The following is a 484,764-nucleotide window of genomic DNA, read 5'->3' on the forward strand; positions in this document are numbered from 1 at the left end:
AACATAACAAAACCTCTTGTGCTGTTTCATTTATACTCTGCTAACATATTATAGTTTATTTTCCCAACATCCAATATTCAATAACAAATGTTTTGTCAAACGCACATATGTAAATAATAAGTGGGTTTATGCCACAAAGTGTTTGATACCCTGCTTAAAAAGAGTTTGTGATCGCTGAGCTTTTTCAGCAATCACAAAATGTTTAGTCATAATTAACATTAAGTTACATAGAAAACTATTAATCAGATTTAAATCTTTAACAAACCAAACCTGTTTTCTTCTATCAACATAGAACAGAGTACAGCAGAACCCCAGTGTACTCAGCAAATACTTGAGACCTTCTCTAAAAATGGTGATAACTGCCTATTTTAATAGTTCAGATGCTAACTATAGATTTATATGTAACAATGCAGACAGTGGAAAACTGTCGCTAAAGTCCACAGTCTTCCTGGTCTCCACTCTTCTGTCACAGCCAATCAGCGCCATGGAAAATCAACGGCCTCCTGAGTTGCAAATGGCAACCAGTAGCATTAACCTACTCAAGCAGATATCTATACGTAATATGGATAAAATATAACCACATATTTTATTAAAAAGTGGGGAGAGACTGTTAGACATTTTGTTCCTATTGAACTCATCATATTATATCATCTTTTATTCAAAAATATGTTCTAAATCTATATTCCACTTTTATTTGCATTTTGTCTCCTGCATATATAGTGGTAAAGCAACATATTATAATTTGGGCAATGAAATTTGGTGTAGGAATTTGTAAACATCCTATTTAAGGAGATTTGAATAAATTCTGTCTTTTCTTTGTGTAAATTATGTAAGTTAACAGCTAACAGGTGCTTCAATAAAAAGTTAGACCTTCTAATCTAAGAATGATCTAATTTAAGACAAGTTCTAAGCCAATTTTGAGCTCATTAATCAAATAAATGTAGTAGAACCATGATTAAGCACCTTCATTTCTTTTCTTTTATGATGTTATATAGTTTTGCCTGAGTGTGAAAAATAAATATTTTCTCTGTAGTAGAGGAGCCAGTTGAGGTGGCTGGGCCGTCTGGTTGGGATCCTGGACGTTGTCCTGGTGAGGCGATCCGGACACAAACCAGAGGAACACCCAAAGCAGATCTCCCAAAGGGCTGGGGAGAGGAAACCAGAGATAACGGATGAATAGCTATGCAAGTTACTGTAACAATAATAGGTTTCTATATGAACATATCAGCGTCATTCATTCAATATTGTCTCCAGTAAATTTCTAATCTAAAAATATAAGTATAATTTCAAAACAAGATGAAGAAAAACACTTTGAAATAAACTTGTACCTAAACCTTTTGAGTTGACCATTAAAAAACGAAAGTTGACAGCACTCTTTCCTACTTTGTAGACATAAGGTGTTCGTATACTATGCAGCAACTATGCTAGTTTGTTCATTTTTTTGTTTCTGATGCAAAAACCTATTGCCAGTCTTGCACAGTCTGTTTGTTTCAGTAATAGGATTTTCTCTGGAGAAACAAGCAATTAAAGAAATAAACTAAAAAGATGTTTTTCTTATTTAAAACATTTAACTTAGAAACAAGCTATTTTGTTTCTGACAAAAGCGTAGCAAACAATTAAATTGGTTTTCATCTTCTTTCCAGAATTAAAATAAAAAAACAGAGAAAACCTGGCCTGTTCTTACAGCATCTGGTCTCTAGGGGCTCTGTTTGTGAGAGCTCTTTGTCCTGTGTTGTTGCTGGTGTGTCTGACCTGAGCAGGCCACAGCTGAAAGATGTTGCAGCTCATCAGTCTCTGCATTAAAATGCCCCCACCAAGCACCACACCCTTTTCCCAGCGGGTCTGGATCACCACTGATGTTGTTATTGATTCTGTGAGTTTACTTTCTTTAGTTCGCCTGTAGCATCAGATCAGAAAGGGTTTTCGTCTGAGATAGGAGTGTTTAATCATGCAATAGTGTCAGAAACCAAAAAATTCCTCCAAAACATTTTTGTATCTGATTATTAACTCCAATACTAACCATTTCAATCAATATTTGTGCAATGATGTTTTATTATTTCTCAGAAATTAAGGATCAATGACGACAACCTGCTCATTTACTCATTTGGACATAAAAAATGGAATTTAGATTTTTAATGTCCACTGAAAAAAACCTAGACACAAAAAAACAATAATTTCCTTGAAGTTGACCTTTGGTAAATTATTTTATATTATACTTTTTTTTTTACCAAAGGGTGATCTTTATAATTGAACTTGAGACACACATACTGTTCTGGGTCAAATTGACCCGCTGATTAAAATCAAGATAAATGAGTCATGCAGAAAGTATTTATGTTTTCATCCACTTCTGCTGAGTGTCACTCAGAGTGGGTGGAGTTTGTCCACAGGAACAGAAAAGATTCCCGTCAAAGGTTGTGTGAACACCTGCTTTCTCGCAAGATCAAAATGTAAGCTTTATGGTTCTTCCTTTACTCCTGTTTTATGTGTAGCCAGGGAGCTTGCTCATGATCTTTTTTTTTTGTCTTTTATTTCCATTTAGATAGTGGGAGTTTTCCTTTATTGTTTTGTACTCTGAAATTATGTTTGTCCTCATTTTCCCTTAGTTCAGTGGCTCCCAAAGATTTTCTTCTGGCCTCCCCTATGGATTACAGTAAAATCAACTGGGCACACACATCGTTCAACCAGGACATAAACCTATACCCATATTTTGTTTTCAAACTCCACTGAAGTTTATTTCACACTTCAGGTTGCAACAAAACAAACTACAAACCATCTTTACAGTGAAACACTTTTGTGTAACATGTTTTTTTTTCCCCATCCATTCCTGAGCCGCCCCTGTAATGGCACTGCTACAATCCAAAAATAAAATTTCAAGAGAGAATCTGAAACAAAGTATTGCTCTTATCATGCAAGTATTGATCCAATACTAATAACCTACTTGGTATTGATATTTGAAATTGATCCAGTCACTCCTACCAATTATCATTCACTGACTAGGATTAATTTGAACAGCTACCAACATTCATTTTTGCAGTGTAGAAAAGAGAGATTGGTACAAATATTGGATCAATACTAGTGTGGTTAGATTGATACTTTTTTTTTGACATGTTCACATTCCCTCTTGAAATGTAATTTCATTTTTGTACAGTTTCTCAGCTCTTCCTCAAAGACAGTTTGTTTAATCTTTTCATGCATTTTTAGGAAACATTTACATGCAAGCCATGATATTATTAAAGTATTTTGTAGATGCCTACAAGCTTTTAATTCTGTCAATGTTTGAACAAAATAATTCAAAGGGAAAAAAAAAACTCCTGATGGTCAGAAGTTTGATGCATCAATCTTAAAAAGTATTGGAATTGGCGATACTAACCCTGTTTTATGGGACGATACACAAACTGCAGTATTGCACACCTCTAGTCAAATTTAAATTAATTAAAATGTAATTTCTCATAAAATAAGGAACAAATTGTGACAATACAACTGTGAAAGTGAGTATTTTTGGATTCCAGTCACCCCGCAGTGGTTCTCTTTAAGCATTAATAATCGCTTAAGTTTTTCATACAACCTTGTTTAATATCAAAGTTGGTGAACTTTTGCAATTTTTAATTTTCTGGAAGCATTCACGCCGTTCTGAAAACCACCCACACCAGAAATGTGAATGGGAGCAATGCTGAGGCAATGCCACTCCTTACAACTAACTGAGGGGCCACCTTTCTTTTCTCTCTCTCTCTCTCTCTCTCTCTCTCATCTCTCTCTCTCCTCGGCAGCACCAGCGAGCTGGGATGCTGCGCTGCAGAGAGAGCCTCAGCTGGCTGCAGCGGTGGAGGCAGTCTGTGCGGACACCAAAACGAACCTCCGTCCGACTCCGCGCTCCGTCAAGCCAAACTGCTCCCTGAAGCGGAGGAAGGAAAGGCGGGCTCAGAAATAGAAGTAAACGGCCCGGTTACTTCGGTTACTCGAAGAGATGCGCCGCCTGCGGTGGCGAGCCCGATAGAGGAGCACCCGGACTTCAGTGGATATCGGTACTACAGCTGCCATTCCGCCTCTTAGGGTCGGGAGAGATCATCTGTCATCTTTTAACAGAAAGGAAAACGCCCACCAAAGGAGGACTTTTTTTTTTGCATATTTGTAAGTACATGTCCTGCTTTACTTTGCTTCTATTTTTATTTGTTGTTTTTTCCCCCCTCCCCGTCTCTCCAACAAACACTGTGTGAACTCACGTTGCTTAAATAAAGCAGACAAGTTCTGCTGACGATGATCTCGAAAACAGTCTAATATGAGGAGTTTTTCCACAGCTCTTCTTTCTGCCTAAAATCAAGCTGGGAGACATTGTGGCAACAATGAATTAAGTGTGAGTATTCGCCGCATGCTGTTTCAGTAACTTCCCTCTTTTCAGTGAGAGTGAAGGAAGAAACAAGCATGTGGGCGAGGGGGCTGCTGAGTGTGACAAGATGCACCCACTGCAAAGTGTCCAAATGAAACATCTCTGCTGTTCATCAAGCTTCCAGCGAGTTCATAACATCTTTTTTTTCATTTTTATTTTTTTATTTTTATCCAGTTTTAAGTCAAAGGTGTCCTACTCTATAAAAGCCCTCAACATCCCAGGGATAAAAGAGGAGGGGGCTTTTGAAATCTACTTTGAACAGAAGTGTGTTTGAGGTCCAGCTGCTTTTGAAAACAGCTCAAAGGGATTTATGAAAATATTTTTTGGGAAAGCGAAGAAAGCTGGGCTCTGCTGTACGAGGGCAGATCCAGGTCCTTCTGGCGTCTTTTTGTCAGGCTGAGCAGGCGGCTTTTAACACACCACTTACCACACAAGTGGACCCACAGGAATCATCTAATCAGAGATATGCAAATTGAAGAAATCCAGATTTCTTATTTATTTTTTGTTGGCTTTGTTGTGGTTGGATATGATATCATCTGATGGTGCCGGTGTCTGCTGGGTTCTGCATTGTGGCTCAGAGGCTTGGTCTCCCTTTTGATCTTATTGATTTGGCTTCTTTTCTCTACGTTGCACAGAGACTGGGGTCTTATTTTGCCATTAGTTGATGACAATATTATTCTCTTTATTTTCCTGAGGTGTGTGGGGTTTTTTTCCCCTTTCTTTTTCTCTTCGCAGCTATAGCAATTATTAAAGGGATGGCAGCCAGAATTAAGTTTGCAGGAGGAAAAGACAGCCTTTAAAAGATCTGTCTGCTGTCAGCAAATCCCTCTGCTGCCGTGGGGACTCTTCATTTTTAATGTAGGTCCACTCAGAGGCATTAGGACAGAGTATTGGACTATTTTAAGCCATCCCTCTAAATTAAAGTAACTAAGGGTGTTACGCGGCTTGATATCCAGATGATCAACCTTTGGGCCAGTTTTCTTTGCTTGCGCTCTGCATTTTCCAGAAACCTCATAAATTAAAATTTATGTCGATTTTTCTGATTATGTGTTACTTTGAAGCCCCGCTGATATACACATTACCCATTCAAATATTGTCGGGGAAAAGGGAAGGATAAAAATAAATGTGCTGTTACATTCCAATACCCAGGAGAAAAATTGAAGTTTTACAATGTAATACAGGATATTTCAAGAATAGGGACATACAAGTACAATTTTCTGGCTAAAGGAAATGGTTTTTGTTAGTCTAATAATTGCTTTGATCAAAACTGTTTCAACAGTTGGCAGGTTGTATTAGTCTATAGTGGCTGAATGATTTGTATGTGAATGTTTGATTTGCAAAGAGAAAAGAAGTCTTCAGTGCTTTTTTTGTCTTTCATTTTCAGAGTATATAGTAATTTGATGTACTTATCCGACTCTCTGTTGCATTTCTGTGGAACAGATTGAAGTCGATACAGAGTTCTAATTACCTTTTCAGGAAATATTTGCCAGCTAAGTGAAACCTTTAGATTTTTTTCTCTTCTTTCCAACATTGCTCTCTTTACTTTCATATTTTTACACCTAAATAATCTGTAACCTTGATAAAATTAGTGACATAATCAAAATGCAGCATGAAGTGTGCAGCAATAACTTTGTAATTGCTTGCTTTTGCAGCAAAACAACAAAGCAATAGTTATTCCTGCTGCTGCTAAAAACTAAGATACTAGAATTCAGATTGTTTAGTTACTGCTACCTTGATGCTGACAAAGTTTATGGAATAGTTCAGAGTTTTTGAAGTGAATGTTTAAAATATCTTCTGGTTTGAATTTGCAGTTATTTACTCAGAAAAAGAAAAGTTAGTTATTCAGGAAAGTTAGGATAGGAGGCGGTGCGTCATTAGTGATCAGATTACACTATGAATGTAACAAGTACTTCCAGTCAAAGTAACAAGATGACATATATCAAAAGCAAATATATTATAGGGGTTTATTCAAATGCTTTGTGTGTTTCTTTGTCCGTATGGAGAAACAGGAAGATCTTTGGTTTTGCACCTCCTCCTATCTCCATTTCCCCCTTTGAATAGTCACCAGCTTTTCAGTAAATATCAATTCAGTGCAAAATGACACCTGTTTGGGGCTTCAGTTGATGACACTTTAACAAACTATTGTAATGTTCTTTGAGAGTCCAGTTAATTTAAGATGATAGAAGTTTGTTTTAACTCCCTCTCTCTTGGACTAGCTGTTAGTTTCAGCCTTCATAAATAATTATCCAGGAATTTATACTCAATTTTTATTGAGACGTATTTATATAGGTAGGTAGAGAACAAAAAGCATCACTGGGCTGAAGCATCACTTATTTTAGCTACCCAAGAACAAACGAATATAAAACAAACTTTAATACACTTAATATAGACTTCAGTCTCTGTTGTTTTACATTTTCATCATCAAAGGGATTCCACAAACTAACTTCTATAATTGTAAGAAATTTTCATAAAATTATCTTTACAACCTAAACATTTTTTGGTTTTATATACATACAACATTCTTCTAATTTCATACTTTTGGGTAATCTAAAACAATCTTTAGACGGAATATGGAAATAAACAGTTTTCAGCCTTAAACATTATTTGAAAATCTACCAATCCAGCAAACCTAAATGTACTTATTAATAAATAACGTGGTAATGGAAGCATGATTGTCATCTTTTCTTTTACTATATCTTTTCATCCATTAAGCAGGTAATGAAAGCGTACCCTTTTTGTTAGAACATCATTTAAAAATTTGGACTTTTCCTTTAACCACTTAGTAAACCCACTTAACTTAGAGTAGTTTTCAGCCATTTGAGCATGGAGTCATCCTTGCTCCTTAAAGTAGCAAGGATTTAAACTGTAGATTTAAAAAAAATGCTATAGCTGGCAACAGCTGCAAAAAAAGAAACAAAATAAAAAAATTGATCATTCCTTGTTTTTGCAAGCTGATACACAACCAACCAGACAAATTTATCAGCCGTATTTAACAGCCAACTCATTCGTGGCGTGTAGCAAGTGGGTGAGGGTCATCCTTCTACTACTTTTTGCTACACATTAAAAAAAATAAATAAAAAATAAAACTCTGGCCACCATGTCAGATTTTAACTCATAAAAAGGTGTAACTTTTAAAAATCTTGGTACCACTAACCGCTTCATGCCTAGTTTGATCCCCAGCAGTGAAAAATTTACCCACATTTTCTGTCGTTAGGTTGTAATACTTTCATTGTTCAGTGTTAATGTTACACAACGTCAATCAACGCCTAACAATGGAAGTAAAGCTTTATTGCGAGCTTGTAATTTAAACAGCCAAATGATTTTCATGCCATTAATATATACAGCCGAGTTTCATTTCCTAAGGTAATCTGAGCGTAGCTTCTTTCACCCAGAGATATAAGGTTTAAGTCACCAGACGGAGCAATCCTAAGAAGATTCACCTGCGCATCAGGGGAGTCGCTGGAGGAAATGCACAGCTGCGCCAATTCCACTCGGCATGTGTTTGCGTTTACCCCTGTCCTTTATTGGATGTTAATCAGTCATTTGCTTGCAGAAGACGCTCTAAAAATGTTCGAAAGTCCATGAGAGGACAGGTGTGAGGTGATCTGCTCACCTTCATTTAAATGAAATAAATCGTATATTTACAGCTGCCTCATCCTCATAAATGAATTTTTTTATTGACATGAGCCCACAGACAGTCATTTAGAGTATGGCTAATTGAAAACGACATCTTTGATAGAGGAAACCCTTTGGGACACTTGGAGGAAAAAACTAAAAAAAAAACAAGAAGAAAGTGAGACCAGCTCCAGATAGAAACAGATTCACAAAGATAATGGTTCCTGAGGGAATTCTATTTTACTGACAAATACCCAAGAGTTATAATAAAGTGAGAACAGACAAAAACGCCTCGCTGACATGTTTGTACTCAACTGGTCCCCAAAGATTGTTGAAAGGCAGGAAAATGATATCGCACCACGCAGCTGTACAGCACCCTGTTGGTATTTCTTTTATGGTGACTCGACTGACGGAAATAAATAAAAGGAAATTGCTGGGCACTGTGGAATATGTAAATAACATGTTTTGTGTGACCAGAGGATGCTGGGGTGTAATTCTGCTCTCGAAAACACAACAGTGACTAAGAGCGTTTCCCTTGGGAATCGTTCCCCACTAAGATGCGAGATGACATGCATTTGCTCAGATTAAAGAAATTTCCTATAAGCAGCGTTGGTGAGCTTGACAGAAGCGAAAACCTTTTTCTCTGCTTTCTCATCAAGCACTTAGTTTGCGAGGGAGGGAGGCCCACTGGTCTATCCGAGCCTGGAAGACAAACGTCCCTCACGACCCATCTGACAGCTTAATTTATATAATTGCCTTGAAACATCTGCCTAAGAAAGACCGACTTTCCGCACCCCCCGTCCCTCTGCTTGTCACTGTTATGAATGACTTCGGTTTGATGTCCAATGAGTCAAACGTGCGCGCTGACGTCCCGCCGCCGTGCCACTCTGAAAGCGTGTGTAAACAGAATAAAAAACGGTTAATTGGCCACCGGGTTTTGCATCCTTCTCCCACGGAACGTGTTCAGCGAGGCGTCTTCATTTAGCATCGTTTGTCAGGGTTCTGATCTCGTCCTTGTCGGATTGTTGGCCAGTTAATCCCCGCACCATGCCAAATGTGTGCATCTGTAAGGCAGAAATGCAATTAGCACAAGTGGTGTGGCGGAATCATCGTCTGGGCTTCCGCTCCTCCGTTTGCAGATTTTTACAGAATCGGCTCTAAATTGCTGAAATAATTTGGTGTGGTGAGCTAACACGTGCCTCCGCCTCGGGTTGGCTAATTATGCAGCCCCTCTAACTGTTTGCCTTTGTGCTGTCCTCATTGTGTTAACTTTGAACAAGTCATCTGTAGCTAGCCGCGGGGCTCCCCTGGGTTGCTGTTTAAATGGCTGGTTTCAAAGTGTGAACGTGTTAGCTGAATGCATGAAATTGAGTAGAGAGATTTGAGAAGCGTTTTAGCAACAAAACCAATTCAATAAAACCATAATTTGCAATTCCTTACTTCATTGAAAAGTAGGCCATTGAAGGAGTATTCACTATATTTTTACATGGAAACCACAAACTTTGTTGTATTTTATTCCAATATTATGCAACAGATCAACACATAATATCACACTTTTTTTTTTTTTTTACAAATAAAAATCTGAAGAGTGTGGCTTGCTTATGTATTCAGTCTTTTGAATCCAGTTTAATCACCTACCTCCAGAAGTAATCTAATTAGTAATGGAAGTCCAGTATTTCCATGAAGGTCTCATAAAGAGAAGACCAGTACATAATACAATAATGTTGTTTTTTTAACACATTTGTTACTGTCGATATGAGATATATATAGTCTGTGACAAAAAGAATCAAGCTTCTCTGAGTATTAATTTTTATTTTATTTTTAAGCAGTTATTTGGCATGGTGACAAAACCTGAAACTGACTCTGTTCGAGTTACTCAACAGGTTGTTGAGTGAATGAATTAGTGGATGTCACCAACCTTTCTTAGCTAGCCGTGAGAGGTTGATCCTTTCCCCTGCCTACATCCCCCAGAATCCTATGCAGTTCTGGATCAGAGTTCAGTTAAATGATTGAATATTCTATCTGATGTATTTTCTATTGATATTGGTGGTGTGTCTATTGCAATATTATATTGCTATTGATCCATTGCCCAGCGGTAATGATAGTAAACATTCACACAGAGCATCATGAAGACCAAGAAACACAACTGATTGGTCCATATTAAAGCTGTGGAGAAGTTTTAAAAGCAAGGCTAGGTTGTAAAACATCCCAAGCGATAAACATCTCATGGACTCTTTCCCAATACATCATCCGAAAATGGAAAATGGCTCCTGCAAAACTTTGGGCAAGGACAGCATAAATCTGAGAACCTCACATCCACAGCTCGTATGGGAGAACCTGATGACAGGACTGCCTATAAGTGAGCAGCCAGAGAAATTGGCCTGACAATGAGAAAGTTTTGTTTAAAGACAGGTGGAAGATTTCTTGTCTACAGTTTGCCACAAGTCACAAGTTAAGGGAGACGGCAAACATGTGGAGGAAGTTTCTGTGGTTGGATTAGACCACTACTGGATTTTCTGACCTACATGCACAATGCTTTGTGTGGTGGAAAGGTAAAAAATACCCACATTGAGAAAGCAGCATCATGCTGTGGGGATGCTTTCTTTGAGGGACAAGGCTGCTCAGATTTGATGTGAAAAAGGAGCTAAATAAAGGAATCCATGAAGGCATGCAGCAGAAAAATGTGATCCATATCCAACTTATTCACAGCATTTTGATCTTTTCACCGCCAAAAATTCGGACTTGTGCTTCTTCCATAAATGGTTTTAAATCTGATTTGTCTCTAATGGTTTTCAAAGCCTCTGCCGTCTCAATCTTGAAAGTAATTTTATCCGATTTTCATATCACTGACTTAAGCCATCCGTCAAAATTCTGCACCTAAAGAAGCCAGATGCGGTATGTCCAGATGTAAGCAATGGCCGAAAATCATAATTCTTACATTTATGACAGAAGTCTGAGAGTGAAACGCATCACATCACAATCCCACCACTCCTGGTTCCGACTACGCAGTCAAACAGACAGTACTGCTCAAAATGCTATCACTGTTAGTTTTGCTTTCTTTTGATCAGTTTCCTTCATTTTGTTATGATCTTGTGACAATGCTGTCGGCTCCATTGCTGAATTATATTATCCAAAAGGAGGTGCTGTGGTGTCGCAGGGGCGAAGCACAACCCACGTATTGAGGCCTTAATCCTCGTGGCGGTGGTCGCAGGTTCGATTCCCGGCCTGGTGACATTTGCTCCATGTCTTCCCCCTCTTTCATTACCCTGTTTCCTGTCAAACTACTTTCAAATAAAGGCCACTAGAGCCAAGCAAAACCTTAAAAAAAAAAAATAGATCCAAAGATGGCGGCATCTGTTATCATTTCCATAAACAGTGTGATTCTGTGTGATGCCTACGTTCTTATTCTGCACATGCGGGTCGCTTTGGGATCATAAAATGTTCAAACAGAAGTCTGATTGCGATCGCATCAATCAGTAGTATGAACGACCATTCAAATAAATGAGCATTTTAGCTGTGTAAAGTAGTCTTTGCTAAAGACGTGAGATAGGCCTGGAGATTCATAATACAATACGACAATAAAAAACCAGCATCCTCATAGATTCTGACTTCTCTTGAGCTATTTTGTAAATAAATGGAGGCATAAATCTCTGCACCTAGAAACCTGAAAGAATAATATCTCAAAATACTTGCAGCTGACAGCAAAAGGTAGTTCCACAAAGTGTTGATTTGGGAATCTGAGGATGACAGACTTTAAGCTTTTTAAAGTCTGATATGGTAAAAGTTTTAAATACAATTTCAGAATTGTTTGGGAGTTTATTATATTTGTATGTGAAAAAGGTTTCAGTTCTTGCAGAGATGTTGTGGAGGGAGTTGAGTTGATGGTGGGAGATTGCCTTAGGATGGAGTGTTTTTTTTTTCCCCCCCAGAAAGAAGCTCCTGATTTTATGTGACAGTAAAGAGGCCTTATCTACCATGGGCATGATGAAGTAGAAGACTCTTTGATTTGTTATCTCTCAAAAGTAACAATCTCATGCCCAAGAAAGATTAGTGAGATGAAGGTGTAAAATCAGGCTACGCCATTTTAAGAGTCTCATATAAGATCCAAAGGCTATATCTGCATCACGCTGATAGTACATATTTAAAGAGGAGCAGAATTTAGTGACATATATTTGACCTTCAGATTTAAAACATTCAGAAAGTAGGATTCATCTTAATACTAGCTGACAACTCTTGAGATAGAAAAACAAAGTTGCAACTGGGCTTAGAAGAGGATGACTTGTAAGGTTTTTGTACAATTTCTAGCTGGATGGAGATGAGAATATCTTCTTATCTCTTTATTCAAATCCCTGTAACTGCATTTTGATCCCAGGTGTTGGTAAATAATTTTTATTTCACACCCTCTCAGATAATCCAAACCTTTGTTCACATTTTCATCCATTTACTTCTGTTTTTGTTGTGTTTGAATTTTCAAACTCCTAAAAGGCAAAGCGAGAAACCGGCAGCAAAAACAAATTCCTCAAAAAATGTGAAGCTTTTTTTTTTTATGTCAAATCAGATTTTTATACTTCTCATCTTTGATCTTACTGAAAAGGCCACAGAGGCCTGGTGTGTTTAGTCAGTCAACATCTACCTTGCTTGTTGATGCGATGTGGCATTGTGGCCTGAAGTCACTAGAGTGACCCTAAAAAAGCAATATGTGAAAAACTATTAGATGGAAACAGGTGAACTCTAAATGCTGCTTGTGTCTAACTCATATTGCAGTCATGTATTGAAGGTGAACTATGCATGAATCAGTACAAGATTCTCACATTATAATAAATATTGAGTAAAAGTACATTTTTTAATTTACTTGCATAGCTTAAAACAAGGCAATTTTATCAGAAGCACTTGCCCCGAGTGAAACTAAAATAACAGATTTCCACATTTTATTACTTAATACACCTTTTTAACACACTGATTTTTATACAGTACAACAAATTAATGTTAGCTTGTTAATTGGTCAGGTAATCGGCACCAACAGTCAGCCAGCACTCCATTGCTTAATACATGCTACTCATAGCTCTTCAACAGATTTTAAAATGTTATTTAGATAAGAGTGAAGGTTGGCACTCCTGTCTGGAAATGGTCACAATCCATGAATATTTTGATCCTAAATATCATGTTTTCATTATTTATAAGTCAAAGATCATAATGAACACAGGCAAAGCCTTAAAAACATTTATTTGTGTGTAGTTAATCAATCAAATGAATTTCACTTGAGTTACTGAAATGAATAAACTTTCAAACATATTCCTTTTTGAATATGACAGTTTTTCATGAGAGAATAGTATCCTTACTTCCAGCCAGCCAACTAACAGGATGCAGCAACAGATGAAGGGGAATGTTTTATGTTTCAATCAGATAGTTTCTTGTCTCTCTAGGAACTTTAGATCTATGACAGAAAATGTAATCTTTACGAAATTGCAGTATAACTTGTACTGGTAACCAGTCCATGTCTTGTGATAATGCTATTATTCCTCATGTATTTTAGGGTTAATTCACACCAGCCTTGTTTAGTCCGGTTTAATTGACTTCTGGTTTGTTTGTGTGAATGTGGAATCGAACTCTGATGCAGACCAACAAAGAAAACTCTGGTCTGTCTAAAAACGTAGTTCTCTGTTTGGTTGAAGTGAATCTGGTGAGGTTTGAATGTCTATGTAAACGCCTAGTGGACCAGAGACTGCCCTAAAAGCAGAAACCTGAATGATAGGGCAGGGCATTCTGGGTAAATACAACCAAAACAAACGCCCAAGTCTGGCGCTAGATTGAGAAATATCTCATAGTCTTTTGACAAACACAAAAGAGAAATCCTACAACTACTAAAATCTGACGGCACTCCATTTTTTATGTGTTCAACACGTAAACCTTCTTCAGAGTTTGTCATTTCCTTCAGCAGTTCTTGGTGCAGCGCCACCACAGGTGAGGAAGGGAACAAGTTTTTTAAAGAGTTTGGTTTGTTTGACACAAGTCCAGTTTGAAGGTGAACCAAACCAGCTGAAAATGTAAAAAATGTTGCAATTCTGGTCCCCAATCAAACTGAGAGCCACTGGACCTTCAGATGTGGAAACACCCTTAATTTCAGTCTATCATTCAAAAATGCTTCAGTAGTTCATCTTAAGTTTTAAGAGTTTCTGATTAGAAATGCACTGATTAATTTTACTTACATAAAGTTAACAGGAAAGAACAAACTAATATTTTTTTAGTAATTATTAAATGTGTCTTTATTATTTGTTGTTCCTCAGACTGAAACAATATCCTGTTTATTGGGCGCTTATTGAACATTTTATTTCTCCACTGCTGCTGGCTAACCTACCTGCTTGGCTACCCACCGGTATGAAGTGCTTCCACTCTTTCTCCGCCATGGTTGTCAGGCAATCCTTCAGTCTGCTCTGGTTCTTGCCTTCTGCACTCAACCATTGCATTTAAACTTTGCAACGACTCCTCTGCCGCAGCACTATGGACCACTGATTGCGCACTATGCTTTTATGGACTCCACATGCTGTAAAGTTGCTAATGTATGGTCTCCCACTTCCTCTTTTTGCTGCTGCCTAGCAACCGGCATTGCTTTTCCTTGTCATTTAATTGCATATTTGCTGCATTATCCAGTGATGCTATAAAATCTTTTGTGCCTGTTCCTTCCACTGTGAAAGTGTTGGATCATTTTTAGTTGACATTTACTAATCACCCAAAAGGGAGATAACTTTAATTAATGTTAAAAATTGGACTAACTACTGTTAATTTCGTGGCGTTTTCAGTGTTTTAGACTGAACCCCTTCTCTGCTAAGTCCTATTTTTAAGTGGAAGTGTCAAATAAAGTTGGAAAGTCAAATATTTTTCATTTCTGACACTGTCACGGATATTAGCCAGTTAATCTTCTGTGGGGTTTTTCTGGCTCCCAACTACTGTTGCTGTTCAAGCCGTCTTCCATCATGTCAACCCACTTCATGCATTTAAAAAATGACTCATTCCAAAATGCAAACATTTTTTTGTTGCCCTGAAAGTAACCCTTCAGGCCAGTTCAGTTCAGTTTTTCTCAGATGATTATTTTCTGTCAAGGACCTTCTGTTGTCGGGATCCATAAGTTATTTGGAACCCTTGCATACAATATTTACCAGCACCGAGTCTGGCAAAAAGAAAAGGCACACAGTGTTTTAGGATCACCTTTTGCTAAGCATATCAAGTCATGCATCCTGCCGGCTCCTGATGATTTTCTACCTTCTACTCTCACACCTGCTTTCCCCCCGAGAAATGAAAAGTGTATGAAGAAATCTATAAACCGAGAGGGTTGCTGTGCTTAGCTCTGTTTGCATAGTCCCTCTTTATTTGCTCTTGCGTGACAAACCTTAGATTCATTCAGCACAGGGGAGGCAGTTGAATATGCTTGTAAGTTTTTTTTATACCGTGAAGTGATGGAAAAATAACCACATTAGTTGAAAAATAATCGAAGAGTCTCAGTTCAAACGCTAATTGATACATATCTGATAGAGTTAAATGACCTGATCTGAAATCAGTGCTACAACAAATATTTGACCCAGTATCAACAACTTGTCCCCCAGTTATTTGGACAGAAGTGAGGCTTCATTAGGCTCTGGGATAAGACTGTAGCGATGATGCATCGCTCTGGAAGTAAAAGCCAGAAAGCTGTTCTTTGAAGCTTTCACTCAGTGCTGCTGTTGCGTGGTGAATGCTGAAGTGTGGAGGTTTACACCGTTTCATGATGTCAGCTGTCAGCTTGCTGTGGGTTGCATTGTGGCTACAGCGATGGTCCAGAAATAACCAAACAAAAGACGAATTGTACTCCAAATAACGCAGTAAAGACACTTTCTCTGTTATGGTTGTTGTTTTTGGTCAAAATTTACTTTTCATTTTAACTGACGTTTGAGCCCCTCATAAAGGTGTGGAATAAACCCCACCTGACTGAGAAAAAGCTGCTGAATTGTCTCATTTCCCAGCAGTCCAGTTGATCAATCGATGTGATATTTATGGGACATTAATAAGAAGTGGTGACAACAAGGGTTGACAGAGCATAATAATTTGCAAATACATAAATTAAACTGTAGTGGAGGCTACTGGAATCGGAGAAACCAACAGGAGCCGCGGTTTGTTTTGAAAAAGTTCCAAATAATCACTTAACAATACAGCTGTAAAACCACTGAGCTGAATTCTCATCTGACCAGTTGATAAGCACTTTCAAATTGCCCAGCAACTGGAGGTTTGTAATTAATCAGCTACGTAAAACATCTGCTGCACAGGAGAGCCGGGCGTTCAGCAGTCTGAGCACATATACATTCATCTAGGTAATTTAATTAGTCCAGCTTCAAAGGGAGAGCATTTATGGAAAAGCTTGAAACGATTTAGAAGATGTATTTTTTTCTTTGCGCTTTCCGCTAACTACAAACTGTCCATCATTTATCAGCCATCTCAAATAAAATCCATACGTATATGCTAAATATTTACATATAAGCTCTTCTTTTATTAATAAGGGAAACAAAATGTATGACTAAGTAGTAGATACTATCCTAACTTAAGAGTTGTAGGAGGTGTTCATGCACAATACTATATCTAATGCAAAATGTCCAAAAGTTTGAACTGAATTATTTCTTGAACTGCAGCAAACAGATGACATTCTAATTCTGTAACAGAAAATAGCTTAATGTCTAGTATACAACTGTCTGGCTCAATTTGAGCAACATCACAGCTGAAGCGGTTCGTTCTTTAAATTTATTTTGGAATCTGAAAAAGAGAGATAAGGAGAAATGGAAAACGGCTGAATATCTGAGCCAATAAAATTAGAATAGTAATGCAAGTGGTTTGTTTTTAATCAATCCCAGTTCCACGCTTGCAGACCTAAATGTTGTTTTGCAAATAAAGTATACAGTGTGTTTACTCTTGGTGCAAGGATTATCTATATCCTGTCTGAATAATGGTAGAAAATGTGATATTCCTGCAGAGCTATGGTTTTATTTGCACTTATACGTTGTTATTGATGTTGACAGCAAGTTTATAAATGAACATAAAATGGTTATATAGCAGGTCAATTATGGTAAGTATGTTTATAGCTGTAAAGCACAAAAAGCTTTAGAACTTATATCAGTTTTAGCATTTAATATTTCCCAATTAAAATGGTTTTTGAGAGAGAAAAGTTCAAGATGATCAATTTTACCTTTTTAATTAAGCATCTCTACAATCTTTGTGCATCATATATAAATAGTACCATGCAGAATACTATTTTGTCTACGTATTTTTTTATTTTGAAATTCAACTCGGTATTCAAAAATATTTTATTGATCTAAAAGTTTGACACAAATTTCAAAGAATGCTACTTAGATTTTGTGGCACAACTGAAATGAAAGGTGCTTTATTGTTCAACTTCAAACACTAAAGCACTAATATTTAGTTTATCCCCATTTTTCAGATCCCTGTAAATTAAATCATGTTTATTAAATGGATTTCCATCAATATAAAGTTTAAAAGACTATCGTTTTATAAAATATTATCCCAAACTTTGAACCTCTTGCAGGAAAACGTCTTTAGGTATCTGAAAACAGAGTAGGGCACAACGCAAACCGACCAATATGTCCATTCACCTAAATCTGGGGTCTGCAACGTTTTGGTTTTTTCAAATTAGTTTAAAAAGTTTTCTTTATGCAGGAACACACCAGATTATGTCGTGCCGTTGAGAGAAACAAAAGAACTGAGAGAAAACATGAAGTTTACAGTTGGAATAACAGCAAACTGGAAAGGAATAAAAGAAGAAGGTGAGGAAATGTGGTCAGCTTGTCACTTAGAATCCCCCTAAAAACCTATTAACTCTTGTGAAAAAGTACAAGTGTTGTGAATATTTTAGGGAAGCGGTGTATGCCTATCCATCTTTTTATGCACTTGTCAAGTACAAATGGCTTTGGGGGTTGCAGATGTTTTCAACCACATCAAGTCAAATGATGAACTAAAATTTGAATCCGTATTGATCATTTACTTTAATAATGTTGTGCTGTTGTCATAATTACATTTGGATTTGCTGTCATTTGCAATGAATCCAGATTAATTTCTTTGGATTAATGGTTATAGATTCAACAAATGACAGCAAATTATAATCCCTGTTTTAATTGGCAATAAATAAGTAGCAAGCAGCATCTACATTACAGAAACTGAAGCATTTTATCACCTCAGACGGCAGACTCGGGGGGTGTTTCTCCGAAATGAACTGGTGATTAATCAGATGGATGCATCATTGCGACAAACATGTCAGCGGGACGGTACAAACTTCCACTGGGGAGGTTTTCCTTTCAGCACAGTGGATCTCATGCTCCACTTTCCAGCTGTGAAATCTTCTGCTAAGTATTTACTGATAACCGTCATTGCTGCTTGCTGCAAACACATCGCAGGTTTCCTCAAATGCACCTTTTTTTTTTAATGGCATTTTCCATTCTACACACCACAGTATGGTTACCATAGCAACATATGCCACATGATTTCAGCAGGGGAATCAGGTCACAATTTTGCTATGTTGGATATGACCTTTAGTTCACTTTCCAGATCTAATAGTTGGTTTCCTCTTTCCGCCATAATGTGTGTGTTTTCGTGGCCTTGCCTCGGCCCGGTGTGTCTGCGTACGCCTGCAGCTCCGTTCAAGCAGTGTGAACGGGGCAGATGTTCGCCGAGCCTCAGCCTGGTTCTGCTGGAGGTTTCCACCTGTTTAAAAAGGGAGCTTTTTCTTTTCCTTTGTTAGCCACTGCCCACATATCTTCTCAGAATGGGGAACTCTATTGGAGTAGATATTCTATGAAATCTGATAATTTTCCAATACCAGCCACTTTTCCCCCTTTGTATGTCTTAGGTGTTCCGTTAGATTGTTCCTGCTTCTTTTCTGCACTGATTTTCTAGTGTTTAAGGCATTCAGTTAGTAGTTTATAGCTTGAGGCTGTCTTCCTGATGTACTTCTGGATTTTGTTTTTTTCCTGGATAGTGGCTCTGAAGTATACCAGCTCACGTCCGTCATTCCTTCTATTCTGTATTCTTTGTAATTAAATATAAGATTTTTCAAATGCAGTGCTTAGTAGGGCTATGGGACATGGACTTAAAGTTTTATCACGATATGTTGTGGTACCATTGTGATTACAATAAAAGTGATAAGTGACTATATGGCTGTCCACAGAGGACGCTGTATCCACTGCACTTCATGCTGCCCTGACCCACTTAGAGAAGCAGGGGAGCTACGTCAGAATGCTCTTCGTGGACTTCAACTCAGCATTTAATGCCATACTTCCCCAACGTCTGGTGTCCAAGCTAGCAAACCTTGCGCTCCCATCAGCCACCTGCAGTTGGATCCTGGACTTCCTAACAGGTCGCTCCCAGAGGGTCAGACTGGGCCCCCACACCTCCACTGCTCTGAGCCTGAACACCGGATCGCCACAGGGTTGCGTGCTCAGCCCACTTCTCTACACCCTCTACACTCATGACTGTGTCTCCAACCACCTCAGCAACAAGATCATAAAGTTTGCCCATGACACGACTGTTGTTGGTCTCATCTCAGGCGGGAAGGGGGAGCTGGAGTACAGGGATGAGGTGAAGCGGCTGTCAGAGTGGTGCAAAGTCAATAACCTGCTCCTCAACACCTCCAAAACAAAGGAGCTGGTGATCGACTTCAGGAAGAACAAAACGGACATCCAGCCTCTCACCATCAGTGGGACCTGTGTGGAGAGGGTCCCAGTGTTCAGGTTTCTGGGCATGGAGTTGGAGGACAAGCTAACCTGGAGCACCAACACCAAGGAGCTGTTGAAGACGGCACAGCAGAGACTGTACTTTCTGAGAATACTCAAGAAGAACCGTCTCCCCTCAGACCTGCTGCAGGCCTTCTATCACTGCTCCATAGAGAGTATGCTGACGTACGGTCTGTGTGTCTGGTACGGCAGTAGCACATCCGCGGGCAAGAAGGCGCTCCAGAGGGTTGTTAGGGCAGCAGAGAGAACCATAGGCTGCCCCCTCCCCACTATGGAACAGATTTACACTTCCAGGCTCCACAAGAAGGTTTTGGACATTTTAAATGACTCTTCACACCCTGGCCATGGTCTCTTCCAGCTGCTGCCATCAGGCAAGAGATACAGAGCAATAAAAACCAGGACAAATCGCCTAAAAAACAGTTTTTACCCGATGGCAATCATGGCACTAAATTCAAAGGCATAAGAACTTCTGCTCTTGACACCACTTTGTTAAAAATGTAAATTCTGTTGCGACACCTCCAGGCGCTGCAACCATCTTCTGATGTCTATTTATTTCTTATTTTGTACTATTTATTTCTTTATCTTTGTATACTACTGTATATACACATAACCTGCATCTTAACTCTAGTCGAGCAAATCTCAATCTCGTTGTAATCTGTTGATGACAATGACAAATAAATCTTATCCTTTCTTATCTTATCTTATCTTATCTTAATTGTGTGTCACAGCAATTGAAAAACATTTCTTCTCATCTTTAATGCACGTCTTTAGGACACCAGTCACATGAAGAAGTGTGGTTTGTGTCACTGAGCTGCACACGGTTACCGTATTTTCAAATGTATTGCAATTTATTGAAGCTTTTGGTAAAACTATCAAACCCAATAATTAAGACAGTTTTAAGCATATTTAATTGGAATTTATTGTGATAACAATAAATCTAAATTCTTATCATTACAAGAGAGTTGTTACCATAAATGATGCAATAATTAAGCTGCTTAGTTCTGGAAAATGTTGCTTTATTCTTCTATTGTCAACAAGATGCAATTTATGTCTTTAGCTCGTATTTTCCTAAACTTGTTGCTGAGACCTGATTGTGCATAATTTTTGTTATTTCCACTCCTTTAAAAAATTACCATCGGTTCCCTGGACTGAACCTAGTTGCCAGTATTTCTGCTTTCTTCTGAATTTGTGGCTAAAATTGTTCAAATTCTGTTTGACATTATATTAGTGGTTGTTGTACAGGCATTGACTGTTAAAATGAGCAACTAACAAATCGCAGCCTATCTTGGTATTCTGTTTAAATGTTCATCAATGTAGCGGTGGTAGCCACTATTGATGTTGCTGAAGAAGTTAATTTCTGGGTCAATGTCCTGCTCCATGTCTTTGTGTTCAGGGTATTGAGTGGATTAAAGCTGTAGATTCTCGTGCTCAGCAGTTTTTTGTTGTACCAGTGTGCTGCCTGTGCCTGAAGTTGTTTTCTCTAACTTTTCTTGTTGTGTAGTTTGGCTTCTTTTTGCTTCTCCAGCTCCTTTATTTCTCTTCTTTTCTTATTTCTTCTTCTGAAGTTTGATGAAATTTTTGCGGTGTGCAGTTTTCCCTTTGGCTTTTCTTGAATTGTTTTTCTTCGTTATTTTAGCTAAGTCTGCATTCTGTTTTGTGATGCGTGTTCAGATAAGTGTCTGAACCTTTTATTTTTATTTTTCTGTATAAGTTTTCAGTTTTTTTCTTAGTTGAAAATGCTCTCAGAATAGTTTGTAAATCCCCTTTTCCATAGCAGAGTTCAGCTTCAATGCTTTTTCTGTTCACTTTAAATCTCCCACATATTGGAAAAAAAAACAATGACAGGTTACTCCATGTAGTTTTTGTTTAACTTGCTGGGTTTCACCCTTTTTATTTGGCACAGCTGGAGCATATGACCAAAGCATCATTCTCAAATGAGTAACAATATCATTTGCTCTAGTTTGCTGCTCCACCAGGTTTTCCTGGAACGCAATCCTCTTATGTTTTTGGCATTTTGTAGCCGCACAGCTTTAACTTCCCTCACTAGGTATCAGGATCGATTCCTATTTTACTTTTGCCTCAGACATGTACCAGAAAGTTGCACAACTTTTTCATTTAGCTTGTATCATTAGTATTTGGATTTTGCTTCTATCCTATCAAGTGTTTTGCTCAATTTATGCTGCGACTCAGAACAGATTCAGTCTAGTTGTTTTGTGATGAGCTGAATCTCTTAAGCAGCATCAAAGTTTTCAAAGTTTAGTTAAGGCATCTGTTGTTATTGGAGATTAAATCACCTTGTTTGCCACACTTTTCAACCCACTGTGGGGCAATAAAGCCTATTTGTGTTCTACTTTTTGATATTCTACTTGTCTTTTTAACATCTTAGTATCTAATATTTAAGTATATATTGTTATGGTTGACACAGATTCTTTATTTTCCTACCTTTGATATACCACTGCTTGTGGCCCAGTTGTTTGAGAAACTAATTCCTTTTGTAAAAGCCACTTTATCATTTATGAAGCAGATGGATGTTATTTGTGTTGACCAGAGCAGTAGAGATCCAACAGTGAGCTGAGAGAAAGTCCCCAGATCACACACTCATTAAATTTCAATTTGCTAGCACAGCTCATTTGAAGCATAAATGTGGGACACATTGAAAATGGTGATCTGCCCGGAAAGCGTAAGGTATTTAAATTTACTATGTGGACGAGAACTTCCACAAATACCTTTGTGAAGACCAGATTAAGGTTCAGAGCAACGATGTCCAAACCTTTGGTCACATGGACCAAAATCGTCAAGTCAAAATTACTTCAGGGCCAAAAACATTGCAACGCTTGAATTAAACATATAAATATTTATATTTGTTGTTAAAATGGGATGTGTAAATTATTATAGATATAAAACTTAAAAAGGGTTTTGTAGAAATCAGAATAAGAAATTTAGGCAAATTTTCTAGGTATCAACTTGGGAAAAACAAACAAAAGGATTTAGTCAATACGGAGCAATAAAATCAGGATTTGGGTCACTCTTTCTTAGAAAATGCTTTAGCCATGTTTGATAGGTTAATTAAAAGCAGATTTGGATGCAGCAAAGTTGGCCAACATTTTCTATTGTAAGAAGATTTTACTTAATGATTTTGCACTAATTAAAAATAGAAAATCTTCTTTTTTAGACTTAGAAGTTGTTGTACACATATGTGTAATTATGATTCTTCACTGATATATTAAAGTTCACTAAATCTAGTGTTTCTCTTAATAACTAGCTAGATGTCAGAGTAATGTGGGTTATGACTTATTCAGTGTAAGTCAGCAGATGCCTTTTATGGAGTATTGTGTTGTCATTGTTGTTTATACCAAATGAAGCGTTTTAAATGCTATTTATGTATATTATCTAGAAAAAATGAGCATGATAAATTTATGTAGTTAGAAGGTTTTAAGAATTGTGCTCTTTGTCAAACTGAGGCATTGGACTTCATGTTTAATTTATGATGAGAGAAAATTTTTTAATTATGGTACAACAATTAAGCAAAAAATTAAATGTGATTTATTAAAAGCTTATCCAGCATATTCTACAAAACCTGCTTAGAATTTTGTTGAGCATTAGCAGATGTAGCCCTGAAATCCACTTTAGGTATGTTGCCTTCTCATAGTTGGAGCAAAGCTATTTAATTCAGTAAAAATCAAACAAAATATGACATGTTTCTCAGATATATCAAGAAGGTCTGGGGAAAGTTTTTAAATATGTAGTGCAATCTTGTTTAAGAGTTTAACACAAATGTTGGCTGTAACCTCTTGAAACATGTTGTTCAAAACAGTTCGTTGTGTTTTGTTTGGCCCTCAATTTTGTTAGTGTATAAAGTTTTTTGGGGACAAAGTTGTGTATGTTGTCTTATCCAAGGATTCTTTAATATATGTTGATGGCGGAACGGCTGAGCTTCTGCTTTGAAAATGGCCTCCGTTTTTCCATTTTTTGACTACAGTAAAATATTTTTGTGTCTCTTTAAGGATTGTAGGGTTTGGGCATATTGCAAAATCACCATTTTATTTGAAACCATAATTCATTAATTTAATAAGTACCTATTTTAGACTTAAAATCTAATATCTGGGTACATAATAGTATGAGCATTTTTAATTATAATCATTGTGAGCAATTTAATCACATTTCCCAGTTTGACTTGAACATAAGTGCTATTATTAAAACTATTATTGTTATTATGACTATTATCTTTAGTCGTGGTAGTAAGGTGCACCTAGCTATGTAGCTAGTATTAGATATAGCTTTAGCTGATATTATTTGAAGTTCAGGTCACAGACTGCTGAAGACTTTTATTGTGAGTGAATTTCCTGTGTTGATGCTATGGAGTCTGTCTTCTTCAAAAATAAGAAAAAAGAGGTCTCGTGTTATTGTAGTCTTTGGCTGCCCAGGCAAGCAATAAACAGCCTCGGCCAGTGTGTTGGTAGTTTCATGTTGTTGGGGAGTTTAGCAGACACACCAGACCCACACTGAAGATAGCAATCATCTGGATTAAGGTTAACTAACTGGAGACACACTATACCATTTCTTTTTGCCAGGTTTTATCTCTGATTTCCAGTACCGAGTCTGCATCAGTCTGCTGCAGCTCAGGTCAGCTGGCAGGACGAGTCGGCACACAAATCTTGGTAGAGGGTGAAAGGACTGGAAACTGTGAGGGGAGAGGAGCGGTCAAATGTTTGAATTTCTTTAGCCACAAGATCAGCTGCAGTGGATTATTTTTTTCTTCAAGACCTTCCTTGTAACAATAAGTCAGTTATAATGGCAGTTATAACCTGTTTTTAATTTTCAGAAGCTTTTCTATTACCGCCACCTACTGGTGTTTTGCCGGTCAAATTTTTGCTGTTTTTAGTGTTTCTATGAAAGTTTGATGTGTTCAGTTGATTTGAGCTGGTTTGAGAAAGCCTGCAGTGTGTCATCCCTTTGCAAATTCAATTGTTGAATCTGTAGTCTTAAAAATCCATAAAGACAATGAAAGCCATGTAGACTGTCTTCAGCTTTTCTGAGCATTACTTGCTCTGCCGGAGGACTAAAAGAAAATGGGAAATCCTTTCTTGTAGAGTCATAAAGCTGAAAATATAAATATTACATTTGTTTACTTTAATTAAGAAAATGAAATGGCATGTCTAATGGCACACTACATGTTTCCTACTAAATGAAGAAAATCCTCTTTTTTTGTTTACTGTCTTTGTTGCACTCCACAATATGATGCAACGGTTCCAGGTTGTGTTGAAATTCTGGGAAAACTTGAATCCCTTTCAGAGTTTAATGTCCTCTCAAAACTTAGTTAAATATTAAGTTTGCACTGAGACATTTTCAATATAATATACTTTTATTGGTAAACCAAAAACAACCTCTTATAATCCATGGTTAATAACGTCTCTTCATGAATAATTCATCTATACTTGTAAATATGGTGGCCAATAATTCTCCATTTAACATTTCGAGAAGAGGGAAAATATATCCATAAAAGAGCAAACATTGGTGACTGCAGTCTTACTCCTGGAGAGCATAATTAGTTCTACATGACTAATCGGTGAATGCAGACAGGGCATTATGGATCTTTTAGAAAACTGAAAACAAATGCAGATCAATATCAATATGACCTGTTTTTATGTTTTTCAATTAAACTATGGTTGGTTTACAATACTGATTTGAAATGCTTATTCACACCAAGCTCTGTCTTAGGCTCAAACTGATTCGTAATGCTGGATGTTGTCTTAGCATGATAATACTAATGCAATATAGAAAAACAAAATTTTGTTTACATCTAAGCATTTAAAATCAATAAGTTTCAAAGCTGACTGGCAGTAACCTTCAGAGGGCAATCAAGTGAAAAAAACAAAATTTTTAAAAAGGCATTTATTATAAACTACATGAGCAGTTTTGAAGATAAAGAATGTCTGATTATCATATAATAAACTGTATTTAATTCAAGGACATTTCACGGAATAGTTTATAGTCTAGTCAAAAAAATCATTTAGGAACCTTAAGTGGTCATATTTGCTGTTGATAGTTTAGAAAAAACAGAAGAATGTTATTTACACAAAAAGCCTATAAATAAGCCCCACAGTGTTGCCTTGTAGTGAATCTGAATCCCGAGCTGAGGTCTGTCTTCACAGTTTCCATGTTCTCCCTCTGAATGTGTGGTTCTCACCAGGTACTACAGCTTCCTCCCACAATCCATAAACATGACTGTTAGCTTAACTGAGCTCTCTAAATTGTCCTTGGGTGTGAGTGTGTGCGTGCAGAGGTGTTTGTCTTGTGTGTCTCTGCGTCCTTCGATGGACTGGTGACCCATCTAGGACGTACTTCATCCCAGATCTGGTGAATGTAAAGGCCGCTGCAGTACAGTGCATGGTGATGTTAGGGAAACTAGCTGGAGAGCATTTGAGCTTTGTGACATGGTGCATTAAAAGTAGGCATTGACAGATGGGGGTCAAACGGGATGGACTTGGTCATCAAAGATGCTCAGGTCACCACTGTCACCACCTGCCTAAATCATTGACACAAGCCAGGATGGATCCATGCTTTAATGTTTAGGTCGGATTCAAACTTACCATCTAAATGCTGCAGCTGAAATCTACTCATCTGGCCAGGAAACATTTTTTTTGATCTGTTATTGTCCAAGTTTGGGGATTCCATTTGTAGTTTTGCACCAGTTAACTGTTAGCTGACAGGAGGAGTACAGTAGCACGTCTGCTAAAAATTTCATTGTTTTGGGCATTCATAGATGGTATCCATGGCTGAAGCATGGCATTAGCCATATCTACAATTTGAATAATTTGTTGTTTCAACAGACAATTGCGTGATTTTAATTGCATTTTTGACATTAGCAAATTATTGAAAAAGTTCCGTGCAAAAATGTTTTTTTTTTTTAATCAAAGGCGAGTAGTTAATTCAGAGGACTGTTCCTTCACTTGTAGTCTTTCCACTGAAGATAACACCTGCATGGGGTTCAATCAATTCAAGCCGCCCATCATAAAAGTGAAATAAAGCTGATGCGTCCCAAATGTGAAAATGTTAAAGGCTTAAGGTATGCTATTTAAAAGAGGCGTCAGATCAACATAATATGGGACTTCCTTTGAATTGTAATTTCATGTTTGGATAATTAGATGTCAACATAGCCATCTGCGACACTGCAAATGTAGCCTGTAGCACGGTGTGGCAAAATAAAACACCGAGAGGTGTGAATGCCGTGCGTTGACCCTCAAGCAGCAGCCTTAAAACTCACACCTGAGCTTAGTCAAGCAGACAACTTTAGTCTGCTTCGCTGGATCAAACGAGCATCTGGTGATTTGTTGGGATTGCTTTTTCTTTTATGTGTTCAAATCTCATTCCAGTGATTCTATTGTTTCCCATGACTCCCTTTTGCACCTCTATTAGCTGTCAAACATTCCTCTGCCCTTCCTTCCTCTTCACAGAGGGCCCTCTCTGAACTGTGCATCCTTCATCTCATATACTGGATTATTTCTGCAGCGGATGGTGCAAGTTCATTGGTTTCCATGATGGTCATGAGGGGATAGTGAGCAGAGCTGTGTTAATGCAAGCATCCCTTCAGATGGAACTTGCTCTGTTTACTAGGGCCTCAGTTTTCATCCTCAGCTCAGTGGATGCAGCTGTCATGGCTGGTGGCAGGGTATCATGTTCTCTAACGCTGCTCAGCATCGGGGCCAACTCAGCATGTCCATGGTGTTCAGCGGCGCTCGCATTCTGTGACAGGATTTGGATTTGTACTGACTTTTTGGATAGGTTTCAGCAGGAAATGGAAGAAACGTTCATAAATATAAATGAAACAAAAAATACAAATATTCAATTAAATATTCTATTTCTTGCTATTGTATTGCCAAGCAGTGTGAAATGCATTAGCTAGGAGGATCTCATTTACATGTTTAGAAGCTTTTGATAAACAACGGTTTCAATTAAGGTCAACATTGAAATACAAGCTTCTATTTTGGTTTTTATATATTAGTAAATCCGACTTTAGAGAAGTCAAAGCCTCACAAGCCATAAACCTCACTGCATGTCGCTGGTATACAGTTGCATGTGATTTAAAGTGGATGTAAAAAATAAATTTTATCTGGAGTTTATGTGTGTGTGGGGAGGGATATAACAATTACATAAAAAGTCAACCAAAAAAGACATTATCAGCAACATTTAGGCAATGGCTAAAATTGATCAGATCACATCACAACATAAAGGTGATTGCTATGTTTCAGGATCATCTCTCTTGAATGTAGAAATATGTTCAGAAATGCTCAGGAGACAAAACAAAGCAACGAGCAGGTATCATTTCTGATGTGGCATCTGAGGGAATATTATGTCAAAGCGCGTCATTTCTGCTGAAACTGCAAAAGCAGCACCGACCTGTTAGGTCACAACACCTCTGATGATGTCCTGTGATATGTGCAACCTGCAACAAGGACAAGGGGAAAACAAGGTGGAACATCTGTTCTTGTGGTGCAACAATGATTAGCAGAAATCAAAAACAAGTTCTGCTCGGTGGATTTGTCATTGATGCCATAAGAAAGACGGTGTACAATTATGTGTAAATAATACAATAATGCAGTCTAAAGAGAGACAAACTACCTGCATCCTTCAGTGTGTGTGACACAGCTCATCTGCCTTACCTCGCCCTGCATTTAAAGAGGAAATGTGAAAATTCAGCAATTTTCAACATTGTGACTATGACCTTGACCTATGACCATTTTTACAATGAAATCTAAATAACAGTGATATTAGGCTACCAACTGTCTTGATTTTTGACCGTTTCCAGGAATTGACAGGCTCATAGGCTGTTTTGATGTCCATCATGGCAGCGTGAGATGCTTTCTGGAAAACGTGACATCGCATGCAAAAGGTCAATAGACAAGATGGATGGATGGATATGTGTGTTACCGGGATCTATAGTTTAAAATATTAAGCTTTAAAAAGATTTAATAAAAGCAAATTATTTTTCTGTTAGACTGTTTCCAATTTTTCCCATATTTGATATAATATAGTTCTGCACTAACAATATGGATTTCTTTATTATTTCAGTAACAAAAGGCTTAATAAATGTTTATTTACATTTTTGTTTTGCAATAAATAAAATAAAATAGTGTTTGTTTAATAAAATCATTTTTAAATGAGAAAAGTTGCCAGTGACAGACCTAGTTTGCACACTCTATTTGCTTTCTTGATTTTTACTGTATTTTGGTTGGGTTGCTCATGTCCTCATAAATATACAAAATTACTCCCCGCCCTCCCCTTGATCCTCAGAAACTGCCGACATGATTTTCATTTTCATGGTTCAATAAATGACTGTCATTTCTCCACCCTCAATGATATACTGACTCTCAGGAGAGCTTCATAAGTTGAAGGTTTGATGACCCACAGCAAGGACAAAAGGAAGTTGGTTCAAATCTAAACTTTATCATGACAGAAAGACAATAACTCTAAATACATTTTAACATAGCGATAATGGGGAAACATCCAGAGAATCTGGCAGAGAAGGAAAAAAAGCATTTGATAATCAGCACTGGGAAGCTGGAATGAATGGCAGATGTTCAGAGTGCTAATGAACTACTGGTGTGGTAAGCTGGAAACTGGGACAAATGAATGAATCCCATAGATGGGAATTACTAGACAAAAAAAGCAATAAATTCAAATAAACAAAGAAGAACTACAAAAAAAAAAAAAAAAAGAAAATCACCAAATGACAGTGATTTCTTTTACATTGTAAGACAGTCCATTAAGCAGAGTTTGACATTACTATAATTATTACACGGCAACATATTTGGAAGTTCAGTCCATATGTTCATATCTGGCTATGAGTTTCTCCACATAGCTTCATAAATGAGCGACACCTTTAAAGTATCGTCTTCTTAAATTTAGCGGAGACACTGAAGGATTTCAGGGACACTCTTAAAGCTCACTTTGTCATCATGAGAGCCTGGCAGCACATGTAATTTTACCACTGTGGAAGGCGGTAGCGCTATTCAGGTGTGCTCAGTCTCATAGTGGAGACAATAACTGCCTGTGCTGTTCTTTCCTTTGGTAATTGTCTTTTGATTGAGGTCATCGGGACAATTAAAACCATTGAGGGATGAAAAGTGGTAGTGGGAGACTTTAGACAGCTATGCCAGGTGGTGCTGGAGATGAACAAAGCACACGCAGGAGATAATTGGGTGTGGGAAAAGCCGATGAAGTAAAGAGAGGACAATGTACAGAAAGTTGTGTACTGTTGTATGGCAGTTTATTAAATGTGTGATTTTTTTTTTCCTTTTTAAGGGTGCATTCACACCAGCCCTGTTTGGTCCGCTTTGAGTGAGCTATGCTTCATTTGTCTTGAAAGATTGGTTTATTTGGGGAGGTTTGAATGCAGAGTTGAAATCTGATGCAGACCAGAAAAAGCAAACTTTGATCCACCTAAAAACCTAGGACTCAGTTCGGTTGAAGTGAACTGTGGCACAGTTTGAATGCATATGTGAATAGCAAGTGGACCATAGACCACTCCCAGAATAGAAACCAAACTTTAGCGCAGGGGATTCTGGGTAAATAAACCAGAACAAACATGTGAGTTTAGTTCTAGCTGGAAAAATATCTTGTGGCCTTTTGCCAATGACAAAAAAAATCCTACAACTACTAAAATCTGATGCTACTCCATATTTGTTCACATTTTGTGACGAAGGACGTTGTTGTTTGTCTCTTCATTAGAAATTTTTGCGTCATTTACTTCAGCAGTTCTTGGTGCAGGTGAGGGAAGGGGTAAAGACGTTCTTCAAAGGGTTTGGTTGGTTTGTCACAGTGGAGCTGAAAATTCAATAAATGTTGCAATTTTGGCTCCAGAGTATCTGGCATGAAAAACACCCTTAAAGTGCTTAAGTTAACCAGAGAGTGTAATTGGTGATTTTGAGGTTCTCTGTGTTTTGGAAGATTTAGATTAAAATCATAATCCTTTCTTCTAGGTTTCATATCTAGCTGCTGTGTTGTGGTTTTATATCCATGTAACAAATGCTAAGTAGTAAAACATCTTCAAATTAAAAAATGTCTCACAATGATAAAGGTAAGGTTCAACTTTAAATAGGAGGGACAAAACATGAGGCCTAACGGGCAGTATGTGGTTTCCTTTAGTTTTTTAGGTTCAGATGAAAACAGATCCTGTCCCTATCAGGAGATTCCGGCCCATAGCACAGCAGACAGCCATTGATTACAAATAGTGTATCTGAATCCATAATATACTTGGAAACGCTAGCTATTATAGTCCAAGTGTCAGAAGTTGAATTGCATTATTCATAATGTCAGAAAAATGTTAAAAAAACATGACCTGTCAACAGTTCAGAGCCGAGGTTTTGCTTGTTGCATGATGACTCACTGTAAATCTGAAATAGTTGTTGATGAAAACAAAATGCATCACTCAGCCAAGCCGTGTCAAAAGCAGGTCAGTGGTTTTCCAGGCTGTCGTTTGTGACAAAAAAAAACTTGATCAACTATTCAAAGTGGGGAAAGGAAATGGTTTCTGGGCATGTAAACGTTGTTTGCCTCAGCTGTGATAGTCGTCTGAATGATGGTTATTAGGCCAGAGTTATAAAATAAATACTCATCTCTCGATATTCTCTGTTATTTATCTACTCTGGCTATTTTATTTTATATTCTTTTTTATGTTCAGGATGTGTTGAAAGTTCTAAACTGTCCTGTCTGTCTTTGCAGATGATGTGGAATTGAAGTCTGTTTCAATCTTTGTCTTTTGTGCATGTCTGAGGGAGATTTAAACCAGAAAAGGGGCTGTGATTACATTTAGATTTGTGTCAAAGATTTGTTGTGTACATCAATTGCTTGCAGCTGCTAGCAGCTCACTAAGGCTTTATGGGGTTGACACATATCCTGATTTATTAATGGACCAGCAGCTCCCCAAAAAACTTCAAATTTTAAAGTTGAAGGTAAGGAATAAACAGTCCTTTTGTTTTTTTTGACATTCTGTTTTGAGCCAGACCTGCTAAATGGTACAAGGAGCACTCATGGCTCTGGCAAACTGGACACACAGTGTGCCTGTAAAAAAACAAACAAACAAACAAAAAAAAACACATTGGAGAGTCAGTGTCCATGTTTTAAATTGTGTTATGTTGCCTCACTTGCTTTTTCAAAGTTCCAGTGATGTGCAGTGGAAAGTGGAGAGCCATGCATTTACTGAGGGGAGCAAGTGTTGTGTTGGTAGTCAATAGTTGCCTTCTGTTGAAACACTTAGCATTACATGACCTGGATTATTGATCTGCACCAGCATATGGTCTGTAAGTTCTCGGTGGAATTATTTTGTTTTCAGAAACACATTTGTAAAGAGTTCAGGATTGCGCCATATTATTTTCTTTTATTTTACACTTCGACCAGGCACAGCAAGAATTAACGAAGCCCCACCGTCACAAGATGGAAAACAGTTCTTCTTTTTTCTTCTGTTGGGACTGATCTTACTGGTCTGCTTATGCCGTGTTTAATGTCAGTGGAGACATGGGCCGATTTTAAATACTCATTATGATATCCTTGAGAAAATATCTTTTTTGGGGGGATTGTAGTCTGCCTATGGTTGTAGTTTGGCATTGGCAGCGGAGGAAGTGAATAAAGCCATTCAGTCTCTGTTGGCCACGCTTCCAAATATTGAGCAATTAAAGGGGATAAAGATGTAGAAGTAAATGTTTTAGACATGTTATTGCTGGCGAAGATGTCAGTTCAGCTCGGCACTTCTCTCTCTGCAGTGGGCGATGGTTGTTCATCAGGCTACAGCAGTAGTCGTTTCAACTTTTAATTCAGTTTGTTTACATTGTGCCAATTCCCAACATGGCTTAGATATGATTTTAACTATGACATTTACTTATTAGTTAAGTTTTAAAACTTACAGTAATTTTATAGGAGTCCATTTTTTTGGCGTTCTCTTTATAAAATAAAAACATTGACAGCATTGTTGGCAGCTCTTAGCTTCTTAATTAGTCTCCAGCTTCTCACTTTAAGATGTTTCAGTAAGTTTATTTTATCTGAATGACACCAATTTACAGCAAATATAATCTCAAAGCACTTTACAAAAACAACAGAATTAAAGATTGTGATTTAATTTTGGCACAAGGATCTCATTTGAAATGTTCCTACTTGAAAACTATGGCAGCCCACTTAGACAAATCAAACTGAAATGTTTTACTCTTATTACAAATTCTTTCAATCACAGATTTTTGAAACCTTTGTGTTTTGAAATCAGACAACAAAAAACAACATAAAAGCGAGTTCTTAGTTTTCTTAAAATCTTGTCACTCTTAACTTCTTGCACCCTGTATCCTCTCTCATCCTGTGAGATCAATGTGTCATTACTCCCGTACTAACCCTGATTTTTAAATAAATAATTTAATTATTGGGTGAACTAATTATCTTCGAGTTGCACAAAATATGGATTGCATTGCATTGATGAAAAAGAATTGAATTTTATAATTGATCTGTTTATTTTTCATGGTCTTCTCTTCCAAAGCATCAAAAACAAACCTGTAAGATTAGCAAAACCCATTTTGGTTTAGTTAAATTTAAGGATGCCGATTTTCCATTAGTTTTAAGCAACAAATAGTCAACAAGAGTGCACTGGTGAATAAAAATAAGCAGACATTTCTTACCATTCAGAAAAACAAATAAAGTGAATGATGAGAATTACCCTCTTAGCAAAGGCAGTGTTACATCAGATTATTTTGAACAACAAATTGGATATCAGCACACTAACACTTTGCCTCCCAACGGTGTGAAGCTGAGCATCAGGACTTAAATCACGATGTTATCTGGTGACCTTTTTGGAGCTGATCCAGCGAGACTGAAATAATGAGTTATGCTCTGGGCTCAGATGATTTCACTTTCAGACATTCAATAAATGTCCCCCTGTCTTTGTCACATCACCATGGGTGCTGCTGCTCTCAGGAGTTGTCTTTCCAGTGCCTGGTATCAGACTGACTTTCTACTCCTCAGTAAGGAAGAGAATCGGAAAATATGCGTTTACTCGATAACATGTAAATATGATCCAATTAAACTGTTAGACAAATGACCAGTTAGTTTGTTTTCTTTTGCAATACCCCTATTTATGGTCTGACGTCTCATCAGATAATTACAGTGTTGCTGTTTTCAGTTATTTTTACTTAATTCACAATACAAGTGGGAATCTTTATGTGACTCTTTATGGGGTCAGAAGTCAGTTTATACTGTAGCACATGTCTCATAAGTGTCAGCTTGTTTATGGTTTTGCTTTTGTCTCTTGCATTATGTGCAGTTTTTTTATTAGACAATATTAAATTTTACTGTCTGTATGCACAGCTGTGCAGGAGTCCTCCTTAGAGTCATGGCAGGCGGGTTGGAATAAAAATGATTAAAAATGCAGAGGGCTACACCTCTTTCATGTAATTAACAGTGGAAAATTACTGACAGGGAATACAGTTTCTGTTTTTTGTCGCTGCTGTTATTTTTAATTTTTTTGTCGTGGTGACTGTCAGCATTAGGCCCTCGGAACAAAATCCATATTCACAATCTCAGGATGTCTGGCATGTTTTTGTGGGATGTGAAGATTAACACATTTGTTTTGATTCACAGACATTTGCACATAGGATGTAAGTACAACAGGACAATAACTGACTGCAAAATCATACCGGTGATTACACTGCTGCTAAATCTAATCAGTTTTTGTTCAAATAAACAACTAAAAATTAAATACCTAAAAATAAATACATTATAGAAATAATGTATCACATTTTGTTAAATTTTCAACAAACCTGGTGTCAAACCGCCTGGGGGAAAATCCCTGGGTCTTTCTGAAGGGCTTAACTTCTGACAGCTCCATTCAGCGTTACTGTCTGTCACGGCTCAGAATGATTGACAGGCGTCTAGTCACGCCCCCTCAGGTTTGCGGGTCATTGAGGCTAATTTTGGTCAAAAGTAATAATAAATAAAATGCAAAAGTAATGAGCGTAGTTGACATTGAGATTGTGTTATAATTATTTGATAGGTGGGACACCATGCAGTGGCCCTCAGCAGAGTCTTGACAGAAAACTGAAAAACAGTGATATAAAATAATAACAGTCTTTATTTATGTACCGCTTACCTTCATGAAGTGCTTTACAAAGGCAGCAAAGAAAACATTTGGTCTTCTGATTTTGAGAGGTGGACAGCTTAAAACAGTGGGTAACTGAATATCAGGCTGAACTGAAACTTGAGTAGGAGATTGTTGATAAAAGTGTATCTATATAAGGCATTTAAATGAGGTCACTGATCTAGTTGACCTCCTTTCTGGAGGCATGGTATTCTAGCGCCTCAGGGCTCTGATTTCAAATGATCTGTCCTCTTTGAAAAAGACCAAAGGACCCTAACTGAGAACGTCAAAGCACTGTAAGGTCAGAAATTTGTATAGCAGCTGGGAGAAAGTCCTTGTGAGTAAAAGCTGTCATTTTTTGATACACAGAATCCGTCTACAATAATTTAATGAACAATTCTAAAAGGCACACAATGGCTTATTGTGTGTAAATGTGCCACAGTTTGGCACTACTATAAATCAGAAGTGACATTGCTTAGATGTTGATAGCAATGCATGCATCCACCAGTTGGTTCACTTACTTCAGTGGCTTTGTAGGTTTCCCTCGGCTCCAGCCTGAGGCTAACGCCATTTCTGAGCGAAAGTATCCTGGTGGAAGTGGGAACTTAACAGTGGAGGTGAGAAGTTTACTAGCTGAGGTGTTGGAAAGTTTTCTGCTACCTTTCTTAAAGCAAAACAAGTAGTTTTCAAATTCAAATTCAACTCATTATTTTGTAAAAACAAATACCTGCTCTGTTTTTTTTATTTCAGCCAAATTCTAATCCCCTAGTTTAAGGCTTACCTGCTGGTTGGTATATGTAGTTTCACTGGAAATTTGGAGCAAGGAGAAGGCAAGCTTAGAGTTAAAAGCTAAACAGAAGAAGAGGTCTCAGCTGCATGGTAGCTTGATCATGCAAGTGACAAAATGAGCTCATGTCTTTAACATTCACCATTAAATCCTTTTTATCATGTTTTTTGTGACTTGATGGTATAACAGGCTTAAAGTTGACTTAATGGTGGGCTAATCTGGAAAAAAAAACAATGTGACTTTACCAAACATCTCTCCTTTTTTAAATGAGTGAATTTGTATGTGGATTAATCATGCTATTAACAAGTTTTAAGTTCAGCCTTAGTAGTCTAATTGAATCCTCTAGTGTATGAAAACACTTATTTAGAGCTTATTGGCAGCAGGCTTGTCTGGGATATAAACACATCTCAAGGCAGTGCTTTTGTCTTCTTTTAAATCCACTTTTAAAACTTGACAGCAGATTCATGCAGTTTTTTAAGGAATATTTGCAGCCAATATTTACATAACATAATACATAATCTCATAATCTGTTTTTCTTGGTTTGGAAACCGTATCTGTTGATATATAACTGGTATTTTATTTCTGAAATATATTTTCTCCCAAATATTAAAACACAGAAGAAAATGTATCCAACCTCTTTTTGCAAGAGATTGGATATATTTTTCTGTTTAAAACAATCTAACAGAATTTTGTCTTCTTCTTTTTTTTTTTTTTACAAAAGGACATTTAACATTAGTGGCTGTAAAAATGTCTCGTTTGATCATAGGTTTTGGAGACCCTTCTCTTTCTCCATTCCTATATCCTATTTTTTCTGTGCTTGAGTTTTTGTTTTTAAATTTTTCTGTGATGCCTCTCATCAGTGACTGTCCGCTCATTGACCCTTGTCTCTTCAACACAGACTGTTGTCACATGCCGTCTGATGTCTTTATTTGGCAAATTAATCAACATAAATTAGAGACAAATCAAGAATTACTGCCTTTAATGCTTCAAAATAAGAGTCTTAAACGAAGAAAGTGGCTTTAACAAGCATCCGTCCTTTTTAAAATGTATTTATTTAAAAGGGCTCACAAACATAGCTAAAATTACTTCAGAGTCATCAAATAAATGCCACTGTTCAAAAGACTTCATTTTGATAAGAAACATTGTACTTTTCAAACAGTGAATCTGTCCTTAATTTCTGTTTTCAACAACTGTACAAAAATATAAATATAAAAACTTAAACTTACTGGAGGTAAAACTTATTCCATCTACACATAAAAAGGACTATGTCGTAAATATGTGGAAGCAGCACTAACAACTTTGACATAACTCAAACTGAATATATGTGAGTTTGTGCTTTTTATTACAAATGTTTTGACTTCTTTGGTCACAGGCTGCATATTTACAGTTTGTGATTATGTGTCGTGTTTGTTGCAGGACAAGAATAATTGCTAATTTATCTTATTGTTTGCCTGATGAAGCAATTGTTGTGATATGGACAATATATGCCCATGGTTTCCAATGTCACAATGTGCACAAATCACTGAACAAGCATGACGGGGGAATTAGCATCACATCACACCGTAGTGTCCTTCTGTTGCTGTGGCTTACACATATATTTAGCATAATTATTATGAAATGCTTACTAATGAGCAGAGGTGTAAGTGCTGCTGCAGTATTGACTGATTTTAATGTTTTTATCACTGAAAATACAACCAGCAGAGCCATTACTGGAATTCAGACGTTCATTATCATTCCTGTTTATCACCAGCTCTTCCTATACAGAGTTTAAATTTTAATTACCCAGACAACAGTTTTTACGTTGTCCTCATGTCAATATTTTATTTAAATCTTGTGCTTTATGACTCTTTCTGATTATTGTGATGCTTCAACAAGAAGGCACCGAAGCTGCTGAATAAAAAATAACACCTCATAAATTTTCCAGAGTGATGCACAGAATGTCAGAGCTGACAAACCTGTACAATACTGAACATGAAAATACAAGAAGTGTCTCTCTGCCATGTAGATCCAAATATCATTCATACAGCTTGTGGAACACCAACAGAACCACATTATGACAGCCTGTAGTGATATCGCCCTAAAATACACAATATCTCACAGCAAGTGGCTAATGAGAACATAGCTGCTGTGGGCGATGTGTTCAGGAGATATTTATGGCCTGGTGATTTATGTCTACTTTGCTTCATGTGGAACACTTCACGTGAGAATACAGCAAAGAGACACGTTGGAAGCATCACATTATGAACTGTGTGGACCTTGTCGTTCTCTTTGCTCTGCCTCACTAATAATGGTGTGGCTGAGCTGGGATGAGAGAAGTTGTGTAACTCGGCCCTACAGCCTCCTAAGGTACATACTTGGAGATATAACGGAGAGCTGCACAGTTATAAACTTGGTTCTCTTGTTTTTGCTAATATCAAGTTAAAATTACACATAGTTTGTAAATCATAATCTTCAGAATTCCCTTTGCTGTTTCCAATTGATGTTTGTGTCCAAAAATCCTGAGTTCCAGTTTTCTCCACTAGTATAGAGCATGGAGTAGTACTGCATTGCAACAAAATTGAGACAAATATTGACTATAAATATTGGTCGAGTTTTATTTATCGGACCGGTACCAAGTCATTAAAACATGACTAATCGGCCGATACCGATAATAGTTCTGCATTCCTACCTGCGAATATTAATAACCTACCGTTCACAAGTATACTGGCTACAGGAGCAGACATCTTGATTAATTACCCAGCTTATATCAGCTGGTTGTTCTTCTAGTGCTACTCTGTTAAGGAGCAGACTGTCAAACAAATTATGTGCAAGAAGCACTTAAAATGCTTCAAAGTGTTTGTTGGTGAGTTTATTCTGTCTTTGCTTGAGTCTTATAGTGTTATTCACAAGATTTTACTGTAATTATCAGCATGTTAGCAGCAGTAACTGTAAGTGCTGGTTTTCTAGATTGTGTTACACAATTTTGTTTAAAAACAAACATTTGTTATACTGTGAGAATATCACACTTCCATATGTCTATTGCCAAATATTGTTTGTCAATTTGTCATTTGTACATTTTCAGAATTGTAAAGATTATAAAAACAAATCAATATCACTTTCTGGAAACAAGATTGCAAACTGTAATCATTTCAGAACGTGTTTAAAATAAAAGAGTGTAAGCTTCTCCTGGCTGTGCTAGGAGAGCCAGGAGAAGGCTCTTCTAGCAGAAGCCTCTGCTACTTTGCATATTGTTTCTTTGTTTTCAAGAAAAAAATGTTTTCTTTAAAACAAAGAGCACAGCAGCTGGAGATCAAACAAAATTGCAGACCAAGAACAAAGAAATCTGAAGTGTTGTGTTAAATTTTAAGTTCATCCCTGGAATATTTCTTCTTTTTCCTCTTCATTTCCCCACCTCTTGTCAGCTGGTGTCTAAGGATTATTGCTACCTAACTCATCAGCATGACTGAAGCTGCCTTAGTAAAGGTGCATGAGATTTTGAAAAATATATCAGCTCAAGATTTCATTGAAGTTATGCCGAACTTGCAACAAGCACATTCATCTTGTGGAGTTGTAAAATAATGCATTAATGTCTACGTCTTGATGCGCTGTCAGTGTGTGACCCCAACTTGCTAAGTAAGTCTGAGCGACAGACGGGAAACAAATGATTTCTAAGGATTGTAAGAATACCTTAACTGGCTGCTAACAAAGCTAATGTTAGCATTTACTGCAAAGTTTGCACATCTATTATCCTTACATACACTATTTTCCTCTTACATCAGCTGTCATACTTTTATCAAATTCTTAACTTTGCAGCAATTCCTGATACCCAGCATGCATGTTACAGTGGAAAGGTGGACATCTTCATCTTAACGGGAGTGGAACGTAGTTGTGTGCAGATGGCCACATATTGCAGAGTGGCCATCTGCAAGAGCAGAAACTATCTGGGAGAGAAACACAGCAAAAAAGATGAACTGATATTAGTATAGTCCATGAAATAAAAAAAATATCATTGAATTTATCAACAACAATCGCTTATTCATTTTTTGTGTTGGATAGAGAAACAGAAAGACGGAGTCAAGTTATCATCCACAGAACGAACATGAGGTTATGAGAAGGAACAGCTCAGCTTTCTGAAAGGACAACGAAACATCTGACAATGAAATAGTCAGATGTTGTTTCTACAAGAGAAAACCTACAAACAGAACATAAAATAGGAAGAGCTGCAGATGATTTCCTATTGGTCCTAAACTAATAGGCTTTTTTTCTACATTTTAAATAAAGGTCTGGTTTGATAATGTCTTGTTCAAAATCCAAAACATTTAAACTGGATGATAATTGATCTGGATGGTTCTACACAAAACAGAGATCCTTTAAAACACGATTTGAGATATATGAAATTTTATTCTGCTCATGAAAACACAAAAGGAATATTTTTGATACATCTTGGCAATAAGACCATCTACAAATTAGGCAACCATCTCCCTAAAAACATGATATTTTAAAACAGACGGCAATTTGTCAAACCTTTGCTCTAAGAAAGCAAATGAAAGAGGTTGATCTAAAATTGTTGTGAAAATCTTCTCTATTTTGAACTCAGTGTTGTGTATCATCTTCTCCCGGGACTGGATGTATTCCTATACCTCTATTATTAGTACTTCTAGTAAAACAACAGAAAACTTTAAAGAAAAAACAACTTTCTTTGTTGTGCTGAGAACATCAACTGGGAGCTGATGTTGCTGATACTTGAAACCTCCGCGTTTCCTGAAGTCTGTGTGCAATCCAGAGACGTAACCACCAATTCAGTTAAATTAGTCATACTTTGGGTTAGCTGCAAATTTCTTCATTGATTTTTTGTTTCTTTTTGGCTCTGTGTTGTGATGCTCAAGACACATTGTTCACACCTCTTTTGTCCCTGGAGAAAACATTTCAAAACCAATGCACCCTAGAAAAAAAAGCAGTGGCTGCAATTTTCCAGGAAGGAACCATGGCCACACAGAGAATAAGGGAGGCATCTATCTATTCCACTCAGTTTTATAAAGAATAAATATTAGAATTTTTCCATCAAATCTATCTTTTGCTTTTCTAAGTATTCTGTAATTTAGTAGCATGCCCAGATGTTTTACTCGTTACAAGATAAATTATTTGTTTGACTAAAAAGGCTTCAATTATCACACAAAAATGAATAATTCTTGTCTTCCATTCAATTTAACATCATTAGAGTTTTGCTCAACAACTCTTAAGCACACATGGGTTTGTTTCATAATTTTGTGAACTCATAGAGAAAATGAGCCGATTAAAGACCACTAGTGGCTTCCTACACAAATCTGAAAAATATTTCAGAGCTGTTTACAACATTGTTGTTGGCTGTTGAATAAAATGCATTGACTTTTACTGTTGTTAAAGGAGCAGTATTATGTAAAATCCATACTTTTTAAGCTTTCTATCATGTTATGATTTTTTTCTCATAAAAAATATACCTGGAGTTTTGCGTTGATTCGTTCATGCATGTTTCAGAAATCCTTGAAGAAATGTTTGGTCTTACAAAGCTCTGCCCATTTCTACAAAGCTCCTCCTTTTATCTGCAGTATCCAACTCAACTTCTGCATTTATTGAACTACAGAAAACATATAGTTACTTAATTTTGCTATAAAATGGGAGTATGTGCCTGGAAAATACATAATACCCCCTCTTTAAAGGTTTCTGTTTCAAAATGAGGTCCAAGGATAAAGCCAGACTGTATTTTTAAAAATGTATAGTAATCAATCAGATTTATTTGTATAGCAGATTTTAGCAACATGCCAGTTCAAAGTACTTTACATCATTAAAACATAGAAAAAAAAACCTTTATAAACACACATAGTCAACAACTGTTGACTAGTCTTAGTAAGCTAGACTAAGTTGTCATACAACTGACAGGAAACTGGTCATTTCAGTCATTAAGGACTTAGAGTAAAATGACCTGTGAAGTTCTCTGTTTCTTTTCTAAAAAAAAAATTATGGTTTTTTGTAAGATGAGAAATGATGTCTGATAAAAAAAAACCGCATGAAATAACAGAGTGAATACATATAACGCAGAATAACTACTACAGCCCAGCTGACCCTTATTCTCTCAAAGAGAAGTTATAAAGAATGCCTGTCATGCTCCTGCCCCTGCTCTGCCTCTGAATATGCATTTCTTTTTTTTCACACGCCTGTTTGCTAGCGAGATGATAAAGAAGTCACGGTGGAGCGAAAGTGTGAGCACCTTTTCCAAAAAGGAGACCGCTGTCAGACAGCGGTCTAGACAGATGACCTTCAGCTGTTTAATTGTTTACATCAGTGAGCAAAGAGAATGAAAACCGAGATCGTGTAAAAAATACAACACTGTCCATAATTTTTTCTCTTTAATTGAAAATGATTACATTTACAGAGAAGTTAATTAACTGTGGCAAACAGAAATGGAACAAGTGAGTAATCATCTATTTGCTTTATGTCTTGCTGTATATGTGTTATTTCTATATACGTTATGTGTTGATTTCATCAAGATTTAATACTACTGTGTTTTGTAATGCCTAGACAAATATGATTGTTTAGTCACTTTTTGGACATGGACATTCTTCTGTCCAACATTACAGCTTTTGGTGCCACTTTATGTATGACCTAAATAGTGCTTTGAAAAAATTACAGCTGCTATTTCTATTATTAAAAAGAAAAGGGAGCAAATTGAAGGTTCTAATGAAAGTTTTTTTGTTTTTTCAGATGAATGGGAAAACAGTTTTTTCTATGGAAACAAAATTAGAGCGTCTGCAGAATACGCAATAATGTTGAAATAATGTCTTTTAACACTTCACATTTGAATTGCTTTGCAGCACTCATTTTTGGGGTTTTTTTGGCAATCAGTTCAACCAGAGCACTGGGAAGTTATTCCAAAACATTTTAAATTGGCTGCGACAAGTCATTTAAAAGTAAGAAATGTCAAATGCCACAGATTATCGTGCAAAGGGCAGACTGTTAATACTCTTAGCAGATGATTAGATGGAGCATCTGTCAATCCCGCTCTGTCGTGAGCCAAATTCAGCCGTCAGATCAACGAGACACTTCCCGCGGATCTTGTCAGTGAATAGGAGTTAGCCCTAATTCCCTCCCCTTTCCTAGATGCAAGCACAAGACACAGAAACAAAAACCTTTTTTGTGTTTGAAACTTGTGTTTTTCTAAATCTGAGCAAAGTCCGGATACCTCTGAAGGAAAACGAATAAATGAAACCGACAAGCAGAAGAACGTCTTGGTTTGGAAAATGATAAACAACTGTGGAGAGACTTGTCGTTTGAAAATCAGTGTTGTCAGTGGAAAAAACTCACAACAGTTTTAAATTCACTGAAAAATAGGAACGTTTTAAATTCACTGAAAAATAGAAAGCCTTAGAAAAAGGTGTTCTTAGCAGATGAACTATTTAACATTTTGTCTCTTTCTAACCTATATGATTTTATGTATTTTATAACAATTTTATATGGGTTGTATTAAACAGTTGACAAAATCCCCATTTACTTTGATACCGTAAATAGAATCCAGTACAACCAGTTCCCATCAGATAGGATTTTATTAGTAAGACGTCCTTTGTGTAATGTTCTTAAGAACGTTATTGAAGAAATTGCTTAATGAAGATGAAGATGAAGTTTTTGGAAAGTAACAAATAAGTAAAGTGGGCTTATTAACAATAACCCAAGCTTTAGATCTAATGGATCACTTTTAAATCCAGAATTGGAAAGAGAACATGGGCACGATGTACGTAGTATTTTGTGTTGGTCTATCACACACGATTTAAAGGAAATACATCGAGGTTTTTGGTTGCAACAAAACAATAGATGTTTCCACATCTGACAGTCTGGTAGACTTGGTCTGATTTGGGACCAAAACTGCAACATTTGCTACATTTTCAGCTGCTGTGGTTCTTTTCCACACCGCACTGTGTAAAACGAACCAAACCCTCAGAAAAAACTGTCAACACTGTCGCCTGTGGTGGCGCTGCACCAAGAAGCACTGAAGAAAATGACACAAAAATCTCTAAATAGGTCACTGAGCATAACGTCCTCCATCACAAAATGTTAGCAAAATTGGAGTAGCGTGAGATTTTAGCGGTTGGAGGATTTCTCTTTTGTCATTTTCAAGAGACCACAAGCCATTTCTCCCATGATTCTACCAAGTCATAGTCACCATCACCATCATTATCATATGTAAAAGAGCATGTACTTATTCAGTGAGTCCATCATAATATTCCTCATTCTGCCATACAAAATATTTTCCTGTCACAAGCTATTCATGCTGTGTACTTGGCACATACATGCTTCTATCCCGTAGTCGTGTTAATATGACTATAGAATGAGTGCCAATCGCAGTCTCAAAACTCAAAACATTTGATTTTCCTCAGCACAGAACTTGCTAAAAGAGGCAAAGTGATGAGACTGAATATAAAAAGGAAACACTTCAGGGATGTAAAACCTTGTTGTTTAAGATAAAACTGGAAAGTGGGAGCTGTCTTCCACTGCATAAGTGATTTATGTCCTCTCACCTACAGTTTTTTTCCTTCTCACTCTGTTTACAGGCGTGGCTTTCATGAAGAAGCTGACCTGCTAACATTCTAGCAGAAGGGATCCCTCTTCCACAAGTATGGGGTCTCCATGGAAACCATTTCTCATCCTGTCTGTCATCAGTGGCCTTTCAGGTAAGGAATTCAAAAGATAGCGTCAGAGATAATAGGAAATAAATGTAGTGAATAATCTCCTTAAGCACTGGCATTACAGCTGTGTAGTATTCATTGAACTGTTCAGATGATGACAGGGGAGTTGCACTCTGTAAAGGTGACTCAGTTGAGAGAATTGTCCTTGTGGATGAATGGATGAAGGAGGAAACTTTTAATTCTTGGACAGAAGGAATCTACATCATTTCAATCATGAGCTTAGCTTATCTGGGAGGAAATTGAGATAGTTTAACATTCCAACTGCAGTTTGTTCTTTTGGTCTCTGACAATTTGACAACTCCTGACTAAAAATACCTTCCTTCTCTGTTCAAAAAAATGGAAAATGTCATTCAGTTTCATTGACAAACTACCTTCCCGGCCTTTGGGTGCCGGTAGCAATTAAAACTGCAACATGACAGTGCTAATGTTCCATCTTTAATGCTTTGCCTTCTCATTTTCTCAGCGTGATTCAGAGTGAGTGCAGAATTTAAAGCTCAATTGCCTTTTCTCGGTCAGTTCAGAGGCATGTGTTTGCCACTCTAATGGATTTTGCCCTTTAAATGGTTCTTTTAGCCCACCAGAGGAGGGTTATGCACTTCCGTGGCTCTCTCCGAGCTTCGTTTATGGGACTCATACAAACAGCTCTGACCTCTCTTTTCCCCTTGTTAAACCATACTATTAAATGGCAACAACAGTTTCTTAACTTTTGAGCCTTGTCCTTCGAGACTGTTGCATTCTGCGTAAATAGTTTTTGTTTTTAGAAGAGAGAGAACAGATTGTTTCTTGTTTGTGTTTTTCAAATGCCAATTGCCAGTTATGATGTTGGTCCTACTAACCGGTGGCGAATTGGAACACTTCCTGGTAATTTCTAGTTAACCAATTTGTGCAGCTCAGATTATTACATGTAATGAGCCACCTGCACAAACGGCAAAAACTACTGTCCCTTTTTGTTTTCTGCTTTTTTTTTTTTCAGTCAAGATGGTAACAAGCTCGTTGTCTTTTGCTGCTGTTTTATAATTAGTTGCTGATTACTCTGAGAATTGTTCAGCTGGATGAGGTCATTGTTTGATTGAGTGATATTACAATCAATTTGACAAGATAAAATTAATAAGCCTGTCTTCATGTAGCGCATAGTCGTGCTCTGAGCAATCCAAAAATAGAAAAGAAAACTTCTCACCCTCTAATATTGCTTTATAGTTGAATGAGCATAAATGTCTTTCTTTGAGCAAATATTAAGTGTAATAGGATCAGACTGAAGAGATTTTGTAAAATTCAACTGCTGTGCTCTAAAGACTACTGATTTAAAATCAACTCTGTTTTTTTTTTTTTTTTGCCAACTCAGTCCTGGTACAGAAATGGACAGATTTAGGCTCTGGTAGATTTGACACAGAAGTGTTTGGAAGTGGTTTTGTTTTGCTTTTCAGCCCAATATCAGAATCAGCAGTCAGCTTTGTTTTATTCAAGATTGTGTGCATAAATGAGGAATGAGGAGTATAGAGTATGAATAGAAAAACTTCAGAGGAAATAAAATAAGTACAAAGAAACTAGTTATGCATGTATTTACTGCCATGTTTTTAATAAGAAAGGAAACCCAAAGTTTGATGTGTGCAAAAATGTTTATTTGGTTTCATAGTGGAGTAGCTGACTACTGTGGCTGTAAGGTGTTCATTGTGTAATAAGAGAGAAAGAAACTGTCTCTGTGGCACAAAACTGCCTACTTTGGAAGCTCAAACACACTAAATATACACCAATATGTACAGCGGAAACTGTCTGGGCAATACCACTGCTAACTACAGTTTCCCATATCTCCGGTCTTGGGGCTACAGCCAAAGAAAATGAATGTTGCTCCTGACTTGGTTGCTTTGCAAACACCAGTCATAAGCGTATCGAGTAACATTGTGTCTAAGTACTTTCAGCTGCATCGTCTTTTGAATATTTTAGATATGCTCTTTGGAAACAACAAATAGGCAAATTTTATGTGAATAATTGAGTTATGTTCCACAGAAAAATATGCAAAGAGGATGAATCTGTGAATAGGCTGTAGCTCAAAATGGAAATATGTGAAGAATGATTAAGCTCTTTCTAGTTTCCTTACAAACCCAACAAATTGTGACACCTTTGATTAATATTGGGTTAAAATTAAAACTACCCAGCTTCTGTCTGAACAACTCAACCCAGTTTTATGTGTATGAAAAACACTGAATGAAACGTTGCCTGTCTAGGTTGACTTTATGACCACATATTTGGTCAAAGCTTGAATTCTGAACATAACATGGGATAGCTAGCTTCCGCCAGCAAATGCAAGATTAAGATTGGCTTAAATGAAGAAGCTCATGTGCTGTGAACTAGGGGCATAAAGTAACCCCCTGGTATTATTGTCACACAGCATAATTTACTATCTTGCTATTTATTTTTGAATCTTGTTGAAGAGGTTTAGTAAAGTCTGAACAAATTGTGTTATTCAAAATGGCGGTCACGTTTTGGCCCAATGCTTCATTAAAAATACCCAACTTTTATCCCAGAAGCAGAAGTACAGTATTTGTCTTTGATGAATCACCAAGGAGGTTTTCTGGGTGTAAGATCATGTCTGTTATTTTTAATTCAAGATTAATCAATAACTCAGCCTTAGGACATTAAATTGTAAGCAACAACAGACAAACTTGTTACACCTAGAGATGTAAGAGGTATAAATTTGCATAGTCAGTGTTGGGTACATACCAAATCAGCTTGACACCATTAGGGTACCTTTTAAGTCTGTATTTATTTATTTTTCCCTCAATTCTCATGAAAAAGAGAAGAATAATTCACAATAACAAATAGATGGATTTAACTACCTGTAAATCCATCTACCTATAGATGGATTTTTATCTGGGTCAAACTTTTGTGTACAGCTAGCACTCAGATTTACATAGATAGGAGAGAAAGCAAAATGACTTAAATAGAGTTAGAGGCATAATATAATTGTCAGACGGGGATTCAGCTGTCCTTTTCAGATTGTTAGCAGCAGAATCTGCTTCAGGATGTGCACACATTTACAGGTAGTGCCGTTGTTTTACCTCCTTCTGAAAAGACTGGAATGTCATTGTGCAAGAGCAGCAAAATTTCCACGGTTTCAAATCTTTTTCTTCCCACAGAAAGTCAACGTCTGGTGTTATCAAGCACTTGTGATGTTAGTTTAGAAGCCAACAGCAGAGGCACATGGAGGGCTTGTGTAATTTAATCATGAGCCATTTCAACAACTGTCTGCAAAGTGTCATTAGAGACTCCCCAGAGATTTTGTAAGTGATTCATCTAATGCGTGGGAATGTGTCATAAAAGCAGTAAATCTATATAAACTCAGTGGGTGCCACTGCTGCTGTAAAGCAGTTTATACTCAGACAATTTCTTGATTAAAACTCTACTGCTATCGCATTTAAATTAAGTCCTGGGAACTTATTACAGACTGACTTTTGATATTGTAACTACAATATGAAGTAATGCAGAGAACAACTTTTAACTATAAAGCAAAATTAGGAAACAATAAAAAAGGTCAAATGTTTACATCAATTTTTCATTTAAAATTTTTACTTAAAAAAAAAGATGACTGAGAGTGCTGGTAGAAACTTTGAGATGTTGCAGTAGTTTTCTGTTTTCTCTCACACCTTATGGTTCTTCTGCTTAAATGTGTAAACAATGAACTACTGAAGTAGACCAGAAAATATAATCCTAACCCATAATATGCATTTTCCCCAGCTTTTTATTTTCTTTCATTACGTTCTATATATTAGTGACTTAATATTCTTTGCAAGTTGAACTTTTTTGCCGTGCCGTCATTCATTGTATTTTGCTAAAGTTGTTTCATTCATTGCATTTTCCCAAAGTTGTATCAGTCAATAAGTTTTTACCTTAATACTGATCATTTTAGCTGAAGTATTTATCATTTCCTAAGTCTTAATTCTGTTTCTATATATTTTTTCTACAAATCAGACTTGCACACTACACAAAATTATTAACCTGAATGACATCCTAGAGACTAGGAATCATTGTTTATTGGTTGATGAATAAATTCTAAACACAAACTCATACATAATAGATACTGTAAATAAATACAATTGATAAATATGCTAGATGGAAATGTTGTGGCTTCATTAAAGTGTTTATCCATTCATTCTTTAATAGTTTACCTGCTTATCCAAACAGGGTCGTGAAGGAAGCTGGTGTCTATGTCCAGCAGTCAGTGGGCTGCCAGTCCACCACAGGATGATAGAAAATAAAAGGTTTAATACAAACCTTTATTTGAAACATTTTTTGTCCTTTGTAACATAAAATTAGTCATAATTTTATTTAGAATTTAGTCTAATCACATTTGACATTCACAATTTATTACACATTTTAGTTTCTGTATTTGATTAATTCTTGTCTAAATATTGTTTTGGAACAAGTGGCTTTTTTTGTACAGCAAAATCGACAGGAAATACGGCGAAGAGAGAGGTGCACATGGTGCTACCTGCCAACTGAGCCTGTTTTAAAATGGTTCAAAACAATATACAAGTTAGCAACATCACTTCACATGTTCTATCGCAGCTCTTTATAGCAGCTGTAATTGCATCTGAAATAAACCCATAAAGGGAAGATTAGGGCATCCCTAGTTTTTGTTTTTACTTATTATTCCCAGTGTATCTAACTGATCTCTGTTTCTTCACAGTGACAACAAAATACCTTTTTATTCTTATAAAGGTCACAGACTAAAAATCCAGCTTCAAATTGCTTCGATTTACACAGCATTTGTTTCGACAGAGATGCAGCAGAAATCAAAGCTATTTGGCAGATATTGGCGCTCTACTGAAGCTAAATTCACTTTCCAAAAACTTGCACTTATGAGTCCTTTGGTGTTGTTGAAGCAGATCACTGCATGAGTGGGTAATATTACAATCGATTTGTCAAGGGAAAATAAGATACTGTTGTTTTTGCACTTCCTAAAACTAGAAGAAAATATTTTGGATTTTGGAGATAAGAGAAAAAAGTCAAACCATGGACAAATATCACGTCTAAAATTGTCAGACTGGAGAGGGATAAGCAGTGATGGATGAGAATGAGAGTATTTAACTTGTTAGACAGAAAAAAAGAAAACTTGATCCTGTCAGTCTAGCCAGAGCACTGTAAAAACTCAGTTTGATGTAACAGGAGAGGCAATGACTACTGTGCTGCTCTCTGTTGTGAAAATAGAATAATTCTGCTGTATTAGATTGAAATACCATCTGTGTGTCAAGTCAATGCATTGTTCCACTGCATTTTAAAGTTACTATTTGCTAAAGTTAGATTCATACTTGACATGAGCAATACTGAAGCAAAAAACAAAATGGTGTTTTGAGGTATTTAAGTGATACTAGTTTAATTCTGAGGTCTGCGTATAAAACAGAATATAATAGATTGGTTTGCCTTACTTAATTTTAAACAGTATTTAAAATGAGATAAATACTGATGGCACAGGAAGAAAACATTCTTTCTAATGCCTTGTAAAAGTATTGATACCCACATTTGTTACATGTCATCATTTTTTCATTTTTTCTATACAAAGTCAAAAGTGCATACAAGGTGTCCAGTTTTGTGTTTTCTCCCTCAAATCGTTACTTTTTGCAGATGGTGTATACTGCTTGTACAAAGTTGCAGTGGGGGTTTCTATAATTTACCTTGAAGCTTCAATGGTGGAAACATCTGTAAGTCTGACACCTCTAGGAAAATGGTGGTGTGCCCACTTAGGATGGGGAGCAGTCAATACCTCTAAAGAAAAAGTAATGTTTGGTTTTGGATGGCATGGTAGATGGAGAGGGGACATTTTCTTCTTCAGAGCAATGTCTTGGCATCTCTGTTATTATTGTGTTGGTTTCTTCTCATAAATAATAAAGAGAGTCTCTGCATCGACTGCAGGTTCCCAGGTCAAAGTTAGAAGTAGAAAATGGAGAAATTAATTGAAGAATTGACAGATGGATGTTTCTGTTCATCTTTCCTACTTCAAACACTGTGTAGAGAATGCTAAATATTGAACTACTGAGATTGCTACTTTAGCAGTTTATGAATCAAAAACCTACTAATGAATTATTTATGAAATATGTTTGCTTTTAATCATTCTCAGATCTATCAATAAGTAAAGCCCACAGAGTCCCACAGTGCTTTAAGGCCACCACCATTAGCCCCGCTCCAAAAAAGGGACACAGCTTCAGAGCTCATTGACTGCTTACCCCAATTATATGAAGTGCTTTTAGTGGCTGGTTCTGAACCAGCTCCCTCTTACAGTGGACCCACTGCAGTTCGCATACCACACAAATTGGTCAACAGTTGAAGGGATCTCACTCCCTGTCACATCTGGAGCACCTCAACTCCCATGTGAGAATGCTGTTTTATAGACTTCAGCTCAGCATTCGATACCATAATTCCCTCGCAGCTCAAGTTACATCTGCCTGGACTGAACACCTCCTCCTGAAACTTTTTCCTGGACTTCCTTTCTGGACGATTTCAAAGTCCAGATTGGCTGCACCAGCTCTAACACTGTCACATTGAGCACAGGAGCCCCCTATAGTTCCAAACTACCAGGATAAGATCACTCAACATTAAGAAATAATTTAACGTATTTTCATACATTTGTTTCAAGATCATCAACATTGTATGTCTCAGGAAATCACATCTTTATCTTAACATAATGTCGAGATAAGGACCCATTTATTCTCAGTCAAAAGTGTGATGTGTGTGCATATATTTGCTTTTGTGTATGGATTTGTACACAAAAAGTTTGATGTCTGAGGGTTGATATCACTGCAGCTATTAAATGTCGTATTTCAGTAAGGGAGCCACACTCCAAACTGGTTTCAAATATTATCAGCAGCAGAAGCTATGAGTAGCTATCCCCACTGATGGTGTCTTTGTCCATTAAAATACTTTGACATGATGGTTTGTGTAATGGATTATTGACCTACTGTTCACTCTGAATACTCTGAAAACGCTTGCTTTGAAGACAGTAGATTCTGTGTTCAATTTTTTTCCACTTGTACTGTCTCCCCTGTCAAGTTCTTTTCATTCCACAGATATTTAAATCATGCGGAGGCAGAGAGGGCAGCACAATTAGATTTCTCTTATGTATAAAAGTGGGTTGGGCTGGCATGATGTCTGAGGCCATTTTTTTTTTCTCCCCCACAGTCAGCCACTGATTGAAATAAAATGTTGCTCCGAGTGTTAAGTGTGGAATGGTAATTCACCTTTTCCTCTGCTAACTCCAAGCTATCTAAATATTAAAAGTGGGTTGCAGGAAATATAGAAGTATAGTGCCATATAAGTAATGCATGAAGTCATTTTCGCGAAGGGCAAAAGAGTCACACACCAGGGTTATGATTGTGTGGGGAAACAAATGAATATTTACATTTGCTACACAGAGACTCTGTTATTAATATATTGCAGTGATTGGAAACCACATAAAATGTGTGTTAAAAAATGGTGGTAAGTAGTGTAGATAATTCCAATCACCAGTTATTTTAGTAACTTTGAGAACAAGGTTGGTACTAGCAATGGGACAGTACTGTATAACAACAACTCTTATGACTTGTACTTAGTTCAGACAAACTGAGATATGCAAAATCTATTTCCAGTCCTACCATCTGAGACTAGTGGATCTTCTCCAGCTGGCAGGAGAGTCTGACTTGTGACTGCTTTCTTATATGAGCAACTGGAGTCTGGGAAAGAGAGGAAAAAAATATATTTTTGATTGAACATTACAATTAGAGCTCTGGCATTCAATCAGCAGGCAAAGGATTTAAATTCGGCATTTCAGAGTGCATAAATTTGTGTTCTTATACCAATGATTTTTAAACTGCTGTGTTGGGTTGAACAATGATAGCTTCCTCTTTTATTTCTGGTGGAGTTCAATAGTTTTTGTACTTGGTTATGAAAAATGGAAATGCACTATGTATAAAAGTTTCTGAAATCTGAATTTATTCAACATATAAACTAAGGTTAAAACTAAAGTTTCTAATATAGAGTGTGAAAAGCAGTGAAATCAGAGGTGTCTGGTGTGATTGAGTGGGGAATGTGTGTGGAAGTGCTGTAATGTGCAATCAAAATAATCTACAAATCAAAAGGAGGAAGCATGTCTGCCTGTGGAGGAGAGACATTAGCTGCTAGTCAGGCTTTAAATCATACGGCCTCTCCACTTCCTCAGATATTCCAAATCAGTAATCAGTGTTGAGAAGAAAAGGCAAATGCTCAACCTAACCACAAGGTCTGTAACATCACCATTTACATTTTTTTCCATTACCAACTTCAGTGCATTTTTGTAGATTTTATAAGATTCCAGCAGACTTTAACTTCAGCCCTCGAGGTCCGGTGTCCTGCAACTTTAAGATTCACACCTGAGTTAAATAATCAGGTCATTAGCAAGACTCTGGAGACTTTGACTTGCATACAGAGGATTACAACCATTTGAATTAGAATGGCTTTAATTCAGCCATTTGACATTTTATATTAGTTGATGTTAATTGTTACTGAAACATCCAAAATTCTCTCAGACTGATAGAATGACCTTTCATCCTTTTTCCAACTTTCCTTTTGAACTGTTGTACAATTTTTTTCCCCCCTTTCAGTCCAGCCTATATTTTTAAGTGTATATTGGGCGCATATTGTGTCTATTCTTTCAATTATGTGTACCCTGTGTACGGTGTCCATGGACGATTGAGATTCATAGTCCAGTGCACTGATTGACTACATTTCCCTTTATAACACTCTCAACATTATGAATGGTGTCACATAGAAAACAATTTGATGTGACCACTGTTTCCTGACCAGCAGTTTTCTGTGCGAGTCAGTTCATCGCAAAGTTTACATAACTGCTCGTAAAAGTTGTCCTTTGTGCGTACGGATCCGGTGGATGTACGCTTTGAATCTGTATGGAGTCTGCCATGAGCACGAACCTCCAAGGAATGAAATGTGTCCTAGAAAGCAATATGAAACTGCTGCTGCAGAAGTTGTTAGCTTAGGAAAGTGAGTTAGTTGATGCCATCAACCTTGCTCAGCTGCCCTTAAGAAGATTCAACAGCTAAAACTTTTTCTAAGGCTAAATCCCAGAGAATGCCATGTGGGTCTGGGTTGAATTTTGGTGAAATTAATACTCTCTTCTAAAGATATTGATCATGTGTCTATTGTGATACAAATCAGTATTATTTTATTGCCCAGTCCTAGTGATTCTGGAAGAAAACCTCCTGTAAAAGAAAATCTCCAAGAGCTATAATTTAGAGATGCACCAATATGAAAATTTGGGCTCATATTGATATCCGATATTAATGTTGCTGTTATGGCCGATAACCAATATTTAATATTAAATACATTTCTCTAATGTTTTGACACCTTTTGGGAAAAAATACCAGAAACAGACAACAACAAGATGGGAATAAATATTGGTTGTTAATATCAGCCCAGTTTTGATGATTGGGCCAAAACCAATATGTTAAAAAATGACTTTCGGCCAATACCAATGTTGGTGCCGATATACCATTCATTCCTTGCATGAATACTTTAAGTAAAATAAGATGCTGCAAAACTTGTCTATAGCCTCAAAGTTTTCATGTGTTATAGAAACCCACAACAAAAACGTGCATCAATAAAGCAGAGTATGGAGAAGATGTTCATATTTTCCATTAAAGCCTGCATTATACAGCGTCAGTGCCGGTTCATACCCCAGCAAGGTTGATTCAGCTCATTTGATCCCCTTAGTACACCAAGAGTAATGAAAAAAGAATAGGGCTTAGTGAGTAGTATATTGTGATAGGAGGTAAGGCGAGGTTGCATATGATGTATGGATTGTTCCATCTGTAATGATATTCAGCTGAATAAATGGTCTCAAGCATAATCAGCTTGAGTCAATATAATCTCCCTCTGAAGGTCTTCGTTAATCTTACAGGCGATAGCCAATCATGTCCGTCTACTTGAGTCCCCACGAATGCCTCGCCTTCTTACTGTACATTATTCGACAGATTTTTGCAGGAGACAGACAAATTCTCACAAGGCTCACATATTCTCCCATGTGTCAATGCTTTGACATCATATAAGTTTACAGGTTTTCTATTCTACTAGCTTTGTGTTTCCTCTGTTTTCCAGACCATTGTTACCTTTAAGTTCACTCGCTCCCTCTGTTCATGATTTGCTTGCATATTAATCCTTTTGTCTTAGAGGTGAATAACTGTCCCAAGTAGGTGTCACTTCCCCAGTAATGTAACCTTCATTAAAACAAAGGCTCTAATAGCTGAACACTCATATGATAATAAGGACAAGTAACAGCAGTGTTTGGCTTTTTGTTCCCTGTTCAGGTATCAGATGGCATTTGCCACCTTTGGAGATGTTATCATAATGCTGGTGTTACGACCTCAAACAATAACTGATGGCATTGGGCTGGAGCTCTCGGAAATGGAGCACACAGTCTTTTCAACAAGGAGTGTTTCTGGTTTTGTGCCCTCTGAAAGATAGGGATCAGTGGGATCTGCAAGGGTCATTGCTTTTATCAGATGAAGGTGAAAGCTGACAGGAGAAAGTGCTGGGTGGCTTCAGTAGTCAAACAAACAAAAGGGATGTTTTTTCTTTGTACCGAGTGTTTAGGATTTTGCTTCAGTATGAAATTTTGACAAAATATTCCAGCAATGTTGCTGTAATACATAGTAGATGTGATGTTGTATGTTTATGTAGGAAACACATCAGCAACACTCTGCTGTAATACTCTTTTATTTTTTTAACAACTCAAATAGAATTCAATGTACTTTTAAGTATTATTTGTTGAACATTTGCAGAGATTTGTCAGTCTTTTCAGTTTTTCAGCAATAAATGTTATGCATCTTTCCACTCTGCTGAGTCTTTGGTCACTTTATTTATGTATTGTAAGTTGCCTTGAAACAGCATGTGTTGTGAATTGGTGCTACATAAATATTGTATAATTGCGTATTGTATAATGACTTGCAAAAGCATTCATTACCCTCATACCTTCCATACCTTTTCCAAATGATCATAGTGCATTCTCAACCATTAATGTATTTTATTGAGATTTTGTAACAGAAAAACGCAAAATAGTTGTAGTTTGTAACTTAAGTTGTAGCTGTAATAGTTGTAGTTTGTAACTTAAGTTGTAGCTGTAATAGTTGTAGTTTGGTTGCATGTAAAAGATCTGGGGACTAAAGGATTTGGCTTGTGTGCTCAGGATCATGCCTTGAGTGCGGGGCAGCTATAATAAGGAAGGAGACCAAAATGTACATTTTTGGTCTACATGCAAGACTTTCTCCAGAAATAACTGACACATGATTCTTCATAATAAAGCATGGTGGTGGCAGTATCATGCTTTGTTCAAAGATGAATGGAGCAATTTATGAGGCAATTGTAGAAGAAAACCAATTGGAGAAAAGATTTTTGTTTCCAGCAAAAGAGTCCAACCTACAATGGAAAGGTTTAGGTCAAACCATTTTCATGTGTTAGAATGACCAAGTCAAAGTCCAGACAATTAATTTGCCCGAAAATCTGTAGTAAGATTTAAAGAATGTTGTCCACAGGCAGTTTGTTCAATCTGTAACTTGTGCTATTTTCCAGAAGAAAAAACAACAGTTTGTGGATGTGTGAAACTTGTAGAAACAGACCAAAAAAGAATTATGGCTGTCACTGCAGTAGCATTTTATTATATTTATTATAGTATTGGTTCAGAGGGACTCGGTACAAATTCTTGTCTTTCGTTTTGAGTTTTTATTTTGAAGAAAAAGTATTTTTCTTTCCACATCACAATTATACACTGTTTTTGTTGGTCCAAAAAAGAGGCTCTTGCTAAAATAAATATATAGACGTTTGTGGTTATTGTGTGCCAGAAATCCCCAAAGAGCTGCTGCTTGAGAAACCACAGGTTCAGATCAAACCCAATTGATATGCGTTACCCAGCAAAAGTGTCCAAACATGGTTATTTGTGAATCTAGCAGGTAGAGGCTCTGAGAATTCACAGCAAGTGACCGTGCATGAGAATAGTGTTTGCTTCTGCATGTTTTTGCCAAACGGGTCTTGTCAAGAAAATCCGAGCTCATCCCACTTCCCCATGCTGGAGATTTTAGTTTAGCAGTAATAAAAAATAAAGTTATCTTTAAAATGAATCACTCAAGTGACATCAAGTGACAACAGTAGACTTAAGTGTCAATAAAATAAATCTGGTTGTGTGTGTTGTTTTTGTCTCATGCAAACTTTGCTTTAATTCTACTTTTCTCTATTTAATCATAAGAAATCATAGTCAGTCAGAGAGAGTCATTAAACAGGAAAAGCAGGTTTCCTGGAAAAAGAGGAAGTTTCCAGCCTGCAGATTTATAAAAATAGCTGAGACTATTCCTTATTTCAAAGCATGAAAGTTTTAAAGAATGAAATCTAAACATTATTAGTAATTGGATAAGATTCAAAGTAAAATACTTATATTAATATTGGTTTACTTGTAATAATACTTACACTTATATTTGTGGGAACACTTACAAGAAAAACAAGTAACTGTAACTTTGGTATTAAATAATTAGAATCATGGATTATTCTTGGTTTCTTTTCAGAAAAACATCTGTAATAACTCACATTAAGATTATAATAAGGATAATTAATAAGTTATGGTTATAAAATCATAAATGAATGATAAATCAGAAAAGCTGAAGAAAATAAATGTGATATAAGTTATGGTTATAAAATTATAAATGAATGCTAAATCAGAAGCTAAAGAAAATAAATGTGATATAAATGTGATTTTGACATTGAACTTGAAATGGTGTAAAAAAGGTGTAACTGCAATTAAACATCACTGATATGTTGGAGGTAGAGAGTAGGTGAAAGATTGTGCAGGCAACAGACACAGGAGGTTGAGCAACCCTGAGACATTAGCACAGACATCAGGACATAATGTCTGTAAGACAGTGATGGATATGAGATCATCTGTCTGAGCAGACAGCCAATTAAACAAGCACAGCAACAGTGCTAGCCAATGCAAACGCACCAAATGGGTGGATAAACCCTATAAAAGGTGAGTGCAAAAGAGGAACCTTTCGTTGGATCCTCCGGGCAGCTTCGAGCCAAGAGATGGACAAAGAACTCTGCAGCTGAAGAAGAGCCGGGGCCACAGAGCTGAAGACTGTCCTTCTCATGGAGACCAACCCGTCAGGCCCGCAACATGTGGCTTCGAATCGCACTTCTCTCATCGGCTGGGTTCAGACCCCAAAGACAAAGATGAAGACAAAGGCAAAGACAAAGAAGAAGAACTGGTGCCTTTTTTCCTGCCAGCACCAAGTCCTGTGTGACCTCACCATCCATGCGGAGAGGAAGCTCATCAGACCTGCGGAGATCCTGGCCTTCATCGATCGGCGTCTTCCTCCTGCTGCATCACCTTCTTCATCATCAAGCCAGGTCTGGGGTTCGAAACGCCAAACTCCGTCCGTCTCTCTCAAAGGTTCCCTTTTTTAGTTCTCAGTATCAGCAGTAGGGAAAGATAGACTAGATGATTGATTTTACTTATTTGATTATTTCTGCTACTGAATTAAGTTGTACTGACCCTTGCAAAAATGCCTTACTAATAAAATATTTAGCATAAAGAAAATCTAAAAGATGTTGTGGACATTCAGTTAATGAGTCACCTTAAAGTTCTTTGATGGTTGTAAAATAGCTGTGATGTTTGATTCTGGAGAGGAAAAAGTTTAAAATGTTTTTAGGTTGCTGGTAGCCCAAATTTAAAACGTCATCCTTGGGACTCGCCCGAGTCACTAAAACCTACCTGGTTCAATAACAAATGCAAGTTGTAAAATAGAGAACGAGCGACCGTTAACAGGTGTGCTCTGTGAAACTAGTTGGCTGTAGGCTGCTCAGTCTGGCTAATTCACAGGGGGAAGAAGGGTGGGACACCTGGATGTAGGCCGTTAGAAAACCAGGCGAATCGTTTCTCGAAACCAGCTTAAACAGAGTTTACTTCAGTTCTGGCCCGGGTAAATCCCAGCAGATTTAGGAAACTCAATTAACCCGTTAGAAGGAGAGCTGGTAGCACATCTCCCCTCTCAGAAGAGGAAGCAGAGAGTGAGACAGTAGAGAAAGGAGGGGGGGGGGTGTTGCGCAACAACAGTCTGTATATCATTCTTTGAGCAAATATCTGATGGGATATGATGGCCTCTGTGGTCGACAAATCCCTTCCTCAAAGACTCTGCTCTACAATCCACAGGACCCAACGGATCCATGGGTAACATCCTGGTTTATTATGCAACCAAAAATCTTCTTCAATGTCTTTTATTTGAGATTTTTAAAATTGTTGATTTCACATAAATATCAGCTTAATAGAGAGAAATACATATTCAGTCTTACCGAATATAACACTCACATTCGCACAGCTCTTATTTTCCTGTCAAGAAAATATTGCATCATGTTTCAGCATTTCAAAAGTTTGACTGCTCGACTGGAGGAATATGTTATAAAATATAACGAATGATATGCATTCGTCTTGTGTAATTTATACTTTAAAATTATTAGTCTGTGACTTTTTGACTCTGTTGCACCAATATCCCCAACTGTGTTTGATCAAGGGATGATACGGATATAAGCATATATTTGTTCTTCCTAATTGCGCGGAACATCACCGCTGTCCTGTAGCTGAATGAACACATCATCAGTCGCTCACCGATAGCTCTGTGGCAGAAAGCAGATAGATTGCAAGTAAAGTAAATAAATGCAATCTATGTAAGTGTCAGCTTACAGGTCTGGGGGATATTTAATTTTAAATCCTTTATCAACTACAATGAATAATATACCTGACTCTGTGAATGCTAAATTTTCAACAGCTGAAAGGGAATGACACTCTGAGCTGAAGCTCCTTTGTGATATTCCTCATGGCTTTGGCAGAAGAATCAGGAGATGAACAGTTTTATTTCTTTTAATGCAATATTTAAATACAAAAAGCAAAACTACAACAGCATTTCTAAATTATTATGGCAACATTAAGAATAGTGCCTTGCAAAAGTATCAGTGTGTTGATATTTTGCTTGCTTAAGATTTAGTGACATAATTTTAAAATGATTGTAATGATTTTACAAGTTATTGACTGGAGGATTAAATACAAATAAATGCTGTAGTTTTTGGATTTTTAATTAATTGCACAAAAAAGTTGTATTTGTCTGCTTGCTTCACAATTATGTTTTATTTTGTGTTGGTGTGCTACGTCTCAAAGATCTGGCTGTTTGAGGTTGTGCATGACAAGATTATAAAAAAGTTCTAAGTTCAGTTAGAATACGTTTGCAAAGTACCGTACATGTCAGTGTAATAACACAACAAGCTTTCATGTATTTTTAATGCATATATTCCTTCTGTGTGAGTAAAAAAGTAGTTGAGAATCTTTAAACTTTGGTTGAATGAAGACAGTGTCATGCGGTGTGGTGGTGAGGCAGACGCTGTAGACCCAGATGAGATGAATAAGGGATGTTTAATGATAAATAAGTCCGGGAACAAGCAGCAGGCACAAGGAAACACAGAAAGACGAAGAAGCTAACATTGACGTAACAATGACGAGGACCCGACGAGGAACAAGGAACACAGGTGGAGTTAAATACACGGGAGGGTAATCACAGAGACGAGACACACCTGGGAACAATCAAGGGGAGGACAGGACAACGAAGAGACTTAAGGACACAAAAAACTCTAAATGAACACAGAAAACACAGATCCTGACAGTACCCCCCCCTCAAGGGCGGCTACCAGACGCCCAAAAAAAAAAAAACACAACAAGGGTGGGCGGAGGGGCGCTGGACGGGGGGCCAGAGTCCAGAAAAAACAAAAACACAACAAGGGTGGGCGGAGGGGCGCTGGACGGGGGGCCAGAGTCCAGAAAAACAAAAAACAACCCACCATCGTGGGCGGAAACACAAGAAGGGCCAAGAGTCCAAAAACAAACAAAAAACTACCCACAGGGTGGGCGGAGGCAAAGGAGGCAGGAACCACGGAGGTGGTCCGGCGGTCGTCCGCGGCGGCGGGAACCACGGAGGCGGTCCGGCGGCCGTCCGCGGCGCTGGAGGCGGGAACCACGGAGGCGGTCCGGCGGCCGTCCGCGGCGCTGGAGGTGGCGATGAGTCCCGGGGGCCGCCCACAGACGGCGACGACGAGCCCCCCGAGGCAGGGTCTCTGGTGGAGCACAGGGGGTCTCGGTCGGAACGCTGGGGGTCTCGGTCTCGGGTGGAACGCAGGGGGTCTCGGTCTCGGGTGGAACGCAGGGGGTCTCGGTCTCGGGTGGAACGCAGGGGGTCTCGGTCTCGGGTGGAACGCAGGAGGTCAGGGTCTCAGGAGGAACGCAGGAGGTCAGGGTCTCAGGAGGAACGCAGGAGGTCAGGGTCTCAGGAGGAACGCAGGAGGTCAGGGTCTCAGGAGGAACGCTGGAAGTCAGGGTCTCAGGAGGAACGCAGAAGGTCAGGGTCTCAGGAGGAATGCAGAAGGTCAGGGTCTCAGGAGGAACGCAGAAGGTCAGGGTCTCAGGAGGAACGCAGAGGGTCTCGGGAGTCGGGGTCTCGGAAGGAACGTAGAGGGTCTCGGGAGTCGGGGTCTCGGAAGGAACGTAGAGGGTCTGGGTCTCGGTAGGAACACAGGGAGTCTCTGGAGGAACACAGGGAGTCTGAGTCGGAGCGCTGGGGGTCTGGGTCTCGGAAGGAACACTGGGAGTCTCGGAAGGAACACTGGGAGTCTCGGAAGGAACGCCGGCTGGAACGCCGGCTGACTCGGCCTCGGGTGCGCCGGCTGGAACGCCGGCTGATTCGGCCTCGGGTGCGCCGGCTGGAACGCCGGCTGATTCGGCCTCGGGTGCGCCGGCTGGAACGCCGGCTGATTCGGCCTCGGGTGCGCCGGCTGGAACGCCGGCTGATTCGGCCTCGGGTGCGCCGGCTGGAGGTGAGCCGGAGCGGAGCCTCGGGGCCGGCTGCGGGGGCGAGCCGCAGCGAAGCCTGGGAACCGGCTGCGGGGGCGAGCTGCAGCGGAGCCTGGGAACCGGCAGCGGAGGTGACAGCTCCGGAAGGCGACGAGGGGCCGGGTCCACCGGCGGCTCACGTCGCTGTCTCCGGGCGGCCTGGGGTGCGCCGGCTGGAACACCGGCTGATTCGGCCTGCGGTGCGCCGGCTGGAACGCCGGCTGGAACGGCCTCCGGTGCGCCGGCTGGAACGCCGGCTGGAACGGCCTCCGGTGCGCCGGCTGGAACGCCGGCTGGAACGGCCTCCGGTGCGCCGGCTGGAGCGCCGGCTGGAACGGCCTCCGGTGGAGCTGGAGCAGGATCTGGGCTGGCGGAGAAACTGTGCGGTTTGGGAGGCAGAGGTTCGCCAGCCATGACGGCTAGAGCCGCTATACGCTCCCACTCTGCCTCCCTCTGCAACTCCACCAACCCCGGGTGCGGAAAGCGAGGAACCCAGTAGTCCAGCAGGTGTCCCAAGCGGATGGCGAAACCGAGGCGTCGGATGGCAGCGTACGGCTTGGCCATTGCCTCCTCGTACTCCCTGATGGTTTCCGTCAGCTCCTTAAACTCATCTGGGTCCATGATGAAAAATAAAACCAGCGTGCCTCACCGTACTGTCAGGTCGGGTCCTTCTGTCATGCGGTGTGGTGGTGAGGCAGACGCTGTAGACCCAGATGAGATGAATAAGGGATGTTTAATGATAAATAAGTCCGGGAACAAGCAGCAGGCACAAGGAAACACAGAACGACGAAGAAGCTAACATTGACGTAACAATGACGAGGACCCGACGAGGAACAAGGAACACAGGTGGAGTTAAATACACGGGAGGGTAATCACAGAGACGAGACACACCTGGGAACAATCAAGGGGAGGACAGGACAACGAAGAGACTTAAGGACACAAAAAACTCTAAATGAACACAGAAAACACAGATCCTGACAGACAGTGCAGCTGTCTTCTTTAAACTGTGTCAAGCTACTGTATAATAAGCTGTTTCTTTGTCATCACTCAGCTTCGATCAAACACACTGCAACTGTCACATCACAGCTGTCATTCATACATATATGGATGCAACAAATAGGAGCTATTTCTATACAGAAATGCAATTTGAGCAAAAACTGTCTGGGTTGAATTAATTTATTTAAATGAAAAAAAAGAGTACAACAGGATTCAGAGGCTGGAAACCTTTATGGTGTAAAGAATAGAGAGAAAAAGGTTTATTTTAAACCTGCACTACAAAAAGGTTTTGTTTTACAAAAAGGTCCCTGTAAAAGCACAAAAAGGACAGGGATACATTCATGTATGTTACTGTTAATGAAATAATGCAACTGTGATTCAAATACTGGAGCAATAACCCAATAATACTTATTATCGAATTACACCATGGCACTCACTCTGGCAATCTGGATCCTTTAAATTGAAAGTGAAATTGATAACACCACATCAGATATGCTTTGTATTTGTTTAAGTACTTACAATATATACAAAAAAAGTCATATCTGGATGGCCATTTGAAAAAATAAAAATAGGTGAATCAAACTAGATTCTGACATAACCAAAACTTTACATTACTGGTCAATAACAGTGCAACTCTGTAAATTCCACAACACTGATCCCAGTATACATGCACAATTTAAAATGAAATGAGAACATGTCATAGATGACAAAATAATCAGAGGCGTGACTGTCTTTCACAAAACCCACTTCATTTCAGCTGCCTATACGAACCTCTTCTCATCCTTATATGACAGCCACTTGGACCCCAAAGACAAGCACATTCATACAAAAGACAGAGTTCTACATACAACATAAATATATTTGCTCGTCCCAAAATAAGAGACTTGTCAACTCATGACTTCTAGGATGTCACTTTAGCATTCATAACATTGATGGCTCTGCCACTCTGCATCCCCAGATTCAAACATTTGTGTTTTAGTTATGCAACTCAGTGAAAAGGTTTTACAGCAATTAAACTTTTTAAAACTTATCACCTTGTAAGCACACATTTCAGTGGATTGTGTTGAGAGTTTTTGTGACAGACCAAGCCACAACCAGAATAGAGAATAGTCTACAGTTAGTCACACAAAAAATGTGAATTCACTTAAAATTCATTCTTCTACATGAAGGTTTTATTTTCTTTTCACTCATTTTTCTAAGCAATGCATGCTTTTCTTATCCATTAAAAATTCAACAAGAACACACATTTATACTTTTTAGAGTTTGGGTGCAAAATAACTAAGTGTGGTAGTTACAGTATATATTCTGTTAAAAAAAATCTATCTTTCTCATGGCTGTTAAAGCAAACTTTTCTGCAGTAATGATAGGTTCATTGTTTTATGTGCAGCAGGGAGCCTGTGTACACCTCAGCTGAACTGATTCATGACATGATAAACCGACTGCCAAGATGACATCCAACTACCAATTGCTTTGCTTTGCAATATTCAAACTCACAATGCTTTTAATTTCAGCGTTCCATATCTTGCTGTACCCAAGAATATGTTATACAGTAATTGCCTGCTCTCCATTTTTAGATAGTAGTGTTTTTGTGCTGACAAGTCCCTAAGGATACATAATTATTTCTCTGTTTTATTCAGTTCTTCCATAGCACTTTATCATGTAGCGCAAAACACCCCCACCCTCTTTTGTAGAACTCTGATTAGACTCTTGCTGTGCTTTAAGGTTCTTGTCTTTTGCATTTTAGTAGGAGCACTGCGTCTGCTATCTGGCTTGCTATGTTTTATTTGCTCTCTATACCTACAGCAGTTTTGTACAGTTACTCCCAAAGTTATATATTAACAAATCTGTGGGGAAAGCATTTAGTTTTGATATTTTTAGCTTAATAAAAGCACAGCACAATGTCTCATTAGCCTACATGGAAAAAAGCAGACTATTGAATTCTTCAAAAGTAAAGGAAATATTACAACTCTTTGAAAGCAACGAAGAATAACCATATCATAATCCCCCTTTTTTGGGGGGTTTCTTATTCACTTTGTAATGTTACGAATATGGAACAGAATATAATAAAATAATCCTTAATGAAAGACGATAGAGTGTATTAATTTTTCTTTTTAGAAAATTCATGTCTTTACCAGCAAGGCATGAAAAGTGAATTTGGAGGATGTATGAGATGGCACCTAGACAGAAATTGCATAGGTAACAATGTCAGGTTGTATTAGAACTAAATGAGAAGTTTTTCTTTTTTTCTTTTATCTGTAATAACATTTGTATGAAGACTGGAAACCCCCAGACATTTCTAATACTTGTGAGGGAAACACCATTCAGGGAACACCTTCGATGAAAGTGGCGACAGTGGTAGGGGCTCGTTTTGTAGAGTGAACGCTTTGTGGTCCTCGGGACTTGATAAAGCATTATACAGTACAGGCCATTTATCAAATACCTCCCATTGCGCTATTGTCTATCTGTCATGTTTGCAAATGAGCAAACTAGGCTAGAAAACCTTTTTTTGGCTAGAAAACCATTGTCCGAAACAACTGTTGCTTTGTTATCATGGCTCGTGTGACGTCCTTGATAAAATAGAATAAAACATGAAAACAGTTCATACTGCTCTTATTTGCATTTCAACAGCATATGAAAATATGTGGCTTTAAGTACAGTAACTAATGTCCCTGCAGTCCCTTTCCACAAGTTGATCTCCAGTCAGACTGCCAGATATTTTTGGATGAAGTTACAAAGCAGCATCACACAGTTTTACATCCATTCATAAAAAGACACATGCATTTTTTTTTTGCACTGTTTGATGTGAAATCAGAATGAACTCCTTCTGTTTTAGGTGAGTTAGGATTATCCGTGTTTTTTTTCCATTTGCTAAATGCCAGAATAATTGGAGAACTTTTTTAATTTACACTTTGCAAATCCTATTTTTGCACATTTGAGAGTGTTACAGTGGTTCAGATCTACTCTGCACCCCCAGAATGATAACCAAACACAGAATCATCATTCAGCTCTTATGCTCCACTAATCTGGAACAAACTTCCAGAAAATTGCAAAGATGCTGAAACACTGAGTCCTTTTAAACCGCATTCCTCAAGGGCAGGTGTCCTGCATCTTTTAGATGCCTCTCTGCTTCAGCACACCTGGCTCCAGTATTCGCTCTTTAGCAGAGCTATGTGGAGCTTGACTGCATGCAGGCGGTTTAACCATTTAATTCAAGTGTGTAGGACAAGGTACACATCTAAAAGTTGCAAGACTCTGACCCTTGAGGAAAGCAGTTTGTAATTGCTATTTTAAAGCAAGACAACTTGTTTAGAATTGTCTTTGATTAATAACAACAGGCTCATTGACTAAAACATTACATGAATATTTAATGATAATTATTCTCAATGAATTTAATGTTGTCGTTTGGTGAAATGTGCTTGTTTATACTTTTCAATGTAATTGGTTATTGTGTTTTTAACATGTAAAATACTTTAAGCTGCTTTGTTGCTGAAATGTCCTATACAAATAAACTTGACTTGATTTGACGGATTATAATTTTTGACCATTTCTTAGCACTCAAAGTTTATAAGGCATCAAACTTTCATCCCAAGAAGGGTCATTGAGTATGGACTAAGATAAAAAGCTGGGGAGGTTGAAGCAAGAAGCTACCTAAAGTAGCACGCTGTAACTTTTATGCCTGCCATCCCACTACATCTGCACTATAAAACAAATGACAGAGGCGCATCATAAACCACACCGTTTATAGGTGTGAGATGATTTGATGTTTCACAAAATGTGCCCAGTTTCAACACATTTACTCACTTAAAATACAGTTTTAGATACGACGCCAAACTGGGCAATATGAGAACAAAATGCAACATCAGCTCAAATTGCACTTGGTTGCTCTTTGAAATATTAAGTTGACTTTTACCATTATAGCCTCATGCTATAGTCGGAGTATTCTGTATTTTAAAATTATAACATTTTATCGGATTATTTTATTACTTTGATACATTATGCTTTCATTAACATATTAACATATTTCATTAATTTTTCCTACACTAAAGGAATGGATTATACACGTTAAATAATAAAAAACCCACACTGTACTGACTTGGAGTATCACAGTTGATACACCACATATTTTCAATAAAACACATATTATTAAGACTGTAGTAAAGACATTTTGTAAAAATAGTTGAATTTTAATTTTTTTCTTGTAACCAGTTCAAAATATGAAAACTGTAATCTTCCACAACAGGCCAGAAGACAAGTATAGGATTTGATTGAGCACCAGAAAGTACCAACTTTAATAAAGAGCTAGAGGTTTCAGAATCATACTTCTCAACAATATGCTTTCCATACCTGTCAGAAAAGTGTTTTTAAGTCTTCCTCTAGGCTTCAAATATAATCTTGTGTTTTATTTCAGGAACTTCCCTTGCAGTTCCTTCACTGTAGGACATTTTTCCATTTGTTTAATTTCCAGCTCTATCTGAAGTGGGTTACATTTTATTAAGCTTTCTGTTTTTTTTTTCAGTTCCTGCATTTTAAAATGTATTTTATTGCACAGTAGTTAGATGGTTTCATAGCAAAAAAAGGTTGTGAATCAAAATGGTTACATTGCACTACTCACCGGTGTGTAGTCTTGCATTGCTACTCATTCTTAAACTACCTAATATATCCATTTCTTTTCTTCTTAATCCCACTGAAACGTACCAAGAAATATAACTCTGGACTGTTCATGTTTTATCGCTTCTTTTTTTTTTCTTCCCCCAGAGTTTGCGAGAGCTGTTGCGGCGCGGCCGATGTCATACGCAGCAGTGTTACGAATGAGACAAGACAGCCCTTCGTCAGTGCTCAACTCGCGCAGCAGACCTCGACAGCAGCACAGTGGTGGGCTGGTGACTCCTGACTGGCCTGTTTTCTCCAGTCACCCTCTGTCAGCCCTCAGCCTGCCTGGCTCTCAGGAGGACCTCAGCAGTGAAGGTGAAATTAATGTTGCAGTGAAGCTCATGCTTTATTTGGCTTCATCTGCAACTAAATGTACAAGTTCTGTTTTCTATTTGTGTAAAATTCTTCTTTATCGCAAAAAAAGAAAAATTGTGCACTATAAGTGCACTAAAACAGTTTTTTTTTTTTTTTTTTTAAAGTTTCCTTATGCATTTTTTTCCGTAACTTTCACAAAAGATGAATCTGAAAACACACACTGTGATGTTTTCTTGTTGAGATAATTAAAGCTAGAAGAGAAGTCGGACAGAACACACAAATTTTGCCATATATTCAAAAAAAGCTCACTTGCCTATTTACAGTAGCTCTTAAAACTAACCCTTTCACCTCAAGAATGTTATTTACTACCTTTTGTCCAGTATTAGATTTTCAGGTCTTACTAAATGTCAGTCAAGATTCTGAATTTTTTTATTATTTCAATTGTCTTAGGTCCTGCAGCAAACAAAAACCAGAGATGTAGCCCAGGAGTTTGACTGAACTCCTAGAAACTTGATTTCCTGTGAATAGACTCTTTCTCAGCACTCTGCCAACTCTCTGCCCTCAGGTTTCACGCATGTCTTGTCTGTCTGGATTTGATCTTGAAATGTATCTTGCCCATCTATTATCACAGTGCATCGCCTGCGCTGACCAGGTCGTGACCTTTGTGAAATTGAAGTAGGCTCATGCCTGTATTCAACTCCTTTTGTGTTCTTGTCAAGATAGAAATGATATCTTTGCCCAAGAGAAAGTTGTGGTTTCCCTTCACACAGCAGGTAACCTCGACATAGGAGTGTTATATAATTTATATGAATTTCTTTGTGCTCTGATTTTCAGTGCCATGTAAAAGTTTCCCCCCCCTTTTTTTTTTTTTTGTATTTTCTTACAAACTTCAATGTTTCCTATTGAGATTTTATGAGCTACACCAAAACAAACAAGTGTTCAATTCAGAAGTTTTGGGATAATGACACACAGTTTTTCAAAATACAGAAAACACATCTGAAAAGTGCGGCAGGCATTTGAATTTAATCCCCCTCTGTCAATGTTTTGTACGATTATGAGCAGCAAATTTCAAGTATTGACCCTTTAACTCTGGGCTGTAACACATGAACATGCTTTAATCTAAATATGTCCTTTGTTGCTCTTGCTGCAAAGCTCTGTATTAACTCTGAAATTTGTTCTTAATTGGTTGACAGCACTGAATGAATGTTTTAAAGTAAGGTTTATTACAAAATACCTTTCGGAGCTCAACAACCACAACCAACTAACTAACCAATCACCTGAAAGTCAGAAAAATAGAGGATAAATATGAAATTCGTATGTGATTTTCTCAGTATTTACTCACCTAATTTTTGTATTTGCTGCAATGCACTTGGAACTAATTCAAGTTATCTTTGTCTCCTAATGTTAAGACTGCACAGCGCAGTCACCAGTTTCAAATGATTAGCAACATAACAAAGAAATGCTTTATACATTTGTTAAATTGTGGCCCTTTTTGTTGTATGTAGGACCAGTCTCTTAGTAGCTACATCTGTATTTGAATGTCTCATGTTTCCTTGGACTCGTTTATTGACCAAGCATCGATAGAGTTGTTGTCAGTATATTATTCTTTATTCTTTTTGTGGGGCAGCACTTAACAGTGGAGACACGCAGCATAACTCACGAGCAATTATTCTGTTTTAAGTGTATTATAACTGTTTAATCCATATGATTTTGTTTGTAATAACACTTATTGTCAAGCTGCACAAGCCACTCAGAGCTAAGTTGGATAGATGCAACAAATCAATACTGTTGAGTCTGTTTTACTTAGAAGACAGTTAAGCTCAGTGGAAATGGTGTGAAAGCAGAGAAGTCAGCTTTTTCATTTCTTTTTAACACCACCAGTGCGTCAGACTGTGGGTTGTAACACAGCATGCTTTGCAACTTAATACTGATGAATTTTCCTCCAATGATTGGGATATTACTTGAAAAGCTTTTCATTTCCCTGCAGAGCAATGAAATGGTGACAAATGCCTGGTGCAATTGTATACACAGTGAGAGGGAAGCCTTGACTCTAATCCTGACATCAGATCCTTTCTAAATGGTAGCAGAAGGCAAGATTGAGTGGCTTTGATGTTTACGTTGAGAGTCCTCCAGATCAACCTCAAAGGCAGCGAATGCTATGTTTCAACAGAAAGGGACGTGTATTACTCAGATAAATCTTCACACAGAGACAGTTTGTCTGCTGGACTTAATGTCTTTATAAATTCTTTACTTTGCAGGAAAAAGATTCTTCTGAAAAATGCAAGATTCATCGGCCTTTTGTACATTTTAAAATTCAGAAAAGCAAAACACAGAACAACATATGTGAAAAGCTGTCTAGTCTATGATTCAGTCGAAGCTGAAGGCTCAACAGAGCAGAATAAACTGGAGAAGTAGTAGTGATTTCTAACAGGATCTGTCAGACACTCCAACCTAGACCTACATAAATATGCTGGAGATTATATAATTTGAACAGTATATTCTTGCTTTAGATGCCTTTTGAGTATTCAATTATTTGATTAACATTTTTATCAACTGTAATACAGATTTTAATGGATGACAAAAACAGAAAACTGCCTAAATTAATAATTAAATTTTTGTATTTGATCTATATTAAAACTGATAAAAAATGTTATTAAACAAATGGAATAACTTCTTTTTTCCAATCTTTTCAAAGAAAATGTGTTCACTCATGAGAGCCACAAAACTAATACTGAAATATTTAACTAGAGCACATAGCATGATATTCACAACAGAAAAACAGTATTTCTTTTTATGGTTACTAAAACAATGCACTAAATATTTTATACTATTGTTATATATTACATTTTATGTTTAACTTGGGGAGGGAAAACAGGCCAGGACTTCAACTTGTTAATTTTGATTAATGAATTACATAGATTTTAACATTTTTAAATTTAATTAATAGCTTTTATTTTTGGACATACATTTCTTAGCCAGATCCCTTGACTTTTGTTTCTGTTACGCCCGTAAATCTGGGGGACTTCTCTATGCTTCATACAGCCAAACTGATGTCATAACATTTTGACTCTTTCTTCTAGCATTTGCAAACGAAGTGATTTCGCACTTTGAAAGGGTTACGATGAAAGATGTTCACAGCACTGAGACCGGGACCTTTTAAAATCCTGTAATACTTGGAAACTCATAACAACATGGAAGACGAGTTTCGGGAAGAAATGATACATGGCAGTCTCATTTCTACATGGCACTTCTTTACTTTTTAAATATTTTCTCCATCAATGTTGGAACATAAAATTAAAAAGTCCAGCCAAGGTGGGAATGAAGCCAGGGAGATGACTGATGTTCACTTTGTGTTCTGCTCTCCCGATCTATTTCTACGAAGCTCAATCCTCACTTATCTCACTTAGGCTTTTAGGCAAACTGCACTGGGTCTAAAGGTGTAAATGTAATTTGGCAGTAGCTTACATGAACCAGAAAAAAAAGGTGGTATTATAGTTCTCATTGTCAGTTAATCATACAGCATTAACAGGAAGGTTTCAGATGCTCACTTCACACATACAGTATATGTAATTTGTTATCTCTCATTTGGGCTTTTTTCAGGCTTGTTTCCTTGTGTCTTTCTAATAGTCTGAAAAACATATGCTGCCTGCATCCTGATGCCATTTAGCTGTTTCCAATTCAGTCGCAGCATGGTGTTGTACATCTTTCCTTTCTGTTCGTAATTGTGAGGTAATTGGACTGTAAAACTGATTGGCACTCCTGGTGTGAACCGCGCAATTATCGTCATCTCTTTCTGTTTTCTTCTTTTTTTATTCATCTTCACAGAAAGTGAAGAGTTTGGGCCTGTGTTCATCCAGGAGCCAGAAGATGTTAATTTTCCATTGGATTCTGATGAAAAGAAAGTGTTGATGCACTGTGAGGCGCGGGGGAATCCACTGCCCACATACAGGTGTGTGCTTCTTTTTTGTCTCTGCTTCTGATTTCACACCTCATTAGTATGCATTTCATTGCAAACATATTAACGTTCCCTGTTTGTTTTTCAGTTGGTACATTAATGGGACAGAAGTAGATTCAAAGACAGACTTCCGCTACAGCTTCATTGATGGAGATCTTATTATAACGAATGCAAGCGAGATCACTGACTATGGGAAGTATCAGTGTCTAGTTGAGAACAGCTATGGAATCATCCTCAGTCGAGAGGCTCTACTACAGTTTGCATTGTGAGTATTTTTTTAAAATCCCTCCAGCAGGTGTAACAATGTAAAATGTTGTCTATAAAAGTGGGGTATTATGTTTTTTTTTCAGAGTGCCATTTTACTGCACTATCAAGTAAAGATGTTTCCTTCAGTTCATATGAAAATGCTTTAGGTTAGGTGCTCAGCAGACATGCAGTTCCACCAAGGTGTTTACTAATTGCTGCTGCCGCTAGTCTGGAGGAACTGAGTGGGGGAAACACAGGAAAAGAGGGTTTTGAGAGGCGGGAACTCGGCTGGGGACTGAAGCTTTAAGGCGGAGCTTTGAGTAAATAGGTGGAGCTTTGTATAAGCAGGTGTCAAGGAACCCGCAAATGGCTGCTCCGTTCAACGTTTTTCAGAAATTTATTGCATTTACCTATATTATAACAGCTTTCTAGTTTAAAATGTGTTGAAAATCTTAAAATATTTTAATCCAAATCAAGCTTCAAGTCTGCAATGATTGATAATATCCTTTTGTTATCATCTGCATGGAATCTAATCTGCTGCAGGTCATGAATTTAAATCTGTATCCTTAAACCTCATTTTAGTTATCAGCATACAACATCTTCATCATTATCTTTTTCTGAAGACTTAATTCAACCTGTAAAAACTGCTAATAAAATACATAATAACATAATAATTCATGGTTATGCTTTTACATGAAAACATACAAAGTAGTACAAATGGCAAACATCTAAATGAATCAATACTGAAATGGCTTTTACTTTGAAGACTCAGTAGTGTCCTTTCATTGACATAATTAACACCTGTTTAAGCCCCATGCTCACATTGTCCTCTCCTTTATTACAAAGCACAATCTCTAGGATTTAAAAGGCTTTTCTTCTGCTTAACTCGAGTCAGGAGATTTGCAAGGTCATTAGGAAACCGCCTTCTATATCTGCTTTTCAAATCTTTGCAAAAATAAATAGAGAAACAATATGTAGTGAGTGCATGAATATGAAAAATATTCCAAATCAATTTAAACGGATTTTGTTTATTTGAAGAACCATAAATATCTTGATTCTAGCTTACAGTGAGCGAATAAGATGTTATGAATTATTAATACCCAACGGTCCTGTGGTTAATAAATCAAATGCACGTTAAATTGTTCCTTGATGGCAAAGTTGAGTAAAAAAAAAAAAAACTGTAGAACTTTAAAGCTGCCCTTCATTCAGTATGAAACATTATCATAAAAAAACACTCATTTATATGGTGGCTCAGGCAGGACAATAATAATTTTATACGGTAAAAGTATTTTTTAAAATCTTTTAATTATTAACAATTAATTTTTTCTTTTTTTAAGTTGGTGTTTGTTATTCATGTGAAATAACCATAAGACTACAAAAAGAGATATGAGCAAAAGATTTTGTTTTCATTATTGGAAATATTTAGAAGGAGTAAAACAGCTGTGGTCTTTAGATGTGTAGTTTTATTTGCCGTTTGTTTTAGTGGTGTATCAGCCAGACAATACTACTGTATAGCCATCTGGGTGCAATTTAGCTTTCTTTGCAGTAGCCGGTAGCTAGCTGGAGGCAGAGGACTACTCCTGTTTTTTTTTTTTCTTTCTCCAGCTTATAATGAAGACAAAAATATTCTGAAAAAATCTTGCTGGCTTAGTTATTAAGTCCAAAAGTCCAGATGCATTTGACATTTATTAATGTTGTGATACTCTGTGATTTTTGCTTCTGTATGCAGTGAAGCATCTGACATGCTGCATTTACGAGATCAGTCAAAATACACAGAGTCAAGAAACTGTTCTCATGTGCAGTTTTAATGGTATTTTTTTTTATTTTAAATCAATGATTAAAATCTAGAAGTTTTATGAAAGTAATATTTTGAAACTGTGTGCATTTGTTTTAGAATTTTATTATGTTCTTACTGCCTGAAATGTAAAATTCAATCAATAGTCTGATACACAGAAATAAAGTTCTACTTTTTCAGGCTTACATCGTCAAACTGACTTTATTTTGATGAAGCACTTAGTATGCTCCCAGTATTCTCCCCTATCGAAGTGAAATTGCACCATCTTGGCTCCAGAGGTGAATAAACACAAAAAGGTATGCAGTACGATTTAGATTGTGGATGCAGTTCCCACAGGCTCTGTCTGATGCTGTATAGTTACGCTGCTAACTGGGTGCATGCCCTTAAATGTGGTGTCTCAGTGGTAAATGAGAGCCAAAAGCACATTTTTTCCATCCAGTAAACCCCCTTGGCCCACCTCCAAAGCATCATCATGCGCTAAGGCAGCACATAACAAAAGAGCAGGGCTACTGAGCCCAGAGGAAAAGCCGTTGCTGGTGCACTCAGTGTTTTCCTTGGAGCAGTGACCGTAACAGCCTTATTGGTAACTTACTGGAAACGCACTACTTTCAGCCACTGACCTGTAAGTTAAAAGAAAAGTACATGGTTTTCTTTGTTTTTCTAGGCTCTAATATCTGCTATGCTTAGAAGGGATCTTATAAAATTTCCTTTTTCTATTTTCGAGCTTGCACCACTATATTTTAACCATGCTTATTGCTAATTGGTGAATAAGAGTGGAAATATAAAGAAAAGTAAAGTACTATTGTAAGAAGATGTCAAATAGTGAGGTGAAAATGACTGGATTAAGTGATGTTAGAAAAGAAAAGACCTTCAACAAGCCTTGGAAAATGTGTTAGACTGTTTCAAAAATTACATAATAAGGGTTAGGGTTGGAAGGACAACATGAATTGATAAAGCTTTCAAAACTTCACAGTTCTATGTACTGAGACAAAAGTGATTTTAGTGAAACACAAACAAGAAAATGACAAAATTACAGGTCTTACTATTGCAAAGTTTTTCCAAACCATGACATATTAATCTCTGTTCAGTACTGGTGGTATAAGATATTTTTCCTGAAGCGCATTGATTTAATTTGATGATCCAAAGTATGTCGTCTGGTGTCCAAATAAATTAGCTTTAGACTCATCAGTCCAAACATTAATCCAGAAGTCCTGGGTCTTTAGCTGCATTTTCATTTCAAATGTGCACAAAACCTTTTAAGTATTAAAATAGAAACAAGTAGGGAACCAAGAACACCACAAGAGTACTCTAGAACTAGAACAGCGGTCTTCAAATTCAGACCTAGTTGGTCGCTATCCTGCAACTTTTAGATGTGTCCACAGTGCAACACACCTAAATAAAGTGGCTAAATCACCTCCAGAGTACGCAGTCAAGTTCTCCAGAGTCCTGAGAATGATTTCATTATTTCTCTCAGGTGTGACATAACAGAGATGCATCTAAAAGTTGCAGGACACCAAACCTCGAAGACTGGATCTGAGGACCCCTGCTCTTAGAACTTCTGTAGTTGACTGACTGACTAACAAATGCTAATATTTATTCAGTAGCATAAACCTTAAAATCTCTGGATGTTTTTGTATTGTTAGAAGAACTGTAGTAACAAGTAAGCAATTCTTTTTAGTGCCAATGTATGTATTCCTTTTTTTCCTCACCATCTAAAAATATATCATTTTGGTTACCGTGTTAATTCTTGACTCCAAATGTACATACAGTATGTGAGTGTATAAAGTAGGTTTGTGAGGTGAATGTATGAATGAACTGATCTCAATTTAAATATAAGACAGACTGTATTGGCAGACGGAAATGCCCAGATGGTAAAGCGCAGACACAAGTTTGGTTTTTTTGTTTTTTTCTCCCTTTTTTTTTTAAAGAGTGCTGCTACGTTAGGAGCAACACATGCTGCATTTCAACCAATACCAGAGCCTTCATCTGTCTAGATCTTTTCCTCCTCCTCACTTTGGTCAAGGGTCATATTTGTGTGTTGAAGGCTGTGCTTGAGAAATGCAACTTGCCTGAAAATGAGCTGTGTAACATTTAGATGCTCATTTATTTGCCTCGTGTTGAGACAGGGACAGCTGTTTACACTTTTTCATAAATACTATTCGCCGGCTTGGATTATCCATCAAATTCATTATTAAGGTATTTTTTTTACCCTTTTTTGCTTACATTCTGGTTGTTGTTTTTTTTTTTGCATGGCAGTAGATCTTTCCAGCCACCCTTGAGTTTTTTAAAATTTTTTATTCAGAATTTCAAAGAAGGAGTTTAAGCTTTTACCATCCACATTTTCGTCTTTCAGACTAAAATGATTGTGGCTGTGATGATTAAAGCTCAAACCTAATTTGACTGCCACAGCATAGAAGGGTTTTATGATCTGTGTCAGTAATTGCTTGCTTTTATAACAGCCAGCAAGATGGGCTAGTTTATGAAACCCCAGTGCAATTGCTCCAAGTACTTTGAATATATTGAGGTAAATAAGCTGTTCTTCAAATTCAAGTCATGTACTTTTTATTTAATCCAGTGATTCCCAAAGATGTGATTGCTTATTAAGACCCCCATTGAAAAACTTTTCCTAATTGAACTGCCTCACTGCAGTTAGTAAATTCATGCATAATATCATAGGTCTCCTGTAATACAACATACCAGTGAAATTTTTGAAGCTCAGCCTCTAGTTTGTATTTTTCACCCCTGAACTTTAGGGGCTGTAAGTCTCCAGCAGACATTTACTATTAAATTCTCTGAGCAGATAAGGCAGATCGATTTATTTCTCCCCCGAGGCTTAACAAAAATAAAAGTTCATTCATTTTTTATTTTTCCAAAACCTCCTGCTCCCCCAGCCACACAGCAGTTTTTCTATGATGGCTTTTCCAACTGACCTCTGAGTGAAAGTGCTGAGTTGTCCACTAAAATCAATAACTTTAGCTTACAGTGCTCGCATTTGTGGCAGAACTGAACTGAATCGTAGTTGCCATGCAACTAGTAGCTTTCTTCAGGATGTCATTTATAATCTGACATACAAATGTTACATGGGAGCAGTCTGAGACAGCAGACAAGCAGCATCAAACTTTAAGTATGTCTTAACAGCAACATTTTGTTTTCTGTCCACTGGACTGTCACTCCTGGATGTTGTTCAATTCCCAATGTGAGCTGTGCATCTTCAAAGATGCACAAAAATGTTTGTGTTTTTCATTAAAATTATCATCATATATTTTTTTCTACTTCTGTCCAAATTCGGCATGTCTTTATAGAGCTGCATTATGAAGTGCTAGGTTAACTCAAGCGTTCTCACTCTGTTTTGGGTTAGCCTACAGATAGCTGAAACCCATTCTAAAACTGCCTATTTTAATAGTTCAAACTTGAAATATATCATAATTTGCACTGATATGCACAGCAGAAATTGTCTTGGCGCTACAATACAAGCTAACACTAACAGTCTTCCTCCTCTTCACTTTTGAGTTTCTAGTCAACTAGCACCAGGGAAAATGAATCATTTCGGTCCTTGATTGTCTCCTTTGCAAACGTCAGCCAATAATGTGCCAAGCAACATCACACCCAGGTGTTTCAGCTTCAGTTTCTTTCAAATTTCTGACATGCTTTGTGAGAAAGTTTGTGAATAGGTGATTTCTTCATATGAAAAATTTGGAATTACTTTCTCAGAAAAAATTGCAAATATTGAACTGTCATCTGGCAACCAAAATGCTCATTGATAATTTGGTTTCCAACATTTTTCCATGTTTCCAGGGAGCCTTGTACAGACAAGAGAAAAAAAGTTTTTTCTCCTGCTTCATGAACATTGACTAATGTTGATTATGTTTGAGATGCTCTCCGTACAAATTTCCCAGACAGCTGAGAACTGGCAGTGCAGGGTACATGACATAAGAAGGCTGCCACAGTCTATCTATGTGAATCTAATAAGGCCAAAAAAAACAAACACTTGTTTTTGATTGATAGGTTAAAATCCAGACCTTTTTTGAACAACAGAGTTTATGAGCACCTATAAAGCACTTGTGCTGGAAATGCTCATGATGAAAGGTTCTGACTGTTAAAAGCTGGTTGTACAAATCAGCCTACACAGTTCATTTAGGAGTGGGACAGATGTAATCACAGATGGTGGATTAACAATAGATATTGGGAGGGAAGTCTCCTGCTACTGATCATTTAAAAATAACCATTTCCATATCATCCTGGTACTTTGGATAGAACAAGATTGGGACAATACTAGAGTTAATGCCTTATTGTAACATTATTGCAACATTATATACGGTAAACTTAGTATATAAAGGCAAAATCCTGGATTTTTACAGAGTCTGCACCCTAGTTCACTGAATAGTTCCAGAGATCAACACATGCTTTGAGGGAACATCAATAATCATACCCGAGTTTCTACCTGTAGTTTAAAATATTCCATCCAATGTAGCAACTGCAACTCTAGCAGCAACTTTAGAGACAGTAGTGGATATTAGATTAGATCATGTTAGATGACTTAAAGTACCGCAAAATCAAGAAGAGCAGTCATTCCGACAGAATACACTGCAAGAACTGTACAGATATTTCTACAAATGTAATGATGCTCTGAGAAAGTCAACAGAGATGTTTTCCAAAGTAGTATTTTGATCAATGCACAAAGCATAACAGCTTCCCGTAAAAGGTATTTTATCGAAATATTCTCATCATTTCCACTGAAATTTGCACCCAGGATAAAATGTCAAGTTGACTTGAGAACAGATTATATATATACATATATATATATATATATATATATATATATTCATTCAAGTTCCTGCTGGATGTTGTCACTTTTTATCCTGGATGTTGCTCCTTGGTGGGAGTCTGAAATTAATTCTTCAAACATATTCTGAGATTATATGCTTTGGGTCACGCATGGTTGACTGGCAGGAGTGTCAGCTGATATGATGGCTGCTTGTCACACATCAGCTTCACCTAAACCACCTCTACAAAATGTTGGATTTTCTAGCAGACAGGTCATTTTCTGGCAGACAGATGAGTCAGTATCCTGTTGTTAGAGGCTTGACAGGGAGTAATCTGAAGAGATGGAGTAATGACAGACTGTGCCAGGTTTAAAAGTGCTGCTGCAAAAGATTTGCCTACATTTGCCTTAAAGTTCCACGGCAAAATTCATGTGTTTTTCTACAATGTCACTGTTTACTTATGCTGTACGGTGAGCTCTTCAACCTTGAAGAATTGCTCACTGAATAAACATGTGACTCAGTTGCACAGTTGAGTCAGCAACAAATCCCACAGCTCACCTGTTACAAACTGTGGTTTTGGTGCCAACTGCCAAACCAACAAGGTTTTATGTTTTGATTCTGAGTGCGTTAGTACCAAAACAATTAACAGTACTTTTAAATTAACATATTACATTTACATTCCAATGTCTTCTGCTGGGATAGTATGTGATCGGCCAACACAAACTGGTGCATCCTTGGGAAGTGGAAAGGAAACGATGAATGGTTTTCAAAGGCTCTGAAAAATAAAAACAAGAAATGTCATTGTGTATTTTTATGTGCATATTTCTATGATACACTGCATTACAGTAACTGTTTAGGTGTTTTTGATGCCACAATTTGCGTCACACTTAGAGACCTTAGTAAATAGCTAAAGCTATTTTACAATAGATTGATTGTAAAATAATAGATTCAATATTATTGTAGTACAATAATATTATACAATAATTGTATTATTGTAATACAATAGATTCAATAGATACAATAGATTGGATGGAAAGTGTTGAACTTCCTTTTAAGTCTTACTACTGATACTAAATTGTCTGGACTTTGAGCCTTTCTAACATGGTTGATTTTCCAGCCAGAGAAACCAGCTTTCCAACGATTCAAATGGATAGTTTGAAGGAATAATTGTAAGAGACTGTGAGGAAGTACGAACTGTTGGACCTAAACACTGACCTGTCCCTGCTCAGTTCTGCTCTGATGCAGCAGACAAAAGTCCCACTAACCTTCCTTCTGTTATTTTTTTTATTTTGGCATGGAAAATAAAATAAAAATAAAATTATTTTCTGCTCTTCCAAAGTTTTGAACTTGTAATAGTCGTTTCTCTCTGCCATGATCACTGTGTTTTCTAAGCTGTTATAAGCCGCCACACATGACATGCAGTGCAGATTGACTTCTGTCTGACCATGTTAGACTTTTAACATCTTAACAGTCCTGTCAACTGATACATGCTTCAGAAATGTGGATCTGTGCTGGCCTTTATCTTGCTGAATGTCTTGAATTGTCAGGTATCAGAATAGAGGGGGAAAAAAATTGCACAACATATGTTTTAGATTTGGATCTTAGAAAAAAAAACTAAATGCACATCATAAATTGTTTTCTGTTCTGCTACCAGGATAAGCAAGTATGGATAAAGAATGGACAGATTTTCACTTGACTTTACTAATAGTCAAACAACACAAACTCTGTGTTTGTATTGTGTGTGTGTGTGCTGTGTGTGTCTTTCATTGATGAATATATGCAGAAAACTGTAGAGAACACGGCACTCTTGATTTTTGTTAAATAAATATTAGTCTCCAAAATCCTTGAACTGCACAGTCTAAACAATTTTTGCATAAAAGTAACTAAAACAGCTCTGTTCCTGCTGTTCATCCTTGTTACTCTCCTATTACTGCTGAAATAGAAAGAAACCTAACTCTGCAGGTACGGTTCATGCATGGAATACATAAAGTTCATTCAGCTCAGCCATGTCATTGCTGTTTCTTGTAGCTTATTCATATTTATGTATAAAACCTTGTGGTTGTGAATACTAAGGGGGGAAATGGGTTGAGTGCACAAGGAGCATATTCTTTCTGCAGGTTTATATTCTGCATTTTCAGAGGTTGTTTGATAAATTGCAGCTGCTGTCTTTTTTCTGTTGGCTGTTTTTATTTTGTTTTATTTTTTTTTACTCGGTGATGAACGAGCAATCTCTGCTTCAGCACAAGTGATACACCCTTGAGATACAGCCTTGAGTCCATTTTGCTTCCTCTTTTGAGTGTCCTGCTCTCTGGTATTGAGGAACTTCACCCTTGTGAGTCGACAACGACTGAGAGTGCAAAGGAGGCCGAGAGATAAAAGAATCAAAGCTCTACACAGATTTTAGATGCAGAAATTCAAACTGTTTTCTTCTTTATTACAAGATATAATTACAGACTATAATCCAATTATTGGAAAAGCAGCATTATTCAATGTTCTTGCTTATCTGCCAGTAATACATCATGTCATGATAAGCAGAGTAAAAATGATTGAATACAATTATATTTTCCGTAAACGGATAAAATCTTAATGTGTTGAGATAATTATGAGTACGGAAATATGTTATTGGGTGCTTTGTATAAAATCACAGGAAATTAGTCTGACTGAAAAACACGTAACAGACATTTAGGTTTTTCTTATAAAAAAAATATGTGTGATTAGAAGTGCTAAACTGAATTGTTTTACTGAAATACTCATTTAGTTAATCATTCTTTAATCTCATCAAAAATCCAATTGTCTAATGGATGAGCTTTTAAATGAACTTTAAGCGAATTCCATCACATATTTGAAGGATTAAAGAGATTTTGGTGCTTTATTTATGTTTGTTTGGAGAGTTTGGTTGAGGAAAGAAAGGGAGACAGTCAAAGATCTGGATCACCTGGCCATGTTTGTTACCATCTTATGAATTATATCAAGGAAGACATCAATGCATGCTGCTTACAGATATTTTATGTCAACCATTTTCTTGATGAAGTTTTCCTTTAAAGAAAAGGTGCATGTCCAATAAAGCAGGTCACCAAGGTCTGTAAGCCTCTTCAGTGCTAACATAAATGAGTAGTTGCTTTCTGTCTTTCCAGCGCCGGCCTCTGAGACAAGAAAGTAGCCACCACTGGGTACGCAGTAGTCTTAATTTTGGCCCTAACACCACACCATAGTCAAAATTATTTTTAGGGAATTTTGTAGAAAATATCAGATCTGGTGTTGAAACATGTTTAAATCTATGATCAGAGTTAATTCCTCTTTTAGTTTAATAATGACCTGTACCCAAAGTTTTTTATTTATGTTTCATCGGCTTCCAAATATAGACTATATTTCTTTGAAATAGGATTTGTCTGAATGTTCTGCAGGAAGTAATAAAGGTGCCCTGCTGCCCATATTTGAATGCAAAACCTTCCCTCGCTCTTTCCACATATCAAACAGTGTGTATTTATCTCTCTGCGTGAAGCCTTACTTCTTCCCTTTTTTATGGTCACTCTGCTCATTTTCATGCAGCGGTTCAGTTGATTGCTTTACCTGCTTCAGGATTTTTTTTTTTCTCCTGATAATGTAAAGCAGTAATGGTCTAGATTGCTTAGACATGGAATAACTTATTCATCATTTGACTTGTGCTGTGGAGTTTACTGGCATATTAAAATGTTGAACTTCAGGTTTTTATGATGAAAAGAACCATAGAAACACCAACCGAATGGGATGAAATAATTTCACTCTGGTTGGTTTGAGAGAATTTGTTGATTCAGAAATCAGCTGAAAATAATTGTGCAACCCTCTGCTACAGGATCTCATCCAGAGGGTTTGCAGTTTCGATGAAGATTGTAAAGAGAAAAGTCTGGTCAAGGCTCTTTATATTACATCCTCTGGTCATGCACTCCATTGCCTACATGGTCTAGTAGGATTCTTATTTATTGCTATTTTTGTTTTGAAATTCTGAGCCACCGAACTTGCTCTTGAGCTGCTTTTTAGCCACGACTTTGAAGGCAGCCGGCAGGTTGGAGGGCCTCTGATCTTTTTCCCCAAAGACGACTTCTCTCTCCTTCTGCAGACGCGAGGCTCAGGTATCGAGCCTCTCAAAGCAGAGCTGTGGTAATGACATTAAAGTGTTGCTCCGAGTCGAGCATTGAAAGATCGACACAAACACGGGACTCAGACCTATTCTGCAATACCATTTGTTCATGTCCATGGATTGATTTCCCGCTGACCTTCAAACGTGTGATTTACATTGAGCACGTTTTTAGAATGCTTGCTGCAAATTTCATCAGTAGTAGAAACATTCACACAGGTACATGCTTTCAAAGAAGCCCTAATGATTATGCTTCTTTACATTATTATAAATGCATTCATAATGTATCAGTTGCTTTCCTTTAATTTGCAAAAGGAAATAATTTGGCAAGCCAGGAATTGTATTTAAACTTTTAATCTCCTCTTATCGATATAACAGCATCATCTTTGATTAATCTTTGTTCTTTCTGAATTCTAACCTGCATCACAAATTCATTTCTCTTAAACATTTGACATGCTAAGCGACCACAGTGTCTACTGTGGTCGCTTAGCTGATATCCCACTGATAACCAAACTATTTCCTGCTTCAGTTGTTAAATGTCTTATTTTCCAGTTGCCTGGAAACATTTCCCAAAGAAAACAACAATTACTGAGAGTTATAATGAGAGGCTTAAACTGGATATGCTCAAGTCTGAATTTCTGTGCCGTTACAACAGGTGTATCTGACTAAAAATACAATAAGAATATCTTTTGTTTTCATCAATTGAGGTAATTTGTCTTGGATTTTTTTTTTTTGATGTGCAGAATATATAAACAAGGAGTATATCTAAAGTATTAGATATGCGCAAGTACAAGTATAAATCATTTTGTGTTTGCCTTGATTAAAATGTACCAAATGATAACTTTAAAACCAAGGATGTACCAAATCTTGATTTTAGTACCATTACAGCCCTTCCATATTTTGCTTCTTGTAGCTGCAGCGCTGCTAAGTCAGAACTAAAAATGTTGAGAGGGAGGGATTGGCAGCCAAAAGGACTTCAGACGCCACATTAGTTTTAAAAAATACATCGCTGATGACTCAAAAGTGTTTGGTAGAAAGGTGTGAGAAGCTGCTATGTTTGCAACAAAATTACTCACTGAAGGTGTGTAATTTACTGAGCATTTCTGCCTTGAATGGTTGTTAATTATTAATCAAAATGATGATGATGCCCTTGTGTGTATGTGACAAATTGAGAGAACACACACAAACCTCTCAGTGTAGTAGAAGTTTGACAGTAACTAAGCCAAAATATATAATAGTGTTGTTTAAATTGCCTCTAGCTTTAATCATTAGCTTAATTGGGGTCTTTCTTTCTATCCTTTAGGTTATAAATTACTACCTTGTATCAAAGTTTTTCAATAAGCTAATTACATCATTAGATAATTAATGCTCCATGGCTCAGAAGAGTAAAATAAGTACTCTGGACTTAGGGAGTCCAAATAGCCTGGACTCCCTGCATTCCAGTCTGTCTTCCTGCTGCTACTGAAGGACCTTTGAATTGACAGTCAAGCCCAGGAGTTACCTTCTGTATTATTACTTAACATTTCTTCCACCTCTCTAAATATGTGGAGAAAACACATACTGGACATCTTTCCTGCATTATTCTCCTTTTCTCTCCAGTGATGCTGAGCATCATAAAGCTCACTTTGCCAACAGAAAGTCCGCTGGCAGTGGACTTTTGCAACAAGCTCTACTCATATGGTTAAACTTTAGGTAACATGGTAATAAAAAAAAATCCCTGAAAACTGTAAATGTGTGTTTTTTCGACAGTAAGGTTTAACTCAAAGTAAAATCAGCCAAAATATGACATTCATTGGCAGCGGACCATGACATATGAACCAGGAGATGAATCAGGGGTCTCTCTCCAATCACTTATCCAAGGACGACAGAATATCATGTTTGGTTTCTATTTTGGTTTAGAATGGAAAATAGCATGTCACAAATTACTTCCACCCTTCTTAAAAACTAATGGAAGAATCTTTATTGGTTTTTGATCAAAACCATTTTATAGATGCTGACTAACTTGTTTTGCTTGTTTCTACTGGCCTTTTTATAATATGTCTTGAGGTTCATGTTTTTGAGGTTGGAAAACTTCCTGTAGTTCCCTCCATAGATTTATTTATTTTTTTTATGTTAAATTTATTTTAGCAGTATGTTGATTGAGAACAAATTCTTGTGTTCAACAACAACCTGTTCAAAGTTCAAAATTCATTCAGATTCAAGTCTGGGCTTTGAATCAAGAACATGTTGGTGAAACTCCAGGTTACTTTAAACCTAAATTTGCCATTGGTATGAATTATTTTGGGCGTAACTGTAATACAATATGTTTGTCTTATTGCCATCTCTCATTGCTTTTTTTTTTGCAAACATTCATTTCAGAACAGTGCTTCTGTAAAATGAGGATGAGTTGCACTCCCCTGGCAGACAGGCCATGACAGTCTTTGCATTTTGCTACAAGCAAAATCTCCAAATAGCTAGCTACCTCCCTCTCTTTCCAAGGGGAAAAGTTCATGAGGTTTCCCCTTCTTTCACCATCAGACTCAAAAGGGTGAATGAGAGCATTACTCAGCACTCCACATCACTGGAGAAAACTGCATGGTCTGTAGTATTTCATTAAAAAGAATTTAAACAGCAGGGACTGAAAAAAATGGTTTTGACGCAGGGATTTTGAAATCGCTATACCTTAAAACTGGAAACTAATTTTGTGCTATCTGCTGATTTAACAGCTTCATTTTTGTACATCTGAAATGGCCTTAAAACATTTCACAAGTTTTAAACAATTAATCCATTAATGGCAATGACTGATGTGTTAGAATTTAAAAGTTTAGAAATAAAGCAGTAGAAAGTTGCACTGAGTTGTTTGCTGTCAAATCAATATTGAACAAAGTAAACAATCATTTGCTTTTCATCCATGCATTAGCAGTACGTTTGTCAACAAGAAAGATTCGTTGAATTCCAAATGATCTGTGATGACGGGTCTTTCTGTTGGGTGGCAATCTGAAAAACTGCAGAACAAAACCCCTTAAGGCAGCCAACACACAAACATGGACCCGCAACGTGGCTCTACTTCAAACGCCTGTGCTTGAATTGGCTGTCATCTAAGGGGATTCCAGGCTCAGTTATTATTGGACTTAACAGCTGACTTTGATAATGTGGATCATAAGATCCTACTCTCTCGGCTGGAATAGTAGACTGCTATCACGACCTCAGCTGGTTTAGGTCCTTCCTTTCAGATAGAAGTTGTTGTGTCAACACCAATTATGCCATCTCGGCAACAGCTGATTGGCTTCTTTTCTCTTTGCCGGTACCTGCTGCCAATTTTGTGCTATTTTTAATAATTATTTATAGCTATACTTTATTTTATACAGATGACTGACCAATTTATTTTCTCCTAACTTATATTATGCTCTGTCTCGCTTTCTGTCGACTATCGTAACTGAGTGTTCTTAACTGTAATTGCAACAAATCTCAAATTATGTTGCTTCGACCCAAATGCACCAGTATGATCCATGGTGTTTCTTTCCTTCCTGCCCCATTAAGATAACACTTTATTGCAATCTACAAAACAGTGGAAGTGTTTCGATTGTATTATTGCTTTTATAGTGTTGTGATGTATCCAGGTCTGTCTTGCAAATGAGAGAGTCTCAAGAGATTTTTCCTGTATAAATAAAGTATTATATAGTACAATTATCAAATTTTTAAGTGTAATTTGAAGTGTTTAAAATGGATCATAGGCATAAACATGTTTTGCTTCATTTTTATATGTTTGCACCTGTAGTCTTTCTCTCTTTCCTTCTCTTTCTCTCTCTTTCTCATGACGGTATACAAGCTACTCTAACTTTTTGCCATGCAGATTCAGCGGGGAGAGCTTCTAATAATGCATAATATTTACTCTTTGGCCTCCTTGTTTTATTTGTTTTTATGCTCCCTTCTTATTAGGTTTAAAGCATGTGTGTATACATTTATTCTTGAATGAATGCGCTGAATCCATCCACCAGCTGCTAGATGCTCTGTGTGGGTTGTTTTTAGCACACAAAGTCGAGGGCATGGCAGAGTGTCTTCTGGTAATTTTAATATTTAAAGTTATAAAATATAATATGATATAGGAGTAATAGTAACACCAATTTTTTGATATGGTAATGTCCAATCAGAAGTACGACCATGGAATGTAAAATGTGAGATCTGAATAGTTGCTCTGAGCTGCTTGTGTGTGAAATATTGCCATCAGTACTGTTTTAAAGGAGCCCCCAGGTCTAAAGTTATCAGACTGTTTTTCTTGACTTTAGACCAAATGAAACATAATGGAGCAACACCAGCAGCTGTGAATGCTCCACAAACCATCTATGGCTGTGATATCATATAAGACATGTAAACTGTGAAATAAATCAACTTTCTCTGCCTTTTTCTTGTGGTTCTACAGCCACCTGCAGAAATAAACCTACTCCATGTCAGAAACAACCAATCAGAACCAGAAGGAAGAGCTTAGCAGTGTCAATCACACTGGTATACATGCTGCTCACACCCTCCCTGTTGCTCTCTGCTGCACTGCAGCTCCTTACCCACAGCAGATCCTGTGCAGGCTTGTTAGCATGGCCACCGATGGTGACGGATAACCAGTTTTCTTGTCATGTTAGGTCATGAGTGTGACTGACAGTGCTAAGACCTTCCTTATGGCTCTGATTGGTTGTTTCTTACCAGATGGAGTATTTCTCCTAGTGGCAATAGGACTACAGGAAAAAGGCAGAGTAGCTAATTTTTTCAGATTTTCTGTGTTATATTGTACTGTCTGGCCATTGTAATGATTTTAACAAATATGTAAAAAACATAATGTTGTACAAGTTACTTACTGCAGCTATAAGGCTACTGCCATCAAATGTTGGTAGTGCAGCTCATTTTGACTGCCATTATACTTTATACTGATATGCATACAACACCCTGAACAGCTAACTTCTTTAACAATGGCCTTTTGTGGTTTATAATTGTGTAAGCTAATATGTGGCCATGCATATTGCATAAACTTTTCTGCTTTCTAAAGAAGTTTTATTGGTCTTATTTAAACATTCCCCAGAAATTACGGTTTCATTGAAAGTAAAATATAGAAAAGTGTGTAATAAATCAGTGTGAGTTTAAATTTTTGCTTTAGATTCTTGAAATAATGTATTTTTCAATGATATCATTTATTGACATGCACCTGCCTAAACCCTTTTATTTTATTGTTTCTCATGGCTAATCTTGCTTTCATGACACTACTATACATTTTTGCAGTCAACAATTAACGCTGTTTTTCTGTTTGCATCTTCTTGCTTTATTCTTTGCATCCACTCTGTGGGATGACATTCATTGTGAGCACAGGTTGAGCTGAAACATTAAAAAAAAGCTACTTGTGAGACGAGAACATCAAATTAAACTCTGTGCATTACTGTGTGGCACACTTTAAAATGAAGTCAATGAACCATTATTACTAAATCTGCAGGAAATGCAGCTTTCACAAGTCATTGAGGAATAATTGCCCAACAGCTCAGCAGTAATGTGCAAAGTTATGGAACAGAAGTGGTTTGGACATAAAGACCAAACATGGATCATGAGCTTGTTCATTTATTTCTATCACTCTGCGATCATCTTAAATTGTTCTGACATCAATTGTTTGTCTACCTGCAGTATGATGCTGAAATCAGGTGCATGTGGTGGGGAGGTATGCTGTAGAACGTCCATGAAGCTGCTAAAGTTGGACGCTGAAGGGGAATTAACAAACTGACTGTAGCTGCTGAAAGAATTTAACATGATCAGAGTTTTTACCACCTTTTACCTCAGTGCCTGCATTTGCTGAAGCCCTGTTTAAGCAGTTCTTGTTGAGATTCATCATTGAGTTGAATCCAACCAGAAAAAAAACAGGGATTTGAAACAAGCTTTACTAATCCTTTGTATTAACTCATTTGGCTTCCAGAGGAGATAAGAAATATTTTGCTTTTGCTTGCATTCACATGAAAACATATCAAAGTTTGGTTTTGCTAATGATGCTTTTCGTTTTGTATCATTTTAGACCTTGGTGCTTTCAGTACGAGGACCCGGGGCGGCGTGTCGGTGCGTGAAGGCCAAGGCGTGGTGCTCATGTGTACTCCTCCTCCTCATTCGCCAGGTAACCGGAGCTTTTCTTTCACTAAGCTCCAACATAAATCAATGTCTCCATTTTATAAGAAGTCTCATCATCACGTCTTTCAGATGATGAGCAGTCAGCACAAAACTGGGACACAGATTCTCAGAGTTTATGTTTTTTTGGATCATGAGAAATTGAGTGAGATGTCAGTAGCCAATTATTTACGATAGACAAATCGCACAAGATCTCTGCCCACAGCTGTCATCTGTTTTAAATTATGCAAACCCAGACACTTACAGGTTTCCTGTTCATCAGCATGTCAAGCTTTCCTAGTGATGGGAAGGTTTGCTGAGGGTTTCTGCCATTTGCAAAAGAAAAAAACTCTAAAATTTGCAGCTCATTCTAATTGGAATCTGGGTAAGGAATTTTGTCTCTCACATCTTGCATTTTGTGCTTTTAATTTGAAAAAATAATTATCATATACATGTGCGTATTTTTCTGTCCACAGTTATAACTGTGATTGACATTTAATAAAAATCAAACATGGTGCACAGTGTTATGAGGGGATAGGAGGATGATGGAAATATAGATTTTCTGCCGTCTTTAGTTTGTTGCAGCCTTGCTCCTGTAAACTGTAATTGATCCAGGTATCAGTCACAGTGACATAGTTTGAAACATTCATGCTGTGCTGCATTAAGTTGACCCATGGAGCAAAACACTCATCCAGGAACTTGCACCTTGAAGCAGTATTTTCAGAGATGCAAACAAACTCAGCAGGGCACGGTGGCAGATCTGTCATGTCCTTTCTTTCAGCTCAAAAAGCTAAAAACTCTTCTTAATATCAGAGAATTACCCATCCTGCCCTCCAGCTGACACTACTTTGCAAAAGGTTTTGCACGCAAAAGCTGTTATTTTATATCTCCCAATAGCATGTGGCATAATTGTCATGCATACACAAATTAAAATTGATCAGTGTGGGATTAGGAATGTTTTCACATATTGCCACAACAAACTTTAAGATCTTAATTCATTTGTTTACTGGAAGACCAAGTCTGTAAGAAGATAGAAAAATACTTAAAACTTTAGAAAAAGATAAAGGGGTTACTTGACAGCAGGTCAGTGATCTCAAACATACAACTAGAGCTTTGGTGAAATTGTTTAGTTTAGAGCATACCCATGTTAGAATGACCTTCAGCTAAATATAATCTGTGGCAGAACTTCAAAATTTCACAGGCAACCAATTTGACTGAGATTAAACTATTTTGTAAGGAAAGAATTGTAGATGTGAAACATCATTTTTTATGGACTTGGAGAAGGCACTCGACCATGTCTGGTAGGGGGAACTCGGGTAGGATGGGGTAGCAGGCTTTGACATGGGTTGTTGGGTCGCTGTACAGCTGGTGTTGGAGCTGGCTCTGCATTGCTGGCAGTAAGTCGGACTTGTTTCCGGTGAGATCATTGTACTCCACCAATGTTCCCCTTTGTCATTGATTCTATTCAGAACATTTGTGTACAGAATTTTTTGGCGCAGCCAAGGTGTTGAGGGTATTTGTTCTGGTGGGGTTAGGATTGCCTCTCTGCTTTTTGCAGATGATGTGGTTCTGTTGGCTTCATCACATGTATAGCTTTTACTGAAGCAGTTCACAACTGAGCCGAAAAAGAGTAGAGTCCCTTCTCCGGATTGGGGAAGAGATCCTGCCCCAAGTGGAAAAGTCAAAGTATCTCTGTCTTGTTCATGAATGAGGGAACAATGGAGCAGGAGATTGAGATTACAGATGCAACCGGCGAAAATGAGTTTGCTCCACATTGAGAGGAGCCGGTTGGGGTGGCTCAGGCATCTGGTTAGGATGACCTCAGGGAGCCTTTCTAGTGAGATGCTCTGGACACGTCCCACTGGGAGGAGGCCCTGACGAAGACCCAGGACACCCTAGAGGGGCTGTGTTTCTTGCCTGGACTGGGAACGCTTTGGGATACCCCCAGAGCAGCTGGTTCAAGTGGCTGGGGAGAGAGAAGTCTGGGCTTCCCTAGTTAGGCTGCTGACCCCACGACTCAATCCAGGATGAGCGGAAGACAGTAGATGGATGAGATGTGCAAAGCTGGTAGACACATATCCCAGAAGACTGGATACAAATGCACAGGATTAATATTTAAACTAATTACTCTTGTTTGAGGAAAATAGATTTTATTACTTGGATACTCATCCATGATTAGGTTTTATGTAAATAATTCACACAAAATGTTTCTCTTCTAGAAATCTTTGTTTTAATTTGTTGAAAAAAAGAAGAATCTGCCACTCTGAGCAGTTGATATTTTATATTAATATCATCTGTTTATAGATTTCATTTCTAGTGAGAATTACATTAACAAAATAAAGAATATTCAAACAAAAAATCTATATTTTGATTGGACAGAAGCATTGAATGTGCCACTTTGATGAATGTTCTTGTGAGTCGGAGTGTGCCACAAGTGAAATTCGTAATAGACTTTAAACCGTGTTTGGGTTAAATTGGTTGTGGGAGGATTTAAAGACATTCAAATCCACTCAAATTTAAATAGGTCTCCATTGGCAATCATTGAGCTGTGAAAAGTTTATTTCCCTTTTCTTGGCTCAGAACAGTTTCGATGTTTCTCTTTGGCAAATATTGCTCCATGTTGATAGAGAGGAAACATGACACTTTAAAGGCAAATTACCAGAGCTGTGATCTTTGTTTTTCTGGCAAAGATTATGTTGTAATAAAAAGTAGTCTTAGTGAAGGTGGTAAATGATTAGAACTCTCCTAATTACTGCATTTTCTGACTTCTTCATCTTTGATTGTTGAGCTGAGTCTGAGAATGTGCAGAAGGATCAGCATATATTTGATACGAGATTAACATAAAGTCATTTATCCCCTGTAAAATTCACATTAGCACATTAATAACAGCTAAACTTTAACAGAATAGATTAAAATTATATTAATAGAAACTGTGGATTACACAGAAAACATAGAAAGTATATAAACTACTGGACTTGAATACTAGGAAATCCTGATCAAACCCTTTAGAGGCAGCAGAGGATTTGAGTAGAGCTTCTCCTTCCATCTGGGCCCTAAACCTACAGACAGAGATGAAATGGTTTAGATCAATTCATATGTTGGAATGGCCCAGTCAAAATCCAGACCTAAATCCAATATAAAATCTGTGGGAATACCTGAAAATTACTGTTTAGATGCTCTTCATTCAGTCTGAGTTTGAACGAATCTGCAAAAATGGGGAAATAAATTGAGTTTTTGGTGGTGCAAGGCTTGTAGGCATATCCCAAAGAACTTGCATCCGTTATTGCAGCGAAATGCGATTCCACAAATTGACTCAGGACCTTTGAGAACCCTGTATGCTTTCCTTTTCCTTTCACTTCACAAATGTACTCAACTGTGTGTGGTTCTGTCACATGAAATCTACATATATAAAAAAAAACATTGCAATTTTTAGTTTTATTGCAACAATATGTGAAGTTCAAATGGGTCTACAAGACTCTGCATGTACTCAGGAATGATTAGGTCTTATAATCCTTTGCTTGATCTCTTCCTGTTTATTTTGCTGTAACTGCACCTGTTTGTGAGCCTAAACAGTGATGACACACATGCTTTTTGGAATCAGTCCATCACACTGAATCCCAGTTCCAGATATCGTCCGAGGATTCAAATGAGCTCCATATGAACAATAAACCCCCCAAAATCCTTTGGCTGTATTCTATAAAGAGAATCCTGGATATTTTTTAAAAGATACAGTATATTACGCCAGTAGATTTTCAGTTTCACACCATTATACTTCTATGTAGCAAAGGGTTGAACTTTCTCATGCATACTGAGTAGGTCAGCCTTGGAAACGAATGTAAGACATAAATGGACTCTCTTTTTTTCTTCCACAGAGATAATCTACAGCTGGGTGTTTAATGAGTTCCCCTCATTTGTCGCTGAGGACAGTCGCCGCTTCATCTCCCAGGTCACAGGGAACCTGTACATCTCTAAAGTTCAGCCCTCAGATGTCGGAAGCTACATCTGTCTGGTGAAGAACGCGGTGACGAGCACCAGGGTTCTGAGCCCGCCGACTCCCCTGACACTGAAAACGGACGGTGAGGATTTTTAGCTCTTAAATGATATGCAGACTGTTGTTGAGTCTTCTCTTTGCTCGGCTGATCAGATTGCAGCGCTGGCTTTTCTGAAATCTATCTATTGCCTTCTGCCGCTGGATTGCTTTTGCTCAGATAAAAATCTGGGATGGATTTTACATCAAGATATTGCACTATATCATACCGTAATGTGTTTGGAGGAAGTTTTACACCGGAAGCCTCAAGGTGTTTTGAACAGGATGCACAATTTATGGAGATAGTGAGCAGTGCTCGAACGTTAGTGTTGGGGGGGAGCCCGCTTTGCTCACAATGTGCTTTCGTGAAAATGGCCATCGGGGAAATCATTTCCCTGCATAAAATTATCTAAATCAATGGCCCTTGCCATGGATGGGGCTTTTGTCTTTTATTTTTGCTGCTCAGGAGCCAGGCTCCCGAACTGTTTGTTGGATTCTGGTGAGAATACCACCTGGAGGCATGTCACCTCTGACTTGACGCAAAGCAAAATGTCCATTACATCAATCAGGTGCCTTTTGTTGTCAAAGTTTATACAAACCAGTGTGATTACACACCCAGTGAAGCTGTGAAATACCATTTGTATTCTGAATTCTTTCCCTAATGTTGCAGGAGGATTACATTCCTCCCAGCAAGTTTGTTGCTCTTTAATTGCATAAGTGTTTGAAGTTGCCCTGTGAGACATGCATAATGCTTTGCACACAACCATGCTAAATTAGTTTGTGTCTCTTGCTAAACGAAAAGCAAAATGCAGTCAGAGGGGCACGCGGTCAGTCTTCTATCAGCTCTTTATTGTAGAGGAAAAAAAGATCTGTCTTTTTTTTCATCAATGAGTGATGGGAAGGGAAATTAATTTGGCAGCATCAGTCACATACATTTGTGCAAAATGCCTATCACTTCATTTGTAATGGATCATTCATATGTAATGGATCATTTTTCTTTTTGTTATACGTTTGAAAAGACATTTGATCCCTTTGCAAACAGTATCCTGCACTACAGCTAGACACTCAAAGAAGTTGCATATAAAATTGACATTTTGCAAGCACTTGTATTTTTAATTAGATAATAGATTAATCTGTCTTAGTGAAAATAATTAACTTTTATTCAATAAAAGCATTAAGCTTGCTTGCAGTTATGTTACGTAAAGTCTTCTTTAGGAATGAAACAGATTAAATCTGCCATTTTCTAACAATTAGTTTATTACATGATTTTGTTGCTTTTGTGTATGTAGTGGTTGCAAATCCATGTAAAAAATATCTTTCTATAATGCTTCATGTTTATGTATGTTTTATAAAAAAATCACAATGTACTTTTTTTTTATTCAGGAACTGCTACTCCTGTAAATTCATTCTTAGACTAGATGTTTAAGCCCAGATGTCATGGTTTCCCAGTAGATCTAAAATAATCTATTCAGCTCATCAAATTCAGATAATAAAGTTCCGACCTGCTGATACTGAATTTAACCAGTGGTCATTTATCTTAAAGAAGTATAAATTACTATAATATTGTCTATATTTATTCAGCATAGAAGGGCACTGTATTTCAATGCAGAAAATTATTTCTGCTAGACGTTTTCAAAATAAGCTGTTGTTTTATTTAAATCAGAAGCAAGGGGAAGATGACACTGTGTGTGAGAAAGTACAGTCAGTGTTACACAGCTCTGTTAAATGTGATTTCACAACTAAATTTTAAAAGAGGAAAATCTGACCCCAAAGTTTTGATTTTAAACTTTACTGAAACTTTATATTAGCATGGTTAGAGGATCACCACCAGCAGCATTTACTGCATACACCTGCCTATTTCTAATTAGCAAATACTTGAGACCCTGCCTAACAAATCTTAGAGCATATTTTAAAAGTTCAAACACCAAATATATCATGATATTCATTAAAATATACTGTGGAGACCTGTCTATGTGCTGCTAAGCTCTAACATCTATGGTCTTTCTTATCTCCACTTTCGGGGGTACAGCACATGAGCTCAAAAAAGAAAGGGGAAAATAAGAACAGCACACCTGAATTGGTCTGCTTGAAAATGGCAGTCAATGACATGTCAAATAGCATTGCATGGCAACACTTTCTTACATTGTTTACAAAGTGATCTTGTCTTTCCCTCATTATCTTTTTCTCTTTTTTCTGCCAGAAAAGCACAAGTCATTTGAAGGTAGTGGAGACGTCTTCTGTGCTTCTGAAACCATCAATTCTTAAAAAACACAAACATTTATGACCAAAACAATGTCAACAAAGAAGTACAAAGGTTCCAATTATAAGGTTTGAGGATTGTCTCAGTGGGTTACTCCCATGGATTCAGCCTTGAACTCTGTGCAGTTTCTACAAGTCCTTAATGGCGATATTATTCCACCTATATGCCAATTACTTTTTTACCCAAAGCCTGAGCTTTTAATGTAATAATGATCTCAAGAACTCTAGCAGACCTGGCAACAAAAGGCTAAAGATGCAGAATGGCTGTCATAGGGTGAAGTTGCAAGCTTTCGTTTGAATTACATAGAAACTTGTGTGTGCATATGAAACAAACAGCAAAGGGGAGAGCTCCATCTTGAAACTAAAGGAATAATGCATGGAAGAGTGCTGAGAAACATCACCATGATCTTGTCAGAGGCCACTAGAAAACTATTCAAAGAAACCAAAGGAAGAATTTATGCTTATGGAACCTTCTGAAGCAGTTTGCTGTAGTAGCTCTGATGGGCACACATTATTGAATAGATTATGAATTTATGGCTGTGCTGTTTACTGTAGCAGCTCTGACACTGTAATATCTAAGCTCAACTCAAACATGTACAGCCTGAGCTATTTTTGTGCTCGCTTTGAGAACTGGTTTCAAAACGATCACTCATTGAGGTTCTTATAAAATACAACAAAACACAGTTGAAAAGCACAACTGGATCTATGCTTTTCATAGTTTTGAAAGTTAAACTAACACCAATTCTGAAAAAGACCAAATAGACTAGGCACAGTGTTAATTTACTGTATCTCTGCCAGATTTGGGTACAAAACTACAGTAACAGTTGTCTTGCTGGCAGGTTCTGTAAGTTTATGCAGAGAACCATTTTATACTCAGACTGAAACGTTGCTTCATATCTGAAAATTTTAAAGCTTTCCAGAACTTTATCCCTGACCTGTCTGGTGTGTTTCTTAGTCTTCATGAATCTGTTACGGTGTTCTCAAAGAAATCTCAGGAGCCTTTACAGACCAGCTGTATTTGTACTGAGATGAAATTAAGCCCAGTTAGACACGATTCTCAAAATAAATGACTTTTGGAAGCAGCTGGTTGCACTGGATTTTAATTACGAAGGTCAGGCTAAAGGGACGTGAATAAAAACAGCTTGACTTTTCAGATTTTTATTTGCATTTTAAAAAATCTTTTTCTTCCACTTCACAATACTACTTTATATGGCTTAATTACATAAAGTCTCCCTGAAAACCTTTTGAAGTTCAAGGTCGTCTTAAAATGTGAAAAACTTCCATGTTTTTTCAAGGCACTGTAAAACAAGTAATCTGAAAGAAAGAAACAATCACAATACATCATGTTATGGGGTTCACTGCGGATTAAAGGATGAATGTAAGAATAAAATATAGTCTTAATGTGAGTCAGGCTCTGAATGAATCTCCCACCAATATGACCTAAGAGCATTTAAACAGCTCACATTCTTTTGTTGTGTTGAAAGCACTCCTGTAGATTAAAAAATATATACTATACTTCTAAATATACAGTTGCAATCGCCTCAAAGTAAAACATGCGTTTTTATTTTTTTCTTTGGAAAAATAAAAGCACCTAAATAGTCTCTAGTCTTTTCACTGTTTAAAGTTAGAGCAGGTAACTTTTATTAAAAAAAATCAATAATAAAATGATATATATATATTATTATTTTTTATTTTTTTATTTTGGTTAAAACTGTCCTGACAGTATGTAATATGAGACAGATAATCTGTGCAAAAATTAAGCTCCTCAGAATTTCTACCACCATCTTCAGAAATACACAGCTCAGTCAGAAAGACCAATAAGAGCCAGGAGGAGGTTCTTAGTGCTGTCAATCAAGTTTGGGTACTCTCTGCTCACAATCTACCCTGTACTCTCTGGTAGGCTACAGCTAGTTCCACCCAATGGTGCCTACAGAGAATGCGCTGGCTAGTTAGCATAGATCACTGTGATTAAACAAATTTTCTGTAATGGTATGTTGCTTCTCTGCCAGTTGCACATTTGCAGCGTATACATGAGTTGATTGACAGTGCTAAGACCTTCCTTCTGATTGACCAAGAGTGGTGTGTTTCTGCAAATGGCAGTAAGATCGTAGGGAAGAATCAGAGGAGCTCAATTGTTTTTACTGATTATCTGTATCATGTTGTACGACAATCAATGTATAAAAGTTACCTAATGAAAATGTAATATTCCTAAATAGACTTGTTTGATATCTAGCATCTTCTTGTTGCTTTTGCCTGTTAGAAAATGTTGCATTTAAGTTCCTTTTTTTCCCCCAAGACTTTGCATTCTCAAATTAACGCAATCAAATCTCTGCACTTTTACCTCTGCTGTGCTGCAGGAATGTCTGACACTTTTGCTGTTTATGTCTTGTGATTCTTGGCAGTCTTCTGAATTGTGAATTTGGATGTAAAATCCAGCACACTGCACTGGCACATCATCCCAAATGTTATCAGGTTGTTTGCTACCCCCCTTCAGTCATTGGCACTCTGACCAATTAGACTGCGCAATCTGTGCCTCAGTAAAAGTTGGTGATCAACACACGGCAGACACTTTTACGCTGGATCTGTGTGTGATTCGTGTATTGTCAGCTCCAGCCCTGAGTGTCTTAATCAAAGCAAGCATCTGGGCACCGTTATCCACTACTAGAGGCCATTAATAGTGCTGCTGCAACCCGCCTCCGCCCATGGAAAAAGGGCTAAAGATGAACTTTTATTATACTTCACTGCTGAAATATCTTGTATAAATATCATATTTCAATGTAGTTTAAAAAAAAAAAAAACTACAAAAATATTCTTACATCTTTTGTCCTTAGAACATCTATCTTCCACCATTCTGATGACAGGCTTTTGTTGAAATCAATACAGATTTAGAGCTGTACTTATGTGATTCACCATGCAAAAGTGTTGGCATATGCTTTGTTTATTCTAAGATATTGCTTGCTTTTGTGTTATCTGTCATTGAAATGGGGCATTGCATCTGTTCTTGCAGATATGTTCATCTGCTCTAAAGAGGCATTTTCTTTAAAAATGTTCTTCTTTTTTTTGCGTGTTGAATTTTTACTTGAAACAATGGACAGCAGCAACCAGAGATTATGGAAATTGATCCTGAATATTTACCGCACACGTACTAGAATGGACCCTGAATTAATGTTATGTTTTGCTTCCAGATAAATCGTACAGTTATTGGTTTGGCACTACGGTTGTTGCTACAAGACATTTTTTCTCTCTGTGCTGGCTGTAATATCAGAGAAACGTAATGTTTTCAGGATGGTGTCATCTCCATACAGGCACAGTTTCTGTGTTCTGTGCAATCATTCATTATTGAAGTCTCCGAGGCATTGAAAATGATGTTGAAGAGTTTTTACGTTTTATGTCATAAATATGCAGCTATTCATAGCTAGCGCATCAATGGCAAAAGAATCTTACTTTGTGTGTATCCTTAATGGTGTTTTAAAGTTTCTTTCCTGGAAATCTATTTAGAAAGATTGATGAGATGCACTTAGAGATGCATATTCATTTGATTCCAATGGGACCATCTTGTGAATTTTACATTTGGACAAAGAGTTAGCCAGTTACAACAGACTAGGCTTTGCAAGAGATGGCAAACTCTCTCCAGCTTTTATTTTTCAAAAGACAATTCTAAATATGTCAAGGGATATTGCATTCCACCTGCCTGGAGCTTTGAAGAGACGGTGTAAAGTTTTCTTTTTGCCTCCACACTTGTGGTACACAACATAAAATTTGTAAAAGCTAATCTATAAAATATGTGAATTTTAGTTTTTTTTTTTTTTTTCCTGTAAATAGACCTTCAAAGAAGTACACAGAAACTACCTGAAAATACTACATGATAAGATGGATTGTGTGAAGGGACCTTCCCCAGCCTAATTATGATTTAATATTTGCAGAGTAGTCTGTTTGGAGATGTTTTTATGAATTTATGACTCCAAAAGAGTCTGAAAGAAAATGCAGCCTGGGAAGCTGAAATATCTGGGTGCAATGCTATTGGCTGGCATTTGTAAACCAGATAATTCATTTATTTTTCTTGGCTTTGATTGGCTTGTACCCCCATGAGCAAAGATAAGGAACAGTGGAAATGTTAGCTTCTGCGGAAGTGCTAAGACAGTTTCTACTCTGTGCATTAATGCACACTGAGATATATTTGGCTTTTGAACTATTTAATCAAGCATTTATTAGTTTTTATGGAACAACTCAAGTATTTACAGATTTGAGCTATTTAGGGCTGGATGTGGTCCTGATGTATACAGTTGACGCCAGTTAACTGTGTATATAATTTATGGAATCACCCACAATATTCCTCAAAATACATAAATACATTCTAAGTTTTTTACAAAACAAATTATGTTTCTGGATTTATGCCATGAATAAAGACAATCCACAGAAAATCTAATATCTAATACATACATTGTGCCAGTCAGAAGTTGGTTAGCAGTCATCATGAGGCTTTTAATGACCCATTCGAACAAATCTTTTTACTGGGTCAAAATACAACACCAAACTTTAATATTTTGGAACAGTAACCACTTAATTAAATTGTACATGAGATTTGATCATTATTTATAACTATACTTCTGATTCACAGATTTACTTAAATGCAAAAACAGCACCCACATACAGTTTAAGTACATTGACACCAAAGCATGAAGTGTAATTTATCCTTCTCCTGTTTAGAGAACATTCTGAGATGTGCACAGCTTATGTCTGTCAGCCATCAAAATGAGTCACAAGACAAGTCGACATTTTCTCTGGTTGTACTTTAAGCTCAGTTTCACCATTTATTTATTTGAAACTTTGCTTTGGTTTTTATCGGTTTCAATATATTAAAAAAGCTATTAGAAAAGCACTAATTTGCAACTAATCTAGCTTAATTTACTTTTGCGTTACTGTTTATTAAATAGCAACATGACAGCTAAATTTTATTTGTTTGATGTTTGTCAAAAAATATTCCTTTTCGTGAGATAGTTCCATTTTCTGTATCCAAAATGGAACTATAATATTAAAGAAAATAGTTAAAGTAATTCAGTTAAAGCAAATTTGCCAAGCTCTTCTTGTTTTTTACCACAGCTATGAAACTGATGCAGGTCCAGTTTTGAACCTTCTATGATTGTTTTGAATTAAATACTATACAGGGCAGTGTGGCTGTAAAAGATGTTGACATTAAATCAAATTAATTACTTAAATTAGTGTATTGTAAATGCATAATGTCTTTATCTTTAGTGTTTTTTATTCTTATCTATATCTCAAACTTCTACTTTAGGGTCATCTAACCACAGAAGAAACTTTTTTCATTGTTATTATCTTGAGGGCTCAGTCTTATTACTTTTAAATTGGTTTGAAGGAAACTATAGCGTAACAGAAAAAATATAATTTTCCTATGATTAATAAATGAAACAGAAACCAAATTTATGGCCATGCTGCAAGAGGCGGGCCGAGAATGTTTTAGGGCATCCACTTTAAACTTTGTTTTTTACAGTTCTATCAAGGCCAACCACAGAGACTGAATATGATATTGAATATACTATAACCAGAGCTGGTGAAATATTGCAAATTCATTATATGTGAAGGGCTGCTTTGGAGCCATAAATGTTGGGAATGAGATTGAAATTGAAAAGTTCTTTGAGACAAATATCATAAAACTCTTTTTTTCCATACATATCGAGCCACAATTCAATAACGCTGTTCCTCTGCTGAATTCATTTTATTACATAAAAAATGTCACATGCACGTAAAAATTGTAATTATGGTTTCTGAAATGTCATGTCAGTCATTTGTCTTACTGATCATATACTCCTTAATGCATGTGAAGCAGCACTCCCTGCAGTGTCATGATATGTTTTGAAACGTATTCCTGCAGGAAGTGGAGTCGCCAGTGGTTCACATGTGGACTGTTTTTGTTGAGATTCACACTTTTTGGGCAAAGAAAAGAGAAATGCTCATGTAATATTCATATTATAAACTCCCATTTAGCAAAAATGATAATAGTAATTAGATCCCAGATGACAGTGTTTGCCTTTGTTACTCTGCATTTGCTCAATGCCATCTGACACATCATCCCGGTAAATGGAAATAGATGGTCGGCTTAACATACAGATGAACAAACAAGTGTGTCCTCTAGCTATGACTTAGAGTGAAGGTGTTAGGCATCGCGGCACTTAGCAGGACTGATAACACACTATCACTTTTGTCCTTCACAATGTGTTTGCGAATTGTGGAGTGGATTACTAATTCTGGAGGACAATGGATCACTGTTCTGTTCCCTGTTGTCACTGGAGAATATTTGCTGGTACATCATCCTTCTTTGTCTTTTTTTGGGGCTTTTTGTTGTTTTTTTTTTTTTGTTTTTTTTTTTTGTCCTGACAGATTTCGGGTTTCTCTGCCATTCCATTTTCAGCACATTCTGCAATATGCTGCCTGGCACCTGCTCTCTTTCTCAATGATTCCAACATTTTTAAATAATTAAAATTGTCACCACCTGCTGGTTTAGCAAGAAGGATTTCAGCAACGTCAGCAGCTCAATATTATCACATCCTATATTATATAGATTATTTCAGAGATATTATCCACAATGACATTTTAAACATTTAGATTTTGATGATTGTGGCTCACAGCTAATTGAAACCCAAATTTAAACTTCTTAGAAAATTGAAGTATTGCAGTAGATTAATTAAAGTATTTATTTTAATAATAAATACTTTTCAGTATGGTGCCCATAACCTTAACTGTGGCAGCTTTTTTGAAAAGCCACAGAAGGAGAGTTGCTAAATAAGTGTGCCATTCACAGAGAGTCTGTGTGGAAAATTATGTGGATGGAAAAATTGTGGTAGAAAAAAAACTTCTTAAACAATATGGATGATTGCAACCTTCAGAGCAGAAGTGTCAAATTTATTTTCACATCAATATCATGATCAATATTGTCCTCAAAGAATCAGTTCTAGTAGAATGTATTGATAAAACTATCCATTAGCAAACTGTTAAATTATTAACAAATAGTTGTCTCTGTACTGCTTGAAATTAAATTGTATTTAAACATTTTTCACATTGATGTAATTTAGTAGCATAAGAACAAAAACTGCTTAAATAAATGTAATTAATCTATGAGTTTCAATTATTGCATTGAGTGAGTAAAATAACTTCACTTTTAATTTATATTTTAACCTGACACAGCTGTAAAACTAAGATTGAAATTGACTAAATGACATTAAATTGGCACTACTTTATGTTGCTGGTTTGAAGTTTGGTTATTTTACATAAATTGTACCTGTTTGTTTTGCCAACAGGTACATTAAGATGACATAATTTACTATAAACGTGTAATTATGCTTACTCTTGAACATTTTGTAACTAAAAGTTGTATTCTTACATTCATTCATAAGATATTTTCAGATAGATTTGAGTTCCAGCTGCCTTTAAGTATGTTTGTTTCACAACTACTTCTTAAATAAGTTATGATTGGAATCCCCTGTCACTGCTAAACAATGCTTGTCCGTTTCTTTATAGCAAACAGTGAAGAATGGAAGAGAATAACTGAAAGTGGAAGAAAAGATGATGCCTGTAGCTGTATCTGCTGGGTTCTAATGTCTCCAATTCTTCTTTCTTAACCTTTTTCTAGGTGTCATGGGTGAATACGAGCCCAAAATTGAAGTGCACTTCCCCACATCTGTACTGGCTGCCAAAGGAGTGACTGTCAGGCTGGAGTGCTTTGCTCTGGGGAAGTAAGTAAGCGCAGACAAAGTGCACAAAAATAGATAATTGTTTATTAATCACCAAGATGAGTGAACTGCAGCCTCTCATCACTAGAGCTGGGAGATCCTTTAGATAGCGCTGCCCTGTGCTCTTCTCTCCTCTTTTTTTAAATTTCATTATTCCATTATCTGGAAGGGAACGGAGGCATATCTTGACTGCAGGCGTTATGTTAAGTGAGTGTTGAGAAGTGCAGCATCATGGCTCTGCTGTTAGATGGCATGTTAGTGCAGTAGCAGGGTGGCGGGGGGCCTGAATGGAGAATTCAGCCCCAGGGATCCGTGTGCTCTTATAATTGAGAGCCCTAATGTATCCATGTTTCCTGGTTGCTTTCGGGGTCTTTTGTAAAGGAAGCCAAGGTTATGTGGGTTTTGGGGAAAAAAAAGAAGAAATTGATAAAAGACTTCTGTCAGAGAAGAGAAGACTCTTTTTATCCTTAGAGAATAAATCCACTCACACTAGGGGGGAGTTGCTGAGTGATTTACTATTTATTGCCTTTTTATATCAAAACATTATGAATTTGTCACTATTGTCTTAAAAAAACTGACGTGATGTATAGAATACACACATGATGTGGTAACATTTTCAAATCAATTCCCATTACAACCACAAACATTTGATCTATAACAACGTTTTATTGGGATAAAAATAACACAACATGGTTACATTTTTTTCTCAGTCAATATGGAAAGGACTTTTTATAAAGCCTAATGTAACACTTGCTGGTGCATTCACACCAGCCCTGACTGCTTTAATCGAACTCTAATTTTTCTATCTAGAAAGTCCGGTACGTTTAGGAAATTGTGAATATGCAATCAAACTCTGATGTATATCAGAGTTTGAAGCGAACTCTGGTCCTCTTAAAAGCCTCTCAGTTCAGTTGTAGTGAATTCTGGTGCGGTTCAAATGCATATATAAAAGCACTACAGCGCTGGGCATTCTGGGTAAATACAACCAAAACAAATGTGCAAGTTTAGCTGCTAGCAGGAGAAATGGTTCATGGTCTTTTACCAAAGACAAAAGAGAAATCCTACAAATGCTAAACTCTGACCCCACTCCATTTTTGTTTACATTTTGTGAAGAGGGAAGTTGTGCTCAGTATCTTCTTTATAAGTTTTTGTGTCGTTTCATGGTGTAGCGCCACCAGAGGCGAGGGAGCGATCAGGTTTTTCACAGGGTTTGGTTCATTTGAGACAAACTTGCACCAACAGACAAATGTGGCCATTTTGGTTCCCATTTAAACCAACTCCACTATCAGGTGTGAAAACTCCTTCAGTATTTGGTTAAAAACAGACTTACAGACAGACTATTAGAGACGTACTAATAAAAAAGGATCATACTTTTGTCTAGTTGTCTTTGCAAAATAGCTCAAACTTTACCAGATTATATATAGAACTCAATAAGCTTCAAATAATGATAATTAACTGTTAGGGTAGAAAAAATGTCATAAAATGTCGTGAATTCTATCTGGGTTCTGTTTTAAGAGGTCATGGTAAGCATCCTGCTTATCAGAGACACACACGCACACACATCTTATATGGGTCAAACACACTCACTTAAAGTATAGGGAGCCCTAATCTCGGTGCATTTCTCAGAAAGTGTCCGCCTCACATGTCAGTAATTATCTGAAGTGATAACATAATTGTGTCAGTGGTTATCTGACAGGGGTAGAGACAGGGTTCCATATGTTCCAACCAGTTGTCGTAATTTTTTTCACACATCACTGTATTGTATAAAATCCGTGGGCTTGTGTAACCAAGAAAACTATTCCAGGATCAGAAAAAATGCTTAAATAAATTAGGAACAGGGAGAAACCGTTTTGTTGTCCTCTTTCTTACAAAGGTTTTACATCTTTGCATAACTGTGGATGTTGACTCAAGCAGTCTAATACATGAATACATGTTGATGTAAACTACTCCAATGCAGCGCTGAGTGTATGTTTGTTGTTCTGCCGAGATAGAAACCCATCCCAGTCTAAAGTGTTTTGCATGGTGTAATCAGGGTTTTCAGCCACATGGTACGTTTTGCATTTGGCCAAAAAAATTATATTTGGTTTCACGTGACCAGAGCTCCTTCTTCCACATCTTTGCTGGGTAACTTTGGCAAACCTCAAACTTATTAAGGGTTACATAAAGGTCAGAACAAGGATTAATAGTTGTTATGTTGACTGTTCTGAATCCTGGTATGTCCTCCAGACTTACCATGGACCTCTTCAATGCTGCTCTGCTTAATTATCTTCTGGATTGTCTGTTCGGAAGGATAGTCATGTTTTGGATGGATTTGCATTCGCATCTCATTGTTCTCCATTTTTGAACAAATTAAATAAAATATACTTTTCCACAACATACTCCTTATATCCCTTAGTGTTCATGAAGCTGTTTGTTCTCTAATGCTCGTTAATGAACCCCTGTAGCTTTCACAGAACAGCTGTGTTGAAAATAAGATTAAATTACACACATATAAACTCTTATTTTGTTTAAACGTCTGAGTAAAGAGAACAGCAGTATAAATGTATGCTACACTTTGATGACCATGTAAATGGACTCAAATTGACCATATATGAATAAGCAAGTGAATACATTTTTGTACATTGAAAGCAAGAAATAAATGTATTCAGAGATTTGTGTTTATTTGGACAGATCAGATGCACAAACCTTTTATCAAAGCAACTGAATTAGGTTTTCTTTGATACAGTTTGTATATCTTAAGTATAAAAAGCCTATAAATCACAGATGACCAAAAATCACATACTACGTAAATTTATTTAAATAAAAACCCTGAGTAAATATAAATTAATTATCAGTTTATTTTGTAAATAAACAGACTGAATTATAATCTCCCATCGCTTAGTGTTACTTATTAAGCTAAGCAGTGGTTTCTGACTTCCTGCTGAACAGCCAAACAGCTTCTGCTCCTGCCTTGTGCTTCCCTCATTGAAGTAATTTGTGTGCAATGGCTTTCAGTCTGACAGTGATCTAACGGAGTCCCCCTTGTACGCAGAGATGAATGATTCATCAATTCACCAAATTAAGACATGCCAGTCTTTATATAGTGCTGAAAATGAAGTTAAAATGGGTTTTGTACCACTGTTGATCAATATGTATGATGGCACTACTACCCTGCTAGGGCATGAAAGGCTCTTTGTTTATTACTGCCAAAGCTCCTTAATGATATTGCCTATTTGATATTTACCAGTGGCTGCGCCTTGGGAGGCCTCTTTCAAGGGCAAAGAGAATGGGAGGAGGATTGAAGTAAAACAGCAGAGCAAAAACGATTCTCTTTTAATTTGAGAGTTTAGTGAACTCATGGCTCCAAAAGCTGCTTTTCTTTCAAAGTTGCTGGTATCATGAAGGAACTCTGTAGAACTGGGATAATTTGGGATTTTTTTCCTGATGGGAATGTGGCTACAGTATTAAATTCAAAATGGAAAAGCCTGAAAATTTAATCTTGAAATAGTTGGATAAAAACTGAGCAAAACTGAGTGTGGGAGCAGAATTTATCATGGCAAAAAGTCGAACATATAAATATTCAACTTTGCATTGATAAGGATTTTTTAAAAGTTTTTAATTCACAACTATGTCTGCTTTTATTCTACCTGTGAGGCTGCTACCATATCAAAATAATGTATTTTAAACCCTTTAACCGATCTTTAACGAGGATGTCAAGACTTGGTAAAGGGAGCCTGTAGAATTGTGCATATAAAATTGCAGGTTACTCTTGTATTTTTTGTCCAGACAATTCTCTACTACCAGGAACATCAAGTTATTTGTTCCTCTACCATCTCCACCTCTTCTCTTGTAATGGAAATAAAGTTTGACCTAACCGTGGACTCTCTTGAAATCTATAATCATATCTTTGGTTTTGTCTAAATTCAAGGTAAGATGTTTATTTTCAAACCTTAACACAAAGCAAGAGACTTTGTACAATTTTTATGTTTGGCGTCATGTAAAGTATCGGTTAGCTGCTCATCTCTGCATAAGAAACACAATTTCATTTCAAGAGAAATTTGTAACTTTTGTGTTACATGAACTGCTGATTTTCTTATGTCTAAATGTAATTAAACTATTGACACATCCATAATACACCTTAAGTTTACAGTGTACATTATTTGTCCTCCACGATAAATAATGCAGGTAAACAGGTTTGACAAAAAAACTGGAAGTAAATTCAGGCTGAACATCAGGAACAATGCTACTTCCCTTGACAATCAGACTATGCTCAGTTTCTGGTTTATACAGAAGCAACATGGTGACTTTATAGGATACACATTCAAAAAAGGACTGACCTTATTGGCTTTACTAATAAATATTAGGCTTCTGTGGCTTTATCACCATAAAGCCACAAAAGAGAAGGCTGAAATAAAAATGTTGTTGAACTACATGATCGTGACTGACATGGCCTTGATAGCTTTCCATAGGAGGACTATGTAACTTTAGAGTGGTTAATCAGCTTGATAAATCGTAGTTAGTAAATGTAAATGTCATTTTTATATCCATAAATTAGATTTTGAAACAGACTAACCACTCTTATTCACAGAAAGATTATGTCTCCATGGTCTTCTAAAAGGAGTTTAAAAGTGAAATATTGTTGGCCGCCTTCGTTTTTAACACATACTGAAGTGTGAAGTTCATTGTGGTTCAAAAAGCCTTGTATATGTGAGGAGTTACACATTCAACCCACTCATATCCTCTTAAAGGATGATACATGGGATGTACCGGGTGCTTTTATCCAAATAGCCGTGGAGTAGTTGTTATACTTTTAGTTTCAGTGACCCCAGTGGGAATCAAGCTCTTAAATTCCTCCAGTTGCTGTCCTCTGTTGGGCGATACAGCACCACATTATCAGCAGCATTAGAGAGTGGCTCTTAACGCAACCCATTTTATACACTTTGTGCTGTGGTTAATGTGCTTAAAAAGTAGTTGTTTGGGCTGATATCACACAGGTAAAATGTGTATTTGTTTCATCCACTTTACTCATTTCAGGATGGCTTAAACTTCCCCAAAGGGACCTGGATATTTGGAGCTTAGAAAATGAGCTAAATTGTAGGGTATTATCTAGATTTTAATGGTGCGAAAGAATCTTAATTCTCAATTATATTTTCATCTTAGACTCCATTTTTAACCTTTTATTATGAAAGAAGTCCAGATGAGGGCAAAGCAATTGTGTGAAACGCTAATTAAGATGTAATCTACACAGCCCGCCTATAGGCACAGACCTAAATTGAAAACTCCAACACCTTACATACTCTCTGGTGTGTAACCCTTTCCCAGTGTCATGTATGCGAAGCTTGAACAGTTTGAAAGAGCAGAAGGACCAGAGTTTTGGATTTTCTGCCAACAGCTTTAGTGGGTACTGACACGAAGGGTTTCTTGCTTTTAAAATGAGTGGGCCCATTTTCTCTCTGCGCCGCTCCCAGGGGCCGTGAGCTTGTACAGTCCCGGCACTCATTACTCAGCCTCCAAAGAGAAATCCTGCCACGGACTCTCAAAGATTCACCGTTATGTTCCAACCCCTCAAGGTCTCTATAGATTTCCTCTGTTCTCGTGCTTGTTGAGAGTTTAGTCAGAGCAAAAGTCTCCAGGGTTGTCCATTAGGAAGTATAATTTGCGTCACTACTCAATCCCCAATTCCTGTATAGTGCTTAAATCTTCATTACACCAGACAGCTTTTGTTTAGTCAGACATACAGAACTCTAGTTTTACAACAGTCCAGTCCAAAATGAAAGTGAACTGTTGCTGTTACATAAAACTTTGTCTGAATTCTAATTCAAGGCCATACCAGACAAGGGCAATTCACCGTCCTTGCAAAAAGGGTAAAAAACGTTCCCATCAAGACTAAATGATTGATGGATTCGGTGAAGGTTTTCCGTGTGGTGTCATGTTTCCATCTTTCAGGGACCTGTCAAATCCACTTGTCATACCTAAAATGACTGATACTGCACACATTATAGGGCTTTCTTCCTCCAAATGTGGAAGTAATCTGTCATGTGAATCTACATGGACATTCTTGACCAAAAAAGAAAAGATGTATGTGGATTGTTTCAACACTAAATTTGTCACATTTGTATGGTATGTGCCCTTCAATTAAGGACTTTAAAAGATGTTAGGCTTGGGGTCAAACAATCAATGGTTGACATTGACAGTGCTTGAAAATGTATTTACCTTCTATTTTGTTCACTTATATTTCCAGATCCTTGCACAATTGTTTATTTTAAAAAAATTCTAAAGGAAAAAGTTTTTCAAATTAAACTTCCTGCGTTTCCCATGTTAACCACATTTTATTGGTTCAGTTTCAACAGGTCTTGTTACCACTAGACCTGTAGAATGAAGAAATCGCCTCAATAAATCTTGTCTGACAACATGAAGTAGGCGAACAGATTTTACAAAGCAACATAGCCTGCCCCAATCTGAAGAACTTTAAGAATAAAAGACATAGTCACAAACATCCATCAGTTTGGAAAAGGTTACAAGGCATTGGAACTCCAGCAAACCTCTGTAAGAGCTATCAAGTAGAGAAAAGTGAATTCTCCCAGGACTGGCCAGCCTACCAAATTTACTCGCACTTCAACAACTCCCAGACGGGGAAAGAACAAAGCAATATCTAAAACACTCAATGCCTTACTTGCCTCAGTAATGGTAGGTTTTTAAGATTTAATAATACTGGACACAAATACCCCCACAGGTGAAAGCAACTTCTCAGCAAAGAGGTCATCTTACATTGGCAAAAAACAAAAATTAAATTTTGATGTTCCTCAAGACTTGAAATATTCTATGCACTGACAAACCACTACAACTTTTTGCAAGGTGTGTTTCCTGTTAGATTCGATGTAAAAGTAACAGCATTTCATAAAAAGAACATCAATTGTGGCAGTGGTAGTTTTTTAGTTTAGTCTGAGGCTGTCGAACTACCACCATTTTCCCCTCTGACTAAAAATCCTGAAGGATAATGTTTTGGCAAACGTTTGTAAGCTTAACCTCACCTGTGAAGCAAAACCAATAATCCAGACTCCACCAAAATCAAAGTGCTGAAGCAGATCTTAAAAAGCACCCAATGGTGCTTGATTGCATTTCTGCACTGGAGAGAGGATGAAACTATTCTGTCACTGCACTGCATAGCATTTATATTGTAACTCTGCTATAAAAAATGGCAGACTTCGGATTGATATTGCCCTAGCAGGAAATTTTACTGCGTTGAATTTAAGTCACAACAAAGCTGGGTTTGACAATATACAGTGAACCCTCATTTTTCGCTGGGGTTACGTTCCAAAAAGAACCCATGATGGGCGAAATCCGTAAAGTAGTAACCTTAATTTTTTTTTTACAATTATTATACAATGAAATACTCCATAATACATTGAAACCAAAAAACAAAACCTTTTTACAGGCCCAAGCATTTGTTTAACAAATAAAAGTACTGTATAAACTTTTTTTTTTTTTTACAAATAACTACTGTACTGTAAAATAATAATTTTAATCATCAATACGAACTGGAGGCTTCAAATTGCGGAGATCAGCACCGCCCCACCGCGACCCGAGTCATTGGATTAGAACGGGAGAAAATGAAAAATGATTATGAAAAAAAATACAAAGTACAGTAGGACAAATAGTGACTCGTGTATTTCACTGCTCTTCTGACTGAGCCGCTGCATCCTGACTCCTCTCTGTAGCGTTTTTTTCTTCTAAAGCCCGTGGTGCAGGTGTGTTTTTTCAAGAGAAGAACATAGTTATCGGTAGTTGTTGTCGCTCTTTTTAGCGCCTTCCTCTGCCTTTTGGGCCCGACTGCGAGTGCCTTTGTCGGTGCAGAACATTTTGTCGACATTATGGGTTTAGAGAAACTTGAAATTGCAAGAGAATTTGCAAACTTAAATTTGGCAAGCTGTTTTACGTACGTGTACATATTAAACCGCAACGTTATTGACACACAGGTAGAGAAGAAGCGGAGAGACTGTTTAGCCAATCAGAATGAAGAACACAATGTACGATGCAAATCCGTGAAGCAGCGAGACCGTGAAAGGTGAACCGCGTTATAACGAGGGTTCACTGTAACGTTGTAGTTTAGAAGTCAGAATTTCAACATGGCAACGCCCATAAACATGTTTACAAACATAATTTTAAGCTTTACTTTCTATAAGCAAACACCACTTTTAATTTGCTCAGTTTCGATCTGAGAAGCTACATGTAACATTGATTCTTAGATACACACTTACATGTGTGTCTTGTAAAATAAACAGGTTTCCAGCACATCAAACTCCTGCTGAGGAGAGGAGCGGCCATATTGAAAGGCGACGTCAGCCTTACAAGTCATAACGGGGTAGTTGGAGCTGCTTCCAGTTTCCCAGTGGGAAATCCGTCTTCGAAGGGTGGTCCAGTTGATTTTTCTGTTTCGAGTACAACATCATTCTTCTGTGACTCAAGTCAAAGACAAAAATGCTGATTAGGAAATTCCTAGTTTATCCTTCATAAAAATGTTCACAGATATGCAAAGAATTTTCTTTGTCGAAGTCATTTTAAAAAGTGAGAAAAATAATTTAGAATTCACTGCTCTTTGGATTTGTTCGCCTGGCCTGCTGCACCCCCTCAGTATTGAGTAACCACACTGACTCTTGAATACAGTCTAATGTGTGTGCTTTCAATTTCTGGTGTTTATTGTGTATAAGAGCAGGAAGTGATAAAGAGCACAGCCCAGGGATAAATGCTTCTCCTCACCGTGCGTGCTGGATTTTATTGTCCTGCACAATTTCCCAGATGGAAGCATTTCAGTTGGTGGGTTTGCCGGGTGCGTGAAAAGCTATTTGCATCTGCCACTCTGTCTGAAGTCTCTGTCTGCCCATATAATCTCAGAGTGCTGGAGTATGGAAGATACTTCTGCAGTCCCTCCCTGATGAAACACATTATGTTGCAATCCTGATATTCCTGCTGAGTCCATGTCAGCACTCCTTTCTCATCCATTTTGTTTGCTGGGCTTGTCACATTCACCCATCAAGGAAAGAAATTTTTTAAACTCCCTTCTTAAAGGATTCTGCTTTGCTAGGATCTCTACATCTTCTACAGAAGTGTGTGGATTAAGCTAGTTTTTATTTCAGACACTAACTTCGCTTTGCAGCAGCAGCTCAGTTAGCGACTCAATCAGCTGCTTCTTCATATAACTAACATATTGTGACTTATTATAACCAAAAAATGGTTTAAGTACCAACAGATATCATTCAGGCATCTAAATTAGCATGGGAAAACTCTCTAAAATCAGCTGATAAAAAAAAAATCAGGTTTTAATTAGTGATAGCTCAAAACCAAACTGCATTCAACTAGAAAACCTAATATACAGTCTGCTTACACCCCCCACCATTAAGTCTATTTACTAAATTTCACAATTACAGAGAGAATAGGAGAGAGATTTATTCATTAATGTCTTTCAAATCATAAGTTTACATATAGAATGGTTACTGTCTCTTTAAAACAATGAGGGAAAGCCAAGAGGATGATGTTATGTCTTTGGAAAACTCTTATAGGTTAACTGACACAAACTAACCTGACCCAGTTAAACCAGTTCTGTGAGGAGGAATGGGTCAGAACTCCAATAAAATTGCAGAGAAACTTATGGAAGGAAAGCCAAAACATTTGACCTAAGTCATACAATTTAAAAGACAATTAGCCCTGATACTAAGCAGATTATCCTTGATACCGACCAAATGTGAATTTGAAAATCGTTTCAAATAAATCTCTACAGAATGTTCTCGTTAAGCTTTCTAGCCTTTAGCAAATAGAAATATTTTTGGTCAGTCTAACAGACCTTAAACAAGAGAAGTTTGGTCTGATTTGACTTGAGACAGAGAGAGAAAAAATGTGTCTCTTTATTTGCTGTATGAAAATATTTTGATTCGATTCTGTGCGCAGTCACTTAGTATGAAATTCCAAAACACCCACATTATTAAAGTGTGTTTGATAGATGGTGAAATTCAATGTAATATTTCTGTCTAACGAAACCTGACGGTTTGTAATAGAAAGTTGCATCATTCCTATTCGAACCTTTTATTGACCATAGCTAAAGCTAATGCTGCTTTTACAATGTATTGTATTACATACTGTAAAAGTTATTGTCTTTCCACAGTCCGGTGCCAACAATCACATGGAGGAAGATAAATGGCATCTTCCCCAAAAAGGCAAGACTCCGAAAGTCCCAGGCTGTACTAGAGATTCCCAGTATTCAGCTGGAAGACTCTGGAACTTATGAATGCAAGGCTGAGAATACAAGAGGAGGAACCGCTTTCAAAGGGCATCTGCTGGTCTATAGTAAGTCTGAGTGCACCACTTTTACGTGTTCTTTTTGCACTTTATTGCTGGTAAAAATTCAAACTTTTTAATGTGAGAATGTGGTATGCATGCAGTCTTACTGCTTGGTTATTCAGGCATCCATGCTGCTATCCCCTGTTGGTCTGTTTAGATCATTTTTGCTTCTGCTCAGCCATCATGCATTATCCAAGAGCAAGCATACATTATCACAATTGTTGATATATTTATTCCCGGAATAGCATGACTACACTATTGCTCTACTTTCAGCTTCCAAGCAATTTTTAAATTGTTGCTTGTCTTTTTCAAATTCAAGGCAAGAAACTGTAGAGAAAGGGTTTTGTTCTGCATATATCCTAGAAAATCTGAGACTTTTCTGACATGCTTGGTTTGATGTTTTGTTCAGGCCGGGAAAGAAGTGGGATGTTCCAACAAGAATTTAAGAAACAATTGTTTTTTTTTCTCCTTCTCAACATAATCTGATGCTTTTCTGTGTGGCTTGAAACGACTTCAAAAATATTGTTTTTGATGTTTTTAAAGAGCATATGTTATGATTTTTACTGATTTCATTTTTCAGATTTAACTTGCAGCTCATTAAAATGTTTGAAATATTTGTGCAGATGTCACAAAATGCTTTTTTTTTATTATCTAAAAGACAATGGAAAGACTTATTTATGCTTCATACATTTAATGTGTGCAGTTTTATGGCTCCAAAATATATTTGCTTATTAAAGGAACACAAAATTCTTCAAATAACAAATTATTTATAGCCAGAGATTTTGTTGTCAATATTTGCATGCTCTGGTATTGAATTATGAAGCTTCAAATGTGAATCCATTTTTTTTGGAATGCAGTAAAGTGCTGCTTTTAGCTTCCCGACAATAAGAGGCACAAATAATGGAGCAGAATTGCTGGCTGTACTTGTGATCATAAACTTATCTAAGCTGGTACATGTCTCCCATTTCTCTTTGTCTGTGCCTTGTGCACAGGACCAAGATAATGGACTACCTCAACCTTGGTAGAACACATTTCCAAGGCCCCACAGTTCTTGGCAACTTCCATTCTGTTGACATCACAAGGAGAATAGGGAGCTAATTTGTAGCAGCCTTGCACTAAATGTAATTTACACAGGTCACCTGGCAGCTTGAACTTTCATTGTGCGGGAGACCTTGCTGACCATAATCATTCAATCAAAGCACACCAAACGTATTCTGCTGAAGGTGGCATATGCATGGAAAAGAAAAGAGTCTGCTGGCCGTGGAAGAAACAACTCAATACTCAGGGTGTCTACACACTGAGGAGGTGAAGAGGAAATATGCAAAGAATGTTGCTTGATTCTGTGCTCTGTTTGAATTTGCACTTTTCAATTTTCCTGTGCAACAGAAATTGAAATAAATCAAGCGAAACATGTGTATGTACATTTCAAAGCTCATTAATAAGGGTTGTAAAATGTATGCCTTTTAAGTGCTCCACCAATTAAAAGGGTTTGGAGGGAGGAATTATTATTTAAAATCTTTTTTATATATATATATATCTTATTTCATGCTATGCTGTTATTCCCTCATTAAAACATACCTGCAGTGTAGAAGTGGACATTTATCATTTGTCATTTATTGCAATAAATGTCTTATATATTCCAGTTAACTTTTAAAACCCTCCAAAACTCTGTGTTGTTGAGATAGTAGTTTTACTTTTTTCTCCACTTTGTTCAACAAGAATTGTACTTTTTTACCCTTATGTTTCTTAATTGTCGAAGCACAATTTTTGTGAGAAAACTAAAGAACTAATTATTATAATGTCATTGCAAAAAAAGATGATGTTCTTTTACAATTATATGTTGCATAATTTTGCTACTATACAACATATAAGGGTGAGCAAAAGAAAGAGTCTTCTACATTAAGAAAAAAAACAGATCTTTCATGGTTTTTAGAACACAAGCTAAGGGACTTTAATGCAGGATGTTGTGTGGAATATGAAGCCTTAAAAGCACAGAAAAGGTTGGAAAAAAGAAGTCCCAAGGAAAGGCAGTTGACTTGTTTGCAGAGCTTATAGAGCTGTTTTGGAGTAGAAAGAAAAAAAAAATCATTCTCATAAAGAAGAGACAAAAACTATTTGTGTGGATTTGGTTGAGAATTTTGTGTTAATTTTCTCCAGTTCTAATTGCCTCCTGGCATTTTCAGCATGCAAATTACACAGTGGTACGCACATTCATTAAAGAGTTGTGCAGTTAGACGTTAAAAGAGGCTTCCCTCTTTTTAATGCAGCTCGTGGTCCCAGAAACGCCTCGCTCTTGTTTTTTGCCCGAGTTGCTTCTTTATTAACAACTAGTTCAGATGTATGGGCTCAGTTTATTCTGCAAGGCACACACGGTTGCCTAGCATTGGAATGTTTACTGGTTTAACATGCATCAGTCTAAATGTTTATTTAATGTACTCTATACACTAATTAGATGACTTCTGGAACCAATTTGTTACTATAGAGTTTCTATTGAGAACATCAGGGTAAAGATTTGTATTTGTAATAATTGTGATGACCTACTCTTTGTTGATCTAGCTGACATTATCACAATGAAATTCATGAAGATTTGTGACCTCAGTGAGGCCTAGATTTACCTGATTTAAACTGATGTTGATGAACTTTCTCTATTCAATCGGACCAAAAATCGTACCAGTGTTGGCTGGCGTTGCAGCTGCCATTAAAGGTGGAGTAAAGTAGCATTGCGGCTGCATATATCAGGTTCCCAAGCTGCATTTTAAAAATATATATATTTTAGATTTTCCACAAAAAACATGTGCAAACAGGCGCATAAATTCCACAGTTAAAGAATCCACAAATCTGTGAATACTGAAGCGTAAATAGACTGTGGTCCACTGTATTTTAGTTTGCTGATGTTTCAAGCTGAGAGTCATACCCCGAAAAGACCTGCAGCGGTAATTGCTGTGATAGATGGTTTCTCAAAGTATTGATCTTAAGGGACCTAATATGCTTTTCCATTTTTAAAAATATCTGAAAATCTTTTATCATTTTCAGGGCCTATTTTGCAAGGCTGTAAATGCGTCATATACTGATCTGGAGAGTTGTTAGGTTTTATGCCTTAATAATGCCAAGACCTTTTTGGAACACAAAATGTGTGGTTTGGACTTTTGCCTAATATTCTAAAAGTTTGCAACACATTTCTTTGGATGTCTTTTTCCTTGATGCCTGTTTATAATTACAGAAAAACATACTTGTGGCTTCTGTATATTTTAAGGATTTATTACTCATTTTTATGTCTCTTTTTTTCCTCTATTTTTCAGCTCTCCCTCAATGGATCAGAATGATTAATGACACTCAGATGGATAGTGGAGAGAAGCTCCAGTGGGAGTGCAAGGCCATCGGGAGGCCCCGGCCCACCTATCGCTGGATTCGTAACGGTTTGCCCTTGACATCCCAGGTACTTTAAATACACACAGAACCCCTCCTCTTCGTTAATTGCACACTTCATCCAGAGGTAAAAAATGTCCACATTCAAGGCCTCATTTTCCTCTGTGCTTTTGCCTCGTTTCAGGGTCGAGTTGAAATATCGAATGGGGAACTGACCATTAACAAAGTGCAACAGACGGACTCAGGAATGTACCAGTGTGTGGCTGAGAATAAATACGGAGCCATCTTCTCCAATGCAGAGCTGAAGATTTTAGGTATTTTATCACCTGGTTTATTAATGTAGACCAAGCTGCTACTTTCTAGACAAATGTCACTTTCCTTTAGAATACATTTCTTAATCTAATACCAGCTGAACCATTGGTGTCTGATTAAGGTACTGGCTGATGGGCGAAGAGACTGAAATGCAAGAGGAGAACGCTGAACTGTGAGATATGGTGATTGCTAATCAATGGCCCCTGATTTAACCCAGACTCTGGACAGATGAACAAACTAATGACTCTCCTGGTTGTATTCACTGAGGAGTGTGTGCACATCAAGTTGATGAGGGTCCAGAACATTTTGGCACTACTCTGAGGAGGATGTAAACCAGTAGCTTGTAGGTATGGATTTCAGCTAATGGAACCAAATGCTGGCAGTGGTGTGTTTGGTGGATTTTAATGACTTCATTAGGCTCTCATCAGAGCTCTGTTTGCTATCACAAGAAAATCCCCACTTCCAAGAAAAACAAACTTTCACTTCTTAACTTTCATCACTTCTTTTTCAGTGGAATCTGTGTTTTTCAAGCCAGACCTCATTAAATACTCCTGAAACAAGATGTTTAAATACACTGAAAGTAAACGCACTTAACCTTTGTTTGCTCTCACTAATTTCTCCGTGTTTAGCTCAGTTTAGATTACTAAAATTGTTTGTTTGCTAAATACCAGAAAATTGAGAAATTTGTTAAAATAATTATTTTATTCAAAATTAGAACTTTAAGAAACATAGATGATTCCATGGGTGTGTGGGTTTCTAATATGTCAGTTCTCAATATCTGAGTTATTTGGAGGCACATCTAGGATTATCTGAAACACAACTTTCTTCTAAAAATTGAGCCATGACATGAAACTGACAGATTACAGTTTGCTAAAGAATTCAGATGCAAAGATCTTACTTTGTGGGACTATATCACGTGTGGTTCATGAAATAGATGACATTGCACCAGGCTTTATATTAAGATGGGATTTATTTTTTTCTCTTAACAGATAGTAGCAAAATTATGTAAGTGGATCTCAATGTATCAGAATATTATTAAAAAGTTTCTTCATTTCAGCAATTCAGTTCCCTATGTGAAACACATATCAGTTATATACAGACTGTTTTCAAGCCTTTATTTCTGTTATTTATGATAATAATCCACATAAAACTAATACAAATATGGCATATATTTTTTTAGATTAGAATACTTTAATATATTCTGTGTTACAATGTATTCATATTTATCGAAATGTAAAAAATACAGAAATTTTAGCTTAGTGAAACATTTCATTTCAGGTTGCTAATTTTTTTAAATAAATTAAAATGCGACAAATGAGTCTCATCAGAGCACATAGTCTATTTTACTGAGATGTATTTGTACAAGTAACAGCAGTGTTATCTTATAAGAGTGATAGATGAAGTTCTGTTATTTCCATAGCATGACTTTGCAAACAGCCAACGTTGTCTTTTTTTCTTTAAACTAACTTGATTCTGCCAGACAGTCAGTGCCTTGTCAGGGATTGCCATAATTGTCTAATCACCTGCAATTGTTGACAATTGCCTACTTACGAATAACTTTGTATCATTATTGTTTTCTCTTTCTGCCAAACCAGCATTGTGTGCACTTGGAAATTTTTTTAGACATTAAAAGGCAAAGAAAAAGTGCTTCTATGCCTTAAGGCTGCAGGCTAAAACATAAGAGTCGTGCTGAAATAGCTGTCCACTGTTCTGTGCTGATGCACTATTTTCTCCTTGTCATCTTCGATACTGGGACACATCTGGTGATACCCATTCCCCTTTCATTTTTCCCTCAGGGATGACTTGATTTACTGTCTTTTATGGCTTGCCCTTTTCTGAAGGGGAATCTGTGGCATTTTGAAAATCTTACTGCAAATGGATAAAGTTTTTTGTGTACGTTCTGGGATGTCTGTGTAGAACAACACTGCTTGGTGAGCTTTATATTCAAGATTCAAGGTGTTTGTCTGCAAGATTTAAAAGTTGTAGGGCTTTTAAAAGGCTTTATCCAAGCCGACGACCAGATACTCGTGGCTTCCTCGGAGTCACAGTCACGTTGGATGAGATTTGGAAGCCGTTGATGAATGTTTTCATAACTTTACCCTACGGGCACGTCTTCCCAGTGACCTGCGCTCTGTCTCGATGTCCAGAAGCGAACACTATCAGGACAGATTACATGACTAATAACAGCCTGCAGATGAGCGATCACCAGAGGCTGCACGGGGTCAACAGCTGCCCTCACGTCTGCGATCTTGTCCCAGATCCAGCTCTTCTGGGAGTGTGGTAGCATGGAGGGATGTGAGCAGTGGTGCCACCAGCTTTGATTAAAGCAAATACACACAGCAACTGCTCCGGTTTCTGCTCCTTTTTTTGTCTACAGGGACCTCTGCCACTCAGACAACTACTCAGGCTCAAAGACACAAGTGTTACAGGGAGAAGGGCTGGCCTGTAGCTATAGATGAGATTGAATTGTCATTGTGTATAACGTCACCTATGAGGCATCATTCAAGATTTGAATAACCACTGTTGACAAAGCCCTAGAGCCTGTGCATGGCCAGTGCATGTTTCTCTCAATAGATACATAATTGTTTACTATTTGTATCTTATGTACTTGTTACTCTCTCAGGCAGTCTGGTTAAATTAATGCCAATAACAAAATAAATGATAATGAAAAAAAAAACAAAGCATCCAACTATGTCATCTTCAAGTTGGCACTTTGTCTCACCAAACAATATCTAGTTATATAACACACTCAAATAATTCAGTTAAATGGCACTTTGGAACATTTTACAATGTTTTGTATTGTCTTTTGGCAAATATCAGCTTTATTATGCTGCTAATGAGAGACGTTTGTATTCGGGTCCTGGAAGTTCACATAAATAATCTACACTGTCACTAACAGGCTTGAGGCTACAATTCCCCATATCTACACTTGTATTTATAGTTACAAGATTGATGCTTGATTATGATCATCAGAGTCAAGTCAAGTTTATTTTTATAGCATATTTCAGGAACAAGGCATTTCAAAGTGCTTTACATGATGAAAACATAACACAATAACTAATTATGTTGAGAACAGCAAACAAGGAACAAACGTCACATTTTCTCAAATGCTATCATCAGAGTCATCAAGAATAATTATCATCAAACACTGGGATGAAAACTAGAACTAATCAATGTTCCAGTTATTATTAATCAAAAGCAACTCTAAACAAGTGAAATGGGAATTTAGCCTTGAAGGAAGTCAGTGTTTTTGCTGTTTTGCAGTTTTTTTTAGCGGCTTGTTCCAGATTAGTGGAGCATAATAACTGAATGCTGATTTTCCATGTTTGGATGTGGAGACTCAAAGTATATTTGAATCAAGAAACCTGAATGGTCTGTGAGGTTGATATAACAACAACATGTCTTTAATGGTGCTAAGCCATTAAGGAATTAACTGACGAAAGTATTTTTAACATAATGTGTAATGGTCAGTGGTTCAGTGATAGACCAAATACACCGTACAGAGTTTACCGTCCCAGGTTTGATTCCCGATTCTGGGTCATTCATTGCATGTCTTCCCCTTCTTTTTCTGCTCTTCTTCCTGTGAATCTACTAGTGAATGAAGGGCACTAATGCCAATAAAAACCTCCAAAAAAAGATTTGGTGGCCCAAAGATGCAAATATTTAAGCAGATGTTTATGGGGAAATTTTTCTGCCATAATCCAAGAGCACACATTTTCAGTCTGACAGCAGGATTTCATGACTTTTTTTCTCAAAAGTTTTAATACTTTTCTTTACATTTTTATTTTGAAAGCAAGAGCAAAAGTATTAAAGGTTTTGAGAACAAAAGACGTGAAATCCTGCTTTCAGACTCTTGGATTATTACAGAAAAATTCCAACAAGCGAGCAGAGAGTTTTGCAAGTGAAGATTTGCTCCGAGCAGAGACGAAGTGTGAGCGTGAGGAGAGGTTTTGAGTACAATCATTGCAAATTTTGAGAAGAAAGATATGAAGTCCTGCTTTCAAAATAAAAATGTAAGCAAAATTATTAAAAACTTTGAGAACAAAAGACATGAAATCCTGCTTTCAGACTGAAAATGTGTGCTCTTGGATTATGGCAGAAAAATTGCCCCATAGATGTTCACTTCTCATCCTGCTGATTGTGCAGGGTGGCATGATAAATATGGAACCTTGTGTAGCTCACTGACCAGTGGCTGATTTAAATGAACCTCTGTGTCATGTCATATTTATTACTCCAGGAAAACATGAAGTCATACATTAGTAATTAGAAATTCCCTGGAAGTATGCAGCCCAGTAACTGTGGCACTGATTTAGTAAAAAAAAAAAAAAAAAAAGATTTTGTTTTTTAATACTATCTAAAATATTTAATTGAATAAATTAAATATTTTAATTTAAAATTAAATCAATTCTAATTGATTTAATTTTAATAAATTAAAATTAAACATTTTAATTTATTCAATGATCATGTTGATTTATGAAGTGAGCCATGCCATTATAAACATATCTTTAAATCCACAGTTAAAAAAAACGTTAATTGTTTGTCCCACACAGCGTCTCCACCCGTCTTCGTCCCCAATCCGATACGGGTCATAGCCACACTCGGAAAAGACGTGTCCCTGGAATGCAAGCCGAAAGCATCGCCCAAACCCCGCATAACATGGAAAAGAGGAGACAGGAGGATACAGCCAAACAAAAGGTAAAACACTCTATTGATTTATTTAAATAACACAAACACTCTCATGCTGAAGCAGAACAAGACCTGAAATAGGTGAGATGTTTGCTTTCACAAAAGCCTGGCTCTAGTTTGAGCATGCTAATAACTGTGAGCTGCCTGATGCATGTTGTGGTTTCAAGTATCTATGTTATAAAAAGAATGTTAAAGACAAAAATTGGACAGGTTACTCAAAAAACCTGTCTGCTAAATCTTTATTACATCTCTCTCTATATATATATATATATATATATATATATATATATATATATATATATATATATGTCATATATAGTTCAATTCACAGAAAATTTTAATAAACTAGTTAATATTCTGCTATAATCCCCTTATTGCACACTAAAAGTAATAGGCTAGATGGTTTAAAGCCGAATTTATTTCAATTTCATAAAAAAAAAAAATAGTATAAAATTTTTATTGTCCTTTATCCTGGAACATTTAAAGATTTTATAGCCCTTTACAATTAGATTGGCTTATAAAAGTTTTTTTTTTGCTCCCGTATATTTATTTCTTATAGTATTGTAACAAAAATCCAACTGTTATCATTCTGGCCCAGGCCTCTGAGGGTTGGTAGGCATGTCTTGTTCCAACACGTCCCATTTTTATTACAGTTTCTGAAATTAAGTGTCACTGTTGGAATAAAACACTATAGGTACCGGCAGAGCTTTGGGGGCTCATACTTAACCCCCTCCGCTCCTCTAGAATGCTGACAATTTAGTCCCTATATTTTCATTTTTAATTCACATGCAGTTTGCTGCTTCATCTTTTATGAGAAGCATCTCCTGCGTGCACCCGGTGGGGGCCACATAAGCGTAAAAACCCATCAATCAAAGTGAGCGCCGCAGCTGAAATTATCACTTACCACTGAGAATCCAAAGTTCTGACTGAGGGAAGGGAACGTTTGTTTATCAGCCAAGATTTAGTAGTCTGTTCAACAGCCTCATGGCAAGGGCAGAGGCTTGATAATCAGATCCTCAGTGTGTGTGGCTCCTTCAAACAGACAGCTACAAATCTTTACAACTCCAACAGGTGAACTGAAGAGGATTTTGGTATGAGTTTGATGCTGTTATGTGACTGGAGGGTGAAATTCTGCCTTTGTTTTGAACTACACTGGTACATTTTTGGATTACCTTGTTTTTGTTTATTACCTTGTTTAAAATTCTGTTCTGAAAAGGATTGCCTTTGTGAATTAGGAATATCATTAAATAAATTTTTCAATTACAACAGGAATGTCTGTTTTATTGAAATGTTGGGTGATTGATCACAAAGTAACAGAATTGTGAAAAGGAAGGAAGGTTTAAAAAAGATATTTTGTTGTATGAATTTTTATTCATTTTCCCTGGTTTGTAGAACTATCTTTGGCTGCTGGTCCAGCTGCAGATCTTTTGGGGTGTGTTTCCATTAGTTTTGCACATTTGGACTCTGAATTGTTGCCAGTTTTTCTTTGCAAATTAGCTCAAAGTCTTACAGCAAAGTTCCAATTAGAATTAGGTGTGACTGGGCTACTAATGAATAGGAATAAGCTTTATTTACTCTTAGTCTCATTATCCTGCTGGGCCTCTGCCCCAGCCGTAAGTCTTTTGAAGCATCTAATTTGTTTCTATGACCTTTATTTAATTACATCCATCTCCCCATCAATACTGACCACCTACCATGTTGCTGTTGAAAAATGTATCAGGTTTTCAGGCTCGGTGCTTGGTTCAAACATACAGTGGTTTGCCAAAAAGTTCACTTTTAGTCTTATCCAACCTTCTTGTTTGTTGTGCTTGTAGCGAACTACAAGTGTAACTTAATATGGCTTTCTTTAAGTAATTACTTTCTTCCTGGCTCTCTTCCATACAAGCCATATCGGTGGGTTAGATCGTAGTTGATAACGGATTGCATGGAGCTCTGAGTTGTTCAAAGCTAGAAATAGTGCTTCATTGTCCGACCTTTTGTTAAGTTTCTCCACAATTTGCTCTTGGGCTTGATGGCCATAGCTGTTTGTTCACTAATGTACTCAACAGAAGTGGTAGTTAGTGTCACTCTTTTGTAGTACTCTACAGAACAGAAGGGAATTACAGAACTCTTGAAGTTATAAAGCAGCTAAAGTTGTATTAAGATTAAATTGGTGGAATCCACTTACTTATTAGGTGACTTAGGTGAGGGGTATGAATACATTTTCAAGGCTGTGTTATCTTTTATCTTAGTGAGGTGCAAACTTTCTCTTGGGTGCTAACAGCAGAGCAAATTGTTCACTTGGCGCTTTTGCTAACTTTGACAATGTTTAGGACACTTAGCTCCTCCAATTTTGTTTTTTCCTGACAAACTATAAAGCGCTAATTTACTGGGGTGTTTTGTAAATTTTCAGTTGAATAAACTTCTTCATTGAAGTTTTGGTTATCTTCTGTTAATTTTTCAGTTAGTTAGGCATTTTAAATATGCTCTTATTCTGAAGGGTGTGAACATGCAGCAATTCCAATTCTTGTCACATTATCAATCTTTTTTTTTTTTTTTTACCTCAATAACTGTATTTAGAACAAGAAACATGCAGGAACAAAATAAAAAAATGGACACTACAGAAAAATATATGAACATAGGCAATATCTGTCAAAATAAAATTGATATTGGGGTTTGTAGTCTTTCAATTTGAATTGAAGTTAGCACTTCAGCATTAGCTTCTGCTACATACCATGTTGGTGAAGCGCTTTAGGATTGGCAGAACGAATGTTTATGATTAGAGCTGCAGAGTTTACGCAACTAACATTTTATTTAACAGTGCCCACCACTGGCTTTCACTATTGAAATTTGATATTACAGATGAGTATGGTTCATCTTCCTATAATCTCTCTTTCAGTAAAGCTAGGATGCAACAGAAAGTGGCTTTATTTTCTGAGACCGGAACCTCGTTTCAGTTTGACTCCCTTAATAGCCTGTCTTTTGCAACTTAAATGTCCCAAAGTGAGTTAATGAAGTGGATGACACCGTGTTTAGGAGAGTCACTGTTTAAATCACGATCAACCTTGTGAAGGGCTGATTGCAATCTCAAACGGCTAAAACAAAGTGGGAGAAGCCGTGCATTGTAAGGTCCGGGTCAGGGTGACTCCTGCAAGGATTTTCTGACACCGTCTATAGTAAAGAGTGTATGGATGGAGAGACGCTGCGTTCTTGAAGGAAGAGGGGAAGAATCGAAGCCGCCTCACGTTTATCTGGCATTGACAGCTGTGTTGACTTAATGAAGGTTTGTAATTAACATGGATTTCCGGTAATGTTCAGGGCTTTTGTGTCTTAAACAGAAGGTATTAATCCCATTAGCTTGAAAACACGTGGCAGATTCATTTGAAATACACGGACTTACTGTCAGACTGTAAGTGAGTAATTTGGGAATTTCTATTCTCGTTGCCAAACTTTTTAAAGAATCTGCTTGAATTTAATGATTTAGCATTTAAGCAATGATCTGTTTGTATTCTACCACCCTTTAAATCAACAGATTTGCTACAAAATGTTAAAGGTTTTCTGTGATATTTTGCTGTTTCCTCTAGGTTCTTTTTAAGGTTGGCTTCATTTGCATATTCTGTATACCCAGTAGTCTATATCTTGTCCTTTCTGCCTCAGTGTCCTTGTCGGATGTGAATATCCTCCCTAATTTGAAAAATGTCTCCTGGCTGTGGTTGGTTGCCTAACTGTCTATGTGTAGGTAGATTTTGTTTCACCCCCATGAGTCTTTCGTTGCCATTTCCAATCACCTTGCTGGTGTTAAAAGTGCTCTGTGTTGCAAGGATAAATGCCAAACAGTAGAGAAATTATCCAGAAAACTTTCAATGCCTTTTGCTTGATGTTGAATAAAACAATTTTTTTTAACTCGCCAAACTCCATTCTAGTGCATCGGGTATCTTAATACTGAAGTCTGTTTATTTTACAATCACAATCAGATTGTGTACATGCTTGGATACATGTATTAGCATCCTTTTTAAACCTGTAAAGAATATTAAAATTAAAGAGCCAAATTCCCACATGCATTTTTTGACCACAAAGACCAGAATTCAGTGATTGTGAAATTGGACAGGCTAGCTTTAGATTTATTGACCTTGGCCTGTCTTGTCGCCAGGCAGCCATGACCACATACGCTGGTAAAAATAACTTTTTAATTTTTTTTTCTTTTTTTAATCAAAATATATTTTAAAATATATTGCCTGTGTAAATAACAAAAGCCACAAAATACAACTACTTTTACGTTTTAATTTTTTATATCTCCAGATTTTAATGTATATAAAACTGAACTCCTCTCCTACTTCATCCGGCATTGATACAAAAAAAATATCTTCTGTTTAGCCCACAACATTGGGATAGGGTGGACTACACTTAACGACAGATTTTAATGTATATTAAAATTGTGGCATCGTGTGCCAAATTGTGGCACACGATGCCACAATTTGCTGCTTTAGAGATTTTTTTACTACCTTACCATCCAAATCCCTAGATAAAAAGACAAAAATTACATTTTCATTCGGGGTCGTGGCCAGAGGTGACCATTGTAATCTCCTATTTATATTCCAAGGAAATAAAAAAATGATTATATTTCGAAGTTCCTAGACACTAATCATCCTATAAAGTGTAAAATAATGATAATAGGAAAACTGGTATATTTATTTTAATGAGTTCTTGGGGGTATTTGTGCTACAGGATGTTGTTCAGAATAATTATTTCTCAGCGTGGAATTTTTTTCTGTTGATTTAATAAGTTTAAAGTTTAAGGTTGGCTTTATTAAAATATTTCAATGTGAGCAATATGTTCCCTCTAAAAAAACAAAAACACCAAAGATATACCAGCGACTTCATTAATTTTCTTTCTTAAAATCAAATCCGAAATAAATGTTATGTAATTCAAACAAATATTTTTATTTGATTCTTTGGGGATAAAAACCAACAACATGATAACAAAACAAGATCCTGACATGATTTCTGCCCTTCAGCCAAATCCACACGTAGCTACAAGCAGCCTCGTTGGATATAAGTCCTATACGATCTTATGTCAAGCATTTAATTCCCCAGCTGTTACAAGTCAAATCAAAATGTTTGCACCTGACTTGTTTGTGTCCTTCAGCTGAATGAGGGCCTACTTATGAATGCAGGAGTGATGTTTGCAGGTTTGTTTTCCTCCATGTTACACTTGGGCTTTCTTTGAGAACCGCCTGGTGATATACACATCAGTGTTTGACAGTTTTTTTGTTTTTTTCTCAATTCACTGAATGCAGTAACATTTAGGTTGCGTCACATGGAGTCCCAATACTACACAAGATGAAAGCACTACTTATTTAGATTTATGGAAATAGTGATGCAGGGGAACAAAGAACCCTAGATGTACTTTATTTCCCATTGTGTAACATTCTCTGCAAACATTGTACTAGAAATTTTCCTTTGATGAGTTTTAAATTATACTGTAATTATTCAAATGGCAGCCTATTGTGATCCTTGAAAGCCACAAGATCTGATATAAAGCTGCTTTGTACTTTGTACACACAAAAAACATAGAAATTAATGTTTGTGTGGCATCAAAACATTGGTGAGACATTTCTTTACCCACTGAATCTGTCCTCATTACATTAGTGTTTCCTTTCATGCATACCATGTTTATCCCTGCTAGATATGGAGCTTTGTATTGGTATTGGTCACAAGTGTATAAATTGTGACCAAAGCAAAGTTGTGCAAAGCAAAGTTACTTTTGCTTTGATGCCATTGCCTATTGTTTTTGTATTTTTCTGCACTTGGTTGAAAGTTTAATCTTTATACACAGGCTATGGCTGCCTCAATTAGTCCAAAAATATTTAGTTAAATTGGTCCAAAAAAGGGACGACTACACTGCAGTTGGATACATTTCAAGCTTCCAGCATGTTGAGGTGAGTGAGTTTTCATCAGGGCACAGAACGTCTCCTTAGCATAGCATGGCATGAAGAAATGTGCTGACATTTCTAGCATTTCTAACCTGCTATGCTAATGTCAGAAAATTTCTCATTGAGCATTTTTTATTTGAAAATATCTATAAACAATGTCTAAATTGTCCATAAAATTAATGGACGACAATGGCTCAGGTGATAGAGTAGACCTAGAAGTTCCTATTTTAAGTCCTGCTCCCTCACTTTCCAGGGATAATCACAGTTGTAAAATATCTGCCAAGTACGTGAGCATGCAGCTGCGGGACACAGGAGGGTGCTGTGCTGTGGCAAACTTGGTGGGTGGTCTCCAAAAGGGAAACATTTTTGACAAAAAAATAAACATTTTTAACCACTGAATTTGTTGGAATTTTTTTAAACAACAAATTGGCACTTTTTTATTACTTTGTACACAAAAAAACAGAGACATTAAGCTGCTTTGCCTGCCGGTGGTGATAAAAAAAAGGGGCCAATTTCATTTCATAAACAAAAAATGATGTATTAATTGGGCACAATCTCAGATCCTCTTTTTTTCACCAATGCAACAACTGATTTGCAAATAATTAATGCTGGAAGTCCTAAGGCAGAAGCTTTATATTTCATGTTTCTGGTTTGCATGTAAATCTGACGTCCAGAAGCTACAATGACTGTTTCTTTTGGCTCACTGGGTATTAATTTTTTCTTCAAAAATATGATTTGATGGGATGCTGAAAAAGACTAGTGTTTTGTGTAAGTCATGCAAAAAGGAGTTGGCCCATTACTGAAGCAGTTCAAGCCTAAAATGCCATCTCAATGGTGTAGCAAGCACAGACGCCCCCAGCGATTATGTCAGCATAATGTCAGTTCACATTTCTAAATAAAAAGTTTCTTTCAAAGAAGTTAGATAAATGATCACAGGTTCCTGAAAAACTTAAAAGCTGAATGCCATAATTGCACCTTTGCACCAATCTGATGGTTGAATATCGTAAATAATAGATTTGTTGTTGAGCTCACATGTCTTTTGTTTTGGAGTTAAATTTAATTTAAATTGCTAGTAATTACTATTAATTAATTGCAGAATTTGCAATTCACTCAAATAAAAATTAAAATTGAGTGCAATCACTACAAATCTTGTATAACTGCAGGACATTTTATTTATGCTAGCCATGGTTTTATTGTTTCTGCTAGAAATTAACTGTGATAAACTTATAGATTTTATTTTTACAAGTACAAATAAAACCCTATTCCTCAGCAGCAACACAGTGAAGAGGCTGGTGCTGATGTATCGGGTAACGTTTCTAGTTGGAAATTACAGTTTGTGCCAAACAGTTCTGTTTTTTTTTTCTTTATGGGAAAAAAACCCAACAAAACTGAACATCAGCTCTGGTAATATGAGCCGCTTCAGCTCGAATGTTTACCAACACCATAGATTGTTTCCATCATCCAATTCAATCCAAGTTTGTAAATGTGACATCATATTTACTTATCTTTATCACATTTTCTACAGGTGAAGACATACAAGAAGGGCCATGCACAGAAAGCTATACGCACTTGTGTATAAATGCATTTCTCCTGCTGAAAATAGAAAATTTTCTCTTTGTTTCATGTGAAGTCATGTGCAGTGAACAGAAACAAAAATTGCACAGCATGACATCTTTGAAATGAAAGAGAAGAAAAATGCTACAATGACAACAAACCTGTTTTAGTTCAGGGGGAAAGAAATATCTCTGCACAGCATGTAACAGCTCTTATCTGCTTGTTGGACTTCCTGTTGCTCTTGTTCCCTTGACCAGAGATTATCATCAACATCAGAATGATGCTTGACTTTAGAACACCTCATGGAAAACCAAATACCCATTTTTAGCTGCTGCAAAAAGCCTAGAATAATTTCCTGTAATCTTCTGAAAAGCAGCGTCCTGGATGCATGTCACAGATGTTTGTTTTTGAAGCTGATGGCCATATGTTTTCACCTCCAAACAGAATACACCACGTTGGTGAAGGGCACTCTGCTGATATCATTTTGTGCACAAAATCATTTTTTAACAGTATTGGCTTGTTGGAATCTGACACCATCCCCCAAAACAATGGTTTGGCAAATTGGGTGTCTGTAAAGTGTATTTAGGAGAGCTGGGAGATGTTGGGAGTTATAGAATCCAATTTGTGCAATATTTGTGCCCATACAGTAATCAAAAATGACACCTCAGACTGTAATATCGTCACCCTCTTCTGTCTTGTGTACCAGCTGTGGCTCTTTTTAGCGTGTCATCTCCCTCATTTGTTCCAGTTAAACCCAATTCAAAAGTCACCTGAGAGGGATTTGCCAAATCAGTAGGCGTCATTAACTCTCCAGTTTGAAGATATTTATGGACCCGACATAAATGTCGGAAACAGTTTGATATGAAGCGGATCCTTTTTCATGTGAACGGGAATGAGCTGAAAGGATATGTAAAGAGGAAGACGCTTTCACTGGGAATCAGCAAATCAATTTTGATCAGGAAGGCATATGGAAGTGATTATTATGCAAATTATGAGTATTTGCAGTTAGCAATCTCCAAACATGTTCCCAACATTCCTTTATTTAGCTCCAGTGAATGGGAAAATCTCATCTGTTCTGAGCAACATCACCAGACATAAACCTACTGAATAATTCTCAGATGATAAAGCAATAAATATTATACCTGACTTTAATTGAAAAGGTTTTACAGCAGTGATCTTGAATGACATCACTTAATTCAATTCAAGTGGTATATTTCAGATGTTTATTTCTGTCCATTCTGAAGAAAAGTAGGGCAAGTTTACTTTTAAAAAGACCAATAAAGTTGTTGTTTAAATGTCAGCCTTCTGAAAACATATTTATGCACATATTTATTACCGTGTCCAGGGTTCGCGTTCTGGTCTTCAGCCTTTTGTTGCACACCTTCTCCTTTTCTCTCAACCCTATTTCATGTCTAAGTACAATTAAGTAAAGGCCATGAGTACCTAAATATAACTTCATATGTTTTTCTTTTTGAATTGAACTGCTGAAACAAATTAACCTTTCAATGACACTGAAGTTTACTGGGATTCTCTTGTATTTTGCTCTTCTCCTTTTTAAATTATTCATTTTAAAGTTGTCTTTCAAATGCTTATTTTAATTCTAAATACTCCAGCTGGATTTTTCTACCAAAATACCCCAGCAGGGTGAACATTTCTATACTTTTAACTCTGTACAGCTAACATATGACTTCATATGTTATATGTTCAGCTGGTGATTTCAGCCTCCTTTTTGATAGGATTATGGTGTTGCGGAACAACACTTTGAAAATTGTTAACTCCAGCCGAGCGGATGAAGGGAACTATGTGTGCCGGGCAGAGAATCAGCTGGGCTCTGCAGAGATGACTGCCATACTGTGGGTAAAAGGTAAGTGATGCCCCAGAGGCCTTTATTTTCTGCCAAATTAGCACAAGTCAGCCTTCAGTAAACAGTCCCCAATGTCATTTTGCTCCCCACCATTGCAGGGGTGCCAGGAAATTTATTGTGCTTGATCAGCCATGAAGAAGGGCTTTAACATTCAAGAATCATATTACAGTAGCAGGTTTTAACAGCGTAACCGTTTCTCTTATAGATGCACTAGTCTAGATGAGTCAAGTAGGATATTTTATCCCTCCAGAAGTTACTTTTAGGGGTTCGGAACTTTTTTTTTGGCACTGATGTGAAAAAGAAAAATGCAACGGTTTGACTTTGGGTTAGCCTGCGGTGACAGTGCAGCAGTTTTCTGCTTCCAGAGGCCATGCGTGTGGTGCTGAGCCCGAGCAGAGTGGAGGTGACCGTAGGGGAGAGCGTCGTACTGAGCTGCAAAGCAACACACGACATGTCATTGGATGTGGCTTTTCAGTGGTTCTTCAACCAGAACCCGATCGACTTTCAGCAAGATGGCAGCCACTTTGAGTACATCCAGACAGTAAGAGCAAAAGTAAGAAGAGAAGTTAAGTCTAAGCATAATTTTATTGTATTGAATATCCTTCTGTTTTCCTGTTATCTTATTTTCTCACTTATCCTTTCTAGATTGTTGATATTCTATAATTTTAGGTTTACTACTTTTAGGTTTTTTTTGCACTATTTTATAAAATTATTAATTTTGTTGTTCAAATTGTTTTTCAACCTCTTAATGTAATTTTGTGGCAAATTGTCAGTGATATAATTCAAAGGCAATCTTAAAATTTATAATTATTTCAACAAGTTAATATAGAAAGTGATACCTATGTATCATGTTTTGTTACTAGTTTATTTATGTTATTTTTTAAGATTATGACCGTGAGCTAATAAAAACCAACATTTGCTGTTTATCCCAAAAATGTAATACTACATACATTCTTAAAAATGTTATTTTTAATACAGAAATTATATTCAATAGCCTACACAATTATGGAGAAGACTGTTCACTGTTGCAGAGTAAATCACAGAAAGAAGTTAACAAAGATGCATCTTCACACAGGGCTATTTAGTAGCATAATAGAAAATTGAGTGGAAAGGAAAAGTGTGGCAGAAAATTGCCCAATTTTTTTTGTCTTCAATAATATAACAAATCTAAAAAAAAATAGTTATTTAAAAAAACATTTTGCTGCTTTTATCCTTAAATTTGACACGTTTTTTTTTTCAGTGAATGAATACACCCTCTTGTGATTAATGATTTAATTTAACAGAGTCAAAGCAACGCAAGTTTATTCGTATAGCTTATTTAGGAAACCTAGGATGAAGGAAAAAATAAAGTTCTTTTAAAGTAAGTATAGTTCAGTATACCTTATCTGTTATCTAAAAAGTATTTCAAAAACAGGTTATGCTTTTACGTTGCACGTCCATAAACAGCTTTATTTATTTATTTTTTTTGCTCTGTGTGGGAAAATAACAAATATCAGAACAAATGAAAATCAGAGGAAACATAAGAGGAACAGCTGTAATCAAAACGCAAATATCAAGCCATAATACTGCTAATCAGTACTGCTTTAGCAATCTAGGTATCAAAACACATCAGTGAATGCTTCACTTTGGCATGTGGGTTATTAGAAATCAAGGTTTCTGCAAAGTTCTGACACTGCTAAATGCCAACATGTATAAAACACAATGTAAAGAAAATGACTCTAGTTTTAGGCCAGTTAACAAACAAAATGTTAATGCAAATTAATCAAAATGAATATTGAGAATAAGAGTATCCTTTCCAGACACTGATGCAGGTTGAAGGAGTGTGACAAAGTGGTGAAAGAATTGCTGAGGTGATGTCATTCACAACAACATGGCAGCTGCTGGAATAATCAGAATACTCATTAAAAATATTCACAGTTGCTGGTACGGTGGTTAGAGGGCTGTTTTAATGATACTCGACATACGGCGAGAATAAGGCTGGAGTCTTAAAAAAGCATCTAAAGAAAGCTGCTACTTGTAAAAATGAAATGTCATCTTCACTTAGTTGTGTGATATTTTATCTTTCCAAATCTGAATCTGTTATTCTTCAGATAAAAAAGGATAGTGTTTACCTCAACTTAAAATATAAACATATTGGGTGTTAAACATTCTTAAATCTCGGTAGTGAAGCACAAATTGACATATAGTTCTGTATATGTTCCAGTAGTTCATATGGTAATATACAGACCTTGATTAATATTGTCTTTAGATTGCGTATTTCATGGCTACAGTGTAATGCAAAAGTATTCCTACCTGTTGAGTTTTTACACATTTTGTCCCTGTTACAGCCTCAAACTTAAAATATCTTACTAGGATTTTATCCGATAGCCCAACATCCATTCTCCTTAATGATGAAGTGGAAGGAAAAGGATACACAGCTTTAAAAAAAATTATAAATAAAATCTGAAAAGCATGGCCTTAGGTTATATTCTGCCTTGCAATTTTTAGACATCTCAGAAAGTAATTTGAACTCATTGTTCTTTGCAGGAATACCCCAAAGTGTGTCAGATCAGATAAAACAAGCATCTGTAACTTTTTGTGTCAAACTAGCAATATTTAAGTAGATTAAAGGTTGGAATTTGACTTGGTCATTCTAACACATGAATATGGCTTGATTTAATCCATTACAATGTACGTATGTTAGAAAGGGTAGCGCTGAAGTATTGCTGTTTTATTAAGCTTCATACCTGACCTCACAATGTGAAGCTGTCACTGCTTTTATTCATGGAGGCAATGGTGTGTTCAGGGTAAAAGGCAGAGTTGGTGGTTCATCACACAAAAGGTTTTGTAATTAGGCCAAACGTTCAAATTTAGTCTTAGACCACAACATCTCCCTCCACATGTTTGCCGTGTGACCTGGCCTGTGGCAAACTGCTTAAAAGAACTTCCTGAGATTTTCCTTCCACAATAGCTTCCTTCTAACCTCTCTGCCATAAACGCAACTTATGAAGAGTTTCACTTAGGAGTCACAAAAATGGAGGATAAATCAAATAAAATACTAGCATCTTTTAAAGAACCACGCATAGTTCTCCATTTCCTTTGCGTTTACATGCTGATGATTGTTAGTTTTATGACTGTGACAAAACGGTTTCAAGGTTTTGTAACTTCTGCAAAATAATTTTTACAAGCTGAAGTTTCTTTAGAAAGGTCGATCTGAGTATGAGAAATGCAAAGATAATCAAATCAAAATACTGACTCAAAAACATGTTTCATGTATAAATATGTGTAAACCTTTGCTTCCTTTATATAATGTTTGACCTTTTCATTCTCCAATGAGTCTCAGCATTTCAATAGTTAGAATACAGGTTAGTGTTGACTAATATTTTAAAAGTCATTCCACTTTTGTTTTGAGGAAAAAATACAGATACTAGACTTTTCTTCCAAACATAGTGAAATGTAATTACCAAGAAATTAACTAATAAAACAAAGCACAAAAGCAAATTGCCATGGTTACGTCACTGTTTCTTTATCAACAGTGAGCATTAAAAAAATTACCTATATCCTGTGGTGCTCTCGGCCACAACTGTGCTCAAGAGAGAAAGTATTTGCAGTGACAGTCCTTCACAAGGCACAACAGAGGCTGTGCTGGAGCATGGTTTGTAATTTTAATCAGGTTTCGTGCTAAACAGCTGCCTGTAGACCTTGGATTATTCCCAGTCTTGCCTCAGGCTTTTCTCATTTCAGTAGCAAGAAAATACTAGTAGCTGAAGAATGTAGCGCCAAGCAAGCAGCTGAATTAAACAGGAATCTCTCAAGCCACATGAGCCTCTACAAGATGTAATGAAATCACACGTCTTGTGTCACACACATTTAGGGTTGCCTCATGCCTGAATTTTTTTTTTATGCTTTCCTTTTCCCAATTGCAGCAGACTTCAACGGTGGATCTGATGATTAGGAGCATTTTGCTGAAGCATGCTGGGAAGTATGGATGTAGAGCCCAGACCAGTGCCGACACAGTATTTGCAGAGGCAGAACTTCTGGTGCGAGGTAAGCTTGTTTTATTTTGATGGAGCAGTGAACTATGATGCTATTCTCTGGAAAGCTAATGATATAATAGAAATCCCTTCATTGTCCCAACAGGGACATTATGTAATGTATTGTCCCCATGATGCAATGTGTTTTTATGACGTAAAGCACTTCGAACTACCTTGTTGCTGAAATGTGTTGCACAAATAAACTTGATTGATTGATTTCTGAAAAGATACAGAAATACACATTTTCACTATGAAACTCCATCGCTATAAATATGAATATAGAATATAAAATATATGAAAGTAGACATTTTACAAAAGGTGTTGAAAGCGGCCCAGATGTGGAGTGTCTGTCACTTGGCAACCGTGACAGCAGAATTGTTCCAGAGTGGATCAGGAGGTCCTTTGCAAGTTCTGCCACAACAATTTTGCCAGTCTTAGCATTACTTGTAATTTATTGTGTTCATTATTTTTACATTTAGAAATAATGTGTGGATGACAGATGTGTGTAATGGACATATATAAAAATACAGAACAAATTGTGTCCCTTTTTGAACTGATACAGGACACAACCAAATACATTTTACAGGACGAGTGGCAACTCTACCCACCATAAATTCATTAGAGGCACTAATAGACTTCATTCATTCTGGGTTTTTATTGTTTAAAGATTTATAAAACTATTAATCATTTCAATCCACTTCACAGTGATACATTTGTATGTGTTAAAACATGGTCATTGTAATGTAAGAAAAGTGTGAAAAAGTTGTATGTATATACTTAATCAAGGCATTGTACGTGTGTCTTAGAAATCTTGTAAACTGTGCTAACATAGTACTTCTATCCAGTGAAGCTCATTAATGCAGGTGCAGAACATGTAGAGGGTTGGTTAATTTTATTGGACATTTGAGATTTCACTCCTTATGGGGACGATTGCACATTAACACATTTAGGGCACCTATTTTGCCTGTCTAGGTTAATTTAATATTATTAATTTGAGAGTGCCTAACAGATTGCCTGACTGCTTGAACAAGTTTAATATGCTGTGGTAAATGTTTAGCTTTTATTGTCTGGTAATAAAACTTGTTTTTGGAAAATGTTGTGGAAAAGCATTCAATTATTTTACATGCAGGGATTTTTTACCATCTTGTTGTGAGACAATTATGAGTTTTCAGGTTAATTATCTCTAAGTGAGCAATAGAGGACCTATGCCTCATAACTTTAAGATTGCCTCGCATGAAATATCAAAAACTGTTCACCCAGAATTCTTGGTTGTCATTTAAAGTTCTACTCAGAAGTTTACATAAGTTCAAGATCAGAATAGGATGCAAGATGATTTTTCAGATTATAATCGTTTTCTGACCTGTCAAATAAATGTTAAAAAAAGCAACATTTAGTATGTTTCTCTCAGGTTTTGGTTTCTTTGATCTAAAAGTAGGGATATGTTCAAATATGTACATACAGTCCTTACTAATATTTGAATTTGTAGAGCATATTTATATTATGTTATTTTTTTTTTTTTTCCTGGCACAGTTTGTACTTTTGAGCCCAGTCCATAAATCAAAAATCTTAATTCTGGCTTATTTATTATCCTTTTCAAACGAACAAACAAAAACAGTTTTGAGGTGATTGAGATCACTGTCAATTAACTCAATTATTTCCAGAACACTCAGCCATCAAACTGTTTTTGGATAGGAAGCTAAAGAATTTGAAAGTAGTCTTCTTCCTTCATTGTTTCACAGCAAACCAGTATCTTCAACATCATGCTGCCTCTGCCATGTTTGTCAGTTGCAACAGTATTAGTTAGGTTTGAAAGCCTCACATTAACTTTGAGAATGTGTTTTTGAAACACATTCTTCTTAAGGAGTTGTCAATTATTCAGCCTGCAGACGGTTAATATTTCATAGTTGAGCGAACAGATTGCATACATTCTCGTGATAAATTACTTCATTTCCTACAATCTGAATAGATACTAGCAAGTTTGATGGCCGCCTAGCCCCATTTCTTCTCTACCAGAGAAGCCACCGCTCACCTGTTAGTGTGGTACAAAGTGGCAGTCTAGCAGCTGCACATCCATGCAACTGTTTATGCTAACTCCCAACCTAATGTGCGTTGCATACAACAGTTTGAGTTTGCATGGATGTCGGAAGAGTGAAGTATGCCAGCGTATGTGGGGCCATTAAAACTTTCCCCAGAAGTTTATCCGTGTTGACATCAACAAATTTCAGTTGAGCTTGAGGATAACAAACATAGGGCAGATGCTTCTTTCTTGGTCAAGACCTTTTCAGTCTGTGGAAATGTAAAATGAATGCCTGGTGTTCCTCTATGATAGAGTATGGTAGACATTGGCCTTGGTGGCTTCTTGGTCATCCTTAAACATGCTAATTTCCTTTGCTCAGAGGGTGACAGATTGGGTCAACTGGTGGAAACTCAGACGTAACTGGAGCTTCAAACAGGACAAATGTCCTAAATACAAACCAGAGATAGTTGAAATGATAGAACAGACTTTTATTAACCTTCTGTTTAAAGATTTCTGCACTATTCTTAAAAAAAAAGAACAGCTCTGGGCCTGGAACCCACCCAATTAAATTCGAGCTCAACCATACACTGCAAAGATAAGTTGTCAATTATTCAACCAGAAACATGCTCAAGGCTATCTACAAAAGGGCATTTGGTCATGGTACAAATTGCTAAGGGACTCATTGTCAGACATTAGTGTCGATGTGTGTACAGTGTACCTTCAAGGTTGTATGTATAGTTTTTATACTGTCACACATGAAGTTCCACTTTCTTGTTCCAAAAAACCATTTACCGTAAGTTGTTTGTTGCATATAGATAAGGCCACAAAAAAGGAACATAAGGTAAAAGTCAAAACATTGCGACATTCATATCCACTGGGAGTGTATGTAAACTTCAGATTGTAGCTGTGTTTATGATCCAGAGTGGCACCAGTGTATTTATATCCTTTGGCCTTTAAAAACAGAGAAAACATAACAAGACAGGATATGAAAGAAGAGAGACTGTCATTCATTCAGAGTTCTGGCAGCCAGGATCCGAACAAAAAACCCTGATGATTACAACAATCGTACAGTGCATGCACTGAAACTACCCAGCTGTCAGGTCACATATTGATGTTTTGTGTATCCATTCAGAGGCCTTGATCCACTTTAGAGGGAAGAGTCAGTATGAAGACTTGTTTTAGACAGCAGTTGAAATCAGGGAGAAAGTCAGAGAGGAGCCGTTTGAGTGGAAACAAACTCAGACCAGCAGAACATATCTGATTTGTAAAAATCAATACTAAGGCTTGACTGGTCTAAATCCATATCTTGGTATTATAATGGTAAGCAAGGTCCTTCAGTTTTACCACATCAGGTCTGTTAATCTCCAATGGATTTTTTTCCTACAAGTTTCTCATAGTTTTCATAATTTTTTATTTTATGTTTTGCTGTGTCTGAATTTAATAAAAAGCTAAAAACTAAACAATAAATGAGATATCTGGAAAATGATACATAGCATGTCCTTCACATGAAGTAAACTTTAGACATAAGTATTTTTTCAGATGTTAAAACCAACAAGCTGTTTTACCAATGTCGGCTCAAAACAAGTTATACAATCCCAAAGCATTTACAGTATATTGTAACCTGCTTTCTTAAATGTTTGTTTCTGCAGCCAAGAGACAGTCATACTACTCCTACATCAGCTGTTGTGTTTAACTCTTACGACCAAATTGCAAGTACATCTTTTATTGCAGCCCTCTTACAGGAACTGGTAAAATGCACATTACACTGATTTTTACTGAGGATGTCACCTGCCAGCTTGTCTTTTACATCTGTTCACCCTGAAGTCCTTAGATGTTCAGAGCACTTACAGATTGCGTTTACCTCAGAGGGCTCAAAGGAACATATGTTCAGCTGAATTGAAATGCAGAGTTTCCTATCGCTGTCTTATTCAGCGCAATGCCGTCAGGTCCCCTTAAACACTTTTCGAACAGCGGCTGATTGATTTTTTTGTTCTTTGTCCTTATGTCCTGACATTTTGGAGATGTTTGTTTAGAGGCTGAGATGTTTACAGCTATAATTTAATCTGGCTCCTAATTATTCCCCTACCAGGTCCTCCTGGACCCCCTGGAGTGGTGATAGTGGAGGAGATCACAGACACGACAGCCACCTTGTCCTGGACTCGTGGCCTCGACAACCACAGCCCTATCAGCACCTATAATTTACAAGCCCGGAGCCCCTTTTCGTTGGGGTGGCAAACTGTCAGAAACAGGTAATCGATAAGGAACAAATAGCTGCCTCTAGATTTTAAAACTGAATGTGGGGCAATAAACTTAGATCTTTAATCCTGACCCAAGTCATAAACAGAGATGGGGAAAAGGCTTAACTGAAGCAAATTTTGTTTTAATACCCTCAGTATTATAGCATTGTGTATTTTAATTTAGTTTTAGATGAATCCATTCTTTAATTAAGTAATAACTTTGAAAGAAAATGTATTTACTACATTATTTTTGCACAGCATTGTTTGTGTTACAGCATTCCTACAACAAAATAAACTGATAATCACATATAGGAGCATCTCAATGAATTTGAACATAATCAAAAAGGTTGATGTATTTCAGTAATTCAATATAAAAAGTTATATTCACATTGAATTCATCAAACATAGAGTGGTTACATAGAAATATAAAAAATTGTCATTGTCATCTTTGGATCCCCCAAAATAGCCTCGGTCCCCTGACAAATAAAGTCTAGCTCCGCCATTGTGTTGATGACATTCAGACGTGTCACCCTGCTGAAAAGCATACCCATGTACTATACAGCACAAGCACTTAATACTTCAGAGCTCTTTTTCCAAGAATTACAGCCTCAACTGGGGATGACATGTTTCCTATGTCTGTTTCTACCAGGCTTTTTCTTTCCACTCAATCTTTCATTAATACGCTCATGAGCCTGAATGCAAGCACAGAACTCTGGACAATTAGCTTTTTCAGTAGTGACTTTTTGTTGCTTAAGTGGGACCTTATATGCAATTAATTTATGCTTTTACTTCCCTTTGGATCTCTGTTGCTCCTAAAAACGCTAACCACTTAATGAGAACACCGAACTGTCTTCTGGCAATAAGATAAAGTTTTTTGGTGTCTGGAAAACAAGCCAGTTTCACAAACCTCCCCATTATTAAGTCACAATCGGCGGGCACTACTCCTTTACCTAGCATCCTTAGCTGAGCCCAGTTACTCATCTAACAACTCAAACTGAGCTTCAGCCAGCCTCCAGCCATTTTACAGTGGCTTTTACTGCTGTACAATGGCTGCTGGAAAAGACAGGCGTTTTATTGTTGACTTACTATTAGAAACTGCTGCTTCGTCCTTGATCATTTCCCAGGAGACTCAATGTTTTTCTGGTTCTGGGTCTGACTCAGGTCAAAGATGTATTTGTATTTTGGTCAAAGATGTATTCTACTAATTTTTCACAGCTATTTTCACATTTATAAGGAGTAATCGTTAACTTGGGTGTTGTGGCCAGCATCAACTTATTTGGGTTTAAAGTGACAAGAGGCCCTTAAACAGCTCATTCTGAAAGAGGCTCAAAATAGGCAGAACTGAGCAGGTGAAATCTCATTGAGAATGATTTTGGGCCAAAAATGTAATGAACATGTTTTATGTAGCCCGTAGTCCAAACATTTTCAAGGAAAACATAATTGGTTCACTTTAACTTCCTGTTCAGATTAAATCATTTCAGAAAGGCATATGAGATCTGGATCATTTCACCAAGACTTTTATTCTGTATCTTTCAGGAGAATTGTGTAAAACGTAAAGAGTCTGGTTGAAATGTCAGTGGTGGGTGGAAATTGTATTGTGTGTCAGATCAGCACTTATGGGAAAATTAACCTTTTGGACTTGAATTACCAGACTTCTCTATTCATCTAGTGTAGCACTTTCAGATCTTTGAAGCAAATTAAATTCCCTTTTCTGTAACTTTCCAGGATAACCATGAGTTATTATTGTTTGACATAATAGATGAAAGCTCGCTAAGCGTTGTGTGTAATCTGTCATAATATACCGTGTGATAATAGTGGAGACCAAGGTGTGATAATGATACGTCCCTGAAGATATATTAGTCATACTTTGTATACACTCCTCTCACATTATAGCTATTCAACTATATTTAATTCAATGAAGCACAATTAGGAGGCAGTGATATATTTTCAGTGTTTAACTTGTTCAGATTAGCGTAACAGGGATTGCATTTTAGCCCTCACTCCTTGCACATAAAGCTATCAGCTTATGTTTGAGGAGCAGCGTGCTTGACAGAGGGGTCTCATTGTCGGCTGCTTTGGGCGATAAGAACATAAGCTGCACTGCTTCAGAGACCTTTAGTTCATTTGTGACATGGATAAGCTTTTTAGTAATGTTTGTTACTGCAAGATCAGTGTTGACATAGCTTTATCATAGAATTTTGGAGGGGAAAAAAACTTGATTGGTGGTTAATTTTCTTTTCAGTTTATTCATTCTTTTCAGTAACAGATTGTGATTTATTATGTAGTTTAGTTTTGCAGGAAGTCTGAGAATTGGTTGAATGCATAATGCCTTCTACTTCTTTATGTGCTCTGATGCTGCAATTAAGCAGTTGTTCATGCATCAAAATGTCAAATTCCAAGTGCTAAGTAAATTCTGTATCACCACCACCTGGTGTGAAAATATGGCAAGTCACAGTGAATCTGCAGAGGCAATGAAAAACTGTGCAGCGAGTTAGAACAAAGACAATAAATGTGATTTTAGCTCTGCACTCCTATCCAGACTTCAAATGACATAATGCCTATGAGGTTAAGGAATTATGCTGTCGTTAAAAACATATGATATATTAGACCCAGAAATTGTAAACCTGTTTTTACATCCAATTTCAGGACTTTTAGAGAAGAAATAGGGCATCATTATTATTGTCATAAAAAAAAACTTAATAAGATTTTTGGCTTATTTTATGTCAGCATTTTCTGGAATGCATTTGAGCATAAAAGTTCAATTCAATTTAGTTTATTTATATAGTACCATACCATCTCAAGCCACTTCACAAAATAAAGTTTATTCCATGCCATCCGACATCCAATCCAGTTGATTCTAGTTAGTTAGCACACTTCTACTGATCTCCTGGTTTGTTAAAACTGGAGGAAATTTTTTGTTAGATCTTCTGCCTGACTTTGAAAATATTTGGCGCACTTAGATCCCCCTAAATTAATTTTTTCCGATACATTTTAAATCCCTAAATTACTTGGCTGTTTTGTAAACTTTGAGTTGTTGTCAAGGAATCTTGAAATAGATGGATGTTTATGTTCAGGCTCTTATTTTGAAATGTGTGAAGACTGCTTAAGCAGCAGTTCTGTTTCCTCTCATGATGTTGTCCACCTGTGATGTGGTGAAGCAAATGAAGTTTATTCTGTACCCAGACTGCAGTTCTATAGTAAGCTGGTATTCTATGTCTGAAGCTACCGTGGTCTATTAGGCAAAATTAGAAACATAGTCAACAACTAACTACAAATTGAACCATAAATGAAATGTCTGTTCCTAAGCGCACACATATAATACTTGTTGCTTCATTGACACATGGTGACCATGGTTGAAGTTAGCTCTTTTGCACTTAGGAGTATCTTCTACTGATTAATATAATTTTATAGAACATTAGTGTTTATCGAAGTAATATTTATTTTTGTTTTTTAGGGCACTGTCAGGTTGTTTCATTTTATCCTTCCAACTGGGTTTAAACAACATTCTTTTGTTTTAAAATGGCAGGACGCAACCATTGTTTTTTCTCTTGAGGGCATGGATGTCAGCTAAATAAAATGATTTTCTATTTTGGATACAAAATTTAATCAGTGCTTTTACGCAATGAGTCATAAGTTAATGAAAAATATTTTTAGAGCAAAAACGTACAACTTTTTCTTCAAGTCTCAAATGACTACTTAATCATTTTAGGGCAATAAAGGGAACAGATAGAAATTATAGCTTATTTGGGGATAGAAACTTTTTAACTGTAACACTAGATACGTTTTGTCCACATTTGACCTCATGTTAGAGATCCTCTTGTATAATCTATAAACTTCTATTTTTCTTAACTGAACAAACTCGTTTCCTACTTTATTTGCAGACCCAGACCCAGTGACAGGGGGACATGGAGTCATCCATGGCTGTGGAGCTCAGCCCCTGGGTGGAATATGAGTTCAGAGTGGTGGCCAGCAATGCCATTGGGACAGGTGATCCCAGCACACCCTCTAGAAAAGTTAGGACTAAAGAAGCAGGTAAGGACTCTGCCCTCCCACTACCCATATTTTGACAGACATAAGCACGAAGGGTCAAGTAAATATCAAGTTGACTTTTTCTGCTAAAGCAAAGAGTCATGTCCATTCCTTCAGGCAACAATAACCATACAGCATTTATAGTGTGCATAAATTCATTGTGCCGCTTCACTGGCTGGTCATTTCTTCTCTATAAAATGTAATAATTACAAAGGTCAGTGGTTATTTCAGAGAAGGTTTTTACAATCAGTCCCATCTTTTCAGAGTAATTAACAAACTAATAACAGTATTTCCACACAATTAATCCATCTATAATGCTGCAGCATGTGAGCCAAATGTCAACAATAAGGTTTAATATTACTACATTCAGCTTTTTTCAGTGGTTGTTTAGCAATAATGCAATAGTCCAAGTTCTAGTAAATATAAATGATCATATGTTACCATATTACATGTGAAGTGATAAAATTTATTACCTTCACAGTTTTTCGAAGAAAGTTTAACTTTTTACAGTTTCTTTGGTGCATGTTAAGTGATGCAGTGTTAACCTTTCCACACAGTTCCAGCCGTGGCACCATCGAACGTCAGCGGAGGGAACGGCCGTAGGCACGAACTGGTCATCTCGTGGGAGGTAGGTCCTCTGCCAAACTCCCTCTGTTGAACAAGTGTGACAGCATTTGCAAAAAAAAAAAAAAAACGAGAGAGGAGAAAAAACAAATGTCACATTGGTGTGTCTGTTTCATTTGGGAAAACTCACATTTTGGAGAAAAATAACTCTTTAACAGACCTCATTTAAATAGACTTCTTCTATAATATGTCTATATATATATAAGTAGAATCTGCTGCCCTCAGTTAAAATAATCACCTTTTCAAATAAGTTTTAAGTTATCAGCATTGATTTTACAGAGCTTTATAGAACTTCCAGCATTCCCGATTGCCTCTTTCAGAATTTAATGATCACTAAATAATAAATTTTGAATGTAAATGTGACTTAATAGCGATGTAGGGCTTGCTGCTACATGTGCTTTTCATCAAAAACTTTCATTTTTGTTGTCTGGGAATACTTGTCATGCATTATTAAGTGGAATAGAGCACGGTTGATGAATGACGCCGATCCTCGTGGTTCTGGTTGAAAGAAGCGGATTGATGATTTTCCATTGCACAGATGATTGCATTAGTTTTACAGTGAGTTTTATTCACTCTAGGTAAAATACAGTAAGATGAATAGCTGCACTTCATCTTCATGTGTTCTGGGGACCTGTCGTCCTATTCCCTGAGCCATCAAAGTTGGATCCAATTAAAATGTAGCAAGAAGTCTCAAAGCAGATTTTGAAGAGTCCAGACGTGCTTTTAAATTGGAATACAGTATAGGAGTGAATGTGTTGAGGGATTTGTGAGAGTATTTAAAATGTAGACTTGAGCATAGGTGGCTGGGAAAATTTGAGATTATACAATCTCCTCTTTGACAATAAAATATTTTATAAATCCCAATGACACTGACAGGATTTCTCTAAGGGAAAGTCATTCAGTGGACAGATTTCCCTTATCACCACTGTTCTCACATTTATTTAAGAAACTATGATACAGAAAGTTATTTTGTATGCAGTCTGGCAAGCAAAGACATCAACTAACTCCTGAATACAGTTTAGCAACAAAGGCTAGCAATAATAAATTTTGAATCATCAAACTTACAAAGTAGTTCCCTTTAACTCCTGATCAAGTTAGATAAATGTGGATCTAGGATGTTTCAAAGCTGTTTCCCTTGTAGTTGAAATTAGTTTCTTTTTTGGCTCCCCTCTAAGTCCTGAGGATCTGTTTTACTCCAAGCAAAGGGTGTAAAATCTATTTGGATAATAGTAAACTGCTCTTTTTACTCCAGCAAATTTTAGTTATCAGGTGTGTAAGACCTTTGGTATCATGCCAAGCATCCTAGCTAGAGAAGAGTTGCAGTCACGTTGCAATGGAAATGCTAGGCATCAGTATTAAAATTTTTCATATTTTGTTGTATTAAACCTTTTGGCAAACACACTTCAAGTTTTTTGGGGTTAAATATGATAGTCCAACATATTGTAGTTCATAGTTGTAAAAAGGAAATAGAAATCATACATGTATTTTTATTCTGCCAAATAAAAATATGAAAAGTTTGTGTATCGTTGCTTTGATACCTATAAAAAAAATCCAACACAACAAAGTAGGAACTCAACTAATTATTAAAAGGGGTCAGAATATGTATAGTTTAACCTCTTTATAAATCCAGATGTGTTGTGAAGACCTCAGAGGTTTGTTAGAGAATATTGACAAACATCATGAAGATCAGAAATGCAGATCAGAATGCGGGTCAGAAATTAAGTTGGGGAAAATTTTAAGGCAAGGTTAGCTTGTTTTATAATTCACATTATCAAACAAAGTGTAAACTTTTGAACATTTCACGATGCAGCCCTCAAGCTGTCATCCGAAAACAGACATGACTGGCCACCTAATCTGCCTGTTAAGTCATGGAGAGTATTTATCAGAGAAGCAGCCAGGAGGCTGCTCAAGTTTTCTTATTAAGCTGAACATTTTAGCCACATGGAAAATGCCTCATGTTTTGGAAAACTAACACTGCTTTTCACTCTGAAAAAAAAAAAGACCATCCCCATGGTTATTAACGTTTTCTCCTGCATTATGCTATTATGCTCAGTGAGTCTTTTTTTAGCAAACCCAGGGAAGCTGCTGGGAGTGGATGGATGGAGCTAAATACATGACATGATGGCAAACCTGGGGAGGAGATTCGCTTTCCAGCAGGATAACAACCCTTAACACACAGCCGAAGCTCCCAGAGCTGTGTTGTTTTCCTTCCATTTGCAGTCATGTTTGATTTTGAGTTGCACATTCACATAAAACCGCAATAAAATTCAACGAAGGCCTTTAATGTGACAAAAACTCTGTGTTAACTTTCACAGAACTGTGTAGCCTGATAAATGGATGAGTGATTCATCATATGTTTTGTGTTTAAATCTCTGTCCTTCCAAACTCTAATGAAATATTTATATGCGATGACACACAGACCACGATGTGACGTGACAGAGAATCTGCTTACATAAATAAACAAATCTCATCAGATGACATTGTCAGTTTGTCACAGTCTGTTCAGCTGGGAGTTAAATTTTTCAGCTCAGAAACACAAAGGCACTGTTGTGGTATTTTTAAAGTATTCTATTCTCAAAGGTTTTACAAACTTTGATTTTATTTAAAAAAAAATATTTAATTCTTCATTGCTGCAGCTTTATAATGACTAGTCTCCATTGTATTGTACAGGAAATCCCGCAGAAGTACAGATTACTCAGTAATGCAAAACTCCCAGGAATCCTTAACCTTTTTTAAAGAAAAAATAAAAGTGAGGTGAACATTATAACCAGAAAGATTTCACAAAAGGTTGGGGTTCTCTTGTGAGGCTCTAGTAAGCATTATCATAGGGAAAAGTGACCTTTTCATATTTCAGACCCATCTCCTGTATTGTGAATCATATTTCCGACTTACCTTTATTGAATTTGTTCTCCAACTGCTATTCCACAAAATAATAAACATTGCAGCCTTGGAATAAAAAGCTTTTCCACAAGAGAAGAGGTGAATGAAGTTATTGTGCAAGAGAAACCATAGGATATAAACAGATATGATGTAATATGGAATAAAATTGTGTTGTCTTCTAAAGACAACCTTATGAAAACAGTGAGTATTTTTAAATAAAACATGTTACTCTGACTAACTTTTTGTTCACAGTATTTGTGTGCAGCCTGAAAAAGTTTGTTCTCATTAGTTACAGGTCTGGATAAATTAGGGAATAGAAAGTATGGAAAATATTTGTATTTCCAATTTTCAACATTTTCATTCTTTCCTTCCTTACCATGTGTTTTTTCTGTATTTCCTTTCTTCCTTTTCCCCATCCTGTCTTCTTTCATATTTACCCTCCTTTTGTCTCTGTACTTCCCCTTGACGTTCCTTCCTTCTGTCCTTCCATCCTACCTCTGTCGTATCCTATATTTATTCCTTCTTTTCTTCTGTTCTATGCTGGTGTTCTACCTTTCTTTTTTCTTTCCTGCCTTTCTTCCTTCCATTTTTCCTTCTCATAATCCTACGTCTCTTTCTTCCTTCGCTACTGTGTTCTGCCCTTCCTTCCTTCCTTGGCTGTCTTCTTTCATCCCTTTGTTGCTTGTTTCTCTTCTTCCTTTGTGTTCATTCTTCATAAAAACAGATATAATAGGTTTCACATTTAAACCCAGAATGACAGGAATCATAAAGGTTAGTATTTCACATTTTAAAATAACATAAATAACCAAGAAATCCACAAGATTTAACCTGGAAGGTGTTGCATTCTTGCCTAAAAAATATGTAGGAACCTTGTTGCTGTACAAAACAACCATGTTTGCATTATTTTCAAAAATATTAGATTTATTGTTTGTTTATGTATAATTTCCTGTTGTTAAAATGGCTGTTATTGGCACCGTGCTGAGAGATTAAAGGAGCATTTTTTCGGTAATGCAAACGGCGGAGCTGTTTCCAGCAGAGTAAAACTCCTGCTTTATTAATAACAACTGTGCATCAGTAGCTCAGGATCATAGCTCATTGCATTTTAAACACGGCTCCTAATTTATTCTGTTGAAATGTGTTTAACTTTCCAAGATTTTAAAGACTAAGGGTGAGGGTAGGAGGGGGGCAACTTGGTCGCAATTGCAAAAACCTGCTGATGAAGCTAGAAGAGGGCCAGCTGGGCTGAGGGCTACACAGAGCTGCATCAGCGGCACAAGTGATTAAGATGTAGAGAATTTCAAATTTGGTCCCACCAGAGAGGCCCAGCGATGATTAACCTTGACTCTTCCAGTCGTTCCCACTAAATCCAGGGATGTTTATGAATATTCGCTTGTAATCTCTCGCTATAGTGTTTGTGGAAAATGTAATAAATCTCACACCAAGTTATGAGGATATTAATGTGGACCAGATCAGGGTGGACAGCTTGGCTCGGAGCCAGAGTCAGGGCGGTGCATGTGCAGAATTGTTATGAGAATTGACGATCATTTGCAATTGAGATTGGTGGAAAGATATATTAGCAGGGGAGCAGTGAACAGATGTGGAGACAACTGACAGTTATTGTTGTAGTTTTTGAGCATAGAACCCGATAGGCATTACGAAGGTAACCTTCACATCACGAGACGTGTCCCTCAGTGCAACATTATTGGAGATGATGCCCATTCTAGATGGAACAGTGGTTGCTGGTTTATCATGCCCTGTTTATATCTCATAAGCATGATTACCTTGCTGGAATAACTCATTTACAGCCTCCATATAAAATCTTGGGCCACCTGATGAAAGAAAATGATGATGGTATACCAAAAATAGCCCTATCTAAACAAGGATTGGTCCCTTGTCCTTCCAGTCTTTGGACTGATTTGAGTTAATTAGTAAAGTAATTAATAGTAAGACAATTTCTGCATATACTTTCTGTGGTTCAACACAATAAAGGTTGTTTTTAAAGGGGTATTATTATGTATTTTTCAGGCACAGAGTACAATTTTATAGCAAAATCAAGTTACTATGTTATCTCCAGTTGTTATAAAATGCTGCGTATATCAAACATAACTTAAAAGAAAATTGACTTCATAGTTTGACACCTTGAAATTGGCCTCTGTGTCTTTAAGAAACTCCTACTCTTTCTGACACTTTTCCTTCAGTACATTATCATAACAGTGTTTCTCAATTATGCCGTTGTTCTTAGAACTGTTGGACTGAGAAGTATGACCAACTAAGCAAACTCACAGTTCCACCAGATGTTTGCAAATTGCTGTTAGTCGTTGCTGCTAGTCTGGAGGAGCCAAACTCCTCCAGACTAGCAGGACCCCTCCCCAGCACCTGCTCATCTCCTCCGCTGGTTGTTTGTGTTAATTATTGCACTTACAGTTTCATGAGATTACTGTGATTTCTTTCTGTTTTGGTGTTTGCTGTTGTGCGAGAACTTTCCTCCCTCTTCAGTATTGTGTGCTACTTCTGTCAGATAAAATCTCTTTAAAATAAATCAATGTTTGTGGCTGTAATGGAACAAAATGTTTGAAATAGCATACAGTAAAGTTGCTTTTTGTAATATAACTTTTCACCCCTCCTTGGTGTTTTTTTCTCTTTCGGGGTCCAAGAACTTGTTTAAAGGGAACTCCGCCACTAAGGTGCAGTCACCTCATGTTGGCTAGTAGCATTTTAATTGCTTCTGCCTTGCGTTGTTATTCTTGTTTTTGCTGAACACTTTCTGAAATAAATCAGGACTCTGTCAGTGATCAATGAAGATGGATATGAAAGCAGGCGGTGCAGGAGAATTTGCCCTTTTTGGCAGTCGAGGCATGTGAGCACGCTTCAGTCCTGCCTTTGCAGTCATCTGCGGAGAGTTATCAGCGCCTCGACAGCCATGGTGGGCAAGGTTATTAAGCAGGATGAATGACTAAACAGTCTCCCCAGCTTCATTGAGCCATCTCATTAGAGTAGACTGTTTGACTGCTTTTTCTCAAGGAGCCATAGGGAGGACTATTAGTGATGCCCCCGTAGTTACCATCGACGAGCCCAGCAGGTCCAATGATTTCATCCAAAGGACTTACCTTGCAGCGCTCCCACACTGTTTCTGCACATATCTCTGAATATCTTTCCTCCCCAAACCCAAAAGTGTTTCTAAGCTCAGCTTGCTCATTTTTTCATGCTGCTTTCAAACCAACCTTACTCCTCCCTATCTCCTCAAAAGCAATGCCAGATCTGAGAATATATTTGAAAGCTAATTTATTTCCACTCATCATCCTTGTAATTAGCCAGTCATGGTGACTGGTCTTTCTTGAATGAAATGTGAACAAGATCTCCATCCACCCGCTATTCCCTCTGTAGACTCGATGTCTAATGTGGTTGATGCCTTCGGGGGACAGTGTAACTCTGTAGCTTATGCAAATCAACACATTACAGAGTTAGCTGCGAAGCCTTTGCCAGAAACAGGTGTACAGGTGTTTGTCATTTATTACATGTAGCCAAAGATTTAATCCCTGCAGCTCGTATTTTAATTAGATTTTAGCTCACTTAATAAATTGACATTTGATTTGATTAAGTTCGGAGCAGCTGTGGAAGAAAGCTCCCAGTTTCACCACTTCAGGAAAAAACACGGATAATCACCGAAGCCGGCACACAAAACCTGGTGTCGCAAGAATCCTCCTGTCAGACACGGAAAGATAAACAGCTACATAATGCATACAGCTGAGCCAAATATGATTTGTTTCCATTACTCAAGGCTGACTGCATCTTTATTAACAGTGGCAGGCAGTTACAGTAAATGGTTAGAAAAGTGAAAGCTGGCTATATGGTGTCATCACTGAAAAAAGAAAAGCCTTTTCTTTGTTTCAGTTTATGTTTAGTAAGTTGCTTGCTTTCTCTGCAGTGACTGTCCAGGCATAAAATGTGGAAATGATTTACGTTTCAATTTCCAACCTTAAGTCCCGGGAAACACGTGCGCTATCAAACTAATAAAACAACTAAATGTTTATTTGTTCTTCCTTCAGCCTGTGTCTGAGGAGTTCCAAAATGGCGAGGGCTTTGGATATATTGTTGCATTTCGTGCCAACGGCACTAGAGGCTGGAAGGAGAAGATGGTGACCTCTGCGGATGCTACAATGTACAAATACAGGGATGAGACGTTTCCTCCTCTCACTCCATTTGAAGTGAAAGTCGGTGTTTACAACAATAAGGGAGACGGGCCTTTCAGCAAAGTTGTCATCATCCATTCTGCAGAGGGAGGTATGCTAATATCAATTTCCATAAATCCATCACTGGCATGACCTTCATAATAATATTAGGCTTTTAATGTTTTGATTAAACTGTTAAATAAATGCAATTTTAATTATTTTTTTAAAACCAAAAGTGGATAAAACTCTTATAAATACAAGGTCAAATGTATACATACACCCCTGCTAATGTTTGTAGATATTTTCCATTGCAATTTGCAGATAAACTACACACTGTAAAACCTTCAATATGGTACCGACACCACTACTATCAGATATTTGATTACTTTCTTTCCACTTTCTGCACAGTGGAGCAGTTGGTAGAACTGTTGCCTTGCAGCAAGAAGGTCCTGGGTTCGATTCCCGGCCCGGGGTCTTTCTGCATTGAGTTTGCATGTTCTCCCTGTGCATACGTGGGTTCTCTCCTGATACTCCAGCTTCCTCCCACAGTCCAAAAACCTGACTGTTAGGTTAATTGGGCTCTCTAAATTCTCCCTAATACACACACACTCACATTAGGTGTGAGTTTGTCCTGTCTGTCTCTGTGTTGCCCCGCGACAGACTGGTGGCCTGTCCAGGGTGCACCCTGCCTCTCACCCGGAATGTTACCTAGAGATAGGCACCCTCACCTCCCGACCCCACTAGGGACAAGGGTGTACAGAAAATGGGTGGATTTCTTTTCAGAAACAGTAGAGCTCATTTAAATTCTTGGTAAGTGTCAGACCTGTATTTTATTAAGCACAGACAGCAAAAATTTACTCGTCTTAAAAACAATCTGGAGAATAACTTATTTGGAGAAACCATTGGGAAAAAGTATATGCGAAAAACAGGAAATGTACTCCTTTTCTCAAGAAAACTATTGGGAAATGAATTTATCTCCAGAAAATTATCTGGAAGAAAAGTATGGCGAAAATGTCCTCCATAGGGCCTGGGCTTAGGGAAGGTTTTTTCCGGATGCTTAACATTGGCGGATTTAATGCTTTCCAAACCAATTTTGATATTCTCCAAAATCATTCTTGTTATTCTGTAAACTTTTTTCAAAAACATTTGATTTGTCTATGTGGTGTTACACCATCTTTTACTTTACAAAGTGAAAGATGGTGTAACACCGGTGGCACTGTTCACAATGAAGCAAGTTTTGCAGAAAAAAAGGAAGAAAAAAGCACTTCAAGCCCAATTGCCACAAAGACAAACCAAATGTTTTTGAAAAAAGTTTACAGAATAACAAGATTTTGGAGAATATCAAAATTGATTTGCACCTTAATGGTTCATTGGCTATTCTTAAACATCCTAACCTAATTTTCTTTTTATTTAAAAGAGAAATATTTGGATCAAATATTTGGCACTTGACACACCTGACAATGGTTTTGGGATGGATTGAGTAGTGACACTAAGCTTTTAATTTAATTACTTTAGTTTATTTATATAGTGCCAATTCACAACAAATATCGTCTCAAAGAACTTTAAAAAAAAAGACATTTCAATTCAATTACACATGCTTTTCAACTATTTCTAGTTATATAGCAGTGCATTGAGCTCAGTTATACAGATATAATGAATGTTGCGAAAGTGGAGAGGAAAAACTCTACTTTAACAGGAAGAAACCTCCAGCAGAACCAGGACCTGGCTCAGTTTGAGCTGCCATCTGCCACAACCGGCAGGGGGTTTGAGAAGACAGAGCAAAAAAACGAGGAACTGATCCAGGAGTACTTTCTATGTTAATGAAAAGTAAAAAGTTATAAGTAGCAGAGGGACACATTTAATTGCTGGCAGCATTATTTTTGCCGATATCCTCCTCCAGGAAGACATGAGAGCCAAACAGAACGCCACATCAGATGCAGCTTCTATGGAGAGAAAAAGTTGCTTTATTCCATCTCCAATAAGGTTTTACTCTGATATAATCATAGTTATCTGTACATAATCTCCACTGTGTAGAGTTAAAGCGATCTTTTCTCTCATATTTCAAAGACTTTTTGGATTAGTAAATGAATGGTGTTACATTTCTAACCAAATAGTTACATTTCTAACCAAATAATAGAGACGGAGTAAACAGGGACCTCAAAAATATTTGAATTTAATTTTTTAGTTATTTTATTTCAGTGATATTTAGCAAATGTGTTTCTAAAAGTTGTGTTACTAATACAGTACCATTGTATTAGTATCGCAATGCAATGCGTTACTAAACTTGGAAATTTGTGACTTTACATAATACTTTAATTGTTAATTACTCTTAAAATCAGTTACTACTGTATCAACAACAAGAGGAACAGTTTAATATTCAACCAGACTTATACGAACTTACTACGAATACAATTATTACCTGGGGTGTATGTTTATATTTGAGCACTTATGTATTTTTTTTGTGTGTGTATTAGAAAAAATACTGAAATTCAAATTTTTATATGTGTATATGTGAAAAACAGTTTAAAAGACCCAATTTAGTAGCTGAGAAGCATGTAAAATTCTGACCAGAACTGTACCCACAGTATGTTCACCACGTTCTTTGCTACACAGAGCCAAGGGAAGCACCATCTGATGTAAAAGCATACAGTATTTCTTCCTCGGAAATTAAGGTGACCTGGAAACCACCCAATCCTGGCCCAGGAAAACCAAGAGGATATGAGGTTATTTTATAGATTTTCTGTGCCACTTTCTGTGTACAGTCACACATATAGATTATACCTCTCTGGCATTTTGCTGGAGCTTTAGTTCCTTTGTGCATTAGCTGGAGCTTATGACTGTAATTTTTCAGTCTTTACTTGCTGTTCACAGGTCAGCTACTGGAAAGAAGCAGAGCAGGAGGAGTCCGGAGAGAAACGACGCACAGTTAAAAATGAAACATCTATGGTGCTGACAGGCCTGGAAGGGAACAGTGTCTACCTTATCACAGTGAAAGGCTTCAACAGCATTGGCCAGGGTCCTGCCAGTGCTGCTGTCACAGCCAAGACCAGGAAGTCCCGTGAGTTCAATACTGATGCTAATCATGAAACACTGCTTACAGAACACATACTGCCTGCAAGGTTTGCTTGAAATTGACCTAGTTGGATGAAACTATCCATTAGCACTTTGGAACATGAGCTATTGTGTTCCCTACACAGCTCCTGCTCAGCCACCGTCCAACCTCATGTGGATTCAAGAAGGCAATAACATCTCATTAAGCTGGGATCCAGTTAAGGCAAAAGACAATGAGTCTGACGTCATTGGATACATGGTAAGGACTTTATATAATGAAATTGAAAGCAATTTGCTAATATATGTTTGGCAGTACCCATACTTGATTTCCCTCAACATACAGCAGCTCAATTAGTTTGGTTTAATTGGTTTATTTATCTGGGAATAATGCTCAGTGATTTCATCTGACAAGAAAAAAAATAAAATGTCCACAGCAGGGTAAACTTAAAACTCGGGGGAATTGTGCCGGGTAAAAATATTCAGACCCTTTGAACTTTTCTACTGTATTTGTCTCTTTAACACAAACTTCAAAATATTTTGCAGTCCAATTCTAACACATAAAGATGCTGAGATCTAAACGAATCTGAGGTAGCACTGGTTGTTTCAGTTAGGTTTTCACTGTTATGTTTAATCTATCTATTTTTCCTTCTTAGTCCATGCTATGTACAGAAATATTCATACAGCAAGATACTAGCAGCCCAATATTCAAAATGTTATATTCAAGATGATGTTTAGGGTTTAGGCTCTCCCATACATGCAGAGTTACAACTGGCCTCTTCAGTTTTGGTGGCCAGACAGTCTTAAGAGATTCACAGTTGTGCCAAACTCTTTGCCTTTTCAGGTGATGAATTTGAATCATTTTCATGTTCATGGGATTCTCAATGCTGGGATATTTTTATACCCTAAACTGGATTTAATCTCTTCCACGACTTTGTCCTTATTCTGTCTGGTTTATCTTTTTGTCTTTCTAATGATGCTTCCTAATATTCCCTGCTGAACCCGAAAGGATTTATGTTAAAGCTAGTTTTATGTGATTACAGTATAATTTTTTCAATAGGGGTGAATACAGACACTCTTTTTCAGATTTTAAATTATAAAGAAAGAATTCTGTCCACATCACAGGTTTGTACCACATTGATAGTACATTGAATTTGTTGTAATTTGAGGAAAAGTGAAAAAGTTCAAAGGACATGAATGCTTTTGCCAGGTGCCATATTGCACAGCAGGTCTCTTTTTGCAACTGACAGCTCTGCTTTTCGTCACAGTCTATCATAATGTTGTGAAACGTACATACGGTGTAGACCTGAAGTGACTATATGCACATCCCCTGCAGGTGTTACTCAAACAGGAGGGCCGAGGCCACATCCAGGTGACAAGAACCATTAACCCTTCTACCATGCTCTCACTGCCAGAGGGGGGCACTTACAGCATTGAGGTGCATGCACTCAGTGAAGGCGGAGAGGGAGCCTTCAGCTCCCAAGTTCGAGTTGTGACCTCCTCTGGTAAGCTCAAAGCTGGTTAGCGCTCTTGCCACTCACTCACACACAAACGTGAATGACCTCCGAAATTACATCTCCGCACAAGCTGTTTCTGTTTTGTGCCTACCTTATGTCTTGGCTTTAATCCTGTCAACAAGTTTATTTTAGTGAGCTGAGTTGCCTTTGTTTAATTCTGTTTTAATTAAATTGCCCACATGAACCTTCCTACTCATGCGCAGCCAATTAAATCCCAAGCAGCAGGATCCTGTTCTGTAAATGATAAAGAATCTTTTTAGGACATGTGGTTTCTGTTTTCCATTCTTTTATGTCTTTAAGAAAAATGAATATGTCATACCAACGCCAGACACCATTGGATCAATGGTCTTACTTAGCATCCAAAATGAATGCTTCTTTATGCTGCTGTGTATTGACGTACCTTGCCTTCTTTCGTCTTTCTTAGGCGTTCGAGCAAAAAGCAGCCAGTGCTCGGTGCATCGCCCAACAAGGTGCCTAACATGGACAGTGCTGATTCTGGTTCTCCTGGTGCCTTCGGCTTCTTGGTGAGGAAACCCTGACGTCCTCACGTTTCTGAAGGGGGCTACCAGTCATCTGCTCCCTAACTCCTCTGACTGCCTGATTGCTTTGGCCTTAGCCATCTTAAAGGGCCCGAGGCATGCCGACGGGGGTTGAGTGAGCCAGTTTCCACGCAACGCCACCCAGCTCATACTTTTTCAGTTTCATCTGAGGCCCTGGCTGTTTGATTTGCACAATTCTTTCCGAACATCACAGTAACGTGGTGCTGTAATGTAACTTTGTGTAGAAAGATTTGTTACATGGTTTATTTTAGCATTCTGCGTCCTTCTCAGTGGCCGGCGCCTAACCACTTCCAGCTGGCTCCCACAGCTCCAGGGCTCCACGGAGCATGAACTATTTCTTGAAAGCTGCTGTGGTAGTAATACAGGGATCAGCCAACGTGTATCTTTTCATTACTTATCTGCATCAATTTACCCCTTGGCTGCCTAACAGCAATGCAGCAGAAGCTCTGTAGAGATAAGTGCATTGTTTTCTTATTCACACACCAAGAAGGGATAAAAAAAAAACTTTTATATGGAACCAAGAATCTTACTATTTCCAGATTTGCTTTTTGTACATTGTGTTACCTTTAGGAAAAATAACAGTGGTGTGTGTCAGCTCTGTCCAACTGTTTTTTAGTAGCGACTCAGCAATGCTTGTTGATACAGTTTGTTCACTGTTGGATGTCTGGAAGTAGGAAACAGGTACCTTTAGTGCCCAAACTCATGATTAGACAAAGACAACTCTGTACGGACTTCTGGTGTCGGTACAAATAAATGTGATGTATATTTTTTAAACTCTTGTTGTCTGCAATTTATAATGTTGAACACACACGTCTGCAGTAGCCTCTTGCTCCAGGGCAAGTACATTGATTTTGGGCCTTCATGTGCTTCATTGCAGAGGGGTTTGTTCAGCTTTCAATGGAGATAAGGACAACGTTCAATTATTTACAGAAAATAATGGATGGTTTGTTATGAAGGAGGATTAGACAGAAGTAGGCATGCTAGAAGATGGACGGCCAGCAACAGATTCAAGTAGGGCACAGCTAGAGCTGACCTGCTATGAACAACTACCTCCAACATCTCTCAGTAATGAGAAATTGACAGGAGGGATTATTTACACTCGCAAGTACATCAATAAGAAACAGCTGTTAAAATCAAAGTGGTAATGAAAGCGCTGAAGATGACTACCTACCACCGACCAGCAGAAGAGTTGGTTACAATGGTAACTGAATGCATGCTGGAGAAGAGACAATGCTGATCAAGATATTATGCTAATATTTTAAGACATTTCATCTGCTGGTTGAGTGTAAAAAAAATCTTGTTTCACTCTGAAGTGCAAATTTGGCTCCTTCATTGTAAGGAAGACAGTTCATAGACATCCTCCAGACAAGAGAAATGATCATGTCCAGCTTTCCAGTCTCACCTGCTACCCACCTTTGTGTGAAAACTGACACCAGTGTTCCTGCCCCCCACCAGGAGGGTGCCCCAGTTTCTCAATAAAAGGTTTACCTATGACTAAGGTCTGCCATTCATCAACATTGTTGAGGGATGGCTTCCTATGCCTCCTGCACATACACCTCCATTTGGAGGTTTTAAGTCTGCTCCACCAGGAAACCCTGAGGTTGACCCAGGGCCTGCTAAAGATACTTTACACTCTCAGGGCTGGAGAGAGGAATATCTGTATTTTTCTATGGTAACAACTTTACAATCTAATCTGGATACCTGGAAAAAAGTAAACGAATGATGAGTTTGCCATTATGCATGAATATGTGAAGTCCATTGAATTACTTGCTATTAGATAGCTGTTTAAAATGGGGGGCTGCATAAGATTCTCATCTCACCTGTAGTTTTATTTGGAAATATATCAACTTCTCCCTCTGTTAGACTTTTTTCCAGCAAAGATGTTCTACACATGTCTGCAGGTCAGTTATTCCAACTGAAACTTTTATCACCTCACGCCACAAGCTGGATTTGTTAGATGTCATTGGAATTCACATTACCTTGGCCAGTTTCCAGCAGCCTGCACAAGTGATTCACTTTGTGTTTTATTTTTGTAGCAGGTGGTGTGGTGAGCTGTTGTGGGTAACCAGGAAAACCCATAGTGGAGTTTTTGCATTGAGCGTTTTCTCCTACCTATGAAGTGGAATGGATTCTTTCTTGAAGCAATAGAAACAACTTGAGGAAGTAAAGTTTTATTGCAAATACTTTTTTTTCATATGAGGGGGAAGTGCCCCTTTCACAGGTAATTATTTTGATGGTCATGCCTTTAGATATGAGTGAGTGTCCATGATTCCTTTAGGATAAATGGGATTAGACAATGGATGCATGTATTAAAAATGTTTATGGTGATCTAAATTGATTATAAAATAATAAATTCTACTGCAGTGCAGAAGAAACCAGAAAACTTTTAAACCTTAAGAATGTCATTAAGATTAGCTGTACATTTCAAATACTTTTAAAACATGCCTAAAAGTGTCCTTGAAATATTTTCCCTTTAGCTATAGTAAGTAATATAGTAAATACATATTTGTGAGTTTGTATAAAAATGAAGAAATAATGTGGTTATGGGCTAACAGCTAGTCAGACGGACAATTTAAAGCCTCTTGACCTGGTAATGTTTAAGTCTGTGGGGTACAACCCTCCACAAGCTAATAACTATTGTATATTGTTGCATATGATCATCTGATTAGCTCAGTAATTACCAAACTAATACAAAATTGCATCATACAAATAGTGAACATTTACATGTTTTAAGACTCTTAGTTGCTCTTAGTCTTCCACCTCTATGAGGATTTTATTTGCTTTTCTACGAGCCACACTCTCAACTGTTTCTTACAGGTAAGAACTATTATTAGTAGCAGTTCCCCTACTACTACTACTAATAACTCTAAAGAATCTCTCCCCACTGAAGATCTGGACCATCCCTTTAAAAAAAAACTCTCCCAAGAAGTTCCCAAAAGAAGCAAGTGAGGTCACACAACTTTTTTATGATAAAATAACTTCTACAGAGTCAAGAAAGGGCAGAATCAAGAGCATCTCTCCTTCCGTCCGAGCTCCTCTCGTCCTATCAGCAGCACAAGCTTATCTCTCACTGGGTGGAATTTGAAATGAATTTGCCTGAAGTGTAATTAATGTTAGTATGGAAATCTGCAGACCGAAAGCCTTCTTACTTCTGCAGACCTTTCGCTCGCTCTGCCTGCAGCTTTAAAGGCTCCATTACAGAGTCAGAGTAACCCATCTACCTTGCGATAGGTTCAAAGAAGGGGACCAGCTAACCCTGGAGAGATAAGAGCAGACAGCAGAAGATGGGGACAAACAGTGCTCGAAGCAATGTCTATCCCACCGTTTCTTCCTGTCAGACCTTTCTGTTTTGGTAACACTTTGAGGAAGTGCGCAGACAGGTCAGGGGGAATCTCCTTTTCCCCAACTTGGAGATTGTTTCTGTGTTCGGAGAAGAACATCGAGCTGTTTAATGCGGAGGGAGAGATTCTGCGGTGCTTTTAGTCTGTTCAGTGACGTTGGCTCAAACACACGCGTTCACACAAGTGCTAATGTACCGACCTTTAATTATTCATGCAGCACCTGTCTGTGTTGGCGCATCTGATTTATGATAATGGATTATGTATCCAGCAAGGAAACCTATTTGGTTCAGAGAACCCAGAGCTATGGTGTCAGCAATTAAAGCATGAACTATCCCCCAGGTTAATGTCAGTGTGTGTCTCTGCATGTTCATCTTTGTCACAGTGTACTTTACTTTTCTCTTTATACACTGTTCTTGATCATTTATGTACTATAACTGGTTTTGTTGGCACTTAAAATTAGCTTAGCTTAATTATTCTCTGCATAATTCTAATAAATGTTAAATACTATGTTTGTTTTACCAAGTTTGGAATTCAATCTGGTCCTTGGTAACTGAACTGCATTTTTTTCTGGCATTTCAGCAGCTTACTCTAATTATGTAAATTATATTTCTTGAAAAGTTCATGTTAAAGTGTTTTACCTTAAAACCGTTTATGTGTCTCCATGTTTGTAATCATTTTCACTTAAAAACTGTGTGTCAATCTTGATGCATCTTTACCCATCCTGCTAGCATTAATATTTTATTCCTGTCATTCTGGTATAAGAAAAGTTGAGAACATTGTACCACAACAACTCTAAAATATTCTTTAGATATTTGTTTTGGTCATACTTTTTCTTTGTTCTTATAGTTATAGTATATAGCTCTCTCATCATAAATCTCCTAAATGGTTTTTCTGTTTCAAGTCCTTTCAGTTTCTCTTTTAAAGTCTGTGTTACTTTATAGAAGAGTTGCAGAACCACGTGTTTACCCCCTGGTGAGTGTTCTTCAGATGTGGTGCAGTGGTTTATCTTTCTGCTGAATAGGATGCTGAAAATAATCTGCTGGTCTTTTATTTGGACATTGCAGCCTGTTCGTGTTTCCAAAGCTCAATACTTTTTCTTTTTTCTTTTTTTTTTTGCAGTCTGTTTGCCATTGTAGATTAAAATTCTTTGTCTACTAATTTGATGAAGGTATTTGCATAATTATTAGAGAAAAATCTGTCAATGTTTCCTGAATGGTAGTCATACATGGGAAATTTGTCTCATTATGCTGTGTAGGACATTATTTTGTAATGCAAAAACATTTATAAATATTTAAAGTTTTCATAATTTTTAAAAAAAAAGTGACTTTACATATGAAAACTGGGCCACAAAATTATAGTTGGCTGGTACTACAGATGCTTCCATAACCTGTAATGTCACTGACAGGTTATTTATCTTAGCTATTTCCAAAAGTGATATATTACACCATTTTTATTTGGTCAGATTTGATTAATAAAGATTTCAGTAAATGAAAACCTAAAATTTAGCTTTTGAGGCAATTTTAAAATATAAAGCCTGCAAAAAGAGTTTGGGGCTTTTTTGTTCCAAATGTTATGTTATGGTCTACACAATCATTAGGGAAACTGCTGAGTTGTCCTCCAGTTTACGACTGAGACCCTCCACAAGATGGTATTCCTACATAATCATTTTATTTTCAGAGCATTTCTAAACATGCTAATCAAAAGTTGAATGCAACAAAAACATGTGGTTGCAAAAGGTTCTCAAGCAACAGTGATCCCTGCAGCCTTTAGGGGATTAAGGAGTAAAGCCAATTCAGAAGCTTAGAGATTTGATAAGGCATTAACATGTGGCTGGAGTCAGAGACAGTATTCCGCACATGTTCTGTTACATTGTTGTACGTGGATCGTCACTTGGTGTTCCAGAGAAAAAATGTTTTGTTTTTCTGTATGTAAATTTTGCATTTCATTTACAACAGATCAACACAGTGTCTGTACTGTGAAGCATGGTGGTGGCAGCATCATGTTGATTGGATGCTTCTCATCAGCAGACCTGGATGGCTTGCAAAGGTAAAAGGTAAAATGAATGCATCAAAATTAAGAGAAATCCTGGAGGACAACTTGTTTCCATCTGGACGAACTAGAGCTTCAATAGTTAATTATTTATTCATTTATTTTCCATCAAGTCAACAATTTTATTACATTAAATAAATGTAATTTATTTACATTCAATAAACTACATTCAATAATTTGTTGAATTGTTGAAATAAATAACTTTCTTCATAAGATTGTGAATTACTTAGACACACCTGGGTATTGTGCAGTATCTTTTTATGCTTTTTTAAGTTTTTGATTCGATAATTGCTTTGAGCCCCAAACAAGCAAGGTCATAATTGGACGTAATCAGATGTGATTTATGAATTCCAAAATTTGTCATTTTAAACTTTCGGAAAAAAAAAAAATAAGAAGCTCTGATTTCAAACCTACAGTAATATGCTGTATCTTTTAAAGCCTACATACAGACACTGAGGGCGGTTTTCTCTCACTGCAATATTCCAGCAAATAGCAGTTGATGCTGCTTCTGTCTTCATCCATTCTCAGGAATCCTTTAGCCTTCTAAAACGTACAAAGTCAAGTATTAAATTGTCTCTGCAGGGATTCACGCTGTGATTTAGAGCTGAGCTGTGAGTTAGCTTCTCATGCGGGTCACAGTTTAACACTCACCCTGGAGTTGCAAGGAAAGTACGGCCCTCCAACAGATGCTACCTTTACACTAAGAGCCAAACTGCGATATCAAACAGTCAGACATTTTTTTATGCTTCATGCAATTTTCAGTCCTACATTTAGTTTAGTTTTCCCCCTCAGAAACTAAGCTAAATTTCATAAAAAGTGCTTATTTAAGGGTGCATGATTTTTGATCATTTAGGGAGTGCCCTTTTCAGCTCCGCAGATATAAGCCTTGTAATTAAAAAGAATCTGGGGAGGTTTTAATTAAATGTCGGACTGTGTTCCATTTTGTTCCTACCAGTGTGGTTTGACTGATTCTATATCAGCGCACATTTAAGGGCTTGTGGAAATTACACATTCTTGTGATAAAAATTATTCCAAAGCGGCTGAGTCTCTGCTGCTGTGTGTGGCATTCACTGTGTTCTGGTATCTAAATGAAAAAGTAATAACGTTGGGAATTCTGATACAGCGAGCTAATTTGTGCCTGCTGTTTGGACCATTCGTTTCCAACATATCAGTAGCTATGAGATCACACAGTAAGGATTAGGGAGGAGTGCCACATTTTGTCAAACAATGAGAACCACGATTGAAAGGAGCAGCTTTGTAAAGCATCCGTACGTAGCACTACAGACTTCAGTTTAGCAATTAGTGAAGATAAGAAGCTATTTTTTTACATTCTAAAAGGGTTAGAAAGCAAAGAAGTAGATCCATAGCGTTATCATTTTCATAAAACTGATCATTTCAGCAATATGTCTTACTCAAATATTTTAACACAAACCAAAAGTACCACCTTTATCTTAGATTAGACATGCTAACCTCATGCTACACAACTGTAGAAATGGTCAATTACCTGTGGACTCAAGACATGGGAGCACACAAGCACAGGTTTTGGGAAAACTTGCAGCACTGTTTTACATTACCAATAAATGGCACAAGGGTTTATTCTCTAAAAATAGTGGTCAGTTCAAAGTTGAAACCCTTTGAAAATTTGTTCACCCCGTCTCTTGTGGTGGCGCTGCATCAAGAACCACTGAAGGAAGCAACACCGAAACCTCTGAAGAAGATATTGGGCACAAAATCCTTCTTCACCAAATGCAAATAAAAAAGGAGCATCATCAGAGTTTAGGGGTTTTAGGATTTCTCTTTTCTTTGGCAAAAGACCATGAGCCATTTCTCCCCTTGGTGCTAGACTCACACATTTGTTTTAGTTTTATTTACCCAGAATGCCCTGGGTATTTTCCTGTTTCCTGCTTTTGGAGCAGTCTCTGGTCCACTTGCCATTCATATACACATTCAAACCTCACAAAAGTTCACTTCAACCGAACCGGGACATAGGTTTGTAGGCGGACCAGCGTTTGCTTCTTTGGTCTGCATCAGAGTTTGATTGCTTGTCTTGTTCACACTTCCCCAAACAAATCAGACTTTCTAGAAAAACTAGAAAGTGGACTAAACAGGGCTGGTATGAATGCCCTTAAGTTTTGGAAATAGAAACAATGCCAAGCATCAGGAGCAGAGAAAACAATATCCATCCATCGTCTATATCTGCTTATCAAAGCTGGGTTGTGGGGCAGTTAGTGCCTAACTCCGACAGTCACTGGACAAGAGGCAGGTATATCCTGAATGTTGCCAGTCCATCACAGGGCAACACAGGAAAAACAACCACATTCAGATCTAAGGGCAATTTGAAGAACAGTCATGTCTGTGGGAGGAAGCTGAAAAACTCAGAAAGAACATGTAAGGTCTTCTGCACAGGAAGACCTTAAGCTTGGACTTGAACCCAGGACCTATTTATTGCTAAGCAACAGTGCTACCAACTACCCCACTGTGTAGCACTGAGAAAACATGTTTGTTTTTATCTTTAATTTTCCTGCAATAAACATGTTTGTTAATGAGTTTGGCTTTCCCGTCTCATATGAGTGAAAAGTTTGTTTTGAAAGTTTTACCTCATTTATAGAATCATTTTCTACACTGAGATCTCTTTGAAGTGCTGAAGCAAAGTTTATTAAATGGCAAAACTCCCCTTTCATCAATGCAAGACCATGAGGAAAAAATACAGATAAATGGGATAATTTTGAGCAGGATGGAAAATTCTTGTTCTCCTCATTCTTCCTCTGCTGCTGTTTCTGCTCCATGGGGCGAGGGGCGACTCAAGCAGCAACTAACACACCTGATACTCATTAAGCTCATCAGCCCGACTGCTCAACACAACCTGCAGGCAAAACCTCAGCAACTATTATGTACTCATGATAGCGCAGACTTACCTGACCTTCCCAATTTCAAACATGATGCCACACCTTACTGCCTTGTCTGCAGTGCTTAAAACAGCTTTTCGATTGTTTTCAGTGAAAAACATGCAAATATAATCAAAGTAATCATAAAGTTTTTATCTACAGTTTCTTGTTTTGAAATATAAGGACTCGAAAGTTGTACCTCCCTGCCAATCTTCAACCTAAATATGTTTGAGATTCAGGCCTGAAAATGGCAAAAAAGAACTGTAGAGCTGTCCAACATATGTCCTTCATCAAACAGACAGAAGACTCAAGTTGGAGAGAGAGGGGAAGATTGTGGAATGACGTACAAATATTGCATGAACATGACTGTTCTTTCATCACACTCTGTCAGTGAATGTACTGGAAACTCCATGCGGAAAGGCCAAGGACACTCCAAGGCTTCCTGTTAGATTGGCACACTCTTCTAACACTAACAGGTAAAATATCCTATTGTGACTGAATTATTGTTTTGCAAGTAAAAGGTGTTATTATGTTTTCATGTTTTGGTCTTTTATTGTAGTGCTCTGGGCTGTTTTGTTTTTCAGGGACTTTTTATGCAACTTGACATGAAATGTCCAAACTTGTTTTTTTTTGTTGTTGTCATAGAAAAGGGAAACAAATTGGTGATAATCATGGCTGAAGGATATTGAAACATTCTCACAATTAAGCTTTTTTATTTTATCTGGTTGAACTTGATATGTAAACCAACACATTTTTAATTTGCTGGGAGTTCTGCTATCTGTTTTTTGTTCCACATATGTTTGCCTGTGGTGGATTGTGTGTTATGAGAAGGAAAATTCTTTTAAAAAACAGTTTAATTTGATACACTGTGAATCCTCATTTGTGATAAATTACAGCAAAACTATCCTACTGTGAATCCTCATCATGTGTTTTTAAAAAAGTTGCGAGGAAGAAACTAAATACAGCCTGTGAAACCTTCTACCCATTACAATTATTTGACAAGTATAGCAATACAATAAAATTTTGATTTGAATGTGTAGTTTACACAAAATGTTATATGTGGAATATAATCAAACACAGTGCCTTGTAAAAGTAATAAAAGCCATCAAACTTTATTAGATTTTTTTTCAGATTTTCTCTGTGTTAGATAACATAGAGAAGTGCATGATTGAAAAGGAAGAACTAAACTGTTCCACTGGCTACAAAAGCTCAACTTTTCTCTGATCTAAGCAGAGCAGTCGTGTCTTTGTAGGTTTTCAGTTGTGCCATGTGAGATTTTAAAAGCTGAAAATATTTTGAAAGCCATTCCTGCCTTAAACTTCTCAACTCTATTGCTGACCTGCCTGCTGTGTTCCTTTGTCTTTATGTTGGCGTTTTTTCACTAATGTTCTCTAACAGACTACTGAGACCTTCAACGAACAGCTGGATTTCTACTGTGATTAAGTTACACCCATATGGACTCTATTAATTAGATGACTTCTGATGGTAACTGGTTGGAACGGTTTTTATTTAGGGTTAAAAATGCTCTTTGGGCCTGAACATACATGCATCATAAAGTACATTTAATTTTGTGGTTCTAAAGTGATAAAATTAGTCAGTCATTTTGTGAGTCCCAATAGTCAAATAATTCCAAACACTTGACTGAACGACAAGCTTCTCCATGTATTTTCCTGTGCATCGGTTTATAACCTTGTAAATGTTTTGCCCTTGCCGGAAATCACGTCCACCTAGGAATAACTTTGAAATGATGCTATATGTCATGGAGCACAGATGAACATTTAATTCCTGTCAAAAAGGAAAAGTCACAAACATCGGTTTGTTTATACAGATCTTGGAATGCTGCCAAATCCCCGCTGATCGGAAGGAAGTGGTGATTCAATTCAAAGACCCAAGCTTCTTTTCTCAAGACGCTTTGTGTGGGGAAATATAATGAGATGGATGTAGAAATCTGAGGGATAAAGAGGAACAGGAGGGGGCTGCTGCAGAGGGAGATTTAAAGTTCACGCAAGGAAACAGTCAGCTCAACGCAGACCTCTTCCAGGACCTTATAATCTCCCTGGTTAGGTGATATTGTCACAGACTGTCATATTGCTCTTTTCAGATAACTGAATTTTTGATCGTGGTCAAAATTTTACTCGGTGGTGCAACGCAGGCTTGAGGCACCTTTTGATGCTGTCAGAAAATATATAGAATAAATATTTTTTAAGTGTAAGTTATGTAGTCGGACACAGTATTTCTTGAAGTAATCACAAAGCAGCTTGCAGTATAAATAACCTTATTGCATCTCTTTAGAGGAATTATAAATCTCAGGCCTGGGGATTAGAATGCAAATATGTCAGTACTTCACTATGCAAGTCAATCACTGTTCAATTTCAGTTGCTGTCTTGTTAGGTTTTACATTAATCACACATTTAGCTTTAGGTATACGTAAATAGATGTGCAACTATGAGAACCAATTTTGGCTTCCTCTACAATATGTCCTGTCACAGAGTCCATCATATTTTTAACAGGCACAAAAGACTCCACTGAAATACTGCACCACTTTCATGTTTGTTAGTGTTCACAAAAACTGCACACATTTTGTCCTTCTGCACAAAATACATGGTTTTAGGATGCTACTAACACTACCAGAAGGAAATATGTTTTGACTGAAAAGAATGTCATCAGTAGTGTAAGTGTAAATTTTTACGATGAGGCTCTTATGGGCTCTTTTAGTAACTCTGTTCTGCGTTACGGCCCTGCGTTTGCTGTCACAGCGCTCCTCCAGCGGCTCCACAACTCAGATAGCTAGCTGCACAGATTTGTGACACTTATCTCAATATTAATAATTATAATGGCGTTTAGTTGCACAACATGTTCACTCGTGGCTGTTTTCACGTTTATTGAGCTGTTCATGTTAGTCTCGATGTTTGCAGTTTTCTGGAGCGAAACGCAAAGCTTGACGTCATTCACAGCAAATACATTAACTTGACATGAAAACACAACAGGACGGATCATCCGGGAAATGATGGACCTGGAAGGCCTGACTAAAAAAACTGCATTATTATGTCAATCATCAATCATCAATTTGCATTTACCCGGGTTATCGTTGTTTGAAACGGGAATTTGTTTTTTACATACAAGTGAGAAAAAGAGGCCAAATAACTCAAAATCTGAGAGAGGTCAAATTCTGTTTCACAACATTATATTTAGTATACAGCTATTTTATGAAGATGTATTTTAAAGTAATATACAATGTTTTATTCACTACTTTTTAACATTAAGGTTAATCAAAGTCACCTGTCTCTTTATGCATTGCTTTCTTTAGAGACTGAATTGTCGTGACCTGTCACTAAGACGTCTTTGCTGTGACCATTTTACATTTTTTGGTGGTCGAAGGACAGAAAGATAAATGCTGAATTTATCCTTGGGTTTTAAGCTTAGCTGCTCAAGAGAGCAGCCAGTTCATTTATTGCCCTTTTACAGCATCATTGCCTACTTTATAGTAAAGCCAGGTGAAGCAAACCTCTGGCAGAGCTGACATATTGCCTGATTTAAAGATTACCTTGGCAGCAAGGCTCAGTGAAACTTGGATCAATTGGAACAATCTGAGTGTTCCCTTAAAATGAAATTATGTAATAAAAAAGTACAGAGGAGACATTTATGTTATTACCCGTGTTCCTTCTTGTGTCTGTTTAAGTTTTAAACTGACTGTATCATTGGAGATCTATATATTTGCTAATCTAAGCTCAACAAAAGAGTTGAGAATTTGGGGGATTTAAAGTTGAAATCTTCTCAGAGGACATAAGCTGTGCTTTCTATTCAGAATGCCACTTTTTTTTTCCAACTTCTGAGGTACTTTACAATGTACAAAGTAAAAAGAGGCTTGGATTAATACTTCATGAAGCAGGTCCAGACTACCCATCTTCCTCTGTGCCTCACCTTTCAACCTGTGCCTGGTCCATTTTTGTCTTTTGTATTTTTTAATAGAACCTTTTATATATACAGTTACATATACATAGAAATTAACTTTATTGTTTTTAAGTCTGGCCTTTTTTAAACATTGTAAGATTTACATTTTAAAACAGACAATAGTTCAATGGGTACAAATCTTTTTATTAATCATTTGCCATTTGTTGACCACCACATTATTTTTGAACATGTTGGAAAAATTTCATTGCGCTTCTCAATTTCCTGTTCCTTCATCATCTGCATGGTAGATACTACAAACTGAAGTGAAACTGACAGCATGACTCACTTTCTTCATTATTCTGTTAATACTTGGGATCAATATTTTTTTTACTTGTTTCTGCTAATTTTTACATTTTGAGTTCAGGGTAATCAATTAATTAAAGTCGGTGGAGTAAAGTACCCAGAACAGATTCAGAACACTAAATACTAAATAATAAATTTTCACACCACTGATCCCAGTCCACATGCACTATTTACAATGTGAGCACAAAACAATTTCACATATTTAGACTTAGAAAATGCATGCTTTTTAGCACTCCAGCATACATGTCAAGATAGAAAAGATAGAAAACAATTTTAGCAGCTTCAGAAAGGAAGCAGAGTTTAGAATTTGGTTGTAAGTAGCTGTTTTTAGAGTAGAATTGTCATCACCACAATGTGCTTTTTGTTGCATGTAAGCGTCATAGTTCAAAGCACAGAGGTGAAACGGCAAGACGGTAACAGAACTAAATTCATGCATATATGTGTTAACAATGCTGCTGTGACCTATAGCTTGTTTGGTGTAAGCATGCATTTTATTTGCTAATGTACGAGTTAACTTATGGTTAATCCAGAAGACAGAAAATCAAAGATACCCAGTTGATTTCAATGTCTCTCAGAGCTGTGACCAGGGTTGTCTGTTAACCAAACTAATGAAAAGGTCTACTTTGCAGAATGCAACTCAAATCCCCTGCAGACTATGACTATCTGAAGTACAGATACAGTGATACGTGTCAAATCAATGGCTTTATCAATACCGTATAGACAAACAAAATGCTTACGGCTTAAATCATTCACTTCTTGTGATGTTTTACACAGTTGATTGTCTCACTTGTTTGGTTTCTCACCATCAGGTCCAGAAAGCAACCTGGAGACCAAATTGTCCTTCCAGACTCTTGAGTGATAGGAGACCTAAGCATCAGCCAACGAATCGATGCCTTTGGAGACTCCAGCTGTAAGTAAGACCGTGATGAATGAGACAGAGAAGGAGGTGATTGAGCATGTCTGCCCTGATGGTGGTGCATTTAAATTGGTCTGTGCATGTAAATGTTTTCCTTTAATTGGAAGCCAGAACAGGTTTATTACCCAAGGTGAATGCAGATCTGCGACACAGGCAACCATAAGGAACATTCAATTCGGTTTTAATGAGCTGTAGAGTTGAAATGTAAGCTTACACACATAGGTCGAGCAGCTAGCCAATTCTTTTTCCTGCTCAAAAGTAGAGATTTTTTCTCTTTTTCACTCCGGTGATTAATGTCCTACGCTTGACCCTATTGACCCCAAGCTCAAATAAGGAAACTGCTCTCAAGAGAGACGCACTTTACCCTTCATTCTGACCAGGAACACTTGAGAATTGTGTTTCTGAGGAGCGTAGATTGGGCAGAATGATTTTTAAAAAGCAGAAAATATATCAGAAGGATGCAAACAGTTTGACTATCCCTGTCTGTTCAGGTAGACTGGACATCAAGGTCTTTAGTGTTGAAAAGGGTGCTTCATTAACATGTTTTCACACACCATTCAGCACATTAGACAGATCCTTGATGATTTTGACAAAGCCTGGGCAGGAATACTCGACAGCAAAGAGCCGCAGGGAGGAGGAAATAAAAGAGTAGAAAACAAAGCAGATGCCCACAGTGTGGGAATTACACAAATCATCAAACAATGGCGAAAGCTGTCTGAGCCGTCGTCTTCACACATCACAGCATGCAAACTCCTCATAACACACAAATACAATTCTGCTCATTTCAGTGTTGGCTTGCTTGACAATACAAATACAAAAATAAACAGATTTTTCAGAGGCCATTTGTCCATTTTGACAGATGAAGATTCTTTACACAGAAACAAACTTGAATTTCTACAAGGAAAATGATTAATGGATGGTAATGTCAAAATAATCTGATTTTGTGGTGAAACTAAAATTATTGTTAAGGCACTGCATGGAAGAGCTAAAGACAACCTCATCCACTGATGAATGGCTGTAATAAAGTGCAGCTATAATGTATTTTTCAAAATATATTACAGATTCTGAAGATTGTTATCAAGGCTAGTTTTTATATCAACATATTAGAAAGTTGGAAAGCCATTTATCCTGACAAAGCATAACCTCTGAAATCGATGGCACCATTAGGTTCACACTTCTTTACACTGGCACATAATCAATGTCACATGGGCTTCATAATATCCTGCTGGATGTTTTTACTTGTGGAATTGGTGGATAAACTTCAAATATTTCCTTTGGATTTCATTGTGAGCAGCTGGACATTTTGTGTTCACCAGTTCAGTTATTAGGTTTTTTTTCTGTGCCATCAGAGCAAGTGAGAGATTTCTGCGCTCTCCTCTTAGGCTTCATGCAGCCTGCTTGCCAGCTGGAGTTAATCTCAGTTTAGCATTTTCAACACTAAAGCTGTCTTTGTGGTTACTTGAACAAAGTCGGACCACTAGAAGCCTGGAGTAAGGCCGTTTCTTCACAAACATTGACATGTCGTCCTCAGTTGGAATCTTTGTGAAACTGGAGATTGCTCATGTAAGCTGCAGCTCAAGTGCTTTCCCTCTGGTCTTGATTTAGCCTAGACAACTAATGACTACTTTATAAACATTTCTGCCGAAATGTGATATGTATTGGAAAGAGACACACAAGCCGGAAGCCTCATTAAAGAAATATTGTGATTAATTTGTTGTAATGCTTTGATGAATATTGAGTCTTTTGGCCCTGGAATGTGGTGATCTGTGGATTTTGGAATATAGAAAATATAGGCACAGTCTAACTGATTTTGTTCTCTGCTTTGAACAAGGTATGCAAAGAAAGTGAGGTTTTATATATATATATAAAACTTACTTTTTACTGGAACCTGAATATGAATTCCTTTGAAAAAACTTTTCAAAAGCTGAGCATAGAAGACAGAAGAGAACCATAGTGATGAAAGCAAACACAAAACAAAGGTTAGATGGGATTGTTGAGAAGTCTTTATACTTTTGTTGACTCCTGGCTTAGATGTGTAAGCATAAAAGCTATCAATGTCAAGAGTGAAGGCTAGTTAGACCTAGGTTCAAAAAGCTAGTGGTCCTCTGAGTTTATCAGCCAGAGGAGAAGTACAACCAACACCACATATAGAGATTAAACATGTGGAAAAACATAAAAGAAATAATTTCCAAATAATTGCTCTGAAACATGTTTTTAATTCCACAAATTTTATATGGGGTTGAGATTGGGGGTTTGTGATGGCCACTCCAAAGTATCAACTTTCTTCTCCCTATCTGTAACTAATTTGACCCAGAATTCAGTCTGGTCTTGTTTCAACTGGAGAATAAAATTGGAAAAATTGTTACATTTTCAGTTGGTTCTGTTCGCTTTCACACTACACTGTACTGACAAACCAAACCCCCTCATCTGGAGGGTGAGGGGGTTGTTGTGGTTGTTGCTGCACCAACAACCACTGGAAAAAAAACACAAAAACTTTTGAACAAGACACTGAAGCTCATGTTGTTCATAAAATATAAACAAAAATGGAAGTGGTGGTAGATTTTAGCGGTTGTAGGATTTCTCTTTTATTGTTGGTTAAAGACTACGAGCCATTTCTCCCGCTTTTGCAAGACTCACAAGTTTGTATTAAAGGACTTACCTTTAATACGCTATGGGCTGCGTCATAGTTTTAGAACGGTCTCTACTCCATTTGGCCACTTCATCTAAACCAAAACCAAGGTTTTTAGGCAGACCAGGGTTCACTTTTTTTGGTCTGCATCAGAGTTCGACTGTGCATTCACACCCCTACAAGAAGTAACCACCACCTTGTTCTCAAACATGTTTGTAGTTCTGTCCACAAATTTTAAATGGATTTGAAATTAGGGCTTTGTGCTGGCCACGCCAAAGTATCAACTTTGCTGTCTCTAATCTGTAACTAAATTGACCCAGAACACTCTGGAAGAACTGAACAGCTCTACAATATGACCTTGAATAAGCAAAAGGAAAGAAAGACTCAAGTTCTTTATACCCATACTTGGTTTCACATGTTTACTTCCCAGAGGGAGTAAACAATCATTTTAAATCAAATTTGATTGCTCTGTGTCATTCTGCTCCGTCACCCACATTTCTATTCTGAGCAGCCTGTTTACAATCTGTAGCTGTATGCTGACAATTTCACTGAGGAATTTGTCACACCTGAGCATCCAAATATCGGCTGTTCTTTGTCCTCTGTTTTCAACAATGCCTTGCATTTGAAAGCAGGAGATGCTTGGAAAAGAGACACGTCAAGTGTCTTGACACATGAAAGCTGAGGGAATAATCTTCTTTTCAGAAAATGATAAATCCAGGATCCCGACGAGGTAAAAGTGAGGTAATAATAGTGCAGTTACCCTGATGCCTGGACTGTGAACAGTTTATGTAAACAGATGTCCAATAGTTGAAGAAAAAAAAAAAAGCCAACCTGAAAGTAATAAAAGGTAAATCTAGTTTTTTGGGGTTTTTTTTGTGGAGTTGTGCACATCCTTTGTCCCAACAAGCTCACAGAGCATGGCACCAAATAAACAAGTGAGCTCATGCATTAGCATAAATCTTTAAATTATAATGTCACTCATTCAGTAAGACTGGCATTTGTGGCGATATGAAGCAAATAAAAAAAAGTAGCTAGCTAAGCCTTTTTGTCTGTGTCTGTTAAGTGGCTTGACCTTGAAATATTGAGCTTCTGTCAGTTGTAGTCATCACTCTGTTGCTTTTTTACTAGCACTGTGCTTGGAGAAGGATAATCTTGCGAGGGTATAGATGGCGGTTTCAAGGCTGCCTTAACAGACACTTATGATAGTCATTAGTACCAACCTCACCTGACTCTCCAACATGTAATCTGGGAAGCTTATGTTGCAATGGGAGACATTATGTTTGTGAGAGTGGAAATAATGATGTAAGTTTTTCTAAGGAGTGCCTGTTAGAAATGAGTTGTGAGAAATGTGGTATTGGGTTGGTATCATAAGACATTGTCATTTCGTATAACTTATGGTCAATGTTTTTGTAAATTTGAGAGGCCCGATACAGAGGAGGCTCAAATTATATCAAAATGTCTAAAAACCGAGAAAATTTGCTCATAAGACCAAAAATACTAACTATCTTTCAAAAGAGGTCAAGTCAGGGGATAATTTCTGGAATTCCTTTGAATTAAAAATGTGTAAATTATATAGTGGTTTAAATTTCTTGCTTCTTATTTTTCTCTTGCTTCTTTTTTATTATTTATTTTATTTATTATTTCTTTTTTATTATGAAATTTTAAGAGATTTATTAGCAACCTGTTCTGGGTTTTACAAACTTTGACATTCATTAATTCATTCTTGCATCCTATTTTACATAAATCTCATTTTGTAGCTTTTAAGTCCATCACCCTCTCCTGGCCCCACCCATCACCACCAAAATATATGGCAGCATTAACAAACTCTGATCTGATCAAAATTCTGCTCAAACGTTTGATTTAGCTATCTTCATCTTGCCACATTGTTAAAAGTGTGAGATGTAAGTTCTAGGTATTGGCATTAGTTCTTTTATTGTTTGTCAATGTTTGAATTATGTTAGTAAATGGAGTATACACAAACTGACACTTTTATTTGCCCTTGTCCTGCCAACAGGACCTGCCAACAGGTAGGTGAAATAAGGATTGCTTCAATCTAGACATTTTCGGTCACTTTGGATTTGTGTGTCATCATTTGGTTGTTAATTTTCTTTATCTGTAAAATAATGATGCAGGTCTAAATCAAAGGACAGGGTTATATTTTAATCTGAATCCCATTTGATTACCTTACAATCTTATGCTGCTTATTTAGTAACCACATGTCCTCTCCATGCTCTGCTGCAGTAATAACGATGGACGGTTTCCTGATTGTTGTAAGCTACCCAGCCATCATGTGTACAGTGGGATCCTTATGGGTTTTACTCAGGATGAATGGTTGCAATGGGCTCGTTTTATGGAACCCGATTGGAAACTGGCCGTGATTACGATGGGCATAGAGATAGAGTTCAAACTGAACAGCAAATCTACAAATGGTATGGGTCCCACTCTTTACTAGGAGTTGTTCTGTGTTAACCCTGTGAAGGTAATTAACATAACATCATTCATGGTCAGATTCATTTTATCACCTCATGCTGTTACTAATATGAACCCAAGATATGAATGTTGGCATGGTGTTGCTTATTAAAGTTCAAGCTTTTTCTACTTTAAATTACTACTTAAAGTAATTTTTTGTGTGGAAAGCCTAACTATTTTCCATTAGACTCCTTGTTTTCTTTCTTTACAAGACATTGAGACATTAATGGAAAGGCACTGCTGTGATGCAGCTTGGCACATTTAACGTGCTCTGAGAGGCATTCGTCTTTTGAGCTCCTCTTAAATTATGCAACAGCTGATGAGGCCGGTACTGTTGTGGACATGTTGTCTCTAATCTGAGCCAGCGTTTACGATTTAGTGTTTGTTTTTTACCTTTGTGGTCTGCAGTTAAACCGTCAGGAGATATTCTATTCCCTGTGCCGATGAACTGTAAAACATCTTGAATTAATTGCGCTGCATTGTTTTTTTCAGTATGGGTGGAGGAGGACTTATTAATATCTCAGTTTAGGCAGGAAAATAGCAGTGACTAGTGATGCTTTCAGCCTGCTTTTAGTTGTGTGTTCCTTTTTTAGGTATACTCACAAAAGAAAGAATACTTCCTCGTCTCCTTTTCAATTACCTGGCACAAAGCTGTAAAGATCTCAGAGAGAGCAAACAAAGCTTCTATCAGTCAATCACCAGCAGTGGAGGCATGTACTTGTGGGCTTTTAAAATTGAAGGCTTCATAGTTATTAAGCCTTTCCTTCAAAGCACATCTCTCTCCACGAAAAATGATCTCTTCAAAGGGACCTTTTCTTAACTCTGATATTTTTTCAAACCTGAAATAGCCCTAAAAGCAGTTTTCTGCTTCACCTTTGATCTTTTTGTTGTTGCTCTTCTCTTATCACAAAAGGCATACCACAAACAAATATTGGTCATCTTGAACATTTTAAAGCGCTTTCTTTGATGGGAATGTTACTCATTTTAATCAAAAAAAAAAAAAAACTGCCACCAGTCAAAATGATCAACCGTGTGTGCTCACTCCTTTTGAGAATAATAAAACCTGCCTGTGGTTTTGTGCTAACGGTTTTGTTTGATTTCTCCTTCTAAATACACTGTGGATGTTAAATTCGCCCTCTTTCTGCCTATCAAAAGGATAACTGTAGTGGATGGAGAAACTTCAGATGACATAAAATAATGGGTTTTAAATTTAACCATGAGGGGAAAAAAGGATGATTGGAAAAGTTTTTGAAGGATCTGAAATTACAAATCCAGCCTCCCCGAGGAGTAGTCTGAAGCGTCGAAGGACCTGTGTAATTCTCTCTCTGATGAAAACCCTTAATACTGATTTATCTGATCAAGAGTGTCTCAACAGCTTTCTCTGGTGTGCTCAAAGAATACTAATAAACCATTCAATGAAGGCTCATTTGGCAAAGAAATGAGTGTGACTGTTGCTGTAAAACAACATAATTTCAGCATTGAACATCTGATCATCTACAGTATTCAACTGTGACCTCAAACCATTTCTGAGGCCTTATAAAACTATTTATTTTATGCTACTTAAAGCCAATAGTTTCACAAGAGCTTTTGCTTATATTGCTCTCTGGAACAGGCTTTAAAAAAGAGTAACTTGGGTTATTGTGAAAATCCAGACCTGGATCAAATACCAACACAACAGAACTGGGTTTGGGTTTGACCTAGGATACTGGGCCAGGTGTTCTAACCTATAATTGACAATAGGTTAAATTGGTCCATGTCTGTCTATTATTAGGGTCATCAAAGAAAGAGCAGGATAAAACAAATAACACACAACCTGCAGTTTCATTACATTAGCATTTTACTTGGTAAGTAAAAAGCTAATGTAAGGTTTTAGCTTGCATTATTAGCATGTTAGCCAATGTTAACAAAATGTTGGTAATGTATGGTCAACGAGTAAAAGAATTGGCACAATCATACAATATTAAACTTTTATGCAATGTTATATAATTACAATTAAACACTGGACTTTAATAGCAGCTTGTTTAAGCTATAGAAATTCAAGTGGAGAGGGAAAACTCAAGTATTCACACATTTTGTGGTGAATTACAATATACAAGATGAAATTTGGTGTTTAAAATTCAATTAAGCTGCTTATATTGGGGGTTTAGTGAAGATGGGTCATTTTGACCCAGAGGACACAGGGTGTATACAGAAAATGAGGACAACAGGAGGGTTAATTGTCCATGAACATGTGGTGGTAAAACATCCCTGCCTGATAATTGAGTGTAGAGGGAATCTGATTAAATTTCTATACCGCCTCTCGCATGTCGACTTTTGTTTTTTAGCAAAAATCAGAAAATCAGAAGTACGTGACCGAAGTGAGTGCACAGAACCGGAAGTACAAATGAGCAATAATATCATTTAACAAATCTTATATAAAACTTGGTTTGGTCAGCTAAACAACCTTTCCTCACTTTTAATAATACATATTTTTAGAAATTCTTTTTTAATTTAAACATATGGATTTGAGAGATATGCCTTAGTATCTTAGAATTTTTTGTTTCTAATGGTCTTTGAGGCAGAACTTTACTAAAAGGGAAAAAAAAGTCATGACAAAATATGACCCATTAGATGCTTCTTGTCATCCCACTAATCGTGATGGCCTTCACAATTAGTTATGTTAAACAGTTTTTACAGTGAAAATCTTATCTGAAATCATGACTCAACCCAATGGCTGCTGGATGGCTCTTATTTCACCCAGGGCTGGATTAGCAAAACAACCCAAACTAGAAAAACAAAAAGCAATGTCATAAATTCCAAACATGCCAGCTTCTTGGCAAAATGTCTGCTTCAAATCAGAACCAGGTGAAAAAAAATCCACAGTGATCTAGTTTTACAATCTGTTGATTTCTGATGGACAAGTGTATGAAAATGCTCCTTGTTACTTCTGAGCTTTATTTATCCACCAGAGTTCAACCTTATCAAGATAAGGTTTGCTTATCAAGATATGCAAATGTTTTCTCTGTCATCTTTAAAGTAGTATGTCTAGATTTAATGGACTGAACTGCAACAGAAGCTTATGATTGAGTATATACCATGACGCCATTTAAAGGAAAAAAGACGTGGGAGTATTCAGAAAAACTTTGAAGGTAGAAAGGGATTTTCATTCAATTATGCTTGAAAGAATATTCTTTTAAAACAAATTATAGAATGTCTGACCAGAGAGCAATGTGGTGAGAATTTTCAAAGAAATGAGTCTTTGACAACTTAATGAGATAAATGTAAAATATATTTCTTTGTGTTAGGATGGAAGGAAAGAATTTTCTGTTTGAGAAGAAATCAAAAACAGCTGCCAGCTCTCAAAGCAGTAACCTGCATCTTACATCTGGTTCTGAGTGAGAACAAAAGATTTTCATCTTAAAAGCATTTTTTCATGCCCGGCCCAGTGATTAGAGACGTACGAAAGCCTCCTCAAAACATGGGTCGAACAACTGAGGGTGTCGGTGCTTGTGTTTAGTTCGAGAGCAACGTGCTCTGGAGGGGGGTCATCTTTTTAAAAATCCTGCTGCTCCAAATTAAAGACTGTCCCTGCAATGCACAGAAGAGTTTGCTTACAAAGCTGGTGGAGCAGCTCTTGTAATTTATCACCCAGACTTAAATTTGTGCCGCCAGTACAGGTATCACCCTATGAAGGTCAATGAGGCAAAAAATAAAAGCCCCCTCCTCCTGAGGACAACCTTTTTTCAGAGAGCCAAGAGAAACCCAGACTCTAAAGCCAAAGATGCTGAGGCATGAACCTTTCATTTCTGTTGGATTGCATTTACAATGAAGTTGTACTATTTTGTACAGGATGTGTCCTTTACCTGACTCTAACTTGAACATATGTAGCTGCTCGAGCTAAAAAAGCTTACAGTGCCAATTTTTCACAGTGTGCCGTGAAGCAATACATGAAGTCCCTGCGGACAATGGAGATGCCTCATTTTGCAAAGAGGAGGTAATCACGTATAACTCCTCAAACATCAGCTGGACACCGGAGTCATAAATGAGAGCTCACCACTTGGCACTTCTGCAGATTGCACTGTCACGACGTAAACAAGGCAAAGAATGAGGAAGGGCTCATCTGATAGGAAATGTCAGAGCATGATTGGATTAAAAAAAAAAAAACGAACTAAATTGGGGTCATTAATCATCAGCTAGAAAAACAGTGACAGATCTGGTTCGCAAAGGCTCTCCTCTGGAACTAAGCTGAGTGCCACCCGGAAATTGTGCAATTACTTTAACACCTGATTTAAATGAAGGGTATGCATGGCAGTGTCAATTGTTAATTAGGGAAAAACAGCTCATATCATTTAGATATAATTTCCGTCACAAGGAGTCAGGTTATCCTGCCTTTGCGAGAGCAACAACATGCAGTGCCTTGCAAAACTACTTTAACCATTTCCAAACTTAATGAGATCCACTCATCTATCCAACCATGGTCTATTTCTGCTTATCCTTGCAGGGTCACAGAAGACTGATGACCCTGCAAGGATCACCAGGGGTCATTGGGCTATAGGCAGATACAGGTCACTGACCCACTATCACAGAATAAACAACCACACTTCCATCTAAGTGAATTTGGAGAACAGTCATAATTCTGGACTGTGGGAGGAAACCAGAGTACATGGAGAAAACCCCCACACATGCACAGGGAGAACATTCGATCTCATTTGACAGCAGGGCCTTCTTGCTGCAACATAACCATGCTACTAACTGTTCCACTGCAGCCTCTTTTTTTTTTTTTTTAGGTTACAACTGCATTTTTTTATTTTCATAGAACTTAGTGTGATAGACCAAGACAAAGTAGTGGATCATTTTGAAATGATTCACTACTTTTCTTCTAAGATTGCTCTAAGCAATCATTTATAGATATTTATAGTCAAACTAGAAGTTATTGCTGCACAACACTGTTTTGTACAGTTGAAACCAAGATATTTACATATTTGACCCAAGTATTTTAGTTTAATAGACAATTCTCCCTTTTATTTTGATTTGGAAGTTTGCTTTTAACTTAAATTCAGACAGTGAGAGAAAAATGTGTGTGTGTTTTCATTCCATAAATGTAAATATATGGTTTCAGCAGAGTGTAGGTCGAAAAACTTTTTGGTCTCATCTGAGCAGAGCACATGTTTGCTATGTGGAGATATGAACATTCATAAATCTGAGCTTTTGAGGTCAAATCACACTCTGACCAACACTAATGCAAAATTCCTTGATAATAATATTAGACTGAATTGAAATAATGTTTTATCTAGCAGATGATTTTGCCAAAGCTATGGAAACCAAACAGTGTGTGTGACCCTGAACCGATTATGATTTAAAAAACAAAACCAATACTCTTTATTTAGACGCATGCCAATACAATCATAATTAATTTGCAAGTAGTTATTTCTTTCTTTAAAAGTGGTGATATAGTTCAAATGCATGCCTTGGACATTAAGCATTACAAAAAGCCACTTTAACCAGCTTTGTGTTTTCTATTGCTTTGAAACCATCTTTTTCAGGAGCCCTAACCATTCATTTGAAAAAGCCATGGAATTAAATAGTATTAACAGCTTACTGATGCGACATAATGCTGATGGTGGGGTGAAAAGTCCCTGATGAGATCACAAGGGGCAACTTCTGTGAACGATCCAACGCTGACATGGGAAGGAGTGGGACTAACGGGACAAAGAAACAATTAGCAATTTCAAAGAAGTTCTGCCTGAGCCGAAATCTTTCTGGGCCTAAACAGCCCGCAGAGATGGTTCTGTGTGATCTTTGAAGTCATTCAAGCTTGATTTTGCTTTGCCTTCATCCACCTGCAGTAGAGACAAAATTCAGATCAGTGAGGAAGATTTGTTTTTATGCTCCTCACAATTAGACACATTTCCAGCTGAAACCCAAGTTGGTTCAGAGAAGCTAATCAGTTGTCTGAACCAAAGGTCCCTCGCCTGTCCTGTTCTAGAAAATTCATGTTACACTCTCATCAATTCTTTAAGGCTTTCTCGCAATCATTCAGCAACTTCTTCCTAGTTGTCTTGTAGACAAATACTCCAGCCTGAACTGTGGATCTCTGCAGTTTCTCTGATTAAAGCTCTTGTCCGTTTAGGTGGACATTCCTATCTTAATAGGTTGGCACTTGCGCCATAAATTTTCAGATGACAGATTAAACAGAGCTTGTAGATACTTAAAGCTCTGGATTAGGGCTGTCATTGTTAATGCGTCAACTCATGCGATTAATCTAAAATGTTTCACACATTAATATGACATAATGCAGATTAATCGTAGGCCTATTACCTATTTGACTTAAAAGCCTCTCTCCCACTACTTAGTTCAAAGCAGTGCGTTAAACAGTCTTGTACTGCGTTCAAAACAGAGTCGCAAACACAACTGAAAAAATAAGTGATTAGTGGCAGACCGATGTGCTCAATGCTTTAAAAATCACCGCAGTTAGAATGGGACCTTCGTACACATTGGCTGTAGACCTCAATGCGGCCGTCCCAAGTTCAAATCCTGTTCTCAGATCTTTTCCTGCATGTCTCTCTCCTTCTCTCTGCCCCTTTCCTGTCAGATAACTGTCAAATAAAGGGCACTAGTTCCAAAAAAAATTCTTGCACAAAAAACCCCAAAAAACACAGCAATGGTGTTTGGCTAAAACCAAGCTAGTATAGCCTAATTATTGCAGGGACGAATTGTCCTTCCATGGAAGAACAACTAGTTTGTATTTAACATTTCTAAACTATGTTTGAAACAAAACACTGACTTTTAAACCTTCTTGAAAACTCATAAAAGTGAGAAAAGCCTCTCAACAATGTCGAGTAGAAAATTTAAGACAAAACATTTTCTTAAATATTTTTTTAGAAAATGTGCATTTTTACATTTCAAGTTTACCAAATTAAGCTCAGTGATTAATTGTTATTGATTAAGGCACTGAGCGTGATTAATCAGACTAATCTTTTTAATCGATTGACAGCACTACTTTGGACATTAAATTATAACCTAACTGCTTCAAACCTCACTCCTTCTTTCTCTCTATATATGAGGCTCCTGTAGATTCTCAGCTAGCGATTTTAAATAAGACAACTAGTAGTTGTCTTATTTAGACAACTTTCAGAGAGCTTTGCATTTAGAGGAAACTGCTTTATTATAATCTATCTAAGCCATTATCCTTCACCCAATAACCCAGTTTAGTGCTGCACAGCGCTTGTTGCAATTAACTCGAAGCAACAGGGTTTCCACTAATGTATCGCATTTCTCTACTCACTGTGTCAGTGAAACAAACTGCATCCCTGAGGGCTGCTTCTGCAAAATGATAGCGTGCTAGCTGGAGTTGAAGGGGGCATGTTAGGGACCGACGCCCCCACCACCCTTCAGTTCTGCCACCACAAGCAGAGCAGACATCTCAGCAAAAGGCTGATTGCCCCACTGTGACTAAATCTAATCAGAGGCTGCATGACTTGTGCATAACTCATTGCAGGGCCAGTCAATGCTTATTTTGCATTTTTTTTGCATGGATTATTGAGATCTTCTATAAAATCCAAGTTCTTTTCCCCTTTGAGTAGCTGACTCTCCACGAAGCAAGGCCAAAGTGGCTCTGTTTAATGCAGCGAGAACAGGAGTGGGAAGATGTACATCTCACATCTAATTTCTTTCCCCACTTGTAAAGTATGCTAAAGAAGTCTCAGTCTGTGTGTGTGTGTTGAAGAGATTGTGTGAGTAACACAAGTGTGTGTTTTATCAGTGTGTTTGTGTATGCTCCAAGACAGTTGGTTTCTTTATCATTCTGGTTTGGTCTCCAATGACTCAGTCTCATAGATAGATTTGTGCTCTGCCTCTCTGATCACTGATGTTTGCATAACTAATATAAATGGGGGGATGTCTTGCTTTTTCATCTTAAAATTTTAGACTCCATGCACAGTTTATTTTTTTTAGATTTAAATTAGCTGCACCTGTATGAGGTCAATTTAAAAAGTGAAAGTCATACGCAATACAGACTCATTTCAGACAGATGAATAAAATCCAAATATTTACGCCTGATGATTGCAGCTAATGAAAACCTCAAATTCATTTTCTTAGAAAATGTGAATATTGTAAAATAGCAATAACATTGGATTTTTAACAGAAATATCATGTTATGGCCATGTCAGACTTTCTTTTGCTTAGATGGGGAAAACTACTGCCCCAGTAGTCCTGTAGACACTCAGAAGCACCCTTCACAAATGAGCATCAAACCTGCATAAAGAAGCTAGCTGTATCCAAGCTAGCTAGTGGAAAGTTTAGAGGAAGGAAATAGCAAGGGATATTGAAAAGGTATTGATTGCAGCTGGATTCTTTGTTTTATGAGTCGTCATATGCAAACCTATCAAATGGATACTATCATTATGTGAGAAAATAAGTATAGTTTTTTTTATTTACTGTGAACCATTAACATCTAAATGAGTTTGGGTTGCTGAATTGAGCTCTGGAAACATTTTTCTTTCTAAATAAACCTAAAGTTAACTCATATCATCTTATTTTGACAGTAGAGCTACTCTCCAAAAGCCAAACAGAGATGGACATGTGCTACTGTTTAGCTTCATGTTTAGAAAGAATCACCTAATCACTCAACAATTTATTTCCCCACGATTGTATCCTGTCACGTGCATAATGTATGCAGTGGCAATATTACAAGTGCAATAATCACACATTCCCCAGGCAAACTGGGCACCCTGTTCTGTCCTATCGCATGCAAATTTAATACGGTTTTATTGGCGGACAAGATGAGTGTTATTCCTCCAAATGAATCAGACATGCAGGGTTTATGTTTAGTTTCATTACTAGACTTTCCTTCCTGTAAGCGTGTAAGCACAGAGTTGTTTATTCCTCAGTTGGTGTTAAGGGCTGGTGATGTTTGCTGTGTCACGTAGGCCATGACTGCAGGTTGACCAGGTTTGAGAAGCAGAAAGAAAAGCATTGAAATTGACAAATCAGTTAAAAAGTTCAGCCACTGTGAGCAGAAATGTCACATTTATTTTAAGCTTTCAAAGAGGCCTTTGATGACTTTAAATCAAATTTCAACCTACCTAATGACAGTGGGGTCAAAAGTGCACATACTAATCATTCCAACACTACTGACATTACTTTAAATTTATCCAGTTAAGTTGTTTTTTAAAAATACAATTTCTGTCACCATCAACAGGTCAAACATCTGAGTGGATATCTGGCCCCTCTTCAGAGTTCATTTAAATTGGTTAGTTTGCTACCAATGATCTACCTTTTAAAGGGGAAGTATTAAGTATTGTCCATGCATATAGTGCCAATTTATACCACAATCAAGTAACGGTTACCTTCAGTTACTATAAAAATGCAGTGTATAATAAATATGACTTAAAAGAAATTTTAATTTGAGCCTCTGTGTGTTTGAGAAACTCCTGCTCCTGCTACAGTCTCTGAAAAGGAAGACTGCCAATACTCAACAAGAATTATGCTAGAAGATTGCTGATAAGTTTTTCAAAGTGGGCAGTTTACATAGTTAGAGATTCATCTCAAAAAGTAAATTTCAGCCTCCTACCATAACTGCATGCTATGTGTAAAGTAGCTGTTATTTCAAAATAAGTGAGCAGAACTACCATCCAAATGCAACAGAGGAAATGCTGTTTCTTGTGAGCCATCAAGTTGTTAATGTATTTTCATTTGCGTGTGCTAGTTCTAGTCAAAGCCACAATATCCATCTCTCTATTGAGATGGTTTTTTCTCTCTCTCATGATGACAAAGCCCCGTACCCTCATTGCTGTAAAGCACCATAAGTCGAGAAAGTCATCCAAAAGACTTAGTGCCATTGGTGACAAAGCCTCTTGTTCATTCTTACACAAATTCTCATTGTAGTGTGACATTATTTCTGGAGCCTGTTCCTGCTGCAACAGGAAGATGTGAAAAATCCAGACTGCAATTATATTCTAGCTTAATTACTTCCATTTACCGAGGTATTAATTCAGATCTCTCTCCTCAAGCCACTGCTAATTCTAACCTGACAGATTGTTGCGCACAGTTTCTGTACATAAGCCTACCTGGATTATTAACTGTTCAGGTCTTAAACTGTGACAATAAGATGGAATGGAATCAATGAATTAAATATAGACAAATAATTTTGTATGCTGAGTTTAAATTTGAGACTGACGGGAATACAAATTTTGTGCATGTGCTACAAAAATTAACTGCTTGTTTATTCATTTATGCTAGATTCTTATCCAGCACAGATAGCTCAAATCCTTCAGCAACAAAATTAAAAACTGTCATGTATTTGTCTATAATGCAGAGTTTCTCTAGTTGGACATAAGTTGGGTTTATTACCACACTGGGGACAACAAAAGCTGAATGTGCTACAACCTATCATAAGTATTGGTTTTCAGAGATTTGTGGAAAACTGAGATAAGGAATGTGTCTTCTGCCGGAATTTATTTTGTTATGATGTAATGTGCTTATTTTTCATTTTATCAAAGTACCTGAACCTACACAAAATGTGACATTTTGTTCACGATGATTACATAATATTCTCAAATTAAATCAGATTAAAGTGTTCCATTCAAGTACGTTGTATTGAAATAGACATTTTACTAGATAGTGTTTTTACTCTTACTTGAGGAATTGTTTTAATGACAACTTTTTACTTCTTAAGTAAAAGTATATTGAGGTATTGCTAAGCTTACTTGAGTACAATGTTTGGCTCCTTTACCCACCTCTCCTTGATGGCCTAAATGCTAAACACAGAATCATAACTTGCTGAACTGGGAGTGAGATTCATTCAGCTCAGGACTTGTTCATATTTTATTAAGGACTGTGTTAGTAGATTAGAACAAACACATCAAATTGGATATTTATACAATGTGCGCATTATGATTTTTATAGCTTTTGTAATGTGTTATATTCATACAAACCGATCAATTGTATTTTCATTCAAGAAATATTTTAATTAAACATTAAAAGTCCTTTCCCTTTCCAGGCCACAGTTACAAATAATTCATTTGTTCTTAAACTGTTTTTGCTTGGTTAAATAAAGGTCACATATAATTAGTTCTAATCTATTATGCATTTATTTATCCTGTAGGAACATTGAAGTTTATAAGATTAGAAGAGATACAATTATTACCGCATCTTCATCTTAGAAGAAGCAACAATAACGCTAGGCAAGCCCCTTCAAACTTTATTGCAGAAGGTGGGCGATCCAGCTGTTGCTAAATATCTAGAACTAACCAGCAGGAGTCATGCGACCACTATTTCTAAGAAAAGGTAGCAGTAAAAAAATGCTGAGAAAATCCAAAGCGGAAGTAAAGGAAGAAGTGGGGAAGGAAAACCGCTTTTTAGAGAACTCTGAGAAGTTTGCATCCACATCTGAGCTGCGTGATGTGAACGGCGGGGGAAACTTTTATTCCTCGAGTTAGAAAGTTTGGAAAAGCCGGCGCCGTTACTGTGGGAAACGATGGGACTCCCGGCGCTGGAGTTCAGTGACTCTTTTCTGGACAGCCCGGACTTCAGGGAGCGCCTCAAATACCATGAAATAGAGCTGGAGCGGACCAATAAATTCATCAAGGAGCTCATCAAGGATGGAAATATGCTGATCACTGCTCTCAAGAGTAAGTTGTTCTACACGAAATGATTTATTTTCCTTTTGTTTTCTTGAATCCAGAAATAAAGGTGTAACTACCTGAGCTACAGGCGCCTTGCAATCAGTGATGCATTCATTACAGCGAAGCATGAATGGTCGCTCTGTGAAAAAGCTGCGGTCTCCCATTGAAAACAGTAATATTACCACTAAAGAGCTAAAATCAACACAAAACCCGCAAATAATTAATTATGCCAAAGTTGTTTGATTCTGACTCTGTCTCCTTTGCATGTGTAAGCTGGATGTTTTTAGATCCTAAAATAAACACCAGATTCAGAACGGAGGTACTGGTGGGATGAATTCTTTTACTTTGCACGTATTTCCAGACAGAAGGCCATGGTCAGATATGGTTAGTACCGAGACAGACTTTTTTGTTACATCAGTTTAATAACGACCTACTTCTCTATTCAGTGGTCACCCATCAGAGGTGGGTAAATTGTAATTTTTAATCTGTGCATAAGTCGAAACTGTGAGGATGCTGTCACTTTCTATCAGGGGTCATTGTCCTCTCTCTCTCTCTCTCTCTCTCTCTCTCTCTCTCCCTCTCTCCAAGCACAGTCCAGAATTCCATCCTACTAATGAGACTGGACTTCCTGTTCTGATGTACACACGTGGGAATCGCTGTCTAGTCTCCTAAAGTCAGACATGGGTCTGTAAAGGAGAAGGATTTGAAATGTAGACAGCCTTTAAATATGGAAAACATCCACGTTGAGACTGAATATGTGGGGCACAGATTTGCATTCCCAAACCCAAAACTTCTTTTGTTTTCTTTGCAAAGTGTACTATCATTTTACTATCATATTTTACCTCAGAACAAAATGATATATATACTTTTACACTGTTTTATGAAGTGTATGAAGTCCTCATGTAGCAAAATAGCCCCAGGGAGTGGCAGCTGATGCTGCCACTCCCATTCTTCGCAGTTGGATGTGACCAGCATCCCTGTTTTTCTTCCAGATGCAACATTTGTAATAATAGCCAAACAGTTCCACTTTAGTTTCACCAGTATCTCCAAAACAAAGGTCTTTGCTGCTGCAATCTAGCTTTTTATCTTTCTTTTGAAGTAAAGTCTTCTTTCTTGCTGAGTGGCCTTTCATGTCCATGTTGGTACAGGTTGCATTTCACTGTGGGTAATAATGACTCTGTTTTATCTTCACAAATCCTTTGGTTTTTGTTCTGGCTTCAATCGGTTCATTTCATAACAAAATATGTTGGTCTCTGGGACATGAAACCCATATCCTTCCTGTATGAGGATTGGATATTCCCATCATTTCTATACTTCCGTAAATTATTTGATCAGCTGATTGCAACACCTTCTAGCATCTTGAAATTGTTCCCAAGGATGAACCAGACTTTTACAGCTCCTTAATTCTCCTGATATCTTGATTGATTTCCTTTGACTTTTTCATTCGTGTCAAACAACTGAAATATGTCTACGCTTTCCCCAGATACAGGAAGTCATTCTGTAAGTAAATATCTGATTTTAAAGACAGTAAATAAATCTGACATCCATCTTTCTCTCATTTAGCAATTTTGTCTATATGTATAATTTGGTAAATTCTGACAAAACGAGAGAAATTTGGTCTGCTTTGATGTCACAGTCAGAAATAAAGATGTACTTGACTTTTATTCGGTATGTATACATATCTGATTTTAACTTTAGTAACTTCTGAAGGGAGTTGGAAAAGTTAGATTTGAGCAAAAACAACTTTGCTGTGAGCCTTACATTCTTTTGAATACTTCAGTATGTTTTTATCATATGTAAATAGTTCAATGATTACACCTTTTGAAGTATATGTTATAACTGCTTTTACTCTGCTGCTAGAGTTTTATGTAAATCTTCAAACACAATGTTGGTCAGACGGATCTTTTGATGGAATTCAAAACATTCAACATTTTCCAAAAGTATAATTTCAGTCTGTATAATCTGGTTGTGAGTTTGTTGTTCTCAAAGCATAATTTTGGTCCTTGGTGTTTTCAGTAAATATAGATTATTAGAACAGTCGAAGGGAGAAGATTACACCAATTTTTTTGGTGTCTTGATAATCAAGCCCAGACATTGCTTATATTTGCACGTAAACATGTGAAAAACAAAAATAAATCTGTTTCAACAGCTGTAAATACTCCAGAGTGGAACCTGCATGGGGAAAAAGTATGCTATGGAAATTGTAGTACTTAGTTTGCAGTATGTTGAGGATGACAGATGAGGCTGTCAGCTTATTAATCACATTGTCTTTGCCTCATTGCATCTTGTCTTTAAGGTATTACCAATATAAAAAGAAAGGGAAACATCTGTCATGAGTTTTTTTTAATTGTGTTTTGGTTGAGTTTTGTTACATTTTTTGATTAGAACATTGTTTAGCTTATGGCTTAGTTTTAGGGCTGATATATCATTAATTTGACCTATTAGTCATTCGTTTGTCAATTCACCTCTTCTCCATTCCTTAGCCACTCTTCATATACTGTATGTATTGTTAGTTTTCTTCCATTCCTTGTTCAAGCCCATTTTTATTGATGTGCTACTTCCATTCATTCAGCTACCTGTCATCTTTGCTTTTATCGTCTATGTTTGCTTACTGGGTTGCTTCAGGGTTTCGGAGTATGAAATCGTTCTCGTCCATTGTCCATTATCCACTTACCCTTGAATACTCACAGTGGAGCTGTTTCCTATTTTCAGAGATCATTTGGAAAGATGTGCACCCTGGTCACCTACTCATAAATTCTTTTCAGTTAATTATTAAACATTTAAGTTAGCATACATTCTGTCTACCTACTGTTTTTGTGAAATACAAATTGGATAAATGTTCCGACTTTATCTTTCCAATGTCATGCCAGGGAACTGTTCAGTCAATTGTTGACAAAATCTTATAAAGAAGATTTTAGCACGTGTCAAAACAGCATCTCAGAAAAAATGTTGCCCAAAGCTGTCTCATAATGCAGCACCACATGAACAGAGCTTACACAGCACTATCATTTTGGATCCATCAGCAAAGTTATTACCACCTTTATTTTTTTAATGTTGGTCATTTGTCATTTGGGGTGGCTCATTTTTTCATCATCATTTGCATCTAGTGAACAGGAAATTAACACTTGTGCATTTAAGCAGCAGAAAAGGTGAATTCACCTGCAGCCTCTTGAAAACTTGCGTGAAAATTCGGCTGAATGTTGCTTAAGTAGAAACTCTTTGAAAATGGCTAACCAGTGAGAGTGGGTGATAAGATGGTATTAGATTGGGGAGGATTAGAACATGTTGAAGAACTGCCAAAGCAAAGAGATTGTGATATTGTCTATATAGAAGATTCAGTCTGTTGCCTTTTAATTCTCTTATGCTGATGCATCAGCTTTATTTTCCTCCCTATCCTTTAGCAGTCATAAGCTAAATCATACAGAGCAAGAGAGCACTTTGTATGCTGGTGGTGTATAACTTTTAAATTAAAGTTCAGTTTTTGAGTTTAGCTCTAGAAAATTTGCACAGATAGGTGAAAATCTATGTTCCTAGGTATAAATACATCTTTAATAGGAACATTGTGATCAGTTGTGATTTACTTTTTTAAAAACATGAGATATTTCTGCCATAACTCTCACAATATCACATTTTAAGTTTTCACAAAAAAAGGTATTCTGATTGCTACAGGGTGATTTACTTAAAGGACAGTTGGTAGTAAACTTCAGACATAGCTTACAATGAAAATTTGCAATTAATACAAAATATTTGGGACTACAATACAAAGTCTACAAAGACATATATCAGTGTGTAAATAAAGCAAAAAAACAGCTGTCCTTTGTTCATGACAGCCATGTCTATGATTGTATTAAACAAAAATGCTGATATATGTACCAGTAGGTGATGACATCAGCATTAACAGCATGCTAAAATTCAAATAAAGAGCAATGTGGTCATGGCTGTTTAAATAATTAATGTCTACTCAATCTCTGTAAACACTAGCAGATAACTTTTCAGTAATGTAAAAAAAAAAAAAACTGAAACTGCACCTATGCAGTCCCCATTTCCAGCTAATTAAAGATGCATGTTTATCCATTTTCTGTGCGTTTCTGCCTGAACCAAATGAAAAGATGTTGATTGTAATGAGGAAAATCAGGCTGTTTTTTTTTTTCCCCCAACATCTCTTTGAAACCTGAAACATTTGTTTTCATCTCTATAGATTTTAGCAAGTTGATCATATTGCTCAGCAATCTTATTGGTTGTATTTATGGCAACAAATCCATTTGTTTTACTGTCTTAACCTTTCCATTTTTTTTCTATCCTCTGTTCCATTTAGCTGTGTGCTTATGATTTGCATTTTCTGCGTGTCCTCTTCATGATTATTCCCAGATGTATATTGATATTTTCCTCACTGTCATATTGTATGACTGCAGTATTATAAGCTTGTCCCTAGTGTAAACATAGCAAATGTGTAGTTGCTTGGCAACTGCGCTGGTCTGCAATGACTGAAGTTATAACATTGTTGAAAATAAAAAGGAAAACCAACTGAAAGGATGGCAGGAGTTTGAAAAAGCCAGCAGCGATTATCTAAACAGGTGTGATTTAAAATGAAGATGGGAAAAGTTGAAGAAAGACTATTTTTTAAAAATAGTCTTCAGAGAAGCATGTTTTGCTAAATAGAGAGGATAATACTAATACATCAGCCAAGCTCAATAGTGGAATGTTACTCCGCCTCCTAAGGGCCTACATCCTGAAAGGCTCTGATCTTTTCTTATCAGTGAAGGAAGTAAAAGATATTATGATGTGAGAGAATGAGAAACTAAATGCTGATTTGAACAGGAAGTCGGTGTACTTAGTGTAGTTAGATAACAGGAGTTATTGAATTATTCTTGTCTGAGACTAAAAGTTTCAGACAACTTTTAACAAATGTTCTCAGTAGCAATTCTGAGAACATTTGCAGCAACTTTAAAGCTTCTTTGCCACTGTTTATCTAGAGAAAGATTGGTTCAGTAATAAGATGCTGCAGGGAGATAACTTTGGGAGGAAGTTTCAACATGACTTAAGAGTGACTAAAAGTGTTCCCTAATCAGTCATTTTAAAAACATTGAGTTTTATTAGTATGGTAAAGAGTACTGCCACAGTGTTTGTGTATGTTGTCATGCTAAAAACGTTTTAAAATCTTGAGCTCAAGCAGCCGGAGGTCCACAAGTTTCAGTTAAAAGTTCACATCTTCATATTTCATAAATGTGCAAAACGTGTAAGTAAATGAGTAAAGATACAATTTTCTATTGTGTAATTATCTAATATTGTGAATATTAGATAATTCACAATATTAGAATTAGAATTATTACTAAGTTTATTTTGATTGCCACACTACACAACATACAAAACAAAAGAAAAATAAAAAGAAGCTGCAGTCTAGTTTACCTTCTGGAGCTTTTAACCATTTGGGTCATCATGTCTTACTTCTGTGTGAATGATTTTGTATTTCCCATGGAAGTATAGGGCCAATGCTATTTTATATCTGTCTAGCAGAGAAGCTGTTCAGGCAGTGAGCATTGCAGCTCTGCTGGACACCAATATCCTCCGAAATGTTTTATTAATGGGTGTGAGGATGGGTAGTATCAGGACATCAATATCCTGTGCAAAAGGTTTAATACCAAAGAGCACCTTAGCATTCAACTTTGCACTAAACTTTTTAACGTTTTCTTTTAACTTGTGTATTTTTATGCTTGCCAAACTTTGCTTATTTGGAACGTCAATACTGATGTATTCATCATCAGTATTGACAAATTATTCTTAAAAAAATATGGTAAATTAATTTGCTATTGTTGTAATAATGAAGGTCTTAATAGAGAAATTGTGACTGTGCATGTTTCCCTGCATCAACAAAGAAAGGCCCCTTACTTTATTAAATTCTGAGTCATCCTTACAAAAGTTCCTGCAAGAGAACTGACTGGGGTGAAAATTCCTGCACCATGACAACAACGCCCAACATACAGGAACAGTGAGGATGAAATATCTTTAGCCAGGAGCTGAACAAGAGGCAGTGCAACAGATGGCCCGGCTCCCACAGAGTCCTGACCTTAACACCTGTGCAGTCACTTTGAGATTAGATGAAGAGACAGTGGACACCTAGGCAAGAAAAACTGAGAATCTTGGAGCATGCTCTCTGTGAGTTCCTTTAAAAGCTACACTAAGAAGCTGGATCAGTTTTAAAGCCACACATTGACTGTATGAATGTATAGCTATGCACATGTTGTAATTAATGTCTCTTAAATAGTATTGAATAAAATTTCAAATCTATATTATTAATATAATTATTACACATTCCAAATACAGTGCATTGAAATTGTTTGTTGCAGTTTGATCAGGTGCAAGTAAGATCTTGCAGCAGCTGCTGTCATTAGTGGAGCCATGTCTGTGGTTGGCAGCTACTGTTCACACCTGGTGTAGATAACAACTGCTGACTTTTATTAATCCCTCTTGCTTGACTGCTATAATTCAGTACAATAAAGACACTAATTATCCCTTTGTGAGCTGAATGTGAACAGCCACATAGACAAGGGAAATAATTAGTAGGTAGGCAAGTTTTCAGCTGAGCTCTATGGGCACAAAGCCACAAACCTAATTGTAACCATATGAAAAAAACATAAAATAAATGTGGAGACATTTATAGTCCCTGTATATGATGGGGAAACAAAGGAAATGTCCCTAGGATGCAGTTCTTGGTATATATAGATTGTTTGACATTGTTAGTTCGTTGGGACTTTGCTGATATACTGATGTACTGTATGTTGAACCTATAGATATTAGGTTTCAATAACAATTGGAGATGTACACTCTTCTGGAGAACTGCTTGGATCCAGTATTTGTTCAACTAAAATAAGTCAAGTAATTTAGTGGTGGAACCTGCTAACTAAAAGTTAGTTGTGCTAACTCTAAAGCAGCAATCATAAACATTAGGTCTGTGCTAAAAAGCTACATCAACCTAGATGTTGCTTAGTGGAGTGCTAAAGTGCTAAATTCAATCAACTCTGTGGCTGATTTTGCCTATTTGACCTCAGTGGGGCTTTCTATCAGAAAGCACCAGGACATAAGTAGATTGTAAACTGTTTTCTGTGGAACGTCGAGGTGTAGTTCTACAGTGATGCATTCTGAGAACAGAGTAAATGTTTTGGCTGCACCACATCAGAATGTGGAGAACGTGGCGAGAGAAAGCAAACTGCTGCATAAACATTGTTCACCCACTTCAAAATGAGAGAATGAATATAAATATCTACATGAAGAATTCTTCAGTCAATAACCAAAACTTCAACGCAGACCTCGAACGTCATTCGACTGAATGTTTGCAAAATGGGTAATTAAATTAGTCCTCTATAACTTATCTGGACAATTTTAGAGGAGCTTAAGTGGGCTAAATGTGTTCAAGTTTAACAAATACTCTAAAGTGCTAAACAAAAAATTGTTTTGTTATTAGCACATTAGTGGAAGTGTGCCCACATAATAGTCATAATAGTCATCAAGTTCATACAACCCAGGGAAAGTGATGGGAACATTGTAAAAACTGTGAGTTATAAGAACATTTTGGGTTTATTGTAACATCGCAATTGTAAGATTTGACAAGAATGTCACATTGTTAGATTTTCAGAAATGATCTAAGTCGGTGGTCTCTCTCAAACTGCATTGTTGGAGTGCCGATGTCCTGCAGCTTTTGGAAGTCTCTCTTATGGATATAAAACAAAATTGGGATTCGCTTAGATTTTAAGGTCACAGTTTGGTACATTTTCAGATTTATCCCCCCATATGGGGGCAGGGGGATTTACACATGATTTACACATGATTTGAAATCATGTGTAAATCATGTGTAAATACATGCAGATAATACAATATTTATATAGGAGAAACTTGAAAATATGTTCCATTGGTTTTACACAGATATTAGTATAAAAAAATGAAAATCTTTTAACAACATTCTGGAAGGGCAGCAAATATTCAAAAGATTTTTGTAGACATTTTCCACCCGGCCCTCAGGTAAAATGTCTAGAGTTATAGTATGAGAAAAAGCAAACAAATTTTCTTTTTTGTTTTCTTTGTTCTTCAGATACGTTTTTTGCAGGTTCTTGTCCAAAAAATAAGCTGGATAAAAGCTGGTGCTACATTCATTATTCTGCTAACTCATTTTTCTTTTCCCATTCTTGCTATTTTTAGTGTGTTCAGATTCGGGGTTGATAGGTGGCTTAACAAATAAAACCATCAGACATCAGTTTCGTTTTATCCACACGTTTCCAGGCAAAGACAAGAATTCCCCTCAGACACTGTATTTAAATCCCTTTAAACTATCAAACAGAGGAAATGTTTTTCCCATGAGGTAAGGTTGGCTAAATTAATCTCTGTTGTGTAAGATCAGCTTTAAATTAGCCCATTTTTCATACATTTATATAATCCAGAAAAAAAACTTCAAAAAGTCATGTCGGCCTTTTTCATCAAATCTTTAGAAGAAAGAGAATAAACACGGCTCCTATGATAATATCCCATTTAATAGATTGACCTGTTGGGTGCAGTTGTGTTGCAGCACATTTCCTCATGTTATCAAACAGAGACCACAGTGGTAATCCTGTAGTAATCTTCTATGTAATTATTGTTGTAGGCCAATAATTCTTGGCCTTTAAAACACTGTTTGGCTTGACTGCCTTCAGTCTAAATATTTTATTGCTGTTAAATGTGTAACTTTTTAAACAAAGCCTATTATTTTTGGCTTGTTGTCATTCGGTCACCAAGGATATCAGGAATGTGTTCAGATTTCATATTTACTGTATCTGCATAAAGTTGAAAATATCTACCATGATTATGAGTACATATAGGGGGTGGGGGGTTAAAATCATAATTGAACTGATAATTATAACAACTTTTGTAATATTTTTTGACACCCATATTTATTTAAACTTTACCTGAGTTCTTCTTTCCCTGGGATGTAAATATGTCAAGTAGAGGCCAATTTCTCCTGCCCACTCCAAAATGGGGAAGAAACGAGAAAGCTTTCTATTCATGTAAAGCAGATCTGAATGGATCATCTTAAATTTTCAAAGAAAGGGACGATGAAATTAAAGTGGAATTTATGATTATTGTAGCATTTGGAGGAAAAAGAAACATCCAGAGTAAAGTTGGAGTCTAAGTCAGTGTGCATTTTGTTGAAAAAGTTTGACATATTTGCCAACATTTAACCATCAGTTCTGACAATAAGCGCATCAATAATGTTTTTATTTTTTACTTTTGCCATTATAACTGTCAGGACAATGATCGCTGATTTTGGATTTTTCTTATAGGTCCTTTTACAAAATCGAAATCTCTTGATATTTCTGTGATGTTGATTTGGCAGATACCTAACGAGAAATTGTTATGTTATCTGACACTGTGTCTCTGCCACCATCCCGGTGCCCACGCCTGTTCACCCGCCACACATTGATGTTTCCTTCCTGGGACAGATGCAATAATGAATGGCTGACACGCATGGGGTCGTTATTGGAAAAACAACAGCATTTAGCCAATCTGTAAACAGCGTTTTTCCTATTTGAAACGTGTTCTGATGTGGTCATATAGTTTTATTCAGCCGTAATTAGCTGCCTTTTAATTAAATAACCAGTTAAAGTGTAGATTTTCTATTTTTGTTTTTACAACCTTACAAAGTGTTGGGCTTTGGGGACTCTTGTATTTGTTTGTCTGTGGACAGATGATGCTCCCAAGGCACAGCCACAGGAAATGTCCTGTAAACATGCTTGTATAACCATCCCCCATCCTCCCTCAGATAGCATTTGGCCTGACATCATTCTCCTTCCCTGTGTGGGTGTGTGTATGTGTTTTTCTCAGTGTCTGCGCCTGTTGGTACTGTGACTAAGACTGAGTTTGTGTTGCAGGATTATAGCATTTATAATGTATTGCTGCAGCTTTGACTACTTATATGAATTTTAACTCATGTAGTGGAAATGAAATACGGGGTCACATTATGTGACTCGTTTAGCAATAAAGCTGAGTGAAGCAGTAAGCTCGGTGAGGAGCTCGGATATTTTTTGCGGCTAGATTTTGATAAAGGGATTAAAAGCTGCTTCTCCCTCAGACTGGGCAGGAAAATGTGTTCGGATTCAGTCTGAGGTCTGTTTCGGAGAACTCTTTGTTTACTCTGTCAGTCAGAGTGATTGTCACACTGAGTGGCACACTAGGGAGGATGTACAAAGGCACAACAGTTTGCATTTTGGAGGCGTAGAGGAAAAATGAAACATGTTACTTTCAGGCGAGAGATGGAAGTTTGTTTCATGCCGGAATGAAATTGTTGCACTTTAGTTTTACATTTGTAGCATTCTGTCGCCGTTTACTAAAGGGAAGCGCTGTGTGTAAACAAAAACAGCTGTAGTCATCACAATTGTTTGGTTTGAAATCTAACGTTGGATATCACTGATCACATTTTATGTAACAAACAATTTTCATCATCAACAACTCATTTGTGTGAGACAGCAAATTTTAGATTTAATTTCAACCTCGGAAAAAAAATAAAATAAACTTTTCATTTTAATTGGAGTGGAATAATGTCAGTCAACATTTTTGCTAAACGTTTTAATGGTAGTTTGCTGGTGACACTTCGTACAATACCTTTCTGCAGATAGGACGACACAATTCTCGTAAAATTTCTGAAACTTTGAGTATACAGAGAATCCCTTGATCATTCCTCTTTGCACAGTTTCTCTATGTTGTCCTTAGTCATTTTCAGTACTCTCTCAGTTCATCCTACAGATATTCTACAGGATTAAAGCCTGAAGACTGAGGTGGTAGTCTGTGTTTATGAGCAAAACCCTAACCAGAAAGTAAGGACAAAAGCAAAGGTTACATTTATTTCAGTAGAAAAAAAACCCATTAAATTGGACAGAAGACAACCTTTTGGATGCCTTGTGTAAATGTGGCAAAAGAAAATATGTGAATAAAGTTAAGGACAATGTCCTTTGCTGGCTATTACTGCTAATGTACTGCTCCACTTAGTGTTTAAGTGTTTCTTTCCCCTAGCCATGAACGTCCCTGTCAGAAGTTTTGTTAAATGTGTTGTCTGTGCCTTTTAAACAGGAAATCTCCTAACTCAGTCCAAAGGCGGCACCCCCGGTGATTTATGGTGGAGGCTGGCACATCTGGCTTTTTTCATTCCGGCAGACTTGCAGGGGTAATAACTCTGATCTTTTCTTTAGAGCTCTAAAATAGGCTGTGGCACTGTATCAGCCTCTTATCAAAGACCCCGTGTCAAGAACTTCCAAGTAAACAAGCTGAAAATAATGCACATGTTAAACTATTAACCACTGCATGCCCTTTTTTGGTAAATGGTAACTAGCTTTGGGCTGGCATGAGATTTACAGGATACAGTGTTACAATGTTATCACTGTATTTATACAAAAAATGAAAGCAAAAATGCACAACACAATTTAACTGCTTTAATTTGAAAAAAAGAACAAGGAATTTTATTTCTTCTTGCCATACTTCTCATTAAAGAGTAACAGAAGGTGCATAAACAGCTGATATTCCCTGGATTGTTAGTCAGACTGTGCAGTTGGCTGCATAATAGATGTCAGTCATAGCATGCCAACTATAGTTTATGAAATTTGGAAATGGAACTTTCCTTCTAAGGATGAGAAAGCGTACATCTTCTAGCTAGCAAGCTGACGGGGCACAGCAACAGGTGCAGGAGGGGACGTGCTCTATTAGTCTTATCACTCCATACAAGACATGGTAAATGTGGCATTTTTTTCTGGCATTTAATTTAAAAGAATATACATGTCCTGACAATTTGATGGTGAATGTCATCATGCCAGGCCACTATATGCCTGGCATGATGATTTCAGCATATTCTCAAAATGTGCATGCTTTTGTGACCATTAGCTCCTTTGTTCCATCCGACAATGTAGTTCGTCACGTTATCTTAAAGGTTGGGTACAGCCACAATACAGAATAAGCTTATTGGGGGCAGGTTGGTTTTGGGATGATGTTCTTTTGGTCATGATCGCTGTCTTTATGACCACAGATTAAGATCTGAACATTGACCAGAAAAACAGCAGCTTCACTTTTTGGCTCAGCTATTTCTGTAACAAGAGAGTCCACCAAGACAGCTCAGCTGCTTTGCTTGAGGCAGAGACTGACCTCGAGTCAGAGGAAGCAGTTAACCTTTTTCTGGTTGAGAACCATGGCCTTGTATATGATATTTGCAAAGTAAATTAAATATGTCTTTAATTAGAATTTAAAAACATAAGTAGTCTAAGGATTTTTTTTCTCCAGTAGCTGAAGCGTTTTTTCTTGCCTTAAGTGTTTGATAAACTATATAAAATGTGCTGAAAAATATTGTCCATGTAGGCTTTATCTTTGCCACCCCATATTTAAGCATTCCTTTAATTTTTGATCAATGCTTAATCTGGTGAAAAGGCTAACACAGCAAACAGTTTATAGACAAAACAGCAAATATAGAGTTAGAAGGCTTTGATTTTAGCATTTGGAAACTTTCTGTATGCTTCGTGAGTGCAAGGTTCAGTCTGCAGGCTCCCCTCACACAGCAACACTTCCACCCCTGCTGGGCAGATGACAGGCAATTGTGATCGTACGCAGGTGAAAGAAGGCTTACCTGAAGGGCCGCTCCCCGGTTACAATCCTTCCAAATGGAATCAAAGTGGCACAATGCACCCTACTGTTGCATCAAAGAGATCCCCCCCATCTCTCATTAAGCTGGGGGCATAGAAGCATTCCCCTTTGAAGACCTTCTCATCTGAAATCACCAGAGTCTCCCTGACAAGATAAAGTAGCTTTAGTGTTCCTTAACACAGTGTTGATGTACAGGCACACGGTGAGCGGTCTTATCCAAAGAGCTGCACTTTATTTTTTAATTCCTCACTAAATAACAAAGGCAAATTCAAAGTACAGGGATACGGTAATGGTGACGGATTCTTTGTGAGTCATCTGAGCAGAGGCCTAAATGTGGTTCACTTTCAAGCTGAAGATGAATCGTCAGAATGTAACTTTTTAATGGAACACATTTATGCAGGTACACAAAGATGTTAAAATCTTTTATGCACCAATCTGAGAAGAGAGTTCATTAAAACCACTGAAAAATATGCAGAGGAGTAAAAGCACAACAAATGTGTTGCTTGGTAATTAGTCTGCTGCTGAATTTTGTTAAAAGCAGACAATGCAGTGTTTTAAGGGCAGCAGATTGATTATTAAGGGTTCCTTGTTAGATAGCGTTGTATGTCTTTTGTGCTTAATACTGGTAGGGTGTTACATTTTAGCAAAAAACATCAAACATCATTTATTTATTTGATAAAATTATATGTATGTGTAGAAAAAGTAAAATTTAATTGAGTGGTGTCAGTAAATGGAACAAATGTAGGTAGATTTGTAAAAATGTTTTATTATAGGTCAGAAAATTTCTTAAGGCCACAGACAGTGTCTTGTTGGAAAAAGGGGTTGCATCAGATCCCTACATTTTTTTCTTTATTAAAGTCAAATCTCTAAGGAATGTAATAAATGTTCCCCTGTAAGATGCATGCCATCTAGTGTGCCTACCGCATTGCATTACTATGAATTTTGATTTCAAATGAGATGTTTTGTACTTGCTTTGTTTAATGCAAACATTAAGCTGTTCTCTTTCTTTCACACCATTTCATTCAGTATGTCAGTTGTGAGCTGCTTTTCAGCAGAGGAAGTTTAAGGCACATGACATTAAATGTAACAATATCTCTCTGTCACATGAAATGTCAAAGTGTGTTTTTATATTTATAGTGTGTTTTAGATTGAAACTAGAAATCTGGTATTTACATACACTGTGTAGAGAATTCATAAAACACAAATCTCAGTGTCTGACATTAAATCCGACTGCATTTTTCTTGTTTTGGACTTGTTAGGGTTTCAAAAGTTATTTTTGTTTTTGAAATTTCAGAATACTTAGAAGGAGAGAATAATTTCAACCATGTTTTAATTCTTTCTTGAAAGCTTGAGCAGGTAACTTTTATTTTTTAAAAAAGTGACATTTGACTCTGAAGCTTAAACTAAAGTGGCAAAGTGTTATAATAGACAGAAAAGAATTCTTTCAATTGAGTAAAGTTAATTTGTCAGCCGAAAGTCATGAGACCTTGATTTAATATATAAATGGTTTGGGAGGGCCTTGAATCAGGCAGTTCTAGTTTTGGACACTAAAAAGCCGCCCAGAGATAAAGCTGTAGAGGGAGAGTGGACAAAAGCCGAAACATTTTGTTTTATTCTTTCAAGAATAAGGAGTATTCTTATGTTTTCTGTCTTTTCGTTCTCATTTTTAGTTAGTGTTTATTTAGAAATATATAAAAATATATATCTCTGTAAATCAATTATTTCTTTAGTTTGCATTATGTTGTACTTTGTAAACTTTCCTTCTGTGACATGAACTTTAAAATAAGTTCCTTTCATATGAACTCATGTTAAGAGGATTTAATAGAGCTAAGACTTATGTGCCTGCAATTTGGGTCCAAACATTTTACTTGCCTTGCAGGCATCTCTCCTGTTACACTGAAACTTGAAGCAATTAAATGTTACTAAGTATAATTCAACTTTGCATAAGCCACCTCTCCATTTGTAGTGCACTTCTAGGATAATGAAACAATAATATTTGATGTACCCGTGGGAACACTTTTTTTCTAGCTTTGAATTGGATTTAAAAAAGAACAAGGTTACTTTAGGTCAATGAAAAATACCACATAAACAAAGTAACACGGAGCACAATGATTATGTTTTTGTCCATTTCATATTTTTGTGAACAGTGCCAGGTGAAAGCTTGGGTAATTTCTGTTGCTAAGAAATGTTGAACCAAGAAAATGGCAATCTATTTTTAGCTCCTAATTACCATGAAAAAAGAAGAGAGAAGATATGGAAACAAGAATACAGCTCTCATTCATTGGCATTTGTGTAGCTGATATATTTCAAATTCTTGTTTTATTAAATATATTTTTCATGGATTTGTACTGACTTTTCTTTTAAAGGAATTTCTAAAAATCAGTTTTTAAAGTAATTCTTTATTTTGTTAGGTACTCCTTGTACTTTCTAAATTCTTTCTGACATGGATTTAAAACGGTATTGGAAACATTCTGCTCCATATTGATATAATGGCATCTCACAGCTTTATCAGCTGCACATCAATTGTTCAAATCTCCCGTTCCTCCACACACCTAAGGTTTCCTTTCAGTTTGAGATCTGGTGAATGTCATTGCCATGGGAGTACATCGAACTCATCGTCATGTTCAATCAATCAATCAAATTTTATTTGTATAGCACATTTCAGCAGCAAGGCATTTCAAAGTGCTTTTACATCATATCAAACACAGAAACACAATGCAACATAGAATCAATAATCAAAACACAGCATTAAGTCAAGTTCCATCAATAAATTTGTAATTGATTACATTTCAAATACAATTCTAAACAGGTGGGTTTTTAGTTGAGATTTAAAAGAAGTCAGTGTTTCAGCTGGACAAGTGTTTCAAGACAGCAGCTTGAGATGATTTGAACTTTGGAACATAGTGCATCATCCGAATGGTACTGGCCATCAGAAGGCAGGTACATTGTGGTCAACAACAATACTTAAGCATGCTGTGGTGTTAAAACATTTCCTTTAACTTGAATTGTACTACGAGACAGAAAGTGTGCCAAGAAAATATCCCACACTCAACTACGCCAGCTTCACCAACTTGCATGGATGTGATATTTATTATATACTTTCTGGTGCCACATTCTCGTGCTTCACAGTTCCTCAAAATAAGGCTGCATATTTATAAACATATATTTATTTCTTTAATCTTTATTTAGCCAGAATTCTAAATTCTCATTTAGACTTATGATCTGGCATTATCATTTTAGCTAATTTTAGCTTTACCAAAGTTTTTCTTAATTGAGTCAGTTGTTGATGTCCATGTCCTGATGCATCAAAAAATTGATTATATCTTCAACCCTACCAAAGTCAGACCATACCATCTTAATGTCACAGCTATTTCTGAGACTCAACGAACCAGGCACAGTTGTTTTGATCTTTCATCGTCCACTTGTACTAAGCCTGTCTGAATTGTACCTACAGTTTCCTAATCCTTACTGAAAAAGAGGAGCCTCTGGTGTATTCATCTAATGCTTTAGCCTATCTGCTTCAAGGTTCATCGAGTTGTTCATTCAGAGATGGTATTCTGCACTCGTCTCTGGGTTGTGATGAGTGGTTATTTAACTGCTGCTGCCTTTCTTCCTTTTTTCATCTGGAATCAGTTTCCCCCTTTTCATTCAACCCCCACTGTCAACAAGTCATCTATTAATGTCCAAACAGAAGGTGTATTTGCTTAAGAAGTCAATGTGACTGCTTGGCAAAGGTCGTCTCTCATCCTGCATTGTGTCTCTGTGGTAACCAACTCTTATCCGAGAAAATGTTCGGAGGTATCCTCTCTACTTTAACCACTGCTTTGGGTTCCAACTCAGATGTGGATAACTTCATCATGATATATTTCTCTGCAGATCCACAACTTTGTCATATTGATCAAAGAGTCTATAGAGAACCTTGATTTGTGGTTCAGTATTTGTGGATTCACCTATTTATATATTTTTCTATGGAATGTAACTCTAGATTATTTGTGGAAAATGTGCCTGTTTTATACGAATGACAGCATATCTAAAATATTTGATAGAAGATGCAGTTTGGGAAGCTGAAGAATTAATAAAAAGACAGTTGAAAAGGAAGCTGAAAGATACTAGTTGGCATGTTATTGGCTGGTGTTTGCAAATCTAGGAGCGACATTTATTCTCATTGGTGCTGATTAGCTCTATCCCCAACAATGTTGACATTAGCATCTGCTTTAGTACTAAGACTGTGTGTATCAATTCATCTTAATGTACATTTTGTGTTTGAACTACTAAAATAGGTAATTACAAGGTGTTACGCCCCCAAGGTCTAGGGGTTCAGGGGCGGTAACATAAAGATGTGTCCAGAGACAAGAAGAATTTTAAATGATTTATTACAAAAGGGATGGTTTCATTAAAACCAAAACACAATACAATTTAACAAAAAAAGGTCTAACAAACAGAAGAATGTTAAGTGCGAATTAGATTACTAAAATGTTTAAACAAGTTAGTCTTAAGTAAACTCAAAACAACGCAAAGAAAGGACACAAAGGGAGCACCAAACCTCCCAAACAGCTTAACAAAACCTCTTCCTACTAGCTGCACCACTGGAGGAATGAGTTCAGGAGCCTTTAATAGGGAGCAGGTGAGGCTCATCAACGTCTGATTGGCTTGACAATCCTCTGCTGGTCCAAGTGGGGTCGCTGCTCCTCTGCAGCCTCCAAGCAGCCAATCAGGAAGGTGTTCTGTCACAGCTGAACCCTCATTACTATTAGAGTCTAATATTTTTGTCCTGTTGTCAAAGAGATGAATATTAGTAAGAAAGCACAGTGGTGTAGGTATTTCATGCTGAGCAGGTCAAAGACATTTCACACATTTCCATGCACACTGTTTTTCAAGCATTCTAGCTTGGCCAGCTTGCTGCCTTCTCAGCATTTGGCCATAGACCTACTCTGCCATAAGTAGCCACCTGTTATTTTTCATACATCGTCGAAGGTTATAAAAGTCTCAGTTAAAAGCAAAAAATCCCATATCATAGCATATGGAGCATCAGTAGGAGCTGCTAAATGTGGTCGATGCTGATGTTGAATATCAGCATCGAATATTCGGTTCACAGTGTTAAGGCTGGTTATGAGGTAGAAACCATGAGTTCTTGAGTTGACATCCCATAAATGCATAAATAGTTTAACTTGTTTTGTTTAGAAACATAATTATACTATTTGCGTTTTAGACTGTGGATATCTTAATGCTTGAATAAATACTTGTTTTTTGCTTGCTTTTGGCTGTGACACTACCCCAAAGCATCATCAATCCACCCCCATGCAGGTAAACAGCTGCAGAGGCGTTCCTGTCAAAAAAGTTTCATACCCTGTTTGTCTCATTGCTGCCAAAAAAGTTGAACCGATCAACCCACAATATTTCTTTGAAAAACATATCAGGGTTACGCGGATCTTAATTTGCAAACATTAGATTTTATAGTGAAAATCCTATGAAAGATCTTTTTTTTTGTCGCTCATTTTTCAGTGCAATATTGTCACAAACAGAAGTAGAGAAATTCCCCATTGAAGTAGTGAAAAAATTGTCACCTTGAGAGCTGGTGCCCTCAGGACATGAGTGAATTAAGTTTCTGTTTGCATGCTCAGTTTGAAGCTTAAGCCTTCCCCCGCTGACAATTTCCTACACAGGGCACAGCAGAGAGGTCACTGATCCATCCAGGGCTAAAACAACATGACTGACAACTCTGTGTGCTCACACATGCTGCCAATTTAAAATCTGTAATTCACACGCTGGACTCTGGAAGTCAAACTGAAGGGAATACATGCACATTCTACACAGGAAGCCCCGCAGAAACCACGGATCTGCTCTAATGGTGCATTTTACCACGACTTCACTGTACTGCCTCAGGCAAAATTATGGATATTTTGCTAACTTTGCCTTTACAAACTGTGGAAATGTACTAATTTGATTGTGTTATGGTGAATAATGCATGCATCACGTGATATTATTCCAGTAAAACATTGCTATATGAGAGTGTTAACTACCACCCATGTTACTAAAACTTGAAAGTTGCTGCTGACAGTGAAAGAAAACAAAAAGCATTTTTAATGACCTGAAATTCACCTGGCAGAATGACAGCCAGCTGCTCTGTTTCCCCTCATGTCTCTCTCTATCCTGGAAAGAACACGTTAGTCCTTTTATTTACTTTTTAATTTATTAGCCCATATCATTTTGAATGAATCCACACATATGCAATTATATATTCCACCCTGCCTCTTGTCCATGCCCTGATATATACTGGAATATGGATTCAACTTATCATCTTGCAAGAAACCTGCAGATTCATCTTCTGCCTTGTCTTGTGTTGTGTCTGGGGCTGTCAGCAGATGGGATTTGGTAGTATGTGGTTGCCTTGGAGATAAGATAAAGGTTGTACCCAGGGGAGTTTGCTGTGTGGTGACTGACAGGTATAGTCCTTTCTCATATCTCTCTCGCTGGGCACTAAGTGGGGTGGGCCCTCCAACCAGTCATGTGTTTCCTGGATGTTCAGAGCTCAACGCTGTAATGAAAACCTGCACAAAGGAATGGTGGAGCACACTATAGGTGGCTTAGATACCTGTAATAACAGCCATTACTATGGGGCAAACGCAGTAAAATAAGCATGCATGGTGAGGTGGAGAGTTTTGCTATTTCAGTAATTAATCGTTTTGATTAATTGCCAAAAGAATATACAATTATTATATATAATTCTAAAAGTAAAAATAATGGTTTTACCTTTGTTACTTATGCAGGACTTTGATCACTTTGCTCTCAGCTAAGCAACATCTGAAGAGTTAAAGCATCTCGAGCCTGAAGAGCGGCCGCTCTTTTTCACACAGTTTCACATATTGAAAGTGATAGGTGCCAAATTCCTTCCCCTGCTAGATCTGAAAAGGCAGGCAACCATGGAGACTCTCATCCCTACTAAAGGCTCTTCTGTCTCTCTATAGTTTTTACCTTATGTTTCTCATTTGTCTTGACTTGAAGCAAATTTTTCAATTGCTCCAGCCTGTCTTTTTATGAATTGTTGTCAGTCACTTGGTCTAATGAATATAAAATGTAACAAAATGTAAAGAAAGTAGAAAGCACAATAATTACTTTTTAAAGTCATTTATAGGTCTGTTCTATTTACTACTTGTTTTAATTTGCAATATTGCAGAATTGTTCCCTCATCTTTTCAATCCAAAGTGAAACATTTTTACGTCTAAAACCAGTGCATTGGCTCTGCCCACACGCATGATGCACTGTATGTTGGGCACCATAGAAATGTTAATAAGATTTTTAAAATAAAAATATACAAAACATCTTCATCAATTTAATACAACTTCTTGTGTTGAAGAAAAAGATGAATTTCTTGTGCAGCCCTATCTCTAGTCTCGTGGTGGTGGTTTCCCCCACCTCTTAGTGATCTTCAATCTCACATTTGGTCAGAACCTATAGCTTCTTGCTCTGAGCGCTGAGAGCAGGAGCGTTGTTTCTGCAGCTCTCAGACGGCGCACAGAGCCAAGTAGGCATCTCTAAGTTTGACAGGAGTCTGCCAGAGCAAGAGCGCGTGCCAGAACGCTATTGAGCAAGCGTGTATGAGATTTATTGTTCGTTCTGTTATGCGCTATATGCGCTCTGATCAGTCTCACTGCATTGCACAAATTGGTCACTGCGCACTCTAGTTGGTGGCAGAAATAGTGTCCACGCAGAGGAATACAAAGAGGAAGAAGCCTTGGAATTATCTTACGGTCAGTAGTAAAAAAATAAAGTGAAGCAATATTTTATATTTACTGAAGCAACACAAAACTGCTTTGAACAAAAGAAAATCATGAAAAAATGTAATTACTAAAATGGTAAAGATACGACTTTGAACAGCAGTGTTAAAGTCTATTCTTCTAAAACAATGTGACTTAATGTAAATCAGTTCTGATGACTTTGACCTCTAAGTATTTGTGCACTGGGCAGTCAAATGGCCAGCAACGTCAATGCTTTTAACAGCCACCTAAAATTAAACAATAGAACGAAGAAGTCGAAGAATTGGCAAAAATAAATCATTTTCTAAGAGGGATGTCACAGAAAGAGCTACAGCTACAATTGCAGCAAATTAAGTCCTTACATAGACTCAAAAGGGCTGAATTCAAATTTATGTAACATTTAGATATTTTATTTAAAAAGACCTTTTACAATCATTTTCCTTCCCTTTCCTAATTACCCACTGTTATGTTGTTCTATCACAAGAAATATGAAAGAAAAACATTTACATTTCTGACAATATAAGAAAAAGCACAACATCTATTCATGTTTTTACGAGGCACTGCAGATTTTGTGACTGAGTTCTCAAAGTAAGTTTTTTTTTTTTTTGGCCAACCATAAATTATATTAAATTAACTTTAGATGAACAAGTCCTGTAACAGTATTTTTATTTTATAGATATTTAAATATTTATACTGAAATGTAATTAGGTATATGCCAAAGTGGCAAGGTTATGTTATAACTCAAGGTTGTAAGTTCAGTCAGAAACCATCTAAAAACTGCAATGACGTATGATTTATAAGTTCATTTGAATTTATTCTTGACTAACTGCATCAATCGTTTTTTATTAAACAGAGGGAGGATAACAGGGCCAAATCGGAGACATTTATTTAGCAAACTGAGAGCAGAAACTAATCTGTGGGAAATTATTCCACAGAATAGTTTAGGCAAAGCACATAACTGTCTAAAAAATATAATTATGTGGTTTAACCTTCAAATGTTAAAGCACATTTGAAGATGGTTTATTTAACTATGAACTTGAAGGTTCACCTGCTGCCTTGAAAATGTAAGTAAAGTCCGTTAGAAAATTGTTTTTGTTTTAACTCAGAAATTGAAGTTGATCAAATTCCCAGTCGTAGGGAACTTGAATATACATGTTTTTTTTTTACATATGTAATTGTTGCAACTTTCACTTTGTCTTGACAGTGTAATATGAGACATATAATCTGTGGAAAAATCAGGCTTCTCTGCCTTCTCACTGTGGTCATACTGCCATCTGCAGAAATACAGTATGCTCAGTAAAAAATTGCCAATTGCAGCTAAGTCTCAGCACCGTCAATCACATTCATGTATGAGCTGCTCAAGATTGCTGGTTTGCAGCAGCTGTGTTAATTGCAGGGAAATAACTAGAAAAACAGCTTGCAGAGCCTGTCCACCTAGACAGGCTTGCAGAGTCTGTCTAGGTGAAATTTCCATGTCTTCCCATTCTTGGGTTGGACTTCTCATGGGTCTGTACCCTCTCGCCTTGAGGCCATTTGTGTTCACATTACAACATTTTAAAATTGCCGGTGGATTTTCAGAACCTGAGACCTCGCACAGGATGGTAAAAAAAAAAAAAATAATCATAGAAATAACAAGTTTGGTCCCACAGTGTGTGATTTACAACCACACAGCAAACAAGACACTCCACACATGAACAGATTCCACTCCTGAAAATTCAGATGTCAGACGGGAAATCTGACAAACCTCTTTGAGATCAAACGTGAGTTCAGATAAAACGAACATGGCTGATGTGGAAGAAGCTTGTGGACTATTTTTAACAGAGAAAAAAAACAATACATATAAATGTCTCTGAAGTCCATTGAACTTTTTGATACTCCATGTCTCTTGTTTTGTCTCTAGGTTCCTCCTCCATATTTACCTCACCTCACTTTCTGGATGACTACATGTAGCATTTAACAGACTGTGTTCTTGTTTCTCAGCCCCGTATGCTGTGATATCAAACCAATACAATCCAACGTGTTGAATTGGTACTTTGGTTTGATGTCGAAGGCAGTCCCGACATCCTTCCAAGAAGACTAAATCACTCTTGTCACACAAGATGTTAGGAATATCTCATAAAGTGATCTTTAGAGCCATCATGATAATCAGAATGTCCTTACAATTGTTGGATAGGAGAAAATTGGGTCAAAAATCAGAATAATCAATTTGCCTTGTGAACCATGCATTTGTTAGGTATATAGATTGACCTAATTGTGTGGTTGGTTGCTTGTGATAGATGACCTGAAGACTTATCAGTGTGTACTTCACCTTTTGTCCAGTGACTCCATCTAAAGGCTCCAGCACCTTCATGACCCTTGATAGGACAATACAAGGAGAGATATTGGACGCAATTGGCAAAAATGGGAAGATGACCCCGTTTTTTAAGCTGTAACACCCAGTTCTTTCTTTTTTTTTCAAAATAAAAACAATGCCTTTATTTGACAGGGGCATGAGTTTCTATTGTGAGTGTGCAGCTTGTCAGTACGCCAGAGCTAAAAGATCATCCATTATTGATGGTCCTTGGAGAACAGCCAGACAACTGCATCTCTTTATTGATCTAAAATCTGCAGCTTATGATGGAAGAACATCACTGGCACAATACATCTTCTGGAACAGTTCCTCTCAGTGGCACTCAAAGCAGGCTCACTGTGCTACATTTTCTAGTAGCCAGACATAATCAAGAGAGTATGTTTGACAAGTACAGTGTAAGTCCCTGGATTTATATTCTAAGTATAAAGTACAGTAAAATACCTTTCTAAAACACATTCCTGGATCTAAATCTGTTCATTTTAGTCAAGGCCTTTACATACTAAGCAAAGATAAATTTGTTAATTTTGGTATTGAGAAAAAAAACCAATGTTTGTTCTGACCAGGACAGTTAAAACCCTACAAAAAATCAAGAGCAGGACGTCTGGGATGTCTTGATAGTTTCCTCCTAATGCAGCAGTCTAATAATTCTCACTTTAAATTTTTTGATCAAAAATATTGCTGTCAGATATCACACAAAAAAGGATTGCTTCCTGATGATATCAAGAACAACCTGTCTTTAACCCCAAATAATACCATAGCTAGAATCATCGAATACTTGAGACCCCCTCTAAATATACCTATATACCTTATTATGCATTAAGATCCCAAAGTGGAATCTATTGTGGCACTGTCCACTGTCTTCCTTATCTCCACTCTTGGCAGTACAGTCAATCAGCACCAAGGAACATAAGTGACACTCCTGTACTGACTGTTTTGCAAGAACCACCCAACAGCATGTCAAGTGGGTATTTCTGCTTTCTGAGCTGAATTTTGTTTCAAATATTTTAGATATACTCTATGAGAAAATCTGCCAATAGGCAACATTTTTTCTGCAGAAATAATGTTTCAGAGAAAAATCTGTGAATAGGTGAATTTGTGAAATCTGAACTGTGGATAGATGAGACTCCAATGGCCTTTATTGTATCTCAATCCTCCTCGTAATTAGCAGTGTTTTGTCATGTCTTCACTCAGATCCTTGTTGCTGTGCCCTTTCACATTTAAGTTGATGAGTCTCACCTGTTCCCACTCCATTAATCACTCCTCCCAGTACATATGCTCTTTCTACTGTATTAACTTATGCAAGTGATGTCTGTTGGTTATGTTTCAGGCAGATGAGTGACTCTCAGTACACCAGGCTAACTCTAAAACTGCTTCTGTTATTTCTATGCATGAAACAGAAAGAAAAGACTGTAACACTTAAAGCCCTTACTTTAACATCAACGGCTAATAATTTTAGTTATTTCACCAGAAAAAGTCATTCTGACATTGAGCATTACTTCATAAGAATTTGCTGAGATGAGAAATCTTGTTTTAATATTGCAGTGTTTTTGTGCCATGTACTCATTATAGCCCTATTTTTTATTGTCAAAAGTAATTGCTTAAATCTTTCACTCCAGTTTGTTTGCCAACAGACATACCCATTTTAACATTAATATTATGCCATTCCATTGTGCTTCATTCTTTTTTATTATTCTGGTAAAGACAGATAGTGTGAGGCCTTGAAAGAGAGCTCAAGCACAAATTCTTAAGCAGAAACAAGTATGATGAAAAGCATATAATTACACACATCCACACAGCGCCAACATCTGTGAAACAACTTTTGCAGGTTTGATTCAGACTTGCAAATCACGAGTTAAAACAACCCCCGCCCCCGTTTTTCATAGATGGTAACTAATTAGTCTTCTGTCACATGAACAGTGACTACAGTTTACTCTGTATCACTGCATGCTTCTCCTACTGTGCAAGAAAGGGGTCTTTTAAGTTCTGCGATGTTTGAAGTGAAGATATGGCCGCTGATGAGAGGAGAAAGCAGACGAGAAGCAATTAGTGAGTCACTGTGCAAGTGACAAAATGTACGTTTAAACTGAGGTGGATGACAACTAAAATGTCAGAGTGTTTTTAGAGTCCTCTATCTTGTTTTGCATTTAATTATAATTCTAAATGAATTATGAAATGTTAAAAGCACTTTGTGTGTTGTTCAGGGACATGAGCTTCTTCTACTCCAACAATCTAAACTGTACACTCACTTTATGTAACAGTGGCTTATAGCAATTCAAAATGAGATGTCTGGTGAAAAAAATTACAATTAAATGATTAAACTCTCTGCTAGCATGGTTAATTCTGGGACCTGCATTAAAAGAACTACTTTATTATTTTTCTCCTCAAATATTAGATTTACAACCCATTATGTCTCTATGTGGAGGTGCTTCATCTGTTTGTTTTTTTTTGCAATGTGGAATACATTGGAATGTTGCAAATAATTTAAAATAGCACAAAACATTACACAATTCTTGAGGGACTGAAGTACATTGTTGGCTTAGTTATAAAAAGAATAATGGTAGCTTTAAAAATCATGTAAAATTTAGTAGCTGAACCTGATGCTTGTTTCAGTGCAAATATGTCATGTGTTTAGACAACATTTCTGTAGAGTTTTTGTTAAATTTGCGGAAAAAAACAGATTTTTTTCCTCGAGGGAAAAGTTTTGCTACTGGTTCATCCGGTATCCTGAAAATTACCCAGTTTTGTTCACAACCTGAGAAACTTGTGTTGCTAGTTTCAATTACCCTTTGATTTTTGTTGCATTTCTGACTCCGACCACATCTGTGTGAATATTTTTCCAAATGCAGATTTTCTACAATATTTTCACCTCATGACAACATTTGACCTGAAATTTTTATGTGAAAGCTGTAAATATGTTTAAACAGATTTTTAGTGGGGGTTTAAAAATGACTGCGTGTGGTATGTACATGTCAACTAGACATCCTAAGGGTACCAGAAACGATGACAAAAGGCCAAGATAGGTGACACACATACTGTACATAGACATAACAGGCTTAATGTTCCACAAAATACACTTCATTTCCTCATGTTTTGATGCCTGTAGAATAAATGCTAACATACGTGTCAATATAAACAGCCATGTGACATCTTTAGTATTAAATGTATATTTAATATGATGCAACATTAAATATCTCTATACTTTTATGACTTTTATGCAAATATGTACTGAGTTTTTAAAAGGCACAGTGAGGTGTTTTTCCGTGTCTGAATGAATGTTATTTTTAATGTCTTGTTTCTTTTCCCACCAGGGACTAAAATAAAAACAAAGTGGGAGGTTGTATTTTAGGCAGGCTGTGTGCAGGAAATGATAACCTAGTCTCGTCTCTCCCCACAGAATATTAGACCGTTAAAGCTCCTCTAATTCTTAAGTGGTCATGTTGCACTCCTCCCTCTGCAAACAATGAAAAGTTGCTCTTGGCCACTGGTGAGTCAGTGCTGATAAGCTAAAGGTGTAAGACTGTGCTTAAAAAATAGGTTTATAAGATAATTAGATGGTTTTTCCTGAGGACTTTTGTGCTTAGCAGAAACATAACTCATATTGTGTGGTTTTAACAGCAGGCAGAGGGCAAAGGATGGTCTTACTTTTGGAAGTTCTTAAATGAATTCAAATAACATATTAAACAAGTTTATGTTTTGGTACTATCATTTGTTTGATTAAAATGTTTAAACTTTTTAATATTCTTTTAAAGAAATGCATGTTGTTCAGTCTGTAATTGGCCAGAGGCAAAATACCCAAAATACTGCTTTTCACCGTATGTTTTCCTCTGTAATGAGCAGTACTTTATTGATCTCTAATGATCAGCTACTTATTTCACTTCTTGAAGAAGAGAAGCTGCCAACACCTGCGGAAAAGTGATTGAAATGGTTTGTTTTAATGGGCAGCATCTGAATTAAAGCACAGAGAAATTGGCAGGTGTATGGAATTGGTCCATTTGTATGACCAGCTTGTTACAGGCACTGAGGAAAATAAAATTCTCCCCTTCTTTTTTATCAGTGAACACACCACATAGTTCCGCCTCTTCAATACTTTTTGGTGCATAAGCTGTTGTTGAGGGAAGTAGACTCAAAACAAGATGTTTTAGGGAGTGCAATGTGCTTTAATATGAAGTCTCGGGAAAGCATGCAAAAATTGCTAACATCTATTTAAAAGGTAACAATATTATTTACAACATATCAAAACATGCTTAGTATTTCATTCAGGCTGGGGGAGAGAGTGAGACTTTGCTTAGATAACAGGAAGGCTGAGTGGAGTACTGCAATGTTGATATATTATCCCTTTGAACTTTCAATCTCAGTTTATCATGTCATTTGGGATTCTTCTGTAACATTCACTTTTAGGTTTAAGACTTTTATTTTAGTTTTATGAGTTTTCCATTGTTGGTAGATCCTAATATATTTTGGTTCAACTCCTCCTGTCTGTGTCTTCTCAGCCTTTTACCATCTCCTCTCCCCGCTCAGCTGCCATTAATTTTGTTTGTGTGTACGTGCCTGGTTTCCAAGTCACCATCACAATCCCATTGTATGTAAGCTCCCTGGTTTCTTTGCTCATTACTGGATTCTTGTGTTGCTCTCATCATTGTTCCGTGTTCTTATTTTTCTCATTTCAAGACTGTAAGTTTTTCATTTTATTTATTATACAATCTTCATCTTTCTGCTGATGTCCTGTCTGCATGTGGGTGCTCCTAATCCAAAACACTTAATAAGCCACCTTTTAGAAATAATGAACTCTGGTGAATGCACACTAATACACGCTGCATTTTTAGTACAATAATGAGTGGCATGCTTGGGTTCTCTCTGAGTACTCTCGCAATCCAAAGCTGCATATTAAGTCAATGTATCTCTCTAAAATTCTCATTTGTTGTTAAATTCTCACCCAATGAACGCTGAAGATACACACCAGCACTCTCACTACTTTGCACGGTTAAGCGTGTGTGGACGATGAATAGATGTTCCCAAATTTCTCATCATGTAATGCTTATCATCATGTCAAAGGTTTACAAAAACCAGAGATGCACTGTGATTTGGACATCTGCTTTTTATTTCAAAACCTATCTTATTGTGGCTTTTTTATTTAAAAAGTGATCTAGCAACCAAAATATGTTGGAAGTTCTTTACACATGATTTATGTGCTATTTGGTCTTTTTGAAGGCTGTTGTTTATCCTTTAGTAATTTTCTTGTGTAAATACACAGCTAGCATGTACACAAACCGGCAGTAAACTCTAAGGAAATTACTAATTTCAAGAACCCCATAAATTACAGTAATTATCAATGAAATGTAGTTTCCCTCTTGAGTCAAGTAGCAAACATTATATGCCTAAATGGCAGATAATATTATTGATTCCACTGGAAAAGCAATCCAAAATCTGTACACACATGAATATATACTTCATACCTGCTCTGTTAATAGAGCAGTAATGTGTTATATAATTGAGTTTTAAAGAATATTGGAATGTTTTGTCTAAGCTCAATTTCCCATTGACATCCCTTGCTTAGATTAAAGACATTCATCTAATGAGTAATGTTTTCTGTATTTTCTCAAGATGTTTTGAAATATATTATATAAATAGAATAGGACATTAAATCACAGTTAAACTCCTGGAATGAAATAAACATCCAAAGTTCTTTGCAAGGCCAGCTGTCCAAGATTGATTTAAACGCTAGTGTTTATCAATTTTAGCACGAAGGTAGGAATTTTCCTTTAGGCCCAAATCTTACGGACAAAAGCAAGAATTCTAATCGATAAACTATCGTTAGTTATTATTCCAGTCACTTTCACAGTTGCTGATGTGTGAATGTCAGTGAGCATGGAGTTTGACAGTCGGTCTTAAAAGGATATTATTTTACTCTGTTCCCAGACACTGTCAAGCACAACTTTTGCTTGAAACTTGTGAGTTTGTCCCCTGCCTGCATTAAAGACAAGGTCTGGAAGGAAGGTTTTCTTGGCACCAGTCACTGCATGGTCCCCCCCCCAAAAAAAAATAAAATACAGTTCCTGGCACTTGAGGGAAGAACAGTGAGTGCTCAAAGAGCTGTCATCCCTCACTGTGAATCATCCAGTGCTGCATTAACATATCCTGGGTCCTGAGACTTCTAACTTTTCACGTATTTGACATTAGTGAACCAATCAAAGGTTTACTGAAGCTGAATGGTTTCATTGTGTAGGTATGTGGTAGGATTTAACTAAGTATAGAAGTTATACATTCTCATGGAGTTAACACACAACTGAAGGGGCAGTACTATGTGTTTTCCAGGCAGATAGTGGCATTTTATACCACAATGAACTGACTGTTACCTCCAGCTTTTATAAATATACTGCATGTATAAAACACTACTTGAGATATTTAATGTTGACTCCTTAAAATTGGCCCTCTGTCTCATCCATGCATCCCCTACCCTCTGTTCGTCATTTCATATTGATTTCCAAAACACTGCATGATTAATATAATATAATATAATAAATTTCAAGGTGCTGGTAGATTTATTCATCTGCATCATTTTAATTGCATATTAAGTGTTAGTTGTTGAGCTGCTATTGTCCGACAACTAAAAGGGGACAAAAGCCCTACATAGCCCCTCTAAAAGTGAAAAAAATAATTATTTAACTAATGACACCACTTAAAGTTACCATTAAGTCTTTTACAAACTGCTGGAAGCTGCAGTCATTAAAGGTGTTTTGTGATTATAGGGAGGTCTTTGTGTCTGCTTGTCTTTGGCACACACATTTTGCACACTTTGTCAGGATTACAGAGCCTTGGTAGTTGTTGACTCAGCCTCCTTGCGAAGCAACTCTGTTTACCATATGACTTTTAGTTCATAGAGAAGGGGCTTTGAGGCTTCCCATATTTGGCCTGAGTCAGACACTGAGAGCAGGTGTTGGCGGTCCGCTGGAGGATTTTTGTTTGATTTAGTCTGTGAATATAATTTGGCATCATTTTTATTTCCAAGCTTTGAGCCAGTGGCGTTCTCATGTCCCTGTGGCTTGTGCTCCGGTTCCAGAAAACGACACCAGTCGTTTCATAAATAAACAGAAAACAATTAGACCACAGTATTTTTTTTTAACACAGTAGCAAAATAGAGAACATTTTGTCTTAATTACTCAATTACTTTTCTGGAGCACAAGTTACTATAACCGGTTTAATATAGAAACAAATATATTGGTTGTTTTTATTTAGTGACAGATTCAGGCTCAACTTTATCTTCTGCTCTGTTTTTTTTCAGGTCTTTCTGCTGCTGTCCAGAAGTTCTCCCAGTCGTTGCAGGAGTTCCAGTTTGAGTGCATAGGTGATGCTGAGACAGATGACGAGGTCAACATTGGTAAGAGTCATTTATCATGGCACAACTCTGTCATTTGTTTCAAATTCATTATAGAAGCTTCTGTAAAGTCACCGGAGGAAAAACTGTTGCTTTATTGCAATTTGCAATACAAAATACACCAGTTTTGTAAATTATTTTAAAAAAAACAAAAGCTAAGAGATTCATTCATGAGATTCAAATGCATGAGAGGAGGACCAAGGAACAAACTCTCATGACCTGATGGCATCCTTGAACTTCAAGATCATCCCATATAGACTATAATTCCACTTTTCATTATGATATTATGCATTTCCTGTAATAATCATGTTTTAATTGGCATTTCTTCACTCTTAAAGTTCTCAAATCAGGCTAACTCTTAGACCAACATCCTAAAAGCTTTAAACAATAGTTAACAGTTTATTTCCTCCTGCGATTTATGCATCAGGCTCAATTCTCTTTCAGTGCCTTGCACTGTAGTCTTGTGACTTCATATCATTTTTAATGGTGTGAAACTACTACAGTATTCCATTTGATGCACTTTAAAATATCTTCAGCACTTTAAAATATCTTCAGTGAAACAATTATCTTGTCATTCTGAAGAAATTGATAAAAACCAGCCCCCTTTCCACTCATGGAAACCTCAATTTATTGCAGTTATGTGCTGCAGTGTTTTCTGGTCTGGTTTTATGTTAGGGCTTTTTCATAAATGTTCTAAGTGTTTGCAGCTATTTAGTATTTATGGCTATTATGTGCAAATAACCTTTTGCCTATAATTGCAAGCTTCTTTTGACCCTTCTGTTTTGGAAAGCTCTTTACCTTGTTTTTCCTCTTTGACCCATTTACTCAAACATTCACACACCAGTCCAGCAGAGCTGCCATGCAGAGGTGCCTGTCTGCCACCACAAGCCAACTGTAGATCAGCATATTGCCTGAGGGTACAATAGCTTAAGGTGGGGGCAGGGATACAAATGCCAGCTGTGCTTTTTCAGTGCAATTATGCTTGTCTGCAAAAGGGAGAACACACAACCTTGGCCTTTCTCCAAAAAATGCAACATGCATGCTAATTGGCTGTTGCATTTTACTAAACAGATTAGCACATTTTGCCACATTGTCATGCATGTACACACAGTCCAAAAAAAACGGAGTAGATGGATGGAGCCATTGGCCAGGTACAGATTTTATTCGTCTACTCAGTATCTCATAAATGTATTTTTCACATTTGCATTGTGTTATAACTACAAAATCCTGCATTTTTTGTGGTTTTATTTTAAGCAAAACTGTGAAAAAACTGTGGTTTAATTTTTTTTACAATAGTAACTTAAAATGTCTGAGAACCAGTTTTCTAATTGAAAAATACTATTCGGAATGCTAAATCATAACTCTGGCTGGGCCAAGGCTCTGAAACGTGGGCCCCCTAAAGAGACTCCTGATAACCTTGAGCAGTAATATTATAAAACTAAGCAGTGTTCTGATATTTAAAGGGAATAGGAAAGACATGTAAAATCTGCAATAATATGAACAGAATGACAATGATTTTTGTGCATGTCAGTCTAAAAATCAATGAGCTTCTTAACTATTTCATTATTATTTTTCTTTAAGTATGGGATCATTCTATTATTTTAAATCTTTTGTTGTGTGTTTTTTTTAAATCAGAAAATGTAATAAATTATTTCAAATGCCAACATTTTTAGATTTTATGTAGTAAAAAGCCCAATTCATCCTTACTGCATGATTGCAGCATGAAATATCAATATGACAAAAAAACTGCTTTTGTATTAAATAAAATAATTATTAAAAAAACAATTGAATCCACCCAGTGAGATATTTATTGATAAATTTAAGACACTAGTCTTTCATTACAAGTATAGAAATGGTAGATAGATACAACTTGTCCAAAACAACAACAAAAACAGATTAATGAGATGAACATTATCTACTAAATTTATTTTCCAATAACTGGATAGTCTGTCTGGGTTTTATGCTTGCATGAGTCCACAGCAGAAAAATGCAGTATTAACACTGCTTAGTTAAGTATTTGTTCACATATTATCATGATTTTCACCTGAATTAACTGCCTCTGGCAAGTTTTCAAAATATGCAGCAGCCCCAATTAGCTAGTACTTTAAAAATATGATAAGCTAATGTTTGTTTAGTTTTTTCTTTTTGTGAGAGGTTGTGTAAATTTTGCGGTTCCAGGCAAAATTGTTTTTAAAAATCTGAGAGAAAAATGGCTTTATGGATTGTAAAGTTTGCAGACGCCCAGGGCCAGGGATTTAGGTTTATGTATAGCCTATATTGCCTCTTTTATTTTCACACGGATTCTTGTGCAGCCTCTTGTCAAGCCTCCAGGACATCTGAAGGACTAATTGTGATCAGTGTCAGAGATTAATGGAGGTGGAAATCATCCAGCCTCCAACAGGTATCTGAAAGCAGATGTGCAGGGGGATGCACCGACTCTAATGGGCAGGACTGTCAGTCTGGCCTCTTCCTTCGCCTCTTGTTTTGTATCCCACTCATTATCCCCAGCTTACGTCCCCCACTCCGTGCCGTGGTCTGCTGAATTACTGACCATCTGTGAGGGCTGAACAGGATATCGACCTTCTCATCTTGAGACTTTAATGTTCATCAGAATGCTAAATGACCAGTACCGTACAAAGCTGCAGTAACTGTATGGGGCGCACTCGCTAATTATGTTAAATGGAAAAATCCACACCCAAAGTGAAGTCTCATTAGAATAAAGCACACTTTAATTTGAGGCAATGCTCACATTCCCAGCCCTGCAATAAAGGATCTGTTGATCACAGATGGAACAATAGCAATCTTAATCTCTCACCTATAACTGATTTTGGTCTTTATTAAACAATCAGCACACAAAAGTGAACTGACAATATGTCAGGAACAAATTTAAAATGTACAAATATAATAAAAACTTGCCTCTGTTTTAATTTCGAATTCAGTGCCTGGCCAGTTTCCCATTTACATCATAGCCACACTGCTGTATTCACTCAGTGTCTCAGAGAGAAAAGGCCATGATAACTATTTGAGGGGAAAAATGAAACAGCCTGTTGAAATCAATCTTGTCATCAATGAAACCAAGTTTCTGACTGACATAGCCAGACCCTTGAGTGATTGCCACCAAGGATCTTGATGCAGTATTGGTGCAGTCCACTTTGATGCTCCGAGCCTCCTCACGAAACATTGGGATGTTGTGTGTGCTGTCAGACGGGTTCACCTGACCTTTTATTGATTTCCCTCGATGACTTCCTGCGGTGACATTCACATGCCAGTCAGTTATCTAGGAATCAATGGAGCCAAGGGATTGATGTGGCCATAGAAATGTAATTTTTTTTTAAAAGTTGAAGGACCTTTCCTCAGAAGGTCAGTCATTGAGGCCTTAAGAGCTGTTAAAATCCTTTTTGGGGTGAAGAGAAATCTGATATGAACAAGCCAAAATGAACAATTAAATCTAGTATGAAAGGTCCACCTAATCCACAAAAAAAAAACAGTTGGTTTCCTGGCAGAAGTTATTAAAAGGGGGTTAAGATGTATTTTCCAGGCACATAGTGTTATTTTTATAGCACAGTCAAGTAAATGTTGCCTTCAGTTGTTTTGAAAATGCTGGATATTTCAAAAATAACTTCAAATAAATTTGACTTTGCATCATAGCCATATCTGATGCCTTTAAATTGGCTTTTGTCTCTTTAAGAGGCTCCTACCCCTTCCAACACTAGAGGCTACGGTGATGGGTGGTCCTGTAACCAGTGAGTTATAGGTTCAAATCCCTTCTCTGTCTCTGTTTTTGTGTTCTTGGCACTTCACCCACCTTACCTGCTGGTGAACCAACAAAAACCCCTCAGAATGATCCTGCCGTCACCGTGCTTGATGGTTGTTTTCTTAACTTAAAAAAATTTTACCTTGGTTTTTTTTAACATACAACTTGTCTTTTTCTTGACTAACAATGTTATTGTCCTGATTTAACCCTCCTGTTATGTTCCGGGTCAAATTGACCCGTTTTAAAATTTACAAATTAAAAAAAAATAAATAGAAGCATTTTTTTTGCATGGAACGTTTTCTATTTGTCTTAATAGGTGCACTCTAGACATAAGTTGAAAATTTATTCATTTTACACATTTGTACCAAACCCTAGGTCTACTTTTTACATCGATACTGTTCGGGTCAATTTGACCCGGCAGTCAGGTTAAAGTGCAAAAAAAGATTTTATAATGTCCAATTCTATATGTTTCCTTGCAGTTATGAACCATATTTCACCACACACACACTCACACACCAACACACGCAACCACACACACACAAGCCCACTTTCTCACTATTCTCTTTACTTCACTAGGAAACTGCGAGAAAGCAGGTGTTCACACAACCTTTGACGGGAATCTTTTCTGTTCCTGTGGACAAACTCCACCCACACTGAGTGGACACTCAGCAGAAGTGGAGAAAAACATAAATACTCTCTGCATGACTCATTTATCTTCATTTTAATCAGCGGGTCAATTTGACCCAGAACAGTATGTGTGTCTCAAGTTCAATTATAAAGATCACCCTTTGGTAAAAAAAAAAAAGTATAATATAAAATAATTTACCAAAGGTCAACTTCAAGGAAATTATTGTTTTTTTGTGTCTAGGTTTTTTTCATTGGACATTAAAAATCTAAATTCCATTTTTTATGTCCAAATGAGTAAATGAGCAGGTTGTCGTCATTGATCCTTAATTTCTGAGAAATAATAAAACATCATTGCACAAATATTGATTGAAATGGTTAGTATTGGAGTTAATAATCAGATACAAAAATGTTTTGGAGGAATTTTTTGGTTTCTGACACTATTGCATGATTAAACACTCCCTGGGTCAAATTGACCCACGAACATTTTTGCTGTACCCTAGAAACGAACATAACAGGAGGGTTAAAATAAAAATTTTATGGTAGACTTGAGGCTTCTTGGACACCGGACTGCTCTTTAACATCGTCAGCTATGTAGTCCCTTTTAAATGGGGTTGATAGTTTGGGTTAAAAACAAACTATCAGACTTATTAAGATAAGTGGGGGGCTACACCCAACAGCCATGTCTTTGTCAAGAAACCAACCAATTTAAATTAATTCTGAAGTTTCTGATAAACAGCCTTTGCCAAAAACGTTTTCATGAAAACAACAAAATACGTTATTTTTATGCTGAGGGATGTTTTGTGTAAATTTGAACCTATACATATTTCTGTGCAGATGTGCGTTTCAGAAACTAAATAAATTCAGATTTGTGCACCCAGTTATGTTTTTTGGCTTATTTTTGTAATATGTTTCCAGCTTTAAATAAGAAACTGGAAAACACAGATTAGTGCCGACTGCAAGTGCATGTCAACTATTCACCATTGGTGTACAGCATTAATAATATTATTGAATAACTCACACAATAAATTTTTTAGAAACAGATCTCTTTTATCCTCTAAGTGATTATTCACATTTACTGCCTTTCCTCCATTTACAAGTGAATTATATGCAAGCTGTAACCCCACTTTGATTCCCATTTCCTTCCTAATCTTGTCCCATCAGTGGCTCCCGCTGTGGCCTTTACCCCCTCGTAGCCTTGCTCTGTTGATAAAGGAGCTGGTAGCATTCAAAGAAGGCCAGCTGCCTGCAAGATTGTTGGCACAAAATCATTGCTCCCTGGTTTTTGAAAGCTTTAGTGTGCAAATAGACCCGAGTGTCCACAATGATGCATGGGTCCCCTTGCCAGGCTGTCGGGGCCGATAATGATATTACTGTGTTGGCAAGCAGCGCAGCTCGACCACTGCTAAATGCCTGGACATGCAGTGACAGAGGGGCTCTCCAGCAGAGGCCAAATTGTATCAGGCCTTCTACTTAATGAAGCCGTGAAGCTATCAAGGCACAATCCTCCAGCAGATAAGGTGGAATACATTGTATTCTGAAATCATCTGGCCATGCAGGATGTAATCTAGGCTGCTGAAGTATATCCCAGATGGTGTGAACACATCTTCACCTCATCACTCTCTTTTACATTGGGGCAGTATATTGTGAAGCCTTGCAGGGGATGAAAGCAAAGACAAGCGATCAGTGGAATCCATTGAATTGAGGTATTGTTTCTTACTGCTGGGTAAGGCTTGGGTTTAAATTGGACAGCTGTATGCTTTTATTACATTCTGAAATGCACTGCTCTGAAGGGTTTGAAGCTGGAAAGCAAATAAACATTTTGCACAATTCTGTCCTGTGGGAGGTGCCTGAAACATCACATCTTTAACAACTGCAGCACCATGTTTTTTCTTTGTGCTTTTGCCTCATCTTTCTGGTGCAAAGCTGCTGTCTGTTCAAGATATCCTTCATATCAAGGCTTAAAACTATTAGTTTTTCCCTATTTGTTGTTTCTCAAGTTGTTTTTCTTTTTGTTTGTTTGTTTTTTGTAGCCCAGTCTTTCAAAGAGTTCTCCCAGCTGCTGAACACTGTTGAAGAGGAAAGAAGGCGTTTGGTAAGAACACATTAGAAACATGACAGCACTACAACAAAACACTGCTACCCCTTTTATTGTGTCAGTTGATTGACTGTGCTATTTATAACTTGATTTACAGAAAAAATAAAAAAAACACAAAACCCCTCTTACAAAAACTACATTACCAGTAAAAAGCTATCTTTTAACTGTGTTTTATTTTCTGCGCTATGAACAGGAATACTACTATGTTTGATAGGTGCTAAGGTTTAACCATTTTAGTTATTGAATGGAGGTGGAAATAAAGATTTTGTTGACTACTATGCAACTTTTGAGTAAGAAAATATTCCCTAAACTATTAAACAAAACCCAATTTTATTTAATAAAAATTGAGGACTAAAATTGATACCTACTATACAATTTTAGGACATATTAGGGAGAAAAAATTATTTTTGACACGGCAGAGCACTTGATGTGTGATTTGTTTTAACTCATAAATGTATTTATCTCAATGAGAAATTAAATGTGCATGAAAACCTCCATTTCCTTATGCTAAGACACATTAATTTTTGCTTAAGTGGTACTGATTATTTGCAATTCACGCAGGAAAAACAAATTGCTTTCTTCAGAGGATTAAGAACTGATACCACAAAGAACATCTATTATGTACTTTGATAAAAAATTGAGGCGTAGCTAGTCAAAATATAATAAACAACTCTCAATTAGAAGAAACATCGTACTGGATCCTTAAAAACCCAGATAAAATAGCAATTATGTCTGAGTCTGTGTTATTTAAGAAAATTCTTGTTTTGGGCTTTTTTTGGGGGGGAAATGGGTGGTTCTGGGGGCGGGGGGAATGGCTGGTTCTGGTTCTGGATGGCTGGTCTAAAGGTCAGAAAACAAGCCTCCAACATGGCTGGATGTCTAAAGACAAACCAGGCATGACGTAAAGGCCAAGGGCAAAGGAGGTGGAGGAGATTTCTCAGTGGGTGTCTTAGTTATGCACAACTACCCCCCGTCCCCACATCAGTCTCCACACAACCCCAGACAATAACAAAATATGCAGACTAAACATGAATTTAGAACACTTATTGTCCTGGGCTTCATAAATGGGTAGCTTAATGAAAATGTTTAACTTTTGCAATAACTTTAAATATATAGTTTTTGCAAAATTTCCTATATGCTCTAACAATGAGGTTTGCAAGGTTATTCACACACATGGTCTGATTAACAGGACCAGAGTGTTGAGCAGCCCATTTTGAGGTGGTCTCGTTCACTCCAACAGATTCTTCTGGTGAATACAGACTGTCTTATGAACCACTGCAGGAAAGGACTCTTTTTGACTCATGAGCTATTGCAGGCATCATGTGAAAAATGAGCCTTCGTGGTACTGTACTGTTTCGAAATGAATGTGATCCGTCCTAGCAATCCTGTCAGCTTGTTGGGTCAGTGCAAGATATCTCAGTCCTTTGTAGCAAAAGTATGAATATAAAGGACACTGTCTTTGTGTTAATTGTGACTATTTAATGTGCTAATTGAATCATAACTTTTCAGAAGACAGTTGGTTGTAAAAGCAGTTTGCTCAACCTATGCCTTTTTAAGTGTAGATGCAAGAAAGTGTGAATCTGATGACCCATTTATTGTAAATGAATAGTTTTAGTGATACATAATTAGCAGTACTAAAACTTCTAAATTTGATGGACTGTATAGACTGGTTCTGACTGGACTGGAGTTGTTGACATCTCAGGTGACTTTTCTGCAAATTCAATATTTTAATAGAAAGACCTACTTGAAGTGAGGGCACCTTAATACATGTAGCTCTTTGCTGTGTTGTACAAATGTTGCAAGCAAAAATACTCAAATTTGTGTAATCCATTAATCAATATTGTTAGTTTTTGTTTCACTAAAAGCTTTGAGGCCATTTTTACAAGCCACGCTTCACTGCCAGAAACTGAGTACTTCTGTCAATAGAGCATGGCCTTTGACGCTGTCTGAATCCACTGTATTGTAACCATAATTCAGAGCATGATTATATTTAAATGGAAGATTACCAAACCACCATGTTACTTAGTTAATAACTGCATTTTTGTATTTATCTAACCCTTACATTGAATCAGAACAATTATACAACATTTTACAGTGACTTTACATGCATTATAACTACCATTTGCTCTTAGTTAGATTTAATATTGCTTGTCAAACTGTTGAAAGATCACACTTCCTGTGCCTTTATGTTGGCTACATGGTGGTGCAGATGGTAGTGTTGTTGCCTTGCAGCAAGAAGGTCCTGGGTTTGAATCCTGGCCTAGGATCTTTTTGCATGGAGTTTCCCATTCAAAAAGATCCTCCATTAGGGGATAAATTGTCTCTAATTTCCTTTAAATTTTGGCGACCAATCAATAATGACCGGTCGGCACATACAGATGTAACTTTCTGCCCTCAGACCTATACTAACCCATAATAGGTCCCTGGTATTTGCCATCCTCACCCTGAAATTTGTGAATACTTGAGATTGCCTCTGAAAATAGTGACAACTGCTTATTTTAATAGTACAAACAAACACATCCTAAACTGAGCCTGCATTAATATGCATGATGGGAACTGTCTTGACATTACAGCAGAAGCTAATATCATCGGTCCCTCCTTATTGTCACTCTTGGGGCAACAGTCAATTAGCACAAAGGAAAATGAATGGCATTTATGATTTGCTGATTTGGTAATGCCAGTAAATCATGTCAAAAAGCACTTTACCTAAATATTTTAACTTCACAAGCTGCATATTCTTTTGAATATCTTAAATGGGCTCAACGAAAAATTCACAAATGTTTTGCTAGTAATTTGAAGTTACGTTCTACAGAAAGATCTTTGAATAGTTGAATCTGCCAATATTAAACTGTGATTAGGTGTCACTGTATTTCTAAGACTGTTCCATTTTTTCCAAGACATTTGAGCTTTTTGCATGTTTCCTTTTGAAGATGCTTAGAATAACTTGGAATTTTATGTAATATTTCTAATATTTGGATGACAAAATGTTTGCCTGCTAATTGGCAGGATTGTATTTAAAGCCAGAGTCAAAATGTGCCTCTTAGAATTCATTATCAGTGCTTCGACTTAGTGGGATATTGAATCAGGTATATAGAGTCAGAGAAAAAGCTTTTTGTTAAAGCTCTTAAGAGCTTTTAGTAGATAAAAAATGTTCTGGATGCACTCCATTATTGCAAACAAAGTTGTTTTTGTTGCACTGCCTGCTCAGTTTGCAGAGACTTTGTTTTGCGGTGCCTATAAAAAGCTTTCATTTTGCTTTTTGTATGTCTAATATACGATCTGTTAAAGAAACAAAGAAGTTGCAAACCATTTGTTTAAATGTTTGCTGTTGTCTGTGCCTCATTTGATGCCTGTCACAAATAATCAGAGGAGAATTTTTTTTTTGGCACGCCTAGTTTTACTTGTTGTTGTTTTCATTGCAAGCGCATGTCACTAAGGAGAATTACAAAGCTAAGGCAGAAGTGCGGATGGCAGCAAGAGGCGACAGAGGTTTACAGGTTCATGCGTCTGCAGCTTATGTGTGCACAAGTCGTGGAAACAAAGCAAGAAGAGAGATGCACATTAATGCATTTTTGTGGGTTTTGTTTTTGTTTTAAATCCTCTCATTTCAAAGAGCGCCAGAAAACAAAAAGAAGTCGGTCTGATGTGGGGAGAGAGGCTAAACTGAAGAGGATAAATTAAATGAAGCCACACTCGAGAGGGAAGGGAGACTGTGTGACAACAAGAAGACTGCATGATTGCAAAGTAATTGGAAAAAAAAACTTAATACATCAAAGCATCTACAGCTACTCTCAGAAGCTTATATGATGCAGTACTTTATCTGTAATAGATTTAAAAGTGTAAAATTCTATTCATAGCTCTCACTCTCCCCCTCATCTCTTCTGTTTCTTTCTTTAAAAGAATCCTCTTTGCATCATCCCTCTCTCTCTTCACCTTGCAGTCTGCATCTCATCAGATGTCTGGAATATATGCAAGACGCGCGCGCCTCTGATCTCTGCTCTGTGATCGTAATGTTGGTGACGCTGGGAGAGTTTTTCTTTTCTCCGCTCGCACGCATTTTAAAACTCTGGGGATGTAAGTGCCAGCAATTTGTCATATGTAAACTTAGTATCTTTTAAATCTCTGTGATATGAAAACATTCATATAGTTCTCAGAGATGGTTATAATAGGAGGCTGCTTTACTTTGAACTGAAAGCAGCCCTATTCTCATCACTGCCCCTATGCACACTGTGAGAGAATCACATGTCTTCAGGGTGTTAAACTGTCAGTGATGTTGCTTGATAAGCTGCAGCAGGTCCTGCCCTCATTTTGAAGCTCATTTATAGAGATACAAGCCAATGCTACCATCTCATTTATTGTTTGGAACGTTACCGGGACCATGAGTAGCAACAAACATCTTTACTGGCTTCTCTTGTCACAGCAAATCCTTTTCTTCACAGTTTTTACAGCAGTGTCACTTTATCTTTATCTTAAGATCTATTATAAATTATTCAAAATACTTACTTATGTATCCACAGCAAACATGTTATGGATTGAGGGCTGCAGTTGGGGGTTGCCATAGCCATGAATTGAGGCATTTTTTCTTCTACACTTAAAACTAAACGGGATTATTTATGTATCTTTCTTCCATCTCCTTGAATGCAGTAAGGTGAGCAAATCATCAAAATATAGAATTAGTAGCATTTGCAGCGTCGTCATAGCTGCACGTGAAAATGCCATTTCACGTTGTAGAAAAATGTGTGCATTTGTTCAGGAGTGAATACTTAAAGTTAAGGCGGGTTATTATTTTTGAGAAAATGATTAAGACTAGAAATAATTTAATTGGTTTTAACATGATGTTCAGCAGTGATTTATCTGTATCAGGTTTATTTGACTTTAATATAAAAAGCATTCATTTACATATTTTAATACATTCCTGTTCATAGTCATTCTTTTCCTGCTTACTAGAAATATTCAAGATAATCACATGGTGCCAGGAGTCAGCATCAGTGACCTAAACACAATTTCCACACTTTATTATTTTCGTGTCAATCAAATCTTGTTTGGAAAGGCAGAGTCAGTGTTGCAGAAATCTGCACAAGGTTTTGTAATCTGTCCATGATTCCCAACCTTAAAATAGATCCAGTGTTCCTTCAAAATTTAATATCATGGTTGTCTTCTAAAGACTAAAGATTAAAGTAGTAAAAAATTAAAGGTGTTTACAAACCGAAAACCCCTGTGACATTCTTAAGAAACGTATTTCAGCACAGTAAAATGAGCTAAATGTTTTCTCTCAAGAAAGAGACATTTGGACCGTTGCTAAACCGACCAGAAATTCAACCTCTTTTCTGAAGCTCACAGGCATGGATAATGGCCCATTTGAGGCTGCAAATGATATTTTTTCAGCTGATAAATAATTCATTGTTTTTTATATATAAAAAGACACATTGGTAGTAACAGTTTAATCATTTTAGTGCATGAGAAATAAAAAAATAGCATTAATTGGATTACTTTTCACTAACAGTTGAATGGTTCTCCAAAACATTGTTATAATATCTGTGTATTTCAAAATTTTATGAAAAAAACACTCTTATAAGGTTTAACCAGCAATGTATAGACAGAAAGAAGGACAGGAATTTGAGTTTTAGGCCGTTTGAAAGCAAAGAGTGAAGTTCAAACAGGCTTTGAATGCTGGTTTCTGACAGTTGTATCACTGCAGTACATTAATGACACTTCCAACTATCACGCATGGATTGTGTTGAGCTAAATATGCAAAATCATGGAGGGCAGCTTAAAAACTACAATCCACGGATGAGCACAGCACATATTTCACTTTCTCAAGATGTTGCACATGCATAATGATCCCTCTCAAATTAATCTGATTAATACAGATTAATGCAAAAATGTCACTACACCTGTTCTCAGTAGACTTTCTCTGCAATGTGGCAACTCTAAATTGACAAAAATGGTTTCCAAATCCAAATTATTACAATGTGTACTGTTTAACCAGGAAAATGAATTAATTTTGTAGCATTTCCTCTTGGTCTGGTTTGTAATTTGACAGCAGGGTTGCAGAACTCAATTAGCACAGCTCCAATCAACATGTTTACCTAATCTAGGAAATCTCTCCTAACAGGGGAAGTTTACATGTCCAGAACATGAAATATTAGTGAGGAAAAACTAGTTGAGACTTGACTTTCTGATATATTTAAGTCATGTTTTGCTGCCAGATGGTGTTCTCTTATTCAGAAAGATTTTAATCCTAATTTATTACAGTAGATAAATGTGCTAGCTGCGACCACTCTCTGATAAAAGAAAATGTTCACAGTGGGTGTAGACGTTCAGAAGCAGTTACTCAAATAAAAATGCAGATTCTTGCAGTTTACCGTTTCTGGTCTGAATCTATTAAGACATTTTGAGGGAAACGCAAAACAGCTGAAAATTACAACACTCCTATGCCTTACAGGAATGTTAATTATCATTTCCGCAGTACAATATGAGAACATAGTGTGCTGTGCTTATACGAAGGCGTTCATACTCCCCAAACGTTTTCATATTTTGTCAAATTGCAAGCACAAAATGGAATGTATTCTGATTGGACTTTATACAACAAAAACTCATTACTGGGAAACGTCTGATTATACATATTTAATTTTAGAAATATAAAAATCTGAAAGGTATGATAGGAGAATCGTACCTTTTAGGTACACCTCAACAACATGCAGTGCCACCATTTTGCCGGTAGGCCCTGGAAGGTATATGACAAACGTGAAATATAGTTTGAGGTCAGATGTGACCAAAGTACAACTTTTTGACCTACATTCTAGGTAGGGAGGAAAACTAACAATGTACATCAACCTGGATACAGCATTCCCCACCTTAAGCACCATGTTGACAGCATCATGATGGGATTTTTTCTCAGCTGGAACAGAGAAGCTAGTTGAAGTTGAGGGGAAGATGGATGGAGATAAATACATGGCAATCCTGGAGGAAACCTTTTTAGAGAATGCAAAAGACTTGGAAAAAAGATGAAGATGCTCCTTCCAGCAGAAGAATGCCTATGAACACAGAGTCAGAACTGAAATGTAGATCAAAGCATATTTATGTGTTGCAGTGGCCCAGTCAAAGTCTTGACCGAAACTGAATTGAGAAAGACTCATATACTGCTGCTCACAGATGCTTCATCCAATCAAATCAGGCCAGATTCCAGAAGTGCAGATAATTTATGTCAAAGGTTGTGGTTATAACAAGATAAATCTGCAAAATTCAATACTTCTCCAAGGTACCGGAGGAGAACATTTTACCTTCAGCCAAATTCCTGCAGGCTTCTTATGCATGAAGTGTTTTGTTGTCTGCCAGCTTGGTGAGTAGCCAGACCTTAAATCTATCCGCAATCTCTTTTTGCTCTCCGGGATTGGCTTGCCAACTACCCAGGTGTGGTATTTCATCTGAAAATTTACAGAAGTTCTATCTTTTTAGAAAATGCTCACAATTCCCACGTTGATCACCCCTTCAGCATCATAAAGAGAGTGAAACAGGTTCAAGTTCTGCATGGTTTGAGAAGGTTCAGCACCACTGAGTGTGGATGGCATTTAGGAATAGAAGGGCAGTGCCCTGATTCTGTGGCTTTTGGAGTGATGATTGTATCCCCCAGAGAGAAAAAAAAAGAGAGGGCCTTTATATGGCTGCGCTGAAAGCCAATTTGTGTTTTTCCTGTTTTTGTTTCAAAAAGTAAACAAAAAGCCTGATGGCTCTTTGTATATTCTCTCTTTCAAATAGAAAGCATATAGGTTGGAAATTATTGCAATAAATAACATTGCTTGTTACTGATTATATTTCAAGGGCGACTGATGTACTCAACAACCAAAGGAGGTGGCACATGGCTATAGAAATAAAAATGAAGATATAAGCAAATTGACTTTTACAGATGCATCATTCAGTACAAATCATCCATTATTTAAGCTGTTTGTTTCACTTTGCTTCTCCCTCAGTTATAAATGTGAACTAAAAGGATCCTACTTATATTTTTATTCCTTAATGTTTTGTTGTGCTCTAAGTGTGATTTAGCGTAATTTTGGGTATTTGGTTCAGCAGATTAACAAAACTGCACATACAAGCAAATCCCTGGAAATTGATCCATGATAAATCCAACAAAGCAGGTCCAGTTAAATGTCCCCCCGCCCCTTTTCTTTGGGTTGTATTCCATGTTAAACACATTGTGTTTTCCACATAGCTGACACCTGAAAGAGTCTGTGGTGCTTCTGTTTTCTCAGGATTTAATGGTACAGTAACTCCTGCTCTGTCTGTACCTTGTGTGCTGCCCTGTGAACTGTGGAATGTCTCGTTGACCCTGAAACAGTTCAGTGAAATAAAGGCCCTCGTTGTTCTCTGCCACATTCCCTGGTGGCTCATTTAATGAAAGTCTGAGGAGTGTTTGGACGAACATGATCGGACTTTACCCAAAGCTAAATTAAACCTCAGTTTTCACAAGCCAAAATGTACCAGGAGTCTATCATTACTTGTCAATCATTGATACAAGTATGTGGTGTTTAAAGATATATAATTAGTCCTCAAACTACTCTTGTTAGCTGATGAGCCAACTTCAATATTTTTTTCATAAATCCAATGAGTCCTGCATTGTTTAAACCAAAAGTAGTTCTAGACCTAAATAATTTAAGAGGTCTATTACAGCTGTGCTTTGTTTTTTCTTTTGTCACAGTTGCGTGCTTCAGATCATTAATTAAATTTTAATGTCAAACAAGGATAACTAGAGAAAAACATCTGTACAATTAGTTTTTGTTAAAAATTAATCACTTATTTTGTTCAATCGCTAACTGTGCTTAACCATTTCACTGGCTACACCTCAGCCCAAAAACTGCATGATTTGTAGAACTAAAAATGCCCTCAGCAAACGTCAGGAACCACATGAGATAGCTATAAGGAGCTCAAAATTCCACACCATGCCATCCATTTCGAGAAATGTAAATATAATTCAAATGTACCAGCCTTTATCCATAAATGAAAACAAAAAATAAACAAAACAAAACAAAAAAACATAGCACAATTGGAAACCTTTCATATGAGCGATTGGCCACTCAAAATTAAATCAAGATCTCCTAGCAACTCTTCCAAGAAGTTAGAAAAGAATCACTAACATTTAAACTGCTAACATCATTTGCCTCAGTATAATTCAATTCTAAAAAAAAAAATGCCAACCAAAAATGGCATCTGTGAGCCTGTTCCAAGGCTTAAACTACTGCTGAACAGAAAAAACACAAAGAGCTGTGTCACATTTACAAAAAAATTATCCTAATATTCCCATGGACTTTTTGGAACATATATGCAGTGGACTGACGAGAATAAAGTGAAATGTTTTGGAAGGTGTGCAAGCTCTTACATCTGACAAAAACCTAGCACAGCATTTCAGAAAAAGAACATTATATTACCAAGCATGGTGGTGTTAGAATGATGGTTTTAGGCTGCTTTGCTTCTTCAGAACCCAAATAACCATAACCTGAACACTGAAAAGTAAATGAAGGTTTTGGAGTTGACAAGTCAAAGTCTTTAATCCTGCTGCTGTGAAATGACTTTAAACAGACTTATTTATGCTGAAAGGCCCTCTAATGTGACTGAATTAAAACACTTCTGCAAATATAATGGGCCAAATTTCTTTCACAGTGATGGGAAAGACTTATTGACAGCTAGCAATAAGTCTTTCCCTGCCAAATGTAGAAGCAACTACTTCTACATTTTGGCAGTAGTTGCTTCTGCCAAATGACGGCAAATCCAGTTGTTTTTGGCTACGTTGGTTTGGAAAGCTGTTTGGTTTGTTTTTGATGATGTGAAACAAAAACAAATGTGACAAAAAGAACAATACTGTATGTACAAAAGAAACCTTTTCATACTAAGAAAAGAAATTGTCATATTTAATTACAATCTTGATTTTTGTTTTTAAGAGCCAATAGGAGACCATTTTAGTTTTTTGATTCTAACTGAACATTGATGGAGTTAGTCATACTTTTACTTTTTAATTAGCCCTCCCAGGGTCATCTTAGAAACAAAAAAGATCTACAAAATTTCCTCCAAGTTCAGGCAGTTTTCACTTCCTCTTAATTATGTTCACTTTGCCACCAGTTCTTACTGTAATACACAGCTTTGCAAAGTGCTTCCTTCTTCTGAGGAAAAAGGAACTGAGCATTTGTACAAACACTGCATTGATTGACTAAGTCCAGTTTGGAAATATCTGCTGTGAAACACAACGCAGGCATTGATTTTCCTTCCAAGAGCAAAGTTTATACATTGGATTTACGGATCTAACAGGTTTTTTTGCAAACTTCATAAGAAAGTGATGAAGAGTTTGGGCAAAACTCAAAAACATTTTGTGATTCACAGATTTACTGCCAGAAATGTTCCAGGTGCCTGGTCAGATTACATAGAGGCAAACCTAAAAACATAACTTTTATGGAGCTCATATAAAAATCCAAAGTAATTCCTTTCCTTGGAGCTGATCTTGATGTCTTAAGACTTTTGTCTTGTAATGTGTGCCTTTGGGCATAAAACAGGCCTCTTCACTTGTTTTTAAGTCCCTTCTTAAGACCCATCTTTTTTCTTTGGCTTTTGGCACAATCTGAGAGGCTTCACTTTGTTTTATTGTGTCTGTATATTAATATATATTTTATATTTCTATTTTATAATTGCATTGTATTTTATGATTGTGTATAGCACTTTAGTCCTGTCAGTGTATAAAGTGCTTCATAAATAAAGTTGGTATGGTATGGTAATGTGTCACTTCAGTTAGTAGAGGTCTCATGTTTAATGGAAAGCTCTCACATAGTCTGAATACAGGTTTGAAACCTGTCTGTTGACGACGAAGGTAGGATAAAAATGTAGTTATATTTATAGTTTGAATTTAATCCCAATAAACATGCTCCACAGCATGCCATTTATTCTCACTTAAAAAAAAAAACATTAGCTCGTTCAGAATTAACTAAATATCACTACCTACAGCCATAGCTTTGTTTTCAATGTAAAAACTACGTAATGGATGTGGGAAAAGTGTGTAAACTCTTTTCCCACAGATTCAATCTTCCGGGATTAAATTGTCACAAAGAGACACAAAGTTGTCAGTTTCTTGTAGTTATTTTTTTCACAGCACTCTCATTACTTGCACAAGTGGCAAAAATGTGCACAAAACCCATCAAATAGAAACTTTATGTGATTATCTAATTTCTTGTAGTCATTTGCTGTTAGATCAACACAAATGACCTGAATGAAAGGCTCCCTTGTCTTTCCCTGTTTTAATGAATGGCTAGAAGAAACAGTCCTCTTGTCACACCTTATTTGTATCCCAGAGAAAAAGGAAGTCATTCAATCTCTTCCAAAGATGTCTCATTTAAATGCTGTTTGCTGTTGTCTATCTCATATTGAAGACAGTTTTGTTGCATGAATGGCATGTTTTCTTGTCTTTCTCATTTTGAAGAGCAGCTTAGAGAAATGGTCCTCTGTCTCATACTCAAGAAAACATGAATTCATACAAGACAAATTGGACAACCCGTGACACTCTGGTAAACTTAAAGTTGGGTAAAAATTGAAAGAAAAATTTTAGTTACATTTTTTTTAAATAAAATTGAGATATTCTTAATTCCTTTTAATATGAGATTATTGTACTAACATAGCCTTGCTACATATCTTCATAAGAGGTGCTCCTACTTGGGAAGGGTGCTTTCAGTCTGTTTTTAAATTATGCACTTTGCTACTAATTTTGCTTCAGAATAATAGCAGGCACCACTTCCACACTAAAATGTTAAAACAGATGGCTTTATTGCATTGGCTTGCAAAGCATTATAAAGGATTGCAGTCAATATGTTAGCAAGTTGTTTTTACGGGGGCTGGGTATTATGTCGCCCTTCCGTTAAAGACTCAAATATAAATAAGGCTTATTGTTTCACCAAGTGTACACTTATTTTTGGTAACTCTAACTCTTAGCGTGAAAACGCCAAGACTTTTTGCACCTCATTACACTTTGATCACAGGCGATGTAACTGTACTTGTAACAAACAGAGAAAATCTCCCCTGGGATCCATAAACTAACTACCATCTCTGGATCACCAGCTTCTTCACAACTTTACTCAACACCTTACAGTTTGATAAAACATGAAGGGCAATTATGTCACATCTGCCACCACGTTGTTGTACAATTTCCCCTGCAGAAGGTTAGTTTACATTTCATAGAATGACAACTTCTCAGCTTGTTGCAGGTGACAGTTGTGCAGCAGAAACGACTTAGTCTGGGGAATGGGTCATTACTTTCTGCTATACACGCACACACACACGTATATATTGTGGGAGAAATAATTATTGAACACATCAGCATCTTTTTTCATTAAATAATAGCTTATTAATTTGATTATTAACAGCTGTATTCACATAAGATGTCAGTAACAACCTAAGTAATGTACACATGTAAAAACTTGCAGGAAAGTACTTAAAATAAAAAGATCATAACTTAGGGTATGTGTAATAAATATGAATAAAATTAGGAATTAACGTTAAACACATGATAGAGATGATGGACGAAACAAAAAAAAAGCTTATTATTGGGATTTGTTAATTTAATGGAAATCACTCCTGATTTTTATCAGTGTAAATGAATGTTAACTGGCTAGGATTTAACTAGTCAACTAGATTTACGAAAGTGTTTATAACGAAAGGGTTTGTCACTACTATAGTAAGAGCAAAATGTTCCCTCAAGATCTTTGGAACCCTATTCCTGCAACAAAAAAAAGGCATTGGTTACAGACATATTTCAAAGCATTTGAATGTTCCAGTGAGCACCATTAGGGCCACATAAATTCCCCATAAATCAGACGTGACTCTCCTCGCAGCATTCCTGATGGAGTAATAATAAAGAACAATCAGAATAGTTGCTTGAAAACCCACTAAGGGTGTGCTTTTGAAAACCCTGGAAAAGAAGAAAATAAGTAGGAGAAGGAAAGACTGCCAACAGTGAAGTTTGTATCACGGTTTTTCAGCATTCACTACTGGTGGACTTTATTTAACTGAAGGAATACTGGATGGTGAAATTTACTTAGACACTCTTGATAAGATATCTCAGCTGGACAATAATCCCAAAAGCACAGTTAGGGAATCTCTTGGTTTTAGAGAGAGAGAGAGAGAAAAGCTCCTTAGATGGTGCAACTGAAAATCAATGGAATAAACTTATTGGATCACATAGAGGAGGCAACCAGGACTTTTGAGGTTCAAAGACTATTTGAGTTGAAAAATGCTTCAGAATCACACATTGGATCACACTTTAGTAGTGCACTGAAATAGTTTCCCCAGACTGGAGACATTTTGATTATATCATTGCCAGTAAAGGCAAAGTTTTAATACAATTTAATAAGTGTATTTAATATTTACTACCAGGTCAATTTGACTTTGTTTTACAAAAATTACAGTAAATTATATTAATTTGTGTTGCATTCTTAGCGTGTGCTGAATACCAACACAGGCATGTTTAATACTTATTGTCCTTGCTTTACACACACCATAAATTACAAGCCCAGGTGGCAGAATTTTTTCATTCTATCATGAAGCTCAAGAAGAGATTTTGTTTTTTTGCTTAACTGCCTTAGGTCTTGTGGTCTTGCTACCTTCTTTAATAAGTTGGGCTAATTCATTTAGTTTGTTCTGGCTGTTAACTATGGTTATAACTTTGGCTGTTGCTGGTATTTTCATGTGTTGCTCCTGGCTTTTACCAGCTGTTTTACAGCACTAACATAGAAGCTCTGACACCTTGCTCCCACAGCCTTTTTCATGTGAAGAAATGATTTCAATATGTTCTCATTTTCACCCAGAAGGCGTTCCAGCAGCACCTATTAACATTTTTTTTAGCAACACTTGAAGAAAAACAGCTTGTGAATTTCACACTTAATAAATTGAAAGAACTGCAAATTTAATTCAGTTTCATTTCAGCCGCGGAGGTTCTGCCTGATCATTCAGACATGACAGTTAAACCAGGAAGAGGATTTAATGTAGCAAAAAATAATCACTTCTAACAATGGGCGAAACATTAAATTGATATTTATCAACCGAGGGACCTCATTAAGCTACGAAACTGAAGCTACATCTTTCATAAGACTATTCAAAACAACTAGAAAAAAGTACTAGAGGCTGATTTTCACTGCCCAGTTTGCTAAACATGTGATGCATACTGTTTAGAAGTTTTAGAAGCATCTATTGTACACAGTGTTGGAGTTTTGTCACCTCGAAGCTCTTCATCCCTTTATTCTCATCTGCCCTCCTTCTGCTAGACCACCAGACTGAGCAGCAAATCAATACTTGGCCAAAAGCCTATGTATCTTACACATGTTTTCACTGAGCTGACTGCATCTTGCAAACGAGGCAATATATTTGAAACTGAGTCTCTCCTATAAATCACTTTTAAAGTGCTTTTACATTTTTCTTAAGGCGTTACAGTTCTGTCAGTTTCGTTGTCAGATACAATTACTAAATCTTCCTGCTTTGCAGATTTGAACTTGCAAGAGCAGAACAAATAAACTTTTGTTGTTGTTGTTGTTTTTAAATGGTAGGGCGGCCAAGCTAGGCTCATAGTGCTGTCTTTCTATAAAGCAAAGCTTTGGTAAAACTGTTTACAGAGACAGAAAAACTTATTGGAAACCTTGGCAAAGATGTGAAAAGATCTTTTAAAATTAATCCAACATTTTTTGCAGCATCTTAACACTACATAATTTTAGAAATATCAATTCTTTAATATCAATGTATTGATTTAGTAGATAAATATGTCAAGTAATGGTTGCTTTTAAGAAAGCAACCAAGGAGCTACTGGCACATTTGTGGGTTCCATCCTATAAAATAATAATAAAAAAAAAAGTTATATACTATTTAATGTCATGTCTGGGATTTTTTGATTAGTAATTAACATTTTCTGTTACTCAGGGTGCTGTACATCTGGCACATTTGCACAGAAAAATGCACATTACCCAAAGGTGATTGACATTAATCACAGAATTGAAGCCAGTGAGAAAAACAGTATTGCTGATTTTATTTTATTTTTTTCTGTACTTATGGCTCAAATCCAACTGCATTTGACATAATCACCTCAAGGCCACCACTGTCCTTTTATGACTGCTCCAAATCAGACCAGTAGCTTTCCTAAAATAGTTTTCTAAATTCTAGCTCTCGTTAAGCGTTTCAATGTGGTGTGGCCTTGGTGGCATTCTAATCTTCCTCTGCTAAATTAACCTCAGAGTTACACTTTTGATATTTAGGCTTTGGACAAACAGAAGCAGCGAAAACTGTGGCACATTGACATCTCTCTCCACCTCCCTCTATCTAGTAATGAAATTGCTTAGTGCTACTGCATCCTTTCAAGCATCACACGGAGCTGGCTCATATGGATTTAATCCTGTTGTGAGGGGTTGTTGCTGAGGGCAGTGGGCTCCGTTCCAGCCTGAAAGTAATCCATTGAGTCTTGAATAAGTCGGCTGCTTTCATGTATAAATATGTATGTCAAAGTATAGCGATTATTACTATCTCAAATTCAAATCTTTCCATACCAATTACTGTTGAACCCACATTATATTATGCGCTGGTTTCTAATAATTATTTTGAAATGAGATATTCATGTGAAAGAAATTCCAAGTCAAAATATATTTAGAACCAATCCCATCAGAAGATATTTTTATAAACTTTATTGAATGTTCGATTAGAGTGCTTTGTGTATAACACTTTCAGTGTTTTAATATTAGAAATCTACATGTGAAGCAGGATAATGCACTGTTCAATTAAACTAAAAGCATCAGAGATAAGACAGAGGAAATAATATAATGGAAGGGTAATATTAAGCATTGCTGTTGACACACCAAATAACAAAATTTCTACATGATTGGAGGATTAATATATCTAGATTAAATGACCATCTGATCTCCTCTACATTTGCACTGTTGCAGAGAGTCACTTTGCTTTGATTTTACCTTACATAAGTACCGCCTCATTTACTAATGGCTCACACGGGATGGGAGTGGCTGCACGGAAACATCTACTCAAATTTCTAAAAAGCAGCTGATTATAAATATAGGAGAAAAATGAATTAATAAATTTAAAGAGAAAATCTTATCATGGGTATTTTACTTGTACATTATAAACCCTCACTAGTTAAACCAAATGTGTGATCTTGTAGTGATTAAATTGTGGGTCTTATCTAAAAATGTAATCTTGAATAGTGGGAGCTGAGAGTGGAGTGTCAATCCAAGTGTGAAATCTCATGGTTTATAGACTTGTTTAGCAGTTATCTCTCTTTCTGTAGGCGTTGGAAAATGTTGTGAATCCTTTCTGAGTAATTCTCCCCATTAGAAACATTTTATTTGGATTATTATTTGATATATGATAAAATGCTAAAATCTTTTCATGTGATGTTTACAATGCATGTTCTTCTGGCATGAATTCTCTTTTGTTTATGTGAAACATATATCAATATTTATTACGTCTTGCGCTGATTTCTGTCCTCTGCTCATGGTTAATGATTTACCTCTCATATAAAACCATTTGATTGTATAATGTAGACATAAGAAGCCCTTGATTTTACTCTTTGAAACTGTTGGGGTTAAAACAACCAGTTCCTGGGTCAGATATGGGCCATTCCAGTCCTGAGATAACTTAAAGGGGAGGAGTATTATGCAAAGTCAAATTTATTGAGCTTTATATCATGTGGGAGTGTTGCTTTGATTCTTTCATGCATATCTCCCATGTGAGCCATTCGGGGATGCTTTAGCGTTTGCTCATAAATTGTGGCGCCTATTTACATCGCATTGAAGCTTCAGTCCCCAACTGAGTTTTGCCCCACAGAGCAACCCTTTGCACATGCCTCCTTCACTCAGCTCCACCTGTCTAGCGGCAGCAGCAATTAGCAAACACATAGGTGGAACTGTGTGTCTGGTTGTAAAGTGTATCAATGAACTCCATGGAGAATCATTGTGATTATGTGCTGGAGGGAGGGGGTGTCAGAAAGGGTGAGACGAGCCCATTTCAAGGCAACAAATACGGCTATGATGCAAAGTCAAATTTCTTTTAAAATATTTTTCATACATACAGTACTTTCATAACAACTGAAGGAAACAGTTTCTTGATGGTGACATAAAATGGTACTATATGCCTGGGTAATATGTAATACCCTTTCTTTAACACAACAGAATTGCATTAGAGGTTTGAACAAGCAAACAGGGTTAGGTTTACGACCTAGAAATTGGGCTAAATGACAAGATGTCAGATGTAATGTTCATTTTTGGGTTAAGATCAATTATTTATATCCAGCCATCCATTTTTTACACATGGTTCGTCTTTGTAACAACCATGCAACCGTAAATGATTAAAGTAAATCAATACTTTAATTTTGCAGTATTGATTATTCAAACAAAACAGGAAAACAATCTGATGTCTAATAACACAGTATAAAAAGGCCAATCTATATAGAGTTTGTGATGAATTTCTTGTCAAAGTCTGAATGCTGAACATAGCTAGTTCTGGTTTATATTGTCTTGAGTGAAGAAATATTTTTTCTAGTCTCAATAAAGTAGTTAATTCTAAAAACGGACATAAACGTTATTTATACAGGATAATTTCACTGTCCTACCATCACTATCCCATCTTGTTGAAGAGTTTCAGTGAAGTCTGGCAAACTGGGTCTTATTTTTTTATTCTATGTTTGATTATAACACAACATATTTTTCATGTTTATGATGTTATGAAGAATTTGAGAGAAACACTAAGTCCACTTAGTCGCAAACTGCTGAAACTTGAATTGTTTTAGGCAACATTACACCAGCAAATCTTAATCCACAGTTACTTTCTATAATAGTGTAAATTACTTTCTACCTTTCCAGTAGAAAATGTCCAATCTCAAGATACTTGACAGGGTTCAACTTTAAAATAGTTCCTCTGGATCACCATGATCCCAGACAGAGCTGCACATATCCATCTTCATCAACAAAATTATCAAGTTCCAGCTTGCTAAACAACATCAGAAGAGCTGTGGTGAGCCCTCCACACGCAGACTTGTTACAGCACATCCCCCATCCGCCTGCTGGCAGTTCATAGTTTGTCCTTGACATTTCTGAGATGCTCCCAGTGGTCTGGCAGTTACAGTTTGACCAGCCTGCCCACCTTTACAACATCCACACAAATCAAATGTTCACCGCTTGTCTGACGTGTCAGAACAGAATCGGTAAGAAGGTGATCCGCGTTTGACTTGTGAAACAGAGCAACTTGCATAATCTGAGAAAAAAATCATGAATAAAGTGCAAAATATGGAACACTCAATTTGCGGTGTTACAGCAAAGCTAGACATTTACAAGCATAGTGGGATCTTACAGCAGTCCATAAAATTGTATATGCTGTTGCAAACGTATTCTCGCCTTATGAAAGTTTTGCTGTTACAACTATAACTTCAATGTGTTGATTAACATTTTTGCAATAGACAAACACAATGAAGCTAAAATTCAACTTAAGCAAAACTAAGTCAAGATACATTTGCAACAAATTAGTCTAATTGTCAAAGAGAGTCCACCTGTTAGTAGATCATATAATGCGAAGAAACTGAGAAACATGAGTAAGTTTATTCAACTAGCCAAACATACTCCAATTAGGCAGCCATGACCTATCAAGGGGTCAGAAAAGAACTCACACCTGAAGCATTGAAGACTTCACTTGTCTCAGTTAAGTTTAAGCACGCTTGGACTTTTTAGTGGCGTAGTAAAAGTCTAGATCTAAATTCAATTAAGATGCTGCAGCATGACATTAATAAGGTAGTAATAGAAGTGGGTCTTGAATAATAATTTTTGTCAAATTAACCACATCTTCAATCTAAAAAACCTTTTTGGTGCTAAATTTTTGAATAAATACACGTCAGCTCAACAACAATGACATTTATGGTTTTTAATCTGCTATGTATTCAACCATCAGACTCGTGCAAAGTTCTATGAAACCCATTCAGCTTTAAAGTGTTTCTGGAACCCCTGGTTATTCATGGAACTTCTTTGAACCTTCTTAGAAACGTGGCCCGTTGATGCTGAAATTAACTTTGGGGACGTCTGTGCATGCTGCGACATGTTTTGCACTGACATTCCATTTTAGGCTTGAATAGCTTCAGTTATAGGCTAACTCCTGTTTGCATAACTTGCACACAACAATAATATTTTCCAGCGTCCTATCTGAATGATTTTCGAAGCAAAATTAATCACCACTGGGCCAAGAATAGCAGTTTTCACATTCATCTCTGCTGCAAATGTCGCTTATGCGTCATATTGTAGATGCAGTACAAACATGTAGATACAAAGGTTCCAGCTAGAAGACTTGTATGTAAAAACAAAATGTGTAATTGTGTTCAAATTGTTAGCACAATAAAATCGTTAGGTAAACTTTAAATATGTAGCACTTTCACAGGTCAGAAACAATGAAGTGCTTTGCGATAGAAACTAGCGTAATAAACACCAGGAGATAAAAACATTAGATATAAAACATAAAACTTGTCTAAAAAAATGAGTATTCAGCTGCCTCTTAAAGTAAATGAACATAATCAAGACACTGCAAAGATGAAGGCAGTGCCTTCTACAACCTGAGCGGCACCGCTCTAAAGGATTGTTTCTGGAACCATTAACAACCTTTCAGTGACAAACTGTAGGCGGGGCTCTAAAAGGACAGAGGAAGATTTTAAAATGAATTCTAAAATATACCAGTAGCCAATGTATAGAGATTAAACCACTAGTAACATGCGGTTTCTTTTGTGCATTGTATGAAGACCTGAACTTACTGGATGTGATCAGCTTTTATCTGATTCAAGCAAGTAAAAATGCTGTTAAAATATCAAGACGAGATGAAATAAGAGCATGTACAATCATGTTTATTTCAGCTTTTCACACCAGAGTTCATAAGCTTAGAAATATTTAAAACATGTTTTGGGTTAAGCCATGAGAATGGCACATTAATAATGTGAGAATCAAAATTAATACCAAGGTTTCTGAGGTTTGGTTCAGCAGAAGAGACCAATACTTGGTAAACAGTCTAATTCAACCACCTTTAAATGTGGCTAAATTAAAACAATTCAAAACTCCTCCACAGATTTGTAAAAGACTCATTGCCAGTTATCACAAATGCTTGGTTCAGTTGTTACCACAAGTGTTGCACAACTAGTTGCTACATTTATTTAAACTGTTAATATATGATATTTTTGTCTGATACTAGATATGGTTCATTACCCGAAACATTGAAGTATGACAAAAAAGCTACAACAGAAGACACATGTAAGGGAAGAATTTTACTTTACATTGTTATTTGTGGTTGCAACTTGACAAATGTGACCAAATTCAGAGTTTTGTTCAAAGGACTGTAAAAGGAGCAGCAAATTAATTTTGTTTGAGAGATTTTGATCCCATTCTTGAAGCAGTCGACTGTACGTGTGAAAGGTCTGTGCATTTAGATTAATGGCTCAAAACAAAAACTCTATCTACACAACGGTTGTGTCTGGTAGTTTACGGCTCAGGAGCTGAAAGCCCATCTGAACTGACAGCACTAAATTAGTGCTGGTATCATGGATGTATTAGACCTGAGACCATAGTTTATCACACATACTCACCACACAGAACCACACCTTAAATCACCTTAAGAACCACGTTATTTGTGACAGACTCTGCCGTTGAGCGGCTCCACAAGTCTGATGTCATCCAATCCTGGCAGATGAAAACCCATCCGTAGGAAATTCAGAAGCACCTTAATGGCACCTTTTTGAACCGCTCACCCGCGAGGATTGAGCGTGAACTGTAATTGGCACAATATATCTCGCCGTATCGCTTTCTGTCTGGGATAAAAAGGGAGAGGGCCACAGGAGAGACCTTTCTCTCTAGTCGTGACACTCCAGAGGTCACCAACATGTGGAGGCGAGCACTGCCTCAAAAATTAAAATGCATCACAGGCTGCGCTTGTAAAGCTGCCTCATCTGCACAACTGTGTCATATTTCAGTGAGGTTTGACAATCCTGGTGCTTCAGAGCTCATATAAAGATGGTACTTTTTTCATACTTACTAAGGCCATTGTTGAGTGCTTTTTTTCCCTCTTATCTCTACTGTACTCATTTTGGTCCCTCACAGTAATACATTGTGTATTGTCGCTGGCTAAAGAGATACTAATGGATCTGATTGCTTGCCCTTCGTATGTATTTGAACCTAATGCATTATCTCAGCGCTTTTGATTTGAGATGGAGGATTCTCATTCGTAATTTCCTCTGTGACAAAACTGAATGACTTCTAAATTGGGTTTTGTGGTATATTTTTCCTAATGTTGTCTTTTGAATCAGTCACAAGGTTGCAATGACTCAGATCCCATCTTTCAGTCAGGATGACACTCTCTCAGTGTTTTCTTTGATTTTTCTGTTTCAGGTTCAGAATGCAGATGATGTCTTGATTACTCCCTTGGAAAAATTTCGGAAGGAGCAAATTGGAGCAGCGAAGGTAAGAGACCCCCTACGTGCGCAATTAGCGACGAAGCAGCGCCAGAGATTTCATGCGGCCTGGCACCCTCGCCCTTTCCCTTCTCCCCCCTTCGTCTCTCCCGCCGTTTGTAAATCATTAATTAAAACCAAAGCGTGACACTGCCAAGAAAAGTGGCCTTTTCCTAATTAATCTGACTAGTACGGGTTACAGACAAAGACGTCAGTTTGTTATTTTGACATTAGAAGTCATTAACACCTGCTAGTTTTTGAAAGCTAGCTTTTTAATGTTTATTAAATTAATAGTGGCATATTGACCCAAGCAATTCGGGGTTTTTTTGGCTGATAAAGTCTCTGAGCTGCAGTTTTCTTTGCCAGAAGTTTATTTTTTTTGTATATATATATATATATATACAGTATATATACAACTTGTCTATATATATATATATATATATATATATATATATATATATATATGCGTGTGTGTGTATATAGTAATCTGTTTTATATTTTCATTCTTTTAGCTGTCTTTCTTGCCATCTACTTCAGCTTTAACATTTTCGGACAGGTCACTAGGTAAAGATGATTCAACATTTTAGCATGAAAGAGTGATAAGTGGAATTCTGTGCCCATTTGTTAAGGGAGAATAACCCAAACACGTGCAGTAATGTCGCACTTATTTTTAATAGAGATGTACATTTTATGGTGTATTTACTGAGAGGAGATCTTGGCACAGCGCCACAAATACTTCTGGAGGGACTTAATGTACCTTCTGGCCTTGGAACACCTTGGGATCCTCTAGGAGGAGCTATGAAATGTCCTAAAGGAATTTTCAGTTTCACTGCAGTCCGTTCTGTAGTTGGATGGATAATACCTGTAGTCGAAGGATGGATAACCTTCTTACTAATTGGGGTTAGCAGTTGAAACTTTATGGCAGAGGTTAGAATTTACATGTACTGTAACAGGATTCTACACAACTTTAGCTAGTTTTACAAATTTAACATCTTACACAACTTTTGTGTGTGTCCTCACAAATTCAACACTCAAAATATTGATGGATGGTCTGAAAGCTTACTTGGCATCTGTTCTTTTATTTCTGGAGTTTGTAAACGCAGAATTAGTCAGAAAAATATACAGAACTCCAGGTTATCAGGGTTATTCTATACAGCATTTTGCAGCATCATGTATGTCTTGTAAGATTCTACATGAATAAAGTTTTATATTTTATTTGGCTAATTTAGTCCATTCATGTCATGTAGGTGCCATGCAATTCAAAGCAACACAACTGATGTTTCACAGATTGTGGCATCAGTAATTTTTTTTATTGATAAAATAAATAAATACACTTCAATGTCTCATTTTCTTAAAATAAAACTGGGCCATGTGAAGACCTTCAAATGTCATCTCTGGAGTATTTTCTCCCTCCTTCAATACACCTGCAGGAAGGACGCATTTAATGCATTTATCCTCTTTTTAATCGGATTGCTGTAATTGTGTTACATGTAGTGCAGTCTTCTCTAACGTATTGGATCTGGATGATTGATATCAGTTGGACTTGTGCACAGTGTTGCTTGAAGGCATCCTGAACTCACAGTGGACTTGTTGCTAAGGATGGCGTTGACTCTAAAGAACAGTGTGGGTTTCTTGCTACAAGCCACGCTTTCATTTCTGGCCAACTCAAAGGCATGATATGAAAGCACAGTGGCTTGTCTGTGGTCAGTCCCTCAGTGAGTTCACACATGAGCACGATGGAAGTACTCGAGCTTTCATGCTGCTCTCCAACTACTCCACCACTAACTCAATACTGTACTATGAATCATTTGCACATCTTAACATAGCTTTTATCTTTTTGAGGGACTTCTCAGGCTCAAAGTCAGGCCGTCTCCCTCTCCCTTTCTCAGTGTCTCTCATTTTGATTTATTTTACATGCCTCGACAGCCACTGGTCTGCAGATATAGTCATCCTGCTGTACTTCATTGGTCTCTTCACAGGCCAACCTGCAGCATAATGACACCATTCCTCTTCCCTGTACCGAGGTGTGAGCATCATCGCTCTCTCTGCCCGGTCAGACTGAATAACGAATGCCGCTTCATGCCTCTACCAAAATGAAACTGCACATTTTGCTGCCATTTGTGTCTCTTACTCTCTTACATCAACATGCTCAGTGTTATTGCTCTCACTGTCTGTGTTTATAAAATGGTTTCTTAAAAGCCACAACCCCCATCATTACTCCCACTACCTCTTATTTCCTCCGACCACTTCCTCCTAATGGCTCTGTCCTCCTGCAGTCTTTCCTCCGCTAAACATTAGCCCAACTAGAGTGAGATGAAACGCACACATCACGGGCTGCTGAGTAACTTTCCACGGTTCCGAGAATCTGGAGAGATCCTCGGGCCATCTGACCCTTCCAGTTATTGCGCTTGATGAAGTCTGAGAACATCAGTTGGACAGTCTGGGAGCATTTGCCATATTTGGGCATCCTGTGTGTAATCCTTTTGAGGTTGTATACCAGCGTATTAACTTCCTAGGCACAAGCACAACACTTCCACAGCTGTGATGTACCAGCAGATTGACTGCAGCTCTGTGAGACATATTAGGGACAGCCTGCTGCACACAAGGCAGTACCAAATGTTTTGGACTTAAGCCCCTCAAACTTAGCAGTCTGCGGCCAACAAACACGGAGAGAAGATATCTGAGAAGGCAAAAATGTGTTGGCATATGTGCTGGTAGCCAAAGTGAGATGTAGGTCTGAAATAAATGTAACACTTCTTTTTTTCAGTTTCAGATATGTTTTTCTGTGATCTGAAATGTGTTCTCGAGCTTACTACAAAAGTGTCAGAGTTACAACACGGAATGAAAGGTTGTTCCTGTTTTTAGTTTACAAATCCTCCATGCTAAAGCGAGAAAATATAAAAGCCTCACCTCACTCTGACAAATGTAAAAAATAATATACAACTTTTAATTTGAGTAAATTTGTTTGTACAAGGGAAATTATACAATAAATATGAATATGAAACATAATTATTGCAAAAATATGTACATCTAAATGAATTAAGCTGTTTAGTTTCTATTTCACATGATGCAAAGTCCATTTGTCTTGGCTACTTTTCAAAATGGAAAAGACAAGAAAACATGCTAAAATAACACAGACGTGTGTTGAGATTCTTTGGTAGGAAATGGCCAGGAGCAAAACAATAGCTACTTATTTAATCTCCATATTATCACCATACAGTCAAAGCAGTAATTGAAGAGTTTGAAACTTGAACTGTGACTTAAAAGGCCAAATGCATTTTGCATTTTAGATGCACAGATACAATTTTTCTAGATTTTTTAGTCCTGACCTGCGGATACTAATGCTGAACGATTACAATTTCTCTCTTAAAGTATTGCATTGAGAGATAAGAACTACATTCTAAATATTTTTTTCAACTTTCTTTTCTAAGTAGGCTTTTTTTTTTTACACACATTCATATCAGGAGGAGAAACTATTTCATGAGTGAAAGAAAACCTCATATAACAGGTTTCATTGTAATTTTTTATAAAGAGGTCACATCTTTACAAAGACATTTTCAACTCTTTTATTGCATTCTCCATGTGTATTCATGGAACATGAATAACTTAGCTTAACTCTAGGATTTCCAACATGTCATAATATTTGCAAATCCATGAAAGACACCGTTTTAAAGCTCAAGAGAATAAAACGGAACGATTTTGCTATATTCTGATTAACCTTCCTCGTCTCTGTTCAAATTTTCTGTCTCTCTTGTCCTTACTTCTATTGCAACTGGAGATGGATCTTGAAACCCCAAAGAAATTACAGTTTTGCTTCTTTTTTTGACATAATGTCAAACATCCATTTGGTGCAAAAAATGTAGAACTTAGAACGTCTGTCCTAGTGGTGGGCACAGTTTTGTTAACAGCCTAATAGTAGAGCTATTTTTCTGTTTAGAGCGCTGGTATTTTTGTTAACTTTGAAACTGTTTATGCACTTAGCTTTCCCTTTTCTGGAAAAGGCTAAAAAATAAAGGAAACAACTTCTTGAAACCCTGTAAACTATTCTAATAAATGTTTTGCCTTCCACACTTGGTGGATGTCAACATTTCAGCTCTTGGCACACAAGATTGCAAAGTCAAATTTATTTTATTATTAAAGTAAGGTTTAGAAATCAAAATTTTAATTTAACAACTTTAATAAGTCTTAATTACTAGGATAATCATAACTATTTATTATTTGACCTAAAATATGACACATAGTAAAACTAAATTATACATAAGTACAGCTAATTAGAGTATTCTCATATTGAATCATATTTCAAAGCTCCATACCAAGCAAAAGTTAAACACAATTAAAATTGTTTGTAACCACACTTTACAAGATGATTATTGTAGGATGTGTCTGGTTGTCAGTCAATGGACCTTACCACAGGGGCCGCTTTTCATTGGCTGATGCCCATTCTACGTGGTCACGTGCGTGGCCGTCTCACAAACACACTTAGCTTCCCGTTAGCTAACTAGCCTACAGCATAATGGCAGAACTGATACAACTTCTACACATTGAAGCCTGTCTGCTACACAGTCTGACGTTAGCTAAACAGATCAATATGCAATGTGTCTGTATCTGACATACACTAAAGATTTTATTTTAGCAGAAAAGATTTTGGACTAAACTGTTACTCGTGTTAGCCACTCTAGCTCCAAGTACAGCTAGTCAATCAACCATCGCTGTGTTCAGGGAAGTGCTGATTAATAATCGAGAAATAAATATCAAGCCTGGAAACTTGATACCGTAACGGACTGAATGTTATGTTTTTAACTTAATCTTTGCTCGTCTTGCGGGGCGCAGGCGGTTGCCACGGTAACAGGTGTGCTTAAACTACAAAGAGAGAGAGAGAGAGAGTAAAAAGGTAGGAGTGGTTTTGAATTGATCACCTGTTCGGGTTATTTTACCTTTGTTTACCTTTGCTGTGGCGCATTACAGCCGCTGTAGTTTCTAAACGTTGGACTAATTACCTTGTTCGTTTGTGAGTTTACGTCATTCACAACAAACATCAAATAGAACAAATATATTTCATAAAATTTTAACAAACAAATGGCTTCTACCGCGATAATTATGTGAAATTAAATGAATTATATCCCAACTTCAGAAGATTTGCCTTTACCTTTACAGAGCTCTTTGGTTCCTCCTGTCAGTCTGTAGCTTCTCATATTGACGTCATCAAACCAAATTTCAGATCTACCATAACTGACTGACACCTGCTGGCCTCAGGTTTGCAACCAGCTTGTGACTGAGAAACCAGTAACCTCCTCCCAGATGATGACATGAACTTGTTAGTTCCTCTGTCCATTGTAGTAGCTGATATATTGTGAAAATCCGGTAGAAATGATGCACTAATCGAGTCATGTTTACATAGAAACAACGCGCCGCGAGGCTTTGCTTGTGAGACTTGCGGTCACGTGGGTCGGCTGTGGGCGGAGCTTGGTAAGGTCCATGTGGTTCCAATTGGCATTACATAAAATAATAAGCAACCATAAATGAATTCAATATAAAACTGAATGTTTGTTCAGTCAAGATACATTATACATTATTTTCCAACATACACTATGGAAAAATATATTTTGAGTATGTTTGGAATAGAAAATGTGTATTTTATTGCCATAATTCAGATGTGTTGACATAAATAAACTTCTCTTTATTATGTTCTCTCATGACTTTCTAGAAATGTCCAACATAGGTTTAGTCTAGTTTATATACATACCAGGGAAGATACATGATAGCAATATTCTCAGTAGAGAAAACACGAATTGTCCCAGATTTAGCTTCTAACTAATTTCCGTCTTCATTCCCCCGATACAGGGGTATAATATATATATTTTTTTAAAGTTTTCTTGGATTTCTGTTTACCAAACTGAAAATATTATCTGCACAATGACTTCTCAGCATAACTTTGACTTGTAATATTTCCTTCCAGTGTTTTCATTCCACCTTTGACCTGGAAGTGACTCTTGATAAAGAACAGAGTGCTGTTGTTTCCTCTTAGTTCCTCTTGGTTATGAAGTTTTCCTCAAAGCCTCTGGATTTTAATAAAGCCAAATTGCTGTGAAAACAATCCTAATAACAGAAAAACAAACTCATGGCTCGACAGCAGGCAAAGTTCACCTTATTGTGTTGTCTTTAGCTTTCAGAGTTGGACTGAGCCACCACAATTCAACTTTAGGACACTGAAATGAAAAGAGATCATTTTTAATATCCTATAGAAAAATTGTATGACTATTGGATGAATTACCTTGTGTTAGATTTGAAGGCAAGCTCGTTGCTCAGTTCAGTTTTTCTGATTCTGGGTCTTTGTATTTTTTCCTACATGTTATCTCAAGGTTATGTAGCAAGAGGAATTTACAGCCTGATCCTGTCAGGGGAAAGTTAAAGATTCCCTACAGGAGAAAGTGTAGACCTACAGACTAGGAGAGCTTGTCAAACGGCTTTTTCAGATGCTGTAAGACTAAAAAAGGCTTATGAAGATTGATTTATGTAGTTGCAAACAGGCAAATACAATAAGGAACAAATTGTATGTTCTGTTTTGCATTTGAGTGTTATTAAAGTTCGACTTGTTAGCAAAAGCTTTTAGTGACAACTGATAAATGTTAAATTTTACCCAGAAGGTTTGCAGCTTGCCTCCTTCTAAATGTGGCCTATTTAGAAGCCTGGATGTTTGTTTTTGAACTCTTCCAAAGCAGATGTTGGTAATTATTTCTTGCTAATTGCCCAGCCTCTTCCTGCCTGTTACATCTCTTCAGGAATTAGTCTTTTTTTTTTTTTTTTTTTTAAGTAAAAAGGAATGTTTTTTTCTTAGCTTTGGCGCAAGGAGGCAGAATTCAACTGAAGGTTTGTGTTCCGTCTGTCTCCCTTGTTCATCTAAGACCAGCTCATGTGTGCAGCCATTGCGGTTTAATCGCCACTTCTGGACCCATGCTCCAATTAGCCGCCTCTAATGAGCTCATAGAGATAGGTTATGCTTCTCTCTTTCATGTCACTGCTCAGAGAATTCATTCAGAATGAAAATGTGGTGAAATTTGCTCCAAATGATGCCTGACTGCTCATTGGTGTTTGCATTAGATGTTGACAAACAAATTAGAAATTATTGTATGAAAATGTGAACTCCAGTGCCTTTCAAAGGTATTCGTACCTCTTGAACTTTTACATGTTTTATGTTACATCCTGAAACTTCAACGTAGTTTATAGATCAACAAAGTAGTGCAGAATTGTAAAGTAGCAAAAATAGTAGCATGCATATGGATGCAGTTCCCTTTACTCCAATATCCTTAAAAATCTTGTTCTGCTGTTCTCTAAAGTCCTGAGAGGTTCATTAGTTCACATCAGTGAACTAACAGTGCAATAACTAAAGTCAGATTTAAATGATGAGCATCAGTACACATACATTTTCTAAGCTTGGTGCAGATCCTCAATTTGAACTTAGTCTGGAATTTTACTGGGTTGTGCTAACACATGGTATGCTTGCATTAAAGCCACTCCACTTATTAAACAACTCTCTACAATTCCCTTCTTTTACCTGAGTAATATTGACAAAATTAGAAATATCCTTATGCTTAAAAACTGGTCCATGCATTTGTTACATCAAGAGTGGACTGTTTTAATTCAGGAAGTCCAGAAAGTACTGCTAAAAGACTTCACTGCCGCAGAAGTTCTGATGGAAATTAAAAAGTGAGATCATGTTTCTCCTATTTTATCTTCCCCTCATTGGCTGCCTGTTAAATCCACGATAGAATTTGAAATTCTCCTTCTTGCATATGAAGCCCTTAATAATCAAGTTCCATTATACATCAGAAATCTGATTGTTCCATTTGTTCCTAACGCAGCACTTCACTCTCAGACTGCAGCTTTACTGGTGGTTCCTAGAATCCTGCCTCTGTCTCAAGTCTTTTGCAGCCTCTAAAGGTTTTATTCCAAGATTACCTGTATTTATCTCATCTGTCTTCCCATCTAATGAGCTTCCTTATCCCTAAATAGAGTCCACCTATAGGGACAGTATCAATCCATCTCTTCTGTTAAGGCCTTAGAGGTTTGTTAGAGAACAGCAGAAAAAAAACTGTAGAAAGATTAGGGATAAAGTTGTGGAGAAGTTTAAAGTAGTCACTTTACAAAACAATATTACATTGTTTGAACATCTATCAGGCCACTGCTCAGTTTATCTGAAAATGGAAAGAGTGCAATTTTACCAAGACATGACAGTCAATCTAACCAGACAGTTAATTTTGAAAATGAGACATAAACTGTAATTTGTTTCACATGTTGCAGCAAACATTAGGAAGGAGGTACTCTGGTCAGATGAGATCAAAGTCGAACTTTTTGACAGTTTATGCAAACATTGTGTGTGAAAGTTAACACCATCAAGCTGAAAAAACCCCTCCTTACAATAAAGCATGGTTTTGACAGTACAATTATTAAAATATAGATTAATCGTAGGTAAGACCTGGAAGAAAACTTGATGGAAAATACAAAAGACTAGATACTAGAGCAAGATTCGACTTCCAGCAAGAGAACACGTCAAACTGACAGCCAGATCTGTCATAGAGTGGTTAAATTCATCATGCGTTAGAATGTCCTAGTCAAAGACCAAGCTGAGATCTATCAGAAAAGAATTTTATTCTGTTTCATCCAGTTTAATTCGATTTGAGGTATTTTGTAGAAGCAGGGGAAATGTTTGTTGTCTGGATGTTCAAAGCTCGAAGTTACCTCTAAAATCTAAGTACTGACTTAGCTGTGCTAAATGCTAATGCACATCACACTTCAAATTTGATATATTCTTCATCCATCCATCCATTTTCTGTACACCCTTGTCCCTAGTGGGGTTGGGAGGGGTACTGGTGCCTATCTCCAGCGAACGTTTCAGGCGAGAGGCGGGGTACACCCTGGACAGGTCGCCAGTCTGTCGCAAAGCAATCTTCATCTGTTTCTTTTTTTTTCTTGCAGCATAATCCTTCTACTTCGCATTGTGTTGCTCTGTCTTTTAAAATTCCAAGATAATTTGAAAGAGATTGTTTAAACGTGATAAACTCTGACAAGGTGAACGCGTTTAAAACCTTTTGTAAGGTATCTGGTATTATTTTCTCTGTGCACTTATACAGACACATTCAGTCTCCTTTGTAGCTAACATCTGTTGCCATGGTGAAAGGATAGCCCTGAAGCTTGTTAGGTCACTGTCAAAACCTGCAAAGAACAACCGGTGTCCAAATACCCTCCCTCGGGTCTTTCTATCATCTCCTAGTTTCTTGACTTGAAAGAAACTGACAAATAATGACAAGAAGAAATTTTCTCTGCATTTCATATTTTTCTCTCTAATGGTCCTGATTTTAGAAATTAGCAGACTTACTCATGCCGTTGCTGTCAGATCACCCCTGGCAGCAACACGAGGCCTCACCAGTTAGAAATCCCACTACAAAGCTATCTGCATCTGAACATTTTCCTGTTGCATGTGATTTATTCATGAGTGAGTACAAAGCAATCAGATGAGAAAATCTCCCGAGTGATAGGTTCATGTGCATTTTGTGCACCGGCAGAGTGTTGCCAAGTGCTTTGACGTTGTTTATTCCATTCAGCTAAATGAGCACTCTCAAACACTGGCATTAGTTTGTGTCAAAAACCACTTCCTAATGTTCGCTTCAAGGCCTGTATCTCTTCACAGAGAAGCCTGCTGTCCCTCCATATTTAGCGTCAGACTTTCCTTTGAGCTGCTCCTCCTTTCACAACGTTCTCTCAGTCTTGTTTGCAGTATATTCTGTGCTGTCTGCTCAAACATACAGCAAATGGAGATGGGAAGATACCATCAACACACGGACAAGCAACCAAACAGCCCCCGTGTTCTCCGAGGCTATCATTACAGGCACACGGGTTTCTACATGTCCTGCTAGGATCAAAACAAAACATTTTAACACTTCAGATGATTCAACCAGGCTGAATCTACCTCACGTTTGCTGCATCTCTGGCTCGCTGCCTGCTGTCTGCATGTGTGAAGGAGTTGCTCCAAACATAGTGTTTTCTGGGTATGCTCACACTACTCATCAGTTCTAGGACATTCCTCCTATGACTGTGGGACTCAGCTAAAGCTCTTAATTTATTGTGGTCCCTTGTGTGTGCGCCTGTGTGTGTTTATGTTGAGCTATCCAAATTACCTCTTCTCACTAAGAGTCACAATGCCAGAGAAGACCGTAAACGTCCCTGTTCCCAAACAAAAGAGTCCTGGTCAGAAGTTTCCATCCGCTCGCTAAGGACATAAATGTCACGTTTATTTTGGGCTTTTAATGATGCATTTGAACCATTCTGGATCCTAGTTGATATTTCTATGCAACATCCCACTGAAGAGATTTTCCAAGGCGAGCAATTGGTGCACCAGTTTGTATTCATTTTTGAGTTTCTTTGACTATGTTCATACAGCAGATAAATTCTTCACAAATATGCTTTTTTTCATATCTGACTTTTTATGGCAGTAAATCACATCACAATCCCATCACTCCTGGTTCTTACTACACATCCGAAGAGACTCCTCTACAGAGGTTGCAGTCAATGCTCCACACAAGGCCATTGCTATTAGCAATTTATTAACTTCCTTCGTCCTTTGATTTTTCTGACAATATTGTTGGCTCCCTTTGCTCAACAACTTTAAAATTGAGCCATAGACACCGGTGTCCATTATGACTTCCATGCATGCACTGCTGTGTGACATCCACATACTGTAATTCTTCTTCTATGCATGCGGGTTGTTTTGGGGTCATAAACCACTCACACATGGGAGCGACAGGACAGGTGATATTTCCAAACCATTGTTGGTAGGAGTGGTACAGCTTAATCAAAGTAATGGTTTTAACCCAAGCACCCAGCATTCAAACAAAGTCCGCAGATTTTTACTGTCATTGAGGTTAGGATTGTTGGATGGACATTCAGGAAACTTAATACAAGTCCTTCAAAAAATGTTTTGATGAGGGGACTGAAACCACTCTGTTAGTAAATTAGTCAACTGTATTTGATTTTTCTCAGATAAAAATCCAAACATGCTTCACAGGCACAGCAGTGTTTTCAGAGCACCCAACTGTGTCCATATTTCAGCCACCTGTCACCACTGGATGAAAGAAAGATTTTATAGAATCTTCAGGCAAACACCCAGAAATGACAAAGACTTTTGCATTATGCTGGAAGACATTGGAACATCGATGTCATTGATGAAGATTCATCTTTTTGATAAATGTTGCGAGGAAGACTCAGTGACCTTAGAACATTGTACCAACTGTCAAGTATGGTGGCGGTATTCTCGATCTGGACCTGTTTGGATGTCTGAGATATTGGTTCAGTGTAAAAAGTGTTTGGAATTTGAAGAACTAGATAAAATTTTATAAACCCCACCTTATCTTTAGCAGCCTGATGGTTGAAACTTTGAATTAGGTTCCTGTTGGACAAACATTCCAGACGTGCATCAAATATGGGTTTAAAAAGGATAAAGTTAATATTCTGAAATAGCTTAATCCATTTGAAAATTGTCGGGCTATATTTAAGGTTTTTGTCTGTTCCATAAAATGATTAAATAAAAAAATCCACATGGATGGCTAATGGCATTATCCAAGTGCATTTTTTTAATCATTACAGTTTATTACAGCATTAATGTCAATTCCTAGTGCATGTTTACTGTTGACCAAAACCGTTCACACACTTTTAAGCATCTATTTATTTTTGCTCTTTACCTAAATCATTTTCTTTGCTTCAGAAATAAAGGCACACTTTGAATTGATTTTCTCCACATTGTTGGAAAAATCATTTCTTGGTCCGACATGCAAGACAGATGGAAATAAGATGCTGCTACATGAAATTATTTATTGATTCCTCCCCCCTTTTTTTTGCTGCACTACAGATACTCGTATAGGGACATTGCTGTGTCCTGTGGGTGAATTCCTTCGCTTAACTGCTTCCAGAGTTGTTGAGACAAAACTCTCTTCTAGGTCAAATCAGTAGCTGGCAGATTAGACTTGCTAAATCTCAGGGCCATGGGAATAAAAACAAACAAGGAGGATCTGGTTGCAGTGGCCATTTCCTCACACTTTCTCCATCCTCCCTCTGGAGTGTATATCTGTCCCCTGCATCTGCATGTAGATGTAAGGGGCATTAAATAGGCATAGCCCTGTTTGGAGGTCGCAGTTGCAGATGAGACACTTGAATGCCTCTCTGCTTGGGCAGAATTTCATTAAGGCTTGCAAGTTTAGTCTGTTTTCCTTTTTTTAAGACTGAGAAGAGGAAAAGTTTCAACCTCCCTCACTATGAGTGCCGAAACATCAAGCATAATGAATAAATCATTGAATATTATTTACACATGAGATGATTGGCATAGAATTGAAAGTAGATATATCTAGTTTTTCCATATTTAAATGTGGCTGTAATTTGTTAAATACATGGTTATATAATTAAGTCTTCAAATTTTAAGATCATATGTAATTATATCAAGATTTATTCAGTTATTTCAAGCTTTCTTTTCCACAGCGCACAATGTAATAATAAATTAACAAATTTAAACTGTTACCATGGATCACCAAAAAAAAAAAGATTGATTCACCTCAGAAATGTTCTAAACATCTTGGCAGAAGCATTGCTAGCCTCATCCATTGACTGTTTAGAAAAACTCACAGATAAAATAACTGTCCTATGTCTTGCACTAAGTCACCACAAAAAAATTAATGAAAAGATCAATACATTTTGTGAATCCAGCCAAAAAGAATTATCAGAAATATATTTTTGATGATGCTATTGGTATTAAGTTCACAACAGATTTAAATCCACCACTTTAAAAAAAACCACAATTTATTCCATAAAGTAAGAGAATTTCAATAAAGTGAAATACTACAGGGAATGTTTATTTAAACACATTAAATATTTTGCACAAAAGCATATTTTGGTAATGGCGACTTTAAAATGTGCCTGTATGCAGAAACTAGTCTAATGCATTGTTCAGGTGTCATTTTGACAAATTATTCCATAAAACCTGTCTTAAAATCTTGAGGGACTCTTTTCTATGCACTCTGGTTATCTGTTCTGTCCATAGATTTTCAGTCGGATAAAGGCTGATTGATTTATGGGACATTCGACCAGCTTCATTTCCTTAGAAACAGATTTAGAATTTTCTTTGCTGGATTTTAGGGATCATTGTCTTGTTGAAACACCCTCCCACCCCCCTTGTTCATTCTTATATTCTTAAGAAAATAATTTAATCTTTCCTTTAATCAATCTGAAGGCTGTTGAAAGCCTCCCCAACACCTCAGTGTTCCTGCTACTACTCATCACTTGACATGTTTTGGGGGTTACATTCAATGCAGTACCTCCTCCAAACATGACATAAGCAGTGAACTGTGAAAAGTTGCATTTTGTTCTTATCCAGCCAAACAATATTCTTTGTGTTTTATTGGCTTGCCTAAATGTGCTGCAACATTTTTTTTTCATCAGACTAATGTTTTTTTCTTCGCCGGTGGAGTAATGTGTTGTGAACTTGGATAAATCCCTTTTTTACTTACTCAAAACTAACTGCTTTTCAATGAAATCCCTACCCCTCTTGAGCAGTCTTTGGCTCACAGACATCTCATCTATTTATTATTTTGACTCATCTGTCATAACTTTGGCAAGTACTAAATTAATGCTGGTTTATAATTAGATGTTCTTTTTGCTGCTGAAACTGAAACATTCAGAGGTTTGCAGGCAACAAGGTTCTAGAAAACCTTGAGAGAACTCTGTCCTATCATGAGAAACTTCTGTTTCTGTTCTTCTTCTTGACTCTTTTGTTTAGATTTTTTAAAATGTGCAGATTGTTTAATTTGTTGTGGACATCTAGAGTGAATTTCTTAGTTGATATACATCAGCTGCAACATAAGTGCTATAAAATAAATACATTCATGACACATTTTATTTAGTAGATATTTTATACATTATTCATTTATTTGTTTCATATTTAAGTGAAATTTTGATTATTTTTTTTTTATTTGGTTTGGCACGTTTGGATCTCTGTAGCAGAGATGAGCAACTAGCATAAAAAGCCTATTTCTTGAACATTTTCCTCAGCACTGTCTGCATCTGGAGACTTGTAGCTGTTGAGTTTGACATATCCCTGCAGGCTGGTGGATGGGAAGGAAAATGCAAACATCTTTCAGGCACTCCTGCCTCTGACTATGCCAGATGCATAATGCTATTTGTGATTTACAGTGCTATGTGTTTTGGTTTGAACCCCTGTCCCAAGCTGGGGGACTGTATTGATCAAACACAGACATGCTGACATTGTCGACTTGTCATTACATGCGTTTTATGCCACTTTTATGACCTACAATAATCCATTGACGGAATTTTAAATGGCAATTGACGAATAGCTTGTGAAACTGCACTGTAGTTAGACCTCCACCTAGTGGTGATTTTGACTCACAGCTCAGATAAAAGATAATGAAAGTATTGTTTATTTATTTATTTATTTATTTTTCTATTCCAAGTTGTATGTAAGCCTTTCATGTGTCTTAGGAGGTAAAGAAGAAATTTGATAAGGAGACGGAAAAATACTACTCCACACTTGAGAGACATCTCAACCTGTCATCTAAAAAGAAAGAGGCCTATCTACAGGAGGTAAAACCAAAGCAAATGTCCTCTTCCTGTAGATGTATTTGAAATAATTCCCTTTTTTTTGACGGTCAGCTCGGTGTCCTTTGAAAATCAAAGTTTCAGGTTTGTGTGGATATATGCATGACTGTTTTGTTGTTTAATGCTCTCTGTGCAAACCGATTCTGTGGAGTAATGAAGCGTTCTCTATGTCCTGGCTGAATCGTTTCTGTCTCATGGCTCAAACCTGCTTTGTTTGTTCATTCTCAGGCTGACACGCAGATTGATAAGGAGAGACAGCTCTTTTATGACACATCCCTTGAGTATGTTTTCAAAATTCAGGAAGTGCAAGAAAAGAAAAAATTTGAGTTTGTTGAGCCGGTAAGTGAAGTATTTTACTTTTTATTTTTTTTGTAGTTTTGTTGCTGTCACTTTAGTTAAAGCAGAAAACAGCCTTTTTAAATTGTTCTTCTTTCTGTAATGAAGGCAGTTTTACTGCACAAATTTGACTTCCTTATTTCATTTTTTTCCTGTACACTCAAGGAGGCAGAAGCAGGTAAAATTAAATCAAATTTCAGCTGTTAAATAAGACAAGTGCTTATCAAACTCATTTCACTACAGATGCGGGGAGTGAACTTTGAAAAGATTAAATTCTCTGCATGTAAATCCCTGAAAAAGTGAGTCAGGAGCAAACTTTTTAAAAAAAGCTTCTTTTCCATTTATTTACATCCTCTGGCATCAGCCCATATCCCATGCCAGAAATGCAAATCTGCAGGTAGTTGGTGAGAGGGGGAAAAAATGACAGGGCTCCACCTCAGCTGTGATGAATCCAGGCACAGATAAGGCACTTCATCCTTGTTCATTTGATATACCAAACCTCAGCCTAGAAATCAAATCAGCGGTTGTGTCTGAGGATTTGACTGAGTGCAGCTCCATGTTTGTGGGATCCTCTGTGCTCAAGATGAGATCAGTTTTTTTTTCTCACTCCTGCTACACTACTCTAGTATTTTTTTTTCCTACAGTGGTCAAGGATGGTTGTGTGTTATACAGAAACCAAGATTAACATCTCTCTGCTATAAAAAGCAAAAACTATCAGAAACCTTTTTTCTCTGCTGTCATCTTACGTGGAGTGTTAGCAACACTAGAATATTCAAATTCATCGAGTCTACTGATGGAGTGAGTGGATAAGATATTTCTTCGCATATTCTTTTAATAACTGACACTGTTTTAAGGTCACAATCTTATTAAAAGAAAACAAACATTGAACAATACCTGTGGGAAACTTCTTTTAACTACTTTAAAATTAAGTGTCATAAATGCACAACTTTATGTAATATAATCATTTAGTAGCAGCAGTCCAGTTATTGTCCAGTACTTTAATGTTGTCAGCTTTATATTTAACTGTTCCCTGACACATAATGAAGCTCTATAATGTTTACTACTAAAAATAAACCTGTTTCCTTTTTCCAGCTCTTGGCCTTTCTTCAGGGTTTGTTTACATTTTACCATGAAGGATATGAGTTGGCTCATGAATTTGAGCCATACAAACAGCAGCTCCAGTTCAACCTACAGAACGTAAGTATCTGCACCTCAAAGGGTTAAACACAAAAGCAACTAGCCACATAATCAGATTCTGCAGCTTATCTTACCTAGATATAACAAGCAGAGCGCTTTTTCTTTTCCCACTGTGTGATGGCATGGAGGACAGATATTTTCAGGGCAGCGTTGCAGGCAGTTACAGCGGACCATTTAATGGTGCTATGTCAAAAAACACTTAGGAGTTGAAAATAAAACTGCAGACCCTGCCACCGTTCCTTCTTCCATCACTGCGACCTCGATGCTTTCAGCCCGAGGGTCCAAATTTTATTTCTGACCCAAAATGTCAGAGGCATTGCTCTGACAATTTTCACTCTATAACCCTCTCTCCATGTCTTCAGATGCAGAGAGCACTAACAGGAACTGACAAAGGTGAGGCTGTCGCAGCATTCTGCTCTGAGATGTGAAACAGCCTCACCCTCACCTTTTTAACTCCAAAAAAAAGAAAAGAAAGCAGAATCTTTTTCCTAAGTTCAAATCAATTCAAGCATACTTTTGAATATATTAATAAAATATATTTCACCATGGTGTTAATTATTCTTCCCATTGGTGGGATTGGAGACATTTGTCACACTGCTTTAGTTTAGGCACAGTGAGGGAATTCTTCATGCCAATAAAGTGCCTTGCAACAATCTTCAAACCCCTTGATCTTTTTATTTTTACTTTTGTCACATTATGGCCACAGCCTTAAATGTATTTATTTTTTTCTTGTGAAGGACATGGACACTGTAGTAAATCAGTAGAAAGTGGATGGAAAATAGGACATGGTTTTTGGAACATTTTACAAATAAAAATCTGAAGATATTTCCTGTGCACTTGTTGTCGTACAGCAGAGAGATCAGGGATGAAGTTGTGGAGACGTTTAAATCAGGATTAGGTAATAAAGCAATTTCACAAGCTTTGAAAATCTCAAAGATTTGTCATCATAAAGTGGAATACAGGAAGGAACAGCAATAAACCTACTAAGGTTTTCCTCTTTAACTGAGAGGCCAGGGAACTGAAGAACTGCCGTAACTCTGGAGGAGCTGCTGAGATCCACAGCTCAGAATGGACAATCTGAGTGTCAAAAATCAGCTACACATTTCCTGAACACACCATCCCTACAATGAAACATGGTGATGACATCATTTTGTTGGAAAGAGAAAAACAGTCCCTCCAGGATGCCACAATGTCCTTTTGTGATTGTTGCAGCCTAAAGTTAGAGATGTTGTGGTACATTTTTTTAAAATGTTGTGGTCGAAGTTGCATGATTTATAAATTATTATCTTTGCCATAACATGGCTTTACAAAGAAGTTGAAATTGCTGAACATAACTTTCCCAACAAAAAAAGTATTTTAACATAATGATGTTTAAAAAGCCAATAATATTTTCAAGTAAATTCTTGAAATAGCACCCTTAATACAAATACAATCATGTGCTGAAGAGTTGTCAAAGTGCAAAAGAAGATTGAAATATTTCCATACTGGTCATCCAAGTTAACATGAACTGTATACACAGAATAAGCACATGGTTTTTGAAGAAAAAGGGTAAACATTAGTGTTTAGCATCACACATGCTTTCAAGAGATATTGTGAAACAGAAAGTTAACAAGAGGCCTAAGAGGATTGGTCAGAAAAGAGAGAAATACAGAAAACTTTAAGGTGATTGGTCAGATTTGCAGAAAAGTTGTGATGACTGGTGAAAATGGCAAGTCTATGCAAACTTTGTGAAAGAGTGAACTCAGCACAGTCAAAGTTCAAGACTTAAAGTTGGTGGACATTCACCAAACCACTTGCAGATGAATTTGCTGCTTAAGTTGGTTCTTCAGTTCAGTGTACTGGCAATTTTATGTTTTTATTTAAAAATATGAAATCAATGTATAAGTTTTATTACATTTTACAATTATGCAACTATGTGTGTTTGTTTATCCAACAAAATGCAAATAATGGAGTGTTTATGATTGCAAATGCTGTGTGTTGCAACCTTGCATAATCTTGTATTTTTCCACATAGACAAGAAACAACTTTGTGAGCACCAAGCAGGAAGTGGAGAAGCTGATGAACAGGATAAGGTCTGCAGATCAGGACTACAAACCCCCCGGCCAGTGGACGATGGAAGGCTTCCTGTACGTCCAGGAGAAGCGTGAGTCCTCCCATCAGTCCACTTGGACTCTCTCACTCCTGCTTCAGATAGAAGTGCATCGTTTTAAATCCATCACCATAAATATGTCTCCAGCTTTCCCAGGTCGCCGCAGAAGTGATCGTTTCACACGGAGCTCTATAATTCATCCTGTTTACGGATTCACTTTGATGCACTCTTGAAAGTGGATGTGTGTTGGGGGTGTTACCACAAACAATAGATTTTTATCAGCAGCAATAAACAAATTTGGATTCATCACAACTTAATTGAATTTCTTTTTTCAGAAGTCCTTTCAAGAAGCCTGTGTTTGAGAGCAAAACTGTTTGCTATTTTGTTTCTCATCTCTCCGTCTCAGGTCCTCTGGGAAGCGCGTGGACGCGTCACTACTGCATGTATGACAAAGGAAGCAAGACCTTCACCATGAGCAACACAGAAAACAAGTCAGCCGGGAAACAGGTAGTTCAGCTTAGTTCAGTTTGCTTTCCTTGGGTTGTAGATGAACCTGATAAAAGCAGAGAAAAAGGGGAAAAAAACAGAGCAAGTGTAATCTGTGTGGGTGAAACAAAGAGCCTGCTTGTTTCTCCCCCAAGGGAGGACAAGAGGAAGCTGTCAGAGTTACTCAATTAACTTAGAAAACAAAAGACTTGTTAACTGAAGGAGGGCCTGAAAAAATGTAGACAGATACCAAAACCTTTTAATAAAAAGAAAAGGAAACTCAAGAAGCAAAAATAATCTTTAAACAATAAAATTTTACTGTTTTTATTATTTTTTTTTATGTGTGTGTGTGTTCAGGATGTGCTAAAAATGTCTGATATAATAACTGACTGTTCTTCCATGTTTTGTTTAGACATTTTACTATTTCCATTATTTTAGTGATTTTGAAAGTAGCTTTTTTCACATATATTGTGACTTTTATCCTATACATTCAACTGAAAAACAAATCTGTTTAAAAAAACAAAAAATTTGAAAAAACTAGAGTAACCTGATTGCATCTGTCGAAACAAGTCCTTTGTTAAAGTTTCTGTGATTTATTTTCAGCATTAGTAGTAGTCTATCAGCTTTCCACATCATCCCTTGTCAATATTTTCCCACTTTGCCTTGCAGAAATTCTGCAAATGTATCAGAGTATGAGGAGTTCCCTCATCCACAGGTTGTCCCAAAGATTTTCTGTCAGATTTAATTTTAGACTTTTGTTACAATGTTTCGAGACAAGGAGTCGATCACTATGGGGTGAGGCAGAGCCACTCCCCCAGCAGCTAGTAGTAAACAGCTTACAGCCATGGCTAACTCCAGGAGCCAAGGCAGAAAAGCCTTTTCCCTATAGTCCAAAAGACTTTTTTTACTCCAAAACACAGCCACATTATGTTCAAAAGAAAAACTTAAGAGCAATCATTTGCATATTGAGAGTCTACAGAGGCTGATAATCTCCCCACTCAGCTCCTGAATCACTGTTGAAACTGACTTTTATGTCAAATCCACATTAATTAAATGACAGAAACTAATTTTCTAACTGCATCTTTGATTCATTTTGTTCAGCTGTAGACTGTAAGACTCTGTCCAATCAGAGTCAGGTATTGTGTTACTTGGTGCTTTTAATCAGTTTTCAGTTAATTAAATCCAAGTCTATGGAACACAAAATGTCACTAAAATCACTCTGTCCTTTCTAAAATCTTTCAGAAAATCGTAAAAGTTCATCGAATTCTATTGTTTGCAAAATATTGTGATACATATCGTATCATGATCAGAATATCGTACAGTGAGATTATTGTATCGCTACACCCTAATTTATAAAAAGGGTTTTATGTTTTGATCAACCGTGATAGAAACTTGAATTTTATCTGCAAAAAATAGAGCTGCCACTACCATGTTTCCCTGAAGGCATGGGGTGTTTTCATGATTCAGTGTTGCTTTTGTGCAAAACCTACCATTTGAAATTCTTGATCCAAATCTTGATCTTACTTTCTTCAGACAATAACACATACATAGGTTTTAGGAGATCTTAGCCAAGACTTATAATTTTCTTTGGAAGAAATAACTTCTCTTTTCCAGTCCTACTCTTTAATCCAGGCATGAGAAGAATGCAGGAGATTGTTGTCACACGTAGAGCATAAATAGTTGTCGGAAATTCCTTCTCTGAATCTGCTTGGAACTTCTATTTAAACTAAACTTTAAAAAAAAGGGCATCGTCTGACTGATCGCCCTGACGTCGCCTCTTTCTTCCCTTCTTTTAAAGGACTAAGTTATCCTAAGCTATCTCTGTAGTTAAGCTGCTACAGGTGTAGGCTGCTAGAGAACAAACTGACAACTTTTCCTCATTTTCTTCTTCTACTACTCTCCAATTTGCACCATAGTAGCTTCATGTCATGTCAGAAAACATTCACTCTTAAAAGGGCTTTACTATTTTAAAATAATGAGAAAACTGCATTTTAAACTGCCTTTATTATGCTATCTCTCTGCATTCCTTGGAGAATGTAGGCCCTATATTTAAAGAAAAGTTCAACATTCTTTGGGTGAGGTTCTGTGTAAAGGTTATAAGCAGTTAATATCTAACCTGCTGTAGATAAGCTTGGTTTATTTTAAGACAGTCGAAGTGTGCTTTTGGTCTTTGCCTCTGTCAGACTAGTTGTCAGCTGCAGCCTCTGGGACCTGCTAATCAGTATTTACACAGAATGGAGACAACATGAAGGTTGCCTTCCAAAGGTAAGATATTAACTTTTTATAACCTTTCAGCTGGACCCAGCTTTAAAAATCCTGAGTTGTCCGTTCCAATAAGATTTCCAAAGCATCTCCCACCATTTCCAAATCCATCATGCTCTGTAACGGACTGAAGTTGAAAGCACAGAAGGAAGAAAACAGAGAAACTAAGGCATTCAGACTTCCTGTCATCTGCTGGAGTTGGCACTCAACTTTTTCTGCTTTGAAACAAGTAAAACTGCAAATGTACATATTGATGGAAAATATAATGAACACTCCACACCAACGTCTAGTTCTCTGCTGTTGTAGTTTTAATGAATTACAGTGTAGCCCCAAATTAGCAGAGTTATTGTAAGAATAGCTGCATAAGAATAGCTCCTCTAAAAAGTATATATTTTAATAGTTCACACACCAAATATACCTTATTGTGCATTAATATGCACAGTGTTTTAACTTGATGGTTTGCAAAGGCCAGGCAATATCCTGTCAAGAAGCTTTGTGCCTACACGTTTCAGCTTCCCAAATTGCATTTTCTTTTGAATACTTTAGATATGTTCTGTGAAGAAAGCCACAAATAGTTCAAATTCCGCAAATAATTTGGACTTACACAGCCCAGAAAGTCTCTGAATAGGTGAACACATGAAAACTGAACTGGAAATAGGCAGATAGAACAATCTCTGTCCAGCTCTTACTTCACTTACTAAACATCTCACTGATGCTGAAAAGTGTTAACTTTAAGTTGTCTTCTCTGTTATAACTTCCACACAGAAGAGTGTAGTTCTTAACATGACATAGCATTTAGGTATAGTACAGTCACTAATAGAGGAAACAAATCCATTATTCAATTTCCGACCAGTCAGGGGAACATCTATCTCGCTTGTGGTCATCAGTCAATTTGCTGTTGCATCTCTATTGTTTCCTATTTGTGGTGATGAAAGATCAATGAGTTTTGTTGTGTTGTTTTCCTTTCTCTTTGTGTGGATCTGTTTGTATCGTCCCTGTTAGAATGGCTTCGTCTTGAATCAGCCAGAGACTTTCAAGCTCAAGTCCTGCATTCGGAGGAAAACAGACTCCATCGACAAGCGCTTCTGCTTTGATATCGAAGTGGTGGAGAGGTCCGTGAGACATGAATTTTTGTTGCTTGCATAGTCTTGGGGCATAAACAAACTGTGATATTTAATGCTGTTTGCATCACTAAGTCTGTATGGTATTTGTTTTTAATATGTTGAACGAAATGTTGCCCAACATACTGAAATACCAGAGGATTTATGTAAGACACACCGGCAAAGCACCCTTTTTTTTTCCCAGTTACACTTGAATTCCTAAGATCCTGAAGCTGCATGTGGAATGTCCTGTTCTCATTATGTGCTGTCTTGAATCTAATGTATGTTACATTTTGAATGTTCTGAGTCGATTAACATCTTCAGAGAGTTCATTTTAACCATCTCAGAGATCGTCAGCACTCTTATTGTCTTGCATGTTCTCCATGTCCTCCCCATCCCCACCCTCCCCAGCTCCTGTTTGCTTGTATGTCTGCGACATCAGTAGTTGTAGTGTTTTTGAACCCGTTCCATCTTTTGTCTGTGTTCGTGTCACTGTAGAAATGACATCTGTCGAGGAACTCTTTTCAGACCACTTCAGTTTTTCTGTAAAGTCCGGTATGTGAACTGAATGGAAAAGATGCGTGAGCTGCATGTGTGCATGTTCATTTAAAACTAATTACCGCTGTTGATCACTTGCCATTAAAAACATTAGAAATAATTATAAACTACATACTGCATAAAAATATAAATACCTTTTGTTCTTACTATCTGACATTAAGTCAGACTAAACTTTACTTGTCAAGTACATTTACTATAACTACTTTTGTTTGCTAAATGCCAGAATTGTGAGAGAGATGATTTAAGTGTCATTCAAATTCTTCCTTCATTTTCTTAAAATTTGTTTCCAAGTTATAACTTCCTTTTCACTGATATCTTGATATGTTGCTTCAGTATTTCTGCCCAATATACTTTCCTGATGACATCATCTTTTTTGTGAAGTACAACCTAATGAAGCAAAACACTCCCTCAACATGATGCGACATTCATACTTCACAGTTGGGATGTTCTCAGATTGCAGATTCCCCTCCCCCTTTTTAATCCAAAGGTTTAATCCAAAGCAATCCCAGCTGACCACAGGAAATGTCTTCAAAAATCAAGGTATTTGATTCACAAATACTACATTTGACAAGTCCCATCATCAAGATAATCCCAGTTTACTCCAAATGGTGTTCATATCAGAGAAATGGAACTCATCTCCTTCCTGAATAAAATGATAGGACATTCCCATGATGCTCATTTAAACAGGTGAATGTGAAAATTGCTACCAAGAATGAATCAGATAGTTGAGATCCACAGTTAAGGTTCCTGATATTTTAAAATACTTAAAAATACATCTACTGGTGTGTCTCCATTTAATTTGTATACTATGGTTTAAACTATCAGAATCTTGCAAAGCCATGACATCATCTTGGCTTCCCCAAAAGCATGTTTTGAATTTGAAGTGTATAATCAAAGATTCTCTATCAAATCTTTTCTCTCATTATTCTGGCGTTTAGCAATTATAAATTATTTTGTAATCCTAACTAATATGAAATAGAAGCATATTTTGTGGAGAAAAGCATAATACAGTAATAATACAGCTTATGTAAAGAATTATATTTCCAATTATCACTGTTGCTCTTTTGCCACTTAAAACATAATTGAAACAAATGGAAACGTTAATCGCTGATAAAAAAAAAGATATTTATGTTGCCCCTCTCGGAAGATTTGCCATTGATTCGTATTTATTAGGCTAATTGCTAATCCCATTTCTCATTAAAACCTACTGTAGAGGAGAATAACCCTTACTGAGAAGCTTCTCTGCTTAAGAACACACCCCTAAATGACTAAGATGTCTGTTATGAAGGCTTGAAATGAACTAATCATGGAGATCCACACTTGAGATAATAGAATTTGCCCATCTTTTCTCTGTGGGTAAATGTGCAGCAGCTGCTTGCCCAGCACTGCTCACCCTTGGTGAGTGTTGCTGAGCAGTTTATTTGCAGGACAACTCATTTATCTTACACTTCGATGCACCAAGGTGCCGGCCCCAGGCATAAGGACAATGCAGGCCAAGTTCCAGTCAGATTTTAGCTCATCCATTTATTCTCGTTATATCCCGAGCACTCTGTCACACCTATGGCCCGGCCATAATCAAGCCAGCCGTCTGATTCTGGAAGGGTTTATTTGTCCAAATTACTGGGGATTGATAGGGATTTTCACAGCAGGAAAATACTTTCCCAGATGTTCAGGAAGGAACAAAAATATATTATCTTCATGAAATCGTGTGCAATTAATAGCTAAAAGGATTACAAATACATTTATTTTCTAACACAAACATTTTCAGAAGCTCAGCCAGTTCTAACATACAAATCCCACAGCTTGTTTTTTTTATTGAAAAAATGTTTCAATAAAGTCACAAATATGAATATTTCCTTTCTTGCACCAATGCAAATCCAAATCTGTCTGCTTAGTAATGACCTCCTCACTGTAGTAAAAGTAGATTTGTCTCCATGCTAGTACTAACTGTCACTACTGGGTGGGTTTTTTCCAGCGTCATTTGATTATGCCACTGCTACAGTTCAAATTAAGAGCAAATAATGCTTGCATGAGTTTTAGACTGGCAGCAGCACATATTGTGGTTGTAGATTTTAATAGTATAGATAGAGACAAATTTATTGGCACCCCTGTTAAGATGTGTAAAACAGCCTTAAAATGAACTCGCCTTTTGTTGCCACATCATTTCTCACTTTTATTTGAGTGTATTTAATCTTTGGAAGAAAAAAAAACATTCAGATCATCTAATATACTTTACAGCAGGCAGGTTTTTGTTTTTCATTATTTGCTTCCTGTTGAATCTACCCAAAGTAGTTTCGACAGGCTACAAAGGAAGTTCTTGGTAAACATTAGCAGTCGAAATGTTTTCCTTCGTGACACTAGCAGAAAAAGAGATTCATTTTATTTTACAGTAGCATATACGATATGGCATGTGTGGCGACATGATGAGTCCAAGATGCCACTCTGTGCTGCAGTTCTATAACTTGTGGTCTTCATCCTCATTTTTTCACAGCTCCATGCAGTTGTTTGATACTTTTTATTTAAAGCCCTGTAGCGACGGGAAAGTTTAAAAAGGATTCGTAGTCATTGTAGTCATTTTCTCTTTTATAAAGACTCCAGCCTTACTTTGGCATTATGTACACCTGTCTTTCCCATGTGCAGTAGAAGACACGTACACATATTCCAGGGAAAGATAAACTATTGAGTTACATATAAACTCCTATAAAGTATAACTCAAATAAATATTTAGTAAATTGCCAGAAAAAATTTTAAAAATTATTTTTTACTGACTGGATGTACACAAGTATAGGTTGACTGGATATTTTCCCATTTTTTACGTATCTTTCCCAGGGGTGCCAACAGCTTTTTGCACACGCATGTTAGGTGCAAAATGTGCATCACTCTAACTTAAAGACAAGCGGCTTTTAGCTGGGATTGGATTGTGAAGCGCAGAGCCAAGTGAGGACACAGTTTGAAGTCAAGCATTCGCACACGAGCTATTTTAGTAACAGTAGTCCTTTTATAGATGAATCAGCCAGTGTAAACACGGTCCGTCCAAGGGCCCCACAGCAATGAGATCATACTGAGACCAGCTTTTCTCCGAAAACCTTCCAGGCATGGCGTAATGACACTGCAGGCGCTGTCAGAGTCCAACAGAAGGCTGTGGCTGGAGGCCATGGATGGCAAAGAGCCGGTGAGGTTCTCTGTCAGTTCTTCTGTAAAATATTTATTCTGTTCATGCTATTTGTTTGGCTTCAGTGTTTAATTGTTTTGTCTGATCAGTCAGTTGTCTTACCGACAGATTTGTCTGCAGCGCCCTCTTCCGGTAGCTTGAAATGCAAAAGAATTTCACAGAGAGCTTATAAGCTTTGGGGCACTGGAACATATCTGGGTCATTTTTTATATTTTTTTACATGTTAAAGCAGTGAAGTAATGACTTTCTTCCAAACTTTCTGCAGATTTACAACCTGCCAGCCATACTAAGCAAAAAAGAGGAAAGTAAGTGTGTTTTTTTTTCATCTTTCCAAACCCTTTTCATCATTAAACTACATATATTCATGCTTGATAATAACTTAATAGAGTCACCATGCATAAATAAACAAGTAGGTTTCTTTTTTACTTATAGCTATATCTGCTCATTAACACAGTTATTCGGTATTCGCCCACTCAGCTGACACAGCAGAGCCTTCCAGCACAGAAGCTGTATCTTATTAATCGTGTTAGTTTGAGCCAAGGCATAAGGGAAGGCTGATCATTCCTATGTGATATGTAGTTAACCCAGCCACTAATTGACATGTCAACCCCCCTTTTTGTGCTATGTTCCAGCGTATCTTAACGAGGCAGGTTTTAACTTCGTGAGGAAATGTGTTGACTTGGTCGAGACAAGAGGTGAGGCATTTAAATCCCCCCGGCTTTCATGTGACAAATTACTTGAACGCTACTTGGTCCTGATTAATTGACTTTGTTCATTAATATTCATTCTAATATAGTGAAATGGCATGCCATACACAATTACAATTAGCAATTTTTCAGATTTTGTAATGTTACAAACACAAACAGTGTTTTGTTGCACCTTTATGCCAGAAGCCAACACAAAGTAGTATATTTTCTCCATGTTATTCATTGATTTATAAATGTTCCCAACTAAATATTTAAGAATCAAGGTAGATATTTAATTTCCAAGCTAACTTTCTAGCTCCAAACTAAATATTTAATTAACAAGCTAAACATTTATTGCCAAGCTAAATGTTTAGTTAGCAAGCTAAATACTTATTTTGAACTAAATACTTAGACGTGAGCTAAATATTTCGCTAGGATGCTAAATGTTTAGTGAGAAGCTAAAGGTTTGTTTGCCAGTTAAATGTTTAGCATCAAAATAAATACTTATTTACCAAGCTAAACATTTAGTCTTATTTTAGTCTCCAATTTGGTTACGAACTAAATATTTAGTTTGAAGCCAAATATTTAGCTGGCAAAATAAATATGTAGCCTCATACTGATTATTCAGCTCTGAGCCATTTATTTAGTTTGCTAGGTAGATATTTATTTTTAGACTCTATATTTAGCTTGCTAATTATTAAATATCTATTTTGAAACTGTGACATTTATAAATGAATCAATAACTCAAATTTATACTGCTACTTTTTGACTTTACAAAAGACACCCCTTATTGGATTGAGCATCATACAGAACACTGTTTAATTTTTCATCCAAAAATAGAAATATTACAACCCAAATGCAGGCTTCAAAAGACATGGTTGTCCAGTCAAACTGAGAAGAGCATTAATGATAAAGACAGCCACAACGTCTATGGTAACTCTGGACAAGCTGCAGAGATCCACAGCTGGTGGTGAGGGAACTCTTCTAACAGTATAACTGCTAGTTGTGCAATCCACAATCTGTTTTTGTGGAAGACTGGCAAGAAGGAAACTATTGCTTAATGAAATCAATAAGATGTCTCATTTCCAGTTTGCCTCCAAAGGCTTGGAGGACACATCAAATACATGTGTTAGATTCCTTTGGGGAGACAGAGCAAAATGTAATGTTTTGGCCAAATCTGGAGAAGAACTCTGACTTTACATCACCCCTGAACACACCTTCCCTACAGTTCCACATAGTGGTGGAAACATCAAGCTGTGGGGATTATTTTCTTCCACAGAGAGAGGGCAGATGGTCATAGTTGATGGTGGGGAAAATACAAGGCAGCACTGTTAGAGGCTACAAAAGCCTTGAGTTAGAAGCAGAGGTTCACTGTCCAGCAGAACAACACTAAATATAAAGCCATACATACAACAAGAATGGTTTAGAGCCAAGAATATTCACGTGAGAGAATGAACCATGTCCAGAAAAATTGTGAATAAGTCATGAAGTTTGAAATGTGATTTTCATAAATGCTCTCATCTGCATCCGATCTGAGTGTGCCTCAGCTAGTCTGCAAATAAGAATGAAAAAAATTTACAAAGACACTCACTAGATGTGGTTTTACGGAAAATTGAATCAGTGGAGGTCAATGCAAATGCGCACCACACTTTTCAGATTTTTAGATTTTGGAATAGAATTTATTATTTTACATACACGTCACATAAACTTAATATTGGTTTATCCCAATTAAACAGATTTGACATTTAACCAAAGGAATACTTTTACAAAGCACAGTTTGTTTATTTCAATGAATTAATCATTTCTTTTTTCCATTTCCACCTAGGCATCCATACATTGGGGCTGTATAGAATTGGAGGGGTAAACTCCAAAGTACAGAGGCTGATGAGCACAGTTTTTTGTAAGTAGTTTCATTTTTTAGTTAAAATTGTAAATTAATCACTGTGAGTTTAGTGCCTTTGCAAACATGATGTAGTCTTTCAGAGTGAGGAAAGAGCTCCTCTCTGTGGTCAGACTGTGTAACCGCCATCTGGGCTCATTCTATTTCGCCCCTACCTCATTAAATTACCCGAGGTAATCCTGTTTACACACATTTTACATACTTGAACAGAAAATGTCACCAAAATCCCTCTATAGCTCGAGCTTTAGAGCAGGGCTGCACATGTGTGCTTTAGGTTTTCCTCTTGCATCTTTTTATCCAAGGAGACAGTCGCTATTTTTAATACCCTCTTAAACATCAGACTCAGATGTCAGATCCTGTTGGTTTCATGCTGGCAGATTGGAAAATAATCACTGTGTTGGAGCTAAAAAAACAAAATAAAAATAAAGCTCATTTTCATCAGCTTCCAAAGCACCTGTGGATATGGAGCTGGATCCTGAGATGTGGGACAACAAAACCATCACCAGTGGTCTGAAGAATTACCTCAGGTCAGCTCGCCTCACCAGCTGCATGTCCTTAACTGTCAAGAGTAATCACTGCCTCCATTATGACTCTGAAAGCACCCTGCTGTTAGCCATGCATTCAGAGCTATCGCTGACTCACACAGGAAGGTGCTGCATTCAGAGGTCCGGTCTCACAAAATAACAGTAAATTATAACTGGACTTTGTTTTCCTCCCCCATCAGGTGCCTCTCTGAGCCTCTCATGACTTTCAAGCTGCACAAAGATTTCATCATGGCAGTCAGTAAGTTCCGAAAAGGTTGGGTTATGTACACCGCTAAAGGTTTCTACACCCTTAAGATCTTAAGATCATAAGAAATGATACTGTGTGCGAGGATACAGTAGCATACTCGCACACAGACAGATTTTAGGAAACTCCAGCTTAGTGTTTCTTAGTATTCATGTTTAAAGATCTGATGTCTGCTGTAGAAAAATGAAAGGTTTTGAAAAATTAATGAGAAACAAATCCTTTTTTATCAAATTTGTTTGCAATTGACAAGCACCTTTGGCTATATTTTTTATTTAACAGTAAAGTAACATGAACTTTCTGAAATTTTGTCAACTCAATAATAATTTGACCCCTTACAATTAAAGGCCTTTCTTTACACTTTACTGTATTTCACAGCTTTTTTCATCCCATACTGTAGGCATTCTTCAATCACTTGCATGTTGTTTACAGAAATAAAAATGTTTAGGGAGGAATACAAGCTTGTAGCATTTATGACTATAAATATCCCATTTGAACTGATATTAATATTGCATATGTCATAAAAGACGGAGCAGAAAAAGTTCCCCTCCCAGGCATTACTTTAATATTCTGATTTTGGCAAGAACGAAGAAAAAACTTAAACATTTAAACCTCCCCCCTTTTATAGCTCAGAGGCAGTTCCATGCTGTGATTTTGATCGTTCTGCAGGTCTGAATTATCAAAAAAAGATATTTAAAGTATAGAAGAATGCTTAACTTGGTCAATGAGATTAAATACAGGAAAATTAAATAATAGCCAAAAAATAAATAAGGGAAATACTGGATAACTGACAGACTTTTGGAAAAGTTTCTGATGTTATTTGTGCTGATTCTACACATTTTTGTTCTTTCTCAGAGTCTGATGATCAAAACTACAGAGTGTGTGCTGTTCATGCTTTGGTTCATAAGCTACCTGAGAGGAACAGGGAAATGCTGGAGTTACTAATGAAACACCTTGTCATGTAGGTGTTTCTGTAATGAAGCAATTACACAAAAATGTGACCTTTTGAGAGAAGAAATGAAAATATAAAACTAGTTAAACTATCTTGACATCGTCATGCAGAGTTTCTGCACAAAACCAGTCCAACTTGATGACGGTGTCCAACCTGGGTGTTATCTTCGGGCCGACGCTGATGCGGTCGCAGGAGGAGACGGTGGCTGCTATGATGAACATAAAGTTTCAGAACATCGTGGTGGAAATACTGATCGAGAACTTCAACAAGGTGAGAGTTTTGTTTTTTTTTTAACTTCAAACAGAAATCCACCTAGTTAATAATTTAAAAGCAATAGTTAAGAAAAAAAATGTTTTCATATATGTGACTAAGACTTTTCTATTTACTATAAACCTTATACAGCACCCTTCCCAATCATTGAGACTCCCTGGTAAATAACAGTTGCTATGGTGACTCCAAGATGCCACTCTATGCTACAGTTTGGTGGCATCTTGGAATCATCATGTCTTACTCGGATTATCTCCTGATTTACAGTATGGAGATCAACTTACTTGACAGGGATGTACTTTTGTCTTTGCATTTTGAACTCTGCTAAAAGTATTGAACCGTACTGTTATATTTATACATCACGGAAACAGGAAGTTATTTCCTCACTAATGAAGATCAACACACATCTGAAAGCATGTTCTATTATCTTTCTTGTTTTGAACAGTGACTAAGAAAAATAGGCCATGTTATATTCATACCAAACTCATCTTTACTGTACTGAACGTTGGTGTTAATGATGTATTTCCATTTCTGAAGAGTGCAATGGACAAATGTAGCTAAACCCAAGGAAATCAGGAAATATGGATTACCAAATAACAGTAGCATACTCTCACACAAACCGAAGTACATTTTGAGATAATGTTTCAGTTGTGTTTAGTTTACAGAAGTGCTTCTATCAGGAATCACAGCAACTGACTTAGCTAACAGCTGTTGTTTTCTTAACCCTCCTGTTATGTTGCGGGTCAAATTGACCCATTTTAAAGTTTAAAATTTTTTTTTAAATAGTTGGAAGTAATTTTTTTTTTTGCATGAAACTTGTTCTATTTGTCTTAACAGGTGCACTCTACATATAAATTGAAAATTTATTCATTTTACACATTTGTAACCCCCCGTGTATCTACATATTACATAGATACTGTTCTGGTCAATTTGACCCATCAGTCAAGTTGAAGGGTGAAAAAGATTTTAAAACATGTCCAATTCTATCCGTTTCCTTGCAGTTATGAACCATATTTCACCCCCCACACACAAGCACACACCCCACCACACCCCTACATGCACACGCACACAAGCCCACTTTCTCACTATTCTCCTTATTTCTCTAGGAAACTGCGAGAAAGCAGGTGTTTCACGTCACTTTTGACTGGAACCTTTTCTGTTCCCATGGCAAACTCCACCCACACTGAGTGGACACTCAGCAGAAGTGGAGGAAAACATAAATACTCTCTACATGACTCATTCGTCTTGATTTTAATCAGCGGGTCAATTTGACCCTGAACAGTATGTGTGTCTCAAGTTCAATTATAAAGATCACCCATTGAAAAAAAAATCAAAATGTAATATAAAAAAATTACAAAAGATCAATTTCAAGGAAATTATTGTTTTTTAGTGTCTAGGTTTTTTTCAGTGGACATAAAAAATGTAAATTCCATTTTTTAAATGAGTAAATGATTAAACACTCCCCAGGTCAAATTGACCCACGAACATTATTGCTGTACTTCAGAAACAAACATAACAGGAGGGTTTCCTAACAAATAAAAAGTTTGATTTTACATTTTTAGTATGAAATTATGTTCCTCCAATAAAATATTAAACTTTTTTTTTTTTTTACCAGGGAGGCTAATAATGTCACATATTTGAAGTTAGCTTTTCACCTGTTAATCAATATAAATGTTGTGTAGATTTTTTTAAGAGTCAGTGCTCTGTTTTGGGTCTTCAGATCTTTCACCAGCCTCCGGATCCCAACGTGCCTCTGCCACAGCCGCAGAGCTGGACCGGCTCCCGCAGGAGCAGAGCCATCTGTCTGTCCAAGGGGCCCCGCAAGCCGCGCAGTCTTTACACCCCAACACTGTGCCTGGCAGACGCAGAAAGTGAGTACCAACGAGGTGATTACTTATCACCGCAGGTTCTCACACAGCACATAGGCCAAAACCTGTCAGTGGGCTTTAATTTCCCTCAAACATATGCACAGGTTTTGAATAATTACTTAAGGAATTAATTATGTGGAATTAAAGTATTCCTTATGGTAAAATTTATCTGGCCGATCTTAAATCAAAAGTGGAGTATTAAATTCTAGTATCGCAGCAGGTTTTTTTATGAGGGCCCTGTTCGCCTGCTTTCTGGTCCCTGCATAGGTGACACCTTGAGCAGCAGTCCAAGCAGCACTCCTATGGGCAGCATGGAGTCTCTGTCATCTCACTCCTCAGAGCAAAACACCTCCTCCAAAACCGCTTCCTCTGGAGCAGGAAGATGCCTCGGCAGGTCGGACCTCCTCCGCCAGACCCCGTCGCAGCTCTCGTACGGCCCCGGGAACGCGGCGTGCGTCAGCAGCCCCGAGTCCAGCTCCAGGGAGGAGGGAGGTCGAACAGATGGGGAGTCTGAGGACACTTTCAGCCTGTCCTCAGTCAGCACAACACCTCGACTGTCTCCCGCACCCAAAAAAGCCCCCCACTGCCGCTCTGACCTCAAGCCGGCGCTGCCGAGTCGCTCCGTTTCTCCCTCACTGAAATCACTGCCAGGATCTGACGGTAGGATAATTATCGGACGTCAGGGTTAGTGTGACAGAGCGGATCAAAAAGATGTTTACATCCACCTTACATAGCGTTCTTCTTATTGTTTGACATTCATTTTCTGAAAAAGCTAGAATAAATAGTTTATTCGTATGGGATATTTTAATGCTTCTGTTAAACTCAGAAATGTAAAAGTGTTGTTTTTTTAGACATAAACTTTGTTTTTCAACTGCACATTTAAAATGTATGTGCATGGTGGGAGTTATGAACATTTACAAATATTATTTTGTGGTATTGTTACAATAATGATAAAAGTGATGACTGCTATTTATTACTTTTTTTGGTAACTGGATGGTTGTGAATGCATGGCCCCACAAACACAGATCTTAAAAAATAAAAAACATCGCCATTTGTACTGTGCTTGTTCAGGACACCAATCACATAAGGAAATGTGATACTATATCACTAAGATGCACACACAAACTGCATTTAATCAAATTTATTGATATTTATTGATACTTTCATTGAACAAACAGTGGAGACCCTAGTAAAACCAACAATCCCAACAACAGACAGTTTTTTGGGAGTTTTAAACATCATTAACTGGAAATGAGCATGACAAGAACTAATCAAAATTATCATAAGAAATTCATGGTGATAAATGACAAACAATGCAATACATGTTCACTTCTGGTTGTATGAGCCCAATAATAAAATCAGTAAATGTTGTTGCACACAGTGAAACAAGTTCTGTATCAACGTAGTCTGAAAAGTCAGTCATGTTGGAAGAAGCCATTATTCGAAAGAAGCTTAGAAAAACATGGCTTACACTTTTTAAATGCATTCCTGAACAAATACCTTAATTTTTAGAGAGATATTCTGTTTTTTGATAATATTAGAATTTAGGTGTTTGGCTATCATTTCAAGTCTACCAAGATATTTGCACTAAGAACTAGACCAAAAATATGTTTGTGTTTTTGTAGTGTAAATTAGGTCTGTCTGGAGGAATGCCCAAAGTTATGCAGTATAAAGGTATATTCTGCAGTATAAAGGTATATACTGATTCTGCAGTATATTCTGATTTGAATAGAGCTAAAAATAATCTCTTTTTTTCACAAATATGTAAACATTTGGTTTAACTACACCACTTAACATAAACTTGGCAAATTAAATTGCAGAATTAAAAGCGTCTCATTTCCTGAGTTATTGCTCCCGGCTGCTTTATCGTCACATTTTGTGTCTTTGAGTCAATTATAATCTGTTATTGTGTGTCTCTGACTCTCAAGGCCAGCGGAGTTGTTCTGGTTCTGTCCAAAGTTTATCAACACTGGAGACCAAAGAGAGCTTAAAGCCTGGTGACCACCCCAACCTTCCACCGAAGCAAATGATCCGCCGCAGGATAGACGCGTCGGTGAACAACGGCTACCAGAGGCCAGGCTCAGTGTAATGAGATTTTTTTATATATATATATTTCATTAACAGGTTCTGTCAAAAATAGCTTTACCCATGAAATTTTATCTGTCTTTTATCTATTCCTGTGCGCTGAAATGATAAACTAGCTGGAACAGTTCAGTACTTTGATCTATTTAATTGTTTTGGTTGTATATCTAGTTTCTTGGTGTTCTTCTGAGTCGGCAAGTGATTTCAAACTTTTATCTGAGCTTCAAGAGATATTCAACGGACAAAATGGTTTATCAATTATCCAACAGAACACAAACAGTAATACCCTTATTTCTTAAATCAATATTATTATACTAGATGCTTATATTGTTTTGCAAAAGTCTTCATAATCCCTTGAACTTTTTGACATCTTATTACATTACAACTACAAACTTAATTTTTATGCAGAAGGGAGTAAATGATGAAGGACTTTCAAAAGTTTTAGCAAAAAAAATCACACCTGATCAGTAAGTGTTAAAATCTTAAAAGTGTCCCCTTTACTCTGTTACCCCTAAAAAATCTAATACAATCTTTTGTCCCCAGAAGTCACTTACTTAATGAACAGTTCCTCTTTTTGATTTACTCTCAGCTGTTCTGTGAAGGTCTCAGTGTTTGTTTTTTTTTAGAACATTAGTGAAGAAACAACAAAATGAAGAACAAGGAACACAGCAGATAAGTTGGAGATAAGTGGTGAAGAAGTTTAGATTAGGAATTTATTTACAAAACAATATTCCAAGCTTCGAACATTTCCCAGAGGTCTGCTCAATCTGTTATTATGGCACAACTGAAAACTAGGACTTGAAGATATGAGCTTAATGTTTTATCATGATAGTTTGTGGTTTTCATTATGACTTCTGTAGACAGTCAGAGCCCCCCACAAACACAAATACTGCTCTGAAAAATAACACTCATCTGTTATCTAATAGGCTACTTCCGCACAGTTACATTAAGTAGTGCAACTGTACAGCTAACAGCATGCAATAACTGCTGCTAATAATAGTTTTATAGATTTCCAAGAACCTGTGAAATCAACAGTGGAGATAATAACCAGAACATTAAAGGTAACAATCTTAAACACACTGTCAACTTTGAGGTTTGGGAAACATCATCAATAATTTATAATTATTATGATAAATCACACATTAATACTCAGGATTAATCAGAGAAGCAATGAAGAGGCTCATGGGAATTTGATAGGAAGTGCACAGATCCACTATTCAGATGGGAGAATCTTTTCAAAGGCTGTTGTCTTTTGGAAAGATGTTGTTGAGACGGGGTAACACAGCTGAGTTCAGTGGGCTAGATCATAGGGAAGTAGAAACTGAACTGAGACAAAATAGGAACTGAAGCCAAAAGGATAAACAGCCCTAAAAGTAAAAGAAGAGGGGCGTGCTGTGGTGGCGCAGGGGGTTAGCGCGCCCCACGTTTGGAGGCCCTGGTCCTCGACGGGGACGTTGCGGGTTCGACTCCCGGTCCCGACGACCTTTGCCGCATGTCTTCCCCCCTCTCCTCACCCTCCTTCCTGTCTGCCTACTGTAGAAAAAATACGAGCCACTAGCGCCGCAAAACTCTTCGGAGGAAAAAATGGAGAAAAAAAAAAGTAAAAGAAGAAAACTAACACAAATACACAAGGAGTGTAGCAAACATAAGGAAATATGTAACACCTACTAGACAGTAAACTGAACAGCAAATCTAAATAGCAGGAATGAAACTAATGAGAATGGAAAAATCAAAACACCAGAAGCAACATGAGAGGAGTAATGTAAGAAGGAAAAAAAATCAAAATGTTAGAAAAAACTATGAAACTAGACAAAAATCGACATGACTGAATCTGACTGGAAAGGAGTGAAAGGAACTGAACAGAATGTGCTAACACTTGCCTAAATAAAACAGAAAGGGAATAATCTGACCCACTTACAGGAATAATCAAGAGAAACTATTCAGAAAGGGGAACGCATGAGTAAACTATGAAAACAGACATGCCAGGAAGAGCTAATATCACTAAAACTATTTTAACCCATAACAAAAATCACAAATCAAGAACCCAAAGAAGGAAGCCAGAAAGGGGCTGTAAAGGACTTGAGACTGGGATGAACTTTATGGCAGGTCAACGATCATAAACATACAATTGCAGTGGAATGGCTTACATTAAAACAAACTGCAGACCTGAATCCAACTGATACCCTGTGGCAAGAAAATTGACATTCATTCAGATTTGAATTAAGGTTAGCAATTTTGCCCCCCAAAAATATTTGGCAACAGTTTCAGTCACTAGATGCATCCCACACTATTCATATTTTTATTTAAAAAAAATAAAAATCAAAATCGTATTTTTTAAATTTTCATAATTATGCACAATTTTGTGTAGCCCTGATTACAGTAAAAAAAAAAAAAGTGTATTGAAGTTTAAGTTTGCTTTGTGACATAATGTAAAAAAGTTCTAGAGCTGTCATTTCGGGGCTCTGAATATTTACAGGGCAACACGGCACCACAAATCCACAATAACCCGGTAAGACTGGAGCACAATAGCTTTGCAGCAATTCTTTCCGCCCTCTTTCCTTCCTCCCTCTGAGTTGTCTGTCTCCTCCCTCCTTGGTTTACGAGCATTGAGAGGTTTCTAAAATCAAATGAGTGCATGTTTGGAGATTTATGTCTTCTGTGCTCTGGTGGGAGGGCTGCCTTTAATTGCATTCTGCCTGCTCTAGGGTTGATGTGACCCAGCAGCAGTCTGTGCTCGTTCTCCTGGGACAAACAGATTGTTTGACTTGTCGTGTCTGAGGAACCAGTCACACGGTCTCGAAAGTAGTCTTTCCCTGTCCAGCACCCACCCAGCCTGCCCCTTAAGCTCTGCAGATGACCTTGACTCCTACGATTGGCGTGCTCTTGGTTCATGTGCGTCTGTGTTGCGTGTTTCACCTCGATTCTGCGCCATGACGAAGCTCAGTCTGCCTAGAGGAAGGAAGCCTCCCCTTATATGTAGTTTTTGCCTTTCGCGTCGCTCTAAACAATGCGAAATGCTGGTCAAACCAACTGAACATATGTGATTTGGTCAAAAACAAAAATTGTCAATCTTTCTTTTACGGTTGTATCTTATTTCTATTCCTTTTTAGGGTTGCTGCCAGAGCGCTGTTTTTTGAAAATCCCTCTTCTTCACAATCTGTCCCTATAGGAAGGTAAAACATAACACAATCTACAACATGTTACTCATTCAGATTCACTGCAACTTTATCTATTTTTTCTCAACTTTATAGAGACGCCAAGGCCATGTATTCCTGTGAGGCAGAGCACAGCAATGAGCTCAGCTTTCCTCAGGGGGCGCACTTCTCAAATGGTATGAAAACAGAAACTTTTCTTATGTCAAAAAGTGACACTCACACACAGATATATTTCAAGCATTTATTTCTGCTTATATTGATGGCTGTATGTCAGAAAATTCAAGCCAACTTTATTTAAAAGTACTTTTAAAACTACATAACTGACCAAAGTGCTGAACAGACATCACATCAAAAACATCAACATAATAAAGCAAGCAAACACATAAAAGATATTATAAAAATAAAAGTAGAATACTTCACCAAATCAAAGAAAAAAAAAATCGTAATTTTTAATACAGAAATGTTGTGCTATGACCACATTTTGGCTTTAACAATCTGGAGAAAATTGCTGACTATATTGATCACCAGTAACCTGCAAAAGGACATTCCTAAAGTTGCTGGGAATTCACAGATTACCATTTGCAAGCACAGCCAATTAAAGTTAAGCAGAAGAAAAACACGATTTTAAAAAGTACAGCAGATTTAGGAAGCATGGACTGTGGATCAAGTGGATGGTTGCATTCCTTTTGTTAAGCCAGTCCTACACCAAATATGACTATAGGAGTTGCTAAGGAGAAAGACGATTGGACTGCACTGTAAAACTGCAAAATGTTACAAAGTATTTATTTTGCCTAGTTTCTGATGCAAATATCTTAGTACAGTTGAAACAAGACAAAACTAACTAATAAGTAACTTTTCAGCAAGATATAGGAGATTATTTTAGCTCAATAATTCCATAATATAGATTTTTTTTAAAAGTCCTAGCTCCGCTGGCTGATTTTTTCACTTATAATAAGACATTTTCCCATATTATAAGTGAAAAGATCTGCTAGTGAAGCTAGGACTGTTTTTAGATAAAAATAGTTACTTGTAAGTCATTATTATAAGTGTACTACAATATTTGTGCTAGAAACTTGACAAAAATACTTTGTAAGATTGTATAATTTTGCAGTGTATTGTTTGATGGTATAAAGTCCACCATAAAAAGTTTTGCATCTCATCCAAAAATAAAGCTCCCTGTCCATGAGAAGAGTACACTGCAAAAACACAAAACAGCAATTTTTGTCTAGTTTTCAGTGCAAATATCTTTGTACATTTTAAATACGACACAACTAACTTGCAAGTAACTTTTCAGCATGACATGGGAGCTTATTTTAATTCAATACTTCTTGAATATTGGTTAAAAAGTTTTACTGGCATTTTTTCACTTATAACATGGGAAATTTCTTGTTATAATTGCAAAAATCTGCCACAATATTAAGGAATAACTTACTTAAAACAAGTTCTTATATATTGCTGCAAAGTTTCTTGTAAGATAGTTTCAAGTGTTTGAAGATATTTGCATTAGGAACTAGTCAAAAAAAATACTTGGTAAGATTTTATGGTTTATTTGCTGTGTGGTATGGTTCATAATATGACATACTTGAGATCCGGTGTGAGATTTCCACAGTCAATGATAATTTGGCGAGACATGCTGTAAGCCGTAATCATCTAAATAAATCAAAACTAAACGTTCACTTTTGGTGAACATTTAGTTCAAAAGTGAACTAAATATGCCTCAGTATACAGATATACTGTACACTGAGATATACAGCATCCCTGTATATCTCAGTGTACAGGCATACTGAGATATGTCTGTATATTAGGTAGAGGTTTGAAGAAAGGTTTCATATAACAACCCCACAACCCACTATCCATGCTGAAAATCTTAACAACCATGTTATTTTTATTACTGCTTCATGTTTTTTTTCCAATAAAGAGATGGCTTGACCCATAAGCAGAGTAGTCAGGTCACTGTAACCTAGTGATTGGCTCTGGTGCCTGTTCCCTGTTAACACAGCCAGCAGAGTCTGCAGCCAAAGGCAAAAAACGTCAACAAATGCTCTCCATCATTTACAAGCAAGCTTAATGCTTTTAATTACTCTCCACAGTAATTACCTTCCTGATGCTGATGATTTGATGCTTTGAGTTTAAATTGTAAAATACACCCCAACAGCTGACTGAAAATAGCAGGCTGACCCTGAATCTTCACAGTGCTTTTCACTACATTTTGTTGTAGAACTAGTACAACTAAAATACAACAATCTGTTCTTTCTCTGAGACTTACAAGTGTTTTTTTTTCTCTCTCTCTCTCTCTGATGTCCTTTAGTCTACCCCTCCGTCGAACCAGGCTGGCTCCAAGCAACATATGAGGGCAAAACAGGTTTAATCCCAGAGAATTATGTTGTTTACCTGTAAAAGAGGCTAACCCTGCCATATTTTTATGATAGCAATGGAAAAAGAACTCTGTGCTCACTGTTAAGTTCCCAATATCCAGTTCCCTAACAGAGAATTATATGCACTCATCATTTGACATAAATCTCTTATTAATTTTGGATTTGGAGTGACATATTTGAATCGTTTTTTGGGGGATTTTCCAGAGTGAAATGGTAATGCAATATAGGGAGAATTACGAGGTGTTTGGATAGGTTAAGAAAAAAGACATTTTACCTTTGCCTTTAAACTTAGAAAGCAAAGTTTAGAGTGCCAAAGCACTACTTTGGAAGTATTTCCAAAATTGCTACCTGTAAAATTCAAGGCAACAGTAAAATACCTTTTTACTTAGATTGTCCCAGTTCCTCAATATGTCCCAATAAACCTAAAGCCATTTACTACTTTGATTCATTTTGAAAACAAGTACTGAGTGCGCAAGTTTGGCTTTATTGTGGATTTTCTTTAATCCATACAGTCAAAGTTGTACATATTGAATATAGTTACGGCCAAAGTCCAGGAACTGAATGTTAGCACTCTTCATTCATTCCCATTTAAGCATTTAAAGAGTGAAATTTGCAGATTCTTACATTGAAAAGCCAAATGCCTTCAGGAGAAATGTCTCATGATCAGATGCAGCAAAGACTGAGCTCCTTACATGCAATGGCAGGAACAATTGGAGGAGTTAGAGCGAGACTGGATTTATGAAAGGTCTTTTAAAGCCAAGAAAAGTCTTACATGTAACCGTCTCAATTTAAGACCTTAAAAGTCCTTAAATGTGCCCAGAATTCTAATGTGAGGTTCTAAATTATATTTAGTTTAAATTGTAGCTCTTTTTTATTATACTTCTCTTTTTTGAGACATATAAGGGAGGCATTAGGCAAACATTAAGCTTTTTTAGGAGTCTTCCCAAGAAAACCAAATTAAATCAACACAAAAAGTTTGTATCTTTCTGGAAAAAGATTTTTTTAAATTCACCTCCAATATTTAATTTGAACTATTTTATTATTTCTAATGATAATGTTTCAGACATGTTTTTTGTTCATGACATTGAACTGCTGTTTTTTTAAAGTTTATTTCGATTAAAAACTCAAAATTATTAAGACATTCATGCAGATGTGGCTAATCTTTTGACTATTGTTTGCCAACATTATTTGCATTTATAGCAGATATTATTGTCAAGGCTTTTGCAAACTAATGACCAATCCTATACCTCCCTTTATGAAATTTTGATGAATTTGTTTGCTCCACAGAGCAATTCAGCTTGGCATTAAAGTCGGATGTAAATCTAATACGAAATGACGGCACTGATCTCTAGTATTAGCCTACAGAATCACAGAACAATCCATTTCTCTTTTAGTTATTTTATTCTCAGAAATGTATCCTATCTGAACCCATTTCACCACACTTCATCACAAATCTGTCACAAACATTTTGATTGATCAAGCTGTGATTTCAAATAAAATGATCTATTCTGTTAGAATATAGTAGAGACAGCAACAATGGTTTTGCACCTTAATATCTCTGGACTATTGTTTACCCACTGAAACTGTTCCTGGCTGTTGCCTCGTCAGTTAAATGCTACTGTACAACACCTGCTCATGTTTTGTTTTTTTCTTTAAAATTATATTAAATATTTACTTCTTGTAACTGTCTGTTACAGAATATTGGCACATCAAATATACGTTGTATGTAAAAGTTATTTCATCAAATGTATATTGTGTGGTCAGTGGTACACTGGTGTACAAGTAATGACAACTACACAAGTGTGACATTGTTATGTGTGAAAGAAGACATTTAATACATATTTACTCTTGTCAACATTCCCACACTAAAAATCAAAAATGGTCTACAAAGTTAAATTTAGTGATACAGTTTCAGAAAAAAAGATAGAAAAAACAAAGAAAAACAATCATTTTTGCTCTTTACGTATTACAAACTTTAAAAAAAATAAAATAAACAAACACAAAAAAAAGTTCAACTTTCTCTGCTTTCCCAAAATGTATTTGGGAGAATATTTGACATTTAGCTCCTGCCAGGATCAGGCTGTTCTTTTCCATTTACACTTCGAAGAATGCGAAGTGGCCTTGAACACTTAATGCTGGACTACTACTCCCTTACAGTAAATGAATTTGCCAGGGCATGTCACGGAAATGATACTCATTTCCTGAATATGTCAAAATTGGCACGCTTTTTCACACAGTTATTAGGATTTCTTGCAAACATTTAATTTATCCTAAAGAAATAGGTCAGCAAATACAGAGTGAATGACCAAACCATCTGTCCAGATACATGTGGTTTATATTTCACTGAGGGATAAACAAGTAGAGTATTGCAAGTATTTGCCCCTCACAAATTTCTTGTGTTTTTTGCATTTTTGTCACTCATAAAAGTTTGACGTCAGATAAAGATAACAGGTAAATAAAAAATAATCATTTTTTTAATTAAGAAAAAAAAAAAAAACAACCTTGGGTGAAAATCAGTCCCTTACCAACTGGTTATGCAAGTTGTAAAAAGACTGCCATCAAGTATCAGGACATTCTTTTGTTATTGCTTTGGAGCATTATGACCCCCTTCTTTGCAGAATTGTCTTAGTTTGAATACATTCAGTGTTAGAGCAGATTATTTGTGATTTCCTTAATCAAGTTAAGCCACCAAGTCCTGAGGCAGAGAAGTAGTGTGAAATTTTTAGCTCCTGATCATCACACTACCACCACAATGTTTGGCCGGTGGGGGCAATTGCCTGTTTTCACAGAGGAATATATAAGTCTTTCTCTATGTCCACTTAAAACCAATGAGATTGTTATAAAATACAGCTTTTTAATGTTTTTCCAGGTTGATCTGAAATTACATTATTAGTTTGATAATCTGAAGCTTTTACGTCTGACAAATAAAGCAAAACAGAGGAAATCTATGAGGAGAAAATACATTTTCTTTGCAGGAATAATGAAACTGAGATCGACATGTTGGATAGATAACCTAAACCTGTTCAACCACCAAAATCTAAATGCCATGTTAACATGGGATTATGTGTCAAAGTTTGATTGATTAGTTAAATTTTTAATGTGAAAAAATTTGGTGAAACATTTTTGACTAATGTTACTTTTTCATGAACTTCACTGGCTTGAATAAACTATAAACATTCATCATTCTTTAAATGATAAATATGATTAATTGTGCTCTGTTCTGAAAATAAAAATGGCTGTTATTTGTGCACATATGCAAGTTGTTTTAGTTTTATTTTTGAGTGCAAATATTTGACAATGGGTACGATATCTCTCCAGTTTTCTCTGCCTGCCCAATTTGAATTTGCACGTCAATAAGCTATGCAGTGGTTCTGCACAATGAAGGCAAGATTTTGTTCTATTTTTTGAAGCTACAGTACAAAAATATCAGTATTTCATGATGTTTCTTTTTTTTTAATCTAGAGTGCTGCTGCATTTGGATAAAACTGTAAAGTGGCAGAATGGAAAATGTTTGATACACAAGAATACACAAAATATTTAATGACGGATGCTTTACAGGACCTAACACAATTATTTTCACCTTGGTGGAGATGTGTAAAAATCTTTAAAACTTATCTATTGTAGCACTAAAATCTCACACAGATTTTTTTTTTTTTTGGAAATCTATTATTTAATTTGAGCACATTGATTAAATTAATTTAAAAAATCTTAATACATCATTTAAATGCATTAAAATGATGTGTTTTGCATCCTTTTTAAAATGATGTAGATTAAAATACATCATTTCCTTTTAAAATGATGTATTCATGTATACATTTTTAAAATATTTTTAAGATGATTATAGTGTCTGGGTTTTGTTTTATTAGCTTTGAGGCCCACCTGTGTTCCTGGGTTCTAAATATGAAATGAAAAATAGGCCTATTTTTTATGGTTGCTCTCCAAAATTTGAAAGACAAGAGAACAGATAAAGTAAGGCAAATGCTTGTTGATCAGGTATTGCTTAAAGAAAATAGCAATATGACTGAACTTCTCTAATAGTTTTAGTCAGAAGACTGGCTAAAAATAAAAAATTATTTTTACACATCTTTACCAAAAACAATAATACTTGTGGAAGACACTGTATTGTGTTTATGATACAGTGCCTTGCAAAACTGTTTACACCCTTTTCAGATTTCATCATGTAACAACCACAACCTTTAATACATTTTATTGTGATTTTATGTCATAGACCAACACAAAGTGGCATCTAACCGTGGATGAAAAATAGATGGTTTGTGTTTAAGTTAATTTCATTATCAATACAGATATTCTGTTATTCAGGAAACACAGAGACTATTGGACATTCAACTCATTTTAACTAATATTCAACTCGAACAAGCTGAACAATCCATATCATTCCATCATATATCAAGCTGACGAATGCATCCACTGTGACAAAAACCACCGACTGTGGGACCAATATGTAAAAACAATTAAATTAAATTATGACTCTTAAATTACCAACAATGTGCTCTAGCCTGAACTCACAGTCCTGCAAGGACCGGAATTGCTTGCTCACTTGTCCTTAGTCAAATGTTTCAAGGAGATTTCTGCTGACTATTGTCACATTTACCTCAAACAGATGATTTCTCATAGGAATTTTGATGTTGATCTGGAAGCTGAATCTGTTTTCTGCTGCTACACTAGAGACTGGAATTACAAGCCACGTCTGTCAGGTTTTTTTTTAATTAGGGAACATTTCTCCAAGTGAAGTGATCAGATGTTGACAAATCCTCTGAATGAGGAGAATGAGCATGATAATTTCTTGGAAACACTTAAAAAAAAAATATGTGGGCCTACATGACAGGACACCACAGAAAAATATGTAATAGGTATGACGGGCCAATCGGTGGCACTGTAATATGTAGAACGACACAAAAAACACCAAACCAGCCATGTTTACTTGTGTCATAAAGAGAAATGGAGCTTCAACGTCACCAAAGATCATAGTTTGTGATCTCACAAGACTCTGAATCCATGTGAACGCACATGCCTAAACAACAAAAATCTTTTGCAGATGCACTGAAAATCATGTGGACAAGGCCTTAATTAGCTGTTCTTTGCACGTATACACGTCTACTACTACTACACGAATTGGTCAGGAGTGTGAATTGTAATCTGACAAAATGACCGATGGCCCTCAGGTTTTTCTGTCACTGTTTCAAATAGTAATAAAGAAAGCAATCAAAGATGAAAAATATTTGGCTAAATGTGACCCCCTACTTTAGATATTGACCTGGCAGCAAAATAGTTATTTTATCTAAACTATAAACTTAAAAATTCTGCACTGTTTTATGTTGGTTTGTTAGCAGAAAACCTAAATAAAATATATTCAAGTTTGTTCTTGTAACATGATTAAAAACTGAAAATTAAACAATCAAGGACATTCATGCTTTCGTAGGCACTTTACATTCATGTCAATCCATTTTTTTTTTTAGCATTTTGCCTTATATTGAGGCATTTATCATAGTTTACACATTTGACTACAGCAGAATGCAGCGTCTGAAGAATTAAGCATTCTGCAGCAGTAATCCAGTCAAAGGCCACCACCATAGAGTCATGATGTTTGCATTACTGCTTTGTGTGGAACAACAGGGGTTTCACCATCCCAGCCAGAACCTTGGGAAGTTGAGAGGCGATGACTTCTGACATCATCTCTGGAAACTCCACTTTCATGCCGTCGGCCTGGATGAAGGTGCTCAGACAGAACAAGTTGACCTTCTTCACTATCTGTCAGAGAGGAGACATTTCTTTTCATTTCTGGTGCTCAATAAGTACGCACACTCTGGAGGTGTACTTTCTGAAAGAGCCTTACATCATGCATGGCGTCCATCAGTTTGGTAAGGTGATAGAACCGCTGGGAGCTGGCCACCATGCCCTTCTCCTTCATGTGAATGGCTCTGGACAGCTCTCGTATGTAGTTTTGTCTCATTTCCTCAAATGCGGCCTGACTTTTCAGACCTTCAAGAGGCACTAAGAGCATATAAGACAAGCAAGAAGTCAAATTTAAATGCAAATTGTAAATTGCAACCATCTATTGTTAAAAATGCTTCAGGAAAAGGAAATATATGTGCTTGAATAACATGTTTTTGTTTGATAAGGAAAAATAACTTGACAATAGTTGCTACATTAATCTATTCAAGGTCTAATCTTGTTAAACACTCCTGTTTTTGTTCAGCTCTACAGTAGTTGGTCTTCAAAGCTTCACATTTCTGAAATTGCAACATTGTGTAGTGGTTCTGTTCAATTTTAAGGGTCCCACCTGTGGTGAGTAATATTATAGCTTTCATGCAGAGGAATTCCTCACGGGTCACTTGTAGGTTGGCAAACTCCTGAGGAATGAACTGGATCGCCAGGCAGAGGTCATAAATTGGGGATCTCCTCATTTGCTCCCTAAAAATTAAAGAAAAAAAATGAATATAGTTTAAAGTGCCTTTTTCAAAATTACATTGATTCTTTTTTCTCTGTTTAAACATTTTGACTTAATACTATTCATGGAATCTGTAAAGCATTTCAACTTTTGGCAAGTTACAAACACCAACTTTTATGCATCTTTATGCTGTTTAAAATTCTTTGTAAATAGCTCTGACTCAGTGAAACTGGATATGGGTAGAACTGAAGACAAATTTTTAAATCTTCTCAGAGATTATTGTTTTGTTTTTGATCTGGACCTCGATGAAACCGTTCTTCATAGTCCCTCTGAACCAATTTCAAATATTTTTCTGCTTTTGCAAGGTTTTCTTCAGGAACTGTGTTGTATTTATATCTGTTGATCTTTCCAATTACTCTGGGCATATTTCTTATCCTTGCTGAAGAAAAGCATACGTCCACCATGATGATACCACCACTATGTTTCACCATGGCTATAGTGTGTTTCGGGTGATATGCTCTGTTGATATTCTGCCCCATATAATGTCTGTCTTAATGGCCAAAAGGTTGAATTTCTATCTTGCCATTTGGTTTGTTGTCTTCTACTCTGACAAACTTCAAACAAGATGTCTGGTGACTTTCTTTTAACTAGTGGCTTTCTTCTGGATTTTCTACCATGAAAGTCAGATATTTTGGATGCTTGACTAATATGTTTCCTATCCAGTTTCTCTCCACTGAGTAGAGGATCTCTAGCCTAGTAAAAACCATTCTTTGCTTCTTCTATGTTGCCATGATGTAATGGGCCAGTTCAGCGCTAAATTGGAAATGAGCTGTGTTGTAAACAACCATCCCCTACTGCGAAGAGAGAAGTTTAGAGCCAAGTAAGATGGCTGTTCATGTTAATTCAATATTTGGCAGTGTGGCCAACACGGACCAAATGACTCCATTCACTTCCTCCATTGCCATTGCCAAACAACAACCATAGACAGACTAGAATTCTAAAACAGAACAGAAAATTGGCTTCATTGTTCACAACTCCACTTTTTTCACTGTTTGGCCTGGTTAAAATTCCTCCAGAGAAATCCAGCTCAATGGGAGAAAACCCAGATGTAAAACTGAAGGTAGATGGGAATCAACCGGAATTGGGTAGGAAGACAATGGCCTGGCTAGTGGATCTCTGCAGATCTGCCATAGTTACTATCTGCCTCTTAACTGCAGCTCTGATACCCTAAATAGCCATCTGTTTTTTTGCTATGTTTCTTGGTCTTCCTGGGCTCTTTTTTAAATAATGTTCTTTGCCAAACCTCAGAGACTTTTACAGATAAGCTATATTTACACTGCAAATAAATCATAAATTGGTGGATTTGCTTACTAGCTGACTTCTGATAGCATATTGTTTCACTGCAGTTTGTTCATATAAAATCAAAAATGTCAGACTTTTTCAAGGCACTGAGATATTTACTTACTGGCTAAGAATCAGATCAGGCGCAAAGTATAAATATTCGCTGGTGACATTCTGAAAAGAGCGCCACCCAAGAGAGAACACCATCAGGTTCATCCATGAGTACTGAATTAGAGTCATCTGATCGTTGATGTGAAGATTTCGAAAACCTTAGAAAAAAAGTAGAACAAAGTCAAAAAACATTAAAATACCTAATTTTGACAACTTTTCTCCTACCTCTTAATTTGATGCAACGTGATTCATAAGTGAATCATCACTGCAGGGCATTGGTTTTCATGTTTTGTTGTTCTCTTTGAGATAAGAGTTGAACACGTCTTGTGACTAATGTGAATCACTAAAGGTTGAGACCTTTAGCAAGGCCTCCCAGAGCGATCCCTATGACAACAAAAGTGGCAACCCTTACATGCAGAGAGCTGTTACCTGGCAGGGACTTGGACCACTTGACAATCCACAGTAGCTGTTTCTCGCACAGCCTGTTGAGACTATTGAGCAGAAGATGGGGAACTTCAGGTTGTAAGTTGTCGTAACCAGAGTACACAATCTCAGGGCTCGATGTTTTCCAGGATGTTAATTATTTGTTGAGAAAGCTGAAGCTCATGGATGCCTGGTACACAAGACATGGAGGTCAAGGGCCTGGCCATCTCCGGACATGGCCAAATGGGACTGGAACATCAGGGACGGGGCCAAGCCTAAGGCTTCAAGGCTCCAAAGCGCTTCAGTTTCCTGCCTGTGATACAAATATAAAGCTTTATCAAATCTAATAAGGAAGTAAAAATCACACAAATTAATTTGAAAAATTCTTGAATATTAAAAAAAATAATCCAGTACAATATTAGAAAAATTATGCAGTGGTGATATTATTTGTAAACATTGTGATAATGATCTATCCTGATAATGATATTAATTGGCTGTAAATCTACATGTAATCTGTCAAGTACTGCTGCAGGGAGATTCCATCCAGCAGGCTGAACATTGGATTAGAATGCAAAGTTTAAACTTGTGACTCTTGGAATATGTTGTATTAGAAAAAAGTACAATATTTCAAGCATTTGAAATATTCTACTTTTGTGAGATTTGTGATAATCATAATACTGTGCAATACTAATATTGAGATGACTATACTTTTGACATAATGTACCATGCCTACAGTGACGAATGATGGTAGTAACATTATGATCTGGGGTTAATTTTTGTCATTAGATGAAACTAGATCTTCTAGAAGATGAAAAGTGATTCAGTTTTCAGCATCATCGTCATCAGAGATGCATCAAAATCACCAAAATAATGGCTTCATCTTAAGAAAATTAGTTTTGGAACTACATCTGAAGACGTATTGGTAGGAAACCCAAAGATGGCAAGACAGTTTGAGAACTTTGCCAGGGCAAGATGTGGAAGGCTGATGTAGTCCCAAAGACTAAACTTTGAAAATGAACCAAAAAATTGTCAACAAAGTTTTAAAATAATTGATCTTACTCTCAATTTTTTAAGACTCAAAATCTTGCAATTTTAACAGGGTTGTGTACACTTCTGAGTTCTAATTTAGGTATTGACATAAACCTAAAGCTTACAATAGAATTGGTCTTTTGTGAAGAATCAAGCTTGAACAAAAGATTGAGACATGGTGCTTGCTACACAAAGAAATGACTAATATGGAGGTGTGGTAGCGGTTTGATAACAAATACAATGAAATCCTACCTCCAAGCATCATTCCTGCTTGATAACACTTTCTGAGGCGACATGCAGGGCAATTTTTTCTCCGAATTTTGTCCACAATGCAATCATTTCGCCCAGCGCAGAGATAGCTGTGATGGCCTGTTGAGGGGAATGGGCACAGACAGACAGTACAACCAATTTTGACAGTGCTTGGTTTCTAAATATATAGGGAACCATGGGTGGTAAATGATGGATGAAAGGGGGGGGGGGGGACAGTATTGAACGGGCTCTTGACTAACCACTCCAAACTCAGGCAGCATTCTAAAAGACCTAAGGAGGCAAATTAAATAGAGGCAAGGCTGTGAGAACAGAGTGACATGGCCATGGTGAGACATAGTGGCTCTCACTATATCTTGCACTGCAAGATAACAAAAAAAGTCCAAGATGAAGAACATGGTGTACACTGTTCGAAGTGATACTGTTTCTAATAACCTTTAACAACTACCATAGAAGATTGCAAAGTGTTTGTGAATGACTGGGTTTTCTGTTTGAGTCAAAATCTTAGTATCAAGTTGTTTAGACTACAAGACAATCAAATAAATAAACTTATTACATGTAGCTATGTGTAATTAAACTACCTGGATAGCATGAAAGGAGTATGGCTCAAAGACCATTAGAGGTTAAAAAGCATCTAACAGGCCCCAAGTAAAGATATGTTGGAACATTGTTACAATAATTTTCTTTGAAAACTTTTAGTGTTGTAGCATTTCAAATTTTAAATCTTCTCAAATATGGAACATGATGAAGGCTCTTAAAGCAGTTATCACTTACCAAAAGATGCTTGATTTATGCCGTCTGAATAGTGGTTGGGTAGCTTAAACCAAACATTGGATCAATAATAGCGAACCAGTTTGTTGTGTTTTAGAAAAGACTAAAGGTAGCATCATCATTGGGTGAACTTGCCACTTTGAATTCTTACTACAAGAAGTGGTAAGTGAAACGAAATGCTGTGTAATATTTAACAGTCAGTAGTTTGTATTTTTTACTCTAGTTCACATTGGAGAACAAGTTAATACAAGCATAAGCCAGTTTTAGCTAGTTAGCATCTTTCTAGTTAGCATAAGCTATTGCTAGCTATACAGTTAATATTCACACCGACTAAATAATGTGCCTATTCCGTTATTATTAATATGCACTATTTCATTGTTTGTAATTAAAAGACTTATTAGACAATGTAACATTCTTGTTCGAATGTTTCTGAACATTTTAAAAAATAGAATTAATCTAAAACAGAAAATCATTTATTTTAACCCAAATATTTAGCTGGTCAGTAATCTGTTCTAACTGTGGTGTAGCTTTATCAACATGATGTTTGTGACTTTTTTCCCATTTTTGGGTTGAAAAGCAAACCCAGTATGATGGCTCAAAACCATAACCAAAACATTTGTGTTAAAGCAACCCAGAGCAAGATTGTTTAACTGATTTAGAACTGGGTTAGTGAAACAATCCAAATTAGGCTGTTGTTTTTTTATGTGTGACTACTTAATCAAGTTGCCACTAACTTAATGTTACATAAATTTATTAAAAACTAATTGAAGAACAAATGCTTCGTTATTTTTTCTAAATATAGATGTGAAGAAATAAAATTGGTTCACTTATCTAAAGTTGTTAGGCTATATGTAGTAACTTTATCTTGTATCCGTCCTTATTATGAATTTCAGCCTGGAACAACTTTGAGTATTTATGTTTGTAGTATGTGTTCACATAGTCAGATCAGTGTCAAACTTATGACAATAAAGAGATTTAGATAACACTCTCAAAGAACAAATTTAAACATTTCTCACAAAGTAAAATGAATTGATAATCTTTTAATGAGGTTATTTTAGATTGCGTCATGTGCTTGGTATCATTCCAAGAGTCCTATATAGCCAAAGCAGTTTCACTTGCTAAATATTTGAATATAGAGTAGCCTTCAAAGATAATAGTGTTACCAAATGACATCACTATCATTTTGTAAATATGGTTAAAAGTAGGTCAAGAAATCTAAGAAGTAATGGTGGGAAAAACAACAATCTTAAAGGTAATCTGTATGGGTAAAAAGTAAACTGTGTTTAATGTTAGGAATAGCAGTAACTAGCAGATTACTTCCTGGTTGATTTTAGTTTAAAAACATTCACATAATGATTTTTAATGAGTTACTTCCATATGTTTTTCTAAAAAATTTGTATTTTTTTAAAAATGTGTCTTCAGCAACAGGCTGTTGCTTGTTGAGATCAGCATATTAGAGTTATAGTATCACATTAGTCTTAATTAATGTGAAAATCTCACAGAAATACCATTTAACCACAATATCACATCAGAATTTATAGATCATTTTGTAGTTTTTCAATGTTACTAAAAGCATTTGGTTTTCAATTTCTTAAAGGACTTTCTGAATTAAGAGAACATTCTGAAGTACTTAAACTGTGCAACATTTTACAGCCCACCCTTTTCCCCTTCAGGATAATCCCAATAAAACATGTAAGAGTGATGTCTGGAGGGATCAACATCTTAGAGAATGGAAACCAAAACAAGTAAAGTAACGCAAACTTAAATCATGCACTTAAACAGATCTGGCAGCCAGACATTTGGATTTGTTGCTCACCTTCTACTGCCCTTTTGAAAAATACTTTACAAGCTCCCACACGTTAGGACTCCATAGTGGCAGCCAGATGCTTCATCACCACAGATAACACACATTCTCTGAGGCTGCATCCTAGAAAATAGACCAAATAAGATTTTTGATGGAGATTTGAACATATCAAGGGCCAAAACTGCTACAAATAAGGAGTAAAATGTATATATGTGATAATTTAAAAAAAAAAAATCTCAATATATACAATTGATTACAAACAATTTCAATGGCTAGATAATGTGATAAAGTCTGAAAATCATTGAGTATTTTAATCATTGTTAAAAGCATATGTACCTATTTAAGTATTTATTTCTTCATTCTCCCTGCCTTATCCTGCAAAGTCAGTAGGTGGAGCAAATATGACTATGATGATTTGCCAGCCAAGTTGCTGGGCGAATTAATCAATTAGATGTTAGTCTTTTTTACTAGTGATAGTTTATTTATTCAAGTTAAGTAAAATTGGAAATTATATAATAAAATGAATTAGTTTCAATATTCTAATGTTTACTGTTGATGTTTTATACGTCAACATGTTTAAAAATATTGATATGTTTTTAATGTATTCAATATATTGTTAACTGTAAATAAAACAGATAAATACTGTACATGAATTAATAGTAGCATTTTTGCTAATTCTTTAAACACATTAGTAAATATTTAAACATGAAACGAAATCAATGTGTTCATGTTTTTTTCTAGAAGTAGCCTACATATAAATATTTGGTATTAATTTTATTTAATTAAGTTGAAACGTCATCGACTTGTCTGTCGGTATTTTGTATCAGTCAGTGCGCGGGACTAATATTCTTAACGTTAAGATGATTGGACATTACAGAGCAAGTTTACCAATCGAATGTTAGGGTGAGTTTGATAAGTAATTCTAAATCAGTACAGAAATAGAAAATAAATAAATGAATACAGAAACAAATACACTTGGATTCCATATAGACCGTATTCAAAACTTTATATTTTGAATCTATCAAAAGCATATTTTAAGTTTTTCTTAACTTGTGTATAAAAACATATTTGAAAAATAATTTCTGGATTGTATTTTTGACTCCAGATATGAATGAAATTTTATTTTGAATAATAATATAATGAAATAAAGAATAAGTTTCAAAGTTGGGGGTATTCTTCCCTTTTCACTACTTGTCACACTAAACTATTTATCACTGAATATAAAAAAAACAAAAACAACCAAAAGAAACAGTAACGCTACATTAGAAAATGTATTACCCTGGAAAGGTGGAGAAAGGTGAAGGGTTCCTCTGGGTCTGGATGTGGTTCTGAATCCCTTCGTAGCTGCTGGCTGGAAAGGCGTCCGTCTCGGTCATAGCTGCGGTGTGGAGCCAGTACGGAGGCTCAGAACTAGGGGTTTGGATCTGCCAACGTGAAGTGGTGTGAGGCGCGGGGGAATGGGCGGACACAGCACACCTGGAGTCGGTCCTTCCGGAGTTCCCCAGCTGCTCTGGCTTGGTCAGCTCTATAAGAAAGGTAGGAGAGCCCTCCATCCGTGGCCGGGGAATTACTTCGAGCCCCAGGTGTTGCTTGCTGTCGGTTTCGCAGCAGGTGTCGAGAGTGCGAATCTCAGATGATGTGTCAAACTTCGGACAGGGGGTGTCCATAATCACAGCGGGCTCCTTTTCGTCTTTAATGAACTTACAAGCCCCAGGTGTGGAGGACAGGCTTAGATTTGCGGCACTTTCCGACAGAGATGCGCTGGACCTATGAAGTTTAACTAATTCTTCCCAGGGAACACAACCAGACTTTATATAGTCACTGTTGCTGTCATAAGACTGTTTTGCAGAAACTGACGCCTCAATAGAATTGCAGTCCTTATAAACCGAGCAGTCCCCACTCGAATTTAAGCCATGAATTAAAGGGTCTAGATTTCCCAAATTACGCGCGACCACTTTGACAGACCTGCTGTATCCAGCATCAGTCAAGTCGCTTACTTTCGAATCAGTTGAATCAGCGATCGAAGTGGTGCTGATGGCACTCATCTTTCCGTGCATTTTGTTTTCCATGAGTTTTCCTTTCTTCCCTCTGAAGCTCGAAGAAGCGTCTTGAGTGCGCCAGCAGGCTGGATGTTACAGCGTGATAAGAAGCAACTCAGAGACCTTCCTATAATCCTCCTCCCTGCCTGTGAAGTTGCCTTTCACATGAACCAAAGGCTCTCTAAAAGTTTCTTCCACTTGTTTGCAAGATTTAAAAAAAAGTGTACTGTAAATTAGATCGCGTTTATATTCTGTTCACAAAAATGAAGCACAGTAGATTGACAAAAACAACATATCCTTTTTCTTGACGTTGGTGTCATTTCTAATGTTTCCTATAATGATCCGGTTGTCCACAGGACTTACCAAATTGGGAAAAAAAGATCCAGAGGTTTGTAAAGAGTGCAGTCCTCGTACCTTAACAGGAGAGCTAAAAAGTGGCATTTCTTTCAGGAGACTTTCAATGTCAAGGGCCATTAGTCTCCGCCCTACAGATCAGGAAAAAGTGTAACAGGATGCAGCAGAAAGATGTGACATGATTATAAATAAAGACAGTCACAGCATCTGGGTGAGAAAAAAAAAAAAACAGGATAATGTTTAAACAGATCATCCTACCATTTTTACAGGGGGGATAATTTTCCAACTTAAAGAATTTTTATGTCAAAAAATATTTACAAGTTCAAATTTATTAGAAATTTGCAGTAATGCTCACTGGCTCAAAAATGATCCACACAGGCTCCAACATAAATAAACATCTCAAAGTATCATTTGGCTGGATTTCCCTTTACAAGCTGCAGAGAGAGTTCATATTTTATTTAGGATTAAGGTGAAGGCAATTCCAAAGGTTTACTTTCAGCCTGATTTATCTGCTTATAACTGAGTTTTTACTAGCAAGGACCACGCCACATGAATGTAAAGACTTAAAAAAAGAAGGAGTCTGGTGGATGGACAAATGAGGAGATGAGTCATATGGGAGCTAAATGAATGGAGCCTTGGGTGAAAACTCAGTGTGGGAGTCCAGCCTTCAATAACTTTTCTGAAGTCTGGTTAGTACCCGCCACCCCTCCCAGATGGAACAATGATTAATTAATGGGAGGTGAGAACAAGGTAGGGATGAAGGGATAGGTGCTGGGGAGCTGCAGTATGTAACTTTTATTAGAAAGAATGCTTTTTGCATATTTGATAAAAGTAAAGTATAATCTTAGCGGTCTTAGCACTGTCAGTCACTCATGTTCACCTCTTCCCCCTTGCTCTCTGCTATGCAACAGCTGGTTCACCACAACATAGCCTGCCACAAATGCTAAAGGTCGTTAGCATGGCCACTGATGATGGCAGATAAACAGTTTTTCTCTGCTATTAGCACATTGAGAAGCATTGATTGATAGCACTAAGACTCTCCTCCTGGCTCTGATTGGTTGTTCTTGACTGTGAGCTGTAAATTTCTATAGAGGACAATAGTAGTAGCTCAGGGAGGAGTTGGAGACGCTCAATCTTTTCACAAATTATGTGTCATACTGTCATGACATGGCGACAATGTTAACAAATTTGGAAAAGAAATGTTTTTGTAAAAGTTACATACTTCAGCTTTAAGAAGTCAGAATTTCAACATGGCAATGGCCCATAGACATTGTTTGCGGTTTCTCATGCTACTTTGTGGACTCTGGAAATCCTAACTACAAGAGTACTCTCCTCATTAAAGATATTATCAATTGTAACAACTATGTAGAGTAGAGTTGAGCCAAGTTGAGCTAAGGTTTTGGATGCTAGTAGGAAAGGGCTACATGTTTCAACCATCAGAGCAAAACTATTACCTTTGATGAGATTAAATTGGTTAGGATGTTCAATGACAACACAAGAACTATTAAGGCCGAAAAGAACTCAAGGTGAGGCTTTGAAACCAAAAAACAGTTATCTACTCACAAACATGGTACTGGCAGCACAATGGTGAGGAAAGGTTGTGCTGTCAGTGGTTCTTACACAATGTGTGTGGACACCTTCATAAAGTTCATGTCAAATCGATCCCTATATGGTCAATAAGTGGTCACAATCAGGTGTTAAGAGTGTTGCGCAATCAAAACTGGTTTTAAAGTTAGTAAAACAGGCCAACATTAATATTCTGGCCTATGCTGGACCTGTACCTTGTTTAAATTGTATGATATTTCCTTAAAAGCCCTGTTTCAACCAGGAAATCTACCAAAACTCTTACATTTCTGATTAGAGAGGCTTAAGTATCCAGTCAGAAGTTTTTGATGGTCACAGTTACCCGAAACATGCATTAAATTTGTATCCTGTTTGTACCGATCTGAATAAAAGGTTCCAATACATAATCAAAATCCCCAAATTTCATTCCTGATTATGATGTGCAACTGCAAACTTCTGATTTGCATTATTTTTAAAATGATATACATGTACTGGGGCGTTTATTCACTTAAAACTGTAAAACTCACTCTTCAGTTTGTCATTAGATGCTTCCTTCTTGCATTCACATTTCTTCAATGTTGCTTAAAGCAAAAGACTTTTAACTGATTTTAATATTAGAGATATATTGATGATTTTGTTTTTCTGTTTGTCATACATTTCTTAGGGGAAATGTATTCTAGTCCTTCTTTATCTCATTTCACTCATCTAATTTATTTTTCTGTTACCCTAGTAAGATAGCAGAAGAGGGTTTTACTATTCAAGTTAATCAGTTCAGTCTGACTGTTGCTGATGCATGTGCTCATGATGTACACGCAGTCCTTGGCCCTATCTCCTGCGTCATGTTTTAGACGGCATCCGAGGGGATTCTCATGCAGTGGCCTACATAATTCTTGGATAACAATGACACATTCATATCTGCAACATGCACTCTTCGGATGTTGTGATAGCCTAGCTTTTCTTATCAGGCTTTCTTCTGAAAATGTCTCATTTTGGATTAACTTCTGCCGCTAATATAGGTCAGTTACGTATTTTTTACCTTTACAATTCACAACATTATTGTTTATTATTTTTATCTTTGGCTTTTATAAAACAATCCATTTAAGTTTTTCTCTGTATAGCTTTGAAGCTAAACTATGCTTGTAGTTTGCATTCTTGTTAAAGAAGCAGCCTGTTGTCTGCTGTTCTTAGTTATTTACCTTGGTTACAAGAAAAAAAAAATCTGTATTGGAAAACAGCATCTGTTTTAATAGTTAAAAAAAGAAAGAAAACATAACCCATCTTTATTCCAGGAAGCGAAGGTAACCAACATTGATGATTATGACATTCATTAAACAGCATGCTCAGGTAAACCTTCACTTTATTGCAGTACAATTTTAAAGTGTAATGACTCCTCTAAACATCGAGCCAAAGCTCATTAACTTTTACAGTTATACTAAATGGAAAAATTAAAGAGTAATTATTGCCAAAAAGCTTTGTTCTTACTTCTGGATTGCATGAATTGCAGCCCAAACAGACATAATCAAACTAATTTCCTTGCATGAACACCTCACTTGTTTACAAGACTTTACCAAAAATGGAACACAAAATTGCATCTGTACAGTTATTATTTGTTAACAGCCACACACCCAAACCCAACAAAGGGAAAATACACTACCTTAGTGCCACCATGTGGTTAACTGAACAGATACAGCTGAAGAAGATGAAGTTTCCGGATAAAATGGTCATATTTAAGCCAAACAGTAATTCATGTGCCTCTTTAGAAAATAGAACTGAACACTGTAGTTTTAAAAACTTACCTGTGCAACAAATATATGAGACTGCATTATGTACAACTTATCTGTTTCTATTATATACATGTTTTTAAGAAATGACATCCGCTCTCTGCTCTTCTTTCTGCACAACCTCTCCCAGCTGCCTGACAAGATCGGCCAGTGTGTTTAAATCATGGTTCCCTCTTTCCAGCAGCTCATACCGAAGGCTCGAGATGTCCTGTTTGATCTCTCTCAATTCACCTTTGGGTCAAGTAAGTTATGTATTTATTCACTTTTTGGCAATTCCATGATCTAGAGATAAAAAAAAAAAAAACAACAGTGTTTCCAGGAAACGTACCTTCGTTCACTTCGTCGTTATCTTTATCTCTCTGTGCTTTAAATATGTATCTTTTGATGAGGCAGTTCATTACTTTCTGCAAAAAAGTAAAAAATTATTCAAGTATTACATCAACTTGTTTAAACAGAAAGATGGTTGGGGTGAAAACATGTAATTTTCCATTTGATTTGATAAACATGCTTAATTAAAAAAAACTCAATGTATGTATTTGAAACATTGGTTGATTCAGATGTGCGCCCCTTTTCAAACATATGGTAAAGTTGTGTAAAAAGACAGTTTTTTTTTTTGTACAGTAGCAAATATAACATTGATTCTTTTTTGAATCTAACATTTAACTTGAGTTCTCTTATTCAGGTGGAAAATCTTGTTAAGAAATAAACTTTTCCTTAACGTTATGAGTACTGCAACATTTTCATTAAGTTTCCTGGTATAGAGTTTCAGATTGCCCTCCAATCCAACAAGATTCCCATGGGTTCTGGGATGGAAAACGGCCCACACCATGTCAGATCCTCCACCATACACAGCAGTGAGCATAGGATGTTTGTGACACAATATTATTCACACAATAAATTCACATAATATTCCTCAGTTTCATCTGAATGGCACATTTTGAATAAAGGCCAGGATAAATGAATTTCTGTATCGCATATTTATTCCCCAGAAAAATAGTTATGGCTTACTGTTGAAAAGTTGCCAGATGCTCCGATAGCCTAAAAATGTAAAGTGTAAATTGCAAAACTGCTTCCTTTATATTTTTTTAGGAGAATTGTTAGAGGATGAATTTGTTGAAAACACAGTTTTAGTTTATATTACTACAATAAAATATTATACTTTTGAGACTTTCTACACATCTTTCTACCAAGAAATGTGGATGCTGTTTTATGAAGTTTGTTAGGAAACACACTAATATTCAGAAAATTAGATGCTGAGCTTATTCTTCATGTATGTGTGCAAAATATCAAATGTGTAGATAAGAAATGACCATCTGTAGTCAGGCAATGAAAAATGCTTTACTTGATGACGCGTAGGTTGAACAGATGAGTCCTCCTTCAGTCCTCCGTGTTCCCTTAACTGTAGTATCAGTAAGAATGAAAAGCAGAAAATAAGACTTTTATTGCACTTTAATTGCATTTATAGAACTTTGTAACATCTATAAACCCAGAGCAAAACCAGGGTACAATGGGACATTAGGCAAATTTAGATTTCTCTAAGGTCAGGTATGAAGTATGTCATTTTGTAGAAGATGTCTTACATTTTTAAGATCCATGTCATTGTTTGAATTCTCTTTGCTTTTTCTTGAAGATCCAATCAATGTCTTTATCCCGAGTAGGAAGGACACCACAGATTTGGGGACTGGGTACGAGGTTGAAGGGTACAGGCAGAGTGCTGCCATGCTCAAAGTAGGAAAACCACAGCTTGGCTCGGGCAAATTTCCACTCCACGTCAGCATCATCCTGAAGTATCAGATAAGAGAGGGCACTCAGAGGTTAGAAATAAAAAAACCATGAAGGACAGATAAAAATTTCAAAAGGGAATGGATTGTATTCCACGATAACTCATGAAAGACAAAATCAAGCAGTAATTAAAACATGTTTGGGGTCGTGTAGTGTCACAGGGGTACAGCACAACCACATGCTTTCCCCGTCTCTTATTACCTACTTTACTAACCACTTTCAAATAACGGCTGTTAGAGCCAATAAAACCTTAAAAAAACATGTTGTGTTTGAGTCATACCTCGATTTCCTGGAAGGAGTTGTTGAACATGGCTATGAGCATGTTCAGCAGAACAATCACCATGATGATGTTGTACACCCCATACAGAACATAGCCTATGTTCTCAATGAACTTATGGTTGATGTTTAATACCACAGATTTTACTTCTGACAGTCCGAAGATGGCCCAGAATAATGTTTTAAAACTTTCTTCAACCCTGGAGGAAGAGAGAAATCAATAATAATATACAAACTATTGTCGCAGCCTGTAAGTGTGTTGCACTTACGTTGTAAAGGCAACGTTGTGTTTGGCTCCAAGGTAGTATGAGTATAGATCGAACATTCCCACCATGAAAGCGACAAACACCGTTATGAAAATCACCATGAACTGGAAAATGTCTTTCACCGTTCTTCCCAGAGAGATCTGCAACGGCCCAAACCTCTCGTTGGCAGGCAGGATGTACGCAATGCGGGAAAAACTCAGAACAATGGCAATCGCATAGAGACCTTCGGAGATAAGCTGAGGGTCTGAGGGCATCCAGTGAATTCTTGCTGAAAATATATAAAGATGGTGTTACCTAGAGAAGCTTAGGTGATGTAAACATTCATCCTATCTATTTTACTATAGCTGTAAGAAAAGGAAACTAATGAAAGCCATAGTAGCCCCCAAGAATTCAATGGTTTATTATACAGTATATTAAATTACAACACAATATCTAAATGTTTACAATTTTGGATGTATACTTACCCAGCTGAAAATATTGTACCTCAGAAGGCAAGGTCATGTTGAATGGATGCTTGTCAATGTAGCACTGTGCAGAATGTGCGTGCCAGAAAGCCATTAATCTTGCAATGAAAGAGGTCATAAAAATGGCCAAAATACTAAAGTCCAGAAGGTTCCATGGTTCTAAGATGTATTCCTGGATGTCCTGTGACCAGATATCTTTACATTCTTCCCATATCTTACCTGTAGGGGGGGGAACAAATCATGATTTGTTGTGCTGAGAGTGACAATGAACAAAACAATAAAGCACAATAGGGAATTCATCCTGAAACAGTAGAATGTATACCATTAAAACATTTGATGAAAACAAGCCATATGGCAGCAAAAAACAGTTTTTGTGGTTATTTTATGATTTCAGTACTTTAACACAAATAAGTTTTTAAGGCAAGATGCTGAAACAACATACAATTATAGCGAATTTGGAAATTAAGGATTTTGTGCAAAACATTTTACTTATGGCAGAGTTTCTCTAATTATAGTTTAATTAGAGAAACTCTGCCATCTAATAGATGCATAGCCTACACCAAAATGCATATTTCATTTCCTTAGCAAGAGGCAGAGAAACAATACAGTTTTTGTTTCCATCAACAAAATAATGCAAGAAGCTTGTTGATAGCTCCAAAAATACATTTTCTGTATTTGCTAGAGGACAATTCTTTACCAGTCATGGTACACTTTGAGCCCATCTGTATATTTTGATGGAGATACAACTAGTATTACATTTGTACTTGTAAGCTAATCTAATGTTTTTAATTCTGATAGGCAGTTACTGTAACCTTAACCAGTAACCTTAGACACATTTCGTCAGGTAAAATGTGTCTAAACAATACCTATAACCCAGAAAATGATAAGAATCTCCATCCAGGTGAAACGGGTGGTCTTCATCCGGAAAACCTGTGAGGGATAATCGTGGGTGGTCATGTTCGGCAGCAGTGATGTTCCTGCGAAGCGGTCCGCTGCGTTTAGAACCAGCAAACAGAGGAATATGATGAAGGAAGCTGCATGAGCCACAAACTTCAGGAAGGGTCCACGCATGAGTTTCCCCAACTGCAATAAAAATATCATTTTGAGAAGCATCAATTTACAACATAAGCTGTAAATATTTCTTATTTTTAAAAAATACTATAAATTCTCCGAGTTATAATAATGTGTAATAGGGTTAGCAACTAACCTTACTTGATGGTGCTATCCAGTAAATAAAAGCTAGGACAGGTAACCCAACAGCTACACCGAAGACAAAAAGAACTTTAACTGCAACTGTTTGCTGATGCAGTCCAGTCAGGTTCTCATACCAGATTGATCGAAGATGCTGCTGGCAGTTTGGATGGGCCACAAACTGCAAAAAATGAGGCAAATGTTTATGTTGATCCATGCATTTCTTAGAGATAAAAGAAATTAGCACAAAAAAGCACATCACTATTGTGATTGATTTTTTTCCCATCCCTACTGGCACTTTCCAACCACTCTGACTGAATCTGAGTTGTTATGTGAGGAAGAGTGGGGAAGGCTCAATCGCTAGATGTGCAAAGCACACAAAGTACAGTTTTGATGTAGGGTGGCTAAAAAATGCACACCACACTTTTCAGATGTTTATTTGTGAAAATGTTGAAAACCTCATCACATTTCCTCACACTTCACAATTATACATGTCTTTGTGTTGCAACAAGACAAAATGAAATTTGAAGACACTGTGTCAATTGGCTCATGAGGTTGAAAATAGAAGTGAAAAATAAATTGGAGGCTTGAAAATGATTTACCTTTTTAACTTCATATTTTATTGCCAGCTTTAACCTGATCAGGTTCAGTTTGGCAGAGGTTGCTGTGTTAGCAAAGGATTCCATGTCACCATTCAGGACCGCTTCCACTTCCTCCGTGTTCCGACACAAATCCAAGAGTCCCACCACAAAGTCTTTACACTGCATGGACAATTTCTTGTAGTCATTCTGAAACAGACAAATTACATTTTCATTTTAGACGTAGTATGTAGAAACTATACTTCGGACAGTGACAAGAATTGGATTTTTGTACCTTGAACTCTTTCTCTGTGTTGGCCAGAACTGCGAGCTCATTGCTCAGCTCCAAAGCTGCCATCACAGGATCCTGACTCGAAAGGCAAAGATATGCTGGGCTTGCGAGGCCTTTGTAAGCACTGATACGAGACTGAGAGTGGCAGAAGGTGTCAAGCCTTTGCTGCTCAATGCAGGCCCTGCACTGACAGAAGTAGTCATGGGGACGCTCTATATGGGCCCCCCTCAAAAGTAGCATGTGTACTATCTCGTACTCGTGACACTGAGAAGCCAGGATAATAGGAGTGATGTCATGAGAGAAACGCGTGCCATCCTCATCGTAGGAGAAAAAGTCAGTCCCGTGTCTCGTCATGACTGGGGTTGTTCGTCAACCTCTGACCATCTGCAAAGGCCTCGTGGCTTAAAATGGCTTCCACTATACGGATGTACCCTTTACTGATGGCTAACAGCAAAGCATCCCCCACTTTTGCAAGTTCTTTCCTCTTAAGCAAAAGCTTGACCACTTCTAAGTGCTCACTTGCGACTGCCAGCTGCAGTGCGTTCTGCCCCATGTAGTTGACGCAGTTGATGTTGAGGTGATGGAAGCTCCTCCAGCATCCGCCTCACTTCGGGAATGTTGCCATACTCCGCAGCTTCTAGGAACACCTCCTCAGTAATGGAGACGCAGGAGGAAGGGTGAGCTTGGAACAGGTAACCAGCTCCCCGAGCTGTTTGTCTCCGATGTTTGGCTCCAACATGCCCCATCATCAAGGCCCTCCTTTCGCTGATCCATCTGAAGACGGATGAACAAGCATGTGAAGGTTTTAGTAAAAAAGATGCAGACAGAGAATGCATCTTGCCTTGTCAAAGTTTTCATACCTACTCAGCATTTTGTCATTTCGACACTTCACACAAAGGTGTCATATGTGTATTTTACATAATAGAGTAACATCTAATGTAATTAGATGTAATTAAATGTAATGAAAGCATGCGGTAGATGTAGATGTAATTAAGATGTAGATGTAATTAGAAGCAAGATAATGCAAGGCTTTTAACATTTTTTGGATGTGATAACTAGACAACTGGGGACATATACTGCCTAAACTGATACCAATACCAATACTTATTATTTAAGTATCATCAAACTTCTGACCTTTAGGCATTTGTGTGGTTTTTCTTGTGAATTATTTGTAAAAACCTAGGACAGTCTTTAGAAAAAGTTTATACGTATCTACAAAATACTCTAGACCTGAAATGATTAATCGTATTAATCAGAACCAATTTTTTAAATAAACACCAACTAATTTAGTGATTGGTTAATCTTTAACTGTAATATACAGACTCCAGAAAGGCAATTTTCTGAAATAAAAACATATTCAGTGCAGTAATTAAGTGAAAACTGTAAAAAAAAAATTTTTTAAAAAGTACAAATTTTGCGTTTAAGATTTAAAAAAGAAGCCTCTGCCTATGTCATACTCTTTCCATCTCTGCATGGTGGATCAAACAAAACCCTGTGAGATGCTCATTGGAGAAAAAACACCATCAGAAGAACAAAGGTACACCTCAGAAAGGTCAGCAATAAAGTCGGGCAAGATTATGAAACAACATCCCATCTCTGTTTTCTAATAAACTTCTGAGATCTAACCAAAACAGTTGTTTATACTGTAGGATATTTGTTAATTAGATCTATGGGAAAGGCCCATTTTTTTATACACAATTCTTTACATTAGTATAACACATGAAAATTCCAATAAATATGTTGAAGATTGTGGTTATAATTCCACAATTAAGGGATAAAATATTAGTTTCATCTCAGCCTGCGTTTGTTGGAAGGCTGAGATTGGACCTCAGTTAGGTCTTGTTATTATTACTCACACCAGGTTTACATGTGTGATGCCACCCACAGGTTCATCGTCTGCTCTTTCATCTGACGGGATAATATTATAATCCTCTCCAAGTGAAAGAGACATTTATTTATTTTAGATTTATTTGATCCAGGACAAATCATAAAGCATTGTTACCTTTAAAAGAATTGTCCTGACTATAGGCCTTCTAGCTGGAGGCTAATATGCAAACCCAGTCTCTTGTTAGGCATTTAGAAGTCAACATTTAAAACAAATAAATTATAAAAACCTATTTTAAACTAACAGTATAACACTTCAATTACAAAAATAGCAACAGATAAAAAGCATTGTATTTATGTTTACGTATTTGTCTCTCTTTGAGGCTTTTTTCTTTTCACAAGAAATGTGAAGGTTCTACAACTTAGAATAATTGTATTAGCCATTTACTTTTCTGTAATATAGAAGAGAAATTATGTATTTTTTTGACACGGCAGATTTTTTTAAATTTTATACAGCAATCAGTGGCTATTTTCAACACTAATCCTTATCTTGTGCTACTGTCAAATGACTAAAATGACCCTGTTCATTAAATTGCATTTAAATAACATGGTTATCTCTGGAGCTAATTGCTTCAGCACAATTGCTGCAGATGTACAAACGAGAACAGCACCTCTTTATTTAGTAATAATTAGTGTTAACTTTATTCTGTGCCATTAAGCAACATCATGTGCATGCAAGAAATACATATTAATCATTTTATTGTACTGCTAAATAGTGTTTCTTCTTGTCTGGTTTTAGGTACATCCCTGAGAAAAATCTAAGATAAAAATGCTGCCCATGATTCAGGTAAGGTAGTCCTAAACCCTAAAATTAAATAAAATCTTCATAATCAAAAAAATATCTCATAAGATTGGATGAAAATCTGTGTTGATTCCTATAAAACAGAGAAAGGTACTTGCCTGGATTTTTGAGACTGCCTCAAAGTGAGAGTCCTGCTGCGTTTTATCATGATGACAGGATTCCAGAGATGTTTGTCAGGATATGATGACTCTGACTGTAAAAGGAAATAAAACTAAATATATGCACTGTTAGATATAACATAAGTGCATTAATATTGTGCTAGATAACAAGATTGGGGAGACTTTGTGGAGTAAAAAGAAAAATGAAGGATTAATCTATTGAAATAATCCAACAGGATGTTCCACTCACCTTGGAAAAGCCTGATCCACTAAATAACCTTCACATCATTTATATATGAAATTCATATAAGAGCAAAATTGTATCCAGACATGGCCAGCTGGACCTTGAGGAGGAACTGCCTCAGGTTTTCTTCAGTATCACCAGTTAGACTGTCACAGTGTGCCAAATACCTGCAGTTCTCATAGTGCTTGTGTTTGTGAGCCTAGTGGGCGGGTTTTGAGCAGATTTATAGGTGTGTCCTACATCAGGATTATTCCCTGTCCTTTATTTTCAATAAATGCCCCTTTAAGCCTCTGCAAAGCGAAATAGGGCGGTGGGTTTTTGAAGTAAAAGAGGATTTTATCAAAATTGAAGTAAAACTATGCACTTAACTTAGATTAAATGCATCTAACTAGCCAGATTTTGATCCACCTCTGGTTTTAGATGGAAGTCTGCCTGAGTGTGTGAATACAGCTGGTGCAATGTCCTAAAATGCTACCCCATGTTCTGAGGACAGCAAACGAATGGAAAAGCGGATTTTCCCAAATCCTCTTAACTCCTGATGCACTCAAAAATAAAAGGTAAAAGGCTACCGACACACCTAAGCTTTCAAACTAAGCAATGAAAGCAATCAGCTCCACCAGTGTAGAAAGAGTGTATATATAGACTGGCTGAAAGTACTTGGAAACATTAAATCAAAGCTTCTCAATGGGGGTCAGCAAGTAAACACAAATACTACTCTTTCCAGTATTTTATTCATAGATGGTGATAGGGTACAGACACCCAACTAGGAAGTGTCATTTTTATGTTGAGTACTTAAAATCACAAAGCACAGTGGTGTCTCCAGAAAGTATTCTTTTAAGGAGGAACCAAATGGGGATACCTTAAAATTATCACACACCAAAACAAAAACCCATAAAAGATTTTTTTTTTTTTTCAGGAGATTTAGTATGCTGCTAAAAGCCAAAACACATAATACAGAGATTCGTCAACGTAAATGTTCTACTTACAAAAATAAGTATAGACATGTATTTATAAATGTATTTATTGTAGGCTTTAAAAATGGCTTATACATAACTTATTTCCAGTGTTTATTAATTTTGAAATCAATAGTTATGGCTTAAAGCTAATGAAAAAACACAAAATTTAGGAAAATGTAAGAAATGTCATGATCCATACCAGACCCAACAATACAGTCCCACAGATTGATCATCTACATTCAACACTATAAGATAATACAGCTATATTATCAGCTGTAATAGGACATTCCTGTTTCAAAATGCGTATAATTTCATTATTCGTCTTGCAAGTTTCTGAAAAAACTTAATTTGATGTTTTTATTACCTGTAGGCCTTAATAATTGAAATAAAAAAAAAGAACTGCTTGAAATATTCCACCGTGCTAGCAATAAATCCATGATTCACTTTCTGAACTTGCATTGCTGATAAACTCCGTCAGCTGTTAAATGGCACCTTTAAAGTTGGTGTCTTTTATTTGTTAAACACATTATTAGCGTATGATTGAAACGTATGATATTAAAATTCACTGGTAAGAATTGAGCGGATTTGTTTTTTTATCTTGTCAATACCAGGATACTTGTGTTAAATGACGTTTTGTCTTTGTTTAAGTGTATTTCCGACACTTTTTAGTGTACGTAAAGGCAGCACGTGGTTGTTAAGGAGCTGCGTCCCCCGGTTGCTATCATGGAGGGAGTATACACAGAGCGCAAGCGGAAACTCACAGCTATCTCTACCAAATGACTTTTTTTCGTGTGGTTTTTTAATGAACCTCTGAGATTCGGTTGTGGATAATGGGAGAACATATCGCTAGTTGGATTTGAAAATTGTAATCTCGCCGTGAAAACGGATGAGTGAATTAAAATTTAACGGCGTGACGTAGTGAAAAAAGGCAGCGACTCACTTTTGCTCAGAACTGTACCTGAAGCTGTCCGTACGAACATCAAAAACCAAGATTCTGGGAGGATGCAGAATCTACAAGCAAAATTCTCCTATCTACTGTATCCTCAAATTACTGATTTTATTAATCTTGTAAATACTGGGAACTCTGTATTCCCAGTACAGAGTTCACATGACGTGTTGAGGTGAAGCTTGCAATAAGTGTTAAAGGTTATGTGAACAGTCTGTTTAAATTCATGAGATTATTCATTATGTTCTCTACTCACAAGTATATAATATGCAGTTTACAAAGTTACATAGTAAAATATTAACAGCAATATGTTTGGTTTATTTTGCGTGTCATAGAGAAAACAGGTGTTTATTTTTCAAAGACATATTTTCACCATGTTATTCACATTTATAAACGTCATTGTTCCAAATTAAATATTTTTATTTAATTTTAATATTGTAAGCTAAATAACTAGACTCAGACTAAACTTTTAGGCGGAACACTAAACATTTATCTTGTGAATAAAATATTTATCTTGGAACTATGACATTTATAAATGTCTGAATAACATGGTGAAAATATGACTTTGAAAAATCAACACCCATTTTTTTCTTTCTCTTTGACAGGCTAAATAAAGCTACCTGTTAATCTTTTACTTTGTAACTTTACAAACAACAACCCATACAGGATGACACCCATGTTGTCACGCCTTTCTCCTTAGCGCATGGTACTTCTCTAGAAATTCCAAGCTTGGATATACCGGAAATCTCGAAAATGAGCGGCAACACTTGATCCAGCAGCAGAAGTTGTGCAAAACCCGAGCTCGGAAATGTTTGCAGGAGACCAATCAACGGAGAAAGTCAGTTCCCCTCTTTGTTTTCATTTCTTTTTTTTCTTGTCCTTTGTTGACAAGATGTTTGCAGGTTGCAACCCAAACCTTTCCGGAGAGACTCAGATTACAGCACCAAGCCTCAGCCTCTCACCCTGGAAGATGTCACTGTTGCACTACATAACCTATCAGTCATTAGTACAAGATCTGGATGGTGTTGACTGACAGCTTCTGGTGACCTGATTTTGAGTTTGCCAGCCGTAGAGTTAGATCTTCACCTTTCTGAGGGCTGAAGCTGGAAAGGTCTTTCTATATGAGTCTAAGTCCTTTAAACACACTAATAGGTTTCCTTATCAGCAAAAACTAAATGTGTGAGGTTCTGTTTTTGAACCAATAAGCAATGCTTAAAATCTAAAATCTCAAAAATATTTAATTATTTTTGAAATATTTCAACAATTTTTTTTTTCCAGTAAATAAACTGATATCTTTTGTGTTTACATTCAATTAATATTCTGTTGTTGTTTATTATTTTTGGCTTCCTAAGCTAGTCCTTATTATTTATTAATGACTATCATGAAACATATCTGAAGGAACAGAGTCAGGTTTCTGTTTCTAAAATGTGTCTAAAATGTCAATTCCCTCACCTGGATTCTCTGCTGCTGCTCAGGGCTCTGGAGGAGAAGAGGAAGCAATGGGACATTCAGGAGGAGCTCCTGAGAGACAACATCCTGCAACAGCGCAGGCAGCAGGTAGAGGAGGCAACCCAGCGCTTCCAGAGAGCCCATCTGCCTCCTTCACAGAGATACAGGCCAAGTCGGTGTCGTGTTTCACACACATGTAAATTTTGAGAAAACAATTTATTGACAAACTTTACACAATGTTTTCTTTTATATAGTTATCAAGAGAAAAAACAGAAATATGGAGGAGGCACTTGGTCGAATCCAAGTGCATTGGTATACCCAGACCACCTCAGTGGTGTCACCCCCTGACACTCCCAGGTAAAATGACTGACTGTAAATTTCTCATACTTTATACACATAATAAAACGATGTTGGTAAGAGTTTGTCCCACAATCGGTGGGTTGACACAATACCGTATGTAGGATGTTACTTTTTTTAAACACATTTTTGCGTGTTTATTGCCTTTTTACCAGCTAAAAGGGTAATATTCAAGTTTTTTTCTGTTTTTTTTTTTCTACTTGGAAAAAGTGGCCCTCCATCTACAAAGCCTCCCACAGTTTCTAAATCCTCTCCCCGCCAAACGCTCACTGCTGAGGAGGCCTACAATAAACTGCTTCAGGAGCACCGCATCAGAAGGATCTGGAAATTCACAGTTTTGAGGTATTTATGTCAGCTCTTAGGTGTGGGAGCTCTTACAGAGCTGTGTTACTTTATCTGCTGGGGTCAAAGTATTTCTGTGCTATGTTTATTTATATGCTGTGGTTCAGTTTTATAAGTTTGGATCTTGTTTCCGAGCTCTTGAATTCGCTTATTCTGCGTGTCAGCACAGATTACATTAAAGCCAGGCTGTTTTAGGTTGATGAAGAAAGTGAAGGAGGAGGGAGACAAAAATGCCTCTCTCTAAAATGCATCAATTCTGTAATGTTTAATCAAATAGATTTTCTTTCAGGTTGCAATCATCAAAATAGCTTAACTAGTCATATTTGTCAGTTTTAACCTGTAAATACAGTTTCAGTCTATTTATTAGTTTGCCGTGTGAATTTCCACAATAGTTTAATTCTCAACAATTTTAACTATTTTGAATAATGTTTTAAGTTGAGACTGCATTAATTTCAATTAATTAATTACATACATATTAATGCATTATTAGTGTGTACTCTGATATGCCCATTGACCTGGCACCCAAATGTCATCCGCAAACAAAAAGTCTTGCTTATTAAGTCGATATACTGATTAAAATGTGATTAGTTAACTATAGACCCTGCAACTAACTAGATTAAAAATTTTGATTGAGTCCCACCACTTGTCTTAATATAGTAAAAACTATTTTCTTTGAGGTCATGGAATCATATTTATTTTAATTAAAATACATCTTGTTCAATTTAAATGAGTTAAAAAATATACTGGGAATTCAAATGTTCCATTTAGTATTAATAGTGTACTCATGCTAGCACCGCCAGGGGGAGCTTTAGTACAGCTTTGTATCATTCACACTCTTGGATGCCAACAACCGTCTACTAATTATGACTAAATTTTCCCTGAAAATGTCTTAATTTTACTTTGTCTTATATTTTCTGGCAGCAAAATTCTGCAAGATTTTATTTATATATATTTTTACATTTTCTACAAATAAAAAGTGGAAAGGTGTTATGTGCTTTGGTATAACCTCAGGATTCCCAATGTCATTGAGGAAGAGGCTTGGTACAACACAAGATAAACAGAAATACAAAGGAACAAACAATCATGGACACACACACTTGAACTGGAGTGTATTTTGGGGGGGTTGGAGTAAAAGGATCTTAAAGTATAATTCAAATGTGCAATATAGTGCTTTATATAACCACTAGGGAGCAGCACTCTGACCTTGGCTCAGTGTATTTTGTAGTATAAGTCGTTTATGTAACTTTTTCTGCTCTGTTTGTGAAGCACAATTAGCATTTAAGAAGCCTGGATCAAGAGTGTCTTGATCAAAATGTTTATTAATAGATTTTTTATTTTTCAATTATTCTGTTCTTCACTTTTATCTGCTTTTCTTGTTCACAGACTTGAAAATATATTTCTAGAGTAATTTTCTTTTAAATATTTTACTTTCTTTCACCTGAATCAAAATATCACTGAATACTTTTCACCACAGATAGACTGAGTATATGTAGGTCTAAATCCAATTTACTTCATATGATTAGAACATTTTTGTAACATTTTGAACTGTTATTTCTTTTTTACTCACTACTTCCTTTTTGCCTCTGTGTTGCAGACAAGCCAGCTGTCTGATACCAGTATTTCTGAAAGCCTTTTAAGCAAGGACAGCTTGGAGAATGAAAACTCAGACCAAAGCACATTTAGTCCACGGAGTCCGTATTCATCATTTTTTCTCGACTTTGAGAAACCAAAGAAGCGGCATGATTTAACCCCAACATCAGTCCCCGACTTCAGTCTCAGGCAAAGATGCTTCGGGATCAAAATCCAGCCCTTCTTGGAAAATTTGACAAACACAAACAAGAAAGTCTGGCAGATTCTATGTGGTCTCCTAATAATATGGATGTTTTTCAAACTTCCCCAAGGGTCACATCTGAAAAACAAACACCTGACTCATTAGCTGTTTCTATTCTTCCTTATGAAGACTCAAAGCACTTGGAGGCAAAATCCTTGATAAACAGTCAAACCCACAACATTCTGGACACAAATGAAGTTGATGCTGATGATATTAACGTGGAAGATTTATATGCCACAGAAGACGATTTGTTACACTGTAGATCTCAAATTATTAATGATGACAGTCAGTTGACTTATCCATCAGCTAAAAACATTCCTTTCTCTTCTGAAAATGGCATTTTATTGGAGACGCCGATGAAAGGAAGTGTTGCCAATAATTACTTAAATGATGAAGTCCTTTTGCATACAGTAAAAGAAAACCTCCAGCGTTTATCTGAGAAAGTAGCCTCTATTTCCATAAATAACCTCAACAAAGTCTCAAACCTAATGTACCAAACAGAGAAACCCATAAATGCAGCATCAACGTCATCTACATGTTTATCTAATGATCAATCAGAGACAGAGAAGTGTGACCATCTAAAAGAAGAAGATAAAGAAGCACCCTGATACAATGATCTCCACTTATTCAGTATGCAACACTAGATTACTTAAAGGAATCCTCAAAAAAAAGTCCAAGTATTCTTCAGAAGATTTGTGTTTGTATGACTCAGGGCATTTAATTTTGTCAAAACAAGTAGTGTTAGCAATAAGAGACAGTATGGAATTGACCAGAGCAAAAACAAAAGATGTGATGGTCAATAGCAGCACGACAAAAAAGCTTCGCTGGTTTGATGAAGTCCATCCAGAAAAGGAGTCCAAAGAGCATGACACAGCAAACCAGGAGAAACCCATGTTCCACCTAACAAACATCTCCAAGCACCATCATCCAAGTCTCACTAGAGAGAATGAGTCTTCAAAGCCTGGACCCAGAATGGCCCCAGCAGCCTCTGTTGGTTATCGTTTTACAAAAGAAGCGTGGGCAGATGTTGGGGTTCAAGTTAACATGGCCCAGGAGCGAGCAGACGAGGTCAAGGCGTTGTGTACCAGCACCAGAACCAGTAGGTCAAAGGTCCCTCGGAGAGATTGTAATGCCAGACTCGGTAGGGGTCCTGTTTCCTCACGGGTAAGAAAGGGCACCATCATACGACCTCAATCTGCCATCGAGGTGGTTCAGATTGGCAAAACCCAGGGGAAGATCATGGTGCCCCGCCCACCTCCTCGGACAGAGCCGACGGAAGAAAATAACGCTAAACAAGCCCCCGTCACAGAGGAGGCTCCGTACAGGAACAACTCAGTGGAGACGTACCCCTGCCCTATCTGCCTGTATTTAGACTGCAATGTGAATGGCGCATCCAGTTCAGGACCTCAAGAGATTCACAACAACATCAATGAAAGAGGGACGATGAATGAGAAAGGCCTCTGTTTACACATCACACCCACAGATGAAGAGATCGCACAGCTCTGGGATGGAGTCCGCAGTGCCTTAAACACAAAGGATGGTAATGTATGTCTTATTATGTGGTCATGTCATGTTGCAGCTACAAACATCAATGTGCTTTTTAATGGATTATTCTGATAGACTATTCCAAAGTAGTACAAGTGAAAGGAAATTGATAACTGGGTCCTGTATTCAGTCTTTCTGAATCTATACTTTGTAGAATCATCCTTCACTGCTATTACAGATGTGTCTTTGCCAGCTTAGTATGACAGAGTACTAGGTTCATACTAAGAAAACATTAAAAAAAATGTAAAAATTATTTTAAAAATTTTTGCTTTAAGGATCTCTACAGTTTTATCCCTGAGCTATCCGGTATCCAAGATATCCAAGGAGGACCAAAAAAATTTCTAAGAGGCAATGTATCTACTGTTCAATCAAGTTTTTATCAGACTTGTTTCTTTCTAAACAGTAGATTTAAATTTCACATAAATATACACACAAATAGCCTGAGAAAATATATTTAAACTGGTCTTCTATTTCTTCGCAGTATTATAGCATATGTTTGTAGATATTCAGCTACAAGAGATACATCTATTTAAAAGACTTACAAAGATTGTTTAAGTCATGAAGAATCACGTAAAATATGTTTACTTTAAAACAGAACTCTTCTGAATGTATACAGTATGAACCTACATCTATTTAACTTTCATGTGTATGTAACTCAGCTTTGCCGTGGGCATTGATATACCTTCGTATTATCAAAGATGCTGGCTTCTGTTTTTTAACAACAAGCATAGTTTAATAAATATTTGATATATAGAACAAAACACAGTTTATGCTTTTGTTTCCTACAAGAAGGAAGTCAAAAGGTTCACTTGCCACTTGTCACGGTGGTATGTGCAACATTCTTAGACAACTCTGATGTATTATAGCCAGCAATTCTTTCATTTATTTATTGAGTGGATTGTTGATGCTGAATTTATTAACTATGTTACATTTAATGACTGAAAGTTATTTAATCTGCCTTTATGTCTGTTAAATAAAGCTAAGTAGACGTATGTAGCGCACCTGAGTAAATCAATGTGTTCCTGAACAATAGCTGCAATACTTTGTCCTTTTAGTGTTGCTAAAATAAGTTAAATATCTTCTTTTAGCCAAACCTGTCCTTCAAAAGCATGCCCGGGAGAGCAGGCAAGTCTACAGGAAACCCTTTGCTGAGCACAGCAGACAACCTCCTGTCGCAGGAAGCAGGAGATTTCTTCAGACCTATCAGGTGAATCTTTGCACAGGTCTGCAGTTGCCCTGTGGGGAGGGAAAGTGAGCATAATTATTAAAGATCAGACAGTTGGTAGGTTTAAACTTGTTTTGCTGTCTCTTTAATGCCACACATTGTCTAAGTGAAGTTTATTAACAGACACTTCTTGTTAGTCAAGACATTCCTGTTGATCTTGAGTTGTACTAAAAAAAATAAGCACAGACACATACCTGCTGGTTTTACCTCTGTTGATCCCTAGAATCTAAAAGTCACAATGTAAAGCTTATCTGGAACATGATGATGTAACACAAAGTTGTTTTGGTTTTTTGTAGCCTACAAAGCAGAACACTGAGCTAATCAGACCAGGTCCAAGGAATTGGAATACAATTTCTCGAAATGAAGGTACAACTTTCTGTATTTTAAGGATTTTTTTAAAGGATGTTTATACTTAATTTAGAAGTTTTAACCATCTCATCCAACTGATCATAATGTGTGAGGATCATATTCCCTACTCCAACGTCTCTCTGACCAGCTTTCTAACCATATGGTCAGACAGAGATTTAAAGAGTAGCAGGAAAAGCAAATGATGTGGATTAGCAGAGCTTGTCACAAAATATTGTGTCATCCAGGATATGATACTGAGTAATATATGGAGCTAGATTTGGTAGTTTTGAACATTTTTTTCAGTTTAGTCTTTTTGTTTTTTCTTTTGAACAAACCTTTTGGGCCCAATATAGCTCCATAGATATCATTTTTCTGCCTGGAAGAAAATGTTATGAGTTACAACAACATTTACTTCCCTCCAGGATCAATAAAATATTTTAACATTTTATTTAATATTCCAGGCTCTTAGCTGAGGTGGGTATAAGTGTCTTTGCTGTGGCACAATACTCTTTTCCTACTGTGAATGATGAGCTGAACAGTTCAAATATCTCCTCAACTTTCTCCCAGACCTGCTTGTTATGTTCTCTGGTCTTTACGGTGCTGTTTGTTTACTAATGTTCACTAAGAAACCCCCGAGGCCTTCACCGAACAGCTGCATTTATACTGAGATTAAATTACACACAGGCACACTAAGTAATTAGGATACTTCTGAAAGCAATTGGTTGCAGTGGAACAACAAACTAAATTCATGTGCACCAACACATTTTTCAGGTGTTTACTTGTTAAATATTGTAGAAACCATGCATCCTGTTCCCTCAGCTTCACAATTTGTTGAATCAACTTTGTTTATCAAATAAAATCCCATCAAAAATACATTCAAGCTTCCTGGTTTTAATGTTAGAAAATGTGAATGAGCTATGAATGCATTTGCAAAGGGCTGTAGGTAGAAACCTATGATTCAATAAAACTGTTGTGCATTGGTTTGCAGGTTTTGAGCGTGCGGCCCAGCTTCCTGTAGCTGAAGTGTATCCTAATGGCTTTTTAAAGCAGAATCAGCCTGTGGCCCAAATACAGATGCCGGAAAGAGTCCAGGAGGGGATCAACAGTCTTTCTTTAGAAGAGAATAAAATCATGCTCTCTCTGGACAGGCTCAACCACCAGCTGCACTGTGAGCAATATGAAGGCTATTTGCATGAGACTTTGAGTACAATTTGACATTGGCATGTACATCTCATGATACCCTTTGCTATTACATGTGTAGGTTTGAAGACACATCGGCAAAGCAAAACTGGCAACAATGGTCATATAACTGTTGGAACGCCCCTTGTAAGTACATTCAAAAGTTTTTATTTGCCTCAACACCAAAATTGAGTTTGTTGGAAGTGTTTATGTCTTACTTTGTTGCTCTGTTTACAGACCAAAGAGTCAAATAATCACAAGCATCAAGCATCGTCTGCGAACCTGCTTCGTTACCAGAAGAAAACTTAGCATGTTTTATTCTTCAGTCTCACCATTGTTTGCACAAAACCTCTTATTACCAAAAATGTATTTTACCAAAGGTGCTTAGTGGAGTTTCTCAAAAAAAGAAATGATGAAGCAACATTAACTTAATGTGACCAAATCTGAACCCTGAATTTAGTTTTGGGTAAAACAGCACTGTCAAAAAAGCCTTGTTTTTTGTTATTCTACAATCAGGGAGTGAAAGTTGATGCCTATACAGGATTCATTTCTAAAATCCAAATACCATATGCACCCATACCTTGCCAAATGTAAGGTATTACTTTCTAAAAAATACATACAACTTACTGCATTTCTATGTATTTCCCAAAGCTCTTGTGTTTAAAAGTATAATTTGTAGTCAACGCACAGTTAGCTGACTGGGTTAAGTCTGCTTGGCATCTATCCTTAACTACTTATAGGGCGGTTAATAAATCGACTGTGCCCTGGTAAGTATGTTTAAATAAAGCGTTGCAGTGATGAAGGTGTGTTTGCCTTTGTTTTATGGCTCCAGAATAGATGATTGTGTTTTCTGGGCCTACTCGCTCAGCAAGAAGAGCCTCCTTATTTTTTCAAAGTGCACTGAACTCTACTTTTAAGTCTCGTCCTATTTATTAATACCTTTAATTTAAAACGACATCAAAACATGACACACTGTATTTATTTCATTTCACGTGTGGGGCATTTCTTTGCTTTTAATTACAAGCTTTTCTGCCCTCCTCGCTCAACAATGGGTGCACCAGGGGGGAAGAAGCTGCAGGGATTGTTCATGTGTGGTAGCTGCCCCTCCTTCAGTGGCATGTCTGGTTTTGCCCCTTACTGAGCCTGCTAGGACTTGCTCCAAGAAGTGTTAAAAAGTTCTTTTCAACATGGGTGCAACTTTTTCTTCTTCTTTGGTTTAACTGCAGGTTATTTGAGTGATCCGAGAAGAAGCTATAAATAACAACATTGACAGCAGTCTCTCGCTGCCATATAAGGCCATTCATATTCCCCCTTTCTTTAATCGTAAACCAGAACTGAGAACAGTTAAAAAAACACTTTAAATCACAAGTTGTGTTCAAAAAAATCAGTATCAAATCGACTGTTTTTTAATCAGAGAATGACACTGATGTAACTTAATTATGAAGAATAAAGTTGTTCATTAGCTAAGTATTGAAATTTAGCACTTTCCTAATAGTGGAAATATTCAACTCAGTTTTTTCATTTGAATTGCTGTTAATCTTTACTTGAAATGTTTTAAGTGCAATACAATACAGCCACATCATTTCTGCTATTTTTACTGGGTAGTTTAAGTGTAAATGAAGACATATATAGCTAATCTGTTCAAACGACTGAAATAAATAGCATTTACTGAAAGTTCCATCTGTTCTGTGACAGATCTGACCTGAATTTGGTTGGGCTGTTTCCGTTAATGTGAATCTTAGCCAGTCTAACAGTTAGAAACTTAACAAGGAATAATAGATTTTTATAGGTGCAGGTACAAGCCTGTGCAGTGGTTTGTTGTGAGGCCTACTCTTTGAATAATGCAATTTTAGTCAGATCTGGCCTTTCCTTTCAATGTTATTCATAAATTTGTGTTGATCTGTCACATAAAATCAATATAAAAAGGCATATTGTGAAGTGGCTTAAATGCTTTTGGAAGGCATTGTACGTCACTGTTTGTTTTTAGTATGTCAAAAATAAGAGCATGCTGCAAATTGACCCAAATATGCTACGGTGTAGTTCAGGTGTTTTATCTAAAACAGCCAGAAGGAGGCGCCCGAATTCATATCTACTGATGTAACTTTCTTCTGACTCCACCAGACAAAAGTATTTGTATGTTCCGGACAAAAATGGTGAAATATCCCAGATAAATTATGATTCTAATAAATACAGCCAATCACAAAAACCTTTCCACTGATATCATGCAACACTGATAATCACAGAGAGGTGGGGCCTGGGGGAGGGGGAGATGTTGACCACAAGTGGGCAAACTCTTCTAAGTGGGTGGTCTCTTTAGAGACACACTGACTGTTCACGACTATCTCTTAATGTGTCTGAGAGCGGTACAATGGCATGAAAATGACCACTTTCAACCATACCATGGGGAAGTTTATAGACTGGTCACAACTGGGCACAAAATGTTTAGTTAAGAATTACTACTGTACAGTCATTACTGTACGAACCTTCAAGGTAATTTTGGAACAAGATGATTTATATAATCATATAAGATCTACTAATAACCATGCTGCTATTCAATATGTTTCAGAGTTCAACTTTAATTAAAAATACTGAAGTAAAACATTTATGTATTAGTCCTTAGAGACAGTGATTGGGTAAATTAAGAATTTAAATCTGAGATTTGCATCAGTTCACAGATATGTTAATGTAGCTAAAAATATACAAGCAACTCTGAGGCTCTTTGCATTTGTTAGGAGCTTCACTGTGTCTGTTGATATTTAATAGGGCTTCATAATCATTTATTCAGTGGATGTATGGGAAAAGATGAAACGGAGCCTCAACATTCAAAGAGGGAGGATCTTGACAGAGTGATTTCTCAATGGAAGAGAGGCCTCATTAGCATAACAATTGTGGGAACTGAAAAGATCTACTTTCCATGAACACTGTAAAAAAAATAATAAAAGGGATTGAGAGCGAGAATAAATAGTTCTATTACCCACTGATGAGTGACGATGCCTTGCATTTATTGTTAAAGTTCTTGGGAAAATGTGTCATCAACCTCATTAGACGGACACATGAGTGTGTGTGTGCACTGAGCTGTGTAAAAAGGTGCTCTACAAGTAAAGTTTTATTGACTGACTTTAATTATAATCGAGATATTTAATTACAGATAACATTAATCTGATGCTAGTCAGTATACATTAAATAATCAAGGTAAGATAGTATTACCAAGCAACAAAATTATTTCATATGATAGACTGAATATTTGTACTTTGATCGTCAGCTTCAATGAAGATTATTAGCAGACTTGGGTTCATAAATACACCATCAAAACCCATTTCAAAATGTAATAAAAATATACCTGAAACCTAATATAATAATTAAAACTAGCAGAATATATGTAAAAGCAGTCAGGGCAAAATAGAAACAAGATGTCCAAGATACAGACTGTAACCAGTGCTCCCAGGGCTGGATTAAAGGAGGGGTGGGCCCCTGGGAGGGAGGTAGTTTTGGTGCCCCACCCACACAGGTTTAGTTGAGGTGTGCAAATCACAATTGAGCAATAGTCATTTAAAGATATTCAGATATTATTTACATGAAAATAAGTTTACCAAAATGTCAACAGACTTTAAAAAATATATATTTCTCCTGAAAAAACAAGCAAACAAACAAACAAAAAGATTATATTACAATACTTCACTTTGCATGGACTTTTAATTTTTCTTTGGAAATTTGTGGAACTATACATCTAAATGAATATTGTCACTGCCGGTACTTTACCCTGTTTTAAAATACATACAGTATAAACTGCAAACTGAAAGTACTAATTTATTTTATTTTTTTTGCTTAGTATTTTGTAGATATGCTATTTATTTGTGTACATGTTTAAATTTTCTTTTCTACCAAAATGTACACATTACTTGGTGTGTGTTTTTTTGTTTGTTTGTTCGATAACGTCATTGTAAAATATTATGGAATAAAACAATTATTAAGATATTAGGATATTATTTGAATAAGTAAACAAACAATTAGATACTGCAACAAGGACCCTAACTTGTCAGGTTTCTTGTAGTCAAACTGTACCTTTAAAGCGTCCTATCCCATTAGGAAGTCGGCTCCGCCTCTGACGCCCCATGGGCCATAAAGTTTGATCCTGCCCAAAGTTTAGGCTCAACAGGATGAAACTTCCCCCCCCCCCCCCCCTCCCGAGCCAGTGAGGAGCGGTGATTTGCTCAACATTACTATGATTTTTACTGAAAGATAACCGAAGATCGTTCGAATTTAACCGTGTGAAGAACCGCGGGGTCCTGTCAGCCAAACGTTCATATTGTGTGTGTGTTTTTTTTGTTTTTTTGTTTCCCCCCCCCCAGTGTTTTGCGGTTTGCCTCTGCGGTTTTTACTTTTAACTTCCATGAGCGGGGGCGACAACGAGATTCCAGAGTGGAGTAGATATGCGCTTTGTTACATTAACGAGAATGCCAGCAGGAAACAACGGAGAAACGCTGCTTTTTACTGCCGATTCTGACAGCTAACACACTTTGTAACAAAGTGACAAACTTTTTGTGTGTGTGAAGTAAACTTTTAGAATGACGCTGGATGTGCTTTACTGAGACGCGTCGAGATTTTCCAGATTTCCTGCTGCGTGTCAAAAGTTGTGGGATTGGCTCAAGTTTCTCTTTACTGGGTTTCTGCTCTGTAACGTTTTTGGGACACTTGGAAAAAAGTTGCTCCGACAGTTGCTTTTTTTTTTTTTTTTATTTTGTGGGGGAACATGGATCCGAACCAGCACAACCCTCCAGCCGGACACCAGATCGTCCACGTACGGGGCGACTCGCAGACTGACCTGGAGCTACTTTTTAACAGCGTGATGAACCCGAAAACCTCCAACGTGCCCCCTTCGCTGCCTATGAGGATGAGGAAGCTGCCGGACTCCTTCTTCAAACCCCCAGAGCCCAAGTCCCACTCCAGACAAGTAAGCCCGCCCTGTTTCTGCTGTGGCTCTGCTTAGAAATCCCGATTAAAACTGGGGCCTTCCCGGGGGCCTTCATGATGTGACTCATCCACTTAATTTCATTTAACTTACTTATTTTCACACTTTGTTGTCATTTTCAGGCATGCATAATTTTTTAATCTAAATGTTCATGTGTAACAAAACGAAAACATATTAGTACATCTTCCAAATGGCGCATTTAACAGAGCATATATACGTTTTTGAAGACACAGGTCTAGTTAAAGTAGGACGATCTTGTTTCCCTTTTAAAAATAAATGAATTCTAAGAGATTAAGTGAACTTGGACGTCTGTTTGTGGAAGATCAATAATATTTATACTTTTTTTGCGGATTTTTTTTCCTTCTCTAATTCCATCCCATCTCTTCCCCCATCCCCCGCCGAACTCCCTCCTTGAAGCTCAAGTTTTCTAATTAGTGCGCATGCGTAACAGTCCCTGACTTGATTCTCTAGGTCAGTAGTTCTGAAACTTCAAAACAAATTCCAGCCGAGTAAATACGAAGTTTTCTAAGTTGCAGAATCGTACTGACAGACAAATAGAAGTGGAATAGACTTCACCAGTCTGTTGTGGTATTTTATAAAAGCAAACTAAAGTAGAAACAGTCTTACTCATTGGGACTGCATGTGCTACTGTTGTAGCGAACTGTTTTTAGCCAGACGTTGCCGTTTTTATGTTTCATTTTAAGGGGGAAAAACGTGCGCATAAGTCCTCAGTCTCAGCCACAACCTTGCACAGATGATCAATGAGCATGGATGGATATTGATCTCTGTGTTGTCTCAGGACCACACCAGTGGCAAACTCTGCACAATTTTGAGAATTGTAGAGTCTTGGATGCTTGTCCGCATGTATAAAAAAATAGATGTTTCTCTTTGTTTATATCATTCTGAGAAAGAAGCAAAAAATTTTCATAGCACTTTATTGCTTCACTTATAAGATGGCAAATATTAACTAGAAAATATTTGAGTAGAAATACTACATTCAGTAGCTAACACATCCTTAACTTTTAAAACACTCTTGATTGGATATTTTTAAACCATCACTGGACTTTTACATTAACTAGTAACCAATTATGAATATGACTTTAGTCATCTGGTTTGTCCTTCTAAGTTAAAAAGAAACAACACATAAGAACTGGTTTGTGATTAAGGAATACAATCTATTCTAACAAGGTGGCCTGTAAATCTTTATGCTGACAACCACAGCTAAGGTGTGCCATTCATTAGTAACAACTGCCTCCGGCTTCAGATGCTCCACTTGCTAGCAAGTTGCTGCTGTTGCTAAACTAGCTGGAGCATAAATTTTTACCAAAATGGTTCAAAACTCTGTTTACAGATGGTGTCACGTTGATGTGAGGGGTTATAGCTCCAATAGATCATTTTTTTAGCCAAACGTCTATTGACACAAAATGTTATTAAGACTGTATAATTTCTGTTCTTATTTGACACCTAATTCAACGAATGATTCAACCAACATCTTCAGCTGCATTCCAATCAAAAATATTTTGGTAAGAATCAAACCAAGGCTGTAAATCCAGGTGGTTTAACCCACCTGGATCAAATGATGGCTCGTTAGAAGGCCTAAGAAAAACACTGACATGCTGAAAAGGTTGCAGGTACTACCAGGGAGAGAACTAAAATGTGCAGGATGCCGGCCCTCGAGAACCGACTTTGGGCACCCCTGCTGTAAATGTTAGAACTCAACCGTTATTGATCATTGCATTCGCACATAATAACCTTCCTGATTTTTAATGCCGTCTAAAATCTTGTTTTATAGTGTTGTGTACATGTAAACAAAACGTTCTGAGGCTAATTTTAAGCTAAAAGACAGACTTGTTGAACAGTTGTCGACTTTCCTTACCTCTCCGCAGGCCAGCACCTGATGCTGGAAGTGGCGGGGTGCTCACCCCCCACCACGTCCGAGCACACTCTTCCCCGGCCTCCCTGCAGCTAGGAGCTGTTTCTGGTGGCTCCCTCTCTGGAATGGCCTCCGCGGGCGCCTCTCCTCAGCATCTCCGTCAAGCTTCTTATGAGATTCCTGACGACGTGCCCCTGCCAGCAGGGTGGGAGATGGCCAAGACAAACTCAGGACAGAGATACTTTCTTAAGTAAGTGTGACTGCAGCTAGTTTCTTTTTTGTTTTTTTTAATGCAGTCTTCAAAGACAAAACAAAAGAAAAACGTAGGATGTTGGCAACTTCAGAGAAGGAATTGAAAATTTTGTAGCTCGATTTGAACATTCTTATTGAAAACTCCTGTAGTTTTAAAGTGGAATAAGACCAGAGTAAATTTTAGAAAAGGAGATTCAGTTTCCCCCTTTTTTTGACAATGACAAATGTTTTATCTTAGCTTGGTGTTTCCTATACCATAATGCTTCACCAGCATATTAAGCAAAATGTACATAAAGGTATCATTTGTTTCTAAATATATATTTCATGTGACACAACCTTAAGCTGTAGTCTTAAACTCCATATGGTCCTGTTAATAATTTATTTAATTTAAAGCAGTTTTCTTACACTCCAGACTAACGATGGCACTAACTTGCAGCGATTGCAATTTTCTGGCCTGATCACCAACCTTTGAAAAACCTGACCTGCAGACTCTGGTTTTGGCCAATAAAGGAAAAAAAAAAAAGTTGCTTTGCTTTGAGTGTCATAAAATCTATTGATTAGTGTTTCAGCTGCTTCCTGCATTGGGCCCAAAGGCTGTTTCTTATTATCAAAGCACAGAGAGCAGTGGTAGCCAATGTATTCTTTATTTAACTGGAGACTTTAATGTAAAGGGTGAATGGCACATATTAAAAATCCAAATTTGTTAGATGAACAAAGTGGTATACATGGATTTTAATGTATTTTTGTAACAAATATTTTGAAATTGTGTAAAATTTGCTGTACTTGTTGTCCGGATAGAGGTTTTTCACAAGCAGTCATTTAAATAATGCAGTGATCAGATCAGGATATCCTAACATAATTGTTGGCCAATAATTTGATGATGTTATGCCACGTCGGTAAGTTTTATATTTCATCCAGATCAGGGAGGTACACAAACTTTGATTCACAAGAAAAGATAAGATCTTAGTAGTTTTTGTTTGTTTGTAGAATATTTCAGAGCAGGTTTAACTCATTTACATATTATGGTTTGTCTAATTTGTGAGTGGTTCTAATTAGAAAAATAAAAAGCATTGAACATTCTCTTTTTTTGTTTTCATTAAGGCTGGGACTTTAATGCATAAGTGCACAAATTTTGATCAATTATTACATAGATTTTAACTGCGAAAATTTTAGTAATCGCATTTCTGTTTTGAGCCGGAACCTTTGTATTCACCTTTCTGGTACAGCTGTAATACTGGTGCACAAGCCACATCTGCAAACGGAGATGGAGGACAAAACCATTCAAGTCCCACCACTTGTTTTCACTGATGAAGATTTCCTAAATCTTGAACAGTTCGTAGTGAAAATCTTTTTTTTTTTGGTCAAGATTTTAACACTCTGAAGTATTATAGATTTTGAACTAAAGATGATTACATAGTTCTGGTTCATTCAATGGGATAAAAAAAAGCCCTGTAATTAGCTCAATGACAAGCTCTGAAGCTGATGCTAACTGTTCTATCTGTAGCAGCTAACAGTTAGCTAGCTTCGGTATTTTCTAAACGTTTAGAAGAAAATTTGATTACTTTGTTTTTCTCGAAAAACAAACACAAAGTTTAGGCTCAACATAATACCTCAGTAGCTTTTTAAGGTTAGAAACTTGTCATGACAACCGGGCATTTAAATTCCTCAAATTTGTTACAGGTGTAAACATTTTTACCTCTCAGTAAAGGTCTCCTTCTCATACTGCAGTTCTCCTCCATGCATTGTGCTGACAATAACATTCAAATTATCTACAGTGCACAATAGTGGCCAGTGTGCTCAAACAGAGACAATTGCAAAAGTTAGATTGTAGGTTATTAAATTTGGTGGCGTCTGCATACGAGAGAAGCCTTCAGGGACCTCTGCTGTATGTGCAGTTCCTTTTCTTGGTCTCAGGTTTCAGTAGAAACAATGGACCACTGTAGTTGCCCCAGACAGCAAAAGTACAGACAGTCCCGCTATGCTCGTCTCCTAACCCGCAGATCTTCTCCACATGCAAAGTAAACTGGTAGGTAGCTAGCAAGTTTGCAAGAACCTTTTATTTTGCCACAAAGCTGAAGTGGAGTGGGACGTTTTTTCTCTCTCTCTTTAGCACTCTCCATATTTATAAGTTGTTTGAATGATTTGCTGTGTGTACAGATCATTTGAATTATTCATAAAGAAATGATGTAACGTCAACAATTTATGTTAATGTAAACCAGCCTTTGTGAAATGTTCCAGACCTTTGTGTAAGCGCTGGAGCTCATGTTTAGAGATGATTTGAGCTCAGTAGGTATCATTCCTGCCCCTTTTAAAGGCAAAATGTTACGGGTTCCTAGAAATGTCATCCAGCAACACAGGAGTCTGGTGGGGGGGGGTGAGGGAAGAAAAACACGATGGCTTCAAATTTAGTCAGATCAGGAAAAATCGTTCATTCCCAGATGTTTTAAGGTCATACATCTGGCGAGCATCTGGTATTTTTTTTATGCCGTTCTTCTAAAACTGTAAAATCACAAAAACAGGAGAAAGAACAAAGCAAGAATAGCTGAAAGGAGGCATCACCCTTAAACACATAATACATGCAGTTTACCAATATTTGATTCACTAATTAGGCTTTGCACATGTTTTACAGAAATGTATATATCTTTGCTGCATAAAGTTTTGGTGCACCAGTATGTAAAGTATAGATAATTCACTAAGTTGACCTAATCATTCAGATATGCCTTGAGTATTGGTCTGCTCTTTACAAATGTGGTGACAGAGAGTCACTGTCATTAGAAGTGGTTGCTCTGGTCTGGTGAGATCGACACTCAACTTTTTGGCCTACCACCAAAATGACATACGTGGTGGAAAATTACACGATGTCCTCCTTAGTGCACAATTCGAAACTGTGACATATGGTGGTGGCAGCATCATGCTGTAGGAATCTGCACCGGTATAGGAAAACTGGTCAGAGCTGAAGATGAATGGAGCTATAATACAGAGGGTATTAAAAGGGGTTCTGATACAGTACAGACCAAAAGCTGATTCTGATTTATTTGGTCCCGTAATGCTTGGTTGAAGATTGGCCGTACAGGCCGTAGAAGTCAGGGTGCCTGGAGGTTTGCGACGCATCCATCAGGCCCCTGACTGGGGAAATGCTGCAAGGGCTGACTCGCAGGAAGTGGGGCGTGCTGGGCAACCACTCTAAATATGGAGATTGCGAAATTATAGAAAGACTTGAAAATTGATGTTCACAAATATTCTCCATTCAAACAGACTTAGCTTGAGCAATTTCCCATCTTTTTCATAAAAACCAGAAAAATTATTTGAGAAAATGTGTAAGGGTTGTGGATATTTTCATACCATCTCTAGACGGTAGTCCGTCCTATGCAGTTGTGGCATTCATATAAAACATTGGACCAGTTGGACTACTTTACTGTGATGCCCACAGTTGATTCAGATTTCAGTGAAGGTGTGGTAAAGTTCAGACTGTGTACTTTGAGATGATGGAAAAAGTGAACTAGGACACAAAATGGGAGTTAAAAAGACCTGCCATCATCAGTGCAATATTTGGAAAAGTTATCACGATTGGACTTTCCCTAAAATCAAATTATGAGCACATCGCAGATGGTCTTTATCTGCCTGCATCTATTGTAGAACATTGTTCAGCACACAGTGTTGTGAAATCATACATTGTAATATCGGTCAACAAAACGTTTTTATTTTTTTGCACAATACATGTCCAGGGTACTATTTTTTTTCTTCTTCTTCTTTTTCATTGGACAGCCTGACTGCACCTTAACTTTTGTTTTGGAACTGGATGGTTAACAGTCAGCTCTGCTGCTGGATTATGTGGAAGGATAGTCCTAAACTGTATTATGTTTTTTTTCTTTCTTTTTTTTTTTTACTGTGATGTATTAAGGAGGGTCAGAGAGCAAATCTGTGAGTCAGTATTTGCCTCTGGACTGTAGGGCTGAAAATGAATACACTTATTAAGACAGGATTTAAATGTATTGTGATGCACATTGTACAATAAATAAAAGGTCACAGTATTGGTCCTACATCTTATTTCGACACCAAAATAATACTAGAGGTCTCCCAGTTTTCAACTAAGTGACTGGTGACGCATGGTTAAATCTGTTTCTTTAATAAAATCTGATAAATTATCAGTTCACTCCTTCCCCAATTCATTCCCTCTGTTTCACACACGCAGTGGCAATCTGTCTCAACATATTGAAGTCATTTTGAAGATTTTGTAACTTGCCACATTTCCTATCTTTATTTGAGACACTCAACATACATGGAATATACCAATATATGATGGGTTACAACCCTTTAAACAAAACATAATGACTGAGGTACCTCCACATGTTAGACATGAATTATTGCCATTACATAACCCAATTTTCTTACAGCAGACTATTATGAAAGATCATTACCCGTAAATCATCATCTGTCAAAGCAGATATGAAATATTTAAAGTGAGTACAAATTGAATCTTTGGCAGAGATGTACTCATCTGAATATTGTGGCTGATTTTCAGTTGAGTTTTATTGTAAAGCTTTGACCTTCCAATATTTATTTTTTTCTGATTTAAGTATGCTAATATAGTTAGCAATAAGAACAGCATTCTGAATATTTTATTTCCCTAAGCAGTGATTAATTAAAATATAAGCTCTAGTCATTTTGTCTTTGTTTTGCAATGATTATAAACTGTTTTTAACATTTTATATTAACAATTAGTGATGTTTACACAACTATCATCGCAAAATGTCAGTCTCCATGTGTTGCAATGAAGCTCTTTACCTTAACTATTAGCAAAGGCTGCCAACATTGTTGAATGACAGACATGCTAAAAATCATCTAATTACAGATGATTTATTTCTCTGGGCTTCTCTGACATGGTGGATACAAACTGCGAAATAGCAGAAGACAATATCAAATGACCGTATGGGCAATAGTGTGAGATGACTGTGGTATGGTACTTGTTGGACAGTGAGAAAACCAATTAAACAAAACCAAAAAATTCGTACAACATTTTATGATGCGTTGACAGAACTTTAGAAAACTGTGAAAATTTAGACTCACGCTTTAATCAAAAAGATTTTACCCTCGTCAGAAAAGAAGTCCCGACTATTCTAACTGCACGGAAAGTTTTCTAAACTGCTGGACTTCAGAAAGCTCAGTTAAGATCTCTTGTTTCAGCTGGCGTGTTATGCAACCGCAGTGATTGTTCCACTGAAGATTTGTGTTTGAGCTCAGAAAACGCCAGGAGACGTCCTCCAAACAGCACACATCAAAGAGCAGATACTCGATCTGAAGTAAAGGTGGCCTGGCCTCGGCGGAGCTGCTGGAAAAGACACTCTCCTATTTATAAACAGCCTGTGCCTGACTGAGACGCGTTGCACAGGGAGTGAATCAGGAGTGTTTGCGTGGGTGGGCCAAGCGGATGGATGAACTGGTGGGGGGTGGGGAGTTGGAGCATCTAGGAGAGCCGAGCAGCGGGCTCACATTTCACTCCTCTGACTGCTGTTGTCTGATGAGATAAATCAACTCTGGGTGAAAGTTTTTTTTTTTTTTTTTTAAAGACGCGGTGTCTCTTTCTTTCTCGGCTGTTTATTGGTACACTGCAGGTACTGACTTCCTTCCGAGAGTCTCCACAGCCCAGGAGATTTCTCCGTTCCTCTTCCCTTTAAAAGTCCGCCTCAGTTTTGGGGTGAATGGAGCCGCGGCTCTGCTATGATGCCTCCTTTGTGTCCGTGGAGTTAAATGGCAGCCATGTGGCGATGACTAGAAGACGGTTCAGGAGAAACTCTGGCCCTCTCTTTGTCCCAGCAGTGTAACAGTGATCTTTATTCAGACCACAGGCCTGTTGAGACTCATGTGAGCCTTCCCGAAATAGACAAATGGCTGACATGCAGCTTAAAGATGGCGGAGGAAGAGCGGCAGCTGTAAGATGTTTCACCATGTTCTCTACACCTGAACATTTCCAATCAGCCATTTCTTTTTTCTTTTTTTTTATAGAGTAGCATTAGTGTAATCAGACCATTGAAATGTTTCTCAGTGAAACAAAATTCATCAGCTGATTGGGAAAAACTTCATCATGAAAAATAGTCAAAATCACAACATCATTGCCAGGAATAGGTCGCCACAGTCTTCATGGAAAAAAGGATTTAAGAATGAGCTAATCTACTAAAACATTTTCTTTGTCTCATCTGTTAAATAAAAACAAAGACTGGAAGACTGTCAACAAAGTCTGTTGACCTTTCTTCCAGCAGTTTACTCCGGCCTTTGATTTGTGCCTCCGGGGGCACTGAGGTTGGGTCACCTTGCTCGGTGCTGGGACAGCGAGGTGGGGGTAGCGGGGCTAGGGAGCCCCACTCTCCAGGGCCGGGTCATAAACTAATGAAGGTTTCTAATTTAGACACACCGGTGAACTTAGCGGGGTAATCACTGTTTCCGGGGCTTATTAAATGCAGCTTTGAAAGGGTCTTTTAGTCCGTGGGAAGTCAGCCCTAAGCAGAGGAAAGCTTTGAGGGAGAGGCTATTGTGTGCCCTCAGGGGCAGGTAGAGCTCTGTGTTGATGGACACTTTTGTCTTTTCACACTTGGATTTCTAAATGTTTTTATGGGCCTGGTTTCCCACAGTCAGGGAGGAACTTATTGTCTTTTCAATTTGTTTAAAGAGTGACAAATACTGATCAAATAAATTACTGTAGGGTGGTTTGATGAATGCATTCTTTCACCACAGTTTGTTTGTTTTATGGATGTTTTTCACACCTTGGTTGAGAAACTAGTTTACCTTTTGGGGAAAAAAATTATACATTAGGTTTCAATGAAGCTGAAAAGTGGCTAATTACTTAGTGAACTTCTATCTGTAAGCTTACACAGAGATAATAATAATAAGTATTATTTTTATCTTATGAAATTAACCACTTATGTTGTTATAAATGAAAGAATATTGGGAGTTATTTCCTATGTGAAAATGATCAAAATGATAAAGCATAAAGGAGACAGTAGCTGATTTTCAGATCTTTGCGAAGGTTCATGACCTCAGTTTCATGAACAAGTATCGGCCAATCTCCCAATGTTAAGGAAATCAGAGCTGATTTCTCAGCTAGCCTGTTTTATAGATGCAGCCCTACATAGGACTAGCACAGTAGCTAACATCTACTGTCGTCCTTTCTGCCGCTCTTGGAGGTACAGCCAATCTGATGCAAGGAAAATGAATTCTGTGTATAAATTGGCAGCTTTGCAAATTCATCCAAAGTGCATGTCAAGTGGCATTGCATCCAAGTATTTCAACTTCTGAAGCTGCATTTTCCTCAGAATGTTTTAAATATTTTAGATGAGGCCTAGAAAATGGTAAAATTTTTTACAAATTGAGTTCCATAGAAATTTCCATTCTTTTCCTTGTTCAAGGTATCAAAAGTGTTTTTTGATTTTTCTTTTCTTTTCTTTTTTTTCTTTTCTTTTTGACTGTGGATAATCTGCAACAGATTTTAGAGAGCGTCTTGTGGCAACTATAACTGTACCCAATCCACAAGTTGGATTCCACATTTAACTGTTTTTGAAGCAAAGGCCAAGTGGTCGGTCACAAATGGCGGTGGGAAGACTGGCCTGGAAGCCTGTGTGAAGCTCTCATTTGGGGCAAATTTGTGTTTGACAAACTTTTGGTTTATTGACCACACACAGACAAGAACCTTCCTGTTCAACTGAGGCCTGTCAGCTCGGTACACAAACGGGACTGTGAGAAAGTCAGGCTAGTGTTTACCAAAGTCTTGATGTAACACCTCTGTTTCAGACATCAATGCCTCCACTGTCGCCGAGATACTCCACAGAGATGCAGTATCTGAGAAGTGGATTCTCCAAGGTTGGGTTTGCCATTCCTAGAAGTACTCGCCCTCACATATCTGCATCAGAACTAGAAAATTTAATTTTTGTATTTATCTGTTTAAAATTTTTTTAATGTTCTTTGCCTCATGTCTTTCATGATGGCACATTTGATTACGTATAACCTTGAAACAAAACGTTTTGTGGTTTCCCATCTTTTGAACTCCTGAACAATAGATAGCTCAGTCCTGGTAATTTGTTGATTAGTTTCCTCATTACTACTTTTAATGAAACAAGCCGTCCTTCAAAGAGAAACTTAAAGCCACAGCGGGGTCACAGAGGTCACCTAAATAATCTCCCTTGATGATGTCCTGCTGATAGAGAGGCAGCCAGGCACCCCCAGTCAACCAGAGAGGAGGTGGCCATCCTCATCTCTCAGAACTGATCACATCTGGCCTCCCTCATTGAACTCTGCACTCATCCGCCTCAACCACCTTCCAAGCCTGCACTCCCAGGGTGGAGCCCCTGTGGCCTGAGGAGTCCATTTTTAACATTTTGACAACTCAGCTGTGGGAGTGTTTCATCATTGCTGCACTCCTATGTCCTCACTCCCCTGTTCTACACCAGAGAAACATCGATATAAACATCTGCCTTCTTAACGTTTAGAGCCATCAGTGGAGCAAACATTCAAGTCTGGTTTCAAACTGGTTTAAATCCTGAAGATGATTTATTTTCTGCACACCACTAGTATTAAAGCTGGGTGTGACCAAGATCTTTAACCTTAATTTGAAATGATGGTGTTTCCCATGCTGCAGTACTTTCACCAGAACTTTTAACACAAAATGTGCAACAATTTAAGTTGGAACCGAATCCTTATGAGTGGAGAAAAATGTTGAAAATTATATAAATATCTTAGGAAAGTCGAGGTTAGGCTGACTAGAACAGAGAACCATTTATAACACTGTCTACAATGATGGCAAACTAACACAATTTAAATGATAGATTGAATCAAGAACCCAACTTTATTTGTATCAAATATTGTAAGCTGTAGCAATTTTTAAAAAATAAATCTTAAAAATGAAACTTTTTGACAGACTAGGGGGAAACAAAACTGAGTTGTTTTTAACCATATTAAAAGGTTAAAGTGAGGCACTGGATAGAGAAGTTTGACTGCATGGCCTTTACTCTAATTCAGTTCAAAATTTAAAAATGCTTAATTAATTCCAAAGTTTATTAAATGTTATGACTCATATAATACAGGACCCTTCAAAGAGTTGTTGTAGATACCGTGTGTACAGGAAGAATCTTCTCTCAGTAAAAACAGAAACTGAAGTATTTACTAGCCAGAGCCAAGCTTTCCTAATTTGAAGAAAACGCTTCAAGTCAGGGTCAATTTGGCTTCTGTCCACTGGGGTTTTATTTTGTAAAGGACTGGGTAAACATCAGCAAGTTTGAAGTCAACCTACTTTTGCTCTGCCTGTAAGCCACCAAACGAGGTAGTTTCAATGCTCTAATTGTTGAGATACATATATATATAAAGGACAAGGTGGCTAGAAAGTCTGATGTATTGACATCAGACAATCAGGTGCTTCTGATATTTAGAATTAGTTTGCCACAACTTTCAGACACAACTTTCATTTGTGTCACTCTGTATCAATTACTCCACTCCCACTTAAGTATTTTCATATTTGCTTCATTTATGGAAGCTCAAATCTTCATGACCTCCTGTTGGCTTGATTTGTGATCATGTATGTAAAATGCTGCATAGATGGGCTTGTCTTTTCAGCTATAGACCAGAACTGTTTTATGAAAGAGGAAATGGGCTCTTTCTGTAGTCTTTTATGAAAAAGCCCAACTTTATTAATTCCTATTTAATGTTTTGAATTGTCTGTTTCAAGGACAACCTTTAAAACTGATTTTTTTTTTTTTTTTAAATGCTTTGGCACCTTAATAGAGATCCACCAAGGCATTGGTAAATGACTCAAAATTATTACAAAATTTGACCTTTGACTGATCAGTGAATACAGTTTTCCAAACAACCTGTGTTTTATCAGTAAAGCTATGTGATGTGGAAGTTGTTTCTGAGCAGAAAATACTGTTGTCAACATAAGTTACATTGCAACAAATTTGCTGTTTATGTAGGCTGCAGAACAGTGAGAAAGAGCAAGACATCAGCAGGTAAAATGTCAACTTTGTTCATATTCTTCTTGTTTATTGTAAAAACAAACCAATTTCTACAGTGATTCGTCTCTTACACACATGGCATGATGTCGCCTCTTCTAATATATATAATAATAAATTACATCTTACGGGAGGAAAGTTAGGAAAAAAATATTTAGAACGCTGCGTTTGTGTCCTCTTGTATTACAATTCCTAAAGACTAAAATCATCAGCAGGTTATAACTTTACAAAAACCTTTTCGAAATCTGCCACAAAATCGCTTTTTATACCTTTTTAAGAAAAAAAAAAATCTCCATTTACTTTCAAAAGTATTATACTTTATATCCACTGCCAGGTAGATTTTTAGGAAAGGCGCAGTTGCAGTCTTGGAAAGTTTCTGATGCTGTCAGAGACAAGTGAAGGCAGCAGGGAGCAGTTGTGACTGTTGCACTCAATGTTCATCAGCAATTCCTGACAGCAACTGGTGGCCTCCAGCCGCCCCAACAGTTGCCATGACATTGTTTTGTTTTATGTTTCACCCACGGGACGTGCTGTATAGCTGGCCATATACGGAACGGCTCCAGGCAGCTATGATTGAATGGGTTATCTTTTAGTTTTAAAAGCTAGTGATGAATTACTGATTCCTAGTAACTAATTAACCCGTTTTCCCAGTTCCCACATCTAGGCTTTTTCAATACTGTGCAGTGTTGAGCTGGACGCTAATAACGTCTGGATTTCATCAGACTTAGATTATGACTGCCCTCATTTTGAACTGAGGGCTTTGTTTATAACTGTTTCCACAGACTGAGGTACAAAAGTTGGTATCCAGACAAAATGTAGTATCTAGGAAAGTATTTTTATTTTAAATATTTGCTCTAAGATCTTTGCACAAGTTTGAAAAAATTATCACATTTTGGAAAGGTTGTACATTTCCTTTTCTTCCTTTTTGTTTTTGCGTTTGTTTGCCAAAATGTTAAGACCTCTTATTTACAATAAGCCCTTCCTCCCATATCCCACTGCTTGGCCACTAGTCTGCTCCCATGATCTCTGTTTTTCGCCCTTTCTGTAATTTGTCTTTAAATGGAGGAAAGGCAGGATAAACACTGGAACTGTAGCAAAACTACAAAAACAAGGCCTGTAAAATTTCAAATAGATTCTGTGTATGAGCCTTTTATACAACTTTTGTGCAATTTTCTCCTCATTTGCAATTCTCATAAATTCACAAGACAACCAGCATGGTAGATTAGGACGAAATGAGATTCACATGGTTAACATTTTTTTTACATGCAAATTATCAAAACAACTTTCAAAAAACAAATAAGTTAAGAAGTGGAGACAATTTAAAGAACAACTGTAAGTCAGATGTATTTAAATTAAGTATTTCAGGTAAATGTTTTTGTAAATCCTTATAAATTTTCTGCTTCTGTTTTCCAGAATTGGTAGGATTTTTTAAAAATGATTGAAATTGAAATGCAGCACTTACAGAGTAAACACTTTATTTCTAGTTTTTTTCCACCAAAACATATGACTTCATTATCAATCGCATTGCTAGGATTGTCTTTTTCAGAAATATGTTATCTGCTGCTCTGTTATTTTGACTCTCTGTAGAGTCAAAAAGGTTGTGATAAATCTTTATCAAGACAGAAAGGTGACTTTTGTATAAATGGGATTTGTTTTCTAGGGATTGCACATGTAACAATGTTTAATTTGTTATGTGAAATTGGAAACTTATTTTTCCTTCTCTTGTTTCAACTCTTTTCCATGTGACCTGACTTTCTTAAGGGCCACCTTCAATTGGAGTAGCTGCGGCTCACTATGTGTAGTTTGTGATTGTGTGTGGGGGTGTGTGTGGGTGTGTGTCGGTGTGTGTGTGTGTGTGAGAGAGAGAGAAAGAGGGTTGGGGGAAGGGTTAGTAAGGGATTTGGCAGCTCCTTTGATCAATAAAGCATAAACAAGAGGGGGGCTTCAAAATGGGTTTCATTGTGTCAGGGGGAGGAGTTGCTGAGTCAGGCCCACTCACGCTCTGGTCTGGGATAGAGAGTGGCCAGGCAGGCTAGGATTACTGGACTGACCAAGAGAAACTTTCTGAATCTCACTGCGCCCAGCTGTTCCAGAATCTGCTCTTAATGGCACTTTGGGATCAAATGAACTCCAGGCAGCCAAACACGTCCATATTGTGCTATGTTATTGAAGTTTAATAGTAGTAGTAATTGGCATGACAGGTGTAATCTTGTTTTTGTCTGGCCTGCTAAGATTATTCGTTCACTAGTACAACTATAAGGCAATATTGTTGAACTGGACAAACAAGCTACTGGAGTTTGGTGCCTTTTTTTGTTTCAAATGAGGGGATGGGTGGAGGGTAGAGGGGGGGTAGTGGTGGGGTTCTCTAAATAGGATGCTTCAAAAACAAAACAAGTGAATAGTTAGGTTTTAGGTCGTAGCTCAGTCTGCGCCTTTGTCAAGCAGGTGAAAGCTTTGTAAATGTGGCGCCAGATTGTTAAAGCCCCCCGACACTCCGCGGTGTCCGAGCCGCTTCCAGGAAAAAGGGACCCCCTGCGTTGAGCCCTGGGACTGACCCTCCCTCAATAGAGAGGGTCCTGCCTGGGAGAGGAGGGCTTCCTGTATTAGCTTTCCATCTTAATCAAGCAACAAGTGCCAACAAAGCACTAATTATCAATGCCTTCACAGAGTTGCACACAATGCGCACCCCACTCCACCCGCCCCTGTCCTGTCCCGTCCCGGCAAAGATGGTCAGAAAATAGATGAAGCAACATTGTCTGACGTTACAATAGCTATTTTGAAACCAATTACAGCCTCTTGGAAGCTTCCAAGACATTTTCTACTTATCTTATGTTGTCTTTTTTTATTATTATTTTATTTTTTGCCATATTTATCTAAAGGTCATGTTTACTTGGGGGATGTGAAAATTTTTACACCAAGATAATTTGAGTTCATAATAAATTGGATCAGGTCGTACTTCCTCAAGTCTCCAATCTAGGGCCACTCTGTAAGATCCTCCAAGCTGAGACTCTTTGTTACTGCAACATTTATTAGCATAGGTATGCTGATGATGCATAGCTTTATTTGTGAAACAATATATTTTAGGACTGAAACAATTAATCGTGATGAATCAATTATTGAAATAATCATCAGCTAATTTAGTAATGGATTTAATCATTAAGAGGAGAATAGACTAAAAACAAGGCCGTTAGCTGAAATTGGTTGCAGTCCCAACATATTTAATTTTTTAATTTTTTGGTGTGGTAGACCAGTCATTAGAACGAAATTAATTTATTTTGTGTTCTTTTCCTCTTGTAGCCACAATGAGAAAACTACCACCTGGCAGGATCCTCGCAAGTCCCTCCTCCAGATGAATCAGCCGGCTCCAGTTCCCCCCAGTTCTGTTCCAGTCCAGCCACAGAACCTTATGAACCCAGCCAGTGGTGTGTACTAAATCATGCTATTTTTTATATTTTTTATTTTTTTATGTTTTTCACTTCTTTTTTTTAACTCAAAGTGATTGTAATGGATATACGGACAGCTACGTTTGCACAGCACGATGTAGAATACGGGTCTGGTCTAGTTCTTGCTTGTCTCTGCTCTCAGTTCTGACCATGCAGCTGGAATTTGCCCCAGGTGAGGAAAGACTCAGGCAGAACGTTACACGTCCTCTGTGTTGTTTTGAAGCTCTGACTCTCAGAGTAGAGTTCTAGAAAATAAAGTTGGTTCTTTGTGTCCTATGGATTCATTCGTTTAGTTATTGGCAAACAATAAAGCCTTCAAATGTTGGGAACTTTTTAATTGTGTGGCGTATATTCTAGAGCTACTTAAAAATTCATTTGAAGCTCATCTTTCCTTAAGGTTATAAATGTTTAGGTCACTACAATACAGAGTCACTTAAAAGCAACATATGCAAAACACTTGACAGTGTTTTGGTTTGTAATCCCCCAGGATCCCTTCCTGAAGGCTGGGAACAAGCCGTAACGCAAGAGGGAGAAATTTACTACATCAACCACACGAACAAGACCACATCCTGGCTGGACCCTCGACTTGAGCCCCGCTATGGTGAGCTTCCTAAAGCCAGAAAATGGGGGCGGGGAGAGACATTTTATGTTTAAATATATGTATGATTGAAACATTTCAATGGTTATTTAGTTTGAGTATTAATCAAAACACTTAATTACCATGAGAAAGAATTTATATGCAATAGTAAGGTAACTCAGTACCAAATCGGGGATACAAGTTGTAGAGTAAAACTACAAGATCTCATTTCAGCTTCAGTTTATTTCAGGACATATTTTGGGGGAATTGCATCATAACTTATTTTGAAAACATGCTTCATAATAAGAAGTGATTGAGTCACAGTTCATTTGATCAGTCCTCCATTGTTAGGGGGCTTTTAACCAACCGTTGTTGGTTCAAACCAGATTTCTCCAGAAACCCCCCTACTCCCTGGCTCCCATCAAAATTCCCACCTAAACTTTTGTCGGCCATTTTAGTGTTGGCCCAACAGCTGAGTTAGCCATTAATCCTACAGGCCGAGCTGAAGTTTGACACTTGGCTTTCGGTGTGTGGGTGCCAGCGTCGGTGAATTAGTGACAGGTCCCAGGTACATGTGCTGAAATGTCTCTGCAGCCATGGGAATGAGCTAATCCCCCAGTGTGTTGGGAAGGCTTCCAGAGATCAAGGCTCCTGCATGTGTCCCTCTGACTCATTTCTGGTGTTCAGGTGCCATCCTTTCACTGCAGCCGTGTTTTCTCAGGGAAGCTCGCCCTCAGGTTCACAAAGGCAACATGTGTGAGTCAGCGTGCGGTGTGTTATCCTCTTTAATTTTAGCGTTAGATTTTTTTTTTTTCCAGTTGAGGCCGGGCGCTCGAAGCTCTGGTTTTATGTAAGCGGTCGTGCCGTGCACAGAGGGCGGACTGGAAAGTTCAAAACAGAGTTGTAAGGGGAGCAGGGCAGCTGGGGAAGGAGATGGCGGCTGCGATCGGCAGAGCTCTTTGAAGATTTTGAAGTCTTGAACACACAAGGCGGCTGGGCCCCTGAAAGCTGGGGGAGAGTTAGGATGACTGTTAACTCATGAGGTGCCACAAACAGTTTTTATGCATTGTGTCAAAGTTTTGGCTACTAAAAAGTAGTTTTCTTCAATTCATACCTCCTTGTTAGTTGTTTTCCTAGGCATTTTGTTTTCCTCTAGAAGGAAAACCGGATTATTTCTAGCAGCCATACTTCTGAGTGTCTATTTTATATTTTTGCATGAAAATTAATTCCTCTGGTTTTGTAGGTTTTCCAGTTATAAGCTACGTCCTGTGATAATGGAGGCTAATTTGAGCTTTGGGAAGAAAAGTAGCCGAGCGCCTTTAACTGAGGATTGTTGCCGGCTGGCTTTCCCCCGTGTGAGGCCCAGTGCAGGCACGGCCCCATTTTGCTCAAGCCCCAGACAGACTTGAAACTCTGCCAGGCCTCTTTATTCTGTGGTCCAACTCTTAATCTGTTCCAGACCTTTTCACAGGGGTGGGGGAGACTGGAAGAGGCGAGGCAAAGGAGGGGGAAGGAGCAAAGGGAAAAGGCCGATGGGATAAGTATGCCTCCTCTTCAAGGTCCCAAAGAGGTGACAAGCAGCAAATACAAGTATTAAGTGTACAGTGACTGGATTTAAAAGGGGCTGGGTGACGTGGGCATTTTATTTCTTTTATGCTTCCAATGCTGAAGCAAAAAAGAAAGCGTAGGTTCTCTGAAGTGGAAGCTTGATTTTTAAAGCTGTCATAGATAAAAAGTGAAGTTTTCTGCTTACATAATCAGAAAGGCTGTCACTTTGATAGCTTTGCTACTATAAAATAGTCTGACGTAAATAGGACACAATAAAAACACAGAAAGCTGGCTTTTTCTTTTTTCTTTAATTCTTAAATATTCTACACTACTTCCCTGATGCATCGTTTGACAAATGCCCACCTTGAACTTTGCTTGAAGTTTGACAACAAACTTTCCCGTAGCATTACGATGCCCTCACCATGTTTTAATGTAAGGATGGTTTAATAAGCTGTGTTAGTTTTAGTAGCAGTAGGGCTTACTTACTGACTAGACCTTTCACATGATTGCTGTCTCTCCGACATGCCTTCTAGTAAACAATTCTACAGCAGTTTGTGTTGGTGTATCCCACAAAACTACAACTACAATAAAGCACGCACAATCTGAAAAGGTTTGAGGGTGTGAATACTTTTACCTCTGTGTAGTACACAACAAAGGTGTGTTTCAATCACAGCCAGACTCGCTCTCCACCGGCTTATCTCGACACGAGAAACATAAGTGGCCTTCTCTTAAACTTGTTAAGTCGGCAGAAGGCAAATATTTACCCAACCTTCAAAGGTTCTGTGCCCTGGTCATGCTGAGAACTTCCCACAGCTGGCACACCCTAGGTTTTACCTGCCCCAGGTGATCCTGTGCTGCGTTTGCCTGCCAGAGCGATCGGCTGATAAGGCCTCGAGTTGCTGGATCTTTGTGCTGCAGGAGTGCGTGAAGAAGACAAAAGGCAGACTGCATTAACTAGTCTCTTATCGGCGCAGCTCACCTGCAATCGCCCGCTGTATGAGCTGCTGATTTACACCACACACACGGTCACGTCCTGAAAGTTCAACCGTGCTGCTTGTTCTGAGCCATCACTCTGGCCCCTTTCCACCTAACTTTGTCATCAGCGTTGGTGAATAATTTCTACTTAATGTTTTGTCTGTGGGGGAATCCTTGACTGAGGAGCCCTGAAGGAAAATTCCATTTAGATTCAAATCTGAGCTTAGTCACACTGTTTGGTTAAAAAAACAACAGATTTGCCCTGATTAGACTGATTATGCAACCCTGGTATTGTGGTGAAAAAACTAAATACACACAACACAGCTACTGAATCTTTGCAGGTCAGCGGTAGACTATATCCTGCCTTTGAAAAGTATTCATACTCCATGAATTCTTTCACGTTTCCCACAAACAAACCATAATACTGTGCAGCAGAGCATGACTGTGAAGTGGAAGTTCAACAATACATGGATTTTCAGCTTCACATTCAGACACCTCTACTCTTACATCCTTAATAAGATTTAGTTCACCCAACTAGAGGTAACCTAATTAGATTAGATTACCTAATTAGTAATCTTGTAATAAATATAGTTGTTGGATAAAAGACCTCAGAGGTTTGTTGGAGAAAAACGGTGGACAAACAGGAACATGAATAACAAGTCAGGGAGGTCATTGTAGAGAAGTTTAAAAGCAATATTCAGGGACGCACTGATCTGAAAATTTTGGCCAATATCCGATGTTATTCTTATCACCGTTATGGGCAATAACCAACATTGTATGTATTATATCTATTGGCATACCTCATATTTTTTCATATTGGCATATGAAAACAATGACCACACCACTAGCCTTGCTTCTCTCCTTCAGTTATACACTCCTCCATCCTGCACTGCATCACTATCACATACCCAAACAAATACCTCATAGTCAACCCCTTAACTCCCTTTCCTAAAACACAAACTGCAACAAAATGGAAATGTACATCTTTTGGTAACATTGGCTTAGGTTTACATATTGGTCAATATCAAAATGCTAAATAAAAAATGTCTTAAAAAAAAGTAATCTCATTGAGAATCTGTGGCAGTATATGTAGGTTTCTGCTCACCAAAGCTCCCCAGAAGCTTGAGATATTGTGTAAAGATGACACAAATTGGTCTCAAAACATGCAAAGCTGGGGAAAACTTGGAATTAAACGACTGTAAAGTGGTGCAAACACTTTTGCGAGGCGCTGTATTCTGTTTCGCTGCATCTGTAAATTCAAATTGCAAAGGTTTTCCAGATTGTCAGAGTTTTTGCCTACCACTTAACTGTATCTCCTCATCAAAGCTTGGGTCTTGACGGATGCGGTGCTGTTGACATGACACGTGCACAGGAACGCCATCATGAGAACAGTTGAGGGTGCCGTGGTGCCGGAAAGATCCAACCTCCAAAGGCCTCGGTATCTACACGAGATAAGAAGCGGGAGAGAAGTAACACACTCTCCTAAGGGTGCAGATAATGTGTGTGTGGGTGTGTGGGAGCGGGGAGGCAGCTCCGTGACTAGTGTGTTTGTTTACGTGCAGGCGGGTGGGGTGGAAAGCAGAGGGCTGTGTGGACACAGAGCATGGCGGGGGCGAGATGTGAGGCAGCAGGGGGCCCTTGGAGCTTCCCAGGGAGAGCCCTGAGCTACAGTTCATTCTGCTCCTGCAGGAGTGTAAACAGACAGTGATTGAATGGTGATGAGAAAGGTGCCGAGGAGGCCAGGACAGTGGAGCACAGAGACGCGGCCCCGCATGAAAATTGTGCCACTATCAAGCTTTTGTTTTGGTTGCCACTTGGATCCCATGAGCAAACGCCTCTCCTCATTGGTTCCATTACTGGAACTCCCCTCTTCCTACTACAATGATAAAGCTCGTGACCTACTTCGCGTGCATAGATTGGGGCATTGCTTTGCTGCCTTATGTTTATTAGGTCCACCCCCACCACAGCTAAGAATAACAAAGACTTCACCGGGGGAACAGCTGTGTTTTCATCACAAACACATTTGATATTGTAAACTGGTAGTTCACTTGCTAAAGCACAATGCATTACATTTGTTGTGTGAAAGAAACTTGTGTTAATAGTGGTTTTGTGTTTACACAAGCCGATGTAGTGCTCTGTCGCCGATGACTATCAGATTTATTAGATCAGCTGACGAGGACCTGTCAGGCCGGGAGGAGGAGACGGTCAGTGTTCAGGGATGATCTGCGACTTGTTCAAGTGGAAACAAAAGGCATAATGAAAGGATAAGTCATGCCTGATGCAATATACAAAGCCTGTGTTAGTCAGTGAGTGGGAGGGGATCAGGTCTTACAGGAATGGTTGTTTCAGATTGTCGATAGAAAACCTTCTGCTGGGACTTCTTGTCCCACGCAACCGGCTGCACTGGATCGCCGCTTCCGCACGCTCAACTTGTTGATAAATGCGCAACTTGTCAGTCATGTCCATCACGTTTTAAATGTAGCCAAGTGTTGAACAAAACGGAAATTTCTCGGCTGCCGGTCTGTTGAGATCTGATTGTAGTGTATCTGTCATGTAGTGTGTATTTTTTTTGTTTATTTTTATTTCACCTAACCCGTTAAAGTGACAAACTAGTTCTCATGCTTGCTTAGAACCAGTTCTTCCTGTCACCTCCAGAAAATCCTCTGACTAAGGTGCATCTTTTCTTTGTTGGGCAAGAGGAAGAACTGTGTTTGTCTGCTGGAAAGGTGGGATCATAGAGACCAACAAACAATCGGTGTCTCAATTTAGTTTTGTTTTTATTTTTAAAATGGAAACAATTAATATCTTACTGAAAACCAAATGCAATGATTTGTGGAAACTACCACAACCCATTGGCCACTACCACAGTTGGCTGTTCAACACAATTAGGTGTTCAGGCATTATTGCTGACCGAATTAGGCACCTCCTTCTGCTACCAGAAAAATGGGTGTAGCCTGCTTCAAAAATGGTGTCTCATCACAGAATTCTGCTTGAGTGCTGAATTGGTAGGCGACTCATTGAATACGAGGCGTTTGCCTGCGAAACTAGGACAGAGCAGGCAAGCTAACTAGGATAGTTTAGAGCTAACCTGCAGGAAAGATCTGTACACAACTGTTTCTCAATATATTTATCCCTTTGAATACAGGATGAATTATGGGCTCAAAACACAGGAGGCAATGTTGCCTTCCACTAGCCAAGCAACCAGCAGAATTGGTGTATGTGAGATTTCAAGCTTGTAAACGTAGACGAGCGGGTTAGCGACGCGACGCAGGAAAGTTGAAAACTGTTCAACTATTGCTGCTTCTGTCGTATCCCACACCGAGTGGCAGAAAACTTTTGCTGTCATTTGTCGTCCCCGTGTTTCGAGTGCATTATTTACAGCACAAAATGTATACGCAACACCCATAAAACACTGCTGCATTTTTATTTCTGCCCATCTCCTTAGCAACACGTTTGAAACCAGTTAGGTGTCCTAGCAGGCCACTCGGATGGCAAACCACTCAGTCTGAATATCTATATTCAAACCTGAAGTGACAAGGGAAATACAGGTTAGCCAGTATCCGATACTATGGCAACTAAACGCAGACTAATGGATGGTTATTATTGAGGAGCAACACTGACTTCTGAGAGTTTGAAACTCTTTTGAACTTCTTAATTTCCACACGGGATGTGAACAAATCTGCCTTATAATCTTTTGTGTACCTCCTGTTTACAGTGCTGCTGGTAAATACCAATCAAAGATCAGAATCCTGGAGATGTTGTTTCCGCATTTATTTAGTCTCAGAAGTTAGAGCTCAGATCAAGACATGACGTTGGCACCCGAGTAGATCTTGTTGTAGTGGCACATTGGGGAAAAACCTGTGGGATTTGCTAGTTGTTCTCACAACAACATTCACACTTTAGGAAACATATTCACAAAAGAAATTGCATATCTCTGTGTGTGCTATTAGTTTATTGTGATATAACTAGAAATAAACAGTATTCTTCTGCAACATTCACAACCTGAAGATAAGTTATTGACTTCTGACTCAGAAACTTGAATTTCCAAGTACAAACAAAACACTGTTTTCTGGAAAAATACAACAAAAGCAGTGATTATTTTTTTTAATGGTATTTATTGAGATTGAATCATCTGTACTGTATGTTTTTGTGTTTGCTGTTTATATACTGCAGTCTTATGTTTTAAGTTTTTTGTTTTGTTTTGTTTTTGCAGCGCTGAACCAACAGCGGCTCACACAGAGTGCTCCTGGAAAACAGTCGGGACAGCTGCCTTCCAGCACCCACGGTGGAGTGATGGGAGGAAACAACCAGTTGAGACTTCAGCAGATCGAGAAGGAGAGACTCCGACTGCAGCAGCACAGACCACAGGTCAGCCGTCAGTTTGGTCTCAGTACCTTAATTTCGGAGGGGGACTTGAAGGGGCGCATTTCCTTTCTGTGTCCCATGAGTCATGGACATTACATTGGGCCCTCAGTGACTCACAGGCAACAGCTTTATTTTGTTATGGGGTTGTAATGCCTCCTCTTGGTAAGTCATGAATTAAGTATAGTGGTGGATCTTAAGCCCCTTTGATCAGTTTTTATTGTTCAGTTATCCTGCCCTCTGAGTCATATGTGGTAAATTTATCACTTCCTTACACTCCCGCCCACGCAGGGTGGTGCTGCAGCGTCCCCTGATTTACTCAGGACTGTGTCATAAGCTGGAGGCTGAGCTTTATGGTTATGAATGAGAGTGCTGGAGACTTTATTTACCCTGCCGTTCACTTGGGTTGTTTAAAGTTCACGGTGTAGGAAGTGACCCATGTGTGTACATGCAACGGGCTGTGAGGAGAATACAGCCATCTGACCTTCCTTAGGGGCCACGGAGATCATGTGCTGTAGGTTTCAGCAGTCATGTTGTTATTGAGTCCTTATCAGGCACTGCAAAATTAATTTTGTTTTCACAGAAAGGTTTCTGCTACAGGAGCTCTGTTTCCTGGCTGACTTAAAATTCTTGCCAGATTTTTTTTGATTTATTGTTTTTGCTGGAATCTTTTGTCTTGTGGCTTTAATAGCTCCTCCAATTTGATGTGCATAAAACATGATAAAGGTTTAGTATTTTCCAGGAAAATACTACTGTTTTAGCATCAATAAACTTAACAGAAATTTTAAAAATTAGTTTTAAAAATATTTTTTTGTCTTACTGGTCCTGTACTTTAAAGATTAACGAGGAAGTGCCAGATTAGCCAGAGATCTATCTGTCGGTACTAGGTGTGCACCGATGGCAGTTTTTTGACCGACCACTGGTCTTTAAAATGCCTGACCTGCCAATATCAATTTTGGCTGGTACCATTTTTTTCTTTGAAATATTGCTAAGTTAACAACAATGGGGTGAGTATTGTTACCCTCACATGTGCAAACATGACCTGATGGGCAGGTCTGTTGTCAGCCAGCTCTCTCACGTCAGAGCAAAAAGGCTGATTTTCAGATCTTTACGATCAATTAAAATGTGATTGTGGATGAGATCGGCTTCACATGCAAGTATCAGTCAAGCACCAATCTCCCAAAATTAAAGAAATCGGGACCGATTTAATGGTGCGTCCCTAGTTGGTAGCACTGAGTTAATGAACAAAACAGTGGTCACTGAAATTACTTGAAACTGACAAAAGTAACAATGAATAAAAACTTACTGAAAATTAACCAATGAAAATTAGATATTGCTTTTGAAATGTGATTCAACAGAATAACAAAAAAAAACAAACTAATAAAACAGACCTGGACAAAAATTATGGCACCTGTAACCTAACATTTTGCTGTGCAACCTTGGCCTATCTGCAATGACACTGCCTAGTTATGTGCTATTTTTGTGCACCCACACATCAGCTAATCTGATGTTTGTGAGTGGATCTGCTTTACTTTGTAGCCTGCTATTGAAAGTGATCTTTTTTTTCTGGTCTTAACGGATGACAAGCCGACTTGTCCATCAAGTTAGCCAGAGGCTGGCACTGGTCTTACCTTCCTCATCGAACAGGAAATGCTACTTCCAGTGTTGGATGGAAAGTACGCCTTTCCCGTCTCACTAGAGCAAGAAATCTAGGATGGCGCAATGGTTGTGCCTTACAGAACAGAATGACTGTAAACCAGAAACTAGAAGCTGCTGCCTTGACACGCCAGTCACTTCTAGTTTGACACAAGTGCCACATGGAAATCTGTGACTTGCGTTTAAGCAGGACCTGTTTTGCAAAACTGTCAGAATAAGTCATAACCCAAACAACAAGAAAAAAAGTCCCCACACTTGTTGGGCAGTGACTTTTTATGCAGAAGCGTCACTCCCCACTCAGAGCCGGCCTTCCTTTTTGGGGGTTTTCTTCCCGTAAAAGCTGATTCTCAAAATAGTGACAGTGGTCAAGTCATTTCACCTTCCCGTTGAAGGAGTTGAAACAGAACAACGTGACATCATATCCTCAACCTTATCTAAAGCAGCATGTGTAGAAAACAATTGTCTTAGACTGTGGCGGCTGGCCCCTTGTGTAACATAATACTTTATGAGGGGAACGGGAGGGGGTTGTATGGAGCAATGTGTTACTGCAACTGAGGTGTAAGTCCAGTGGTTCCCACATTTTTTATAACAAGTATCACTATTTTTAAGAGACGTGTTGGGTTATGTCATAAAAACAAACAATGTAGAAGTGGTTTGATTTTTAACCAAAAGGTGAAATTTCCACATCTGGAGCTTATATAATTTTCAGAAATTACTCCACAAGTTGGAATTCCTTTGGGGAAAATTGTAGTTTTCTCAATCAGAACCTCATCAGAAAATTAGGCATTCAAAAAGGACATATTGCATGCACTCAAATTTAGCAAAAACAAGTGCTTCACAGACATTGAAAAGAGACCTTGCAAACCTTAACTATCACTGCAAAGAATGCTGTGTTAATTTGTCAAATTACATGAAATGTTGAACTGAAGAAGTTGACTTAAGTCAGGAAGCATCAGAGATTCATGCAAACAAACTAAAAACATTGCATTTCTAAAATATTAAAATTGGCTTGAAGTTTAGATTTCTTTTCATAAGATCTAAATTAGCAGGCAAATAAGCTAAAGTCTAAAGAGAAATATTAAAAGCATGAAGATAAAAATAACAAAATGAGAAAAGGCTGACATTAGGCAGAAAAAGACTGTTTAAATAAAACACAATAAAGTTTTTGTCTGAATTTAAAACAATGTGGTAAAGTTCAACTTGTATATAAACAATTTTACTATGGTCCCCTTAGTAAATCTACAATTACGCCTTTGATGGTTTATATTTATCTAGGTTTTATATAAAAGACAGCTTTTTGGATTTCACAGTTAGAGAAACTCCCAATTTTACTATTGGAATTTTAGCTTAAAAGACTAGTTTTCAAATTTGGCATTAGGGATGCACCGATGCGAGAATAGGTGCCAGTGCCGATATTTTTATTGCAATATGACGCATATTTCTCTAAACTTACAACACCATGAAAAAAGTCTCTGCTTCAGTTAAACCCCTCGCCATGCTGCACTTCTTTAGTCACATGACCAAACAAGTGTCACATGGCCAACCCTCCAAAAACAAAAATGACAACATGGAAAAAGCATCATTTGATGATATCAGCCCAGTTTCATTTATTGAACTGATACCAATATGTAAAACAATGAAAAATGTAAAAATCGGCCAATGCCGATATATCGTGCATCCCCACTTAGAACAGAACTTAGGTTCTCACCAGCACTTTTTACTAGTTATAGTTAACTGTTGTCCTCTTTGCTCCTGTTGGGATTTTAATTCATTTATAGCTTGAAGAACACCATCTTTTTGGCTGCTGCTGTTAAGCTTGTCACAATAAGCAATAAATCAATTAATCACATGATAAAGGAAAGTGAGCAAGATCATTTCCATGTTCATGCTTCTTTGTAAATTGTATTTTTTCTTTAAAGAAATACTAATTTTTAATATTGAAAATTTTGCATTTTGAAAAAAGCTGTGAATTTTTGACAAACAAGTTAGTTTGCACTTTTATTTTTCTACAAAAATCCCAACTTGCAGTTTTGCCTGTTTTTCTTGTCCGAGCCTAAAAATTGAAGTCCATTGTTGAGAGGACAAACTTGGATTTGTATGCCTTGGTCTCAGAATAGTCTGAAAGTGACAATATTGCCGTTTATTGCAATAATTTGTGGGACAATTTATCATCAACATTTGTTATCATGACAGGCCTAGTTGTCTCGCAAATAATGAATGCCATAATATGCACGACCGACTGGTACCATGATATGAGATAGTTCAGACATATTTTTAGGAAGCTGCAGCTGTTCGTAATCAATTTCTTTCATCGCCCACAGGAGCTTGCTTTGAGAAACCAGCTGCCCACCAGTATGGATCAAGACGGCAGCACAAACCCCGTCTCCTCTCCTTTGGCCCAAGATGCTCGGACCATGACAGTCAACAGCTCTGACCCATTCCTCAACAGGTCAGTCTCACACAGAGAGCTCTGTAAAGAAAATGGAGGAAGTCTTCCTCTGTCACAACAGAATCCCTGACTTGCATGAGGCTGCCTGCCAAAAAAACTTCCAGTTCTGGTTCGGCTCGTCATGCTTACTGGCTCCTGTGTGAGGGGGACCGGTGCGCTGGGCCGTTTGAGGCCGCATTACGCAAGCTGCAAAAACAGAGGGCCTGTCTCTGGGCTTTAACCCTCCTCATGTTAATGACTCACACAGACCAGCCGGAAGTTTTCCGCACGGCAACGACCCCTGGTGTACAGCGGCAGCATTACAGGTCACATCAGAGCTAAAATGGTGGTGCGTGTTATGAAAAGCACTTTGTTGGGCCTTTATTAGATCGGAAACAGCTGCCGGTTCGGACAGACTGCAGAGTTCTGCGCACGTAAACTGAGCAGAGCGTCACAGCGGAGTGTAAATCCGAGCGGTTCAAGCTGACAAAGTGTGGAAAGAGCTGAATAGCAAGCAGGCTATGAGAGCATGTGGTCAGGTCAGTAGACAGGCCAAACTGACCCCTCCACCCATCCCCGTTCACTCCGCTCCCCCTGCTCTCACAAAGGCTTCATTCATCCTGCCTCTGCCATACTCTGCCTACATATTTTTCTGCTAATTAGTACAGGCTTGTCAAATATCCTCTTTGCTCCTTTTGTCTTTTAGTCCCTTTCATTGTTGCTTCTTTTCCTGTTATATTGGGTGAAAAAGTGAAGTAGGTGTGCGAGATTTTAACAGATCAAATGCAGAAGCTTCTAGCTCCATTTGATGGCAAAGGAAAGTTGATAAATTCAAGAAAAACTTTTGAAGTTTCAGCTTGATTTGAATTAGTTTTAGGCCATTTAGGGGTCTGCAGCCTTCACAAACCATAGAGCTGTTTTTGCCCTCGGTCCAGCTAAATAAAACTCTCCTGAAAAGACAACTTAAAAATGTTAATAAATATCTGTTAATTTTTCAAGAATACTAATATTATTTCTGTTTGGTTTTTTTTTGTTTTAAAACAAGAACAGAAACATAGAATAATGACTATAAAAAGAGAGGACTGATTCATTTTCTTCTACAGGATGTTGATGTGTGGGAAAAATTACGAAAGTAAAAAAGAAAAAAAAAAAACTTTGTTTCTGAGGTAATAATGACAAATGATATTAGATTCATTTTATTGTCAAAATCAAATGTGGGATTTATTCCATGGAAAATGTGTATATATATACATATATAAACTGCTAAAAAAATACATTTGTGTATATTTAAAAAAAGTTGGTTCTGCACTTATTTTAGCCGGTTTATTCGCACGTTGGGGACCCTTGAAGCAGTTTCTAATCGATGTTTTGATGTTTGCGGATGTCCAGCGGGACCTACCACTCCAGGGATGAGAGCACTGACAGCGGGCTGAGCATGAGCAGCTACAGCGTTCCTCGCACTCCAGATGACTTCCTGAACAGCGTGGATGAAATGGATACAGGTGAGTGGTGCGTTGGTGCATCTCCGGCATCGTCATGGCAACAAAACGGACAAAACATGTTAAATTTGGTATGCCTACCTGACAAAGGAAAAACCTACTCTTAGCTTTGCAGACCGTTCTGATGCCGTGAGACTTTCTGACCCCGGCACCGTAGCCAGTCAGCATTTGTGGAATATTTCCGATTCTTTTCTAATGGAAGACAGATCTGGACTGCAGGCTGGCGGTCACAGAGCCTCTCTGAAGCAAGACTTTCAAAGGCCTACAGACTGAGGTCTAGCATTAATTTCTCCCAAAACATTACAAACAAATTCCCATGGAAAATATCTCCCCCTTGATTGTAGCTTATGTTTCCCTCAAATTCTTGAACAAAACCCAAAGTTTCAGCCATGTGGAAGTCATCCGAGCCATTGGTGCAGCCGCATACCGTCGACAGCGCCACCTTTTACACCGCCTGCTGATAACGAGGCAAAGTTTTGGCAGCAAACTTGTGGGTAAAGTCAAGGTAAACACCTCTGTAACTTTCCCACATTGTGTCACGTTACCGCCACACACATCAGTGTATCTCATTCTGGTTTTATGTTGCACATCCATACGAAGGAGTGCAGAGAAATGAAGTGAATTATGCAGTTTTCAAAATATTTTTTAAATAGAAAATATGAAAGATTTGAATTCTGTCCCCTTTTCGCCTGAAAACTACAGCCATTTGTTGGGTGTCAGAAGTCCACTAATTTGTAAGTTGAGTCCTCCTTTGTGCTGTTCTGTGAACACAAAAAAGTTTTGTAGAGAACAAACGGCATCATAAAGTCAGAGGAACGCGTTTTGTTCCGCATTATAATAATGTAACACTCAACCGTTTGTTCATCACATAAAATCAAAACAAACTGCATAGATGCTTCTGATTCAGTTCAGCTGTATTTATGTGTTGACAACAAATATAGTATTGAAGCACTTTACAAAAATTTAAGTAAACTTTGTACTTAAAGTACTTGATAAAATGTAAAAACGTTGAAGGGAAGTCGATAATAGATGATATGTGGCTGCTTCCTTTCATAGTTTGATCTTGAGTAGATTATTAAATACTGGCCTTTTCCAGATTCTTCTTTTATAACCTTACTATTTATCAGGTTATTTGTTCATTTTGGAATCTTCAATATTGTATTATTTCTCTTTTTTATGCTAAAAGCTTCTTGTCTTTGCCTTGATCCATTTCCAAGTGTGTTGCTAGCAATCTTTAGTTTTTATTCCCTAAAACTGTGATTCCTGTTTCCCTGTCTTGTAGACTGCTCACTTTCTTTGTGAAGTGATTTATTTGGTTCTGTCATCACTTCCTGTTGAGGCTTGATCCAACAAAAAAATGTAATCTTCTGTCCATCAGGAGACCCTCTCCCAGCCTCCATTGCATCGCAGCCCAGCCGATTCCCCGACTACCTGGACGCCATCCCCGGAACCGACGTGGATCTGGGCACCCTGGAGGGCGAGAACATGGCGGTGGAGGGCGAGGAGCTGATGGCTAGTCTGCAGGAGCCACTGAGCTCCGACATCCTCAGCGACATGGAGTCTGTGCTGGCGGCTACCAAGATCGACAAGGAGAACTTCCTGACGTGGTTATAGAGGACCCAAGCAGGGTGGGGCCGGGCGGGGCGCTCCGTACCATTTGTTCCCCGCTGCGCTCTGAACCGCCGCCTGCTCTGATCTGTGAAGGATTCATAGATGCTTTTACCAGACATTTCAGCGAGCCTCTCTGAACTTCTGTGCCTCTCAGCATGTAAGGCCTAACCTCTTTTCAGGCAGTATTCTGATCTTTTCAGGTGTGTTTTTATCTTTTTGAATTTGTCTGTGTCTTCAAGGCTGGCCTATGAACAGACAATTATGCAAGGGCCCCAAAACTTTTCACAGGTCTGTCAGCTTATTTACCCAGATGGTAGCTGAAGCGACCAAGTGCATGTCGTCTTCTGCAAGGATTTCCCATGTTGCTTCCCACCCGGAACCTCTGGAGCCTCTCTTGTTTTTGCAGTGCGACACTAAGCATCTGTGTTTGGGACTATTGAATTTAGTTAAATAGCTTTATGTTTGCCTCAAACATTTTTTTCTTTTTTTTCAACGAGCCTGCAAAACCAAAAATGATGTATTCGAAGCATAGAGAACAATACTGATTTGGAGTGAAGGTAATTTGAGGCGCGATTTGGAGTTGGTGGCTTTGCTTTTTGTTGGGGTGGGGTTTGAAACTGGGGACCGACTCATCGCTGCTTGGCTGTGCCAGCAATTCTAAGTTAAACCTTTAATAGATCAAGTGCCTTCGGATGTATTTTTTAAAGACGCGAGCAACTCGAACAATTTACCCAGTATATATAATGCAACGATAGGCGTCAGGCTGTATTCATGCATGTATAAGCCGCATGTTAATTGTTTTAATAATCAAACTGTATTATGTTTTATAAACGCAAGGTGATTTTCGGGGATCTTTTTCTTACCCGTAGCTTCTTTTTCTCTCATTCTTATCCAAGCCTAACCTAAAATGTGTTTTATTTGTAGCTTGTTACACATGTATAATAGCTTAGATTTTTAAAAAGGCGGGGTTTTGGGTGGGGGAGGTTGTTTTGCTCGTTTCTCTTCCTTTAATAACTTAACAGGGTCAACTGTAATAAGAGCCTCAGATTCCCTCTGTCAAGACACAAACTAAATCGTTTGGACTTGTTCATCTATCTTCTTATTCTCTCTTCTTTTGCTTTACAATATATATTCACCTATTAGTGTTATTGCGTTTTTATTCGTCGCGAGCTGAATTTTTATCCTTTCTCTGCTAAATATTAACCAAAAAAAAAAGGAAGATCTGTAGACTCCACAGATATTATCGCTCAAATCAGTTCAAGCATGTGACAGGATATATGAATTTACAATGTTTGAACCTGAGCGCCCTCCTCGCAGCCCGCTCTGTGTGACGCTGCGTCGAGCGTCTAAAAGTAGCAACAGTTTGAATGGGCTGGGCTTGGACAAGTTAAAGCAGGTTTTAGAGTCATGTTTAAACGTAACCAAGAAGGAAAAGGGTTTGGCCTATTGCTGGAAGTTACACGGCGTGTGTGTGTTTTGTTTGATGTTTAATGGGATAATTCACAAACAATCAGATATTTCAGTCACGATTCCAAAGATGTTTTTTGTCTATTTTTAATTACTTTTTTTTTAGTTACTTTTGTTTTTTTTTCTAATGACACTACCCTTATTTTTCACTTCCATCGTCGGGATCGAGAAATGTCAATTGGCCTCCACATGAACAAAACTCTTGATTCTGCAAAACAGTATAAGCTAATGAGATGTTTTCTGTATGTTTTAAGTGTTATCGGACGCATCTGACTAGTGCCGGCGGAGAGGTTCAGAGGTTTCTGAACAAAAGAGAAAGTGATTTTCGAACAGCGAGCGCATGTTTACATAATTTTACAAAAATGCTGCGGCCGCTGTGCAGACGACACACCGACAGCTTCTCTCGTGATCATGGCGATGTTTACATGGTGGCTACATCTGTGCATTAACTGCAGTAACCTTTTGGATAATCTTGCTAGAGGCCTTGCTGGATGGCACGCTGATTCTGTTGCCAGCCCAACAGTGAATTGATAGCATTAACGTGATGGAACACATGCTTAAACATGTATCTTAGATTAGAGGACATTAACTGTTTTTTTTTTTTAATTTGTTATTTTGTGTGAGAACTTCATTGTAGTACTGATTTTTACTGATCATGAAACCGTGTTTTGATGGATTTTAAAACAGTGTTTGGAGAGAACAATGCAACTAAAATAAGTGGTACCCCACAATGCTTCCATAACACAGCTAGTTTTCATTTAATGCAGCGACGCTTTTTTTTCTTCTTTTTTTTTGTTGTCACATAACTGATTTTTATTCTTACCTAGAGTGTAAATTGTAAGAAAATTAGTTGTTGACTCATTTTAGCAGTAGAACTAATCACAAGTTAATTTGTTTTAGTATTTAGAGTTTTCTAAATGCACATGAAATGAATTTATATTCGGTAATGAATGTTCATTTTTGATATGTGCATGTGTTTTAGAACAATAAATTCTGTTACATTATACGTTTCTTTATATGATACTTTGAAATTGGCCTTAAATAAAGTATATACATTGTTTTAAATTTAATTTGTGTTGTTCAAAGTGTTTTTATTCATTTATATATAATTATACACATTTTCTGCAACCTCTACAAAGCTTAATCAAGTTTTATGAAACTTCTATTGTAATATAGTACATATGGAAAGTATTCACTTTTTTCACATTTTGCTATGTTACAGCCTTATTTGAAGTTGTATTAAATTAATTTTATTCACAAATACCCTATTATCTCAATGTGTTTTTAGAGTATTTTGCAAGTTTATTAAAAACAGAAAACCAAGAGCGATCTGAAAATGGCTGAACAGACTTCTGCATCCAACCTGATGGAGCTGGAAAAGAACTGCAAAGAAGAAAAGCTCAAACTGCCAAAAGTCAGATGAGGTAAGTTGGTGGCATCAAAGGCTGGAGGCTGGAATTGCTGTCAAATGTGGATCGATAAAGATGTGAATAATTAGATGAAGGTGATTTCTTGGGTTTTCTCATTTTAATTTGCAAAAACTTTTTTTTTTCCACATTGAACCATAGTGAAAGGATTGAAAATTTTTCATGTGATTTTACACTGATAAGGTGCAAAAGTTCAGTGAATAAATCTTGAGCTAAACAAATAAAATGGAAACATTCTAAGTATAATTGAATATTCAAGAAGGGACTTTTCTCTCAAAAAAAGACTAAGACCCATTAGATGCATTAGTGAAAATTATTGCTTATGGTTGGTTACAGAATTGCAGGTTTCTGTTAGTTGTTGTTTTTTTCTAATTTAAATGTTTCAGTTAGTCGAGTAAACCGGAGTATATGGGAATGCCAGATTTGAAATTTGGATTTTGAAATCCTAATTTTAAAAAGCTCTTCAGACTTATGTGAAACTTCAAATGCCCCTCAAACCAAATAAATGCTTTTAAGATCCCTGGCTGCCTCCATGCATCCCTGCTCCAACGCGCCTGAGTCAAAAGGCTGACTTCCCTCACCGGCAGTAACTCAGCTCTCCAGAAGCCTCCTAACCAACCATTCATTTTCTCCAGGTGTGTTAGAGAAGGAATGCATCTAAAAGCAGCGGGGTGGTAGCTCTCGACCCGGACTTGGTCTCCAGTCCTCGCTCTAAATCTTTTAACGTCTCTGTGGAGAAATTTTGGTCCACTTTGCTTTGCTTTAATTCGGACACACTGGAAGGGTTGTTGAGTATTAACGTCCTGCCACAGCATCTCATAAGGTTTAAGAAAAGCCTTTAGGAGATTACTATTGTGTTTTCAAGCACTGACCTCCTCTGCTAAGCTACAGCTCCTTCCCCACAGCGGAGCCTGCTGTGGTGCGCAGGCTAGTAACCATGGCCACCGATGAAGGCGGATAAACACTGTAACTGTAAGTTGTTTTAGCACATCTACAGCAAACCAGTCCTCCACGAGCTAGATTGCCACGATAAGATCCCCCACCCCCTCGGTTCTGATTGGTTGTTTCTGCAGAGAGGAGGCAGAGGAGCTATTTTTTTTTTTTTCAGATGTCTGCTTTACAGGACATAGTCATAGTTTATATGTTACAAATCATGCAGCTCAAACTCCATGTTTGATGTTGGATATGATGTAACAGGAGTCACACTTTCCATCAAGTTCTAGTTTTGTCTAGAATATTTAACACGAAGATCTTGGGGGTATTGGAGATGGTTTGGCAAACTTGAGCTGAATCTGTGTGTTCTGTCACCAAAGGTTTTCGTCAGCTGGGGATAGTACGGCCTGCAGTGCCTTAGATGTTGCTTTGTGTGTTTCTGTGACTTCCTGGATGATTGACGACACACTGTTGGAGAAATTTTGAAAGGTGGGTCATTCCTAAAGGTTTAGCAGTGTACTTTTTTCTCCATTTGTAGATAATGTTACTCATTCTGTATATCTAGTTTGTTCTTTGATTTCATTAGACTGAGATCTGTGTCTCCTTCACATTGTCAGACAAGTTCTATTTAAGTGATTTTTTTATTCTACAAGTCATTCTACACTACAGTGAAAGCGTGTAGCGTGTGAGACCTGTCTTTAATGTTAAGTCTTGTTAAAGAAAAAGAAATAAACTTCTATTTTATTCAAATAAATTTTATTACTTACATGTATTATATTCCCTAATTACTATTCCGAGTATTAAATATCACATGAGAAAAATAAGGGTTACATTATTTAAAACAGCATTTTAAACTACCACAGATGAAAATGGCCGAACAATAAGAGAAAACGTTTGTTTTGGAAAATTCAGTGTGGTAAATACTAGAACATGCTAAATGTGGGGTAAGAAACTCAGAGCCAAGTGACTTTAGAAGTAACTTCCTTTTCACAGTGTGTATTTTTTGATGTTATAACAGCACTAATGCATGAAATACAGTCCACAAAAACAAAAACAGGAAAGCAGTTTCTTGGGGGAATATACCGGAGACAGATATGTACTGCGAACACAAACATACATTTATTTCACAGTAAATACAAAACCAAGAAAATCTGTTTACATGAATAACAATTAATTTGGATTTATAAAATTTTTTTGAACAATACTTACAAATTGTAACCCTTCTACATTACAGATATAAACTCTATCATTTGAGCTGCAGGTACATTTTCTGCAGTCTGTAATCTAAACTTACGAGTGACTTCCCAGAATCTCGTCCAGGTTTATATCTTTCATCCAGTCGTCGTTTCCAGAGCCCGACTTAAGCAGGGAGTCAATGAAGTCTGAGTCTGCATTGATTCCAGGGACTGTGTTGTCCCCTTCCGGGAGGAAGTCAAAGGTCAGACGGTTGGATCTGTTGTTCTGGTAGCTGCTTGAACTGGGACTGGCATCTGGAAAGCTGGCTGCCGGCACCCTTTGTTCAGGAGAGGCGTGGCTCAGGTTTCCCAGAGGGGATGGACAGCCCATCATGGCCTGACTCGGTCTGGCTTGGCCTGCGTCTCCTAGGGATGGCATCCCAGCGTCTGGTGCTACCTGGTTGGGCGGTCCGACGTGCCTCTGCTGGTACGGGTGATTCGGCAGGTCTTGCACACTCTGCAACTGCAGCGGGTTGGGCAGACGCCGAAGTCCAGCTGCCACTTGCTTGTTGGCTGACCCCCAGCTCAGACTGACATTTGTCATCGAGCCTCCTAGATTCTGTACTGGCACCCTGGAGGAATGCAAGTCAGCTGTTGCCCTCTGATGTTGCACACCTGCTACATTGTTCATCCCAAAGGATTTCCCCTGTGTGCTTGGTGCCAGGAACCTCGGTTTACTTTGACTCAGTCCTATACGACCGTGACTGTTTTGCTGCTGGAACTGGCCGATACAGGAACTTGGATGGCAGTCTGGCCTGATACCGAATCTGCGATCCGATGGTAAGGGGCTCATCTTTGAAGTAGGCCCGCTTGAGAGTTGGCAAGAAATGGACTGAAGGTTATTGTCAGGACCGTTGCTGGGAGACTGTGCAGGGTTCTGACCTAAAGAGACATAAAAACTAGTCAGTTTCAGGATTACCAGTCAGAATGTACGCTGATGCTAATTTGCATGTACGGTAATGTTTAGAAGCAGAGTACCTGGAAAGATATTTGCTTGCTGAATCCCCACCAAGCTTCTCGACTGCTTGTAATCCGGAGGTGGTCTTGTGAGATGTCGACTGAACTGATCATGTGTGTTATCTTTATCCTGAAAAGCAGAGAAAAATTTAGACATGTACAATGGATGGTTAGCCGACTGAAATGATTAATAGGATTAATCGTGATGTATCAATTACGGAAATAATCGTCAACTAATTTATTAATCGATAATAAATAAATCAATTTGTTCTATCCAAAACTCTTCAATTGGCAGTTTTAGCTTCATCTGGTTCCAATTCTGTAAAAAAAAAAAAATCTCCTATCACCTTTTGCTATCAAATTATTAATCAGTTAATCCAGATAATATTCATCAGATTAGCTCTACACTGTATTGATAAGTCAAACAGAAATGCTGAGCTTTTCATATGTTGATGTTAGAAGAATTTTTTTAGCCTCAGAAAAAACTTGTTCGCTTTTTATTTGTTACTTCTAATGTATTTCTAATATTGAATAAGTGGATTATAAGAAATCTGAAAAATGTGTCAATTTTTAAAAATCAGATTAATCGATTAATCATGAAAAATAACTGATAGAAAAACTGATTAGTAAAATAATTGTTAGTTGCAGCCTTTGCTTGACCACTGCTGAACAGTTCTCTCAGCTCTAAATGCAGCTTACTGTGTTGCTGATGGAATGCTGCTGCAGGTTAACCTGTCTCTGAATGGGTGGGCCTCTGGCCGGGCCTTTCTGCTGGTTGCTAGGCGCTGACGGCTGGGGCTGTGATGGGGCTGATAGGCCTCCTAAGCTTCCGCTGGTGGGCATCCTAGGACCAGCAGGAACAGCCTTTATAGAGGAAAAAATAAAAGATTATTTAGTGAAGAATCTTAATAGAGTTGAATATCATTTAAAAGCTAATTTATTTCAGTAAATTATTTTTAAAAAGTGAAATTCATTCTATAAATTCATTACACAAAGTCATATGCTTGAAGTGTTTATTTTTGATGATTACAGCTTATAGCTAATAATAAAAACCCTAAGTTCAGTTGCTCATAATTTAAAATGCTGAAGACAAATAGAAACATTTTTAATACAGAGATGTCACTCTACTGAAAGCCTATCCATGTACTTTACAGTAAATAAATTAGTGCATAACTGCAGCATAGTGTAGAGGAGAAAAGCCTGTGAATCTGCTGACAATTAATGCATTGCATGCATGTATTTTTGTCTGTCTCTCATCCTCCATTTGACAATATTTAATACATACTTCTCTGGTTCAGTAGTGACCTAGCTCAAGATGTGGAACAGTTCTAGTCTATATCATAGATGCGCCTATAGGTGGTGACACTTGAAGCTCTGACTCCAGCTACAATTCAAGCCTTGTTAAGTACTAGAATAGATTTGTGCACCTTTTTCTATAACATTTTTCCTTTCACCAAACCTTTCAGTAAAATGTCTGAATACACAGTCAATTTCCAACTTCTGTAGCAATTACCTTTAGTAAACGGCCTACTTGTGGCAGTTCTCAGTTATTGCTTTACAGCTGTGAAAGCAGCAGTAATATAAATATATATATGTTTTAATTAATAATATGTTCTCTAATTTTTCAGAGAAACTATATTTTATGACTAATTAACTATATTAACATTGACATCAATTAATACTTATTCTGTGTTGTGAATCTGTAGAGTGAATTTCTGGTTTTTGAATCAAATTGGCTAAATAAATAAATACATAACATTTTTCATGGCGTTTCTGAAAAGTGCAGATGAGTGTGTAAAATATTCAGTCCCTGCCAAGAGTCTTGAAATGAGCCATAACAAGGAAAATCTGAATCAATGCAAAAACACATATCTACCACAAGAGGGCGAAATCCTACAAGCTACTAAATATCTGTGTGAAATATGCTTTTCAGACTCCAGAATGTGGTCAAGGCTACTCCCTCTGCAGATGAGAAAGGGAGACTCAGAGAGAGAGAAAGAGAGGCTTTTTTTGGAAAGGGGATGAGCAAAAGAGAGAGAGAGAGAGAGAGAGAGCGTCCTCCTCAAGGCCTGCCTCTCCCTTGATAATTGTGTCTAAAGAGAGTGGAAAAAATCCCTGAGACAGCAGGAAATGTGTGCCGATGGGAAGTTAAGCGCCAGCGCCGTGACCACCTCCATTTAATAAGCTCTCCTTTACTGATCACTGCGTGCTTTTGGCAGGGAGACATCCCATCCTCTGCAAATCCATTTGGCTCGTGACGCTGATTAAAATGTTGTAGCCTGCCACACTCGGATTTAATTGAGACATCCAAAAACTCCTCCTCGTATGTTTTTGCAGATAAGCTCTCAGCCTCACTGCTGTTTGAGATCTTAGGTTTTCTAGGCGTCAGAGCGGACCGTTCAGGACGCACCAAGAGAACCAAGTGTCGGGCTTGCAATGTGAGGACACCCTCACACTGCTCACGAAGGAGGTTAATGTGCACTAAATCCAAGTCAACACATTGTGTGTACAGTGTCAGTCATTGTGTTGACTTAAAATGTTTCCCAGGGTGAAATGGATTAGAAATCCAACAGCGCATTTGGAAAAAGCTATTAGAAGACATTTTTAGCAGAAAATGAATAACCACAGGGCGGTGATTTTGTGATCCCTCAAAAGGAATAAAAAAAAGAAAGTGTTTATGTATTTTCACCGCATGAGTGCATTTGAGCGAATCTAAATGAATGGCCTGACATTGTGAGAAGTAACAACTCAGATTAGAGAATGATGGGGGTAAAACTCATCATGACTTCCAGAGAATTTAACATTTTCTGCCTCTCTGACTGACTTTTACCCACACAGTAAATCAAGGCTGGTAATGACGTTGAGCGAAACATCAAAACAGATCTCTCCTTTCTGCTCTGAGGTTTTGATTCACTCTCTCCAATTAGTGATTGTGGAAGAACTGGTGACCATCACTGAAAAACTGTAAAGGGCTCACTCCACCTAACCCTTGTTGTACATAAATATCCAAAGAAGGGGTGTTTTTAGCTCGACTCAGTTATCCTTTAATCCTGATGTGTCATAAAGCTGTTTTCCGTGCCCCGCCACCCCCCCCCTTTCCCGTTTTTATTCTTCCCAAGCTTGTTTTAAATGAATACCACATGTGGCTCAGGCTCGAGAGCGAGGGAGCCGAGTGATTTAGCCCCTCATCCTGCGGCTGCGCGGGCCTCGCCTGCTCTCACACTGCACTTCCTCCAGTCTTCTCAGGATGCTGTCCCTGGGGAGGGCCTCGGCATCTGGACTTGGCCACTGCTCCTTTTCCCAGGAAACAAGTACTCCCTTCACAGTGCCTGCCAGAGTGACCTGCTGGCTCAACCCACTGGGCCCTGCTCTCAGTCTTACTGAAGGAGGTGGTGCCACAAGATCATCAGCAAAATGTTTAGGACATATGGACAAGTTTTGGCAGGTACCCTCTTTCTTGTAGCCATTTCCTGACTTGTAAAGATCAACACACATTACTTGAATGCCTTGTTCTTTTGACCTTCCCATTTTGACAATGGGTAAGAGCAATTACCCTGTTTCTAGTCAGATTTTTTTCTTAGATAAGCAAGAAGTTACTTCCTATGTCTCGTTAAGAACATATTACCGAATAGGTCGCTATTCGGCAATATGTCTCACTGCTGAAAGTCTCAAGGTGCATTTACAGCAGTCCAGTTTTGTCTGTTTTAATCAAATTCTAGTTTGTTTGTCTAGAAAGTCTGGTTCATTAACAGAGGTGTGAAAGTGCAATTGGACACTGATGTGGATCTCAGATCAGCTGGAGTGAACTTTGGTGTGGTATAAATCTGAATGCCAGTCGGACTGGAGACTGCTCCAAAAGCAGGAAGTGAACCGGGTATTCTGGGTAAATACAACCTAATCAAACAAGAGTCTAGCGATAGCGGGAGAAATGGCTCATGTTATTTTGCCAAAGACAACAGAAAATTTCTACTACATTTTGTTGAGAAGAAACTTGCGCTCATGTCTTCTTCAGAGGTTTTTGTGTCATTTCCTTGATAATTTCCTGGTGCAGCGCCACCACAGGCAAACAGGTTTTTCAAAGGGTTTAGATCAAAGTGTGACACACTGCAGTGTGAAAGAGAACTGAATCATCTGAAGACACAACAAATGAACCCCAATTGAGCCGAGTCTGCTGGACTATCACCAGACTGTGTCTGAAACCAAATGAACTCTGGTCATGTCAGTGCAGAAACAATTTTCTTTACATTGATTCTTATATCTCAGAACTTCCTCTGACTTGACATCTAGTCTATTTCACTCAGTAACAGATTTCTCACCGAAGAGTTTTAAGTGTCAGCATGACCTGAAAGTGCTTATTGTGGTGCATGGATTGGAAAAAGCAAAAAATTTTGAGTCCCTGACTTGCTGGTTACAAGTTTATTAAAGAAGGTAATTTCTTGTAGTCACTTTCTAAATGAATATAAAGACTAACAACCATCTGCCTTACTTGAATGAGATGTTTTCTTGTCTTTCTTATTTTCAATTGTGTACAAGCACATATATTTTTGCATGACAGGAAAAAGACAGTTATGAATTATTCATTTAAGGTTTCAACAGGAAGAGAGCCCCCAATTAAAATTCTGCATAGGATCCCAAACAGTTATTGACCCAGGGGTGGCCAATAACTGTTTGGGGTCTATGCATGTAAACAATAAGGAATCAATAGGCACAGCAATCACAAAACATAATTCAGAAAGTGAATATTAGAAATAAAACTATTAAAAGTCTTAAATAAACACCAATCTGTGTCGGTTCAAATGAAGGTTCACAGATTTGTTCAGCGCAAGGAAGCCCACTGCTGGTCACTGCTGTTACACAGAGGGATCAAGCTGTTCTTTCAGGACTTTTATTTCTCTGGCATTACTAATTCAGCTTGGAAAAGATTTTGCTCTTTATTTTTTCCTTTTCCTCATTAGCTAGATTATTAACCCTGTCCCAGCTGACTGCGACAGACAAACACCATTATCTGCATTTTTGAACAGACGTTCTAAAATTACAATGCGGCTCTTGTTTGTTTTCTCTGTTACTTTTTCAACTTCAATATGAGCACTGTGTTTGCATAATTTGTTCAAAACAAAAAAGCTCATGTAAAATACAAGGTCCTAGGGGAAGATGTCCCAGAAACCTTACCCCCTTTGAACTGAACTGCAGTCTCATAACATCAATATCTTAAGTCCTGAGGTTATTCAAAGGGCTTTGGAAGAGTCTGGTTTGTTTTTTTTTCGTCTAATTTATCAAAGTACATTTTTAAGACTTTTTTTATGATGCGTTAGTTTTTATTTGTGTTCTGGAATCATTTCATCTTGTAAACATTAAAATAATACAGTTCTATATACTAGAACTGTATTTGTCGTCTAGGTCTGCATGACACAGATAATGGTGCCAAAAATATTAAAAGTTGGACTGTAGTGATAAGAGAGATATAGACTACGTTTGAAAATGTGAATTTATTTCAACCAATAATATTGGAAATCCCATTTGCCCTAATATAGTCTTTCCAACAGACTAAATATTAGCCAGATGTGCAACTATACTGTTTAAAACCATCCTTTCTGTGCTACTGAAAAAATTAAGAGTAGAAATGTAGTCAAATGGCTGCTCAAAGTTTTGTTAATGACACCAGTAAAAATCTGTATTGTTCTATGAAAACTGACAGAACATAACCAAAACCCAGACATCACTTTGACGATCGTCAGGATTGTTGCGGATGACGTCCGTGTTGACAGGTCTCCTCCTGTTGTCCCAGCTAAGCATTCGAGCCGTGTCAGCACGAGGAACGAGCAACGAGCAACGGCAGCTGCTGTTGCTGTCGGTGAGATGGAAATGTCATAAAATAGAAAGAGCTTCTCTGTACCTCTCTCTTTTAGCTCTCGTCGCACACAAGGCTGCTGCATTTAAAAATCAGGTCAAACTGAATATCCTGCCTCTGGCGGCTCTGACATGCTGGTAAAACGACTCGCTATGGCTGTATCGCTGGAATCCCACAGCGTGTTTGGATAACAGTTTCCATCTTCTGCCTCCAGTTTGCTGTAAATTCAGAAGCTCATTCAGACATCTGCAATGTCATTTTGCCAAAATGACACCAAATTTAATTTCATATGAGCTGAAATTAAATTTAATGGAATGGGCAGAGATATCTGCAACATTTTTTTTTCCTGTTTTCCATAAGTGTAAGAACTTTATTCTATAATTTTTTAAATATGTGCTTATCAATTTAGAAGTACAGCTAAAAATATATAAATACTGTGAAAATAAATTGAAACTGAAATATACAGAATCATTGCACTTAGAGTGAAATATTTCAACCCTTTATTTCTTATAATTTTGATGATTATGACTTGCAGATAATAAAGATCCAAAATTCAGTGTCTCCTAAATTGTGTAAAAGTTGAGTGGAAGGAAAAAGTGTGGTAGGAAAAGGCGCCCAAGCAGGTGAGATAATTGATCTCCTCCAGGCATTAATGTGGTAACATTAATGCGCTGAACGCGGCAGCATTGCAGCAGAGATTTTAACGCCCAATCAGTTCTTGGTCGGATCCCCGACCAAGATACGCTCAGTTCCCCGACCAAGAACTGAGCGTATTGAAATGAACATACTTTTCAGAAGCCTCATATATCTGTTTAAAACATAATTTTCTAACTTCTTGAGTAATATTGTACATTTTTGAGACAAAGTCTTTTGAGCCTTTTTTATCTGTAAGCCATAATCATCAAAATTACAATAGAGACTTGAAATATTTCATTTAATAATGAAAATGAATCTATTTTATGAGTTTCACTTTCTGAAATGAGTGGAAAAATTACACATTTTTATGTTTGTACTTAAAACATGCATGTGTTTACCAAAGTTTTGTTTATTAGCTGTATTTCTAATTTCTTATCCTAATCATGTTTAGTCTACATTGACAGACTGAAATGTCTCTTGGGGCATTTTCACCTCTATTTCTGTATGATTCCTATAAGCTTTATGCTTTAATATAAAGATTTAATCAGATAAATGTGGCGCCGTCAGGCATCTGGAAATCATACATAAAGATGCAGTATGTTTGGAGGCCCACATTGCATGTATTGTATATTTACCTCCACTACCTAAAATGTTATGAGATCAGAAGCTTCCAAAGTTGTGACATCATGTTGACTTTTCCAGAAAACTTTTAAAAGAGCAGCAATCATTGTGTTGGTCAATCTCTGAATATGAAGTTAGCAACAACATATTCTTATACCTCTATTATTCTGAAACCGAATAAATTCAATGCTATCCTGATGAATAATATATATATATGTATATTTGTCTCTTCTCCCTCTTTTTTTGTATTTGTGGTTTACAAATGTATGTATTATATAAGGAATTTATTTATTTTATACTTTTTTTTTTTTACAAATTGTAAGCAATCTTATTGTCTGTCTTACCTCTTTCACGTCTTTTCTTGTTCGATTTTAATAATTTGATCAGTTTTTAATTTTTTTGTACTTAGCTTGGATGGAGGACAGTTTTTAAAACATCTTCTATTGCAGAAAGTTGCATGAAAGATGTAAGAATGACTGAAGAACATCTAGATAGTAGATGAAGAGCGTTAAAGCATGATTTGCCATTCACTCGTTTACTTCGATGTCTAAAACTCCCATCCTTTTCTCCTCCTTCTCCCATCCTCCCCCGGTCGCTCAGGCACTTCCCTTGATCTGCACACTTTACAAGAGCTTTCTGTGTGGCTCACATGATCATTTCACACAAAGGCAGTCGCAGATAGTGTTGGCGCATAAAATGAAAGAAGGGACAGTCTAAATCTCCTCCAATCATAACAAATCAGCGATTCAACCTCCGGCACCAGGCTAAGAAGATTACTGTCATTTTCCACCACTTGTCCCTTGTAGCTAACAACCTCCAATTAGCAAATCCCGCTGCGCATATCTGCGCCCTGACAGGGAGCCACCGCGACAAGCAAAGAAATTAGAAGTCCTGCATGTTAATTCGCCATGCTCTGGCAATCTGTGTCAACGTCAAAACACTTGCAGGGGACAGACGTTTCGAAGGGACTCGCAGCAGCCAAGGTGGAGACATTAGGAAGAGCAGGTCCCAAAACAAACAGAACTACATTAGAGCTGTTTGAGGCAGCGGGGCGGCTGCAAACCGGGGGAAACCGAGTGAAGACGACTCCAAATATGAAGTCTGACTAAGCAGTGTGTTACTTTTACTGTACCTAGGTGTGTGATTTTGCTTTCAAATGGTATTTATATGAGTTTCATAGCAACACTACAGATTATGGATGTAATTGTAACCACTTATCTTAATTTTTCAATATTTGGCGTTACATTCTGTGCACTACTCACTTACTGGCTTCTTTGTGAGATTTGTAAAAAAAAAAAAAAAGAAATAGAATCCATCTACTTTTCAATACATTAAAAACTGAAAAATAGATTTAAAAAAATATAACTTCTAAGTTTAGTTTAAAAATGAAGAAATCATAAGTGCCACCAACAAAACTGTTGGTGGTGCAAGTAAATGTAACTGAAGCATTTTTGTAATTTTTCCTTTTCATTTTACAATGATCAATGTTTAGGAAACATCTAATTAGTAATCTGTGGCTTCCTCATTCACTAGGGCACAAAAATGAATATATTCAAGTGATTTTATTAATTTATTATTTCTTTTAATGGATTTTGTGTATTTAGTACGGTGTCCTTGGGTGCCGGGAAAGGCGCTTTCAAAAATATAAAATGTATTAAATTGGCCTGTCAATACTGACTGACTGCGACTACTCTTTAAAAACTGAAATGAGAACATATAATAACATGAATAACTTTTTTTCCAGCTTTTCCTGCCACCATTAATTCTTCTTAATAGGAGCAAAGGTAACATCAGAATCCAAATAGCTTTGTTGGCCAAGATTGTGCGAAAAAACAAGGAATTTGACTTAATTTTCAAGCACTCCCAGCGTACAGACATAAGTGTAAATGTTTAAACTTTACGACAAATAAAGTAAGGATAAAAGAACAATACATCCGTATTTGCAGTCAAAATTAGTTTTCTTTGCTTTTTAAAATTCTTTTCCAGTGAGTGTTAAATACATTTTGTCTAATATTTAAAAAAATACATTACAGAGTTGATATTTTAAATTGTCCTCAGCATCACATTAGGGATTAGCAGTGTAAGCTCCACTGGTATTTGTAAATTACCAGTCGATGCGTATTTGATGACAGCGGCCACTGTGGCTCAATGGGAAGAGTTAGAGATTTTGTGGTCAGAAGTTTCTGGGATCAATTCCAGTTTTCTTACTTACCACATGTAAAGTGTGCCCCTGGACAAGGCTCTAAACCCCAGGCTGCATATCGATGGATGAAAGTGAGTGCTACTGGGTGAAAGTGACTCTAGTGCTTTGACCGATCAGAAAAGTGCTGTACCACGTGTCAAAGAAGTCCAGGGTGCTGTATAATAAGAGATTTGTAAATTAAAGCTTCCATAAACAGCCATGTAATTAAAAACTGTTTTGCATTTTTATGGAACAAACTTTTAGAAAACTGTAAAACAGCCAAAACACTGAGTTCCTTTAAATCAAGACTAAAACCCCATTTACTTAAAGCTGCATCTGATTCTTAATAACTGGAGCTTTGATAAACATATTTGATGTATATTTGCTTGATAATTTTGATGATGGAATTTGACAAAATCTAATGTTTTTTGCTGTTTCGTAATTAAATACTCTATTATGTTTTTATGGTGTAAAGCACTTTGAACTGCCTTGCTGCTGAAATGTGCTAATGTGCAAACACACTTGACTTAATCCAGTTGTTCTTGATAAGGACAATCAGCTCTGCTCTATTTGTGAAAAGTATTTCATGTGTAGTAGAATTAAATGAATTTTATTATTTTTCATTCTAGTCTTGAACTTTTCAAGCTTAAATCTACATTTTATAATCTTGAAGAGGAGATAATACCTGACTGAAGGTCTTACCTGTTGCTGTTGAGGCATTCTGAATGGCAGTCCAGCAGAAACCGACTTGGGTTGTAAACAGACGGGACTCGACGTTGAGATCTGTTGGTTCTGGAAATGGAGAGCTGAATGTGCCTGGTTCTGGCTCGGTGATGGTGACTGTTGATGCTGCTCTGTCTTGGTCATTGAGTTTGTCATGATAGACATGGACTGACTGGTGGAATGAGAAACTTTGGGGCTGAAGTGCAACGTGGGCTTGGAACTGAGACCTTTCATGTCTAGCTGATGGGAGCCATTGTGCCCATTTGACTTAAACAGGCAGTTGCTGATGCCTTTATTATGGGAGCCCATCTTCTGCTGGTTGAGTGTGGCCTGGTTAGAGACTTTTGCTTTGGCGAAGCTGCTGGTGGTGGGTTGAGGGCTCATGGTTGTAGTCCAGCTGGTCATTCCTACATGCTGGGTCTGGTGCTGGTGATGTAGAAGAGCACCTGGTTGCTGCTGGTTTGCTGCCATCTGCTTGAGCTGCTGTGCGTGGGATATTTCCGGCCAGCAGGGCATGGTTCTGCTGTGTCCGGTCTGGGCATTGCCTTTCTGCGACGTGTTGGTAGAGGCGGTGCTATTCAATGTGAATGAGGGACCTGCTGAGGCCGGTCGAAGCTGCGGTGAACCATTGTGGCCCTGTCCGAAATCTTGCGAGTGCTCCGTCTTTATCACCTTGTCCACCGGGGAACACAGAGTGGCTGCTGCTCCTGCTGAATTTGGCCGACCTAGATCCAAACCAAAGGTATCGTCCTGCTTTAGAATCTTCTCAAACTCAAAATCATTCAGAGGAGGCACGGACTTTGTCAGTTCATCAAACAGCTCCTGGAGTTCTGGGTCAATTTGCCCGCTACCTTCATCTTTGAAGTCGAAAATCATCTCAGAGTTTGAGTGGCCACAAGACTGAATCTCTTGGGGCTCCTTTTTCATTTCTTTCAGAGTCATGTGGAACATGTCAGACCCTATTCCATGGGGCATCATATAGTTCTTCCTCTGCAAGCCAATGGTTGAGGACCCTTGCAGAGGGTGGGTTAAGTTGTGGTTGCAGGAACCCTGACCCAGGCCACTTGCGTCCAAACGGACACGCTTAAAGTCGGATCCTGAGAATGCACAAGAGAGGCCGTTCTGCTTCAGTCCTGGTGTGTTTCCTTCCATTTTCCTTCGCAAAGATCCTTGAAGCTACAACACACAAAAGAGTAACATATTAGTAATTCAAACATTCAATCAATCCATTTTCCATTCAATTTTGCAGTTGAGGCACTGCTGTTAGTAGTAGGAAATCTGATCAACTAGTGAAATTCAGGAAGAGGCTTTTCTTAACAGAAGACCTATTTACCGGTATAATAAAGATAGGCATTTCTTACAAATACAGTTTTGTAGCATATAATATTACGCACGGGGTGGTTACTAAGATCAAGATATTGAAAGGTTTTAAAAAGTTGCAATTTCAAAACCACAAGAAAGTTCCTTTAAAAAGTTACTACAATTTTAAGTAGGGCTGAAATGATTAATTATGGTGAATCAATTATTGTAGTAAACATCCATAATTTTAGTTTAATCATTAACTGGAGTATAGAGATTAAAAAAAAAGTTATTTGCTAAAAGAATAACATATGTGATGGCTTAAGGTGTATTAGTAATAACAATCTACAAGGGATGACTTTATAACACTATAAATTCCCAGCACAGTAAAAAGGTATATCTGCTTACTGAGGTTCTGATAACTGCTACCAAATTTAGCAGGTGTTTGTGCTACAATTTTTTTAATAACATAGAATTTATTGCCTGTTTGTTGTAAATAAAAGCAACTAGATAATAAAAATCTATTTATTTACATAACTGTAAATCCCCCAATCACATAAAAGTAATAGATAATTTCAAATAAGAAGCATATTTAAACATTTGGAGAACAGAAACGAGGCAGTAAAGACACGTTTGATTATGTAGTTCGAGGCAGTGGATGGGATGAGAAGATGGTTAGGAATCTGATACAGACTGTGGAAGGGAAGAATAGCTTCTTTGTCTGTTTCCCTCATTTGCATACATTATATTTTCCACCATTGTGCTTGGTTAGATGGCAGAGTTTCCTTTGTGGCTGAGATTCTGCTTAACATGCTGGTGCAGATATCTGATTTCCTTTTGTGCCATGCTCATGTCTTCATTTACGCATGAATATATAGCCTGACTCACAGCTCCAGTCACTCTGCTGTACTCCACAAAACTATTATCCATTAGCAAAGCAAAACACTGAACCAATTATTTTTATGAACTTGTTCGCAAAATAATAAATCTTAATCTTCATCTGAAGATAATAAGTTATTGACAACAATCCATTAGAAACAAGCAGCTTACTGTTAATCTCTGACTGTTGTTTATGCATACAAAAACAAACTTGTCCTGCCATGTTTTAATGTGGCAGCTGCATGGAAACAAAATGGCTCTGGTTGTAGTCCAACCTGCATACAGGAGAGCAGTATCACTGTTTGTTGTCAGTTTCACTGTAGGAACAAATTTGATTCATTTTCACCTGCTGGCAAACATTGCATTAAGATGATTCACCGCCAGAGGGTTGGAGCAAATTCTGCACTTCATTACACGCCAAGCCAGCATTACCTCTGCTGCTACAACAACTGTGTTTGCATTTAAAATTTTTATGAAATTCTGATTCCATGAATGTGTTTTATTTTGTTTAGTGAGCTGCAGGAAACTTTCCACCTCAGTGGACAATAAAGTTTTAGCCATAGAACATAATAGAATTACTGTCCAGGTTTAAGGTCTGCATCTCACAAAGCTTTTTATGAGAACTAATAATATTTTTTTTGTTGAGTTACTAAGTTTGACTCTGCTGTTTGTTATGGATCTGTCATATTCTTTTACAAAACACTAAAATATGCAACAAGTACACCAGAGTGTTTAACATAATGTGATCATTAAACATTGTGTTAATGGGGCGTGCTGTGGTGGCGCCCCACGTTTGGAGGCCTTAGTCCTCGACGAGGACGTCGCGGGTTCGGCTCCTGGTCCCGACGACCTTTGCCGAATGTCTTCCCCCTCTCCTCACCCTCCTTCCTGTCTGCGTACTGTCGAAAAAATACAAGCCACTATCCATCCATCCATCCATCCATCCATCCATCCATCCATGGATGGATGGATGGATGGATGGATGGAGAAAAAAATGGAAAAAAAAAAAACAAAACAAAAAACCCCATTGCGTTAATAGGGAGTGTCCATAGTATTGGCTGTGGGGTTCCTATCAGGGTATTTTTAAAAGATGGATATCAGAGAACAAAAAAACTCAATTTTCAAAATGTGTTGTTGGCGTACTGTCTATAAGCCATCAGTCTCTAATGAGCATTTTTTTATTCAAAAATTCAACTTGCTTTTTTCGAGTGCAAGCCTAACAAAGCTGTATTTAAGTCAACCACATTATTTTGTTGCTCTAACAAACCAGAGTTTTCCTTAGTAATTAAAGTACTTTCCACCATTTACAACATACTGCCTGTGTGATGTCATCTGCTCATTAAATGTTTAATCATTCAAAGTGCAAGTTTATTGCACACACTACTAACTAGCACCGTTTAGAAGAGCCAAATTACCAACAGGTTATTTCAAAATGGAAAGTAAACTATTGCTGGCCAACTACTTCAGCAAACCTCTCCGAACTAGCTGAATTTAATAGATTTTTCTTTGTTTTCTGTTATTTAATTATTATTATTATTATTTTTTTTATATTCTTGAACAGTATCTCTTTTTATTTGGTATTGACTGACAATTGGTCTTAGATTTCTTGGCAAAACTCTTTTCCCAATACTTCCTGCAACCCAAGCGGCTGCAGCGAGGTTTAAAACTTACAAATAGAAACTGAGTTTTCCATGTCAATCTAAATATTGTTCCCATTTTACAATGAAATCCACAGTTTAAGAGAGATTGTAATGGCTGCTGTTTACGAACCAGAAGAATGAATTTTGCTTTAAGTTTTGACTGCTCATAGTTAACGGAAGCTGTATTTAAATGTTTTACAAGTTATTCTCAAGCGCTAACATGCTAATGTTAGCTTAGATCTCCAGCCAATTGCTATAACTCAAGTTTACTGAGGGCTTTAGCTGTAGAGTCAGCTGTTAATATACATAGGGCAGCCCTGCACTCTTGTTTGAACAAAATATAAATAGGAAAGAGGGGATAAAAATGTTTATGGAAAAACATGTAAAAATTAAATATGTCCATATCTTTGCTCTTTCAGGTGAAGCCAAACATTTCCAGAGGGAGCAGGTGACCACTGAAGAGAACCACATTGGTGACAATATCAACGTTGATTAATTCAGATACGTGAAAAATGGTTAACAGCAGCTTTAAGAGGAAGCAAGTAGGCATCTGTAAGAGGCTTGAACAATGTAATTTGCAGCAGAGAGAGCAGCTTGATTAGCTGATGTACTGATCTGAGGCCTTGAAATTGCTTAGCTTGCCTAAACTCCGTAAAATCAAATCACAGATGAGTGAATGCAGAAGCACATCACAGTGTAACAGTCAGGAAACCTATAATATGGGTCCCCAGGACAGTTGAAGCATTAAGTAATGAATTGTAATGTACAAGCAAGTAATAAATAACTTTGGATGTTTTGTTTCTAGTATCAGTTTTGTAAACCCTCACATTATTAGTGTTATTTTAATCATTTACCTTCATTGGGACAGTTATTACAGAAAATGTTTTAAATATTGTGAAATGTTACTGAAGAATTTCCTTAAACAGGGATCTGGTAACAGATTACTCACTGTACTTTGTGACCAAAGATTGTCCAAGCTTGCTAAGAGATAAGAAAAAAATATTGAATATGTGTAAAAATAATGTCATATTTCATTTACGTCGCATTAAAAAAAGGTAATAAGTACATTATTTGGATTGTCTTCCTTTCTATTTTTTATGAGTTCACAGATTCTGTGACTTTTCTCTTCAGGGATTATTGAAGGATAATCTATATATATCCATTTATCTTAATTTGAAAACATCTATTTTACTAGGCCACTTGGAAGTAAGTGATTCGCAGTGAAATTATTAAACCTCCACTTGTTTGTTCTCAGCCGCCTCTAACATCAAATCATGCTTTTGTTTCTCCACAACATGAAAAAATGTATTAGTAATGCTCCACCAGCACTTTCAGAAACTGTAAAGCCTTAGCGCGTGTTTACACCCTTGAAAACACCCACGGCCTGAGTGCAATACAGAATTAGAATAGTTTTAACTTAATACTAAAAGCAGAAAAGTACAGCATTTTGTTTGTGCTACAGTGCAAAAAAAAAAAGTATGCGCCTACTCACAGACCTTCTGTTTTTGCTCTTTTTTGTCAAACTTAAGAGAATCAGAACTCCAATTTTTAAAATCAAAGATAATCTAAGTAAATAAACTTCAGTTTTCCAATGCTGATTTTTACACATTAAGAAACTGACATTAAGCCTAATAATTGGTGGCGCCGTGGATCATCACACTTCTACCATGTTTGGCTTTAGGTATGATGTTCTTTTTCTGTAACTGCAGTGTTACTTTTACGCCACATGTAACAGGACACACACCTTGTGAGCCTACATTTTTTTTTCTTTTTTGTTTGGGCAACATAGACATTTCAGATTATCAAGCAAATTTTACTATCGGAAAAAGAATTTACAAAATTTAGTTTTCTGATTATAATTCATTTTCTAAATTAAGTTTTATTCAGTTGGAGCGACAAGCCTGGCTATGCATGCAACAATTTTGGGGAAATGTAGCCAGCAACTTTACAGAGGAGCTATGGATTAAACACTAGTGAAGGACAAACTCAGCTTTTGATGAACCTTGAGGCCTCAAGTGGAATCAGCTGGGCATTGTCCATGGAGGCCAGTGCCTACAAATAAGCGTGTTACTGCTGTATGCAAACTGGCGTGATGCGAAAAAAGTGTTTTCATTGTATTGTCAATTTCGGCATATTCTCATCCTACTGCAAAAACGTAGCAAATTTTTTTTTTTCTGGAATTAAATACATTTATTTTCAGAATTCCAATATACGCAACTTTATGGTCAGTGGAATCGCAGCATTTGATCCGTCCCGAGGTGAAAAAGTCTCTTTTCCCTTCCAGAGCTTTCCCGCACCGTACTTGCAGTTACTTTCCTTAACAAAATCTCTGCTGCTGCAGCAGCTTCAAACACGCCACGCATCACTCATCAATCTCAGGCGCGCCACCAGCCCAGCTAAAAAACACTTGGGCTGGCTGTGCCCCGCCCCCCCCACCAGTGAAGCACCAAAGATGCCAAAATATAAATAACAAACAAACAATCAGGAGACAGAAGCAAATGCGAGCATGTAACAATCCTCGTCTGGGTACTCTGGCTTCCTCTACAGTCCAAAATTACAACTGTAAGTTTAATTGATTACTATAAATTGTTCTAGGGTGTGTGTAGGCATGTGTATGTGTGTGGCATGTGATGAACTGGCCACACAGGGTGTACTCCACCTCTTGACCTGGATGGAGCACCAAGTTTATACCCGCATGGACAAGCAGGTTTCGAAAATGGAATGAATGGATTCTAGGTCACAGCTTCTTTTTTTATTTTAGTAAAAATGTTTTCAAAAATTTTAATTCTGATATTGAAGTTCCCACCGGAGGATAAAGTTCTTCTCTGCTACTACACCTGTTTGATGTTAAATTATTATAGGGGTCATAGAGACGTGTACAGTTTCATTTAAATTGTAAATGTGCACTCAATTAACTTTTTTTCCTTATGATCTCAACTCTTAGGCATAACTGGACATTTTAATGTTTCCAAAAGCAGACATAAAGAGCCCCTCTGGTGCAGGCAGTTCAGGTTCATCCTTGTTTTGAACAAGAGAGACAAGAGAATGGCTCATGGTGGAAACACATCATGAATAATGGAAAGGAGGGTGCATGTGTTGCAAAAGCTGTTGTGATAATGGGGTTGCTCTCCTCCTGCTTTATGGCATTTAAATTTGTTTAAAGAAAAATGGACCTCATGATCAAACTTTGAGGTTAGAGCTTGAGGTTTATTAAAACCATCTTTGCTGGAGAGAAAAACCAGCAAAACTGAAATCTGGTTTTCAACATTTCCATTAGAAAAGTCCAGTCCAGTTCACACAGCTCTCGGAAGCAGTGGCCTCCTGCTGTAACTGGCCTGAAATCTTCATGACTGATCTCAAAGTGATCTGAAAATAGATTTTTTGATTAACATTTAATGAGCTCAGATGCTCTGAATCACTTTGAAAGTGACTCCTGCAACACGAGAGGCTTAAACATAGAATATACTAATCATCTTTAATTTCCCTCTCCGAGTCTATTCTAACACACAAAAACAATGTGCAATTAAAATATGTTTTAAAGGTATCAAAAGGAGCAGGACCTTTTTTACACGTTTTGGTTTCACACATAGGAACAATAATTGATTCCATTTTAAACAATCTTTTCAGTGGGGCATATTTTTGCATTACGCCATGGCAGCGAGGAACATGACCTTCAGCGTGTCAAAGGAGACAAACTATTCATGGGAGCTGGGAGGCTGGGCGCGAGAGTGTCAAGCTAAGCAGTGTCGTGATGCTGAGCGCTGTGGATGGAGCTCCGGGTGAGCCGTCACGGCAACGCAACACCAGACCTCTTGGTACCATCTGTCAGTCCAGTGGCACAGCCTTCAGAGACAAGCATGCTCAAAAGACTGAGCACACCAGCCTTTAATCTTTTCACCGAAGCCCTGAAAGATGCTGCAACGCTCTGCTGGGAGAGTTAGAGATCTCCCGCCGACCGTTTTAATATGGATAAATGTCTCAAAACAACAAAAAATAAATATAACTGTTGGGTTCTTAAGGAAACATGATATACATGCGGGCAAAAGAGGTTGTTCTTTTTTATGTAGAGACATTTATGGCTCGTTTGTTGCCTGAAAAAAAAGCCCCAAAAACAGAGACAGTTAACAGCTACATAAAATTTTAGGACTGAAGCGATTAATTGGATCGATCGTGATGAGTTGATTATTGAAATAATAACTAATTTGGTAATCAATGAATTGTTAACTGGAGTATAAAGACTAAACGAAAGTCAATTTGCTGAAAGAACAACATACTAAGACAAATCTATACAAAATACTATACATTTTTTCATTTAAAACAATCTCTATGTTTTACCCAGAACAGTTCTACTGTCACCTGGTTGAAATTCTGGAACAAAATCTTTTGTTAAGCAGCTTTTGCTATCAAATCAACGGGTTAATCCAAAGACAGACTACACTGTATTGTTAAGTCAAGCAGAAATGGCTGAGGATTTCAGTTAGAAGTTGTTGTTTTTTGCTGCAGATGCATACTTTGCTACAAATGATCATGCATACGGTAAAGTGATGCTATCTGACAGCATTTTAAGCAATAAAATGGTTATTTTTCCTATTTCAAAAATTAATTGCATTATTTGCATCTTTTAATGTATTTCTAATACATTCTGCTAAAACAGAGCTTAAATTAATTTAACCCTCCTGTTATGTTCGTTTCTAGGGTACAGCAAAAATGTTCGTGGGTCAATTTGACCCGGGGAGTGTTTAATCATGTAATAGTGTCAGAAACCAAAAAATTCCTCCAAAACATTTTTGTATCTAATTATTAACTCCAATACTCACCATTTCAATCAATATTTGTGCAATGATGTTTTTTTATTTCTCACAAATTAAGGATCAATGACGACAACCAACTCATTTACTCATTTGGACATAAAAAATGGAATTTACATTTTTAATGTCCACTGAAAAACAACCTAGACACAAAAAAACTATAATTTCCTTGAAATTGATCTTTGGTAAAAAAAAATTATATTACACTTTTTTTTTTCAATGGGTGATCTTTATAATTGAACTTGAGACACACATACTGTTCTGGGTCAAATTGACCCGCTGATTAAAATCAAGATAAATGAGTCACGCAGAGAGTATTTATGTTTTCCTCCACATCTGCTGAGTGTCCACTCAGTGTGGGTGGAGTTTGTCCACGGGAACAAAAAAGATACCCATCAAAAGTTGTGTGAACACCTGCTTTCTCGCAGTTTCCTAGTGAAGTAAAGAGAATAGTGAGAAAGTGGGCTTGTGTGTGTCGGCGTGTGCAGGGGTGTGTTTGTGTGTGTGGTGAAATATGGTTCATAGCTGCAAGGAAACATATAGAAATTGACATTTTTTAATCTTTTTTTGCACTTTAACCTGACTGCCGGGTCAAATTGACCCGAGCAGTATCTATGTAAAAAGTAGACCTAGGGGTTGGTACAAATGTGTAAAATGAATAAGTTTTCAATTTATATGTAGAGTGCACCTATTAAGACAAATAGAAAAAGTTTCATGCAAAAAAAATACTTCCAACTATTTAAAAAAAAAATGTAAACTTTAAAACGGGTCGATTTGACCCGCAACATAACAGGAGAGCTATGATCAAGAACATTTCAACAAATCTGAATAACTTCTCTCAGTTAGGGATGCCAAAAGATCTTTAAACCAACAATATTTCTCATCTGAGTAAAATCTGTCTATAAGCACCATCCTGCTGCTTTCAGGATTTGCTTTCATCTGGAGAAGTTTAATACATGAGGCCCAGATATGAAGGTGAATGCCTTAAGCCTGATGTACGTTTGAGACTCTTATTTTAAAGTAAAAACTGGAGTAATTCATGAGTTACCCTGTTCTGCTGACAGAGCTGGCTCATTATTTTGGGTTTTATATCTTTTGAATTGTTTCTTTGGCAGCACTTAGGGTCGTCTCAGGAGCAAAGAAATAAAGTCAGAGTGACCTGCCAGATAAAAATGATTTGTAATCAGTGTCAGAAAACCAAGTCTGCTCTAAGCTGCTCACACGAAAGTTAGCCTCGCAGCTTCCAATGGTGCAATATCACATTTTTGTCTGGTCAAAATCAAGCTGGAAAGTTTCACACTGAACAGTACTTGTTTAAAACACATATCTGTCCTTTTTGTGACATTATTTTTGTGCAAAAACTTTCAATGAAACAAGCACGGAAACAATGCATGCACGAGTCCCATCTGGACTGGAATGTTTCTCACTTCTGTGATCCAGATGTACTCTTGGATCACCAGTATTTTATTTATTAAATTCTATAGAGTTTTGCGGCTGTGATTCAGCTTTAGATTAGCAGGAAAAAGCTACACCTGATATCAAACACACAGCTTGCAATAATTTGTGCTACTCTATGATCACTGAGCTTGCCATATTCCATCACCTGAAACCATTTTTTCCTACTACTAACTAAAAACAAGTACGTCTTTAACCTTTACTGTATCGTCATTAGGCAAAAAATGTTTATTTTTAAAGCACCATTCATACACATGATAATTCTAGGTGCTTTACAGACGAAGCTACAGATAAAAGACCAATAAAAACATGCAATACTTTTTTAAGTTCCCAGAAAGGATACTAGTCATTCTTTCATTCTTTGCGGCACTTGGGGTGTTTTTTTTTCCATTCTATTTGATTCTTTCATAACAGAAATAATGAGCCAACCAGAATTTTGAAGTTGACTTCTGATTTAAAGATTTTGTGCAGTTACAACTGATTCTAATTTCTCTTAAAAACTATAACATAGAATACCAGTCAAAATATTTTTTCTTGCCTTTCTTTTGTGAGTGGTCAATTATTTCAAAAAGAACTGAGGAGAAATGTGTAACAGAGCAATTGGAGTGAAGCGGCGTTTAACTATTATTAGTAGGCAAAATAATTATGGAGTTTCACATCCTTATTTAGTGCAGCTAAGATGACCAAAACATCCTTCCTATGATATGCTGTAAGTTTTGCTCTCTCCCACAGCCTGATTAAACCACAAATCTATTTTCTCTCCTGTAGAAAAAAATAGTTTCCTTTAAAACATCTCTCCGCTTCTTCCAACTTTTCACATTTTAAAACACTACATTTAAAAAATATTCAGCGTCCGAGTCTACTTCACTCAGAAACACCCTCCACACTGAAGAGTGTTGCCAACACAACATGAAAGGCTACGATATGCCGCATTAAGTAACTAGAAAATGATTGTATTTCATAGGTTGAGCTTCAAATCTATTAAATTTCTACTTCCTGACACACAATTTAGTTCCTCCATCACACTCCCAACACATACACACACACACCATCATCAGTTTCTGTGGGGCCTGTGCCATTAGGCTGCATAGGGATGTGAGTACCGGTTCATGGCATGCTTCGCTAATAAGGCTTTGTGCGTACTGGGACAGCGCAGCACACTGCAGAGGTGGGCTACTTTTGGCTCATCAGCACTTTGCATCCCCACACTTCCTGACACAGTTGTATTAGATTGAGGCTTCCCTCCAGAGAACAGGCAGGAGAAAAAGATGAACAGCAACAAAAAATAAAAAAAAAAAGAAATAAAGCCGCTTTATGGCTGCCTCTGGGAGTTTGTAAGAGATCATAAAAGCTCTTTTGAAGACAAATCCACCATTGTTTAAGATTTCCCTACTCCAACCGTAACTATTTTCATAAAATAGTTAGAGGTTGTACTCTTAAAAAAAAAATTAAGCTTTTATTTTTTTAGTAACGTATCTGTAGGAGCACTCTGGCATCCAAACATAAACACCTAAGCAACAATTCAATCAGCTTTCTTTGGCATGACCTTTGTTACTTGTGATATTTCTTCAGATAAGAAATTACATGAACCCTCTTAGGAAATACTATGAGTTGGGCAGCAGCGTTGCCTTTGATTATTTGTTGATAAACTGGAAAAGTGGATAAGATTGTGTGCTAGAACGATTCAGATCTTTTTTTATTCTTATTTGAACAAGGATCATACGAGGGGTTCCACCTGGCTTACTTTAAGAACTGCCTTCATTTAATACCTACAGAGTCTCCCTTTTATCATTTGTACGCTGATGACGGACAGCTTTATCTTCCTGTATCAATAAATGACCACAGTACATTTCTGTTACCAAGTCACTGTGACCATAATATCAGTTAGTAGATGGATCTGCTGCTGCCAGAGTTTTATCAGGCTTTAAATCACTGAACCGGTTTCCTGTTTGTAAAAGGATGGATTTCAAAATATTGTTGCTAGTCTACAAGACAGTGAATGGTTTTGATCCTAAAGTTGCTAGTCAGGTATTAACCATATACCCCTCAGGTCATTAGCGGCCTGTTTTTTGGGCGTTGCCAGGACCTGAATTGAACAAGGAGGGGCAGTGTTTAGTCGAGCTCCTCAGCTCTGGAATAAAAACCCTGAAAACTTGAAATGCTCAGAAACGGTTTCTGTGTCTTTAAATCGGGAATGAAGACATTGTTTACTTTCCCATAAAGGTCAAACATGACTTCATTGGTTTATTTTTATCATGTCTTAGCTATTTATTTTTTTCATATTAGCATTTTAACATTTCTTCGCTTTCCCATTGTTCCCATAAGCAACTATTATTAGCAATATATTGCTTGTTTTTACTATAGTTTTCTTTGTTGCTCCTCTGCTCCGTTCCTATAAAACACCTTGAAAGCACCTTGAATTCAATTGCGTATGAGCGATGGCGGTTTCTATAAATTTGCCTTGCCTTTTAATTAAGTGACAATAATCTGAATATTCTTGTTTCAACAAGGCGGTTTTAATGGCCGGCTGCAGATTATATTCATCACGCATCTTCTCCTGACAGATACAATGATTAGAGTCTATGGGTTGTTTCTCTGCCGGGGCATTAAGGCAGCACCAGCCAGGCCTCAGCACTGCAGACATACCACAGGTCACCAACATCGCAGTGACAGCCTGTCACATCACATCACCCATGGCCATGCGGCTCACAGAGCTCCTGACACCGCTGTCGCCTCTCATCCACATGTCATTCTTAACCACAAAGACATTTGCAGAGGAGGTCTGAGGGCTTCCCTGGATTCAGGGACAGAAAAAAAAAAAGAAACAACCACTGTGGTTAAGAGCAAAAGGATTCCCTTCAATAAATTATGCAAAGCCAGAAACTGTGGAGGGTGTTCTGCTAAACCTTAGCATTAAAAAAGAAGAATAAATTCAGATTTGAGCTGTTCCGTCTTGATCACATGCTTTAACTTGTTCTTTTTCTTTGCATAAAAGGAAAAGCAAGTTTAAAATTGCTCATAATCTCGTTTTCGTCCCCTGAAAACCAACCGTCTGTCAACTTTTTTTTTTATTGGCAAAAGAGCTATTTAAGATCAAAGCGTTTAATGTGATGGTGCGAGAAGCTTAAACTGTTATATGGTTCAGTGCTCTGTGAGTGCCAGAGACACCCTTAAGCTACATTTTAAAGGCTCCATGCTGTGCACCAAAAATGAAAGAGCATAAAGTATCTATCACAGTGTCATGTTTCTTTTAGTTGGGATATAGCACTCTGTCTGACTTAGGGGTTAAAGAACAGTTTTAATTCTGGGAAACTGCTGGAAGGTGTTAGATGGCAGACATAAATCTAAATATTAAAGGATTCCTAATTGCCCAGGTTTAAGTCACCATCAACTCATTTATTTTCCACTTGGGTTCAAAAGGAACTTCCAAAATCCAGAGCAACATCAACCCTATGCTGCATTTGTATTACGAGAATTATGAGTAACATTATGGTGCAGAAAACTCCATGAAAACACTTTGAACTTTTGAGCGTTTCATCATTCGACCGCCACAAACTTCATTGGTCTTTTTTTTATTTGGATTTTATGTGATGTCCCGCCACAGCAGTGGAGTCTTGTAAAATAGAAGGAACATGATCCATTTTCTTTAATAAATGCATCTTAAAATGTAACATATGCCTATGTAATCAACTGGCTTTACTCTGATACTTCTTAATAAAATATAGTACCACTAATTGCTTTCATAAGGCATCTATAAAAACAAAAACGCAATTTAGAGTAATCACCTCATTGGTGGTGAGTACCGCTAACTAAAAAGTTAACTACGCTAACTCAAAAGCATAAATCATAAACATTAGTTCTGCTAAAGCTAAACCAACCCAGTGTTTAGCAGAGGCTAATGTTAAAGAATCAACTTCAGTTCAAATTATATTTGCATCCGGAAGAAAGTTAAATATTTGTAAAATCATGTACTTTTTCCCTTTCCATCACAATAATCCATTACAGTGTGTCAATCCTTCTAAAGACAAGTATAGTTTAAGGTTGTATCAAACAAAAACTGTACAAGTTCAAGGGGAATGAACACTTTTGAAAGCCAATATCTACAAAAGGAAGTTACATAAATAGTGATATAAAAAAAAGGTCTCAAGAATTTTTACTTCTAGTTGAAACTACATGTCTACATAGTTTTTAGAATGTTGTAATTTTGATTAAAGGAAAAACTTTCTGCACCCTCCGAAGCCTATTGTTACAGCCACAAGTAGCTCTTTCCCAGCAACTGTCAAACACAAGGCCTGCCTCCGGTCATGCCACAGGAAACGGCACATGAGTAGGGAACAAGTTGCCTTCCTGTTTTCAAAGAAGAATCCTATGGCATGCAGAACAGTTTCCTGCTCACTAGCCTCGCTTCACCATCTTCAACATCTGGCTGCTCTTCAGCATGCAGCTGCAGCCCAGCGAACGCCAACTGCTCCACTACTGAGTTGAGCAACACAGTTCTACGCCATTCCAGTCATTACTTTAACCACAACAAAGAAAATCTATCATGATGCTACAATAGCTAATGCAAGGCATGTTGGAATTATTCCGATTCCAGGGAAAAAAATTCTGATTAGATAATTTGTCCCACATTTGGTCCTACTCTGTGTTGTTTACGTCAGTTTTAACCCACTATTTGGATTATAAATTCCTTGATGCTCGATTTGAAGTGCAGCGACTGCAGCTCCTAAACAGGAAACAATATTTGTCAATATCTGATGTGGCCCCAGCAAAGTGCTCTTCAGCGGCATTGCTGTGGCAATTTCCTCACAAAACAAGGATCCATTTTATATCCCGTGGGAAACCTGGGCTGAGTGGTTAATGCTGTGCTAATGCTGCTTCACTCAGCCAGGTCTTCGTGAGCCCTGCGCTTTTAGAGAGGAGAAAACACATTTAGTGTTTTAAACCGCTTCAGTGGAGACAGCTTTGAAAACTCTACCAGTTGTAAAAAAAAGAAGAAAAAAAAAAAAAAAGAGTACACTTGTTGAGTTTTGCCATCCCTCTCAGCTTTCACTTCACACAAAATGCAAAAGTGAGCAGTTGAACTAATCTGCACTCTGAAACCATTCTCCTCCTGGTTGGGTTTGAAAAGGGACTGCTGCGGTTAGACGGTAAGGAGAAAAAATAAATAAATGAGTGGGAGGCTTTAAACTCTCGCTCCTATCAGTTCTGACATTCCAAATAAGGTCTGAGTGTTTGGTTCTGGTCGAAACGGACCCACGAAGCACTGCAGAGCTACAGACTCCAAGCAAGGAGGAGTAGGAGGCTGGAACGGCAGGGGGATCATCGTGCAGAAAATATGTGACCTCTAATATAAATTTATCATCAGCCTGATATTTCCCAGAAAGACAACAACAAAATATCATAGGAAACTGGCATAGCTCAGACGGTAGTTAGACATAATAATAAAAAGCTGGTTGATTTGATTTAGAGAATCAGCCAAAAAAAACAAACAAAAAAAACACAGCTTCATCCACATATTGTTAATCACACATTCTTCTAAAGTTAAGTTGTTATTCATTAAAAGTGCTGAGATGTTTTGTTACAAACTCAAACATTTACTCCAGAAACTGGAAAATGCTGAAGGATTTTAATATATTGTGAATCTGTGAACTAATATTTTGTTGTAAAACAGTTTCTGCTCCACATCTGCACTGCCTGGACTCAAACAAATTCTGGCACTGGTAACCATGTATTCCAGCCCAGGACAACTGGACTGCATTCCCCAGAAACAAACAGTTTGATTCCCTTCTATCAGTTTTCTGTTTCATAAGGCCTGAGGATTGGGTCTTCATAATAATAATCCTGTTGGTTTGGAACAAAGAAGCTGCTTTCTTACTGGTGTGTTTGGGATTACTGAACATTTCAAGAGCACTTCCTGATCAGCACAAGGCAACTTGACCTCTTCAAGTATTTTCATGCATTCAAACCGATTCCTGATCAAATGTATGTGATAAATAGGACTGACACGTTAGTATGAGAATCATCACCATATATATATGCACCTCAGCCCTGTGCTCCCAGGTACAATATGGAGTTTACTATAATAAAACTGGGTCACATGATTAATATATACACTGCAAAATCACAAAATTTTACAAGTAATTTTGGTCTAGTTTCTAGTAAGATAAAACTAACTTATGAGTAACTTTTCAGAAAGAAGCAGAAGCTTATTTTAAGTCAATTCCTTTATACTGATGAAAAAGTAATTGTTCCATTGCCACAAGACTATTTTCTCATGTTATAAGTGGCAGTGGAACAAGTACATCATCAATATTAAGGAATTATTGACTTAAAACAAGCTCTATTTCTTGCTGAAAAGTTACTTATAAATTACTTTTGTCTGAGTTGAAGTGTACAAAGATATTTGCACTAGAAACTAGGCCAAAAATACTTTGTAAGATTTTGTTTTGTTGGCAGCGTAATTTAAATATTGCATTCTATAAGCAGCACTGTTATTTATGCGTTCATCCTCTCATTACGTAACATTCTGCCTCATTTTTAAATCATGTAAGGTATTTTTCTTTTTTTAAACAATCACTTATTTTGAAATGTATGAACTTCACACAGATGTAAAGTGGGAAGTCGACCTTCTACACAACAAAAACCTGATCAATTCTGATAGTAAAGTGCATTACAAATTCCAAAATTAATTACCGGTAGTTGGGAGGCAGACACAAGGAAACTCAGAAAAGCCTCTAACAACACATACAAATATTAATTTCACTGGCCTCATAGAGAAAAATACACACAACCAGCCACTATATGAGGGTACCTCCAAATTTTTGTGAGCCTGCAAAACTTTCCTTCCCAGGTAACCTTTCAGGTGCCGTGTTGTGCACGTCCTGGTGATGGAACGATCAAAGTTTCAGGGTTTAAAGCTGCAGCGCAGCTAATATCTCTTTGCAAGTTTCTGCATGCAAGCCGCTCTGGTGTGTCTACGGGGCCTTGTAAAACCATGCTTGAGGTCTTTTTTACATGTTGCAGCTGGTGAGAGAGAGACACAGAGTATGTTCTCAGGTAAGTTGTTCAAGTGGAAAAGAACAACTTTCCCATGATGTGATGACTGAGTTTCATCCAAAATCAGAGAGGGTCAAAGCAGCATCTGTTAGAGTTAGGCTGATTAAGCAGATTTACACTGATAAAGTCAGTTATCTGAGAAAATCATTCCCACAAAGCCATCATTTTATACACAAAATAATGTTCAAGAAATAAAAAGTGAAACTAAACATAAGATAGAAAGGTATGAATTTTAAAGTTGAGTTCTTTTTGTTCTGATAACTTTGCCAAACTAAACTAAAACTAAACACAGATGGGGAGTTTATGACAGGAAATACTTGTTATAGTGATTTTATCTTTGCTTGATAGTGCTTGAGCAATTTTGCTGCATGAAATCACTAATCCTCACCCATTCATAAGTGAAAAGGGAATCAATATAATCAGAAAAACAAAAGTTTGTTCAAGCCACATCATTTTGAGCTAGTTAATAGTATTACTGCCCTGACTGATGTGATCTCTTCCAAGGATCCCAAAGAAAAGCCCGAACAGGCCTTCAGGGGCCGATACCGATTTCCCGTTTTCTTCAGGATGTTTTTACACCTGATAGCCTGGCAGACTGCAACATTACGGTTACATTTTCAGCCGGTGCGGTTCACTTTCACACTGTACTGCATTAAACAAACCCAACCCCTTCTCCTGTGCTGGCGCTGCACCAAAAACCACTGTAGGAAATGCCATGAAAACCACTGAAGAAGACACACAGCGCAACTTCCATCTTCACAAAATGTCAATAAAAATGGAGTGGCGTCAGTTTTTAACTGTTGTAGAATTCATCTTCCATGAGCTGTTTCTCCTGCTAGCGCAAAACTCACGTGTTTGTTTTGGTTGCATTTACCCAGAATGCCTTGTCCTGTAGTCCGCTTCCTGTTTTTGCAGCGGTCTCCAATCCTCTAGGCATTCACATATGCATTCAACCCCCTTCAGAGTTCACCTCAAACAAACAGAAATCTAGTTTTTTAGGCGGATGAGAGTTTACCGTTTTGGTCCGGATCAAAGTTCGTTCATGCCTCCCCAAACAAACCGGATTTTCTATGTAAACGAACTGGAGTTTGAATAAAGCGAACTGAACAGGAGTCCTGAGTTGGCTTTGCTTGATTTGCTGGTAAAATCCAATCAGAAAGCAGCTGGTTGGGTTTTAAAGGAGAATTCACAAACACTGACTGAAATGTATAGCACTTATATAAAAATGATTATAGGCTTGATATGTTTAAAATAATGTTAACCAAATTAGGTTAAAGATTCCAGGACATGTATATTTGCAGAGAAACTGAGATGAGCGCGTCGCTTTTGTGGTTAAACTGTTTCCTGTGCAGTGTCCCTACAGAAATGCAGAACACAAGAGAGACAGTATGAAACATTTACTGCAAGAAATATTTTAACCACTCAGCAAAATTTCATGGGATTGACACAGACAAAAAGACTAAACAGGAAATTGTGGTGAAAGAGTGAAAGGTAAAGATATGTCCACATAAAAATTTCTATTGATGGAAAAAACTTGATTAAAATGAGATAATCGAGCCTGACTTGAAAACATTTTTCAATGGGCTTCATTTTCAGCTTGAAAAGCAACAATTTCTGCATATTTTTCTGGTCCGTTATGAAGAGTTGCCAAATTGAAACAGCCGTGAAAGAGATTTCATATATTTATAGAACCCATTAACAGCAGCAGCTCTTACAGTAGCTCTGATTACTTGAAACTCTTCAGTGGAAAATCCCTGTAAGAACAAGAGTGTAAACTCAGGTATGTTTACTAAATACAAAATAAGAAATGGAATCAAAGAAGGTGCGGTTTGTTGATGTTCACCAAGACTAAATCCAAAAGGCAAGAAAAAAAATTACATTTTTGGGGTTTTTACAAATTTATCAACAGTCAACTCTGATCAAAAAGAAGCAGGCTGATTGGCGCACTACTACAAAGCTCCCATTCATGTTAAAGTAGAGAGCAATAAATGAAAATCATATGATGGTCTTTTTAGTTGCCGTAACACACTCTAGGAATACTATGGCCACTTTGAGAGAGAGCTATAAAAATGGGTAGAACAAATCCAACTTTAATAGATATTTAATCTTATTTACATACAGTTTGGATGTTTTGACATAAGAAATAAACTTACTGAATGTTTAATTTGTTCAAACAACTAAGATGGAAGCAGCTAAATAAAATAAAATATTGGTTCTATATAAAACATTAACTCAATTTCTAGCTGTAAGTAACTACTATGTAATTTGTACATGTAACTGTAACTTGTATCTGTAAGTAACTGTAAGCAACTTGTATGTAATTTGTAGTTTTATGTAACTTGTAGCTGTAAGTGAGCCCCTTACTTAAACTAGTTTTTAACCATTTTTGTTTAAAAAAAAGACATGAGACCCAAATTTAACTTTTTGGCATGACATGCAAAATGCTGTGAATAGAGGAAAACTAACACTGTACAGGACCCTGAACGCATCATCTACAGTGTAAATATTGACGGTGACAGAATCACGCTGTGGGGATACTGGAAGAAAGGCTGTTATAATGGGTAAAAGACTTGAGACTAGGAGAGAACAACAAATGCTTAACATACAGCCAGAGCCACAATGGTATGGTTTAAATAAGATCATGTTCATATATTTAAAAAGCAAAATATGAAAAAGCACAAAGGGTATCACTGATTTTGTTACTAATAATGCAGATTTAGAAGTAGAGCCTGGTGCAGCAGGTGTCACAATACCAGTTTCCCTGATAAAGTTTCACCAGCTGTAGATATGTGCTGTAATGGTCATCAAAAACCTTTGACAATGTTGGCTTTTAACTCCAAATAATCTGCTCAAAAAGGCAAGAATGAAAATGGGATGAGGTCCATGATCTCTATTTTTGCTGTAGTTAAGTTTTATCAAGGCCGTACACATGAAACTGCCATTTCCACTGCAGGATCTAATATTCGGCCTGGGTGGAAGAGATTATCCTGCTTACTTGTGTGAATTTCACAGCTCAACTGGCAAGGCGTCCCTTCACTGACTAGACAGCTGTTTTTCTCCCCCTCTCACTTTGACTACTTCAGGCAAAACAGATGAGCCTGGTGATTCAAACCCAGCCAAGGCAGCATAATGGAGAGGAAAATTCCCCTCTTTACTCAGAAAATTAATTCACTGGGAATGACAGCGGGTACAAGCACCGAAACAATGTCAGTACTTTAATCTGTGCTTTGAAAAGTATGCTGCACCACTAATCCAAAAGCACATTAGAATTTAAAATTTCTGGATAATGAAGGTCAAATGTTTTTTGAAACAATTGAATTACTTTTTAGTAACTAAGTACAAAAATCTATTAAATACAAGTTAAACAATGCTGGTATTTACAAGCAGCAAATAATAACAATGGAATTTATTCAGTAAAGTAAACAGTGGCGCCACCACAAATTTTCATAGGGCCAGTAAAAGTTTTAAGATGAAACATTTGCATTTATGTTTTAAACAGAGAACATGACTGCATGTGGTTTTGCATGAACTGGACTTGACTCTCTGTGGGGGCCAGTGGGGAGGCCGGCATTTTTCCAGGGGTGGCCATGACGCCCCTCCCCTCTTACAAACCTCCTCTGGCCCCCTTTTAAAGGCGCCACTGCAAGTAAACACTTTAATCCTCTACAGTTATAAACAGCAACTCAGACATTAATGACCTGCATGTTATCAAATAAATGTTTTTTCTTTCATAGATGGCATTAAAATGTAAAAAAAAAAAAAATCCAGAAAGCAATTATTTATTTTAAAATACACTGATTCAAGGTTTTTTGGGTCATATGTTTCATAATGCAGAAGCTTAAAATGTAAACTGTTGAATAAGCAGGTTCATGTTGGCTGATTTAACTGATGTGCAATCATTGGTAGTTTCCATTATGGATGACATGGCTTCCAACCTAGGGCGACATAATGTAAAGAGGCGACATTAGAATAAAAATAAAGAAAAATCTTTTTACATATGTTAGTTCTGTCCCAAACATGTTTTTTATTGCATGTCCAATCAGTGGGAAGGTCACTGTGGGCCCACCGCTTCAGGGGGAAAGATGTTTAGATTGGATGAAAAGTAAACTAGGTGGAAAGCTGGAGGTAGGAAATGGCTGTAACAATTGTTGGTGTCAGAATATTATCTTTTGGACTTGGAGTAGTTTGATCTTGTCTAGCATGATTGTTTATCCCTGATTCTTCCAAATTAAGTTGCTCTACCTGCTGTTTGTAGCAACCAGTTACTGACTTCTCATAACTACTGCACATGACCCTGACCTAAACTAAATGAACTACCCTTGAAATTACAATCAGTCAGCAAATGTTTCTAGTTGGAAAAATAAGACCAATTAATATAAAACACAGAATTTCCCTGTGATTGCTATAATTTTACTAAAGTATGAGAATATCTCATATGCAAGCTGAATTATTCATAACTCTGTTACAATTCGGCCTAATTAAAACGGGCACATTCAAGATACAAAAGCAATTTTGCAATTTTTACAATGAAAATCCTTCAAAGCATACTTATTCATTCTTATTTGCAAATACTTATTTTTTAAAAATCAAAAAGTGATTGATAAATGTGAGCATAAAAATGACATAACACCATTTTTCCAAGTATCTTTCAGATAAGTTGAATCATTTTTTTTTTAAAACAGCCCTAGATTCAAATAAGGTGAGCACACAAGAAATACAAATACTGGTTAATTTACTGTCAACATATTTGTCACAGTTGACCAAGGCTGTGTACAGCTGAACCACAGAACACCACACTGTTAGATTATGGCATGAAAAGGCTGGCTTTGTTGCCGGATGTGGGAAAAACATCCAATAGACTCTAAAAAAAGCACAGGAAGGAAACTGGGGGTGGGGTGGCAGCGAGTAGCAATGGGGGTGTGGTGGTGGAGAGTGGGAGTGAGAAAGGAATGTTCTCTACACTCTCCTTCTTGTTATCATGCATATGCACACATAATAACCCCACTTTCTCACTAACAGCTATGACAAGAATGCAGTATCACAATTTTTCTCTGCAGGCAGAGCCAAAGAATGGGTCCATACTTGTTTAATGATCGCCTGCCACATCTTAATTTATAAGTCCAGCAAAGACCAAATAAATTTAGGAGGGGAACGTGTCAATGAGCTACATTAAGCAAACGTTGTGTAATACTGGCAAAACAGGGGCTTTTGCTGATGCTGGTTATTAATTTATGATCAAATCATGAATTCCTTTAGCTCAAATCGAATAGGAATAAATTCTAGTGACTACTGCTCAGGCTTGTTAAAAAGGCTCTCAGGCAGACGAGACGGGAATTGGTGTGCACCCCCTCCTCCCCCACCACCAAGCCTACATTTTTAAAGAGAGTATGCCTTATTTGGATTTATTCTGCAATTCAGTTTAAAAAGCCCCTCTCTCTGCATTTACAGTATAAATCTCCCTAATTGGCTCAAGACTCCTTATTCATCTTCTTGGGGAAACATGCGCCATGTGGCTTTAAAAGATGGATTAAACAATTTGTACTTTTTTCCAGAGACAACTCCCCTTATTATACAAAAGTATATGGAACTGTAGAAGGGATAGGGAATTAAATCCCCAGCACCTTTATAGATATTGCTAATATACATCCTTAATGAGCGGGAAAAAAACATACCTAAACTACTATCCACTGAAAAAAATGACCGCACCGCTGACTTCACCACTGATTCTCTGCTTCATATAAACTTCCCACAATCCTGTGCTGTATCACTGTCACATGACAGTTCCCTCTCCCTCCAGAAACATTAAGGCAACAAGACAGAAATAAATATTGGTTAATATCGGCCCAGTTTTATTGATATGACCGATATCGATAGTTTAAAAAATGGCTAATATCTAGCCATTGTTAGTGCAAATATATTGTGCATCTTTAGCTATAACATAAAAAATACCAAAAACTAAGCAATTATTTTAGGCATTTTTGCAACTAAATATATTCTTTCCCTAAGTCAAAGTACCTGATTATCTCTTAAATATACAAATTTGTAATATTTGTTCATTCAAAAATTTTGTTTTTCATGCCTTTCCTTGGAGCAGGTAAAAAAAATGTGTTTAATTGTGTTTTTATTATTAAAGCCCAAATTTAACAAATCTAATACACACCTTTTAAGTTTCATACAATTATCGTCAATTCATAACATACTCTTTATCTTTGCACAACAAGCTCTGTTCAAGTCATCATTAAGAAATTAAATATGTACAAGTAGAAATTTAATTTCTTTTTTAAAAACATTTTTATAATATTCTATTGTAATGGTGAACTGTAAGTAGAAAACCTTCACAATTAGAAATAAAGACTTAGTCAGTTTTTGTGTAAAAAAAAAAAAAAAAAGTACCATCCATGCATCCAACATTGGTGTTGATTTATCACATAAAAGCCTTATAAAATACAGTGACTTTTGCTGTTGTAGCATGACAAAAAAATGTGAAAAAGGTTCAACAGGCAAGATGCTATAAACATAAAATCGTAGAAATCCCAGAGAGGAGAAAATAACTGACAATCTCATGCTAATGAATGTTGATTTTTACTGAAAACTCAGGCTGGAAGTTGTTCAACAGAGCAGAAAGAAAGCAGATTCTTCCCTGGTTTCATGTCCCATGTACGCTGGAGATGCTACAGCAGTGTCTGAGTGCCTCCAGGCAAAATAGAGAAAAAGCAGGCATCATGACTTCTCACCACGGCACTAATGCAAACATTCCAGCTGCTGCTTTTCAGGTTTACAGAAAGAACGGAGAAGAAACTAAACCATCTATGTGGGGGAGAAAGAAACACCTACTGGCTAAAGAGCTACTACCTGCGTCCGGTGTATTGAGCACAGGCTCCGTAAAATCTGAACATACAGACCAAAAGAGTCGCTCTAGGGGTAAAATATCACTTACTGAGACCAGAATCAATGTATACTTCCTGAAAATTGTTCTACTGTTGCTGCAAATCAATATTCAGAAGACAGAGAATAATTTGCACGGCTGCGTTGGGTAGAAACTATTCTGCCCCACATTAATCACTGATTACAAAAACAAAGATTTCTGGTGATACTACAATGAGCCTTTTTTTCTGGTGCAGAAAGAAAGCAGATTCTACATGCTACCTAGACTGTTAAAAAGCTTTCATAAGGTGTCCTAATTTTACACGTTCTTAGAGCTGATTATTTATTGCGGTGCGTCAAAGAAATAACATTTTTTAAAAAAGCAATTCACAACAGGTCAAGGTTTAAATAATGAATGAAAAACAGATCAAGCAAATCTGAAAGAAGCCTGAACAATTTCCCCACTTTAGTCACTGGGATCATAATTGTCCTTTAAAACAATAGAGAAGTCAGCATTCCCAATGCTGCATATATTATCACAGAATTAATTACTAAAACCTTGTGGTTTCTTTGTTGTTTCATTTGTCTTTTCTCTCTCAACACAGATTGATTCCATTTCAACCAGAAGTATAAAAGTACAATAAAATTAAATTATGACATCTTTTTCAGTAGGTTTGTTAAATTTCCCAAATCAAGTCATCTTATAATGTCCTCATTATCACTTATTTTTAAAAGGCCAATACCAAAATCTGTAGTTGGTTATTTCTGTTTGCACGTGGTTTGAACATGGATCATATGTGGCAAAAAGCAGGGAGATAAACAAACACTTTGATTTTTATGTTATTTGTTTTTTACATGGGCTTAACCAATTACCGTGGTAACAAAAATGTATAATTCACAAAAAGGAGACATTTTGAAAACTTAGCATAATGATGGAGAATGTTTTCACCCTAAACTGTCCTCAAAACATGAGGCTTGTGAATTAGCATGTAGCTTATACATCTGAACAACTCATGGCTGCAGTAGGCAGGGGTTGACTTTTGTTCATAATTTTTTGTTGAGACTGTATATTTAGGTAATTATCCCTCCTGGGTTTGGATGCTGTGCAGCTGGAATGATTTTTCTCTTACTTTTTTTAAACTTTCTGACTGTTGTTACAATGTGTAGCCATGGCAACAAAGAGTTGAAAAGGAGGCTTCATGGATGCAGCGCAAAACCAGTCATATTCCCTACTCCAACGTTTCTATGGTCCAGAGATTTAAAGAGGAGTGGCAAAAGCAAATGACATGGATTAGCAATGCTTCCCAAAAACTAATTATGTCACACAGAACACATCACTGTGCAATAATCGTCTTCCCTGCCTGGAACTAGCGTGAATAGTATGTCATAACAGTCAGGAGACAGCCTTCAGCCAGAGGCCTTTTCAGATTTGTTGCAAGACTGACTTCAACTGCACATCCTTCCTGTCCACAGCCTCACTCTGAATGCTGAGTTACGACAACATTTAATTTCCCTTTGGGATAAATAAAGCATTATTAAATTGAATCCTTCCTAATTCATTTGACTTATGAATCTACATTTGAAAAAAAATGATGCGACAAAGTTCACTCAGTTTCCCATGAAAATCTTTAGTTGACTAGAAAATCTCTAAAAGAATTTGGCTTTGAGTGTTGGTTTTAAATCTAACTGAATGGTAGAGTTTTATATTACACCATTTATTTTCTTGACTTTTTCAGTTAATTCATATTAAGCATGTCAACTGCATTCATAGCAACAATTTCCCCCCAGAAAAAAAAGATAGAAAAAAAATGTCAGGAGTCAGGCTCTAACAGTTTGCACATAAACGCTCCCAATTGTCATATTTAATATTACCGTAGTTTGAGATATTCATTCGTACTCTCACAGTAGTGACAGTGTTATTTGAAGCTTGCAAAACAATGTCTGTCAGCAGGTTTTTTGACTTTCACCTTTTTCAAAACGATAATATCCCCCAAAGGACAACTTCTGGAAGGAACAGAACATTACCACAATGCAAATGGAGTCACACTACGACTTCTACCCCAGAGCCCGGCAGAGCGAGGGAGAGAGGAGAAAAATAAGTGAGTGCTTGTGCCTTCTTTTCAGCACTCTACAACTCTGGAGCCTGGGAAATTCAGCAGCTTGGCTGGGCTCTGAGAAATATCCCGAGCTGTAATGTAAACATGTCTGAACTCTGATCTGGCGGGGCTCCTCCCCTGACCCCTCCCAGATTAACCTAGTATTCTGTTCAGTGGGTTGGTTGGTGACATCAGGAGCCCACTTACTCATTTCCTGAAGAGGGTAATGACCCTGGGGAGGACAGGCTGTTTGAAGTTCTGCTGCAAATATAGCTGCCTTTCTCTGAACCTTAGCACAAGGAAAAAATTTCTTTTGAGCCTGAAGTAGTTCTGCTGGGTAAATAGGCCATGGAGTAAGGCTGTGAAGTTAGGATTGAAGTAAATAAAGTGAATCAAGAACTGACATTATTTTTATTTAGTCATATTCATACACCTCAAACATTTTCACATTTTGCCAAATCACATATAGAAAACTTAGGCTATCTTATTGGAATTTTACAGAATTAATCAACACTAGAGCAAAACTGTCATGAGGAAGGATAAGTATGGATCGTTTCCAAGATTTGGTTTACAAAGATAAATCTGATGTACACATTGTTCTTCAGTCAGAGTCTCTACTTTGTTGATTCATATTTTGCTCCACTTACAGCTGTAAGTCGGCTGAGATATGAGCTTTAAGCAGCTAAAGACAAAATATTTGGTAAATTTTTCTGTGTGAGATACCTTACACTTATTTAGGCTGAATGGAAAGCATTGGTAAACATATATTTTCAACTCTCACCAATGGTTCTCAGTTAGATTTGGTCTGAACTTTGACTGGGCCAATACCAAATCAACTACTCTGATCTAATCTTAGGTTAAAATAACTATGCTACAATTTTCAGATTTTTATTAATAAAACTTGATTAAACCCCATATATTGATTCACTCCCCATTCACAACTTTGCACTTGCTTGGCATTGGTCAGTTAAACAAAATCCCAGTAATATACACTAAAGTTTGTGGGTACGACATGACAAAATGTGGAAAAGCTTAAGAGGCATGATTACTTTTGTGGGGTATTGTAAACTGAGATTCTTGCTGTTCCCCACTGGCAGCTGTGTTAATCTGATCTGTTTACAACAGTATCTACAACAAGTCCAGGAAACTCTAACATATCAGGTGGCTTATTTATCAGATAAATGTGAGAAGAGCTCCAGATAAGCTCCTGCTTATCCAACCACAACTGTCAACCCCTGAACAAAACACTCATAGTTCCTTCAAATCATTTCCCAAAGCAAATAGACTTTTGTATTTCCAAGCTAAAACAATAGCGGTGACTTAGATTTTGTCCGAATGCAATAAAAAGAAATCCTTATGTCACATATATCCATTTGTCCTTTCCTTCCACTTTATGCACATTGGGCATGAACACCTGAATATGCCTGTTCCCACAGGGCTCCAGTTTCAGCACTGGTAGCACCGCGCTCACAGAGAGACACTCTAAGGCGCTACCCTTCACCCTCCCAACCCCCTCTCTCCACTTCCTCAAAAACACAGTTCTGCTCTCGCTTCAACTGAGTCAAGCAGGAAAAACTTGACAAATCTGAAAGAGCAGAACAAATGACATCAGGCATGGACAGATACCTCCACAAGTGCCCTTTAAAAGTCTCAATAAGAAAAAGAAAAAAAGAAATCTTCTGCTACGCTAAAATCCCACAATTCGCACTAATTAGCATTCCTAAGCTACAAATGACGAAAAACTACGAAACGTTTGTTTCCTTTGTCCACTTGTTAAGCAGCACTCCTTGAGCACTAAAGTATTAGTCTCCACAAATGTTCAAATCAATGGCACAGATAAGATTATTTTCACATAGTAGTATTCATATGAGGTTTGAAATGTGAACAAGAGTTTGTAACAACTGGTAACTTGCTTAAACCACAAACAAGCAACAAAGTGACACAATAGGGACTCCCTAATCCGAAACCACTGGGGAAAAGAGGAACATCAGTGAATTACCCAGTGAAATATTCACTTGTATGGAAATACGGTGTGCAAGGGTAATTTATATTCAAACCATGGAACAACTGTCTACACATATTCACAAGAGTCTGTTGCAGAATCTAATTTACAGTTGGTTGCACATCATTTTTAAACTCACTCTTCTACTACAGCGGGGCAGCTTTATCAGTTTACAGCAGTGGTTTCCAGCCTGCTGCTTGTTATACATACTCTGCATGATTTACACAAAATCCACAGCTTATTCTTAAATAAATATCAATATGTATATGTATTTTTTTTTAAAACAGGAAAAAAACTAAACTATCCACACAGCGATAAGCCAAAGCAAAATAAATGGTTGTTAGAAGCAAACCAACAGTTCCCAGTGGTGGACACTCTTCTAGTAATCAGCTAATGTGCTAACAGCAAAGCTTATTTTTCCTTTAGCTCTTTAGCTAACCTCTGAAGTGTTAATATACTTGCCTGTTTTGTAAATCTGCACTTCAACAAAGTTTGTTTATTTATTATTTTATTTTTTAAGTTTAAGATGTTTATATCTATGCCCTTATTTTGAAGTGGATGAAGAAAGCTCCATTTCCTCTCTTCACATACAAACAAAATAAAACAGACGGTAGCAAACAAGATATGAGCATACAATATCTAATGCCATTATACAAAACATAAATTGTCATGTCAAAAATAAATTAGCGCTTTAGCATTAGCTTTTGCTAAACCATACCTGTCAAGTTTTGGACTTTAGATTACAGGAAATGTCGTTAAAGGAGATATTATTGCACACCCAGAAGTCATGTGCTGTTTTTATCTGTATTAGAAACACTGGAGGTAAAGAGTGACTGACGATGAGGGGGAAAAAAAATTGTCGCGTCACATAGAACCAGGTAGACATTTTTTATACAAGTAAAGTGCACTACAGGAAGTCGTGAGGACAAAATCGCTTCCATTGCCGATCGGTAATTAAAATGTTGAAAGAAATTGTTCTTCTTCTATGGTAGCATTATTGAAACACATGAACATTTTAAATATAAGAATTGAGTTGTGTGATAGCTGTGCACAGGTAAAGGCTAAATCATTAGGATCATCCCTCTCCCCTGCTTCATTTTTCAAGCATATCACTTATCGCTGGTAACACTCATTAGATGGGAGGAGCTGGATGGTGCTGAGACAGAACAGATGAATGAACTTGCTTGAAAATAGAACAAAAGCCAGAAGGATTGGTGGTGCTCCATCATAAAGCGGTAGTCAGAGGCGATACACCTTTCAATGTGGATTGTTAAAATTAAAAATTACATATAATTTTTCATGTACATCACAGTCTGATGTTGTGTTTTACTGTTACATTTTAGTGAGTTGAGTAAGTACTTGAAATTCAAGCGTTGGTGAATAAATACATTTCAATTTATTTTGCTAATGGTTAAGTAAGGCTAAGGTTGGTGACTAACTCAACTTCTGGTTGAAAATTTTAAAAAAAAAATTTTCCTCTTATCAAATTTATCCTTTTCAGTGTTTCCCCCAACAGAATAAAAGCATTAAAAAAATCTCACACTTTGTTTCAGACAAAAATAATGCTGTTCAGCAAAGCATGGTATGGTTTGAATTTGAGCTGATCAATCAAGGAGAAAAAGTATCTTCAAATTCATATTTAAAGATCCATGTTATTTACTGTGGGCATTTTGAATGTGTGAGAATTCAGCAAGTTGAAATTCACAAGAGTGCAACATGGAGAAGTTGTTCCAAAAGAACTGCTGGCGTTGATAAAAGAAAGAGAGTCCACAGAAAGTAGAGAAGAGCTAAAATAATTTTGATTAATAGAGTAATCATACAAATGTTGACAGATTTGTCATCTAAAAGAAGAATTACCTAGTGCAGAATTCAAAAGTGAAAAATCAAATATCCTCTCCATCAGGGCCTGCTGATCCAACAGTTCTCTGTATAAACCCACATCTGTTATTGATATGGAACAATTTATCTTTCAGTTATTTCAAGCTTTAATAAACTGCCTAAAACAGGCCTTTTTCTGCAGTCTACAATTTCATTCAAATGTTTTCAAAGTCTGGAAAAGTAAGGAAAAAGAAGACAGAGAAAGGAAAAATCTTTGGATCCATCCAGTCGACCATCCATTACTTAACCATCAATCGGTCAATCAATTTTCCATGTTTAATATTTGAAATAACCAACAAAAATATCTGTGATTTTTTTTGTAGTAAAGTTTTGAATCTATACGTTAAGATAAGCTAAAAAAGGGACAAAAAGTCTGAAATAAAATGGTGTTTAACCCTGAAAATTTCATAGAAATTCAAAATAACAAATAACAGAAAGACTATCATGTAGAAGTAAAACTAAACCGGAACAGCAGCGAATTCCTTTTGTGAGCATCAAGTTTCAGTAGCACATAAAACCTGATCTTATCGTGTGAGATTATGCAGACTCATTCACTTTAACTTACATATTTTTTTTATTTCCCTGCACAAAACAGGCCAGTCTGACACAAAGACAAATAAGGCTGCTCCACGAGGGAGGTAATTTTGCAAAGTGGGTGCTGATGGTGTAAATTCTCTAAACTTGTATCTCAAGGTAAAGCTGTTGCCTTGCAAGCTTTGTTTGTGGCCAGGGACCACAGCCAAGGACAGCTGGGAAATGTCGGAGAATAAAAAGGCTTTAGATCCCAGGCAGGCAGTGGTTCCAGTAAAACCAAAGGCAGGATTTACCCTAAAGGTCTGGCTGTTATAAAGTGCAGCTCATAAATCAGCAGAGCAGACCAAGCCCACCTGGATTGTCAGAAGATCATGTTTTTTCTGAGCATATACCACTTACAGTGTATCATTCCTTGAAGAGCGAGAAGGAGATGGGTTTAATACATGATTTTTGCAGCACTCTTCAAAGACAAATACAGTCTTCCCATAGGCTGCTGAATAAAACATGAGTGTGCAGCAGGGTGGGTTTTGCGTGCACTTGTGTATGTGGAAGGGTGTAAGACTGGAGGAATGAAAAACGGAAAGGTGGGTGAGGGGTTCTTATGGAACTGCTGCTGCAAATACTGTACAACAGATGATCTGTAAAGGCTTTTGATTTAACACATATCCTCACTGCCCCACCGGGTGTCTGGAAACTTCTGTCTGGATGTTTTTCTTTGTTTTCCTGTGGGGTTTTTTTACCTGTTTTTTTATTATGATTTTTATTTTGGGGTGGGGAGAGGCTGGAACCTCTTAACAAAATCTAAATTGGTCGGGGGGAAAAAAAATGATAAAAGTGGACTCATTTCAGGAAGAGAAGAGAATGCAAATCTTGCCAGGTACAGAGATGTCCCAGATTCACAGAGGATGATTTCCAACAAGAAGCTGCTGCATAATGCTCCATATAAAGCCTTTAAAAAAAAAAGAAAAAAAAGCTGAAGATAAATATTTTACTTTTTTAAGTAACAACTATATAACTATATTAGTTTTTTGTTTTGATTGAAGTTGATATGTTATATTTTGGGGCATAACAAGCAGCTGAAGAGACCAGATGATTCTAAAGAACAAGACAAGATTCTTAGTACTATTTTTTTTTGGAATCCCCATTTTTTGTTTTCACAAATACATTAAACTTTCAGAAATCACAACGTGTTTCAAGGAGCCTGTAATGAGTGCAGGACCAGCTCACACTCTTCAGTTTTTATGCTTGTCTAATTAGGTAGTAATGATGCCAAAAAACACATCTAAACATAGAAATTTGACTTTTTTCAATTTCACAAATAGAAAAAGGTTTTTTGAATCTCAATAGTTTTTTAAGGATGTCTGCTCTTCATACCTGCTTAGTTCGGTTCCCTTAGGAAGTTGCAAATTAGTTGCTAACTTTAGTACCTGACTAACTTTTACAGTCAAGGTATTCTCACAGCGCTTAACCCTCTATGGCATGACTTTTTATTTTTGGGGGGAAAAAATATTTTCCTGCATTCTTTGGGAGCTTGGTGGTCCCTAATTACATGTCAATCATAAAATCGGACTCTGACACCTCCTGGAACCAGATTTGGGTTTGTTGCCTCAGGGTAACATTGGTCTAGAACACCAAGATTTTCTACACTGATTATGAGAAATGAAATACAAATCAAACAAAAACTATATTCATGAAAAAACTTTTTTTTGGACAAAAATATGTCAAAAATCATGCCCCCCAAAAAATAAAATAAAGGAGCAATGTGAGGTACAGATATGTGGTTTGTTGCCTGAGGGCAACGCCATGCCATAGAGGGTTAAAATGTTATCACATGCATAATCCAACAGTGGTGAAAGCTTCTACAGCACCGATATCAACAAGCCTGACGAGCAACTAATTAGTTTATACATATAGCGCCAATTCACAACACATCTACAAGAATAAGCAATCAATTTGATACTAGTTATCAAACAACATATTTTTAATCCAAACTAGTAAAAGAAAAAAAAAGTTTTCTTTGCAAGAAAATCCAGCTGACTGCATTGAGTCATCGACTTTACTCCTGGACCAGTAACAACAGTGGTAAAATGTTAGCATTGCGTCATCGACTTCCAAATAGTCACTCACAATGTGAGTATGCATGTAGCGACAGTAGAAAGGAAACCTCTTTAACAGGTGGAAATCTTCAGGAGAATCTGACTCGATATGAATGACTACCTACCACAAATGATATTGTATCTTATGTTTCTAGTTTTCATATAAACCTCAAATTGTTTTATAGAATCTTTGTTCGACGTAGCTAGCTTTAACATCCCTAGCCGCTAACTATGATCTATGAAGACTTTCTCTGAGTTTTGTGATCTAGTTCTTGCAACGTATGAGTTGTACTTGCCAACGAGAACTTTGTTCATGCAACCTCAATTAAAAGAACTAATTTCTAATTTCTTGCCTTATCTCAATGCAAGCCCCTGGGTTTCCCTAGACAGAAAACTGTTCAAACAATCTGAATAATAAAATGAACTTGACTGTGTTGAACTGAAAGTTTACAAAATTTTTGTCCAGAAAAATAAATTTAGGTCAAGCTAAGTATGCTAAACATTTTCAAAGATAGCAAAAGCGCTAAACATAAAATTAGCTCCGCTATTAGCTAAATACTGGACAAATTTAGGCATTTCAAGTTTCTCCTTACCATATATTGCACTTGTCTTGCTGAATTGAGACAGAACAGTTTATCAGACTTCAAACATAAGTGATTTCATCGGAAGAGTTGACACTTCATAAAACAGGTTCAAAAAGGATCGCTAAGAGCTGAGCATTGAAGAATTGGCTGCCAACAAGGACATATTTTTTTATTAAAATATGATTTGGGTTTCCCTAAATATTTGGCTTTACCAGAAGAAGTCAGATGCTGACATCAAGTACATAGCTATTTGTCTGCAGGCTTCAGTTTGACAAAAAAAACTAAAAACTCTGACCTAGCATTTCAAGATCTTCTGACATGAGATTTCATTTCATCCTCAGTTGTAATAGTCATTGTAATAGCCGCAAGTTTAGAGTAGTTTATTAAACTGAACATGGCCAAACTCTCACCTGTCATTGCTTTGATATTCAATAAGCTGTTAGCTGTGGCAAAACCAGAAAAAATTACAAAATGCCTTGAGAGGAAATACCACTGTTAGCACTTAAGGAAATTGATTGTGATAAAACACAGTGTTTTTTCTTCAGGAAAAAAATAAATAAATAAAATTGTGCAATCAGCAAGATTCAGTTTATAATCCCAACTGTAGTCTGGCAGGCTGACTGACATGTATGCCACTTGTACACATTCTAACCTATTTTTATTTGCACAAAAAACTGATTGCAAGGAACAACTAGAAGCACAGTACTGTTTTTGATTAATCATTCTGAAAGCTTTCGCTGCATTTTCTCTTGAACCCCATAAGAACAACCCACGGGTGCACAATACATTTTATTTTTTGGGGCTTGATAAAACTAAAGATAAATGCCTTGACGGAATAGGAAAAAAGAGCTAAAAAAAAAAATCCCAGTTTTATATCTTTCATCTTTGGTGAAACATTGTTCTCTCTGAAGTAGGGAAAGGAAAATATGTTGGACCACTACCAAAATGGTTATCCAACCTTCCAGACACCATCACACTGGAGCTAAGCTGCTGAATATCTCTACTAAACCCCTGATCACACTGGATAACAGCAGACAACAATTTGTTTGGCTAAAAAAGCCAATGAGTTCATAACATATTTGGTAAATGACGTCATAAAGTTAAAGGGATTGGAAAAACTAAAGCTACAGTGAGAAATGTCAGTCACTGGTGAATTTGATTAGTGCTTCTTTAAAAATCTTATTTCTGCATTGGCTACCAGAAGAGAAACTTGTTAAACCTTGTAAAGCTGCCTCCCTGGAGAGAGCACTGTAATCTTGATTAAAAAAATATGTGATGTGAAGTTGTTTACAGCACATTTATGCCAATGTTTTCATAAAACTATAATAACTGATGAGAGAGATATTCATTTCACATTCGATTTAGCCAAAAGACATGTGCAACTCGCTATTAAGGAAGAGGAAAAACTATCAAACAAATGAAGTAATTTAATGGAAACTTGGAAGAGACTGGGAAAGCTTTCTTTGTGAGACATTAACACAGCACACTAACATCCCTGTTCCCTGAAGACAAGCTGTGCTCACTTAAAACTATTTGGTGATGAAAATGTATGAACTGACCTCTGTTTGACTTTGGAATGTCCTGCGAGAAATGTTACAAACACTTAGGTTTTAAAGAATAATAATAATAATGATGATAAAACTGTGATGTCTCTATGATCAAAATGTCTCCATAATCCCTGATTCCAATCAAGAGACTTAAATTCACAAATAAATAGTTTGTGTTTCTGGAAATACGAGGAAGTCTGAGTTTGATTTGGGATGACTTGAGCAAAAAACTATGCTGTAATGAGCAATATTCCCTGATGTGTCTAAACTTTCTGGTTAGTGAAATCTGTGAAGAACTACGGGTCAAAGGCAATGAATGAACAAGAATTTAAAACACGCAAGAAAAATTATAGACACCACTCCTGCTTTTTCCGTGTTTGGTGTATGTAAGTTAGATTTTGTTTAATAGACCAAAACAATGTAGTGGGAAATAGTTTAGATGAAGTCTTTTTTTTTTTTTTTTCAAATAAAAATCACATGACATGTATTTGTATTCCACCCCAATTATACTGAAACCCCAAATAAAACCCTATGCAACCAATTTCCTTCATAGGTCACCTGTGATGTTGTTTTAAGCCAGCTTAGGTTGTACACAGCATCTCAAGCTGCTTCTCAACAATTCAATTATCGGTGCCAGAAATGTTGTCCATAGAGAGAAAGCCATTGTTGAAATTAAGCTAAGAAGTCTTAGTTTAAAGTTTTCCACAACCCAGGAAGGGAACAAGGAGAAACATGTGGAAGAAGATGCTCTGACCAAAACAAAACTAGAGAAGAAAAATACAAAGTATTGACTCATTTCTATTTTGATGTGTTTTTGTTGTACTTTACAATCATGTGTCACTTTGTTTTTGAAAGTCTCATAAGAGTAAAACTGTGGCAAAAAACATTATATTGAAACCTATTTTAAATGGGTATTAAGCCTAAAAGAAGATAAAGAACTCTGTAAAGTAAATATTTAAACAAAAGGAACAAAATCTGATTTACAGTTTGTTCATAAGATATAAAAACACCAGGAACATTCCACATCAGCTTCCAAGCCGTGACTTCTACGAGAAAAAAAAATCCTACAGCTTATCCATGACCAGAACTAGGTGGGGCTCCCATGAACCTGGGTTAATTGTTTCACATCACAACCAGCACCTCTGATTCAGACCTGGCATGGCAAGAAATACTCACAGCGCACAAACCCTGCCCCACAAACTCTCCATGCTCCACAGAAACCACAAGAGAGTGCAGTGATTTTCTTTTTCTCCACGCTATTTGACTAAGCTGTCAATCCGGTGGTCAGCTAGAAGTTGTATTTACGTCAGTGGTAATAAACTCTGAGGTCTCTCTGCGAGCTTCGAGATTACAGCTGCCACAGCGTTGACCTTCTGGTTGGAAATATCTGATCTGCCAAAAGAAGCAAACGACTCCAGTTGCCTATTTTCAACAATCTGTAAAAAGATTACACACAAAGACTTTCCTTTTTTTGAGGCGAGACAAATAGAAGCAGAATAAAAACAAAACTTTATGTTGTTTTAAGCTAAAAGACAATAGCACTTCTAGTCCATTCAGTTCTGTGACGATCATTCCCAGATCTTTCACTGGGTAATAACAAAATCCTCCCAGTGCACTGCAGGACTGTTAATCACCAGGCATCCCTCGTCTACTGCTTTTTCAAGGCCTGTTTGACTTTAAGTAAACATGTGCAGGAAATGTATTCAGTGGCTCTAAACATTTATATGAGGGCCTTGTGGTTCAAACAGTTTCATGGTCAGCAAATATTTCAAGAAGGTGCTTAGAGAGCCATTTGTTAAGCACACTATAATAGGTTATGACAATGCATTGCACGCTAGCGCGGCTGTATCATTGAGCTCTTAGTTTCCATACCCACTATCGCTCTCGTTGACAGACAGCGTAAGATAATGCTGGATCCCCATCTGATGAAAACAAATGTCTGTAAGATGTAATACAGGGGCTGACGTTTCGTAAGCTCTACTGAGTGACCTATTTCTCTGTTCGGTGCATCCACCAATACAGGTATGAGTGGAAAGAATGAGAAACCAGTGATAGAAAAAAAACAGAAAAAAAAACAGCTATCTAAAATATGACCTATCCCAAAGCGTTCAGTGAGTTCATCCAGACATTAAGGGAAATCGTTTTTTTTCCCCTAAGCCAATAAGTAAGCTCTCATCTCTTCTTTCCAATTATCTACAAGACATATCTTCTGTTAATCTGGCCTCAGCGCTATTGAGTGCTGCTCACTCTGTACAACAAACTAGTCATAATCTATCAGTTTCGTTTGCCCCTCACTTGGTTTTCCGTTCCGTTGCAAATTACAATGTGAACAGTCAATAACATCCACAGATATGCCCTTTGTTGATGCCTTTGTTCACAACTGAGAAGTGTGTACTACAATAACCTACATCATGAAAACCCAACACAGCAAGCTCAAGATTAGCTCTGATAATGGTGGGGGAAAATCTCTGTTTGCCCACCATCATTGGCAGCCATGCTAAGTAGCGTGGCCACCAATGTTGTGTGTAGTGCAGTAAAGAGCAAGGGGGGAGAGAGGGAGCAGCACATACACAAGCATGACTGACATCGCTAAGATCCTCTCCTTGACTCTGACTGTGTTGTTTCAGGGAGACAGGGAGAAGTGTATTTCTGCAGAGGGCAGTTGGACTGCAGTGAGGAGCGAGAGGAGCTTAATTTTTTTTTACACATTATCTGCCTCATATTTTAACAAATATGTAAAAACAAACATTTTTATAAAAGTTACTTGTCACATTAACCCAGGTAAATATGCAAAAAGCTATTTTCAATTTACACAGAGGTAATTAGAAAAAAGACACAAACATTAAACTACACAGTTTCCTTTCCTAAAGTAAACCCCACAATGGAAATTGGTTTACATTTTGTCACTTTACCAGCATAACTTTAACATCAGTCCCATTCCCTGATGAAAAAAGTAAGAGCTCCAGCCCAGGATGTTTCTACCATGAACATGTAGTTATTTTTGAAACACCTTTAGCTTTTGCACATTGGTCACATGTGCAGATGTGCGAAGATGTCCTGATTACATCTTCTCCCATATCTTTTCTCTGTTTTCTACATGGCTTTTGACAGTCTCCAAATGGGATTCCTTTTTGCCCTATTTTACAACAATGGCTTCCTATTTGCCACTCCTCCATAAAGACCAGCACCCATATTCTCAAGATAAGATTCTCAGAATCCTCTCAGAGAGAGCTTAAATATTCCTGCCAAAGAATCCCAATTTAACAGTGATTCAGTCAGGTGCTAGGAGCAACTTTGAGTGAAGACTTGACAGAAACTCAGTGAGGAGGTCTGGTTGGTCATGTTGCAAAGTTTGACACCGTTTTCTAGGGACTGTGATTTATTGATACATGAAAGTAAGACATGAAAAAAAAAACAAATACCTAAAGCAGGAAATTGAAAGAAATGCACCAATCATACAGTCTAGACTGGATTCAGAAAAGCTGTCATGATTATTGAACTATGCAAAATTTAAATAACTGCTACACGGCATCAACATGTTTGATGACGCCTTGTTTACATCATCATAAATAATGAAGCAGTTTGTGAACAACCTTCATCTTACCAAGGTCAAATTCTCATAATAGAACTGGAGAAATTCTAAGGTTTTTCCTAAAATAACATCACCAGAAGCTCGGATTCGTTGAGAATACAGGAACAGATTTATAGAAAATGACTAACAGTTCCATCAGAGATTCTCTTGCCTGAGCAGAGGACATCTGCAGCTCCTCCAGACTTACCAAGGCCTGTTCAGTTTAGCTCTTTATGTTGCCCAACCTGTCAGTTTAGCTGGACCGTCATGTTTTGGTTAAGTTGCATTTGTGCCAGATTCAGTCCATTTTGAATTGAATAGTGGCCCATGCTATGCTGCATTATGTTTTCAAAATTTATTTAAAAAATAATTATTTTCCTTCCAGTTTACAGTTATACCAAACTATGTATTGATCTAATATCATACAATCTCACTAAAACACTCAGTTGCAAAATTACGTAATGCGTAAAAGAGCAACGGAGATGAATGCTTTTGCAAAGCGTTGTAGTTCTCACCCTCAGAATTTACTTATTTTTGATCAATTTAAGCATTAACTGGCTCCATCAGTGATGGATAGAGGCAGAGCACTTAATGTGAGATTTCTGCTACGACTGCTGTTCTGCTTCACCAAATCATCACAAGCTGAGGAAAAAAAAGAAAGAAAAAAAATTAACCTCAGGCTTTATACGAACATGTACGCCAGGACTTCATTTCCTCTGCACATCTTGCTGCACTCATCAGTTTTATATAGAACACACTAGTCCCAAGTCAACATCAGTAAAAATGAAACGGTGCATGATAATGATGTTCCCTGACCTCTTTTAGACCGTCAGTATAATCCATGATGCTGCTGTCTTACCTCCTGTCATGTCTCACAGCTGAATTTAACTTAGCAACTTGAAAAGCGCACATGTAACATCCAATCATAAATATAGGGTCTCAATACAGCTGTGGGATATGAAGGAGATAACGTCTCTTGCTTCATTCCTGAGATAAAAAATAATAAAGAAAACTACAGAACCTTCCTAAGTGCGCTTTTATGGGTTTTACTGGAAAAAAAAATGTTTCATTGTTTGTTTTTCTCTCCGGCATCTCGAGCGCATTCGGAAAGAGAACATCTGCAAACTCTCACCCCTTCGACTCTATATTGAAATGTTGCTTGGGAAATAATTCATAGTCTCATTGCTGAACTCCCAAATGCCCAATGAAAGAAAACAACACAATAAATCTCACATTTCACCAACTGCTCTCTCAACAGTTTCTGTACAGCATGGTAGTCCAACCAAAGTCAGAGAACATAGAAATTTTGTCTATTTATTATATATTCTTTAGCTCTGTCATTATGAAAAAATATACATCATGCAGCAGACATAATTCAAGCAATGGCCATTTGAATTGATCATTTGAAAACGGCTGCCTTATTGAGAAAGAGAAACTGAACTTCCTGCACCACAAAACTGGATAAGTTCTGTATTAACTAGGTTAAGTGCAACACACACCTGCATCCCTACAGTTTCAATCAAAAGTGCATGAAGACGTTGACACTCTGGAGGAAACTCTAAACCTCTCCACGGCCCAGTAACCCCAAAACTATTTCATTGTAGGTTATGCTGCAAACCAGCTTCAACAACATTTTTACCAGCAATATTAGGAACCTTACCTGTGGATATATTTCGGCAAAGGCTTTGGTCTTATGGGTGAAATGGAGCTAAAATTCCTTCAACTAAGAATGCCTAAACATTTATATTGTTCTTTTAAATGTATATATTTTTATTGGTATATATATTTAAACAGGCTTAAAAGCAGGTTAGTTAGACTTTATTGTCCCAAAGGCGAAATTCGAGGAATACGTCACAAACGTGAAGCTTTGAGATCTTTGAGAAGTTAAACATTCTTGTGAGCTCTGATAGCCTAAACCAAGCTTAGCCAATGTCTTGGACCAGCTCAGTTTAGGGCTGCAACTAATGATTATTTTAGTACTCAATTACTTGATTGATTATTTTGATGATTAATCAATTAATCAGATAAAAATGCATGGCACATTCTGCAGAGTTCTGAAGAATTCTGCAGAACTCTTCAGAATTCTATATTAGTTGCAGAAAAAAACTAATATAGTTTTTTATACTACATTAGAAATACTTAAAAAGAAAGCAAATAAACATCTTTAAATAAACAATTACTTTTTAAATAAAAAAACATATTATTGTGTGAAATGAAATTCCTTTCGTGAATACTTGATCACTTGCAGTGTCAGTCCTTCCTCCTTCACTTAACATCACTATATGTAGGGTTGATCTGTTGACTATTTTTTGCATCAACTGATTAATAATTTGATAGAAAAATGTGGTTAATAGGATATTTCTTTTACATAATGTGAACCAGGGTGATGCTAAAACTGAGGAGTTCTGGATAGAACATATTCACAGAAAAACATTTTGTTATATCTTAAATGCAAAATGTACATACTTTTGTGCAATTTATGGCTTTGAGTGTGTCGTTCTTTCAGCAAATAGTATTTTTGTGAGTCTGTATACTCTAGTTAACAATCAACCGTTTACTAAATTAGTTGACGATTATTTCCATAATCGATTCATCACGATAACTCTGATTAATCCTTTCAACCCTCGCTCAGTTAGCAGCCCAAACTGGTCTGGTCACCCCAAACAAAACTACCAACTGAAGGTAAGTTCAGTGGGAATTTATAATATGGAAAATATGACTAATTACCCTGGGAGGCACAGTCTTGGGGGTAGATATGCACTTTCTAAAATTTATCCTCTTGTTCCCACTCTTTTCAGGTTTTCTGAACTAATCTACACTGCACAGAATTTCTTTAAAACAATTTCATATTTATGGAATATTAAAAAAGAAAAAAAACACACCCTATTTTGGCTGACTTAAACCTAATTTTTAACTTAATGGAAGCCTTAAGATTGTTGGGGCCCAGAGGAAGGGGCTGGCTCAGGGCCCATTCAAACACTGAGTGAGTTAATCAGAACAATATTTATGAATTCATGTCGACTGATGATCCCAACTTACCGCTATGCGTGTGGAAATCTTCTGCTCGCCCTCTGATCCCTTCTGCTCCCCATTGGCCCTGCCTGTAGTCTGGAGGTTGCTGGTTCGAACCCCGGCTCCCTTTGCTTTTTCGGTTCCCGGGCCCCTGTTGGACGATGTTAAGCAGGTGCAGCGTGTTTTCGTGCTCCCGGTCGGTGCTCTCGGCCTGACCCCTCTGGTAGCGGTTCTCGCAGGTGGAGTGGTGCCTCCTGAACTGCTCAATGCGGGCGCGCAGACGCTCCACGATGGCGTTGTGCAGCTGAGGGTCCGCGGAGCCTCCTCTGGAGGTGGCCACCATCGGTCCGTTGCCGACCACCCCGCCGGGCATGGCTCCTAACCCGACACCCAGCATGGGCACGAAGGTCCCTGCAGCAGCACCAGCAGCAGACTGAGCGGGAGTCGCCTCTCCCATGCCCGCTGGTCCCTCACAAGTTTAGAAAAGCTGAGGTCCTCTCAGCCAGAGCAAGAAAACAATGTGTAAAGGATTTAACTAGAATTCCATATGGAAAAACTGAAATGCTGGCCTATTTATTTTGGATATTAGTTTAAATTGACAGTTCCCATATGAAAACACCAAACATTTAAGTAAGAAAATTCCCTAAACTATTGTCCTCATGTGGCTAAAACAGAGAAAAAGTCCCAAAGTTACAGCATCCTACTCGTTCGGGGTAAAATGATTTCCAAACATGAGAGGAGTCCTGGGGGTCACAACTGGAATGAATCTTCTCTTCCTTAACGACGCGACCTCTGCTCAGAGACAAACAGGCTGCATTCAACGCGAATCCCTCCGATGATTCAAAACCATGGCACGCACAACTTCACTCCCACCGTCCGTGCTACATTTTCAGCCCGAGTGTGTGTGTGTGTGTGTGTGTTACACCCGTTGCAAAGCCGAAAGAGTGCGACCGTCAGAGGAGCCGAGAATATGGGAGTGAGCGGTTCGTTCCCAGAGCGAGAGGAGCAAGCACATAAAGACACCGAATCCACAAAACTTCAAGACTCACGGCATTGTTGTTTGGAAATTAGTCCTTTCTCTCTTTGTTTGTCCATCTCCATCCAGAAGGGAATTTGATCGCAAAAGCAAGAGGGGGGAAAAACAGGAGGTCGAAACGCGTGGAGCCGTTAGAGTAACCGATTGAGATTCGTCTCAATAGTCCATTGACAATCATTTGTCCGTGTGGTAGACCGAGGCAATACCAGAGCTACTATACACAGACCCTCATTGTATGAACATTCCTCTTCTGACATGATGCACTCTTATGGGTGTGAATGCACTCTAGTGGAGGATTGGAGAATTATCCTTCAAGGAACGCACCATGGCAGAGGGGAATTAATCTCATTAATGTTCCTCAAACATAACTAATTCAGTAGCTGATGAAAAAGTTCAGCTCCATGCGAAATCGTCTTGGGTTTCTGCTGTTAACTCTATGTTTTTTTTTTTGTTTTTTTTGTTTTTATAGATCCAAACAAAGCAGCGCATAATCAGTAAGTAGATGCAAAAGGATACAATAAAATCTAAAAAGTGTGGCATGCTTATGTACTCAGCCCTCTCTATTCTTATAACATTAAATAAAAGTCAATACAATCAACTTTCTTCAGCAGACAAAAAAGCTAAAAAAAAAAAAGATTCCATCTCTGTGTTTCGATTTCTGCTGTGAAAACTGAATTTTCTTTTCACACTTTGATGTTTCAGATGATCAAGCAACATTTTATACCAAAGAGGAACCAGCAAGAAAAACTAAAAGAAGAGAACAGTTATTTATTGAGTTCACTTTTACTCAGAAAAAGACCATCTAAGCCTAACTCCTTTCACAATGTATCCCCAGCATTCAGGTATTCACCGATTCACCTATTTGTATATTTATATGTGGAATGTACCTAACTCAAACTTATTCATGAAAAATTAATTGATTTACATTTTTTATTGGATATACTTTTGAGCATATCCAAAAATCTCAAAAGAAAGTGCCATTTCAGAAGCTTGAAATATGTAGACCTAGTGCTACTTGACAAGCAATTGGCTGGCGTTTGCGTGGCAACAAATCCAGGAGCGTCATTCATTTTATTTGGTGTGTTTGGTTGTAACCCCAAGAGCAGATATTAGCAGATATGAACTATTAGGAAGACAGTGGATATCAAGTTGTGGTATTTGGTGTTTGAACTATTAAAATACTCAGTTATATGAGTTTCTATAGAGGTTTCAACAAGTATTTGTGTGTTTCAGCTGTAGTCCCTAACCCCTGTGAATCCTAGAGGTAACCTGTAAATGATGAATTAACTGGGAATTAACCTCCAAAAGCAAAACATCATGCGATGTACCAGTCTGTAAAGGCTACAAACGGTCAAAGGCATTCTTAAGGTTTTGGGAGTTCAGTGAACCACAACCAGAGCCATCAACCACAAATGAAGAACATTTGAGTTAGTCCTTAACCTTCCCATGAGTGAAGAGGCAAATAGTTTTTCAAAGAACTGTAAATGAACGTGTAAGGATCTTAGTGAACATTTGGTGAATAAGCATCATCATGAATGCCAAGGAACATCAGAAGACAGTCCTGAATTAAAGTTGAAGAAATATAAGGCAGGTTTATGATGTAAAGCTATACCCCGGTCTTAGCATTACACAACATGTTCATGTTGCTACACTTGTTAGCGTTGTGGTTTCAGGATATCCAACAGCTGCTCAATCAGCTCTGGTTGATCTGTCTCTCTTACCAGTAGTTTTGCTTTGTTTTTTCCACTGAAAATAGGTCTCAGAGATCCTTTTTTCTTGAAAGAAAAAAGCCACTTCCATAATCACTCAGTATAAATGTCGACACATTTTTGAAGTGGGTTACCTCAGGGGAATAGTACAGGGGAACAATCAGCAGTGCTTGTGCAGACAGGCTAGTAAAAATGTACAACATAGATATTGTTCAACTGTGAAAACAATGGCCAGATGAAGAATTATTGAATAGAAAATCGAGAGATAAAAAATCTAACATGACCTTCAAGAGAATTTTGAAATTAGATTTTGAAAGTGGAAATTTAAGTAGCTCTTAAATTGTACTTATTTCTTTCAGGTTCAATAAGCCTTTGATAATTTAACACCATTCTACACCTCACCCCCAGTTTTTAAGAACAATTTGTTTTTTTACTATCAGCGTTAAGAAGAGGCCAAACATATGCATTATGTCACCACAAGTGGCACCATAATTAAATGGCTCTGTGCTTTCTCTGTGCGACCCACGTGACCGCAAGTCTCACAAACAAAGCCTTGCGGCGCGTTGTTTCTATGTAAACATGACTCATTAGTGCATCATTTCTACCGGATTTTCACAATATATCAGCTACTACAATGGACAGAGGAACTAACAAGTTCATGTCATCATCTGGGAGGAGGTTACTGGTTTCTCAGTCACAAGCTGGTTGCAAACCTGAGGCCAGCAGGTGTCAGTCAGTTATGGTAGATCTGACATTTGGTTTGATGACGTCAATATGAGAAGCGACAGACTGATAGGAGGAACCAAAGAGCTCTGTAAAGGTAAAGGCAAATCTTCTGAAGTTGGGATATAATTCATTTAATTTCACATAATTATCGCGGTAGAAGCTATTTCTTTGTTAAAATTTTATGAAATATATTTGTTCTATTTGATGTTTATTGTGAATGACGTAAACTCACAAAGGAACAAGGTAATTAGTCCAACGTTTAGAAACTACAGCGGCTGTAATGCGCCACAGCAAAGGTAAACACAGGTAAAATAACCCGAACAGGTGATCAACTCAAAACCACTCCTACCTTTTTACTTTCTCTCTCTCTTTGTAGTTTAAGCACACCTGTTACCGTGGCAACCGCCTGCGCCCCGTAAGACGAGCAAAGATTACGTTAAAAACATAACATTCAGTCCGTTAGATATCAAGTTTCCAGGCTTGATATTTATTTCTGGATTATTAATCAGCGCTTCCCTGAACACAGCGATGGTTGATTGACTAGCTGTACTTGGTGCTAGCGTGGCTAACACGAGTAACAGTTTAGTCCAAAACCTTTTCTGCTCAAATAAAATCTTTAGTGTATGTCAGATACAGTACACATTGCATATTGATCTGTTTAGCTACCGTAAGACTGTGTAGCAGACAGGCTTCAAGGTGTAGAAGTTGTATCAGTTCTGCCATTATGCTGTACTTAGCTAACGGGAAGCTAACGGTGTGTTTGTGAGACGGCCACGCACGTGACCACGTAGAATGGGCATCAGCCAATGAAAAGCGGCCCCTGTGGTAAGGTCCTTTTAGCGTCCTACAGTGACTTAACATTAACATACAACTCCAGCATGAATTTGGGTTTACAGAAGCTAAATAAATTATTTACCAGAATATCCAAGTGCATAGAAATAACTTGGGTTAGCTTGTTGTTAGCGATAGCATCGTTTTCATACTTAAAATAGCACAACTCACTACTCACCCGGGCAAAAACAAGTGGACAGCCATTTATTGCTTCTTTTTATTCTAAATGGTTGACCCAAACTGAAACAAAAATAATTAATAATATGCTCCAGACTTTTGAAAATTTTCTTCTGGCTGAGGTCTGTAGCACCAGATTTGGTTATGTCGATCTTTTCCACGCCGATTAAATCCTTTATGACAAGTCTTTTTTATCGAGATAATCCATCCATCCATCCATCCATCCATCTTCTTCCGCTTATCCGGGGTCGGGTTGCGGGGGTAGCAGCTTCATCGTGAAGCTATCGAGATAATATGGATCTTAAATATACGCGTATTTTACTGAGGTAACTCCTCTGTTCCAACCTATCTAGGGCATTAGGGTACTCGCTGTGATCCCTTTTGCCCTGTTTTGAACCGGAGAAATCCACTTTCAGACCACCATCTGAATTTCGCGCGTCATCCGGGTCACGTGTCTGAAATCCAGCAATTGATTTGCATTTAAACAGCAAAAATAATCATGAAGCAATTTAAAGGGGATTTCTTTTTTTAAAAACAGACATACTTAATTTTTTTACAGGTCTTTTAGTCCTCAGATCTACATCCTACAAAACACCTGTGCACTCAGACAAAGAAAAGACAGAATAATACCGTATTAAGATATTGTAACAATATCTTAGTATTGATGGCAATAATTGTGCATTTGGTGACTGAAACTATTTTTTGTCTTTGATTTTTCTTTTTTTTTTTTACTCAAAGAAATAATGTCCTCAAATTAAAATATAGACATTTCAAAAAACTTCAGTGAGATCTTGCTTCAAAACGTAAATTTTAAGAGGTTTTTTTTTTTTTTTTTTTTACAACATTACAGCGGTCAATCTTGGATTCAGGAAGAACAGTGTGGATTTTGTCCTGGTCATAGAAACTGGATCAACTCTACACCCTCAGCAAGGTCCAGGAAGGTGGGAGTTTGCCCATGCACTTCGATTTATCAAATAAATCTAGATTTATCGGGTTTGATTTTTTTGTGAAGCTCGATTTCTTTACCAATAATCTGTCTCATACTATATTGACACAACATAGTGGCTGTTTTAACACATATGTAAAACCGATCTGCACATTGGAATATTAATGTGGGTGCGCCTCTTTCAGCAGTTGGTATTCTTAGAAGAATATTATATCAGTTCTGTCCAAAAAATGTGTGAGTTTATTGATAGTATCATGACAGCCAAAAGAATGGTACAACCAGAGTTTAACTCCTTGGTTTATTCTACTTCCACAGTTTAAGTCTACCATAATATTGGAATGACAAGGTATACTTGTGTATCCCAAATTAACTGTACCACATTGCAATCACACTTGCATAACTTCTCAAACTCTTTAGAAAAAAAATGTGAAGATATACATTAATGTTAGTAGAGAATTCTTCCTCACTTGTTTTTCTTTGGTTTTTTTTTCACAATTATCAACTGCAAAACACACAATAAATTAATAAGTTAACACACAAGCAGTCGGCAATGCTTTACAGTAGTAGCAATAACAGTGGTTTTCTTTAAAAAAAAAAAAAAAAAATAGATCATTATCAGTACAGTACGTCATCGGTCTGACAGTAGATCTGAGCATTGTTTTCAGTCTCAAACTGCCAGGCTGTCACTGAACATAACTCAGCTCAATCTACCACAACACGTACACAGCTCCCCTGCTCGCAGCGAGTATCTCCAGATAATAAATTACACCTCCACTTCACTTCAGAGACTGACAGGTAGACAAGCTCTTCTTCTTCAATCTTTTCTCCCCTCTTTGTAAATCCCAGTTCATCTGGGAATGTTATCAGCCATCCCAAATTTATGAGTGGTTCTTGAAAAGCCTATTTTGGAATTCAAAGCTGAATTAAATACAATCTACAACACATGTTTGCTAAATTTAGCCTCCGTTTGTATATAACACTTGGTTATGTGAATCAATAATAATAAAAATGATTAAAAAGATTCTGAAAAAATGTAAAAAGTGTAGAAAAACATAAGCAGTAAATATTAATTGATAACACCATCCAGCACTGCATGGCCATGCTTTTCTTAATAAGTGGTTCCAGCCCACAATGAAATACCGGACTTCACTTCAGTTAGAAACTGATCACCCAGTTGTTCTGAATACAATGTGGTCCTGGTTTGGACAAAATAATCAATAATCAAACTCCTCCACAGCAGGAACTACATTCTAAAATAAAATGAAAATATAAGGCAAATTAGAGAAACACAGATGTATATAAAATGAACTTCTCAATTTTATACAACTATAATTACTGATGAGTCCCTGTGTTAATGTAGTGCACTTTTTTGTACCAGACAAGTGCAGCAAATTTCAAACAGTCAACAATATGAACTTAAATATGTCGTTATGTTAATAATTTACATATAATTAATGTTCAGAGATGTAGTGTGGGAAATGTTAGGTTGATGCCAATGCTGTGAATGCTTGACATATACTACTGTTCATCTATAACTTGTGTAATGGAGCACCTCTTGCTTTATTTTTACTCCCACCTACTAAGGTTTCTTGGTCAGTGCACAGTTGCATGGAGCTGCATGTGAAAATACTTTAAAGGGAAAATATATTTTATAGCCATGAAACCTCTAAATATTGGAAGTATGGCATTTTTTTGTCTTTGTAGCCACTTGGAAACATGAAGTGAGTAACATATATGGATGATGATGTTTCAGGAGTGACTGATGGAGAATTGTACATATGATTCAGAATGTTTTCTTAACACATGGATGTTTGGCTGCCTAATGGCGAGCCAGAAAAAAATGACAAAGGGAGCTTTAGCTTGAACAACCCAAACTTTAGGGAAAAGGACACATCACAATTCATGCCATGGCCACGAAAAACAGGCTTGAGCAAGTAGTTAACAGCCAGACCACCAAGGCAACTATAGCTGTTGTTTGTGAGCTTAACGTTCTTCAGGCAATATAGTGGTTTCTTTTACAGTAGTTTTAACTTTTTATGTATTCTCTGTCAGTGCAAGGCATCTTCTGATTTCCACAGATTGGGCTAAATCAACATCCATATTTTACAAACGATCTCCTGTGTGTTTACCTGAAATAACTAGCTTCAGTTGTGACTTGATTTATCTCTCTGTCTGAGAAAAATGAAGGTGACGGTATTTGATTAGAGCTGCAGTCTGACTCTATATCACTATCTTAACATACAACTACCTCACTTTGGTGCAGTTGAACCTTCATGACTAATCCACAGACTGATTATGTGGAGAAAAGTGAGACTAGCATAACTACTGTATAGCCATATTATGGTAACACAGATTTTTTTAAATGTGCCAACACATGGTTGAGCACATCAGAGTAACAAGTTAATCAGAACCGGAGCAGAAATTGCAATATCAATCTAAATCCAGCATCATAAGTTTTGACTTTTGAAATGCAGTAATTTAAATCTTTCTATAGAGAGCCCATATTTTTTTTAGATCTCCTCTACACTGCTCTAGGGCAAAATTTCTTGCATATGTTTCTATATGAATGTTGGCTTTATGAATTCAAATACGAGCTGGATAACTTGCTGTTTTTGTGTGGCATCTCTTATTGAACATTGTCACTTTCTTGGATGAGTTTTGGCTTTTGTTTAATTTTGTTTTCTTCCGTTCTTTTGTACAAATTCTTGATTTCAGTCATGGAAATGAATAAATCTAAAGTAAGCTACATGTCTTAACTCACTGAAAAAGCTGCAACAACAATGATAAATGCCCTTCAAAACCCTACAAGTTTTTTTTTCCTTTCATTAGTTCTGTTCATCTGAACACTACTAACTTGATAGCAACACGGAAATAATTGGACTGCCATCCTGAGCCTGACAGCTTCTAAATCTGGTTTGGTTTTTCACCTAATTGAAACTGAGGCAACCGTCATGTGCAGTTATCATTAGGTAATCTTGACACAAGCCTTTTGCATATTTGGATGGCTATATTTCTGTCTCCCCTTTCCTCTTGCCAGACATGCACTGCTAAGCTGAAATGATTACCTGCAGTGAAAATAATCTCCTCCTTAGTGCTACTGCAAGACTCAGCACAAATGACAGATTGAAGTGGGGGGGAAAACGAGAAAGTGTGTTCAAATAGGAGAGCTTCTTGGCATTCCTGAGACCTGTATGTGTACTGTCAGAGTATATTAATATAGTTATCGACCAGTTAGCTAGCGCTGCTGCTCAGAGTAAATTACCATCTGGATGCAACCAATATCTGCTGAGGTCTGGTAGGACAGGTTTAATCATACAATATATTCGAGCGAACCGGAGAGATGGTTGAATATGATAGTTTTATACACTCTAACAGTCTATTTTTAAAGCTTTGGCAGCTTGCTTTTACCTGTATGTCCTGATATCCTGCATGCTAGCAGTGCACTGCAGAAGTAATTATCACAGAGAGAACAGGCATAGGATAATTATGGCTTTTTGCCCCGAAATTTAAGTCTTACACAAGTCCAACTGCTATTTATGGTAGTGATCCAAGCATAATCCTGGAGACTTAACAAGGGATTTCAGTTCTTCAATTTTTGTACGAGTCAATGTCAGGATTTGACGCCCTTGACAGGCTCAGCTGACTGCCGTACATCAGTCCACTCCTGCATCGTATTTTGAAGCGCCTGCGTCTTTTCTTTGTCCACTTGGACGTAGTCCACCTTCTCATCAGACGTCACAGAAGATGTGGAGGGCTGTGAAGTAATAAGAAAGTGATAATTAGGAGTCTGTTTGGAGGGTAGACAACATGGTGGTATGAAAATAACAAACGGTGGCATGAATTTAGTCTACAAATACAGGGCCCTGTAATATTATTAGTAGTCCTGGTGCTTTTTCTCATTTTACAACCACAAACTTTAAAGCAGCAGTATGTAACTTTTATAAAAATATGTTGTTTTTTTTTTACATATTTGTTAATATGACAGTGTTAATATGTAAATAAAAATTGAGCTTGCTTTTTTTGGAGAAGGCTTTTGGATGTGTAATCCTGTGGGGCATGCTTCGGGAAGCCCCTTCATACAGTCCCTCTATAACCAATGTCATAGTTTGGTCTGCATTGCCAGCAGTACGTCGGGCTCATTTCCGGGGAGAGTTGGACTCAGCCAAGGTTGCGCTTTGACACCAATTCTGCTTATAACACTTATGGACCGAAAGTCCAGCCTTAACCAAGGTGTTGAGGCTATGGCATCTCTGCTTTTTCCAGATTATGTGGTTCTGTTGGCTTCATCAGATCATGATCAACAGCTTTCTCTGAATCTGTTCACAGCAGAGTGCGACTTGAACAGGATGTCTTCAAATCTGCATTCTCCAGGTCGGGGCCAAGGTCCTGCCCCAAGTGGAGGACTTTAAGTATCTTGGGATCTTGCTCACAAATACGTGAAAAATTGAGCAGGAATGAATGTTTTATTTTTTTAACAAATTTTTGGTACTAGTGGGCTTTATTATACAGTAGTCCCACAGGATGGGGGCAGAGAGAAGGAGGGGTCAGACATGAGGCAAAGGAACAGAGGATGGGAGTGAAACTCAGTTTAATTTTAACTTTGTTAAAATGAAACAAAGTTTAATTTGTTTCATTTTAACAAAGTGACGAGCCGTGTTAGGGCATAACACGGCTCATCACTAGTGAAACCCGGTGGTGGCAGCATAATTTGTTAGGTTTATTTTTTCATCAGCATGGACAGTGATGGAAAGATGGATGAAGTTAAATAAAGAATCATCTTGGAAGAAACTAACCTAGAGAATCTAGACATAAAAGCATAACACCCTTCATGTCAACACAGTTTGAAAACCATAATCCATTTATTTTGAAATATTGAAATACTTTTAATTTGCTCAATTACATAAAATTCTAATAAAATAAATTGAGGCTTGTGGTTTTGATGTGAAAAAATTGGAAAAGTTCACGTGTCCAAGACGCTGCAGATCAATGGCTCACCTTTCTGTGTGGGCTGGGTGAGCCAGGCTGGAAGTCCAGGGCCAAATAGTCCACGTTCCCAGACTTCCGAGGGGCTGGGCTGCTGGTGCCACTCATGGCTGGGGAGGTAGATGCTGGATTCTGCTAATGGGACCAGAGTGAGGTTTCAATCACACATAGTGCAATGAAACAATGAAGCCCAGCGTACTCTGCCCTGCAGCTACTGGAACTTACCATAGCCACATAATTCTCCTCGCTGTCTCCAGAGTCGGTGCTGGTGATGCTCTGCGTGGAGATTGGTCGACAGTGGTGGGAGGCGTTCATCTCATGCCTGAAACAAAAAACAGATAGGACTCTGGGTGACCTGAGGGAGAAAGGACAGGCTTTACCAGTGAGTTAGACTCACATGGGACGCGTCCAGGACATGGTGACGGGGCTCTTATACGGCAGCTCATCTATGATCCCATTGTTCTTTAAATCAAGTGGTGTTGGCTTTGCTGCAGAAAACAAAATGCAGACAGGTTTTATATAATCAAACAGCTGTACAGACTCTGGGAACAAAATACATCTAAATCTGAACTACATACGTTTCCTGTTTGGTTTAAGGTTACGGTTGATGGGAGGTGGTGTAACATCACTCAGACGACCGGGCCTGTGACACAAGGACGCACTGCTCGCCTTTCGGGCAGGTAACGTTGCAGAGAACCCTGGGAAATCGAAGTGATGAGGCCCAGGACTCATGGGAATGTAGACATTCTTAGGACTGTCAGCCTGGGCGGCGCTGAGTGGCGAGGAGCCTGGATTCATGGGAACGTAGTTGTCATCTGAATTACCGCTGTCCGAGCGCGTCAAGGGGGTCTGGCTCCTCTGGTGGAGGATAACAGAAAAAGATGAAAGGTGATGCACAATGCCTTCCAAAAGTATTCACACACCCATGTAACTTTTTTCACATCAGCACCACATTGGATGTATTTTATTTGGACTTTTTGTTACAGTCAAACACAAAGTGAATAAATTGAAGCTGCAGATATTTTGTGTGTCAACCAGCTTTGCACATATAAAGGCTGAAAGATCTCCTCACTCCGCTTCCCCAAAAAGCAAAAGCTCCATTGATTTTCTAGGAAGTGACTGCAAAGCTCTTAAACATTCTCAATTGGACGTAAGCCTGGACTTTGACAGGACCATTTCAACAAATGAATATGCTCTGGAATGTGAATTTCGCTCTAAAGTTTTTCTGTTTTCTAATAAAAGCTCCAAGTCCTTGCTTAGGAAAAACATCCGCACAGCATGATGTAACATTTGTAACAGGACAAAAAAGTTCAAGTCACTTTAGCAAAGCACCGTAGCTTAATCTCCCAGCACATGAACATGCAAGCAAAAGGTATTCAGATGAATCATTAGTCTTTTGAAAAAAAGAAGAAAAAAAAACTCACCAGGTATGAGCTGAACCCGTCATTAACAGACTCCACAGACTGGCCCGAGTTGTTGAAGTGAAACAAACGATGGTGGTTGTTGATTTCAAAGGAAGAGCCTGTGGAGGGATGCAGAGACATAAATCATTATTTACCATTGCCCCAAAACACTGGCGGGCACTTGTAACTGAAAGATTAGTTGAGCTAACCCTAAAGCAATAATCACAAGCATTAGTTCCACCAGCGCCAAAGCGCAATACCAACATGGTATTTAGCAGAAGCTAATGCTAAAGCATTAAACTCAACCATATTGATACCCACCCTGTATCAGTGACACAACATATTGTCATGACATATTATGTCAACCTTTAAAGGTTCAAATTTGTTATTGCTTTTCAGGAAATTATTCTTTGGAACAGACCTTTTACCTGCAAATATTTTTATATTTCAGTATTAACAGTACCACTTGAAGAAAGACAACAAACAGAAAGGTTTGACTTTGGTGGACTTATAAAACATGCTTGGACTTGACAAAGCAGCTTATATGAAAGGAAGAGAACACACATTGTGTCTGAGAGCATCATTTTTTTAAAATTGGTTATCAGTCTGGAACGAGGCATTCTGGATCAGATGGTATGACTTGAATTTTATTAGTGTGTCAGCAGAGCAGTGCCTGCTACACTGGGTCCTTTGTTTCTGCCCAACAGCTTGACTTAAAGTGAGCGACAGAGGAAGGGAAGGGAGAAAGAGGGAGAAAAATGGAGACGAGCAGCAGAGTCACTGCAATACAGCTGATCAGTTGAGACATGGATTTGAAAACATGAAAGAGAGAAACCGGACAGTTGTAAAAGATTCGTCAGTCTGCCTACCTCTGTGGAGCCTGATATTCTCCACAGCAGGGAGAGTGTTCCTGCGTGGAAGGGCAGACACTGCAGATGTCATCTCCCCATTCTGACTCCCAGCCGACTGGGGACTCCCCCAGTTCCCCTCAGACCCCTGGTTAGGTTTAGGGGGCCTAGGCGGAGGAGCGCAGGAGGATTCAGAGCTGGATGGCGTCAGGGAGTTGTGGTTCTTGTCAAACGTCCGTGGGATCTGATAAAAGGAAGCCGGGCGTGGTGGGAAAGTCATAATTGTCTGGCGAGCGCTCGTTGCTGTGCGTGGTGGCGAGGGTGTTGCAGGGAGTTTTGAAGGTATACACCTCCTCGTTCTCAAAGTCAGGGTCGCCGAGGCTGCTGTGAGGTGGCGCCTCAGAACTGTAACCCCGCGGAAGAACGTAGCAGGCCTCCTGTGACGAATCATCGTGCACGGACAGCTGATGCTTTCCTGGTTTGGGTAGGCTGTAGAAGCCATGCAGCTGAGCTCCTGTGCCGTTTAGACAGTTTGAGAAGCCGTAAGAAAATTTCTGCACAGCAGAGTCGCTCCCCAGAAATGTATTGCTTCGTGTGGATTGAGAGAAACTGGCACTCCTGCAACACAAATATATACATATGTACTCAGTCAATTTTCTCTGTGCTTGAATATATCCTCAAACACATCACAGTTTAATAATAATAATAAAAAAGAAAGCAAACTATGCAGGGCTGCACAATATCAGCAAAAATATGCTGGATGCAATGTTATTGTTGAAAGTTGCTATGACAACAGTAACTGCATTTAATCACATTCTGCTCTCTTTTCTATTATTTCAGTGTTCTCATTATACCTTATGAGCTCGTTAACCAAAATCTATATCAGCACACGAACGCATGGCAAAAGTATAACCGCTCCAGAAACATAGAGCATAAAAGCTTTATTTTGTAATTATGATAACGCACACAATGATATTGTGGTTTTAAATACAGTGCAGCTCTACTATATATTTTCAAGAGCAGTTTAGATTAAATGTAGTAACACAAAAGGCCATCAGATGGCGGCAAAGCCCTTCACTGGAAACAAGCCTGACAGGGTTTCACAAACAAGCAGCCAAAACTATTCGTACCCCTGGAAGGTTAAGGTTTAAGACTGAGCTGTTCAGCAACCTATTAAAAGGATTTGATTGATGTAGTGGGAGAAAATTGTTTTCCACTGATAAAAGACAAATGTAGAATTTGCTTTCAACGCAATATTTTTAAAATAAACTCTAAACAAAAGCGAGGCATATGATGCATTGCTTTAATATCCCATCTCGTTTACTCTCAGAAAAGCTTCTTGACTGGATGAAAATAAAATCAAAATTTGCCTTAGAAATGATTTTTGCAGTTTTACTCCATACATTAAATTATAAACATCAGCAAAATCTGTAATTTTGGCTGATTAGTACCGTTAATTTCAGGATTATTTATATGGCGGGAACATTCATGGTATTTTTCTATACATTTTACAATTTCTTAAAACTTTCACAATAAATTACAATGTTTTCCTATAAACATAAAAGTAAAAATTACTTAAAAATTGTTTCTTGAGTCATGGTAAATATTTTCTACTGTAATATAATGTAGAAACCATTTTACAGTCTGTAACTTTTACCATACAGTTTTACAGATTTTTTTTTTCTACAGTGCAAGGGTATGAATCATTTTGGACTGAAATGCATTTAGCTCAACAAACTTCATACAAGAATTGTTTAATTATTATTTTGTTTGTTTTCTTTTTGTGTTTTCTTTTTCAATCACATTTTCTACTTGACCAGAAAGAGAAGTGCAAATGCTACATGTTTCCCAGAGATTTTTACTCTCAGATGGACACTCTGGGGACACGCCTCATTTACTGTCTCTCATTTGCACGGCTCGACCTTAAGTGTCGAACAGCGCTGCTCAATATATAATACATTTCTGAACCTTTGTGCAGTAGTCCCATTTTATTGATGGACTGCTAACCTATCCAGAGTCCCGTAATCTTATATGTGTTGACTGCAGCAGATAGAGACATCGGCCCCCATGCGAACCTGATTAAGCAGGTATAGATAACGGATGGATGCTCATGAGATCCTGGGATTTTCATTCTGACATGAATCTCACCCTGCCACCAGATGCTTCTCTTAATTAGCAGCCTCTTGATGCAAAACCTTCTGACAAAAATATGTTCCTTCCAGCTGAAGAGATGGAATGTGAGGTTTGATTTTCCTGAGTTTCACAAAGTCCCAGCAGCAGCAAATTTGCATTCAAATCGTGCAGCTGAGAGCATGGTTCTACCCTGCGTGAGCCTAAAATGTACGGAAAAGATGAATTGCCGCCTCGAACTCATTGATCATGTGCTGCACAGACTTTCTGCCGAATGGCGGCGTAATTATGCTGCCTCAGAAACAGGCAGGATGGCAGGAGATGAGGAAACTCTTAATGCAAAACTCAGAAGTGATTTCATATAAACATTTGTTTCCTTTGTTCTCAGGCTCTAAGCGTAGCTGACAATCTGTATATGCAGTCTCTTGTTGACGCATGCCAAAAACTATTCCATATTTTTATGCTACACACACAAAACTCAGTCTGTTCTATTAGGAGTTTGTTGAAAACTCTTAATAAACTTCAACATAAAACATGATGAAATGATAATTAATGTAACATGTAAAAGAAATAGGGAAGACTAGTTTTAGCAGTTCTTCATCCTGTGTTGTACTAAGTTGGCCTCTTTGTATCTAAGATGGTTTATTTTTTCGATGACAAGGTTTGATGTTTTTTAAAATAATAAATTGTAAATATTAATTGTTTTTTAAATGAGAAGGCAAATGTTATTTTGTAGGGGGAAAAAAGCCAAAAATGTCTCTTTGGGTTGTAAAGGTGGCTGATCTCTTTGACTAGCCAACATACTGTACTCCTCTGTTGAGTGGGGGGGTAATGCTATCAACACCGTGTTTTACTGTGCGAATGGTGTGTCAGTTTTGAAGACCAGATCTTCATTGAACATATTCTCCCACATGGGGTGTGAAAGTTTGCAGCTGAAAACAACTGGTTGTAGTAAGTTTTATTTTGGGATATCAGAGTAAATGGAGGTGAATGGAAATACACATCAAACTTTTAAGTTTCCTATTTCTCACGCCTCCTTTTTTTTTTTTAATTATTATTATAACATTTTAAAAGAAGGAAAACTCAATCTACAAATATAACTGAACATAGGAAATTGCCCTCAAAATTAAAACTTCTTTTAGTTTTATTAGGAACTGTAATCTGGGCACATATTAGAATATAACCACAAGTTTGCTTCCCCTCCGTCTTACAACACTGACTATTTTTAGAAGTATGAAGAGATCTCTTATCTCTTCATGTTGGGTTCTCACGCGCAGCTGGATAACTCTTCCCCTGCAGCAGTAGTTTTAACCCTCTGGGGCTTCTGAGCAAAGGAAGAGCCACAAACCTGCATGTTGACCTGCATCAACGGAAAACAGGAAACCGACACAGGACGTCTGAGGATCAGGACATTTACCGTGCACTCTCTGTCTTCCTGCTCATGCACTGGTGGAGGAGGAGGTAGTCCTGAGGAGCGCTGTTGGACAGGGAGCCGTGGTGTGAGTGGCGCACGGGCACGTCGAAGGTGAAGAGCACCGGCTGGCTGGAGTGGACAGGCGCCGATGACTTCCGTTCTCCGCTCACAGGAGCCATCGAGCCAGTGACATCTGCTCCAACAGATCTAGGCATATGGTGTAATCTGCTCTCTGCAGGCAGACAGAAATTGGAGAGATTGATTATTTACACGGCTGTTTTTTTAACAGATCTGAACATGCTGTGAAATGAAGAGCAAATTTATCAGTCCTTGTACAAATGGTTGTAAAATGTGTCAATCTTTACAAGAGAGCTTTCCAGAGAGCAGTTTTAAATCTACCGGAGAGTTTAGGGTCTTGCATTGCCTTGTACTCTGCACTCTAATCAATACAGGAGAAGGATCCGTCTCAAGGGAGAACAGAAAACAGCAGCCCTCTGCTTTTAGAGCTGCACAAAGCCATCGGCTGAGCCGCACATGATCCAAGTTACACTTTGAAAATCAGGGTCAATGTACTTTGATTGTATTGAGCCGGGCGTTGCTTTGTGAAGACGGACAGAGTGACCAAGCCAGTCCCACCGTCTTATTGTTTCAGTGTGGCATCCCTGTTCTTTTTTTTTTTTTTTTTGTTTGCTTTGTTTTGTTTTTTTTCCACCGACTACAAAGAAAAGCCAAATCCAAGATGGGGATGTTGGAAACAAACTGGGCGGAAAGCCAAAATGAGGAGGTGCTCAGCATGTAGAGAGTGGGCGGTCTACTGATCCATCGACCGATGATGCTGTGTGCAACTAGAGCTGAGGGAGACATGAAAAAAAAAAAAAAGCTTAGCTGCTGCTGAAGCTAATTTTTCTCCTTCACTCTCCAGTAAATGCACGGACAGCACGAGAATATCAATGCAATGCCACCGACGTTCACTGCAGTCTAAATATATTGGGCTTATAATTGATTTGCTGTTTGTTTTGTCACTTTAACCGTGCAACCTATAAAAAGTAAAAATAACAAAAAGACAAAATATGAATTGAAAATGGTATACTGCCTCATTGAATTTATATCTCGTTACAACCTCTGATAAAACACAAATTTTAACTATTTTCTCTTTAAAATGGAAAATATTGTGCTAAAACCATACAAGTCATCAAAACTTAACATATGAAACATAAATAAAGCACAATTTTCCTTTTCATTGTTTAGCAAACCATTTTAAAAGCACCTTCTGCACCTTGAAGCCACATTTCAATAACAGGAAAGAAGTACCATTTATGGATGATCACATCATCTGGATCAACAGTGTCTGATGAACCATTGTTATACATTAATTTTACTGTTTATTAGCAAAACAGAAAAAGAATGGAGTGAGCACTTTTGCTACTTTTATGCAGAAAACCTGTCAAACCAACCAGCAATAGTTTTTTTCTGAAATTTCTGCTGCATAATTTAAATTCAAATTTTTTAACTTTTTTTTGTTTCTCTGCAGGAAGCATGAGTGAATTGAGTGAAAGTAAACAGGGGAGGAGGACATATTTCTGTGTTGGGAACACTCTCCTTCCCTCCCCCCCAAGTTTCCTAAATAATTGTCACAAGTATAAGAGTAATCAAAAGAACAACACAGTTTTTGTCTTTAATGAGAAAATAGTGGTATTACTTAGCCAACATCCTAATTTTATTGAACGTAACCATCAACAAAACATTTTCCATTGTGGCCATAGTGTTCCCAAAGTAATGTCCTCTCTTCAGCAAATTATGTCTCAGTTCTTCTCAAAGTGAGACAGAAATGAATATAACTATTGTAAGTTGTTAGCCTGACCACAACTGAAAATGAGATTCTGTAAAAGAATCACATGTCACATGCCCTTCAAAGAAGACCTTTTAAATTAGTTACACAAAAATGTCAGTCTACCCTTTAAGAAGAATCAGTGGGTCATGATTAGAGCTGCAGAACACAAATGTGTTGTGTGAGCATCTATGTTTTTGTGTGGGACTGGCGCTGGGCGCAGTATTCTGGAGTCCTGTTTGCTGAATGAGGCCACATTCAGGCCTGGAGGGAAAAAAGCCTCTGTTATGAGGTCTCCAGGCCAGTGGACACCCGTGAGATGCATAGGCCAACAGTCACACAGGCAGGGACTCCCCACACTGCCCCCACCTCAATGATCCTCAATTGAACCATTGTCCTGAGTGATTCCATTCTCCCTGGATTGGTTAGGCATCATCTCCTTTCTCCACAAAAAGCTTTGTAAAAGCTTTCATCCAGCGTGGTGAGCGTTAGCCCCTCTAATATGGGTAGATATATTGATTTGTTGTCAAAAGACAGACTCCCCCGCCCCTGCTGACATGGAGAGCTGCTTTGCAAAACAAAAGCTGTTTGTATTCCTGAGCAGAATAAAATGATCCTAGGAAATTCCTTGAACATAATCATTCCTTGTTGATTTGTGCACAATAAATAATATTTTTTCTGGCTCTGATTAGCACCAGAAACGGCTGTCAGAAATAGAGCAAGATGAAAGATTACTGGTCCAGTCTGCTGATGGAATAGATGGCTCATCACTGACACTAATGGGCCTGATGATGTATGTCACCTCTGGGAAGCAACTCCACAAACTCCTTACAGTCATAACACGAGGATTGAGAAAGAAGTACAAAAATAAAAACAAAGACACAAGATTCTCAAAGATACTCCCAGATGTATTTTTTATATAAATAGTAGCATTCAACTTCCCTGAAAAGGTAATATATCATATTTTAGCTGATAAGGAAAAAAAGAGACACAAATGGCACAAACAAAAAAAGTTGTTTTTTTTTTTTTTTTCAAATCTATTCATATTAGGTTAAGGTTTAATTGGGATTTTATGTAATAAAATGTAATAAAATCCCAATAAATTAGGATTTACACACAACCAACACTTGGTCCATAATCCTGAAGTGGAAGGAAATTGAAAAAGCTAAACAGTATATTACGTGTTTGTAGTCATCCCCCTTTACTCTGAGACCCCTTAAAAACATCAAGGACAACCAACTGTTAGCTGTCAAAAGTCCCTTAATTGGTAAATACAGTTCACCTGGGTGTCTTTTACTCTTAGAGATTTTGTCAAAAAGACCTCAGATGTTTGCTTGAGAAGAATAGTAAAAAAAAAAAACAACTAATAAAAAACAAAAACAAAAGGACCCCAACTAGATGAAGGACCACAACTATTCACAATACACTCAACAAAATCTGTTGTAACTGAATTTGTGTTTACATTTCATGAAGAAGGAAGTAGCGCCAGATCTCTTCTTCAGAGGTTTTCATGTTGTTTTCTTCAGTAGCTCCTGGTGCAGCGCCACCACAGGCTTGGAGGTTTTTCAAAGTGTTTGGCTTGTTTGACAGTGCAGTGAAAGCGAACCACACCAGATGTAAATGCAACTTTGGTTCCCGGTTGAACTGAGTTTGTGTAATTCCAGCAAACTGAAGTTCTACAAAGTATTGACTCAAAAGGGTTGAGCAAAAAATTAATTTCAGCACAGGTTTCTGTTTGAAATTATATACGGTATATACTGTATATATATCATGCATAATTTCTCCTATTACTTCACAACTGTATCTTTTAAATAAAACCAATTAAAAAACACAGTGAATATTGTGGTTGTAGCACAATAAAACCTAGAACAGTTAAAGAGGAATTTGTACTTATTATTAGGGGCTGCATTTATTCTAAGACATCAGCAAGACATTTTCAAGAAATAAGTTAGTCTCACCGTGATCCTGATGTCTAAGCCAACATAAGGCATCAGCAGAAACGCCTAAATGGGCCCTTTTGCTTGGCAAAAAGTACACAGCTATAACAGGTCAAAGAGTTCCAAAGTTCATGAGCAATTTTCCAATCATGCTCCATAATATATCACCTTCTGTCTCATTGGCTCTGTGGCTGTAATCTAATAAAAGCTAGCTGCTGGTCTCAGGGGGCCAAAATTAGAAGTATGCTGCATCACTCATGACAAGAACATCTTTGTAGGGGGCTCATTTCCTCCAAGTCCGGCCAGAATTGGATGAGAACATGTCCTAATTTGATCTCAAAGAGTATGTAAAAATAGAAAAAAAAAATCCACTGACCTGTTGAAAGGAAAAGTAGGACGTTTGAATATTCTCATACAGGCATACCTTATACCATATTCCATAAAATCTTAAATCGGGAAGATTTATTCAGTCCGATTGCTTTCAGTCTGAGTTCTACTAAAATGTAATTCCCTTAACGTTCTCTTACAAGATTGCATTTAAACATATAGTCTTAGAGTTCAAACAACTACAATGAGCGCTGCAAATTACCACCAGTTCTTTCATGGCTCTATTGGGTGTTGGAGAGGCCAAGACACAGGTCATACAATTTATGTGAAAGTACCCTTAGAAAAAAATGGCTGCAATCTAGGACTGTGTGCTACCCTAATGAGTAGAGTACTAAACTGTTTTCACTGGTGATCCCAAGTGTACGCATGCATTATTAGTTATCCTAAATGGATCTGCCAGGCCTATTTCCATAATATATCAGTGTGTCCCAAAAGAGCAACTCCATTTGCAGGGGTTTGAGGTCCAAAAAAAAAAAAGAGATGCTAGACTTCTGCCAAGATGGTTCAGGCCAACACTGGGTTTACAGGAAGCAAAGAAAGTCACAAAGCTTCATCATGCTCAGTGAAAACGGCAGAGATCATTTACAGGAGCCTTGCCTGATTGCATGCCCGCCTCTCCGCATCATGTGAGCTCCAACGTTAGACCACCACGACATCAGTTTACCTCGATACGCCAGATTAATCAATCATCCAAAAACAGGCTTGTCTCCACGACGATGAATTACACTCAGGGGCAAAATGTAAAACAGCAGCTCATTTTCAGTGGCCTGACCTCATTACTGTAATGTGCAAACAAGCAGAGGAATAAAAAACTTGAAGCTGTGCAACAGTGAGGTATAAAAACATGAAAATGTTAGAGAGCTGTGCTGAAAACTGTTCATTTGACCAAAAAATAACTGAAATAAAGTACAAACTCTTTCGGAGATGGCTGCTCTACTGCTAGCAGCTAACGCATCAAACTTCAAATATATTTTCATTTGAACATTTTATAATTAGGAATCAGTCGCTTTAAAATTTCAGCAATACATAAAATAAAAAAAAACACATAATGTAAATTATTATCTTACTGTATACCAAATGTAAACATCAGGTTTGCACCATGTTTGTGTTGTTCAATCACATAAAGCCTGAACCAAACACAATGAAGTTTGTGACCAATGCAACCAAATGTCAAAACTTTTAAGCAGTGTAGACACTAAAGCAAAGCATATAATCTTTATTTATTAAAGACGGTTGGATATGAAACATGCAAAGATGCATTTTTTGCCTTTTTTTTAAAATTTCAGTTTCGTTAAAGAACGATGTGTTCTAAATACCACAAATGAGTCAATTTTGGCCACAACATCTATACTACCCAGACAAGTTCCTCTTTCATCGAAATTGCAACAAAATACCGTATTTCTTACCAATATGCAAAAAGAGAGGTTTTCATCACACTACAAGAAGCACCGAACTGTAATATACCGTTAAAAATATTTTTTTTTTTACAAATCCAATGGCCTGAATTTTCTTTATGTTTATGTATTTCTTTATTATATCATAATCTTAAAGATGAAACTTCAGATGGAAAAATATGTCGGTTTTTTTTTTGTCATTTCCTTTTTTAAGGAGCAGACAGGAAAACAGACAAACTGAAGACAGAAAGAAAACAGCGGGAGCTGCACTGCAAAAGGACTGCTGACAACTAAAATCCTGGTCCCTTAGTGGGGATGATCCTTGTCTCCGAGTTCAAACAGCAAGCAGAAAGCAGAACAAAGCCCATGATTGACTAAACGAAGCTCCATTCATTAGATTGTGCTCGGGGCTGGGTCTCTCTGGGCGCAGACACACGCCACACAGCCAGACATCAGTGTCTGATAACAACAGTGCTAACACCCAACAGCAGATTTTGGGAGAACCAAAAACATATGTAGCCGTGGATGTGTTTTCAGAAGCCATTAAGAAGGTATGAAAAGACTTCAGCTGTCCGGTTTCTCTTAAAAACGTCTTTTCCAGGGTCTGACTTTGTTCAAAATTAATGTATGCACAGCGTCTGCATAAATTCTGTAACAACAAAAAATAAATAATGTCAAATGAGTTGTCAAAAGAAACCAAAACGCATAGTTAAACTCAAACATAAATTGATCTGTATCTAAAGCTGTTAAGCTTATTGTTTTCGGTGGGATGGCTGGAAGCTGCAACAATAAAACAACTGTCCTCAGACAGCTTCACAGCCGTAGAAACCTGACCTTCCAGTGCCATGGAGGCATTATTTCAACAAAAATCAATGCAGATAAAGGGCACTTTGGTAGGGGAGAAGGCATGCTCTCTGTTGAAGAGAGACTAAGAAGCCTGTTGTGAGCAAATGTATAATGCATTTATCCATATTAATATTGTACAAGCATACATTTATTTACTTCATGTGGGTTCGAAGAACACTAGCTTCAAGGATTGGTTGGCCGTCATTTCAATTTCCCCGTTTTCCCTGACACAGTCTGTTCACAATCACATTTACATCTAAATTTAAAGCATTGTTTCCAAAAAAACAAGACAGATTCTTGCGTCTTTTAATGCCGGAGGTTACTTTACGCAAAGAACAGGACCCATGTACAGTAACTATGAGCAGCAGATAGGTTTACAAGCCACAAAATTGCCAACTGTGGCATCACAATGTTTTATTTACGAAATAGACAAAAAGATCTATCAACTACAATGACAAAAGGATGAATGTTAGAGATGAAAAAAAAATCAATTGTTTTTAACTTGATCAGCCATTGGAGACTTGCTAGTCGGAAACTCAAAAATGCAATCTTTTGTTGTTTTTTTTGTTTGTTTTTGGTGAGTGAACACAGGATACTCAATCACTAAGAGGTAAGGCTAAAAGACCTCGTCAATGTGGAAGTTGTCACTGAAAGAAGAAAATTCTATTTGTTTTTCAGGATAAGTGAGATGTTTAAAAGTCAGAGTTACAATGTTTTCTGCAGAGGCTGCTTCTTCAGTTGCTCTTTTATTCCTTTGTGCTTTTAAACTCTGTTGCTCAACATACTGGACTTGAAAATATTGGCAATCTTTTTTGGGTTTATGAATTCACGTAAGGCGCTTCACTCACTATGAAATACATACAAAATGTTAACAGCTCCTGTGCTCACTGTGCTAATTGAAAATATAAGCTGAACTAGCAACAATATTTTGTCTTAAAATAACAGTGAAAGCCTTTTCCTGAGATACTAAATAATAATTAAAGACAGCTGACTGGAGAAAAGCACAGATAATAATCAGTCTTTACTAAATCAGAACTGGCTAAACAGGAATCTGCACTAAAAAGGCAGACAGTTCATGTCGGTGCATCTCTTGTACAAATGATTTACTGTTGTCTATTTCTTTCTATTTGTAGTAGTTGGTTTGGAGCCTCCATTTGAAATGGTCCAACTGGTATATGTGCTATTTGTGTAAAAAAAAAAAAAAAAAGTCTTCTAAGCAGAGAGGATTCTGTTTAACTTAGCATATTCAACCATGTATTTGATTTCCATCAACGTTCCCTTTTCTTGTTTAGCTCAAAGTCAGATGTCAGAGGTTTTTCTTGAGCAGTTCAAAAAGACCTTTGACCTTAAATGTGATGCCGGTGATAACCCAGTGATTTTCATTTAGTTTCAGGTCAAGACTCTGGGTTGGTCAAGTCAATATTTTGATGCACTGAGATTAACAGAAGCTCAGTCTTTATTCAATTTTGCAGTGTGCAAGAATATTTCTGACTGACTGGGATAGATAACACTGAACAACATAATTCAGACCAATTGTGTTGTTTCAATTAGTTTACAAAAGCCATGAGAACTCATCTTGCTTTAAGTGTGATTTTAATCAGCTTCATTAAGGCCATCAACTAAAATTAACTAGCACATTTTTACATTTGCACTGCTACCAATAATCTGCTTCTATATTATATTCACACTATTTATTGTATAACATTTACATATATGTAGTACTTTGATCTTGTTACTGGTACTTGTAGATGGTATATGTTTATAAGGTTATTTTATATTCCTTGCTTTTTTAGCTTCTTTTCTAAGTTGCATTCTTGCAGACAGCAAAACATGATTTTCATTGTAGAACGAAATGTGTTTCTACTGCACACATGGAAACCAAATACTGAACTTGAACTCTAACTAGGAAGTAACTCAATAAGTAGTAAGGATTAAACATATAGGTCAGTAGGAAGGTTGATAGTGAGTCAATGGGTAAGTCAGTAATAAAAAAATAAATAAATGGCAAATAATAAGTAAATGCAGAAAGTCACAAAATATCCAAGTAGTGAGTTAGTAAGTAAATTAGTATATGAATAGCAAGTAAAAAGCAAATAAGTAGAAACGAGTAAGTATATATAAGAAAGTAATAAGAAAGCAAGTAGTGAGCCAATCAATAAGTTGGTAACTAACTAGTAAATAAGCAATAAGTAAGTAAGGAAAAGTCATAAAAAGCAGCAAAAATGAGTAAATGAAGTAAGTAAGCAAACAGATAAGTAAATTAACAGCATATAAATATGTAGGTTAATAGATACATACATAAAATGTAAAAATAAATTCAACAAGATTCTTTAAATGTCTTAAATACGAGAGTTTTTTTTCAGACAAGCCTGGTATAGAGTATTTTCACTGTAGAACTGTTGCCTTGAGTTCCTTAAAGCAGAGAAAAAGTGATCAAATAAGCGTTGACATCTTTATACCACAAAAGAGTGGTTCTTCTTTTTTTTGAAAAATGAAGATGGGTAAGACTAGATGGGCCAATAAAACATTTCAGATGATGCAATTAAATTGTCTCCTAGCACCATCAAGGTTATTTTGATGCAATTTATTATTTCTCTCATCTCATTTGTCTTGACACGTTTTACATGCATGAGAAAACAGTTTAGATTTGACGTGGTTTTCGTTTTATCATTAAACTCGGACTATTGAAAACATGATAAGGAATGTGTAAACATTACAGAGTTCTGTGATGTAGTAGTTTCAATGTATAATAGGAGTAAAGCACTGGCTGTGTAGAATTTATGTAAATAACAGCACACCTGTGTGACATTCATCTCCACACAAACTACTCGATAACCGACAAACATGAGCCAACAACAACAACAGGATCTGTTGTTTCTTGTTTCTTCTTCAGAAAAATAAACAACAGAGCAATTAAGCAAATATAAATTCAGTTCCAGGGAAGAGAGCTTTATATTTCTTTTCTTTGAACTATGAGATCTAAAAATATTTTTAAAAACAGATGACCTAATCGGCTGCGAAATTCTCAAGTGTGTGTTGTGGGAAAGCCTGTACATGTGTGGCAGAAAGTGAAACGAAGCCAGGCACAGCAAAAAGGCCAGAATGACAGAGAGTCAATTGTGTAACAATTAACTGTCACATATTGCTCTTGGCTGTCCTTCCTCGTCGCCGCGAGACGCAGCTTGCTAACGCAGATTAGGGCCAACTGAATGACAGAAGGTGAGGTTCATATCAAGGTGCTTATATAACTGCTGCTGGCAAAAATCCCAGCAGAATCCTCTGAGAAGCGCAGACGGTTCAGCCCTCTAAAACATGCTGTTGTCCAGTTGAGTCCATTTACAACACATCTACATGTATTTATCCAAAAACCTAACAATGTCCTTTTCAGGTATTGTCATATTACAACAACAAACTGTATTTTGCTGGGGATTTAGGTGGTGGACAAACAAAATGTTGTACACATCTGTAAATGTAAAGAACAGGAGATGTATTCAAGGTTTTAAAACTGTGCCTATAAAGAAAAATATTTAAATATTTGAAATTTTAAAATTGGCAGAATATGCCAATTGTTTATTTTGATTAATTGTCAGAATAATCAAAAGAATAAATCAATAACTAAAATAATAGTTTGTTGCTATTATGTTTTGCAGTCTCTAACAGGGTTTCTCCCAGGTTGCTGAAGAATAGCACCCCCACAGCATGGTGCTGCCACCACCCCGCTTCTCTTTGAGGATGGCATTTTTAAATTTTTTAGTCTTTAGTTTTTTGATGTCTTTTTAGTTTTTCACCACATTGTTTCACATGTGTTCCAATTTCACCTTCATGGGAGCAGAGTACTCTCATCTACTCCTCTAAACGGCTTATGGCAAACTGCAAACGCTCTTCTTACGGTAATGTCTTGGGAGGATTGGTGTTCCATAATTATTCCGTTTTTGCATGATGGATTGAAGTGATTTATATTGTAGCCTAACTGTGCTCTAGACAGGACTGATCTGGTGTGTTCCTGTGTTCTTGTGATGCTGTTTGTTTCTGGGTAAATGAGTGAAAGGGGCATGAATATTAAACCAGATATATTTTACTTTTAAAGACAATTCAAAAACATGGGTCATTTTACCACCAGGTCAAGTTTACATGCTATCTTTATATAGTCTTGCATTTGAATACTTTTAAATGGGACATTTTCTGCATAATCTTTAACTCATAATAACTAATCTATTTGAACCAAGTCCTTCATTTGCCTAGCTATCCTTCTTTTCAACATATTCCTGTTTATGGGGCCCCACTTTAACATTTTGAGGGAGAACGACTATAACTGTCAACATGTATAATTTCCATAAGAGGAACTAAATTCTCAGGTTTTTAAAGTCTTACTTGTTTTTCCTTCAGAGAGGGAATTCCCAGAGAGTCTGATGACACAATCACTCTGATCTATAACTGACTCTCGTGTCTCTTGGCTTTAAAAAAAAAAAAAAAGATGTTGAACGTGCTTCATTATTTGTGTAAATAACACCAACATATTTGATGGATAGCGTCAGAGAAAAACAAGCAGAGGATCCTGCATCAGCTGAGAAAATGCAACCAAAACCGGTTTAGGCGCTGCTGTGTGAACAACACAAACAGCTTGAGTTCACACGTTCAGCTCCGGAACGCTGCATTCGTAACAGAAGGTGTCTTACTAGTCTGAGTGGGAAGAGACATTTTCCTAATGTGATGAGAATTTCCACACCCCAAGAACTGCTTCATCAGTTGATCAACTCACAAATTTGCACCGCTTTTCTGAAACATTTGCTTTGTACCAACCAAAAAAAGAGCAATTATTGTTGATGAAACTATTTAACTATATCTATGTGCATTTCTTTCTAGTGTGACATTGCAAACAACCTGTTAACTCTCATAGGAAGAAGGTACATCTTTTTCATCGACATGACTGTCAACAAGTCTAAAAGTCGAAAAAAAAGAAAAAAAAAAAAAACCACAGGCCCAAAAGGCCTGTTGTGCAACGTAGGTTTGTGAAGGAAGATGCGTGCTGTTTGGACCCCTTTTAAGATGTTTGTGCTGTTCGTATGGCAACTAGCAGGCAGAAAATGGAACAGAAAAACAGGAAGACAACACATAGCTTTCAGAACACATTAAAGATCATGCAAACCAGACCAATTGCCTTGAATGATCTCATAAAACTGCTGCTTTTATGTTGTTTGACACAAGATACAAGTCTCCATTAGACTCCACAAAACAGCTCAAGTCATTTGGTCTTTGACTGGGCCATTCTGTCACGTAAAAATAGTTTAATCAAAGCCATAACTCTGGGAACTCTGATCAGGTCCCAACCATGGGCCTTTTGCCAGCCTCTCTGAATAATGTTGTCTTTGTAGAAGCGCACCGATTGCAGATTTCTTGTCAATCACCGATATTTAAAAAGCCTGATCTGCTGATTACAATTTTGGAAGATACCAATTTTTTTGTAATTTACAATATCAGATTTTATAAGGTCACTATACACCTATGAACATAGCAACAAAGTTGCTCAGTTGGCAACAGTGGGTTGACCATAGTTAAACTTTGATGTCCCAACATGACCCGGTGGGCAGGTTTGCTGTGTCTCTCTCACAAAAGATTTGCTTTGCTGTGCAGGGGCGGATTTTCATGTTTTTTGCAGCGGTAGATTAGATCAGATGATAAGATTGATTTTACATGCAAGTACTGGCCAATCGTTGATCACCCAGATCAACGATTAAAGAAATTGGAGTTCATTTGGACAGTCACATTTTTGTAAGGCTTACAGTTTTTCCACATTCCTTCCATTTTCAGATAGGTGGCTTAAACAGCACTCCACAAGAAGTTGAAAGTTATGTTCAATTTTACTTTTCTACCTTACCACTTAAACTTCTTTCAATGGTAAAGAATTTTACCATTTAAACTTCTTTATAGTTTGTCCACTGTTGTCCTCTAACAAACCTATGAGGACTTCTCAGAACTGCTGGAAATATATATTGAGATTAAATAAAATAAAAATTGGTTCTGTTTACTAACCGGGTGACTTCTGAAGGCAATTAGTTGCACTTGGTTTTATTTAGGAGTATCAGATTAACAGAAACTGAACAAATATAAATGGCACACATTAACTGGAAATAATACAGGTTAAAACTTTCTTATTTCAAGTAACTTCAAAGTGTGTCTCACTGAAATACTGTTAGTTTTGGTGCGATGAAAGTATGTCTCGTGTTTTCCTTAGTTTGATCCTGGAGGCACCAACATGCTGTTAGATGTTATTTTTGCCTAGAAAGCAATGCTTTAGATTTTCAGAGAAGGACATGCTTAAACAGTTGCCCATTTTTAACTTCTCTATTTAGGTTTCAGCGACATCGAAAGCGTGAATGAAGACGCATTTAGATAACGAAGGCACTCAGACAGAACTTCACAGAAAAAGGAACTAGATACTTTTGTGAAAGCAGAGCTTTATAACAAAAACGTGCTGTAAATGATGTTCAAACTACTGATGACTTATGCAGTTGTCATCATAACTAAAACATTCCCCTCCAATCTTCAAGTCATAGCCTGCTAGCTACTGCAACAGCCGTAATTGTGTAGTGTCTCTTTAAGATACTCTGGTATCGCTAATGATGTCACAAGTATGCGCCACCGCGTCACTGTAGAGAGCGTGGGAGAAACGTGCTACAGATGGACAGATGAACCGAGACGGACATGTTAGCTCCCTAACTTTTAGTAACGTTACGGGTTGTTTGGACTCTGCTCATTTTCATGTTTGATAATATAGCAGCCGTTCAACCGGGCTTTGTAAGGTTGGTGAAGAGTGTGTTTATTAAAGGGACAACACTGTGGAATTCCCAGTACCAGTGCGGTTGTGAGTTTTTGACGTCCTGACGAGTCTGCCGCCTCCTCTCCTCCCTTAAACACAACCCAAGCAGTTACACTACAAACAATACAGTTCAAGAAGTGTAGAAGGACCTTGCTAATTGGCAAATATGGTCCCAAGGGAAAGCTTTTGTGATGCAAAAATCATTAAAACTTCATAACAGTTTTGTTTTTTTCAGTCTACACCTGGACATATCGCATGTTACAGATGATCAACCATGTGCACAGAGATTAACGTTCACCAGCTGTCAAATGGTGGGAAAACAACAACATGGAAGGCAAGGAAAAACACTGAAACAGCAGCTCATTTAACAAAATATAGTTCAAGGTTTGCAAATGATTACGACGCTTTAACACTGATGGCAGAGGAATTAACTGACACTAACTCCAGGTTTTATGAGCAGTTAGCATGCTAAAAGCTAAAGGTAAAAACATTCCCACATGGAAATAGCATTAGCAGGGCTTTTCTGATAAGCGCTTCCATTATCATTTATGATGCCAGGAGTACACTCACTAACAGTGGTGGGGGAACAAGGCACTCTATATGTGTAACAACTTTTACAAAAAGGATATGCATCATCAAGCTAACTTTGACATGTCCACACTGAAACAGTCAGTCTTCTTATTCATAAGCAACAAAAATCAGATGCTCACTATGAGAAAAGAAAATCAATAATTGAGTCTGTCAGAGAGATGTTCCAGTTCTCTCAAATAAATAAAGATAAAACCCAGCTGTCCAGAGTGTTACCACGAGGTTTTAAATGTGTTGTTTAAAGTAGGCATGGGCCAGCTGGTATGAGGCTCTCACAATATGACAATCTTGGCCAAAATATTATGCTTTCATGATTTTTTACACCAAAAGTCAAAACAAAAAGTGTATAATATGATTTAATTTCTGTTACTTAGAAGATAAACCTTTCATTTTTGTATACACTCTAACACTGTAGTTGTAACATTTTTACAATTTAGATTATTTATGTTATTGTCATGGCTAATTTGAGTAATAAATTAAGAAAAAAAAAAACACTTCATGGTACCTTCCTCTGTTCCAATAAACTGGTTAACATGAGTGATGGCTGGCGCTCCTTTAGTTTGTCCACCATTGCCATCTGCGTTTTTCTTGAATATAGATATTTCCAAAGAGCCAAAAGTGAGAGAAAAGCCTTTTTTCAGCCAGCTGAATCAGCAGGAACAGACAGAGGAAGGAAAGAGTCCGCTCTTTTGTTTCCAAGTCAATAAAAAAAACTTACCCCCTTTTTTAAAAGTATACCTTGATATTGGTAGCTGGTTCACCCCTAGAATTATACAGCATAAAAACTGGTTGCCCAGGAATAAAGATGAATAATGATACGATAGTTTTATTTATCTCACCCGAAATGTAATTTTATAATTCTAAGACGAGCAGAAGGTCCCTTACCATGAGTGTCGTCCGACTGGTTAAAACCACACAGCTGACAGATGGAGCGGACCCACTTGTTCATCTCGTCCTCCGTCTCGGCGACGAGATAAAAAGTGCGATCGGACGTCTTGATGTCGAAAACAAAGCTGTCCTGGAACTCCTTCCTCTTGAAGGTCAGGCCAGCGTCCACCTGCTCGCAGCAGTGCAGGTCGATGACCCGGATGGGCTTCTTTGAGTGGTCGTTCTTGTAGTACTCGAGAACATCAGGGTCACCGCTCATTCGGCCACTCCGAAGTATAAACCAACGCTTTCTTCCATGCCTGGAATTTAAAAACAATAAGAGTGCAAGTTAATTATCCCAAAAGAACTTCAGCACGGTCATTTATTAAAGCAGCATCTTTTTATTGCGAGCATTTCAAGAAATAAACACCTGTGGTTAAGTTCAATTCTTACTGTGCAAAAGGTGAAAGTGTTGCAATGATAACAGTCTCAACAGCTGGACGTGTGATCTGATGTTTACTGTTGATCAAAAAGACCAAAGAGGAAAGTCTGCCTTTTTAAGCACATGTGGTTGTGTGTGGTTGGTGTCTGTCTAAGCGGCTGTGAGAGGAAGGGGGGACTAGCAGGTGTTTACTCCCTCCCAACGTATTTCCTGTGCAGATATCCCTCTCTGAGCGAAGAGAAGCAGCGCTCCTCCATGACAGCTTCACTGAAAGACTGCAGACTCCTTCCGTTACCAGAACAGGACAAAAGACGACTCTCTGCTTCATTCGAATCCAGTCGTGTCAGCATATGGTCGCCAAATGTTTATCTCAGACAAACAAACTGCACCTTATAGAGGAACATCCATATGAATTGGAATATCATTGAAAAGATCATTTATTTCAATAAACTGGAAAAGAAAATGTGCCGGGTTGTGATATAATTTATAAAACCCCAAATCCTGTTTTGTTTTGTTGTAGTTTTTTCAAAGAAAATTACAATAATAAAGATTACCACTAAAAACAAGTATGCATGCAAGGCTGGGCCAACGGATGAGATAGAAGAAGAAGTTAAATCCATCTCTCTTGCTCATAAAGGACAAGGATTAATATCTCTCTCTGCCTGGTTTTCTAACTATTTGTGAAGACAGAGATTTTATGAGGCATGGCCAAAGCAAATGAGGTGGATTAGAAGGGTTATTACAACTAATGCTCTCATCCAGGACATGTTACTGTGGAGTATCGTCTCTGCAGCCTGGAAATTGAGCTGTTAGCATGTCATGACAGTCAGGATTTGCCATGCAGCAAGCGTCTTCAGTCAGAGGTCTCTTCAGATTAACTGCAAGACTGACTGCTACCAGAGATCTTTCCTGCCTACAGCGTCAACATCCACAATGGCTCCACCAGATTATCAATGACACCTTCCACAAGGAGAGTAAGCCGCAAAAGGTCATTTCTAGAGAAGCTGTCTGTTAACAAATTGCTCTCTCTACCTAAGGAAATTAATGGATAAATTTGTGGAAAGAAAAAAATGGAGTAGAAGGAACAAACAGGGAAAACTGCAGCGTCAAGAGTATTGTGAAGTAAAGCCTGTTCTAGTGCACAAATCAAAGTCAGCGCAGAAATTTGTAGAGCATGTTCATTCTTCCCTCTACCGACAAGCTTTATAAAGAGGCTGATTTCATTTTCCAGTAGGATTTCATACTTGCCCACAATGCCAAGGGTACTAAAACCAGCATTAATGACCACATTATCAATTTTTCTTAAGATTTACCTGACTTAGACCACATTGAGAATCTGAGAATTGTCAAGAGGAAATTGAGAGGCACAACAAAGCAAACAAACCAAAGGCCACCATTAAACCAGATCCACAAGCTGATTTCCAACCAAGTATTGAAAGCATGAAGTGTTCCACAACATAGACATGCTTTTCACGAGGCCAGCATTCATGCATTAAATCCTTTTTTATTGTTTCTATCAATGGTGGACACACTTCCACTAATATGCTAATAGTGGTGCTAATTTTTGCTAACTTTGATTAGCAAAACATAAAGGATTCAGCTTCCCTAAAGTAACATTTCCAGATAAATCCTAAAGTGCAAATTTAATTGGCTGTTTGTAAACTTTCACATGAGTGAAATAATTACTAAATAATAATTACTAATTCTTCAAGAAGTTCGACATTTACACTGTCTTCACCCATTTCAACCCACACCAGTTCTGTTTCTTCTCCTCACGCTTCCTCTTTTAATCTCAAATAACATAATTGCAAACAAAATAAAACACAGACAGTAGAGAACAAAATATAAAGATAAATATAATATGTAAGGGTGTTGTAGAACATGTGAATTTAAAGACAAAATTAAATTTGTGCACAGGGGTTGTAGTTTTTCAAGGGCAGATTATAATTTAAACTGAAGTTAGTGCTTTAGCATTAGCTTCCACTATATACAGTGTAGGTGTTGTGCTTTAACATTAGCAGAACTAGTGGTTATGATTCCTGCTGTAGGGTTAGTGCAACTACAATTTGAGTTAGAGTTGCCCACCACTGGTTCTTTTCCAGATTATCTAAATTTTGGGTTTTAATGAGCTGCAAGTCGTAATCATCCAAACAAACAGTAATAAATATAAGATATATCCATCTGTCTGTAATCAATCTACATATCATTTTTTGTATTGAATATATTGAGTCACTCCTGCTTCAAACCAAGAACACCCCTGTATTTGATAATTAGATAGGCACAAATGAAGAAGAGCAGCCTTCCATACTTAAGCTCCACATGGTTTTCCAGCAGCCATCTAAAGAGAGAGTCTGTTCTCTGTACTGCGACACAAAAGAGGAAGATAGACCGGGAAGGGAAAGGGTCGTAAAGGAGTGTTAAGGGGGGGTGGGTGTGTGGGCTGTTGGACTTATGCCAGGGATGCACTTCCAGCAGGCAACATCTCACATGGAGGCTGCTGACACACAGAATCCTGCTGGACCCCCGTCTCTCCCTCCATCAACACAGACACTGCCATAAGGCCTCCTCTCCCTCACCCCCCCCCCCAAAAAAACCACCCTGCAAATATGATATTCCTAATCTCTTCTGGAAGTATGAGCACAAATTTGTTCTATTTTGGGGGCCATTAAGATCAAGACGCAGAGATGAAATGAGTGATGGCTGAAGAAGCTTCCCCGGCTTCACTGCTCTGGTAATGTGTCTATCGGCAACCTGTCACCATCTGTAGTAGCTCACAGGGACACCAGGAAAGACAAGAGCGGAATCCTGTATTTTCCTATCTATGTTCGGATAGAAAACATTTAAAAGCTACAGGAGACTAAGCTAGTAGGGTGTATTCGCAAGTCTTAAAACACCATGAGAAGAAGAAATGAAGGAAACAGAAGATGTTTGTTCGATACTAAGGATTGACTTACAGAGCAAGGCAAAAGGAGTCTGGATGTCTCCCTGGATTCTCTCTCTGTTATGTGGACTTACTTCCACCTGGCTTTAACAGAAATAGGATGAAAGTAGCTGCCATCAAGGAACTTTTACCCAGATACTAAAACAAAACGTGTATCTAGAATACCAAAGACAAGAGAGAAATAGCATAGTGTCAGAAAGGAAAGTCCAATTTAGCTGATGACTATATATTCATATTGTTAATGTATAAATCCAGGGCTAAATAGGTATTTTAGCAAAGCATTATGATCATTCTTTTGATAACTGTTTTCGACTGTTTCAAAATAGGCCATACTGATATTAAACTGACTGCCAGATTTGGTTGTGTTTTGACTATTTTCACTTTGCGACATTGTACCTCCACTCAGGTAAACAAATAGTGATACACCAAGTCTATATAGACATGTATGACAAACATTAAAACTATGATCTTTCTTTAAAAAGTTCTTAGGGAAATATCCCAAAATATTTGAACTATACCAGCTCATCATTGGGAGAACTTTATGTACAGCCAAGAAAAATAAGAGGCTTGATTAAGGCATTTTTACATTGCTTTGTCCAGGCAACAACCCCAAAATTCTTGAAATTAAATCAGCACATTTAAAAAATAAATAAATAAATGTTTAATATTGTCCCCCTGGCTATTAAGCTCTGTCTGCATCTTAAGGCCAAAATTTTCCAAATAGGAGCTTCCTCTCCCGTCTTTATACTGGAGTCTCCTCCCACAAGCAAAACATTAACAGACATTCATCTACTACAGTCTACTGCATCTACTCATTCAACACACACAAATAACATTTAACTATATATTAAACTAACATTCAAACTTTTGTGCCCACAAATATTTTTGGCATATCCATGTATGTACTTCTTTTAAAACACAGCCCATTATAGCCCTGGTAGTACCTGCTAGATGGTTATAAAAACATAGTGCTTCATACAAGTACAACACAACAAAGCAACATAGTTCTATTATGCTTTTAAGATTGAATAAAACCCAAATAGTGTTTTACATTGCTAAGTTGTGTGTTCATACTGTGTACAAACTACTTAAGCTATACCCAATAACAATTGGCACCAGGGGTCCTGACCAAACTCCCAATTACAAGCAACTCATGTAGCCGCAATTTGCACAGCCAGGTTTTTTTTTAATGATGCATGGTTTCATTTGAACACGTTGTCAAACATGCCTTGCTTATTGCTCTCGGTTTTTCCTGACAAAGCAAGTGTTCTTCACCATTTACAATGACTGCTCCAGATAAAAAGGAACTGCATGTAGTGAAGTAATGCTCACAATCAAAGAAGAAGGGTTTCCTAGAACCCTTCGGTCTGGTTCTAGGAAACAAGGGCAGCAAATTCATTAAATGAAAATGGATTAAAAATAAATTTGTTGATAACACAAAACAAAATAAAGCCAGAGCAGGAAGCTTGAAGTAGTACTCAGAAAAAAAAAGCCAAATTGGACTCTCCTAAGAACAGCAACCCAAAAGAGCAACCTCCCATCTCTTCTGCAATAACTTGACTGACATTGTCGGGTGTTTTACCTTTTAAACTGACATAGATCTTGTACACTGTTGCCTCGTCAGCAAGAATAGCAGCTATTGGCTCTCCTAAAAGGAGCTGACATCATCACCTAATTTGCATATTTGGTTATGTGTGATCCAGGCAGTAGTAGAAAGGAATATCAACTCCGCCAAGACAGAAATAAGGGATTCTAAATATGTTTAGAACTACAAATGAACTACATAAAATAATTCAATAACATAAATAGTTTGCCTGAACCTACACTACATGAATCGGTTTTGTATAATATCAAATTTAACCAAAAGACAGTAATCACAGGCACACACAGCAGAGGTGAGACAGTGACTGAGGCTGACATATAACAACCATGTCACCATCAGTTGTTAAAAGGATGTGTACATAAAAATGAATTCACTTTTTCAGCTCGTCATGACAACAATGCTCCTCCACTTTGCCGTTTTCAACTGTTTCTAGGGGCGTTGCAGTGAGAAGCAGTTTGCATGGTAAGCTTTGCAGCCTTGCAGTTCCACCAAGCATTTGCTAATTGCTGCTGTCCGCCTGCTATGTTTTTGATTAGGAAATAATATTATAACACAATATAAAGTTTAAAAGAGATGATTTTGCACAATACCCTTCACCGTTAAAGAACTTGGGTCCGTATCATGAGAGAAAGAACCTCATTCAGGACAACCATAGCTACCTTCAGTTATTTTAAAAAAAAAAAAAGTTTTTCCTACTTTTGTCACCTAATTAAATACAACCTAAAAATATTTTACAAATAATATTTTGGAATGCATTACCTCCTTCACAAATAAATGTTTCCTTATTCAAGTCTTAACTTGAATCTACATAAAACCCACTGTAATTCTACTTTTCCACTGATGTTTAACTCAGCGACAGTAATGTTGTACCTGTTTACATCTTCATTGTTTCCAGGAAGTGCAGGTCATGATCTTATCTGCAGTGTGTAGCTGATGCGACCCGAGGTGTTGGGGTACGCCACTTCTTGTTTTATTTCAGTCAAAACGATTCACTGATAACTGCTAACTTCTGCATCAGGAAGTAGCGACATAAAAAAAGTGATGATGTGTTTAAGAAGATCTGATTAATTGTGAATAAATGAATGTATTGTGAATAAGTGTGGGAGGGTATTAAGGGAGATCCACCGGGGTAAATTATAACGGTGCAGGTTGTAGTACAAGTCATTCCAAAGAAGTAATAATACTCATTGAGTTTCCATCAAAACACAAACATGGCAACACACAAGACCAAACACAGTCTTTAATAATATGGCTCTGGTCTTAAGGATTTTGTAATTCAGCATTGAGAGAAATGCAAGCGTCATGTAGATGTTTTGCCTTTTCTGGAAAAAAGGAGTGCTTCGCTTAATTGAAAGCTGGAGCGATGCCCAGTTTAAAGAGGTCGTCTCAACCCGGCTGGGTTATTCCTGGCATCCATCATCAGCTGTGACCGGGGTATTAGGCTTTCAAACTAAAATTTCTTAGCAAATTATGAAATATGACAAGACAAGTCACCGTTTCTAGTGAACTCATTCCAGAAATCAGTTACAAAATCTGCTTTTATGTGCAGCTTAAATTTGAGAGAACTTCCCTGGTAAAGTGGATCATGAGGGAGGAGGACACAAGAAAATGAGTGAACCCACCCACAGCCTGTCCTACAGAGCATGTCTGAGCCTATCGATCACTGTCTAAGCACTGGGAAGTAAGAGCTGAAGCTGTAAAACTAGGCTGAACTCGCCACTCTCTCCCCTCCCCCTGCCATGGCTTTGGTGTAAGCTACAGCTCTGAAAAGAAAAAATAGGGGGGTGGCTAGGAACACTGCCCTTGATAACTACTGGACTGGACAGTTCTCAGGAACACAAACGAGTGTTGAACTGAGCCACAGATTACAACAAAAACTAGGCAGAAATCTAAGTAATCACTGCAGTATTGTAAGAGCAACACATTGCAAAGGATGTGTTGTAACTCTCATATACTGGTGTTTGCTCATCATATTACACCATTTTCTCTCCACAGAGACAATAAAGTCAAATAAAAAGGTGAATCCCAAACTAAAGACAACACTCTGCTCAACGCAAACCCCTGTTTCTATGAATGTGAGTCAGAGAAAATCTTTGAAAGTACCAGATAAGGTTTAAGTGAAGAATCAAACGCTATGTGGGTTATAACGGGTCTTAACTTAAGACATAAAAAAAAAGAAGAGATTGCCTGTCGACAGTGAGAGAAGAGCAGCCATCCGCATCTATGGGCAAGGAGCATTTAGTCCCCTCAGTCTTATTCAATCATCCCATGAAGGCTTGATCTCACCTTTTCCCACTTGTCCCATGCCGAGACGAGCCAGATACACAGAGACTGCAGCACAGCACAAAGGATAACTTTTCTGCATCTATTTTAGATGCCTGGGAAGGAAAGCATCTAATAACAAAACCATAGAAAACATTCCTCTGAGCGAGCTGCTTACTAAAAATAAGAACAAAACTGGTTCATCTGGCCAGTTTCTTTTGTTTCTTCGGATGTTGATCGTTTTTCTATTTTTGGGAGAAGGAAAAACAACGAATCTGTAGGAGAAAAGTCAACAATTCAGAAAAGTGACAGTTTTTCTTAAGTTTTCTAACAATACATTGAACCCAACCCACCACAGGGAGAGTCGTGTTTATTTGCGTCATGTTTATCACTCTTCCACCGCAAAAACCTAACTAATCAAGTTAATCAAGGCCCAAACAATCAACCAAGATGTGCCCTTTTACTAGAATGGAGAAATGTCTGTGTTTAATAGTAGGTTGTGTCAACAGGCGGGATGATGGGAATCAGCCGACATGTTTTTTAAATGTCTATGAGCAAACATCCAAGTTAAACAAGAGTGTTATTCAAGCTACAGGGTAGAACGGTCTTGTTTACCTCTGGTCCTATTAAAGCAGCAGGGGGAGGAGTCAGCAGGTTGTTGTCTTTTACTCTACTTCCCATAGATCATACCTGTCGCTGCAGCACACACACGCACACACACTACACAGCTGCACAAACACTGGCACTGTAGATCTGTGCCATAGCCGTGCAACCACCTCACCTGTAGACATCTGCTTCCCTAAGAGGCCATCTTTTATTTCAGGCACATTAGCTGCTGACTGACGGACATCTTTTGAACCTGACACCTGCTTCATCCTTGGCGATGACATCATTTCTGCTGCTTTTAACTGTTTATTGATCTAACCATGAGCAAGGGATATGAAATTTTTGGAAGGTTACACTTTCAAACCACAAGAAATGGCAGTCAGTTTAAAATCCTTTCATTGAGGTGCCAGAAGCCTCCATGCCACCTGTTGCTGTGCACAGCTGATCGGCTTGTTGAAGGCAACTATACCTTTTGCTTACACTCAAGAAAGATTAACTTAGTTATTTGGAATTTTTTTCAATCATGAAACTGCAGGGTGTGTACAAATTCATGGGCTGCATCCTTACACTGAGGTAAGGGTGGGAATAAATCTGAAGGTTAAGCCGTCCAGTCGCACAGTCGCCCACCTCGGGTCTTCACAGACTTTGAAGCACCCAGCCTACATCAACTGGGAAGGTCGGGTCCTTTAAAGACTGAAGCCCACAGTAATGGTGTGGAAGCTAAAGGAGAGTGAATGGTTGGCAAGATATAGACCATATTTCTCTTAAAATGGTGTTCTCCAAGCATTGGGAGATTAAATGTAAATGTAAACTTAAAATAAAATAATCATATTAACTATTGTGGGTAAAATCAAGATATAAGATTTTTAACAGAACTATCTTTAAAATAGCAAGGGGTGATATTTATTTTGCTTCCAAACCAAACTGTCTCCCCTTTTTTATTTGTCTATCTTGTAAGTACAGGGAAAATGAAATGGGGGTCCTTCAGGAAGCTGACTTGCAGTGCACAGCTACATGGGAGGGCAGGGCAGCTCTTTAACTGTACCTTATTACCTTATTATTTGAATTATTAGCCTACACTGAAAACGGCATCAGAGCAGCCAAACGTGACAGTTACTGTATTACTTTGCTGTGATGCATCACTTCTGCTTACACTTTATAAACTGCTTGAACAAAGCAATGAGATTGCCAGCAGACCTTTGGGGTTGTTTCTGTGTAACAATGAAAACAGGCTGTAAAGTGCTGAAATAACTGTTGCTATTGGACTTACATGATAAATTTACCCAACATCAAGACACACAACAGCCACTGAGAAACATCCGTAGAAGTTTCCAAGTAATAACCAGGAGCTATAAAGTGACGTAATGTTTTATTTTATGGTAATGTCACATTTACCTAGTACTAAGATAAGCATACAAGGAAACATTTGTTAAAGCCACATAGTTGCCGTGACTAACTTGATTAGTTAGGTTTTTTATAACAACCATTAACTAGGGCTTTACCATGTGCCGTTTCTACTTTATTACACTCTAATAAAAACTGTTTGAACTTTTTATATAAAAAAATATGAAATTGCTACTATTTTACAGCAAGCTGTAACTGTGTAGTTGTATTGTAATATTACCAAATTATCACAACGTTTCAGCCAAGATTTTACTGTCTTATAATCAACTATAATATTGCCATATTTGTCAAACTTTAAATTATACAATTTCCCTTTTATTTGTCTCAAATAGTTAGTAATTCATGTTAGGCACAGCAGATTCAGTCCATCCACATTAAATTAAATACTTTTTTATGCATCCCATATTTATGTTCTTACGTTTGTTTCAATACTTTGAAAAAGTTAGCAAAATTTCAATAAACAACTTGGCTTGACCTCTCATCCCATCTGGTGCCTCAAATAGGCCAAAAATGTTCTTCTCTCAATGACAGAGCAACAGTTTTACAATGCATTAATTAAAGCCTGGGACTGTTAAAATGGCCACCACAGAATGACTGGATGCCTAAACAATGGTGATTCCGGTTAATGTGGCGACAGGAGACAAAGCTGTATAGACAACAGCAACAGAGGGCTGATTATCCGGCCCTAATCAATAGCGGGTCACCACATGCCAACAACAGATGTGGGTTTCAGGAACACAAAAAAATAATTAAAATAGAACAATGCAGCTACATTTTACAAAGCAGAAAATACACATTTGAAATCGGCATCACATTGCTTTCCAAGCTTGTTTGGCATAAATTAGCAATTATGCATTCAAAATGTAAGAAAAAAAAGATGCCACAGAAAAGCTGGATGAGCCACTAAATGTATTTGTGCTTTCTTTTATGTGCTTTACAGGTGTCATATGTCTGTATATAGACATCAGACAACAGTTTACATGAGCCTAAATAAACCACAAATGCTTCCTTCTAAGTTCTATAGTTCACACAAGGTTTTACATCTCTGCTCAGTGTGAGACATTAACCAGACAGCTGTCCCACTCAAAGTTTATAATAAACCTTTTCTGGCGCTTAAAAAAAAAAAAAAAAAATACAGTCACAAACACAATTGTGCCAGGAGAGTGCATCTTCTAAAGCTCCAACCTATTATTTGTCCTGACAGCTGAGGAGATCCAGAAGCTCCACTGTGGTTGGACGCTTTGTCCCATTCATGTACCCAGAAAAGGAAACATGAAAAGATGTAAAACAGAGTTTTAGAGTATGAGGTTTAAAAGATGTAGGAAACAAATAGAATCCTTAATTTAAGATAAGAATCAAGCCAAACATCAGCGACGAGGACACATCGAAGTTGAACTCACAGCTATGACAGACAGCTTAAGCAAGGTGACTGAAACTGTTTATGACAATAACTTTTATTACGTAAGATCAAACTATATTTTGCATTGTATTTTACTTTAAAAAAAAAGTCCTCTGTGAATGTTTACTGACTTTTTTGAGCCTGTTATTGGTGATGAAATGTGTTGGATTTTTGTTGTTATAATGGAAATATTGCACCTTTCTTTTGAATTGGTCCTAATTCAAAATCAGAATTGCCTTGTTTCTGTTTCCCCAACTTCCTTTTTCTTTTATGGTTATGTTTTTAGTAGAAACTGTGATTATCTTGATCTGAACTTCTGGGGTGAAGATATGTTGTATCTCAATGGCACCAGTATAAACACTGATGTCCACAGAACGCTTTAAATCTCTCGATCGCCAAACATTTCTCATAAATTTTCACAATTAGAGTCAGCTGCAGCTCTCATTTTCTTCCTCTGTGACTGAGCCAAATGGAAGAGGATGTTTAAATGTAGTCGCATTTAAATAGCAGTATTGTAACCTGAATTCCAGCTGCTATACTTGTAACACTAGCTTAATGGGACTTTTAATGGCCAAGTAAAAACTAACTGTAACCAAGCTGATTAAGTTTGAGTGGCTTGTGATTGATAGGGTTCTTGGAGTAACATTTATACAACTTCATAATTGTTGTACAGTTAAACCCTCTGGAGTGAAATACAAACTGATTATATGGGGTTAGATGGTTCACTTATAATATAAACGTCTGGAGGTGATGACATACAAATCACAGTAATGATGCTGGTTAGAAACAGCAAACTTCTTTTGGTTTTATAATCATTCTCCACTTTGGTGGAGACAGAATGGCTTCACCATGGAGCACTTTTTAAATCCCAACCCTGCACTACTGTTCCTGTCTTCCTCATCCTCAATGAATAAATAGCCAAATAAATATTCTTATACACAAACTCAACTTCAAGCACTGGGATTGGTCTTGGTTTGCCACACAGGTGCATTTATTAGGTGTAGCAAATGGAACGATGTCACACTGTCAACTTTGGACTGTGTTTTTGGCTGCTTTGTCTTGAGACCTATAATATCATGCTTTTTTATTTCTGACTTGGAATGAATATGTCTACTATTTGCTACAAGCCCAAACACAGTCAATATTGAAACATTTCAAAAATGATGATTCATACCCTAAACAGCTCAGATTGCAACTGCAACTCAAAACAATGTTGACTGATACAAAATGTATCATGCAACAAGAAACTCAAAACAAGTGCATGTTTTAATGTGTTAAGATGGTGAAGGGTTAGCTATGAATTTCAAACAGACAATGTTTTCTTTTTTTTCGTCATTTGTATAATTTGTAAGTTCATATTTATTGCAAAGTAGGGCCTTTACTCAGGTTCTAAGAAATGAGGCCAGGTATTCACGTCATGTCATCACGACTCCCGACTCTAGAGTTCAATCCAACAGGTGTGACAGTGATTAAGAAGCTTCTTGCATTTGACAGCTACTGGTCTCCTGCAGTTCAAGCTTGGCTGGGGCGGAGGGCGGGTGGTGGTGGTGGGGTGTCAGAGCCTGCTGCACATCACATGAAAACAACCTCTAAAAAGCTCTCAGCAGATATAATCAGCCTCAATTTGCAGCTGAACGCTTCCATTATTACAAAAATGAGCAATCTCTCGCCATGTCTCCATTTCAGCAGAAGGCTGGGCTTATTTAGCATGAGCTCACTCCGACAGCTTAACTAACGGGAGGCATTATCTTCAATCAGAACTCTTTGTGCCATTTCCCCCTGCCTCTGCCATCAGCGTCAGCTCCTGGGCGCCTGAGTGGGGAGGTCGTGCTGTGTGCATCTCCTGGTAATTCTCAACAAGTACAGGGTGCTTTTAGATACACAGAACAGAGTAAAACTCAATTAAAACAGCAAGGTTTCATCCAGCTGAAGGATTTCCATACAAGCACCTGAACTTGGCACCTGTTGGATCATCACTCCAATTCAAAAACATCCTTTATTTTTGCATGTTGCCTGAGACCGGCTGTGGGTGTTATTGTCACCAGAGGATTCTAACCTTTAGAGCAGCCCTAAATAAATGAGAAACGATAACATAGGAAATTAAGGAAAGCAACCTGCCAGCGAATGACACAAACAGTCCAGATTAGATAACCATTAGGTATCTCATCATTAAGCAAAGAGTTATGAATTCAAAATTACTATAATTTAACTTTTTATGGGTAACATCCATTTAATAAGATGTTTTCTTGAGCTGTAGGGAGAATGGGGCAAAACAGCGCTGCCCCTCCCCCACCTGATGCTGTGCTGGAGTTGTATCCAGGTCGCAAAACAGAAACAATATAAGGAGTTTGGAAAATTTTCAGGTTGTGGAAAACATGGACCATCATACTGGAAAGCATGTTTAGATTGGTCAAGGAGGAGGCTAGCTACCAGATCAGATAGTCTATCTAACTTACCAGCTAATATCACCTTATCAGTTTGTTACTCTATAAAGAGTAAAGCAGCGAAAAGTCGTAACGTTCTGCTCCGCTTTTTAGTTAGCTAATAAAAGGATTTCAGTTAATGCTGCATTCAGAAACTTTATTCCTGATTAAGTTTTTTTTTTCCTGTCATTGAACTCTGTACTGAATAATGAACAACAGAGAACAACAATGACGTTGCATCTAATTCTCAAGGTGAAACTGATTAGAAGACATATTTGGCTTTTATGAAACCTGGCAGGGAGAACCTAATGAAGTGTGTTAAATTTACATTGAATTAAGGCATTACATTTTCATTTTACTGAAATAATTTAAGAGCAAGAAGAGGAAATCCTGCAAAGAGGAAGAGGAATCCTGCAAAATTCCTCGAGCTTGTCAACAGAAAGAGATATGTTGGTGAGATATGTGACGAGTTTGTTTTAGTTCATGAAGTCATATATCTGACGCTAAAAATTGTATTAAGATTTAACTTGAAATCTAAATGTGGGAATCGCAAATACAACCATCTCTATTTTAACTACGTAATGCTAGTTCCTTTTTACTGAAACACAATGACTCATCAGTGTTTGCAGGGAAGATTTACTCAGGATTTCCAGTTGTCAAAAAGTCTACTTTAGATTGTTGTTGGTCGTTTAAACCTCTTCTAAAGGCAGAGCTAAATTAGACATGGTTAAATATTTCACTTACAATTCGAAGAAGATGTTGGCACCTGACCACACTTCACAAATCTGAATAGCATAAATCTAACAAGTGCTGAAAATGACTGCAAGTTTAATTGCCACGAGATAATAAATCTGTGCGTCTCTTTAAAAATAAGGAGGCACAGCTTCAGCTCCACAGAACATTTAAAAACAGGATTAAAAAAAAAACAGCTAGAAAGAAATTCCCAGATTCTAGTTTCAGCCACGACATGCAAAGTTAGCTCATTACTCTAGGTTTACATGCTAACTAAAGGGCGTGTTGAACAAAACATTTTTCCACCGCATTAATCATTTGTTTCCCTGTCATGCAGGGAAACACTTGCTTTTTTTTGCTGTTTCACTTTAACTAGAGAAACCACAACCACAAGGTTCTACTTACACATTTCCAACTCCTACGAGTAAAGGTTTGACATGAAATAGAAACTCATATCAGTACTTGACATAGACATAGCTGCTAATCAAACTCCCTTTTTTACAGTGTAAATATATATACTACAAGGAGATTTTAGTTACAATTCAACAAAATGTTGTTTTATTATTTACAAATTTAAGTCTATTTTTCAATTAATTACTAAATCCTCCTTTACTCTAATAACTCCTATTGGTAACACAGACATCCATCTTACACATATGTGTATTCATCTATATATCTTATTAGCACTCCAGACTTCACACAAGTTATCATCTATTTGAAAATGTGATAGGACCTCAAAAACATCACCAACAAATATTAATAAGTTGCCAGTAAGAAGAAAAACAACTCTGTTCCACTTGCTGGAACAAGTTGGTTTTTTTTTCACACTTAGACCACAGAAATTATTCCCCACTCAAACCTAATTTGTTAGTAATGTTATTGACTTGAGAACAAACGTGCATTTTCTTTGAATTTTCTATATAATTCAGTATTTCTTCCCTTTCTGTTTCTTCCCCAGGTTCCCTGTAGCTGACAGAGTTTATGAAGGGTTAGGGTCACTGCAGTATATTGAGGAGTAACTTCTACAGATTGAGAACATTGACATGTGCATTACGGTTCCAAAATCAGACATAGTCATAGAGAAGAACTAACTAGGCTTTTTAAAGTCAACCAGGAACTTTCTATTGAGCCCAATAATCAATGCATACCAAGGTTCTAAAAATCACTGAAGCTTTCTGTCACAATGCTCCCAAGGCCTTTATGAGGTAAAGGAAATGCCAAACCAAGTGCAGCCACCGGAGATTTCTGTAGGCAGAGCAAACCACCAGTTAGCTGCCAGAAGAAGGATGCTACCTGTTTTACTTGTTTACAGGAAACACAAATTTGTCTGTTTGCAACAAAACAGACTAATGTGGAAACCAAAGGAGCCCTAAAAGTCAAGCTTATTATTTTGATACCATGTAAATAAAAACGCAGTCGGCATCCTATGAGCACCAGCTTTTACCTGCAGGCTGGCTACCGGAGCAGATAGCACAGCTACATACACAAAGAAGGTCTTTGTGTTGAATTCCGTTTTTCTGATGAAATTGGATTTTTTTTGTGTGTGTGCTCTTTCATACTTCTGAATGATGCAACCACAATCAGACTTCTGTGTGAATGGTTCAGGACCTTAAAGTGAAGGAAATAATAATGGATGCCACCGTCTACTATCAGATATAAATCTGATTTAGTACTACATATGGGAGTGGATGTTTGTGTGGGTGAAAAGATTGGATTTGGATATTGAGACTACAGTGAACAAGTCAGATTTGGGTCACCTTTACCAGCTGTGTGAACGCAATCTAATTTACAAGAGAATGCCAGTTATAGTTGCGTTACTCTACAAGAAAAGAGCAATAAAAGTAATTATTTGTGCAACAAGTACTTTAAAACTCCTATTGAATTTATGGTATGTTATTTTTATCACAATTATTTTTATTGTGGTAATTAATATGTCTCTGTGTTTCAACTACATCTTCTAGCCAATCATCTTACAAATAAGCACGTTAATGATAAAGCTATAGTCAGCTAATTCCCTGACACGTTTCACATGTCTTCTATGAAGTCAGTATGAGTATGAGGAAGAAAATTAAAAATGAACAGAAACAGGAGGCTCCGCGGTGTTGTCAAAAGCGTTTAGCGAGGTCGAAGCCATCAATTAAAAGAAACGTTTTGCACTTTTCCAGGCCAGTTAGGCGGGTTCAGATCCTGGGACGTCACACCCACACACGCCTCTTCACTGAGTGCTGACTTCTTCCAGCTGGTCACAGACATATTCTGCCAAGATGCAAGACAAACAAAGTTTGAAAAAGAAAAAAAAAATGTTTCTCCCAACTTCCATAGCCTTCACTGAACCATCTGAGGCAGTTTACTTTGTTTGCTCAGCATATTGTTTACATAGGGCATGTGAGTTGTGAATGTCATGATCCGTATGTGTCTGTTTATTCATTCACGGCTGGATATACAAAGAACGGTCTGTCTGGTATAATAAAGTTTATCTCAGGTTGTTTCTGTGTGGCTAATTTATATTATTAGCTCCATCGTACAAAGCTGTTACCGTGACGTTAGTTTACTTTTGGAGAGTTTGGCAAATAAGCAGAACATTCTCACTCCTGGTCCAAATCACGAGAGATAGCAAGGGGAACATTTTAAATCAATGGGATCTAATTTCCTTCAGAACAGCTCTATTTTAGGCTCTACCTATAAAGTCTTGATAGAAAGAAGTGCATTTACACACTTGCAGGCCAATTTGATTTCTTTCCCTGTCATGAGACCTCTGTCAAAACACTTCCTGAAGGTACCGTTGAAAGGAAGTCTGGCATCTGCTGTTGGTGAAATAATTACATTTTGAACCAAAAGAGTTCATGGCAAAGGGCGGGATATTATGACAAAGTGGAAACAGGGCCACCATTGGATGCTTTAGTAAAGAGAAACAAATGTGAGCGAAATATGTAACCGATGCTAGTGAAGCAGATGCTAGCTAAAGCTGCACGTTGCTACGTAGAAAGATAAAGGTTTATCTTTATCTTTCTACGTCTACTTTATATTAATTAACCAGATTAATCACAAAATGTCACTTTGAAATGATTACTTCAGGGTTCTGCAGTGTTTAGAATTGGCAATACAGGATCTCAATTGGATTTTAAGATGGATTATTATGTAAATTCAACTTTTTTGAGCTTCATGTCATGTTAAATTTTACCCTCATCAGAAACATACCTGGATTGTTGCTTTGATTTGAATTCAAGGCTTGATTTGAATCCTCCATGGCAAACATTAGGAGGTGCATAACCGTTTGCTCTTATAAACCAAACCAAAACCCAAATGTCCTTGAGCTTAAGGTTACAAATTAATGGATGGACAATGTCCTTTCAGGACTTTCTGGTAGAGCAGAATTCAGATCCACAAATTACACCAAGCTGTCCGTGCCCTGAAGCCATAAAGAAGCCCCAGACCATCACACCTGCCATGTTGGATTGTTCTGATTTGTTAGTCAACCAAATATCTCCTTAAAGGTTTTAGGGATCACCTACATCTCTTTTAGAATATATATGGGAAGAGCCTTTGTGATATTGTTGGTCAATGTTGGGAATTTTCCAACAACTGACTTTTATTGTTGAATCATGAAAACTGGCTTCAACTGTGGAAAGTGAGGTCTGTGTGGCTTTAGACGTTGTTACCATACGAAGGTGATATTGAAGCCCTCCAGGAATAATTGTTGTAGCCTGGCCACTCAGGGGGAGGTTTAACACTTCATTTGCCTAGCTATGGTTTGTTGGAGTAGATTTGCCTACTTCATGTGGTCAGACAGGTGCTATTTGAGTTATTTTCTGCTTCTACATTTAATCTGGTTATCTATGTCTGATGTTAACATTTGTTTCATGGTCTGAAACATTCGAGGGTGGTAAAAAAAAAAAGCAAGACAGAATAAATCTGTAGGGGGATACATACTTTTTAACAGCGCTGCAAGTCACTGCTGTCACATCAAGCAAGCCATTTTTGCAGCTTATGGGGAAAAAGGCCTCCAGATGAAATGGAACAAGGAAAATGCCTGTGTGAACGCTGGTTGTCTGTCAAAGCAGGAACTGGGAGGCGTTCAGGGCTGACCTCTGAGGGCAAGGACTTCCCAAAGCCCCTCTGCAAAACAACTGTCGACCCGGCAGCTGACAGAGGGACACGGACCACTGTTGCCGCTCTCCACTGCCTGCCTTCAGAAGTCACAATCTCCCCTGAACACCCCCGCCAATCATTTCATCTTTCTCCTGAGCACCATCAACCAAGGCAAGAAATTGAAACCGTGTGAAACCACGAGCGGTGAGAATGAAGACTAAGAAGCAGATATTACCTTGCCGATATGATCTGTCTGGAATGTGGCAGTGCCTCAGTGAATTTGAACAGACATGCTTCTAATGTCGCACACAACAACAGGCGAGTTAAGCAAAGCAGTGCGGTACTGACCTGAGTACATGAGCTGTTTTCAGAATTACACAAAGCATATGATTCCTATACAACCTAAGCTTGCAAAATTCATTCAGATGACTTACAGGGCCTTGTGAAAGTATGCATATTCCTTAAACTCCTACGGATTTTGTCATGTTTTACAACACCAAGCTGTAAAAAGTAAAAAAATGTGGAGTGCATTCATATTCAACCTCCTGTTGTTGTTGTCTGTTATGCAAAGCTACAAAAATCTAATTTATTATGGTTTTAATGAAGCCACAATGATGAAGCATAGTGTCTAATAACTGATGGAGGAGCAGAATGACCTCACATGAACTATGCATGAGCTCCTGGCTAGAAATCCTCGATCCCTCAGTTGTTTTCATGTTCCTTGTGTTTTTTCTGGCCATTGTTCAGAAATAATAATAATAATAATTTTTTTAAAAGTAAGTAGGCCACTCCCTCTGAGTACTACAAACACCCACCCCTGGAACATTAATCAAAAGTGATTCATTTGAACCACAACCGTTTTCCTTTTTTTCTTCATCTTCTTGCATTGTGGAAATGTGGTGTGTGTGAAAATTGACTACACATGTCCCCTGTGCTGCTGTCACATGCTCGAGGGGGGACACAGCAAGTTTATACCAATCATGTGGGATGCTGGAGAGTCGTGAGTCACCGCGGGGACCTAATTGCGTTTGTAAACAATTAGACAGCATTTAACAAGAACAGGGCAAGCGTGCGAGTGTATGGAAACATTGTGGCCTATCTTCTCCCGAAGCAACCAGCGGGGTTGCTGCTTTGCATGCAATTTGCATACCCAACCTCCAGCAGTGATAACCAGTTTTGTGTTTTTTGGTTTGTTTTTTTTAACTATCAGCAGCTCCAAACTTGCATGTTTTGATCATCGGAGGTCCCACACAACTTGTTCTTTATACAATAACCAAGTATTTCTCTAAACACTTATTAAGAAACACTGGTCCAGTGAGGAAGGAGTTGCATATTGACAAGGAAGGTGTTGTTACAGATTAAAGATCATTGCCACTGTAGCAAATAATCTCCAAACTGGAGCAGCTTTGTAGAGGGGAAAAAAACACATTCCTGACATTTCCTCCTGGCGGTGTAATAACCCAATCACGCTTACTACCCAACACACCTCCAGGCTGGAATGTTTGAGACATCCGAAAATATCCCAAGCATTAACCTAACTACGTCAGATGACAGCAATACTGGTGAGTAAATAGCCCTGATTGTCCATAGTATGGCTTTAAGTGGAAGGAATTTCAGACAGATTATCACATTTACAAGTCTGCCTGCTCTGGACACCATCTCATGACTCTGTTTTCTGGCTGAAGCAGTGTTTGTGTGCTTGTTGTTTTTTTGTGTGTGTGTTTTTTTTTAGGTTGGTTCACAAGGGTGAGACGCAGGGTGAGAATGCCTCAGAGTGCTGCTCTCTTGCCTACAGGCCAATTTTCCCTCCCTCTTGTTGTTTACATGAAATTCTGTAACCAAGCAGGTTTTTCCCCCTCCTCTTACTATTGCAGCTGCCGATCCATAACGTCCACATGGGTCTCTGTGTAAACATGGTTCCAGCTCCAAGTGGAAAACAATGAGGAAATGACAGGATAGTGGGCTGCATTGAAGACATTCAAGGATGGATTTCCAAACGAAACACATCGAGATGACATCATGGTAAAGTCAGCTAGCAGGGAATATGGAGAAGGTGGGTGGGGAGCAGAAGGGGGAGCAGTAATGCAACACCATACATAAACAGTAGACAGCTATATTTATAGGAGATTGTCTCATGGTTCTATCTGCCTCCATAAATCCTATTATCTGATTTGCAGCTATTCTCCTGCCCAGCACCCAACAGGAGGCGCAGCTTTGTCTTCCCAAAACAATCAAACCGCGTGCAATTTTCACCGTTGCCGTGAAGGAAACCGGTCGCATCTCTGCTCGATTAGACGTTACCTCATCACAGCCAGATAATGCAAAATCATATCCGAAAGCTCGTTCATCCAAATCACAAACAGCTGTCTGATTTTATTCAGGCCTAACCCCCAAATTATGATAGGACCGCCACTTTGTAAACACATAAGTAGTGCAATGACTATCCTTTTATCCCAAATGGGTATATTCTGTAGATTTTTCATTTAACCACTTCAGCCATTTTATATACAATATTACATAAAAAATACAATTAATTATATATGATAATAGACATAACGTTGCCTTAAATTCAGTAATGCATCATGTTACTGAATGCTGTGAACTTAATCGTTTGTAGCAAAAGATGCATCTAAACCTAAAAACTTTTTCTAACAGCAACATGTGAAAAATCTGTCTTTTCTGCTTGATTAACTGATTAGCAAAAGGTGCTTAATATATTTTTAAAGCACAATTTGTACCAGATGATGCCAAAACTTAGCCACTACAAAATAGTTTTTTATTTTATTTTATTTTAAATGTAAAAAGTATTTCTTTGTAGTTTTGACTTAATGTTATTCTTTCTGTAAACGTCCCCTATTTTGAGTCTGTATGCTCCAGTTAACGCATAATTTTGACTAAATTAGCTGATGATTATTTCAATAGTCAATCGATTCACTACGATTAATCGCTTCAGATCTAGTTTAAAGTGTAATTCAAAGAATTAACAGATGTGTTGCGCAGCAGGAGACATAGTGAGGTGCACCTGCTCCAGTGTGACACCACTTATCTGAGATGCAGATGAACAACAAACACAATTTGACAAAGAGGGAACAAACCAAGACCAAAAAAAAAAACAACTGGGTTACCTCTGTGCCAAACTTCTAAACACAGAAACTACAGCGGAAGCGTGCTTCACTCACATATCTCCTCAGCTTTTTCTCCGGGGGTGATTTCCTCAGCCAGCCCTGAAAGATGACTTCTCCTCCGCTCATGTTTGCCCAAAGTGCGTTGCGGCTGCTGCTGCTTCTTCTTCTTCTTCTTCTTCTTTTTGCTTTCAAAGTGCAGTCTGCCACTAATGCATGAGTACTCGCCTGTTCAAAGCGCTGCTGTCGGTTCTCGGCTCTCTGTGCTGCAGTCCGCTCCCCCCATTTGAAATCAGAGCAGGGAACAAAGTAGGAGATGGAGAGCAGCGCAAATATCTGCCCAGGCGCTCAAACCCACTGCCAAGCGGAGTCTGAAAGTAGGCACGGCCGGATGACGGTGAGCCGCGCGGGGGGAAAACTAGTCAACTCCTACGAGGCGAGGAAGTATCTGTGTGCGTCTGCAGTTTGTTTTCCCGACTCATACCACGCCCACCGCGCAGAGAGAGGGATGGGCCGCTGGGATGAACAGGATGGAGGAACAGCTTGCTTGATAAAAAAAAAAAACAAAACAAACAAAAAAAAAAACATTAAATGGTGGGGGAGAAAATAATAATAATTATTAAGCCAGTCCCCATAAAAAAATAAAATAAAACGTAACATTTTCAAAAACTTTTACTAAAAAAGAAGCTAAGTGTTTTAAGCTTTTTGTGGGGGAAAATAAATCTACTTTTAAAAGGTTGCTTAATACTTTTCACAACAATAGTTTCTTAATATAATAATAATAATGAAAAAAAACGAAGAAATTTTTTCAGTAGCCTCCCTACTGAATACAATGTCGCATCCTGTCACTGGAAGAAATATGATAAAGCACCCCCTGGTGGAAAGTTGACAGCAGCTTGTAAATAGAACCCTCTCCCCGCCCTCCCCCAGTTACCCTTTCAACTTTTTCATTTCATTGCGTCCTAACAAAAACCCTGATGGACAAAGCGTTGGGAAAATGGGAAAACAGAGAAGTTATTCAGCCTCCTTCATTTTGATACTGTGAAATAAACTTCAATGCAGAAGTCCTTTCAATCTCATTATGAATGGAGGTGTTCTGTGAAAGATTTCAATAAAAGGCTTTAGTGGACAAACAGCACTGGAAAAAAGTCAAGGTTGTGCAAACATTTAAAAGATGGTTCTGTTTTAAAACAATTAAAAATGTCAAATATTTAGAAAACATTTGATCACTTCTCTTCCACTTCACAGCTACACTCTACTTTATTACAGTTATAAAAGTTTAATAAAACACATTGACGCATCCAAAACACATCGTATCTAAAGCTAAAGTGAAAGGTGATTAAAAAAAAAATTAGAATATGGACAAAATGTAGCAGTGTTGCATACATATATATATTTTTAAAGACACTGTCCAATGTTGAAAGAAAAAAACAAGCTTAGTATCTACTGAGCAACCAAGCATCCCAAAAATGTTTCATAAATAAATGCTGAGTGTAAATGACATAACTGGTGTGGGAGCCTTGAACATCTAAATATACGTATATACTAAACAGTAATGAACACACGTGCCTCTGATATTGTACATTTTATAAATGGCAGAAACATTTACATGAATACAACAGATTAGACAAAAAAAAAGTTGTGTTTTTATAGGAGGCAAGAATGTGAAAATCTTGGGAAAGGAATCACATCTTTAATGTTGTCAACTCCAAGAACGCACTGCAAATAGCGTTCAAATCCCAGTCCAAAGCCACCGTGGGGGACGGAGCCAAAACGCCTTAAGTCCAGATACCTACAACAAAATAAAAATAAATACTAAAAAACACATAATAACGTCTGCCTTTTTTAAACAAAAATATTAGTAATGCAAGTGTGTCGGTTATTTTATTAATTTTACCAGCTGTATGTATCCTCTAGTCCAACCCTGGAAAAGAGAAAGTGATCACATAAATAAACAGCTCAAAGGAATCAACATCAGCACTAAAATATAGTATGTATTTATACATGCAAATAGAGCTATATAATCACAGCTACATAAAACAGTCAGACGCTAATATTTTTCTTCCTCTTGCAATAAACAGTCTATTCACTATTATGTAGTTGTAGTGTTGCTTTAAATCAGAGGTGTCCAAAGTGCGATTCAGGGACTGTTTGAAGCGGAGACTGCAGAGAATACACAGGCTAGTTAGCATAGCCACCAATGGCTTACGATAAACAGTACATTGTTTCTCCGCTGTTGGCACAGCTGCATCGTATACATGAGCGTGAACTGACAGTGCTAAGACCCTCCCCCTGGCGTTGACTGGGTGTTTCTACTCATCAGTAGTGAATTTCTGCAGATGGCAGTAGCACCACAGGGAGGAGGCAGAAAAGCTAATATTTTCATTGATTATTTGTCTCATGTTAAACTGTCAGAACATACTGACTTTTAACAAATGTAAAAAACATATCGTGTAATCAAAGTTACCTACTGCAGCTTTAAATATTTCCAAGAGCTTTCAATCAACAAACAGCACAAAATTCAGAGCATTTCTTTCTTTAAGCCATCTGTTATTCTAATCAATCATGAAATGTTTTGCAGATTGATGCAAACCAAACATTTACTGTATCACTGCCTTCCCTTCTATGTGCATTCTCACCGTTTCAGCCGAGCCATCAGCAGATTCAGCCTCTCCTCTCTCAGCGAGCCCCCGCAGAGCTCTCCAACTCCTGGCACGAGGAGGTCCACTGCAGCTGCCTGCGCACAAACGGCAAAAAATCAGCTAAGATATGCAAATCACTGCTATGGCCCAACTGGGATAAGAAGGAGAGAAAATGAGCAGTGAAACTGTGACAAGTCTCTGCATTCCTATTCAATACAACCAGTTCTTACTGTGTGCTTGGGATGGTCCTGATTGTCTCTTGCATAAAACGGCTTCAGGTCGTATGGATAATCGGTGACGAAGACCGGAACGTTTCCGCAATGTTTCACCAGATACTTCTCATGTTCTGTCATAAGGTCACAGCCCCACTGCAGAAAAAACAGCAAAGTTCAGAGAGGACATCTGTGGCTTAAACAACAAACATCGTGTAAATCCAGAAAAAAAAAAAAAAAAAAGATTCCACTTACATCTGTGGGGAAGGTAAATTTCTCAGAGCTGCGGTGTAGGATATCTATTGCCTCGGTATAACTAATCCTTTAAGAAGATAGCATCACACAGTCAACCTTGAAGATTTGACGTTATTTTTTTCCTGTGATTCAGCTTTAACATAAACAACAAGAACAAAAAAACACTCACACAGGGAAGCTCTTGTTCAGCATGGCCTCTACTGTGTCCTTGGGTTACATGAATGCAGCAGAAACAGAATGTTATCAGAAGCTATAATGAAAGCCCAAACAGTTTGGAGCGAAGATCCAGGTTGTGAGCGTCCTTCAGGACTCACCCGGTGTCCGGGAGTCACATGGCGGTGAAACAAATCCACGTCCTCCGCACAGCGATGCCAACACGCGCTCGGTGGCAGACCTGAACACGTCCTCCATGACCTACACAGCAGGACAGGTTTAATAATTGAAGTTTTCATGTGCAGCTGCTAAAAATGATAACTTTGGAAGTCACGCTGGGAATTTTCTTTTTAAACCCCAACTTAGTCAATTCGTCTTAGGAGGCAGTGGGTATCACTTTGCCAAATGCTTGGTTGATGAAACATGCAATTTAAATGGTAATGCAACTTTAATTTAAACTGCATCAACATCATACATAATATCCCAAATATAGACATACATATTCACCTACATTTGATTAATTAAGCAACTTTCAGAGAATTCAGAGCTGGCTATTTGAACACTTTGGTAGTCTTCATTTATATTTTCTTCCTTAATGAACCTGGCTTTTAAGCATAGCTCATAGATTTTTCATCCAACTGAAATTGGGGCTTTGAGCATTTAGAAAGGCTTGCAAAAGTAGCTTTAATGTCTTTTTGAGATCATTTTCTCGTTTCAATCATCTATCCTCGTCAGATGAAAAGAATATTTAACATCCACACAGGAAACACAGAGGAAATGTCTTCAATATTGGAGTTATCGTACAAGAGAAAGACTGAACTGCTTCAATTTCAACTCTGAAGAATTTTTCCAAATTCTTCAGACTTACTTCTAAATAACAGCTAGAGTAAAAAATGGACTCTCTTAAGAGGAAGCTATAGCTATAATTAATAAAACTGATAAATGTTAATAACACTGTTTGTCATTTGAATTTCTGAAGATCGGGGGACGATTTATTATTATTTTTTAAGCCCAGTGTTTTTCAAAGTGGGGGCCGCGGTCCCATAGGAAGCCATCAGGGGGCGATGTGGATGCCTCCAAAAGGTTTAACAATAATTTCTTAATTATAAAATGTCATTTTGTGTCACTATTATGAAATATAACTTAAGGTAACTTATTGGAATGTTAGTTGCCATGTTTATCTTTCTGATTGTCAGTCACATGTATCAAGCTGCTTTGCTCATCAAACTAGCTTACAAAGCGTGAAATGGACAAGTTCCTGACAAGAAAAAGACCAAAGGAACCGCCCAGCAGCCTCACTGCGGAGAAAACTACTGCAATAAAATCCTAAGAACTCATTTCCAACTGGTTCTAAGTAATTCAAGCTTCATCTGAAAGCGAAACATTAATAAATTTAATTTGTCATTTAACAATGGGTCAGCTTTGTTTATTCTATTCTTTATTTTATTCTCTAATAAATTAAATCTTTCAAAATGTGCAATTTGTGTTTAGTCAGGTTATCTATGTGGGATTGATTGATGATCCAAACTATTTCATTACATCAAAAAAAGAAGAAATCTGTCAGCTGTTTGAAACTTGGAGACAATTTAATGTTCATATAGGACATCTAATCTGTCAAATCTATCGAAAATCAAAAGACGTACAAAAAAGTTTTCAAACAAGTAAAGCCGGCTAGTCCAGTTCTTTAGAACTACAACAGCTTTTAGGTGCATCCCTTCCATAGCAAATTTAAACTAAATGAGCTGACTGACATTCTCATGAGTTAATCCAGACATTTGATTCACTTGTGTTGAACAAGGCAAACACCTAAAACATTCTGGATCCCAGCTCTGTCATAAATATTCATAGCTACAATTTCTTTGGTGTAGACTTACATAAAAATAAGAATGTGGGTGTTTTTATCACTTAAAGTACAGCTTCTAGTCACAGACCCTGCCATGTTCTGTGGCTGCTGTAGCAGGGACTAAGTTAATTATTTTCTACCATTACATGGTCCAGTACATCTGTAATCACGTCTGTTTTCAGATTTTTTTCTGCAGTCTCAAACGTAATTTTCCACACACAGGCTCAATAAGATCTTTATCACAGTGTGATCTGTTTGAATCTGTCTGTGACGTTAAATTGCTTTAGCAGAACCTTTCAAACAGAAAGTTTTACAGCGGCATAAACTGATTATTATCTACTTTCAAAGAAAACAAGGTTGTTTTACCTACAAAAGGTTTTTTTCTACCTTTCTAGGTCACCGATTTTCTGCACATTTTGTAGTGCTTTGTTGACACTTTGGTCACCAAAGTAGATTCTGGAGAATAAACTCTTAACATATGAGTCTACTTGATAAATAAAGCATTGATTTTGGTGAGAATAACAGAATACCTTGGTGAGATCCTCTAAGGACTCGGTGAAGGAGATCTCTGCTTCAACCATAAAAAACTCGGCCAGGTGGCGCCTGCTTTGGGAATTTTCTGCTCGAAACGTTGGCCCGAAAGTGTAGACTCTGGAAAAAGCCCTGCAGTCATAGAAACAACAGCACATAATCTTTAACATACATTGGCTTGCATGCATCTATCAATCCATATCGATATATGTCATTAAATTTTGCTCACCCTGACATCACCTCCAAGTGAAGCTGTCCTGACACAGTCAGAAATGCAGGTACAGAGAAAAAGTTATCATCATCCACAAACGCCGGACCTGATGGCTGTGGTAAAAACAAATTATTTATCATTTAAACCATTTGCTTCATATTGGAGCTGAGCTTTAGATATAAAACAAACAATTGTATTAGAGACTCACCTCTAATTGAAAAAGCTCTCCTGCTCCTTCACAATCATTTGAGGTGATAATAGGAGTGTGAATCTGTACAAATCCATTATTCTGATACCAAACAAAAAGAAAAACAACATATTGACATATGATTTGAAATAAGTTAATAACACCTCCTAGCACCAGGGTCTTACTTTAAAGTATGAATGAATTGCGGCAGTGGCCTCACTTCGTATCCTCAGCAGGGAACTGAAGGCGTTCGTTCGACACCTGAGATGAGGAAGTTGCCGGATGTATTCAAGGCTGTGTCTTTCCTTGATTTTAAATGGAAAATTCTGTGGAGAGAAAAAAATTATACAATAAAATATAAGGTTGCTCAGAAGGTAAAGCATATTTTGACGCTGTGGTGTGTTGGTTCTTACGACAGGGTTGCATTCTCCGACTACACGGATTTGTTCTGCTTCCAGTTCAACTGGCTGCTTTTGATGAAGACTTTTCTTAAGAATACCAGAGACTTCAACGGCACTACCGAATGTAAGCAACCTGTCATTTCAGGAAAAATTACATATTAGAGAAGGGACCACAGGAATATGGTAAAATACCATCTATTCATGCTTTATTTAACCTGTAAGTACCTAACGGGATTTAAAATCTAATTTACAAAGGATTCCTGGTTGGCATAAACATTTAGAACAGGTTGAACTGTGAGGTAAATACTGGGATTACTGCTTACGGATCATTCAGTTTTGCATCAGCAACAATTTGCAGAGATTGCAAGGAGCTTCCATCATTCACATGGAGAAATATGTTGTTCTTCTGAGGTCTGACAGACCTTACCCACCCCTGCAACAAAGACGATTCAATCTATTTATGAGGCATCCTTTAAAAGCAAAAATATCTAATCCATTTTTAAGCAAAATTAGTGACAAGACTCCTGTTTTTGAATGTAATCTACATTTAAATTACAGGCCTATAAATAAATTGGGATTCTTTATCAAGTCTGTTTACAAGGAAAGTAATGTTAGGGGACATTACAAGAGAGTTCAGTTTAAATCCACACAAATGTAATCAAATTCTGTCCCGTCAATTATAATTTAACAACACAAACAAATTTCAATCAAACAACCCAGATAATTCAGGCTTTGAACAGAGAGTATGGTAGTCTATGCTTGGAAAAGACATATTTTTATCCCACAAATGAAAGAAATACAAAGCTTCTATTACAAGCCAAAGATTATAGACCTGAGACCGCTACCTGGACTTTCACAGCTGCTCCCAGCTGAGCTCCAGAAAGTGCTTCGGAAACTCGGAGTTTTGTTGAGGTCTTCTTACAGTAACGTCGAAGTCCCACCGAGAAAACCCTTCGGTAAGATGATGCGGTTGCTGCGGACACGGAGAAAGTCCTAGCTGCAGTCTGAAACATCACTGCACGCCCCGCACTTTCCCCACACAAAAGAAGCTCTATAACCCAAAAATCTCACGAGAACAGGAGCAAAGAGAAGGCAACATAATTCGTGTTAATATTTTTCCTTAGGTTGACTTTCAGCTCTCACGCTGCCACAGCAGTGTGCAGTACTTCCTGTTTACGTCTGTCGCAATACGTCTGCATGCGTCACGTGAGTGTTACTAGACCAATCAGATATCGCCACACTGTGAATTTTGTTGGGAGTTGTAGTTTTCTAATAATCCTTCGTTTTAATTATAATAATTAATTATTTAAATATTTCTAATTATTTATATAGTACTATATCCTGACGTTTTGGTATATAATTGATAGTTGATGCCAAAAAAAAAGGCTAGGAGCAAATTGTTCATGCTGAATAATAGCATTAAAATTTATTGTATTTTTTTTCTTTGGAATACTTCAGAAGACCAAAGAGAAAGTTCTACTTTTTTCTTTGAATAATATCTCACAATATGACTGATAAAATGCAAAAGAAAACAAAAATCATTACAATTAGTCATGCTAAAGTTATTAACATGAGTGTTAAGGTAATAAGGTTGGAAACCATTTACCCTGGGTTACTTTTCTAAATCATTCCTTGGTTCAAATTGACAGATCCAGATTTGGGATGATTTAACACAATTAGGTTGGATTACTGATGTAATTTTTCATGCTGGGTTAGGTGTATTTCACTCTCCATTGACTCTCCACACGTCAATGGAGAGTGATGAGAATGATGAGCCTTCTAGGCTTTTCTGTAAACCATCAAACTGTTCAGAATTTTTGTCCGAGTACTCAACTTATGTCCCGAGACTACACACACAAAATTTTGGCTACAGAAATAATTCTGCAGTTCTTCTCTGTGCATTGCTCTAAAATATCTCATCTTTATTGGTTTTATGACCAGTTATTGTCTACATGGCTGCCATTGACTTTATTGGCCAGGATTGGGTGGACAAACAATGAATGTGACTACAGATTGCAAGTGGTCACAGAGTACAGACATGAAGTAGAAATTGTATAAACTTTAGAAGAAATGAAACAGGAATAAATTATCAGTACATACATCTATTTGCAGTCATTTTTATTATGATAAGAAAGAAAAAAGAAGATTTGATGTCAGTGTAAAAATGCATATTTTATTTCACAGCAGAGTAGCAGACTACTCTGGCTGTAAAGTGTTCACTGTACTGTATTTATCAGAGAGACAGCCTGGGGAAAGAAACTGTCTCTGTGGCGGCTGGTTTGTGCAAATAGCACTCTGTAGCGCCGACCAGAAAGTCAACATTTAAACAGCCTGTGTCCTGGGTGTGTTGGGTGTGCAGAGATGTTAGCTCCCCTTTTCCTGACCCTAGACCTGTACAAGTCATGGATGGAGGGCAGGTCAGCTCTGATGATCTTCTCTCCAGATCTAATTGTTCATTGCAGTCTGGCCCTGTTCTGTTTTGTGGATGGACGTACACAGGACAGACTGAAATACAGCTGTGTAGAAAATGACCAGGTAAGTTGAACTTCTTGAGTTGCCACATGAATTCCAGTTTTTGTTGGAATTTGTTGGCACAGCAGCTGCTGGGTTATTTAATTCACCAAAATGTTGTGTTGATATTTTTAGAGATGAAGTTGGATAATTTTAACCAAATATTAAGTCAAAACTAAAACCCAGATTGTTTAGCTGAACACCAGATTAAGGAGCCTCATCACACACCGCCATTTTGAGCTTCAACCTCAACGTCTTCCACAGGATGAAATAAGAAATTGTAATAGGTATTCCTAAAGTAATGCTGTGCAATCATGCTAATACTAGTAGGGTTTGTTAACATCTTAAATTCACAGCAGAGAGCAACTTTGAACATTAGCCATTTACCTGCTAAATAGCTAGCATAAATAAATGCAACTCACGTTCAACCTTCACAAAATGTTAATAATTCTCAATATCCATTTTCAACTGTTGAAAATTTTTACTAGGCATTATAAGGTTATTGACCTCATCTTTTATTGGACTCTACCTTCTTCAGAATTTAACCACCACTCATTATTTTCAACCCAAATATTAACTGTTAAGCTGTCCAGGCTATTCATTTTTTCAATACATTCTTTGGGAGTCTTACTACGTGTCGCTTTAAATAGATCTTCTGAGTTAAAAATCTAACCCAAATGTACAATCCAACATTTACTGTTAAAGAAAAAGTTCTGGATCAGATTCAAGTTTGATCCTGGACTGGGTGAACAAAATCTCCCAAATGAGGTTTATAATGTAGAATGATATGTGAAACACACTGTATTTTCATCATTTTGCCGATGCACTGGTGGATTGATTTTGAAATGAAGTAAGAGAAGTCATTACAGCCTCATAGAAATTCTCCTTCATCTTGCATGATGTATCTGCCGTCAGTACGGGGTTCATTTGTGCGTAAACCTCGTTAATTCAGTCCCCTCCACGACACCAGGGTCTCTTCCCACCATTTGCCGCTGGAGTAAATCAGATCATGCCAGCAATATAATAAGATGCCTAGACAATTATTCACCTGGTCTCGCCTGTCAGCACTGGAGACCCCCCCTGCCATTGGCTCTGCCAGCATACAGAAAGCCAGGTTCCTTCACCTCCGGCTGCTTATGAAATATCACCATTAAACCCAACAAGATCCATTTAAAACGTCTGCAAAGTCATTGATATTAATTATCTCCAGCATGGATAGAGCCATTAAGCACGCTTTCTCATCTTAACATAAATGGGGACATTTACTGATTAATAGAGAGGGTGCTGACCTCTAAAGGTGCTTAAAAACGACTAATATTCGCAGCCTAAAATAAAGTGGAAATTATACATTCATTAATTTATTAAACTGGGTGAATAAGAAAAACTGCCCTCCCCCAGCATCTTCATGCGCAATCTGTCACTCTCCCACAAGGAGGTGCTGAAGCTCCATGAGAGTTCCAAATACCTCTCCAAATCCCCACCAACTGCATATTTATTCATTTACCCTGGAGTTGCCTCCAATATATTATTCATTTGCTGCTCCAAGGTCTTCTGAAATGAAAACAAGCTGGCATTGTTATGTTCTCTCTCCAGTTCCACTAAGAATAATGCGAAGGGCCTGCTGGCTCAGGTCGGCAGCAGACTGTCCAGCGCAACAGTCACCTCCGATTTCACCCAGAGCTGTTCTCAACCAAGGAACAAGGAACAAGGAGACAGGGGGAACCTTTGTGTTTCGCTGACTTGATTTGCAATTTTCACTTCATTTGCAGGCTTGGCATATGACAACTTGCATGTGGGAGAAATGCCTGATGGCACGTCACACCAGACTCATATCTTTCCACAGAAAGCACAAGGCAATGCATGCATGAAAGAATGCGGAAAGCTGTCTACAGGACTGTTGCACGTCAGAGCAATAAAACCCCTAAAGTAGAATCCTTTCCCCCAGTTTATAACAGATCAGGAAGAGGGCTTTAATACTAGTAGCTTGTATTTAGAGCCTTCTGTGGAAGAGTTGTTTGGCAGTGGCCTGACAACCTTATTTGGTCTTAACAACTTACAAAAATCAATATAAGATGAGTCAGCAAAACAAAGGATTTTGCTGTAAAAGCTTGGATCTCAGGAAGACAACTGAACTCGGAGAGTAAGTGCACCCTCTGCTCTCTGCCGGCCCGCTCGTCCAACGACTGCAGAGCTCTATCGACAGCACCGCCCGCCACGAGGCTTCATCAGCTCCTCCAAATATTCTGCATTCACAAATGGAAGGCCGCATTGATTTTATGTAACACGGCTCGTTAAGTGCTGATTAGACCATTATAGTGATGTGATATCAGGGAATGGGTTTGGGTGACAGGCGGCCAAACACAAATCAAAAGGAACTAATAACCCTTTCTAAAAGAGATTTGGGTTGCTACAGTGCTTCTCCCACCACTCCTCAGTTACTACCACAATGCTGTTTGTGTAGGTTTGTCTCTAATGGACCGGTCTCAAAGTCTCAAGCTGACACAAAATATCTATTATCAACGGTGCGCAACGTTCTCTGCTCTTAGAAACAATGCCATCAGTCCTCATTGAGTGATATTTTCGATGTATCAATAAATTCAAAGTGAACTTATGCATTTGAGCATTGAACTATTTCACTTTAACTTTTACGAATGAAATACCCTATTAGTACCTTTTTCGTATTTATGTGTCCAAAGGTTTGTCTTTTGAATTTGAAACATATTAGGTCATGTAACTACAAGATCAAAAAGCTATGGTTTTTGGTCTGTTTTTGATTTGTGACTAGAAAGATTAAAAATGACCCAAATAAAAAAATAAAAATAGGAATGTAGTCTTACTAATCACAGGTTTACTGCTCATCAACTTTGTCCTGAAAGCGTTTTGTTAAGCCTGTCTTTAAAAATAAAAACCCTTGCACTGATGAAGTTTGAGGAATTACAGTTAAGTTGAGTAGGATTATGCTGTCAAAGCCCCACATAATTTTATCTCAGAAGGTGCTTGGTGATAAAGAGCACTGCAGCTGCGTCTTTAATTACACCACTGTTCTTATCTTGAGTGTCACATGACTGCTTTGCTTACTGTAAGGCCTCCTGTAAGTGAACGGAGTCGAATGCCATATCAGTGCCCAACATTCAAGTACACCACACCTTATGATTATTCTTGGAAGCAACAGCCAGGGTTGTGTGTTTTGACTCCTGAACGCTGAGAGAACTGGGCTATTTTTCATACCGTTAAGAAAATTCCCATGATGCAGATATGAGACAAAAGGGCAGACAGATGATATCTGCCATTAGGAGTATTTACAACCCCTCTAAAAGTGTGCTATCAGTTCTGCACTGAAACCTTTTCTTTCAGTGGAAGCAGTCAAAGACAAGACTCTCCTGAGATGGCTGAGAATAGATGAGGAGAAATAAAAAAGCTGAGGTAATATTAGTGTATTGTATTTCATCGCTCAGTGTTATCTTCCTGTCTACTGTAAAAATACAGGTTATGGGAAAATTAAACTATTTATTCTCCATATTATCTGAGTTTTTAACAGCAACATGGCTCCTCAGAAAGCAGTTTTGGGCTTATTTCCATAATCTTTGTTAATAAAACAATTAGCACAATTCTAAATTCTAGTTATGGGGGTCTATTTTTATTCTAATTAAAACTTAAGGTGAAAAATATTTTTAAAATGCCTAATGAATTATTCCTCTTCCTGCAGCAATAGTTGTGGAATTGATAAGGTAATGTGAGTATTACCTTATAAATATTAAAATATTAAATATTAAAAGTTCTGCTCATTTTAATTTGTCAGCTTCAGTTGAGCTGACACAATTTAAGAAGAAAGTAACATGTTGGTACTTGATCATTGATTAAATATAAAAATAACATACTTTCAGGCAGATTTTTCAAAGGCAGATTTCATTTTGTTGAACATTTATGATCTGTTGTGTTTCATATCTAAAATCTTAAGACAGACCACAAGCTAAATCAGTGAATTTTGCAGTCCAAGATTCACTGATTTAAAGAAACTGATGAACAAGTTTGAATTTATTGTGAATTTTCTCTAATCCACACAGGTTAAAAATTGCACATTCACAGACAATTACAGATACACTTCCACAAATATAGGCATGAATATACAGTAAGTTACAGAAAACCATTCCGGTATCAAGTTTCTGGCATACCTTAACTGGATGGTTGACCTCTCTTCTTTTCAGAAATGGTAGTTAATTTATTCTGGTTGGTTTCCTGACGTGGAATACGCTTTTAAAAATAGTCCATACATTTTCAATAGTGTATAGGTCAGAGATATTCCAGAAGCTTGATGTTGTCCTGCTGGAGCAAACAGCTATATGTGGAAGTTTCAACTGTCTCACCCAAACTGTCCCTACTGTCATCTGGTAACGTCTTCTGTAGCGCTGGGCAAATCTCTACTAAAGCGCTGAGCTGCTAATAACAGAACAGAGTTTTTTAAGCACATCTGCTAACTTTGAAAACCATTAGCACACTTAAGTTCCCTTAAATATATATTTTTTGATTTTATCAACAGTTAAGAATTCTTCAAATAGTTAGACGTTTATATTCATGCTTTTATTTTTAAGACTGTTAGCACAGCAGTTCCATTTCCTGTCCTGGTGTGCTCTCTTTTTTTTGTTCCCCATCTTTGGGGAACAGACAGTACAGAACAAGATACAAACATAACTACAATATCCAAGAGCATTATAGAACATGTAATTTATAAAGTCAAAATTAAATTGATGCCTGTAGTCTTTCAAGGGCAAATATAATTTGTATTAAAGTTAGCTCTTTAGCATTAGCTTCCACTAAATACCTTGGTGTAGTTTCTTGGCATGTTTATGATTTTTTGGGGGATCTTTTTAGTTAGCTGTGCCCACCACTGGTCTTTGGGATAAAAAATTTTTTTATTTATTTATTTACCTGTGTGGATGAGACAAAATATAAAAAAATATCTGGAAGTCGTTGAAGTTGTATGTTTTTTTCACCCAGAAAATAAAATGCCTCAAATAAAATTTAAGTCCCAGCATAATGTGCCATTCTTGCTGATGATGAGTGGATGTAAACCATTCTGTATTGGTTAACAGTAGCATAGCCAGAAAACTGCCTGTTTTTTTTTCATGCAGGAAAGCCTTTTAACCCATCCGAGGAACTCCATGAATTCCTCTTCCCTGCGACACTGCCCATTTGTCCCTGTTGTGCAACAATTTCATAATCTGTAGCACACAATTGTTTGACATTTACTGCTAAACCAGAGGCCTTTTGGCCACATTCTGCACTCCACACTGAGTGGCTTTTCGTTCAACGAGCACTTTGTTTTCCAGGCCAAACACAATGCCCCGTTTTGAGAGCACCACCAGTAAAATGATCAACAACTTACAGGCAGACAACTACAAACGAGCACAGAGAGCTTTTTCCTGCTGCTCAGGTGGGAACATTCGTCCACAGCCTAATCACAGAGGATGTCCGTCCTCCGCATGTGCATTTAATTCACCCCCACTCCCACTGGAGCTCAGAGAACCTGACAATAAGTGAACGATAACTGGCTCCATTGCTGTGAGCAAAACGATATTGCTTTTTATAACAGGAATAGGTTATTAGAGTCGACACACGATGAAATGCACAGTCTAGTTTGACATCAGCTCCTCTCCCGTAAGTGTGTCCTATACCGGATGGACGTTTAATCACAAAGGTCAGGGAGCTCGAGTAAATTATGTGAAACACCTAGGGCAGCTTAATGTCTTTGCCAGTGGCTGTTTGAAGTCAGATAATGGGCGTTGGAACAAGTCTTTGTCCTGCAGTCCTGCTCTGGAGATGTGGCAACATGTATTTCAGCAGATCAAAATAGCAACCAGTCTCCTCCTCTCAGAAATGCTCCCCCAGCACACATCCAATCATAAATCGATGACTAATTACTTGAGTTTCTCCAGACACAGCAGCTACCCTCTAATTAGCAAAACAATGAGTGGCGATGTCTTGGGCTTCCATGTGGGCTTTCCGAGTCGCGCTCACTGCATCATTCTGTAAATGCGGGTATTCAAGCAAACTATTTTCTATTTTTCTGTGAATTTACAAAAACAATGGAGTGTGCCCATATGTTGTTTATAATTATAGCAGTTAGGTCCTTGTGTGAACTATCCATCAAAGTTAAGGGAGCCGGCAAATCACATTAACCGCTCGCTATTACAGTGGGGGCGTCATTTTCTTTTCCCGTTTTCTAAAGAATGACCAATGATCAAATGAAAAACAACCAGAAGAGAACATATAAAAACTTTATTTACCATGACATAATGCTTCTTCCTGCAGCTTCGGATTTTACATCTTATTTATTCATGCAGCCAATTTCCATTCAAGTGCTGCTGTTGAAGAACAACAAACATACTGAAATATCATCATTATCTATCTGATAAAATGAAACACATGCAGAGTAACCTCCAGCTTAGCACAGAAGCTGCATTTCTCCTGTGTTTTGTTTTGATATAAAGCACTGGCGTTGTGTATTCAGAAAAACTTTGGCCACAACAAATTAGACTTTCTGAAATCCAGCATTTATATATTCATCTTCTTCCAGAGTTTGCTTTCAAGCTGCTGTTTTGCATTTACTTTTAAAGTGGACGTCAGCATCTGTCATTTTTCTGACAGCAATACCATACACCAAGTGGTTCAAGTTTAGTCAATAATCTGTGGGCTTGTATAGGAACATCTCAGAAATATTGATACTATATGCAGTATTGGTATGTGCTTACACATATAATAGTCAAACTTGTTAGTCTTAGTGAAGGAATGAATTCATTCAACTGGACAGAAGAAACTCTTCACACAACAAAGAAAGGATCATCAACACACTTATTTCCAAATAAGTCTTAGGATTTAATAATTAAGTATCCCATAAATAACTTATTTCTCTAACTACCAACATACGACCTAACTAGTGACGGAAAGAAAACTTTAATAAGTGAAGGATCAAATCAAACTAATTACTGAATTACAATAAAATTAAATGGAATACTAAAAAAATAGCTTAAGAACAAGCCGCTGCTACAAACCAAAAAAAGTGATGTTAGCATGCTGCTGACATGGAGAAGCCAAATGTCTCCTGGAGAAAAGTTTTACAGAAACTAAAAGTGAGCATTATAGTCACAGAGACAAGGACAATGTTTGAATCTAGAACCATACACTCAGATTTAGTTATATTTAGCCAAATATTAGTGGTGGTTGATGAATAAACTTCCAAATAAATTCAATTTCCTGCTATTAAGACATAATAAAGTTGCTTCTTTTCTAATTATTCCATCCTAGAAAACATCATTAAAAGCCCCAATTTACTATACTTTCCAGGCTATAAGGCACACTTCTTTAATAGCTTGGCCGGTCCTGCGACTTTTACTCAAATGCAACTTATAATCTGGAAAATACCATACTATAAAAATCAATTGCAGAAACACATGTAAACTTCTGACCGATGGCGTCTGCATATATTACAATGAAGATAAAAAGTGAAGATCTGATGTCTCTTGCAAGTAAACTCTTGGTTATAAAATGTGGAACAGCACTGCACAGAAAAAAATATTGTTGGTGGCAAGATGTTCCATGTGTCACATAATGCTAGCGTTCAAAATTCATTTTTCAAAGAGGCTGCAAATATAAAAACCTCCGGCTAAAAACATGTTTCTCGGCTGCAAAAGCCATTGTGTTTTCATGCCCTGCTTAAGGAAGGGAGGTGGGGGGGTGTTTGAAGGGTTTACAAGATGCCGAATGCCCAGTGTAAAAATAAATTCCCTCAGGCAGATCTACATAACACTGTTCATACTGAGCCCAAAGGTTCTGTAACCGAAATAATTCTGTCAGACTGACTTCAGGCTTTTCACTTGAAACTGAAAATCCAACTCAGCAGACATGGAGAGGTCAAAGGGAACAAACTCTGCTGTTTTTTTCCCTTTCATTATTTTATCCCCCCTTCAAAACAACTTTGTTTTGTGCTTGCAAAAAAAAAATTAGGACCTATAATTACACTGAAGTCTGTGTGACATTTAGTTTTCCTAATAGCAGTTGTGTGTCAGCTGCATGTGACAGAGGCGATTAGAACAAAATCTATTTTAGGTCTAATTCTGATCTTTTTTCTGGGTGATTATGTAAAGCAAAAAAAAGAAAAAAAAAAAGTCTTTTGCCACAAAGCGCAATAGTGCATCATCAATAGTTTGGTAACAAAAGATAATATTTAAGTTTTTCAAAAAACTCAATAATTTAGTGGCTTATTATCTTCTAATCCAAATGAAGAAGCATCATCTGCTTCTTTCAGTCATTGATGAAAAAGTACAGATTATTTCACTTATAACAAGGGACAAATGTCTTCTTGTAAGTGCAATAATCTGCCAGAGAAACTACGACTTTTTCATTAATATTAAGAGATAATTGACTAAAAATATGCTCCTGTTGATGAAAAGTTGCTTGTAATCAGAAGTGGGCAGAGAACACAAGAATCACACTCAAGTAATAGCAGCACTACTTCAACATATTTTTACTCAAGTAAAAGTAAAAAGTCTAAACTGGATGAAAATCATTTTTTTCCTATGGATTCTTAATTGGACTTAAGTTTGGACTTTGACTGGGACATTCTAAGTTGTAGGTCCTGGTACTGACCCGGTTTCAAGTATTTTGCAGCTTCTAGTGAGTTTTCTTCCAGAACTGTCCAACATTTAACTTTAACCATGACAGTTTCCTTCTGTTTAAATCCAGAGGTGAGTTGAGTATCTAAAAATTATGCTCAAGTGAGAGTATCACTACGTCAACATATTTTTATTCAAGTAACAGTAAAAAAGTTTTGGGTAAAAAATCTATTCAAGTACTGAGTAACTGATCCAATTATCAATCATTTAATATTTAAATTTACATCATCAGATGGGCCAGAATACAGACCAGATGGACCATCCATCCATGGTGCAAAATTGTGACATTGAAGGAAATGTATACACATTTGGTTGTTTTGTTGCTTCTCAAAACAAACAATAATCTGAAAAGTGTGGCAAGCATCTAGATTTTGCCCGTTTTTTTTTGCAAACTAGTGTCGGTGAGCCCATGCAACATATTTCAAGTCAAATCACTTTTAAACAACTTTCCTTTACCTGCTACAGAAAAACATCCCCACAGCATAATACTGCCAACACCATGCGACACTGTGGAGATAATGCACACATGACTCTTTGAATGGAGGCTAAGGATTGTTATTTGTGGCTCATCTAAGCATGTTTCACCTAAAGGTTCCCAAATGTTTCAGCTTGTAGCCACCAAAAAATAAGGACCCAAAGAGTGCCGGCCCACTTGGTGACCCCCATAAAATACAAATAATTACAGGATGTCACTCTGTATTTATTTATTTTATGATATAGTTATTAATTTAGTTTTTTTCTATTTTGGTCCTCCATACACTTCAGGGGTTACTTCAATGTGATTCTAAAAATCATCTTTCAACCCCCTAGTTAGTGTCTGGTGACCTCCTGGGGTTCCTGAGCCCCACTTTAAGAACGCCTGGCAACAGGCAAGAGGCAGAGCTCCATATGGTTTTCCCACTTACAAAATGCTATGTAGAATGTAGTGTAAATTTAAACAAGAAATATAACATATAAACAGGGCTAATACTTACTAATACACCGTAAAAAGACACATGCCTCAATGTTAGATACACACAGCCTAAGCATTGCCATAAAAAGCATGCACTGTGTTAAAATCTATACACAAATACAGAAAAATATACCTGTGGTGACAGTCTCTCAGGGCAGAATAAAAACAAAATGCTAACATATGACATGCATGCAGGTGCAGGCAATAGGAACAGCAAGATGGCAACAACTGACAGCAAAAAGGAGGGAAGTGCAGCTCAGAAGGGCTGAAACAATAAAATGCAACTCAGCGATAGTACTGCCAAAAGTCTGACTCACTCCTGTTCTGTACCCTCTTTATCCTGCTCAGAGAGGTGAAGAACAGCCGGGACGGGCTGACGGTCCAACACAGAGTCACACAGCCATGCACACTCACACTCTTCAGAATACCCAATTAACTTAGCTTACATGTTTTTGGACTCTGTGAGAAAGCTGGAGTACCTGGAGAAAAATCTGGCGGCCAAAGTTAGAAGCTGAAAGCTCCACAGTGAAAGGCCCGCTCTGAGATTCTTGCTCAAGAAAACAGATCCCCCTGCAAGGGTAAGAAATGATACAAGTTGTTAAATAATTGTATATTTTCACTCTTTAAACAGTGTTCTGATCAGTGAAAAACAGGCTATGACTCGTTATGTACAAAATCAGGAAGATATAGTGACAAATGCCTCACCGCCCACTCACCACACTGCCTTGGCGTGTGCAACAGCCGTGCTCTTACCTGGAAATGCAAATTTGAGCACAAATAAGATACAAAAACTCATCAGGCACAAAAAAAAAGGACACATAAATGCTAATGTCAACTTATTTCTCAATTCTGCTTGGTTAAGTGTAGACATACAGGGCCAGTTCACACAATGCACTTCACCTGAAGGCACTTTGAAAGACAAACAGTTGTAGTTCATATCTAGTTTTATGGAATTCAATTAAGTCCCATTGCAATGCTGAGATTTAGATCCAATAACACAAAGTCCAATTATGTAAAGTTATTTTACATCCATCCATTTCCTTTACCTGCTCATCCTTGCAGGGTCTCCAGGGGGCTGGTACCTATCTCCCATGAAACTGTGGGAGAGGAGCGGTAGGCACTGAACAGGTCACCAGTCCATCACAGGGGAACACACACACACACACACGCACACACACACACACACATGCATACAGTAACACTTAAAAGAACTTTAGAGACACCTACTAATCTCACAGTAATGTTTTAGGGCTGTGGGAGAAAGCTGGTGTATATGCATGCCTGGGCAGAACAAACACACTCAATGCAGATACATCTTGGGGACGGATTCAAACCCCAAACATTCTCGCTGCAAGCAGCAGTGGTTAAACATTAATCTCAGGAAGCCAACAGATTGCACTGAATTTTAACTTCACACTGGTCTCTCATCCTGACGAAGCACGTAGCGTGCAGCTTTTGCCAAAAACAAAAGAAAAATCCTATGGAAACCATCGATTTTTGTTTACATATCTTGAAGAAGGAAGTTCCTCTTCAGAGGTTTTTGTGTCATTTCCTGCAGCGATTCTTGGTGCAGCGCCCCCACAGGCGAGGGGGTGAACAGGCTTTTTAAATGGTTTGGTTTATTTGACAGTGCAGTGTGAAAGTAAGCTGCACCAACTGAAAATGTAGCAAATATTGCAATTTTGGTCTCCAATCTAACAGAGTCTAGCAGACTATCAGGTGTGGAAACACAATGTTTCTCGGCTGGCCTTAGAAAGCCTTGGCATTCCACTGGAGGATCTGGCTGAAGTGACTGGGAAGAAGAAAGTGTGGGTCTCTCTGCTTAGGCTGCTGCACCAGCAGCACTCAACCCCAGACTAAGCCAAAGATAATAGACAAAATATATTTTTTTAAAAAAAAAAAAACTTTAGGAGACCTGAAAGTGTGGAAATATTTTTAATTACCTCAATTCAGGCAACACTTTATTGAATTACAAGTTTTGGAAATTGTCTCTGCCACCTTTGCACATATAGAATTATATATTTGCCCATTCTTATTGTGAAAATAGCTAATGCCTAGTCAGGCATGAGGCAGATTAACATCAATTTTCAGGTCATACCATTGATTCTGGGACATAGGTTTGGACTTTAACTGGACTGTCCAATAAATGAATGTAGTCTTAACCAGATGATTCCATTTTAGGATCTCTGCCCAGCTGACACAGTTCATTCCCCTCACACACAGATTATGGCTTACAAATCTTCTACAACATACAACATTTTCTTTAACACAAAACATTACATTTGCAGAACAGTTGCTATTTATCATTACGGTCAGGTAGCAAACTC

General features: G+C 37.4%; 9 protein-coding genes and 1 long non-coding RNA gene across 15 annotated transcripts; 4 read left to right on the forward strand and 6 right to left on the reverse strand.

Moving 5' to 3' along the window:
- Positions 1-413: 413 nt before the first annotated feature.
- Positions 414-19,442, reverse strand: LOC116708102 (uncharacterized). The gene is made up of 3 exons (XR_004336604.1): positions 19,314-19,442; positions 16,281-16,282; positions 414-424 (listed from the first exon to the last, which is right to left on the reverse strand). It is a non-coding gene; the product is annotated as an uncharacterized LOC116708102 (long non-coding RNA).
- Positions 3,766-156,122, forward strand: cntn5 (contactin 5). Its single transcript, XM_032545882.1, is given in 25 exon segments — positions 3,766-4,128; positions 44,216-44,335; positions 67,032-67,241; positions 71,067-71,190; positions 71,285-71,460; positions 88,134-88,229; positions 92,092-92,295; positions 102,151-102,253; positions 112,386-112,567; positions 115,861-115,997; positions 116,112-116,241; positions 120,790-120,934; positions 130,127-130,254; positions 130,620-130,807; positions 134,160-134,280; positions 138,374-138,529; positions 142,400-142,419; positions 142,421-142,553; positions 143,108-143,178; positions 150,101-150,335; positions 152,837-152,946; positions 153,095-153,281; positions 153,421-153,533; positions 154,608-154,776; positions 155,213-156,122. Coding segments are annotated over 24 exon segments (3,297 nt in total). The 5' UTR covers positions 3,766-4,128; positions 44,216-44,280; the 3' UTR covers positions 155,317-156,122.
- Positions 156,123-185,163: 29,041 nt separating this feature from the next.
- On the forward strand, positions 185,164-286,752 carry arhgap42b (Rho GTPase activating protein 42b). 4 transcript variants are annotated; one of them, XM_032545855.1, is made up of 25 exons: positions 185,164-185,500; positions 215,520-215,615; positions 222,024-222,085; positions 243,514-243,585; positions 258,111-258,212; positions 258,456-258,566; positions 259,656-259,760; positions 261,774-261,903; positions 262,256-262,356; positions 265,600-265,709; positions 266,196-266,252; positions 269,349-269,427; positions 269,693-269,732; positions 270,060-270,122; positions 271,939-272,013; positions 272,456-272,540; positions 272,738-272,796; positions 273,655-273,760; positions 273,862-274,021; positions 275,739-275,889; positions 276,142-276,546; positions 277,815-277,971; positions 281,079-281,141; positions 281,220-281,299; positions 283,432-286,752. In XM_032545855.1, exons 1-25 carry the CDS (start codon positions 185,347-185,349, stop codon positions 283,518-283,520), a joined length of 2,712 nt encoding a protein of 903 aa, XP_032401746.1. In that variant the 5' UTR covers positions 185,164-185,346; the 3' UTR covers positions 283,521-286,752. The 4 variants fall into 4 exon arrangements, with proteins under 4 accessions (XP_032401746.1, XP_032401747.1, XP_032401750.1 ...); XM_032545856.1 differs by having other exon boundaries at positions 276,154-276,546; XM_032545859.1 differs by lacking the exon at positions 266,196-266,252 and having other exon boundaries at positions 276,154-276,546.
- A 567-nt stretch (positions 286,753-287,319) lies between these two features.
- On the reverse strand, positions 287,320-300,752 carry pgr (progesterone receptor). Its single transcript, XM_032546103.1, is given in 10 exon segments — positions 287,320-289,267; positions 289,353-289,510; positions 289,800-289,930; positions 291,373-291,517; positions 291,789-291,915; positions 291,917-292,095; positions 293,064-293,180; positions 295,666-295,696; positions 295,698-295,776; positions 296,932-300,752. Coding segments are annotated over 10 exon segments (1,917 nt in total). The 5' UTR covers positions 297,723-300,752; the 3' UTR covers positions 287,320-289,108.
- Positions 300,753-300,872: 120 nt separating this feature from the next.
- On the reverse strand, positions 300,873-309,808 carry trpc6b (transient receptor potential cation channel, subfamily C, member 6b). Its single transcript, XM_032546102.1, is given in 16 exon segments — positions 300,873-301,621; positions 301,719-301,794; positions 302,733-302,789; positions 302,971-303,069; positions 303,071-303,172; positions 303,453-303,648; positions 303,718-303,982; positions 304,179-304,397; positions 305,045-305,261; positions 305,386-305,550; positions 305,972-306,157; positions 306,243-306,575; positions 306,577-306,819; positions 306,821-307,013; positions 309,024-309,118; positions 309,274-309,808. Coding segments are annotated over 15 exon segments (2,553 nt in total). The 5' UTR covers positions 309,074-309,118; positions 309,274-309,808; the 3' UTR covers positions 300,873-301,469.
- Positions 309,809-311,138: 1,330 nt separating this feature from the next.
- Positions 311,139-320,247, forward strand: cep126 (centrosomal protein 126; the record flags this gene model as incomplete). The annotated part of the gene is given in 14 exon segments (XM_032590378.1): positions 311,139-311,260; positions 311,888-312,007; positions 312,645-312,790; positions 312,873-312,975; positions 313,186-313,286; positions 313,289-313,317; positions 314,912-315,082; positions 315,085-315,750; positions 315,752-316,688; positions 317,782-317,900; positions 318,215-318,284; positions 319,255-319,434; positions 319,528-319,592; positions 319,683-320,247. Coding segments are annotated over 14 exon segments (2,901 nt in total), but the record flags the coding sequence as incomplete, so codon positions are not given.
- Positions 320,248-323,614: 3,367 nt separating this feature from the next.
- Positions 323,615-357,170, forward strand: yap1 (Yes1 associated transcriptional regulator). Of its 3 annotated transcripts, XM_032545256.1 has the most exons (9): positions 323,615-324,396; positions 326,301-326,537; positions 336,493-336,528; positions 339,829-339,953; positions 340,462-340,575; positions 347,288-347,442; positions 351,414-351,541; positions 352,910-353,022; positions 354,398-357,170. In XM_032545256.1, exons 2-9 carry the CDS (start codon positions 326,413-326,415, stop codon positions 354,631-354,633), a joined length of 1,032 nt encoding a protein of 343 aa, XP_032401147.1. In that variant the 5' UTR covers positions 323,615-324,396; positions 326,301-326,412; the 3' UTR covers positions 354,634-357,170. The 3 variants fall into 3 exon arrangements, with proteins under 3 accessions (XP_032401147.1, XP_032401149.1, XP_032401148.1); XM_032545258.1 differs by lacking the exon at positions 336,493-336,528 and having other exon boundaries at positions 323,615-324,400; positions 326,306-326,537; XM_032545257.1 differs by lacking the exon at positions 336,493-336,528 and having other exon boundaries at positions 323,616-324,396.
- Positions 357,171-359,191: 2,021 nt separating this feature from the next.
- maml2 (mastermind like transcriptional coactivator 2) lies at positions 359,192-413,285 on the reverse strand. The gene is given in 6 exon segments (XM_032545532.1): positions 359,192-360,574; positions 360,671-360,779; positions 361,349-361,513; positions 370,639-371,835; positions 412,008-412,070; positions 412,072-413,285. Coding segments are annotated over 6 exon segments (2,727 nt in total). The 5' UTR covers positions 412,438-413,285; the 3' UTR covers positions 359,192-359,747.
- Positions 413,286-417,625: 4,340 nt separating this feature from the next.
- gab2 (GRB2-associated binding protein 2) lies at positions 417,626-464,353 on the reverse strand. The gene is given in 11 exon segments (XM_032545344.1): positions 417,626-421,159; positions 422,401-422,523; positions 422,614-422,710; positions 422,786-422,876; positions 422,967-423,246; positions 423,813-423,910; positions 424,661-424,901; positions 424,903-425,257; positions 428,187-428,415; positions 442,866-443,167; positions 463,928-464,353. Coding segments are annotated over 11 exon segments (1,962 nt in total). The 5' UTR covers positions 463,930-464,353; the 3' UTR covers positions 417,626-421,015.
- Positions 464,354-465,440: 1,087 nt separating this feature from the next.
- nars2 (asparaginyl-tRNA synthetase 2, mitochondrial) lies at positions 465,441-471,494 on the reverse strand. The gene is given in 15 exon segments (XM_032545346.1): positions 465,441-465,662; positions 465,768-465,794; positions 466,510-466,607; positions 466,743-466,880; positions 466,980-467,046; positions 467,149-467,186; positions 467,294-467,347; positions 467,349-467,393; positions 469,506-469,638; positions 469,736-469,830; positions 469,926-470,006; positions 470,090-470,230; positions 470,318-470,438; positions 470,629-470,738; positions 471,151-471,494. Coding segments are annotated over 15 exon segments (1,461 nt in total). The 5' UTR covers positions 471,319-471,494; the 3' UTR covers positions 465,441-465,517.
- Positions 471,495-484,764: the final 13,270 nt, after the last annotated feature.

This window comes from Xiphophorus hellerii, chromosome 18 (genome assembly GCF_003331165.1).
Source record: "Xiphophorus hellerii strain 12219 chromosome 18, Xiphophorus_hellerii-4.1, whole genome shotgun sequence".
In the NCBI taxonomy this organism is placed as follows: domain Eukaryota; kingdom Metazoa; phylum Chordata; class Actinopteri; order Cyprinodontiformes; family Poeciliidae; genus Xiphophorus; species Xiphophorus hellerii.

Excerpts from the sequence above, each read along its gene's own strand:
- yap1 (XM_032545258.1), top strand. The coding sequence starts at position 324,196 with ATGGATCCGAACCAGCACAACCCTCCAGCCGGACACCAGATCGTCCAC. Across the intron at positions 324,401-326,305 it reads GTCCCACTCCAGACAAGTAA|CACCTGATGCTGGAAGTGGC; the intron begins GCCCGCCCTGTT and ends TCCGCAGGCCAG. Across the intron at positions 347,443-351,413 it reads TGCAGCAGCACAGACCACAG|GAGCTTGCTTTGAGAAACCA; the intron begins GTCAGCCGTCAG and ends CATCGCCCACAG.
- arhgap42b (XM_032545855.1), top strand. The coding sequence starts at position 185,347 with ATGGGACTCCCGGCGCTGGAGTTCAGTGACTCTTTTCTGGACAGCCCG. Across the intron at positions 215,616-222,023 it reads AGATGACGAGGTCAACATTG|CCCAGTCTTTCAAAGAGTTC; the intron begins GTAAGAGTCATT and ends TGTTTTTTGTAG. Across the intron at positions 277,972-281,078 it reads TACCAGAGGCCAGGCTCAGT|GGTTGCTGCCAGAGCGCTGT; the intron begins GTAATGAGATTT and ends ATTCCTTTTTAG.